This window comes from Cetorhinus maximus, chromosome 1 (genome assembly GCF_964194155.1).
Source record: "Cetorhinus maximus chromosome 1, sCetMax3.hap1.1, whole genome shotgun sequence".
Classification (NCBI taxonomy): domain Eukaryota; kingdom Metazoa; phylum Chordata; class Chondrichthyes; order Lamniformes; family Cetorhinidae; genus Cetorhinus; species Cetorhinus maximus.
In genome coordinates this window covers 131,630,348-132,200,389 of record NC_135879.1, presented here as the reverse complement: position 1 = coordinate 132,200,389, position 570,042 = coordinate 131,630,348, and the positions used below count along the sequence as shown (strand labels likewise).

General features: G+C 44.5%; 2 protein-coding genes across 16 annotated transcripts; one reads left to right on the top strand and one right to left on the bottom strand.

The window, feature by feature from the left end:
* The first annotated feature begins 156,783 nt into the window (after nucleotides 1-156,783).
* On the top strand, nucleotides 156,784-416,570 carry rbm47 (RNA binding motif protein 47). 14 transcript variants are annotated; one of them, XM_078546656.1, is made up of 8 exons: nucleotides 156,784-156,938; nucleotides 225,384-225,542; nucleotides 317,025-317,151; nucleotides 391,382-392,529; nucleotides 392,681-392,716; nucleotides 406,980-407,186; nucleotides 411,033-411,208; nucleotides 412,014-416,570. In XM_078546656.1, the coding sequence occupies exons 4-8, from the start codon at nucleotides 391,413-391,415 to the stop codon at nucleotides 412,260-412,262; spliced, it is 1,785 nt and encodes a 594-aa protein (XP_078402782.1). In that variant the 5' UTR covers nucleotides 156,784-156,938; nucleotides 225,384-225,542; nucleotides 317,025-317,151; nucleotides 391,382-391,412; the 3' UTR covers nucleotides 412,263-416,570. The 14 variants fall into 14 exon arrangements, with proteins under 14 accessions (XP_078402782.1, XP_078402763.1, XP_078402791.1 ...); XM_078546637.1 differs by lacking the exon at nucleotides 317,025-317,151; XM_078546665.1 differs by lacking the exons at nucleotides 156,784-156,938; nucleotides 317,025-317,151 and adding an exon at nucleotides 157,027-157,043.
* A 78,748-nt stretch (nucleotides 416,571-495,318) lies between these two features.
* chrna9a (cholinergic receptor, nicotinic, alpha 9a) lies at nucleotides 495,319-523,524 on the bottom strand. 2 transcript variants are annotated; one of them, XM_078554319.1, is made up of 6 exons: nucleotides 523,435-523,524; nucleotides 518,046-518,151; nucleotides 516,851-516,996; nucleotides 509,707-509,861; nucleotides 499,418-499,950; nucleotides 495,319-496,848 (listed from the first exon to the last, which is right to left on the bottom strand). In XM_078554319.1, exons 3-6 carry the CDS (start codon nucleotides 516,962-516,964, stop codon nucleotides 496,199-496,201), a joined length of 1,452 nt encoding a protein of 483 aa, XP_078410445.1. In that variant the 5' UTR covers nucleotides 516,965-516,996; nucleotides 518,046-518,151; nucleotides 523,435-523,524; the 3' UTR covers nucleotides 495,319-496,198. The 2 variants fall into 2 exon arrangements, with proteins under 2 accessions (XP_078410445.1, XP_078410365.1); XM_078554239.1 differs by lacking the exon at nucleotides 518,046-518,151 and having other exon boundaries at nucleotides 523,435-523,518.
* Between the last annotated feature and the right edge of the window lie 46,518 nt (nucleotides 523,525-570,042).

The following is a 570,042-nucleotide window of genomic DNA, read 5'->3' as shown; positions in this document are numbered from 1 at the left end:
AGGACTCAGTGGTGTTTTCCATGCCCCTGGAGGATTCACACCGCATGGGCCCTTCCTGGTATCAGACAGCCTTCCCTTACTCTGGTAATGAGAATTGTGGTCTCCGCTGGAGGCACCTCCTCTGACCAGGAACAGAGGGGCAGAAGGAAGAGGAGGCCAGGTATCTCTATGCAGCTTCCAGGGGAGCCACCTGTGGGAGGAGAGGCGCAGGCACAAGGGGTGCAGGGCCAGCAGGAAGTCCAAGGTGGAAGGGGCCGCAAAAGATTCCACTATCCTGCCTCCAGGATTTACAGGCGGCGATGCAGCTACCTCAATATGTCCAAGGTGCAATGCCGAAGGAGGCTCCATCTCTCAAGGGAGACAATGACCTCCATTTGTCAGATGATTGGCCCTGAGATCAGCTTTGACTGCATGGGTGGACACCCCAGTCAGTGGTGCTGAAGGTCACAATGGCCCTCAACTTCTATGCCTCCAGCTCTTTCCAGGGGTCAGCTGGAGATCTGTGTGGAATCTCCCAATCAGCTGTCCACAGATGCATAAAGCTAGTGACAAAAGCTCTGTTCAGGCATGCATTGACTTTCATTCATTACGAGGCCAGCCAGGCAGAGCGAGCCAGAGGCTTTGCGGCCATTGCTGGCTTCCCCCATGTCCAGGGTGCAATAGACACACACATGTGGCCATCAAGGCACCAGCGGGTGAGCCCGGTGCCTTCGTCAACAGGAAGGGCTTCCACTCCATGAACATGCAGATAGTGTGTGATCACAGGATGCTGATTCTAGTCTGTGCAAGGTACCCTGGCAGCTCCCATGATGCGTACATCCTGACGCACTCCCAGGTGCCAAGGCTCTTCAGTGCTCTAGCCTGACTGGATTGATGGCTGCTGGGTGACAAAGGTTAGGTCTATGGAGACAGCCTGCTAACTCTGCTGTCTTGCTGGCCTTGATGACCTTGGCAGGCGCCCTCTGGCCTGTGGAGCCTGTGCTGGCCCTACCTGGGAGGGAGCGGCCGGTGCCACGGCTGGCATCTTCCCAGTCGCCATAGCCTCATCAGATGCCACGGTCACGGCAGAGGGGCAGAAGAGCTGCTGCCATCATCCGGAGTGCCCTGAGAGGAGCCCACATAGGCGATAGGCAGCTTGTGCGCCAACAGGAGGTCACTCTGGACCTCCCTGCTCACCATTGATGGCCCTAGCTGGGATACTGGGTGCCCAATCCATCTCCCACACTGACACTGACCAGCTGAGGTCACTGCCAGTGTGAGCGCTTGCAGGTATGAGCGCATCTCCAGGAACCCTCGTCTTTGGATTATCAATGGGGATTCCAGGTTCGAGGCTCATATCAATATAGAGACTACACTGGAATGGTTACAATATGGACATTCTCATTTCAGTGCACTGCTCTCTTACCTTCCTCTGGCACCCTAACCTCACCGTGGCTGCTTGACCGAGGTGCATTGCGCCTCTCCAGCCCCAGGGCCTTCTCCTCATTGTGGATAAGGATGAGGAGGTTTGGGGGTCCCCCACCAGTCCGCGACGTCTCAATATTGTTACGGGATGTTTTCTCCTGAAAGGACAGAGGAACTTTGATTAGTCCACTGTCTACCTGCAGCACCACTGCAGCCTGGCCAACCCCACCTGAGGAAAACCTTGCAGGGCACAGCCAATTCGTGACCCTGGAGCCACAAGGCACTCAGTCCAAGCAGCCAAGGCTCACCCCCTTGACCAGATCCTGCCTCATTTACAATTGCCACTCACACTCTAAGGCCTCTGAGGTCCGAGGGGGCATGGGCAGCTCTTACCTGTTCTGCAAAGTGACCCATGCCAACACAGTACTCACCCTTCCCGTTCGCAGGAGATCGTTGAAGCGCTTCCGGCACTGCACCCATGTGCGCCTCACCATGTTGTGGCTGCTGACCCTGGATCCACCTCCTCCCAGGCCTTTTTGGTGAGGTGGGGAGGCCTCATCTTCTCATCTCTGGGGACAAGTGTTTCTCTTCTCCCTGCCAGCTCCTCCAGGAAGGCTGCAAGGCACTCATCCAAGAAGTGCGGGGCCGACTGCCCCACCGACCTGCACTCCTGCCTGCCGTGCCCACCTGCAACGCATTCCATTGTGCAGACTTCTGCATCCTTCCATGGCAGCCTTCCAGGGGCTGCCGAGCCTGCTTTTGAATTGGCTGCCAGGTCGCCATTGGACCCGGCGGACATTATGCTCCTGCCCCCGCCCGCCCCTTCTTGTTCATTCACAAGCTGCGTATCATGCTAGGTGGGCCTTAATTGGCCTGCTAGCATAAATTCGCGGAGTGCTGCCAATCACGGGTGGCGGTTGGCTTCCTGAACACCCCCACTCACCCCCCGCCAATTCTGCACGCCAAGGGAAAAATTCTGCTCCAGGAAATTATAGGCCAGTCAGTCTAACCTCGGTGGTGGGCAACTTACTAGAAAGAATTCTGAGGGACAGAATATATCTGCACTTGGAGGGACACCGATTAATCAGGGATAGTCAGCGTGGGCTTGTTAAGAGAAGGTCATTGACAAACTTGATCGAATTTTTTGAGGAGGGAACCAGGAGGGTAATCCATTTGATGTGGTCTACATGGACTTTAGCAAGGCTTTTGATAAGGTCGTTAATGGCAGACTGGCCAAGAAAGTAAGAGTCCATGGGATCCAAGGCAAAATGGCACATTGGATGCGAAATTGGCTGAGAGGCAGGAAGCAGAGGGTGATGGTAGAGGGATGTTTCTGTGACTGGAAGTCTGTTTCCAGTGGGGTTCCACAGGGCTCGGTGCTGGGGGCCCTTGCTGTTTGTGGTGTACATAAATGATTTGGACTTAAATGTAGGGGATATGATCAAGAAGTTCGGGGATGACATGAAAATTGGCAGGGTGGTAAATAGTGAGGAGGATAGCCGTAAACTGCAGGAGGATATCATTGGACTGGTCAGGTGGGCAGAGTAGTGGTAAATGGAATTCAACCCAGAAAAGTGTGGGGCAATGCACTTAGGGCAAGCTAACAAGGCAAAGGATTACACTATGAATGGTAGGACCCAGGAAAGTACTGAAGTTCAGAGGGACCTTGGTGTGCATATCCACAGATCCCTGAAGGTAGCAGGGCAGATAGATAAGGTGGTTAAGAAAGCATATGGGATACTTGCCTTTATTAGCTGAGGCATAGGATACAAGAGCAGGGAGGTTATGCTGGAACTGTATAAAACACCGATTAGACCACAATTGGAGTACTGCGTGCAGTTCTGGTCACCACATTATAGGAAGGATGTGATTGCACTGGAGAAGTTGCAGAGGAGATTTACCAGGATGCTGCCTGAGCTGGAGGGTCTGAGCTATAATGAAAGACTGGATAGGCTGGGGTTGTTTTCCTTGGAGCAGCAAAGGTTGAGAGGGGACCTGATAGGCGTATAAGATTATGAGGGGCATGGATAGGGTGGATAGGAAGGTACTTTTTCCATTAGTAGAGGGGTCAATAACCAGGGGGCATAGCTTTAAAGCAAGACATAGAAGGTAAGATAAGAGTTAGAAGGTTAAGAGGGGAGTTGGGGAGAAATGTTTTCACCCAGAGGGTGGTGGGAGTCCAGATTCACTGCCTGAAAGGGTAGTTGAGTCAGAAGCTCTTGCAACATTTAAGAAGTATTTAGATATTCACTTGCGTTGCCATAGCCTCCAGGGTTATGGGCCAAGCGCTGGAAAATGGGATATTTGTTGACCGGTGTGGACATGATGGGCTGAATGGCCTCCTTCTTTGCTGTAAACATCTATGTGCCTAAAAGTCTATAAGACTTTCATTCATATAGCACCTTTCATAACCACAGAATGTTCCAAAGTACTTCTGAAGTGTAGTCACTGTTGTAATGTAGGAAACACAGCAATCGATTTATGCACAAAATCCTGCAAACAAAAAGGCGACAATGACCAAATAATCTATAAGTGTTGACCAGGATACTGGGGGCAACCACTGCAGCACCCCCACACCCCCGCCTTCACCCCACAACCTGACTCCACACCACCCTCTTCAAAATAGTGCCATGGGATCTTTTAAGTCCAACTGAGAGATCAGAAAAGTCCTTGGTTTAACACTTCATCTGAAAGGCCACACCTCTGATAACACAATACTTCCTCAGTACTGCATCGGAATGTTTACCTAGATTTTTGAGCTCAACTCTCTATGAACCCACAACCTTCTAACTCAGAGCCAAGTGTGCTACCAACAGAGCCATGACTGACACTGTTGTTAACACACGTGTCACATTTGTACATACCAAAGAGCAAATTCAGGGAAACAAACAGATTTTACAGAAAAATAAAACGGATTGCTTTAATTCCCCACTAACAGACAAATAACATTCCACACCATCAGAATGGACTCCAGAAAATAACCTAATGAACCCTGAAATCTTAATTTCATTAAGAAAAACAATCGGAAATAGAAAAAGAACACAACAATTAAAATATAACTTTACAGGAAATTAAAGAAGTGGATTGACAGAACTAAGAAATTACATTTAATCATAAAACCAACAGAAAAGAGCAGAAGTATAGTTATAATGGACAGACAGCATGCTTAATTAAAGCAAACAGACAACTAAATAATAATAGCTGCTCCACTAAGTTAATAAAATCAGTCTATGAAGAAACATGTGCACACTCATGTTCAGTAAACATTACTATCTGAGGACAGTGAAGAAAAGGAAGAATTTGCATTTATGTTGTGCTTTTACATCCTCAGAACATCCTGAAATGCTTCAGAGTCAATGAATACTTTTGAAATGTATTCACTGTTGTAGACAAGGCACCAGTTTGCACACAGTAACATCCTAAAACAGTAATTAGATAAATCTGTATTTAATGGCTTTGGTTAATGCATAAATGTTGACCAGAACATCATGAGGACACTTAGGGCCTTCTTCAAATAGTGCTATGGGATCATCACATCCACCAAAGGGCCCCAGTTTAATGTCTCATCCATAAGTTAATATCTCTGACAGTATAATGTTCCCTTATTGCTGCACTGGAGTGTCAGCCTAGATTATGCGATCCCATCCTAGAACGGTTCTTGAATCTACAAACTGCTGACCTGGATAAAATAAGCATTGTCACTTTGGGTACAAATTAACTGATAGTGATGCTTCTGGTGCTGGAAGATTGGAGTCCGATTGCTCCTGAGTGATAGATTAGAAACAAATATATCCTATGACATGTTTGGTGATATGATTACTGAGCCAGGCAAATTCATAGTTCTCCTAAGTGCAGTTGATAATTCACACCTATCCTTTTCACTTCTGGTATCTGGATGGGAAGATCCATCAATAGGTAATTTAATTCTTTGACAAAAACAGTTTTCACTGGGAGAGCTCAGAGGTAAGTGAATATAGGGTGATTAGTAAGCAGCTGACGAGAAGTTTTTTGTCTAAATCGGGGCAAGCTTTAAGTTTATTTTTAATAACTTTAGCTAGTTGGTGAGTAAATAGAGGCATGACAGGGCAACTCAGAACATCAAATGCACATCCTGCGCCATGTGGGAACTCCAGGTACTTCTCATGTCCTGGGCAATCACCTGTGTAATATGAGTTTTGGAGCTTGAGCCACAGCTGGCTTCACTGCAGTGCATCTGTAAGGCTGAGAGCTACATTGATAGCATGTTACAGGAGGTGGTCACCCTGCAGCTTAAGGGGTGATTGCAAGACAAACAAAGAAGTCCTGGCAGGTAGTGCAGGACTCCCTTGAGTGCATCTCACTCTCTAACTTGTATTCAGTTCTACATGCTGATGAGGGTGATGGTTTCTCTGGGAGTTCAGCCAGAGCCAAAGCCACAGCACCATGGGTGGCTCAGCTGTACATGCAGGGATGAGAAAGATCAGTAAAACAATAGTAATAGGGGATTCTATAGTTAGGGGAATAAACGGATGTTTCTGTGGCTGTAGGTGTGATTCCAAGATGGTATATTATCTCTCTGGTATATCAGTGAGCAGCTGAAGAACATTCTGACAGGAGAGGGTGAACAGCCAGAGGTCATGGTCCGTATCAATATTAATGACATAGCAATAAGGTCCTGCTAGTGAATAAAGCATATGAGATTAGGACAAAGTAAATGTGGGAATCTTATATCAGATACCAAGAGCGCAATACTGCAGAAAGCCTAGAGGAATGTAGAGGGCTTTGCAGGTCGACAGGGCTGGGTGTGCCATTGTCGTTTCCGGTGCCTAGGTTGATGCTGGGTGTTCCAACTGGTTTCTTTCATTCCTTTTAGACTTCATAGCAGTTTGATACAACTTTGTAGCTTGCTAGGCCATTTCAGAGGGCATTTAAGAGTCAACCACATAGCTGTGGGTCTAGAGTCAGATGTGAAATTAAAAAGGAAGTTAGGAAAGCAAAGAGAGGACATGGAAAAATATTGACAAGTAAAATAAAGGAAAACCCAAAGATGTTTTATAAATACACGAAGAGCCTGAGGATAACTAAGGAAGGAGCAGCATATTTTAGAGACCCAAAAAGGAACATGTATGTGGAGGCAAAAGGTATAGGCATGATTCTTAGTGAATCCTTGAGGTCTGTCATCACAAAGGAAAGGGCTGAAGGACATTGTAGTTAAGGAGGGGAAGTATGAAATATTAGATGGGATAAGTATAGTGAGAGAGGAAGTAGTAAAGGGTTTAGCATCTTCGAAAGACCCAGGTGAAACGTACCCCAGGTTGCTAAAAGAAGCAAGAAATAGCGGAGGCTCTCACCATAATTTTACAATCCTCTCTGGCTACAGGCATGGTGCTCAACTGGAAGACTTAAAAATCATACCATAGTTTAAAAAGGGAAGAAGGGATAGGCTGAGTAATTACAAGCCTATCAGCCTAATATCAGTGGTGGGTAAACTTGAAAAAAATCAGAGGTACAGTATAAACAGTAATTTAGAAAGGCACAAATTAATAAAGTGCAGTCAGCATGAATTTAAGGGAAGGTCTGTCTGGCTAAAGCAATTGAATTTTTTGGGGTCATAACAAGGAGGGTTACTGAGGTTGGCGCATTGATGGATTTTAGCAAGGTTTTTGACAAGGTCCCATGTGGCTGACTGGTCAAAAAAAATAACCTATGGGATCCAAGGGAAAGTGGCAATTTCGGGGGATTCCACAGGGCTCAGTACTAGATCCCTTACTTTATGTAGTATATGTCAATGATTTAGACTTAAATGTAGGAGGTATAATTAAGATGTTTGCAGATGATATAAATATTAGTCATATAGTTGATAGCGAGGAAGAAAACTGCAGACTGCAAGAAAATATTAATGCACTCGTTAGGTGGACAGAAAAGTGACAAATGGAATTCAATCTGGAGAAATGTGAGATAATGCATTTGGAAAAGTCAAACAAGGCAAGAGAATACACAACAAATGGTATGGTACTGAGCTGTGCTGAGCAACAGAGGGACCTTGGAGACATGTCCACAACTCAATGAAGATAAGGTGGATAAGGTGCTTAAAAAGGCATACAGGATATTTTTCTATCTTTACCCCTTCTTGAAGGGCTGGGGGTGGAGTAGGGGCAGTGCGGGTGAGCGGGGGAGCAGTGGTGATGCCACTGGATCAGTAATCCAGAGGCCCAGGCTAACGCTCTGGGGACACGATTCAAAAATTCCACCAGCTGCCAAGGTGGGATGAATTCATTGACTAAATTTGGAATTAAAATCTAGTCTAATGGTGACCACAAAACCATTGTCGATTGTTGTAAAAAAATACATGTAGTTCACAAATGTGAAGGAAATCTGCTGTTCTTACCTGATCTGACCTACACATGACTCCAGACTCCACTGAAATAGCCTAGAAAGCCACTAAGTTGTATCAAGCCGCCACAAAGTCTAAAAGGAATGAAACCGGATGGACCACCTGACATTGATCTAGGCACCAGAACCCACAATGCCAAATCCAGCTCTGTCGACATTGCAAAGTCCCCATTATTAACATCTGGGAGCTTTTGCCAAAATTGGGAGAATCGTTCCAGAAATTAGTCAAGCAACAGCCTGCCATAGTCTTACTCACTGAATCATACCTTATAGGCAATGTCCCCGACACCACCATCACCATCTCTGGGTATGTCCTGTCCCACCACAGGACAGACAACCAGAGGTAGTGCACAGTAGCATACAGCTGGGAGGGAGTTGCCTTTGGAGTCCTCAACATCGACTCTGGACCCCATGAAGTCTCATGCCATCAGGTAAAACGTGGGCAAGGAAACCTCCTGCTGATTACTACCTACCGCTTCCCTCAGCTGATGAATCAGTGCTCCTCCATGTTGAACACCACTGGGAGGAAGCACTGAGGGTGGCAAAGGCACAGAATATATTCTGGGTGGGGGACTTCAATGTCCATCACCAAGAGTGTCTTGGTGCCACCACGACTGACCAAGCTGGCTGAGTACTAAAGGATGTAGCTGCTAGACAGGGTCTTCAGCAGGTGATGAGGGAAGCAAAAGAGGGAAAAACCTACTTTATCTCATCCTCACCAATCTACCTATCGCAGATGCATCTGTCCATGACACACTCTTTGCGGAGACGAAGTCCCGTCTTCACATTGAGGATACCCTCCAATATGTTGTGTGGCACTACCAACATGCTAAATGGGATAGGTTTTGAACAGATCTAGCAACTCAAGCCTGGGCATCCATGAGATGCTGTGGGCCATCATCAGCAGCAGCAGAATTGTGTAAACCACAATCTGTAACCTCATGGCCCAGCATATTCCCCATTCTACCATTACCATAAAGCCAAGGATCAACCCAAGTTCAATGAAGAGTTCAGGAGGGCATGCCAGGAGTCCTACTACGTTCAGTCGTGAATGGTGGTGAACAAATAAACAATTAACTGGAGGAGGAGGCTCCCCCATCCTCAATGATGGGGGAGTCCAGCACATTAGTGCAAAAGATAAGGCTGAAATATTTGCAGCCATCTTCAGCCAGAAGATGGATGATCCATCTCGCCCTCCTCATGAGGCCCCCAGCATAACAGATGCCAATCTTTAACCAGTTCGATTCACTCCGCATGCTATCAAGAAGCGGCAGAAGGCATTGGATACTGCAAAGGCTGTGGGCCCTGACAACATTTCGTCATTAGTACTGAAGAATTGTGCTCCAGAACCTGCCGCACCCCTAGCCAAGTTGTTCCAGTACAACTACAACACAGGCATCTACCTGGCTGTGTGGAAAATTCCTCATTTATGTCCTGCATCTCCACAAGAAACAGGACAAATCCAACCCAACCAATTACCGCCCTATGAATCTACACTTGATCATCAGCAAAGCATTGGAAATTGTCGTTGATGGTGCCATCAAGTGGCACTTACTCAGCTTAACCTTCTCACTGGCATTTTGTTTGGGTTCCACCGGGGCCACTCAGCTCCTGACCTCATTACAGCCTTGGTCCAAACATTAACAAAAGAGCTGAACTCCCGAGGTGAAGTGAGAGTGACTGCCCTTGACATCAAGGCAGCACTTGACTGAGTGTGGCATCAAGGAGCCCTAGCAAAACTGAAGTCAATGGGAATCGGGGGAAAATTCTCCACTGGTTGGGGTCATACCTACACAAAGGAAGGTGGTTGTGGTTGTTGGAAGTCAATCACCTCAGTCCTGGGATATTGCTGCAGGAATTCCTCAGGATAGTGTCCAAGGCCCAATTATCTTCATCTGCTTCGTCAATGACCTTCCCTCCATCAAAAGGTCAGATGTAGGGATATTCACACATGATTGCACAATATTCAGCACCATTCACGACTACTCAGATACTGAAGCAGTCCATGTCCAAATGAAGCAAGACCTGGACCACATTCGGGCTTGAGCTGATAAGTGGCAAGTAACATTCGCACCATACAAATGTCAGGCAATGACCATGTCCAACAAGAGAGAATCTAACCATCTCCCTCTAATATTCAACGGCATTACCACTGCTGAATCCCCCACTATCAACATCCTGGGGGTTACCATTGTCCAGAAACTGAACTGGACTAGCCATATAAACACTATCGTTGCAAAATCAGGTCAGAGGCTGGGAATTCTGCGGAGAGTAACCCTCCTCCAGACTCCCCAAAGCCTGTCCATCATCTACAAGGCACACATCAGGAATGTGATGGAACACTTTCCACTTGCTTGGGTGAGTGCAGCTCCAACAACACTCATAAAGCTCGACACCGTCCAAGGCAAAACAGTCCAATTGTTTGGCACGCCATCCACCACCTTCAACATTCACTCCCTCCGCCATTGATGCACTGTGGCAGCAGTGTGTACCATCTACAACATGCACTGTAGCAACTCATCAAGGTGCCTTTGACAGCACTTTTCAAACCCATGAGATCTACCACCTAGAAGGGCAAAGGCTGCAGATGCATGGGAACACCACCACCTGCAAGTTCCCCTCCAGATCACACACCATCCTGACTTGGAAATATATTGCCGTTCCTTCACTGTCGCTGAGTCAAAATCCTGAAACTCCCTTCCTAATGTGGGTGTTCCTACAACACATGGACTGCAGTGGCTCAAGAAGACAGCTCACCACCACCTTCTCAAGGGCAAGTAGCAATGGGCAATAAATGATGGCCTAGCCAATAATGCCCAGATCATATGAATAAATTTTAAAAATTAGCCGAGGCATAGGACTGGATTTTACACGGCGCTGTGTTTCCTGTCCCCTCCCTGCCCTGACTAAAAAATTGGTCAGCAGCCTGGTCACGAAAAGCCAGCTGCTCTGCAGCCATGTTATTCTTGGCAGAGCATTAATTGGCTCAGGGCAAGACTTCCTCCCACCTCAGAGAGATGCCAGTCAATTGATTTGAGCACCGGTCACTGCTGGGTCTACAGGCAGTCTCCATAAAAGAGGAGGTTATGGAGGCAAGACTGAAGGTAAGTCAGGCCCCAATGAGGCAGTTGAGGGGTCTAGATTTGAGAGGCCGTGGAAGATTACAGAGGGTGTAGGACTTTGGGAGAGGGGTGCCTCCAATGGGTGCAGTGAACCCCCAAAGTAGGTTAAGCCCCCTTTCCTGATACCATCTAGCCCAGTAAAAACTGCCAGACTACCGCCTGGGGTGGGCCTCCCCAACGCGGGTGAAATAGCGATGGGGGTGAGATGAAGCAATTAAGCAGCTGTTAGTTGGCTGCTTATGAGGCTAATAGGCCCAAGGGCTGATGGCCATCTCACACCTCCCTCACCTCCCATAAAATTGGAAACAGGTCAGGGGTGCGCCTGAAGGCAGTGGGCAGGTCACACGCTGCATTTTACGTAAACCCCCTCCACTCCACCTTCAAACACACCAGCAGCAGAATGCAAAGTCCAGCACATGACATATAAGGGCATGGAAGTTATGCTAGAACAATATCAAGCACTAGTTAAGTCACAACTAGAGCACTGTTTACAGTTCTAGGAAGGATATGACCAGACAGGATACATGCAAAGGAGATTTACAAGGATATTTTCAGTCTTCCTCCTTTGAGTTCTGGGAAACTTGTCCTTGTGTGGCTAAGGCAAATGGGTGCAGCTGAGGAACTGAGTGTATAACTGAGAGTTTGGTGAGTGGGAGAGTTCAGTGAAGAGAGGAAAGAAGTGTTCCTTTGCCTTTTTCAAACTTTCTCAACCTATAGGAATTGGTTCTTACTCTACTATAGGGGAAAAAACTAGCAAAGGTTCTGCCGAAGGGTCATGAAGACTCGAAACGTTAACTGATTTCTTCTCCACCGATGCTGCCAGACCTGCTGAGTTTTTCCAGGTAATTCTGTTTTTGTTTTGAAAAAGCTAGCTGTTTGGTATGTATCTGGTAAGCGGTTAAGGTCAATTCCAGTCCTAAGGTTTAAAATAGTGTACAAATTGGTGGTAAAATTAATAAAATATACAAAAATGAGTGAATAATATAATTAAGTAATTAATTAAAACACATTAAGGATGAAAGGACAGGTGATGTGTCTTGTGGGAGCTCCTGGATGCCAGTCTGACCCAGGGTAAACACGTCTGCAGTAAGTGTTTACGTCTCGAAGAGCTGTGGCTCAGAGTCATTATACTGGAGGCTGAGCTGCAGACATTGTGACACATCAGGGAGGGGAAGTTACCTGGATGCTTTGTGTCAGAAGGCAGTCACACCACTAGGATAGGGTCTTCTGATTTGGAAGATGGTCAGGGACAGGAGGGTGTGACAGAGAGTGAGGCAGCTAAGGGGACCCAGAGGGCAGGAGTGCAATCCTCTGCCATTGTCCAATAGATTTGAGATTCTCTCAGCTTGTTTGGATGAGAGCAGGGGCTGCAGTATGGATGAACAAACTAACCATGGCACCATGGTACAGGAAGCCATTCAAGTGGGGGGGGGGGGGCGGCGGCAAAAAGGAACGAAGTGGTAGTAGGGTACAGTATAGTGAATGGGAATGGAACTGTTCTGCAACAAAGAGTGAGAGTCCAGATGGCTGTGTTGCCTGCCCGGTGCCAGGGCTCAGGACATCTGCTCATTGCTGGAGAGGAACTTGCAGTGGGAGGGGTAGGTTCCAATTGTCATAGTTCATGTAGATACCAATGACATAGGTAGAACGAGGAAAGAGGTTCTGCATTGAGAATATGAGGAGCTAGACACTAAATTAGAAAGCAGAACCTCAAAGGTTATAATCTCTGGATTCTTACCTTAGTCACGTATTGGCATAGAGTACATAAAATTAGGGAGATGAATGCATGGCTCAAAGACTGGTATGGGAGAAGTGGGTTCGGTGGGACACTGGCACCGGTACTGGGAAAGTGGGATCTGTACCGTTGGGATGGTCTACACCTGAACCATGCTGGAACCAGTGTTCTTGCAAACCCCATAACTAGGGAAGTAGAGAGGGTTTTAAACTAAATAGTGGGGAAAAGGGATCAAATGTGGACAAATGTAGTATATCAAAGAGCAGAGACAAGGTAAGAGAGGAAGGTATTAATATGGGAAAGGATAAACTGACCATGACAGGAAGGGACCAAGAGTACAAATCCAAGAGTAAATCAACAGATAAGGCTAGAGATTACTGAAAGAATAAATGGACAAAACTTAAGGTTCTGTATCTGAATGTACATAGCATTCAAAACAAAACAGATGAACTGATAATGCAAATAGAGATGAATAAATATGATCTAATAGCCATTACAGAGATATGGCTGCAGGATGGCATAGATTGGGACCTGAATGTCGGAGCGTATGTGACTTTTAGGAAGTTAGGTGAAAGTGGAGGAGGTGGTGAGGGGGAGTGTTAATTAAAGAAGACATTAACACAATAGAAAGGGATGACCTAAATTCAGGAAACCAAGATATAGAAGCGATTTGGGTAGAGATGAAGAATGATAAATGCCAGAAGTCACTTGTGGGAGTGGTGTACAGGCCTCCTAAACTATATGTTAGGACGGGGTATCAGAGAAGAAATAGTGGAAACTTGTCAGAAAGGTACGGGGATTATCATGGTGAATTTTAATCTATGTATAGACTGGAATAATCATAAAGACAAAGGTAGCATAGATGACAAATTCATAAAATGTTTTCAGGATAATTTCTTAGTTCAGCAAGTTCTGGAGCCAACCAGGGATTAGGCTGTATTAGACTTGGTATTGTGCAATTAGCTAGGATTAATTAATGACCTCATGGCGAAGGCACTCCTTGGTAGCAGTGATCATAATATGATTGAATTTTACATTCAGTTTGAGGGAGAGAAGGGTGGTTCTAAGACTAGTATTTTAAACATTAATAAGGGCAATTATGAAAGCAGAGCTAGCGAAAGTGAACTGGCAATTTATGTTAAAGGATAGGTCAATAGAGGTGCAATGGCAGACATTTAAGGGGATATTTCATGTGAAAATGATGGAGGGGTTTTCACATTTTCACATGGTCCATCTCTGACACTTCTCTTCCCTTCCTTGACCTCTCTGTCTCAATTTCTGATGATAGACTGTCCACCAATATCCATTACAAGCCTACCGACTCCCACAGCTACCTCGACTACAGCTCCTCACACCCCGCTTCCTGTAAGGACTCCATCCCATTCTCTCAGTTCCTTTGCCTCCATCGCATCTGTTCTGATGACGCTACCTTCAAAAACAGTTCCTCTGACATGTCCTCCTTCTTCCTTAACCGAGGTTTTCCACCCACGGTCGTTGACAGGGCCCTTAACCGTGTCCGGCCCATCTCCCGCGCATCCACCCTCACGCCTTCTCCTCCCTCCCTCCCAGAAACATGATAGGGTCCCCCTTGTCCTCACTTATCACCCCACCAGCCTCCGCATTCAAAGGATCATCCTCCGCCATTTCCGCCAACTCCAACATGATGCCACTACCAAACACATCTTCCCTTCACCCCCCCTGGCGGCATTCCATAGGGATCGTTCCCTCCGGGACACCCTGGTCCACTCCTCCATCACCCCCTACTCCTCAACCCACACCTATGGCACCTCCCCATGCCCACGCAGAAGATGCAACACCTGCCCCTTCACTTCCTCTCTCCTCACCGTCCAAGGGCCCAAACACTCCTTTCGAGTGAAGCAGCATTTCACTTGCATTTCCCCTAACTTAGTCTACTGCATTCGTTGCTCCCAATGTGGTCTCCTCTACATTGGAGAGACCAAACGCAAACTGGGCGACCGCTTTGCAGAACAAGTCCGCAAGAAAGACCCAAATCTCCCTGTCGCTTGCCATTTTAACACTCCACCCTGCTCTCTTGCCCACATGTCTGTCCTTGGCTTGCTGCATTGTTCCAGTGAAGCCCAATGCAAACTGGAGGAACAGCACCTCATCTTCCGACTAGGCACTTTACAGCCTTCCGGGCTGAATATTGAATTCAACAACTTTAGATCTTAAACTCCCTCCCCCCATCCCCACCCCGTGTCTTCCCCCTCCCTTTTGTTTTTTTCAATAATTTATATAGATTTTTCTTTTCCCACCTATTTCCATTATTTTTAAATCTACAACTAATACCTTGTCAGTCTTTCTACCCCACCCCCACTAGAGCTGTACCTTGAGTGTCCTGCCATCCATTCTTAATTAGCACATTTTCTTAGATAATATCACCACCTTCAACACCTCTTTGATCCTTTTGTCTGTGACATCTTTTGATTATCTGCTCCTATCACTGCTTGCTTGTCGCTACAACCACCACCCCCCTCAACTTCTCTCTCACCCACCACCCCCCACCTTAAACCAGCTTATATTTCACCCCTCTCCTAACTATACTCAGTTCTGCTGAAGGGTCATGAGGACTCGAAACGTCAACTCTTTTCTTCTCCGCCGATGCTGCCAGACCTGCTGAGTTTTTCCAGGTAATTCTGTTTTTGTTTTGGATTTCCAGCATCCGCAGTAGTTTTTTGTTTTTATCTCTGGAGTACTGCATACAGTACTGGTCTCTTTATTTGGGGAAAGATGTAAATGCTTTGAAAGCAGTTAAGAGAAGATTAATCAATACCTGGAATGAATGGGTTGTCTTATGAAGAAAGGCTGGACAGACTAGGCTTATATCGCTGGAGTTTAGAAGAGTAAGAGGCAACTTGAGTGAAACATATAAGATCCTGAAGGGACTTGACAAAGTGGATGCAGGAAGGATGTTTCCTCTTGTGGGAGAGACTAAAACTAGGGGCCACTTTTTAAAAATAAGGGGTTGCCCATTTAAGACAGAGGTGAGGATTTTTTTTTCTCTCAGAGGGTTGTGAGAGTTTGGAATTCTTTTCCGCAAGAAGTTGTTGAGGTAGAGTCTTTGAATATCTTTAATGCAGAGGTAGATAGATTCTTGATAAGCAAAGGGGTGAAAAGTTATTGAGGGTACAGGAATGTGAAGGTGAGGTTAAAATTAGCTCAAACATGATCTTATTGAATGGTGGAGTAGACTCGAAGGGCCATGTGGCCTACTCCTGCTCCTAATTTGTATGTTCGAATGTTGTGCAGGCTCCCTCTGTGGCGGGCCCTGTGAGAGCGATAAGAGAGTATGGTGATGACAGATCATCACAATCAATAGATTGCTAAAAATTATGAGATGGCAACTCATTGCATGGGGAGCACTGCCATGCATTCCCTGAGCCTGCAGATGCTGAAATGTTTTCACCCTGTCTACAGCAGATCCCTGTTTTTCCATCCCCAATGGCCCTGTGGCTTAACAATCTGGCCATATCAAGGGCTAGCTCCTCAAAGTGTGTCAGCGAGACAAGCTGTGGCAAACCATCATCCAAATGTGCCCTCTCGCTCCCTGGCATTCAATTCCCATTTGGCCTGCCAGGTGAAAAAAGATCTAGTAAGGACAATGCCTTTCTCTTCCTCAAAACTTGCAGCTTTTGATTTGCATACGCTGCTGCAGTCTGCACCCCAATCTCCTGTCCAACAGCAGAGGGCCCTGACTTCTGCTTATGGGTGCTGAGCACACACCTTTCTCATGATCAGTAGACCGCTATGTGCCCTCGGGATGCCCTTCTTATCTGCATTCTGGTGACTGGTGACCAAGAGGCATGTCTTCTGGGTCCTCCTTTGGACTCACCATTCCAGACATGAGAAGCTCATTGAAGCACTTCTGGCAATGCATCCAGTTCCTCCTAACCACTCCTCTGTTGCTGGCCTCATGTGCCACCTCCAGTCATACCCTCTTGGTAAGCCCTGCAGGCTTTATGTTGCCACTACATGCAAGGCAACAGTATGTTTCTGCACCCAGTTACCGCCGCCAGCAGCATCTCCAGGGAGGCATCCAAAAACAGGGGGCTTCCCTGGCACAGGAAGCCTTCCTGTTCTCTTCCCTCTGCTGTGCCCCTTCTTCAATCCCTTGGACAAAGAGAAATTTTATAGAGTTGATTTTCCAGGCAACTTTTCTTGGTGGACACATTTAAATTTATTTGCAAGACAGCAGCAGCAACTACATGTGTGCATCAAACTCTATAACTAAAGAAGAACTCTCCCTCAGAGGTTCCTCATGTTGTTAACTCATTGGTTTACACAGATCATGTGATCTTATAACACGGGGTTATTCTTAAAGCTACAGTCCTACGTTTATCAAAACCATAATTACTGCGGGAAACCTCTACAATGGTTGCTGCCCACCCTTTAAATTTAGCCCTTTAAATTAGGCGACAAACTCCCCTCCAGGTAATTTAGCTTCTTAACATGTTGAAATCGCAATGAGTGTGTTGCCGACCTGGTGTGGGGTCAGGATCCAGAGTCACTGTGAATTCTTGTTTCTGAGCCCAGAATGGAAATCCCGCCCATTAATCCATTGTAGCGCCCATCAGATTGGTATTATTACTACTCATTCACAGAGAACTCATCCAAGGATCATAGGCTGTGCCTCACAAACCACTCAAGCTAGACTTGTGGAAAACTAGATAGAGTTCCTCAAGAACAGTGTGCCGTACCTTGTATGTTTATTCATGTAAGACAAGCAAAACATTTCTATGGGCGGGATTTTCCCCCGTCCGGGGCGAAGTTGAATTGCGGGCATGCACAGGCACGCCTCTGATCGGCGCCCCCGGTTGGGGGTGCGGCGTCATTTTATGTGGGTGGGCCAATTAAGCGCTATGCGCTCCCTGTGCGGGTGGGGGGGGATCCCTAAATCGAGAGTACGCATTGATCAGTTTGATGTGCTTTGCAATATTTGTAATGGGGTGAAAAGGTGCCATGCAAGTCCTTCTTTACAATCATGAGTCTTATATATCTTATACAATTATACTCATATAAAAGACTGAATAAATGCTCCCTCACACAATCTCTTACATGAGTTAATAGGATGAATAAGAGAGTATAATCTATAATTAACAAGAACTTTTGGATAACAAGTAATTAGCTAGTCTTTACAAGTACTACAATAAACAGAACACCATAACAAACAGTTAATTATAGTAAACAGTAGAAATATTAGTGTCAATCACTAGCAAAGCACCAATATTGCAATTACCTTTACTTTTTATTATTTTTGTTTTTAGGATGCAGACCATATTTATTGCTGATCCCCAGTTGTAATGAAGACATTAAGGGGGTGAAATTGTTCTTTAACTTCCAATGGAAAAGAAAATGGAACAGGGTGTAAAACTAACTGCCAATTCCTATCACCCATTTTGTGCTACTGCCCACAACCAATTTTACCCACTTAGAGTCAGTTGCACAGTGGAGGGCCGGATTGTCTTATTGCTGTCTTGAGCAATTCATTAATGTATTTGGAATTTCAACTTTTTATTGGAGAGTTTAACATGACAAGATTCAGCACAACTATTGTTTCTGATTTTTTTCTCTCTATATTACAAGAGGGATGTTTGTGTGAAAAGTACAAGAGAGGGGTTGCACATTTGAAGCCTTAATGCATGTTTGTTGTTTTCCTGAGAATTCCTAACAAAGGGCCAATTATATCAAAAAATTGCATGTAAGTCCGAGAATTGTCAAAACAAGCGGAAATTGTGTTCATCAAGCAAGCTCAATGTGAAATTGCACAACGCCCATAGCTGACACATTCTGAAGGCATTCCATTTCTTTCCATGTTATAACTGGTCCAGCATTAAAAAGTTAATGGCCTGAATTTTTCCCTCATCAGGCGTGTGCGATCGGCGTGCCCGGGAGCATCCAGGAAACAGGCCCCTGACTGTGATTTCACGCGTGAAACGCGCACTGAAAAGCTCAGTGCTGCCGTGGTGGGGGCGGGAAGAGGGCAGGCGTTGACAACACCACGGCGCAGGTGAGCGCTTTGAGAGAGCTCCCTGAAGGCAGACAACTGCCTCAGGGAGCTGCAGGCCTGCAAATAATGAAATGAGGCACTAAAAAGCTTCGAAAAAATGTCCATGCTTCACAATCAAGCGCCTGAAAGCATACCTCATAAAAATGCTGTCCCCAGGTATTTATTTTTATTTTATTTCTGAACGGAGACTTCATCCCACCCTTGGATGAGGTTTCAGGAAAATTGTAAAGGCTTCCTGGCCGATTCGCCTGTCTGCCAACCATAAGTTTGGACAGACCATGAAAAATCGCAGACAATTGCGCTGTTAATTAAGTCAGTGAAATGGATTTTATCCAGCTCCCAACTCCAAATATCCACCAACCTGCTCTCTGAAAAGATACTACTTCTCGTTCATAGAAGGGCTCAAGTGGGGATAACAGGGTTGGGTGTTCAGGGCTGGACCCCACTGCTCTCTAGGATAGAGAATTCCAAAGAGACACTCTGAGAGAGAAGAAATTCCTCCTCTTCCCCATCTTGGATTGGAGACCTGTTATTTGAAACTATGCCCTTTAATTCTAGATTCCTCCACAAGGGAAACATATTCTCAGCATCTGCTCTGTCAAGCGCCCTCGGAATCTTACTGTAAATTGTAGTGCATATGACAACCTGGTGCATAAGGTGACCTTATTTTCTGGCCCCAAGAATCATGTTTTTGCATATACTCAGCATATAAATGAACCCTTCCTCCCACCCCCAACCCACAACGTTTTCGGCCATCACACGCTATACTCCCATTAGTAGTCAGCCTCAATTTTTCATCCCACAAATGCATGTTGTACTTACCAGTACCTTAAAACTGGGCACAAGGGATTGAGCAGGCAATATGGGTTGTGTTGAGAAGATGCACAGAGTTTAAGACACAACCACTTTTTGCATTGGATGCTGAAGACATTTCAAAATGGTGATCATGCACACCCACGCTGGCAATTCATTTCTATACTTGGTGTATAAGTCAACCCCATTTTATGGAGCAATTTTTGAGGCTTCAAAGATTGACTTATATGCTGATATCTATGGTACATCTTCCAATAAGATCATCTCCCATTCTTCTAAACTCCAATGAGTATGGGCCCAACCTGCTCAAGCTTTCCACATAAGACAGCCCATTCATCCCAGGAATTAACCTAGTGAAACTTCTCTGAACTGCCAATGCAAATATATTCATTCAGGAGGCCAAAACTATATGCTGTACTCTCGATGTGACCTCACCAATGCCCTGTACAGCTGTAGCAAGACCTCCCTACTTTTATACTCCAACCCCCTTGCAATAAAAGCTAACATTCCATTTCCCTTAATTATTTGCTGTACCTGCGGGCTAACTTTTTGTGATTCATGGATGAAGATACTCAGGTTCCTCTACACTGCAGCGTTCTGTGGTTTCTCTCTATATTTTGATTGTCTGACTGCTAGAAAAAAATTGTTTGAATTTTAAAGAAAATATCTTAATAACAGCAGATCATGTTTTACTGTCCTTCAGCTTTCTATTCACTGTTTTACTGCAAGGATTGGATGGATAGAACATCGGAAAGAGAACTTGCCAAGAGAAGCTGGGAGAATTTATTAATTTTGAACAGTCATTTGAACATCAGTATGTTCTGTGCGTTTAATTACTGCACAGTATTTTGCTAAATGTCATTTAGTGTGTGTCTACTTTGTTACTCGTGTCTATATCTAGGCATTAATACTGGCCTGTACACTACTCTCATGGTGCAACATTTTCTGACTGATTACAGGAGAACATAATGAACATTCAATGTATTTTGAGCAACTTAGCACTATTCAGGGTTAATTATTAGACCATGAATCTATTATTAACTCAAACACAACAGAGAATAAGACATTGGTTTCAAGGCTTAGGTGGAATTTTCCATTCTGGGACTAGGTCCCGTGGTGCGGGCAGGGTCGGGGAGTGTTGCCCGCCAAGGAAGCTACTGCAAATTCACATGGCATCGTGCGAGCCCTGCTTCATTAATTATGCAGTCAGAGATTTCTCGACGTATCACGTGGCGGGGCAGGCTGGATGGCATGCACCCCACCATCATATCTGGGTGCCATTTTTAAAAAAACTATCAACTGACCCACTGTTGGAGATGGAAGATGGATCTCCTGGAAGGTCCTGAAAATGGAAGGTGAACCACCTGGAGGATCCTGAAGTCAGATGAGCAGCATCGTAGATGCTCCAGTCACCCACTGTTGCACACGGTGTTCCAGGGTCTGGTCTCTAGAGGCCTCCATTTTCTTTTCTGCGAGCTGCCTCAGGCCTTCTTCAGGTAAGTGACGACATGTACACACAATGTTGGTCCAGGCACGTTCTGGACCAATGTAATTTCCTGCTGACATCGGATGATTGGGTGCGGGGGGAGGTGTAGTAGGTGTGGATGATGGCAACTTTGGAGCAGGTTACTCTCCTATTAAGGCACAGGTCCAATTGCATTGTGTGGCAGTAGCAGAGTAAGTCACTTGAGACTTCCCAGACCCATTGGACCTGGTAGCAAGTGTAGCAGTTCAGTGACATCAGGAGACTTGCCAAGGTAAGTGCATCCAACTTCACATGTATTCCTAATCTTTGGTGACAGAAGGCATAGAACAATTAAAATGTTCAGATGTGCAGCCAGTGAGGGTGTTTAACTGGTCACAGGGATGATAATTAAAGTAGAGAACCAGTCATGCTGTATCAGCAATAAATTGAGGAGATATTCCAAAAATCTGTGGAGAATGTTGATCAGGGCAAATTTTGAGGCATAGTGTGACCACCTCGCAAATACTTTTCTTTTAGTATGACCCTTCTTACACTGATTCATGTTCTTAATCAGCATGGCAGAGCAAACTTTGCTCAGCAAATGCATGGCTCACAAAATACCTTATAATCTTACTTCAGTTGTATTGGGACACATTGTGGGCTGGATTTCCCTCAATTACTGTAAGTAATTGTTAGCCACACATTACAACATCAATCTACCTTTCAACTGTGGTTCAATGGTGGCACCCTTGCTTCTGAGTCAGAAGGTGGTATGTTCCTAGACCCACTGCAGAGACCTGAACACATAATCTAGGCTGACACTTCAATTCAGTGCTGAAGGAATGCTGCATTGCATTGCCTGAGGTGCCTTATTTGGGATGAGGTATTAAACTGAGACCCCAGTCTCAGGTGGATGTAAAAGATTCCATGGCAATGTTTCAAAGAGCAGTTGAGTTCCCCTCAGTGTTCTGACTAATATTTAACCCTCAACCAACAACAGGAAAACAGATTAACCTGTCACTGTCACACTGATGTATGCATTCCTACATTAGCTCAGTGACTACATTTTATTGGCTGAAAAGCGCTTTGGAATGTCCTGAGGTGGTGAAAGGTGCAAGTTAAATGTAAAATCTTCCCATCTCTCTTTTGAACACTCTCTCCTGCTCTTTCACACACTTGCACACTCTTGTGTGCTCTGTCTTACACTCATGTGCTCTCTCTCGTTCTCACTCTCATTCGCTCTTGCAAACTCTGTCTCATGTTCTCCTTGTCAACCTCATCGTCTTCATGTGGGCCTGCTGCACTTCTATTCCTCACTAAATGCTGCAAAATGCAGCAAACAGTTATGATTTTTGGAGACCTGGACTGAGATTTTGCTGCCCTGTTTCAGGACTGTACAGAGTTAGGATTTGGAAAAAAATGGCTGTTGAGTGGCAAAAGCTGAATCCTGCCTCCCTTTCTGGCCATTTTTAGTGGAGTGGGAAAGGGCATGAGTCAGGAAGCCCGCACAATGCGATTTAGAAGTTTCCAGCACCATTGTAGAAGTGGGCATTTCAGAACTTCCGGAATTTTCATTGAGGCTGCTGTATTTTGGAAGCCTTCCTAAACCCCACATGCAGGGTGAAGGTATGAACCATGGATTGGAAATGGGAAGAGTATACAAGGAGAGTAAAAATAGTGTTAATTCCTTTACAGTTCATCATGAAATGCTGCAGCCTAAGTTATATCTATGATTACTAAAGTGAGTGATGATAGTGCTGTGATTAGAAAATGTAAGTGGCCATTAAATAATGTAGTTGCCAGATTGTTACTTCTGACAATTGAGAAGCTGTCAAGTGAAAAAACAGCAGCATAAAAGTGTAAAAGTCTTCAGATGTATTAGAATAGATTATATTGGCAAAAATGCTATTCTGTATTATACAATATTGAAAGGCTATCCGACTGTGAGATCCAGAGCTAATTGTTTACATTCTCTCCGTTGTTTTCATTCATTCTTTGCTGATCAGCTCAGCCATCTATTTGGCTGTTTGAAAGCTTTGACAATGGATATGCATTTGGTAGCTTTCAAAAGCACTAATGGATTCTGGAGTGCAGAATTTGTTTATTCAGCTGTCTTTGGGAATGTGGGTTTGATGGCTTTGACAGATTTCCAAGCTTCTGAAGAGTAAAATAGCTTTACAGTGTCTATTCAAGTGATGTTGGTTTACTTTGACAGATTTATGGGCAGGATTTTCCCATCAACGAGTGGGGGGGGCCGGACCCACTCGGCAACACGTAAAATGACGTGCGGTGACATTGGGTGGAACTCTCGACATAACCGTGCCCCATTTAAATTTTCAGGTGGGCGGGGGCACAGCAAAATCAGCTGTGCGCCCGCCGACCTGTCAATGGCCAATTGAGGCCATTGACAGAGCCATTTAACTAATTAATGGACATGCCTGTCCAACCTTAAGCTTGGCGGGCAGGCCAGGAACCCTGGCGGGAATTAGAAAAAGCATCAAACCTCATCCATGGCGGGATGAGTTTTCATGTACATTTTTAAAAATTTTATTAAAGTTTTTTTAAAATTATGGACATGTCCCAACTCATGTGACAGTGCCACATGAAGGGACATGTCAGGAATTTTTTTTTCTCTATTTTGAATATTTTTGACAGAACAGCCAATCTCCCTGAGGCAGCATTTAGCCTCAGGGAGATGAAGGCGCTCTTTCGTGCGCATGTGCGAAAAAGCGTACTGTTGGGTTCAGGGATTCTCCCTCGCCCGCACAGGAAACGCATAGCGCTTCCGTGCGGACGTCACGCTGGGCGGGCTTTAATTGGCCCGCCCAGGTAAAATGGCACTGCACTCCCAATTGGGGGCGCCGATCGGAGGCGCGTTAGTGCACGCACGCTATTCAACTTCGCCCCCGATGGGGGGAAAATCCTGCCCTATGAGCTGTACAAGAGCTTCCAATTTTTTTTATAGGGCTTGTGAGTTCTACCCATAACTACACTTCAAAGATACTTAATTGGCTATAAAATACTTTGAGATAGCTGCTGTTCATGAAAGGTGCAATATAACTGCAAGTCTTTCTTTGTTTCTTCCTATCTGCTCTAGCCTGACAACCCTCCAAGATATCTATGCTCCACCAATTCTGACATCTTGAACATCCCCAATTTTAATAGCTCCACCTTTGGTGACTTTCAGCTGCCTGGGCTCTAAGCTCTGGAAAACACCCTGTAAACCTCTCCACCTCTCTACGTCGCTTCCCTCCTTTAAGTCACTCCTTAAAGCTTGAATCTGTTCATGGAATGCGAAGGTTTGACTGCATTAAAAAAATATTGGATGTGGAGTGCTTTGGGACATATGGAGGATATGATAAGGTACTATATAAATTTAAGTTCTGGCTTTGTGCAGATCCTTCACTGACTTAATTAGAGATCTGGTACTGAACTTGAAACAAAGGCAAGTCAAGGGAATAAATACTACTTTCAGACTGCTGATAAACTTAATTTCCGAGACATTTGGGATGAAGTGGACATATTGGCATAGGAATAATAGGTCCAAAATATTAGAACATGCGCTCACACATGTTAATAATAGAGGTTAAATGTATGTTAATTAATCTTACAGCTTTCCACCATTTCTCTGAGAACATGGCAGCACAGCTTATTAACAAAATTGAATCTCCCTCTCTCCCAAACATGTACTAATCGGCTAGTGCATACTTTTGGTGCACTTGGTTGAAATGATGAGCCTACCTGGATCTCTGGATTCAGGTCATTTAAATAGGTTAGACATTCCCCTGATGCATGTCTGCTCCTGCCAGGACTTATCATCAGAAAGTAGGGCAGAGTCAATCTCTGCTGCAGGCTTAAGATGTTTGCAGTAGTGATAATGCCTGTAGGCTCCAGAGCCTCTGGCAATTGTCTAAAGCCAACACTTAGAAGTCCCTATAGCCCAGATTCCGTCCTTAATGGTACTGATAAAGAATGTATTTACCTTTTGCTGTGACACTTTATCAAGCTCCTTTTGAAAGCCCATGTACACCTATCAACTACATTACCCTCTATGACTCTCTCTGTGACCTCATCAAAATATTTTTTTTTGTGCAATTTCCACAGGATTATTTTAAACTTTTCATCCCATTACTGCTCTGTTCATATTTAAATGATGAAACATTTATATTTTAACTTAAACCTGGTTTCAGTTCCATAACATTTCACCAGCTTGCAATGAATGCCTATTAAGAGTGGTGACAAGAAAAAAATCATATGGTTGAAAAGTGCATTGATCAACTGTACTGTACTGTAATGTGACTCAGTCACTGCGACCAGCCTGTACTGCAAACCAGGCTGAATTAGTCAGACAGCTCTGAGTTAAAGTGACTCACTGGAGATCAAACAGCACTGTGAGCTGAAATTATTCAACAGATTTATGTTGCACCAGAATTAATGAGAAGCAGGAAAAGCTTGGTCCCTGCCATTTTGAGTTTCTGGATAATTGCCTCTTGATGAATATATGTAACATTACCTCAGCCAAAGCAGTGAGGCCATTAGCTAAAAGGATTGACACATTTTCAACTTCATGTCTCATTTGATAAATGGAGGCCAGGCAATTGAAAATAGGTGGGCGACGGCAGTGGAAGGGAGCACCACTGTCACGCAATACTCATCTGAGACAGATCTACAAATTGACATGCAGTGCTCTGCCTGAAATGGGGCCAGGAAACATCTTAAATATGCACATCAGGGTTCTGCTCTGTTCAGAGTACCCCAATTGTAGTTCTTTTGCTTTTAACTCTTAGTATAAGGGCCATTCTCAATATCAGTTAATATATTACCCTCACAAATATCAAACTATTTACTGATACTTAGGTCATTAGTGTGTTGAGTACTTTCATTTTTTTTTCCCACTGAATAACAACACCAGAATGAAATTGTTGACAAATGTCACTTTACTGTAGTCTTCCTCAAAATAGAGGTTTGTAACCTATTGTATGGGGTTGATGCTAACTAACCACAATTCATTTTACCCAGCAGAAATGGTGCACGGCAGGGGTTAAGATCAGGCTCAGTATCTAAGGCCACACTGATGTCACCTACATAAGACCATAAGACGTAGGAGCAGAAGTAGGCTATTTGACCCATCGAGTCTGCTCCGCCATTCAGTGAGATCATGGCTGATCTGATAATCCTCAACTCCACTTTCTTGCCTTTTCCCCAGAACTTTTGATTCACTTACTGATTAAAAATCTGTCTACCTCCGCCTTGAATATGCTTAATTTCCCAGCTTCTACAGCCCTCTGCGGTAAAGAATTCCACAGATTGACTACCCGCTGAGAGAAGAAATCCTCCTCATCTCTGTTTTAAATGGGTGACTCCTTACTCTGAGATGATGCCCTCTGGTCCTAGACTCCCCCACAAGGGGAAACAACCTCTCAGCATCTACCCTGTCAAGCCCCCTAAGAATCTTATATGTTTTAACAAAGTTGCCTCTCATTCTTCTAAACTCTAATGAGTACAGGCCCAACTGACTCAACCTCTCCTCATAAGAAAATCCCTCCATACCCAGAATCAACTGAGTGAACCTTCTCTGGATTGCTTGCAATGGCCAGTATATCTTTCCTTAGATAAGGGGACCAAAACTGTTCACAGTATTCTAGGTGTGGTCTAACTAGTGCCTTGTATAGTTTTAGCAAGACTTCCCTATTTTTATACTCCATTCTCTTTGAAATAAAGGCCAACATTCCATTTGCCTTCTCTATTACCTGTTAAACTTGTAATTTAGCTTTTTGGGATTCCTGCACAAGGACTCCCAAATCCTCCTGTGCTGCAGCCTTGTGCAGTCTTTCTCCATTTAAATAATATTCAGCTTCTCTATTCTTCCTGCCAAAGTGCATAACCTCACATTTTCCCACATTATATTCCATCTGCCTCTTTTTTGCCCACTCACTTAAACTGTCTATATTCCTCTGTAGACTCTTTGTGTCATGCTCACCACTTGCTACTTTTGTATCATCTGCAAATTTGGCAAAAGTACATTCACTTCCCTCATCTAAGTCATTAATATATAGTGTAAATAATTGAGGCCCCAGCACTGATCCCTGTGGCACTCCACTAGTCACAGGTTGTCATCCTGAAAATGCCCCGCTTATCCCAACTCTGTCTTCTATTAGTTAACCAATATACTACCCCCAACACCATGGGCTCTTATCTTATTAAGTAGCCTTACATGTGGTACCTTATCAAATGCCTTTTGCAACTCCAAATGTAGTACAGCTACTGGTTCCCCTTTATCTATCCTGTTAGTTACCTCCTCAAAGAATTCTAATAAATTTGTCAGGCATGATTTACCCATCATGAAGCCATGCTGACTCTGCTTGATTAGATTATGCAATTCTAAATGCTCTGCTATTACATCCTTTATAATAGACTCTCACATTTTCTCAATGACAGATGTTAAGCTAACTGGCCTATAGTTACCTGTTTTTTGTCTCCCTGCCTTTTTGAATAAAGGTGTTACATTGGCAGTTTTCCAATCCTCTGGGACTTTTCCAGGATCTAAGTATTCTTGGAAGATTACTACCAGTGCATCCACTATCTCTGTAGCTACTTTCTTTAATATTCTAGGAAGCAACCCATCAGATACAGGGGACTTATTGGCCTTTAGCCCCATTAATTTCCCTAGTACTTTTTCTCTAGTGATAATTATTGTATTTATTTCCTCCCCCTCTTTTTCCACTTGATTATTTAGTATTGGAATGCTATTAGTGCCTTCTACTGTGAAGACTGAAACGAAGTATTTATTCAACTCCTCTGCCATATCCTAGTTCCCCACTATTATTTCCCCAGCCTCATTCTGTAAGGGGCCGGTGTTCACTTTGGTCTCTCTCTTTCACTGAAGTTCACTGAGACTCCACAGGCAAGTGAGGGCCTAGCTTAAATGTAAAAGTTGTGGTCCATCATTGGTGCACCCATGTGATTTTTTAAATATTCATTCATGGAACGTGGGCTTCGCTGGCTGGACCAACATTTATTGTCCATACCTAGTTGCCTTTGACAAGGTGGTGGTGAGCTGCCTTCTTGAACCGCTGCAGTCCATGTGGTGTAGGCACTCCCACAGTGCTGTTAGGAAGGGAGTTCCAGGATTTTGACCCTGCGACAGTGAAGGAACGGCGATATATTTCCAAGTCAGGATGGTGTGTGACTTGGAGGGGAACTTCCAGGTGGTGGAGTTCCAATCTATCTGCTGCCCTTGCCCTTCTAGATAGTAGTGGTCATGTGTTTGGAAGGTGCTGTCTAAGGAGCCTTGGTGAATTCCTGCATTGCATCTTGTAGATGGTACACACTGCTGCTACTGTGCGTCGGTGGTGGAAGGAATGAATGTTTGTGGATGTGGTGCTATCCAAGCAGGCTGCTTTGTCCTGGATGGTGACAAGCTTCTTGAGTGTTGTGGGAGCTGCACTCATCCAGGCAGGTGGGGAGTCTTCCATCACACTCCTGATTTGTGCCTTGTAGATGGTGGACAGGCTTTGGGGAGTCAGGAGGTGAGTTACTCACCGCAGGATTCCTAGCCTCTGACTTGCTCTTGTAGCCATAATATTTATATGGCTAGTCCAGTTCAGTTTCTGGTCAATGGTGATAGTGGGCAATGCAGTGATGGTAATGCAATTGAACATCAAGGGGCAATGGTCAGTTTCTCTCTTGTTGGAGATGGTCATTGCCTGACACTTGAGTGGGGCAAATGTTACTTGCCACTTTTCAGTCCAAGCCTGGATATTGTCCTGGTCTTTCTGCATTTGGACATAGACTGAACATTGTGCAATCATCAGCGAACATCCCCACTTCTGACCTTATGATGGAAGGAAGGTCATTGATGAAGCAGCTGAAGATGGTTTGGCCGAGGACACTACCCTGAGGAACTCCTGCAATGATGTCCTGGAGCTGAGATGACTGACCTCCAAGAACCACAACCAACCTCCTTTGTGCTAGGTATGACTCCAACCAGTGGAGAGATTTCCCCCAATTCCCATTGACTCCAGTTTTGCTAGGGCTCCTTGATGCCACACTTGGTCAAATGCCGCATTGATGTCAAGGGCAGTCATTCTTACCTCACCACGGGAGTTCAGCTCTTTTGTCCATGTTTGAACCAAGGCTGTAATGAGGTCAGGAGCTGAGTGGCCCTGGTGGAACCCAAGTTGGGCATCAGTGAGCAGGTTATTGCTAAGCAAATGCTACTTGATAGTACTGTTGATGATCCCTTCTGTTACTTTAATGATGATGGAGAGTAGACTGGCCATCAGTAGACTGAGAGTAAACTTCCCGGGTTGGATTTGTCCTGCTTTTTGTGTACAGGACATACCTGGACAATTTTCTATATAGCCAGGCAGATGCCAGTGTTGTAGCTGTACTGGAACAGCTTGGCTAGGGGCGTGGCAAGTTCTGGAGCACAAGTCTTCAGTACTATTGTCGGAATATTGTCAGGGCCCACAGCCTTTGCAGTATACTGTGCTTTCAGCCATTTCTTGATATCACATGGAGTAAATCGAATTGGCTGAAGACTGCCATCTGTGATGCTGGGGACCGCTGGAGGAGGCCGAGATGGATCATCCACTCGGCACTTCCGGCTGAAGATTGTAGCACATGCTTCAGCCTTATCTTTTGCACTGATGTACTGGGCTCCTCCATCATTGAGGATGGGGATATTTGTGGAGCCTCCTCCTCCAGTGAGTTGTTTAATTTTCCACCACCATTCACGACTGGATGTGGCAGGACTGCAGAGCTTAGATCTGATCCGTTGGTTGTGGGATCGCTTAGACTTGTCTATCGTTTGCTGCTTATGCTCTTTGGCGCACAAGTAGTACTGTGTTATAGCTTCACCAGGTTGACACCTCATTTTTAGGTATGCCTAATGAATCAGGAGAAGGCCCACCCAGTTCAAAGCTACCAAAGAAATGACAGAATCTAACAGAGTGACCGGAAGTGGCCAAGATAAATAACATTTTATTTGTTCTGGAACAGGGAGAAATTCCCAGACTTCTTTGGCTGTAGTCCTCCCTCTTTGCACAGGCATCTGTTTGGGAACCCACCCCTATCCCCATCACACTTACCTTATGTTGAGGCCAGTTCCCTTAAGTGGCAGCTGGCTCCTGCTGCAATTTCTGCTTTGGGAGGGCAGCCAAAGGAGTGCAGCTGTACTAACTGAGTGAAGATTTGGAGTTTAGTGAAAGGGGAGTTAGGTGGGAGAAGGACATGTTTGTTTCCTTTTTCTATCTTTTTCATCCCATAGAAATTGGGTCTTGCTCTACTACAGGGAAAGGAGCTAACTGTTTGGTGAGGATCTGGTAAGTGGTTAAGTTATATTCTATCCCTAAGGTTTGAAATAGTGCACAAATTTGTTGGTAGGGCTAGAAGGGGGAGGAGGCCAGGAGTGCACATTCAGCCTCCAGGGGAGCCACCTTTGGGAAGACAGGCACAGGCACAAGGGGCGCAGGGCCAAGAGGTAGTCCAAGGCGGAAGGGGCCGCAGGAGACGCCACTATCCTGTTGCCAGGGTATACAGGCGGCAAAGCAGCTACCAGGCAAGCCAGGCACAGCGAGCCAGAGGCTTCGTGGCCATTGCTGGCTTCCCCCGCATCCAGGGTGCAATAGACGCACACATGTGGCCATCAAGGTGCCAGCAGATGAGCCCGGTGCCTTCATCAACAGGAAGGGCTTCCACTCCATGAACGTCCAGATTGTGTGTTCACAGGATGCTGATTCTTCAAGTCTGTGCAAGGTACCCAGGCAGCTCCCACGCTGCCTACATCCTCAGACACTCCCAGGTGTCGGGATTCTTCAGTGTTCTGGCTCAGCTGGATGGTTGGCTACTGGGTGACAAGAGCTATCCCCTCAGAAGGTGGCTCATGACGCCTCTCCGCCATCCAAGAACAGAAGCTGAGCAGTGGTACAATAGGAGCCAGGGCACCACAAGGGCTGTGGTGGAGAGAACCATCGGTCTTCTCAAGATGCGCTTCCGGTGCTTGGACCACTCGGGGGGCGCACTCCACTACCCCCCAGATTGTGTCTTGGTGATAGTGGTTGCATACTGCACTCTGCACAATCTTGCACTGGAAAGGGGGGACGCTGTGGACAATGAAGACGTCAACGCAGTGTCTGCAGCTGCACACGATGAGTCCAGCAGTGATTCTGAGGGTAAGCAGGCACAGGGAACTACTGAGGGGTTAGACGCTGAGCCGGGACTACTCCAGGGAGGCAGGGACACCCGGGATGCTTTACTCCAATGAACCTTCAGCTATCACACCACAGATGGATCACCAGGACAAGCCTGGGATGCCGCCTCAATACTCAACACCTAAGTGCAAAATCTGCCAGATCAGCAGCACTAAGTAAGGGCCTTATACATAAAGCTGAATGTCCAACAAATCACTCATTACATTTTTGTCAATGATACACATGCAGAAGAAACGAGGCATTCTCAGCCATGGTTACACATCTGCATTTAATGTGTGAAGCAAAAAAACTTATCACAAAGAGAAAACAATAGAGTTAACAATCAAAAAGAAATCACAAGGACCTCATCTCAAGCCAACACAAAAGCACCAGTGATAAACCCGTGGTGTGCCTAAGGTGCCTTATGCTTTCATTATGGGTGCTACGTCTTGGTGCTGCTCCATCGCTCGGAGTGGGATCTGAGACAGCCTGCTGACTCTGCTGTCCTGTTGGCCTCGATGACCTTGGCGGTCGTCCTCTGGCCCGTGGAGCCTGTGCAGACCCCACCTGGGAGGGAGCTGCCAGTTCCACAGCTGGCATCTCCCCAGTGGTCGCAGCCTCACCAGATGCTACGGTCACTGGGAGAGGGGCGGAGGAGCTGCCACCCTCATCCGGAAAGGTGCCCGCAGAGACGACAGCAGGCAGCTGCTGTCGCTTCGGACCTCCCTGCTCACTGTGGATTGATGGGCACCGAGCTGGGAAGCTTGATGCCCACACCATCTTCCACACTGGCACTGACCAACTGACGTCATTGCCAATGTGAGGGCTTGCTGGTCAGAGCGTATCCCCAGAAAGCCCTGGCAGGTCACTTGGAGTAGAGTCTCCACAAGAGTCGCCACTCTCTCTATGGAGTACACTTGGCGCTCGGACATGTGGCTCATTGCTTTGGTGAGCATCCACGTAGACTCCTCCACCACGGACACGAAGACAAGCATAGCCTCATGTATCTCCCACAGATGATCCCGCACACCCGGCCGCATTTCCTGCACCTGCTGCGTCGCAGACGACTCCAGAGGCACATCATCAGGCACAGACTGAGCATGTGCCTTGTCCCCTGCAGTCCCCTGACTGCTGGCACCATGGGCACTCTCTGTCTCTGCCAGTTCCTCCAGCAACTGTGAAGTGCCCTCACCGTTGTGCCCCGGGACACTAGTCATTGTTCCAATTCCCACCGAGGTGCTAGTATCTGTGCTGGTGCCTGCCTCGCAGAGATGGTGTGACGCTGGTGAGACTTCAGGTCCCTCAGGAGTGAGAGGGGGCATCTGCTGCTCCTCCTCCCAGCCGTGCTCTGATGAGGCTGGAAGGAAGAATGAGGACAGTGGATCAGTTACCGTGCACACACTGACAAACTTCATTATGCGCTCAACCTTTTATAACCAATGGTCCAGCAATGTTGCAACATTAGCTAATTTAACAATCATCAGTGCTATGGCTGTTGGGAGGACAATGCTGACCTCACTGTTGGTCTTAAATACCTGGCCGTGGCACTCCAGCCTCACCGACACCAATAGACCTGGGTGCATGGCACCTCTCCAGTTCAAGGGCCTCCTGCTCGAAGTGGCTTAGTATGGAGAGCTGTGCATGGCCGCTTCCAGTCCTCACACTCTCGGCCGCGTTCTGCGCATTCTTCTCCTGTAAAAGAGAGAAAAGCATTGATTAGGGAAAATTGCACATGGACTCTGTTCGCGCAAGGCACATCCCAACCAGAGTGGGACATATCAGGCCTCCAGTGCCTCCGCACCCCACTGCTGCCGATCACTCAGACAAAAATGCTAGGCCTGCTCCCCAACCCCCACCGCCCCCTTGGACACATGCTGCCTGCATCACATTAGGCACCACACGTATTTCCTCCCACGACAAGAAGGCACAAGCACGTGCAGCATAGAGGGCAGCAGATGGTTGGTTGCCACGCCACCTTGAAGCTCTCCTTCCACCATCTCATCACCCTGACTAGGACATATCCTGGAGTTCTGAGTCTGCGCCTAGGTGCAGCCCCGCCAGGTTGCCCCCAAACCAGTCATGTGGGACTCAGATCAACACATGCTGCGGGGGAAAACTCATCTCCTCATGACCCACTCAGGCTGACCTCAGCGTGGGCACTACCTGCTTGGCCACCCAGCAAAGGAAAAATGCCGTCAATGATTCAATGCGGATTCAATTCACAACACTGAGACTTGAGGCGGGGGGTGGGGGCGCAGAGGGTAAGGCTACCTGCTGGGTTAAATGCCCAATTGCAACATGGTACTCACGCTGCCGGAGCGCAAGAAATTGTTGAAGCGCTTGCGGCACCGGATCAAGGTGTGCCGCACCATGTCGTGAGAACTCACCACCTCCGCCACCTCCTCCCAGGCATGTTTCGTCATGTGGGGGGGGACTGCTCCTCCCATCCTGGGGGGACCAGCACCTCCCACTGTGCTGCCACATCCTCGGAGGGCAGCAAAGCAGTCATCAGAAAAACGAGGGGCGCACTGGCCCCCCGCTGGCCTACCCTGGACACAAGTAACATTCCGGAACTAGCTATAAATCAGGAAATGAAAGGGAGGGAGGTACTCGGGAAAATTACAATCACCAGGGAAGTGGTATTGAACAAATCTTTGGGGCTGCGGGCTGACAAATCCCCAGGTCCGGATGGGCTTCACCCTAAGATCTTGAAAGAAGTGGCTAGCGAGGTAGTTGATGCATTGGTTTTAATTTTCCAAAATTCCCTAAATTCGGGAAGTTTCCATTATATTGGAAAATAGCTAATGTAACTCCTTTATTCAAAAAGGGAGGGAGACAGAAAGCAGGAAACTACAGGCCAGTTAGCCTAACATCTATCATAGGGAAAATGTTAGAAGCTGTTATTAAAGATGTTATAGCAGGGCACTTAGAAAAATTCAAAGCAATCAGGCAGAGCCAACATGGTTTTGTAATAGGGAAATGATGTTTAACCAATTTATTGGAGTTCTTTGAAGGAGTCACATGTGCTGTGGATAAAGTGGGGTCGATGGATGTACTGTACTTAGATTTCCAGAAGGCATTTTGTAAAGTGCCACATCAAAGGTTATAGCAGAAAATAAAAGCTCATTGTATAGGGGATAACATATTGGCATGGAAAGAAGATTGGCTAGCTAACAGGAAGCAAAGAGTTGGCATAAATGGGTCCTTTTCTGGTTGGCAGGATGTGACGAGTGGTGTGCTACAGCGATCTGTGCTGGGGCCTAAACTTTTTACAATTTATACAAATAACTTGGATGAAGGGACCAAAGGAATGGTTGCTCAAATTTGCAACAGAAAGATAGGTAGGAAAGTAAATTGTGAAGAGGATGTAAGGAGGCTACAAAGTAAAATAGATAGGCTAAGTGAGTGGGCAAAGATCTGGCAAATAAAGTAGAATGTGGGGAAAATGTGAAATCATTCATTTGGGAAGGAAGAATAAAAAAGAAGCTTATTATCTTAATGGTGAGAGATCGCAGAGTTCTAAGATTCAGAGGGATATGGGTGTCCTAGTGCATGAATCACAAAAGGTTAGTATGCAAGTACGGCAAGTAATTAGGAAAGGTAATAGAATATTATCATTTATTGTGAGGGAAATTGATTACAAAAGTATGGAGGCTATGCTTCAGTTGTACAGGACACTGGTGAGACCTCTTCTGGAAAGTTGTGTACAGTACTGGTCTCCTTATATAAAGAAAGATGTAAATGCATTGAAGCAGTTCAGGGAAGGTTTACTAGATTAATACCAGGAATGGGCGGGTTGTCTTATGAGGAAAGGCTGGACAGGTTAGGCTTGTATCCACTGGAATTTAAAAGAGTAAGAGGTGACTTAGAGCTAGATAGATTCTTGATTAACAAGGGGGTGACAGGTTATCATGGGTAGGCAGGAATGTGGGATTGAGGTTACATTCAGATCAGCCATGATCTTATTGAATGGTGGAACAGGCTCGAGGGGCCGAGTGGCCCACTCCTACTCCTAATTTGTATGTTCGTATGTCCTACTGCCAGCCACATAGTGGAACTGGCTGAGCTCGGATGGATTGCCATGAAAATCTATTCAAATGATACCTGGCCATTAAGATCGGCTGTGTCTCCATGTCCCTGGATTTAGTGCCTCACTGGCTTTGGGACTCATGCACCCTCCGCCACCTTTAAAATCAGGAGGCCTGTTGTGTCAAAAAGAAAGAAATAATTACAGTTTTATAGTGCTTTATCAGATCAAATACCTCGACAACAACTGGTATATACATTGCATCTTTAATATAGTAAAATTGTGTTTTGTGACATTACCGCCATGCTAAATGGAACACATTCAGAACAGATCCAGCAGCTCAAAACTGGACATCCATGAGGTGCTATGGGTCATCAGTCACAGCAGAATTGTATTCCGCCATAATCCATATCGTCCAGGCCTGGCATATTCCTCACTTACCATCAAGCCAGGGGACCAACCTTGGTTCAATGAGGTCTGAAGAAGAGCATGTCAGGAGCAGCATGAGTCATACCTAAAAGTGAGGTGCCAAGCTAGTGAAGCTACACCACAGAACCACAGATGCATGCTAAACAGTGAAACAGCATTCTATAGACAGAGCTAAACACCCCCAGAACCAGCAGGTCAGATAAAAGCAATATCCAGTCATCAATGGTGGTGGACAATTAACTAATGGAAGGAGGATATTTCATGAACATTTCCATCCTCAGCCAATTTGATCCATGTGATGTAGAGAAACAGCTAAGTACACTTGGGCCAGAATTTTACGCTCTCCCATCCCCTCCTCGGCAGGTTCTGAGGTGGTGTTGGGGGGGTGGGGGGCGAAATTGCATGGACGGGATTCCCTCTAGGATCCCGCCCTTCCCGAACTGATCACGATTTTACATCAGGGTGGGCAGGACCTCAGATGGGAAGTCTGTCCTTGCCCCAATTAATGCCCTTGGGCCTTTTCCTGCCCAGCCTCAATTTTTATGCTGGCGGGCGGATAACAGATCAGGAGGGAAACCCGAAATTAAACAAAGTTCAATCTAGGGTGGGAAATGGGGTGGGGCACCTCCATCAGAAGCTGCCTTCTTATTGGGGGTGCCCCCCACTTAGGGCCCGGTGACCTTTGGACTTCCTTCCCCGTCAAATATCTCCCGAGACCCAAATCACCTCCCTGCAAACCCCAGGCCTCCCTTATACTCCCCCCACCCTTGACCCCTGCCATTTACCTCTCCTCCGGTTCCCAGCATTTAGTTCCAGGCAACTAGCTGCAGTGCCTCTTCCAGCCACAACAGCACTGTTCCTGGAATGACTGAAGAGCTGCCAGCCAATCTGATTGGCCAGCTGCTCTCCAAGGTAATGGGTGGAAGTCCCGCCTTCTGCCAAGCAGCGCTCATTAGAGCATGAAATGGCATCAAAGCTGCTGGAATTGGCGGGGACTCTTCAGATAGTGGGAACCAAGCCCCCACCATCCTGAAAATTCTGGCCTTGGTGCTGAAAAGGATATGGGCCCTGAAAACATCCTGGCAGTAGTGCTGTAGACTCATGCTCCAGAACATAGATACCCTTAGCCAAGCTGTTCCAGTATAGCTACAACACTGTCATCTACCTGACAAAGTGGAAAATTGACTAGGTATGTAAAAAAAATGGACAACTCCGCTCAATTACTGCCGCATCAGTCTAGTGATCAGCAAAGCGATGGAAGGTGTCATCAACAGTGCTATCAAGCGGCACTTATTTTTCAGTAATAAACTGCTCACCGATGTCCAGTTTGTGTTCCACCACTTGGTTCCAGACCTCATTTTAGCCTTGGCCCAAACACATGCAAAAAAACTAAATTCAGGAGGTGAGGTGAGAGTGACTGCCCTTGACATCAAAGTAGCATTTTATCAAATGTGGCATCAATTCACCCTAGCTGATGTCAATGTGAATCAGGGAAAACTCTCCATTGGCTGGGGACATACCTACTACAAAGGAAGATGGTTGTGTTTGTTGGAGGGTAATCATCTCATCCCAGGATATCACTCCAGGAGTTCCTCAGGACAGTGTCCTAGGCCCAACCATCTTCAGATGTTTAAGGAAGCATAGAAATTTGCAGCCATTTGCACTAGTACTGGCTGCTGGATAGGGCAGTTGTGCTTAGTCCCACATTCCCGTGTTTTGTCTGTAAACCAAAACATTTTTCATCCTCAAGTACTTGTCCAACTCCCTTTTAAAATTATTAATGGAATCAGATTCCACTACCTTTTCAGTTAGGATGTTCTAGATCCTGGCAACTCTGAGTAAAAAAAACTCCTGATCTCCTCTCTAGATCTTTTATCTGATGATTTTGAATCTATGTCCTCCAGTTATTGATCCAGTTGCCAGAGGGAATGTATTTTCCTTATTTATCAAAATCTCTCATTATTTTGAAAACCTCTATTAGGTCATGTCTTCTCCTTCTCTGTTCCAAGGAGAACAGTGCTAACTTTTCCAAATTTTCCTCATAATTGAAGTCCTTCACCCCGGTAACGTCCTTGAAAACCTCTCCTGTGCCTTTCTAAGGCCTTTACATTTTTCCTGGAAATGTGGTGCCCAGAATTGTCCACAAAACACCAGCTGAGGCCTAATCAGTGATTTATAAAGTTCTATGTCTTTATTCTAAACCCAATTAACCCATATGTACCCCTGGTGTGTACAGGGCACCTTCTCCCAAGGGATGTTTCCCCTTCCTTCCCGCCTTTTCAACACAGTTGATTAAAAAACTCCCTTGGCTCTCTCACCCACCTGCCACTGCAATGGGAGTGGATTGAGCACCTTAAGTGGGCAATAATTGCCTACTTAAGGCCCTCAATAGGCCTAAGGGTGAGAGGACTACCCCACCTCCCCACTCCGTTGTATTCTGGAGACTGGGTTGGGGTGGGCGGGAAGGTGGTGGGCTAGCCACCCAACATGTTTTATGTGTCTCTCCACCACCCAGCAGGGGACCATAAAATCCCATAGTGGTCAATTCTATTTGGAAATCCTCACAATGAAGCAGTCCATGCCTGCAGACAGCAAGTCCTGGACAACATTTAGGCTGGAGCTGATAATTGGTAGGTAACATCTGTGCCACAAAAGTGCCAGGGTCACCATTAACCAGAACCATAACTGGACTAGCCACTTAAATACTGTGACTACAAAAGCAGGTCAGAGGCTAGATATTTTGCAGTGAATGACCCACCTGGCTTCCCAAAACTTTTCCACGACCTACATGGCACCAGAGATGAATGGGATGGAATATTTTCCACTTGCCTGCACAAGTGCAGCTCCAACACCACTCAAGACACTCGACACCATCTAGCACAAAGTAACTCACTTGATTAGCATCCCATCCACTGCTTTAAAAAGCATTCACCTCGTCCACCATCAATGCACCAGAGCTGCAGTGTGTACCATCTACAAGTTGCACTGGAGCAACCCAGCAAATCTTTTTCAACAGCAGCTTCCAAACCCACAACCACTAACACCTAGAAGGACAAGGGCAGCAATTGCATGGGAACACCACCACTTACAAGTTCTCCATGAATCTCATGCCATCCTGACTTGGAAATATATTGCCTTTTCGTCATCGTTGCTGGATCAAAATCCTGAGCTCTCTACCTAACAGCACTATGAGAATACCTTCACCACACAGGTTCCAGCAGCTCAAGAAGGGAGTTCACCACCACTGTTTCAAAAGCAATTAGGGATGGGCAATAAAAGCTGGCCTTGCCAGAAATGCCCATTTTGCATGATGAATAAAGAAAAAATCTATAGGTAATAAAGGCCTGGATGAGAGTTTCAGCAGTACAAAGTGCTTAATTCTCACTATGAATTACTTTTCTGGGTGCAGTGAATGGGGTAATGTTTACAAAGACACTGCCAGCAGCAACCAACAAACACCAAAATTGAGATGAAAAAGCTCAGTTTGTTCACAAAACATCCCTAGTTCAGTCTATGTTCTCACAGGCTGCCAAAATTTCTTTAGATTATTTCCTACTCTGCAGCTACACAATTTTCTTTTTTTGCTCAGTACTGCTCCATATTGAAATGCTATATTGAAATCATCTAAGGTATGGTTGTTTTATTGCCTTGACTTCCACATGCATAAGACCGCTTAGAAATTATTTGTTTCAAATTAAATTCTTTAATATCTAATTGAACAGCTCAAAACATGCATGGTGAGAAATTGGACCCATTAGTGCCCTTGGGCCCCAAAATGGTATCGGTGGTATGTAGAAAACCATATCTGCCCAGAGTATTCACTGGACAATTCTCCTACCTGAGCCTCAGTGAGGAACAGTGTGTGAGATGGCTGAGCCTGAATAAGGACATGCTCACTGAAATCAGCCACTTGAAATTGAAACCTCAGAACGGGGCAAGGACTAAATTGCCAGTGGCCATGAAGGTGAACTTTTAAGTGCCTGGCTTCTTCCAGATTGGTCATGGAGATATTGGCAACATCTCACAATTTACCATCCTCTGTTGTATGAGGAAAGTCACTGATACTTTCTATTCAGAGAGAGTTAACTACATTTCATTCTTAGGGCAGAATTTTACATCTCGCGGGCGGGCATCCAACCCGATCGGGTGTAAAGTAGCGCGCAATGATGTCAGGTGAGCGTCCCAACGTCATGGCGCACTCGCACGATATTTCAGTCACCCTCTCGCACACACGCCCGCCGACAATTAAGAGGCCTATTAAGGCCATTAATGTATTAATTAAGTGTGATTTTTTTGGCTGCCTGTCTAACATTACGGTTGGCGGGCGGGTGAATGGGCCAGATGATTTGTGGATTTTTGAGGAAAGCTCATCCACGGGTGGGATGAGGTTTCCGATATTAACTAAAAAGAATTAAAATGTTTTGACAGAAATTTTATAATCTATATGTTCATGTGAGGGAGTCTGATGTGTGGACATTTTTTCCTGCATTTCCAAATCCTCATTTCATGGTTTATAATTCTTCAGCTCCCTGAGGCAGTTTTCATTGCGTGCTCCCCAGCGCCTGCGTTGACTTCAGCACTCGCCCTCCTCCCGCCCCAACCCCAGCAGCGCTGAGCCTTTCAGCATGCGTTTCACGCTGGCTGGCTATTAATTGACCAGCCTGCACGAAATCGCGGTCGTGGACTAATCGTGGACGGTGGACCATTTCCCAGCTGTTCCCGGGCCCACCTACTGTATCCGCCCACCGCATCTGCCCACCGCATCCGCCCGATGACCCGAAAATCCTGCCCTTTAGAGACAAGCAGGGAATGGAAGAATGTGACTTTGCTAGGATTTCAGACATCCACATGATATCAGGTGTCATTGGCTGCAGGCACATCACTTTGCAGATGCCCTGGGTGGAGTCTTCCTCTCCTACCAGTGGCAGGTGGAGGCGGAAGATGTGGCAGGAGGTCAAAAATCAGTTTCCCAATGTCGGTCGGGATCTTCCTCAACCGACTTTCATGGCGGGTTTATGGCAGGCTTTCCCACTGATAGAAGTTGGGAACCCATTTTGCATCTCATGAATGCTCATTAAAGGGCAGCAGACTGGAATTTTGTAGCTCCATCAAATCTTCTGCCCCGCCAGTGGAATTCACACCATTTTGTTTCCCATCTGGAAAACCTTGTGTGCACCTGGCGATGGAGAACCTCTCTCACTTATCTGACACTAGACATTGCCTTTCCCGTCCGTCCCGCTCTTCTCCTGGGAGCCGAGAGTCTCCTGTGCAGCAGATGATACGAATGCAAGGGGCTGGGGGAGGGGTGTGTGGGTGGATTGGAAGGCATGAAGAAAGGGGGGTGGAACGCACGAGGGGGTGCAGAAGCTGGTCTGCAAAGGGGGGTGGGATGGGCTGGTGGGGAGTATAGTGTGTTATAGGGCAGGTTGGGTTTAGTCGATGTTGGAGTCCTGGGGGGAAAACTGAGGGTGCTGGTTGTGAGAGGGGACGGTTGTAGTGATAGGGGAAGTGAGATGTGATAGGGTGGGAGGGCGAAGGTACATATCTCTTGGGTGTAGTGCTAGTCAGCAGGGTCATGGAGGGAACAAGAAACGTTGCATGGTGCAACGTTGAACCTATTTTTACAAGATCAAAAGCTATATACAATGATTGTACACTTGTGCCACCAGTGTGCATTTAGAAATTCTTAATTTTTCTAACCCTAACATTACATCGAGGTGCATCCCCGATATCTGCAACAGGGGTGGAGGCAGCATGCAGACTTCTATGCCCTCCTGTCTGTGATGACTTTGGAGAGCGTTCTCTGGAGGTCCGAGGCCTGGAGGGCCCTGGCCTAATTTGGGTCCCCTGCTCAGGGTCAGGTGTACCCTTCTCAGCCTGAGCAGCTGGAGCTGATCGGGTCACAGGTAGAGGGATTGGAAACACCTGGACAGCCTTGGAGTGTTCTGGCTGGATACCCTCTGGGTGTCCAGCTGATGCTCCTCCTCCCTGTGAGTGACCAAAGGCCCCTCCTTGCCTCCTTGAGGAGAAAGGGCACCTGAAAGGAGGTTGAGATGCACTATCCCCTCTCGCCTAGCCACTGATAGAATGCAGCCATGGCTACAGCAATGGTGTACAGATCCACAGGCAGAGCCGGCAGAAACTCCTTGGCTTCCACCGCTCTCCCCACAGAGACCACCATGCACTCACATGTTGGAGCCACTACATCAGAGAGCATGTGGATGGACTCATCAACCTCACATGCCACTCTGTCGGGAGCCTCTGCCACCTCTGACTGATGTTCCCGTAAGTCTCTTTGAACCTACAGCGAGTTCTCTTCGGCCGCTTCCGAGACTCACCCTCTGACTCTGACTTAGAAGGTGTCTGTTCTCCAGCAGTCCTCTGAGCGCCAGAGACTTTGGCTGTCCCTGCCTCCACCTGCTCTGGACACGTATGTGTTTTGTGACCACCAGGGTGTGATCCCGAGCCTAAACTACATCTTTGAACCACTGAGGTGTGTGTCTCTCTGCGCTGGTGGAGGTGCTGGTGAACACTGACAGCACTACAGGTGTGATGTCATCGTCATTGTCTTCCACTGAGGTGGCCTGGGGCCTGGGGCTTTCTTCTGAGGGGGACGATGCCCTCCCCCTGTTCCTGCTGGCACCTGCAATGGAGAAAAGAGAGAATGTGAGTGCCTGGGCTGGCTTGTACATTGCACGCATCAATGACCTTGACTTTCATAAGTTTTCGCAAGTGGGTGCTTCCTCACTGGATTCCTTGCCACATGCACGGTCGAGAGCCTTCCCTGCCAGCTCTGCTGCCTGCTGCTTGAATTGAGTCAGGGGCTGCAGCTCTGGCATCCCACCTCCCGTCTTCTGTCTCTCTCCCTTCTGTTGTGTGTTGTCTTCTCATGCATAAAGACAGATAGTTGGATTGTGAGCACATTTGGTGAAAGGCCAGGCCGTAGCTGCTAATTCTGTGGCTAATAACTGACCTCCTGTCTCCCCAAAGCCTGACCACCATGTACAAGGCACAAGTCAGGAGTGTGACTACTTGCCTGCGTGAGTGCAACTCCAGAAAGACTAGAGAAGCCAGACAGCTTCCAGGACAAAGCAGCCTGCTTGATTAGCACCCCATCCACCACCTTTAACATTCACTCCATCCACCACCAACATGAGTGGCAGCACTGTGTACCATGTGCAGGATGCATTGCAGCAGCTCACCAAGGCTCCTTTGATATCGCCTTTCAAACCTGGGAACTCTACCAGCTAAACGGGCAAGGGCAGCAGATGCATGGGAACAGCAGCACATGCAAGTTGCCCTCCACTCTGCACTGTATGGCTGTCCTTTCACTGTGGCTGGGTTGAAATCCTGTAGTTGCCTCCCTAACAGCACAGCACATGGACTGCAGCATTTCACCACCTTATCAAGGGCACTCAGGTGTGGGCAACAAAAATACTGACCTGGACACTGATGCCAACGATCCATGACAAAATCACAAAAAAAATGAGTGGTGATGTGAGTTTGTGTGAGTGGAATGTTCACTTTTTAAAAATTAATTCATGGGATGTGGGCTTCGCTGGCTGGGCCAGCATTTATTACCCATCCCCAGTTGCCCTTGAGAAGGTGGTGGTGAGCTGCCTTCTTAAACCGCTGCAGTCCATGTGGTGTAGGTACACCCACAGTGCTGTTAGGAAGAGAGTTCCAGGATTTTGACCCAGCGACAGTGAAGGAACAGCGATTCATTTCCAAGTCAGGATGGTGAGTGACTTGGAGGGGAACTTCCCCTCCATCTGCTGCACTTGTCCTTCTAGGTGGTAGTGGTCGTGGGTTTAGAAGGTGCTGTCTAAGGAGCCTTGGTGAATTCCAGCAGTGCATCTTGTAGATGGTACACACTGCTGCTACTGTGCGTTGGTGGTGGAGGAAGTGAATGTTTGTGGATGTGGTGCCAATCAAGTGGACTGCTTTGTCCTGGACAGTGTCCAACTTCTTCAGTGTTGTAGGAGCTGCACTCAACCAGGCAGGCGGGGAATATTCCATCACATTGTGCCTTGTGCACTGTAGATGGTGGACAGGCTTTGGGGAGTCAGAAGTTGAGTTACTCGTCACACGATTCCTAGCCTCTGACCTGCTTTTGTAGCCACAATATTTATATGGCTAGTCCAGTTCAGTTTCTAGTTAATAGTAATCCCCAGGATTTTGATAGTGGGGAATTCAGTGATGATAATGCCATTGAACATCAAGGGGCAATGGTTGGATTCTCTCTTGTTAGAGATGGTCATTGCCTGACACTTGTACGGCACAAGTGTTACTTGCCACTTGTCAGCCCAAGCCTGGATATTGTCCAGGTCTTGCTGCATTTGGACATGGACTGCTTCAGCATCTGAGGAGTCACAAATGGTGAACATTGTGCAATCATCAGCAAACATCCCCATTTCTGACCTTATGATAGGAGGAACGTCATTGATGAAGCAGCTGAAGATGGTTTGGCCTCGGACACTACCCTGAGGAACTCCTGCAGTGATGTCCTGGAGCTGAGATGACTGACCTCCAACAACCACAACCATCTTCCTTTGTGCTAGGTATGACTCCAAGCAGTGGAGAGTTTTCCCTCTGATTCCCATTAACTCCAGTTTTGCTAGGGCTCCTTGATGCCATACTCGGTCAAATGTGGCCTTGATGTCAAGCGCAGTCACTCTCACCTCACCTCGAGAGTTCAGCTCTTTCGTCCATGTTTGAACCTGCAGTGAGCAGGTTATTGCTAAGCAAGTGCCGCTTGATAGCACTGTTGATGACCCCTTCCATTATTTTATTGATGATCGAGAGTAGACTGATGGGGCGGTAATTGGCTGGGTTGGATTTGACCTGCTTTTTGTGTACAGAACAGACCTGGGCAATTTTCCACATAGCCGGGTAGATGCCAGTGTTGTAGCTGTACTGGAATAGCTTGGCTAGGGGTACAGCAAGTTCTGGAGCACAAGTCTTCAGTCCTATTGCCGGGATATTGTCAGGGCTCATAGTCTTTGCAGTATCCAGTGCCTTCAGCCATTTCTTGATATCACATAGAGTGTATTGAATTGGCTGAAGACTGGCATCTGTGATGCTGGGGGCCTCCGGAGGAGGCCGAGATGGATCATTCGCTCGGCACTTCTGGCTGAAGATTGTTGCAAATGCTTCAGCCTTATATTTTGCACTGCTGTGCTGGGCTCCTCCATCATTGAGGATGGGGATATTTGTGGAGTCACCTCCTCCAGTGAGTCGTTTAATTGTCCACCACCAATCATGACTGTATGTGGCAGGACTGCAGAGCTTAGATCTGATCCGTTGGTTGTGGGATCATTTAGCTCTGTCTATCACTTGCTGCTTATGCTGTTTGGCACTCAAGTAGCCCCGTTTTATAGCTTCACCAGGTTGACACCTCATTTTTAGGTATGCCTGGTGCTGCTCCTGGCATGCCCTACTGCACTCTTCATTGAACCAGGCTTGATCTCCTGGCTTGATGGCAATGGCAGAGTGGGGGATATGCTGAGCCATGAGGTTACAGATTGTGGTTGAGTAGAATTCTGCTGCTGCTGATGGCCAACAGCGCCTCACATGGATGCTCAGTCTTGAATTGCTAGATCTCTTCAAAATCTATCCATTTAGCACGGTGATAGTGCCAAACAACACAATGGAGGGATTCTTCAATGTGAAGACGGGACTTCGTCTCCACAATGACTGTGCGGTGGTCACTCCTACCGATACTGTCATGGGCAGATGCATCTGCCGTAGGCAGGTTGGTGAGGATGAGGTCAAGTATGTTTTTCCCTCTTGTTGGTTCCCTCACCATCTGCCGCAGACCCAGTCTAGCAGCTATGTCCTTTAGGATTTGGCCAGCTCGGTCAGTAATCGTGCTGCCGAGCCACTCTCGGTGATGGACATTGAAGTCCCCCACCCAGAGTACATTCTGCGCTCTTGCCACCCTCAGTGCTTCCTCCAAGTGGTGTTCAACATGGAGGAGCACTGATTCATCAGCTGAGGAAGGGCAGTACGTGGTAATCAGCAGAAGGTTTCCTTGCCCATGTTTGACCTGATGCCAGGAGACTTCATGGGGTCTGGAGTCAATTTTATGGACTCCCAGAGCAACTCCCTCCCAACTGTATACCACTGTGCCGCCACCTCTGCTGGGCCTATCCTGCCAGTGGGACAGGGATAGTGCTGGTGGTGTCTGGGACATTATCTGTCAGGTATGATTCTGTGAGCATGACTATGTCAGGCTGTTGCTTGACTAGTCTGTGAGACAACTCTCCATATTTTGGCACTAGCCCCCAGATGTTAGTAAGGAGGGCTTTGCAGGGTCGACAGGGCTGCGATTGCCGTTGTTGTTTCCGGTGACTAGGTCGATGCTGGGTAGTCCATCTGGTTTCATTCCTTAGCGGAGTGAATTAAATCATTGACCTGTTTTCTGCATTGCAGGGCAGTCCTCCCATGGAATCCATGAGCGCTGGCTTGTTCAAAGCTTCCTGGTGACGTTAATGAAGGCTGGTCCAGGTGTCTTTTAAGTATGGTGCCCTGACATGATGGCCCGGCAGCTGAATTCCTGCCCGACCCAGCATGAGATTTGACGTGAACCGCGTGCGTGCATAACTAATGAGGACATGATTGCATGTGATCGCCTGTCCCTTTCAACAGCAGAAGTCACTCTGATTTCCTGCTCCCGCCACAGAACATAGGGTGGGAGGGGACGATTCTGCCCTCTGTGTCAAGTCTGCCTTACACTGGAACCAAAAGGAATTCCACTCCCCCAATGTCTAGCTGGAGTGTAACCATGGGCAGGTTGCTGTACAGTATTCTAGCAGCAATCATAATACCTTCATTCTACAGTAATCTGCTGTGCATTTGAGCCCCTACAGGAAACCTAAGGGTGACTACTGGGTGGCAAAGGCTATCATCCACTGATGACATGGCTGATGACTCAAGTGCACAACCCATGCACACATATACAGGATGCATACAGGATGAAAACTATGCTACCTCATAAAGTGAGATACAGCAAATCAGTGGCATGCTAAAACAGAACTTCCGCTGCCTAGACTGCTGTGGAGAAACCATGCTGTACTTGGAGGAACAGATGTTAATTTTCAAGGTGGTCTGCTGCATGCTGCACCAATTCACCATCATGAGGGGCTAGCTCTTGCCACCATTAGATGGTGAGCAGCTCAGGAGGAGGAAGAAGAGGTAGAAGAGGAAGGAAAGAGACAACCTAGGCAACTCCTTTCTGCCTGAGCTGTCCGTGAACGACTCATTCAAGTACTGTGCTAGTGACCCCAATTCCCCATTCACCAACAGCCGCTCGCCCCTACCTTCCCCCCATTACTGTTCATGACAGTGTCTGCTTAGCCACAATGCAAAAATGAAAGCCAAAACAAAATAAACATTCCCAACCAAATTCATTAATGAAATTATGCCATACTTTGTATAAAAGTCAGTTAATCATCCTGTGCATTCCCTTAGTGCCTGTCCCCGTATGCCTTTGCCTGTCCTAGTGTTCCTCAACAGTGCTACCCCAGTGGCTGATTAAGGCTGCTGGAAGGCTACTAATTTTCAGTGGAGTACACTGCAGAGAATGGCCTCAAGCAGCTCTGGGCCCAAAAGACTCAAAAGTGGATTGCACCATTGACAATGGACACTGGTGGGGTAGCAGCGGTGGGGTAACGAATGGTGTCTTCTTGAAGAAGGACAGTAAGTTCATGCTTCTTTGAGGCACTGCTGCTTCCCAAGACAGCCCCTCAGCAATCCGAGTAATCTGTTGGAGGATAAATTGCTGGACTAGTGTGCCACCCTACAAGACCCTTCTCACACTGAAATACAAAGCGGTGATAGCACAGCAACACTGAGACTTTGGGCGGCTGCGCTTATGCTGCAATGGAAACATTGACCAGCGGACACTGCATAATGGTTGGATCCATCAATTTGCAAACAGAGTTGGCCAGCACTTCCATGCTTGAAAGGATGGCCTCCAAGCTCTGCACAAAGTCCTATGCCAAGTTGATGCTGGACTCCTTCATACATTTTTACATCGGCCACAGGCTTTCTAGCAGTGCTCCAAGCATTTTATTGTACATCTCCATCACTGTCTTCTGTAGCCTGTCCCATCAAAGTGCCCATCTGAGTTTTCTGCAGTAAAACCCATTGGTAATCTTGTCTTTAGGCAAACTGGCATCTGCACAACCTTGCCCCCACTCTGGCTGCAGCTCACTCATGCCCAGTAGCTTAGCATGTGTAGATCCTGCCTCTAGTGTACCGTCTAAGATATGGACAGTGTACATGCCTGAGTTGGTGCCTGCAAGTATGAAATCAAATGGCGGTGGTGTGTCTTCATCAAAACTATCTTCTTGGTGTTTCTTTGCTGCCTGGCCAGGTTGCATCTCTTGTGTATCTTGAGGAAAAAAGGCACAAGAATAAGGTTGTAGCACAGGGTGTGGGTGAAAGTTAAAGGTACATGCTCACACCCTCTGCAGCTTGTAAATCAGAAAAGAGTGTGGGCAGTGGGGGAAGTGGGGTGTGAGAAGGAGGATTAGGTAGGAGGATTTCAGCTCCGCTGCTGTACATGGACACAGCAATTTGCATCCCAATAATGGCCGGTACCATTTCCCTCTGGTTAATTCCTGCTATCTCTGGTTAAATTCCAGGATAGGGCTAGTTTACTCAATCATTCCTCATAGGACAGTCCCCTCATCCTAGGCACCAGTCTAGCGAACCTTCGCCACACTCCCTAGAGGGCAAGTATGCCCTTCTTTGGGTAAGAAGACCAAAATTGCAGTCAGTAGTCAAGGTGTGGCCTCACCAATGCTCTGTATAACTGTAGTAAAACCTTTACTCCAATTGCTTGGTAAAGAAACCTAACCAAAACCATTTGGAGAACATCTTCCCACCATAACATTCCTCTGTTAGAGACCTTCACAGGATCCTCTTCACCACAATCCTAAAACAAAATACGCCACAGAACAACCATTCCAAAACATCTTTATCCAACAATACATACTATACTTTATGCAATACTCAACTAATCACCATTATGCATTACCTTAGTGCCTGTCTTGCAGGTGCCTGTGCCTGCAGTGCTGCTCCACAGTGCTACACCAGTAGCTGGTAGAATGTTGCTGACTTTCAGTAGGCAGGTTGCAGCTGGCACCATGTACTAAATTTGGGTGCTAACTAATTTAACTCATATAGACTCCCAAAAGGCTTGGAAGGGCTTTTTAAGAACTTACCAGTGAAAAGCATGCAAGTGATTGTAAACTGTGACACATTTGCTTTTACTGAGTTCAGAATTAAGAACCATATATTTTACAATATGGAGCTTAATGTTCTCATTTCTTTATCTAATATCTCAAATGTGGAATTTTGTTTACAACATGTTACCATGTTACAAACACAACACAAGAAACACAGCATACAGCACAAATGATGACTAATTCATGGTTTAAACAATATCGAGCTGTCAGACGGGTAAAGTACATTTCAGAGGTCAGCATGACCAGCTTTATACCTGCTGCTCCTTTTTGAAGTTGCCCCCAGGAAACTGCTGTGAAATTAGGACATATGTTTGGTCGCAACACAATGCTTCAATGAGCAAATGCATTGCCTGCTGTAGGACTGAACCATATAAACTGGGAAGATCCTAGGTTCCATTATGCTATATGCAGAGTTGGTTGATCTCAGTTAGGGTGATGATGAAGCTCTGAAAGGCAAGGAATGAGACGGGTCTGTCTCATGTTTATAACAGGTAAAGGATGGTGTTAAGTGTTGGAGTCTTCATCATAGCAGATAAAGAAAGATGATAGCATTTTATACAAGAAGAGTATGTATATATGGTAACTTTGATCAACACAAAGTAAAGTAGGATTTCCCTAGTGAAAGTTTACTGACAAGTTTAGAACTATTAAATGTAGTACAAGACTGCTTGTTGACAGAATGTGGGCAAATTGCATGCAAGTTTGGTTCTTTCAAGAAATCAGGATGGCATTCACAATATAGAAGTATAAACGCCTCTGGGTATAAGTGACCTGGTAATTAGCTCCATAGCAGAGAAATATGTGCACTGAAAGTAACTCCGAGGTGCATTGGAAGTGGCGATGTGGGGAAGGCAGAATCTGATATCATGTGGGTAGAAACCTGAAAGTAGGCTCAAATCGTCTGTCTGTGACATTTCAATGCAAGCACCTCATTATAATTTTACTGCCGTGTTTTGCATTGATTGCGCAGCAATGGTCATGGTGGGGCCCCACATAATGCAATCTCAACTCCAGGATTTAAAGGGCCAATATAGAGATGCAATTTGGAGGAGTTGGGAGTTGGAAGAAAGAGGAAGAACTTTGACAATGGATTCAGGACAATCAAGAGCTACACATCATTTTAATGATGCCTCCCTGCACCCCTCCCTTGATGTGCTGCTGAGGGCAGTGGGGAGCAGGAATGGAAGGAAAAATCTGCAGCTAATACAGGGAAGGAATGACTGCAGGTGGCCCAGAAGATCAGCAGCAGCAACATTCTGCCACACTCCTCTCCTTAATGCTGGATGCAGGGCAGAAAACGTGAGTAAAGTTTTGCATTCGTCTTCACCCTGCTGTATGCATCATCCCATCCCCTCACTTTGCCTTGTCAAGGCTACTCCATCATATCACCACTCACCCCCATTTACTTTGCAAGCACATCCATCATTCTCTTTCTCTGCACTTTGTCACATCCTCATTTATCCACCCACCACTGCCACTCACCCTCATTCTTAGGCAATTTGATACATATTCTTGATAGTCACTCTCACCAAGTGCCTTCCATCGACTGAGTGAACACATACAGCCACTTACAAGTCTACTCTTTCCCCTGTTGTAGAAGAGGGTGCAAAACACAAAGGAGACAGCAAGATCCAGAGGTAAGTTTCCACTGAACTTACAGCTAACAACTACAGAGGAGAAAGCTCTGGAGATCAATAAATGTTTTGGCATCCTTGGCCTTTGGAGGTGGCTACCTGGTGACAGAACAAAATATGTTATACAGCAGTCATATTGATTTGATTTCAACAGTGAGTGAAATATGATTGTCTTCATAATAATAAATTGCAACGTTATTACCTTGCCAGTACTAATTCACATCTATTCTCTCCACCAGCATCTTTATATGCGCAACAGGTGTTGATGGACTTCACGAATGACAAAGCCTCAGAGGAATTAGTCCTTCTGATGCAGTCCACTGCTAATCATTAACTAAACCACAAATTAATAAGGGTATACCTAGTATGCTGGGCAGCTATTTGAGCAGCTGGTGCAGCATTGCCATATCACTTTGCTCCTCTTTGGAGTCATTCAAAGGCGATAAGTACTCTGCACCTTGTTTTTCCAGCTCCTCAAAATGCAGTGCACCAGGACCTGATGTTCTAAAAGAGAAAGCTGCAGATGTAGTGAATGCACTGGCTATGATTTTCCAAAATTCCCTAGATTCTGGAATGGTCCCATCAGACTGGAAGTTAGCAATGTAACACTGCTATTCAGGTAAGGAGGAAGAGAGAAAACAAGGAACTATAGGCCAGTTAGTCTGACATCAGTCATTGGGAAAGTGCTGGAATCTATTATTAAGGAAATCTTAACAATGCATTTAGAAATGCAGAGTTTGATTAGAACAAGTCAACATCGGAAGGAAAATCCTGTTTGATAAATTTCTTAGAGTTTTTTGAGGATGTAACTAGTAGGGTAGGTAAAGGGGAAACAGTAGATGTAGTATACTTGGATTTCCAAAAGGTATTCAAAAGGTGCAACACAAAAGGTTCATACACAAGATAAGGGCTCTTGGAGTTGAGGGTGATTTTTAAAAATTCTTTTAAGGGATGTGGGCGTCGATGGCAAGGCCAGCATTTATTGACCATCCCTAATTGCCCTTACGGAGATGGTGGTGAGCCACCATTTTGTACTGCTGCAGTCCATGTGGTGTAGGTACAGCTACAATGTTGTTGGGGAGTCCCAGTATATGCACTCAGCAACAGTGAAGGAATGGCGATATAGTTCCAAGTCAGGATGGTGTGTTTCTTGGAGGGGAACTTGCAGGTGGTGGTGTTCCCATGCATCTGCTGCCCATGTCCTTCTAGGTGATAGAGGTCACAGGTTTGGAAGGTGCTGTCAAAGGAGCCTTGGCGAGTTGTTGCAGTGCATCTTCTAGATGGTGCACAGTGCTGCCGCTATGCATTGGTGGTGGAAGGAGTGAATGTTTGTGGATGGGATGCCAATCAAGGAGGCTTCTTTCTCATGGATGGTGTCAAGCTTCTTGAGTGTTGTTGGCACTGTACTCATCCAGTCAAGTGGACAGTATTCCATCACTCTCCAGACTTGTGCCTTGTAGATGGTGCACAGGCTTTGGGGAGTCAGGAGGTGAGTTACTCACCTCAGAATTCCAAGCATCTGACCTGCTCTTGTAGCCACAGTATTTATATGGCTAGTCCAGTTTAGTTTCTGGTCAATGGTAACCCCCAGGATGTTAATAGTGAGGGATTCAATGATGGTAATACCTTTGCATGTCAAGGGGAGTTGGTTAGATTCTCTCTTGTTGGAGATGTCACTGCCTGACACTTGTGTGGTGCAAATGTTACTTGTCACTTTTCAGCCCAAGCCTGAATATTGTCCAGGTCTTGCTGCATATGGACATGGACTATTTAATCTCAGAGTGGACAGTGGATTGGTCAATGGACAGGTGGCAAACAGTAGAGATAAATGGGGCATTTTCAATTTGGCAGGCTGTGACAAGTGGAGAGCGTCAAGGATCAGTGTTGGGGCCTCAGCCATTTACAATCTATCTTGACAGAGAGTAATGTATCTAAGTTTGCTGATAATACAAAGCTAGGAGCGGAATGCAAGCTGTGAGGAGGACACAGAGAGGATGCTAAGAGATATAGACAGGTTAAATGGATGGGCAACAAGGTGGCAAATGGAATGTAATGTGAGGAAGTGTGAAGTTATTCACTTTGTTCATTAGAATAGAAAAGCAGAATATTTTTTTAAAGACGTGAAACATATTAATGTTTGTGTTCAGAGAAACTTGGGTGTACTTATACAAGGAACACAAATAGCATGCAGGTACGGCTAGCAATTAGGAAAGCAAATGGCATGTCAGCCTTTTTTGCAAGGGGATTGGAGTACAAGAATAAAGGTGTCTTGCTATAATTGTATGAGGCTTTAGTGAGACCACACCTGGAATACTGTGTGCAATTTTCATCTCCATATTTAAGGAAGGATATGCTTGCATTGGAGGAAATACAGTGCAGGTTCACTAGATTGATGCCTGTGATAAGAGGGCTCTCCTGTGATGAGAGGCTATGTAAATTGGGCCTATATTCTCTGGAGTTTAGAAGAATGAGAGGTGATCAGAAGGTTATGAAGTGGCTTGACAGGGTAGATACTGAGATGTTGTTCCATGTGGCTGGGGAACCTGCAATACGGAGGCACAGTCTCAGGAAAAGGGATGATCATTTAGGACTGAAATAAGGAGAAATTTCTTCAGTCAAAGAGTTGTGAATTTTTGGAATTCTCCACCCCAGAGGGTTGTGAATGCTCCATCATTGACTATATTTAAGGCTGAGAGAGACAGATTTTAGGCTCCTCAAGGAATCGGGGGTATGGGGAATGGGCGGGAAAGTGGAGTTGACGTCCAAGATCAGCCATGATCATATTGAATGGCAGAACAGGCTCAACAGGCTGTATGATCTACTCCTGCTCCTATTTCTTCTGGTCTTACCACATCCTTTCTGGACACCTTGGCTGTTATGTACTGAAGAGTGTTTCTGGATCTGTTCAGGCACTGATGGCTTGCTCAATGATGCACAGAAAAGAGATTTGTATTTATATAGTGCTTTTCACAACCACTGGATGTCCAAAAACACAGCCAATGAAGTACTTTTGAAGTGCAGTCACTGTTTTAATGTAGGTAGCACAGCAACTAATTGGAGCACAGCAAACTTCCACAAACTGCAATATGATAATGTCCAGCTTTTGCCCGTAAATCCTGTTTTACAGCTAAACCTCCTGTGAGCAACATCTCTCTGTTGCTCCCCTCTGTGCTCGCCCCAGCAGCAGTCTGTTGGCTGCAGCCTTTTGCTGCTACTGATGTTCATTTTGCTCCTTGTCTGAGGTCCAGTCAGGTGGTCAAGGCAACATCCATTCTGATCAGATTTAGAAAACTTCTAAAGTGTAGACAGTAAACCCTCAGGAAAAGTATGGTGAACAAACCCTTTCCCACTTTCCCACTGATAGGTAAGGAAGCAGCTGTGAGTACTGAGTATTCATGGCAGTGTTAATCAGTTCCCTCAATTTCCTATGTGTTCTCTTCTTGCTTTCAATGGCAAGCTTCAGGAAGCCCAGAAGCCCCATGGATACACATTAACGTTTAAAACTTTGTTGAAATGTTGCTACAATTGAGCAATTAGCATATGTAAGTAGGCAATCCACATCTTATGAGGGGTCATGCTACCTAATGCGCCTGAGTTACATGCATAATCAAAGAATCACAGAGTTGTTATGGTGCAGAAGGAGGCCATTTGGCCCACCGTGTCTGCATTGGCTCTCCAAATGAGCAGCTCACCTAGTACCATTCCCCTGCTTTCTCCCTGTAACCCTGCACATTCTTTCTTTTCCAATAACAGTCTAATTCTCTTTTGAATGCTTCAGTTGAACGTGCCCCCACCACACTTTCACACATTCTGAACTCGAACCACTTGCTGCGTATCACTTCTGCTTCTTTTACAAATTATTTTAAATCTGTGCCTTCTCGCTCTCGATCCTTTCATGAGTGGGAACAGTTTCTCCCTGTTTACACTATCCTGTCCCCTCATGATTTTGAGCATCCCTATCAAATCTCCTCTCAACCTTCTTTTCTCAAAGGAAAACAGTCCTAACTTCTCTAATCTATCTTTATAACTGAAGTTCCTCATCCCAGGAATCATTCTCGTGGATCTTTTCTGCCACCCCTCTAAATGCCTTCACATCCTTCCTAGAGTGTGACGCCCAGAAGTGGAGGCAATACTCCAGCTGAGGCCAAACCAGTGACTTATACAAATTCAACATAACCTCCTTGTTCTTGTACTCTATGCCCCTATTAATAAAGCCCAGAATACTGTGTGCTTTATTAATCGTTCTCTCAACCTGTCCTGCCAGCTTCAATGACTTATGCACATATACACCCAGGTCCCTCTGCTCCTCCATCCCCTTTAGAGATCTAAGTCAGGCAGTTGGAACTGCTAAACAAAAACAAAAATACCTGGAAAAACTCAGCAGGTCTGGCAGCATCTGCGGATAGGAGCACAGTTAATGTTTCGAGTCCAAATGACCCTTCAACAGAACTAAGTAAAAATAGAAGAGAGGTGATATATAAGCTGGTTTAGGGAGGGGTGGGACAAGAAGAGCTAGATAGAGGGCCAGTGATAGGTGGAGATAACCAAAAGATGTCACAGACAAAAGGACAAAGAGGTGTTGAAGGAGGTGATATTATCTAAAGGAATGTGCTAATTAAGGGTAGAAAGCAGGACGAGTAAAGTACAGATAGCCCTAGTAGGGGTGGGGTGGGGGGAAGGGATTGAAATAGGCTAAAAGGTAGAGATAAAACAATGGATGGAAATACACTTAAAAATAATGGAAGTAGGTGGGAAAAGAAAAATCTATATAAATTATTGGAAAAAACAAAAAGGAAGGGGAAAATCTGAAAGGGGGTGGGGATGGAGGAGAGAGTTCATGATCTAAAATTGTTGAACTCAATATTCAGTCCGGAAGGCTGTAAAGTGCCTAGTCGGAAGATGAGGTGCTGTTCCTCCAGTTTGCGTTGAGCTTCACTGGAACAATGCAGCAAGCCAAGGACAGACATGTGGGCATGAGAGCAGGGTGGAGTGTTGAAATGGCAAACGACAGGGAGGTCTGGGTAATGTTTGCGGACAGACCGAAGGTGTTCTGCAAAGCGGTCATCCAGTCTGCGTTTGGTCTCTCCAATGTAGTGGAAACTGCATTGGGAGCAAGGAATGCAGTAGACTAAGTTGAGGGAAGTGCAAGTGAAATGCTGCTTCACTTGAAAGGAGTGTTTGGGCCCTTGGACAGTGAGGAGAGGGGAAGTAAAGGGGCAGGTGTTGCACCTTCTGCGGTTGCATGGGAAGGTGCCGTGGGAGGGGGTTGAGGTGTAGGGGGTGATGGAGGAGTGGACCAGGGTGTCCCGGAGGGAACAATCCCTGCGGAATGCCGCCAGGGGGGGTGAAGGGAAGATGTGTTTGGTGGTGGCATCATGCTGGAGTTGGCGGAAATGGCGGAGGATTATCCTTTGAATGCAGAGGCTGGTAGGGTGATAAGTGAGGACAAGGGGGACCCTATCGTGTTTCTGGGAGGGAGAAGGTGTGAGGGCGGATGCGCGGGAGATGGGTCAGACATGGTTGAGAGCCCTGTCAACCACCGTGGGTGGAAAATCTCGGTTAGGGAAGAAGGAGGACATGCCATAGGAACTGTTTTTGAAAGTGGCATCATCAGAACAGATGCGACAGAGGCAAAGGAATTGAGAGAATGGGATGGAGTCCTTACAGGAAGCAGGGTGTGAGGAGCTGTAGTCGAGGTAGCTGTGGGAGTCGGTAGGCTTGTAATGGATATTGGTGGACAGTCTATCACCAGAAATTGAGACAGAGAGGTCAAGGAAGGGAAGGGAAGTGTCAGAGATGAACCATGTGAAAATGATGGAGGGGTGGAAATTGGAATCACTCCAGATAAATTTCTGCCCCTGCCTTGTACCAAAACAGCTCTTATCAAAGTCACAAATGACATCCTTTGTGACTGTGACAAATCCCTTTTCATCCTTCTCAACCTGCCTTTAGCCTTTGACACAGTTCACCACACCATGCTCCTTCTAGCCCTCTCTACCATCATCCAGCTGGGTGGGGCTGCAATGGCTGGTTTCATTCTTATCTATTTAACCATAGCCAAATAATCACCTGCAATGGCTTCTCTTTCTGCTCCCACACTATAAACTCAGGTGGACCAAGGACCTCCTATTCTCATCTACATGCTGTCCCTTGGTGACATGGTCTGAAAATATTGCATCAGTTTGCACATGTACATTGACAACAGCTGACTTTATCTCACCACCACCTCTTTGACCCCTTCACTAACTCTAAATTGTCAGATTGCTCATTTGATATCCAGTGCGGGGTGAACAAAAACTAAATATTGGGGAGGCCAAAGTCATTGTCTTTGGTCCCTGCCAGAACTCTGTTCCCTATACCCATCCACTCTCCCTGGCAACTATCTGAGGCTAAACCAGATTGTTCATATCTTGGTGTCATATTTGATGCCAAAAAAAAGTTTTTAATCATATATCCATACCATTACCGAGGCCATGCATTTCCACCTCTGTAATACGGTCTGACTTCTCCCTTGCCTCAGCTCATCTGCTGCTTAATCCCTCATCCATGCCTTTGCTACCTCTAGACTTGACTCTTCCAGTGCAAATCTCACTAATCTCCCATTTTACCCTCTTAAACTTGAGGTCCTTCAAAACTCTGCTGTCTGTGTCCTTACTCACACCATGAGTACTGTTCTCCCATCGTCCCTACGCTTGCTGACCTACACTGGCAAAAGATTAAGCAATTCCTCAATTTTAAAATTCTCATCTATATTTTCAAATCCCTCCAAGGCCCTACTCCTTCCTCTCTTTGTAATATCCTCCGCAGAATCACAGTATTTTTACAGTGCAGAAAGAAGCCATTTAGCCCATTGAGTCTGCATTGGCTCTCTGAAAAAGCATTCCACCTAATCCCACTCCTCTGCCTTATCCGCATAACCTTGCACATTATTTCTTTTCAGGTAGCAATCAAATTTCCTTTTGAATACCTCAATCGAACCTGCCTCCACTACCCTCTCGGGAAGCTCATTCCAGACTCCAGCCACCCTTTGGCTGAAACATTTTTACCTCACCTCACTATTACTCCTTTTGCCAATTATTTTGAATCTGTGCTCCCTAGTTCTTGATGTTCCCTTGAGTGGAAATAGCTTGTCACTATCTACCCTGTCCATACCTCTTAGGATCTTGAATACCTCTATCAAGTATCCTGTCAGCCTTCTTTTCTCCAAGGAAAACAGTCCCAACCTCTCCAATCTATCCTCATAGCTATAGTTCTTTATTCCTGGAATCATTGTGAATCTTCTCTGTACTCTCTCCAACACCTTCACATCCTTCCTCAAGTATGGTGCCCCAGAATTGGATGCAGTACTCCAGATGAGACCTCACTATTGGCTTATACAAATTCAACATGACCTCCTTACTCTTGTACTCAATGCCCCTATTTGTAAAGCCTAAGATACTATATGCTTTATTAACTGCTCTCTCAACATGTCCTGTCATCCTCAATAATTTATGTACATGTACATCGAGGTCCCTCTGTTCCTGCACCTCCTTTAGAGGCTCTCCCTTTATTTTATACTGTCTCACCATATTCTTCCTGCCAAAATCAACCACTTCACACTTCTCTGCATTGAACTTCATCTGCCACTTGTCTGCCCAATTCACCTTGTGTCTACGCCAATTTGTCTACGTCCTTTTGAAGTTCAAGACTATCCTCATCATAGTTGACAATGTTTCCAATCTTCGTATCATCGGCAAATTTTGAAATCATGCCCTGAACACCACAGACTAGGTCATTAATATATATCAGGAAGAGCAAGGGCCCCAACACTGACCTCTGAGGAATTCCACTACAAACCTTCCTCCAATCTGAAAAACAACCATTTATCACTACTATCTGTTTCCTGTCACTCAGCAAATTTCTTATTCAAGTGCTTACTTTCCTTTCAGCCCTACATTTCTCCACAATATCTGAGCTCCTCAAATTCTGACCTCTTGAGCATTCCCATTTTTACTTGCTTCACCATTAACGGCAGTACCTTCAGCTGCGAAGGCCCTAATTTCTGGAATGCCCTCCCTGAACCTCTCCGCTTCTCAACCTTGCTTTCCTTCTTTAAAATGCCCTTTAAGCGCCCAACATCTTTAGCTAAGCTTTAGGTCATCTGCATTAATATCTTTTTATGTAGTTCAGTGTCAAATTCTGAGGCACTTTCAGATGTTTTATCATGTTAGAGGTGCTATATAAATACAAGTTGTTGCTATGAAATAAATAAGATGTATAATTCTTCTGAAGAAGACAGTAATTATGGGTGCATACAATTACTGATAAATAGTCACCCATGAAGTTGCTTTTTTTTAACCATTCCTGCCTTTTACTTAACCTAGCACAGAGCCCTACAATTTCCTGAAGTGGAGAAATTGGCAAGTTACACCAATATTTACTTTGATCTTCTCATCAGCAAGTTATGTCAAAATTTTCTGAGAATCTTATTAACATAGCTGTGCATTGTGATATTTTAATTACTTATGAAAAGATAATGGGAGTTTGAAGTTCAGTAAATGGTGCACATATTATTTTTCAGATATGCGGTTCTAATTATTTGATTGCAATTGGCATTGAATGATCTTATATACTCACATCTCTCCAAAAGGTATATTATTACCGTTCAGTACATTTTGCATCATCACATTCAGCTGAATGCATAGTCACTATTCAATGAAATTTGAACAGCCAGGTGCTGAATTCATTGAACAACCCTAAATGCAGAATCCTTACAAACATTTTGTGACAAAAAATCTGCTGAAAAATTACAGATAAATGCAGATTTACACATCAACAAATGATTTGATATTATTCAGTAGACAAAGAGAACAAGTCCATACAGGGAATTGGTTGTAATTAGAAAATGGACATCAAAGTATCAGTACCTCATCATTAAGGTCCATGAATGACCACACTATATATAATATGATCCATACTAGAATAGCTGAAACTAATTTTAAATGAAAAGCTAATATTTCTTCAAATTAATGTTATGTGCTGTCACTTACTTTGTCACTCCATGACATAACTTGTCACACAATTTGGTCACAGGATGTTTCTTAAATAAAGAATGAAATTAATTAAATTAATTAATTAAATAGTGAAAAAGCTTATAAATTTACACCCCTGATATGCTTACAGCAAATTCTAGTATAATAAGTAATAAATAATTAAGGTGAATTCTCATATAGTAATCTTACATAGTTACAGTGAATTCCTGTAGTTAGTGAATTTTGAAATAATAATTATTACATAATCACTTGAAAATCCCTTATAAGTAACAATTCTTATATAAGTAATTTCACTAAGTTACAGCAAGGCATTATATGGGAAATATTAAGTTTGGGTGGTGCAGGTGGTCTTCCACTGGAATTAGTCAGAGAGCTGCCACACCCCTGCAGATTTTCAGGCCCGTTGTATGTCTTGTTGCACCTGCAATGTTTTCATAAGTTATGGGGACCCCTTGTGTTCTTTCTCAAGCATGACACAGGTCACATACTGAGTACTTTGATTAATTCATTCTGTAGTTATCCATTTTTATCTATATTTTTGTGTGTCGGGAGGTGGGGGTGGCAGGGCAATTGTAGGTAGGGGGAGGTGTGGTGGGCAGTGTTGTTGCTATAAGTCCTGGAAGACTTTTGAAGATCCTAATTTTTTTTAAAAAGCCTTCTACACAAAGGAAGAATGTGACATCATTGCAACTGTGGCCCAGAGCTTCCGACCTCTGAGCGGTCGTACCCCAGAGGTACCTCAGAATATGTGCTGGGGGATCGCCTGGAAGTCCCCATGCAAGGGCTGCACCGGAATTGCCCAGGAAGTTCAAACACCCAATGGGCAATTATCCTGTGCTGGGAACATTCCAACTTAAATTGGAGACTTTGGACTCTTCTGACTCAGCAGAATAGTTATGCATGAAAAGTTAGAGGAATTAAACTACTTTGAATCCCGGGTAACTATAGTACTGAACCCCAACCCTCCCCCGCCCCCCACCCCTGCTGGATCCCCTGACTACACCTCCAACCCCTCCACTGGACTACCTCCTAAACCTCAACTACCCACCCAATCTGCCAATGACCTCCCAACCCCTAAACTACCCTTCAGATGCCCCAACTAACCCCCAAATGCCCCCGACTACACCCCACCTCCTGACTACTCTCTTGACCACCCAGCTACCCTCCAGACCCCCCAACCATCCTACCGAACACCCGGCTACCCCGCAAATCCAACTACCTTCTTGACCCAGAGACTAGCCCCTGACTACCTTCTGGAACCCCTGACTACTCCCCACCCCTGACCACTCTCCCAATACCCACGACTACCTCCCGACCCCTGACTATCCTCCCGACATCCCGACCCAACCTACTCCCCGATTAATCACTCAACCAACCCCCCAACCCACCCAATCTCCTCCTTACTCATCCTACCCTCCATGAACCATCTTAACCCCGCCATACTAACGCCCACGGCCCATCCTACCCCCCCTCCGACCTATCCTACCCCACCCACCCTACCCCCCCCCCCACTGACCGATCCTACCCCACCCATTCTATCCCCCTGACCCATCCTAACCCCCGACGGACCACCTGATGCATCCTACTGACCCCTTGACCCTCCTCACCCACAATCGACCACCCAACCATTACTTTCTCCCTGGCTTCTCAAAGTGCTGGCACCTTCAAACCTGCCTGCTTTACAGCAGCTGGTGCTGTAAAAAGTAGGTGTGGCTTCCTGTCCTCTGCTACACCAGACTGAAGGACTCAGGAACCTGCTGCCCTGCACATTTCTGAAGGTCGGGCGTGAAACGTGCAGCTCCCGACTAAGGTAGTAAAAAGGAGTGGAGTGGCAATCCGATGGTGATTGCCACTCCTCAGGAGTTCTGATCCAGTGTTTCTTTTCATATAAAGAAGAGATAAGATTCTAGGAAATAAACATGTAAATCCACAATATTAATCCAAATTTTCTGAGTTTGGACTGGGGCAGAGGGTGAGCTCCCATGCTTGGCACCAGCACATTCTTGATAATTGCAGCTGTACTGACCACAATTTCTAATACGCACTTGGAATGAGTAGGCTACCTCTCTATCAGCCTGAGCATGGGAAAATTTACCCTGAGAGGGCAGTATAGAGTCAGAATCTGCATGTGATGTGCTACCAGGCGCAAATGGGCTGCAACTAGGCAAGGGAGGAAGGATAGTTTGTGTGCCAGCTCGCCAGAGGGCGAAGTTGCAGATGAGTTCTGCTGCAGGGGCTTCAGGTGAGGACTTCAAAGGGCAGCATACAAGAAAAGCTAAGTCTTTGCTCTACCTCCCTCACCAGAAATAAACAAATAATAACTTTATAGAGCATGAACTGATGAACAAAATTAGCTTAGAATGTTAAGTAAATACTTTGGACTTTGCTATGTTTTGACATAAATAAAATCCAAATTCACTTTGTCTTCAAACTTCATGGTTCCAATCTTTGCTCTGTCAACGCTGTTCAATGATTTAGAAAGAAAGATATAAGACCAAGGTTGAGTTTTTCCAGGTATTTTTGTTTTTGTTACAGAGAGCTAGTTTGGTCAAGTCCTTCTGTTAATTGTGAAAAAATCCAAACTTTCTGGAAATATGCATCACAGACCTCAATTTAATCCTCTCTCTTGTTTTCAAATAAATTGGAAAAACCATGTTACTGCATAATTAAAGGTGGATTTGAAGTTGTATACAAAATCACTGTTATGACCCAGCAGTTGGTAAAGCTGAGTTATTTTAAAATCCCAGAAGGAAACTTTAAACAACTGTCATAACCTATATTTTTAAGTGGTATGTCTGTGATGCAACTCTAAATTCAGGAATCAGACCACCAGTTCTCGAGAGGTTTCATATCAAAATACATGAGACATTTATTAATTTACACAAGTTAAATATATACACATGGCTACAAATTACTACTAACATAACTTTTAATAATTTCCCAAACTAACCTCCATTAAGGCAACAGCAACCTATAGTTTTTCCGCAAACACCAGGCAAAACATTTTCACCTTACAAATTCAAAATGAGGTTCCTTTCACTTTGGTTCCTGTGGAGACAGTTGTAGTCTTACAGCTGCTTTGATCTTACATTGCCTCTGCCCTGCACACACAAAACTGCTGTCTGTTATTTCCAGCACATCTCATTGAATGTAAATTCTCATTGTATCACTAGCCCCTTTAAACTCCACCTCTTCTTTACCTTAAATGAAATATTGAGTTACCTTCCAAGCAAGAGTCATAGTGATTTGGAAAAGCTATAGCAGCCACACAAACCTATTTGTGGAAATAAGTTGGGAAAGACATATTTAGCTTTACATGATATTTTGGTACAAATTTCATCTTCAATAAGACAACAACCTTATAGATTAAATCCAGCAAAGTTATCACAAGTACAAAGCTAAATTGATTTCATGCTTCAAAATAATATAATTGAGTCTAGTTGCAGTAACTGGAATTTGCCTATTGTACTGGTACTGAAACCAGATGGAACACAAAGATAGTGTGGACTGTCGAAAGGTGAATGCGATGACAAAAGCAGATTCATATCCCATTTAAGGTAAACCATATCTTCTAAAAAATTTAATTGATTCCTCCACAATCTTCTTAGTTGTAATATTTCTTAAAGGTATCACTTCAGGAAACCTGGTAGAGACATCCATTAGTGTCAGTAAATGCTGATTTCCACTTTTAGTCTTAGGGAGGGGTCCTACACAATCAATCATGACCCTAGAAAAAGGTTCTTCAAATGCTGACATTGGAATTAAAGGTGCCGGCTTAATCACTGTTTGTGGTTTTCCTGTTATTTGACATGTATAACAGGTTCTACAGAATTTGACCACATCCCTATGCAATCCTGGCCAAAAGAAATACCTCTGTACCTTTTCCTGGGTTTTGCTAATTCCTAAATGTCCCCCCATTGGAATTTCATGAGCAATCCTCAGAATCTCATTTTCATTCCCTAATGGGATAACAATCTGATGCACCTCCCTCCAGCTTTCATTTACTGAGACATGATCCGATCTCCACTTTCTCATCTTCTTTCCCAAAGATAATAACGTACTGGAGTATATTTTGCTTCTGTTTTGGAATAAGCTTTCTGATATAACTGTTTTAATTGCAAATCATTTTCTGTAACTCCACTAACCTCTGAGTTAAACATTTCAGCTGAACTGTCTTGTATTCCTTCCTTCTCTTCTTGCACAGATCAACATGCCCCCTCCCCCCCTCCACCCCACCCCCCACAAACACACACACTGGGATACCCTCCTTCCCCAATAAAGCTGACATCCTGCAGCCTCTTCCCTTGCCTGAGGCCACTTCTCCTCCTTCCCCAAGCAAGACCTTTCTCCAACCCGATTAGAGTTATCTCTTCTACTCTTACACGAGTCTTAGCAAATGCTAAAGCTATCTTGCAGTCTCACCCCTTCTAAAACACCTCACCAACTCTTGAACTCAATGTGCTTCTCGCACTTGTAACCTTAAGATTCACCAATTCCAAACCAATCAAGGAATTAGAAATATTTTTATCCTGCTAGAGCAACCAATTGTAATGACCCAGCAGTTGGTAAAGCTGAGTTATTTTAAAATCCCAGAGGAAATCTTTAAACAACTGTCATAACCTATATTTTTAAGTGGTATGTCTGAGATGCAACTCTAAATTCAGGAATCAGACCACCAGTTCTCAAGAGGTTTTATATCAAAATACATGAGACATTTATTAATTTACACAAGTTAAATATATACACTTGACTACAAATTACTACTATCATAACTTATAACAAATTCTCAAACTAATCTCCATTAAGGCAACAGCAACCCATAGACTTAACCAGACACCAGGCAAAGCATTTTCACCTTACAAATTCAAAATGAGGTTCCTTTCATTTTGGTTCCTGTGGAGACAGTTGTAGGCTTACAGCTGCTTTGATCTTACATTGCCTCTGCCCCCCTACACACAAAACTGCTGTCTGTTATACCTAGCACAGCTCATTGAATGTAAATTCTCATTGTATCACCAGCCCCTTTGAACTCCACCTCTTCTAACAATAAAACTCCTTTCATAGTACCAATTTTATTAGTAATATAAACATATCGCTTGGTCTCTGCTAGCTAGATGCCAGAATTCACGCCCCTTCTTGAATGCTCTATTCGACAAAATGGAAATGCACTCTACCTCTCTTACATCTCAAAACTAGTACATATCAAAGCACCTCAACTAGCTGGCTTTCATCCAATTAGACACACCCACAGACTAAACCTCAATTTTTAAAAGCAAAATAATTTCCAATAATATATATATAGCTTCATGACAATCACTTGTGCAATGTTTCAAATTCTGTATGTACTCATGCTTTGGCATCATTAGAATTGCAAAGCCTTCTGTAACTAGTAATTCCTTTCAATTCATTGAGTTATAATTGTGGGGAAAATATCAACTGTAAGCCCAGGCTTTTGAGAGAGGCTGAGGCCTTAAGATAAAAATATTAAAGGCTGAATTTAATACACTCAAAGACTTAAAAGAAAATTTTATAGATTAGTTTAATTAGAACGTTATGAAATTTGCAAGATTTAATTATGCTAGGAACCTTAGAACCATAGAAAAGTTACGGTGCAGAAAGAGGTCATTCCGCCCATCGTGCCTGCGCCAGCCAAAAAGAGAAAAACGAAACTAGCCGCTCCTTTTAATCTCACTTTCCAGCACCTGGTCCATAGCCTTGCAGGTTACAGCACTTCAGATGTAGATGCAGGTACCTTTTAAATAAGTTGAGCATTTCTGCCTCAACCACCAACTTAGGCAGTGAATTCCAGATGCCCAGCACCCTCTTGGTGAAAAGGATTTTCCTCATGTACCCTCTAATCCTTCTAATCCCCTCAGCTAGGGGAAACAAGTCTTTCCTGTCTACCTTACATAGGCCCCTTATAATTTTGTACACCTCAATTAGGTCACCCCTTAGCCTGAGGAAACAGCCTGAGCCTACCAATCTCTCCTCATAGCTGCAATTTTCAACATCCTTGTAAATATCCTCTGCACTATCTCCAGAGCAATTTTAAAAAAAAATTAATTCATGGGATGCAAGCGTCACTAGCTAGGCCAGCATTTATTGCCCATCCTTAATTACCCTTGTTCAAAGGGCAGTTAAAAGTCAACCATGTTGCTGTGGGTCTGGAATCACATGTAGGGTAAGGATGGCAGATTTCCTTCTCTAAAGGGCATTAGTGAACCAGATGGGTTTTTACAACAATCAACAATGTTTTCATGGTCATCATTAGACTCTTAGTTCCAGATTTTTACTGAATTTAAATGTCACAATCTGCCTTGGTGGGATTTGAATCCAGGTCCCCAGAGCATTACCCTGGGTCTCTGGAATACTTGTCCAGTGACAGTACCACTATGCCACAGCCTCCTCTCATGTCCTTCCTACAAACTGGTGGCCAGAACTGTACACAAAATTCCAGCTGTGGCCAACCAGCATTTTATACAGTTCCATCATTACATCCCTGCTTTTGTATTCAATACCTTGCCCAATAAAGGAAAGCATTCCATATGCTTATTTGACCACCTTGTCCACCTATCCTGTGGAAGAGCCTATGGACATGCACTCCAAGGTCTCTCACTTCCTCAACCTTTCTCAATAACTCCCAGTTTATTGAATAGCCCCTTGCATTGTTTGCCTTCCCCAAATGCATTACCTCACACTTTTCCGGATTGAATTCCATTTGTCACTTCTCTGCCCACTCAACCAAACCCATCATATAATCCTGGAGATAACAGCTATTCTCTTCATGATCAACTACATGGCCAATTTTCATGCCATCTGCAAATTTCCCGATCATGCCTTCCAGATTTAAGTCTAAGTCATTAATATATACAACAAACAGCAAGGGCTCCAACACAGAGCCCTGTGGAACGCCAATAGAAACCGTTTTCCACTCACAAAAACATCCATCGACCATTAAACTTTGTATCCTGTCACTGACCCAATTTTGGATTCCATCTATTACCTTCCCCTGTATCCCATGAGACCTCACTTTCGTGACCAGTCTGCCATGTGGGACCTTGTCAAATATCTTGATGAAATCCATGTAGACAACATCCACTGCATTACCATCATCAATCCTCTTTGTTACTTCCTCAAAAAGTTCTATTAAATTAGTAAAACACAATTTTACTCTAACAAAACCATGCTGACTATCCTCGATCAATCCATGCCTTTCTAAGTGACAGTTTATTCTGTCACTCAGAATTGTTTCTAATAATTTGCCCACCACCGAAGTCAGGCTGACTGACCTATAACTTTCTAGCCTATCCCTCACACCCTTTTTAAATAGTGGTACAATGTTCACAGACCTCCAATCCTCTGGGAACTTCGTCTGTATCTAGTGAGGGTTTGAAAATGATCCTCAGAGCATTCGCTATTTCCTCCCTGGCTTCCTTCAACAGCCTGGGATACAAACCATTTGGCCCTGGTGAATTTCCCACCTTCAAGGATGCCAGTCACTCCAGTACTTCCTCTCTCACTATGCTTATTGTATCTAATGGTTCACACTCCTTCTCTTTAACTAGAATGTCTGCATCATTCCTCTCCTTAGTGAAGACAGAGACAAAGTACTCATTGAGAACCCTGCCCACATCTTCTGCATCAACCCACAAGTTACCATATACATCTCTGATACGCCCTCCTTAGTTATTCTCTTGCTCTTAATTTACTGGTAAGACATCTTGGGATTTTCTTTGATTTTACCTGCCAATATTTTTTCATATCCTCTCTTCTTTCCTAATTTCCATTTTTACTTCACCCTGTACTTTCTATACTCTAGGCTTTCTACAGTATTAAGACTTTTCTGACTGTCTGTTATGACCAATGCAGCTGGTACAGCTGAGTTATTTAAAAATCCCAGAGGGAAACTTTAAACAACTGTCATAATCTATAATTTTAAGTGTTATGTTTGAGATGCGACTCTAAATTCAGAAATTAGACCACCAGTTCTTGAGGTTTTACATTAAACTAAATGAAACATTTTATTAATTTACACAGGTTAAAATACATATTCATTTGGCTTCAAATTACTACAGTCATAACTTTTAACAAATTCCCAAACTAATCTCCATTAAGGCAACAGCAACCCATAGACTTAATGAAATACCAGGCAAAGCATTTTCATCTTACAAATTCAAAAATATGTTTTTTTTTCACTTTGGTTCCTTTGGAGACAGTTGGAGGCTTACAGCTGTCTTTTGATCTTACATTGCCTCTGCTCATCACACCTGAAAACTAAAGTTATACCTAGCACTGCTCATTAAATGTAAATTCTCATTGTATCACCAGCTTCTTCTAACAATAAAACCCCTTTCATAGTACCAATTTTATTAGTAATATAAACATATTGCTTGGTATCTGCTAGATAGGTATCATTTTTCACTCAGAGATAAAAGCAAAAAACTGCGGATGCTGGAAATCCAAAACAAAAACAGAAACAGAAATACCTGGAAAAACTCAGCAGGTCTAGCAGCATCGGCGGAGGAGAGCACAGTTGATGTTTCGAGTCCTCATGACCCTTCAACAGAACTAAGTAAAAATAGGAAAGGGGTGAAATATAAGCTGGTTTAAGGGGGGGGGGATTGTTGGCTGCTTGTCCCAACAACCCCACCCCCCTTAAACCAGCTTATATTTCACCCCTCTCTTATTTTTACTTAGTTCTGTTGAAGGGTCACGAGGACTCGAAACGTCAACTGTGCTCTCCTCCGCCGATGCTGCCAGACCTGCTGAGTTTTTCCAGGTATTTCTGTTTCTGTTTTTGTTTTTTCATTTTTCACACCACTTCTTGAATGCTCTATTCAAAAAATGCAAATACACTATCTCTCTTACATATCAAAACTAGTACACAAAGCACCCAGACTAGCTGGCTATAATCCAATTAAGACACACCCACAGACTAAACATCTTTTTTAAAAGAAAAATATTTTCCAATAATACTATATACCTAAATAGCTTCATGACTCTGTCATAAGCTTTCTTTTTCTGCTTTATCTTGGCCTGTATGCTTCTGGATAACCAGGGGGCTCTAGATTTGACAGTACCTCCCTTTTTCTTTGGAGGGAAGTGTCTACACTGTGCCCATAGAATCTTGCCTTTGAATGCCCCCCACCCTGATTTGACACAGTTGTTCCTTCTAATAGCTGTATCCAGTCCACTCTCGCCAGCTCACCTCTCAGCTTTGTAAAATTTGCCTTCCCCCAATTTAAAACTTTTACTCCTGTTATATCTTTGTCCTTTTCCATAATGAAGCTAAATGTAACTACGTTGTGGTCACCATCTCCAAAATAGTGCCCCACTGCTACTTCATCCACTTGCCCAGCTTCATTTCCTAAGACTGAATCTAGAATTGCTTTGGGCTTGTTATGTGCTGGCTAAAAATGTTCTCTCGAATGCAGTTCAAGAATTTTTCACCCTCTGTGTCCTTCACACTGTTCATATCCCAATTGATATTAGGGCAGTTTAAGTCCCCAATGATTAATGCCCTACTGTTTTTGCACTCAGAAATCTGCCTACATATTTGCACTTCTAACTCCCTTTCACTATATTGGGGTCTATAGTACGTTCCTAGCAGTGTAGCTTCCCCTTTTTTATTTCTTAGTTCAACCCATATGGCCTCATTTGATGCTTCATTTTGTGTATCATCCCTCCTCACAGCTGTAATTGATTCTTTAATCAATAATGCTACATCCCTCACCTTTTTTTATCCCCCTCCCTATCCTGCCTGAAAACTCTATATCCAGGGATGTTGAGCTGCCATTTTTTCCCCTCCTTAAACCAAGTTTCCATTATAGTGATGATGTCATGCTGCCATGTGTCTAATCTGTGCCCTCAGCTCATCGGCTTTATTTACTATGCTCCTTGCATTTACATATATACCTTTTAACACTGCCAAATTCCTGTGCTGTGCACTTTTTAATCTGTGCTGCTTCTGTCTTTCAGAGCCACTCACTACTTCTTCACCTCCTGTTCCCTGCTCTGAATTTTCCCTCAGGTTCCCAGCCCCCTGCCAATCTAGTTTAAACCCCCCACCAACAGCACTAGCAAATCTCCCTGTGAGAATATTCATCCCAGTCCTGTTCAGGTGTAGACTGTCCGGCTTGTACAGGTCCCACTTTCCCCAGAGCCGGTCCCAATGTCCCAGCCACATGTTTATTTGCTCAGTTCTCCTATTTCTATACTCACTTTCACGTGGGATTTTAAGTAACCCTGAGATTACTGCTTTAGAGGTCCTGCTTTCAATCTCCTTCCTAGCTCCCTAAAGTCTGCTTTCAGCACCTCATCCCCTTTCCTACCTAAGTCATTGGTACCAACGTGAACCACGGCCTCTGGCTGATCACCCTCCCCTGGAAGAATGTCCTGTAGCTGCTCCGTAACATCCTTGACCCTGGCACCAGGGAGTTAACAGTCCATCCTGGAGTCACGTCCATGGCTACAGAAACGCCTGTCTGTTCCCCTAACTAATGAATCCCCTATTACTACTGCTCTTCTCTTCCTTTTCCCCTCCTGTACAGCAGAACTATCTGTAGTGCTACAAACTTGGCACTGACTGCACTCCTCCGAGGAACCAATACCCTCACTGGTATCAAAAACAGGAAATGGACTGGTGAGCGGGACCCCAGGGGACTCCTGTAGTACCTGCCTAATTTTCTTAGACCACCTGGCGGTCACCCATTTTCTTTCTGCCTCCAGGTTCCTAAGCTGCAGTGTGACCACCTCTCTGAATGAGCTATCGTCATAGCTCTCAGCCTTGCGGATGCACCAGTGACTCCAGCCGCCACTCGAGCTCTGAAACCTGGAGCTCAAGGTTCCGCAGCTGGTGACACTTCTTGCACATGTGGTCATCTAGGACACTGGTAGCATCTACAACTTTCCACATATTACAGGACATGCATTCTACCCGACCAAGCTGTCCTGCCATGGCTTTTACTTTGGTTTACTTATGCCGCTTTATTTTACCTGGCCTTGACTTAACTTTATTTCCCTATAGCTTATGTTTGTTACTTAAATGTAACTAGCCCCTTCTTTTAAAAAGAATGTGGTTTTCTAATTCTTAGCTGCTTGATAACACTCCCTTACAGCGGTTTCTCACCAACCAATGAACTTATGTTTCTCCTGTGATGTTAGGTGCTGCTGACTGCCTGGCTCAGGGTACCCCTCTTGCACTCTCCTGTGGGTGTTGCTGACTGCCTGGCTTAGGGTACCCCTCTTGCACTCTCCTCTAGGTGTTGCTGACGGCCTAGTTTCGGGTCCTCGTCTCATATTGTCTCCTTATTTTGACTCAATGGTTGTCAGGATTGAGGGGAACAATGGCAGAAGAAAATATTTCAAAAGCATTTTGAGCAACTAGATTCTCCAACAAATGTGCAAATAACTAAATTATAATTCATAAAATCAGTTCACAATTAATAGGTTAACAGATACATTTGGTTGTTCACTAATATGAATCAAGGAGAGAAAATTTGGTTAGTGTGACTCAAAAAATTGCCTCAGGTAATGTAGCCAGGGATTTCCACCCTATTTTTAAATGGCAGGGGAAAGGGAAATGGTGCGGTGATCCTTTAGATTGGAATTATGCCCAGTTGAGCACCCACCCAGTTTTTCTCCAGTATTTCCAGCAGATATGGAATCAGAAGGAATAACAGAAAATTGTAAACGAATATATAAAAAAGATACATTCCAAGTGACTTGAGACATTCATTATTCATTAAGTTACCTAAGAAACCTAAAGCAATGGAGCAATTTAGAACTTAATGAATCATCTCATGTAAGTGATCTTGAAAATCATAATAGAAAGAAATAGTAAGACATTTGAAACAGGAATTGGTGAAAGGCAGTCTGGATTTAGGCCTGGAGAAGAAAGAAGTGAGGGAATATATTTAACCTAAAAACGATTTTCGATAAATATCTAGAAGTAAACAAGAACATCTCCATATGCTTCATAGGCTATGATCATGTTTATCAACAAGGGGAAGATTTTCTCCCTGTTGGGGAGGCTGAGCAGGAGCGGGTGTGGGCAGACGTGCAACTGATTGCCGCCCGCGATCGGCTGCGTACCGTCATTTTATGTGGGTGGGCCAATTAAGGTAAGCCAAATTGCATACAACATCCAACAAAGAGCAATGAGATCCTGACCAGATAATGGGCGGAATTTTACCAGAATTTCACTAAGTGTGGTAGTGGGCGGGTAAAATGGAGTCCTACCCGCTGACGAAAATGGCGGGTTTTCACGCCGTATCGTCCCAAGCCCGCCTCATTATTTATGCACTCCCGCAAAACACACCGTTTCCATGGTGAGTGGGTTCTCATTCGCCTGCCCATCACCCCACTGTTGCATCACGCCAGTTGCCATCTTTAAAAGGCAGCCGCCAGCAAAGAACTCATCACCATCAGCTCACAATCGCTGCCCGGGAGACATGGCCAAAGGAAAAAAGACTGCAGCCTCCTGCTTCACCGACAGTCCCTCGAGCGACTCCTGATGTTGTGGAGGCCCGCCGGGATTGCTGTACCCCCGCTCTGGCCGCAGGATGGGCAGCAAAGTCACCAACCCAGCTTGGGAGGCGGTGGCAGTGGTGGTCAGCGCAAATTCCCTGCAGAGGAGGACAGCCACCCAGTGCCACAAAAGGATGAATGATCTCCTCCATTCCACCAGGGTAAGTTACTCCTTTCATCACTCCCAACTCACACTCACAAATCCATCACACACCCACAGGGCCCTCACTCACTGCCAGTTCAAGGGACATCACTATTCACTCCCTCAGACGCACCGTCATTGTCCTCATCCTGTCCATGGGAGCACTCACCACCCACACAGGCCAGGCATACTTATCATCTGGCCCGGCAGGAATCCTGATACACTCTCCCCATCTCTATCCATGCAAGACAAACTGGCTCACAACAGGAGGGAAAGGTCACAGACAGATGGAGAGATGCCGGAGATCAAAGTTCTGACAGAATTTGAAAACTGAGCCATCAGCTGGCTGGCGATGACCGGGACCGGTTCCTGTGCTGAAGGGTGAGGTCGGCGCTGCTCTACCAAGTGAGGATCCGGCAGTGCAACATCCACCAGACAACCATGCTGTGAGTGATGTGTCCTCTTTCACAGGCCACTGCCATGCACTAATTATCTCCCCTTGCATTTGCAGGCACATCTGCCAAACAGCCGACAGAGCCCATGACCCAGGGCCTCCAATCAAGCCCCGAAGAAACCTCTGAAGAGGAATCTGAAGTCACCCTCTCTGAAGTCCTGTCACAGCGCTCACCCACACCCTCCACCAGCGCAGAGACACACACCTCGGTGGGACCTGGATCTAGAGTAGCCCCGTGATCACAATCTGGTCAGCACATTGCACTTTCTGATTCACAGCAGGCGGAGGCAGGGACTTCCCAGGTCCCCGGCACTTGGAGGACTGCTGGAGGCCAGAACGTTGCTGAGTCCGAGTCAGATGATGAGCCTCTGGACTCGATCACGTCACAGTTGCTGGAGCTGCAAAGGCAAGCTCAAGAACATCAGGAAGGGATGTCTGCTGCATTCAGATTGCAAGGCACGATGGAGGAGTCTGTCCATCTTCAGGCTGAGGTAATAGTGCCAGCATTGCAATGCATCAAGGTCAACACTGGCAGGATGGTGGCTGCCATGGAGACCTTGGTCCAGGACGTCACTCCTGCACTGCTGCGCGGGCTCAACTCCATCACTGATGCCATAGTTGGCCTCCAACAGTGTGTACGCGAGATGGGTACTAGGCAGATCAATCTCACCCCAGTTACCCCTTCTGCTCACGGAATCAGCCAGGGGCCCTCGGGCACCCATAGGGTGGAGGATCAGCAGGTGCACACTTCAGGGCCATCCACCCAGGTGACTCTGGGAGTGACCGGCCCAGCTGACTCCCTATCTTCCTGCAACCTCTGCAGCTCCAGCTTCACAGGCCAAGGAGGGTGCCACTGCCACACTTCAGGACCCGGAAAGCAGGCCAGAGCCCTTCAAGTCTCGGCCCTCCAGAGGACGCCCGCCAATGTCATCACAGGCAGGGCATGACTGTCAGCAGGCTGCCTCCACCATCCAGTGGATGTCTGGGGAGCAACAAGACATAGCAGCAGGGTTAGGAAAATTAGGTAAAATTAGTTGCACAGCCTGGGCATGGGTGTTGATCACTTGTACATACTGTTCACTATTGTCAATAAACTCCTAAGAATGTCTCCCTGCCTGTGGCTCCTTGTTCTGATGAGCAGAGTTCTTGTCACTCAGATGTGAAACCTTTCTGCACAAGATATAAGGCAGGTGTCTCAGTCCAGGGCCTCTTCCCTGTGTCCTGTGCGACCTTCAGACCACAGTGACGGTCCAGCCTCACACTCCCTGGAAACATTACTGATGCCTGCACCTCGACGGTGCTGGTCATTGCTGCCAGAATGTAGTGGGCAGGTGTCACAGAGTTCCCTCATTCTCTCTGTGTGCTCTCAGCACCTTTAAGGTGGGGCTGGCCCCCATCACACCAACATCTGCGATCAGTGATGCTGTGCACCAGCTCCTGAAGGGCTGAGGTGCTGAAGGCTGACATAGCATCAGGCGTGTCTAAAGTTTCATGGCTGTGTCTCAGAGATGGCCCTGATCATGGAGCGCAAATGAGCTGCCCTCGGCCAGACAGGAGTCAGACATTCTCAGCGGCTATGTGAAGATCTATGAAGCGTCCTCACTGCATGCTGTCATCATCTTCTTGTGATCAAGGGACTATTAGGGCCTTCATTGCATCTCCATGACAGGAGCATTCTCACAGAGGGTATTGGCTCTGCTGTAAGCCAGACTGGAGTCAAACATTCACATCTGTGATGTGAGGATCTATGGGGACACCTCACTCCAGGTCGTCATCATCCTCCACAAATCTGGCAGCCAGGAGGGCCTCCTGAGCACACCTGCCTCGTCTAGCCAGTGCGAGAGCCTCATCCCCGTCATCGTCACCGCTGAGGACCCCCTCACCCTCATCCGTGTTGGCGTCTTCCTCATCGGAGGAGACGTGCAGCTCCTCCATCTCCTCCTCAGCCAGCTCCTCTCCCTGTTGCTGTGCCAGGTTGTAAAGGGCGCAGCAGACAACGATGACACATGACACCCTCTGCGGACTGTATTGCAGGGCTCCAGCAGACCGGTCCAGGCACCGGAACCTCATCTTCAGCATCCCAATGGTCTGCTCCACCAAGTTGCGACCTGCTGCATGGGCCTCATTGTCGCGTCGCTCTGCTGCAGTCTGAGGCCGCCGCATGGGTGTCATCAATCACGGCCTCTACGAGTAGCCCTTGTCCCCAAGGAGCCAACCCTGTAGCCCTTGTGGACCCTGGAAGACTGCAAGGATCTGCAAGTGACTCAGGATGTAAGTGTTGTGCACATTCCCTGGAAACCCTGTGCACACCTACAGGATGCGTTTCTGTTAGTCGGATACCAGCTGCACGTTCAGTGAGTGGAAGCCCTTGCGGTTGATGAAGTCCACTGAGTGTAGAGATGGAGACCTGAGCACCACATGAGTGCAGTCAATCGCACCCTGCACCTGTGGGAATCCCGAGATCAGGGAGTATCCAATGGCTGTTGCACCTCGGCTGTCCCGGTCCCAGGCAAAATACACAAAGTTGTGTGCCATGGATAAGATGGCATCCGTGACCTCATGGATGCATTTGCGGGTGGCGGATTGTGAAATCCCACAGAGGTCACCTGTGGAGCCCTAAAAGGAGCCACTGGCATAGAAATTGAGCACCATGGTCACTTTCACACCCACTGGCAGTGGATGCCCTCCATGTCCCCTTGGCGTCAAGTCCTGCAGTAAGTGGCAGATGTGAGCCACCAAGTCCCTAGACTTGCGCAGCTATCAGCAACACTGGTTCTCAGTCATCTGCAGGAATGGCAGGCAGTGTCTATAGACCCTGGGTGTCACTAGGCGCCAACCAGCCATGGCTCACTGTCGCTCCTGGGCAGCGTGTGCGGGAGTCCCTGCTGCCCCTTCTTCATGAGGTTACTGCTCCTGCCTTTGCATGTCCAGGAGCCTCAGTCACTCTCTCCTCCGTCTTCTATGGTCTCTGTAGGCCATCAGGCATACAGCTAAGTCACCAGGATCCATGATCCTGACGTGGTCCTCCTGCAGCATGAAAGAGAGAGGTTATCATGGCTGTATTTAGCACCTTTCCTGGCCCTGTGTGACCACCCCTTAATGTTTCCCCGAGAGTGCTGGTCGCCCCTCGGATGGCCAGAGATGAGTGCGCTGCATGAACTCGAAGTCTGTGCCGGGGGGATTGGGGTGTGGGGGTGGTGGTAAGGTTTTGAGCGCTTGCTGGCCCTTTGGTGCCTCTGCGTTGCTTGCATGGGTGGGCAGGCTAGGAGCCTGACCCCAATCATATCACTGTGGCTGCACCTGATCTGTCTTAGTTGCAGAGGCATGGTCAGTTTATACAAGTGTCCCTAATGCATGGCCATTTCCCTCGCTTACCCTGCCCCCCACCTCGATTGCCTGTGCGCGGGATGCAACGCCAGGGCAGCACTTGACCCCCCTCCCCCACCACCACCACCAACGACATTTGTCTCCGGAGCCAGACATCAGTTGCACCCACTCCAGAGGTGTGTAAACAACAGGCAAGCTGTGGAGAACGCTGCTGCTCACTCAGCTCAGTTCCCCCAAAAGTGCAGGCTGCCAAGTGCATGTCGCCTGCATGTTGTTGTGAAACACATCGGCCTGCTTTCCCGTCGGCATGGACGGATGATACGGCGAGGTTCCAGGAGCCTTGCGGGATGGTATTTTAATTATATGATGGCATTTTAATTGCATGCTGTTGTATTATAATTAGCTCCCCGCCAACCAATGGCCAGAAACGCAGCCCGCCTTTGGCAGCTGAGCGAACAATCGCGACCTGCCTTCACGTCACTGTGAAGCAGGTTGCGCCATATTTTCCGTGCACACCATCTATCATGCCCGCTGTCAGCGGGCTCGGAAAATTCCACCCAATGTGCTTCAATGACGTTGACTGAGGTTTCAATGTTGGCCACGGCACAAAGAGAAACAGAGAAACTAGAAAATCTGTGACAATCAGGAATGGGCAATAAATGCTGGCCTAGCCAGCAACACCCACATTCCATGAATGATTAAAAAAAAACAGAAGGAGTCCATTTGGCCCATCATGCCTATGCCAGCTGAAAAAGCTAATGCCACCTTCCAACTCTTGGTCCGTAGCCCTGTAGATTACAGCACTTCAAGTGATTATCCAAATATTTTTAAAATGCAGTTAGAGTTTCTGCTTCTATTGCCCTTTCAGGCAGTGAATTCCAGATTCCCACCGTCCTCTGGGTGAAATGAGTTCTCAACTTCCCTCTAGTCCTTTTGTCAATTATTTCAAATCTATGCCCCCTGGTTACTGATCTCTCTGCTGAGGGAATTAAGTCCTTCCTATCAACATTATCTAGCCACCTCTTATTTTTATACACCTCAATTAAATCTCCCCTCAGCCTCAACCTCCTCTGTTCAAAAGAAAACAGCCTATCCAACATTTCCTCATGGTTGAAATTCTCCATTCCTGGCAAGATCCTCCCCTGCAGCCTCTCTATTGCAATCACATCCTTCCTGAATTACAGTGACCAGAACTGTATGAAGTATTCTAGATGTGGCCTAACAAGTCTTTGAACCCCTCTGGCCTTCTTCAAATGGTTTTATCCACTTGAGAAGGTAAACTTGGTTTAACTTCTCATCACATTATGTACTTTCAAGTCTTTGGAGGGGAGTTTGAACCAACAACCTCTGACCTGGAGGCAAGAGGCATTGAACTAAGGCTAAAGTTAATACAGTGGCCGGATTATGGGTGTTTAATCAATCACTGTAATGTGTTGTCACTGATTTGCCAGAGAGTGATTGAATAGTCAGATGTGTTTCAGTATTAAAATTAATGTGTAATTTGTCTATTTGAGATAATCCAGCCATGCAATATCCAAAATCCTGAACTTTGTCCTACTGCTAGTTAAATCAAAATTAATTAACATTATGGATCAGTCTTACATAGTAAAGAATAATATTTAGATGTCTGAAAAATGTTAAAAAAGTGAATATCTTGGCATTGGATTTCCTACACCTGCAGACCACCTTCCACTGAAGTATACCCGAGGTCAAATGACTCTGCAGTTGCTTTAACAACAGCCATTGGAAAGCAAGCCCACTAAGGACTGCACCTTCAGTTAACTCATTAGAGGGACTATACTTTCCCCTGTACCAGCAGGGCTCTCATCAACATTTGCTAGTGTTACCCTCTCATCATCAGGAGCGGTGTTTTATCATATATCTCATAATCAGCATCACAACGATCTTCTGTCATGTGTGTGCTTGAATTAAGCCTAGTGAAGGTGGTGGCAGGCATAGCTAAGGTGATTTTGAGTGTACATGCTCAAAGAGAGCACATGGGATATTACGAATACACAAACACTTTATATACTGTATTGCAATTACCTAAACCACTGAGTTTGTGCATAATCAGTGTGTGTGGGCATACTAACATAACATGTCCTGGGTTAAATTTTCCCGGCCCAGTGGAGATGGGTTTGGAGGCCGATTAAGGCCCCAATTAAGGGCTATTTTCCTCAGTGCTGCAACTTTCCATATTGCATGGGCCCCCCACTGCTGTGTTGGAAGTCTGGCAATGCTGCAGAGGCAGCCTCTTGCTGGGAGGTCATCAGGCCATGGGTGGCTGAATTAATTGGCAGCATTAGGGGACTGCAATGCCCGCAGGGGTTCAGGAGTAGCTGCAAGCACTCTTCTGGAGGTGTCAACACTTTACCCTGAGGCCCCTCCCAGTTCTTTATCATCTTTTTCACCACTGAATAGGGAGGCCTTTGTGAGCACCTCCATTTCTGAAATGGGACTTGAACCCAGAACCTTCTGACTCAGAAGGAAAGAGTGCTTCCAGCTAAGCCATGGCTGAAACTAAGTTGGCTCATGATTGTGATGTCAGGGTCACGATGCTCACAGGAAAATTCAGTCCCATATGTTTAATATTGTACATATGTGCACTCTCAATCGTCAAAATTCCACCAGCTGCCAGATTCTATGACATAAATAAATCAACAATTATTTCATACCATGCAGTCTAACACCTGTTCCAAGTTTTGCCTCCTGCCATGTCTGAAATTTGCCTTCAACCATAAGCACAGTGGATTGAGACAGGGTAATTTGTCCCATGGGAAATTCTTCCTGCAGTATATGCTTTTCCCCATCATTGCATATATAATGGAGTTTGCAGAAGTCTGCTAATTGCACTTCAGCTGTTATTCACCGTATTAGTGCTAACATTCCTCCTCTATGTCAGTACATGTTTTTGGCATACACCTTTAACAATCTTAACATCCTGTCATGTCCATCTCTGTCCTACGCCATCACTTTACAGTGATATTTGCACCTCACCTTTGTGCTCTTCTTTAAATATTGCAACTTCTTCTGAATCTCCACTAAGATTGGATAGATGACATTAGTGCTCAATTGTTCAGCAATGTAGGTCTACTTAAGGGCCATTTCCAACAAAATTCTGCTTTTGATTTACCTTAACAGACATTGCCAGCATATTCAGGGCCTGTTCAGAAACTTGTGGTACAAAATTCAATAGCTCCTGAAAATGGTGTGGAAAATGTAAAGCGGCTATTGCTTCCAAGACAAACTTCATGCTGCCTGCTCATTTAAATGTTTGTAGCAGGCAGCCAGTGCTAAGTGTGCTGGAGAGTGGCTGCACGCCTGAGCAGGGAGTGCAAAATTGAGAGACGCTAGCATGAGTTTGTAGTAATTATGGTTTTATTTAGTGTGTAATGTACCTTTAAGAATAATACTGGTTAGGCAAAATCACATGATCTGTAGTAACCGTTGGAGAGTAGCGCGGGCTACCTCAGCAGTCAGTGTAGAGATAGATTTGGAGCTGAAAGTACATGTGTAGTTGCTGCTGAGTATATTGTAAATAAACTTACTCTTTCCACCCAAGAAGTGTCTGCAGATCAACTCTTATCACGATTAGCACAACTCAGCCACCCTACAACAAACTGGCGACAAGGATAAAACAGAATTAAACAAAAGAAATCAAGTTAAAAAGAAATCAGCACTGTACCTCACTCAGTGACTGTAAGTAGCAAGTTCCGTTAGAAAAAAAGAGTTATCTTCTCTCAAAATGCCAGTTTGGGAAAATTGATCCTTTGAACCAGCCACAGACAATCGGTCTCCAAACATAGAATGCCTCACATTCTTTTTTCAAGCGAGCGAGATTATGGGAGAAGAGAAGAGGCAAGCAATCCTCTTAAGTAATTGTGGGAGCAAAACCTACAGTCTGATTCAAAGTTTGATGGCACCCAGTGCCCCAGATTCAAAAAATTTTGATGAATTGGATGACCTCATGAAGGGTCATTTTCAACCAAAGCCCTCAGTCACGATGCAGAGGTTCAGGCTTAATTCATGAAATAGAGCCCCGGGTGAGACAATTGCACGCTATGTGGAAAATTTGAATAAAAATTTGAATAAAAAGTTAATGGAAAATTGTGAGTTCAGTACAACTCTGAATGATAAGCTCAGAGATCGTTTAGTATGCGGTGTGAAACAGGACACTGTTCAGAAAAGATTATTCTCTGAAGTGAATCTAGATTTCAAAAAAGGGCTAGAGATAGCACTGGCCATGGAAAGTGCAGTAAGAGATTCAAAAGCCATACAGGGTGCACAAAACAGCGCCATCCTCCACATCGGGTGGGAAACCTCAGCCAAAAGCGGTGCGAGAAAGCAAGACTCTCCCAAGAAGTGGGAAGCTGGACGAAGAATAAAGAAAAATAACTTGCAGTGAAATCGAAGAATAATTTTAATAGAGGGGGAAACAAGCAGTCTTTTAGTGATTGGCAGTTTAAAAAAATCAAATGCTAATATTGTCACAGAAATGGATGTATGATGAGACAGTGCAAGGAAAGATTCAAGCAGGCTTGTAAATAAAAGAAGAAGCCCAATGAAAGCTACAATGTAGAAGAGCCTGAAACAACAAATTCAGACATTTACTCATTTTTCAATATGAAAGTTGGAAAGACAGAACCAATATTTGTCAGTGAAAGTAAATGGCAAACCTGTTAGACTGGAAGTGGACACGCGAGCTTCCACTACAGTAATTGGGGAACATACCTTCAGATATTTGCATAATGGTGAACATCAATTAAGTTTAGAAGAAACAGCCGCCAACATAAAAACATACACGGGTGAAGACATTCAAGTAAAAGGCATATGTTGAATAACTGTCCATTATGGAAGCCAATTGACAAAGCTACCCTTGATGGTGGTAGCAGATGAAGGGCCAAACCTCCTGGGGCGAAATTGGATAAAGGAGATTAAGTTAGAATGGGCTGAAATTTTCCAATTGAGAGCAAATGGGCTACCAGAGCTACTTAGAAAGTGTACCACTGTCTACAAGGATGAACTGGGGAAAGTCCAGGGCCTACAGGCCAGGATTCATGTGGATCCAGAAGCAACCCCTCACTTCATGAAACATAGAAACTAGGAGTAGGCCATTCGGCCCTTCGAGCCTGCTCCGCCATTCATTATGATCATGGCTGATCATCCAACTCAATAGCCTGCTCCCGCTTTCTCCCCATACCCTTTGATCCCTTTTGCCCCAAGAGCTATCTTTAACTCCTTCTTGAAAACATACAATGTTTTGGCCTCAACTACTTTCTGTGGTAACGAATTCCACAGGCTCACCACTCTCTGGGTGAAGAAATTTCTCCTCATCTCATTCCTAAATGGTCCGCCCCATATCCTTAGACTGTGACCCCTGGTTCTGGACTCCCCCACCATCAGGAACATCCTTCCTGCATCTACCCTGTCTAGTCCTGTTAGAATTTTATAGGTTTGTATGAGATCCCCCCCTCATTCTTCTGAACTCCAGCAAATATAATCCTAATTGACTCAATCTCTCCTCATATGTCAGTCCTGCCATCCCAGGAATCAGTTGGGTAAACCTTCGCTGCACTCCCTCTATAGCAAGTACAGCCTTCCTCAGATAAGGAGACCAAAACTGCACACAATATTCCAGGTGTGGTCTCACCAAGGCCCTGTACAATTACAGCAAGACATCCCTGTTCCTGTACTCGAATCCTCTCGCTATGAAGGCCAACATACCATTTGCCTTCTTTACCACCTGCTGTACTTGCATGCTTACCTTCAACGACTGGTGTACAAGGACACCCAGGTCTCGTTGCACATTCCCCTCTCTCAAGAGGTGTCAGCTGTGGCTCAGTTCATAGCACCCTCGCCTTTGAATCAGAGGGTTGTGGGTTCATGTCCCACTCCCGGAAACCAAGAACTGTGATTGTACTCGAAAGAGTTGCAATCTGTGACTGTTGATAACTCGAAAGAGTTTCCCCTCTCTCAATTTATAGTCATTCAGATAATAATCTGCCTTCCTGTTTTTGCTACCAAAATGGATAACCTCACATTTATCCACATTATACTGCGTCTGCCATGCATTTGCCCACTCACTCAGCTTGTCCAAATCACACTGAAGCATCTCTGCATCCTCCTCACAGCTCACCCTCCCACCCAGCTTTGTGTCATCTGCAAATTTGGAAATATTACATTTAATTCCCTCATCTAAATCATTAATATATATTGTGAATAACTGGGGTCCCAGCACCGATCCCTGCGGTACCCCACTAATCACTGCCTACCATTCGGAAAAACACCCATTTATTCCTACTCTTTGTTTCCTGTCTGCCAACAAGTTTTCTATCCATCTCAATACGCTACCCTCAATCCCATGCGCTTTAATTTTACACACCAATCTCTTATGTGGGACTTTGTCGAAAGCCTTCTGAAAGTCCAAATAAATGACATCCACTGGCTCCCCTTCATCAACTCTACTAGTTACATCCTCAAAAAATTCCAGTAGATTTATCAAGCATGATTTCCCTTTCATAAATCCATGCTGACTCGGTCCAATTCTGCCACTGTTTTCCACGTGCTCAGCTATTAAATCTTTTATAATGGACTCTAGAATTTTCCCCACTACCGACGTCAGGCTGACTGGCCTATAATTCCCTGTTTTCTCTCTGCCTCCCTTTTTAAATAGTGGGGTTACATTAGCTATCCTCCAATCTGTAGGAACTGTTCCAAAGTCTATAGAATCTCAGAAGATGACCACCAATGCATCCACTATTTCTAGGGCCACTTCCTTAAGTACTCTGGGATGTAGATTATCAGGCTCCAGGGGTTTATTGGCCTTCAACCCCATCAATTTCCCCAACACCATTTCCCTTCTAATACTGATTTCTTTCAGTTCCTCCCTCTCACTAAACCCTGTGTTCCCCAACATTTCTGGTACGTTATTAGTGTCCTCCTTTGTGAAGACAGAACCAAAGTATGTATTTAGTTGGTCAGCCATTTCTTTGTTCCCTATTATGAAGGCAAGGCTGGTGCCATATGTCCTGCGAGAAAAAGTCATCATTGAACTGAACAGACTAGAGAAACTGGGCATTATACAACCTGTTTAGTTCTCAGAGTGGGCAGCACCCATAGTCCCCGTCCTTAAACCTGACCTGCCCAAATTTGTGGAGACAACAAGCTAATGGTTAATAAAGTAGCTAAGCTAGACAGGCACCCCATTCCAAAAATCGAAGACCTGTATGCCAAGCTCGCAGGAGAGACAACGTACACAAAGCTTGACATGAGTCATGCTTATAAACAACTACAGTTGGATAATGCCTCCTGGGAATTTGTCACAATTAATACCCACAAAGCTGTAATCAATATACACCTTTCAGTTTCTCCTCTGCTTGTGCCAACTTTCAGGGGCCATAAGACCATAAGACACAGGAGCAGAAGTAGGTCATTCGGCCCATCGAGTCTTCTCCGCCATTCAATGAGATCATGGCTGATCTGATAATCCTGCCTTTTCCCCATAGCCCTTGATTCCCTTACTGATTAAAAATCTGTCTATCTCAGCCTTGAATATACTTAACGACCCAGCCTCTACAGCCCTCTGCAGTAAAGAATTCCATAGATTCACCACCCTCAGAGAAGAAATTCCTCCTCATCCGTATTAAATGGGTGACCCCTTACTCTGAGATTATGTCTTCTGGTCCTAGACTCTCCCACAAGGGGAAACGACCTCTCCGCATCAACCCTGTCAAGCCCCCTAAGAAGGTTGCCTTTCATTCTTCTAAACTCCAGTGAGTACAGGCCCAACCTACTCAACCTCTCCTCATAAGAAAATCCCTCCATACCCCGGATCAACCTAATGAATCTTCTCTGGACTGCCTCCAATGCCAGTATATCTTTCCTTAGATAAGGGGATCAAAACTGTTCACTGTATTCTAGAGAACAATGGAAAGCTTACTGCAGGGACAGCCCCAGGTTGTAGCCTAGTTAGACTATGTTCTGGTGACAGGATTCACTGAAAAAGAGCATTTGGTAAACTTAGAAGAAGTCTTAAAACGTTTCTTGCAAGCTTGAACACATTTAAAAAAAAAGTGCACATTTCAAACAAGGGAGGTAATCTATTTGGGTCACTGGATAGATTCACAGGGCCTCCACCTGGTTGAGGAGAAAGTGAGAGCCATAAGAGAGGTATCTACATCAAAGAACGCCTCATAGCTCAAATCATTCCAAAGAATGATCAACTGTTATGGGCGGTTCTTACACAATTTGTCTACAGTGCTGGTCCCCCTGCATTCTCTACTCAGAAAGAACCAATAATGGTCTTGGGAGGTGCCCAACAAAGAAGTTTTCATAACGGTGAAACAATTGTTGCGCTCATCCAATCTATTAGTGCATTATGACCAGACAAAATAATTGACATGGGACGCATCTCCCTACGAAATGGGAGCAGTGCTCTCTCATCAATGGATGACGGCATGGAACGGCCAATAGGTTATGTATCAAGAATGTTCACCACAGCGGAAAAGGGGTACTCGCAGACAGAAAAAGAAGGCCTGTCCATCATCTTTGGTGTCAAGAAATTTCACCAGTATGTACATGGCCGCCATTTTACAATCATTTCAGACCACAAACCATTGCTAAGATTGTTTAGAGAGGACAAGGCTATACCACCCATAGCCTCAGCAAGAATACAACGATGGGCTCTAATTCTGGCAGCATACGAATACACTTTTGTATGTAGGCCTGGCAATCATATTGTAAACGCCGATGCCCTTAGTCATTTGCCTTTCCAAGAAAATGATGAGAACATCTCAGTTCCACAGGAACTTGCTTTAATGTTAAATTTCTTAAATTCCTCGCTGGTATGTACGCGACAGATCAGAGACTGGACAAGTAGGGACCCAGTCCTATCTCAAGCACGAGATCAAGTGCTACATGGCTTGTCACAGGAACTCGTATCTGATGAAATGAAACCGTACGTCAACAGACGCCATGAAATAACCAGCCAGGAAGGCATCTTATTGTGGAGAGCACAAGTGATAATACTTCCAAAGGGAAGGGAGCCACTTTAAATTGAGCTACACAGTGCCCATCCAGGAATTTCCCGAATGAAATCCATAGCACACAGCTACCTATGGTGGCCTGGGATAGATGGCGAAATAGAGAGTTTAGTAAACCACTGTGTACAATGTCAGCAACTGCAAAAGTTGCCAGTGACAGCTCAGTTACAGTTGTGACACAGTTGGTAAAGGGTGAGTTATGTAAATCTCAGAGGGAAGCTTGAACAAGTGTCATAACCTATATTTTCAATTGGTATGTTTGAGGCATAGCTCTGAATTCAGAAATAAAACCTCAAGAGGTTTTTATATAAAAAACATTTATTAATTTAACAACTAATTAAACACATAACATGTCTACAAATTGCTACCATAATAACTTTTAAACAAATCCCCAAATTAATCACCCCCAGGTAAAATCTTCACCAAGGCAACAGTAACCCATAGACTTTAAACAGACACCAGGTAAAGCACAAAGATAAAAACAAAAAACTACTGCGGATGCTGGAAATCCAAAACAAAAACAGAATTACCTGGAAAAACTCAGCAGGTCTGGCAGCATCGGCAGAGAAGAAAAGAGTTGACGTTTCAAGTCCTCATGACCCTTCAGTAGAACTGAGTATAGTTAGGAGAGGGGTGAAATATAAGCTGGTTTAAGGTGGGGGGAGGGGGGGGAGAGAGAAGTTGGGTGGGGGGGGGGGTGGTGGTTGTAGGGACAAGCAAGCATTGATAGGAGCAGATAATAAAAAGATGTCACAGACAAAAGGAACAAAGAGGTGTTGAAGGCGGTGATATTATCTAAGAAAATGTGCTAATTAAGAATGGATGGCAGGACACTCAAGGCACAGTTCTAGTGGGGGTGGGGTGGAAAGACTGACAAGGTATTACCTAGTGGGGGTGGGCATTTGACCTTACAAATTCGAAATGAGGTTCCTTTCAATTTGTTTCCTTTGCAGACACAGTCCTAGGCTTACAGGCTGGTTAGATTTTACATGCCTCTGTCTCACACACATAAACTCCTCTCGGTTTATGCCTAGCTTTCCCTTGGAATGTAAATTTTTCATTGTATTACTAGGTTTTTAATTTTACCTCTCCTAACAGTAATCCTTTCATTCCACCAATTTTATTTGTGATATAAATACATTGCTTGGTGTCTCCTAGCCAGTTGCAAGATTTTACCCATTCTTTTGAATGATTTATTCAACAAATGCAAATTTACTCTTTATCTTCTATCCTTACGTTTATCTAATTAACATCTTAAACTACTATACATCAAAGCACCCAGACGAGCTGGCTTTAATCCAATTAAGCCACACACAGATACACACATAGACACAGACCCCACTACAAGTCCAATTTAAAAATAATTTCCAGTAACGTTATAGACATTAATATCTCTTCATGACAGTTACACCCATGGGAGTGGCCAGGTACACATTGACTACATTGGACCTTTCCTGGGAATAATGTTTCTGCTCATTGTTGATGTCCATTCAAAATGGATGGATGTATATGAGGTGAAGTTACTAACATTCACAGCTACAATTGAGAAACTACATTAGAGTTTTGCCATTCAAGGACTACAGAAGTAGCCGTTTCTGATAACAGCATGGCATTTATGAAAGTTGAGTTGCAACTGTTTGTCAGCCTCAACGGTATCACTCATGTGAAAACTGCACCGTATCACCCTTCCTCAAATGGATTGGCCAAAAGGGTGGTTCCAACGTTCAAGGCAGGCATGAAAAAGGTAACTGGTGATTCCTTAGCAATCAAGCTAGCATGCTTTCTTTTCCATTACAGGGCTACCCCTCACACAACAAAAGGCGTCAGTCCTGCAGAGCTATTATTGTAATGCCATCTCAGGACAAGATTGAGTTTAATAGTGCTAAATTTAGAGGGGAAAGTGGAAAGAAGTCAGGGAAGCCAGAAAACTAGATACAACTGGCATAATTGCGAGAGGAAATTTACCATGGGAGAGCCGGTATACATGTACGGGGAAGGACCAAAGTGGTTACCAGGCGAAATAGGTGCGGTGACTGGATCCTCAGCTTACCACGTGGAAGTAGAAGGTCGGATCTTACGTAAACTTGTGGACCATTTAAGGAGGAGAGACAGAAATCAGCAAGATTTGGTTCCACCAGTGATCATGAGCGGGTCTGTGTTTCCTGTTCACAGCATCACAGAATGGTTACAGTGTAGAAGGAGGCCATTCGGTCCATCGTGTCTGCACTGGCTCTGAGCATTTAAACTTAGTGCCAATCTCCTGCATTTTCCCTGTAACCCTGCACATTGTTTCTATTTGGATAATCATCCAATGCCCTCTTGAATGCTTCAATTGAACCTGCCTCCACCACATTTCCAGGCAGTGCATTCTAAACCCTGACTACTCGCTGTGTGAAAAAGTTTTTTCTCACCTCGTATTTGCTTCTTTTACAAAACACTTTAAAACTGTGCCCTCTGGTTCTCAATCCGTTTACGAGCGGGAACAGTTTCTCCCTATCTACTCTGTCCAGACCTCTCATGATTTTGAAAACTTCTATCAAGTCTCCTCTCAGCCTCTCCTCTCCAAGGAAAACAGTCAAAATTTCTCCAATCTTTCCTCATAATTGAAGTGTCTCATCCCTGGAAACATTCTCGTAAACCTCTTCTGCACTCTTTCCAATATGTTCACATCCTTCCTTTGGTGTGGCACCCAGAACTGTACACAATACTCCAGCTGAGGTCTAACCAGTGTCTTATATAAGTTCATCATAACCTCCCTGCTCTTGTACTCTATGCCCCTATTAATGAAGCCTGGAATACAGTATGCTTTAGAAACCACTCTCTCTACCTGTCCTGCCACCTTTAATGACTTTTGTACATATATACCCAGGTCTCTCTGCTCCTGCATGCCCTTTAGAACAGTATCTTTTATTTTATACTCTCTCTCCATATTCTTTGTATCAAAGTGTATCACCTCACTCCTCTCCACAGTGAACTTCATCTGCCACCTATCTGCCCACTCCAAAAATGTATCAATGTCTTTTTGAAGTTCTACACTGTCCTCCTCAGTCTACAATTCTCTCAAGTTTTGTGTCGTCCACAAACTTTGAAACTGTCCGCTGCACACCAAGATCTAGATCATTTATATATATTAGGAAGAGCAAAGGTCCCAATACCGACCCCATGGGAACTCCACTACAAACATTCTTCCAGCCCGAAAATACTCATTAACTATTAGCCTCTGTTTCCTATCCCTCAGCCAATTTTGTACCCACGTTGCTACTACCTCTTTTATTCCATGACCTATAACTATCCTCACAAGCCTGTTGTATGGCACTGTATTGAACGCTTTTTGGAAGTCCATATACACCACATCAACAGCCTTGCCCTCATCAACCACCTCTGTTACCTCTTCAAAAAACTCCAGCAAGTTAGTTAGACATGATTTTCCTTTAATAAATTCATGCTGACTCTTCCGAATCAATCCACATTTTTCCATGTGACTGTTAATTCTATCCTGAATAATTGTTTCTTGAAGTTTCCCCACCACCAAAGTTAAACTGACTGGTCTGTAATTGCAGGGCAGATCTTTACAACCTTTTTTGAACAAGGGCATAATGTTTGCAATTCTCGAGTCCTCCAGTACCTCCCCCAAATCCAGTGTCTCTGCAATTTCCACTATCACTTCCTTCAATATTCTTGGATACATCTCATCCGGTCCCAGTGCTTTATCAACTTTAAGTACCGATAGCTTATCCAATACCTCCTCCTTATCAATTTTAAACCCTTCTAGAGACTGAGTTTCCTCCTCTGTCACCATGGCCTGGGCAGCATCTACCTCGTAGGTAAAGACAGGTGCAAAGTATTCATTTAACACCTCAGCCATGCCTCTTGCCTCTATGTGTAAATCCCCTTTTTGGTCCCTAACCGGCCCTCTTCCTCCTTTTACCACCCTTTTACTATTGATGTGATTATAGAATATTTTGGGATTTACTTTTATGTTATCTGCCAGTCTTTTTTCATAATCCCTCTTTGCTTCTCAGACTTGCTTTATCACATCCCTTCCGAACCTCCTGTATTTAGCTTGGTTCTCAATTGTATTTGCTACCTGACACCTATCATAAGCACATTTTTTCTTCTTTAACTTAATTTCTATCTCCTTTGTCATCCAGGGAGGTCTGGATTTGTTTGTCCTACCCTTCCCTTTTGAGGGAACATACCTTGACTGTGCCCAAACCATCTCCTCTTTGAAGGTAGTCTATTGTTCAGCTACTGTTTTTCCCGCCCACCTTTGGTTCCAGTCTATCCGACCCAGCTCCATTCAAGTCCTCTCTCTGCCAGTTGATTATTCTTACTCTGGATTGACCAATGTCATTTTCCACCGTCATCCTAAACCTTATGATACAATGATCACTGTCCCCCAAATGTTCCCCCATTGTCACTTGATCTACTTGGCCCACCTCATTCACAAGAACCAGGTCTAGCAGTACCTCCTTTCTTGTTGGACTGGATACATACTGCTGTAGGAAATTCTCCTAAACAAAACCTAGGAACGCTTGTCCCTCACTGCCCCTTACACTACCACTATCCCAGACTATATACAGGTAATTAAAGTCCCCCATTATAACTACTCTATGGTGTTTACACCTCTCTGTAATTTCCTTGCAGATTTGTTCCTCTATATCCTTCCCACTAGCTGGTGGTCTATATATTACACCGAGCAATGTAATTACACCCTTCTTATTCCTTAGCTCTAGCCAAATTGATTCTGTCCTTGAATCCTCTGACACATCCTCTTTCTCCAGCACTGCAATATTCCCCTTAACTAAAAACAGCACCCCTCCTCCTTTTTTCCCTTTCCTATTTTTTCTGACCAGGAATATTTAAAACCCAGATCTGCCATTCCTAAAGCAAGGTCTCCATTATCACCACGACAACATAATCCCACAAGGCAACCTGTGCCTGTAACTCCCCAATTTTATTAACTATACTCCATGCATTCATATGCATGCAGTATAACTCTGAATTAGACTTCATTACTTGCTCCCTTACACTGATTCCATCTGTTAACTTACTATCCTCTCTGTTAGTGCTATCTGCCTCTCCCAGCATTCCCTGCACCTTGGCATTACTTTTGATGTTCTCTCCTGGTTCCCACAGCCCTGCTCAGTTAATTTAAACACTCCCCAACAGCACCAGTAAAACACGCGGCAAGGAACTCAGTCCCGGCTCTGTTCAGGTGCCACCCGTCCAGCTTGTACAGGTGCCATCTCCCCCAGAGCCTGTCCCAGTGTCCCAGCAATCTGAAGCCCTTCCTTCTGCACCATCTTTCCAGCCACACATTCATCTGTTTTATCTTCCTATTTCTGTACTCACTGGCACGTGGCATGGGGAGTAATCCGGAGATTACTACCTTAGAGGTCCTGCTTTCTAATTTTCTACCTAGCTCCCTAAATTCTGATTGCAGGACCACATCCCCCTTCCTACCTAAGTCATTGATACCAATGTGGACCACGACCTCTGGCTGATCACCCTCCCCCAGAAGAATGTCCTGCAGCCGCTCTATGACATCCTTGACCCTGCACCAGGGAGGCAACATAACATCCTGGAGTCACGTCTACGGACACAGAAACACCTGCCTGTTCCTCTAACCAGTGAATCTCCTATCACTATTGGTCTTGCTTTCTTCTTCCTTCCCTCCTGTACAGCCAAGCTGCTTATGGCGCCACAAACTTGGATCTGACTGCATTCCTCTGAGGAATGAGCACCCTCATCAGCTTCCAAACGGAAAACCGATTTGTGAGCGGGACCCCAGGGAACTCCTGCACTACCTGGCTACTTCTCTTAGACTGCCTGGTGGTCACCCATTTCCTCTCTGTCTCCAGGTCCTTAAGTTGCAGTGTGACCACCTCTTTGAACATGCTATCCACGTAGCTCTCAGCCTCACGGATGCACCAGTGACTCCAGAAGCCCCTCGAGCTCTGAAACCCGGATCTCCAGTTTCTGCAGCTGACAGCACTTCCTGAACATGTGGTCGTCTAGGACACCAGCAGCATCCATGACTTCACACATATTAAGAGACACGCATTCCATTCGACTGAACTGCCCTGCTCTTAGAGTTAAGAGTTAAGAAGTCTTAACTCTACATCCCTTACGTTAACTTCAATTTACTTTGGATTATTTACATTACTTTATTATATTGGCCCTAAATTTCCTTTATTTCTGGTGCCTCTCAGTTAAATCCAAGTAGAGCAACTTGTTTAAAAATATTACACTTTTCTATTTTACTCACCAGCTCCTACTTACCAAGGTCACTGCTCTTCTTTCTGAGGAAAGGAAGAAAAAGAAAGGAGCACCTCCTCCCTCAACTCCTTCAATCAGCAAACACCAACTGAAGCACTCTACTGCAGCCAAACACAGCCCTCCAGTGCAGACTGGAGGATGTTGAGGATACTCAACCCAGTACTGACATGTCTGATGTTCCTGTAAGAGTTAAGGATACAGAACTACAAGTGCCCACTGAAACACCTGATGTTCAGGCAACTCCGGAAAAGGAGGTTCCTGACAAAGGATCTGAAGTTGTGGAGCTGCAATGTTCCACACGTACCAGGAAACCACCTGAAAGACTGAACTTGTAAATTCCTTACCCAGTGTAAATATTATGTTGTATTGAAACATATGTACTTGTAAATATATGTATAGCTAAATTAAAGGGGAGAAATGTAGTAATTATGGATTTATTTTGTGTGTAACGTACCTTTAAGAATGATACTTGTTAGGGAAGATCACATGATCTGTAGTAACCAATATGAGAGTAACACGGACTACCTCAGCAGTCAATGTAGAGATAGAGTTGGAGTTGAAAGCACACATGTAGTTGCTGCTGAGTATATTGTAAATAAACTTAATGTTTCCACCCAAGAAGTGTCTGCAGATCAACTCTGTTATTAATAGTGCAACTTGGCCACCCTACAACACAGTTCATGCCAGCCTGCTTAAAGCCAGCTTAAAGGGGAAATGCATTTTGGTTGGAGCAAGTGCTGAAAGTCATTCTAGGGGTCACTTTGACGAAAAAGTCACAGGAATGGCAGATAGTGGGCTCCAATGTTCCCTGATATAGCAAGAAATGGACAGGAGGAATGAAGTCCTCCATCAAAAAGGAGCAGAAGACCCTGTAGACAAACTGAGAAGCAGTGGGAGCAAATAGCCGTTGAGGTCAATGCCACCAATATAGCCCCAGGGATCTCGATGCAGTGCCAGAAGAAGCCTAATGACCTCACACAAAGTGGTCAAGGTCAGTGAATCCATCTTCAAATGGCATATCCCACCAACTGCACCACCAGCCTCAAACATTGCCCCCATCACTCACCTACCAACAATCTCTATCAATTGCTACTCATACCCAATATTCATAGCTTCACATCACACTCACGCACTTATTACTGCCGCAAGCCTCACATCGAAGTCTCACAACTTGCGCACGCTTTTAGCTATTCAACAATGTCAGCCACATCACCCAGGCACATTGCACCACATTCATTGATATTCTTCCCTCTCCTGCAGGATAAGGCCACGTGCAGCAACAGCTAATTGATGGAGGCAAACATGCATGCATCTCCTCATCCCTGTGGAGGGGACTGTGCTCGCCATCATTGGAGTGACCATGGCTGAGGACATGGCCAATGGCAGGGCTGAAATATTGAAGTATGCTCCAACCTTATCCTCCTTCTCACACCTCACTTTCCCCTCATCACACCATCTCTTTTGATTTACAAACCACAGATGGTATAAACAGGCACATCTTGATTTCAAACAACCATTCTCACAGCAAACCTACCTTTGTGCCTTTCTCCTTTCAGATACCCAAGATCTGCAATCTGTCAGGGGGTGGTGCAGAAGCAGGAAGTGCAGTGGGAAGAAGAGACTGATGATAATGAAACATTGTCACCCGATCTCACACTCACAGTCACTAGCTCAAGCTACAAGCATCACACTGACTTTGGAAGGTAGCATAGAGGCGAGATCTATAGATGGTGAGTCACCGGGCATGAATGGCCTGCAGCCTAGACAGGGGGGAAGAGTGCCAGTTCAATGGGGAACTTAGAAGGGGGCAGTGTACATGATGGAATGCTTGGCCTGCCAGGAAGGAGCATGGTGGAGGCCGGCACCAACATTGCACAAGGTATTTTGCAAAGCTTGGAGCCCATCCTTCAATGCAGAAATGGTGGCCAACTCCAATACTACACATGTCCGCTCAGTAATATCTCCGCTTCTACTGCAGCACAAGTAGAAGCCACCCAACATTTCTAGTGGAAGCTCAAGCTGAAGTCACAGCACAGCTTCTTACCATGCATGCAGCTTTCAGCCAGCAAGCTCAGGCTGCTGCCATCATAGGTACCAGTGATCAAAGGGGCTTGCAGGATCTCACAGCATTCCAGCAATGTCCTCCAGCAGATTGGAAGATTGCCAAGGTGCCACCCTCGGGGACATGAACCTGCTGCCCTCTCTCAGAATGTGGGCATTTGTGCTCTCTACACTCCCACTCTGCCAGTTCCCTTGCTGTTGCCTGTCAGTCTACTTCAGACTGCTGCTGCCCATGCCAAGAAGGTGCTGTCCAAAGCCGGGCCTTCTAGGGCCAGAGTTGCACAGGTCATACCACAAGGCCATTTGCTCTCTCCCACACTGAAAGTCAGCAGCGTTCCACCAATCATGCTGCAGCCACTGGGGCAAGACAAGCACTCAGGGGATTGGAGCAGAATGATTAGCTGGCTTTTGGAATTTTGGCGATTTGTTTGATAAAGTTGGTTTGGAATGTTTGTTTTGTGGTGGCTTTTATTTCAGCATTGTGACTGAGAGGACGCTTAGATTGTCCAATGGGTAGGTAAGGAGTGTTGAGGGGACTGTTGGTGAATGGGGAATTGAGGTTGAGTTCACTGGTACTGCTGTCAGATGAACCAATCACAGACAGCCTGTCCAGAAAAGGAATGTGTTGGTGGCGTCTTCCCTTCCTCCTCCTCATTTCACTCTTGCTCCTACATCTCTTCTCCCTCCTCAGTTGCTCACCATATACCTATGGCAAGAGCTGTGCCATCATGACATAGAGGTTGTGCAGATAGCAGCAGACCACAGTGATTTTTAAAAAATTCTTTCATGGGATGTGGGCATCGCTGGCATTTGTTTCCCATCCCTAATTGCCCTTGAACTGAGTGGTGTTAGGAAATAGAGATAGTTTAAGTAAGTTATATTGGTATTTGTAGGTGTTAGGAAAACGATTAGCTTTAAAGTTTAAGTTTGATTTGTATTTCTGTATCTGTGTGTTAAGAAAAGGTCAAGTTGAGTTTTAGTGTCACTTTAAAAGATGCCTGCATTTCTAATGAGAGTTTTACGACTCTAAGCTAAGTTAAACAAACAAGAGTAGAGAAACTGGGCTGTTGCCTAGCAACAGGGGTCCAGAGAGACAGGTCCCTCCCATAGACATACAGGCCAGGATTTTCTGCTCTGCGTGAAGATGTGCGCCCGACATGCACAAGTGTGAAATAGTGCACGATGATGTCAGGCAAGCCTCCCGATGTCATTGCGCATTCGCATGATATTTCGGTCAGCGGGTGTGTGCAGGAGTCGGCAGCGTGCCAGCCAACAATTAAGAGGGCTGTTAAGCCCATTAATTAATTAATTAAAGTGAGATTTTCATTGCCCATCCAACCTTACGGTTGGCGACGGGTGAATAGGCCAAGCGGCCTTTGCATTTTTCGCAAAATCTCACCACGGGCGGGATTAGGTTTCGAACAGTGATGAAAAAAAAAGATTTTTGAAGCTAATTTTTAACATGTCCCTGCTCATGTGACAGAGTCACACGAGGGGACATGTTTTCCTTATTTTTGAATTCTTTATTTTTAATGTTAGAAATCTTCAGCTCCCTGAGGCAGCTCTGTGCTTTCAGGGAGCTTTCACTGAGCGCACCTGCTGCGCATGTGCAAACTTCAGCACTTGCGCTCCTCCCGCCCCCACCCTGGCAGCGCTAAGGTTATCAGCGCATGTTTCACGCTGGCTGACTGGCCAGCATTAAATCACGGTTGGGGCCTGATTGCAGGCAGCAGTCCATCGCACGGCTGCTTCCGGGCCTGCCTGACGAGGCAAAAATTCTGCCCACACAGGAGAAACTAGAAACAGCAGTTTGATTCGGAAGCTGTTTGAGTTCAGTTGGTTTTGGAATAGCCTTCCAGGAGAGACTGGAGCAAAGGGGACAGATAGCCAGTCCCAAGCTAAAGAAAAGACCCCAAAATCCAGGGGAGTGGAACTGAAGAAAGTCCCAAGAAGACCTTCTAGTCAAAGGAAGGACAGGAACCTGGAAAAGGTCCTGTTGAGTGAAGTTAAGAGTGAGAGGTAGAGAGAAAGGCTCCAAGCTTCAGGTTTAAAGAGACATAAGCTACAGGAAGCAGATTCAAAGTGAGAACTGCTTGCAAGAGGCCAGAAGGTCCAAAGAGACAACTAAGGTCTGTAACTCTTTGCTATGAGCATGTGAAACAGTGGTGTACTGTTGGTAGTGAAACAGAGTGTGTGGAAGGCAGCTTGAATGCATGTGGTGACCTAGGAGAGATGAACATCGGAAGGAGAGTTCGAAACCTTGGAGGTGAATCCTTGTTGAAGGCATCAGTTTGAGAGAAGATTCCAAATCGAACTCTTGAGAGTGGAGATTGGAAACCCTCGTGTGAAAGATGGAGTTCAGTGAGCCCGGTTGGCTCATGGTGGGACAAGCGTCTGGGAGGAATTGAAGAGAGATCCATAGCATCTGTCTGGGGTGGCATCTGTCACTTGGTTTCAAAGTGTGGAGTGTCTGACCATAGGTCACCTTACTTACGGTGTACTTACTGTGAACATTAGAGTATAAGATTGTTCTTGTAACTTGTTATCCTTACAAATCTGTAAATATCTCTAAAGTTATAATTGTGGGCAAAGGAGTATTGTAATCTAGTTCATCTTTTCTCGTTGAATGAATGTTTTATGCAATTGCACACTCTACAGATGAATTAACAAACCTTTGGATGTTAACACTAGTAAAGTGGCTTTCACCCTGTTGGAGTATGATTAAAGAATTTTTATCTTAGGTTTGTTGTGATTTTCACTAACAAAATTGTATTCTCAGGAATGGAATTTTCAAAACTATGGAGTGAAATATCCAGGGATGTTTTTCTGATCATTTGCTTTAATTTCGCTGGAAGATCCATGGCAATGCAAAGTTACGATGGATCATCATGGGAACCGCTGCAGAAATTCAACTCTATCATGGCCTGAATTTTCAGCTCGGCGGGTGGGCGCGATTGGCGGGCCCGAGATCGGCCGGGAAACAGACTGCCGAACACAATTGCCTCCCAACTGCGATTTCACGCTGGCTGGCCAATTAACAGCCAGCGTGAAGCGTGCACTGAAAAGCTCGGCGCTGCCAGGGTGAGGGCAGGAGGAGGGTCGGAGATGGCATCAACACGGGCGCGGTCGAGCGCTGAGAGAAATCTCTCTGAGGGCAGAGAGCTGCCTCAGGAAGCCGAAGACCCAAAAACAATGAAATAAAATTTTGAAAACCAGAAAAAACAGTCCCAGCATCACAATCAGGTGCCTGGGCATATGAGATAAAAATGTTGCCCAAAGATTTTTATTTTTATTTTATTTAATAACGGAAACCTCATCCTGCCCTTGGATGAGATTTGATGAAAAATGTAAAGGCCACCTGGCCGATTTGCCCGTCCACCAACCATAAGGTTGGACAGGCCACGAAAAATTGGAGACAATTGCACCGTTAACGGGCTTAATTGCCCGCTTAATTGTCAGCAGGTGCGATTCCAACTTTTGCGTGCGCCCGCCGAGCAAAATATTGCAGGAGCGTGGGATGATGTTGGGATGCTCACCTGACGTCTTCCTGCACAATTTTACGCCTGATCAAGTTGCGCACACGCCCACCCACGGGACGTAAAATCCTGCCCCATGTGCTCTTGCGATTTTGTTGGTGAGTCACTATTAATGGCAGTAAAGGTCATTTATCCCATCTTTCAAACAAAGAAAACCTTGAAATTAAGGATTACACCAATAATACCCAACAATATTATTTGTACTTAACCATGTTCTTGCTGTAATTCTGGATGGCACACTTTGTAATATTCGGGTACTAAAACTAAGCCTCTGACAACTCTTTAAATATCAAATGGGTTTGAATTTAAGGGACAATTTTCTGACTTCCCCAGCCCAGGTAGACAGAGGAGGTAAGAGCCTGCTAGGAGCAGATGCCATGGTCTGGACAAACAACGGACATAAATTTCTAAACATTATGGTCAGAACACTGTGTGCATGGGCACCCAAATTCTGACACATTTGGCAGTAGGTTTCCCCATAGCAGTGTCCAAAGTCAGCAAATTATCCCATTCTTATACAAAGTAGTCAAATATAAACATGACAGAGACCAGAAAGATTTCATAGAGATTCTGCAGTGGGAGATCAGGTAGCTGCTGGGGATATCAGGGGGAATTTTACAGCCTCCCCTGCCCCCTCCCAGCGGACACGTTTGAGGCAGGATAAACATAAAATAGGATGGTGACTAGCCCACCACCTTCCATCCCACCCCTGAGCTGCCCCTATAATATGGTGGGCAGGTAAGACAACAGCCAGCCAGCCCACCCTCAAGCCTGTTGAGGGCCTTAACTGCCCAATTAAGTGGTAATTAAGGCCTTCATTCTGTCTCCATTGGCATATTATGCTGGACAGTGGAAGATCGACGAGAGTGGCCAGATTGCTTTTATACCAAAGCTGATGAAAGGGCAGGAAGGAAGGGTGGGCTACCTGCTTTGAAGGTGCATCCTGCATGCATCGGGGCAACCCCCCCTAAGATCGTACCACACCTTTGTGCATCCTGCCTGGTCTCCAAAACCCACTCCCTGCCCCCATCCCTCCCTAGCATGCCCAATCCCTCCTGCCTAAAAGTCCTGAACTTACCTCAGTTCAGTGTCCACCTTTGATCTTTGTGATCAGATTGGCTGGCAGCACTCGGGGGCAGGACTATCACCACACTCAGCTAGTTAAGGCCACCCAGAGCCCGATATTACTGCAAGGCAGCCTCTTTTAAATTTCGGTCGGTTTGCAATTGACTCAGTCCACAGAATAAATGGCTAAAAACTGGCCATAAGGGCTGTTTTTCATGGCAAGAGATTGGGGGACATCTGGGAAAGTTATGGTGAATTTCCTCTGTGATTTTCCCAATCAGCTACCATAACTTTGGTGGAAGATTGGCTGAAACTCCAGATAGATGCATAGACTGAATTCCCATGGATCTTCTGCAAAGCTAAGGTGGCTGATCAGGGGAATCCCTGAGAAAATTCACTCCCTCAGCATCTAATAAAAAAATTTTCACCATTCTGCTCCTTAATTAACTCCTTAATTGGGTTTTGCTCCACAGTCTCCAGACAACCCCCAGTAATTTGCTAAAATGGTCATTATAAAAATATGTGCCTTGCCGGCTATCTAATAATGAAGACTTCACAGCCAGGCTTGATCCTATTCTTGCCTAGCATTCATATACATGCAAAGTGATCGAGAGTGGGAACCCTGGTTGTTTTTAATCACCCTTTAATGCAAAGGTACGACAACTGATTGTCGTACCTCTCCTGCCATCCTGACCTGAGCACAGCACAGATCTTCGATTGAACCCAGAGCCTTCTTGGTGGCAGAAATGAAGACTTTCTTGTCTATCAGAAAAGCATCTCTAATGATTCATAACAACCCTGATAGGCATGTATAGACAGCTCTAGACAAGTTGGCTCTAACAGTAACTCAGTTTATACAGAATGCCATTCAAGGAGCTGTAATATATTTTTTGATTTTGCAAAATAAATTATACATTTGTGAAGAACATCAGAGATTATTACAGTCAGAGTAAAGTCAATAATGGCATAGTACATTAAAAAAGAAGGAAATTGCAATTGGAACTTAGAAATTATTCGTCCTATGTTATTCAGGGCTTACATGGAGACAACTGAATATTTTTGTTGAGTTCCTGACTGCCTGCTAATTCCAAATGTTGAATTTAGCAATAGGTACAAATCATGCGATCGCCTGCCCAAAACAGGTTATCCGGAGTAATGTCGGAATTGATTATACTGATAAATAATTTTTTATACTGTTGTGCAGAACTTAAATTAACTTAAAAGGATTAAATTAACTTAAACAAACGAATGAATGAACAGTGTCTGCTAATGCACAGAATGGTTGCACAGAGCAGTCATAAATAAAGTGCATTTTAAGTAGAGTGCAAAATTTGAGAATTTGATGAGAGTAAGCATTCAGTACAGAGGTGAAAAGGGATGTTGTTTTTGCCTCCAATACTCGTAATGGTTCACGTAAGCTTCAGGTAATAATATTTTAAAATTTTAGCCATTATTTTAGTGCTTAGTGCAAATTAGTGTGTAGAAAAAGAAAAAAGCTTACAAACTAAAAGTGGATAGAAATAATATAAGTAATCTAGACAAAGATACGGCAGCAAAGGTTATGTATCTGGACTGCACTATGTAGGAATTAATGGATGGTGAGACTGTCCTTGGTAAAAACATTTGCAGTAGATGTCTCCATCTTGAATCTCTCTGACTCAGAGTCATCAAGCTGCAGTGCAAGTTGGTCACATCTGGACATGTGAGGGATTAGAAGAATATCTCTACAGTTGGCTCCAGACCTCAGCCACACCTCATAGAGAGCTGCAGGTTCAGAATGGGGTTGGTATGACTGGTAGTATGCAGAATAAGGGGAATTCAAGTGAGATAGAGAATGAGGATCTACAGAATCTGACCCTTCACTGTCCAATAAGGGGGGAGGGGAAAGAATAAAACGGCAGTTGTAAGGGATTCAATAATTCGATGGACAGATAGCACCCTTCGTAAGTAGGAGCAAGAGTTCCATGTTAATCACCTGGTGCAAGGGTGAAGGCATCTTGAACTAGCTTGAAAGATGGAGACAGAGAGGGAAGATCCAATCATTGTGATCTATATTGGGACCAACAACTTAATGAAGAATAGGAACAGTTTCTACAAGTATTTCAACAGGGAAAGAATAAGGGCAGAATTTTTAGGTCGGTATGTGGGTGCGTGCCCAACACGTCCGACCGAGAAATAAAGCGCGTTGATGTTGGCCGTGCGTGCCGACATCAACACGCACCCACACGACATTTCGCTAGGCGGGTGTGCAATGAAGACAGAGGCACGCCCGCCATTAATTAACGGGCCAGTTAAGGCTCTTGAGACACCAATTGTCTCGGAGTTTATGTAGCCTGTGCGGTTTTCAGGCCATCGCACAGGCGCAACAGGCAGCCGGGCAGGCCACATTTTCAAAAAACTCATCCACAGGTGGGATAAGAGGGGTGCGTGGGCTCGCTAATGTGAATAGTTTGTACTTTAGCTTATAGCTTGCTGCTGCTTGCTTGTGTGAACAGGACATCCTCATTTCGCTTCAGAGCTGCTTTGACAGAAATAAGAGGCTTCAGTTCAGGACTCCAGAGGATGCATACCACTCGGGTCCTTCCAAGTGTCAGACAGACTTCCCTTACCCTGGGAATGGGGATTGTGGTCTCTGCTGGGGGCATTACCTCTGAGGAGGAAGACAGGGCCAGAAGGGGGAGGTGGCCAGGAGACAACATTTAGCCTCCAGGGGAGCCACCTGTGGAAGGAGAGGTGCGGGCACAAGGGGCGCAGGGCCAAGAGGAAGTCCAAGGCGGAAGGGACCGCAGAAGACGCGCCTATGCTGCTGCCAGGGTTTACAGGTGGCGATGCAGCTACCTCAATATGTCTGAGGTGCAATGCTGAAGGAGGCTTCGCCTCTCAAGTGAGACAGTGACCTCCATCTGTCAGAGTATCGGCCCTGAGATCAGCTCCAACTATGTGGGTGGACACCCCATGCCGGTGGCGCTGAAGGTCACGGTGGCCTTCAACTTCTATGCCTCCGGCTCTTTCCAGGGGTTAGTAGGTGACCTTTGTTGAATTTCCCAATCAGCTGTCCACACTTGTGTCAAGCTGGTGACAGATGCTCTGTTCAGGTGTGCATTGACATTCATCCACTACCATACAGACGAGGCCAGCCAGGCAGAGCGAGCCAGAGGCTTTGCAGCAATTGCTGGGTTCCCCCGTGTCCAGGGTGCTATAGACTGTACACATGTGGCCATCAAGGCGCCAGCAGGTGAGCCCGGTGCCTTCATCAACAGGAAGGGCTTCCACTCCATGAACGTGCAGATAGTGTGTGACCACAGGATGCTGATTCTACAAGTCTGTGCAGCTCCTATCACGCTTACATCCTGAGACACTCCCAGGTGCTGGGGCTCTTCAGTGCTCCAGTCCAGCAGGATGGATGGCTGCTGGGTGACAAGGGCTATCCCCTCAGAAGGTGGCTCATGATGCCTCTCCGCCATCCAAGAACAGAGGCCGAGCAGCGGTACAATAGGAGCCACGTCTCCACAAGGGCTGTGGTGGAGAGAGACATAGGTCTTATCAAGGTGCTCTTCTGATGCCTGGACCAATCAGGGGGTGCACTCCAATACCCCGCAGAACGTGTGTCACTGATAGTGGCTGCATGCTGCGCTCTCCACAATCTGACACTGGAAAGGGTGGTTGCAGAGGAGGAAGAAGATCTTGATGCAGCTGCTCAGGCAACAGACGATGAGTCCAGCAGTGAGTCTGAGGATCAGCACGGTCCGGAAAATGCTGAGGGGATAGACGCTGACCTGGGCAACCTCTGGGGAGGCAGCGACACCCGGGACGCTTTGATCCAAGGCTCCTTCAGCTAGCCTACCAAATAAGAACCCCGCCACATGCCAGGGCTGCAGGCTCCATACTCGATACCTGACAGGAACATTTGCTTGGCGAACAACAAGTCACTCATAATATCATGGGTTACCCTGCACCTGCAGAACAAATGAAGCATCCAGAGGCTTGTTGTACAAAAACACATTTAATGATATGGTGCCTGGCATGCATAATACAAATGAAATTGAGAGTGTTATCCATCACACCAATGAAAATTTAACGTAAAAGTGGGGGAAACAAATATCACCAGTGATAAGCCCATGTTGTGCTTAAGGTGCTTTAAGTTTTCCCTTGCGGGTGTTACGTCTGGGTGCTCCCCCCTCACTGGCATTGGAGACAGCCTGCTCATTCTGCTGTCCTGTTGGCTTTGATGACCTTAGAGGGCGCCCTCTGGCCCTTGGAGCCTGTGCTGGCCCCACCAGGGAGGGAGCGGCCAGTGCCACAGCTGGCATCTCCCCAGTCGCCGCAGCCTCATCGGATGCCATGGTCACTGGCAGAGGGGCGGAGGAGCTCCTGCCATCATCTGGAGTGCCCTGAGAGGAGCCCGCGTGACGACAGGCAGATCATGTGCCAATGTAAGGTCGCTTTGGACCTCCCTGCTCACGATTGATGGACGGACACTGAGCTGGGATACTGGGTGCCCAATCCACCTCCCACACTGACAGTGACCACCTGAGGTCATTGCCAAGTGTGAGGGCTTGGAGGTCCAAGTGCATCGCAGGAAGCCCTAATTCAGCTCCTGGAGAAGTCTCTCCATGAGAGTCGCCACTCTCTCCATGGAGGAGGAATTGCACTCAGCCATGAGGGTCATTACATTGCTCATGCTCTGCAAGGACTCCTCCACAACGGAGACCATGGCATGCATTCCCTCATGTATCCCCAACTGATCCTCCCACACACCCTGCTGCACTTCCAGCATCTGCTGCCTCAGGGACAACTCCAGAGGCACATCATTAGCCACCGATTGAGCATGTTCCTGGTCCCCAGCACTCCTCTGACTGCCGGCGCCCTGGGGACTCTCCGCCTCCGCCTGCACCTCAAGCGAGTGTGAAGTGCCCTCACTAATGTGCGCCAAGATACTAGCCACCGATCTAATGCCCGCCAAGGTGCTGGTATCTGCATTGGTGCCTGCTTGGCTGAGAGGATGTGAAGCAGGTGCATTTCCATGGTTGCTGTCCTCTGGGGTCAGGAGTGGGCCTTGAGGCTCTTTACCCCATTGGGCTGCTGGTGAGCCTGAAAGGGAGAACAAGGGCATGTCATTAGTTGAAGTCATTACACTGTTACTGTGCATGCCTTATGAAGGTCACAAAGGCGAACAAATGTAATTTTCAATAAATACAGAAGTTATTAACCTCTATATATCATAATGGACAATATCCCTAAATATCAGGATCAGGATCAGGGTGCCCTTGTCTTTTCATTATCAATGAGGGTTCCATGTTCGAGGCTCACATCAATATGGAGACAACAGTAAAATGGTTGCAATTACAGACTTTCTGACCTTAGTGCACTGCACTCTTACCTCCCTGTGGCACCCCAACCTCACTACGGTCAGTTGACCTAGGCGCATGGTGCATCTCCAGCTCCAGGGCCCCCTGCTCATATCGAGTGAGGATGAGTAGGTGGGGTAGTCCACCGCCAGTCTGCAACCTCTCAGCTTTGTTATGGGATGTCTTCTCCTGAAAGGACAGAGGAGCATTGATTAGTCCACCCTGTACCTGCAGCACCATTGCAGCCTGGCCAACCCCACTTGAGGAACACTTCGCAGGGCTCAGCCGATTCGTGACCCTGGAGCCGCAAGGCACTCAGTCCAAGCAGCCAGGGCTCACCCCCTTGCCCAGATGCTGTCTCATTGACATTTGCCACTCACACTCTAAGGCCTCTGAGGTCCAGAGGGGCGAGGTGGGCAGCTCTTAACTGCTGTGCTAAGTGACCCATGCCAACACAGTACTCACCCTTCCCGATCACAGGAGATCATTGAAACGCTCCCGGCACTGCACCCACATGCGCCTCACCACATCATGGCTGCTAACCCTGGATGCCACCTCCTCCCAGGCATGTTTGGTGAGGTGGGGGGGCCTCCTCCCCCCATCCCTGGGGACAAGGATCTCTCTCTGTGCTGCCACCTCCTCCAGGAGGGCAGCGAGACACTCATCAGAGAAACGCAGGGCCAACCTCCCCGCTGACCTGCCCCCCCACCTGCCGTGTCCACCTGCTACGCTCTCCAGCACGAAGTCCACCTCCTTCACTGGCAGCCTTCGAATGACTGCTGCAGCCGCATTTGAGTCAGCTGCCGGGTTGCCACTGGGCCCGGCGGACATTGAGCACCGGCCCCCGCCCGCACCTTCTCGTTCATTCTACAGCCGTGTCTTACGCTCGGCAGGCCTTAATTGGCCTGCTCACGTAAAATCGCAGTTGGCTTCCCGACCGCCCCCTCCCACTCCCGCCAAGCCTGCCCGATGAGGGAAAAATTCTGGCCTCGGTAAAGTGAGTGTTGGTCCTCTAGAGAGCGACAGTCGGGAGTTAATAGTAGATAATAAGGAAATGGCGGATGAGATGAACAAATATTTTGTTTCGGTCTTGACTATAGAGGATACAAAAATCATTCCAGTAATAGCTGTAAATCAGGAGGTGGAGGGGAAAGAGGAACTTGGTGAAATTGCAATCACTAGGGAAACAGTACTGAGCAAATTGATGTGTGGGCTGATAAGTGTCTGGGTCCAGATGGACTTCATCCTAGGGCCTTAAAAGAGGTGGTTAATGAGGTAGCAGATGAGCTTGTGTTAATTTTCCTAAATTCCCTAGGCTCTGGAAAGGTTCCATCAGGCTGGAAAGTAGCAAGTATAATCCCTCTATTCAAGAAGGAGCGAGTCAGAAAACAGGAAACTATAGGCCAGTTAGCTGAACATCTGTCATGGGGGAGGTGTTAGAATCAATCATTAAAGAGGATATAGCTGGGCTCTTACAAAAACTCAAGGTATTCGGGAAGAGTCAGCATGGTTTTATGAAAGGGAAATCATGTTTAACCAATTTGTTAGAGTTATTTGAAGGAGTAACACATGCGGTGGACAGAGGGGAGCCTGTAGGTGTGCTGAAATTGGATCTCCAGAAAGTATTTGATAAGGTGCCACATCAAGGGTTACTGCGGAAAATAAAAGCTCATAGTATAGGGGGTAACATATTAGCCTGAATAGAAGATTGGCTGGTTGGCACAAAGCAGAGCATATGCATAAATGGGCCTTTGTCTCATTGGCAGGATGTGACGAGTGGAGTCCCACAGGGGTTTGTGCTGGGGCCTCAACTTTTTACAATTTACATCACTGACTTAGATGGGGGGAGTGAAGGCTGGTAGCTAAGTTTGCAGGTGACAGAAAGATAGGTAGGAAAGTATGTTGTGAAGAAGACATAAAGGAGTTTGCAGATGGATATAAATAGGTTGAGTGAGTGGGCAAAAATCTAGCAGATGGAGTATAATGTGAGAAAATGTGAAGCTGTTCACTTTGGCAGGAAGAATAAAAAAGCATAGTATTACTTAAACAGAGAATGACTGCATAATTCTGAGGTGCAGAGGGATCCAGGTGTTCTTGTGCATGAGTCACAAAACGTTAATATGCAGGTACAGCATGTAATCAAGATGGCTATTGGAATGCTTCCCTTATTACGAGAAGAATTGAACATAAAAGTAAGGTTCAGTTATACAAGGCATTGGTGAGACCGCATCTCGAATACTGTGTGCAATTTTGGCCACCTTATCTAAGGAAGGATGTAAATGCGTTGCAGGCAATGCAGGGCAGGTTTACTAGATTGACACCTGGAATGAGCGGATTGTCTAATGAGGAAAGGTTGGATAGGCTGGACTTGCTTCCACTGGAGTTTAGAAGAGTGATGGGTGACTTGATTGAAGTATACAAGATCCTGAATGGTCTGAACAAGGTGGACGTGGAAAGGATGTTTCTTCTTGTGGGTGAGTCCAGAACTAGAGGTTGCCCTTTTAGGACAGAGGTGAGGAGAAATTTTTCCTGACAGAGGGTTGTGTGACTTTGGAACTCTCTGCCTCAGGAGGCAGTGGAAGTGGGGTCACTGAATATTTTAAGGCAGAGGTAGATGGATTCTTGTTAGGCAAGGGGATCAACGGTTATTGGGGGTAGATGGGAATGTGGAACTCGAAACGCAAACAGATCACCCATGGTCTTATTGAATGTTGGAGCAGGATCGAGGGGTTGAATGGCCTACTCCTGCTCCTATTTCGTATGTTCATTTGTTCGTATGTAAGAGGGATGCTTGTACAGTATCAGGAACTGGGGCAAAATTAAAGAACAGAATCTCAAGAGTTATAATCGTTGGATTATTACCTGAGGCATGAGCAAATTGGTATTGGGATAAGCAGATTAGGGAGGTGAACACGTGACTGAACGAGTGGTGTGGGAAAGAAGGGTTCCATTTCATAGGACACTGGGACCAGTACTGAGACAGAAAGAAACTGTACCAATGGGGATGGGCTCCACTGGAACTGGGCTGGAACCAGAGTCCTCAAGGAAAGGATAAATAGGGTAGTCACAAGAACTTTAAGCTAGTAATTAGGATGGAGGGCTCAGATGGAAAAGGTAGCATAAATAATAGTTTCAAAACAAACAAAAGGGGAGAGATGGCGTAACAATCAGAAATTGTGCTTTAAGCACCACAGGTAAAGGGAAAACTAAAAGATATAAAGTCATGAAGCCAGGGGAGAGAAATAAGAAACGTACAAGTTCAACAGTAGAGCTGAAGGACAGGCTACAGTGTGTGACTCAAATAAGTATTCTTTATATTAAAAAAAACACAGGGTAAAAAGAACAGGCACCTGAACTGCAGGTGCAAATTATATTTGGAGGGGATGACATGGTAATTATTACTGAGATATGGTTGGAAAGCGCTCAGAATTGGGAACTAAATATAGCAGGCTTTTAGGTCTCCAGGGAGAATAGCGAAAACGGTACAGGGGGAGGAGAAGCCTAAGTAAGGATGAAATTACTTCAATGGTAAGAGAGGATATAACAAGAGGTACACAGATTGTGGATACTTTATATATAGAATTAAGAAATAGAAAAGGATGTAAGACTAATATAGGAGTTGTGTATAGACATCTGGTAGCAGTGGTGGTTTGTATAAATGCAGAGATGAAACAAGTATGTAGCAAAGGCAGTGTGGTTTTAATGGGAGATTTTAACTTCCATAAAGTTTGGAGCAAGCACACTAGTACATATTGGAAATGTAGTGGATATCCTGAGTGTATCCAGGATAGTTTTCTGCAGCAGTGGGCAGAATTTTAATTGCCCAGGGGAGGCAGGTTCGGGTGCAGGGGGAGGGTTAACGAATCGGAAAGTGGTTTTGGATTGGGGACCCAACATACACTTCCAGTTTTATCCTGGCCTGGTTTGCAGGCAAGCTGAAAATCCCCGTGCAACTGTTGGATAAGCAATTAAAATATGCAAAGAGCCAATTAACTCAGGATTTAACTCGGTATTGCTACAATTATGAGGTTTATAAGATTACTACATTTTGGGACTGTCTTTAATTTGAGGTAACATGAAGGGGTCATGTGACCTGTTCTGAAGTCTTCCTGAAAGGAAGCCTGGGTGGTTTGATTGTTAGATTAAGGGAGCTCAGATTGTTTTACTGGGAAGAATGTGCAAGTTGTTTACACTTGTAGACAATGGCAATAGCCTATGTGCTGTCAGTGGATAGGTTGTGAGTCTCCAAAGTCTAAGAAAAGAGTTGAAAATGTCAGGTTGTAATCAGTTGTGCTTTAAACTGCCTATTTACTTCCAATATAAAAGGGATTTGGGATCTCAAGGATAGATAATCAGCATTTCTACCTACATACAAGGCCCTTGTGATTCACATTGCTGTATAGATGGGCTTTGAGAAGGGAAGAGTTTAAGATCCCCGAAAACTCACAGACAAGATTAGTCATCCAGGAGAGGGAGAGCAGCTATAGGTAGTAAGATGCTGTGGTTTACCACATAGGAGTGCAGGTAGGACTAAGGCTCAGATTAAAAAGACCAAATTCATGAGGAGTGAAAACGAGGTTAGAAGATTCATCTAGCTTGTGCTAGAGGAAGAATCTCTGGGGAAAAAAAACTCATTGCAAAAAATCTGTTCTGAGATTAGAAGTTCCCAGGTTGAGAAAAGAAAACTACAGAAGTAAATCCTTAGGAGCTAAGAATCATATTGGACTAGTTCCTGGAGAATTGAATGCCTCCTTAAAGGACAGTGTGAAGTATGCCTGTGAAGTGTGTTTCAGTTGTGCTAAAAGGAAAAGGGGAATTTTCTGTTTTGTAGTTTGAAGTATAGGTAGCCTACAAAGGTAGTGTTTAGCCAATAGTGCGTTTACTCTTTTGTTACAGTAAAAGCCTTAAAATACAGGGCAAAATTTTATGGCCCCTCCCACTGGCAGGAGTTTGGAGTCAATGGAGTTTTGAACAGCTCACTGCATTTTACGGCCTCGCCCCTGCTGCAACAGGGCCATAAAATTCCACCCATGAAATCTCCTTTCAGCTATTAACAGGAAGTTCAAATTTCTTATTAAAGGTTATCAGTCTCTATGGAGATTATAACAGTATTCTGACTTTCATGGTTGGTGCACTGGTTTCACAAGCTGTATAGAACCTGCCAGGATCAAGGGGGCAAGAACACAATCAGGATTGCTATTTCATTGAAACTGACAGGATGGAAAACCTTCAAACAGTAAAACTGAAGAGCTCCAGCCATGTCAAAGTGAGAGGCTGCTGCTCACAGCACATCTTCTGAGAATGTGCTCCTAGTGCCCAGCAGGTAATTTCCAATCTTTGGAAGTCATTCGCCTGACTTGGAATCCACTCGCCTTAATCTGCACTTCCCTGCTATCAGCCTTCACTGCTGCACGGGAGCACCTTATTCAGCTCCACCTTGGACCTCTAATGAGGAACATGAGGAGCAGCAACACCATCAGCATAAGCTGCCTTTTCCTCAGCTACTCCACAGGATAGAGGGGATGATCACAGAGATCTGGCTTAAAGAAGGTAAGACCTCCAAAACAGGGTTCAAAGGCAAAGGATCTTCTCTCACAACATATATAAACACCAGTATCTCAGGAAGCTCAGGCTTTCACAACAGGTCACTGCTGGCATCTGCAGCCTCCAAAAATGACTTCCTTCTCAGTGGAAGGATGAGCACACATAGCCAGTAACTGTCAAGGTGGCTGTCCTGGGGAGTTACACACCGCCATTACCACCCCCCCATCCCTACCCCCTGGGGGATCTCTACCTCTCCCTGGAGTTGTGTCCTCTCCTCCTGTAAGGAGAGAAAACAGGGCATTGTGTGTGGAGAGGAGGGGAGGACAACATTTGTGGAGGGTAATTACAAGACATGGGTGTGTGATGGCACAAAGATGAAGCTGAGTGTGAGTGTTGGCTATACAGTTGGGGGAGGTGCCCGGAGAGAGAGGAATGAGTGAAGCTGCAAAGTTATATTGGTCTGAAGAGTGTCATGCAGGAAAATGTTGAGGAAGTCAGAGTTAGAGCTTGGCACCTGAAGATGTGCCATTCATCATTCCTGCTATTCTGAGGTCCTTGAACCTTGAAGACAATGTAGTCTTCTCTCCTAGCAGGGCCTTGGTGACCTCTGTAATGCAGTGATGCATGGCAAACTGATAAATGATGAGAATGGCGCTTGCTCCAGCCTGGAAAGATCCTGAGGCATAGAAATTGAGCGTCACGGTGACCTTGATGGCCACTGTCACCATCATCCTCACCTGCTCTACAGCTGCAAGTCTGGTTCAAGGAGGTAGCATTGTTCTGTGACCACCTCCTTGGTGAAGCAGAGCTACCATGGATGTTGCTCTTGGCTGAGGTGAAGATAGAATTATGCTTTTTAGACACATGGTGGGTACAGCCTTCTGTTGAGTTCCCTTCTCCTCCCTCTGCAAGCAATTTCTCTTTTCCGCTGCCTTTGCTCTATCTCCATATCATGCTGAAACCCAAGAGGAACTGCAACTGTAGTCTCCATGACTGAAAACAAGTTTTCTGCTCAGAGACCGTTCAAAACTACATGACTCCTTCTAAATGTTCAGTATCACTTCCCTCTGAGTGAAAAAACTGCTCCATCAACACAGTATACAATACTTCCACTAACTCCATAGCCGCAAGAGAAAGCCAAAAAGACCTCACCTAAAAGTTGCATGTTAACCCCTTTAAATCCTATGAGGGGTGGGGCAGGGATGGAAGGGAGGTGGGGGGGGGGGGTCCTCATGTTGCTGAATGAATGTTCAACTGTGTGTCTTCAAGAGATGCGTTAATAGGACCTGTGAGGTCCAAAATGGCAGTTTGGACACAAAAGAGGGTTAGCCGTTGACTGACATCACAATCTGCCTGCTCTGGATGCTTCTGGTGCATGCACAGCACACTCATGCTATCACCCTTCCTAATATCATAACCAGTATGGACCGTGCTGGAAGCTTTCAGGAATGGGCCCCACTGGGCCCCACCCTCCCCATATATTTTTTCTTCTCTAGGCCCCCATAATGCCGAAATGAGCGGTGGCATGGAACCAAAATTTGCAGCCTTAGGCCAGAATTTTCCACCCCTGTTGGCGTCGGGAATCAGGGTGGGTGTGAGCAGACAATATGGTGAGAAGGCCAAAAATTGGTTTTGCACTGTCGTGAAACCAGTTTATGATAGTCCGCTCTACCCGTGATTGGCGGGCCACCTTTCCCGCTGTCCAACATTGGGAACCAAATTTCAATGCATTTGTATCTCATCATCTCGCCTGTCTGTCAGAATCATCCCGCCCATGCTGGATCATCTGGGCATGTCGGCGTGACTGCACATCGGCGTGTTTCACAGCAGCATTTAAAAGGGGTGCACCTGGTGAGCTGAACTTCGATGGGAACTCTGAAGTGAGTGCACACCAACATTGCGCAACGCTCATGAGGGTTGCCTGTTCAACTTCAAGGAAGAGGCGCCACATATTCAGGAGAGGGCACAGGTAAGTCACTTTCTCTTGGCTGGCTGACAGTGCGATGCTAGGGCAAGGGCTGCACTTCAGTTGGGGTGAGGGATGAGGGGGGCAAGGAAGCAGCAGTTAGATACAACTGAGTGGCTTGCTAGGCCATTTTGGAGGGCATTTAAGAGTCAATCACATTACTGCAGATCTGGAGTCACATGTAGGCCAGACCAGGTGAGGACGACAGATTTCCTTCCCTAAAGGACATTAGTGAACCAGGTGGGTTTTTACAACAATTGACAATGGTTTCATGGTCATCATTAGACTTTTAATTCTAGATTTTTAATGAATTCAAATTCCACTATCTGCCATGGTGAATTCTGTTCCAGAGTATTCCCCTGGGTATCTGGATTACCAGTCCAGTGACAATACTATGGCACCGCCTCCCCTTAAGCATGGCCTGAAGGTAGAGCACAAGCACATGCTTGGGGCGGGGTTGGGGTGAGGGAAGCAGCCACGCATTAGGGAAACCTTGTATTAAGTGAACATTCTTCCACAGCTGAGACTGTTCAGGCACAGCCACATTGACATGATTGGGGTTGGGCCTCTAGCTTATCTGCCCACTCAAGCAACCCAGAGGCAAGAAAGTGCTACCAAATGCTCCTCAACTTTTCACCTCTCAGGCACAGACTACAAAGTAATGAGCATTTTAGGGAGCTGCAGAACAGTTGGATAACTGGGCGACTAGGCACTTTACAGCCTTCTGGGCTGAATATTGAATTCAACAACTTTAGATCTTAAACTCCCCCTCCCCCCATCCCCACCCCGTTTCTTTCCCCCCCCGACCCGCCTTTTTTTTCAATAATCTATATAGATTCTTCTTTCCCCACCTATTTCCATTATTTTTAAATCTAAAACTAAAACCTTTAGTCTTTCCACCCCACCCCCACTAGAGCTGTACTTTGAATATCCTGTCTTGCATTCTTAATTAGCACTTTTCTCAGACAAAGACCACCACCTTCAACACCTCTTTGACCCTTTTGTCTCTGACATCTTTTGATTATCTGCTCACACCACACCCTCAATGTGTCTCTTCCCCCCCACCCACCTTAAACCAATTTATATTTCTCCCTTGTTGAAACTATGCTTCAGTTCTGCTGAAGGGCCATGAGGGCTCGAAACGTTGACTGATTTCTTCTCCGCCGATGCTGCCAGACTTGCTGAGTTTTTCCAGGTAATTCTGTTTTTATTTTGTTTTGGATAACTGGGCACGTTGTACAAACTCCTTGCGAAAGCTGGCCATGGAGCAGTCGCTGGTGAAGGCGCTCTCAGCCCCTTGCAATGTCATCATCCCGGTTTGGACCAGTCTCCCCCAGGGTTCAAGCTAACAGTGCAGCCTTGCAGCGTGGGTTAGGAGAATGCCTGCACCTGAGCTGAGAGCACAGCATGAAGTCCAATGGGCGAAGCTGCCGCCAATCGGTCAGGTGGAGTGGGGCGGAGATGGGAGGGGTTTTGGGCAGCCATGCAGCACACTAAACTCTGGCCATCCAAGTGGTGGCCAACAGTCTGCAGCATGTATTAAGGGGCTTTCAGATTTAACCAAGAGAGGTTCTTTGCACACCATGTGAACCCACGTCTCTCTCTCTCTTTCATCCTGCAGGAGGGGTATATCAGGAGCATGGAGCCTGGTGACCTAGCTGTATGCTTCATGGTTTACAGGGAGTGGAGACGAAGGAGAACAGAATGATGGAGGTGCCTAGAGGAGCAGCACCCTCAAGAAGGGCGGTAGGGGCTCCTGTGCATGCCACTGAAGAGCCACAGCGAGCCGCCGTGGGTCGGCGCTGAGCTAGATCCAGAGTCTACAGACAGCGCTTGTCATTCCTGCAGATGATCGAAAACCATTGTTGGCAAAGGATGAGCATGACCAGGGAACTGGCCGGTCACATACGTCACATGCTGTAGGATTTGGCACCACGGGGACATGAAGGGCATCCACTGCCACTGGCTGTGAACATGACCATGACGCTCAATTTTTACACCAGTGGCTCCTTCCAGGGCTTGACAGGTGACCTCTGTGGGATCTCACAAGCCTCTGCACACAAGTGCATCCAGGAGGTCACGGGTGACATATTCAGAAAGGCACACAACTTTGTGCATTTCATTTGGGATCAGGAAAGCCAGGAAGCAAGAGCGCTGGCATTTGCACTGATCTCTAGTTTTCCACAGGTGCAGGGTGCCATCGACTGCACTAATGTGGTGCTTAGATCTCCATGGCAACAAGCAGCCAACTACATCAACTGCAAGGGCTTCCACTCGCTTAATGTTCAGCTGGTGTGCAACCACCACAAACACATCCTACGGGTCTGCACACAATTCCCAGAAAGCGTCCACAACTCCTACACCCTTTGCAGGTCTCAGATCCCTGACGTCTTACAGGGTCCACGGAGGCTACAGGTTTGGCTCCTCAGGGACAAGGGCTACCCTCAGAGGATGTAGCTGATGACACCCGTGTGGTGGCCTCAGAGTGCAGTAGGGCGACGGTACAAAGAGGCTCATGCTGAAGCTTGCACATTAGTGGAGCAAACCATTAGTATATTGAAGATGAGGTTCTGGTGTCTGGAGCGGTCTGGTGGAGCTCTGCAATGCAGTCCACAGAGGGTGTCATGCATGTCGTTGCCTTCTGTGTTCTTTACAACCTGGCACTGCCGCAGGTGGAAGAGCTGCCTGAGGGGGAGATGGAGGAGCTGCACGTCTCCTCCGATGAGGATGTCGATGGGGATGAGGGTGAGGAGGTCCTCGAAAGAGAGTATGATGGCGATGAGGCCACTGCGGTGTCCAGACAAGGCAGGCATGCTTGGGAGGCCCTCATAGCTGCTAGATTCTTGGAGGATGATGACGACATGCAGTGAGGAGACACCATAGATCCTCACATTGCATCTGTGAACATTTGACTCCAGTCTAGCTGATGGCAGATTACTAGTGCTCTGTGAACAGGGTCATATCATGGAAATGCAGCAGGGAAACTTTAACTTCTCCTGATCCTGTGGCATCCTTCGTGAGCTGAACGTTTCAGGAGCACACTGTCGCCAGGCACAGATGCTGAAGGGATGGGGGCCAGCCCCACCTCAAAGGTATTGGGAGCACACAGAGAAAATGATGGAACTCTGTGCCATCGGCCCAGGACATTCTGGCAGCAATAATAAGAGCCATCGAAGTGCAGGAATGACAGTGCGCCTCAGAGTCACTGAACACATCAATCAGTATGCTGGAAAGATTGCAGAAAGCACAGGAGTGAGACCCTGGACTGAGACACCCGCCTTTATCTTGTGCAGGAACCAAGGTTTCACTTCAGACTGACATGAACACTGCTCATCATAACAAGGAGCCATAGGCAGGATGACATTGTTGGGAGTTTATTTGCAATAGTCAACATTATGTACAAGTGATTAATGCCCATGTCCATGAGGTGACCCTACATTTTCTTAACATTCCTAACCCTGCTGCTACATCTTGGTGCTCCCTGGACATCCACAGTGGAGGTGGAGGTAGCCTGCTGACTGCTACACCCTGTGTGTGATGACTGTGATGGGCATCCTCTGGAGGTCCAAGACCTGATGGGCTTTGGCCTGTTTTCAGGGTCCTGCTGTGTGGCAGTGGCACCCTCCGCGGCCTGTGGAGCTGGATTTTCTGCGGATTCAGATAGGCCGGATACTCCCGGAATCACCTGGGTGGATGGCCCCAGGGTGTGCACCTGCTGATCCTCCTCCCTATCAGTGATTGAGGGCCCCTGGACTCCTTGAGGAGAAAGGGAAGCTGCCCTGCACCCGCCTCACATTGACACTGTTAGAGGCCAACTATGGCGCCAGTGATGGAGCTCAGCCCACGCAGCACTGCAGGACCGATGTCTCCATGGCCGCCATCCTACCAGTTGTTATGATATGGCAGGTGGTATTTTCCAGGCTGACCAAATCCCAAGAGAAATTTGGCCACGCTATCACAACGATTTTGCAATTTGCATTTATTACGAGAAGGTTTGTGAACTGAAGTCAAAAGTAAAGGTTCCACCACCACCTTTGGAGATTTTAAACATTAAATTAAAACATTTATTAACAAAAGAAGAAAATTCAAACACACAAAATTTCAGTTACACAGTTAAACTTAGACTTATAACAGTCCCCAAAAGATTTCTACTTAACTAGACTCCCAACCATACACCCCATTCAGGCAACAGTTCAAATAAATTCTTAAACTATAAAAACTCCAGCAATATTACCATAAGCACCCATTGTTGCTATAAGGGAGGCGTTTCACAGCTTCTCTCTCCCTCTTACTCGACAATGGAAATCCAAGGCTTTTAACAAAACCTTGCTTTCTGGGACAAGCAAATACTTCTCTGGGGTAGCTAGAAGCTGCTACTTCACAGTACACTCTTCAAGATCACACATGGCCACTCTTCATACAGCTTTCCATCTTTCCTTGAATATATTTTCTCTCTTTTGATCTATAAATCCCATTGTTTCACCCTTTCTTTGGAAGTTACTTTTCCCAGAATATAAAAATCTCTCATGTTGTCCTTATTGCTAGCACTTTCAGGAAAAATAAATTTTAAGAACTTTGCCTTATTTATTTTGCAAATTAAAACAACCTCTCAATTCATTTACAAATGTAAATGTTAGCTCTAACCTATTTACTTATCTTACTTAGCTCATCCATTTCCATTTCAAAATGCCTGCTTTTACATTTATTCCCTTTGATGATTTAAACCTTGCAGCCTGACTGTCTTCAGTTTAATTAAATTAGTCAGACACACACACAAACACATAGGCTGTCTGCCTCAGTATCCCACAGTAATATTAGGAAAAAAATGATATTTCCTTTACACAGTGTTGACCTCGGTTTCGTTGGCATGCTGGCGCTATCAACTCAGACTGAAGGCGGATGGACTCCTCCATCATGCTTTGCAATCTGAGAACTGCAGTGGACATCCCTTCCTGATGCTCCCGAGCTTGCCTTGCCTTTGCAGTTCCAGCAACTGAGGTATGAATGAGTCCAAAGGCTCCTTATCTGACTTGGTCTCAGCAGTCTTCTGTTCCTGCCACCGCATGCTGTGTATCAGACAGTGTAATGTGCTCACCAGATTGTGACCACAAAGCTACTTTAGAGCTAGGTCCCACTGAGGTGTGTGCCTCTGCGATGGTGGAGAGTGTGGGTGAGCACTCTGACAGGTCTTCAATGAGGGTGTCAACAGATTCTACTTCCAAGGTGTTTCAGGGCTTGAGTCGAGGACCCAGATTGTGGACCCCCTTGGCTGCTTCCTAAATGTGCCTGCAAAAGCAAGGAGAGATTAATGCATGGCAGGGGACTGCGGAACAGGGGCACTGACTCACAGCATGGTTGTCTGATGGATGTTGCACTGCTGGATCCTCACTTGGTTGAGCACTGCCAATCTCACCGCCAGCATAGAAAGGGTCCAGATCATCACCAGCCAGCTGGATGACCCTATTTTCAAAGACTGTGAGGATCTTTATGTCAGGCATTCCTCCACCAGTCTGTCACCTCTCCCTTTTGTTGTGTTACAGCTTGTCCTTCATGAATGCAGGTGTAGAGGTTGCCAGCAGGATGCCTGCCAGGCCAGATGAGAAGGATGCATGGCATGTGTGGGTGGTGAGTGGTGCCATGGACAGGATGAGGACACAATCCACAGGGCAGATGAAGATGTGTGCGAGAGAGTGAATGATGATGTCCCTTGAACTGGCAGTGAATGAGATCCCTGTGGATGTGTGATGGGTTTGTCAGTGTGTGAGTTGAGAGTGATGAGAAGAGTGACTTACCCTGGCGGAACGGAGGAGATCATTCATCCACTTTTGGCACTGGGCGGCTTGTCCTCTTTTGCTGCCACCGCCCCCAATGCTGGATTGGTGGCCTTGCTTGCTGGTCTTCGCCCAGAGTGGGGTAGAGGACTTCACAGTGGGCCTCCACTGCGTCCAGTTGGCACTTGAGGGAGGCATCGCTAAATTTTGCGCAGCATGCTTCCTCCCTTTGGCAGCCATCAGTTCCCAGCAGCTTCCTACCTCTTGAAGTGTGTTAGCTCCGAGTAGGGGCACCCTTTAAATATGCACCCAGTTTACTGAAGGCCTGGGTTGATGGCAGGGCAGGTGAAACAGAGGCCGCCTTGCCTGCAACCTGGCGTGTTCCCCAGGAATGTATAATTTATGAGATAGGCACACCAGGAAGGGGATGATATGGCACGAAAAGACACCAATGCGGCCGATGGGTAAAACGTCCTTTTTCCCACCAGCTACACACTTGGTACAAATCTGGGACGAATCTGCCCTTAATCTCTATACTGTAGGGAGGATTTTGAGAAAAAAGAGAGCTAAACAAAGATTCAGTATGATGCTTCCTGGTGTGAGGAATTATAAATATGAAATAACACAAATTATGGAGCAGAATTATTGAACTGTTTAAAATTATGAAAGGATGGGACAGGAACAGAATTTTTCCAATAGTTGAAGTGTTTAGTTAAAGAGGTCGTATAAAATTAATTGTAACGGAGTTAGGACAGGGAGCTAGGGAACTTTCTTTACACAGAGTTATGGGGCAGAATTTTGCACCTCGCGGGCGGTTGCGTGCCCAACCCGATCGGGCATGAAATTGCACAAGTTGATGTTGGGCAAGCGTCCCGACGTCATCCCGCACACAAGCAATCTTCAGGTTGGCAGGCGCGCATGGGTGTTGGAGCTGTGCCCGCCATCAAGTTAAAGGCCATTAAAAAGGCAATTGATCCCGATTTTACTTTGCCTGTGCAATTTCGCGCTCACCGCATGGTCATGACAGGTAGACGGGCAGCCCACTTTGTGTAAAACCTCCAAGGACCGGATAAAAGGGGTAGCAGCATTGCTATTGTGCGTAGTGAGGAGTTTAGGAGACAGTTTGCTGCTGGTTGCTTATTTGAACTTGACAGCTTCATCTCTGTTCTGAGCTTCATTCTTAGCATTTCTAGGCTTCATTTCTGGACTCATTGGTGTCTCCAAGGCCCCTGGAGGATTTTGACCGTGTGGACCCTTCCAGGTACCAGACAGCCGTCTGTAACCCCGGTAATGAGGATTGTGGTCATCACTGGAGGCACCTCCTCTGAGGAGGAAGAAAGGGGCAGAAGGGAGAGGAGGCCAGGTGTCCCAATGCAGCTTCCGGTGGGGGTGGGGGGGGGGGGGTGGGGGGGGGGGGGGGGGGGCCTATGGGAGGAGAGGTGTAGGCACAAGGGGCACAGGGCCAGCAGGTAGTCCAAGGCCTTAGGGGCCGCAGAATATGCCAATATCCTGCTGCCAGGGTTTACAGGCAGCGATGCAGCTACCACAATATGTCCGAGATGCAATGCTGAAGGAGGCTCTGCTTCTCCAGGGGGACTGTGACCTCCATTTGTCAGATGATTGGGCCTGAGATCAGCTCCAACTGTGTGGGAGGAAACCCCATATCAGTGGCTCTGAAGGTCGCAGTGACCCTCAACTTCTATGCCTCCAGCTCTTTTCAGAGGTCAGTGGAGGATCTGTGTGGAGTCTCCCAATCAGCTGTCCACAGTTGCGTCAAGCTGGTGACAGAAGCTCTGTTCAGGTGGGTGCTGACCTTTATTCTTTACCGTATGGATGAGGCCCCGCCAGGCTGAGTGAGCCAGAGGGCCTTCAGCAATTGCTGGGTTCCCCCATGTCCAGGGTGCCATCGATGCACACGTGTGGCCATCAAGGCGCCAGCAGGTGAGCCCGGTGCCTCCGTCAACAGGAACAGTTTCCACTCCATGAACGTGCAGATAGTGTGTGATCACAGGATGCTGATTCTACAAGTCTGTGCAAGGTACCCTGGCAGCTCCCATGATGCTTATATCCCCAGACACTCCCAGATGCCAAGGCTAATCAGTGCTCCAACCCAACTGGATGGATGGCTGCTGGGTGACAAGGTCTATCCGTTGAAAAGGTGGCTTATGATGCCTCTCTGTGACCCAAGAACAGAGGCAGAGCAGTGTTATAATACGAGTCATGCCTCCACAAGGGTGGTGATAGAGAGGACCATAGGATTTCTGAAGATGCACTTCCGATGCCTGAACCGTTCAGGGGGAGCACCACAATACCCCCCAATTCGGGTGTCACTGATAGTGGTTGCATGCTGCCCTCTCCACAATCTGGCACTGGCAAGGAGGGACCCACTGGAGGAAGAGGATCTTGACGCAGCTCCACAGGCCCCAGAGGATGAATCCAGTGGTGAGTCAGAAGAGGAGCACAGTGAGGAGAACGCTGAAGGCATGGAGCCAGGCCTCTGTATCTTTCAGGGAGGCAGTGACACCAGGGATGCCTTGATCCAACGCTCCTTCAGCTCGGCTGTCAAAGATCTGCCAGGGCTGCTACCTCCATCCCGGATGTCTGAAATGACCCTTTCCTTTGACCCCAAAGTCCACTCAGTGCCTGTGCAATAAAGTTTAGAGCCACTCACATCCAGCATTAGATACCGGTGAACCCTGCAACAAAAAAAGTGAAGCATCCTCAGGGCATTAAGACAAAGCCAAACTTAATATAATTTTACAATCAAAACAAATGAACATTACCATATCTGGCGTTAATGCCAATACCAGTAAACATATAAACAAAACATTACAGAACAGAAGAGCACCTGTGAAAGCCCCTCTTGTGTTCATGGTGCCTTAAAATTACACTTACCAGTGCTGCGTTTTGGTGCATTCCCCCCGCTCCTTCACTGGCAGCGGTATTGGAGGCAGTCTGCTGATTCTGCTGTCTTATTGTCCTCTGGCCAGCGGAGCCTGTGCTGGCGCTGCCTGGGAAAGAGCGGTTAGTGCCATGGCTGGCATCTCCCCAGTCACCACAGCCTCATCAGATGCCACAGTCACTGGCAGAGGGGTGGAGGAGCTGCTGCCATCATCTAGGGTGCCCTGAGATGAGCCCACCGAGACGACAAGCAGATCGTGCGCCAACGTGAGGTCGCTCTGGACCTCCCTGCTCGTCATTGATGGACGGGCACCTAGCTGGGATATTGGATGCCTCATCCATCTCCCACTCTGGCACTGACCACCTGAGCTCAGTGCCTGTGTGAGGGCTTGCAGCTCTGAGCGCAACCCCAGGAACCCCTGATTCTGTTCCTGGAGCTGCCTCTCCATGAGAGTCGCCACTCTCTCAAAGGAGGAGGCAATGCGCTCAGCCATGTGGGTCAATGTAGTGCTCTTGCTCATGGACTCCTCCACAACAGAGACGATGGCATGCGTACCCTCATGGATCTCCGCCAGATCCTCTCGTACATCCTGCTGGACATCCCAGCATCTGCCGCCTAATGGATGACTCCAGAGGCTCATCATCTGCCTTCAACTCAGCATCGTCCTGGTCTCCAGCAGTCCTCTGGCTGCCGGCGCCCTGGGCACTCTCTGCCTCCACGTGCTCCTCAAATGAGTGTGGTGCCTTCACTGCTATGAACTGACGACATTCTAGCCACCGATCTAATGCCCACTGAGGTGCTGGTTTCTGCGCTTGTGCCTGATTCAGAGAGTGGGTGTGACGCAGGTGCATCTGAAGCCAGGAGGTCCTCTGGCGTCAAAGGTGGCTCTTCGAGGTCCTGCATACGAGTACATGCTGATGAATCTAAGGGAGAACAACGACATGTCATTAGCTTAAGTCATCACACTGTCATTGTACATGCCAGGTACCCTGGTGAGACCATGGAGATCTGCATCTTGGTGCCATCATCTTTCAATCATCAATGGGAATTCCAGTTTTGAGGCTCCCATCAATTAAGAGACTACGCTAGAATGTTTGCACAATCCAAAGCTCCCACCTCTGTGCACTGCACTCTTACCTTCATCAGAGACCCTGCATCTCCAAAGCCAGCTGACTGAGGGGGGTGGCAGCTCTCCAGCTTCAAAGCATCCATTTCAAACCTCGTCATGATTGAGAGGATTGGGGGGGGCCTCCGCCTGTCCTTGACCTCTCCATGGTGTTATGGCTCCTCTTCTTCTGAAAGGACAGAGCAGCATTGATTAGTCCACTCTCTACCTGCAGCGCCATTGCAGCCTGGCCAACCCCACCTGAGGAACACCTTGCAGGGCACATCCGAGTTGAGCTGCAAGGCACTCAGTCCAAGCAGCCTGGGCCCATCCTCTTGGCCAGCTCTGGCATCATTGACAGTTGGCACTCAGACTCTAACATCTCTGAGCTCCATAGGGGGGATGGCCAACCCTTAACACTTCTCTACACTGGTCCAAGCCAACATGGTACTCACCCTTGCCAAGTGAAGCAGGTCGTTGAACCTTTTGTGTCATTGCACCCATGTGCACCTCACAATGTCGTGGCTGCTGACCTCAGCTGCCACCTCCTCCCAAGCTTTTTTGGTCTGGTGCGGTGGCCTCCTCCTGCCATTCCTGGGAATGATGGTGTCCCACCTGACGCCCACCTCATCCACAAGGACCGCAAGGCACTCATCTGAAAACAGGGGGCTGAGTGCCCACCTGACCTGCCCTCCCGCCTGATGTCTCCAGCTGCTGTTGAGGCCATTGCTCCAGTCTCCAGACCGCAGAATATGATTCTCCCTGGCAGCCTTCAAGGAGCTGCCTCTGCCGATTTTAAACCGCCCGCCAAGTTGCAATTGGACCCGGCGCCCAACAGGCCCCACCCCCGCCCTGCCTAGCCCTTCCCAACCGTTGGGATGATGCGTTTCATGCTGGGTGGGCCTTAATTGGCCAACCAGCAAGAAATCACGGTTGTGAGCCAATCACGGTTGGGACATGTTTCCCAACTGCTCCCAGGCCCACCGATTGTGTGCGCCCCCTAAGGGAGAAATTCAGTCCATGAAATTGTGGAACTCATTTCTGGTCTTATTGATTGAGAAGAAATTGTCAGAATTTAAGATGAGTTTAGATAGATGAAGGAAGGAAAAGGACATTGCTGAAAGGATGTTTCCCCTTGTGGGAGTGACTAGAAATAGGGTACACAGTTTAAAAATAAGGGGTCAACCATTTAAGACGGAGACAATGAGACAATCTTTCTCTCAGAGTGTCGTGAGTCTTTGGAACTCTCTTCATCAGAGAGCGATGGAGGCAGTTTCATTGAATATTTTTAAAGCAGAGGTAGATAGATTCTTAACCAACAAGGGAGTCAAAGGTTATCTGGGGGGTAGGTGGGAATGTGGAGTTGGGGCCACAATCAGATCAGCCATGATATTATTGAATGGTGGACCAGGCTTGAGGGGCTGAATGGCCTACTCTTACTCCTAATTCGTATGTTCATTTGTGGATAAAACAGCACAGAAACAGGATGGCTAAATTGCTCACTTAGACAGTAAACACTGACAGGAGCTATTTAGGAGAAATGGCCTGTTTCTGTGCTGTAATCGTATTTCTTGCCAAGACAGCTCTTTCACTTTGGAGCCTCCCCCAGTTCTTAATAACACTGCATGTCAGGAATGGAATAGCAGCATGTTAAGAAGGCAATGTCTAGAAATATGTTAAATTATGATTTCCCATCATTAACCAATATTTTCCATATGTCCTTCTAACACATCTGATGGAAAATCCTAGAAATGTCAGAAGTTGTTAAGGAACTGGTGGAACAGTTCCACACCATGTTCCCCTGCCTGAGACATCCCCAAAATTGGTGAAGAAAATTAGGAAACCTGGGTCCAGGCGTGTCTTTTCTCCATTTTCTTGTGTGTTTTCTTTCTAAATTACCCCTCTTCCTTGACCGAATCATCTCTGTTGCTACTCAGTTACTATGAGCACATGTGATTAGTCTGCTCAGAGACTGCCAGGGGCCTTTCAGGGAGCAACCACATGTGATTCTCCAATCCAATTTTGCCTCCTTTTTGCAGGAAGATAGTGCAAACTGCATTCACCCAACCCAGCTCAAGAACTGAGCAGAGTGTGGTTTGAATCTCCAAGGTTCTGACTCTCGTAGCTCCAATATTCAACATCTCTGTGACATCTGGTGATTAAAGTTGTGTTATATTATTCTTACTGTGGTGATCTGGTTGACTATCCATAAAAGCATGGGGGGACCTGCTGGAAAGCAGGTGTGTTCCACAGCAGGAAAGAGCACAATTTTAATCCATTGCAATTGACACTGACTACTGGGTGGGGTAAATTATGAAATCGCTCTCTGTAAAGAATTTGAATCATATAAATCTCTAATGTTTGTGCAAATAGTTTGGAAATAATTACTCACCTAATAGATTCCTCGTTTTTGGGAGTGTTTCTCTGACCTTCATTCTTCCTCACCCTACACACATAGATATTTTTCCAGTTCTTTCAACATTTCAATTTGAAAGCCACCAAGCTAGGTTATTTCAGGTACGTAGGTTAACCTTTCTTGCTATTGAAGTCTGCAGCAATAATTAAAAATTGCCCATCTTTTGCAGCTACAGGTGAAACATGAGGATATGAGAGTAGGGGTCAGTTCTGTACACTTTGCCAGTACAATGGGCAGAATCTTACCATCTTTAAAAATATTCAGAGATCGGGATCAATAGTGTATGCCAACCCCTGTGGTGATGTCTGGATGCCCATCTGCGAGGTCTTAACGGAGACAGCCAGTTAATACGCTGCCTCCGGGGGCACCACCTAGTTAAGTATGGTGGGCAGGACTGCATCCAGCTGGACCAATGGGAGGACCTGCAGTGATGACCCTGTCGGCATCCCAGTAGGAGAGGTGGGTGCTGCTGTGGCTAGCAGAAGATGGAGGCACGTTCTGAGAAATTGCAAATTATTTAAAATGATTCGTGGCCACAGTTGCCAGGCCAGGAATCCCCAACAGTAAGGCCTGTGGTGCCAGCTGTGGCCAGTGTGGCAGAAGTTCCCTGGTGGACGCGGGGAAGGTGTGTGGGTAGTTAAATACAGGAGGCTTTGCTACTCCCCCAACCACTGCCCCTGTCCTAACCCCTCCTACCCCCCCTCCACCATTCCAGCCCTGCCTGCTGCTGGTAGGCCTCCTCCAAGGATTTGCCAGGCTTTGTCTGCAGTGTGAGGCCTACCTACCACCTGTAGATCCCAGAGGCAACTCCAGTCTAGCCCCAGTTAGCCAGCTAATTGGCACTAATTGGCTACCCATCACTGCCAGGTGGGTAGCCACTTCAATTGCCCACCAGCTTCTGGCAAGATCAGTCGGAGGCAGGAACACATCAGGTAGCCAACGTAATGCACCATTCCCAAAAATTCCACCCCCCACCCCCACCCACCCTCCAACCAAACCACCTCTGCACGGCTGGTGAGTTTCCACCCAATATGTCAAACTAATAAAAAGCTAGTTTGCTGAGTGGTTTAGTTAACCATTAGTGTGCTATTAAGACTATGCTGTGGGAAAATGCCGACACACTCATTTCAAAACATATTTTGTTACTAATTAGGTGCAGTTCCACCCTCACCCTCCTCCTTCCCCACAGAATACTTGTTTCTGAACATTGCAAAATGTTATTCCGAGAAGGAGAAAAGGATAAATCTGGCAATTACAGGCAAGTTAGTTTAATGTCAGTGCTGGGGAAGCTTTTAGAAACAATGGCCTGGATTTTGAGAAAGTAAAGACAGTGAAATTATCTGTGCTCATCCTCATTACTCCTCTGAAATGAGCAGCAACTTCTGCAGTCAACACAAGTGCAGTGAAATGTGGAAATCCAGACATTGCTGTCAGTGATCCTACACTTCTCCATCGCAAGCACTGTTAAAATCCCCCCAGTCTGCAATCAAACAGAAATCACTGAACTTGTGTGAACTTGCCCTTTTATGCTATTATTCTCACCGTAAAAATCCTTGAGAAAGTTATGCTATGATGAATGAGTGTAACTGGGTTCTCAACGGCGTACTAAGTTACTGCTGAACAACTTCACAGGCACTGAAAAACTACTTTAATATTTGTGGAATGTCACATTTCTCCGTTGTGATAGAAAGTTATTCAGTTTTAAAGTAATAAAAACCATTCTTAAAAGCTAAGTTTGTTTATAATATTTCAACTTCTACTTTATTCCCATGTGTATGTCCCAATCTTTATTTTGTTGTCTGTAAGATGACATTTAGAAGTGAAGGATAGTCAGCACTTCTCACTGCCTGGTTTGCTGTCGGTGTCAATGTGAGTGGCTGACAAGTGACAAGTAACATTCCCACCACACAAGTGCCAGGCAATGACCATCTCCAATAAGAGAGAATCTAACCATCGCCCCTTGACATTCAATGGCATTACCATCACTAAATCGCCCACTATCAACATCCTGAGGGTTACCATTGACCAGAAACTGAACTGGACTAACCATAAATATACTGTGGCTACAAGAGAATGTCAGCGGATGGAAATCCTGTGACGAGTAGCTCACCTTTTGACTCCCCAAAGCCTGTCCACTATCTACAAGGCTCAAGTCCAGAGTGTGATGTAATAGTCTCCACTTGCCTGGATGAGTGCAGCTCCAACATTCAAGAAGATTCACACCATGGACAAAGCAGGCTGCTGATTGTCACTCCATCCACCACCTTAAACATTCACTTCTCCACCACCAACACACAGTAGCAGCAGTGTGTACCATCTTGAAGATGCACTGCACTGACTCACCAAAGCTCCTTCAACACCACCTTCCAAACCCATGACCTCTAACACCTCAAAGGACAAGGGCAGCAGATGCATGAGAACACCACCACCTGCAAGTTCTCTTCCATTCTGACTTGGAAATATATTGCCGTTCCTTCACTGTCACTGGGTCAAAATCCTGGAATTCCCTTCCTAACAGCACTGTGGGTGTACCTACACCACATGGACTGCAGCGGTTCAAGAATGCAGCTCACCACCACCTTCTCGAGGGCGTTTAGGAGTGGGCAATAAATGCTGACCCAGCCAGTGATGCCCACATTCCGTGAAAGAATAAATAAAAAGAAAAGAAAAACTCGCACCAAATTCCTTTCACCGAGCACCCTGCGCTTGTTGATCTACATTGGCTCACGGTTTGGCAATGTCTTGATTTTAAAATTCACATCCCTCTGAGATATCCTGGCTTCACCTGGGCCAGAAGAAAGAGGCATGTGATTAAAGTTTCCACTTTATTTTTCAGTATTATTAATTTTTGGCTGTCCTCCAATTCTGACTTTTTGTACCATATCAATTTTCTTTACTCCACCATTGGGCGCTGTGCCTTCCATTCCAGGCCCTAAGTTCTGGAATTCATAGCATAAACATTTCCACCCCTTTACCTCTCTCTTTTTGAATAGCTCCTTAAAATCTACACCTTTGACCAAGTTTTTGTCAAATGTTGCCTGATTATGCTCCTTTGAAATACTTTGGAGCCTTTTGCTACATTAAATGGACTATATAAGTATAAGCTTTTGTTGTTATAAGCTCCAACAATATCCCTGCACACAGTTGGAGATCTCTATTCAACCTATACCTACACTTTCTATCATAAGAAAGTGGTATGTACTCTAAAGAGAGTTTGTGCGCTCTTCCTTATTAGGCAGCCCCTCGGGATCAATTTGCTTCCACTCTTGGATTGTGAGATGGCTGATAAGCCCAATGCACCATCAGCAGACTCTGCCAATGCAAGGCAGGTGGTGCTTGGAGGGTCAGGTAGATGAGTTGTCGGGAGGTTTGTGCGCTCTCTCCGATTTTCGACTCTAACTCTGCGGTGTCTCTCAGTGTGTTCGCTGCCTTCCTGAATGAACCTTCTCTATTTTGGTTGATCACAAGTTGGGGACTCTATGAGTCAGCAGCGATGTTTGACCTCACTCCAGGGATGCTTAAGCACATCTGTAATGTGTTTCTGCTGTCCTCCTGAGAGTCTCCTGCCAAGACTGAGTTCTGAATCGCGCAGTTGTTTTGGGAGTCCAGTGTCAGGCATACGAGTGACATGTCCTGCCCAGCGGAGCTGGTTTTAAGTGATTATCACCTCAATGCTGGGCATGTTGGCTTGGGAGAGGATGTTGCTGTTGGACTGCCTTCTTGCCACCAGATTTGGTGGGTATTGTGAAAGCACCACTGGTGGTTCTTCACCAGTGCTTTGAGGTGCTTGCTGTAGGTTGTCCAAGTCTCTGAAGCACATAGGAGCTTGGGGATCACTGCTGCCCGGTAAACCCTGACCTTGGTCTCAGGTGAAGATCCTGATCCTCAAATACTCTTTCCCTCATTCAGCTGAAGGCTGGTCTGACACACTGGAGGTGATGATGAACTTGTCAGTGTCTGCCTTCATTGAGAGGAGGCTCCCAAGATATGGAAAATGTTCCACATTTTCCAGTAACTTGCCATTGATCTTAATCAATGGGGGAGATGTGTTGTGGGAGTTGGTTGGAAGAGGACCATATAAGACAAAAAGAAAGTCCACTTGTGTAGATTTGTCAATGGCTTGGCTTGACAAATTAATTATTCTAAGTATGACAATGGGTTTATTACATGTTTAGGTACAAATACAGCTGACCAAACTAAAATTGGTGAACCCCATTAGTGCACTTCTGAAAAATGCAGTATTCTACTTTCCAGCCCTAAAAATGGCTGAAATTCACTGGTGGAAGGCTTAACTATAAAAATGATATGGGGAAGGTGAGTTTTATTTGTTTGAAAAGTGAGAAAGAGCTAGAAATGTTCTACATCACATTTCACATGCATGTGATGCTGTGGCAAGCATCACTATGACTTGTCATAAGGTCACAGGCTGGTGATGAAATGAGAAAAGGTTAATGAAAATAGCACCCCTTAAAATTCACTTATTACCACCATTGTAAGACAGTAGTATGGGGACCATAAATGATCTCACATGTGATACGCGCTCCAGCAGATACACTGACCACAGGATGGTCCTCCTACGTTTTTGTTCCTAAATTACTTTGTTAATTCCTTTCCTGTTATCACTCACTACAAACCAGATTCACGCCAAACTTCTTGTTAAAATATTACTGTATTTTTTGTCCTGATATCTATGTATCCAGCTAGTGAAATGTTAATAGAAACAAAAAAAATGCTTGAAACCTTCAGCAGGTCAGGTAGAGCCTTGCATGGATGCTGCGTGTGAGAAACAGGGTTAATGGCTGGGATTTTCCTGTCCCGCCCAGGGTGATGCTCACTGCTGGAAGGACCAGAACGTTTGGAGATCAGCCAAAGGTCCGTTGACTTTGAGTGGGAATTTCCGGTCCCACCAGAAAATCCTGCTCAACATTTCAGGCTTAATTACCTTTCATGAGAAGGTCAATTTGGGAATAATCTGCATTACAGCTTGAAAAAGGCTTTAGACGCAATCTTCAGAATTAAGTCAGTTTTTCCATTTTCCGGTGGTCTCTGTGGCTGTGCAGCCTGATTAGCTTCAGCAAGCATTTCACTAGACTTTACTAGTTTAACAATAAGAAGGCATGCCTCAACCACCTTTGAGCCTGTCTTCATTGTTCTTAACTTGAAACATAGCACAAGGCAATTCAAATGGAATGCTCCCACATAAAGGATTGAGCTCACTGGTTTCCCAGAACCATACTTGCTGGGAGATTGTGAAATCAAATGGAATGAAAGGGAGGACGAGGCAACCATGGCTGACAAGGGAAGTCAGGGACAGCATAAAAGCTAAAGAGAAAGCATACAATGCAGCAAAGAGCAGTGAGAAACCAGGGGATTGGGAAGCCTACAAAGACCAACAGAGGACAACTAAAAAAGAAATAAGGAGGGAGAAGATTAAATATGAGGGTAAACTAGCCAGTAATATAAAAGAAGATTGCAAGAGTTTTTTTAGATATATAAAGGGTAAGAGAGAGGCAAAAGTGGACATTGGGCCGTTGGAAAATGACGCTGGAGAAGTAGTAGTGGGGAACAAAGAAATGGTGGAGGAACTGAATAGGTACTTTGCATCAGTCTTCACAGTGGAAGACACGAGTGACACTCCCAAAGTTCAAGAGAGTCGGGGGGCAGAGGTGAATTTGGTGGCCATTACCAAGGAGAAGGTGCTAGGAAAACTAAAAGGTCTGAAGTTGGATAAATCACCTGGACCAGATGGATTACACCCCAGAGTTCTGAAGGAGATAGCTGAAGAGATAGTGGAGGCGTCAGTGGTGATCTTTCAGGAATCACTGGAGTCAGGGAGGGTCCCAGAGGACTGGAAAATCGCTAATGTAACCCCCCCGTTTAAGAAGGGAGTGAGGCAAAAGACAGGAAATTACAGGCCGATTAGCCTGACCTCAGTCGTTGGTAAGATTTTAGAGTCCATTATTAAGAATATTTCAGAATACTTGGAAGTGCATGGTAAAATCGGGCAAAGTCAGCTTGGTTTCATCAAGGGGAGGTCATGCCTGACAAATCTGTTAGAATTCTTTGAGGAGGTAACGAGTAGGTTAGACAAAGGAGAGCCAATGGATGTTATCTACATGGACTTCCAGAAGGCCTTTGACAAGGTGCCACACAGGAGGCTGCTCAGTAAGATAAGAGCCCATGGTGTTAGAGGCAAGGTACTGTCATGGATAGAAGATTGGCTGTCTGGCAGGAGGCAGAGAGTGGGGATAAGGGGGTCCTTCTCAGGATGGTGGCCGGTGACTAGTGGAGTTCTGCAGGAGTAAGTGTTGGGACCACAACTTTTCACTTTATACATTAATGATCTAGATGAAGGAACTGAGGGCATCCTGGCTAAGTTTGCAGATGACACAAAGATAGGTGGAGGGACAGGTAGTATTGAGGAGGCGGGGAGGCTGCAGAAGGATTTGGACAGATTAGGAGAATGGGCAAAGAAGTGGCAGATGGAATACAACGTGGGGAAGTGTGAGGTCATGCACTTTGGTAGGAGGAATAGAGGCATAGACTATTTTCTAAATGGGGAGAGAATTCAGAAATCTGTAGTGCAAAGGGACTTGGGAGTCCTAGTCCAGGATTCTCTTAAGGTTAACTTGCAGGTTGATACGGTAGTTAGGAAGGCAAATGCAATGTTGGCATTTATTTCGAGAGGACTAGAATATAAAAGCAGTGATGTGCTGCTGAGGCTTTATAAGGCTCTGGTCAGACCACATTTAGAATATTGTGAGCAATTTTGGGCCCCGTATCTCAGGAAGGATGTGCTGGCCCTGGAGAGGGTCCAGAGGAGATTCGCGAGAATGATCCCAAGAATGAAAGGCTTAACATATGAGGAATGTTTGAGGACTCTGGGTCTATACTCGATGGAGTTTAGAAGGATGAGGGGGGATCTGATTGAAACTTACAGAATACTGAAAGGCCTGGATAGAGTGGATGTGGGGAAGATGTTTCCATTAGTAGGAGAGACTAGGACCCGAGGGCACAGCCTCAGAGTAAAGGGAAGACCTTTTAGAACAGAGATGAGGAGAAACTTCTTTAGCCAGAGAGTGGTGAATCTATGGAATTCATTGCCACAGAAGGCTATGGAGGCCAGGTCATTGAGTGTATTTAAGACCGAGATAGATAGGTTCTTGATTGGTAAGGGGATCAAAGGTTACGGGGAGAAGGCGGGAGAATGGGGTTGAGAAACTTATCAGCCATGATTGAATGGCGGAGCAGACTCGGTGGGCCGAATGGCCTAATTTCTGCTCCTATGTCTTATGGTCTTATGAAAAGGCGTTGCTTTCTTTCTCCCCAGAATTTGTATTGTGATTCTGGTTGCATGTTTGCAGGGATCAGTGCTGGGACCTTTGCTGTTTGTAGTATACATAAATGATTTGGAGGAAAATGTAACTGGGCTAATTAGTAAGTTTGCGCTAAGGTTGGAGGAGTTGCAGATAGTGAAGAGGATTGTCAAAGGATACAACGGGATATAGATTGGTTGGAGACTTGGGCGGAGAAATGGCAGATGGAGTTTAATCCGGACAAATGCGAGGTAATACAGGTAGGAATTATATAGTAAATGGCAGAACCCTTAAGTGCATCAACGGGCAGAGGGATCTGGGTGTACAGGTCCACAGGTCACTGAAAGTGGCAACGCAGGTGGATAAGGTAGTCAGGAAGGCATATGGCATGCTTGCCTTCATTGGCAGGGGTATTGAGTATAAAAGCTGGAAAGTCATGCTGCAGCTGTATAGAACCTTGGTTAGGCCACACTTGGAATATTGCTTGCAATTCTGATCGCCACATTACCAGAAGGATATGGAGGCATTGGAGAGGGTGCAGAGGACGTTTACCAGGATGCTGCCTGGTCTGGAGGTTATTAGCTATGAGGAGAGGTTGGAGAAACTCGGATTGTTCTCACTAGAGCGACGGAGATTGAGGGGTGACTTGACAGAAGTTTACAAAATTATGAGTGGCATGGACAGAGTAGATAGTCAGAAGCTTTTTCCCAGGGTGGAAGAGTCAATTACTAGGGGACATAGATTTAAGGTGAGAGGAGAAAACTATACAGGAGATGTGCACGGCAAGTTTTTTACGCAGAGGGTAGTGAGTGTCTGGAATTTGCTGCCAGAGGAGGTGGTGGAAGCAGGTACGATAGTGGTGTTTAAGAGGCAGCTTGACAAATACATGAATAGGATGGGAATAGAGGGATACGGACCCCGGAAGTGCAAAATGTTTTAGTTGACGGGCAATATGATCAGCGCAGGCTTGGAGGGCCGAAGGGCCTGTTCCTGTACTGTACTTTTCTTTGTTCTTTGTTTGATAAAACTTCCATGAAACCTCATTTCTGAATTGACCTATTTAATTTCTTTTTAATTAACAAAACAATTAGATCTGACTCACATGTTTGCTTAGCTTCCCAAACGCAATTATTTCCATAATTTATGTCACTCTTAACAGCAAAGTGGTGTCTTTGAATTGTACAATGAACAGTCAATTTGGTTGAATAAATGTTTCACCAGAATTATGGTAATTGAATATTAATATGGCTTATTAGCCCTAAAGATTGTCTTATCCCAAATATTCCTTTAACAACAAGGTACCTTGAAAGATTTTGGATTGGGGGAGAGTGGATTTTAGTAAAATAAGACCAGATCTGACCAAGGTAGGCTGGGAACAGCTACTTGTGGGGAAATCTGCAGAAGGGCAGTGGGGGGCATTCAAAAAGGAAATGGGGAGGGTACAGGTTCAACATGTTCCCTCTAGGGTGATAGGAAGGAGTAACAAGCCCAGAGAACCATGGATAACCAGAGATATTCAGGATGCGATGAGAAGGAAAAGAGAGGCTTTTAGCAGGTACAAGGGGAGCAAATCAGCGGAGGCATTAGTGGAGTACAGAAAGTGCAGGGTAGAGCTTAAAAAAGCAATCAGGAGAGCAAAGAGGGGACATGAGAAAGCTCTGGCTGGTAAAAGTAGGGAAAATCCCAAGATATTCTATAAGTATATCAATGGGAAGAGGATAACCAGGGAAAGAGTAGGGCCCATAAGGGACCAAGGGGGCAATCTATGGGTGGAGCCAGAGGACATCAGTAGAGTGTTGAATGAATATTTCACATCCATCTTCACCCAAGAGAATGAGGGTGAAGGTATGGAACTCGGGGAGAGGGACTGCGAGGTTCTTCAGCATTTCGATATAGGGAATGACAAGGTATTGGAAGTTTTGACAGGCTAAAAAGAGGACAAATCTCCAGATCTGGATGATTTGTGTCCCAGACTGCTGAGGGAGGCAAGGCAAGGGATCGCAGGGGCTCTGACCCAAATTTTTAATTCCTCTCTGGCCACAGGGGAGGTGCCAGAGGACTGGAGAACAGCTAATGTGGTTCTGCTATTTAAGAAGGGTTGTAGAGATAAGCCAGGGAACTACAGACCAGTGAGTCTCATGTCAGTGGTCGGGAAACTATTGGAGAAAATTCTGAAGGAGAGAATCTATCTCCACTTGGAGAAGCAAGGTTTGATCAGGGATAATCAGCACGGCTTTGTCAGAGGGAGATCATGCCTAACAAATTTGATTGAATATTTTGAGGAGGTGACCAGGTGTTGTGATGAGGGTAGTGCAGTTGATGTCGTTTATATGGATTTCAGCAAAGCCTTTGACAAGGTCCCACATGGGAGACTTATAAAGAAGGCAAATGCACATTGGATACAGGGTAATTTGATAAGGTGGATTCAAAATTAGCTTAGTTGCAGGAGACCGAGGGTGATGACAGAAGGATGCTTTAGTGACTGGAAGCCCGTTCCAGTGGCGTACCACAGGGATCTGTGCTGGGACCCCTATTATTCGTCATTTATATAAACAACATAGATGACCATGTGGGGGGTAGGATTAGCAAGTTTGCGGATGACACAAAGATTGGCCGGGTGGTTAATCGTGAGGTTGAGTGTCCTGGGCTACAGGAAGATAGAGACAGGATGGTCAAATGGGCAGATAAGTGGCAGATGGAAATTAACCCTGAAAAGTGTGAGGTGATACACTTTGGAAGGAGTAATTTGACAAGGAAGTATTCAATGAACGGCATGACACTAGGAAGTTCTGAGGAACAAAGGGACCTTGGTGTGTGTGTCCATAGATCTCTGAAGGTGGAGGGGCATGTTAGTGGGGTGGTGAAAAAAGCATATGGGACACTTGCCTTTATCAATTGAGGCATAGATTACAAAAGTAGGGATGTCATGTTGAAGTTGTATAGAACATTGGTGAGGCCACAGCTGGAGTACTGTGTGCAGTTCTGGTTGCCACATTATAGGAAGGATGTGATTGCACTGGAGAGGGTGCAGAGGAGATTCACCAGGATGTTGCCTGAGATGAAACATTTAAGTTATGAAGAGAAATTGGATAGACTTGGGTTGTTTTCATTGGAGCAGAGAAGACTGAGGGGTGACCTGATCGAGGTGTACAAGATTATGAGGGGCATGGACAGGGTGGATAGGGAACAGCTGGTCCCCTTAGTTGAAGGGTCAATCACAAGGGGAGACAAGTTCAAGGTGAGGGGCAGGAGGTTTAGGGGGGATGTGAGGAAAAACCTTTTTAACCAGAGGGTGTTGACGGTCTGGAATGCGCTGCCTGGGAGGGTGGTGGAGGTGGGTTGCCTCACGTATTTTAAGAAGTACCTGGATGAGCACTTGGCATGTCATAACATTCAAGGCTATGGGCCAAGTGCTGGTAAATGGGATTAGGTAGGCAGGTCAGGTGTTTCTCACATGTCGGTGCAGACTCGATGGGCCGAAGGACCTCTTCTGTACTGTGAGATTCTGTGATTCTGTGAAAAGGGATTCTTTAAAATGATCCCTTAATGTATGATTTGAAAGCATCAACCTCTGGTTGAAACCTTGTGTCACTGCCTGGTGGGTACATGTGTTACATGCTGTGGCTATAAGACTTGCAGTGCTGTATCCTTTTATTCACTCACTGATGACAGTTGCTTTGCAGTACTTTGTCCAAATAGCCATTATGTAGCATTGAGCCTGTACCAAGTGCCAGCCAGGTAATTTACTGATGCCCATGCATATAAATGCCACCAGAGGTCACTGTTTAGTGATCTTTTGCCTGTCTGATTTTTCCTTTTGTGAAGCCATGACAGTATCGGTCAATCATCCTGCCACCGCTGCTGCCCTCCCAAGATCAGCAAGCTCAGCTCACTCCAGAAACCTCTTGGTTTGTTTAGTCTGAAGAATTTTCACCTTTATCACATGATTTCAATGGAATGAAAATTCTATATTGGGTGGGCAATCTGCTTTAATTTTATTTCCCATTCCTAATTGCCTTTGAGAAAATGGTGGTGAGCTGCCTTCTTGAACCACTGCAGTTGGTGTGGTGTAGGTACACCCAGAGTGTTGTCAGGGGGCGGGATTGGTGGCAGGGGGAGGGGGTGGTAGTTCCAGGACCTTGACCCAGCGACAGTGAAGGAACGGCGATGTATTTCCAAGTCAGTATGGTAAGTGGCTTGGAGGGCAACTTGCAGGTGGTGGTGTTCCTGTGCTGCCCTTGTGTTTCTAGTTGGTAATGGTTGCGGTTGTGAAGATAAAAATGTCAGCCATGTATCTACCTCTAAGGCATCAGGAAACCTGGGATCAGTCATCTGTCCAAGGATATTCACTCTCCAGTTATATGCATAGCGAATTAAGCAAACCTCAAATTTTATGATTATGATTGAATTGTAATTCTATCTTGTTATGTTAAATATTCTATATAAATACAAGTTGTCGTTGAATCATAAGGAAAGATTGTCCCCCCCGTCAGGAGGGAAGTGCAGGAGCAAGTCCGGGGCATGCCACCATTTTATGGGGGCGGGCCAATTAAGACCCGTCTAGCGTGACATCCGCCAGGAATTGCTATACGCTCCCTGTGCGGGCGGTGGGGGGGGGGGGGATTCCCTCAGCTGGGAGTGCGCTCTTTTGCGCGCACAGGTCTCCCTGAGGCTAAGTGCTGCCTCAGGGAGATCAGCTCCAATTTAAAACTTTTAATACACATGTTTAAAAATTTTCCCTGCCATGTCCCCTCATGTGACACTGTCACATGAGTTGGGACATGTCCATAAGTTTTATTGAAACCTTTCTTAAAAATTTAAATACTCTCATGAAACCTCATCCCGCCCATGGATGAGGTTTCATGCTTTTTCCGAAGCCACCAGGGCTCCCGGCCTGCCCGCCAACCTTAAGGTTGGACGGGCAGGTCCATTAACGACCGCAATTAGTTTTTCAATGCTCTCAATAGGCCGTTGACAGGTCGGGGGGCATGTAGCTGACTTGGCTGCAACCCCGCTGACCTGAACATTGAAATGATGCAGGGTGACGTCAGGAGTTCCGACCGACGTCATCCCACGTCACTTTACGTGTCGGAGAGCGGGCCCCATCCCCGCTCGCCGACCGGAAGGTCTTCCCCATAAGCTTAGTGAGGGCAGAGGAAAGAGAAGAAAATGGCACAGGAAAATTGGATGATGGGAGGTAAAAACAATCCTTGTACGTGAACTTTGTTCACAATTGCAACATAGGAATGAATTACATCAACAAGTAGTCAGTGTATCTATGCGATGTCAGATAAATTTCTCTAGGTCACAGAGTGGAACATGAATGACACAAGAAACATGAATCACTGTAATTCTCTAGCTGAAAACCACATATTGAAATAATTGTTTAGGTCACCGCTTTTTGCTACACTTGTGCTGCATGTGAAGATGCTATTCCCCCCATGGATCGCCACCTTGGCATGGTGGAAAGGCTTGTGCACTCTGTTGAGCCCTGTGCTGTTGGAAGATCCTTGGTAGGGCCACCCATGATGGCAAGGTCAAGGGGAGGTGCCAGACAAAGTACAGCCCAAAAAGTCCTCAATGGCACAACATGGAAAGGAAACCTGTTCATATCACTGGTTGCGAAGGCAGAAGAAGGTTGACCGGTAAAGTGGTCCCTGTCATTGTGGTTCAAAATGTCACCGAAATGTGACCACCAACCTGCCAAGATCGTGTGGACAATGAAGGTGCCTCAAGGAGCCCATGCTAAACAAAGTCAAGTGCACTCTTCTATTGCCCAAAGATCTGTAGGTTGAGAATCACCCTGTTCAGTCACATGAAGCCCCATGACTGAAACTTGCAACCCTGTGTAGACGTCTTCCTCAAATTGCAGGATAGCCAACGATGACCTGTGAAACCTCCCGCAACGTTGTGGACATTGAATAAATAACTCAGTGGATATCTTTCCTTTTACCTCAGCGTTATTTCTTCCAATTGTCTTCCTTCCTCTTCTGAAGTGCTGAATCCTGCTGAGATACAGTTCCATAGGTGCAAGAAGACCCCTGGTATTACACCCATGTGGTCTTTCATGTTGTCATATGTGACATTATTGGTCTGATTCCCTTCAATGGGTGCTCCTGGTCAGGAACAGTGCTCACTCACCCCTGATTTTCAATCCAATAATTTTCCAGTGAGTATCACTCCATATGATGAGTTCCCAATTGGAAAATAAGATCCTAACTCTCACAAACATACATTTTTCCAACGTGCAATAAAATCGCAGTCAGCAATGGGGATTTTCTTTTCCTTCCTTTGCTCGGGAATAATGATTACAATTTTAGCACAACTCAGCACAGACTGCAGCTGAAGCTTAGAAACCTCCTGGTCTGCAAGGCTCTTTAACATGCTGGCTGTACATTCATCGACTAATATCCACAGATAGTGAGCTTGGAGCTTTTTGTAAGTAATTATTAATATCTGCACCTGACTTGGTCTCATTGTTAAGAAAATTCAATTCAATTCAAGCATATAAAGAAGGGTCTTAGTAGATAAATATTTCATTTTCAGACACAATTCCCTCAGAACTCACTGCAGTAGATTTCAAATGTTCTAGTGGTCTACGCTGTTTCTTGGAATGATTAATCAGAAACTGAATGCTAACAGCATCTGAACTGGCTTGATCTTTGTCCTTCCATAATTGGGTGTTAACAATTCAACTTAAAGTTGACCATTTTGAATTAAACAATAAAAAGATGCTTTGTAAGTGCATTTTTGACCTTCCATTATGGCAATAACTTGCCACGTATTAACTTCTGCAGTTTAATTGCTCAGCCAATTGTCCTGTGAGGGAAAGAATTACTTAAATCCTTATAATTACATCTCTGTTGAAAAACAAATGGTAGGAAATGTTTTCACACATTGTATAAAAAAACCTGTATGCGAGACAAAATGAAATAAATAAATTACTTTCAAATGATTTCAATGGCACAAATTTGTTCAAAACTTACACTGATTGACAGCAGAGCCATTGCAAGGATCATTGGAACATCTGAAAAGAAATGTATAGGCCCTTTAGAGTCTAAAGTTTAGATTTTGATAGAGAAGCGAGTTGCTGCATACTTAGAAATTCTGTTTGGAAAATCAAAATCTATTCTTTGTCCCCATTAAAGATACTTATTAGTCACTGTTCATTTCCTCCCTCACCCACTCTGTTTTCATATCCCTTTCTCCTCCGCTCCAGAACAAAGAAGAGACCTACATTTATATAGCACCTAACAAGGCCTCAGGACATTCAAAGCATTTACAGCCAATGAAGTACTTTTGAATTGTAGTCACTATTGTAATGTAGGAAATGCAACAACCAATTTACACACAACAAGCTGCCACAAACAGAAGTGATAATATCCAGATAATCTGAAAAATAATCATTGGCCATGACACCATGGTTAACTCCCCCGCTCTTCCTTGAAATAGTTCTATGTGATCTTATATGTTTATATGAGAGAGGAATCGGGACCTCTCTTTAATATCTTAACTGAAAGATAACTCCCCATACAGTGCAGCACTTCCTCAGTACTGCACTGAGTGTCAGCCCAGATTTTTGTACTTAAGGGCTGAATTTTGCTCAGGGGGTGGGATTGCTGACCCCCAACTAAAAGGTCGGTGACGAGCCTGCCTGTGCTTGGTCAGTTCGCCCCACAGTCATTTAATGGCTGTCCAGCACTCTATCAAATGGCTGGCAGTTCTCGCCCCTGTAGCACCACCGGAAGTGGTGGCCACAGGTGGTACTGCAGCTGATCCCCAAAGAAGAGGATCCATGGAACCCGAATGAGCTTAAGTCCAGGGTCCGGGGACAGGCTGGCAGGGCCTGGTGAGAGAGGTAAGGGGCTGGGATTGGCAGGGCGGGGTGGGGAGGGAGGAGAATTGCAGCAGGGGAGGGATATGTTGGGGCAGGCCTTCAATGGGGCTCCCGAACAGGAGGAAACACCACCACCACGTCCTCCGCTGGCCACTCATGATGCCACCAGGTTTTACCTGGCAGCCTTGACACTTGGCGCTGGCCACCCCCTCCATGGGAAAAGTCCCAGTGGCAACGGGAGAAAGCCCTTAAGTGGCCACTTCAGGGTCTCAATTAGCCCATGGGCGAGCAGGCCACCTGACATCTCCCTGCCATGGGTAAAATACCTTGGGGCAAATGGAGGCAGGCAGGCAATAGGTGCCGTGGTGCACAATTTTGTGCCCTCCCTCACCTGCCAACCCCAAGGGGAACATAAAATTCCGGCCTCAGGTTCTGTAGTGAAACCACCACCAGCATAAAATTCAGCCCTAAGTTTCTAGAGTGGAATTGAACCCAGGTCCTTCTGACTCAGAGATAGGGGTTACCAACTAAGCCATGGCTTATGGCTCCTCTCCAATACCTTTCTCAAATGGCTATTTATCATGTGGGAGCACCACAAATGAGTGTCCGCAGGCTATTCATCTGTAAGTGGCATCACATATATTCCTTGTCTTATTGTCACCCAACATGTAGTTATGCAAAAGCAATGGTAAAGACCACTGGACAACAATGATTAGTGGGGAACCAAGATAATATGTTTTTCTTTCCTCAGCCCAAGGTGCTAATGCCAGTTGAGGCACCCCTTTCATTGCCCCAGGTGACATCAGCTAGTTCAGCACAAATCAGGAAGTTAACCTGAGGTAATTCCTTGTCTTCATGATGTAGTATATGCAGAGCAGTACGTTTACCACTCCAGTATTGGCAAAGCTTACTTTTTTCATTTTAAAGTAACCCCTTTCTGGTTAACTGGGAGAATGGACGAACTGCTCTCTGACTACTACCAACACTTTTTGAAGAGTGCCAGCTGACAAATTTACGTATTTACGGAACAGGTCTATGCCCGTGTTTATGGTCTACATTTGCGTCCTCACACCTGACCCTGTCTAATCTCATCTACATATCCTTCTATTATTTTCTTCCTCATGCTTACCTAGCTTTAGCTTACCTAGCTTTCCCGTGCATCTATGCTAATTGCCTCAACTACTCCTTGCAGTAGCGAGTTCCACATTCTAACCATTTACTGAATAAAGATGTTTCTCCTGAACTAACCTGCATTTATTAGTGATTATATTATATGTATGGCCCTTAGCCAGGTTTTCCCTGTAAGTGGAAACATCTCCTCGTCTACCTTAACAAACCCTTTTAAAAACCTCTATCAAGTGCTGGCTCAGTCTCTTTTCTAGATTAAAGTGCCCCAACCTGTTCAATCTTTCCTGATAGCTATAACCTCTCAGTTCAGGTATTACCCTTGTAAATCATTCTTGCACCTACTCCAGTGCTTCTAAGTCATTTATATAGCATGAAGTCAGAACTGTTTATAGTACTCTAAGCGCAATTTAATCAAGGTTCTATACAAGTTTAATATAAATTCTCTGCTTTTCAATTCAACTCCTCTATAAGTGAACCCCTGTGCTTTGTTTGATTTGTTATGACCTTATTAATCCACGTTGCTACTTTTAATGATTTGTGTATCCGTATCGCCTGATCCTTCTGTTTCTCTACTCCATTTAAAAACATAGGCCTGAATTTTCACTCCCAAGTCAGGAGGAATAAGTCGGGAAAATTCTCAGTTCCACAAACCTGACTTGTGGAGAAAGTCCCGGCTGGTCTAATTTTTGATGCGGGGCAGATGTAAATGGGATTCAGACTTGCCATCCCCAGAAACAGGGGGGAGACAGCCACAGGAGCTGCCGGGTGCGGAGGTGGCTGTGCGAAATGCCTACCTCGATAATCTGGTTAAAAAAAAATAAAACAAAAAAGGGCCTCCAGCCCTCACCCCTCACACCCTCTCACTACCTACACACTCCCCATGCCCCATCCATGCCAACCCATGGCACCTCATTCCCCCACCCATGGCCCCTCACACTCTCCATGCCAACTTATGACCCTCTACCTACCCCATGCCTTTTATACTCTGTGCCAACCTATGCCCTTCTACCCACCTAAAAGGGCCTTTATAGCTCCTATGCCAGTGTAGTGCCAGCTTATGCCAACCCATGCCCCCACTACTCTTTGTCCTTATACCCTCCATGCCGACTCACTGAGTATCCACCATGGGCAGATCTCAGGGCCCATGGAGGTTTTTTTAATCCTTTCACGGGATGTGGCATCACTGGCTAGGCTATTGTTTATTGCCCATCCCTAATTGCCCTTGAGATGGCGGTGGTGAGCCACCTTCTTGAACTGCTGCGGCCCACATGGTTTAGGTACATCCACAGTGCTGTTAAGAAAGGTATTTGACCCAGTGACAGTAAAGGAACAGTGATATAGTTCCAAGTCAAGATGGTGTGTGGCTTGGGGGAGCAACTTGCAGGTGGTGGTGTTCCATTGAATCTGCTGCCCTTGTCCTTCTAGGCGATAGAGGTCAATGGTTTGGAAGGTTCTATTGAAGGAGCCTTGGTGAGCTGCTGCAGTGCATCTTGTAAATGGTACAGAGTACTGCTACTCTGCTTAGATGGTGGAGGGTGCAAATGTTGAAGGTGATGGATGGGTGCCAATCAAATGGGCTGCTTTGTCCTGGACAGTGTCAAGCTTCATGAATGTTGTTGGAGCTGCACTCATCCAGGCAATGGAGAGAATTCCATCACACTCCTGACTTGTGCCTTGTAGATGGTGGACAGGCTTTGGGGAGTCAGGGGGTGAGTTACTCACCCAGAATTCCCAGCCTCTGACCTGCTTTTGTAGCCACAGTATTAATATGGCTAGACCAGTTCAGTCTCTGGTCAATGGTAACCCCCAGGATGTTGATAGTGAGGATTCAGCGATGGTAATGCCATTGAATTTCAAGGGGCAATGGTCGGATTCTCTCTTGTTGGAGATGGTCGTTGCCTGGCACTTGTGTAGCGAGAATGTTATTTGCCACATATAAGCCCAAGCCTGCACGTCGTCCAGGTCTTGATGCCGATAGGTACAGACTACTTCAGTACCTGTGGAATCGTGAATGGTGTTGAACATTGTGCAATCATAAGCTAACATCCCACTTCTGACCTTATGATGGAAGGAAGGTCATTGATGAAGCCGCTGAAGATGATTGGGCCTAGGACACTACACTGAGGAACTCCTGCAGTGATGTCCTGGAACTGAGATGATTGACTTCCAACAACAATTAAAGCAAAGTTCAAGTGTCTATTTATGGCTTCACTATTTTTTAAATCCCTTATAAAAACAAACATATCATCCAAACACTTAATCCGTAATGAAAGCAAACATTTGCATTCATAGCCCCACATCAAAGAATTTATAACCACTTGGAGTTGTCAATCGAACTGTGACCTGACAGGCAGCCCACTGTTATAATAATAGGTTGTGAAATCAGCCATGCAGCACAAATCCTATTATAGTTGCTTGGTAGTACAGAACGTGAGTACTGCTGAAGGAAGAGGCATGCTGTCGGAGCTTTTCATCTTGCACTCATCAGGACAGACGCAAGAATGTCAAATCTCAAAGGGAACAACAATTTGTACTGCATGAGAAGGGGGTGCTCATTGATTGGCAAGTAGATTCTGATTGGTAGATGTGTTGCCATGGAGAATGCACCAGGGAAAGTTAACTGCCAAGCTGATATTTAAATTCAAATCAGCCATGTCAACTCTGATTGGTCAAGGCATTGCCATGGGGAATGAACCACGGAATGGTTGTTTGTACATCCCTTCAGCTGTTCACAACCTTCAAAGTACTAACCGTACTGAACCAGCGCGTGCTTGCAAAACTCAGAACATCATGTCCAGGATTGGACTTACTAAACAATCCCAATTGTGCTAAGAATTACACTAACAACAAATTTAAGATTATCAGACAGGCTCACTCATGCATGTTAAAATCGACATATATTCACACACAGGACCCTGACCTTTGCAAAGAAAAAGAACATGTCCATGTATTGTGCCTTTTTCAACTAAACAAAAGCTTTGGAGACAGTCATTCCCTTGTTCTCTACACCTCTAGCAATCAAAGTTCACTTGCCAACCAATCAGCACCCTCTTCTCATGTAGTATAAATTGATGTTCCCTTTGAGATTTGGTATTCTCTTGTCTGTCCTGATGAGTGCAATATGAAAAGCTTCAACACAATGTCTCCTTTTACAACAATACTCAAATCCCATAATGATATGCCCCCAGGCTTATGCCAACAGACAGAGTGAAATAGCAAGCACAGATTTTTAAAATCTCCAGAATGGATTATTTTAAACATTTAAAGGACAGGAGATTTAAATGCCTTGGCAGCTTGACAGTTCTCTCCAACTTGCCAGTTCCACTTTATACACATATTCATGTCTAATTTTAACAATCCCATGGGTATCCTAACTGTCCAAAGAACTCCAGCAGCTTTAGACCTTCTCCTGAAAGATCTAAAGCCCACAAGTCATATTTTGGACATCCCAGTTACAAAAATTGGATCTGTTTGAAGACAGCTGCACTTTGACTTGTGCAGCTGCCTCTATAAACCATGGATATGCAAACTACAACCTGCTCCTGTTTCTCTCACCCTCCTACCCTTCCTCCGGCAAAAATGGTGGGTGCTGGGTTCAGGGGCAGGATTTCTGGAATTAGGCCTATTGTGCCATTTTGCCTAAACTGGAGACCCTCTCCATCTTTGCAAAAGTTCGGGCCTTTTACTCCAATGCATGTGTGCCCTCCTTATTCATTCCAACAACATGTACCACCTCATGCTTACCTATATTGAATGTCAATTGCCAATTACATGACCATTTCGTAAATTTATTAATGTCTTCTTGTATTTTGTCACAGTCCCCCTCTATTTTAATTGCACTTTCAAATGTTGTCCACTGATTTTGAAATTGTTTTTCTGATTCCCAAGTACAAATCTTTCATTCAAATTATATCTTTTCTGCTATTTGCCCACTGATTCCATGTCTTCTGGCCTTAGTCATGAGTTTACTATGTGGTACCTTAGTGAAGATCATTCGGAAATTCAAGTATATATATTTTTTATTATTCATTCATGGGTGTGGACGTCGCTGGGTAGGCCAGCATTTATTGCCCATCCCCTAATTGCCCTTCAGAAGGTGCTGGTGAGCTGTCTTCTTGAACCGCTGCAGTGCATGTGTCGTAGGTACACCCACAGTACTGTTAGGGAGGGAATTCCAGGATTTTGACCCAGTGACAGCGAAGGAACAGCGATGTATTTCCAAGTCAGGATGGTGTGTGTCTTTGAGGGGAACTTCCAGGTGGTGGTGTTCCCATCCATCTGCTGCCCTTGTCCTTCTAGATGGTAGTGGTCGTGGGTTTAGAAGGTGCTGCCTAAGGAGCCTGAGTGAGTTCCTGCAGTTGTTGTGACCACGGATCCTATCCCCAAATTACTTATGGACATATTGAACTTTTAAGTAAGACATGTGTTTTTGAAAAAAAAGGCATGCAAGCAAAAGCCGGCTGAGGCAGTAAGGTAACCACTTGCTGGAAAATTCCTAAGTGGATTACTTGACCAACTAGTTCAGAGAGAATGGAATGTCGCTTCTATTTTAAAATATAAGGTGTGACAGGGTCTACTTCAGACAGAGGCACTTCAAAGGAAAAGATGCAATGCAAACTGAACTGTAATCTGCTGTGGTTGCAGAGATAATGGAAAATGATTACCATCTCAGCCGAAATCACCTCCTGTTGAGTTATATCCCAGACTGCGAACATGAACTGAGTTAAAAAGGAAAACAGACTGGGCGAAAGACATGCTTTTTTTTTCCCTTCCAGGGATACACAAAGAAAGGGGTTTAAAAAAGCCAACTGCAACCCTAGTTCTGTATGCTAGTCTGGTTTTCTGCTCTGGTGCGTGTGTGTGTGTGTGTGTGTGTGTGTGTGTGCCGTGAGGGTCACAGCTGAAGAACACCAACTGGGCATCCCTGCAGCTTGCAGATCAAAAGGACTCTCTCTCTGATTGTTGGAAGCGAGTCACAAGTCAGCAAAGCCACAGTCGAGAAGGAGTGGATAGTGTGGAGGATAGCCATAATCTCCAAAACGATATAGATGGGTTCGTGGAGTGGGCGGTAAAGTGGCAGATGGATTTTAACATAGAGAAGTGTGAGGTCATACATTTAGGGAGATCAAACAGTTATAGGGATTACAAAATAAATGGGAATATACTAAGAGGGGTAGATGAAGTGAGAGATCTTGGCGTACAAGTACACAGGTCCCTGAAGGCAGCAGTTCAAGTAGACAAGGTTGTAAAGAAGGCATATGGAATGCTCTCCTTCATTGGCAGAGCTATAGAATATAAAAGTAAGGATATAATGTTGGAATTGTATAAAACACTGGTGAGGCCACAACTGGCATATTGTGTGCAGTTCTGGTCACCACATTACAGGGAGGACGTAATAGCTCTGGAGAGAATGCAGAGGAGGTTTACAAGAATGTTGCCAGGGTTAGAAAAGTGTAGCTATGAGGAGAGATTGGATAGGTTGGGGTTATTTTCCTTGGAACAAAGAAGGCTGAGAAGTGACTTGATTGAGGTGTACAAAATTAAGAGGGGAATAGATAGAGTGGACAAGATAAAATTGTTTCCCTTGATGGAGAATTCTAGAACCAGGGGACATAGATTCAAGATATGTGGCATGAGGAAGAACTTTTTTACGCGGAGGGTAGTGGGTGTTTGGAATTCGCTGCCCAAGTTGGTGGTAGAGGCAGAAACTTTAAACTCTTTTAAAAAGTACCTGGGTCTGCACCTAAAGTGCTGTAAGCTGCAGGGCTATGGGCCGGGTGCAGGAAGGTGGGATTAGAAAGGGCACCTGGGTGTTGTTGGGCTAGCATGCACAAGATGAGCCGAATGGCCTCCTTCTGTGCTGTAACTTTTCTATGGTTCTATGAAACAGGGCAACTCCTTTCAGCTAAGCTGCAGAACCAAGAATCTCCAACCCAGCTGCTCAACTGCCAAAGTCAGCGCTACCAGAATCACCCGAACTTAATGGCTGCAAAGTTTCGTCATCTACTCCTCATGGATAAGCCAAAGGACTGATTAGTATATCTTTTTTTAACTTCTATTTTTGGACTCAATTTCCCATTTCTACTCTGTGTGTAAGTGTGCTGCACTTCTATTATTTTTCCACATGTTTAGCAACTAATAAACTCACTTTGCCTTTGACTCAAGATAGCCTGTTTAAATTGGCTCTTTTTAAAACATAAATACATTTAGACTGGGGAAAGGTATCCACAGGGGAAGGCATCCATTTTAAATTAATCTTGTTGCGACCAACCGAGGGGGTTGAATAAACAAAGGAAGCCAGTCCATCCCTCCTCACCCGGGAGCATAACAATTTGGGGGAACCTCGCCCAGCGACTGGTCATAACAGTGCATCTTGTAGATGGTACACGCTGCTGCCACTGTTCGTTGGTGGTGGAGGGAGTGAATGTTTGTGGAAGGGTTGCCAATCAAATGGGCTGTTTGTCCTGGATGGCATCAAGCTTCTTGAGTGTTGTTGGAGCTGCATTCATCCAGAGACGGTCATTGCCTTGCACACGTGTAGCACAAATGTTACTTGCCACTTGTCAGCATCTACTACATTACCCTTATTTAACCTTTCTGTTACTTCTTCGAAGAACTCAAATAGATTAGTGAAGCGTGACCTTCCCGTTTGAGATCTGTGTTAACTCCCCTTTATTATATTTTCAGTTTTTATTTCTATTCTATTCAGTTTTTCTATTACATCTTTAAGTAAGGATTCCATGATCTTTCCTATCACAGCATTAAGTTAATTGACCTATAGTTCCGTAGGCTTGTACTATCTTTCTTTTTAATATAGGAATCATATCAGCTGTCCACCAGTCCTCTGGCACTATTCCCTCTTCTAATGATTTTTTAATATATGGAATAATGCCTCAGCTACCCCTTTCCTAATTTCTTTTAATATGTGTGGATGCAATCCATAAGGACCAGGGTTCTTGCCCTCTTTAAGTTTGATTGGTTTATGAATTATCTCTCCCCTTTCTGTTTTAAATGGTCTTCTAATCTCATGTCCAGCATGTCAGTCTCCATGGTAAATACTGAGATGATGTAATTATTTAATACTCCTGCCATTTTGAAGTTATAACCTGTGAGTTTATCGTGTATATCCCTTAGGGGCCCTATCCCTATCCAGACTTTTTAAATGATGCGTCTTTACAATATTTTACTATTTATTCTTATATTTGTTTTAATTTAATTTTGTAATTTCTCTTTAGCTTCCTAACAGGTTCTTTGACTTGTTTCCTTAACTCTTTGTGGGATATGATTACATTATTGGCTGAATATTGTGGCTAGGCCGCAGGTCCTGACACTAGCACCAGGAATAGGAGTCACCTCCATTTGATTGATGAGCAGCCAGTAGCATGCAGTCTTCTGGCAACCGGCCAATTTATAATGGGGAAGCGCAGGGCCATCCATTCACAGTGCCGTGGCAGGAAGTGAGGCAGCAAAGCTGGCACAGGCGGTGTTAGCTGATGGTGCTGCTACCATATTTAAAGGGCTATCAGTCCTGTGTTTACTGCTGACTGCCTGCAAACTTCTACTAAGCACCTGCCTACAAAGCAGAAAATGAAAAGGAAACCTGCAGCTACAGTGGCAGAAGGAAGACCCTAGGTGGGCCCACGGTTCAGTGATGGCTCCCTGCAGGGTCTCCTCCAGCCTGCAAGGGCAAGGTAGGGTCCCCTTCCTCCACTTGACCAAGCATGCCTGGATGGAGATTACAGAGGAGGTCACCAGCCGTGGAATCATCCGCAAACAGGGATCCAGTGCCGCAGCATCTCAATGAGCTTATTTGGTCTGCCAAGGTGAGCATCCGAGACCTCTTTCCCCTTTGGGCCTTGCATGTGGCAATGCGAGTGGATATGTTTGATGGTGAGGGAGTTGGTGGCAGTGGGGTCAGGCAGTAGCATATGTTGTCAGGAGCATTGCTGCATCTTGGTGAGAGGAGTTCGTCTGTGATTTCTGACTCCCACAAGCTCCTTTGAGAGTGCAGGCATGCAGATGCAGGAAGTATTCGTTTGCCCCCTTCGTGGGCCACTGGGCTGCCACCAGCATAGGTGTTGTGCTTGTCTCTGTAGAGAAACTGACAGTATTCTTCTGAGCGCTCGCAGGAGAAGACAGCCCATAGCATTAAGCAACAGGTGAAGACAGGTGAATGGGTGCCATTTCTGTCCATCCTGACCCCACTAGAGGGGAACTTGAACTGGCTGGGCCTCAGGCAACCAATTGATTATTCATGGCAAGAGAGGGATAACCACCCAAAAGAGTGAGTGGACAAGTACAAGAGCACAAGGGTGCATCTGGCACACACCAGGCATAGTGCTCATGTATGGATACCTGGAGTTCTACATTAGGGATAGTTGGATTGGTGCAATGGGAAGCCCCATAACCTTTCATTCTATCTGTTTTCGTAAGCAGGTTCAAGTGCACCCATGATGGTATAGGGGAATTCCAGGATTTTGACTCAGCGACAGTGAAGGATTGCTGACATTGTTCCAAGTCTTGGCTTGGACTGGAACTTGCAGGTGGTGGTATTCCCATGCATTTACTGCCCTTGTCCAAGGAGGTACAGTCGCAGGTTTGGAAAGTGCTGGCAAAGGAGCCTTGGTGAGTTGCTGCAATGCATCTTGTAAATGGTTTATGCTGCTGCCACTGTGCGTTGGTTGTGGAGGGACTGAATGTTTAAGGTGGATGCGGTTTCGATCAGGCGGGCTGCTCTGTCCTAGACTGTGTCAAGCTTTTAGAGTGTTATGGGAGCTGCACTCAACCAGAGAAGTGGAGAGTATTTCATCACACTCCTGACTTGTGCCTTGTAGATGGTAGAAGGCCGCTGACCTTCTCTTGTAGCCACAGAATTTATATGGGTCCGATGACTGCTGGGCTGTTCACCAATTACTCGCAATTATGTCCATCAAACTGGCTCCCAAACGACGGGTGTAACAGAAGAGATGTCCACGAAGCTCTGAAACAGCCAATCAAAAGAGACCGATTCTAACAAGGCCTTAAGGAAAAACTTTCAAACTCCAATCAAGAACAGAAGAAGGGCATCCACAGTGCTTGGGATCATAAGCACAAGGCTTTCTGTGCCTGGTGGAATGACCCAAACTCAAAGCAAAAGAAACTGGCTTACCATCAAGTAAAGACCAAGAGGCAAAGTTGCATCTGTGACATGAAGAACATGTGGTGAGCAGATAAAGCAAAGGAAGATCAATATCTCACTGACATGAATAGTATCTGTGGCTTCTTCACTGCCATAAAGAATATTTATGGCCTATGTACTCAAAGACTGGCTCCTGTGAGGCCTAAAGACAGGGGAGATCTGATCAAGGAAAGGGAAGCTGTCAACACCCATTGGAGAGAGCATTTTGAAAACCTTTTCATTCAAGAATCAATTGATGACGGGAGTGTTTCAAACTCCATCCCACAAAACCCAGTTGGGACAACCTCGGAACTCCGCCAATGCTTATGGAGGTGATGAAAGATGTCCCACAAATGAAGAACAACAAAGCAGCAGGAAGTGGCAGTATCCCCGAATCCCTGCTGAAATGTTTAAGCATGGAGGAGAGGAACTAACATTTCAGCTCCATGCCCTTATCCTACAGATCTGGAATGAAGAGGGAGTCCCAAATGATCTCAAGGATGCCATGATTAAGACAAACTTCAAGAAAGAAGGCAAATCCAACTGTGGAAATTGCAGAGGCATCTCCCTGCTTTCTATTGCAGGAAAGATCATTACAAGAACCCTTCTGAATCAACTTATTGCACTTGCTGAAGAGCTACTACCCAAATCTCAATGTGGGTTTAAGCCATCAAGAGGCACAGCCGACATGACTTTTACAGCTGGCTAACCACAAGGAAAATGTTGCCAACAACATTGACCTCCCTAAATAGCATCCTTTGGCTTGACAAAGGCCTTTGACTCTGTAAATCGTGAGGCACTCAGGAAGATTCTGCTGAGGTATGAGTGTCCTCTAAAATTCATGACCATCCTTCGTCTGCTTCACGATGATATGCAAGTGGTGACAACGGATCCATTTCAGAGCTTTTTGAGGTTAAGACAGGAGTAAAACAAGGTTGTGTCATCGCTCCAACACTTTTCTCGATCTTCATTGCTGCCATACTCAGCCTGACTAGAGACAAGCTCCTTGCTGGAGTGCAGCTTATTTATTGAATGGACAGTAAAGTATTCAATCTCAGACGGCTCCAATCAAAAAACTAACACCCCAGCCTCAATCATTGGGCTGCAATAAGCTGATGATGCTGCAGTAAGTGTTGTGTCGGAAACAGATCTCCAGAGAATCGTCAACATATTTACTGAGGCACATGGGAAGATGGGACTTACACTCAATATTCAGAAGACCAATGTCCTCCACAAGCAATCTCCAAATGCACACACCTGTGCCCCATTGATTAGGATTCATGATGAGTTCCTGGAAAATGTAGAGCACTTCCAGTACCTCAGGAGTTATCTTTCACATTAGGGTGACATTGATGGAGAAATCCAGCATCACCTGAAATTTTGTTTTATTCATTCAAGGAATATGGGCTTCGCTGGCTAGGCCAGCATTAATTGCCCATCCCTAGTTGCCCTTGACAAGGTGGTGCTGACCTGTCTTCTTAAAAATCTGCAATCCATGTGGTGTAGGTACACCCACAGTGCTGTTAGGAAGGGAGTTCCAGGATTTTGACCCAGCAACAGTGAAGGAACAGCAATATATTTCCAAGTCAGGATGGTGAGTGACTTGAAGGGGAACTTCCAGATGGTGGTGTTCCCATCTATCTGCTGCCCTTGTCCCTCTAGATGGTAGTGGTCGTGGGTTTGGAAGGTGCTGTCGAAGGAGCCTTGGTAAGTTCCTGCAGTGCATCTTGTAGATGGTACACACTGCTGCTACTGTGCATCGATAGTGGAGGGAGAAAATGTTTGCGATGCGGTGACAATCAAATGGGCTGCTTTGTCCTGGATGGTGTCAAGCTTCATGAATGTTGTTGGAGCCCCACTCATCTAGTCAATTGCGGTATATTCCATCACACTCCTGACCTGCACCTTGGACAGGCTTTGGGGAGTCAGGAAGTGAGTTACTCGCCGCAGGATTTCCAGCCTCTGACCTGCTCTTGTAGCCACAGTATTTATATGGCTAGTCCAGTTCAGTTTCTGGTCAATGGTAAACCCCAGAATGTTGATAGTGGGGGTTTCAGTGATGGTAATGCCATTAAACATAAAGGGATGATGGTTAGATTCTCTCTTGCCACTTGTCAGCCCAAGCCTGGATATTGTCCAGGTCTGGCTGCATTTGGACATGGACTGCTTCAGTATCTGAGGAGTTGCGAATGATGCTGAACAATCATCAGTGAACATCCCCACTTCTGACCTTATGATGGAAGGAAGGTCGTTGATGAAGCAGCTGACGATGGTTGGGCCGAGGACACTACCCTGAGGAACTCCTGCAGTGATGTCCTGGAGCTGAGATGACTGACCTCCAACAACCACAATCATCTTCCTTTGTGTTAGGTATGACTCTACCTGATTCCCATTGACTCCAGTTTTGCTAGGGATCCTTCATGTCACACTCGTCAAATGTGGCCTTGAAGCGAAGAGCAGTCACTCTCAACTTGGGAGTTCAGCCCTTTTGTCCATGTTTGAACCAAGGCTGTAATGTATGGCTCTGGCAGAACCCAAACTGAGCATCAGTTATCAGGTTATTGCTAAGCAAGCACTGCTTGATAGCACTGTTGATAACCCCCTCCATCACTTTACTGACGATTGAGATTAGATTGATGGGGCGGTAATTGTTTGGTTTAGATTTGTCCTGCTTTTTGTGTACAGGACATACCTGGGCAATTTTCAACATTCCACAGTGTTGGAGCTGTACTGAAACAGCTTGGCTAGGGATTGGGCAATTTCTGGAGCACAAGTCTTCAGTACTATTAAACACTAAGATAAAAGCTTCAGTACTATTGCTGGGATATTGTCAGGGCTCATAGCCTTTGCACTATCCAGTGCCTTCAGCTGTTTCTTGATACCACGTGGAGTGAATCAAATTGGCTGAAGACTGGCATCTGTAAAGTTGGGCACCTCTGAAGGAGACCTAGATGGATCACCCACTCGGCATTTCTGGCTGAATATTGTAGCAAATGCTTCAGCCTTATCTTTTGCACTGCTGTGCTGAGCTCCCCCATCATTGAGAATGGGGATATTTGTGGAGCCTTCTCCTCCAGTGAGTTGTTTAATTATCCACCACCATTCATGACTGGATGTGGCAGAACTGCAGAGCTTAGAACTGATCCGTTGGTGACGGAATTGCTTAGCTCTTGCTACTTATGCTGTTTGACACGCAAGTAGTCCTGTGTTGTAGCTTCACCCAGGTTGATGCTTCATTCTTAGGTATGCCTGGTGCTGTTCCTGGCATGCCCTTCTGCACTCTTCATTGAACCAGGCTTGATCCCCTGGCTTGGTAGAGTGGGGAATATGCAGGGCCATGAGGTTACAGATTGCGGTTGAGTACAATTCTGCTGTTGATAGCCCACAATGCCTCATGGTTGCCTAGTCTTGAGTTGCTAAAAGGCATCGACTTGTTTGAAATCTAACCCGTTTAGCATGATGGTAATGCCACACAATAGGACGAAGACAGGATGATCTTAGCAGATGGACTTTGCAGGGTCGACAGGGCTGCGTTTACCGTTGTCGCCTCTGGTGCTTAGGTCAATGCCTTTTAGTGGATTGATACAACTGAGTGGCTTTCTTGGCCATTTCAGAGGACAGCTAAGAGTCAACCACATTGTTGTGGGTCTGGAGTCACATGTAGGCCAGACCAGGTAAGAATGGCAGATTTCCTTCCCTAAAAGGCATTAGTGAACCAGGTGGGTTTTTACAACAATTGACAGTGGTTTCATGGTCACCATTACACTTTTAATTCCAGATTTTTATTGAATTTAAATTCCACAATCTGCCATGGTGGGATTTGAACCCAGGTCTCCAGAGCATTACCCTGGGTCTCTGGATACTAGTCCAGCAACAATACCACTTCGCCATCGCCTCCCCTGAAATCTGCTGGTGCAGCCTTTGGCCACCCGAGGAAGCAAGTGCCTGAAGATTGTGACATTAAAATTGAAGCCATGGTCTACCATGTGGTTGTGATCCCTTCCTTACTGTACAGGGCTGAAACATGGACAACATATAGGAGGCACCTCAAAGCACTGGAGTCATACCATCAACATTGTCTGTGGAAGATCGAACATAATAAGTGGGAGGCCTGACACACCAACATCAGAGTCATCTCACAAGCATTTACCACAAGCATCGAGGCTAAGATCATCCACCATCAGCTTCTTTGGGGTGGTCATATAGTTCGGATGTCAGATACCAAGCTCCCAAAGCAGGTCTACTTCTTCCAGCTCAATCAGGGCAGACGCACCAGAGGAGAACAGAGGAAATGCTTCAAGGATGTGCTGAAAGACACCATGAAAAATGCAACATTGACAGCAACTCCGGGGAGACCATCGCCTTGGACCAAACCAGATGGCAGCAGTGTCTATGGGAAGGATCTCAGCATTTTGAGACCCAACAATGACAAAACGAAGAGGAAAAGCAAAAGCAGAGAAAAGAAAGCACCATGACTCAAACTAATAATACACGACCAGACATCCCACATGACAACAAATGCCCCATGTGTCACAAAGTCTGCAGATCCCAAATCCGCCTCATCAGCCATCTTCAGACTCATGGAAGACAATCATTTGCACTAGTGAAGGATAGCCTATATACTCACTGAGGAATTGCCAGACACTGAGTTGTTCTTGTAGCCACAGTATTTATATGGCTGGTCCAGTTCAGTGTCTAGTCAAGAGTAACCCCCAGGATTTTGATGTGGGGCATTTAACGATGGCAATGCCATTGAATGTCAAGGGGGAGATGATTAGATTCTCTCTTGTTGGAGATGGTTATTGCCTGGCACTTGAGTGGTGTGAATGTTACTTACCACTTATCAGCCCAAGCCTGAATGTTGTCCAGGTCTGGCTGCAAATGGACATGGACTGTTTTAGTTTCTAAAGAGTCGCGAATGGTGCTGAACATTGTGCAATCATAAGTGAACATTCCCACTTCTGACCTTATGATGGAGGGTAGGTCATTATTGAAGATTGGGCCTGAGGAACTCCTGCAGCAATGTCCTGGGGCTGAGATGATTGGCCTCCAATAGCCACAATCATCTTCCTTTGTGTTAGGTATGACTCCAACTGGTGAAGAGTTTTCCCCCGATTCCCATTGACTTCCATTTTGTTAGGGCTCCTTGATGCCACACCAGGTCAAATGCTGCCTTGACAGCAAGGGCAGTCACTTTCCTCTCATCCATGGAGTTCAGCTCTTTTTTCCATGTTTGGACTAAGGCTGTAATGAGGTCAGGAGCTGAGTGGCTCTGGTGGAATCCAAACTGTGCGTCAGTGAGCAGGTTATTGCTGTGTAAATGTCATTTGATAGCACTGTCAAAGATGCCTTTCATCACTTTGCTGATAATTGAGAGTGGGTTGGGAATTGGCCCGGTTGAATTAGTCTGCTTTTTGTGGACAGGACTTACCTGGGAAATTTTCCACATTGTCAGGTAAATGCCAGTGTTGTAGCTGTACTGAAACAGGTTGGCTAGGGGCATGGCTAGTTCTGGAGCACTAGTTTTCGGTACTACCACTAGTCTGTTGTCAGTGCCTTTGCTTGTGTCTTCAGCCATTTCTTAACATGAAATTGAATTGGCTGTAGACTGGCATCTGTGATCTACAAGTAGTTATCTAAATGATTCAGCTATCCTGACAAATGTTTTTCCTAAACTATTTGTATAGTTGCATCCTATAGTATGTTTTAAAAGGTGACCAGATTCATGAAACATTGTTCAACAAAAAACAAATAGGCACATTACTCTTCTCAAAAATAGTTGGAAATTATATTCCATGAAACATTATCTCTTCAGACATTACTTTGTGCAAAATGTTATTGAAAATATATACTTGGTACCTGAGTTTGTAATAGTTGGGAACTCGATGACTGAAGGTTGACAAGAGTGAATACTTCTAACAGTAAATTGCAAACAAAAACAGGCTCAGGTTCAAATATGAAAAGTCATATAGCAATAAAAGTAATGATGTGTAATGATATATTTTGTTATTATAGTGATAGTGATAACAACTATTTCCCAGTCTAAAGCAAAAGACTAAAGCAGAAAAACTCAGCAGGTCAGGCAGCATCTTTGGAGAGGGAATCAAGGGTTAAGATTGACAAGATCTTTCTCCATTTCTAAGGAAGGTTCCTTCTCCTAGGATGTTATTACTGTTTCTCTCTCCACAGATGCTGCCACAGATGTAAGTATTCCCAGCACTTTCTGCTTTTACTTCCCAGTCCAAATCCAATTTGAAAAGCAGATGTGTGTACTGAGGTGATGCTGGTTATAAAACACTTCATTTCAGTCAGGCTGTTATAAAATTCTGTGATAACAGAAATATTAAGCACAATATTAACAGCTGGTTAATTCCAATCATATTGTTTTATTTGAAAAGAACATTAAAAATCAACATTCGCACTAAAACATAAGGAAACAGTTTGCCATTTTATTGCAGAGGCAATTTTGTGTCAGGAAATCGCTTGATTATGACTTAACTTCAGAGAATCATAGAATGGTTAAAGCACAGGAGGAAGCCATTTGGCCTATCCTGTCTGTGCTAACTCTCTGCAAGGGCAATTCATCTGGTTCCACTTTTTCCCATTGCCCAGAAAATTGCCCAGCATTTTTTTCCCTTTTCAGATAATGCTTCAAATCCCTTTAGAATGCCATGATTGAAGCATAATGTGGGCAAATATGAAATTGTTCATTTTGGCAGGAAGAATAAAAAAGCTTATTATCTGAATGGTGAGAGATTGCAGAGCTCTGAGTTTCAGAGGTAATCTGGGTGTCCTAGTGCATGAATCACAAAAGGTTGGTATGAAGGTACAGCAGGTAATAGAAAAGCTAATAGGATGTTATCATTTATTGTGAGGGGAATTGATTATAAAAGTAGGGAGGTTATGCTTCAGTTGTACAGGGCATTGGTGAGACCACATCTGGAGTATTGTGTACAGTACTGGTCTCCTTATTTAAAGAAAGATGTAAATGCATTAGAATCAGTTCAGAGAAGGTTTACTAGACTAATACCAGGAATGGACGGGTTGTCATATGAGGAAAGGCTGAACAAGTTAGGTTTGTATCCACTGGAATTTAGAACAGTGAGAGGCAACTTAATTGAAACCTTTACGATCCTGAGGGGTCTTGACAGGGTGAATGTGGAGAGGATGTTTCCACTTGTGGGAGAATCTAGAACAAGGGGTCGCTGTTTAAAAATAAAGGGTCGCTCATTTGAGACAGAGATGAGGAGAATTTTTTTCTCTCAGAGAGTTGAGTCTATGGAACTCTCTTCCTCAAAAGGCAGTGGAAGCAGTGTCTTTGAATATTTTCAAAGCAGAGGTAGACAGATTCTTGATTAATAAGGTGAAAGGTTATTGGGGGTAGGCAAGAATATGGGGTTGAGGTTACATTCAGATCAGCCATGACCTTATTGAATGGCAGAGCAGGCTGGAGGGGCCAAATGGCCTACTCCTGTTCCTGCTCCTAATTCCTATGTTGGATTGACTCTCCCTCCACCAAGGCAGGGAGGGGGAGGGTGGAGAGGAGAGAGAGAACTGGACAGGATATTAGCAGGGAAGGGCTCCTTCACAGTTCAGGGACTTCAGTTGGAGGAGGCATTTTAACCACAGAAGCTCGTCTTTCCAGTTTGTAACATGTACACACAGAAACTGATAACCAGAAATAAAGGACTCACGCATTTAGTTTGTGGGCGTGGCTGGTTAGATATTCAGCCGGGCCAACATAGAATATCCCGAGAAACCTGAGAATTTGCGAGCGACTTACTTCCTGATAAGAGCTTGCGCTGCCCCAACAGTTGGGCAAGGTCGGGTGCGGGTCTCATCCAGTTAGTATGACCATTCTCTCCTGCTGACGCTGCTACATTATATATAAAATCAATCATTGAAATCTTGCCTTTTGTTTCTTGTTTCGATCTCTAAACGTCATTGCCAGATGGAAGAACGTTATTGAAGTTTAAAAAGTCACTTTTTGGGGAAGTGCACTGTTGTATCCAACAGCAATATCCAATAGCAACAGCCCTTCTAATTTAAAAAAAAATTCACGGCATTGGGTTCTGGTTTCAATTCTTTCCCCTCTTATATCGATTTTATAACTGCAGTTCATTTCGTTGTTGGAACTGTCCTTTCCAGATAGTAAGGTAGCCATGTTCAAAGCTTAACTCGACATTTTTTATTTGGTGATGGGAATTTTCCACTTTTTATTTTACAGATATACAATGCATCTAATGTTGTCCCAACTTAATAAAACAATACATAGCAAATTCAGTGCCTTTGAGGAGTGTTTTTGGAATGCAATTGACGCTTCCTTATTTATTGAGATTTCGATTCACTTCCTCCTTTGCGGGGTGGTTTTATTCCAGCGCATTTATACAACATTACTATTTGTTTCTTACTTATTTTCACGAGGTGTATAATCAGTACCCCGAACTGTGTGTGACTCCTCTCCAACGATACACCAATCATCGAAGCTGCGCAAGCTCGCAGGTACATATCTTAAACCTTATTTTGTCCGGCTGATGTTAGAGCTCATTGCAGTAGCAAGCCGAGAATTAAGCAGCATTGCTGAATTTACAACTATACACTGGTCGCGTCAGTAGGTTTTTTCAATAAAAGCTTTTCTTTTAACTTTCATCTGACCACTGATTGAATATATTGCACTTGTAAACGTTAAAATAGTCTTGTGGTCGGCAATTGTTAGCCTTTAACAAATACAGAAACTTCCTTTTTAAATAACTGCCGTTATATTTATCTTGTCGTTAAGTAACCATGGTTGTTAAAAAGCGGAGTGTAACGTTGCACATGTTCTTCCATTCTATTGTTTTGCCATTCAGGGATAATGAGACGTGAGTGCTGGCAAATTGAAGGGTATTGGTGACATGTTAGTACCACCGTGGCACGCAGATAATTGTTCACAAACAGTTTCCTTTTATGAGGACAAGACTATTAGAATATTTACCTCATTTTTTTCCGGATTGAAATCAGAAGCTCTAGAAATCATAATTGAACGTGATCTATTCGCAGCAGTTCACTCTGGTCCCTCAATAACCTGAGCAAAAATTCGTATGAGTTTAGAAAGGTCAGTTCTTTATATAAGAACATAAGAAATAGGAGCAGGAGCAGGCCATTCAGCCCCTCAAGCCTGCCCCGCCATTTAATGAGATTATGTCTGACCTGCCCCAGGCCTCAACTCCTCTTTCGTACCAGATCCTCATAGTCCTCTACTCCCCGATATTTCAAAAAATCTATCTACCTCCTCTTTAAATACTTTCAGTGACCTAGCCTATGCAACTCTCTGGGGTAGAGAATTCCAGACATTCACTGCCCTCTGAGAGCAGAAATTCCTTCACATCTCAGTTTTAAATGAGTGTTCCCTTATTCTGTAACTATGTCCCCTACTTTGAGATTCTTCCACTAGTTGAAACATCTTCTCAACATCTATCCTGTCAAGCCCCCTCAGAATCTCATACCTTTCAATTAGATCATCCTTCATTCTTCTAAACTCGAATGAATAAAGGCATAACCTGTTTGGCCGTTCTTGATAAGTCATGTTACGCACGTTACCTGTTGTAGCAACTAAACACAATTGATATGTCTACATGCCCTCAAGTCTTCACAATATTCCTAATGGCTTTATGGCATTGTTATTAAACCATATACTCTGTACTGTCCAAATGGGGAATTACATGAATCTCTGATGCTTTTGTTCCATTCTTATTGCATTTCTTTTAATAATGATTAGAGTGTAATAAGGAGGGGACAATTTCAAGAAGCTAAATCATCAGAAACTTCCGATCACAGTGCCGGTGATGAGTTAGATTCACTAATATGCATTAAGATTAATGGATAGAAGTGATTATAAAGACCTCTTTCCACAAAGTGCTTGGTTGATCTCAAACTAAGCACAAAGCTTGACCAGATTTGACTTTCATTTGAAGTTTAAATGTTACAACTTCGTAGCTATCATAGCATATATTATTCCTGGGCATTGTTTGTGAACTCCATGGGGTGGTTTTATTTAGTGCCGATCTGCTCTTCACCTCTGTATAATTTCAAGCCAATAGGATGTTAGAATTCATATGAGAAAGTGGAGAGGTACAGTCCTTCACACCACTACCACCTGGAATTCAAACTGTTGCAGTGACTGTGCCTTAAGGACAAGTAGTAGAAAGAGTAGAACAAAAATAGAAATACCTGGAAAAACTCAGCAGGTCTGGCAGCATCGGCGGAGAAGAGCAAGGTTGACGTTTCGAGTCCTCATGACCCTTCAACAGAACTAAGTAAAAATGGGAAAGGGGTGAAATATAAGCTGGTTTAAGGGGGGGGGGGGCCTTAAACCAGCTTATATTTCACCCCTTTCCCATTTCTACTTAGTTCTGTTGAAGGGTCATGAGGACTCGAAACGTCAACTTTGCTCTTCTCCGCCGATGCTGCCAGACCTGCTGAGTTTTTCCAGGTATTTCTATTTTTGTTTTGGATTTCCAGCATCCGCAGTTTCTTGTTTTTATCATAGTAGAAAGAGTAGTGCAGCTGTTATTTTTCAAATGCCCTAGCTACAAGCTCAGCCACCGGGTGTGCTGTAGGATGATCGATTAGCCTCTCTGAAGTTCATCTGCCATCTTGCAGAAAATCTCGGATCTGCCCTGTACATAAACCTCCAGTAAAGCAAGTTGAGATCACAGATTTGCCATGGTCTATTGTGTAGGCAAAACTTTAAGCAATTACTGAGGATAGATTCAAATGAAAACCTCATTTAGTTCAGCCATTGAGTAGCGCTGTTATTTGAAGCCAAGAATACTATGGGCTGCTCACCTGTCATAACTGGAGAATAGTTTGCGATAGTCAGTGGGTGTGTAATGGAATTTAAAACGGTGGGTTAGAGTTTTGATTGGGCAAAACACTACGAAGCATGTGTAGAGGAAAGATATGTATATTCCATTGTGATATTGGGATGGGAGAATGCATAAATATGCGAGTAATTTCTCGCCTCGTTCATTAAATGTTTGATTTAAAACAATTGAGTAAGCCTTATCAAGTGCATGAGAGAGCGATTCGCAACTATTTCATTCTTGATGACTATCTCTGCCACCGGGACTATCTTTAGGCTGAACCGAGTCTTCTAAAGTGCCCAAAGTATGCTGGAGTGAATTGGGAACTGAACGCTAAATGCTGACTTTTAGAACAAGATTATTATGTTACGTAATTTCACCTTCCTAACAAATATTAATTCAGTTTGATTTTGATTGATAATCACACCCTGGATATCATGATCACCGAATGCTGGATGGTTCGTTGTCCATTGTTTGGTAGGATAAGAAAAGTCTGAAATAATTGTTAGCAGGGATCTAGAGGAAACATTAAAATATCTCAATATATAGACATGGTTCCATATAAACTACAGAGAAATATACTTTGATTTATTATTATAGTTGAGGGTTTTGTTGACAATGTCATTTCCAAATAAATATATAATTCATGATCCACTTTCTGCATTACTGACTAAAAACAAGAGAAGCTGTTCAAAAGAATGTGAAATACATTAAGGTTAGATCCAACGTTCAGATGCCTATACTGTCTCATTAGCGTTGATACTTTGTTTTCAAAGTTCCTTATAAGTCAAAAGCTACTTCATTATTTACAGACTGAACTACTTTGTTAAAGAACAATGTGTCCTGGACAGTAAGTAAAGATATAGCTATTGAATGAGTAACTACTTTTTTAAAAAATGTGGTTGGTTTCAAGATTATGCTTGGATTAAAAAGAATGCCTATTTAATGAAAACAAAGGAAAAAAGTCAGGATTTTCATGGGTGAATACTATGCACCCATTTCTCTCTTTTAGATGTTAATCGTGTCACTGTGCATTTTGAGCATATTGTCTTTATTTTAGAAAATTTAAACATCCTAACTCAGGAAGAGTACAGAAAGAGTTGATCTATTTGAAAAGCTATTATTACTTTCATTGTTATCTGCTGGCATTTACAATGTTATCTGCTGGCCATAGCATACAAGGCTACGGGCTAAGTGCTAGAAAATGGGATTAGAGTAGATAGGGGCTTGATGACCGGTGTGGACACGATGGGCCAAAGGACTTCTTTCCATGCTGTAAAACTCTATGACTCTATTGAGCTATGAACTTTATAAGAGGGGGATGGCATGCGAGACAGCTTGGCTCAGACTTTGCGGGAAATGACATTGAGGCTTGCTGAAAAAAGAGACATGTCTAAGCTTTTCGTCTTGCACTCATCAGGACACTCGCAAGAATACCAATATAAGGGGGAAAACAACAATTTATACTGCATGTCAAGAGAGTGCTGATTGGTTTGAAAGTGGCATTGCCATGGAGAATGCACCACTGATGGTGACTGACAGTTAACTGCCAAGCATTGTTTGAAATTTAAACCTGTCAGCTTGATGAGATGATAATACATCTTAATATATCTGTGTATTAATATATCTTAATATATCTTAAGATTGTGAGTCAGGCTCGCAATGTGGCACATTTGCATGCACTGGAAGACATACACAGGGCTCTGTTCTTTGCATACAGAAAGAACATGTATACACATTGTGCCTGTTTCAGCTAAACAAAATAAGTGACAGCCATTCGCTGATTCATTTCCCAGGGCAATGCCTTGACCAATAAGGGTCAGGCTGTCTGGTTTAAATTTCAAATAATACTTGGCAGTTAACTGTTAGTCACCATCAGTGGTGCATTCTTTTTGGCAATGCCACTTGCCAACAAATCAGCACTCTCTTCAAATACAGTATAAATTGTTGTTTTCCACCTTATCTCTTATGTATTCTTGTGAGTGTCCTGATGAGTGCAAGACAAAAAGCTTAGGCATGTCTCTCTTTTCAGCAATACTCAAGTTCTGCATTACCAAACCACTATGAGGCTATTGGTGCTCACTGTTATTAAGGAGTAAATACGCTGTCAAATGTGGAAATCAAATGTCCAACTCTTGTCTCTTGAGTCAGAAAATTGTGGATTCAAGTGCAACTCCAGGACTTGAGTACAATAATCTAGGCTGACAGTAGTGTATACTGAGGGAATGCTACACCGTTGAACTGTCTTTTGGATCAGATGTTAAACCAAGGCCCCATTTATCCTCTCAGGTGAACATAAAGATCTCTTAGAATTAATTTGAAGAAGAGCAGGGGAGTTGTCCTCACTTTTCAGGGCAATATCTATCCTTCAAATCAACATCAGAAATAGAGATTATCTGATCATTATCACATTGTTGTTTGTGGGGTTTTGCTGTGGGGAAATTGGCAGATGTGTTTCCTACAATACAACAGTGACTGCACTTTAAATGTACTTCAGTGGCTGTAAAGCAATTAAGACATCTGGTGGTTGTGAAAGGCACTATATAAATACAAGTCCTATTTTCCTTTCTGAGTTGCTCTGCTCCTCCAGAAGTTTTGCTCTCAGTGTATCCCATCTAGAGACTCGGCATTGAAACGCATAGAATGTTGTGAAGTTGATATACTTACCTACTAAATGCTACAGAAGAAGTTAAGGCTTGTCCATTCAAGTTTAAGTTAATTTTTAATGGTATGTTCAGTCTTAATTATTGCCAATCAACCTCTCTGACATTGAAAATTAACTTTTATAGGTGTGGAGTCTCATTCCTTTAAATTTTAATTATTGTGTTGGAGATTTAAAAAAATAAAAATAAATATTTGTTTAACCTTTTCTTTGTTTCTTTTATCTCTCTTTCTTAATTCCATCTTTGTATCCTTCAATTTCTTTCACTTTCTGTACATTCAGTTAAATATTCTAGTTTACATTTCCTGCTTCAGTTTTCATGTGTTTTGGTGAGGATTATTCAATCTGATTGGCTAGAGTGACACATTGGATGAGAAATGATTAGTTGCCCTCGTCTTATGGGCACTATAAGTGTCCTCAGTGCTCCAAAATGGCATTTGCAGGGTGCACACACTCTTTTGGGGTGAATCGCATGGGGCACCATGTTGGTGAGGGTGCTAGTACATATGCAGTAAAGGTCCTCTGGAAGTATAGAGAGCAGGCAGATCATGCAACACTGAAACAAAAACAGAAATACCTGGAAAAACTCAGCAGATCTGGCAGCATCGGCGGAGAAGAGCAAAGTTGATGTTTTGAGTCCTCATGACCCTTCAACAGAACTAAGTAGAAATAGGGAGTGCAGTAAGTTCAGAGAGGAACAGGTTAGAATGGGTGAGAGGAGCAGAGAAATTGAGACGACTAATGTCACGCCGACAGTTCTCAATGAAAAGATCAAGAGAAGGTAAGAATCCAGAGGGAGGGGTCCAGGTGGAAGGAGAATATTGGATGTGGGTAAAAGGATCTGTTGAACGGGGAGAGGACTCCTGCCCAAAGAAGTGAGCACGGAGACGAAGGTGGCAGAAGAAGAGTTCAGCATCGTGCCGAGCCCGAAATTCATTGAGATGAGGGCGTAAGGGTATGAAACTAAGTCCTTTGCTGAGCACTGAACGTTCAGCGTCGGAGAGGGGAAGGTCGGGGGGTATAGTGAATACACGGCCGGGGCTGGGATTGGAAGATGGGGTGGGGACGGAGAGACAGGCAGGGGTGGAGGGTTCTGGATGGGTGTTGGTGTCGATGAGTTGTTGGAGCTTGCGTTCCTTAGCACTTGAGAGAAAGAGAAAACGTTTCTTGTTGAGGCGTCGGATGAGATGAAGAATAAAATGAAACTGGGGGCACGCGCAGCTTTGAAAAAGGGTGCGGCGGTGCTGCTGGAGGGAGAGGTCGAGTGTGTTCATATGGCGGCGCATGGCACTGAGTGTGGATCTCAGAATGCGATGGGAACAGCAGTCCGAGAAATGTTTTATGTCCCGGAGATACCTGTAATCCTGGGTGGGTTCGAAACATGAGGGATGGAATTTCAGTTGAAATCCACGTGGGGTAAGCCGGAGATGGAGACAGTCACTGAGAAAGGAAATATGGCTGTGAAAGCGGGTTTTAGTAAACACCTTGTCAAACACCAGGAGAGAAATGGAAAGCAATGAAGGTGAACAAGGCAAAAGAGAGATTCGAAAATCCTGACGGAGAGTAGAACAAAACTTCTTCAAGGTAGGCATTTCTTGAAGAGAAGTGGCAGTCAATTAAACACAGAGATAAAAACAAAAAACTGCGGATGCTGGAAATCCAAAACAAAAACAGAAATACCTGGAAAAACTCAGCAGGTCTGGCAGCAACGGCGGAGAAGAGGAAAGTTGACGTTTCGAGTCCTCATGACCCTTAACAGAACTAACTGAACTGATGCCCGTAGAGCCATTTTGGAACTAAATGCTCTAACTAACACCCAATCTTAACCTCGCACAGCTGAATGCGCTTTCAGCAGCAGGAAGGGCCCCCACCACCTTTGCCCCCTGCCCCATACCCCACCAGCTGTGCTATGTAAAGCAATCATGATCTATACACTAGTTAGTTTCCAATTGATTTATTTTGGTTGTTGATTCAATTCTACAAGCGTTTGGTGTTTTTTGTATTATTTGAAGCTGCAGAAGTTTATTGGGAGTGGTGTGGTAGGTGCTGAAGGAATTTTTGCTGACTCCATGACTTCTGCACAAGTTGCTCCCAGACATGGGTGTGCGAATAGACATTCCCTTGGAATACAGTATGGCTTGGAAAATGAACAGAGACCATGGAAAGTAAGACAAGCTGCTGGAAGAGGGAGGAGGGTGGAAAGAGGTCTCAGCAAGAGGCCATATGCACCCAGCATAATCAGGGAGCAAAATTCCTTCCCAAACTTCAGTAAAGAACAGTGTGTAAGATGTCTGTGCTTCACGGGTATGTCCTGTATGAAATCTTCCACCTGCTGCAATCATAACTTCAACCTCAAAACATGGTAAGGACTGAATTGCAAGTGGCTATGAAGGTGACCATGGTGATGAACCATGCTGCCTTCCAGGATAGAGCTGGAGATATTTGTAACATCTCACAAGTTGCAATCTAGTGTTGTTTAAAGGAGCTCACTGATACTACTCAGAGAGAGAACTACATTTCATTACTTCCTGCCAGAGATAAGCAGGCAGAATGAACACATGGCTCCCTTAGGATTGCAGACTTCCCCATGATGCAGGATGCCATTGACTGCACACATATTGCATGTCAGCTCTGCCCTATACCGGAACTGAAAGGGAGTATGCTCCCAATGTTCAATTGGTGTATGACCATAGACAACAAATCATCCAGACCTCTGTGCCCACTATCCTGATAGCAGGATAATCATAGGTAATATATGCAATTGGATTTTGTTTTATTTGTTCATGGGATGTGGGCCTCACTGGTTGGGCAAGCATTTATTGCCCATCCTGAATTGCCCTTGTTCAGAGCATTTGAGAGTCAACCACATTGCTGTGGGTCTGGAGTTGCATGCGGGCCAGACCAGGTAAGGACAGCAGATTTCCTTCCCTAAAGGACGTTAAATCAAGATTTGGTTTAACATCACTTATGAGATGACACCAACCCAGACTTTAAACAGTTGTTCTCCTTACTGAACACTCATCCTTTGAAGCGATGGGCAAATCTATCATCATCCAGGCAGCAGTCACAGTGTCAGCTTCACTTGAGCCATGGTACATCAAAGGATGGCTACTGTGTAACAAGGGTTATCCACTCACGGAGAAGGAATTCACTTAGTGCCATTCCCCTGACTTTTCCCCGCAGCCCTGAAAATCTTTCCTTTGCAGATAATGATCTAATTCCCTTTTGAAAGCTTCAGTTGATCCTGCCTCCACAACAAATCTGAGGCAGTGCATTCCAGATCCTAACCACTCCCTCCAATATAAAATCTTTCCTCATGTAGCCATTCGTTCTTTTGCCAATTACCTTAAATCTACCAGGTGGTTCTTGATCCTTCTGCAAATGGGAGCAGTTTCTCCCTGTCTACTCTGTCCAAACCCCTCATGATTTTGAATACTTCTATCAAATTTCCTCCTAACCTTCTCTCCTCCAAGGAAAACAGTCCCACCTTCTGCAATCCATCTACTTAATTGAAGTTCCTCTTCCCTGGAACCATTCTCGTGGATCTTTTCTGCACCATCTCTAATGCCTTCACATCTTTCCTAAAGTGTAATGCCCAGAGCTGGACACATTACTTGAGTTCAGGCCAAACCAGTGTTTTATAACTTCCTTGCTTTTGCACTCTATGCCCCAATAAATAAAGCCCAGGATGCCATTTGCTTTATTAACCTCTCTCTCAACCTGTCTGACACCTTCAAAGATTTATGTACATATACACACAGGTCCCTCTGCCCCTGCATCTCCTTTGGAATTGTATCCTTCATTCTATATCATCTCTCTATATTCTTCCTTCCAAATTGTAAAACTTCTCTGTATCAAATTTCATCTGCCACTTGTTTTCCCATTCCACCAACCTACCTATGTCCTTTTGAAGTTCTACACTATCCTCGTCACAATACTTCCAAGTTTCATATCATCCACAAATTTTGAAATTGTGCCCTGTCCATCAAGGACTAGGTCATTAATATATCTCAGGAAGAGCAGGGGTCCTAACGCTAAGTCTTGTGGACATTCCTCTTGTCCGAAAAACAACCGTTCACCATTACTCTTTGTTTCTTGTTACTCAGCCAATTTCATATCCATGTTGCTACTGTCTGTATTCCATGAGCTCCAACTTTGCTCACAAGCCTGTTGTGCAGTACTTTATCAAATTCTTTTTGGAAGTCCATGTACACCACATCAACAGCATTACCCTCATCAACCATCAAAAAATTCAAGCAACACGATTTCCTTTGCAGCATGACTGATGGAAGGCTACTGGGTTTTAGTGGGGAAGACTGCCGATGGCCTCGCAGGACAACCTAGAGCAGCTCTGAGCCTAGAAGGCCTGGCTGTGAACTGCTCTCAGCATGAGTGGCAGCAATCTGAGCTGTCTGGCTAAAATGCAATAGCAAGGGCACTGTTGAAGTGGCAAGGGCCAGAGAATGAATGATTTGAGAGAAGTCAACAGAATTGTGCTTCATGGAAGCACAGCCATTCCCTCAGGTGGCACATCAGCAATCCTAGTAAACTGTTGGAGGACAGATTGTTGGACTGCTGTGGCACCCTGCAAGTGCCTTTGCACACTGTCTTTCTCCGCTATGGTGGCAGCAGGCTGAGTTTGCATGACAGCAGTCTAAGCTTCTGCAGCACTCAGATTGGATTGTGGCTACAACAGGTTGGTGATAGCCTTCTTGGTGAAAGGAAGGCACCTCAAACATGGCTCCTCAGTTAAGATAGTGTAGGTGATGTGCTCCTTGAATACCTGGAGTGAGTATGGCCTCCTGTGCAGTGACCTCCTCCTCATCCCACCACCCTTCTGGCAGCAGCTGCTGCTCTCTAGGTCATCCTTGTTGCTCCCTTTCATCCTCTGGTTCAAAAGGCAGTCTGACCGGACCATCCGTAGCTGAAGCCAAATTATCTATAAGGTGACAAACAGTGCTATGTTTACACAAAGTGAACTTTCCAGAGTGATAATGCACCGAAAAGCATCCAGAAGTTAGCCAGCAGCCTGAATGAGAAACCAGAAACTGCCCCGTAAATATTGCACTTTCCTTTTAAATATCGCTGGTGAGATATCCTTCCTGTCGCAGTGAAGCCCTGAGGCGTACCAAATTTGAACAGGGGTTCTTCTGCAAGAAACATAGGATTCTAATTTAAATAAAATTTAAATGTTCAAGATGTGCACTCTAGTGCACTTCCTGCTGGAAACATGCTCACCATATTTGGTTCCATGGTAGTACATAACAATCAAAGTAACTTTTTCCATAGGTTTCCCCTATTAGGTCAATGGTAGATCGGTTGTCTAGTACATTTATCAAGCTATAGAAATCATGTTAATCTGAAGTTCAATTGCGATGTCAGCAGGGGAGTAACCTGGCCTACAGAGGATTGTGTACTGATCTGCTGTTGTGAAATACACCTCATAATGAAATTAAGGTGGATTTAATAAAACCAAAGTTGCAGGCTACATTCCAGAACCACTTCTTCAAATGGTTTCACCGTACAGAGTCTTAAAACGGAAGGAAAACCTAGGTGAAGTATGTTATTACTCTTGCAGTTTATGTTGTAATAATATTAAAATATTTTTAAAACTATGATACGAAAGCAAAATACTGTGGATGATGGAAATCTGAAATAAAAACAAAAAACACTGGAAATGCTCAGCAGCATCTGGAAAGAAACAGCGTTAATGTTTCAGATCGAGATGACCTTTCATCAAAACACTCCTAATGGAGCAGAACATCCGAGAAAGTTCACCTCAACATTAAGTGTTAACTCTGTTTCTCACCATAAATGCTGCTTGACCTGCTGAGTGTCTACAGCATTTTTGTTTTTATATTGTATAATAAAAATAACGATACTGTGTTTTGGTGGGCTCATAGATCTATATTTGTTTTAACTAGCTATGGTTTAAAATGGAGGCTGCCCATTTGCTAAGAGCAAAATGAGATAAGCCCTCTGTTAGAAACGGATAGGACTGTTGCTCACAAATTAGCAAATAAATGTTCTCTTTGCTGACAGCCTTCTGTCTTTTAGCTATAAGAAGCCAACATGAAATGAGTTTGGGCAACCTCAATTCAGCTCCTACTGGGCCTATAGCAGAAAACTGGAGTCTCAAATTGGTCATCTCATTAAATTGGCCATCGGGTTTAGAGAATGCACAGGTGTGGAAAATGGAAATTAGTCACACTGCTACAGCAAAAGGGCCTTTTGCGGTTGTGGCTTAGGTGTCTTGTTGAAGTACAAGGTTAGCTTTATTCTGCATACAACTGTGTTATATTCAATCACAGAATGCTTGTCGTTAACACTGGGGACTGAATTTTCCCATCCTGATGCGGGGCTGAAGTGAACCAGGTGGGCTTTAAAAATGGCAGCCAGGGTCAGGACCCAGGATTCCTGCCCCTGTCTCCGGCGCCAACAATTTTCATCGGCGTAGGAAAGGCGGCGGGTTTGGAGGCCGGGCACTGTTGTGTTGACATTGTGGCACCAGTTTGGAAGTGGGTATTTCAGAACTTCAGCAATGTTGATGGAGTTTTTGGCAGACTATGTAAATTGCTCCAACAGAGAGGGATGCCGTGAATTGGGGTGGAGGTGGAAACCGTATGAATGAAACCGTACAAAATGTTTTGTCTACTTCACATATTATGTTAAGTAGTTTCTTTATTCTTTCATGTGATGTGGGTATCACTGGCAAGGTCAGCACTTATTGCTCATTCCTAATAGTTCTTGAATTGAGTAGCTTATTAGGCCATTTCAGAGGGCAGTTAAGAATCAACCACATTGCTGCAGGTCTTAAGAGGTGTCAGCTGTGGCTCAGTTCATAGCACCCTCGCCTTTGAATCAGAGGGTTGTGGGTTCATGTCCCACTCCTGGAAACCAAGAACTGTGATTGTACTCGAAAGAGTTGCAATCTGTGACTGTTGATAACTCGAAAGAGTTGAGACACATATAGGCCAGGCTGGGTAAAGATCTACACATCATCGACTGCAGCATTTCAAAAAGGTGGCTTGACACCACCTTCCCAAGGGCAATTAGCGAGGGCAATAAATGCTGGCCTAGCCAGTGATGGCCACATTCCTTGAAAGGCTAAAAAAGGGATGGCAGTTTTCCTTCCCTGAAGGACCTTAGTGAACCAGATGGGCTTTTTACAACAATCAATAATAGTTTAGTCATTTTGTAGTACAGAACTTGAGTATTGCTGAAAAAAGAGACATGTCTAAACTTTTCACAGAATCACAGTGCAGAAGAGGCCCTTCGGCCCATCGAGTCTGCACCGACACGTGAGAAACACCTGACCTACCTACCTAATCCTATTTACCAGCACTTGGCCCAAAGCCTTGAATGTTATGATGTGCCAAGTGCTCATCCAGGTAGTTTTTAAAGGGTCTGCGGCAACTGCCTCCACCACCCTCCCAGGCAGTGCATTCCAGACCGTCACCACCCTCTGAGTAAAAAAGTTTTTCCTCACATCCCCCCCTAAACCTCCTGCCCCTCACCTTGAACTTATGTCCTCTCGTGACTGACCCTTCAACTAAGGGGAACAGCTGCTCCCTATCCACCCTGTCCATGCCCCTCATAATCTTGTACACCTCGATCAGGTCGCCCCTCAGTCTTCTCTGCTCCAATGAAAAGAACCCAAGTCTATCCAACCTCTCTTCATAACTTAATTGTTTCATCCCAGGCAACATCCTGGTGAATCTCCTCTGCACCCCCTCCAGTGCAATCACATCCTTCCTTTAATGTGGCGACCAGAACTGCACACAGTACTCCAGCTGTGGCCTCACCAAGGTTCTATACAACTCCAACATGACCTCCCTACTTTTGTAATCTATGCCTCAATTGATAAAGGCAGGTGTCCCATATGCCTTTTTCACCACTCCACTAACATGCCCCTCTGCCTTCAGAGATCTATGGACACACACACACCAAGGTCCCTTTGCTCCTCAGAACTTCCTAGTGTCATGCTGTTCATTGAATACCTCCTTATCAAATTACTCCTTCCAAAGTGTATCATCTCACACTTTTCAGGGTTAAATTCCATCTGCCACTTATCTGCCCATTTGACCATCCCGTCTCTATCTTTCTGTAGCCCAAGACACTCAACCTCACTGTTAACCAACCAGCCAATCTTTGTGTCATCCGCAAACTTACTAATCCTACCCCCCCACATAGTCATTTATGTCGTTTATATAAATGACAAATAATAGGGGACCCAGCACAGATCCCTGTGGTATGCCACTGGACATTGGCTTCCAGTCACTAAAGTATCCTTCTGTCATCACCCTCTGCCTCCCACAACTAAGCCAATTTTGAATCCACCTTATCAAATTACCCTGTATCCCATGTGCATTTCCCTTCTTTATAAGTCTCCCATCTGTGGGACCTTGTCAAAGGCTTTGCTGAAATCCATATAAACTACATCAATTGCACTACCCTCATCACAACACCTGGTCACCTCCACAAAATATTCAATCAAATTTGTTAGGCATGACCTCCCTCTGACAAAGTCACGCTGCCTATCCCTGATCAAACCTTGCCTCTCCAACTGGAGATAGATTCTCTCCTTCAGAATTTTCTCCAATAGTTTCTCGACCACTAACATGAGACTCACTGGCCTGTAGTTCCCTGGCTTATCTCTACAGCCCTTCTTAAATAGCGGAACCACATTAGCTGTTCTCCAGTCCCCTGGTATCTCACCCGTGGCCAGAGCGAAATTAAAAATTTGGGTCAGAGCCCCTGTGATCTCCTCCCTTGCCTCCCTCAGCAGTCTGGGACACATCATCCAGACCTGGAGATTTGTCCACTTTTAAGCCTGCCAACACCTCCAAAACCTTGTCACTCCCTATATCAATTTGCTGAAGAACCTCGCAGTCTCTCTTCCCGAGTTTGATACCTTCACCCTCATTCTCCTGGGTGAAGACGGATGTGAAGTATTCGTTCAACACTCTACTGATGTCCTCTGGCTCCACCCATAGATTGCCCTCTTGGTCCCTAATGGGCCCTACGCTTTCCCTGGTTATCCTCTTCCCATTGATATACTTATAGAATATCTTGGGATTTTCCCTACTTTTACCAGCCAGAGCTTTCTCATATCCCCTCTTTGCTCTCCTAATTGCTTTCTTAAGCTCCACCCTGCACTTTCTGTACTCCACTAATGCCTCCGCTGATTTGCTCCCTTTGTACCTGCTAAAAGCCTGTCTTTTTCTTCTCATCGTATCCTGAATATCTCTGGTCATCCATGGTTCTCTGGGCTTGTTACTCCTTCCTATTGCCCTTGAGGGAATATGTTGAGCCTGTAACCTCTCCATTTCCTTTTTGAAGGCCCCCCCACCACTGCTCCTCTGTAGATTTCCCCACAAGTAGCTGTTCCCAGTCTACCTTGGCCAGATCCTGCCTTATTTTAGTAAAATCCACTCTCCCCCAATCCAAAACATTTTTTAGCAACTTGTCTATTTCTTTGTCCATAACCAGCTTAAATTGTGCCATGTTGTGATCGCTATCACTAAAATGCTCCCCCACCAGCACCTCAGCCACCTGTCCTGCTTCATTCCCCAGAATTAGGTCCAGCACTTGTTGGACCCTCTACATATTGACCTAAAAAGTTCTGTACACATTTCAAGAAAGTGAAATTTTGTCTTGCACTCATCAGGACAGTCACAAGAATATCAAATAAGGGGAAAACAACAATTTATACTGTATGTCAAAAGAGTGCTATGATTGGTTGGCAAGTGGCATTGCCATGGAGAATGCATGACTGATGGTGACTGACAGGTAACTGCCAAGCATTGATTGAAATTCCAACCTGCTAACTTGGTGAGAGTAAACTTGCAAGGAACATAAAAGAGAACTGTAAAAGCTTCTATAAGTATGTAAGAAGAAAAAGATTAGTGAAGACAAATGTAGGTCCCTTAGAGTCCAAAACAGGAAAATCTATAATAGAGAACAAGAATGTGGCAGAGCAATTAAACAACTACTTTAGTTCTGTCTACATAGAGAAAAACACAAATAACATCCCAGAAATTCTAGGGAACCAAAGGCCTAGTGAGAAAAAGGACTTGAAGGAAATTAGTATTACTAAAAAACAGTGCTAGAGAAATTAATGGGACTGAAAGCCAATAAATCCCCAGGGTCTGATAATTTACATCCCAGGGTACTAAAGGAGGTGGCTATGGAAATAGTGGATGTGTTAGTTGTCACCTTCCAAAATTCTGTATATTCTGGAACCGTTCCGGAAGATTGGAGGATGGCAAATGTAACCCCACTATTTAAAAAAGGGCAGAGGGGAATAAAACAGGGAAATATAGGCCGGTTAGCCTAACATCAGTAGTAGGGAAAATGCTAGAGCCTGCTATAAAGGGTGTGATAACAGGACATTTAGAAAATACCAACGGGATTAGACAAAGTCCACATGGATTTATGAAAGGGAAATCATGTTTGACAAACCTACTGGAGATTTTTGAGGAGATAACTAGCAGATAAGGGAGAACCAGTGGATGTAGTGTATTTGGATTTTCAGAAAGCTTTTTATAAAGTTCCACATAAGGGGTTAGTGTGCAAAATTAAAGCACATGGGATTGGGGGTAATATATTGGTATGGATTGAGAATTGGTTAGCAGACAGGAAGCATAAAGTAGGAATAAATGGGGCTTTTTTGGAGTGGCAGATGTTGTCCAGTACCGCAGGGATCAGTGCTTGGGCCCCGGCTATTCACAATATATATCAATGATTTGGATGATATAAATTTGGATGAACCAAATGTAATATTTCCAAATTTTCTGACAGCACAAAACTAAGTGGGAATGTGAGTGGTGAGGAGGATGTTAAGAGACTTCAAGGCGACTTAGACAAGTTCAGTGAGTGGGCAAATACGTGGCAGATGCAGTATGACGTGTGTGAAGTATCCAATTTGGTAGAAAAAACAGAATGGCAGAGTATTATTTAAATGTTTATAGATTGGTAAATCTAGATGTACAAAGAGACCTGGGTGTCTTTATATACCAATCACTGAAAGCAAGCATGCAGTTGCAGCAAACAGTTAAGAAAACAAATGTTATGTTGGCCTTCATTGCAAGAGGACTTGAGTACAGGAGCAAGGATGTCTTACTGTAGCTGTACAGGGCCTTGGTGAGATCACACCTGGAGTATTGCGTGCAGTTTTGGTCTCCTTATCTAAGAAAGGATATACTTGCCATAGGGGCAGTGTAGTGAAGGTTCACCAGACTGATTCCTGGGATGGCAGGGTTGTCGTATGAGGAGAGATTGGGCCAACTAGGCCTATATTCACAGGAGTTTAGAAGAATGAGAGGGGATCTCATTGAAACGTATACAATTCTTATAGGGCTGGGTGCAGGGATGATATTTCCTCTGGCTGAAGGGTCTAGAACAATGGGTCACAATCTCAGGATATGGGGTAAGGCCATTTTGGACTGAAATGAGGAGAAACTTCTTCACTCAGAGGATGTGAACCTGTGGAATTCTCTACCACAGAAGGTTGTGGAGGCCAAATCATTGAATATATTTAATAAGGAAATAGATAGATTTCTAGACTCTAAAGGCATCAAGAAATATGGGGAGAAAGCGGGAGTATGGTGTTGAGATAGAGGATCGGCCATGATCATATTGAATGGTGGAGCAGGCTCGAACAGCTGAATGACCTACTCCTGCTTCTATTTTTCTATGTTCCTATGTTTTTCTGACTTTGATTGGTCAAAGCATTGCCCTGAGGAATGAGTCAGCAAATGGCTATCATTTATTTTGTTCAGCTGAAACAGGCACAAAGTATGTTCATGTTCTTTCTGTCTGTAAAGAACAGGGCCCTGAATATTAATATCTGCATGTCTTGACCAATCAGGTTAAGCTGTCTGGATTAAATTTTAAATTTCACACAATGCTTGGCAGTTAACTGTCACTCACTTTCACCTTGGTAGCTAATTGTCACATCATGGCAGATGGTGGAACTTGAATTCAATAATCTGGAATTAAAGTCTAACAATGACCATGAAACCATTGCTAATTGTTGTAAAAACCCATCTAGTTCACTAATGTCCTTTAGGGAAGGAAATCTGCCACCCTTACCTGGCCTGGCCTACATGTGAGAAGTATAACAGGCAAGGCAGATGAGCTTAGAGCTTGGATTAGTACTCGGGACTATGATGTTATTGTTATTACAGAGACTTGGTTGAAGGATGGACAGGATTGGCAGATAAACGTTCCAGGATTTAGACGTTTGAGGCAGGATAGAGAGGGATGTAGAAGAAGTGGGGGAGTTGCATTGCTGGTTAAGGGGAATATCACAGCTGTACGACAGGAGGACACCTCATTGGGCTCATGCAGTGAGGCAATATGGGTACAGCTCCGGAATAGGAAGGGTGCAGTCACAATGTTGGGGGTTTACTATAGGCCTCCCAATTGCTGGCGGGAGATTGTGGAACAGTTATGTAGGCAGATTTTGGAAAGATGTAAAAGCAATAGTATTGTTGTGGTGGGTGATTTTAACTTTCCCTATATTGACTGGGATTCACTTAGTGCTTGGGGTTTGGATGGTGCAGAATTTGTAAGGTGCATCCAGGAGGGCTTCCTGAGACAATATGTAGATAGTCCAACTAGGGAAGGGGCAATACTGGACCTGGTATTAGGGAATGAACCCGGCCAGGTGGTCGCAGTTTCAGTAGGAGAGTATTTTGGGAAAAGTGACCATAATTCAGTAAATTTCAAGGTACTGGTGGATAAAGATAACAGGAGTCCTCGGGTTAAGGTGCTTAATTGGGGGAAGGCTAATTATAACAATATTAGGCAGGAACTGAGGAATCTAGACTGGAGGCGGATGTTTGAGGGCAAATCAACAACTGACATGTGGGGGGTTTCAAACGTCAGTTGATAAGAATTCAGGACCGGCATGTTCCTGCTAGGATGAAGGATAAGCATGGCAAGTTTCAGGAACCTTGGATAACGAAGGATATTGTGAGATTAGTCAAAAAGAAAAGGGAAGCATTCGTAAGGGCGAGAAGGCTGGGAACAGATGGAGCCCGTGGAAATACAAAGAAAGTAGGAAGAAACTTAAGCAAGGAGTCAGGAGGGCTAAAAGGGGTCATGAAAAGTCACTGGCAACCAGGATTAAGGAAAATCCCAAGGCCTTTTATACAAATGTAAAAAGGAAAAGGGTAGCCAGGGAAAGGGTAGGCCCACTCAGGGACAGAGGTGGGAATCTGTGTGTGGAGCCAGAAGAAATGGGAGAGATACTAAATGAATACTTTTCATCCGTATTCACCAAAGAGAAGAACTTAGCGGTCGATTTGTCTAGGGAAGAGTGTGTAGATAGCCTGGATCATGTTGAGATCAAAAAAGAGGAGGTGTTAGGTGTCTTGAAGAATATTAAGGTGGATAAGTCCCCAGGGCCAGATGGGATCTACCCCAGAGTACTGAGGGAGGCAAGGGAGGAGATTGCTGGGGCCTTGACAGAAATCTTTGTATCCTCACTGGCTACGGGTGAGGTCCCAGAGGACTGGAGAATGGCCAATGTTGTTCCATTGTTTAAGAAGGGTAGCAGGGATAATCCAGGAAATTACAGGCTGGTGAGCCTTATGTCAGTGGTAGGGAAATTATTGGAGAAGATTCTTCGTGACAGGATTTACTACCATTTGGAAGCAAATGGGTGTATTAGTGAGAGGCAGCATGGTTTTGTGAAGGGGAGGTCGTGTCTCACTAACTTGATCGAGTTTTTCGAGGAAGTGAAAAAGATGATCAACGATGGAAGGGCAGTAGATGTTATATACATGGATTTTAGTAAGGCCTTTGACAAGGTCCCTCATGGCACACTGGTACAGAAGGTAAAGTCGCACGGGATCAGAGGTGAGCGGGCAAGATGGATGCAGAATTGGCTTGGTCATAGAAGACAGAGGGTAGCAGTGGAAGGGTGCTTTTCTGAATGGAGAGCTGTGACTAGTGGAATTCCGTAGGGATCAGTGCTGGGAGCTTTGCTGTTTGTAGTATACATAAATGATTTGGAGGAAAATGTAACTGGGCTAATTAGTAAGTTTGCAGACGACACTAAGGTTGGAGGAGTTGTAGATAGTGAAGAGGATTATCAAAGGATACAACGGGATATAGATTGGTTGGAGACTTGGGCGGAGAAATGGCAGATGGAGGTTAATCCGGACAAATGCGAGGTAATGCATTTTGGAAGGTTTAACACAGGCAGGAATTATACAGTAAATGGCAGAACCCTTAAGTGCATCGACAGGCAGAGGGATCTGGGTGTACAGGTCCACAGGTCACTGAAAGTGGCAACGCAGGTGGATAAGGTAGTCAGGAAGGCATATGGCATGCTTGCCTTCATTGGCAGGGGTATTGAGTATAAAAGCTGGGAAGTCATGCTGCAGCTGTATAGAACCTTGGTTAGGCCACACTTGGAATATTGCATGCAATTCTGGTCACCGCATTACCAGAAGGATATGGAGGCATTGGAGAGGGTGCAGAGGACGTTTACCAGGATGCTGCCTGGTCTGGAGGTTATTAGCTATGAGGAGAGGTTGGAGAAACTCGGATTGTTCTCACTAGAGCGACGGAGATTGAGGGGCGATTTGATAGAAGTTTATAAAATTATGAGTGGCATGGACAGAGTAGATAGTCAGAAGCTTTTTCCCAGGGTGGAAGAGTCAATTACTAGGGGACATAGATTTAAGGTGAGAGGAGAAAACTATAGAGGAGATGTGCGGGGCAAGTTTTTTACACAGAGGGTAGTGAGTGTCTGGAATTTGCTGCCAGAGGAGGTGGTGGAAGCAGGTACAATAGTGGTGTTTAAGAGGCAGCTTGACAAATACATGACTGGATAGGAATAGAGGGATACGGACCCCGGAAGTGCAAAATGTTTTAGTTGACGGACAATATGATCGGCGCAGGCTTGGAGGGCCGAAGGGCCTGTTCCTGTGCTGTACTTTTCTTTGTTCTTTGTTCTTTGTTCTACATGTGACTCCAGACCCACAGCAATGTAGTTCTGAACTCTGAACAAGGGCAATTAGGGATGGGCAATAAATGCTGGCCCATGTAGAGATGCCCACATCCCATGAATGAATAAAAAGAAAACTAGTTGTGCATCCTCCATGGCAATGTCACTTGCAAACTAATCATCACTCTCATATAGTATAAATTGTTGTTTTCCCCCTTTTATTGGTATTCTTGTGAGTGTCCTGATGAGTGCAAGACAAAAAGCTTGGACATGTCTCTCTCTTCAGCAATACTCAATTATAGCTTCATGATTACAATAACTGAGATTAGCTTTTAATTCTAGATTCATTGATTGAATTCAAATTCCACCAGTTGCCACAGTAAGATTTGAACCCATGTTCTCTGGGTTACTAGTCTAGTGACATTACCACTACACCACTGTCTCACCCAAATGCTGGAACCTAGGTTGTATCTGTTTTAACTAAAGTGAGTGATGGCAATGCTGTGATTTGGAAAGGTAAGTGACCATTAAATAATGTAGTTACCTGGTTGTTGCTTCTGACAACTGGCAAGCTGACAAGTTAAAGGGCAGCATTGTAAAAGTGGAAACATCTGCAGATGCAATAGAGTAGATTATCTGCTGGATAAAGTGCTATTCTACATTGTATAATGTTGAAAGGCTAGCCAAGCTTGAAATCAAGAGCTGTGTGTGAAATATCTCATTGCTTTCATTTTTTCCCTTTGAGTCCAGCTCATGTATCTGTTTGGCTGTTTCAAAGCTTTGACAGATATCTGAGCTTTTGGCTAGCTTCAATGGCTCTAATGAATTCTGTTCAGCAGGGTTTGTTTACACAGTTGTTCAGGAGAAAGTAAGCTTGAATGCTTGGCTGTCTTCTAAACCACAAATGGATTTTGCCCAACAAGGTTTGTTTAGAAAGCTGTCCATGGGAATGCGAGCTTGTTGATTTGACAGATTTATGAGCTTTCCAAATGATATTGTAGGGCTCATGAGCTCTGCCTATAGTGGACACTGGGTGTGTGGATTGCGGTGGGAGGGAGGGGGGTGGTCTGAGGGGGGTTAGCCAGTCGAAGGGGTAAGGGGCGGTGAAGGGGTAATGAGGTTGAAGGGGAAGGGGGTTTGTAGATAAGGGGGTTTAAAGGGTTGAGGGGGCAAAAGGGGGTGAGGGTAGTATGAGGGTAAGAGGATAGAGGGAGTAAGGGGGGGTGAGAGGGCGGGGGTGAGGGATAGGGCGCTTCGTACTGCTGTGCAGAACTGGGCTGATGTCTCTGCAAACAGAGGCGGGCCTTTTCATTTGGCTACCTCGGCATTGGCCCACCTCCATCTCCGCTTCGGGCCTGCTGCTGGATAAAAGTCCCACTGGCCAGCTCTGCCAGGCCAGAGGCATGATTGTGACGTTGGGATAATTCCTGACTCCTTATTCCTTCCTCTGTGATGAAAACCAAGTCCCAGGTGTCCAAAATAGAAAATGTTTATACAGAAAACAGTCAAATCTTTACTTCCCATTCAAAATCAGCTTTCTGATTGTCTGAGGTTATTTGCTCCTCTGTGATATCTCTCATTGACAAGCAGCGACAAGGCATAATCTGCTTGGTCTCTGTGGATTAAGAAATGTTTTAAGAATTTATTTTTTATGATAAAATGATGGTGCACGTTAAAAAAAATGTACACCAAATAGATTTTCTTCCCACTTAAATTACTGTACAGATTAATCACAGTTTTGAATGTAGTCTAGAGTATAATTTGAACACTCAGGTATGCAATGCTTTTCCAGTACCTTGTGGATTACTCAAGAAAAGCACAAAGAGAATTGTCTCATCTATTAGATGATGCACATAAAACATAAATGCACATAATAAGTAAAAGAGGGAACTAACTTGCATTTCTATCGCACCTTTCACAATCTCAAAACATCCTAAAGCATTCTACAGCCAAAAAGTACTTTTAAAGTGTAGTCACCATTGTAAAGTCAGAAACGCAGCAGCCAATTTGTGCACAGCAAGGTCACATAAACAATACTGAGATAATGACTGGATAATCTATTTTAAAGATTGGTTCAGGGATAACTGTTGGACAGGGTAGTGCAGAGAACTCCCCTGTTCTTTGAAGCATTGCCATTGGATCTTTTATGCCCACCTGAAAGGGCAGACGGAGTCTAAGATCATAAGAAATAGGAGCAGGAGTAGGCCATTTGGCCCATTGGGCCTGCTCTGTTGTTCAATAAGGTCACTGCTGATCTAATTTTGGCCTTAATGCCACTTTCTTGCCTATCCCCCAACCCTTGACTCCCTTGTCAGTCAAAAATCTGCAAACCCGTAACTTGAATATATTTAATGACCCAGCCTCCACTGCTCCCTGTGGAAGAGAATTCCAAAGATCAAAGGCCCTCTGGGAGAAAAAAATTCCTCCTCATCTCTAAATTAAATGGGAGACCTCTTATTTTTAAACCGTATCACATTTTAACATCTCAATCTAAAGACAATACTTCTGAAACTCCATCAGAAATGCACTGAAGTGTAAGGCTAGAGTTTGTTCTCATGGTTTGTGAGTGAAACTTGAATTACCAGCCTTCTAACTCAGAGGTGAGAGGATTGCTATTGATGCATGGTCGATGCCTATATTTTTCCTGACTGACTAATTTTGTTTGATGTAGATAATTGTTTCTTGAATCCTAATTCTGTACAGTATTAGAACTGAGCCTTAGAATTCCCAATAAGAGCATGGTAGCATTGTAGCTATTTTACTGGACTAGTAATGCAGCAGCCTGGGTTAATGATCCAGAGACAGGATTTCAAATCCCACCACAGCAACAGTAAATTTTAAATTCCATTAATTGAATCCGAAATTTAAAAAGTTAGTCTCAATAATGGTGACCATGAAGCTTCCGAATTATAGGACAGAGTTTTATGTTCCCCCCTGCTGGCGGGTTTGCAGGTGGGGGTGGGGGAGCATGTAAAAGTCCCTGGGTGGCCTTCCAGCCATCCTCCCACTTGCCCCTGAGCAGTCTGCAATATTACAGGGGGCAGAGAAGCCTAGGGCAGTCCATCCTCCCTCGCCCCAATTAAGGTCCTTAAGTGGACACCAATTTTGAGCCTGGCAGGAGGAATTCAAGGGCAGGGGGCAAAGCCCAGCAAGTCACCCTGCTCGGGCCACTGGCAGGAAGGAGGGTACCTCCCTTAAGAGCCCCCTTTCCACATTGGGTGTCTCATCTCCCCCACACCCTGCCCCAAGGTCTGTTCCCTGACTGCCTGGCTCCTCCATCAACACTGCCACCCTCTCCTCCACCGCCCCCACGGCCTCACCTCCCCTCCTCATCATGGGAGTCTACTGCACTTAGCTGGATTCCAGGACAGAATATCGGGACTGCTTGTAGCCCCAGTCCTGACCACTGCTTCCATAGGCGCTGCTGGGAATACAGAGCAGCTGGTCAATCAAATTGCCCGGCTACCCTCTGAGGCGCGACATCTGCCTAAGAGAGGGGTGGAAATCCTGTCTCCAGCCATTTAAGGCTCCTCAGACTCCAGGACTTAGAATTTGGGAATTGCTTGTAGTCCCAGTTCTGGCTCTTGCTGGCACTGCTGGGACTACGGAGCTCTCTGAGATGGGACTTCTGCCTAAGTGAGGGGTGGGGGTCCCAGCGTGATCCACGCTGACTCCTCGGGTGGCAGGGAGGGAAACCCCACCGTCCAAAAATCCTGCCATAGGCACTGAACATGACAAAGGCACACCAAGCTTAGCGACTTTGCAGAGTCTTCCTCACTAACATATGGGGACTTGTGCCAAAATTGGAAAAGCTGTCGCACAGACCAGTCAAGCAACAGCCTGACATAGTCATAACCGTTGAATCATACCTTACAACCCATCTCCCTACACCATCCTCTCCATCACCAGAGGTGGCGGCATAGTGGTATATAGTCAGGAGAAAGTTGCCCTGGGAGTCCTCAGACTCCAGACCCCATGAAGTCTCATGGCATCAGGTCAAACATGGGCAAGGAAACCACCTACTGCCCTCAGCTGATGAATCAGCAAGCCTCCATGCTGAACAGCACTTGGAAGAAGCACTGAGGGCAGCAAAGGTGCAGAATGTATCCTGAGTGGGGGACTTCAATGCCCATCAGCAAGAGCCCCCATAATGTTGTACACCTTAATTGAATGTCCCCGCAAACTCATCTGTTCCGGAAAAAACAACCACAGCCTATCCCAGCCTTTCCTCTTAGCTAAAATTTTCTTTTCATGGCAACATCTTCGAAATCTCCTCTTTACCCTCTCTATTGCGATTATCTTTCCTGGAATGCAATGACCAGAACTGTACGCAGTGCTCTAGCTGTGGCTTAACTAGTGTTTTCTGTATTTCTAGCATAATCTCCCTGCTCTTATATTTTATGCCTCAGCTAATAAAGGAAAGATTCTGTGTACCTCCTTGACCACCTTCCTCTTCTGCTACCTTCAGGGATCTATAAATATGCCCTCCGACAATTAAAATGGCTATTAAGGCCATTAAGGAACTATTGCCATGAATTTTTCACTGCCCGTTCAACCTAACGTGAAAAAGCCAAGAGGCCTTTGCAATTTTTAGGAAACCTCGTCCACAGGGGGAGGGAGGGGGGATGAGGTTTCCTAAAGCAAATAAAAATAAAATTTAAATTTAACACTTGATTTAAAAACATGCCCCTGCGCATGTGACAGAGTCACATGATGGGACATGTTATATGACATTTTTATTTTGTTCATTAGTTTTCTTAAACAGCGCTTCATCTCCCTGAGGCAGCTCCATGCCACAGGGAGATAGAAGGCGCTCTTTCACATGTATGCGCGAAGGCCCACTCGCCTTCCTCCCCCCGCCTGCACAGGCAGCGCTGAGCGCTGCTGCTCGTGTTCCATACTGGGCAGGCCTTAATTGGCCCAGTCGCGTAAAATCACGGTGCAGTGCCGAACACGGGCAACGGTTGGCTTCCCAACTGCCCACCCGCCCCCACCAAGCACCCCAGCCAAGGGCAAAATTCTGCCCAAGCAGTTGGAGCCCACATACAGCAAGACCTGAATAACATTCAGACTTGGGCTGAGAAGTGGCAAGTGACATTTGTGCCACAACTAGTGCCAGGCAGTGAGCATCTCCAACAAGAAATTGCCTAAACATCTCTTGAAGTTCAACAGCATTAACACTGCTGAATCCCTCACATCAACTTATTTGGAGTCACCTTTGACCAGAAACCTAACTGGACCAGTTACATAAATACTGTGGTTACAACAGCAGATCAGAGGTTGGGAATTCTGTGGTGAGTGATTCACCTCTTTACTCCCCAAAGCCTTTCCGCTATCTACAAGGCACAAGGAGTGTGATGGAATACTCTCCACTTGCCTGGATTAGTGCAGCTCCAAAAATATTCAAGAAGCTCAACACCACCCAGGTAAAGCAGCTCACTTGACAGGTAACCTATCAACCACCTTAAACATTCACTCCCTTCACGACCAGTGCACCACGACTGCAGTGTGTACCATCTACAAGATACAGCAACTTGAGAATGCTTTCTTGACAACACCTTCCAAATCTGCAACCTCTACTACGTAGAAGGACAAGGGAACTTGGTCATGGGAACACCACCACCTGCATGTTCCTCTCCAAGTCATACACCATTTCAACTTGGAACTGTATGGCCTTTCCTTCACTCTCGCTGAGTCAAAATCCTAGAACTCCTTCCCAATAGTACTGTGGGTGTACCTGCACCACATGGACTACAGCAGTTCAAGGGCAATTAGGATTGGGCAATTAATGCTGGCCTTGCCAGTGACATCCCTTTCATATGAATGAGTAAAAAATGCATCCCACAAAATATTTTGTGTAAATGAAAAATATGGTTTGATGAAATGTGACAGTAACAAATAAATTCTTGACTTAATTTGCTCCAAAAACTGTCCCGATAAATCTTATTGAAATACAGCCTTAATAAAAATTTCTGACTGGTGACCCAATCTCTTCTGTACTGTCTAAATTGTGAAGCTCATCTCACCTAGTTTATAAATCCTTCCTGTTGTTAATATACATGATTGAATATTGCACTTTTAATTCTGATTGCAGCATCATCAGTTATTTTGTTCTGTGATTAAAAGAAATTCTTAATGAAAGAAGCAGAAACGTGACATCAAAATTGAGATGTTCATTTTAGGGCAAGTGACTTAACATGCTTCCACATTCTGTGAATCTTTACTCAAACTATATGATTTGCTGTCCAATTACTGACATTTTTCAAAAAAAATGCTCTGAAACTCAGTTGTTGTTAGTTGTTATTGTTGTTTGAACTTTGTTTTTCCTGTCAGTTTTCTCCTTGTTCACTTGTCTCTCTGAGCCACATACAAATTATCGCTGAGAGGTTGTAGGCAGCCTGCTCCGATCTCTACCTTGGTGCATATGTCATTCTGTTCTGGAAATTGACTTGTTTCAGACTTTTTTTCCAATTAACCAACACTCGCTAATGCCTAATGCAACTTAAACATTATAGGGGTAACTTTAGTCTAATTTACCAAGCAGAAAACTGGCAAGATTGAATGGAACACCCATTTATCATTTTGGCTGATTTGCCTTTCCATTGAAACCATTATAGCTTTGAACTATACTTAAATATCTGTCTGCTGCCTTTGACAAAGTTGGCCATCTCCTCCAATACCTCTCTAATCTCATCATGCTGGGTGGGATTGCTCTCACCTGCTTCTGTTCTTATCTATTTAATCATAGCCAGAGAATCACTTGCAATGGTTTCTCTTCCTGCTCCTGCATTGTTACCATTGTTATCCTTGGCCCCCTCCTTTTTCTCATTTACATGCTGCCCCTCAGCAACGTCATCCAAAAGCACAGCGTTAGTTTTCACATGTACACTGATGGCACCCAGCTACACCTCACCACCGCATCGCTTGACTGCTCCAGTGTTTCTAAGTTATCAGACTGCTTATCTGACATCCAGTACTGGAGGAGCAGAAATTCCCTCCAATTAAATGCTGGGAAGACTGAAGCCATTGTTTTCTGTGCCCATTCCAAATTCCGTTCTGTAGCTATTGACTCTACCTGTCTCCCCAGCAACAACCTGAAATTAAATCACAAAAAACTACTGCGGATGCTGGAAATCCAAAACAAAAACAGAATTACCTGGAAAAACTCAGCAGGTCTGGCAGCATCGGTGGAGAAGAAAAGAGTCGACGTTTCGAGTCCACATGACCTGTTCTGTTCAAGGGTCATGTGGACTCGAAACGACGACTCTTTTCTTCTCCACCGATGCTGCCAGACCTGCTGAGTTTTTCCCGGTAATTCTGTTTTTGTTTTGAAATTAAATCAGTCTGTTTGCAACCTCTGTGTCACCTTTAACACTGAGATGAGCTTCCAAGCTCATATTAGTGCCATTACCAAAACTGTCTATTTTCACTGACATAACATCGCCTGACTTTGCTCCTGTCTCAGCTTATATGCTGCTGAAACTCTCATTCGTGCCTTTATTTACCTCTAGACTCAACTATTCCAATGCACCCCTGGCTGGTCTTCCACATTCTGCCCACCATAAACTTCAGGTCATCCAAAACTCTGCTACCCATATCTTAACTCTCACAAAGTCCCATTCCCCTGTTACCCCCTGAACTCACTGACTTACATTGGCCAATTGGTCAAGCATTGTCTTGATTTTAAAATTTTCATCCTTGTTTTCAAATCCCTCTATGGCCTTGACCCTCCCCATCCCTGTAATCCCCTCCAATCCCACAACCCTCCCAGATACCTGCTTTTCTCTAATTCTAGCCTCTTGTGTATTCCCAAATTTTAATCACTGTACCTTCAGTTACCTAAGCTGCAAGCTCTGGAATATCCTCCTTACACCTCTCCTCCTCAGCACCCCGCTTTCCTCCTTTAAGACATTCGTTAAAAGTTACGTCTTTGACCAAGATTTTGGTCATCTTACCTAATATCTCCTAATGTGGCTCATTGTCATATTTCATTTTCTAACACTCTTAAGTGCCTGTTGTGTATTTTATATCTCGAATCTATGCAGAGATGATATTAGTTTCTATGTGAGTAGCAGATTTTATTTATAGTGCTTTAAAACGTCTGTTCCACGCTTCAGCTCTGGCTCCCAGCCTTCTCTACAATTTGTTTACTTTTCTCTGAGTCCACACCCCGGCTTAATCAACCCAGATAGTGAGTATTTATAATCAAATAAACTCAAATAATCACAGAGCAATTGAACACTACAGTGCCATAGGACATTTTATTACATTAAAGGTGCTCCAAAAATGTAAGTTGTTGTAGTAGTTGTTAAAGATCTCCCATTTATTTAGCACCTTCTACACTCAATTATTTTTAAATGTAATTATTCTTGTGTTGTTATGCAAATGCAGCAGCCAATTTATGCAGTGGATCCCACAGATAGTAAATGAGATAAGGCACCAATCTGTTTTGGTGCTGTTGGATGAGAGATAAATGGAGCCAGAAAACGGAAAAAATTCCCTACTCTTCTTTGAATGGTGCCTTGGGAATATCTTTCATGTCCCTGAATAGACAGATGGAGCCTCAGTTTAACATCTCATCCAAATGATGGCACTTCCAACAATGTAGCATCCCTTCAGTACTAAGCCAAGCTGACACTTACTGAATTTTTTCTAACCCATCCTTTAAATCCCTGTTTGTTATAAGGAAATGCATGAAATACTCACTTCACTACAGCTGTAAATTAAATGTTAACTAAGCTTCTTACAAAAGGTTACTAGGTCCACCACTTGTTCATGTGTTGCTTTAAAAAGGGATTGACAATTTCATGCAACTTTGCTCTTACACAGTAATACATTTTTTTCACTTAAAGCATTTTAACATGCTGAAAAATAGGAAGGGACAGAATTTTGTTCTTAAATTATCTTCCATAAACAGGCAATAAAGCAGAATTCTGATGTTGACTGCTTCCAGGTCTTCTAGAAACTAAACTTACTTGCGTTGTCCCCCAGTCTTTTAAAATATTGTTCAGAATATGCTGAGTTACTGAAGGTCAGCAATTCCTATACTTCACTGAACATTGTACATAATTCCTTCAATGCTTTCTAATATTATATGCTGCTTTTGACTTGCTAATTATCCTTGCTGTGACACACCCCTAACAATAGTATAATTTTAAATGTCTCCCTCAGATAGTATTACAGAAGTTACAAAACGCCCAGTACAGTGATGTTGAATAAGTATAGAGTTTGCTTTCCTTGCATGAAAAGAAGTTAATGATGTCCTTAGATTGGAATTATCAGTGTGTAACACCCACATAGTGATCACCAATCTTTATCATCAAGAGCTTCAAATCAGTAGAAGAAGTTCTGCAGAAAACCATAGGGTAGATTTTCTCATGGCAAGGTATCTGCCCCACTATAAGGGTAGGTTGAAAATGTTGAACCCACTGCTTACAATTTATGTTCTACATTTACAGCAGGCCAGGGATTTCACCATACAAGAGCATTTACCTTAAACCTTGTTGACAATAACTTTATCCCACAGTAAAATCTTGCTTGGAATTTGAGGTATTTTTGAGAGCAAACTGTCAACGTTCACTGTCATTACTCCTCTGAATCTGTCTGCAACTTCAGGATTTAGCACAAGCGCAGTTTAACACAGAAATCCTAAAGTTGTGGTCTAACTTTCACTGCTCCTCCATCGGCTACGCTGTGAAGCTCACCTCCTCCCTCCATGCACTGGCATTGCAATCAGTGAAATGAATTAATCTAGCGAGAACTTCCCCTTTTCTGCACTCATATAGCTGTTAGAAACCCCATACAAACGTTTAGCTGTGCTCAATGTGGTGTTACTGGGTTTTTAATGCTTATCTGAGTAATAATTGAGCTGAACAACTGACCTGGCCTGAAAAAAATAATTTTATATTTGTGGAATGTTGTTAAATGTCTCCATTGTAATTAGCTAGTGTATTTTTAAAATTAGATTCTTTAAATAATTTTAAAATGTTTGTTCATGATATTTCAGCTTCCACATTAATCCCATGTATATGGCCCAATTTTCATTTCAAACTCTGTAAAATTTTTAAAAAGTGATTGGATTATTAGTGCTTTTCCTTTTCTGGATGGGTGCGAGAATTTTTTAATGCAGACAGCTTGATGGCATCACTGCAACTCGATGCTAGGAATCCCTGTTAAACTACAATCAATTACTCTACAATCAATTGCGTGTCCAGAGAGTTGAGGTTCTTGTCATGGGGATTGTTACATCTCTAGGCACAACTTTCTCCACCATCCAGGCCCTTAGATCTCCAGCAGTACTTAAACATTGGTGAAATAAGCCCAACCTGACTTCACATTAATTCTTACCTAGTCATGGAGGAAAGGGCTTACTTGGGGTTGGGAAGTGAGGGTTGTAGGTGACACAACACATACCCAATCTCGCTTTGTCCAAAGCTCTCAAAATTGATGACAAATGAAGTTGTCTGATCCCACTGCCGCACTGAACATTAAATAATTAACGCAAACTGGAGGAACAGCACCTCATCTTCCGATTAGGCACTTTACAGCCTTCCAGACTTAACGTTGAGTTCAACAACTTCAGATCATGAACTCTCGCCACCATCCTCACCTCTTTTTTATCCCCTTTTTCTAATAATTATTATATATATATTTTTTATATATTTTTCTTTCTTTTCCCACTTATTTCTGTTATTATTTTTACAATTTATTTCCATATTGTTTTATCCCCACCTTTTAGCCTATTTTGATCCCTTCCCCCCACCCCACCCCCACTAGGGCCATCTGTCAGTTGCTCATCCTGCTTTCTACCCTTAATATCACCATTAGCACATCCTTTAGCTAATGTTACCACCGTCAACACCCCTTTGACCTTTTGTTTATGACACCTTTGGCAATCTCCCCTTTGCCTCCACCTATCACTTTCCCTCTATCCAGCTTCACCTGTCCAACCCCCCTTAAACAGCTTATATTTCACCACATTTCTATTTCTCTTTAGTTCTGATGAAGAGTCATATGGATTTGAAACATTAACTCTATCTTCCTCTCCGCAGATGCTGTCAGATCTGCTGAGATTTTCCAGCAATTTTCGTTTTTGTACTAAATAATGTAAATTTTTAATTTCCTTTATTAGGAAGACAATGACAAAAAGTAGTTCTGGAAATCAAAGCAACATGTTAAAGCAAAGCAAAACAAAGGCAATCTACCTCTAGAATCAGTGGTCAAAGTAATCTTCATTTCTGCCCCTGAAGATGCAAGAAGTGCAGATCAATGTCATCACTGTTGCTAAGCTATATCACTAAACAGACATGGAGAAGTCTGGTACTCAGAATGGAGGCCTTGCAATGACCCAGAAGCAGGAAGACAAAATCATAAGGCAGGATTTTTCGATCGGTGTGCGGGCTCATGCCCAACAGACCCGAGCGTGAAATAAAAGCACGTTGACGTCGGCCGAGTGTGCTGACGTCAACACGCACTCTCGCAATTGTTAGGTCGGCAGGTGCATGCCGGCTCTGGCACGCGCCCACTGACAATTTAAAGGCCTGTTAAGGTCATCAAGTTAACAATTGTCCTGAATTTTTCCCTGCCCATTCAACCTAATGGTTGAGGGCAGGCGAAAAGGCCAAGCGGCCTTTGCATTTTTTAGGCAGCCTCATCCGTGGGTGGGGTGAGGTCTCCTAAAGCAAACAAAAATAAAATTAAAATTAAACACTTGAATTAAAAACATGACTCTGTCACATGAGGGGACATGTTTTATGATATTTTTATTGTATTTTATATTTTATAATGTTTTATTCGCTCGCATGTGAGAAATTCACACTAGGCCCTCTTGCCGTCCTCCCCCCTGCCTGCACAGGCAGCGCTGAGTGCTGTTGCTCACGTTTTATGCTAGGCGGGCCTTATTTGGACCTCCCATGTAAAATTACGGTGCGGTGCCGATCACAGGCGGCGGTCAGCTTCCCGACCCACCCTCGTCAAGGGCAAAATCTTGCCCATAGTGTGAGTCATTGTGGAATATCTTTCAATGCTAACCAGTGGCTGATAGCAAAACGATTAACAGAAATCTGGCATGCAGGGAAAGCCAAGAAGATTAGTGAAAGATATACTTTCAGCGTGGCTGAACTTGATTTAAGCTGCAGGCCATGGATTGTATTCTTTTAGTTTGGAGCAATGAGACTCTAAAGATCTTTTTTTTCTCTTCTCTCCCTCTCTCCATCCACCAACTTGACAATTGGATTGCCTGGAATCACTAATGTCAAAGATGCCAGATAAACTTTGACAGGTTTTCTTACATTGCTCGTGCATCATTGATAGAATTATAGAGTCATTCAGCACAGAAGGAGGTCATTCAGCCCATCTTTGCTGTGTCAGCTCTTTGAATGGGCTGTCCAATTAGTCCCACTGCTGCTTTCTTTCCTGATAGCCTTGCAATTTTTCAAGTATATAACTAATTCCCTTTTAGAAGTTACTACTGAACCTGCATCCACCATCCTTGCAAGCATTGCATTCTAAATCTGAAGAAATCACTATGTAAAAAAATTCTCCTCATCTCTCCTTTGGTTCTTTTGACAATTATTCTAAACCTGAGTCCTCTGATTACTAAACCTTCTGCCATTGGAAACAGTTTCTCCCTGTTCACTTTACCAAAATTCTTCAAAATTTTAAACACATCTCGCCTTCAGCTTCCCTGCTCTAAGCTAAATGGAACAATATGTTCATGCAAACATACAAATTAGGAGCAGGAGTAGGCCATTCGGCCCCTCAAGCCTGCTCCACCATTCAATAAGATCATGGCTGATCTGCTTGTGGCTTCAACTCCACATTCCACCTACCCCCTGATAACCTTTGACTTCCTTGTTAGTCAAGAATTTATCTACCTCTGCCTTAAAAATATTCATTGACCCTACCTTCATCTCGCTCTGGGGAAGAGGGTTCCAAAGGTTCACAACCCTCTGAGAGAGAGAAAAAAAATCCTTCTCATCTCCATCTTAAATGGGAGGCCCCTTATTTTAAAACTATGTTCCCTAGTTCTAGTCTCTCTCACAAGGGGAAACATCCTTTCAGCATCCACCCTGTCCAGTCCCCTCAGGCCCTATAAGGTCAATAAGATCACCTCTCAATCTTCTGAACTCCAATGGATACAGGCCCTGCCTATCCAACCTTTCTGAGTGGGATAATATCTATAATCTCCTTAATAATAGATTTCAGCAATTTCCCTACAACCGATGTTAAGCTAACTGGCCTGTAGTTTACTGCTTTCTGTCTCCTTCCTTTCTTGAATAGAGGTGTCACATTTGCTATTTTCCAACCTGATGGGATCTTTCCAGCATCTAGGGAATTTTGGAAAAATAAAACCAATTCATCGACTACATCAGTAGCCACTCCTGTTAAGAACCTTGGATGAAGTTCATCAAGGCCTGGGGACTTGTTAGCTTTTAATTCTAATAATTTTCTCAGTACCCTTTCCCTGGTAATTGTAATTATTTTGAGTCCCTCCCTTCCTTTCTGCTCCTGATTCGCAATTATTTCTGGGATGTTATTTATATCCTCCACAGTGAAAACAGGCACAAAATATCTGTTCAATTCATCTGCCATTTCCTTATTTTCCATTATTAATTTCCCATTCTCACTCTCTAGAGGGCCAACGCTCACTTTCTTTTACTCTTTTCCTTTTTAAATATGGTAAAAACTCTTACTATCTGTTTTTGTATTTCTAGCTAGCTTTCTCTCTTACTCAGTTTCTCCCTCCATATTAATCTTTTACTCATTCTTTGCCGCTGTTTATATTCTATCCAATCTTCTGACCTGTCACTCATTTTTGCAGAATTATACGCTTTTTCTTACAATTTGACACTATCTTTAACTTCTTTAGTTAGCCATGGATGTTGTGTCCTTCCCTTAGAGTCTTTGGGCAGAATTTTGCCCTCATTGGGCAGGCACGGCGGACGGGCCCGGGAACAGTAATGAAGCCAACCACCGCCCACGATCAGGCCCCAACTGCGATTTCACGCTGGCCAATTAATGGGCTGCAGTGCTGCCGGGGCGGGGGGGGGGGAGTCCAAGTGCTGAAGTTTGCATATGCATGTGGTTGCGCGCAGTAAAAGCTCCCTGAGGGACTGATTCGAACCCTGGGGACCCAGGTTCGAATCCCACCACAGCAGATGGTGAAATTTGAATTCAATAAAAATCTAGATTTAAAAGTCTGATGATGACCATGAAACCATTGCTGATTGTCGCAAAAACCCATCTGGTTCATTAGTGTCCTTTAGGGAAGAAAATCTGCTGTCCTTACCTGGTCTGGCCTACATGTGACTCCAGACCCACAGCAATGTGGTTGACTCTTAAATGCCCTCTGAACAAGTGCAATTAGGGATGGGCAATAAATGCTGGCCTAGGCAGCAACGCCCACATCCCATGAATGAATAAAAAAAATTAAGGGCCTTAATAAGCTGCTTAATTGTCAGCGTGTGTGCTGCCGACTCCTGTGCGCACCTGCTGACTGAAATATCGCACAAGTGTGTGATGTTGTTGGGACACTCGTCTGACATCATTTTACGTTCATTTGGGCCGGGCACGCGCCTGCCAACAAGGGAAAAATTCAGCCCCTTCTTTCTCACTGGAGTGTATTTTTACTGAGTATTCTGAAATATCTCATTAAATGTCTGCCACTGAATCTCTAATGATCTACACCTTAACCTATTTTTCCAGTTCACTTTAGCCAGCTCTGTCGTCTTGCCCTCATAATTGCCCTTATGTACATTTAAAACACTAGTCTTAGATCCACTCCCCTCTCGCTCAAACTGAATTTGAATTTCAATCATATTATGATCACTGCTACCCAGGGGCACCTTCACTACGAGGTTATTAATTAATCCTGTCTCATTGAACATTATCAAGTCTAGTATAGCATGCTCTTTGGTTGGTGCTAAAACGTGCTACTCTAAGAAACCATCCCAAAAACACTAAATGAACTGATCATCCAGGCTATCTTTGCCAATCTAATTTGTCCAATCTATATGTAGATTACAATCACCCATGATTATTGCCATACCTTTCTCACAAGGCCCCATTATTTCTTCCTGTATACCCCATCCTACAGTGTGGTTACTGTTAGGGAGCATATAAACCACTCCCACAAGTGACTTCTTACCTTTACTATTTCTCATCTCTGTCCAAACTGATTCTACATCTTGATTTCCAGAACTAAGGTCATCTCTCTCTATTATACCAATGTCATCCTTAATTAACAGAGCTACCCCTCCACCTTTTCCTAGCTTCCTGTCCTTCCTAAATGTCACGTACCCTTGAATATTTAGGTCCCAGTCTTTGTAATCTTGCAGCCATGTCTCTGTAATTGCTATCAGATCATACATATTTATTTCTATTCCTGATGTCAATTCATCTGTTTTGTTATGAATGCTCCACGTATTCAGAAATAGAGCCTTTACTTCTGTCTTTGTGTTTATTTTGTAACCTCTAGCTTTATCCGCTGGTGCATGCTTAGGTTTGTACTCTCTGTCTCTTTCTGCCATGCTCTGATCAGCATTTCCCTTATTCCTATCTTGCTTTCTTGTCTTCTCTTCTCTATTTAATTTATCACACCTTCCCAAACTTGATCCCTTGCCACCACTATTTAGTTTAAAGCCCTCTCTACCACCCTAGTTAGATGACTCACCAGAACACTCATCCTAGCACAATTCTGAGACAGATGGAGTTTGTTGTCTCAGTTGGTGATACAATCTCCAGTGAGGAGGAGAGTATTAGGAGGAGGAGAAGGGTGAGAGGAAGAAGGGAACACAGGGAGGCTCACGATTCTGTTGTTCCTCAGGAAGGGAACAGAGCAATGCCAGATCGCAATGGTCAGGAGGAGTCCAGGGACCGTCATTTAAGGTGCAGATTACCTTATGCCACCCCAAGGGTATACGGGCAGCGATTCAACTACCTGCAACTGAGTGAGACTCAGTGCAGAAGAAGACAGGCATCGCTGGCTAGGCCAGCATTTATTGCCCATCCCTAATTGCCCTTGAGAAGGTGGTGGTGAGCTTCTTTGCTACAGGCCCTATCCAGGTAGCCTGTGGTGTCCTCAAAGGGATAATGCAGCCTGCTGCATACCATTGCATCAAGGTGTTCACAGATGCAATGTTCCAAAGGGCTGGGAATTACATCTACTTCCTGCAGGATGTCCAAAGTCAAAAGGATAGAGCCCGGCAATTTGCAGTGATTGCAGGTTTCCGCAGGGTGCAGGGAGCCACTGACTGCATGCACGTAGCCATTAAGGCTCCTGCCGGACAGCCATGCACTTTCCACTTGATCAATGTGCAGCTGGTGTGTGACCATAATCGGCAGGTCATGCAGTTGTGTGCCAGGAATCTGGACAGCAGTCATGACTCATACATCTTTAGGAACTCTCAGATTCCGAGAGTTTCACTGGCCCACATTCCTTGGAGGTATGGCTACTAGGTGATAAGGGCTACCCACTGAAAAAATGGCTAATGGCACCTGTGAGCTTGCCCAGACTTGACGCAGAGAAGAGGTATAATCAACACCAGGGCCATTGTAGAGCAGACCATGCGTCTTCTAAAGATGCGATTCCAATGCCTGGACAGAATCTCCCCCTCACATGTGTCCCTGATGGTCATGGTTTACAGTGCACTCCATAACATCGCCATCCAAAGAGGAGATGCTCTGGATGATGATGACATGCTGGATGGCAGCCAATCATGGGGGGAAGAGGGTGATGATGAATTGAGGGGGTCACGACGATGCTCCTGCTGATGGACCTGGCCGTGATCAAGTGGACAGGTGTGACACTAGGGATGCCTTAATATGGCAAAGGTTTCCATAATACGTCTTGCCACTGCTACAGAAAGGGTTTGGTTAACTCTTGGTTCACCTTTTCCCAGCGCTCGGTTACGTTGATCATATGCTGCACGGAGGGTACCAAGGCCGGTCTCACTGAATCTGTGGGCAGATTTTCCCCTTCTAGAATGCCTCTCCCTTTGCTCTGGTGGCTCAGACATTTGTGCATAGAAACGTGTAACAAATGTACAACGCCTCAATACCAATAGGTGGGAAACTTGCTGATTTTTAAAATTTCTGCCACTTATGAAGATTGACGTGGTTGGCAGAGATTAGCTATAATTTAAATTGAGTTACCTGGCAAGAATGGAAAATGCACAAATCTTCACTATGTATAGTAGATGCACTTAATTGTTCATCTGATGGGTCAACTTACACTGTCGCATGCCCGGGGCACTTTATGCACTGTCCATTACCTTGTTCCATGTCAGGGCCTGCAGCCTCAGAGACCAGACATCCGCCCTCCAGCACTCATTGGGCGGGATGAGGGTCTGTAACTTGCCTTTGCTGCTAATTCGCGGCAATTACCTTATTATGGGGCGCACACCGATAGCGGGCCCACAAGTCGGAACACCACTAACTTCTGTGTGTGGAACCCGCCATCAGCACGGGAATGTATTATTCAGCCCTGTGACTTTGGACTTTGCAATGTTTAGCAGGAAGAAGCTGCACTAGAGAGGTTGAGTCTATAGAGGGAACTTTTGATATAAACTGCCAAAGTTGAAGTAATTGGGCCAAATTAAGGTATTCATTAATTAAATGGAAATTGTCAACTTTGAATCACAGCTTCCAGTTTGGTTTGATAAAGAAGATTTTTCTGTCCGGGCTATTACAGAGAATTGATAGTTAAAGAGCTGTAAAATGGAGTAAAGTGCACAGAATAAAAATTCAATATTACACATGTGCAATAAAGATAATAAATAATGAAGGAGCTTAATAAATATGCTTGGTATCACAGCATCATTACAAGATATTAACAATTATGGGTAACCATGTTTGTTATGAGAAGAGCAGCTATATTTGCCTCAGAAAAAAATTAAACCTGAATCAATAAATTAGAGCTACCTCAACAATGCTCCACAGCGGTGGGTACAGCAAATCAAATGTTGGGATATGTTAAAAGGTCAATAGGGAGCATAAGTGATGAAGTAACCCTATCACTTTATGAGTGGAATTACACAGCACCCCACCACCACCAAAACCCCCCCAAGAGCAGGCTGGTAGGTTGAGGGGGATTTGTATACTTGGACACCATGGCAGTGATACTATGCCATCACCTACCCTGCTCTGCTGATATTTTACCTTGGACCAATTGAGGCTCTAAAGTGCCTAGTTAAAGTCTGCTTAAGGGCCTCCTATTGACCTTTTAACATATCCCACGCTGTGATTTCAACACTCTCTGATGCTGTGAATTCGTTCTGGTCTAACCAAAATGCCAAGGGTCGCTCATGACATGTAGCACAATCTGAGACTGTTCACCATGTTATACCAATACTTAGTCTTGCTGCCAGACTGTTTCCCCTCTGCTGAACACCAAGTTGTGTTTGTATAATGATATAAAATCACCAATCACTCATAAAGGACTAGGCAAACATTTTGTGGGTTCATTTATTAACTCTAGGCACATGTTAAATATATGGACAGAAAGCTTGAAGACATCAGTAGCAGAGATGTCTGTGTGTGTTCTGCTTAAAAGCAAAAGCTAAGCTGGATTGCATGACACACTTCCTTTCTAGTGATGTCATGCTCCTGTCCCCTAAAAGCATGTTACGACAGAGGCCTTGGCGATTGTATTGGCAGGGCTTCACTTGTCTCCTGTTCAGCGGCTGGCCAAATGAACAGCATGGTCAATGGGCAGAAGCATGGGAGAGGAGGCTTCTGACCGGGAGAGCTAGGGGAAGGAGGTCCATAATGGAGGGACTGGAGGCCAGTGTGGGAGGCTGGACATCAAGGCTAAGGGAAAGAGGGAGTTCATGGCTGGGAGAACTGGAGGCTTCATTTTGAAGTCTGGGTAAAAACTCCTGCTCCTCCGGGCCCACAGGAATGCTAAAAGAGACAAAGTTAGCACAGGGAGCCTTACTTCCTGCATCAGACCAGCTGCCAGTAATTCCACAGCTCGGGCCTCCTCCTCACTTTCTGTGAAAGTTAAGTTGCGACATCAATGGTGTCATCAAGCTGTAGCTTTGGTTTGTTAATTAGCCACTTCCTGCCTTTTGCAGGAGCCTTGAACATACAATAAATTCTAACTTTAAGACACAGGAATCAGGCCAGGAGTCAGGTTGCCTGATACAGATATTTGAATGTGACCAATCCCTCCACCGCTCCATGACTCCGTCCCACTTGTTGGGGTGCGAAGTTTAAAAACAGAGCTGATACTTCAGAAAATTACGTTTTGGGTGGTTTTGAGTAGTTTGAGACTTGACACGAGGTAAATGTAACATGTTTGGAAGGCAGAAAGTTACTTTGAACCCCTGGTGCTGGGTATTTAGAGGTATTTGGAGATGGAGCTGGGACTTTGGGAGGGGTGGTACCAGCCAGGAATCCTAGAAATTCAGGTAACATGGAAGTCCTGCTGAATTTAATGGCAGGACATCATTAGTAATTTTTTTGTCTGGTTGCCTGCAAACCAGATTGAAATACTGAAATAAAAACTAAAAACACTGGAAATACTCAGCAGACCAGGCAACATTTGTGGAGAGAGAAACAGTGTTAACCGGAAAGTTTACCCTGTTTCCCTCTCCACAGATGCTGCCTGACCTGCTGATTATTTCCAGCATGTGTTTTTTTGTTGATTTCAGATTTCCAACAGCTGCAGTACCTTGCTTTTCAGATTGAAATGCTGGCTGGATGTCAGGCTGGAAGATCTGCACTGGAACTTGCAGCTAGGGAGCAGAGGAGGCAAGGAGAAATCAGAGACCAGGTCAGAGATCAGAGCATGAATCAGAGTGGAGATTATGAATCGAGAGAGATCAGAATGTGGATTGTAGGGCGGAGGAGGTCGAATAACGGGTAATGAGCGGATCCTGAGTTGGGAGAAATTCAGAGTTTGGGTCGGGGGAGAGATTGGAACAGAGGTCAGGGGCAGGCCATGGGGTTGGAGATTTTAGCATTGGTCAGAGAGGGAGATTGCAGATTAGAGGGGAGATTGGAGCAGGGTCAGGGAGAAGATCGGTGTGTGGGTCAGGGAGTGATCAGAATGTGGGTCAGGGGCAAGCTGAAGCGTGGGATGGGAGGAGATCTGAGTTTGGGATGGGGGGGATCAGAGTATGGGATAGGAGGGATTGGAGCAGGAGGATATGTCAGTGGGAAATTGGAGCATAGGTCGGGAGATCTCAGGTCAGGGAGACCAGATTGTGAGTCCAGGGGAAGATTGGAGCCTGGGCCCAGGGAGAGACTGGAGCACAGGTTGGTGAACTACTGACTGTATCCCTCTCCCCAGCAACTGCCTAAAGCTAAATCAGACTGTTCACAAACTTGGTATCATATTTGACGTTGAGATGAACTTCTGACCACATATCTGCAGCAGCACTAAGACTGCCTATTTCCACCTCTGTAACATCACCTGACTTTGCCCCTGCCTCAGTTTATCTGCTGCTGAAATGCTCTTGTATGCCTTTGTTATTTCTGTTATCAACAATGATGATGACAATGCCTATCTCTCAACTAGACTATTCCAATGGTCTCCTGGAGGACGCCCACACTATCCTGTAAACTTGAGGTCATTCAAAACTCATGACCATACTTGCACAAAACATAAAGAGTCATATATAATGACCACATTTTGCTCATGAGACAAATGGTTAAGCAAATTCTTAAGAGAGGGAAGCAGTTCTTATGAAGGAAGCAGTACTTTTGCAGGGTATTTATGCTGCGTGCATATTCTCACTTCCTCCATGCTTACTCCATGATGTTCTAAATGTCACATGTTGAGGAACTGAAGTATAAGTGCGTGACTGAGAAACTGAGTGTGATCCAGAATTCAGACAGCATTAGGAGATCATTACTTTTGTACAGAAAATGGAATCTTTCATATCCACTTTGAGTTCTTGTATTCAAGGTTTGTATGATTCCATTGTGAAGCAAATCAATATCACTGCATGTGGACATTACAGGATCTATTGAATTGAAAAGTGTTTAATAGAACAATGCCTATAGTCTCTCTGTATGCTTCTCTTGCTGTGTATATCCAAAGCTGCAGGGGGTAGCCAAGGATATCTCATTTGCACTGAATGTACTAAAGAGCACAGCTTTGAAATGCAAACACATGATGATTGATTTATATAATGAGGTAAACTAAATGGTTTTAGCCAGATTAACATTCTAACATTCTAACATTCAGCAAGTGGCTGAAAGGGGCCTATTAATGCAGGAGTAAATTTAACTCTTCAGTGCATCATAATGAATGATTTGTATTGAGCTCTTGAAAGCATAAAGATTCATAGGCAGCATTCACTTTACCTATTTTTGTGGAAGTTTATTTGCACACTTTGGTACTGGGTGATGTGAGGTTTGTATGGAAGAATGAACTAAGGAAAAAAATAACTTGGGAACATAGGAACATAGAATCAGGAGTAGGTTATTCAACCATTCAATATACCCATGGCTGATCATCTGCTTCAATGCCTTTTTTCCACATTCCTTTACATCATTGGTATTTAGAAATCTGTCAATCTCTGCATTAAACATACTCAATGACTGAGCTTCCACAGCCCTCTGGGGTAGAGAATTTCAAAGATTCACAACCCTCTAAGTAAAAAATAATTCTCCTCATCTTGTTCCTAAGTGCTTTCCCCCTTACTTTGAAATTGTGTCCCCTGGTTCTAGACTCCCCAACCAGGGGAAACATCTTACCTGCATCTAACCTGTCTATCCCTTTAAGTATTTTGTAGGTTTCAATGAGATCACATCTCCTTCAAAACTCTAGAGAATACAGGCCCAGTTTCCCCAATCTCTCTTCATAGGACAGTCCCACCATCCCAGGGGAAAATTTGGTGAACCTTCATCACACCCCCTCTATGGCAATAATATCTTTCCTAGGGTAAGGGGACCAAAACTGCACACAGTACTCCAGGTGCAGTCTAATACAATTGAAACAAGACTTTGTTACTCCTGTACTCAAATCTTCTTGCAATAAAGGCTGACATACCATTAGCCTTCCTAATTGCTTGCTGCACCTGCATGTTAGCTTTCAGTGACTTATCAATGAGGACACCCAGGTCCCTTCGTACATTTACACTTTCTAACCCCTTACCACTTAAGAAATACTCTGCACATCTGTTCCTCCTACCAAAGTGGATAACCTCGCATTTTTCCACATTATATTCCATCTGCCATGTTCTTGCCCACTCACTAAGTCTGTCCAAATCCCCTTGATGTCACTTTACATCTTCCTCACAACACACATTCCCACCTAGCTTTGTGTCATCTGCGAATTTGGAAATATTACATTTGGTCCCCTCATCCAAATCATTGATATATATTGTGAACAGCTGGGGCCCAAGTACTGATCCTTGCAGTACTCCACAAGAATGATCCATTTATTCCTACTCTCTGTTTTCTGCCTGTTAGCTAATCCTTAATCTATGTCGACAAATTACCTCCTATCCCATGAGCTTTAATTTTGCTAACGAACCTCCTGTGGGGGACTTTATCAAAAGCCTTCTGAAAATCCAAGTAAACTAAGTCCACCGAACCCCCTTTATCAATTCTGTTTGTAACATTCTCAAAAAAAACTCCAAAAGGTTTGTCAAACATGATTTCCCATTCATAAATCTATGTTGACTGTGCCCAATCAGGTCATTATTATCCAAGTATCCATTTATCACATCCTTTAGAATAGACTTTAGCATTTTCCCTACTACTGATGTAAGGCTAACAGGTCTGTAGTTCCCCATTTTCTCTCGCCCTCCCTTTTTAAATAGTGGGGAGACATTTGCTACCTTTCAATCTGCAGGAACTCTTCCAGAATCTATAAAATTTTGGAAGATGAACACCAATGCATCCATTATCTTTACAGCAACCTCTTTCAATACTCTGGGATGTAGAATATCAGGTCCCGGGGACTTATCAACCTTCAGTCCCATTAGTTTCTCCAAATCAACCTTCCTGCTAATGCTCATTTCCTTCAGTTCCTCACTCTCCCTAGTCCATTGGATCTCTAATTCTGGGAGATTTCTTGTATCTTTCTCAGTGAAAACAGACACAAAGTAATCATTTAGCTTCTCTGTCATTTCTCTGTTCCCCATTAAAAATTCTCCTGACTCTGCCTGTAATGGACCCACATTTGTCTGAGCCAAACATTTTTTTAAGTACCTATGGAAGTTTTTATGATCCATTTTTTAGTTTTTTTGCTAATTTACATTCATATCCTATTTTATCTTTCTTTATTTGTTTCTTGGTCCTCTTGTATTTATATAACATATTTTGTGACCTCAAGGTGTTCCAGGTGCTTCACAACCAACAAAATACTTTAGAAGTGTAGTCACTGTTGCACTGTAGAAATGCACAATAATTGCATAACAAAGTTGCCTTCATCAGGAGCACGCAGGGTTAAAATTGAGACATCGGAAAGATGTTTCTAAACACCTCATCTGCCCGATCCTTCAAGCACCACCTGTTCCACATGTGGCTGAGTCTGAGGAACGTGTCTTGGATTTGTCAGCCATCTCAGAGCCTATTGAACTAGAGTGGAGGCAAATCAGCCTCGGTCCCAAGGGAAAGCCTAAGAAGAAGAGTGCACAACAAGGCCCCACAAACAGCAAAGAGATAAATGGCCAACTAATCTTTTTTGTTGGTGGTAGCTGAGGAGTGTTGTGGAGGACAGTGGGAAATGCCTTACTCTTCTTTGAATAGTGACATCCATTCAAGTGGGCAGACAGGCCTTTAGTATAATATATCATCTGAAAGACAACACCGCCATATTGCATCACTCCCTCAGTACTGTATTGCCATGACAGCCTAGATTATGTGCCCAGGTTTCTGGAGTTTGAACCCACAACCTCCTGAGTCAGAGACAAGAGTGGGCCACTTTGCTTCCTTATTCTGTACTGAATTTTGTGTAGTTTGTGAAATTGAATGATGTACACCAAAATGTATGCTACCATTTTAGCTAAAAATAGAATCTTGTTATATTTTATATTTCTCATGAAACTGCTCAATAGTTTGCACCTGGTTTTACTTATTTTATCACTGAAGATGATTTTACCGAGGTCCTTATTCTGAAATTTTGAAATGAAGCAGCAATAGTTAAAAGTCAGCATTTTGTGTTAAACCAAACCTTGAATACTGGCCAATTCAGCCGTACAGTTGCAAGCAGTGGTGTGATTTTGCCAATTCAATGCCAGTCCCATATAGTGATTAATATATATTCTTTCATCAAAGAAAGCCAGATGTGTTGCAAACTCATAGATAGAGCGAAGGAAATGGTTTCTTTGCTATTTCCAGCTTTTAAATTGAACATCCCCTTTGTAATTCTGTATATTAGTAAAGGCCAGTTCTGCGAGATTTTTAAATTATAAAACATAATTTCAAGTGATGATGAGATCTCATTTAAGCTTACAACTTACTGATTAATTTGTGATGAATCAGACCTTGTACATTCAACAGCATTTGAGACAAAAAGGCTTTAAAGTGAAAAGCAGAACAGATCCCTTGAGGAGAGTCTGGATTGATGTGTTGTCTGTTTTGAGTTCTTCTCAATGATATCACTTCCCATCACTGCCTATTGGTGTGGATTCCCAACAGATGTACTTTGATGGCCACTGGTTTCCTTCTAGTACTTTGCCCAAGGTATCATCACCCTTGCTCATATCTGGCTCAATCATATTATGTGATATTGGGCCTGAGGGCCTGACTCTTTACCAAAACTGTCCACTCCCCCAGGATCATTCTGGAGCAAAAAGATAACTTCTCAGCTTCCTTTCTCCACTCTCCACTATGAATTCTTTCCTTAAATCTGTCTCCCCTGCCTTCTCCACCTCTAATAATTGTGAGAAGCTCATAAACTTCTTTATTATAGAATCATATGCCACAGAAGGCAGCCTTTTCCCAATTGCTGCTCTTTGAAAGAGTTATTCAATTAGTTCCACTTCTTTGCTCTTTCCACATAATTTTGAAAATTGTTCTATTTCAAATATATAATCAATTCCATTTTGAAAGTTGCTATTAAACCTGCTTCCATCAGGTTTCAGGCAGTGCATTCCAAATCATAACAATTCACTACATATAAGAAAATTCTCCTCACCTTCATTTTAATTCTTTTGCCAATTATCTTAAATATATGTCATCTGGCTACTAACCTTCCTGTTTGTGGAAACTATTTAGCCTTACATCAAAACATCTCATAATTTTGACCTCCGCTATTAAATCTGCCTTTAACCTTCTCTTTTCCAAGGAGAACAATCCAAGCTTCTGCAACCTTCTATATAAGTGAAGTCCCTCTTCTCTGGTCATTAAGACTGAGATCATTTTTCAGCTGCCTATGCTACTGCCTCACTTTTCCTTGCCCAGCAGATCAAATCTCTCCTTATGATCTCTCTGCCCTAATCCTGAACCCACATCTCTCTCCAGTTTCTCCCCTGAATCTCCATGTGCTAAGTCCAAGTTTACCTTTAGCCATGAAACCCACCCTTGTGTTCCCTTTACCCCATTCCCACTAAACTATCAATTGCACAATTTCTAATCCTGCCCTGACACCAGCTCATATTATGAATGGTTCCTTCTCTTTAGGAATTGTCCCTCTTGCTTTTGAAACTACAGCATCAACTCTTCCAAAGCCACACTTCTGTCCTTGCAAATTACGATCGCATCTGCAAGCTTCCTTTCCTGTACCAAGTTCTTGAATGGTTATTACCTTCCAAATTATGTCCCTCTTTTTAGCAACCCCATGTCTGGATCTCTCCAGTCGGGTTTCCATTTCTACCACAGCACTGAAATGTCCCTAACCAAAGACACAAATTACATTGCTTGTGTCTGTGACTGTAGTACATTATCCCTCCACATCCTTCTCCACCTCTCTGCAGTCTTTGACGTGGTCAACCTCACCATCCTGCTCCAATGCCTTTCCTCTGTTGTTCAGCTTACTGGAGTTATCCGGTCTTGATTTCACTCTTACCTATCCAATCATAATCACAGCATTCTCACTCCCACACTGTAACCTCTAGTCTCCCAGGAAATGGTTCTAGATGCCCCGAGGTGGCATCATCTGTTGACCATGAGGTCAGCTTCCAAATGTATGTTGATGCGATCTAGCTTTACATCTGTACCACCTCCCTCAACTCCTCCACTGCCTCTGTGTTATCAGACTCCCATCTTGAATGGCTAGCAATTCTCCCAATTGTACATTGAAGCCATCAACTTTCACCTCTGCCACTAATCCTGTATCCTCACCATCAGTTCCATCCTCCTGTGCACCCACTGTCTCAGGCCAAAGCAGATTGTTTACAATTATTGCATTCTATTCGATCCTGAGCTGATTATCTGGCCCCATATCCTCTCCACCACAAAGATTACATAATTCCGTTTCTGTAACATCACCAATGTCTGCCTTGCCTTACACCATTTGCCAATTAAGCCTTCATTCATGCTTTTGTCACCTTCAGGCTCGACTATTTCAATGCCTTCCAGGCCGATCTCTTATGCTTTATTCTCCATTGACTGCAGCTCATCCAAAACACTGCTGCCTAAGTCTGACCCCGGACCAAATCCCACTCACCATCACTCCTGTGCTTGTTGGCCTCACATTGGCTCCCAGTCTCCTAATGACTCAAATTTAACATTCCCATCCTTGTGTTTGGATCCCATTATGGTCTGTGCTCTACCTATCTCTGCAACTTCTTCGAGCCCTGCAACCCACTCCCCAAACTCTTCATTTCACTGATTCTTGACCATCTCCAATGTTTTGTGTATCGCCTTCTCCCTTTGCACCATGTGCAGCGATACTTTCGGCTGCTTAGATCTAATGTTAAGGGATTTCCTTAAAGTGCTCCATCTCCTTCTCCTCCTTTAAGACCCTCCTTAAAATCCATTACTTTTTTAAAGAAGTGTATTTCAAATCATACTAACTCACTTCTTAGAAAAAGTTGTCCTCATCTCCCCTCTGGCTCTTCTGCCATCATTTTAAATCCCTATCCATGAAATGACCAGCTCTCCTGCCAATGGGAACAGTTTATTATTTACTCTATAAAAACTCTTCTTCTTTGTCTCCTACATTGTACCAATGAAGCTTAACACAAATAAGAGGGCTGATGGGTGAACTAATTGAGGTCTTTAAAATTATGAAAGGTTTTGCTAGAGTGGATCCAGAAAGAATGCTTTCTTGTGGGGAAGAGCATAATCAGACACCATCAATATAAGATAGTCACCAAGAAATCCAATAGGGAATTCAGAAGAAACTTCTTTACCCAAAGAGTGGTGAGAATGTGGAACCTGCTACTACAGGAGGTGGTTGAAGAGAATAGTACAGATTTGAGGGGGAGCTAGTCAAGCAAATGAGGGAGAAGGGAACAGAACGTTATGATATGGTTTCGATGAAGAAAGATGGGAGGAGGCTAGAGTGAAGTATAAACATCAGCATGGACATTTTGGGCTATATGGCCTTTTCTGTGCTGTTTAATTATATCCTATGTAAGCTTTAAAAACATCATACCTGTTGGGCATTGTGAACACTGAACACAGACTTCAGTAACTCCTGACCTTAGCTACAGCTTCCAGTTTCATCACAGTAGTGGATTGTTTGTATTTGGGAGATCTGTCAGTGTCCATTTGAAGGGGAGACAGATTGGAAACCCTTTATCAGAGCAGAGTACAGTCTGAATCTGTGAACCTGTTATGATTCCTTTTCTTGTAATTGGCAGATCACGGAGTTTTGCTTGAATTTTATTGCTCTATTATTATATTTGCTACTTCATATTTGCTAGCTCTGCCATGTCTTTTTTCTCTCTCTATTTTTCCCTGTTTTCTCAAACTTTTGTATATATTGCCTTTATGACTTTTCAAGTTCACTTTTGAACTTTGTTTCATACCTATTTTATCTCTGAATATTCTTACTGATTGCGTAGAATTACATAAAAATGACAACACAGCAACAGACCATTTAGCACAGCTGTGTTGGTGATCTTTTAAACAACTTAATTATTTTCAATTAAGCAGTTAACAAGGCATCTTGCCCACTGTTTCTCTGGGCAGAATTTTCTAGTTGCCCCCGCCCTGTGGTGAGTTCAATGGGAGGCCGGGGTGGGGGGTGCAGTTGGGAACAATGCAGTGGGAGCCAAAAAATGTCATCCCCCCCAGCGTGAAATGACAGCAGGAACATGCGCTCCTGCCTGTCATGGCGAGTCGCCATTTCCGCCAGAGGCCGGTGTGGGACCATTTTGCATCTTGATGAAGGCCCAACCGGAATTTTCCTTCCCGGTCAATCATCTATGCCACCAACAGGATAACATGCTGGTCCAGAGCACGTCTGGACTAACATGATGTGCATATGTCGGGACTTTACAGGGAGCCGGTGGTGTGGTGGTATTGTCACCAGACTATTACTCCAGATACTCAGGGTAATGCTCTGGGGAAACAAAAATAAAAATAGCTGGAAAAACTCAGCAGGTCTGGCAGCATCTGCGGAGAGGAACACAGTTAACATTTCGAGTCTGTATGATTCTTCGACAGAACTAAGTAAAAATAGAAGAGAGGTGAAATATAAGCTGGTTTAAGGAGGGGTGGGACAGGTAGAGCTGGATAGGTGGAGGCAAAGAAGAGATTGCCAAAGATGTCATAGACAAAAGGACAAAGGGGTGTTGACGGTGGTGATATTATCTAAAGGATGTGCCAATGGTGACATTAAGGGTAGAAAGCAGGACGAGCAAGTAACAGATGGCCCTAGTGGGGGTGGGGTGGGGGGAAGGGATTGAAATAGGCTAAAAGGTGGAGATGAAACAATGGATGGAAATAAATTTAAAAATAATGGAAATAGGTGGGAAAAGAAAAATATATTTTAAAAATATAAATTATTGGAAAAAAGGGGATCGGAAAGGGGGTGGGGGTGGAGGGGAGGGGAGAGTTCATGATCTGAAGTTGTTGAACTCAATATTAAGTCCGGAAGGCTGTAAAGTGCCTAATCGGAAGATGAGGTGCTGTTCCTCCAGTTTGCGTTGAGCTTCACTGGAACATTGCAGCAGGCCAAGGACGGACATGTGGGCATGAGAGCAGGGTGGTGTGTTGAAATGGCAAGCAACAGGGAGGTCAGGGTCATGCTTGCGAACAGATCGAATGCTCTGGGAACCCAGGTTTGAATCCCACCATGGCAGATGGTGAATTTGAATTCAATATTAAAAAAATCTGGAATTAAAAGTCTAATGATGACTATGAAACCACTGTCGATTGTCGTAAAAAAACATAATGTCCTTTAGGGAAGGAAATCTGCTGTCCTTACCTGGCCTGGTCTACATGTGACTCCTGAACTATAGCAATGTGGTTGACTCTTAAAAATGCCCTCTAAAATGGCCTAGCAAGCCATTTCAAGCCAAGTTATTTCTCAAAGGCAATTAGGGATGGGCAATAAATGCAGGCCCAGCCAGCAATGCCCACATCCCATGAACGAACATTTAAAAAAATTACCTGAAGAAGGCCTGCGGCAGCCTGCAGAGGTTGGAAGATGGAGGCTTCCAGTGACCGTGGACCCTGTTACACCAAGTGCAGTGGGTGGGTGGAGTACAAACCAGGTGAATCTTCTAGGTGCAGGAGATTCCAGGGAGTAGATCTTCAAGTTGCAGGTAGACGGTTGTAGGAGGTACTGTTGGGGGGGCGATAGTCTGTACTGGGGAGATGGGGGGAACGTGGGATTAGATGGGGAGGAGAGGAATGAAGAGGTGGGGAGCTTGTAGAGGCCTAGAGAGGGACGGGGAAGGTTGGAGGTGGTGTAGGGGTAAGAGAGAGATGCTGTGGGGGTTGTGGAATGGGTGAGGTGGTATGGAGCAGAACGGAGGGAAGGACTGTGATGGAGTGCAGGCAGGGGTGAGGGTGGGTGAGATGTGCAGGTATGAATGGGCATGTGGGTGTACAGGTATTAATGGGCATGTGGGTGTACAGGTGTTTATGGGCATGGGGGGATGAGGGGAAAGGGTTCAAGGGAGAGGTCTGTGCTGTCAACTGATGAGTCCTGAGGACATACTGAGGCAGTTGATGATAGGAAGCAATGGTGATAGTTAGAGGGGGCAGTGGGAGCTGATAGGGTAGGAGGGAAAGGGTTCGGCAATGACAGGTAAAAGGTCGCTGAATGTTGTTGGAGGAGATACAGAAGGAGAAGTGGATTCTGGGAGTCAGCAGAATGATGGGGGGCAGATCTAGTGTCACGTGGGTGGGGTCATCGGGAAGGTGGGGGATGTTAATATTCACCTGCATGGAGGGTGATTGGGGCGGGTTGAAGAGTAACCATGGGAAGGTCAAATGTTACACCTGGGGAGGTCAATGGTTGTAGGAGGTAGGTGTGGGTCACGAGGAGGAGGGGTAAAGGTGTTGGACTGGGTACTCCTTTTACAAACGTGTCATTACATTAACAATCATAGTGCATCCTTGCAACCACTCATTCCAGGCTTCTTAATCTTGTGTTCCTACCAATTCTTCTAGGTGCTCCCCCGACATCCACAGCAGGGAGGCAGCCTGCTGACCAGCTTGCTCTGTTGTCTAAGATGACCTTTGTGGCAGTCCTCTGGAGACCCGAGCCCTGTGGGACTCCGGCTTACTTTGGCTGTCCTGCTGTGAGGCAGTTGCTTCCTCTATGGTCACAGAGGACAAAGCTGAAGGAGTCACAGGCAAATGGGTTCTGAAGGGCCAGACATTCTCAGAGAATCCTGAGTGGAGGTCCCAGGGGTGTCTGAAAGCCGCTGCACCTCCCTTTTGGTGCCCAGTGCCCCTCTCTGATTCCTTGAGGAGAAGGGGCACCTGGAGGGAGATTGAGGTGCCCTGTCCGCATCTCACACAGCCACTGCAAAAGCTCACCTATGGCTACAGTGATCGAGTGCAGGCCTGCGGGCATCTCCAGCAGAAACTGGGTGTCCTGCTGGACCAGGTTCTTCATGGCATCCGCCACCCTCCCCATGGAAACCTTGATGCTCGCACATGCGGGCACCACTTTGTCAGCCAAAAAGATGATGGACTCCTCCGCCTCATGTGCCACTCTGTTGAGGGCCTCCAACACCTTTGCCTGATGTTCCTTCACTTCTTGCACCTTCCCCAGCGTCTCATACAGAGTCCATCCCAGAGACTTGTCATCCGACTTGGACATCGAAGACGCATCTTCCCCAGCAGTCCTCTGAGTGTTGGTGAACTTGGATGACCCTGCCTCCTCCTGCTGCGGGCACATGTCCGTGCGGTGACCACCAGATTGTGAGACCCTGCCTGAACAACATTTAGTACCCACCGAGGTGTGTGTGTCTGCGCTGGTGGAGGGTGCAACTGACTGATGTGACGTCTCTACAGGTGCAATTTCTTCCTGTTCCACAATGTCCTCGGTCCTCTGTGGGCTGGAGACATTGCTGGACAAGGCTGCTTCTTCTGGTCTTCTCTTCTTCCTGCTGGCACCTGTAAGTGAGAGAAGAGAATATGAGTGATTTTATGAGCTGTCTCCAACATGGGGGAACCTTCGGTTTCTATGACCCTTAGGGTTCTATGTGATTACATTATGCATGGATCCTTTCTGGATGGAGGACGCCCACTAAACTCTCCATCTCCGTAGGCTCGGTCTGGTTCCTACCCTGCCAGCTGGGCTGCCCGCTCCTCGAGCTCAATGAGATTCTTGAGGTCAGGTGGCCCCCTTTCGTCTTCTTTCTCTCTCCTGTTGTGCCTCAACTTTTCCTGCGCAAAGAGAGAAGATGGACTTAAGAGCAATTGGATTTCATGTATCTTTCTCATGCTTCCACTCTTACAAAGAACCCACGGGATTGTGTGCCATCTGATCGATGCATTGCAGGTTGTCCACAAGGGTTCTGGGTCAGCGCCCTCCGGAGCGGTGAGCCCATGCGGATAAAAGGAAAAGGCTCACAGAGGCATGTCCTTTGCAGTGCTTGTTGGTGCCCTCAACACCTAACCACCTTCATGCCCCCACCCCCTACCCGCCTTCCAGACAGCATCTGAGCTCTCTGTGTGGAAGGGTCAGGATCACGCAGTGGCCTCTCCATCTGCAGACTAGATGGACTGCAGTGGGGCTTTGAGGCATCACCTTATCACGTTGAGTAGCTCTTTTATGCATGGGCAGCACGGATGGTGCTCTTGCCACTGAGGCCCAAGTCCTCTCTACCGTTCAGTGAGGTGAGTGTGAACAGTTGAGGGTTCACTTACCCTGGCGGCATGGATGGGGCCATTCATCTATTCCTTGCCCTGCAGGATAGTCCTCTGGTGGAGGCCATGGGCACTGACCACCCTGGTGACTTCCTCCCATGCAGGGTTGGTTACACAGCTTGGCCTCCTCCTTCCATCTTCGGGGTAGAGGACATCCCTCTGGGCCTCCACTGCATTGAGCAGCACATCAAGGGTAGCGTCTCTGAACCTGGTTGGGGGGGAGGGGGGGGGGGGGGTGGTGGGGGGGCGGGGGCAGAGCTCCCTGCGATTGACAGGCCATCTCCTCCTTCAACGGTGGGTAAGTTGATGTCCGGGTGCCATCTGACGGCAGGGTGCATGTCATCCAGCCTGCCCTGCTGCACGAAACATCGGAAATCCCTGACTGCATAATTAATTAGGCCAGCATTGCATGGTTTGGCGCAAATTCCTACCGGCCTATGTGGCCAGAAGAAACACTTCCAGTCCCTGCCCCACCATAGGACTTAGCCTCGGGATGGAAAATCCCACCTTCTGTGCCTGTTGGTTCTCTCCTTGCTCATCCCCATTTCTTTTGTTTCCCCAGCCATACAGAAATGCCAGTTCATCTCTCAGTCGTCATTACTGTTGAACCCTCCTTTTCTCACACAAGTGCTTACTGACCAGCTGCCGCCTTTTTTAATAACATGTGTTTTTATTTCAACCTTCTGGCATTTGTAGTTTTTTTCTTTTTATTTCCTGTCTGTTTACATGCTTACACACAAAAACCATAGCAGTTTAACTAGAAACTCTCTTGTTGACAGCACAGGCAGGACAGACACATCCTGGATTACAGAACTGAATGTTAAAAGAGCTGAAGCACACTAAAGCCATATTAAAGCAGAATGAAGATGTTCTTTTCCCCTTTTTTACATATGAGTTTTGGAACACCACTATTATCTGTTATATATTGTTATGAATCTGCATAGGTGGATTTGGTGGGGCCTATTCACCAGCCACATGCATTGGCTTCTCATGGTCCAAATCAAAGGTGGTTTTCTCTACTTGCCTCACTTTTATCTCTAAACCAGAAGGTTATAGGTTGAGGGTACATTACATTGCTGATGTGGTGTCCTTTAGATGAGACAACAAAGCTCCATTTGCCAGTTCAAGTGAACAAATAAATTTCTAGGCATTTTATTTTTTTGACCAGTATCATCAAAAATGGATTGGTTATTCATTCATTTGCAATTTATGAGACATTACTTTATACAAATGAATTTGCTTACATAACAATAGTGACTACCCTTCCAAAGTAACTCATTGATCAGAAATGTTCAGAAAACATAAGTTGTATATAAACACAAGTTCTTTGCTTCCCCCAAATACCATACAGTTATTTTTTTCTAACTATCTTTTTTGCCTGGCACTTAATCAAATACCATCTGAAAATTCTTATATAAAAACAATGTATTACAGTCAGGCTGGTAAAGTTTACAATTGATGGGTATGAAACACTCGTCCTATTCCATAAAAGAATAAATGATAAAGGCGTAAAACAAAAACAGAATTACCTGGAAAAACTCAGCAGGTCTGGCAGCAGCGGCAGAGAAGAAATCAGTTAACGTTTCGAGCCTTCATGGCCCTTCGGCAGAACTGAAGCATAGTTAGAAGAAGGGAGATATATAAACTGGTTTAAGGTGGGTGTGGGGGGGGTGGGGGGGGGGGGGGTGGTGGGAGACATTGAGGGTGTGGTGATTGTGGAGATGGGCAGATAATCAAAAGATGTCACAGACAAAAGGCCCTTTTGTCTGTGACATCTTTTGATTATCTGCCCATCTCTACAATCACCACACCCTCAATGTCTCTCTCTGCACCCCCCCCCCCCCACACCCACCTTAAACCAGTTTATATATCTCCCTTCTTCTAACTATGCTTCAGTTCTGCCGAAGGGCCATGAAGGCTCGAAACGTTAACTGATTTCTTCTCCGCCGATGCTGCCAGACCTGCTGAGTTTTTCCAGGTAATTCTGTTTTTGTTTTGGATTTCCAGCATCCGCAGTAGCTTTTAGCTTTTTGTTTTTATAAATGATAAAGGCGTAACTGGATAGCTCCACTGAGGAGCTGCTACAGGCATGATGGGCCAAATGGCCTCCTTCTGTGCTGTATCATTCCATGCTTCTATGATTATTTCAGAGGACCAGCCTCCTGGATTCCTAGATTGCAATCTTTCTTTATCAAGTCCTGAAAACAAACGTCTAACCCAGTGATACCACTTCTTCAAGTACCACCGTGACTCATTAACCAGTAGAATAAACATCCCCAAAGAATGAGCCCCTACCGTGTAGTCATAGTCTGTATTGGCAACAAATACATTTAGGCTTGTGAAGGTGCGTTGCATTTTGTTGATCACCTAATTAGCATTTTATAAGTATTGAAATGTAATGATATATAATTGAGGTACCATAAAATTCCATTAACTCTTCGCTTAGTTTTCTTAATCAAATAATTCCTAGACCAGATAAAAAGTTGTAATTCAGTTTTTAAACTACTTTTAAATTTGCTGTGATTATAATTCAAACGATCACACCGACGAAAAAATATAATCCAAGGTTTTGCATCACAGCACAGAGACTTTTTAAATTAATTCCTGGGGTGTGGATGTCACTGACAAGGCCAGCATTTTTTTTTGCTCAATCCTAATTTCCCTGGAGAAGGGGATGGTGAGCCACTTTCTTAAACGACTGTAGTCCTTGTAGTGTAGGTATAGCCACAGTGTTTTTGGGAGGGAGTTCCAGGATTTTGACTGAGTGACAGTGAAGGAGCAGTGATATAATTCAAATCAGGGTGCTGTGTGATTTGAAAGTAAACTTGCAGGTGGTGGCCTCCCCATGCGCTTGTGCCGATGCGGTGAGCTGGCCGAAAGTCCATGAACTTCGGCAGCACTGGTAAATCCTGTCGGTGGGCAAGACCAGAAAATCCCGCTCTGCATTTATATGGCAAGTCCAGTTCAGTTTCTAGTCAATGGTAACTCCCAGGTTGTTGATAATGGGGGATGGTAATGCCATTGAACATCATGATGGATGGTTAGATTCTGTCTTGTTAGAGATGGTCATTGCCTGACACTTGTGTGACGTGAATGTTACTTGTCACTTGTCAGCCCAAGTCTGAATATTGTCCAGGTCTTGCTGCATTTGGACATGGACTTCTTCAGTATCTGAGGAGTTACTGAACATTGCGCAATCATCAGCGAACATCCCCACTTCTGACCTTATAATGGAAGGAAGGTCATTGATGAAGCAGCTGAAGATGGCTGGGCCTAGGACACTACCCTGAGGAACTCCTGCAGTGATGTCCTGGAGCTGAGACGAGTTGACTGACCTCCAACAACCACAACCATCTTGGGACTAAATGCCTCATTATTGGCATACGCTGTTACAGGAGAGTTAGGGACATTTTCTTTATTGTGGAAGAAATAATGATGTGTGTTTGCATTCGTTCTTTATTTAATATTTGTGTTAGTATCCAGTGTTGTACTCGCCACTCTGTGGGACATGGCTGAACTTGCAGGCTCAGCTGGCGCTTCCTTCAATGCATTGTACGGGAGATTGCCTGAGGTCACTCTCAGCAGAGATAATCAAAATGATGTACGTGAATTCAAAGTCTATAAAGGATCTGCCAGTCAACACTTTGTGATGGACCCAATGTGGGCAGTTGTGGCCACTCGTTTCCTATCCTTGACTGACTGTCCCCACCACCCCCACTACACCCAGGATGCCAGACCCTTTCCTTTTCCACTCCTGTGTGATCCCAATCCCTCCCTCTGTCCTCCCTTGGATCCCTCTTCCATTTCATCAAGCCCTCGACCCCACTCCACACCCGTCACCTTCCTATTGATGAGGCCCTTAAGTGGGCAATTAGTGCCCAATTAAGAGCCTCATCCCACTGCCACTGGCATTTAACTTGCAGCAAGAGAGGCCCATGCCAAGCGGCTAGCCTGGCTGGTGGTGGACAGAAAGGTTTCTTGTTAACTGGCCCCCTTGGCCTATCAGAGAGCCCCCTAAAGGTGTAAACCCCCCTCCCGGCTCCCAGGTTGGCCTCTCCACATGGCCTCACAAACCCTGGTCCCCAATCCCCTCACCGATCCCTGAACAGTTACAAAGTTCTGATCCATCGCAGATTGCCACCTCATTGCCCAAGTGCAGTACCGACAGTGCCCACCATTCCCGGTGGTGCTACTGTACATCGAGAGAGTCCAGCCTTTGATTGGCCAGCAGCTCTTTGAGGTGGGCCTTCCTGTGCTGAGGGGTGGGAATCTCACCTCCAGCCTATTAACTGCCATTTGACTATGAAATGATTGCATGGCAGTTGTTCGTCCCCTAGGTGGGCAGCCCCCCTTAACCTTTTAGCCGGTGGGGCATGGCACTTGTATAATTCAGCCCATTGGTTATATGGTGACTACAGATGGGAAATAAATATTCCAGGATGTACAATGGCCTCGATTTTACGACTATAAGTAGGGCTGGCCGCACACCCGCACACTCTTACATAAAATACAGCCAGGGAATTTGTCAATCGTAATGATTTTCATCTCATCAATGTTCAACTTCATCAAAGGATCATGTAGTTGTGTGTCTGCTATCCTGACAGTAGTCTCAACTCTTACATCCTTAGGCACTCCCGGTGCCACGGATGTTTTGTCCACCAGACTCATTGGAGGCTTGGTTTCTTGGAGACAAGGGATACCTGCTGAAGAGATGGCTCGTGACCCCAGTGAGATCCCTGGAGGCAGAGGGTGAGATGTGTTATAGTGAGAGCCATGTACCTACCAGGGCCATCGCTACTCAAAATATTATTTTGGTGCTTGGGCTGTGCAGGCATCTCTGTGCAATATTCTCCAGCTCATGTCTCTCTAATCGTTGTGGTCTACTGTGTCATACACAACCTGGCACTCCAGAGAGAGATGGCCCTGACAGAGGATGATCTAATGGAACGAGTCGCATCCTCTGACAACAAATCTGAGGACGAGTCTGAGGACGAGTTGGGAGTCACTGTTGCATCATGGGGCTGTTTGTGATCTGAGCCCCACCCCCATTAGGCCTGGCAGCTGCAAGAGGTGGTGAGGGTTAAAGCAGAAAGCGCAGGAAATAGTCAGGTTGTCTTTCAGCCTCTGTGGAGAGACAAACAGAGTTAAAGGGTAGAATATGATTAGTTTCCTTAACACTTATTATTCAGAAGGGGATTGGGACAGCAGTGTTCCTCCCTGGCAAGAGTCCAAAATGAGGCACTGCTGGCACAACAGTCCCCACAATGGAAAAACATGCTCCCATCTGCTGCTGCTCCACTGCTTCAGTGTTCGCTATGGGTGCTGCCTTCTTCAAAGAGTGCTGACACTAAACGTGGATTCCGCTTTAAGTTGCCACCAACCCAATGTCAGTGTGCCTTTAAATGGGTGGCTGTGACCGACTTCCGGTTCAGAGCTGAACCCTGCACCTGCTGAACGTCACGCCCTCCATGCCCTGTTGGGCTTGGAGCCCCCCCCCTTCCCTGCGCTGATTGGCCGGCTTTCCCACCATGCAGCCACTAAACGGCTGGTGCCTGATGCACTGTGCTGAAATAGCAGGGACAGGAGTGAGCAGACCATGCACTTCCCATTTTGCCTCCCTGACCCCACTGGAAACTGTAAAATCCAGCCCAATATTTTGAAAAGACAGACAGAATGGCGAAGGAGGAAGGGTAGCCCTGATAGTAGGACTTTAGTGAGGAAGGATCTCGACTCAGAAGATCAGGGAAGTAGAATTAGGTGGGTGGAGATTAGGAATAACAAGTCAGAAAATGCTGGTGGGAGTAGTTTATAGGTCCCCTAATAGCAGTTATACTGTTGGGCAGAACACTAAACAAGAAGTTATTAGAGCCTGTAACAAAGGCAATGTAAGAATTGTGGGTACTTTAATATTCATATGAAGTGAACCAGTCAAATTGGCTGGGGTGGTCCAGAAGAAGAGTTTATAGAATGTTTTTGTGACAGTTTCCTGGAGGAATGCTTTGTGGAACCAACTAGGGAAAAAGCCATTTTATGTTTAGTATTGTGTAATGGTGATGTGTGTTACAATTCACTTAAGGAGTCCAAGTTGCTGTGGCAACATGCACTTTTACATGTACGTTGTGGTCTGGAGCTATGGATTGTGATTGTAGAGGCTCCAACATTCTTCCCATCAAATGGCTGACCAGGAATCTCTCCCACTCTTACTGCCTGCCATTGGCATGTGTTGGGAGGATTTGCAGGTAGATGTTTAACCTGTTTGGCTCCGTTATGAACATATCTTCCTTGGCAGTCAAGTCCTGGTGTGGGACTAAAGCCTGAAACTTCTGGTTCGGAGTCACCATAAGACCTCCATTGTGTAATGAACCAGGAGTAGTAACCTCATAGTAAAATATCCACAGAGAAATAGAAATCATAATACAATTGAATTCCATACTAAGTTTGAAAGTGACATACTCCAATCACAAACTAGAACCTTGATCTTTAAAAATGCCAATAACATTGGGTGGAATCATCCCAGATTTGCACCAAGTGTGGTAGCAGGCGGGAAAAAGAAAGTTTTTCCCACCCGCAATGGTGGGTTTTCGATCTGTATCGTCTCAATCCCACCTCATTAATCATGCAATCCTAGGAAACATGCCGTTTCCATGGCGGACGGGCTCTCATTCGCCTGCCACGCCATCACCTCAACTCTTCATCACGACGAGCACCATATTTAAAGTGCAGGCCAGCGCACACTTCTCAGTGCTCCCAGCTCACGACTGCCGCCCAGAAGACATGGCCCTAAAAAACAAGAAGACTGCAGCCCCGCGATTCAGTGATACATCCCTTGAGCAATTTTTGGATACCGTGGAGGCCTGCCCTGATGTCCTATACCACCCCACTCTGGCTGCAGGATGGGCAGCAACATCACCAATCTGGCTTGGGAGACAATGGCAGGGGTGGTCCATGCCAACACCCTGCAAAAGTGGACAGCCACCCAGTGCCGCAAGAGGATGAATGATCTCCTCCGTTCCGTCAGGGTAAATCACTCTTCACATCACTCTCAACTCACACACTCACAAACCCATCACACATCCACAGGACCCTCACTCACTGCCGGTTTAAGGGACATCGCCATTCACTCTCTCACATGTACCTTCATTGTCCTCATCCCATCCATTGGACCACTCACCACACACACATGCCAGGCATACTTATCATCTGTCTCTTCATCTGTCTTCATGCAGGACAAGCTGGCACATGACGAGGGAGAGGTCGCAGGCTGGTGGAGGAATGCTTGAAATCAAGGTTCTCACAGACTTTGAAAGCAGAGCCATCCGGCTGGTGAGGATCTGGACCATTCCTGTGCTGACGGTGAGGTTGGCGGTGCTCTACCAAGTGAGGGTCCAGCAGTGCAACATCCTTCAGATAAGCATGCCATGCTTTACTTCCCCTGTTCCGCAGACTCCTGCCATGCATTAATTATCTCCCCTTGATTTTGCAGGCATATCTGGGAGACAGCCAATGGAGTGAATGACCCTGGACCTCCAATCAAACCCTGAAAAAACCTCTGAAGAGGAATCTGAAGGCACTTCATTGAAGTCCCATCACAGCACTCACCCACACCCTCCACCAGCGCAGAGACACACACCTCGGTGGGACCTAGCTTTAGAGTAGCCTTGGGATCACCATCTGGGGAGTACATCGCACTTTCTGATCCACAGCAGGAGGAGGCAGGGACTTCCCAGGTTCCCAGCACTTGGAGCACTGCTGGAGGCCAGAAATCTGCTGAGTCCGAATTGGGTGACTGGCCTCTGGATTTGGTCATATGTCAGTTGCTGGAGCTGCAAAGACAAGCTTGGGAACATCAGGAAGGGATGTCCGCTGCACTCCTCAGATTGCAAGACACAATGTAGGAGACCATCTGCATTCAGTCTAAGGTGATAGCGCCTGCATGCCAACGCAACAAGGTCAATACTGGTGGGATGACGGCCACCATGGAGACCTTGGTCCAGGGCATCACTCCTGCATTGCTGCACGGGCTGAACTCCATCGCTGATGCCATAAATGTGTACACGAGAGGGGTGCGGGGCAGCTTGATCTCACTCCAGCTTCCCCTTCTACTTAAGGAATCAACCAGAGGTCCTCAGGCACCCATAGAGAGGAGGATCAGCGTGTGCACACTCCGTGCCCATTCGCCCAAGTGACTCTGGGAGTGTCCGGCCGATCCGAACCACCTCTGACCCCAGCAGCTCCAGCTCCACAGGCTGGAGGGTACCACTGCCACACAGCTGGACCCCGAATGCAGGCCAGGGCCCTCAAGAGGACACCCACTAAGGTCATCACAGACAGGGCGTCACAGTCAGCTGGCTGCCACCACCTCCGCTGTGGATGTCCGGGGAGCACCAAGACATAGCGGCAGGGTTAGAATGGTTAAGATGATATAGTTGTACAGCCTGGGCACAGGTGTTAACCATTTCTACGTAATGTTCACTATTGTAAATAAACTCCCAAGAATGTCTCCCTGTGTATGGCTCCTTGTTATGATGAGCAGTGTTCATGTCACTCAGATGTGAAACCTTGGTTCCTGCACAAGATAAAGGCAGGTGTCTCAGTCCAGGGCCTCTTCCCTGTGAAGTGTGTAACCTTCAGACCAAAGTGATGGTCTGGCCTCACACTCCCTGGACACATTACTGATGCCTGCACCTCGACAGCGCTGGTCATTGCTGCCAGAACATTGTGGGCAGGTGTCACAGAGTTCCGTCATTCTGTGTGCTCTCAGCACCTTTTAAGGTGAGGCTGGCCCCCATCTCGTCAGCATCTGTGACCAATGAGGCTGTGCTCCTGAAGGGGTCAGGTGCTGAAGGCTGACAAAGGATCAGGTGCATTTAAAGTTTCACAGCTGCGTCTCCGTGATATGACCCTGATCACAAAGTGCAAGCAAGCTGCCCTCAGACAGACAGGAGTCAGACATTCGCAGAGGCTATATGTAGATCTGTGGTGTCCTCACTGCATATGTTCATCATCCTCCTGCAGTCGATTGACTATTAGTGCCTCCACTGTGTCTCTATGACAGCAGTATTCTCACAGAGGGTATGTGTGCTGCCGTCAGCCAGACTGGAGTCAAACGTTCACAGATGCAATGTGAGGATCTATGGTGTCTCCTCACTATATGTCGTCATCATCTTCCATAAATCTAGCAGCTATGAGAGCCTCCGAGCACGCCTGCCTCACCTGGCCAGTGCGATGACCTCATCGCCGCCTCCGAGGACCTCCTCACCCTCATCCCCGTTGACGCCCTCCTCATCGGAGGAGATGTGCAGCTCCTCCATCTCCTCCTCAGCCAGCTCTTCACCCCGTTGCAGCGCCAGGTTGTAAAGGGTGCAGCAGACAATGACGATGCGTGACACCCTCTGGATTATATTGCAGGGCTCCACCAGACCGGCCCAGGCACCAGAAACTCAGTTTCAGCACCCAGATTGTTTGCTCTTTTAAGGTGTGAGTTGCAGCATGAGCCTCATTATAGCACCACTCTGCTGAAGTCTGAGGCCACCGCACAGGTGTCGTCAGCTACATCCTCTGTTGGTAGCCCTTGTCCCCGAGGAGCCAACCCTGCAGCCTCTGTGGATCCTGGAAGACGTCAGGGATCTGTGACCGACTGAGAATGTAGGAGTCATGGACACTCACTGGAAACCGTGTGCAGACCTGCAGGATGCATTTGTGGTGGTCGCACACCAGCTGCATATTCAGCGAATGGAACCCTTTGCGGTTAATGTAGTTAACATCTTGTTGCCACAGAGATCTAAGCACTATGTGAGTGCTGTCGATGGCAACCTGCACCTGTGCCAAACCTGAGATCTGGGCAAATCCTAGCGCTCTTCCATCCTGTCTTTCCTGGTCCCGGGTGAAATGCAAAAAGTTGTGTGCCTTCGCAAAAAATGGCATCCGTGAACTCATGGATGCATTTGTGGGTAGAGGCTTGTGATATTCCACAGAGGTCACCCATGGAGCCCTGAAAGGAGCCACTGGCATAAAAATTGAGCGCTGTGGTCACTTTCACAGCAACTGGCAGTGGATGCCCTCCATGTCCCCGTGGTGCTATATCCTGCAGCAGCTGGCAGTTCCCTAGACATGCGCAGTCTTCAGTGACACTGGTTCTCGGTCATCTGCAAGAATGAAAGGTGGCATCTACAGACACTGGACCTAGCTAGGCACTGATCAGTGACAGCTCACTGTGGCTGTTCAGTGGCATGTGCACCATCTACATGTGCAAATGGAACCCCATCCGCTTCTTCTTCCTGAGGGTGCTGCTCCTCCTTCTACGCAGCCAGGTGCCTCCATCGCTCTCTTCTCCATCATCTCTGCTCTCTGTAAGCCACGAGGCATTTGGCCCATCAAGTCTGTTCCGCCATTCAATGAGATCATGGCTGATCTGATAACCCTCAACTGCACTTTCCTGCCTTTTCCTCATAACCTTTGATTCCCTTACTGATTAAAAATCTGTCTATCTCAGCCTTGAATATACTTAACGACCCAGCCTCTACAGCCCTCTGTGGTAAAGAATTCCACAGATTGACTACCCTCTGAGAGAAGAAATTCCTCCTCATCTCTGTTTTAAATGGGCGTCCCCTTAGTCTGAGATTACATCTCCAACACGATGGGCTCTTATCTTATTAAGTAGCCTTATGTGTGGCACCTTATCGAACGCCTTTTGGAAATCTGAATATATTACATCTACTCGTTCCCCTTTATCTATCCTACTTGTTACCTCCTCAAAGAATTCTAATAAATTTGTCATGCATGATTTCCTCTTCATGAAGCCATGCTGACTCTGCTTGGTTATATTATGCATTTCTAAATGCTCTGCTATTACATCCTTTATAATAGACTCCAACATTTTCCCAATGACAGATGTTAAGTTAACTGGCCTATAGTTGCCTGTTTTTTGTCTCCCTTTTTGAATAAGGGTGTTACATTGGCAGTTTTCCAATCCTCCAGTGACTGCTCCATGGCCTGCTTCAGCAAGGAGATTGTGCAATGTGCCCAGCCACCCAACTGTTCTGTAGTCCACTAAAATGTTCATTAGTTTGCAATCTGTGCCCAAGGGGTGAAAAGTTCAGATGCATTTGGTGGCACTTTCATGACTCTGCTTTGCTTGAGTGGGCAGACAAGCTAGAGGCCTGACTCCAAGCATGTCAATGTGGCTGCACCTGAACTGTCTCAGTTGTGGAGGAGTGGTCACTTTAACCAAGGTTTCCCTAATGCATGGCCGCTTCCCTCCCCGCCACCCCACACGTGCTTGTGCACTACCTTCAACCACAGTGCAGCCCTTGGCCCCACAACTCGCCTAAACCGCAGTGCAGCCCTTGCCCGCCCCCAAACTTGCCCCAACTGCAGTGCAGCCCTTGTCACCCCGTCCCCACAAGTCACTTCAGCCTTAAAGTCGTCCAACAGGCGACCCTGGTGAGTACTGTGCAACCTTACTGTGCACTCACCTCCAAGATCCCCTCAAAGTGCAACCCGCCAAGTGCATGCCTTATACATGCTGACATGCCTGGTTGATCCTGCATGGGGGAATGATTCCGGCAGGCTGGACTTATAGTGATAGGCAGATGTATTACAATGAGGTTCCCGATGTCCAGGGGCGGGAAACGCAGCCCGCCATTGACAGGCAGAGCAAACAATTGCAAACTGGCTTCACCATGTTGTGAATCTGATTTTCAACCTTACTGTCATATTGCCTGCTCATGCCCCCAGCGGGCATGGAAAATTCTGCCCATAGGTTTGAAGAGAGGGCTGGCTACAGTTGATTGGGTAAATAGGCTAAAAGATATAGCCATAAATAAACTGTGGGAAACACTTAAAGAAAAAATTCAAAATGTTCAACAAAAATACATTCCATTGAAAAACAAAAATTCAGCAAGAAGGATCCAACTGCGGCTTACTCAAGAAGTTAAGGATAGTATTAGATTAAAAGAAGAGGCTTACAATGTGGAAAAGAGTATGGCAAGTCTGAGGATTGGGAATGTTTTAAAAACTAGCAAAGGGCCACCAAAAAGTTGATAAAAATGGGAAAAATAGAATACAGCAGCCAGGAATATAAAAACAGATTGTAGGAGCTTTTGCAAGAACATAGAAAGGAAGAGAGTAGCTGGAGTAAACTTTGGTCCCCTAGAACCTTAGGAGCAGAGACAGGAGAAATTATCATTGGGAATGAGGAAATGGTAGAGACATTGAACAAATATTTTGTGTCTGTCTTCACATTGAAGACACAAGTTGCATATCAGAAATAGAGGGTAACCCAGGTGCTAAAAAGAGTGAGGAAAGTGAGGAACTGAATATCAGCAGAAAAAAAGTACTGGAGAAACTTAAGGGACTAAAATCTGACAAATCCTCAGGACCTGATGGTTTATATCCTAGGATTCTAAAAGAGAAAGCTGCAGAGATACTGGCTGCGCTGGCTATGAATTTCCAAAATCCCCTAGGTTCTGGAATGGTCCCAGCAGATTGGAAGTTAGCAAATGTAACACCACTATTCAAGAAAGAAGAGAGCGAGAAAACAAGGAACTGCAGGCCAGTTAGCCTGACATAAGTTATCAGGCAATTGCTGGAATCTATTATTGAGATGGTCTTAACGATGCACTTAGAAAAGCATAGCGTGATCAGAGAAAGTCAACATTGTTTTATGAAAGGGAAATCATGTTTGGCAAATTTATTAGTGTTTTGAGGATGTAATTAGGAAGGTGGATAAAGGGAAACCACAAGAAGTAATATACCTGGATTTCCAAAAGACATTTGATAAGGCACCGCACTAAAGGTTATTAGGCAAGATAAGGGGTCAAGGAATTAGAAGTAATATATTAGCATGGATAGAAGCTAGGTTAACAGACAGGAAGCAAAGAGTAGACATAAAGGGAGCACTCTCAAGCTCATAGGCTGTGACTAGTGGAGTGCCACAAGAATCAGCACTGGGGCATCAGCTATTTATGATCCATACTAATAGCTTAGACAAAGAGACAGAGAGTAATGTGTTTAATTTTGCTGATGGTACAAAACCAAGTAGAATTGTAAGCTATGAGGAGGAAACAGAGAGAGTACAAAGAGATACGGACAGGTAAGTGAGTGGGCAACAAGGTGGCAGATGGCCAAAGTTTTCCTGAGTCAAAGAAAGAGCAAAATTTTTAACCACTAAACCCAAGAAAAATAATAAAAACACGTCAAGCATTACAAACACACACACAGACATACGCACGCGCACACACCCACACTCACACACACACACACAAATGTATCAGAAACAAGGGGAATTAGAGTCCAATAAAGGAAATCAAGGGCCCCGGTGCTTCCCTTATTTCCCGGCCCCTTATTCCTCCCCATCACCAACCCCCACCTCACACTTTAACCCTCCCCTTCAATCATGGATGATATTTTTTTTTCTTTTCAAGAATCACCATTCAATTCAAACAATCACAGAATGACCCTAACATAATGATAATTGTTGGCACCGGTTGCAAATATCGTCAGATACATATGCAGCATGGGTCATTAATATTAAGAGCAACAACGGTATGATGCAGTGTTAGTTGGTGTGTGTCCTATAGGTGATCCCACAGAGACTATTAAACAAACCAGAGAGTACAATTTTTACTTTAACAGCATCGTGCAATATTGTTAATTTGACAGAAAAATATCCCATTAGTTATTTATAACACTTTACAGACAATAACACTGATTTTAGTGACAGCCTCAGCACTCAAAAATATGGTTTGCACATTGCACCATATGGACATTGTGACAGTAAATTCATATTTTGGGGGGAAAGATTCAATTCTTGCAACCCAGCTAAACTGCTCAAGATCTTTTCCATTCTGTAGAAGAACCAGAAGACTTTCTTCTGCCTGGGTGCATGATATTATTCAATATAATTATTCCATTCAAGGGGTGTAATTGGATTCTATTTTGTTAATGATCTCACAGGGTGGAAAGATCAAAAGACTCCTGAGCAACAAAGTGGAATGATTGAACAACATAGGTCCTCACTGTTAGTGAGAAGCATTTGAGCCCTAAGGTGTCTCTGTGCAACACAACTTTTAAGAGGCTAGAGCACAAAGACTGAATGGTTCACAATTATATCTGTGTTTTCTTGATTAGCAAGTCTGAAGACTCTGCTGATTGCTACTTTCCACTACAATATATTTTCAATATCTACTATACAACACAACTTTATCAGGATATTTCAATGCCTCAAAAAACTCATAAATAGCACCAAGATAGAATGGGACAATAGGTAAGTAGACTAAAGTACAAGATTGAAGACACTAGAAAAGACTCTTGAGAATCATTGTGCAGTGTAAAACAGGTTACTGATTCACTATGAGCCCATTACACGCCCCTGTCCTAGCAATCTCACCCCACAAAGCCCGTCCACAGTAAACTTTCATCAGCAGCAAAATAAACAACTCCAGCCGTGATTCCACCCTTTGTTCGAAAGATAATTATGGATGACAAAGGCCATTTGGCTCAGTTCACCTCATCCATCCAGAATGACATAATAACATAGGTGTAAGGAGCAGGAGCCTGCTCTGTCACTTGATAACATTGCCTACATTACACCAGTGACTATAACTAAAAAGTATTTAGTTGGCTGTAAAGTGATTTGGGACATCGTGAAAGGTGTTGTATAAGTGTAGGTTTTGTCTTTCTTTCACGACACCTGCATGCAGTAGGCAGAGTGGCTGTAATAGTAGTGAAATTGGAGGAGCTGAGTGTGAGGTGAGGCGGTGAGAATGACTGCTCTTAACATCTAGGCAGCATTTCACCGAGTGTGGCATCAAGGAGCCATAGGAAAACTGGAGTCAATGGGAATCAGGGGGAAATCTCTCCACTAGTTGGAGTCATGCCTTGCACAAAGGAAGATTGTTGTGGTGTTGGAGGTCAGTCATCTCACTTTGATGACATCATTGCAAGAGTTCCTCAGGGTGGTGTCCTCAGCCTAAACACCTTCAGCTGCTTCATCAATGACTTTCCTCCCATCATAAGGTCAGAAGTGGGGATGTTCGCTGATGATTACACATTATTCAGCACTATTCCTGACTCCTCAGATACTGAAGCAGCCCATGTCCAAGTGCAGCAAGACCTGGGACAATATCCAGTCTTGGACTGACAAGTGGCAAGTAACATTCGCACCACACAAGTAGCAGGCAATGACCATTTCCAACAAGGGAGAATTTAATCATCGCTCCTTGACATTCAATAGCATTACCAAAGCTGAGTCCCCCACTATCAACATGCTGGGGGTTACCATTGACCAGAAACTGAACTGAACTAGCCATATAAATACTATGGCGACAGCAGCAGGTCGAAGGCTAGGAATCCTGCGACTAGTAGCTCACCTCCTGACTTCCCAAAGCTTGTCCACCATCTACAAGGCACAAGTCAGGAGTGTGATGGAATACTTCCACTTGCCTGGATGAGTGCAGCTCCAACAACACTCAAGAAGCTTGACACTGTCCAGGACAAAGTAGCCCGCTTGATTGACAATCCACCCACTAACATTCACTCCCTCTACCACCGGTCAACGGTAACCCCCAGGATGTTAATAGTGGAGGATTCAGTGATGGTAATGCCATTGAACATTAAGGGGCGATAGTTGGATTCTCTCTGACTGTGAAGCAGTTTGTGATGTTCCGAGGTTGTACAATGGCCTATATAAATTCAAGTTCTTTCTTTCAATTGCTGAAGACTTTGATGCAATAATGGAGTAAAGGAAAGGGGCCACACAGTAGGGCAGAATCAGAAAAGTGGAAGGTGCAAGCTGGTATATGTCGTTGGGACATGTTACAAATGTATGTATTCGAATTGACGGGCTTGAGAGTTTCATCAAAGTGGAGGTGTGGCTGGTACACCAGCTATATATCCAATGAAAATATTCTAGATGGGGGACTGCTTCCTTCCCTCCTATTTGCTTTGGTCACAAAAGTTTTTGAAATCTAAGCCAGTCTGTGTATCACAATGCAAATAGAGATTTTAACAGGCGCCTCTCATTTCTGGTATTATCAAATTTCTGTTTCAAGCTGTTTGGTCACAAGCAATAAACCTGATTCTGATTGGTTAATGCAAATTTACTATAAACTTTAATGCAATTTGACTCAGAGATTAACCCTTTTCCGGGCAGGTTTTGTGAAACTGAGAGTAGGGACAATTTTTTTTCTGTGGTTTAATTTCCTTGTATGGGAGTTGGGGGGGAGGATGGGTGTCAAAGCTAAGAAAGGCATCATTTGTTCTTATACTAGTTCTTTTTTTATTCTCCCCAGTGGTTCCTAAACACTTGACAGAAAAGGGGGAAAAACATTTCTGCTACCTGTTCCTGAATGAGTCACAACCAGTATGATGCTATGAACACATCAGAAAGGTCATGGGTCTCTCCTAGCGACGTACCTGCCAGTTTTAATCCAAATCTTGTTTTGCCCCAGGTAAGTGAGCTCGGTTTTTCTCTTGTGAAAATTCTTGTCTGTCAAGTTAAGGTAACACGTCACCTTGTTTTTTTAAAAAAAAATTCAGCCAAAGCAAGTTCTGAAAGGATTCAAGGTAAGACGTATTTATGTTTTATATATATTTAAATTAGCTGGAGATCACAAAACTGACTGAAACTGTATGGCTTTCTTCAAGTTTTCTTTGTATGGTAGTGCCAGCAGGTGCATTTTGTATTTTGCATTGTGGAAAAGTCAGTCTGTGTTCTCTCCCACAGAACATTGTAACTCTCGGTTTCTGTCATGATGACAGGATGGCTTTGCCTTTCTAAGCCACCGCGTTTAACAAATTTCTTAATGCCCACTGTTTCTTGTTCAATCCACCCTTTTTAATCATTGTGCACTTGAGAAAAGGTAGATATCTGTGCTCCTACCTCAACTGGAATGTTAGGCTGGCCTTAAGCCAATAAGGGCTCAGTGAACAGGATAAAATTACAATTTAGATTTACGGGAAGTTGCCAGTGTTGCAGCAAAATTCTGGTTTGGTGACTTTAGGGGAAGGGCATTATGAGACAAAAACTTAACTTGTTTGAGGAGAAAGGGAACCAGAAGAAAGAAAGAGAGAGACTAAACAAAGTGTGAGTTAAACCTCACAATCTTAGTTTGGGCTACAATAAGCTGGCAGCTCTTTGCTGAACAGCCAGAAGTGGGCTGAAAACAAACTTTAGGAGAATAATGCCTCACACTCTAAGACTGGCTAGGAATTTTTCCTCGGAGTGCTGCAGCTTCTGAGCTGCTATTTAGCCCCCATGGAATGCGCAGCTTAGGTCAGCGAGAGTCAGGTATTTTAGATTAACTAGGTCTAATTGCAAGTTTCCCGAAATTTCGTTACACTTTTGGTGCTCTCAAAGTGTTGTTTCAAAAAAAACACACACGCACACAAGGAAGACAGATTTTGCTGCAGTGAATAGCATTAGAGGGAGTTTCTGGGCACTCCTTGCTGAGTTAACCTTGATAAAAAAGATGTGGGTTGTATGCTGCCAAACCCTTTGCACTTCTCACTAAGTGGCAATGAAGAAGCAGACAATTGGCGTCTGAGGTCCTGAATCTAAAAAGAGGTAGGTCAAGGTTCTTGGTTATTGTTTTCTTCTCTTCAATTTTTCTCTCATAAACCAAGATCTGGTGTCACGCTTTACAAGTAAATTCTTAGAAGTATTGACTGTTGAAAATTCCTGCTAGATAGCTGTAAGTTTAGAACTTGACATCAGAAATTGCATAAAATGAATAACTATTTACAAAATTGATCCATGGCTTCAAAAATAATTTTCCATTTATTTCCTTGTGTTAAGCTCTATGAGGATTAAGAAGGAACTGCTATGTTCCAGAGTTTTTTATGTCACCAGACTGACAAAATATTGGCCTGTTACTTGAAAGCACTGTGAGTGCTGCAGGTGCCGAATAAAGCAGGGGAAAGATTGTGAAGTGTGTAGAGGCTGGAATAGAGATAAAAGTGAAAATCAGGCTAGGCACTTGAGAATTTTAAGATGTTTAGTGATATTAATAATAGTTCTGTATTTAATCATGGAATACAGTGGACAATCTAGAAATTGAATACCCAACATACAAACAATCTGGGCGTAAAGGTAAGCTTCAACAACTACGGCAATTAGCAAGATTACTGTAGATGTCAGCATATAAGTCAACCTTCAAAGGCTCAAAAAATCTCTCCAAAAACAAGATTCGACCTACTCCAAGAATAAAAGTGAACCATGAGTGTGGTTGTGGGTGGCTGTGAACCTTGTCGAACACCATGCGGGGCTTGCTCTGTGTGGCTGTATTTTAAACTCCCATGTATCTTCGCAACACAGCCTTTATCGCCGGCTTGATCCCTTATGCCCAGTTATAAGGTATCAGTTAGTAAAACATCTAATTGTGGGGTGAAAAATTGAGGCTGACAACTAATGCAAGGGTAGTGTGCTATGGCTAAAAAGAGGGGTCATCTTATACACCAAGTATATGCAAAAACATGGCTTTTGGGGGCGAAAAAAATGTGTAATCTTATACACTGGGTCGAACTATACGCCAGAAACTATGGTATTTATAAAGGCTGAGGTAGACATTCTTGGTATTATATGGTCTGTTACAAGAACTTAAAAGGTATTGCAATACTAAGAGCTGTTTATATCAGCAAAATATGGAGTGCGCGTTAAAGCATTGCTTTTCTTTATATTCTATGTGAACAAAACAAAAATGTGCACGACTCAGGTAATAATATTCCTAGAACTCTTTGAGAAACAAATACCTCCTCCTGCACCCTCCACTAGTTTGATTATAACTGACCAATGTAACGCCATGTGAGTTAACAAAAAAAATGTTGATAATATGAAATAAAATAGAAAATGCTGGAAATAAGATCCATTAAAACATGAAAGAGAAAACTTTTGTAGCGAAGGGCTCTCGCCTAAAATGTTAACATTTCAGGTGGGACCCTCCTCAGAACCAGTAACAAAGCTTTGAGCAGGTTACGAATGCTGTCCTCTTTCTATACTCACCTTTAACCATTTTATTTCTCATTTCGATTGCACAAAAAGTGTAGCCTGATTTGTACATTTCTGTTTAAAACCCTTGACTTTTTCCACTCCTCACTACCTCAGGAATTTAATCAAAATTCAGCAGGGACATTGTAGTGTCAGGTGCCACTGGTATTTGAACTCAAGTCTGAGCAGAGAGATGCAACCTGAATGGCCAAATCATTTGGCATGACTCCATGCTCTGGAGTCATTGGGCTCCACGCTGAAAAATGGGATGAGTTATAATTGTGTTTGGTTGAAATTAATGGCCATTAATGAAATTAGGGGAACAGATAAAATTAAACTACGCAATTCTAGAAAATAATTTCCTTAGTGGTAATAAATTCAAAGTCACAACACATTCAAAATAATGGCCCTTGATTGGAAGGGGGGACATCAAATGCTTGCTTGGTGGGGGATGGTGTCGGGGAGAACTCAGGCCTGCCTTTCCTGATCTTCGAGGAGTTTTGAACCTTGTGGAACTGACAGTTTTCATTGCCAGGTTTCCTGACATTGAAGGACTTCTGCAGCAGCAGTGAATTTTAAATATTTCTTCTGATTGCATTTAAACACATTAATGAAGTATCATGCCTCAATAAGGCAAGATACACAGATGCCCTGGCTTTTGCCATAAAAAAGGCATTGGGCATACGTGCAGCATGTTGCTGATGCATTCATTGTATTTAGTTCTTTAAACCCTCATCCCAGCCACTCCCGCCCCCAAAACAACCCTCACCTTCTCACCTCATGGTGGGGAGGGTTTGCAAGGGGGGGGATTCATACAATGGCCAATGATATTTTAATTTACTCAAGGAATTAACAACCAACCCACTAACTTCCTTAATCAAGCTGTAGAATGAGCATTTGGTGTAGATCACAGAATCACAGAATCACACAGTGCAGAAGAGGCCCTTCGGCTCATCGAGTCTGCATTGGCATGTGAGAAACACCTGACCTACCTACCTAATCCCATTTACCAGCATTTGGTCCATAGCCTCGAATGTTATGATGTGCCAAATGCTAATCCAGGTACTTTTTCAAGGATGTGAGGCAACCCGCCTCCACCACCCTCCCAGGCAGCGCATTCCAGACCGTCACCACCCTCTGGGTAAAAAAGTTTTTCCTCACATCCCCCCTAAACCTCCTGCCCCTCACCTTGAACTTATGTCCCCTCGTGACTGACCCTTCAACTAAGGGGAACAGCTGCTCCCTATCCACCCTGTCCATGCCCCTCATAATCTTAGGTGCTAGAACAGTACCAAGGAAAATCCTAATTTACCCACAAAACACTGCGGGATTATTTTCTATCCAGTTAATATTTGTGTTCAACAAATGTGCAGAACAATTTAGTATGAATGCTGTCAAGCAACTGTGACACATCAACAGGTCTTCAGGCCATTATCCGCCAGTGTTCACTTTCCTCCTCAAGCATTCTTTCAACTGCAACAGATAAACATGTCAATCTTTGACATTATTGCCAATTTCTATGCAGCAGTCTGATCAAATTATTTTGATACACCGCATTAACATTTTCCGACAAAAAAAGTGCAATTAAAACCTCAATATACATTTTATAAACTTAAGCAAAACCTTTAGGGCTAAAAGAAAAATGATCTTTGAAATCCCTAAAGGTTAATAGAGTATCCTTAGAACTATTCCCTTTTGTGGTTATTCTACTTGTTAAGTGGACGTTCTTTGCTGTTGTTAACCTATCTGCAGCAAACTCCCACCACCTGTATCTGCAATGCCAAAAAATGTGGGGATCAGACTTTGAGGGAGGGATTAGGTAAATTGACCAAAATCTTGGTGAAAGAGAGAGTTTCTAAGGAAACCTTACAGGAGGAGAGGGAGGTGTTGAGGTAAAGCAGTCTAGGGAGGGAGCTCCAGAGCATGAGGCATAGGTGGTGACTGTTCATGATGGAGCAAAGGAGAGGCAATGCACTAAAGGCCAGAGTCAAAATATAGACAGTGTCAAGGGAATTATTAGGTGGAGGAAGCTACAGGAAGAGGGGGAGACATGATCAAGGATGGACTCATATGAGCAGGAATATTGTTCGGACAGCATACTAGAAATTTGCCACTTTGTGTGTATGACATAAAATTTAAAGCACAGAAATTGGTCATTCGGCCCACTGGTCTATACCAGTGTTTATAATCCATACAAGCAAATATGAATTGATAATGCAATTGACAATGCTGAAATGCAGCATCGCTCCATTTGGTAGGACCCTTCATTTTCAGGCTCAGGGACCTGAGTCCTACTTTGCGTTGGATACACACTGCACATCTACATCATTAGGAACCTGCACACCAACTGTGTGCAAAGCTCCAGTTTTTATGTAAATAATGTTGGGTTTCTGTTTAGAAGATCCATTAATGTAGACTGAAGATTTTAAAGAAGTAGTGGTAAGCGTAGTTTACAGATGTCATTGTGAGTGGAAGCTTTTCTCACCGACTATGAATGAATGATTTTAAGCTTGCAGTTGGATGAGTTAGGAGCACTGCCAATATATATTATTGTCGATAAAAAATGACTTTATTAACATCTTCCTGAAATGCTGCCTGGGGAGCTGAATGAGAAGTGGTGTCTACTATATGTAGGGGCACAGTTATCACCATTACAAACTGTGCATATCAGGCTTGACTATGATCCCCTGCAGAATTCAATAGTCTGCCTAAGTTGATGTGACATTAGTCAATTTCTGAGATGCTGTCATGCCACTGCAAACTATGAAATCCTACTACAGCTTTGAGGAGCTGAGCAGAGAACATTTCCATTTTATGCTAATAGCCTGATCATGTACAATGACTGAATTATCATTATCAACATCATGTGTGCTCTGATCAAAGGCAGGTCCTTTGCCCATTGTTTGCTGATGCTTTATCCTGAGCCATTTTCTTGGCAGTTTGAGTGAATTATATGGAAGAGTATTGAGTGAGCAGCTAATGAGAAACTAGTGAACTGACTGGGTAATCACACATGTATTTGTACACACACTGTACCAACCATGGTGAACTAATTGTTCCTCTAATTCTGGCCTCTTCTACACCCCAGATTTTAATCACTCCACCCGTGCCTTCAGTTGCCCAGGCCCTAAACTCTGCAGTTTTCTTCCTACACCTCCCATCTCTATACCTCACTTTCCTCTTTTAAGATATTCCTTAAAATCTATCTCTTTGCTTTTGGTGATCTGGCCTAATGTCACCTTATGTGGCTCAGTGTCACGCTTTGTTTTATAATGCTACTTTGAAGCGCCACGGGATGTTTCATTACCTTAAAAGTGCTATACAAATATAAGTTGTTGCTGTAGTTGTGGTGAGTTGGTAATGAGTTAGGCTTCTTTTTATATTGCAGCCTAGATCTTGGGAGACCGGTCCACATGCCTTCCTGCATTTATTTGTGTCAGCTGCACCTGTGAGTCTTACTATTTCATGCAAGCACAGAGTGGCAGTGACAATTTGGCTGTTGTGCAGGCACATAGCGCTAGCATTGTGATGTCAGTGGAAAGTGATGTTACGATGCCACAACTGGGAATCACTGTTAATTAAGTTGTTAGTAGAAAGAGACCTGGTAACCTTACCATTTATGGCTCTCCGTTTGGAAGACCAGGAATATCAGAGAAGGACCTTGCCACTCTGTCAGGGACCAGGGCGTATTAGGCAAAAATTCAATTAAAAAAAAAACAAATTACTGCAATTTCTTGGCTGCCATGTTTCTGACAGCAATGATTGATCTGTGATTAATTGCTGCTGTGAGACTGGCATTAAAGCCCTAATACCCCTTGGTTAAGTATGCCTGCTTTGTGCAGACATATTTATTATAGGCCCTAGTAAAAGTAGAACATTTGGGATTTCTGATCATCCCACCAGTCCAGTATCTTTGAGTAAAGTATGGAGGCGGGTCCAAGAAGTGCCATGAAACAAAAGGAGCAGAGACCCAGTAGAACTGGTCCCTAGTCCAAATTCTTCTGTTGCCCTTCCCTGCCAGAACTGGTTTCCCAAACAGGAATTTCAAAGCCCATTTTCCAGTAAGGAAAAGCAACAAGTTTACCATGATTATAAAATACCTTTTATGCATCTGGTGCCTTTAACGAAGCTGAAGTTTGACTCTATCCACACTAGTTAACTCCATCCCATTCAGTAAGATCAGCACTTGTATAGTTTTCAATGAGAGCTCACAACCAATTCTGAGTTAGGAGAGGAGGAGGGTTAACAAGGAAGTAAAATTATAACTGCCTTCTCACGTTTCTGTGCCAATGTAAAAAAAATCACAACAAAAAGAGATCTGGGTACACCTAGACCCTGCCAAGATCAGGCACATCTTCTCTGTGGGTTTCTGAAGACAATGTGGCCTTTGTAAGCCTCAGAGATGGGAGGGTTTGGTAACACAAGGAACTTGATGGTGCGCAACCTTTTCCTAATAACTGCTAACACAACAGCCCAAGCTTTTGACTTTTTATCTACTGAAAAACAGTATTGATCTCTTTGTTTTTCTGTTGATGACCTCAATACTCTAGATTATTACTTTCACAGTAAGGGATGTAGTTTCTTGGTTTCACATTTGAATTTTTTTCAGGGGAACAGTAACTATAATTATAGACTTTGTATCTTTTTTTAAAAAAGGACAAACTGCTTCGGTTCCTTTGGGTGAAATGAAAGGCAGGATTCAGTTAAAATTAAGAAGTCCATTAGAAAGGATGTTTGCTTTTTTTGGGGGGTGGCTGGAGATGTCCATTTCAAAATAAGCATGAGGGCTCCCTCTCCTTCGCCCATCATGTTGGAGTACAGTTTTATAGGCCAGTATCCTGATACCTTAAACAGCTGGCCAATTTTCACATACTGAAACCAGTGACTGCTAACAATTACTGGACCGATCACATGGGACAAACACAATGCTACCCTCTGCCCTGATATTTACATATGGAGTACATTCTAGTGGGGGGGGGGGGGTCACTAGATGGCTGTTAAGAACAGGAACCTTAGCTGTTAATTTCCTCTCTCCACCCAATGGACATTGATAAGAAAATGAGGTATTAAGATGGAGATGAGGAGCAACTTCTTCTCTCAGAGGGTCAGGAGTTTTTGGAGTTCTCTACTCCAAAGAACCGTGGAGACTGAGTCTTTGACTATGTAAGATAGACACATTTTTGAACTATAGGGGAATCAATTAAGGGTAATGTGGCCGAAAGTAGAGTTGAGGCCAGGATCAGATCGGCCATGACCTTACTGAATGGCGGAGCAGGCTTGAGCCATCAGGCCTACTCCAGCTCCTATTTCTTATGTTCTTATGTAAATGATTCCAACCCAAACTGACACATCCAGCTTAGGACAGGCTAGGAATCACATTTGATGCTGTACTTGTCTGTAACTGATGTAATTTAGATACAAGCAATCAATTCAGTCTGAATGAATAAATACATTCTGAACTTTCTCCCTTTAGAAAAATGTAGAGCTTTTTTTAAAAAATTAATTCTCAAGTTATGTTTAAGACTGGGCTAAGGAAGCATTTATTGTCCAACCTTAGTTGCTCTTGAGAGGTGGTGGTGGTTCTTTTTGAACCACTGCAGACTATGTGGCGAAGGTACTCCCACAGCGCTGTCAGGTAGGGAGTCCCAAGATTTTGGCCTAACGATGATGAAGGAATAATTGGCATGGTGTGTGATTTGAGAGTGAGAGATCTATTGAAGGTCATGGTGCTCCCATCCACCTGCTTTTTTAGCCCTGTTCTTCCAGGTGCTGGAGGCCAGAGGTTTTGAAGATTCTACCAAAGAAACCATTGTGACTTTGTGCAGTGCATCCTGTAGCTAGAACACACTGCAACCACGTTGTGTTGATGGTGGAGGGAGTGAATCTTTAAGATGATGATAGGATGACAATCAAGTGGACTGCTTTGTTTCTTATTTCTTGAGTGTTAATGCAGCTTCACCCATTCTGGCAAAGTGGAGAGTATTTCATCACACTCCTGCTGACTTTGCCTTGTAGGTGGTCGAGAGGCTTTCAGAGTCAGGAGGCAAGTCACTTGCTGCAGGATACCTAGCCTCAGACCTGTTCTAATAACCATGACATTGATGCGGCCAGTTCAATTCCATTTTTGGTCAATCATGACCCACCAGGATGCTGACGGTGCTTATACGATTGAATGTCGAAGGGAGATGGTTATGCAATCTCTCTTGCTGGAGATGGTAATTAGCAGGCACTTAGGTGGCGCAAATGCTACTTGCCACTTAATTTGCTGCATGTGGGCATGAACTGCATTATTTGCGGAAATGCAAATAGACCTGACCACTGTGTAATCGTCATCAATTGCACCACAGAGATTGGGAAGAGCAAAAAGCAAAATAATGCAAATTATGAAAATCTGCTACAAAACAGCGACCAGGATTTTCCGGCCGCACCACAGCGGGTTCCCTAGTGGCAGATGTGGTGAGCCATTCAAATATCCGTTGACTTCGACGGGACTGGAAGATTCCACTGGTGGGAGAGGCCGGAAAATTCTGGCCTGTAAATGCTGTGGTCAAAGAGCAGGTCAGGCTGCTTCTGTCAAAGCAACATGTACCAGTTGGTATTTCAGATATAAATCTCCTTCACAACTGAAACATGTTTATAAGGGACAGAACAAGGGAAAGAACAAAGGCAGAAAAAAAGTCACTCAATTATCACACACCCAAGAAAAGACCTGACTTTGCTGATGACACAAAGATAGGTTGGAGAGTAGGTTGTGAAGGAGGCACAAGAAGTCTGCAAAGTGATATCGATAGGTTAAGTGAGCAGGCAAAAATTTGGCAGGTGGAGTATAATATGGGAAAATGTGAACTTGTCCGCTTTGACGGGAAGAATAGAAAAGCAATACATTATTTAAATGGGAAAGATTGCAGAATGCTGAGGTACAGAGGAACTGGCTGACCTGGTACAAGAATCACAAGAAGTTAGTGTGCAGGTACAGCAAGTGATTAGGAAGTCACATGGAATGTTGGCATTTGTTGCAAGGGGAATCGAGTATAAATGTGGGAATGTTTTGTTACAATTGTACAGGCATAGGTGAGGCCACACCTGGAGTACTGTACAGTTTTGGTCTCCTTACTCATTAAAGGCAGCTCAGAGAAGGTTCACTCAACTGATTCCTGGGTTTATCTTCAGAGGAAGGGTTGGACAGGTTGAACCCCTGTCCTTTCAAGTTTAGCAGAATGAGAGGTGATCTTATTGAAACATATAAGATCCTGAGGGGGCTTTACAGGGTGAATGCTGACAGGATGTTTCCCCTTGTGGGAGAGACTAGAACAAGGGGACACGGTTTAAAAATAAGAGGTCGCCTATTTAAGATGGAGATGAGAAGAAATCTTTTCTCCCAGAGGGTTGTTATTCTGTGGAATTCTCTTCCCCAGAGGCCGGGTCATTGAATATCTTTAAGGCTGAGCTAGATAGATTCTTAATTAATGGTGCTGGGGGGTGAGGTGGGGGGAGGGGTGTTGTGGTCATAAGTTGTAGCAGCCTGTTTTACGCCCATTTTTTTCAATGACCCTGAAACTGTAAAGAAAATGAGGTGCTATACTTGAGGCTTCATCGGGACAATGTAGAAAGTCAAACACAGGCAGGTCAGAGTAGGAATGGACAAGAGAATTGAAGTAGCAAGTAACTGGGAGTTTGGAGTAGCACTTGACTAGCAATTTAAAATAAAATCTGGGGGAAGTGTTAAACGACTGCTGATCTATTATCATACATTTTACATGACTGCAAAAAGCAAATTTCACCCCATAGAATGACCTGTGAAGTGAGAAAATATGAAATGGTTAAATGGCCAAAATGAATTAAAAAGGAAGCACAGTGAGATAAATTATAGAAATAAGAGATGGTGTTGAGTCACCGAGAAGAAAAGCCAGAAGAAAATAGGTCGGTAAAATGAGAAGCATGAAAAATTGATCAAGTGGAGCAAGCTTTACCAACATAAGAGACTGGTGGAAGAAGAAGATGGGCTGACAACAAGGATGTAGACCACCCCCATGAAGATAATGGTGGGTGGTCTCCATCTATAAAACTGACCTGTTCACGCCGCCATCCCTTGGAATGCCAGTACACCCATCCCACACTGTCAGCCCATCCTGCCAGAGAGAAAATGGGAGTTTAAGGTCAGAAGTTTCTGAAGTTGATAACAAGACTGATATCAAGGCTGCAAAGTGCAATAGAAATCAACATGCTTGCTCTGAGCTTTATTGGAAAAGTGTAGAAGGGTAAAAACAGAGTGGCCAAAGAATTGAAGTGGCAAGTCCCACGTGGCTGGGATTTTCCAGCCCCAGCGCAGCAGACGTGGTGGCCCATTCAAACTTACATTCACTTCAGTGGGATCCCGCCAGCGGGAGGGGCCAGAAATTTCCGGCCTTCGGGTTTGAGGGGACATATGCCCGACAAAACAGGGAGGGGTGTTCAGCAAAGTGATCACCAAATCTTTAATGCAAGTCCCCAGGGTCTGTCCCTCGGTTTGTACAGGGGCAGCAGATTTCAATCAGGGCTACCTTTAGGAGAACCAGTGGGGAGCATCTCTGGGTTTGGGAGGGCAGAAATTGGTCAAGGTTTCAGCTTCATTGCCGTACAGTGATTTCTGCTGGAAAGCATATGTGATCAGATGCTCTCTCTCTCTCTCTCTCTCCATTGATGTACTGAAGGGTACAACAGATTGGAAGGCTGTCCTTTAATTCCTGGTACATACGCTCAGGCCAACTGAAAGGATAACGTGGTGAAATGAATTCCGGCAATTTCTAGCTAGTTCCTGGAGGAAGTAACTCCACAAAATCAAACTGCTCAAAATGCAGCAGTAATTACCACTAAAAACTACAACCTCTAGTGCTGGACAGTCAGAACTTTCCTCCAGTTAATTATTAGGGAGATTGAAGCTAATGCTTCCAAACCTCACCACAAACTCCACACCCTAGCTACTGACTCCATCTCTCTCCCTGGCAATGGTCTGAAATTAAGTCACTTTGTTCACAATCTTGGTGTCACATTTGATTCCAAGATGAACTTCCGACTTCATATTCGTGACATTACTAAGACTGCCCATTTCCTGTAACATTGCTCCAGAACATTGCTCAACTTCGCCTCAGTCTCAGTTCATCTGCTGCTGAAACCCTCATGCATGCCTTTGTTACCTAGACTCAACTATTCTAACACACAGAGGTGAGGTGAGAGTGACTGGCCTTGACATCAAGGCAGATTTGACTGAGTGTGGCATCAAGGATCAAGGCATCTAGCAAAACTGGAGTCAATGGGAATCAGGGGAAAACTGTCCACTGGTTGGAGTCATACCTAGTGCAAAAGAAGATGGTTGTGGCTGTTGGAGGTCAATCATCTCAGCTCCAGGATGACACTGCAGGAGTTCCTCAGGGCAGTGTCCTAGGCTCAACCATCTTCAGCAACTTCATCAATGACCTTCCTTCCATCATAAGGTCAGAAGTGGGGATGTTCGCTGATGATTGCACAATGTTCAGCACCATTCGCGACTCCTCAGATATTGAAGCAGTCCATGTCCTTATGCAAGACCTGGACAATATTCAGACTAGGGCTGACAAGTGGTAAGTAACATTCACGCCACACAAGTACCAGGCAATGACCATCTCCAACAAGGGAGAATCTAACCATTGTCCCTTGACATTCAATGGCATTACCATCACTGAAATTCCCACTATCAACATCCTGGGGGGTTACCATTGACCAGAAACTGAACTGGACTAGCCATTGAAATACTGTGGCTACAAGGGCAGGTCAGATGCCAGGAATCCTGTGGCAAGAAACTCACCTCCTGTCCCCCCAAAGTCTGTCCACCATTTACAAGGCACAAGTCAGGCCTGGATGAGTGCAGCTCTAACACCACTCGAGAAAATTGACACCATCCAGGGCAAAGCAGCCGCTTGATTGGCACCCCTTCCACAAACATGCTATCTCCCCACCACCGACACACAGTAGCAGCAGTGTGTACCATTTACAAGAAACGCTGTAAAAACTTACCAAGGCTCCTTAGGCAGCACCTTCTAACCCACGACCACTGCCGTCTAGAAGTACAAGGGCAGCAGATAGATGGGAACACCACCACCTGGAAGTTCCCCTCTAAGTCACTCACCAGCTTAACTTGGAAATATATCGCCGTTCCTTCACTGTCGCTGGGTCAAAATCCTGGAACTCCCTCCCTAAAAGCACTATGGGTGTACCTATACCATAAGGATTGCAGCGGTTCACGAAGGCAGCTCAGCACCACCTTCACAAGGGTACTTAGGGATGGGTAATAAATTCTGGCCTAGTCAACAATGCCCACATCCTGTAAACGAATGAAAAAAAACACACCTGTCTGGCCTCCTACATTCTACCCTCTGTAAACTTGAGGCCATCCAAAATTCTGCTGCCAATGTATGTTTTAATTCTCAACAAGTCCTGTTCCCCTATCTCCCCTGTGCTTGCTGACCTACATTGGCTCCCAATATGTTTTATGGGACATCTTAAAGGAGGAAAGAGAGGTTGAAGGTGCAAAGAATTGGGGAGGAAATTCCAGAGCTTAGGACCAAGGCTGCTGAAGACACAGCCACCAATGATTAAAATTAGGGATATTCAAGAGGCCAGGATTAGATATTTCAAAGGGTTATGGGGAAACAGGAGGTTACAGAGATAGGGAACGGTAAGGCCATGAAGGCATTTGAAAACTAGGATGGGAATTTTAAAATCAAGATGTTGCTTAACTGGAAACCAATGTAGGCTAGCAAGCATATGGGTGATAAGGGAATGGGACTTGGTGCAAGTAAGGATACAGGCAATAGAGTTTTCGATGACTTCAAGTTTACAGAGGGAAGAATGTGGAGACCAGCCAGGAGCATTTTGGACTAGTCAAGTCTAAAGGTAGCAAAGGTATGGCTGAGTTTCAGCAGCAGATGAGCTGAGGCAGGGGTGGAGTAAGACAGTGTTATGGAATTGAGAAGAAGCGGTATTAGTAATGGCACCAACATATGGCTGGATGTTCATTTCAAAGTTTACACCAAGGTTGCAAACAGTTTGGTTCAGCCTCAGGCATTTGCCAGGTAGAGCAATGGACTCAATGGCTAATGAATGGAGTTGGGGACTGAAGATAATGGTCTCAGTCTTCCCAGTATTTAATAAAAAAAGCTTCTGCTCATCTAATACTGGAGGACATACAAGAAGTTTGATCATTTAGAGACAGTGGAAGAGAGGTTGTGGTGCATGGAGCTGGGTGTCATCAGTGTACCTGTGAAAACTGATGCTGTGTTTTCAGTTGATCGCGCCAAGGGACAGCATGTAGATGAGGGGGCCAGCCAGAGGTAAAGGTGCAGGAACAGGAAGAGAAGCCATTGGAGATGTTTCTCTGATTACAATTAGATAGATACAATGGAAATAGGTGAGTGCCTTCCTACCCAGTTGTACGATGATGGAGAGGAGTTGGAGGAGGATGGTGTGGTTAATCATGTCAAAAGCTGCAGACAGGTCAAGAAGGATGAGGAGGAATAGTTTACTTTATGATTGGTGAGTTTGATAAGAGCTGTTTTGGGACTGTGGCAGGGGCAGAAATTGGACTGAAGGGGTTCAAACATGGAGTTCCAGGAAGGACATTGGAGAGGAAACGGAAGTTGGAGATGGGATGGTCGTTTGGAAACAGGGTGGAGTCAAGAATTGTTCTTTTGAGGAGAGAGGTGATGACAGCAGATCTGAAGGAGAGGAAGAGCACCTGAAGAGAGAGAACAGTCCACAGTATCAGCTAACGTGCAAATCAGGAAAGGAAGTTGGGTGGTCAGCAGTTTTGTGGATATAGAGTCAAGGGAGCCAGATGTGGATCACATGGACAAGATGAGTTGGAGAGTGGGAGATAGGAGAGTTCAGGCCTGTACTGGGAAAGTTGGGTGGAATCTTAACAGAAGTTTGGCACAGTGGGAAAGGGTAAGGGAGGAAAGTAGCAGAAGCAGCTGATCAGATGGTGTCAATCTATTGACAAAGATGTCTAGTAGCTCCTCGCACTTTTTAAAATATTTGCTCAAGGGATATGGGCATGGCTGTCACAGCCAACATTTGTTGCCCATCTCTAATTGCCCTCAAGAAGGTGATGATGAGCGCTTTCTTGAACCGCTGCAGTCCATGCGATGTAAATATAATCAAAAGTCTTGTCGAGAAGAGAGTTCCATGAATTTGACCCAGGCAGAGTGAAGGAACATTTTCTTTCCAAGTCAGGATGGTGATTGATTTGGAGGGGATCTTGCAAGTGGTGGTGATCCCAGGCACTTGCTGCCCTTGTTCTTCTTGGTGGTGGAGGTCACAGGTGTCGTCGAAGAGAGCTTGTTGAGTTGCTGCAGTGCATCTTGTAGATGGTACACATTGCTGCTACTGTGCACCAGTGGAGGAGAGAATGAATGTTTAAGGTGTTGGATGGGGTGCCAATCAAGTGGCTGCCTTGTCCTGCATGGTGTTGAGCTTCTTGAGTGTTGTGGGAGCTGTACAAATGGGGCAAATCTTGGCAAATGGGGAGTATTCCACCACACTCTTGACTTGTGCCTTGTAGAAGGTGGATAGGCTTTGGGGAGTCAGGAGGGGAGTTGCTCCCTTCGTAATTACCAGTCTCTGATCTGGTCAGATAGCCATGGTATTTATAAGGCTGGTGTAGTCAAGTTTCTCATCAATGGTAACCCCAAAGATGTTAATAGTGGGGATTCAGTATGGTAATACTGTTGAAAGTCAAGGAGTGATGGTTAGATTTTTTTCTTATTGGAGATGGTCATTGCCTGGCACTGGTGTGGCATGAATGTTACTTGCCACTTAGTCCAATGTTGTCCAGGCCTTGCTGCATATACACACGGACTGCTTCAGTGTCTGAGGGGTTAAGAATGGTGCTGAGCATTGTTCAATCATCAGCAAACAAACAACCCAACTTCTGACCTTATGATGGAAGGAAGGTCATTGATGAAGCACTGAAGATGGTTGGGCCTAGGACACTACCCTGAGGAACTCCTGCAGTGATGTCCTGGAGCTGAGATGATTGACCTCCAATGTCCACAACCATCTTCCTTTGTGCAAGGTATGACTCGAACCAATGGAGAGTTTTCCCCTTGAATCCTATTGACGCCAGTTTTGCTAAGACTCCTTGATGCCACACTTGGTCAATTGCTACCTTAATGTCAAGGGCAGTAACACTCACCTTAGCAACTCGGCTCTTTTGTCCATGTTTGGACCAAGGCCTTGTTGAGGTCAGGAGCTAAGTGACCCTGGTGGAACCCAAACTGAACATCAATGAGCAGGTTATTGTGGAGCTTGACTGCACTGTCGACTTCACCTTTCGTCACTTTGCTGATGATTGAGAGTAAACTGATGGGGCAGTAATTATCTAGATTAGATTTGTCCCATTTTTTGTGAACAGGACATACCTGTAATTTTTCACATTGTCAGGTAGAAGCTAGTTTGTTGAAGGTAAGGGTGGATGAGCCAGAGGTAAGCAGTTTACGAAGATGGTTTGCATTGGTTTGCATTGCAAAGATGTTCTGTTGCTCAGTTGCTGTTTTACTTAATTTAATCTACTTTACTTAATTTAATCTATCTTTTGGAGATACTGTGCTCTCCTCCAGTTGAGTATTTTCACCTTTGATGATTCCTTGTCCTTTTCCATAACTACTCTAAACCCAATAACGTGTTGATCACTGTTTCCCAAATGCTCCCCTTGCTGAAGCATGCTCCACTTTCCCTACTTCAATCCTCAGAATTTGATACATGTATGATATACACCAGGGGTGGGGAACTTTTTCTTATCAAGGGCCACTCACACTTAGACAAAATCAGTCGCAGGCCACACAAATATAAAAAGCAACTTAATTTTTTTTAAGAGATAATACAGAAACATTCAACTTACCCACTGCTTTAATGTGATGGCTGAGTTTGCTTTTCCTTAATGAGCAGCATAGCTTCTGTGTCTCAATCACAGCATTCCTGAAATTCAGCACAACCTTTTGCTTGATTTCCTTTCCCATTCTCTCTCTCTCTCCCTCTCTCTCCCCTTTCCCACTCTGTCTATCTGTCCGAGTCTCTCCTTTCCCAATCTGTTTCTCTCTCTCTCCTTTCCCACTCTGTCTCACTCCCAAACTAGCCTAGCGCAGTGACTCAACAACCCAAGATTCTAGCCAACTCCCAGTCTGAGGCTGCACCTGGACCTGGAGCCTGGGCCTCTTCCTCAGTCTGCAGGGGCTGAGCCTCTGTCCTGGGATACCAATGAAGCTGGGAGGGGGAGGGGAAGGGGGGTGAGCTGCCAATGGAGCCAGGTGTCCTGCTCCCTTTCTCCCTCGCATTCTTTCCCTGCCGTGCTTCTGCTCCTCCTCCTGGATCTCGGGCCTCGCTCTCTCCCCACAGCCTGGGCCTCTGGTGACTGTGGCCAAGGTTCAGGCATCAGAACATGACGGCGGCTGGACCAGAGTGCAGCACATGGTGGGCGGGGGATGCACAGATTTTGAAATCTCCCCCTGGGTCAGATGAATAAGTGCCACAGGACAGATCCGGCCCCTGGGCTGGGGGTTCCCTGCCCCTGTTATATACATTCACATAAGAAAACCATTTTTCTAGCTCCTTGAACAGGGAACACTAAAAGATCACAATCTAATCTTAAACTTGAGGAATACTCTTGTTCATGCAATGTTTCTTTTCTAGCATTTATCTTACTGTTTTTATATGTACCTTGCTAACTGGAGCTCATTACTGCAAGCAAGGCAGGTTTCAGCATCGCTTCAATGGGTCTCCTGCTCCAACACCAGAAGAGTTGGAAGTAAGGTTAGAGGACCCACAAGGCTCCAAAGATCCATGTTACCTTTGGAATAAGCTGAAGCATAACAAAATTTAGGGAACATGCCCCAAAGGGAAGGAGAGGTAGCTACCCGTAAGGCCCTCTTCCCTCCAAAAAGGAGCTTTAGTGAGTCTTTCATTGCTGCCTGAGACTATCACCACCACTCTACTGGTAATCCCTGAGGGCAACAGAACTGGTGGCACTAGACAAGGAATTAATGTGCTTGCTGGACCTGCCACTCCACTGTAAGTTCTTACATGGTAAGGATGGACCTCAGGGCAGCTGGAAGTCATCCCTTTGTGAATGGAGGGAAGCTAATCAAGGGCAGAGAAGTTGCTGTTGGTCTATCTTCTCCCATTTAGCACGGCAAAATGCAGGCCAAAGATTAAAACAGAATTAGCTCATTAAACTTTTCCAAAAAAAAAACTTCTGAGGCTTCCAATACGAATTGCAAACATGACCTCAGGTTCAATGTCTTTCATTATTTTGTGAACTGAGGACCTGCAAGCTAAATATTGCAATTTGTTGTGTTAATCCACTCATATTGTTTAATTTTTACTTTCAATACACTTTATTGATATGTTATAATCTAAATCACAGGGTGTAAGAGCATGATTATTCTGTTTTTCAAAGACTAAGATGACATAAAAGGGTTCACAACATTTACAGTAAATATTGTAACTAGAGTATGCTTTTCAATCCTGACAGCACTACATTACCAAATGAAGCATTTATAATGGGAAGGGGTGAGTTTTGGAGCCCTCAAAAGCAGGAAATGTGGCGTGTGGAATGACTGAATTAGGCAGGATGTGCAATTTTGATTTTGCGATGGCGGGTTAAGGTGCAGCAATTAAGTCAGCAGTGTGTTCACGGTGTATTGGGCATCGTGCCATCCTGTGGTGGGTTCGTACTTGTAATACATTTGCATGCCATAAATACTCATTAGTGTAAAACTTTTTTAGATTACATCCTACCTTCAGGGTAATGTAAGTGGCACATGAGAATCTTGGGACACCTGGTTCATGTTCGTTTAAAGGTGGCGTGCATGAGTCAGCTTTGTGCAGTTGTGTCTGAGGTCAGTGGTTTTCCTTGTGAACTCTGTGGCACAAGGGAGGGGAGCAGCAGAATGGCAGCTTACATGGAGGTTCAGGGCTTGAAAGAGCGAGTGAGGGATGAGGAGGGCGGGCATGGATGTTTAAAGGTTGGGATTCCAGTGCATGGAGGATTGGAAGAGGGGTCCAAGGGAGAACAGAGGGTGGGGTCAAGGGCATGGAGGAATGAAGTGGGAAGGGCCTGGCATCCTGGGTGTGGTGGGTATAGTTAGTCAAGGTAAGAAAATGAGGGGCCTAAAGGGCAGGGTCAGTACTGTCCAAATGTGGGTCTTTCTCATGGTGTTCGCTGGCAGAGCCCTTATAGGGCTTTAAGTACACCTACTTTCATTTCAATCATCCCAGCTGAAGAGCAAATATGTGCACAATTTGTGGAGGTATGTAAAAACAATAATAATAGGGCAATTATATTCGGTGATTTCAACTTTCCCAACATTAATTGGGATAGACATAGTGTTAAGGGCTTGGATGGAGTGGATTTCTTGAAATATGTACAAGTGAACTTTTTAGATCAATATGTAGAGGGTCCAACAAGGGACGGCACAGTGTTGGACCTAATTCTGGGGAATGAAGCCAGGCAGGTGGTTGAGGTGGTGGTGGGGGAGCATTTTAGTGATATTGACCACAACATGGCACAATTTAAGCTTGTTATGGACAAAGAAATAGATAAGTTGCCAAAAAATGTTTTGGATTGGGGAGAGCGGATTTTAGTAAAATAAGGCAGGATCTGGCCAAGGTAGACTGGGAACAGCTACTTGTGTGGAAATCTACAGAGGAGCAGTGGGGGGCATTCAAAATGGAAATGGGGAGGGTACAGGCTCAACATGTTCCCTCTAGGGTGATAAGAAGGAGTAACAGCCCAGAGAACCATGGATGACCAGAGATATTCAGGATACGATGAGAAGGAAAAGAGAGGGTTTTAGCAGATACAAGGGGAGCAAATTAGTGCAGAAAGTGCAGGTTGGAGCTTAAGGAAGCAATTAGGAGAGCAAAGAGGGGATATGAGAAAGCTCTGGCTGGTAAAAGTAGGGAAAATCCCAAGATATCCTATAAGTATATCAATGGGAAGAGGATAACCAGGGAAAGAGTAGGGCCCATTAGCGACCAAGGGGGCAACCTATGGGTGGAGCCAGAGGACATCGGTAGAGTGTTGAACGAATACTTCACATCCATCTTTCACCCAAGAAAATGAGGATGAAGGTTTGGAACTCGGGGAGAAAGACTATGAGGTTCTTGAGCAAATTGATATAGGGAGTGACAAGGCATTGGAGGTGTTGGCAGGCTTAAAAGTGGACAAATCTCCAGGTCCGGATGATTTGTGTCCCAGACTGCTGAGGGAGGCAAGGGAGGAGATCGCAGGGGCTCTGACCCAAATTTTTAATTCCTCTCTGGCCACGGGAGAGGTGCCAGAGGACTGGAGAACAGCTAATGTGGTTCCACTATTTAAGAAGAGTTGTAGAGATAAGCCAGGGAACTACATGCCAGTGAGTCTCATGTCAGTGGTAGGGAAACTATTGGAGAAAATTCTGAAGGAGAGAATCTATCTCCACTTGGAGAGGTAAGGTTTGATCAGGGATAATCGGCATGGCTTTGTCAGAGGGAGGTCATGCCTAACAAATTTGATTGAATTTTTTGAGGAGGTGACCAGGTGTGTAGATGAGGGTAGTGTAGTTCATATAGTTTATATGAATTTCAGCAAAGCCTTTGACAAGGTCCTACATGGGAGACTTATAAAGAAAGCAAATGCACTTGGGATACAGGGTAATTTGATAAGGTGGATTCAAAATTGGCTTAGTTGCAGGAGACAGAGGGTGATGACAGAAGGATGCTTTAATGACTGGAAGCTAGTGTCCAGTGGCATACCATAGGGATCTGTGTTGGGACCCCTATTATTCGTCATTTATATAAACAACATAGATGACTATGTGGAGGGTAGGATTAGTAAGTTTGCGGATGACACAAAGATTGGCCGGGTGGTTAACAGTGAGGTTGAGTGTCTTGGGCTACAGGAAGATAGAGACAGGATGGTCAAATGGGCAGATAAGTGGCAGATGGAATTTAACCCTGAAAAATGTGAGGTGATACACTTTGGAAGGAGTAATTTGACGAGGAAGTATTCAATGAACGGCATGACACTAGGAAGTTCTGAGGAACAAAGAGACCTTGGTGTGTGTGTCCATAGATTTCTGAAGGCGGAGGGGCATGTTAGTGAGGTGGGACACTTACCTTTATCAATCGAGGCATAGATTACAAAAGTAGGGAGGTCATGTTGGAGTTGTATAGAACCTTGGTGAGGCCACAGCTGGAGTACTGTGTGCAGTTCTGGTCACCACATTATAGGAAGGATGTGATTGCACTGGAGCGGGTGCAAAGGAGATTCACCAAGATGTTGCCTGGGATGAAACAATTAAGTTATGAAGAGAGGTTGGATAGACTTGGGTTGTTTTCATTGGAGCAGAGAAGACTGAGGGGCGACCTGATCGAGGTGTACAGGATTATGAGGGGCATGGACAGGGTGGATAGGGAGCAGCTGTTCCCCTTAGTTGAAGGGTCAATCACAAGGGGGCACAAGTTCAAGGTGAGGGGCAGGAGGTTTAGGGGGGATGTGAGGAAAACCTTTTTTACCCAGAGGGTGGTGACGGTCTGGAAAGCGCTGCCTGGGAGGGTGGTGGAGGCGGGTTGCCTCACATCCTTTAAAAAGTACCTGGATGAGCACTTGGCACGTCATAACATTCAAGGCTATGGGCCAAGTAGTGCTGGTAAATGGGATTAGGTAGGTACGTCAGGTGTTTCTCACGTGCCGGTGCAGACCCGATGGGCCGAAGGGCCGCTTCTGCACTATGTGATTCTGCGATTCTGAGAATCTCCTTTACAATGCATAGGAGGGAGGGCCAGCTCAGCCTGCAAGCTCAGAGCACAACACTGGACACTAACATGAACCTTCAATACAGAGTGAACAAAAAAAAACAATGTTTCCTTCACAATAAGAAAAATGCCCCTAACTCCCCTGTATCCAGCAGTGCCTGCCAACCATGAGATGTCCTAGTATCTTTAGCTCTTTGACTAAGCTCGTCTCAACAAATAACAATGATGCTAACATGAATAAAGTGAAAGCAAAGCAATGTGAAATAATTACAAGTGATATTTCAATTTGAAATAACACCTGTGCCACCTTTGTGCTCTCAAGAAGTCTTATGTCAATAGCAGTGGAGTTGGGCTGGAAAGTTTGGGCCCTGATGTAGAGCCTCCCCCTTTGACCAGAAGGCTCTTTTATAGCCTTCCCGTAGCTGCTGCCTTGTCAGCTGACAGCGGGATTCACCACTGAAAAGCTTCTTCCGCCAAGTGATCGCATGTGTCTCCCGTGCACACTGCCTGCACTTTTGCTTTTTCCCCATTTCCCATGTGATTACAATTAAAAATTAGAGAGCAGAAGTAGCGCACACTTCTCACTTCACCATTGGGAACGGCGAGCCATTGATAAAATTCCGCCCAATGTCACTGTTCCAGTTGCTGAATGAGAGTTCTGTACAGGAGTGGTCCTTGGCACAGAACAGGCACTAAGTATCTGTTGTGAGCCTTAAAAACATTATTTAGTTTACTAATGATTGTAACAACATAATGGCATGAAAGGGCAAATAATGTTTGCAGCCACCAAGGATAATTCAAGGTCAGAACATTTACACTGATATCTGGTTACCACTCATTGGCTGGGATTTTGCGTGCCCGGTGGCGTTGAGCGTGTTTGTTTTCGGTGGCGTGAGTGGTCAGTGTGACGCGATGGGTTTCACGACGGTGTGAAACAATTTCACAATCGTCCGCTCAGTCCACTGGTGGCGGGCCGTGTTCCCCGCCATCAGACGTCGGGAACCTCATTGTAATACATCAGCATGTCATAATTAGGCCTGCCCACCAGAATCGTCCCTGTCCCCGCTGGATCGTCCGCCCACTTCAGCAAAAAAACACGCCGGTGTAGAACACGTCTTGACAAGTGTGGTGTGCAGAAGTCGGGACTTACCACCAGGGCCTTGCTCACATCACAGACATCTGAGGAGCAGAAGACGCTGGAGCCCGACAGCAACGGCTCACTGGAGGGACGTCCATGGCATACTGGGTGGATTCTCATGGGCGTGGCTCTGCTGCAAAGCAGCTCACGGACGTTGGAAAGTCACCATTCTTGCTCACAATGGATGATGGTCGAGGGGGTGGGAGAGGAAGTTCTAGGATCAGCTGGGAGAGGAAGAGGTGTCGGGGGGTGAGGTTGAAGAGTGGGGAATGATGGTGTCGGGGGATGAGGTTGGGAGGGGGGAGAAATGAAAGTGTCATGGAGGGAGGTTGGGAAGGGGAGAGGGAGCACAGGGAAGAGGGGGTAACGGGAGAAGATGGCAACTGGGGAGGTAGGTGTAAGGGGGTGGAAGGTGTAAGGGAAGGAGTGCAGAGAGGGGAAGGAGTGCAGAGAGGGGAGGGTGTCCAGAGAGAGGAAGCGGTGCAGAGAGGGGAGGGAGTAAGGGTGGAGGAAGAAGTAAGAGCGGAGGAAGGAGTTGGGAAGGGGGTAGAAGTAAAGCTGGAGGAAGGAGTGAAGCTGGAGAAAGAGCTAAGGCTGGAGGAAGGAGTCGGGAGGAGGGAGGGACTAAGTAGGGGAGAGTCCAGTTGGGGGGTTGGAAGGACTAGTGCGGGGGAAAGGGTTCCAGGAAAGAAAGGGTTCCATGGGAGGAGGGGTTGTGATGGGGGAAGGGATTCCAAAGGGGAAAGGGTGCAAAAGGGGGAAGGGGTTCTGGGGGAGGAAGGGCTGCAAAGGGTGGAAGGGGTGCGAGGGGGGATGTGCAGGTGAACGTGCACGGGAAGAGTCGGATAGGTCCTTGTCTCCTTGTCTACCTCCTGGAGAGCAAACTGATGGTGGGCATGGTATAGAGGAAGGGTGAGATTGACTAAGGGCAGAGTGAGGTGGTAGGGTGGGAGAGTGAGGGTTCGATGGTAGCGGTAGAAGGGACAGTGAGGGTGATTGGTGGGGCACCGGAAGCAGACATGGACCCTGGGGGTGAGAAGGAGGAGGTCGGGAGGGGCTAATGTGGATGGGGGTGGAATTTTCAGGAAGGGAATGTGCATGTTCACCTGGACATCCCCAAGGAAGGGAGAGGGCAGCCTCTGAGATTCCTCAGTGGATGACCCAGCGGTGTCCAGTGAGACTCTCTGAAGGAGCACCTGGAGGGATGTTGAGGGGCCCCGTTTCCCTCTCGCGTTGCCAATGCAGGAACTCACCCATGGCTACCACGATGGAGTACAGGTCTGCACATATCCCCGCATGCTGCTGGACCAGGGTCTCCATGGCGTCCACCATCCTTGCCATGGGGACCTCCATATGTGCACATGTGGACACCACTTCATCAGAGGGCAGGCAGACACACTCCTCCGACTCACATGCCACTCTGTTGAGGGCTTTCAACAGCTCTGCGTAATGTTCCCCCACCTTCTGCTGACTCTCCAGGATGAGCTGGAAGGCCAAATCCAGAGCTTCATCATCTGATGCGGCCCTCACAGATGCCTCCTCCCCAGCAGTCCCCCGAGTGCCGGGAAGCTCGGTTGAAACTGTCTCCCCTTGCTCCGGACACATGTCCATGTGGTAACCATCAGATTGCGAACCCAAGTCTGCTCAAGGTCTAGTTCCCACTGAGGTGTGTGTCTCTGTGCTGGCGGAGGGTGTGGATATGCGCAGTGACGGGTCTTCCAGGCTGCTTATTTCCAGCTCTTCAAAGGAGGATGTGTCCTCTTGGCTGAAGGTGAGGACGTGGATGGAGCTGAGGGACTGGCTGGCTGAAGGTGTCGGTTGCTTGGCAGAGCTCCCTGTGAACCAAAGATAATTAGTGCATGGCAGCAGATTCAAATGCAGGAGAAAGAGAGCACTCACAGTTGCATTGAGGGAGGGATGATGTGGTAAGTGTTCGCTGCCGACCTGACTGTTTCTGCAGGCAGAGTCCAGATCCTCACCAGTCAGCATGACTGTATGCTCCTCAAAGTGAGTGAGGGGCCTAATACGGCCACTCCACCCCCGGTCTGGGACCTCTCCCTGCTGATGTGAGCAGGTTTCTCCTGCATGAAAACAAATGGAGAGAGTTTTTTTTTAATTCATTCATGGGATGTAGGCTTCGCTGGCTGGGCCAGCAGAGTGTGAGCAGGACACATGGCACTGCATGGAATGTTTTTGTGGTGAGCGGACCCATGGACAGGATGAGGATGTGAGCTCGAGAAGATATGAGCCTGATGGAGATGTGAGGGTGTGTGTGAGAGTTACTGGTGTTGCCCCTTGAGATGTGTGAGATTCCTGTGGATGTGTGATGAAAGTGATGAGAAGAGTGAGTTACTCTGGTGGAACGGATGAGACCATTCATCCTGTCATGGCACTGGGTGGCTGTCCTCTTTTGCAGGGCGTTGGTGCTGACCATCGCTGCCACTGCCTGCCATGCTGGATTGGTGATGCTGCTGCCTGTCCTGCAGCCAGAGCGGAGGTAGAGGACATCAGCGTGTTTCCATAAGTAATGCGACGGGTTTGGGACAATTTGGCATGAAAACCCACCATTGTGGCCCGCTACCGCACTTAGTGCAAATCTGAGACGATTCTGCCCATTGAAACATTTGTTCTCATTAAACTTCAATTACATGGCTGTCAACCCTCAGATGTTGTTGAGCAGATGCAGTTAGTGATCTTTCCTCTATGAAGTTATCTGTAAGTGCCTGTTGCAATTTTATGATTTTTTTAATATTCATTCACGGGAAATGGGTGTCGCTGGCTAGGCCAGCATTTATTTCCCATCCCTAATTGCCCTTGAGAAGGTGGTAGTGAGCTGCCTTCTTGAACCACTGCAGTCCCACTTAATTATCCACTTAAAAAGAATAGAAGTATTTATTTTGCCTTTATTTTTGCCATCAAGGTTTGATGGAATATCTGCAAACCATTCTCACTCAGATTTAGTACCCTGTTGTTTTATAAAATAAACAATTAGGGTTGCACCTGTATACTGTTTTACCATATTAAGACTAGGCTGGTTAATGGGAAAATTGAATCAGTGCTTAATTTTCACCATCTTGAACAATCCTGCAATCTGTCCTCAGTTTTCCGTGACACTTACAAACACTTATGGGGTGAAATCACACAGTAAAATATTAGTGTCTGAATGTCTTAATATGTTTGCATGGAATTACTTTGCCAACTATTACAGGGGCATTAAGCTATTTACTTTTCATTTTTTCTTATAGTATAATAAAATATTTTTAATAATAAAATTATCCAGTTATTGCAGGAGAAGTCATAATTTCCATAGCTATTAGGCTGTAGTGAACTTTGAGATTGGACATTCTTTACCAACTGGTGGAGTAATGAATATTATGAAAAGGTATGTCTATTAAAACTCTGCTCACTACAATCCCTTCACCCCAGCAACTTTAAGTAAACTTTTTCAATCTTACATGAAGTTGGCAAATCTGTGGAATCCTCCCTTTACTGATTTTGAGCTGTTCTTGATTTTTTAATTAATTCTCCCAAATTTCCTCCTCTCTCTCTTGAAGGCACTGATTTATTCTAGGATACTGGTCGCCTCTGGTACCTTTGTAGCAACCATTTCTCGTCTATAATCCAAGACAATTGGCCAGGATTTTACGACATCTCCCGTCCAGCAGGATATTACGGTCCCGCCGAACTGAATGGAGATTTAAATGGCTAGCTGCATCTGCTGGGGAGAGACATGCTGCAGCGAGGCCGTAAAACCCTGGCCAATGAGTGGTAGTAGGCTATTCAATTGTAGTGGGCATCACAGCAGAGCCTATTTCTCTTCTCAACGCATATATACATAAAACATCAACAACCTGCATTTATGTAGTGATTTGAATGTAGAAAAATGTTCCAAGGTGCTTCACAGAGACAAAGGAAGATGAACACAGGGCCAAAGAGCAAATGACTAGGAAAAATAATCAACATATTGGCCCTGGAAGGGCTTTAAGGATGATTTTAAAGGATGGGAGGGAGGGAGAGAGGCTGGGAGATTTAGAGACATTCCATTGAAAAACAAAAAGTCCACGGGAAAAGTGATCCATCTGTGCCTGACTACAGAATTAAAGATAGGATTAGACTAAATGAAGAGAATTCTAATGTTGCAAAGAATAGTAGTAAACTTGAGGATTGGGAGAGATCCAGAAAACAGTAAAATATGACTAAAATCGATTTAAAAGAGGAAAAAATATGAAACTAGCAAGAAATACAACAACAGATTGTAAGAGCTTCTACAAGTTTGTGAAAAGGAAGAGAGTAGCAACAGGAAACAGAGAGCAGGGATAAATGGTAACTAGCTGTAAACAGTGGAGTGCCACAGGGATCAGTGCTGGGGTCTCAACTATTTACAGTCTATATCAATGACTTGGATGAAGGGACCGAATGTATGGTTGCTAAATTTGCTGATGACACAAAAATAATTCAAAGAGTGGGCTGTGAAGAGAACATAGCATTCTGCAAAGTGATATAGGTGGGCCAAGTGAGTGGGCAAAAATTTGGCAGGTGGAGTATCACGTGGGAAAATGGGAGGTTGACAACTTTGGCAGGAAGAATAGAAAAACAATATACTATTTAAATGGAGAGAGATTGCAGAACTCTAAGGCACAGAGGGATCTGGATGGCTCGGTATATGAATCACAAAAAGTTAGTATGCAGGTACAGCATTTGATTAGGAAGGCAAATTGAATGTTGTTTATTCAAGGAGAATGGAATGTTTTGCTATAGTTGCACAGGGCATTGGTGAGATCATATCTGGAGTACTATGTTCAATATCAATTTCCTTATTTAAGAAAGGATATAATTGTGTTAGAAGCAGTTCAAAGAAGGTTCACTCAACTGATTCTCGGGATGAGGGCGTTATCTTACGAGGAAAAGTTGGACAGGTTGAGCCTGTGTCCATTGGAGTTTAGGAGAATGCGAGGGAATCTTACTGAGACATATAAGATCCTGAGGGGACTTGACAAAGTGAATGCTGAGAGGATGTTTCCCCATTTATAAGGGACTAGAACTGGGGTACAAAGTTTAAAAATAAGAGGTTTCCCATTTAAGGCTGAGAAGAGGAGAATTTTTTTTCTCTCTCAGAGGATCGTTAGTCTGTGCATTTCTCTTCCTCATGAGCAGTGGAGGCTGGGTCATTGAATATTTTCAAGGCTGAGTTAGATAGATTTTATTGGGATGGACAGGAAAATAGAGTTGGCACCACAATCAGATAAGCCATGATCTTATCAGATACCAGAGAACATCAAAGGGCCAAATAGCCGATCTTGGTCCTAATTTGTACATTTGTATGTAAACGTTGCTACAATTGTACAGAGCTTTGGTGAGACCACACCTGGAGCATAGTGCACAGTTCTGGTCTCTTTATCTAAGGAAGGATTTATTTGCCTTAGAGATGTTGCAATGAACAAACGAACATAGGACTTAGAAGCAAAATGAAGCCATTTGGCCCTTTGAGCCTGCTCCGCCATTTGATAAGATCATGGCTGATCTGAATGCTGTCTCAACTCCACTTTCCTTTCTTCCCCATAACCTTTGACTCCCTTGTCTATCAAAAATCTGGCTAACTTAGCCTCAAAGAAATTCAACGATCCAACCTCCAGTGATTTCTGGAGAAGAGAATTCCACAGACTAACAACTCCCTGAGAGAAAAAAAATTCTCCTCATTTCTGCCTGAAATAGGAGACCTCTTATTCTTAAACTGTGCCTCCTATTTTAGATTCTCCCAGAAGAGGAAACATCCTCCCAGTATCCACCCTATGAAGCCCCCTCAGGATCTTATATGTTTCAATAAGATCGCCTCTCATTCGTCTAAACTCCAAAGGGTATAGGCCTAATCTGTTGAACCTTTCTTCATAAAATAAGCCCTTCTTTCCAGGAATGTGCCCAGTGAACCTTCTCTAAACTGTTTCCAATACAATTGTATCTTTTTAAATTAGGAGTCCAAGACTGTACACAATACTCCAGATGCGGTCTCACCAATGCCCTGTACAGCTACAATAAACCTTCCTACTTCAATATTCCATTCCCCTTGCAATAAATGCCAACTTTCCATTTGCCTCCCTAATCACTTGCTGTACCTGCATGCCAACTTTTTGTGATTCATATACCAGGACACCCAGATCCCTCTGTACCACTAAGTTCTGCAATCTCTCTCCATTTAAGTGGTATACTGCTTTGCTATTTTTCTGCCAAAGTGGACAAGTTCACATTTTCCCACAGTATGCTACATCTGTCAAACTTTAACCAATCACTTAACCTGTCTATATCACTTTTCAGACTCCCTATCTATTCTTGATAACTTACTTTTCTACCTATCTTGGTGTCATCAGCAAATTTAGCTACCATACATTTGGTCCCTTCATACAATTCATTAATATAGATTGTAAATAGTTGAAGCCCCAACACTGATCACTGCTTGCCAGCCCAAAAATTACTCATTTATTCCTACTTTCTGCTTCCTGTTAGTTAACCAATCCTTTAACCATGCAAAGTGTTACCCCCTAGCATTCTCTCACAGTCTACTTTCTCCATCCTTTTTTTTTCAGTCATTCTTTGCTGTTTCTTAAAATTCACACAATCTTCTGGGGAGTTGGTGGCATAGAGTAATGTTACTAGACTAGTAATCCAAAGGCCCAGGCTAATATTCTGGGTTCAAATCCCACCACAGCAACTGATGGAATTAAAATCTATTAAATAAAAAATCTGGAATTGAAAGCCAGTCTCAGTAACGGTGACCATGAAACCAGCATTGATTGTTGTAAAAAATCATCTGGTTCACTATGTCCTTTAGGGAAGGAAATCTGCCATCCTTACCTGGCCTGGCCTACATGTGACTCCAGATCCATTGTGATGTGGTTGACTCTTAACTGCTGTCTGGCAAGCCACTCAGTCAAGGGCAATTAGGGATGGGCAACAAATGCTGGCCTTGCCAGCGGTGTCCACATCCTTCTCACGATGAATAATAAAAAAAACCTACCACTACCCTTCACCGAATTGTACAGTGTTCCTCTCAATTTAATATTATTCTTAACTTCCTTACTTAGCCATGGATGATGCATCCTTCTCAAACAGTCTTTCTTTCTCACTGGGATAAATCTTTGCTGAGAGTTATTAAATATCTCCTTAAAAGTCTGCTTTTAAAGGTTTTTGAGTGCTTACTGGTTCCTGAGATGAGAGATTTGTTTTATGAGGAGAGATTGAGCTAATTGGGCCTTTACTCACTAGAACTAAGAAGAAAGAGAGGTGATCTCGTTAAAATTTACAATACTCTGAGGGGGCTTGATAGATGCTGAGAAGTTGCTTCCCCTGTTTGGTGAGTCCAGAACTAGGGCCATTGTCTCAGGAAAGGAGAAAATTATTTAGGACTGAGATGAGGAGTAATTTCTTCGCTCAGAGGGTAATGAATCTTTAAAATTCTCCACGCCAGAGAGCGGCGGATGCTCAGTGATACATAGATTTTTTGTCTTGGGGAATCAAGGGATATGGGATAAGTTAGAAAGTGGGATTGAGATCAGAGGTCAGCCATGATCTTTCAGAATGGCTCTTGAGGCACCATATGGCCCAATCCTGCTCCTATTTCTCATGTTCTTATTTTCTTAAACATCTTCTTGCTTATATATCATCAAAATCGAATCCACTCTATTTCTCATCCAGCAGTATCTCTGTTTATCTTGAGTTGATTCAGTTAATCTTCGGATGTTGCCTCAAGCTGTGTCAGAAGATGTGGAACTCAGCACCCGACACCTCCATCCATTCTGGCCACTTTCTTTTCCCTCAACAATATGGTCCATTTCTCCCTCCACAGCTTAAAATCTAAGTTGATAACTTCACTGTCACATAAAGACCAAGAGATGACTGTGAAATCATGAGCCAATCCCATCAGAAGAAAATTACAATATATTTATTACCAAACTTGTTTATTGTCATCACACTTATATAACGTACATTCTTGGCAGTAAATGCCATGTCTGTGCCAGTATATTTGTATTTTCTCTCAGCAGCTTTTTTAAGAAAACATAACTGGTACAAACTTGTCTTTGTTTTTGTTTCTCACTATCAGATAAAATAGGAGGAATTGCTACAGATCAACATGTACTATGGTGCCAGTGTGCAAAAAAGGATAATGAAACTATGGGCGGAATAGTCGCAGAATTGCACTAAGTGCGGGTAAAACGAAGTTTTACCTGCCGGCTGCAATGGCGGGTTTTCACACTGTATTGTCCCAAACCCGCTTTATTAATTATGCATTCCAGGGAAACACGCCATTTCGATAGCGGGCTCTCATTCACCTGCCACGCCATCACCTCACCGCTTCATCACGCCAGGCACCATATTTAAAGTCCAGCCGCGTGCACACATCTCAGTGCTTTCAGCCCATGACTACTGCAGGGAAGATGTCCATGAAAGGCAGAAAGACTGCAGTCCCCCAGTTTAATGATGAGTTACTAGAATGCCTTTTGGACGCCTTGGAGGCCCGCCATGATGTCCTATACCCCCGCTCTGGCCACAGGGTGGGTAGCGGCATGACAAACATGGCTTGGGAAGCGGTGGCAGTGGTGATCAGTGCCAATGCTGCAAAGAAGAGGTTGGCCATCCAATGCTGATAGAGGATGAATGATCTTATCCATGCAGCCAGGGTATGGCAACCATCTCATCACTCTAAACTCACACACCCAAGCCCATCACGCATTCACTGGCATCTCACTCACTGCCAGCTCAAGGGACATCACCACCCATTCTCACACACATACCCTCACATGTCCATCTGGCCTCATCTCCTCTGGAGACTGCCTCTTCAGCCCTCGCCATCTTGAGGCCACTTGCACAGATCAACATGTGCTCCCACTCACACCCTGGGAAACCCTCCTTCCCCAGTACAGCACTCGTCCTGCAGCCTCTTCTCTTGCCTGAAGCCACTTCTCCCCGTTCGCCAAACAACACCTTGCCCTGCAGCCATTGAAAAGCCAGCCACATATGGCTGATCTGCTAGTTAGAGACCTGCTGTGAGCCTCTCTAAAAGTGATGTGGTGCTGTCTGTGAAGCCTGATGCTGATGACTGTGGGTACTGCCCGAAGCAAGGTAGGCAAACAAAGCTTGAAGTCCCGAGCTAAGTGCAGCCCGCCAGGTGCATGTCACTTATGTGCTGTTCTGAAACACATCGGCGTGTTTAGCTGCCAACATAGGCAGACGATTCCGGTGGGCAGGTCTAACCCTGGCAGACCCAGGGTAATTCTCTGGGGTGCCAGGTCTGAATCCCACCACGGCAGATGGTGAAATTTGAATTCAATAAAAATCTGGAATTAAAAGTCTGATGGTGACCATGAAACCATTGCCGATTGTTGTAAAAACCGATCTGGTTCACTAATGTCCTTTAGGGAAGGAAATCTGCCGTCCTTACCTGGTCTGGCCTACATGTGGTTCCAGACCCACAGCAATGTGGTTGACTCTTAAAATGCCCTCTGAACAAGGGCAATTAGGCAATTCTCCGCTCATGCTGCCGGCATGAGACACCGCCGGGCATGGAAAATCCCAGCCCATAGGTCAGGAAAATGTGTACCAAATTGTTATTTGCAATCGTTGCACAATTTTCACAATAATCCCTATTTATTATCTTGTGTCAGCTTTTGGTAACAAAGGAATTTAGATTTCAGTCTTGCTTTGATGTGAGGCCACTGTGTACTAATGCAGGTGTGAGAGTTGGGAACAACATTTTTAAGATTTGAATCCAATCAAGAAAAATAATTCAGCATTTTTCTGAATGAATATTTAAAGTTGCATAGTATTCATTGAAATTTGTTGAAATCATAAATTCATGCTTTAATAGTGTTGTGGAAAGATTATTTAACATAGAACATTTTGCCTCTCTGGGATGTTGAACATGTGGGCAGACTCCTGCTGAATCATTGCAGGTGTTTTACTTTTTTTGGGAGTGGGCTGAGTTTTGCTGACTCCAGGAGGTTGTATTCTGATGATGTCACTTGTATCCTGCTTAGCAGGATGTGCACTATTCAGTTTATAGCAGTGGGCACAATATCAAGATGAAAAGATCTGCATCACCTATTATCTTTAATCCATTTTCAAAATTTCTGGCATATGCTGGAGCCAAATTGGCATGGAAACCTCATGAACACAAGGCAGATGCTATAGTTTAAATATAATTCTGCTAAACAAAGGAGTAGTCATTATGCATTTTAGTGATGATTCTACTAAAAGAGTGTCATCAGGGACTATCCTATGCCTTACTTGGAAATGCACTGCACTGTGTAACACTACTCCATAAGGGGTGGAATTTTCCATGCCTGTTGGCAGCGGGCGTGTTTGGGGGCGTGAGCGGACAACATGGCAAAAAGGCCAAAAGTCAGTTTCACGATGTTGTAAAACCAGTTTGCAATCGTCCGCTCTGCCTATCAATGGCTGGCCATGTTTCTTGGTGTCAGGCGTCATGCCAAACAGCATAAGCAGCAAGTGATAGACAGAGCTGAATGACACCACAACCAACAGATCAGATCTAAGCTCTGCAGTTCTGCCACATCTAGTCGTGAATAGTGGTGGAAAATTAAACAACTCACTGGAGGAGGTGGCTCCACAAATATCCCCATCCTCAATGAGGGGAGAGCCCAGCAGATCACTGCAGAAGATAAGGCTGAAATATTTGCTACAATCTTCAGCCAGAAGTGCCAAGTGGATGATCCATCTTGGCCTCCCCCAGAGGTCCCCAGCATCACAGATGCTAGTCTTCAGCCAATTCGATTCACTCCACGTGATAGCAAGAAACAACTGAAGGCATTGGATACTGCAAAGGCTATGGGCCCTGACAATATTCAAGCAATAGTACTGAAGACTTGTGCTCCAGAACTGATGGGCCCCTTGCCAAGCTGTTCCAGTACAGCTACAATACTGGCATCTACCCGGCTATGTGGAAAATTGCCCAGGTATGTCCTGTACACAAAAAGCTGGACAAATCCAACCAGGCCAATTACTGCCCCAGCAGTCTACTCTCAATCATCAGTAATGAAAGGAGTCATCAACAGTGTTATCAAGCAGCACTTGCTTAGCGATAACCTGCTCACTGATGCCCAGTTTGGGTTCTGCCAGGGCCACTCAGCTCCTGACGTCATTATAGCCTTGGTTCAAACATGGACAAAAGAGCTGAACGCCCGAGGTGAGGTGAGAGTGACTGCCCTTGACATCAAGGCCACATTTGACTGAGTGTGGCATCAAGGAGCCCCAGCAAAACTGGAGTCAACGGAAATCAGGGTGAAAACTCTCCACTGGTTGGAGTCATACCTAGCACAGAGGAAGATGGTTGTGATTGTTGGAGGTCAGTCATCTCAGCTCCAGGACATCATTGCAGGAGTTCCTCAGGGTAGTGTCCTCAGCCCAACCATCTTCAGCTGCTTCATCAATGACCTTCCTTCCATCATAATGTCAGAAGTGGGGATGTTCGCTGATGATTGTACAATGTTCAGCACCATTCACGACTCCTCAGTAATTGCAGAAGTCCATGTCCAAATGCAGCAAGACCTGGACAGTATCCAGACTTGGGCTGACAACTGACAACTAACATTCATGCCACACAAATGTCAGGCAATGACCATCTCCAACAAGAGAGAATCTAAGCATCGCCGCATGACATTCAATGGCACAACCATCACTGGATCCCTCACTATCAACATCCTGGAAGGTTACCATTGACCAAAAACTGAACTGGACTAGCCATATAAATATTGTGGCTACGAGACCAGGTCAGAGGCTAGGAATCGTGTGACGATTAACTCACCTCCTGACTCCCCAAAGCCTGTCCACCATCTACAAGGCACAAGTCAGGAGTGTGATGGAATACTCCCCACTTGCTTGGATGAACGCAGCTCCCACAACACTCAAGAAGTTTGACACTGTGCAGGACAAAGTAGCCCACTTGATTGACACCGCATCCACAAACATTCACTTCCTCCACCAACGACGCACAGCAGCAGCATTGTGTACCATCTACAAGATGCAATGCAGGAATTCACCAAGGCTCCTTAGACAGCACCTTCCAAGCCCACGGCCACTGCCATCTCGAAGGACAAGGGCAGCAGATAGATGGGAACACCACCACCTGGAAGTTCCCCTCCAAGTCACTCACCATCCTGACTTGGAAATATATCGCCGTTCCTTCACTGTGGCTGGATCAAAATCCTGGAACTCCCTGCCTAACAGCACTGTGGGCATACCTACACCACATGGACTGCAGTGGTTCAAAAAGGCAGCTCACCACCACGTTCTCGAGAGCAACTAGGGATGGGCAATAAATGCTGGCCTAGCCAGCGAAGCCCACATCCCATGAATGAATTAAAAAATGGAGCATTTGCCTTTGATAACCTTGGAATGAAAATCCATGTTTATTAGTTTGCTTAACCGGCTTATTTGGATGATTTTGAAATTAGCAAAATTCTCCTTTTGGTTCACAGTTTGCATGAGTGCAAAGATATTATTGACCACCCCAATCCCCTTACCCCACCACCAACCTGGCACTGGTACAAGCAATATTTGTGCCAGCCCCTGTGCCTGTGAAATTTTGCAAGCCCTGGCAAGCACCAGCACATAGAAGATAGGGCAGCTGCTGTGCATAGCTAAGAGATGTGGGGAGCGCAGGCCCATTTACAGTTAGTCTCTGAACAACCTCGTTCTTTATAATCACGTTCACTAAGCATTATGGCAGACATTGGGCCAGAACACAATCATATTTAATTGGGTAACTATGGTGCAGTTATATTCAGAAAAATGTTGTTGTTTCAGTTGCCTGCATATAGCTATTTATGAATTCATTATTTTTGGGGTGAATTCTATTTGTACACTTCACTCTTTAAAATACCCCTCATTTAAATATACAGCTTGAGGAATTTCTAAGCAGACATTTGATTTGGGAACCTGTGTTGGAATTTGCAAAGGCCATGAAAGACAACATACTTAATTTGTTTATTATTTATAATTGTAAGAAGTGTGTAGTATGATCCACTTTAAGTTCAGCTACAAATGCATTTATCAGTGAGAGTATTAACTTTTAATACATTGCTGTAAAAACTGAACTAGCAAATGCTCTCCCACTCAAAACACATTGTAAAGCTGGAATTAAGTGAAATTATCTCTAATCTTTTGATCCTTGTCACACCACGAAACTATGCGGTAATACAGTGTGGAATTTTTTTCAGACTGAAGGGCGGGGACTCTGCTTGAAGCGTGAGCTGTAGTTATATAAATCTCCATGTAGGACTGACCTGAGTAATGCCAGTAAAAGAACCCCATCGTTGCACAGCCACCTGCTATTCGTCCATCTGTGGATCTGAATGACTGCTTTTAGCTGACTTTTGAATTCTTTAATGTTTCTGCAGAGTCGGCTTCTTTTGATGATAAATTCCAAAGGTTGTCAAGTTAGGGCAACTTGTTGTGCCTTGGTAATATTATGCAGTTTAAGATGAAATATCATTGAATCACCTTGTGTACGATTTGTTTAAAATTATAAACACTTTTAGACAATTACCAATGAAGAAAAACTGGCACAGCAACAAAATAACCAATTTTCCACATGATGGGACACAATTGGGATTAAAATTGGGATTAAAGTCAGGCACAATTAGGTTTAACTATTTGCTGTGGGCAGAAAAGATGTGATTTTTCCTTATACTGCAAGGAATATTCACTGTCCCTCCTCAATTATCAGTGCTAAGGCAGTGACCCATAAAGACTGAAAGGTCCCAGATTCCAAACCCCACTGATTTACACGCTACAAATGACCTTGGGATAACCAGGCTAGGGAATAGGAATAGACTACTCACAATCACTGTAGACTCACTTGAAAAATTGCCAGAGGGCTAATATTATACACAGAAACTTGTGTACCTTGGAAACCCCTCTGGTGAAGACATAGGGAGAAAAGTTAAGGAAATAAAATTGATATTTAGGGCACCTTCATAATTCCAGGAACCATAAGCTTCATAAAGAAAAACAAAGAACATGCATTTAAATAGCACCTTTCATGTGCTAATGACATCCTAAAACATTCCATAATTTATGAATTGAAGTGTTTTGTAGACAAACACAGCAGCCAATTTGCACACAGAAAGGGTCCACAAATAGCAATGAACTAAATGACCAGCTTGTGTGCTTCATGTGCCATGCAGTTCGATTGCATAGTGTCTGTAACCCCAATGCCCCATTCAACAGTCCCGCACCTTACCCTCCCTTCTGTCACTAACCATCACAGCACCTTTTTGGCCACAATACTGAAAATAAAGTCACCACAAAACATTCCAAATCACCTTTATAAATAAAACCATTCCATATTCCATTCAAAAGTAATCTAAACCCCATTGTGCATTCTCTTAGTGTCTGTCTTGTGGGTGCTTTTGCCTGGCTTGTGCTCCTCTGCGCTGCTACCACAATGGATACAGCATGACTAGTGGAAGCCTGATGAGTTCCCATGCATCTGCTGCCCTTGTCCTTCTAGGTGGTAGAGGTCATGAGTTTGGAAGATGCTGCTGTAGGAGCCTTGGTGGGTTGGTAAGGCCCCTTATGCTTGGTGTTTCGCCAATTGCAGAACCCGCCTTTAAGCTGCCCTCTAAAGTATACACAGTGTCTGTATCTGTGTTGGAGCTGTGAGTGTGAGAATGAGTGATGATGTTTATTCTTCATCACTGTCTTCCTGCTCTTCCAACTCTTGCTCTTCCACTATTTCCTCGTTAGGTGGAAGTTCTTGTGTATTTGAAAGCAAAAAGACACAAGACTAGGGTCATGGTGAGGGGGCCAGCATTTATTGCCCATCCCTAATTGCCCTTGAGAAGGTGGTAGTGAGCTGCCTTCTTGAACCGCTGCAGTCCATGTGGTGTAGGTACACCCACAGTGCTGTTAGGGAGGGAGTTCCAGGATTTTGACCCAGCGACAGTGAAAGAGCAATGATATAGTTCCAAGTCAGGATGGTGTGTGACTTGGAGGGGAACTTGCAGGTGGTGATGTCGCCGTGCATCTGCTTCCTTTGCTCTTCTAGGTGGTAGAGGTCGCAGGTTTGGAAGGTGCTGTCAAAGGAACCTTGGTGAGTTCCTGCAGTGCATCTTGTAGATGGTACACACTTGTCACTGTGCGTCAGTGGTGGATGGAATGAATGTTGAAGGTGATGGATGGGGTGCTAATCAAGGGGCTGCTTTGTCCTGGATGGTGTCAAGCTTCTTGAGTGTTGTGGGAGCTGCACTCATCCAGGCAAATGGAGAGTATTCCATCACACTTCTGACTTGTGTCTTGCAAATGGTGGACAGGCTTTGGGGAGTCAAGAGGTGAGTTACTCTCTGCAGAATTCCCAGCCTCTAACCTGTTCTTGTAGCCACAGTATTTATATGGCTAGTCCAGTTCAGTTCCTGGTCAATGGTAATCTTCCAGGATGTTGATAGTGGAAGGTTCAGAGATGGTAATGCCATTGAATGTCAAAGGGAGATGATTGGCTTCTCTTTTGTTGGAGATGGTCATTGCCTGGCACTTGTGTGGTGCAAATGTTATCAGCCCAAGCCTGGATAACGTCCAGGTTTTGCTGCATTTGGACACAGACTGCTTCAGTATCTGAGGAGTCATGAATAGTCCTGAACATTGTGCAATCATCAGCAAACATCCCCACTTCTGAGCTTATGATGGAGGGAAAGTCATTGATGAAACAGCTGAAGATGGTTGGGCCCAGGACACCATCCTGAGGAACTCCTGCAGTTATGACTAGGACTAAAATGATTGACCTACAACAACCACAATCATCTTCTTTTGTGCTAGGTATGACTCCAACCAGTGGAGATTTTTACCCTGGTTCCCATTGACTTCAGTTTTGCTAGGGCTCCTTGATGCCACACAGTCGAATGCTGTCTTGATGTCAAGGGCAGTCACTCTCGCCTCACCTCTTGAGTTCATCTCTTTTGTCCATGTTTGGACCAAGGCTGTAATGAGGTCAGGAGCTGAGTTACCCTGGCGGAACCCAAACTGAGCATCAGTGAGCGAGTTATTGCTGAATAAATGCCGCTTGTTAGCACTGTCGACGACACTTTCCATTACCTTGCTGATGATTGAGAGTAGACTGATGGGGTGGTAATTGCTTGGGTTGGATTTGTCCTTTGTGTGGATAGGACATACTTGGGCAATTTTCCACACTGCTGGATAGATGCCAGTGTTGTAGCTGTACTGGAACAGCTTGGCTAAGGTGCAGCAAGTTCTGGAGCACAAGTTTACTATTGCCAAAATGTTGTCAGGGCTGAAGCTTGTGTATCAGAAGAGATTGTTTGACGAAGGAGAAGTGGATATGAGAAAGGGAATTAAGTATGAAGATACCATGATCTTTGATGGTTTCAGCCCTGCCGATTGCCATGGCCTCGGTCATGAGCGCTCCAGTGATGGAGAGCTCTGTTTCCTCCATGGGGATTAGGACGTGCATTTGTGCCTGCTCTCCACTGATTAGGTACTGCTGCCTCCAGTTGTGCACCACCTTATCCTGCAACAGAGACAGAGTGTGTCAGCAAGTGTGCTGCAACGTGTTGGTTAGTTTGCCTGTCATGGTTGGATAGCTGGCAATGAATGTAACTGCGTGCTGTGGGTGTGAGTCACAGAAGTGTGTGTGTATGCTAAGTGTGTGAGGATAAGGTGAAGCTATTAATGTGAGGTATGAGTGATGATTGATAGAAGTTACTGGTCGACGAGCAGAAATTTTCTCCAACTAGATATTGGGAAGACCAATGTCTTCGGTCCCCATCACAAGCTCCCTTCCATGGCCATAGACTCCTGGCAAATGTCTGAACCAGACTGTTTGCAACCTTGGCTTCATATTTGACCCCGATATAAGCTTCTAGCCAGATATCTGCGCCACCACTAAGGCCTATTTCCACCTCCGTTAGATTGCTGGACTCAGCCACTGCCTCAGCTCATCTGCTGCTGAAATCCTCACTCGTGCTTTTGTTACCTCTACTCTTGGCTATTCCAATGCAGCCCTGACCAACGTTCTACTGTCGATAAACTTGAAGTCACACAAAGCTCTGTGTCTTAACTCATACAAAGCTCAGTTCGCTCATTATCTCTGCGCTCACTGACCAACTAGGCTGCCAATTAAGTAATGCCTCAATTTTAAAATTCTCATCCTTGTTTTCAATTCCCTCCAAAACCTACCTCTCCCTTTCACTGTAATCTCCCCTAGCCCCGCAACCCTCCGAGATATCAGCACTCTGCTTATTCTGGCCTCTTAAGCGTTCCCGATTTTAGTCACTGCACCATCAGTGGCCGTGCTTTCAGCTGCCAAGGCCCTAAACTCTGGAATACTCTCTCTAAACGTTTCCGCCTCTCAACTTCTCTTTCTTCCCCTAAGATGCTCCTTAAAACCTACCTCTCGATCAATGTTTAGGTAATCTTCCCTAATATCTCTTCATGTGTTTCGAATTTTGTTTGACGATGTTCCTTTGAAGTGCCTTGGGACCTTATCTTAAAAGTGCTATATAAATGCAAGTTGTTGTTGTTCTCATAGCGTCATGAATCTTTTATGTCCCCCTGAACAGATAAATGTAGGAACTTATCCATAGACAATGTTTTCAGCAATGTAACACTCCCTCAATACTATACTAAATTGTGTCATCTCTGATTACATAATTAAGTCCTGGGGTGGGGATTAAACCCATAGGGCAGAATTTTGCCCTCGTCAGGCGGGCGCGGCGGGAGGGCCTGGGAGTGGTCACGAGCCGACCACTGACCGTGATCGGGCCCCTACATCGATATCACGCTGGCTGACCAATTAACAGCCGGCCAGCATGAAACGTGTGGGCTGCCAGAGTGGGAGTGGGAGGAGCGTGAGAGTGGAAGTGGGCGCATGCAATAATAGCTGCCTGAGGCACAGAGCTGCCTCAGGGAGCTGAAGATTTTTAAAAATAAAAATGACGATATTAAAAATAATGAAAACATGTCCCCTCATGTGACTCTATCACATGAGCAAGGACATGTTAAATATGAGTGTTAAAAGTTTTTGATTTTTTTTAAATCACTGGTCGAAACCTCATCCTGCCTGTGGATGAGGTTTCGCCAAAAATGCAAAGGCCGATTGGCCTTGTCGCCTGCCCGCTAACTGGACGGTTGTACAGGCAGCGAAAAATCCAAGTCAATTAAATGATTGAGGGCCTTAATAGGCCTCTTAATTGTTGGCGGGCGCGCTGCCGCTTCTCGTGTGCACCTGCCGAGCAAAATATCGCGAGAGTGCACAATGACATCAGGATGCTCGCCCGACGTCATCACGCACTATTTTACTCTCGTTCAGGTCAGGCGCAGACATGCCTGATTGAGAGAAAAATTCAGCCCATAGCCTTCCGATTCTAAGGCAAGAGGGTTATCACTGAGCCAAAGTAACCAGTAACATTGGAGGCTCATACAAAGAACAGACAGAGGTACCAGACTCTGTGAACAGCACCCAGCCAAAGTCAGCACCCTCTGGGAAGCTGGGGAGAATTCTGCATCCTGGCACTCATTGGGAAGAAGTTAGGATCGTGGATATTCCGTGCATTGATCAGGAATCAAATTGTACAGGATCTAAAGTGCCTAAAATTACTCGCAGAAAAAATAAACTTTAATAATAAATGTTTGAATTTTCACTTAAAATATAGAAATGCCCTGAAAGTAACTAAAATATTCAGAGATCCTGTATTTTTAAATGTTAAAAGTATGTTTCACTCCTGTTCATGCTAGATTTCTGTCCCTGTCCAAGGCAGGAGCTCAACATGGTGACATATTCTCCATCATACACATGCTCCTGGGGAATTTAATGATGGTGACGGAGATCGTGCCTACTGGCTGGAGAACTGCTGGGAGCCCGTGTCACCTCTGTTGGGGAAGGCCTGCTGGAATTAAGTGCCCAACATGCACTAAACTGGCCAGCGTCGGGCCTTCCCTGGGAATTAGGACTCCTGGGGCTGAAAACCCGCCCCCGAGAGCTGCCCAAATCAGAGGCCAGCAGCCCTCCACTGCCTGTCACCGGGAGCAATGGCTGCTGCTGGTAATGCATCCACTAGCCCAGGATCTATGAGGGACCCAGGCCACTAATGAGTGAGGGCAGGATAGGAATCAAGGGGAGGGTGTCGCTGATCGGGGTGTTGGGGAGGGTCAGAAGGAAGAGCAGGGGACTGGCTCTCAGTGCCCCCCCCCCCACCATCACTTCCTAATATTCCACGTCTCCCAATCAGACATTGGAAGGTCACCCCGTGTGTCAACTCCCCTGCCTGCCGCTGTTTGAATCCCACTGGCGGTGGGTGAGGCCCTTACATGGGCATAAACGTTCACTTCCAAGACTCAATAGCATCCAGGTGGAAAGGCCGTCTACAAGCCTTCCCGCCCCGGACTTAATTGGCCAAAGGCAGGATGGTGGTGGGTCCACACCCTGCACCCTCGATTAAACCCCCCCCCCACCCCACCCCCCACCTCCAACCTCACCACCCATGGCCATCAATTTCCACAATTTGAAGATAGGAACTATCATTTTGCTCACTAAAATATGTTTAGAATTACATGGAACTCCCTCCCTAACAGCACTGTGGATGTACCTAGACCACATGGTCTGCCGTGGTTCAAGAAGGCAGCTCACCACCACCTCCTCAGGGGCAATTAGGGATGGGCAACAAATGCTGGCCAACATCCCATGAACCAAGAAACCTAAAAATGTAAACTTTTCCAGGGAATTCTTTACATGCCGACCCGCCCAGATTTCTACTTAGGGCTCCTGGCAGGTGGAGGGTGGCAAAATGCCAATGCCCACTGATACAGATGAAAATAATTTCAGACCAGTTTCAAAAGCACTGCTGGTGTGGCGTGAAGTGGTAAATCAGCATCTATGCTATTCAACCTATTCAAAGGTTGTGATCTTGAAGCTTTGGGACAATTGGTTCTTGCTCTCCGAGCCGAGCCAGCGGGAGGTAAATTGAGGTCAGGGCAGGCAGTTTTGCTGAGCCACACTCCCTCATTTTCCCATGCTTGCATGGAAAGATGCCATTGGAAGGGGAGGTGGGTGCTGGGGGTGATTGAGGAGTGGGCCAGTGCCTCGTGGAGGTTAGGGTCCCTTCAGAATGCTGAAGGGGGAGGGCAGGCGAAGACGTATTTGGTGGTGGGATCTCGCTGGAGCTGGTGGAAATGGCGGAGGGGGATACGTTGAAAACAGAGGCTGGTGAGGTGGAAAATGAGGACAGGGGAACCCCATCTTGATTCTGGGAGGGAGAGGAATGGGTGAGAGCAGAAGTATGTGAAATGGGACGGACATGGCCGAGGCCACTATCAACAAAGGTGGATAACAGGGGAATCCACGGTTGAGGATAAGGGAAAACATATCAGAAGCACTAGTATGGAAGGTTGTCAGAACAGATGCAACAGAGACAGGGAAACTGGAAGAATGGAATAGACAGACTAGTTTAATCCAGAATACTGAAGATATTTATGGTACAAAAATTAGAGCGTTTGTTTCAGCATTAATGTATCTGTCAAGTCAACAATAGTGTATTTTGGGTGGAATTTGTGTATGAGTTATGGACTGTTCCTGGAATTCTGTCTGTCCAACAGCACTTATTTTATGCATTGTTGAATGTGATAGAATTTGGAAAAATATAATCCTCTCAGACACCACAAACAAGGATTTAAATTATAATATTCTGTAATGGCCACAAGCACATAGGATTAATCTTTCAGGTTTGTATTAACTAAATTAAGTGTCATTCATAATACCTTAAAGGCACATACATAATGGCCATTTTGAGAGAAATATCAGTCAAGCTAGTTGCTTCAAACACCCTTCTCTGGAAGCTCAGTTGAAAATTCAGTTGAATTGAACTACATTGATAACTACTGAAACAATGCTGTGCAGATGCTAAAACACAAACTTTTCCTCTCTCTTTCTCCAATTTTCTCATTCTTTCTCACAGTGATAACTCGAGACAGTTTACTCTGGCAATAGCATGTCTTGAAATTTATTCCTTTTCCTCTTAAGTTCTGTCAGAAAGATAGCTGCTAACATGTAAAAAAAAATATTTCTTACATATCGACTTCCCAATTTCATATGTGCCACCGGGGAGGTACTGAGCACAGGCCAGAGGCCAGATATTTCCAAGGAATCAGATTAGGAAGATGTGGCTCTCAGATCATTCTCTCATAATGAAACTTTGTTTTACAGGCCTATGGAAAAGAGCAGTGGAATGAGATTAATTGGTTAGCTTTACCAAAGAGCTAGCTCAGATATGATGGGCTAAATGGTCTTTTTCTGTGCTGTATCGTTCTATGATTTATGATAATGTCTGGCGCCCTGCTAAATTGCCACAATGTTAGTGCCCTATCAAGTAAGCCAACCTGAAGCAAACTGTGTTTCATCCTAAATGGTACTTCCTACCCATTTGGCTTCATGGAGCTTACCAAGACCATCACCTAATGATTGTTAAAAGGAAGGTTCAAGTATTGACTGCAGCAACTGGCCTGATTGTTGAAAATAAATGTTTCTTCAATTTTAATTTTACATACACACAGACACGCACAGGTACAGACACACACAGGCACACAGACATACACAGACACACACACACACACAGGCACGCACAGACACACACACACGCACAGACACACACACACACGCACACGCAGATACACACACAGAGACAGACACACACATGCACAGACACACACACGCACATACACACACACGCACACGCACACACACACAGACACAGACACACACACACACACGCACACACAGACACAGACACACACACACACACACACACACACAGCGTCACTGAGTATCATTTTACGCTCGTTCGGGTCGGGTGTATGCCCGCCCGACGAGAGAAAAATTCTGCCCACACATACAGACAGACCCACACAGACACAGACAAACTCACATACACACACTCACACACACACACGCGCACAGACACACACTCACACGCAACCACACAGACACACACGAACACACGCACACTCGCACACACACAGGGGAGAAGTTTTAGCTGGGCAGTCGGGTGAGCGTCCCGACGTAATCGCACACTCGCGTGATATTTTGGTTGGCGGACGCACGCCGGAGTTGGCAACGTACCTGCCGATAATTAAAAGGCCTATTAACGCCATTAAAAAGTTAATTGAGAGAAATTTTTCACTGCCCGTCCAACCTTACGGTTGGCAGGCAGGTGAAAGGGCCAAGCAGCCTTTGCATTTTTTAGGAAACCTCAACCACGGGCGGGATGAGGTTTCCAACAGCAAATAAAAATAAAATCTAAATTTTCAAATTTAATTAATAACGTGTCCCTGCTCATGTGACAGAGTCACGTGAGGGGGCATGTTTTATAACACTTTCAAAATCTTTATTTTTTATTTTGAACAATGTTCATCTCCCTGAGTCAGCTCTGTGCCTCAGGAAGATTTTTAAGCGTGCACCCATCCACATGTGCGAAGTTCGCTCTTGACCTCCTCCCATCCCCCTACACGGGCAACGCTGGGCGCTGCCGCTCGTGTTTCATGCTGGGCGGGTCTTAATAGGCCCACCAGTGTGAAATCATCTTCCGGCCCCAATCACGGGCAGCGGTCGGCTTCCTGACCGCCCCTGCCTGCCCCTGCCAAGTCCCAATGAGGGAAAAATCCTATACACAGACACACACACACACGCACACACATAGACACACACACACACAGACACACACACAGACACACACACACACAGACACACACACACACACAGACACACACACAGACACACACACACACAGACACATGGAAACAGGTCACAAGAGTTTGAGGTAGTCTTATTGAGTTTCCTATTTCTGTGAAATGCATTCACATCCTATTATTAAAATGATGTTAAACAGCTCACAGCTAAATCACATTCTGAGTTTGCAAGTCTTAAAATAGGGATCATAAGTGCACTTAACTCCCTTGTATGAATTTTAAGTTAGTGTCTCATTCTTAAAACTGGCACCCTTCGCCAACCCTCAGAGCCTCAAGGCACAACAGCTGAGACACGCATACTCTAACATATTAAAATAAATGCTAGCAGCAACATTTTCAACTTCATCACACTTTTTCATATAATCGTTGCAATTGCAGCAACCTCCTACTCCGGATACCATAGCAACACACGCCATACAGCAGCTGCCAAGTGTCCAAGCAACAGCAATTGAAGCTGTGTATTACAGTGCATGCTGCAGTCTTCTGTATCTACAAATCGCTTACAAATTAGAACTATTTGTACACTGATTTCCATGTTATATTTTTTATTCTACTACTCACACAAATTGCATGATATAATCAGGAGACACAGTGTTCAGGAACGGTTGGGATGGAATGCACTGAAGCTCCAATGTGCTATCATACAGGTTGATAGGATAGGGGTTTGGGCCTACAGATTCCCATACACTGCTTCCTGTCATGGGAGTTGTCAAGGTGAGAGGAAAGATTGAAAATAGATTTCCACCAGGCAGCTCTTATGCACATTTTAGCAGCTTCTCTTGGCTGGAATCCAAGATGGGTCATGTCAAGACTAAGACGGTCAAGAAAGCCGCCCGAGTGATCATTGAGAAATACTACACCCACCTTGGCAACGACTTCCACATCAACAAAAGGGTCTGCGAGGAGATTGCCATCATCCCCAGCAAGAAACTTTGCAACTGAACTTGTGGCGAAGTTTCTTGCTGGGGATGATGGCAATCTCCTCGCAGACCCTTTTGTTGATGTGGAAGTCATTGCCAAGGCGGGTGTAGTATTTCTCAATGATCACTCGGGCGGCTTTCTTGACCGTCTTAGTCTTGACAAGACCCATCTTGGATTCCAGCCGAGAGAAGCTGCTAAAATGTACATAAGAGCTGCCTGGTGGAAATCTATTTTCAATCTTTCCTCTCACCTTGACAACACCCATGAGGGGTCGGCATGATTATAGAGCAGCATTATTCCCAGAGGCTTAGGAGCAGATCACTTGCCTTCATGTCTGACAATGTTATATGAGGATACCAGCAAAAAGATAGGAAAGAGAAATATAATTAGGATCTTTCACCATGATAAACTTTGCAACCTGAATTCTAAACCAAGTGCTGAAGATGAGACATGTAGCTAAATTTGCTGGGGATTTATGGGATGCTTTTAACCCCCAAAAACTTGTGATTTCACACTGCTTTCACTTATTCCATTAATACATAAAGCTTGGCCGGGCACCTGCTTTATTGACTTTGAAGGTTTGAGGCCTACTTCAAACCTGATGTGCCTAGAGTGCCCCAGTCAGTGACTTAGTGCTAGGAGGCTGTCCGCAAGACATGTGCAGGGCTCCTTAAGGCTTGTAATATAATGGCTTCATCATCCGTATCTTCTGATCTTGAACCGGGACTCATTATCAGAAACTAAACTGCCGAATGAGCCAAGCCTTCATCGCTCAATCATATTTTATCCTTTAGGAAAATGCTGGCGTGGCAATCAATTTCACGGCTGACAGAAAAACTGTTAAACCAGAATTTCCTGTCAAGCTTGTTAGGTGACTCCATGAGGTGAGAAACTGTACCTCGTCTGTCCTATGGTGAGCGCAAGGTGGGGTGTTATGTACACAGTTGCATTAACGGTACGTAAGCTGCTCAGTTCATTAACGATGCTTCAAGCTACAGCTTGATGTTTTGCTGTGGCATTCAGCTACCTGGTTTCAACATGGAAACTGGAACAAACTTTTATTGTAAATATTGGATAGATAATTGGATCTGCCTTGGATACTTACTTCATGAAAGCAGTGACATATTGTAATGTGAGATCATGTCCATGTGTAAGCCATAAGTCACTCACATGGAAATCTGTTGCAATACTTTTTAGGATGTGAAAACCAGTTTCATTATGGTTGAATTTTATGATGAAATGCAAAGTGAAACTGCTTTCATTGTGCTTTCAGATCTGCTGCGGCTGCGGTGCATTTTATTTTGGATTCGGTCCAAAATACATTTAGAGCAAAGGTTCACTTGAAATTAAAGTTCATTATATGATCTTGAAGGTGTGTGTAGGGGTAGGTGGAGGGAATAGAAAGCAGAAATTCATTGTCCTATAGTTTCCCACATTTAATGCTTCAATCAACTGTGCCTTTTTGATCTGTTTGCATTGCATTATTTTTCAAAAAGTCCCTGAAAAAGACCATCAAAGAATTTTCTTCCCCCGGCGCCACCACCCCCCTCCCCAGCTTTTAACACTTTGTTCCCAAAGATGATGGGACTAGAACTAGGGGTCACTGTTTAAAAATAAGGGGTCGCTCATTTAAAACAGAGATGAGGAGACATTTTTTTCTCTCAGAGGGTTGAGAGTCTTTGGAACTCTCTCTCAAAAGCCAGTGGAAGCAGAGTCTTTGAATATTTATAAGGTAGAGCTAAATAGATTCTTGATTAATAAGGGGGTGAAAGGTTATCGGGGATAGGTGGGAATGTGGAGTTAAGACTACAATCAGATCAGCCATGATCTTATTGAATGGCGGAGCATGCTCGAGGGGCCGAGTGGCCTACTCCTGCTCCAAATTCATATGTTTACATGTGACTTCACCAAAAGTGGAAACTTATCATCCTGGCTAGTGAATACCATTAGGCTATTTGGCTATTGGGAGCATCACAGCCCAGTTCGACTCCGCTTTCTTCAGACACTTACATGTATGCACTTACAAACAACCAGACACTGATGTGATCAGGAATGGAAATCCTGCCTAAACTTTTGTCGGGCAACTCAAGGTGCTAAATCCAAATGCAGCATTTACCACCACCACTATCAACATCCTGGAGTTACCATTGACCAGAAACTGAACTGGACTAGCCATATAAATACTGTGGCTAAAAGAGCAGGTCAGAGGCTGGGAATTCTGAGGAGAGTAACTCATCTCCTGACTCCCAAAGCCTGTCCACAATCTACAAGGCACAAGTCAGGAGTGCGATGGAATACTCCCCACTTGCCTGGACGAATGCAGCTTCAACAACATTCAAGAAGCTCGACACCTTCCAAGACAAAGCAGCCGCTTGATCTGCACCCCATCCACCACCTTAAACATTCACTCCCTCCACCACTGAGGCACAGTGGCAGCAGTGTGTACCATCTACAAGATGCACTGCAGGAACTGACCAAGGCTCCATTGATAGCACCTTCTAAACCCACAACCACTGCCACCTAGATGAACCAGGGCAGCAGATAGATGGGAACATCACTACTTGCAAGTTCCCTTCCAAATTACACACCATACTGACTTGGGAATATATCGCCGTTCCTTCACTGTCACTGGGTCAAAATCCTGGAACTCTCTTCCTAACAGCACTGTGGGTGTACCTACACCACATGGACTGCAGCGGTTCAAGAAAGCAGCTCACCACCACCTTCTCAAGGGCAATTAGGGACGGGCAATAAATGTTGGTCTAGCCAGTGACACCCATATTCCATAAATGAATAAACCCCCCACCTCCCCCCACCCTTCCACTGAATCACTGAGGTTAGCTAATTTGGTAAAAGATCCCCAATTAAACCTGGCTCCATCTTGGTCTGTATGCACCAGTATCATTACCCCCACCAGAATATTCTGCCTATATCTAATTCAGGTCTCAATTTCCCAGATTTTCATCCCCAGGTTGGGGACACAAGGTCAGGAGATATCCCGGCTCAGCGGACCCAACCTTTAAAAATGTCCTCATAGATGGGATTTTCAGTCGGGATGGGGAGGCGGGGGGTGGAGAAGCAGGGGGGGCTGTGCGGTGGGGAGGCTGAAACAGGAGTTAGGGCGGATTACTCCGGAATGAATGCACAGGCTGCCGGGCACAGAGGTGGAATGGGCGCAAGGCCATTTTAATAAACAAAAAACATGCCTCCAGCCCTCAACCCCCTCCACCCCAGACACTCCCTATGCCACACTATGCCAACCCATGCCCCCACCCACCTCTATGGCCCCCAAGCCCCTATGTCAACTTAGTTACCCTCTACCCACCCCCATTTCCCCATACCCCCATGCCAACTTAATATCCTCTACACACTCCATTTCCCCCATATACCCTATGACAACTTAGTGCCAACTCATTCCAACCCATGCTCCACCACCCCCTGCCATTACCCACTCCATGCCAACTCACCTGGCATCCTTGGACAGTTTAGTGACAGATTTGACAGCTGGACAGCTCCTTAACATTTTCTTGACAGATGGACAGTTCCTGTACAGCTGGACACCTCTTTTACAGCCTGACAGTTCCAATGAGTTTATACGTAAAAAGTGCATAATCATGGGGAGAATATCCTTTGTCAGGCGGGCCGGTCAGGAGCGGGCGTGGAGCTGATCGCCTCCTGCAATTGGCTGCGCGCCGCCATTTTACATCAGCGGGCCAATTAAGGCCCGCCCAGCGTGACACGCGCCCGGTAGCACAGTGCTGCCTGTGCGGGCAGGGGAAGGGGGGAAAGTCAGCGGCTGCGCTTTTTCGCATGGAGCTAGCTCAGGGAGATTAAATTCAGAATGAAAGTTTTCAATAAAGACATATGAAAATTATTTAGACATGTCCCCTCACGTGACAGTGTCACATGAGCTGGGACATGTTTATGAATTGTGGAAAAAATATTTATTTAATTATTAAACCCTTCATGAAACCTCATCCCGCCCGTGGATGAGGTTTCATGATAAATGCGAAGGCCGCTTGGGCTCTTCGCCTGCCCGCCAACCTTAAGGTTGGACAGACAGCCCTGTAAATTTGGTTAATTGCTGTATTAATGGCCTTAACAGGCCTTTGACAGTTCGGTGGGCATGCAGCTGGCCCCGGTGTGCGCCTGCTGAACGGAAGATCGGAATGACGCACGGCAATGTCGCGACGCACACCCGATGTCACCGCGGGGCATTTTATGCGAGAACGTGCAGGGCCCCGCCCCTGCATGCTGAACAGAAAATGTTGGCCCATGTTCAATTTTAACAACCCCAAAGGGTACCTTACCTCTCCCAAAGGGTGAGTTACCTCTCCCAAAGGTGTCCTGGAACCCTATCCAAAGGGGTACCCTGGCTATCCATAAGAATCCACCAAGTTCAGACCTCCACTTACCTGCTCCAGATTCCACACTCCTGCTCTTCCAAAATCCCACTTCAGTGGAGGCAGCTGGTGATTTAAATAGCCAGCTGCCTCTGCGAATTGTGCATGCATGAACCCCTGCCCAACTCCAGTCCCGTCCCTGCGAAGATGGGAGATGCTGGGTTCGGGGGCAGAAGTTAGGATTTTCGGTCGTGTCTCCTTCATTTCTGCTTTGATCCAGATTTTTAAAATTTTGTTTTTAACTAAAATGGCAAGATGTAGGCAAGCTGAAAACATGCTTTGGTGCCAATAAAATGAACAAAAATACTTTGGATACTTACCAATGCTGGCTTTTGGACATTTTTTGTTAATTGAGTAGTTATTCTTTGGCATAAATTAAGACAAAGCTTAAGTGCTGATACATGGAACCTTTTTGTTTCCGTGATGCAAGGATTAAGTGGGAACAGCTGCAAAAAGTGGTTTTGAGGTTCACAGTACTTTACAGATAATAGTTTTGCTTAGATCTAAGTACTTAAGTCTTCAAATCAAAGATGGATTTCTACACCACTGTCACTAATTTTAAATTCCAGTCAATATGACCAACCCTGAATCACCATTATTATTCCTGATTAATTTGGGTAAACATGATACACCATATTTTGTATAATTTGGAATCTAAGGCTTGGAAACTGCATATAATATCAGGATGCACTTTTTAAATACTATTTTATCAACAATATAGAGAGAGAGAGCAGTGCAAACATTCTATATATTGGTAGATTGGCAAGTAAATGTGTGGCACTTGGTTTGCAATGATCTCTCCATCTTTGATGGCTAACGATTAGTTTATTTTTAAGTTACAGCATTACAGTGAATGAGCAAAGAATTAAAATAACAAATAGCATAATTCACTACAGATGATTTCCACATGTAAAAGACTCTTGCAGCATCCTTGTTTTATTTATTGGACTTGGTCAGTGCTAACAGTACAAATTAGAGATGCTTTATATGAATCTACGCCACACACTTTTGTACCAAATTCTGGTGTTGCCCTCTTTCTGGGTGTTACTGACAAAATCTTTTTAAAAGGGCACTATCTACATTAAAAAGTGTTTGGCAAACTATTTTCCGTTTGTTGGCCAACACAAAATGTGATGACATAAATATGCTGAAATGTATCATCATGTGACTTGCACGTGAAACCACTGTTAAGGCTTCTCTCTCTCCTGAAACTTAAAATCCCCCAAGCATTTTTCATGAAGGCAGTATCCATTTAATAATATGGACCTTAAAGTCTCTGACTTTAGAGTTTTACTCTATAATTATCTCTCCTACGCCCCACCCAAGGGATGAATTGTAATATTCAGGTTAATTCTTATAAAACCCCAAAACATAAATGTTGTCATCAAAGAAATCTTTCCCCTCACTCCCAGAAATGAGTATTATGGCTCAAATTACCCAGCACATTCCTGCTAATTGATTCAATTCATGAAGCATTGTTACACTGAACACACTTGATTTGCTGTGAATTCTCAATGAAACCCACAGTTTTCTGCTTACGAATACATTAAGGCCCTGGATTTCCTCAGTTAGTTATGCAGCTGTTGTGCTGCAAAAGTTAAGCCATTCACCATTAGAGGGAGCTATGTGCAAGTTTCCCAAGGTAAGTTTATTTAAATGTTCTACGTCTCTGGTATAACTTGAGAATAGAATTGCGTAAATTGTGATCTCCCCTCCAGCCCAGCTAAGCAGCCAACAAGTAGTTGTTGATGGTAATTCCAGCCAAATGGAATTAGATGGTTCCTCTCAGCCATTGCATCAGTCCAGATTCGGCACCATCATGCCTACAAAGGTGGCAGCTGTGCCTACCGTTAACCTCATACTATGCCTCTGACCCCTGGGCTGGTCATATAGGATTTTTTTATGGGACCAATTAAATATGGCACATAATAGATTCACTGCTAACATCAGAGACATTCAGCAGCTTTCTCATTGCAAATGTCCCAGTTTTTCAATTTAATTTCCTTATTTTAAAGAAACAAATTATCTGAAGCAGTAAGTATTGATGAGATTTTTTAAAAACTCAGTAAGAGACATCAGGGCAGATTTTTGCCTTTACCATCTGAGCTTTAAATATCGCCAGGGTGAAGTGTAGAAAGGAAAAGATTTACAGGATATCTCCAGCAACAAAACATGGTGGATATTCATTCCGATCATTTTATTGGAAGACAAATCAGACAGGCTCTGGAACTGGCATCCAGTCCTCCCTGCCAACTTTTCCTTTCTATACTCCATTCAGATGATTCTTAACACCCAGGTATTAAAGACAAAAATCAACTCCATCATATACAAACAGAAAATATGTCCCATTTTCAGTGATTTTGAAACTTGTAAAACTCATTTACATAGCCTGTAATATACCCCTGACCACATTGTTCATTTGTCATCAGGGGAATCCACTAACTGTGAACAGAGGAAGCATATTAAGTAAAATCAAAATGTATTCCATGTAATAGGGGGCATTCCCCAGGACCACCACAAGGCTCTTCCAGAAACATATTATAATGAAGGGTTAACGAATATTTGACTCAGATTAAAATGACTTCCCTTAAGCAATCTAAAAGCATAGTAACATAAAGAACTATCTTAGCATTAAACATGAATTTACTTAAACTACCAATTTGAAATCAGTCAGGTCTGGCTTCAACTTATGTGCCTCAATGGATGCTTTTTGTTCTAATGTTAGATAGAGCAAGTGAAGGTCAACTGACTGATGACGTTCATATGAGCGGTTGAACTATGTGGCAGCAATGAATTAAGAGGAGTTTGTTCTTATGGTGCTCTGAGTGAACTTTTTGAGGGTAAAAGAACACATTTCAAGCCTCTGTTTTCTGCAGTAATTCTTTCATCGCCCTCTGAAAGCATTATTCCCTTCATAATGTTGAACCTTCCCAAAATGTAACAATTAATGCAATTAAACAAAATAAAATTAAATATATAGCTAAAAGTTTGGAACATTTAGACTATATAGGCTCATCATTTTGTCCATTTTTAAACATGTTGCAGAACTTAGCACTCAGACTATGTGCCTTCTCGGTACATAATTAGCAAATTGATGGGAGTGCCTTATAACCACTTTTGGATACCTGATTTCACAGTAAACCTCAAGGCTTTTTTACCCGGAAACCTTGAACTTTGCTGCAATGGCTAAAGAGCTAAAGATCAAAGTGGGCCTCATTCACTCCACTCCTGTTCCTTGTTTAAAAAAGGGTGTAAAGATAAGCCCAGCAACTACAGGTCTGTCAATTTAACTTCAGTGGTGGAGAAGCTTCTAAATACAATGGGCAGAATTTTGCCCTCGGATGGCGTGCGGGCCCCACCGGCTCGGCGGCGGGCGGACAGCCGACCCCCGCCACCGAAACGGGGCCCGCTGTCATTTTGAGTGGACAGGCCAATTAAGGCCCGCATGCGGGCAAAAGAGCACACTACTCCCTGAGGCAAAAGAGCACACTACTCCCTGAGGCAAAGTCCTGTCTCAGGGAGAGCGATAACAGGTAAGCAAAGTCTAAAAATAGAAAAATATTAAAATTATTAACATGTCCCCCTCATGTGACAATGTCACACAAGATGGGACATGTTAATAATAAACACTTAAAATTTATTACATTTTTAAAAAACGGACATGAAACTTCATCCCTCCATTGGATGAATAATCTGGAGCCCGCTGGGGCTCCTGGCCTGCCCACCAGCTTTAAGATTGGACGGGCAGGGCATTTAATTATCTTAATTATCCTGTCAATGGCCTCAATTGGCCATTGACAGGTCGGCAGACGGACAGCTGATTTCGCTGTCTGCCCGCCTTCCTAAAAATTTAAATGGCCCGGAATGACGTCGGGGATTCCTCCTGATGTCATCCCATGTCATTTTCCCCTCGGCGAGCGGGCCCCGCCCCCAAATCGCCAAGGGAAAAATCCTGGCCAATAATTCGGGACAAAATGTGGATTAATTAAGAAAAACCAGCATGGATTTATTAAGAGCAAATAGTGTTTAACTAACTTTCTAGAGTTTTTTGATGAGGTAACAGAAAGGTTTGATGAGGCTAATGCTGTTGATGGATGAGGGTAATGCTGTTGATGTCGACTTCCAAAAAGCATTTGATAAGGTGCCACACAGAAGACTTGTGAACAAAGTTATAACTCATGGAATAAAAGGGAAAGCGGGGATATGGATTGGCTGAGTGGCAGGAAACTGAGAGTAGTGGTTAATGGATGTTTTTCGAATTAGAAGAAGGCTTGTAGTGTTGGGACCCTTGCTCTTCCTGATATATATTAATGGCCTGAGCCTTGGTGTACAGGGCACAATTTCAAAATTTGCGGATGATACAAAACTTGGCAGTGTTGTGAGCTGTGAGGAGTATAGTTTCGAACTTCAAAAGGACATAGACAGGTTGGTGGACAAGTGGCATGTGAAATTTAATGCAGAGAAGTGTAAAGTGATTTATTTTTGGTAGGAAGAATGTAGAGAGTCAATGTAAATTAAAAGGTACCATTCTAAAATTTTTGCAGGAGCAATAGGATCTGGGTGTATATGTGCATGAGCCATTGAAGGTGCCAGGACAAGTTAAGAGAGTGGTTAATAAAGCATATGGCATGCTGGGCTTTACCTACAGGGGCTTAGAGTACAAAAGTAAGCAGGTTGTGTTAAACTTGAATAGAACACTAGTTTGGCCTCAAAAGGAGTATTGTGCCCAGTTCCGGGCACCACACTTTAGGACGGATGTTAAGGCATTAGAGAGGATGCAGAAAATACGCATGAGAACGGTTCCAGGGTTGAGGAACTTCAGTTATGTAGATCGATTGGGGAAGTTGGGACTGCTCTCCTTGGCGAAGAGAAGGTTGAGCGGAGATTTGATAGAGGTATTCAAAATCACGGGGTTCTGGGCAGAGAAGATGGGGAAAAACCGTTCATTGGTGAAAGGATTAAGAACAAGAGGGCACAGTTTTTAAGTTAATTGGCAATAAAAAGGAATGAAGACATGAGGAGAAACGTTTTCATGCAGCGAGTGGTTGGGATCTGGAATGCACTTCCTGAGAGTGTGTTGGAGGCAGGTTCAATCGTGGAATTTAAGAAGGAATTGGACTATTATTTGAAAACAAAGAATGTGCAGGGCTATGGGGAGAAGACTGGTGAGTGGAACCAGTTAAATTACTCCTTTGGAGAGCCAGTGCTGACACGACAGATCGAATGTCGTCCTTCAGTGCTGTTACCATTCTGAGCTTCTGTTGACCCTGTTTATATCTAAAGAACTACCATTTACAACATCCTAAATGTAGCATTGAATTTTATGAACTTTGTATGTTCTTGCAAGATTTGTTGTTCTAGTTGCAATATGATAAATTTTTATAAGGTAAATCTAAAAACTGATCTATGATCAATGATAAATCAGGCATGGACAAATTCCTTCCAAAGGAGTATGTGCAAATTAGGAACAAGTGTTTGTGTTTTATTTCAGTGTTTGCAGTTTTTAAGCAATGAGACGGGAAATTATTATTAGAAGGGAATCGATTATTAATAGCAGACATAGGAATGTCATGCAAACATATTAAGTACATGCCCACTATCAATACCGATAATGATTTTGCCTCTATTGTTCTAGCCCTAAGAGAGCTCTGTGATAAAACAGTGTCAGTGTGCTCACTGGTCTTAAATTAATCCAATTTGTGCTGATTAGGATTTTTATACTATCCATCGCAATCCAACACAATTATCCTTTTCGAATACAGAATGGCAAACAGAAACTAGTGGAGGATTTTCACCTCATTACTGCCCTGTTTTCCAGTGTAAACAAGACAGTAGTGAAAATAGGAAAGACATTATCGTTGAGTTTCTGTCCAAGGCTCACATATATCAATATTTCATTGATCCTTGATTTAGACAGCCCATGTTCCTGTGGGCCTTGACCACATACCTAGATTACCAGCATCTGCAGTTTTTTGCTTTTACCTAGATTGGGTTCCTATGACATGTTTAAGGGCTTGAGGCAATTTGGGGCTTCCACTGTATGGAGTGCATGCTACAGAAGCTATGCAGTGAATGCAGAGCATGAATGCTCCACAGAAATCATCGTGCCCACAACCGCTCCATCTGTGTTGCCCGCATCGCCACCTGCCGGTTTGGGGGGTTGGGGGGGGGTGTGGGGTGGACAGTCGGGGGGAGTGTTGGACAGTCGGGGAGATCAGACAGTCAGAGGGTGGGTGGGAAGTCAGTGGGGGGCAGGATCGGTTAGGCAGGGGGTGTTGGGCAGTCACTGGGAAGGCCTGGCAGTTGGTGGGGAGGTCGGGCAGTCATGGGGGCACGGGGACTTGGACAGTCGGGGGAGGGTGGAGATTAGACAGTCGGTGGGGAGGGCAGTCAGATGGGGGGTGGGGGGGGCGAGGTGGCAGTTGCAGGGGGAGGATCGGGCAGTCGGAGGAGTTGGGCAGTTGCTAGGGGAGGTCGGGCAGTCAGGAGGTAGGCAGTTGACAAGGGGGGAGGTCAGGACGGGTCGGGTTGAACCTGGGGAGGTTTGGTCAGGGGAAAGCCCTGGGCTGGGGTTGGGGGGGGTGGTGGGTGTGGCAGGAGGGGTGTCCCATAGGGGTGGGGGAAGTCCCGTGAGGGTGGTACTAAGGGGCTGGGGAAGTCCCCTGGGGGTTTGGGGGGGGGTGAGGGGAGTCCCGTGGGGGGGTCGGTATGGATCTATACAGTAGTTACGCAGAAGCTGGAAGAGGTTTTAATTCTTCTAACTTTTTCTGAGAACTATTGCTGTAAAACAGTCATAACCATCTGAAGTTTGCGATTTAAATCAAATTTTTGGATAGTTCACAGTACAGGGCAATTGCCCATTGGAAGTTTGCACTTCCCAGGCAATTGACATGCAATCCAATTCTGGGTTGGTTGGGGGTGTGGGGTGTTCCCTGCTGCATCAATCCCCACCTCCCACGCCCAGTTACGCTGCCCTGGAGCTGGAATTTATGGCCATAGGTCTCTCATTATGAGAATTCTACTCTGTTCCTGACATGAGCAGTGTTAAAGTGAGGAAATTTGAAATTTCAATCCACAAGGAAGCTTGACTATCTCCTCCTCAATTTTCATTGATGCAGCTTCTCTTTCTTCCCTGATGCTACCATATATGTAGCAGTGATCATGCAAATACTGGAGAAGTATGCAATTTTTCTTTATTCTTTCATAGGATGTGGGCATTGCTCTCAAGGCAAACGTTTGTAGCTCAACCCTAATTACCCTTGGGAAGGTGGTGGTGAGCTGCCTTCTTGAACTGCTGCAGCCTATGTGGTGTGGGTATACTCACAATGCTTTTAGGAAGAGAGTTCCAGGATTTTGACCCAGCAATAGTGAAGGAAAGACTATATAGTTCAAAGTCAGGATGGTATGTTGTCTAGAGGGGAACTTTCAGGTGGTGGTGTTCCATGTGCCTGCTGCCTTTGACCTTCTAGATGGTAGAATCATAGATTTGGAAGGGGTTTTCTTGGGGGTTACTGTGCATCTCATAAATGGTACATACTGCTGCCACTGTGTGTTGGTGGTGAAGGGAGTGAATGGTTAAGGTGGTCAATGGGGTGCTATCAAGTGGACTGCTTTGTCTTGGATATTATTGAGCTTCTTGAGTGTTGTGGGAGCTACATTCATCCAAGGCAAGTGGAGTATATTCCATCGCACTCTTGACATGTCAAGATGATTGACAGGCTTTGAAGAGTCAGGAGGTGAGATACTCACGGTAGGATTCCTGGCCTCTGATCTGCCCTTGTAGCCACAGTATTTATATGTCTAGTGCAGTTCAATTTCTGGTCAATGGTAACCCCCAGGATGTTGATAGTGGGGGATTCAGCGATGGTAATCCATTTGAGATAGTTAAATTCTCTTTTCTTAAGGTTCCAAAAAGACCAAAACGGGTTTCATTTTGAAGGCTTTTTAAAAAATTGATATACATGATTTTGTGTTGCTTTCCCTCAATTAGCATCAAAGGAAACAGGGCATTATATTGTTGCAAATTTTGAAAGAAAGAAAGACTTGTATTTATATAGCACTTTTCATGACTAGTGGACATTTCAGAGCACTTTACGCTGGGCAATGCCACCAAGAGATAGGCAATGAATTACCTAGGAAGCAAGATTCAGACCCTGTGCTTGTTTTAATCATAGTTAATGTGCATTTTAATTAATAGAGATGCCTTAAAAATGGATTGGAACCCTTAACTAATTGCCAAGGACATTAAAAATTATTGTAATATTCTGGATAGATATAATTTAAAATAACATTGTTGTCTATGCATAAACTAATTGGCCCTGTCAGAATTATAATCAGTTCAGGAAACCCTGAATTTTATACTCACAAGTTGATTGTTAGTTCAGAGTAACCTTGTCTGAACACGGCAAGAAAACATAAAAATGACTATTGATTTCAAGCCAACATCACAAGTGACATTTTGTCTTCAGATAGTTGAGATCCTTCCTGAGAATGGAGCATGCAGTGAAATATCTGATCTTTTTGTGATTCACTAAACAATGATTGCCAAAAAAAAGTCCGGTAATTTAAGTTAGAAATGTCCTGGAGATATTCCGATTGGAACTGGGCTGTGAGATTTGGGGTACAAAATGTGCAACGCTGAAGTACTCTGTAATTCCAGGCATGCTTTTCTAGTGGAATTACTTGAGTGGAAAATCAGATGCAGGTAAGATGAGAAAGGCACTACTTCAAGGAACATGAATCTAATTTCTCTGAAAGAAAACTTCCAACTAATTACTAGATGTGGGCTGCTTTACTCTGTCCAATGCGTTCTGTATTACAATATAAAATCGGATGCATTCACTTTTAGGCCGGAATTTCCCAGCCCACCCCCTATCCCCCCGCGGCGGGTTGCCCTGGGGCGGGGCCGGCAAGCCGTTGAAATCTCCGTTCACATCGACGGGAGCGGAAGATTCCTTCGGTGTGGGGGCTGGAAAATTCCTGATGTGTGGGGCCTTTAAGAGTTTTAAGATCGGAACATAAGAACAAGAGTAGGACGTTCAGACATTGTTTTTAATGCAATGTGAAATAGATTTTTCCTATCATAAGTATTTTATTTTTCTATTCTCCCAAAGAAAACATTTTTCACACCAATTATTTTGCTCACATTCACACCTGGAGGAAAATGTGCCCAATTCTGCAGTGTCATTGATAAGAAAGGAGAGTATAATTGTGCCTATGGTATCAAACTTCCAGAGAGGGAATGCTGCGTGAACAAATTTTTGTGTGGTTGGCTGGGTCGCCCAAGTGTATTACTTTTCACTTATTGAATGCCTGACCAGGTGCACTGCGAGTACAGTTTGTGCTGAAGATCTCTAGTTCACAATGACATTTTCATATTTTTACTCTTCCACAACATGTTTCCGCTGCATTTTGAATGATTGCCTCAGCCGTTTTAATTCACATTCTTTCCAATTGGAAAGAGGAGCAATTTTAGGCTTCACTTCTTTAATTATCATCTTTTTAACATTCCTTTCTCAATCAAGATTTAACCAAATGATATTTGCAAAATTCACATTCTAAGAAAAGCTTATGAGCGGGATTAGTCATTAATAAGCGATGGCAACTCAAATATGGAAATCATTGTAACCTTCTAAATGGTTTTATTGTATCAAGTGGCATTAAGCTGCTTATGGAAAGCTCTGGGTTCAAACAATGTTGTTCCAGGCACAGCACAAAATATTCTCTGTACCTTCATGTAATTCACACACTTGCATTACATTATTAACTTCCAACATCTGTGCCTTAAGTGCTCTTCAATGTGTCAAAATAAAGCTTGATAATGGATAAAACAGTAATTTTGAAGTATGAAAATCAGTCTTGCTTTCTCTAAATATCAACCAAACAGTGGGAAGCAATGGTTACAGATTCAGTGGTCTGAAAGCACACTGCTGTAAGTCTGACAGAGCCTGCTGGAGCAGCCATCAACTCAGAGGGCAGTGGATATGCTGGATCCTAGCTTTGACTATGAGTTTCCAGGGCAACTTTGCTGGGGTGGCTTCCATCATTGACAACACAACTTTTATTTACATGACATCTTTGATGTAATACAATGTTCAGAGGTGCTTCACAAGGATTGTTATCAAACAATATTTGACACCAAACCACATAAAGAGACAATAGGACAGATGACCAAAAGCTTGGTCAGAGATAGGTTTTCGGAGCATCTTAAAGGAAGAGAGAAAGGGGGAGAGGTTTAGGGAAGGAATTCCAGAGCTTAGGACTGGATAAAGCAATGAAGTAAAGTGATTAAAGGAAATAAAGCAGAAATGACACATTGAATTGACAATTCAAACTCCAGGAAAATTAGTGGCTCCAAATGTTCACACTCCTTTCAGTCACTGGAAGCTGCATTTCCAAAATATCAGCAGAACGCAATTCAATGTGCAATGGTGCCTCTTCCTTTAAAAGATGAAGTCAATAAGAGAGTCAGGATTTCCCAGTTCGAGGACCACAGTCAGATTCCAAAGTATTTTAGTGTAACAGCACCTGGTTTCACCAGACAAATAATGGCAATACTGCTGGAGGTGGACTCCACCTGGGGGGGTCTTAGCCAGAGTAAGGACCTGAATCTCTGAAGACTGAAGAACATAATTTTGTACACCTCCATCAAAAGCTGTGTAAAAAAAATGTCATGGAATCCTAGGCTTAATAAACACAAACATCAAGTACAAAAGCAAAGGCTAATTTTAATTCTATACAAATCATTGCTTGGGCATCAGTTGGAACACTGGGGGTGAAACTGGACCTTAGCAGTAGCAAAAAATGGTTTATGGTAAATCTTCAGCTCATTTTGCACCCTGACTGATTGAATGAAATGTGGGTGGGTTGTAAGATAAGTGGTTGATTTGCTATAATCTTAGAATTAGAGCTGGACCATTTAGATGCAACTCAGGAAGCACTTTTTCATGGAAATGACAGTAGAAATCGTAACTGTCCCCAAAAATCTGTGGATCCTGAATGAATTGAAGCTTTCAAAGTTGTGATCAATACATTTTTGTTGAGCAATGGTATTAAGGGATATAAAATAAAACATGTAGATGTAGTTGAGGTGCATATCAGCCATGATCTGACTGAATGGTGGAGAATTCAGGCTTGAGAGGCTGAATGGCCTACTCCTCTTCCTATGTTCCCATCTTAACCATTATGCACCACTCCTGAAGTCGAATCTCATCCTCATTGTCACCAATGTAGGGCACCTTAATTTGGGAAGCATGAAGACCATGGAGTGAGTGTGCAAGAGATTCACTGAGCTAATATGAAGGATGAGAAGAAACAAGTGAACAGGAAAGAATAAGAGGAGCTCTGATAAAGATGGTCAAAAATTATGAAATGAGATTTGATTGGGTCAGTTGAGAGAAACAATTTCCACTAGTTGTGAGTTGATAACTGGAGGGCATGATTTTAAGGTCATCACCAATTGAGCAAAGACAATGGCTAGGAGACATTTTTAACCCAAAATATTTTTAAGTCAAACCCTACCAGAAACAATGGTAGAAGCAGAATAGCTTTTAAGGAGGGAGTGATAAACCTTTGAAAAAAACAAAAGTGTTAAAGATTATAAAAAGCACTTATAGAGATCATTTCTATGATCTGTACCTAGAGAACTGTGTTCTAAACTGTGTGGTCACATTAACCACGGCCAGAATTTTACACTCCCCCACCGACGGGTTTTTAAGTGGGGCGGGGGGGAGAGGGTGAAATTGAAGGGATGGGATTATCTCCAGATTCCTGCCCACCCCAAGCACACAGTGACTTTACCCTGGGGCGGGCAAGGCCTTGGACAGGAAGCCCACACTTGCCACAATTGAGGCCCTTAAGTGGCCAATTTGGCCACTTAAGGGACATTTCCTGCCCAGCTGTTTTTAGGCTGGTGGGAGGATTGAACTTGCATGGGGGAAGGCCAAAATGAAACAAAGTTAGATTCTGGGTGGGAAGGGGGGAGGCGCCTCTATCAGAAGCCTCCTTCTGAAATTGGGCTCCCCCCCTTATGTCCGGTGGCCTCTGCACCTCCCTCCCCGCCCTGGCCTCTCCCCCTATCACCCCCTTTGCAACCCCCAAGTCTTCTCTACTCTCCCTGCCCCGGGATCCTTTGAGCTTACCTGGGCCTCCGGTGCCCAGACTTAGTCTCAGGTATCCTCCTGCATTTGGCATCCTCCTGCATTCCTTCTTCTGTCCACTGCAGCACTGCCACTGCAGGGACTGGAGAGCTACCAGCCAATCAAATTGAGTGGCAGGTCTCTTAGGTGGGACTTCATCCCGAGTGAGGGGCAGAAATCCTGCCTGCAGCCACATTCATTCGCAGTTGGAGTTGTTGGGGATGTGTTCCCCACCGACTCTTCAGGTGGTGGGAAGCGAGACCCCGCCATCTGAAAAATCCAGGCCCATGACCAGGAGATGAAGTGCAAAGTGGATTGTGAGTGCTACTTTATGCGAGATCTGCAAAGAAAGGGATTATATGGATGGCTTTCAGAGACGCAGCAAGATGGGATTGGATGAATAATCTCCTTTGCTATGGTAGAAACCTACAAGGTAGATTTTCATAGGGCAGAATTTTTAGGTCAGTGTGCGGGCGTGTGCCTGACCTGATCAGATGCGAAATCGCGCAAGATGATGTTGGGCGAGCGTCCCGACGCCACCCTGCGCTCATGTGATATTTTGGTCGGCAGGCACACACGAGTGTTGGAAGCAAGCCCGCTGACAATTAAGACAATTAAAGTTGTTAAAGTTCCAATTGTTCCTGATTTTTCATGGTCTGTCCAACCTTACAGTTGGTGGATGGATGAATCTGCCAGGCGGACTTTGCATTTTTGATGAAACCTCACCCAAGGGCTGGATGAGGTTTCTGTTATTAAATATAGAGAAAAAAAATGTATGGACAGAATTTTCATCATGTATATGTTCAGGTGACTGATTCTGATGCGTGGACATTTTTTTCCAGATTCTAAAATCTTTATTTAATTGTTCTGAAGTCTTCAGCTCCATGAGGCAGCTCCCTGCCTTCAGGGAGCTTTCATTCAGTGCTCGCCCACGCTTACATCAACGCCCACCCTGCTCCCGCCCCCACCCTGGCAGCGCTGAACATTTCAGTGTGCGCTTCACACTGGCTGTTAATTGGCCAGCTAGAGTGAAATCGCAATCGGGGGCCAATTGCAGGCAGCAGTCCGTTCCCCGGCTGCTCCTGGACCTGCCGATCGCGCCCACATGCTGACCTAAAAATCCTGCCCATAATCACTGCCTGAGAAGTTATCTGGCAGAGAAGATCACCTACATGAGATTTTCATTCCATTTAATTCTGTCCATTCCCCCTAATTACGGTTCAGGAGTGAAGGTGAAGATCTCCACTAAGGTTCTATGAATATGAACTTGTCATTGGGAGATAACAGATGCCACAGTTTTTGCTCACCAACTGGTTCAACAAATAGTAGGTGGACTTTTTCTTTCTGGAGATTAAGTCCAGTGGTGGGCGGGCAAGTCGACGTGATTCCCGCTGGGCAGTGGGGCAGGTGAACCTGAGCGATCTTCCACTTTTCAGTTCATTAATTATGCATCTGCGAAGAACTCAGCAAATTTTGTGGTGAGGCGGGTAGGACGCCCTGTTGTTACCTCATGGGCTTGAAGGTCCTGGTGCCATGTTTAAACAGCACCCGAACAGACATTCACTCAATCCAGGCCAGGAGCTCTGCACCACTCCTCAAGAGTCTTTGAAGCCGCAGATCATACTGGAGAAGCTGGCAGATGTGAGAAACCACATCCCGGGACATATGAGGGCGCCTCCGGCATTGCCTTTCACTTATTTCTAGATAAGTGCACCACTGGCGGGTCGGGCCAACCCGTGGTCAGTCCAATGCTCGTTGTTGCAGTGATCTATGTTCACCAGCAACTTGACCTTATAGAGGCCCCGCTGCCTCTTGCTCCTCAGGCCTTTGCTCCTCCTGGTTCTTTGCCACCAGCGATGGGCCCTTCATCTCCTCATCTGGATGAGAGCCATTACCAAGGCAGGGGTGCCTGCAGCCTACACCATCAACATGTCAGTGGATGTGTGAATGAATTGAAGTGATACATTAAGTGAGCATGTCCTTTACAGGTTTCCCACCATCTCATAGCCAGTAGATAAGTGCTAAGTCCTTTACCTAGCCTCCATCTAGACATGACATCCCCACCACACGCTTTCCAGGTAAAGGACATCCTTTAGGAGGAGCAAAAATGGGTGTTCCTCCTGTTCATACATGAACACGTATGGAGACATTGCTCTTTGACCGTGGTAATTAGAGCCATGTGCAAGAAGCCTCATGTGGACAATTTTCTGCTTGTCTCCACAACCCTCAAGTTTCTATAGAGAAACCATTGTCTTGGCAGCATGGAAGATTAACCGCATGATCACTTGTCAGCCATGATCTTTTACCCGGGGGATGAAGATTTGAAGTAATGAGTTCGCTGCCCTCCACCAGCTGTGCCCCTTGGAGACATCCACTCCCCTCCCTGCCTCTGACTGCAACCATTGGTAAGTGGCACAGAATGAATGGCAGCTCCACACCTTGCTGGAACCTTAATGTTATGAGACCCATGAGCCAGGAACAAAATTGCTGCAATGTGGGATTCATGATAGAGAGGGGAACACAACCAAGCATTTGTTGCATCCAGTTGCCATATAATTAATAGGGTGAACCTTTAGTTGGCCATTTGTGCTGGCCTTGAACTCCACCCACCCGAAAAGACCTTCCTCTCACTTCAAGGGTTCACACCTCCAAAGCAACTGTAACTCCATGAGCAGCCTTAAGAAAATGGTGTACATAACTTTTCAGACTCGCTCCACCACCTTCTACCCTCCCCCGTCACCCACCAATTTCCACCCATCACCATAAACCCACCCAATATCATCATTCCTCTCCCTATGTCACCCTTGAACCTCCGCCCCATTACCCTGAACCCTTTTACAATCCACTTCCATATGCCTTTCCCTCCGCTCAGAGCCGACAACTGTTACTATCCCCATGCCCACCCTGAACCTGCCCTCTCCAGTTATCTGAGCCAGTCTCATCTCCCTCTGTGACCCACCCGGTGAAACCTTCACCTACCAGACTCTCACCCTGGACCTGCCACCCTACTCCATCCCACTTCCCCCTCTGATTGTGACTATTCCCTCCTACCACCAGTACCCTGAGTTCTCCCACCAGGACCCCACTGTTGACACCACCGAACCCTCACTGCAAGACACTTCTCCGCCTCACCCCCCCCACCACCACCACCCCCTAACTTTCCCCGTAAGCCAAGCCTACCTCCCCTGTCCAGCCTTGGTGCAGCTTGTGATACAAGGACCCGAAATCTCACAGCACCGCTCCTAAAGGTGGGCGAAAGCAGCATCTACCTACCTCGAGATGAACTAAAGCTCGCCGGGTGCACGCCACCTATACACAGTTGGGAAACAGACCTTTCTAATAACCCAATGGCAGGGCACTTAATTTGGAGGGGGGCACGTAATTCCAGCGAGTTGGCTTTTTAATGAGCATTCCTGAGATGCAAATGAATGCAAACATGGTTCCCAGCATAGATCAGCGGGAAGCTCAAGCTGTCTTCAAACCACCATCAAAGTCAGGAGAACAAAATTCCAAACTAAATTCTCACTGGCGGGAAACTGACTTTTTCCATCGTGCCAAATTTCGTGCCCCCGCCCACCACGATTCCAGCCACTGGTAGGAGCAGAAAATTCCGCCCACTGTAACCATTGCTCCTTCACTGAGTTGTACAGTGTTCGTGAATCGATATGGAAGATACAATCACCAGTTACATAGTCACAAACCATGACCTTAAATTAACTCTCTGTGTGAAAACTTATTGTTTCAAAAGGGAACTGGCTGCAAAAATCTCCCTGCAAATATAGACAGCACAATTCTGACTGGAATCTGTGGTTGATGTTGTGGAATTGTTTCCTGAATCGGTTGGACAGCAAAACTGATCACCAGACATGTTTATACAGAGGCAGAGACCAAATGTGCGGCGATACACAGGGAAACAGAGCAAGCAGGAGACTGGCAGTAAGGCTAGCAAAGTAAGGCAGGAGGCAGATCTATAAGAAAAGGAACAGACAGGAAGACTGGTCTGAAATTTTGCACTTGCAACAATTGTTTGATTTACCAACTGCTGGATTTAATGGTGAGACGTTGTTGCTTAACAGGTGACTCTCATGCCTAATACAATCTGTGGAGGGAATGAGGTTGATGACTTGAATGTCATTTTCTTGTTTAACACCTATGTTGCAGAGGTAATACAATATTTTTGTTATATGTGCCGCTAGAATTAAAATAACAAAGCTGCAAATTTACAGAATAGCCTTATTAGTTTCTAAGCTGTGCCTGTATGTGAAATGGAGGTAAATGTTGCAGTTGTATGCAGGTCGGGAAGGAATGAGGGAAGGTGATGTTCCTGATGCCAATCATTTTACAAAAAGAAATCATGTGAATATAAAATAAGATTCTGCTATGTACTCACATTGACTTTCCTGTCAAAATTATCAATAGGATGAATCTCACTCCCAAAGAGTCAAAATTACATGCACAGTCATTTGAATTTACCTGTGGTTGCCTTTTGTATAGTGAAAAATTGAACATCCAGATAGCTGTGTGGGTGAAGATTAAGTTAGCTGCTGATTTGACCTGCTGAAGCCTCCAAGTACATTAGCCTTTTTTAAGAAACTGTTCTGGAGTGTTGGAGCAAGTCAGGGTTAAATACACTCAGTACAGAGACAACTGAGACTTAACCCTGGAAGAAAAATACTTCAAAAACTGGAGGTTTTTATCTTTCTCCTTACAAATTGTCTTTTAGCAATTTTCTCCCTCCTGCTTGCCCTAGGAGATATTAATTCCTTGATGGGGTACAGTTCCACAAATGTCAGTCACCTTTGGCACACCTCTCAATTATCATCAGGTTAGAGACCTTGTTGTACCCATTTTATAGGCATAAAACAGGCTGGAGGAGGCCAGTTTTGGGGACCAAAGTCCTGCATCACAAGAGCACCCAATAAGAGTTCCAAACTGAAATTGGGTTGAACGATTTTTCAGGCATCCCTGACGGCAGCCTAAAGTAGGCATTAGGTTCCTTATCCATGCAAATGAGATGAATATCAGGCCCCAATTGGGAGAGGCCAATATTATTGTTGTTTAATTTAGTCTGTTTTTCTTACAGTCCTAGTGTTAAGAATGCATTCCACAAATCCTCATATGATTTTTAAATAGATTAACACAGAGACATTTAGTAGGCAGACTGGCCAACCTGTTGGGTATATCAACACCTGTGCCTGAAGAATGTATACTGTTGTCATTGTTCCAGCTTTCTACATGATCATTCTGTGAATGAATGATTAACAGCAAAATTGACTTTAGATCATTTACATGTCAACCATCCTTATATTTTCCAAGGGCAGAATTTTTTGCTCGGTGTGCAGGTGCACACTCGAGTGTAAAGTAGCGCGCGATGACGTCAGGTGAGTGTCCCGATGTCATCATGTACACGCGCGATATTTCAGTCGGTGGGCATGCGCAGGTGTCAGAGCCACGCCCACCATTAATTAAGAGACCATTAAAAAATCAATTGATGCCGATTATTTGTTGCCCATGCGATTTCACGCTCGTCGCGTGGGCAAAACGGGTATGCAGCCAGCTGACAATTTCAAAAACTTCATCCCCCGGCGAGTTAAAAAGAATCAGCAGTGTTGCCAGTGTGAGTAGTGAGGAGTTTGGTATATAGTTTGCTTCTGGTGACTTACTGGTATACGGCAGCTTCATTTCTGTTCGTAGCATATCCAGGCTTCATTTCAGATCTCCTTGGTGTCTCCAAGGCCCCCGGAGGATTCAGACCATGTGGACTCTTCCAGGTATCAGACAGCCGTCTGTAACCCTGGTAATGGGGATTGTGGTCTCCGTTGGTGGCACCTCCTCTGAGGAGGAAGAGAGGGGCAGAAGGGAGAGGAGGCCAGGTGTCCCAATGCAGCTCCAGGGGAGCGACCTGTGGGAGGAGAGGCGCAGGCACAAGGGGTGCAGGGCCAGCGGTAGTCCAAAGCAGAAGGGGCCACAGAAGACGCCACTATCCTGCTGCCAGGGTTTACAGGCGACGATGCAGCTACCTCGATATGTCAGAGGTGCAATGACGAAGGAGGCTCCGCCTCTCCAGGGAGACCGTGACCTCCATTTGTCAGACGATCGGACCTGAGATCAGCTCCGACTGTGTGGGCGGACACCCCATGCCAGTGTCCATGAAGGTCACAGTGACCCTCAACTTCTATGCTTCCGGCTCTTTCCAGGGGTCAGTGGGGGATCTGTGTGGAGTGTCCCAATCAGCTGTCCACAGTTGTGTCAAGCTGGTTACAGAAGCTCTGTTCAGACGGATACTGACCTTTATTCTTTACCATACGGAGGAGGCCAGCCAGAGACAGAGGGTTTGCAGCACTGGCTGGGTTCCCCCATGTCCAGAGTGCAATCGACTGCACGCATGTGGCCGTCAAGGCACCAGCAGGTGAGCCCGGTGCCTTGGTCAACAGGAAGGGATTCCATTCCATGGTCGTGCAGATAGTTTGTGACCACAGGGCGCAGATTCTGCAAGTTTGTACCATGGGTACCCTGGCAGCCCCCATGATACTTACATCCTGAGACACTCCCAGGTGCCGAGGCTTTTCAGTGCTCCAGCCCGACTGGATAGGTGGCTGCTGGGTGACAAGGGTGATCCATTGAAAAGGTGGCTCATGACACCTCTCCTCCACCCAAGAATAGAGGCAGAGCAGCGGTACAATAGGCCCACCACAAGGGCGCTGATAGAGAGGGCCATGGGTCTTCTGAAGATGTGTTTCTGATGCCTAGACCATTCAGGGGGAGCACTACAATACCCCCCATTGCGGGTGTCTCTGATAGTGGTTTCATGCTGTGCTCTACACAATCTGGCACTGGCAAGGGGGGACCCACTGGAGGAAGAGGATCTTGATGCAGCTGCACAGGCCACAGATGATGAATCCAGTGGTGAGTCAGAAGAGGAGCATGGTGAGTAGAATGCTGAGGGGACAGAGGCAGCCCTCTATATCCTTCAGGGTGCCAGGGACACCAGGGATGCCTTGATCCAACAGTCCTTCAGCTAGGCTGCCAAAGAGCTGCTTCCACCTCATGCCAGGGCTGCCGCCTCCATCTCGGATGTCTGAAATGATCCTTTCATTGGCACCCAAAGTCCACTCAGTGCCTGTGCAATGAAGTATCCAGCTACTCACGTCCAGCATTACATACCGGCGTACCCTGCACGAGAAAGAAAAAGGGCGAAGCATACTCAGGCCATCAGAACCGAAGCAAACCTAATGTTATTGTCACATTGAATGTATGATGACATTACACCAGCAGACATAGAAACCAAACATAAATTAAAAGAAAATCACCCGTGAACTGTCCCTCTTGTGCTCATGGTGCCTTTAGCTTATGTTTGCGAGTGCTATGTCTCGGTGCCCCCGCATCACTGGCACCAGCATTGGAGGCAGCCTGCTGACTCTGCTAAAATAAAAGCAAAATACTGTGGATGCTTGAAACAAAAACAGAAAATGCTGGGAAAACTCAGCAGGTCTAACAGCATCTGTGGAGAGAAAAAAACAGAGTTAATGTTTCGAGTCCTTATGACTCTTCTTCAGAGCTAAAGAGAAGTAAAAATGTAATGAAATTTGGGAGGCACGAACAATCCCCATCCACCACCACTCTCCTCCCTCTGGCTGAACTTGTTTTCTTACTGAACAATTTCTCCTTTAACTTGTCTCACTTCCTCCAAATAAAAGGTGTGGCTATGGGTAGCCGCATGGGCCCCAGTTATGCTTGTCTCTTTATGGGTTATGTGGAACATTCCTTGTTCCAGTCCTACTCAGGGCCTCTTCCAGAACTCTTTTCTTTGGTACATCGATGACTGTTTCGGTGCTGCTTCTTGCTCTCATCTGGACCTGGAAAAACTTTTATCAATTTTGCTTCCAATGTCCACCCCTCCATCACCTTCACATGGTCCATCTCTGGCACTCCCCTTCCCTTCCTTGACCTCTCCATCTCAATTTCTGGTGATAGACTGTCCACCAATATTCACTACAAGCCCACCGGCTCCCACAGCTACCTCGACTACAGCTCCTCACACCCTGCTTCCTGTAAGGACTCCATCCCATTCTCTCAGTTCCTTCACCTCATCGCATCAGTTCTGATGATGCCACTTTCCAAAACGGCGCTTCTGACATTTCTTCCTTCTTCCTTAACTGAGGTTTCCCACCCACGGTGGTTGACAGGACCCTCAACCGTGTCCGACCCATCTCCTGCACCTCTGCCCTCACACCTTCCTCTCCCTCCCAGAACCATGATAGAGTCCCCCTTGTCCTCACTTTCCACCCCGCCAACCTCTGCATTCAAAGGATCATCCTCCGCCATTTCCACCAACTCCAGCATGATGCCACCACCAAACACATCTTCCCATCACCCCCCATCAGCATTCCATAGGGACTGTTTCCTCCGGGACACCCTGATTCACTCCTCCATCACCCGCACACCTCATCTCCCTCCCACGGCACCTTTCCATGCAATCGCAGAAGATGCAACACCTACCCCTTTACCTCCTCCCTCCTCACCGCCCAAGGCCCCAAACACTCTTTTCAGGTGAAGCAGTGCTTTACCTGCACCTCCTTCAATTTAGTCTACTGCGTTCGCTGCCCCCAGTGCGGCCTCCTCTACACTGGAGAGACCAAATGCAGACTGGGTGACTGCTTTGCAGAACACCGTCAGTCTGTCCGCAAGCATGACCCAGACCTTCCTGTCACTTGCCATTTCAACACACCATCCTACTCTCATGCCCACATGTCCGTCCTTGGCCTGCTGCAATGTTCCAGTGAAGCCCAACGCAAACTGGAGGAACAGAACCTCATCTTCCGATTAGGAACTTTACAGCCTTCCGGACTTAACATTGAGTTCAACAACTTCAGACCATGAACTCCCTCCTCCATCCTCACCCCTTTTTTATCCCCTTTTTTCAATATTTGTTTTAATTTTTAATTTTTATTTTTAAATTTTTGAATTTTTATTTTTTGTCCATTTATTTTTATTTCTATTTCTTTTCATTGTTATTCATTGTTTTATCTCCAACTTTCATCCTATTTTCGATCTTTTTCCCACCACTGTCCCCTCCCCCCCACCCCACCCCCACAAGGGCCATCTGTCACTTGTTCATGTTGTTCTTTCCAGTGTGCTTACCCTTGTCCTGCTATTACCATATTCTGCTTTCTTACCTTAATGCCACGATCAGCACCTCCTTTAGCCAGTATCACTACCTCACTTTTCACCCCACCAGCCTCCGCATTCAAAGGATCATCCTCCGGCATCTCCAGCATGATTCCACCACCAAACACATCTTCCCCTCACCCCCCCGTCAGCATCCCTTAGGAACCATTCCCTCCGGGACCCCTGGTCCACTCCTCCATCGCCCCCAACACCTCATCACCCTCCCATTCTGCTTTCTTACCTTAATGCCACTATCAGCACCTCCTTACCACTACCACTAACACCCCTTTGTCCTTTTGTCCATGACATCCCTGGCAATCTCTCCTTTGCCCCCCACCTATCACTGTCCTTCTATCCAGCTTCACCTGCTCCACCCCCCGTAAAAAGTATAAATTTCATTACATTTTTACTTCTCTTTAGCTCTGAAGAAGAGTCATATGGACTCGAAACGTTAACTCTGGTTTTTCTCTCTACAGATGCTGTTAGACCTGCTGAGTTTTCCCAGCATTTTCTGTTTTTGTTGCTGCTGACCCTGCTGTCTTGTTGGCCTTGATGACCTTGGCGGTCACCCTCTGGCCAGTGGAGCCTGTGCCTGCCCCGCCTGGGAGGGAGCTACCAGTGCCATGGCTGGCATCTCCCCAGTCATCGCAGCCTCATCAGATGTGACGGTCACAGGCGGAGGAGCTGCTGCCGTCATCCGGAGCGCCCTGAGAGGAGCCCGCCAAGATGACAAGCAGCTCGTGCGCCAAAGTGAGGTCACACTGGACCTCCCTGCTCACCATTGATGGATGGGCACCTAGCTGGGATACTGGGTGCCTCATCCATCCCCCACACTGGCACTGAGGTCATTGCCTGTGTGAGGGCTTGCAGGTCCAAGTGCAACCCCAGGAACGCCTGATTCTGCCCCTGGAGCTGACTCTCCATGAGAGTCGCCACTCTCTCAATGGAGGAGGCAGTGTGCTCGGCCATGAGGGTCAAAGCAGTGCTCATGCCCCCGCATATCCCGCTGGACATCCAGCAACTGCTGCCTAATGGACGACTCCAGAGGCTCATCATCTGCCTTCGACTGAGCAACGTCCTGGTTTCCAGCAGTCCTCCAACTGCCTGCACCTTAAGCGAGTGTGAAGTGCCCTCACCAGCGTGCACTGACTTTCTAGTAGCCGATTTAATGCCCACCAAGGTGCTGGTATCTGCACTAGTGCCTGGTTCAGGGAGCAGGTGTGAAGCAGGTGCAGGTGAAGCCCGGTGGTCCTCCAGCATCAAGGGTGGCCCTTCGGAGTCCAGAGAGCGACTACGTGCTGGCAAATCTAAAAGGGAGGACAATGACATGTCATTAATTAAAGTCATCACACTGTATCTTTGTATGCCAGGCACCCTGGTGAGACAATGGAGATCTGCATCAAGGTGTCATAATCATTCAATGATCAATGGGAACTCCAGGTTTGAGGCTCCCATCAATGAAGAGACTACACTAGAATGGTTGCATAATCCGAAACTCTCTCCTCTCTGCACTGCACTCTTATCTTTGTCTGGCACACCTGCCTCTCCACGCCCACTTTCACGTGGAGCGTGCTGGTTCTGCAGCTCAAGGGCATCCTGCTCGAACCTGGTCAGCAGCAGCAGGTTGGTCGGGCCTCTGCCTATACGTGCCCTCTCTGCTTGGTTATGGCTCATCTTCTCCTGAAAGGACAGAGGAGCACTGATTAGTCCACTCTCTACCTGCAGCACCATTGCAGCCTGGCCAACCCAGGCTGAGGAACACCTTGTAGGGGACATCCGAATCGTGGCCCTCGAGCCACAAGGCACTCAGTCCAAGCAGCCAGGGCTCACCCCCTTAGCCAGCTCTGATGTCATTAACTGGCGGCACTCAGACACCGTTTGCATCCGTGAGGTCCATGGGGGGAGGGCCACACCTCTGCGCACTGGCTCTGGCAGTGAGCCATATCATGGCTGCTCACCAGCGCTGTTACCTCCTCCCATACCCACTTTGTGAGGTGCGGTGGCCTCCTCTTCCCATCCCTGAGGACAAGGGTGTCCCTCCTGGCAGCCACCTCCTCCAGGAGGACCACGAGGCACTCATCTGAAAAGTGGGGGGCTGAGTGCCCACCCGACCTGCCCTCCCACCTGCCGTTTCCAGCCGCACTCAACTCCATCACTTGAATTTTGAGAATGCAGAGCAGACCTTCTTCCATGGCAGCCTTCCTGGGGCTGCCTGGACCATTTTTAAACTGTTGGCCGACAGGCCCCTGCTTGGCCCTTCCCGACCTGTGAGGAGCCGCGTGTCAAGCTGGGCAGGCCTTAACTGTCCCGCCAGTGTGAAATTATGGTCGGGGGCCGATTGCGGGCTGCAGGCCCTTTCCCAGCTGCTCCCAGGCCCACCGACCACACCTGCCGCCTACCTCAAAATTCTGCCCCAGGTGTTAGAAATATAGTACTTTGAACATTTTGGTCTTACAAGTGATAATTTGATTGAAACAAAAAGATTTCCAGCAGATGCTGGAAATCTGAAACGAAAACAGAAGACATTAGAAACAATCAGCAGAGCAAACAGTGTCCATGGAGAGAAAAGATTATGGTGCATTGCAGAATGCTACCAGTCAGAAGCAGGCCATTCAGCCCATTGTGCTTGTGCTGACTATTTGAAATATCTGCCCTATCAAAACCCTTCAGGATTTTGAAAACCTCTATCAAATCTCCCCTTAACCTTCTCCGCTCTCAGGAGAACAACCCTACCTTCTCCAGCCACCCCAATAACTGAACTTTCTCATCCCTAATCATCGCCATTCTCTAAGTGCCATGCAAAGTGGCATAGGTGACTATGGTCTTCCAAACTTTCCGATTATAGCAATAGCAGATGATTCGTTGTTTGAGTTCTGGTTCAGCCCATCTTTAATATTGTCTAGCTGCTTCCTTCACTGTTGACTTCTTGCTCTTCTTCTGGTAATCCCTCTGGTGGTGATTAGATACTCTAACCCTTCCACACAGATAACACATCTGAAGAACTCCATTTGCCTTACCTGGTACAACTCCAGTAAATCTCTTCTGCAACCTCTCCAAGGCCTTGACATCCTAAACTTTGGTGCCCTGAATTGGCCTCAAGCTTCAGCTGCGGCCTAACTAGTGTTCTGCAAAGGTTTATCATAGCTTCCTTCTTTTATATTGTATATTTCCATTTATAAGCCAAGAACCCCATATGCCTTTTAACAAACTACGAAATTTGACCGACCACTTTTAAATATTTGTGTATGTATATCTCCCAGTCTCTCTGCTCTTGTAGGCCTTTAAAATTGGACCATTTAGTTTATATTGCTTCTCCTTATTCTTCCTACCATAATTAATCATTCCTCTGGATTAAATTTAACGTACCATATGTCCGCACATTTCACCAGTCTGCCTATGTTCACCTTCGGTCTGTTACTATCCTCCTCATTGTTTACTATCTTTCGTGTCTTCTGCAAATTTTGAAGTTGTGTATCCCAAATTCCAAATCATTAAATCTATATCAAAAACAGCTTTGGTCCTAATACTGACCTGTGATCAAGCTTTTTGAATAAATAAAAGTTCTCCCCTTTTAATCTAGTAAATCAAATATAAGCAGCAGTTCCAGCTTTCGTGGCAATAAGGTGGTGTTAAGTTTGCATCAAAAGGAGAGAAAGCAACATCCCATAAAACAGCATTTGGATGACTGAATAATCAATCTGCTGGTTGAACGAGGAATGTTAGCTAGCACACCAGACACTCTTACCCTGTCTTTGTCAGCCATAGCTCAGTGGATAGCACTCTCACCTGAATCAGAAGGTTGTGAATTCAAAAATCAAGGCTGTTTCCAATGCAGTACTGAAGAAGTGCTGCACTGTTCAAGGTGCCATTTTTCAGAGAAGACATTAAACAGGGGCCCTGTCTGCCCTCACAGGTGGATGTAAAAGATCCCATGGCATTATGCTGAAGAAGAGCAGGGGAATTATCCCTGGTGTCCTGACCAATGTTTATCCCTCAACCAACATCACAAATATAGGTTATCTGGTCATTATCATATTGCTGTTTGTGGGAGATTGTTGTGCAGCAATTGACTGCTGTGTCTTCTATATTATAACTGTACTTCATTGGCTATAAAGTGCTTTGAGATGTACAGTGGTTGTGAAAGCGCTATGTAAATGCAAGACTTCCCTTAAAATAATGTCATGTGTTCAGTCATCTGAATAGGGCCCCAGTTTATCATTTCACCTGAAAGATAATACTGACCCCTGAAGTGTTAACCTAATTTCACAAACTTAAATGGAACTTGAATCTACAACTTCTAACTCAAGAGGCAAAATTACTACCACTCAGTAAAGCTGATATTCTACTGCTGGTGCTGGAATTCATCCTTTCTCCCACTTTCTTCATCATATACATGCAGATGACTTCACTTTTCTGCACCATGTCTTCTCAAATACCTTTTTGTCCTTCCTCAGCTATGAGTTCCCTTTGTCTGTGGTTAATAGAAGCCTGACTAATAGAAGCACTTTCTTACATGAAAGTCAGAATTTTGAGAAACCCAAAATGGTTGGAAATCTCTCAGAGTCAATGTCACTGCTCTGAACAGAGACATTTGGGATATTTTAAACCAGTCCATCCAACGCAAATGGGAAGTGGGGGATGCTTTGTTTTGCACTCTCCGCACCCCCCTGCCATTTTAACACATCTCTAATCAGACATGGGAGGGCCACCACCCATCCCTGTCTCAGAGTAGTTGCTATGAACTCAAAATAAAACTACCCAGTAACAAAGAGGTGGAAATTCCCAACAGTTAAATATTTCTAAAGACATTGATTCTTTATGCAGAGGTTTAGCAACTGGTGTCATTTTCAAAGAAAATTGCTGTTGTTTGGGGTTTTGTAGATTTAAAATGACAGTATCTCAAACACAGGGTGAAATCTTGTTGAGGTGTTGGGGCTCTTGCCTGCCAGCTGCAGAGCCAGCGAGAGACCCGCGCTGCCGTTTTTTGGGAAGGCCATCGAACCACAAGCCAATCAGGCAATGGCAAGGCCAGCAGTGGACTTTCCCCAGGAAGCAAGACCCCATCTTGCATACTGAGAGCTGCCAGCCAATCAGAGGCTGGCAGCTCTTGTGCTCAGCAGCACCACCGTGGAGGCTGTGGCTTTCAGTGGGGCCCCTTTCCGATGTCCAGTCCCTTGATCAGACACTGAGTGCGTTTGATCAAGGAATATCTGCCCACCCTTCCACCTGCCCCTACCCAGAGGTGACAAGTTGGCCACATGGTTTTAGCTGCCATGCACGCCACATGGCAACAGATCCGCCTGCAGCTGGGTTAATACCAGCAGTTGTGGGATGAGCCTCTAATGTGGTCATTAATTGGCCACTTATGCACCTCAATTGATGGTGGGGCATGAAGATTGACCATGGGCCTTCCCAGCCAGAACTTAATTCTGGTAGAGGCGAGAAGGCAGTGGAGTTCAGGTACACTACCATCCAACCCTAATTAAATGCCCTCCCATTTCCAAGCTCACCAGCAGAGAGAGCAGAAGATTCCTTCCAAATTATTTGATAAAAATGAGAACGCAAATGAAGGAAGAAATTTCTGTAAATCTCTCCCAATATCCTGCTGGATATAACGTTGGTGGAGAATTGCTGGAAGCCATGGTGGAACAACTATCTCTCAAGGATTTCTGTCAAAGTTATGGTGAATGCCTCAAGTAAAACATCTATTATTAAAATATTTCCTCTGCATAATGAAGTAACATCACTGTGGTTATTTTTTCTTTTTTGTTTTAAATTTTCCCTTCCACCTCTCCTATCCTGAAGGCAGTCAGTAAATATATTGCTCGGGCAATACCTGCTTTCCAGCTCTGACATTGAGCAGCAGCAAGGTATATAGGAACATAGGAGCATAGGAACAGGAGTAGGCCATTCAGCCCATCGAGCTTGCTCCGCCATTCAATCAGATCATGGCTAATCATCTACCCCAACACCACTTACCCGTGCTATCTCCATACACCTTGATGTCATTTGTCTCCAAAAATCTATCAATTTCTGTCTTGACCATGCTCAGTGAATGAGCTTCCACAGCCCTTTGGAATAAAGAATTCCAAAGATTTGCCACCCCCTGAGGGAGGAAATTCCTCTTCATCTCAGTCTTAAATCGTCTGCCCTCATCCTGAATTATTTCCCATTTGACCATGCTGGGAGGACACATCACAACTAAGATCCGTCTGCTTTGCAAACTGAGTTCTGCTATTTTCTTTTCACAATTTTATTTAAAAAATACTGTAACTGTGGTGATTGTTACTTTGTTAACTTGTCCTGTGCATTTGAAGATAGGTAAACTATTGCCACTGTTCAACAACAACAACAACTTTTATATTGAGCTGGTGCCTTTAACGCAATGAAACATTCCACGGTGCTTCACAGGAGCATTACAAAACAAAGAATGACACCGAACCACAAAAGGAGGCATTGAGGAGAATTTTCTCCCCTTTGGGACATTGGGCGGGAGCGGGCGTGCATGCAGCCGATCACCACCTGCAATCGGCTGCGTGCCACCATTTTATGTGGGCGGGCTAATTAAGGCCCGCCCAGTGTGATGCGCACCCAGAAGCGCTAAGCGCTCTCTGTGCAGGCGGTGGGGTGTTGCCTGAGTCGAGGTCTGCGCTCTTTTGTGCATGTGTAATGAAAGAGCACAGAAATCTCCCTGAGGTACAGAGCTGCCTCGGGGAGATTAGTTCAAGTGCAAAAAAATTTAATAAAGGAAAAAAGCAATTTTAAGACATGTCCCCTCATGTGAAACTGTCACATGAGCTGGGACATATCTATTAATTTTATTAAAAATTTTTATAAGACTTTAAAAACCTTCATGAAACCTCATCCTGCGCGTGAATGAGGTTCCACGAAAAATATGAAAGCCGCCTGGGCTCATCGCCTGCCCGCCAACCTTAAAGTTGAACAGGCAGCTCAGTTAATTGATTTAATTGATAGTTAACTGGCCTTAATAGGCCTTTGACAGTTCGGCGTGCGCGCCCGCCGAACTGAAAATCTGAATGATGCGCCCGACGTCACTGCGCATCATTTTACACCTCGGTGAGCGGGCCTCGCACCCGCTCGCCAAACCGAAGATTCTGCCCATTAGGTCAGATGACCAAAAGATTGCTGAAAGAGGTAGGTTTTAAGTTGTGTCTTAAAGGAGACAATGAGGTAGAGAGGTGGAGAGGTATAGGGAATCCCAGAGCTTGGGACACAGGCAACTGAAAGTATGGCCTCCAATGGTGGAGCAATTATTATTGGGAATGCACAAGAGACCAGAATTAGAGGAGCGCAGACTTCTCAGAGGATTGTGGGGTTGGAGGAGATACCTCTTCTTAGGCAGTCCCTGGGGATCGAAGATGACTTGATTCCACTCCGATTCAATGGGCTTTGAGGTGGCTGATATGTATAATGCGTGGTCTTTGGCTGCCTCACGTGGGGCAGGTGGTGCTTAAAGGGTTGGGCAGATGAGGTGTTTGGAGATTTCTGCTCTCTCTCTGATACCTCGACTTTGCCTCTGCATATTCCCACTAAGCTCTCTCGATGTGTTCAATGCCTTCCCAAACAAACCTTCGTCATTTTGGCCGGTCACAAGTTAGGAACTCCCATGAGTTGGCAGGAATGTCTGACCTCTTCAAAGATGCTTTGAGGATATCCCTAAAACGTTTCCGCTGACCTCCTGGGAGTCTCCTGCAGTAACCGAGTTCCGAGTAGAGGAGCTCCTTCAGAGGTCTGGTGTAGGCATACAAACAACATGTACTACCCAGCAGAGCTGGTTTTGAGAGATTAGCACCTTGATGTTGGGCACGTTGGCTTGGGAGAGGACGCTGCTGTTGGACTACTTTCTTGCCACCAGATTTGGAGGATCTTGCAAAGGCACTGCTGGTGGTACTTCTCCAGTGCTTTGAGGTGCCTGCTGTAGAGGAGATTACAGAGATGGGGAGGGCAAGGCCATGGAGGGATTTGAAAACAAGGATGAGAATTTTAATATCAAGACCTTGTTTGACCAGGAGCTAAAGTAGGTCAGCGAGCACAAAAGTGCTAGGGGAATAGGACTTGCTGTGAGTTATGACACGGGCAGCAGAGTTTTGAATGACCTCAAGTTTACGGATGGTACAATGTGGGAGACCAGCCAGGAGTGCATTGGAATAGTTGAGTCTAGAGGTAACAAAGGCATGAATTAGAGTTTCAGCAACAGATGGACTGAGATGAGTGGGGGTGGGGGGCAGGGTTGGGGGAAGTCGAGAGGTGTTATGGAGATGGAAATAGACAATCCTAGAGATAGCACAAACATGAGGGTGGAAGCTCATCTTAAAATCAAATGCAACACCAAGGTTGTGAACAGACTGATAAAAGCAAAATACTGCAGATGCTGGAAATCCGAAATAAAAATAGAAAATGCTGGAAAAACTCAGCAGGTTTGGCAGCATCTGTGGAGCAAGAAACAAAGTTAACATTGCGAGTTCATATGACTCATCCTGTTTTTATTGTGAACAGATTGACTTCACCTTAGCCTGTTGCCAGGGTGAGGGATGGAGTCGTATCTAGCGTTTCACAGGGACACAGTCTCAGGATAAGGGGCCAATCACTTAAGAGCACACTGAGGAGAAATTACTTCATTCAAAGGGCTGTGAATCTTTCGAACTCTCTACCCCAGAGGGTTGTGAATGGCAGAGCAGGCTCAATGGGCTACTCCTGCTCCTATATCTTGTGTTTTTTTTGTTATTGTGTAGGGAACAGCATTTGGAGTGGGGACTAAAACAATGGCTCCAATCTTCACAATATTTAATTGCAGGAAATTTCTGCTCATCCATACCAGATATTGGATAAGCAGTCTGATAATTTAGCAACAGTGGAGGAGTTGAGAGAGGTGGTGGTAAGGTAGAGCTGGGCGTCGTCAGCGTACATTGAAATCTAATGCCATGCCTTTGGACGATATCACCAAGAGGCAGCATGTAAATGAGAAATAGGAGGAGGTCAAGGTCCTTGAGGGACATCAGAGCTAACAGTGTGGGAGCAGGAAGAGAAGCCATTGCAAGTGAATCTCTGGCTACAATTAGATAGATGAGAATGGAACCTCATTTCAGTAAAAGAAAAGGGAAGTTGGTCCTCACACAAGTTGTGCACATGAGCCCATCAGTCTCACTACTCCGGCTTGGAAGTGGTGGCAGAGGTGGTCAGTGCCAATGCTGCACACAAGAGGTTGGCCATCCAGTGCAGATAGAAGATGAATGATCTCATCTGTTCAGCCAGGGTATGGCAACCATCTCACCACTCTAAAGTCACACACTCACAAGGCCATCACACATTCACGGGCATCTTGCTCACTGCCAGCTCAAGGGGCATCACCGCTCACTCTCTCTCTCTCTCTCTCACTCTCACACACACACACACACACACTCACTCACGTCCATCCGGCCTCATCTCCTCTGGATACTGCCTCCTCAGCCCTCCCCATCCTGAGGCCACCTGCGCAGATAAACCTATGCCCCCACACCCCTGGCATATCCCCCTCCACCAGTTCAGCTCTTGTCCTGCAACCTCTCCCTTTGCCTGAGGCCACTTCTCCCCCTTCCCCAAGCAAGACCTTGCCCTGCATCGTTGGAAAGCCACCCCCAACTTACGGCTGGTCTGGTAGGTAGAGCCCCTAAAAGTGATGTGGTGCTGCCTGCAAAGCCTGGCACTGATGGCCCAGAGTGAAGTGCAGCTCACCAGGCGCATGTCGCTTATGTACAGTTGTGAAATACGTTGGTGTGTAATCATGCCAATGTGCTCAGACGATCCAGCATGGGGGGATGATTCCAGCAAGCTGGGCTTATAATGAGATGCTAAAGTATTGAAATTAGGTTGCCGACGTGCGATGGCGGGAAACGTGGCCTGCCATTGACGGGTGGAGTGGACAATTGCAAACTGGCTTCACGATGGCGTGAAACTGATTTTTGGTCTTCTCGCCATATTGCTCCCCCCTCACCAGCCCCCCAACCTACCACGATGCCCAACGCCAACAGGTCCAGAAAATTCCGGCCTTGATTAATTTATAAGGCACAGAAATCATCTGCATTCTTGAAAAGAAAGGGGAATGAAGTAGATAGGAATGGAAGCACGACAACCTGGCAAAGCAGAGCAGGTTCTACCGAGCAGGAGTCTGTAGGAGAAAAGAATACCAAGCGTGTAAACCAGGTCATCAGTGAAGTCTTCCAAAGGAGAGTCATTACCCCAGGTACTAACCCACTCTCTCCCCAACACCCCCAAATTCCCCCAAACCAGTCCTGGAAAGACCAACAAACTCATCCCACATAGCCAGTACTCACTTACTGCCAATGAGAAAATGAGAGATATAATTAACGTCTGAGTTTATTAAAGTGAACATTAAGGCAGGAGGTCTACAAGTGGGGGGCCCTCTACAAGGCCTAAAAGGATAAAGTGTTTTCCTTGAGCTTGACTGGAACAGTGTAACAGGCCAAAGACAAAGAGGCCAGAGTGTGAGCGGCAGAGGGAATTGGTATGGCAAGTGATAAGGAGCTTGGAGTCACACTTGGAGATAGAATGGTGGTGTTGGCTGAGTGGTCACCTAAATTGCATTTGCTCTCCTCAGTGTAGAGGAGACTACACTGTAAGCAGTGAACATGATTTACTAGCTGTACCCAGAAGGAGTGTAGTGCACCTGGACAGTGGAGTGGGAGGAGATGAATGGACTAGAGTTGTATTTCCTGCAGAAAGAGTTTTGCAGAGGAGAAGATAGCTCTGATGATAGGATCATTCTGTAGTTCATGGAAATGGTTAATAAGGATTTGTTGAATGATGGGTCCAGTGGGATGGAAGGTCAGACAATTTGCAGGAATTGGGGGTGATGGACGAAACTTGGGAGATTGAACAGATCGAGTCAAGGTGGCCATGGTGCAGGGGAATCCTCGGCTATGGAAGCAAATTTTCCAGGTGCCCTCAGCAAAGCAGATGTGACAGAGAGAGACTGGGAGAAATTCCTACAGGAAGGAGGATGGCAAAATAGTGTATTCCAGGTAGCAATTTCCCAAAGGCAATTAGGGATAGGCAATAAATGCTGGCCTAGCCAGCGATGCCCACATTCCATGAATTAATTTTTTAAAAGCTGTGGAATCAGTGGACTTTTAAAATCAATATCAACAGAAAGTCCGTGCCCAGTGACAGAGAAAAAGAAGTGTCGGAAAGAAGAGAGTCATAAATGAATCACACCGAGGTAAGGGAGGGTTAGGCGTTTGAGGCAAAGACAATGAACTCTCCGGATCAGAGTAAAAGCAGAAAGCCACACTGACACAGTGATCAATGTAAGAAATAAATAGGGCCCTGACTAGGACTGGACCAGGATTCAGAATATCCAACAACTCATAGAGCACAACTGGAATAATTGTGGGTTCCCATAGAGATATCTTTCATCTAGAGGATGTTAGTGTTGTTAAAGGAAAAGAAGTTTAAGGTGAGAAAAAGTACAGCCAGGTAGAGCGGTGTGCTGGGGACTGGTTGAGCTGCAGTTCAAGGACTGAAGCAGAGATCGCTCAGGCTATTCTGCTGAGAGCTGCTAGAACCTGAGTTGTCACACTGCTTGTCCGTCAGCCAGTCTGGGTGAGCCAAAATTTCCTTCAATTAATTATTGGGAATCTTAAATCCATTGTTTTTGGATCAAGCTCCAAACTCTGTTCCCTAGCCACCAATTCCAACCTCCTCCCTGGACATTGTCTAAGGCTGTACCAGACTGTTCGCAAACTAGACAACCTATTTGAACCCAAACTGAGTTTCCAACCCCATATCCTCTCCATCACAAAAACCACCGACTTCCATCTCCATAACATCGCCCAGATATTGCTGAAACCCTCATTGAGGCGGTGGCATAGCGGTATTGACGCTGGATTGGTAATCTAGAGACCCAGGGTAATGTTCTGGGGACCTGGGTTTGAATCCCACCACGGCAGATGGTGGAATTTGAATTCAATATAAAAAGAATTATTGAATTAAAAGTCTAATGATGACCATGAAACTATTGCAGAATGTCATAAAAACCCATGTCCATTAGGGAAGGAAATCTGCCGACCTTACCTGGTCTGGGCCTGCATGTGACTTCAGACCCACAGCAATGTGGTTGACTCTTAAATGCCCTCTGAACATTTAGCATTTAGGGATGGGCAATAAATGCTAGCCAAGCTAGCAATGCCCACATCACAAGAAGGAATAAAAAAAAACATATATACCTCCAGACTGAAGTATACAATGCTCTCCTGGCTGGATGTCCATCTTACAGGTTCCATAAATTCAAGCTCATCAAAAACTAATCTGCCCTCCAAGAGCTTTGAATCACTTTAATTCCAGCCTCCTGTACATGCCCCACTTCCTTCACTTTACCATTCACGACTGTGTCTTCAGCTGTATAGGCCTTAAGCTGTAGAATTCCCTCCCTAAATCATTCCTCCTATCCACTTAACTCTTGTTCTTTAAGGCACTCCTTTAAATCTAATTCTTTGACAAATTAAATCTTTGCTCACCTGTCCCAATGTTTCCTTCTATGGCTCAGTGTCAACTTTTTGCCTAACTACACTCCTGTGAAGTGCTTTGGAACATTTAAAGGTGCTATATAAAATGGAAGCTGTTGTTACTGAGAAAAAGAAAATATTTTACTGTACTCTACCAGGTGTTAATTCTTTCTAATTGTTTCCCTGAGGGAGAGCAATGAAGTACCACATATGGTTAAAGCATGCCCATTGCTTCTGTGTAAAACATTGCTGCCATGCCCACTAGTCAGAACAAGGTGTTCCACCAATGGCAGAGAGAATGAGGCTCAGAGCCACAAATCTTATCTTTTCATTTCTATTGTGGGAGCTATTTGGTCATGTGGTTGAATAGGCGCGGAAAAATTTCGCCAATTTGCTCTCCATGTTGCCCTTGGGCCGGGGCGAGAAGTTTAAATCCTGTGCTTGTTTTTGTCAATAAATGCAGACAAGTAGATGCTATCTGGAAAGCTCTGATTGTTGGCATACCTGCTATGTTAAATATGGAAACATACAGGAGTCATAATGACTGGTGTCTTGACTGTGCTGGTCAATCACAGACAACTATAAAATGACTCTACTGATCTCTTCAATCTCTAACTGTTCTGTGACTCTTATCAACAGTACTAATGACTATTAGGATGCATTTCAAGGACAACTGAAAATAAGTCAAAACTGGTTATTTTAACCCTGTGTAAACTCATCACAAAGGCCATATTGTAAATACCTCAACATCTTGGGATTTCCCAATTTCACCTTCAAAATGGCATTGATAAAAAGGGAATGTTCAGGAGAAGGACAAGACAAATTCTGGAAATTGAAACGTTGCTTTAAGAGGAGATACTGATAGACTGGATTTGCTTTCATTTAAAAATTAAGTTTCAGAGGGGTCATGATTCCTTAAAATTCTGAACAGGACGGTTGTGGAAGTAAGCATATTATTTTGTTGAAACTCTGCTGATAGAACTAGAAAAGACAAGTACATTAGACTAGAGATGAGCAAATTTTGTTTCCAATGAAGAAGCAAATACTTGCATTAAACTCCCAGCAAAGCAATTCAGGTGATGTCGATTAATTGTTTTAAAGAGGAGCTAGTGAGCTGTAGAATGACTCAGCTATTTAAGTCAGTTTGTATTGGAGGCATGCAGACAAGGGAAGTGATAGATTCTGTCAGTGCTTGGTCAGTGCTGAGCTGTGCTCCTCAAATTGCTTCAGTATCCCTGGTTTGGGAGGGAAATATTGGTCAAGGTTCCATTCCCTGACCATTAACTAGACATTCTCCAAGAGCCTGTGTGGAGACATCAGGTGAGGACGGGATCAGTCTTGCCCCTGATGCCTCTGCAGTTAAATAGCTAGCCAACATTGTCCAAGTTCACACCTGGAGTATGGCCAGAGGCTCTCTGATGGCCATAGGACTGTAATGCAACATAGAATCAAAACCTTCAGGAGAGGAGAAGGGAAAGAGAAACATTTCATTGCAAAAAGAGGACACAATCATTGGAAAAAGGCTGGGCGAACACCAAGAAATATAGAATATTATTACAAAATAGTTATTGTAAAGTATAGTTATAGATTATTTTATGGAATACTTGTTGAGACTAAAGAAGTGTCACTATGGAATGCTACCAGTGAGAATTTGGTAATGTAAACCGATGGTCTGTGTCTTCAATTAATTTGGGTTCAGATAGAAATTTTGAGCTGTTTGAACTTCTTGGAATTTTACCTGTTGCCAGTTAGCTGCCTTAGGAGATCAAATAGATTGGAGCATGGAGGAGAAGGTTGTCTGTCACATTACAGACTGTATCTGACCTTTGCCTGCACCATGTTTTCTTATATTTTTTTCTCAAACAACCGTGACAATACCATACCTATATTAATATAAAAGCTAAATACTGTGGAAGCTGGAAATGTGAAATAAAAGCAGAAAATGTTGGAAACACTCAGCAGGTCAGGTAGTTGGAGAGAGAAACAGAGTTAATGGCCAGAATTTTCCCGTCAGCGATTTGAGGGCGGGGCCCGCTCGCCGATGGGAAAATGACACGGGATGATGTCGGGAGAAACCCCCGACGTCATCCCGGTCCATTTAAATTTTTAGGAAGGCAGGCAGACAGCAAAATCAATTGAGGCCATTGACAAGATCATTAAGCTCATTGAAAGACCTGCCCGTCCAACCTTAAGGTTGGTGGGCAGGCCAGGAGCCCCAGCGGGCTTCTGAAAAAAGATAAAACCTCATCCACTTGCGGGATGAGGTTTCATCTCAGTTTTTAAAAAGTTTATTTAAGTTTCACTCATATTTATTAACATGTCCCATCTCGTATGACAGTGTCACATGAGGGGGACATGTTAATAATGTTTTTCATTCTCCATTTTTAAAGTTTTTTAAACATTCAGCGCTTTCCCTGAGACAGCACTTAGTCTCAGGGAGCAGTGCGCTCTTTCATGTGCATGCACGAAAGAGCACACTTTGACAGTTGAGGAATCCCTCAATCCCTCTGCACCCCCCCACCCCCCCAGCACAGGAAGCGCATAGTTGAGCAGCCCGCTGGGCAGGCCTTAATTGGCCCACCCACTCAAAATGGCGGCCGGCCCTGTTTCGGCGGCGGAGTTCAGCTGCCCGCCTGCCGCTGAGCCGCCCACCCATCAAGGTCAAAATTCTGGCCAATGTTTCAGGCTGATGACCTTTCATCTGAGCAGAGCTTGATTGGAGGAAGTCTGGAAGGCAGTGGGATCTCCACCTCACACCCTCCACCCGATTACACAGTCTTCCCTCTCAGATATCATCTTTGGGAGGACATTAAATACCGCCCATTAACTCTGTTTCTCTCTCCAGAGATGCAGCCTGACTATATCTGTCTGTTGGGTATGCCGGCATAAGACCTGAATACATATTATCATGCTGGGAGCATTTGTAGTTCCCCAAGATTCACTGAGAATGGATTCTTATGCAGACAACAGAATATTGGACTTTAGGCCTCTGAAGAGGTTCTATAGTTGGAGAGCGCAGTACAACTGCTTTGTGCATTGCACAGTACAAGCAAACAGGACACCCTGGTTGTGCTTTTAACCAAGTTTGAAGTCTTATTACTCACTGATGTACTGCTCTGATTTGATTTTCCTAAGTTAGTATCAGAGCTGCCTGACCACATCTCTGTAACTGTAGCAAATTGCCTGTCAGAAATTAGCTCGAAGATGTGAGCCTGGATTTGATCTCCAGGCATGAGTGTGTCTTGCGGGGGACAGAGGCAGGCTGGAAACGACCATGGCAGCATTGGCACGAGGCCCTAGTTACTTTAACCCCTGGCATCATTACCATGCATGAATTTGGTTCTAGTGACTGACCTCCATATTAACCAGTCGACATGGACCGGCTTATAATTGGACCTGTAGTCTCACGCTGAAAATGATGGATACTGGCTATAAGTTTTTTCAGTGTGAAGCCCTGATTAAAATGGTAACTTTATCAAATTTCTGACAGCCCATTGTAGTACCATTCGCATTTTAATGATTGAAAAGAACTGCCTATCGTGTCAACAAGAAATACACTACTGCAGATGCTGGAAATCTAAAACAAAAACAAAATTCTGGAAACATTTTGCACACCAGGCTGCATTTGTGGAGAGAACTAGCCAGTTATTGTTTTGGGCGCAACTACTTCATCAGAGTTTAAAACAAAACTGAACAAAGGGCTAAAGAAAAACATAGATGCAAAATTCTATTTCAGTTCCTATGCCAGTGCTTTTCCTCTCTTCCCTCCCTTTTCATCTCTTGTTTTTAGATTTTTCCTATCTTTTTACCCTTTTTCTCTTTCTATCCCTTTGCATTTGTTTCTACCTTCACAGCTGACCTGTGAATGCGCGTGTGAGTGCTGCAATCAAGATATCCTTTCACCTTCTCTTGTTATAGAATGAGATAAATGTGACAGGGCCCATAAACAATGTGGGATAGTTCCATCTGGCCAAGACCCAGCCTTGTAGAGCTAGCAGGCATCCAAAAACAGAGGCCCAAGGATCACTAGAAATTGGTCCTTTGGCCTCATTAACATATTCTAGGCAAGTTTGAGACAAGCATTTAGCAAAGCTGTCCTGGGATGTGATCTAATTATAAGTTATCTTATCGACTTCCATTGTAGTAGCACATTGGTTTGTGGGATGCTGAAGCGTTTGAGTTAGTGTGTAAATTGGATTTGTTTGATGAATACAACAGTAAATCTACAGAGGCCATCATGAAATAATGCAAAATGTGATGCCTTTTATCATAAGTAGAAAATGTCATGCAACATGCCAGTGATTTTACAACAACAAAAACAAAAAGTGCTAGAAAAACTCAGCAGGTCTGACAGCATCTGTGGAGAGAAAGACAGAGTTAACATTTCAAGTCTGTATGATTCTTCTTCTTTCTCTCCACAGATGCTGCAGACCTGCTTAGTTTTTCCAGCACTTTTTGTTTTTGTTTCAGATTTCCAGCATCCGCAGTATTTTGCCTTTATCGCAGTGATTTTACAATATGCTCTAGATTGGGCAAGGTACCTTGCATCCTTGGCTTAGCTTTCAACTCAAAAATTATATTTCAGGCAATCTGTGGAAACATAAGACTGAGATGGGATGAGATAAAGTCATTTAATCCATTGACATTGATCCTAACCCTAATTCTCTTGTTTGAGTGTCAACCATGCCTCAGTTGGTAACACACTTGCCTCAGTTGGTAACACACTTGCCTCAGAATCACAAGATTCTGGGTTCAAGTCCCACTCCAGGGCTCAAGCACAAAAAACAAGGCTGACACTCAGTGCAGTACTGAATAAGCATTGCATTTTTGGAGGTGCTGTGTTTCACATGAGAAGGTAACTGAGGTTCTGGCCAGGGATTTTCCGTCCACGTTGGCGTCATGGCGGGCGTGAGTGGACAATATGGCGGGAAGGCCAAAAATCAGTTTCACAACGTCATAAAACCAGTTTGTGATCGTCCACTCCGCCTGTTAATGGCGGGCTACATTTCCTGCAGCCAGATGTTGGGATTATCATTTTAATACATCTGCATATAATTATAATCCCTGCCCACCAGAATCATCCCTCCTGCTGGATCATCCAGGCACAATGGCACACCAATATGTTTCACAACTGTACATAAACACAATCAGGATTGTTTAGTAAATGTTGTTCAATCACGGAATCACATCTAATGTTGGTCACTATGTTTTGAGTTTTGCAAGCATGGGCTGGTTGGGTACAGTCAGTACGTTGCCTGTTGCAAACAGTGAAAGGGACTTGCTGTTTGATATGATCCGTCAGTCTTTGGGGCATATGGCCTATATACCAAGCATCACATCAGCACTGAAATTCATATACCACTTTACTCATTTGTGTGATAGGCAGAATATCTGTTTGGCTTGATGGCAGCATCCTGTTAGTGGCAAATGTGCCACTGTGTTGCCACTGCTTAGTAACAGTGTGAAACAGCCAGCTTCACCTGTTCTTCAAGATACCTTACCCTTCCAGGATATTCTGAGATAGACTGGGCACTTTTCAGGGACCGGAAGTGGCAGCCTTAAGCCTGTTCATGAGTTTGCACCATATACAGCGAGCAATGACCTGATCAGAGGAGCCATTATCCTGCAGGATGGCCTTGATGTGCCCTATTTCAGCATCAAGCTTGCATGGTCAGCAAATGGCTGTGGCCCTGTGTGGTTGCTGATGAGGCCAATCTTATAGCTTGTGGAAATATCAATTATTGTTCCCTTTACAATCTTGTGAATTGTCCTTTTGAGTGCAAGATGAAAAGTTTCAACAGCTTTTTTTTAGCAATACTTAAGATTTTATGATTCTATATTTGCTTGATTGCAATCCCGAAGAACCTAAAGTGCTTACTGATTCTTTTATAACAATATGCAATGCTCCACATATTTCCTCCTTGAGCTTTTTGAATGATGTGGCCATGGAGATTTACCGTTATCAGTCCCTTTAACCTACATATTCTTCTATCTTATTGAATTGGAAATCCTTTAGCAGTTTCACTGTACTACAGAAGTTAGATAGTAAGCTAGGCTTATCCTCTTTAGTTAATATTTATAGAAAATATTCATTAATTATTTTGAGGTATTTCTTCTTCAGAGTTTGCACCAGTTTGATTCTTTAGAGATCTGACATCCTTTCCAATTATTCTTTACTATTATGGCACTGAATAAAATATTTTAGTATTGTGTTTAACATATTTCACTAAAATCATCTGAAGGACTCTTTTATGCACATGTAATATGCACATGCATATTAACCTGTTAACATTTTCTTACACTGCTCCCAAATTGCTCCCTCCTTTTGCCCAGCAGGGTTTGCATTGATTGTTTTTCTTTCTTATTTCCATTTTAATTGCTTTCAACAACCAACTGTGTTTTGAATGACCACCCCCAACATTTCTTTGACTCAACCACGCTGTCTGGCAGATTATTCCAAACTTTTATCACTCTTACTAAAAGAGTTCTTCCTAATAATCTGTTTTAACTTTACTTTTCACTAATTTAAATTTCTGTCCTCTTGTTCTGTTTTCCTTGTTTACTAATATATTATATCAAATATATTCTGAGTTTACCTTATTTATAAATTTAATACTCTACATTCTGATGTGAGGCTTCCTCCTGTGTTAACCATCTTCTTTCTATACTGTATTGCATTTAAACTTTAACCTTTCCAGGTAGCTCACCCTTTATGTGTGAACTGGTGCTAGTTTAGACAATCCAGACTTTGGGGCCTGGCTTCACAACTCTAATGATTTACATAAATGTGAGTATAACCTGGTAGTGGACTTCTGACTTTATTTATTTTTTTCTCCTTCCTCCCTTCCCCTGGGCTGTTCCACTTGATCAGCCTCCCGAATTTGAATGCTGAGCCCATGTTTCTCTCAGTAAAAACATGATAACAGATAGAAAGTAATTAAAACTTTGCAAACAGTTTGAAGATTTTTTTTGCTACATGATATAAAGCTCTAATCATGGCCCTTTTTCCACACCTCAGCAATAAATTTTCTTTACATGGCAATAATCAATGTGGCCAAAGGCTAATATGATAGTGCCTCCCCTTTTCTACATTAGGTAAACAGACTAGCACTATAGTACCTTAGTTGCCAGTGCTGACTGATAAAGGTTCCAGTGTATACTCTTGAAGAGGGTGAAACAGCTTGCACAGATTTCTCAGTGCCTAGCAGTCTGGCCTTCACAGGTAGGAACTTTCCATTTATCGTGCTTTTAAATAAAAATTTCATTGTCATGACCGCTGAATGTCATTAATTCAAATGCTCAGTTTCACAGATGTAATATGGTCCTTACGTTATGTTGCACCACACTGCAGGTCATTTGAATTGAAGAAAGTTACTTTGATTTCATTATGTGAGAACCCATATAATAAATATTACAATCCAATATAAGCAAAAAAGATTAGTACCATTGTGTGGGTTGTGTTGAAATTCTGTTTTAATGCTGAAGAAAGAGATTCCACTCAATGTGACTGGAATAAGTCTCTACCCTCTAGCAAAATGTCACTTTTAAGTGCTTACAAAAGTATAATTTCTGTGATAAAATTTAGTCCTGTTTCTGTGTGGTACAGGGTTTAAAACATTCAACTCATTAACAACCATCAGGTCAACAAACCAGTTGTGGAACTGAAAAGCAACTCAAAGTAACATCTCTGCATTTTGTCTCCATTTTCACTGCAGCGCCTAATCTTCACTTATTATATCTTTGTTCCTCCTGACAAAACCTTTGTCAATATCATAGGTATATTTGCTATATACTCACAAGAATCATTTACTCTGGTTAATGTGCAAACAGCGATTTCATTTGCCAAGTAAAAATTTAATGTGAAGAAAATTTTATTGCTTTTGCTCTCCTTTGCTGGAAAGTGAATAATGTTCAAAAACAATCTCCAGTGCTTGTGTATTAAATTGATAAGACCTTATGCAAAAAGAAAATATTCAAAATTTACTTCCAGCTAATGTGGGACTTGGTACATTTTACACTATAAGTGCTGAAATTTATCTGTGTGAGCTAAATCAGGGCACCATATGCTTGTCCAATTGTATATAATAGTTATGGTTCTTCCATTTTGATTTTTTTTAAAGTTCGCACACTTGGCCAGGATCGACGATAAAATCTGCCCCATTCAAATGTAATATTTAGTATATTTACGCTGATATGTTTTGGTTGATTTCTAGGTTTAATTTTCCACGAATACTTTGCAGTTTTTTTTTAAATGGCGCTGTGGCTGGCAGTGCTCTGTTAGCAGGCACCGTGCTTGTTTTTTTCCTCTTTCCCCTCTGAGTGTCTCTCTTTGTGCACCTTGTACTCGGTGGAGCTGTTTGCTCTGAGGGTGGGACAGGAGAGTTGTTTTGTGTCTGGTGAAACATTAACTAAAAGCAATCAGCCATGAGTCTGAAGGGCATTCCATTGCCGTGCTGGGTTGTGAAAGGAGAATACACCTTGCTGAAGGTAGAGATTTTACTGTACTTCCAATGCCTACTTCCATTAAATGTTTGTCCTAAAATCTGCAACTTTTAAAATTAGTTTCTGTAAAAACTAAAGCAGTGTTGTGTAAAGAAGAAAGGAAATCACTTAAAAGTTATGTTGAATTGTGTATAATTAAGTTGATCATATTCTTCAATAAGTACAATGATTAGTTGACATTCTTCCCAATATATGCTTCCATATGATTAAATATTCCTGTTGAATGTTTAGCAGACAAGTTTGATAAATTATCTTTCAAGCATTAACAGTTTACTCCTGTTTTACACCTTTGGCGAGTGTGACTTTTCCCTTAGACAGTATTAATGCTATTGTATAATGCTTGGGGAATGTGGAGCTGAGGCTCCTACCAACTTAAACAGTTCTGTTTTTTTTTCAATTTTCTCAAGTTTTTTGCTCCTTTCCACTTCTTGAAGGTGCAAATTCAGAGTGGTGTAAGGTTCCATAGCCCCCAGCAGCACCATAGTACCTCATCCAAATAGCACTTCTCAATCTCTGAGCTTCAGTAGGGTCAGCAGGTTATTTGACCGTGAGGCATTATGGACAAGCCCAATCCATTCTTACCCAATTGTCTACACTTTGTGCTTTTTCCACCAGGAGTTAAGTGTGTAGCAGTAAAGTTCAGAATTCTTCTGTGTTTTCCCTCACGACTTGGGGACACAAAAACCAAATGTAGCAACGTGGCTGCATTCAGCTAATTTAGCATAAAGCAGGAATTTGGATCTTTCTGGTCTGTTTGGCTTCAAATTCCACTGGCTGGTGCCTTAAGTCACTCGTGTCTTGGGAGAACTAATTAAACAGTTCTTAAAATGTATGGTGACAAATGTATGGCATGTGTGTCCATAGATCTCTGAAGGCGGAGGGGCATGTTAGTGGGGTGGTGAAAAAGGCATATGGGACACTTACCTTTATCAATCGAGGCATAGATTACAAAAGTAGGGAGGTCATGTTGGAGTTGTATAGAACCTTGGTGAGGCCACAGCTGGAGTACTGTGTGCAGTTCTGGTCGCCACATTATAGGAAGGATGTGATTGCACTGGAGGGGATGCAGAGGAGATTCACCAGGATGTTGCCTGGGATGAAACATTTAAGTTATGAGGACAGGTTGGATAGACTTGGATAAAAACAAAAAACTGCGGATGCTGGAAATCCAAAACAAAAACAGAATTACCTGGAAAAACTCAGCAGGTCTGGCAGCATCGGCGGAGAAGAAAAGAGTTGACGTTTCGAGTCCTCATGTTGAAGGGTCATGAGGACTCAAAACGTCAACTCTTTTCTTCTCCGCCGATGCTGCCAGACCTGCTGAGTTTTTCCAGGTAATTCTGTTTTTGTTTTGGATAGACTTGGGTTGTTTTTGTTGGAGCAGAGAAGACAGAGAGGCGACCTGATCGAGGTATACAAGATTATGAGGGGCATGGACAGGGTGGATGGGGAGCAGCTGTTTCCCTTAGTTGAAGGGTCAGTCACGAGGGGACACAAGTTCACGGTGAGGGGCAGGAGGTTTGGGGGGATGTGAGGAAAAACTTTTTTACCCAGAGGGTGGTGACGGTCTGGAATGCGCTGCCTGGGAGGGTGGTGGAGGCGGGTTGCCTCACATCCTTGAAAAAGTACCTGGATGAGCACTTGGCACGTCATAACACTCAACGTTATAGGCCAAGTGCTGGTAAATGGGATTAAGTAGGTAGGTCAGGCGTTTCTCATGTGTCGGTGCAGACTCGATGGGCCGAAGGGCCTCTTCTGCTCTGCCTGATTCTGTGATTCTGTGATAAGTACTGGAAATAGGAGGTAATATTGTGGTGGACAATATAAGCAGAAGCTAAGGCTGGTGCCAGGAAGAGGAGATCAGAGATTCTTTTGTAGTGAACATATATTCATTGTTACTCTCTCACTGTGGACTTTATTGCACATTAAATACCTGGAGAACCCTGCAGGCTTCTCACAACACATGCCATCTACAAAACTGAAAACCAAATTAAACAGGGCAACCAAATCCACAATAAATATCACACTTTTAAAAAATACGAATGGAAACATGGCAGTGACTATAAGCCAACTATTTTAGCCAGCGTTCAAATGATAACTGCAAACCATTTGAGATTTGCTGTCACAATCACCTGAAATTGTCAGTGACTTTATTGCCAAATAATCGCCCTAAGTAATTGTAGATTTTAATTTTTCCTTTATTTTAAAGTCGTGACAGTAATCCCTCTGCCAGACATTGTTTCAAGTCACAAATTTAAGGAGTTGGTCGATTATGGCAAAGTGATTTTTTTTGTCATTAGAGTTAGGAAGGAGGGGATTAATCAAGCAGAGTTCACATGCAATCTTTAAATGAGCTGCTGCCGTAACAGTGTCCATTAGTGTATGCGCGTGAGAACAAGGTTAGCTGCAAAGCCGCCCAAGGAAGTTGATGTTCATTGTCTCGTCTCAACATGTGAAGACTGACAATTTGGCTAAGGTACACAAACATGGTGCGCAGGAAGCTCTCTAAAACTTAAATTTGATGTAATTTTTTTTCCAATTTCCTCTCCACCTCTTCTGAAGATCAAGGATCTGCTGGGGCTGTGGTTTCATGGGTGCCACAAGTCTTCTAGCATCTCACATCTTCATGCTTGTGCTGAGAAAACAAGCCTTAAGCAACGTGTCAACCATTTTCTGTATTAGTATCATTGGTGTACTGTAGTCAGTTTCTTAGTAAATTAAGAAGTGTTTAATGTCTAAAAGCTTTGAAAAGGTGCCTATTAGTGTCTCTGCCCCTCAAAGGCTCCCAAACGGGTGCAATTAGCAGAAATTCACAGTGGTGATTAATTCAATGTCCAGTTTAGTGGACAGAACCAGTTTCCACTACCATGTTTTTTAAACTAATGCAAACTAGTTATGGAAATTCTATTTACCAGGAAATATTTACACTTGAAATTTCTTGATCTTTTGCACTGGTTTAGCCAATTTCAAGGAATTGTGCTGAAAAAACCTGCGCAACCTAGCGGAAACTCCAGGCCATTAAATTTTGGTAGAGTTAAGGTAATAAGCCTACTTTTGTCCTCACTGGTACTGTACCCAAACTGTGCACTTTGTAGTGCCAACATCTGTTGTAAATGTGCAAAATCTGCAGCAGAATTGCATGACTGTTAAATCTAACCTCGAATAGAATCCACATTATCATGGACTGTATCCAATTTATTTAATCTCTGAGGCAAGGTTTTGCAAAGTTCTTCCTAGCCCATCAAAATATATATTTAGCAAGTCTCCAGCATACCTATCTGACCTTACATGCTACATTGTATGTCCCGAACAGCTCTTTTCCTTGGCCCATTGTTTTCCTGGTCCCTGCAGTTACATGAACCAATATGTTCCACATAACACTGTCTTAAATCCCTGTAATGAAACTGTAAAATGGTATGAATTGGACAACTGCAGTGGATGCTAACATGATATATCCATCATTGTTTGACTCTTAAGCAGAAAAAAATTAGGATTAGGACTTAATCATTTTAATTGCAAATGAGCATTGCTTGTGACAATACATTAAAGCCTTTACACCAAGGGTGGTGTGTCACCTGCTCATTGTTAAACTCTTGTGTTAACAAGCTTTAGGTTACAGAGATAGGGGATGAATACAACTGAAGGCTTTCACTGGGGCTGTGAAGGTCAGCTGTTGAATGAACATTTCTGCAATTAACAGTTCTACAGAGCCATTGTTCTGTAACAGTTTTAAGCAAGAATTGGTAAGATGATTCAGCTACTATACAACTAAAAGCTTATAATTTCCTTCATTGAGACTGTAGGTCTATGTAGGCTTCTAATGACAGTTAAAAAAATAAAATGTCCACGTTTCCAAGCATCTTTCTGAATAGACTTTTGTCAAAGAAATTTAAAAATTAGTCATGCTGGACATAATAGTTTCCATTGAAATACAAAGGGCATGAAAATGACTACATGTAACATCATTCAAATGTGTACAGTTCAATATAATCAGCTTAATTACCACCATGAAGTCAAAATTATATAATGTGAACCATATATTTCTGAAAGGACCTAAGATGAAGATATGCTAAATTATATGACTTTTAGCAGCTTTTATACTTAGGGGTCCTGAGTTTCTGCTGGGATTCTGTTGGCCTCTTGCTGTGACTTAGTTAGAAGATCCTCCAATGATAAGGTTTTAAAGACCATTTACAGCCACAATGTCAGTTTGCTGGGACTTCCACCAAACTCACAGGCATTTGGGAGAGTTCTTGCGGAAATTCAGGATTAAGATATCTTATTTCAGATTCTGGGAGACTGCTATCTGTGAACTGGCTTTCCAAATGCTTACTACTAAAGCTGACCCTTATTCCAGTTGCAGACTTATAGATCAATGAGAAACTGGGTCTAGGAGTCTATCGCCAGGCTAGGAACCTGGATTTAGAAGGATAAATGATAGTTTTTTTGGACACTCCTAAAATCCGAACAAAAGCAACCCTAGAATGAAAACTGCTATAATTGTCCTTCAAACTTAGTAGTGGTCTGGATGAAAACTTTCCTCTTCTATTATTTCATTGTCTGTTGGTGATAATACCATAAAGTTGTGGTAGAAATTTGAAATTTTGCTCCTGTTGCATTTTTATCAGTTAACAAAACTTGTGCATTTTCTGGCTTTACCTCTGAGTGCCCTCTAGTCAAACATTCTGCTGTATTTATAAATATTAATCTCACTTTTGTTCATCAGTTTAGGTTAGTTTGTATGTAGTGTCTATAAGGTCAGTTGTAAATGGAGGGTGCCAGAAATGGGAAGATTTTTGATGTCCAGTTAACAATATACGTATGCCTTCATAGGTGAATTTTACCAAACCTTATCTGGTGATCTGGGAGGTGGGGGGGACGGAGGACGGGATTATAAAACAGTGCGGAGCCATGCTGGAACGGCTCCATGACACAGACCCACTGCCAGGACATTTTCCCTGTGGTGGGGTCAGATGCGAAGCAACTGACCGCTCCAAGGTGACAGACAGCCGATTTGCATTCTTAAAGGTCCTGTTAAGGACCATTTTATGGAGCCACTGGCATTTAGCCAACAGCAGGGTGACCCCCCACACCACCTGCATCCCACTGCATGGGAAGGCTGCCAACTTAAAGAAGGTCTCCTCCCTGCGGCAGCCCAAGGTTGAGCCCGTGGTTCCATGGCCCAAAGAGAAGAACAGGGATGTCAGCCCTTATGGCCCCAGTGATCTCACTAGAGGGGTTTCCCCTACAATCTTTGACCCCTTGAATTTTTCTTTTTTTTAAACTTACCTAGCTGAGCTCCCAAGCTCTCCAGCCTGCCTCAGCAATGCTGAACTCCCCTGGTGGCATTGCTGAGGCTTCAGAGCTTCTGGCCCTCTGATTGGTCTGGCAATATCAGGAGCCTGCGTCCCATCATCCTTAATTGGATAGCAGGCCCCAAGCAGCCAATTAGGAGGCTGTCTGTAATAAAATTGCTAGCCAGTGTGGGCTCAGGACACACTTTTTGCACTGATGTCAGGGTCCCAAAACCCATGTTTCAATTCAATGTCTCTCAACATTAATTCTCAACCTTTGCAGCCAATATTGTCTTTTCCTTTTGAAACCTGCAAACTCGGAGCCAAAATGTTAATGTTAATTAATGATATATAGGTATGTTCGTGATCTTTGAATCTGCGTGTAAGTATTTCCGTACACACCTTAATATGCTCCATCCTGTGCTCAAGTTCACTTTTGAGATGGAGCAGACTTAACGCACTCCCTTTCCTCAATGTGCCAGTTGAGAAATCTGCTAATGGATTCTTCACCACTCTCTATCACATGCCTACCTTCACCAGTAAATATTCCTGTTGGGATTTGTATAGCTCCACGTGCTATAAGATTGGCCTTACCAGCAATCTTGTAAATAAGGCGCTAGGCATTTGCAAAATTGATGCAGAAATAGAGCACATCAAAGCTATCCTGTGGGACAATGGTTATCCTGATCAGATAATTGTTCACTCTGTATCGCGTAAACTTGCAAATGGGCCAAAGACTACTACTTTGGGACATGAAAGTGCCCAGTCTACCTCAAATTACCCTGGAAAGGCAATGCATCTCAAAAATTTGAACAACCGGTTAAGCAAGCTGTTTCACATTGATATTATGAAGTGGCTATGCAATTGGAGGTTTCCACTAACAGGATTCTGCCGTCAGCCCAAAAAAGACATTCTGCCTACCACACAGTTGAGTACTGTCATGTATCAATTTCAGTGCTGTTGCAATGCCAGGTATGTACGTCATACATCCCAGCGATTGGCTGAGTAAATCAAACAGCATGTTCCCTCAGTTGTTCATAATAGGCATATTAGAGTTATATAGGCATATGGACCATACTTAACCAGCCTGCACTTGCAAAACCCAAAACAAAATGTCTGCTGTTAGATGTGATTCCATGTTTGGACTGCACTTGCTGAGCAATCCTAAGTGTGCTAATAGCTACATGAACCAATTTAAGATAATCAGTCAAGCTCGTAACGCTTGCTAGAAGTGACATTTATTCATATGCAAGGATCTGTTCTCTGCAAACAAAAGGAATTTGGTCAAGCCTTGTGCCTTTTTTGAATTCCTGGAGCTTGGAGAGCCTTTAGTTCTCCGTTGTTTTATCTATGACAATGCCTCGACCAATAGGAGTCGACTTGCCATCCAATCAGCACCCTTTCTCCTGTAATGTCAATTGTTGTGATGGTTTGAGATTTGGTATTCTTGCGTTTGTCCTCATCAAGGCAAGATAAAAGCTTTGGCAACATGTCTCTTTTCAGCAATATTCCAATGTTAAAATAGTAAACGAGAGATAAAGAGGCAGAATTTGATGAATTGCAAAGCCATCTGCTTATGTATTCTTGCCTGAAGTGTTTTCTTACCATTCCAATTCCCTTTGTTTCCTAATTTATTTTTTGCTTTCTTCATTCTACTTAATTTTTCCTCCTCTTCCATTTCAGGATCTCTCTGCACTCCTTAATTTCCTGTTTCTAAATGTTATTAACATTGCAGCTGACTTCTTTTTCAGATTTGGTCTTTATTTCAATTTCTCAGTTATATTCTCCAGTCTATGAATGTCCCCAAATAAGGCTTCCCTGTTGGCTAAATAGTACAGACAAATTGGACTAAAATAGATCACATGATGTTGTACAACCGATTTCAATACACAAGATGAAAAGAAAACAAGGATAGCTTGTCTGATTCTGCAAGATACTGATGCCGTCTTTCAATCAGAGAATTTATTTTTTATTCATTCACGGGATGTGGGCTTCACTGGCTGGGCCAGCATTTATTGCCCATCCCTGGTTTCCCTCGAGTAGGTGGTGGTGAGCTGCCTCTTTCAACCGCTGCAGTCCATGTGGTGTAGGTACACCCACAGTGCTGTTAGGAAGGGAGTTCCAGGATTTTGACCCAGCAACAGTGAAGGAACGGCGATCTATTTCCAAGTCAGGATGGTGAGAGACTTGGAGGGGAACTTCTAGGTGATGGTGTTCCCATCTATCTGCTGCTCTTGTCCTTCTAGATGGTAGTGGTCATGGGTTTGGAAGGTGCTGTCGAAGGAGCCTTGGTGAATTCCTGCAGTGCATCTTGTAGACAGTACACACTGCTGCTACTGTGCGTCAGTGGTGGAGGGAGTGAATGTTTGTGGATATGATGCCAATCATGCAGGCTGCTTTGCCTTGGATGCTGTCAAGCTTCTTGAGTGTTGTGGGTGCTGCACTCAACCAGGCAAGTGGGGAATGTTCCATCACACTCCTCACCTGTGTCTTGTAGATGGTGGACAGGCTTTGGGCAGTCAGGAGGTGAGTTAACTATTGCAAGATTCCTAGCCTCTGACCTGCTCTAGTATGCCACAGTATTTATATGGTTATTCCAGTTCAGTTTCTGGTCAATGGTAACCCCCAGGATGTTGGTAGTGGGGCATTCAGTCATGGTAATGCCAGTGAATGTCAAGGGGTAAGGTAGTGGCTTAGTGGTATTGTCACTGGGCTAATACTCCAGAAACCCAGGGTAATGCCCTGAGGACCCGGGTTCAAATCCCAATTCGGCTATAAAAATCTGGAATTAAAAGTCTGATAACCATGAAACCATTGCTGATTGTCATAAAAACCCATCTGTTTCACTAATGTCCTTTAGGGAAGGAACTCTGTCTGCTGTTCTTACCTGGTCTGGCCTACATGTGACTGCAAACCCACAGCAATGTGGCTTACTCTTAAATTAGGGATGGGCAATAAATGCTGACCTAGCCAGCAATGCCAATGAATAAAGGAAACATTTCCTCTGATCCTACACTATGGCAGTGTCCATTCATGCTTTGCTATTAGAGCCAACAAGCTCTTCCTGGAACTGGAGATTCACTCAGGTTCGATTTTAACTTTTGTTGGAATTAGAAACGGATGGTAGAACAACAGTAATTGAATGGAAAGGAAAACCAGGTGGCTGATTCCCCCCTTCCAATTGCTTTTCCTCATCGCCAAATGGTAAAATCTCCCGAACTTTATCAAAGTACCCGAGTCTGCAAATATAAACAATTCACATCAATGGCATTTGCCATCGTGTTACCATTTGGTACTTGTCCTTAGGGAAGGCTTTAATTTTTGGATGCCTGAATTGTAGAGTTGGCTGTCCCGGGAACAAGGCTTTGGCCACATTTATAATTGGAGCGACCAGATGTTTGTCCCACAAGGATGTTCCGATGCAGATTCACCGGATTCAGGATAGCAGCAGTAAGGCAGGTACAGGGGTGGGGGCGGTGCTCCTATTCACAAGCACTGTGCGCAGCTGGGTGACAAGGACCCCGATTATTTTTGTAGGACACAGGGGCTTTCCTAATCTTCCTGATCGCACAAAAATGATTGAGCGCAACCTTTCTGGTACTTGTTGACTGTACTGCTTGGTAAAACTAAGCAGGCCCTTTTCACGATTGTGGCAGTCAGATTACCAGTTTAGATGGAGTGGGAAGTGCTGCACAACTATTTTAACGCCTCTAGCGCCCTGTGTACTCCAGGTGGCCCAAGTTAAAATCTCCTCCCTAAGCTGACCTGACTGCTGAGCCCAGCATGGAAATAGCGCCTTGGACTTTGCACTAAGCATGCAGCTACGTGTTTTATGGCTGCCTGGCAGTGTTAAAATTATAATCACGACTTTGGAATAAACTGCAGACGTGTAAATCCCACACATAAGCAGTTCCCCAGTATTATCAAATCCTACCCTACATCCTATTCGGCGGTTCCATCCGAGAGTTCAGATTCCCTTTAATACGTTAAGCACCAGCAATGTGGTGCTGGTTCAGCATAAAAGTCCCTTTGTAAAGGAAATATAAACAAGATTGTCCAACATTTCTTCATGAAGGGGGTATCCCTTTAATGGAACTATGCATAATTGCAATGTTATATTTTCTCAGAAATGTATGAAATAGATACAAGATACCTGAGGATGTGACGAGTGGAGTCCCACAGGGGTCTGTACTGGGACCTCAACTTTTTACAATTTACATCAATGACTTAGATGAGGGGAGCGAAGATATGGTAGCTAAATTTGCAGATGACACAAAGATAGGTATGAAAGTATGTTGTGAAGAGGACATGAGGAGGTTGCAGATGGATATAAATAGGTTGAGTGAGTGGGCAAAGATCTGGCAAATGGAGTTTAATGTGGGAAAATTTGAAGTTGTTCACTTTGGCAGGAAGAGCAAAAAAGCAGAGTATTACTTAAATGGAGAACGGCTGCATAATTATGAGGTGCAGTGGGATCTGGGTGTTCCAGTACATGATTCACAAAAAGTTAGTATGCAGGTACAACAAGTAATTAAGAAGGCTAATGGAGTGCTATCCTTTATTACGAGAGGGATTGAACATAAAAGTAAGGATGTTATGCTTCAGTTATACAGGGCATTGGTGAGACCGCACCTCAAATACTGTGTGCAGTTTTGGTCTCCTTATTTAAGGAAGGATGTAAATGCATTGGAGGCGGTTTAGAGGAGGTTTACTAGATTGATACCTGGAATGAGTGGGTTGTCTTATAGTGAAAGATTGGACAGACAGGGCTTGTTTCTACTGGAGTTTAGAAGAGTGAGGGGTGATTTGATTGAAGTATACAAGATCCTGAACAGCCTTTACAAGGTAGACGTTAAAAGGCTGCTTTCATTTGTGGGTGATTCCAGAATTAGAGGCCACTGTTTTAAAATTAATGGTCGGCCTTTTAGGACAGAGATGAGGAGAATTTTTTTCTCTCAGAGGGTTGTGCAACTTTGGAACTCTGCCTCAGAAGGTGGTGGAGGCGGGGTCATTGAATATTTTTAAAGCAGAGGTAGATAGATTCTTGTTAGACAAGGGAATCAAAGGTTATCGGGGTAGGTGAAAATGTGGACATCGAAACACAAGAAGGTCAGCCATGATCTTATTGAATGGTGGAGCAGGTTCGAGGGGCCAAATGGTCTATTCCTGTTCTTATTTCTGATGTTCTTATGTTCTAAAGTAACCAACATTGGGACAGTTGGGTGGAGTGAATAGGGACTGATAATGCTGCACTGCTGGGAAACATTTCCTGCTTCCCATATCTTAACTCAAACCATTCACCTATCACTTCTGTGTTTGCTGACTTACATTGGTTCCCAGTCCAGCAACGCCTCGAATGCTTTCAAATCCGTTCTCCATGGCCTTGTTCCCCCTTTCCTCTGTAGCTCCTCCAGTTGTACAGCCCTCTGAGATCTCTATGCCCCTCCAATCCTGGCCTCTTGTACATCCCTGATTTCCATTGCTACACCATTCATCACCATGCCTTCATTTGCCTAAGCCCTAAGCTCTGCAGTTCCCTCCCCAAGTCTCCCTGCCTCTCACTCCTTTAAGGTGCGCATTAAAACCTACGTCTTTGATCAAGTTTTTGAACACTTAAACAAACTCCCTTTAAATGGTTTGGTAATATTTTCATAATCGTTCTGGTGAAGCACTTTGGAATGTTTTGCTATCTCAAGGGGGAGGTGGTGGCATAGTGGTATTGTCACTGGACTAGTATTCCAAAAATCCAGGGTAATGCGCTGGGGTTCGAATCCCACCACAGCAGATGGTGAAATATGAATTCAATAAATATCTGGAAATAAAAATTTGATGATGACTACAAAACCATTGCCAATTGTCATAAAAATGCATCCAGTTCACTAATGCCCTTTAAGGAAGGAACTCTGCTGTTCTTACCTGGCCTGGCCCATATGTAACTCCAAACCCACAGCAATGTGGTTGACTCTTAAATGAAGGATGGGCAATAAATGCTGGCCTAGCCAGCAATGCCCATGAATGAATAAAAAAAGGATGCTACATAAATGTAAGTAGTTGTTGTAGTAGTGAACGTATAAACCTGTTCTTTATAAACGTGTTTACGATTTCACTGCACCTTGCATTCAGAGGAAATCTTTGCTCAATTATTTTTATGCCAATGTACTTTGACATGGATTGTGGAACCTCTCCCATTCAGTGATAACTCACCTTTATCTTCACTGTAGTTAGTTATTACCTTCCCAATCACTGAAAAGCTCGCCAACTCCAATATAAGTTAAATGATAAAAAAAGTGTGTTGGCTTTTCTGTGAGCTATCTTACTGTGTCAGTCTGGTAAGCTGCTCTTTGTTACAAATTGAAGAATACAAATAACAAATACAACATTGAATGCTTGCGAGAACAAAGTAAAAGATCAAACTAAATGACTATGGAAGAGGTTCTAATAGACATCCCAATACAAAACAAAAAGTTGATTTTTAAATTCCTCCTTTTTCATTGATTAACTTTTACTATACTCATTTTTCTGACAACCCTCCTGATTTTTCATTTTTTTCTATTTGCTGTTCCAGCCTGTCATTTCTTTTCCATTTCTTTAATATGCTTCAATTTGCCTTTTCTTTATTTCATCTGATGATGGATTTTCTATGCTCATTTCTCTTTCTCATTACTTCCTTCTCTTCATTGGTCAAGGGACCGCCAATGATAGAACTCAGTTATAAGTATTTGGTCTATCATTCTAACAGAGCCTTTTCATTTGCTTAAAATCCTGGGATAGTTCTTGTACCAGTACAGTGTGTTCTCCCCTATTTCCTTCCACTCTCTAGTAAAAATTGTTCCCACCAGTTAGAAAATGTCAGAATGTGGATGACAACTATCACTGGGGGACAAATTTCTAGCAGGAGCTGAGAGAGGACATTTCTTCTCCTTGATTGAGCAGTCTAGTAATGCTCCAGTGTGTACTAGTTACTGCGATGAGTTCTAGTTTTGATATTAAGTATGTCCATGGTGGAAAGTTGGTTCATGAGAAAAATGCTCAGCGCTCCAGATCAAACCATAGAGTAAATCGAAACTCCTCAAGTGCTCAGTGAGTTTATTCGGTAGTTGAGCAGCTGTCAGCATTCTCTACCAATTCTCCTGATGGAATTTTTAAAAATATTTTTCATGGGGTGTGAGTGTCACTGGCAAGACCAGCATTTGTTGCCACTCTGGTCGTGTCCCTGAGAGCAATTGGCAGGTCTGCACCTCAACAAGGAGTTAACATCTCAAGGAAGGGAAAACAGGAAAGGAATCGGGAGAGGAAATCTAATTCTTTTAATTGTGTGGTACAGAAATATCATAGCAGTGTTACAGTACATGTTCACAATATATTTAGTGTTTAAAGTTTTATGTGCACATATTTCAATTAAATTAATCTCCCAAATTAACTCTTATTAGAAATGGTTTACCTGTATGGTGGCTTAAACTATGCAGCTCCTTTCCAGCATGTAGATTACAAAGAGATTGAAAGTCCTTAGGCTTCCTGCACACTGTGTTGCTAGCTCCTGTGACAGCATACTGGAAAGGGTGGGAATTAGGCCCAAACCTGGTTCCCGGTCTAATGTTAACATTTTCCCAGCCTTGTAAGGGACAGAGCTTCCTACCACCCATTCCAAAGGAAGAGGCATCAGAAGGGAGGATGGCAGGGTGGAAGGCCTGTATAGGTTTGAAACTCATTTTGAGCGGTAATGCAAAACAAGCAATAATGATTCAGAAGACTGTTTTACACTCCGCACAATTTTCTTTTCCATTGGGACTTATGACCAAGGATCATACATTCCCCTGTGAAAATACAGATATGAGAAAGGCAAATAAAAATAGAAAATACTGGAAATACTCAGCATATCTGGCAGCAAGCATGGAGAGAGAAATGGTGTTAACTTTTCAGGTCATGACCTTTCATCCTGTTTTTATTTCAGATTTCCAGCATTCACAGTATTTTGCTTTTGAAAAAGTTGTAATGTCCTTTCCATCCATCATTATTGCAACTCCAAATTTTTCTTTCACTCATTCTCAGGATGTGGACATCATTGACAAAGCCAGCATGAATTGTACATCTCTAGTTCCCCTGAGAAGCTGTTGATGATCCTTCTTCTTGAACTGCTGAAATTGCTTCCATGCTAAAAAATATTCATGAATGTTGGAGCATTGCCACCAACCCCCCCTCCCCCTCATCCACCTCAAAATAATTGCCTGTTAAGGTGTGGTAAGGCCTTGTTATAGGCCATTCGAGATGAACTCACTAAGAATTGTGAGTTAATCACTCAAAGAAAGGGCAGCTTGTTCAATAGTGAGGGGATCGCAGCCAAGCTCAATCTAGGCCTCAACCAGGATTTATACTTGTGGACTGTCCATTAGAGGTCACTGGATAGCATCAGGAATGGAAACAAAAACAAAAAATGCTGGAAAAACTCAGCAGGCCTGACAGCGTCTGTGGAGAGAAAGACAGAGTTAACATTTCGAGTCCGTACGACTCTTCTTCAGAGCTGGAATGGAAACCCTGGCTGTGTTCTTCCTTTTCTCTGGTCCAATTGTAAAACCTCCATTGCCATCCCAACTGAGATCTCACAGTTTGGTAAGACTGTCCATTTAAGACTGAGATGAGGGTGATGAACTTTTTGAATTCTCTACCCCAGAGAGCTGTGAAAGCTCAGTCATTGAGCATGTTCAAGACAGAAATCGATAGATTTCTGGAGACTAATGATATCAAGGGATATGGAAATAGCGCAGGTAAGTGGTGTTGAGGTATATGATCAGTCATGATCTAATTGAATGGTGTGGAGCAGGCTCGACAGGCTGAATGGCCTACTCCTGTTCCTATGGTCCTGACCAGGAACCAAACTAGAGATCACTTATTTTCACGTTAATCAGGTGCCCTTCTCATCTGATCACTTTTTAAAGCTTAAACAGTATTGAAAAATAAATAAAGTGTTTTAGACTGAGGAGTTCCCCGCTTCATAACGAAACTTCTCCTTTGGGGAAGCTTAGTGGTATCTGTGGCAACAGTGTGAATTAATTAGGGTATAGTATTTATTTCCAAAGCTTGCCTAAACTCCAGCGTTAACTGTAACCAACAGCAAATCGACTTTTAAGAATCTACCTGCCCAAATGGCAGTTAACAATAGGCACTGATGTACTGTAATAATTATATTTACCTTCTGACAGCTAGTCAATTAAAGCATGCTGTAATGGCCATTTTGAATTGTGCGTGCTTTTGTTCATTTCAAGTTGATTTCACAAGTCCAGAATTATCAGCTGCAGGTTCAATGTATTCTGGCTGAATGACAAAAGGAGCAGTTTCTCATGAGTCAACTTAGTTTTTTTTAAATAAATGCCTAGTTGCTGCTGCAGGTTAACTTCTACAGGAAAAAATAGTTGACTACATAGACTGGTAGAAGGTGGTAACTGAGTCTTTATTATCAGCCCCAGCATGAGCTTCATTCCATTGTCACTGACTCCATTCCCCTCCCTGGACACTTGCTCAGGCCATCCTAACTGAGACTTCACAGTTTGGCAAACTGTTCATTTAATACTAAGATGAGGGGGAATTTCTTCACTCAGAGGGTGGTGAATCTTTGGAATTCTCTACCCCCGAGGGCTGTGGAAGCTCAATCACTGAGCATATTCAGGGCAGAAATCAATAGATTTCTGGAGGCTAATAATATCAAGGGATATGGAGATAGCACAGGTAAGTGGTGTTGAGGTAAATGATCAGCCATGGTCTAATTGAATGGTGCAGCTGGCTCAACGGGCTGAATGGCCTACTCCTGTTCCTATCTTCCTATGTTCAGCCAAACATGTGCAGAATCTTGACACCTGATTTGTCCCAGAACTGAGCTTCCTCCATACATCCTATCCATTGCCAATGTTACTTAACTCCACATGCATGCCATCACGCACTTGCACCCCTGCTTAGCTTCGCTTCCACTGAAATCCAAGTATTCAAGTTGTTGTTTCCACTACGCTTAAGAAATCTGCCCGAACCAGGTACAATCAAAAGAGCCACTACTCCACCTGGCTGTTTGTGCTGGCAAGAGACACGGACCAAATTTGGGTTTGGATCTTGTTTCAGTGGCTCAAAATGGGTGCCTGACTGAAGCTCGCGGGCTGCGGGACAGCGAGAAAACAGCTGAGGTGATCGAGGTTGGGGAGAGGGGTAGGGAAGGGTCTCAAAAGGGTCAGCAGCAGCCTGGAATGTTTCTTGCGTAGGACCATTCTTTCTTCTCCTGAGTCCCCTAAAATAAAAAGCCGAAGAGCCCTGGGTTTATTTTTTGAGCGGCCTCCAGTTCTTGTTCCCTGAGACGTACAGAGGATGTAAAAGTCTGCAGATGACGAAAGCTAAAATAAAAACTAGAAACATTTCAGGTGTAATATCTTCATCAGAAATCCATAGAATGGTGGGTGAATGTGTCACTGGGTAGCAACACAATCGAGCAGTTACGTTGATGTGATAAATTATGATACTGAACACTTTTAAATGGCTGGCTGTCTGCCATCAGTGTAAAGCCTCAGGGGGTGTGTAGCTGTAAAGCAGGTGAATAGCACCTGAGAAAAAAGAAGCTGTTTGAGGAAAGCTTTTTTAATTCAGCCAAAATAAAATAATAAATTCTTTGTCTATCTGGTTGCGAGTGATCAAAGGTTGATCCAACCGAAACTCCTGAATTGACACCTGTTTAGAGCCCCACCCAGTAGTGGGCACATTTCAATTAGTCACTTCATACAAAAAATAAATTCTCACCATTATGTCGACAACTAAGTTCATCTATTACTTGACGTTGATTCAAATTCTGGAATTTTCTAAGCGGAAAGATGCCTAGTGGCCCCTTTGTTCAATCTTAAGGAGCACTTTTAACTGGAAACCGGCCAGGTGGTCAGTTAAAAATGTCCAGAGTACATACCTGCTGATGATCTGCCGGCAGTCTTCAATTTTAACCTGCTCTACGCACATCGAGTTCAAATTTATGGCATCAGGGCCCAGCTGATATTTTAACCAGGGACCTGAATGGGGGAGCTGCTGTTGTTTTTCCACCAGGTCATTGGAAAGAGGAGCTGGGACCAGCTGGGGCTCAAAGAGCTAAGCTTTTAAAACTTTTTTGCTTGTGGGTCCAGGAGGAGCAGGCATTTTCCTCCAGGACCCCCTTCCCTGAGCTCTCCCCCAACCAACAATGCTCCGGCAGCAGCTCCCTGCCACAAAGCATTATGCTCCAGCCTGTTAGCCAGCTGCTGCTTCCCACCAATTCCAGCTGGGAATCTGGCCAAGCAGATGAGATCAAGGAGTTCAAATAGCCCACGTCTCTCACAGTTGTAGTGAGCAAGGTCTGCAGCGCATATCAGCTGCTGCCCACCCTATTCTTGTCCCAGATTTTGTACTTTAATGAGGTTTTTCTGTCCACATACACCAACAAAAAAAAGGCTCCACACTGCTTATAGTGAAACTAAGCCATATAGACCTGGAATGTCTCAGGTTTGTACCCTGGTCTGTTAGCTGATCTCAGTAGGGATGGCAGTAGAGAGGCAGAATTTTCAGTTCCCATTGGAGGCAGGATTGGAGGTGATGAGATTCTCAAATTGGCATCGGTGCAGAGAGTGGCAGGGTTCCAGCTTGTTCCTGCCTCCGAGGCATGCTCGTTCCAGGAGGAGCAGTGAGAGATGTGTAGCCTATTAGGACTAACAAGTGACTTATTAAGACAACTCAGCAGAAACCAAGCAGAATTTTCCAGTTGGCTTGAGGCCCCCACTCAGGCCAAAACACAACTAGGGGGAGGAAGTGGCACCCAGGGGTAGTTTGGTGGAGAGGGCAGCACTCCAGCCCACTAAGGTCTCCTACCCTGCACCCGCCATAGTTGTCAAGCCACAGCTGCAGCCAGTGGCCGTCCAGTGGAGGGATTGCCCTCCATAATAGCCAGGCAGCTGTGGCCTTGTAGTTTTGGGAAATGTAGGACTGTAACTTTAAGAATAACCCTGTGTTGTAAGATCACATGATCTGTGTAAACCAATCTGTGTAAACCAACAGCACAGGGAACCTCTACAAGTGAGTTCTTCTTTAGTTATGGAGTTGGATGTATACGTGTAATTGCTGCTGCTGTCTTGTAAATAAAGTTAAATGTTTCCACCAAGAAAAGTTGCCTGGGAGATCAATTCTATAACAAACTGGCAACGAGGATAAATCAGATTTGGTGCTGTACCTCGCCCAGCGATTGTGAGTATCTAAGTTCATTAAAAATAAAAGAAGGTATACTCATCCGAAATGCCACAGTTTGGCAGAATTGATCCCTTTGAGGCAGCCACAGATGATTGGTCTCAATATATATAGGACGTTTTGGGTTCTTATTTCAAGCAAACAAAATGAAGGGGGAGGAAAAGAGGAGAACGATTCAACTGTGTATTTGTGGGAGCAAGACCTCCAGTTTAATTTGAAGCTTGATGGCCCCCAGTGCCCCAGATTTGAAGATTTTCAGTGAATTACTAGACCTTGTTAAGGGACATTTTCAATCCAAGACCCTCAGTCACAATGCAGAGGTTCAGGTTCGATTCACAGAAAAGAGCCCAGGGGAAGTTAATTGCTACCAACATGGCGAAATTTAAAAAACTAATGGAATATTGTGATTTTGGTGAAACCCTGAATGACATGCTCAGAGATCGTTTAGTATGTGGCATGTAGGAAGACACTATTCAGTGAAGATTGCTGGCCGAATTGAATCTTGATTTTAAGAAAGCAACAGAAATACTGCTGGTGATGGAAAGCGCTGAAAGGGATTCACAAGAAATTCAAGGGCACAAAATGGTGCCATTCTCCTAGTCGGGCGGTAACAGTCAGCCGAAAGTGCTGCTAAAAGCTGGGACTTCGCCGCAAAGCGGGAAACAGCTGACCGAAAAATGAGAGAAAACAGCTTAGCTACTAAATCAAAAACTAACTTTCATCGACATGGAAACAATCAGTCTTCTCGCGATTGGTAGTTTGAAAAAGTAGAATGTTATTTTTGTCACAGAAGTGGACACATAATGAGACAGCGCAAAGAGAGATTTAAACGGGCCTCCAAACAACAAATGAAGTCCAATGAAGTCTATAGTGTAGAGGAGCCAGAAACAACCAATTCTGACGTTTATTCATTATTCAACATGAAAGTTGGGAAGATAGAGCCAATATTTGTTACAGTGCAAGTGAATGGTAAACCATTAAAAATGGAAGTAGACATGGGCGCTTCTACCACTGTAATAGGAGAGCACACTTTCAGACATTTAAATAAAGGGCAGAATCTTCCGGTTAGCGTGTGGGGAAGAGCCCGACACGCCGAAGCATAAAGTGACGCGCGATGACGCGGGCGTGCATCCTGACGTCATTGCACGCCATCGCGATATTTCGTTCAGTGGGTGCGCGCCGGAGTTGGCTGCACGCCTGCCGAAATGTCAACAGCCTTTTAAGGCCATTAAGTAATCAATTGAGCCACTTGAGAACGCTGCCCGTCCAACCTTAAGGTTGGCGGGCAGTCAAAAAGCCCAAGCAGCCTTCGCGTTTTTCAGGAAACCTCATCCACGAGCAGGATGTGGTTTCCTGAAGCTGTTATTAAGTAAGTATATTATTTTTCATAAATATAAAACCATGTCCCTGCTCATGTGACACAGTCACATGAGGGGACATGTTTAAATATATTTTAAAATCAACTCTTTTATGATTTTCATATCCATTCAGTCTCCCTCAGGCAGCTCTGTGCCTTCGTCCATTCTACTGCACAGAAACTCCCTCAGGCACGGAGCTGCCTCAGGGAGATTAAGTTCAGTTTTAAAGTTTGATAAAAGGAAAGATAAAAATTATTCAGACATGTCCCGTCATGTGACAATGTCACAGAAGCTGGAGCATGTTTATGAATTGTCAAAAAAAATTTTATTCATTCAATAAAACCTTCATGAAACCTCATCCCGCCCGTGGATGAGGTTTCATGAAAAACGTGAAGGCCGCTTAGGCTCTTCGCCTGCCCGCCAACCTTAAGGTTGGACGGGCAGCCCTATCAATTAGTTTAATTGCTGTACTGATGGCCTTAACAGGCCTTTGACAGTTCAGCAGGTGCGCAGTCACCTCCGGCACGCGCCCGCCGAATGGAAGATTGGAATGACGTGCGGTGACATTGGGACGCACACCTGACGTCACTGTGTGTCATTTCACGCATCAGCATGCGGGGCCTGCCCCTGCACACCGAAGAGAAAGTTCTACCCATTGTAAAGTCATGAGGTAAATATCCTTGTAAATGCAAAATGTACAGAAAAGCTAAAGGGGGAGGAATGTAGTAATTATAGTTTTGGGAAATGTAGGACTGTAGCTTTAAGAATAATCCTGTGTTGTATGATCACATGATCTGTGTAAACCAATGTGTTAACAGTGTGGGGAACCTCTACACGTGAGTTCTTCTTTAGTTATAGAGTTGGATGCACACATATAGCTGCTGCTGCTGTCTTGTAAATAAAGTTAAATGTGTTCACCAAGAAAAGCTGCCCGGAAGATCAACTCTGTAACAGGCCTGAGCTGGTAAGTATCAAAATATCAGCCAGCATTGCAACTCCAGATCACTTCTGCGCAACATGTGGATGCTGACGGAAAACAGGTTTGAGCTCGGCTTCGATATCCCCATTGTTGTATAGCCCACTGACTTTCAAAAATACTCACAACAAAAGAATAACCAATCAGATGAGGGAATGAAGTATGACCAGCAACTGTGGAAATGTACTGTAGCATAGTTGGCATGTTCAGAGGAAGATGAGAGAAAATTAGAGGGGAAAATAATATTTATGAATAAAACAAGTTGTGTTTTTACAACAACAAGAATAGCTTGTATTTATATAGCACTCCACACATTAAGATGTCTCAAAGCATTTTATAATAAGAAGGAAAAGGATTATGGTTAACATCAGGCAGAGAGAAACAACAAAAAGCTAAGGGAAGGAACCAAAACCATGGATATTGTGAGGAGGTTTTTGAAAATTCTCCCCAGGTATCTGGATGAAAGTAATCGAATAAGAGGGAACTCTAGATCGTGGGGGTTAATAGTTGAATGAGAATACATAATTGGTGAAGTGGGCAGAGAGAGGGCTTGGTAGCCCAGGATTAGAGATGTAAGGTAGGAGAACACAAGTTGGAGGAGAGTGATGATGGAAGTGTTGGACATAGTGCAAATGTGCCTGTGGGGCATTTTGCTTGTCAAAGCTTGTAGCGAGATGAAGTGGGCAAACCAGTAGGAAGGCATTGGAGAATCAAGCCTTGAGGTAATAAAGGGATGGTTCAGGAGATCAGCTGTGAGTAACACTGTGGAGGTGGAAGGGGTACAATTTTGGAATGAATCAAGGTCCAGCAGGCCACTAAGATCTTGCACTTGCTAACTCAGCCTAAGATGGCAGCCGGGGAGCATGATAAAGATGAGGCAGTTGCATCAGATGCTGATGGGAACTAAAATGGATGGCCTTAACATTGTTGATATTCATTTGGAGGAAATGTGGGCTTATTCAGATCTTGCTATCAGACATACAATTTGTGAGTATGGCAATAGCCTTAACCTTTTTGTCTAATTCCTTCAGTTCATGAATGCAAAATTTAAAGATCACCCTAATTCTCAGTGCTTTATATGTTAATTCATGCTGTTCTCTTGGTAAGTTACAATGCTATCAAAGCTTTTCTTGCTACATAATTTCAAATTTTGCAGACATTGTCTGATAACTTAGATATATTGTAGAGGAAACTGACAGAAATACTAACGTACAAAGAGCCTTTCAATTAAGAATTCTGCTGAATAAAAAACTTAGTGGGATTTATTAGTGGCATGTTAGCTATGCAGCTTTTTTAAAATTAAGATAAAACTCAATGCTAATTCAAAAAAAATTCAAACCAATTTTAAAGCTGGTCCCACTTGTCATACGCAGTGAAGTGAATTCTGATCCAAACTAGTCTACCTCTAATCCAGAAAATGCTGGAAATACTCAACAGGTCTGGTAGCATTTACAGCAAGAGAAGTGGAGTTAATGTTTCTGGTTGATGACCTTTAGTGAGAACATCAAACTGAAACATTATTAACTCTGTTTCTTTCTGTATTTTCTGTTTTTATTTCAGATTCTCAGAAGCTGCAATATTTTACATTTGCACTTCTAATACACTTTGAATAAAATAGAAAATGTTATTGTGCACAGCAAGAAAGCAACCACCCGCTGATATACACCACAATTTTCCATATTACACCATTGTCTGGTTTCACGAGACTCCTTTAGCCTCAGCTGTTGTGCATAGCCACCTTGAGGGTGGAGAAGTTACAATTGGTCTCCACATCTTGAACTACAGAGTCAGCATTCCAACTCTCAATCGCTTCAATACTAATATTGGCTGAGAACAAGTTTGGCTTTGATATTGCCATTCTTGAATGCTCCATCGGACTTTTATTCTGAACTGAAGAACGGTTCATCCAAACAAGGTCATTGGTTTAAGAGGAAGCATAACCAGGGTCAGGGACTCCCAGGCTGGGAGTTTCATCTTCCCTGGCCTAACACAGGATTGGCAGACATGTGCTCCAAATGACAGAATGGGGGCTGGCTTGTGGAATTTTAAAATATTGACACTGTTTTCGGAACCATTTCTAAAGGAAGCCTTTGGGGAGATGATGGTTTAGTGGTAATGTAACTGGACTAGTAATCCAGAGGCCAAGCTAATACTCTGGGGATACGGGTTCAAATCCCACTATGGTAGGTGGTGGAATTTAAATTCAATTAAGAAATCTGGAATATAAAGCTAGTCTCAGTAATAATGAAACTATCATCAATGATCACTAATGTCGTTTATGGAAGGGAATCTGGTGCCCTTACCTGGTCTGACCTTCATGTGACTCCAGACTCTCAGCAATGTGGTTGACTCTTAACTGTCCTCTGAAATGGCCTAGCAAGCCACTCGGTTCAAGGGCAATTAGGGATGGGTAACAAATGCTGGCCTTGCCAGTGATGCCAACTTTCCCATGAAAGAATAAAAATAAATGCTATTAAAGCTATGTTATTAGGAGGGTCCCCCAGCTCCCCCAACTGATTGGTCGCTGCATTTTGCAACTTTTTGTTAGTGGATGCCCAGGATGCATACGCACAGTTTCTTGAAGTGACCTTCCTCTGACCTATCAACTTTAATGGGGTCAGGGTCAGAGGCCACCTTTGATGGATCCCAGCACTTATGTGAGGACCAAAGATGTTGCATGATTTTTGGAGCTGTGGTATGTAGATGGACGGAACAAGATGGATCACATGATCTGTCCCTGTATATTTGATTTGTACATATAAAGATATTAAGGTTCTGACTGTGAAAAGCCTGCGTCAGGAATTTTTGCCACAGTAGTCAAAATCTCCCTTTGGAAGAGAGAAGATGGGGGTGGTGCTGACAACTCCTTTCCTGAAAGCAGCCAGTTCAGTATATATATGTATGAGGGGGAAAGTTAGACCATGCTTAAAAAATTAAAGTTAAAAGCAGTTAGATTGTGAACAATTTGAAACTTGTACCAGAGGTTGGAAAATTGTATTTGTTGCTTTTTGAAAAAAAGGCGATCAATGTTTTAAGCTGTTGTCCTCCATTTCACTTCACTAGATGCTGTAGCTCTGCACTAATTATTAGTATGCTCTTTCAAAGCTTTGTAGCTAGCGACCTCCCTGAAAAATAAACTGCTACTTAGCTTAAACTAACTCGCCATGGAATGGAAGCTACTCTGTTAGATCTGTTTTTTTTACTTTATTTGACTAGTGTTGGATTATTAGTGCTGTTAAGCTTTTCTGCACCAATACACAACATATTAAAAATGCTGCATGTAAACATTATTCAGATGCCACCCTCCAGGTGCAGAAAGGAAACAAGCTTCCACCCCACCGTCCGGCCCCCCCCACCTCCCCTCTGCCCACCCACTGAGGTCATTTTTATAAGCAAGACTAACAGGATACTGGATTCTCCAGAACTTCTGCCAGCTCTATCTAGTGTACAGTCAGCTGGCATTCTTGGCATATAATAAGCATAAGTGGACCCCTCAGTGGCATCGCTAATTGGTAATCAGTGCATGAGATTAATTGCCATTATGATGTCAGCAAGGCAAGAAGGAAGCAACATTCAATGAAAACAGTGAATGTAGGGGTTAGACTGTTTGAGGCTCCCCTCAGCTCTGACAAAGTGGCAGGGTGTCACACAGGAATTCCACTAGCTCCCTGGTAATGCTGTTAATGGAACAGATGTACACTCCTAATATTCAAATAATCCTGCTCTTAGGATCCCATGTTTGTTACTTGTAGCTGCAGACAGGCGAAGTGGAAAAATTGACCCATAGAGTTGACACATCTGAGCCTCTGTCTGTCCAGGAACTAGGACCTCCCACATTCCCTGTACTTTCAAAGTCCCTGTCAAAGCATTAGGATATTGATGGTAACTGTGGGGTCAACTTTGCTGATTGTGCCTTCAGTCAGCCAGGTCCATGCTTGGAAATTTCCTCTGAAAATCTCCTTGATTTTCTACCCCTTCCCTTTTCAAACTGTTCTTAAAACCCACCTCTTTGACCAAGTTATTTGTCACCCTTCCTAAGTTCTCCTTTGTGCTGGCATCCATTCTTGTCGAAGTGTGCCTCTCTGATTTGTTTTGGATGTTTTTCTGTTCAATTGGGGCTATATAAATGTAAATTGTTATTGGTTTAAATGGGATGCTTCCGAGGAAATGCCCAATATAGTTTAGTCAGACGTTCACAGATCTTAATGGCAGTGTCAGATCTGCTGCCCAAGCTTCCTTTGGAAAGTGGAGTTTCCATCTGCACTAACCAAGCTCTGTTCACTTCTGTGGGCAGATGCAGGTGTGTGCTACCAGCGGGTGAACACCCAGCAGGTCTTGTGCAGCCTGAACCATGTGGCTCCTCCACATACACCCTCTTCTTCTTCCAAACAAGTCACAGAAAAGAATTCCTATTGGAAAACTCATTGGTGTTGCTAGCAATGTTAATGATAATGATGATTCACAGAAATTAGCACAAAGAGTTGTAAGCACTTAACTGCCAAAAGGAAAAGCAGTTAAAAATGGCAGAAGTACACTTATCTTAATGTTGGTGTGTCCTTTCCTTGACCTCCAGTGTACTTACTGCTGCCTGGAAACTGTAGATGGCTAGGCTGGTTAATGTTTGATGTTACAGGATGGTAGGAAATTGTTTGCAGAACTGATGGGCCCCTCAAATTAACACTCAAATGAAGCTACAGGTAGAGTGTCTCAAAACTGGCAACCTCGGGACTGAGTCTGCGCCGGATTTCGGATCTTGCTGGTTTTTGGAGGCAAGGCTTCAGCCTCAAGCCTATTGCAGCATGTCTGCTCCTATGTGCTTATCCGTCCCTTATGAGTCGTGTTTGGCCTTAGAATCTGGCTATTTCTCTTTGCTATGTTGCTTCTTTTCATTCCAGAGGTCATGTAAGATACAGTTTCCAAGGGTGGTTATAGGTGCTGCTTACCTGTCAGTGACAGAGGAAACTGCCGTAATTTCATTCGCCAGTAATACCTGCAGTGGGGTACTAATGGTGAGACTGGCACCATGTTGTGAGTTAAGATTTGGGTAGGACTCAGGTCGGTCAGGTAGGTACAAGGGTCCCTCTGACCACTCTGAGCACAGGAAATGACAGGCGTGTGATACTGCATGGAAGTGTTCATTTGTTCTTGATTCTGCTACTAGCCAGAAGGCACATATGGAATTTTGTCTTCTTTTGTGGATTTGTGGTTAATTAACTAGCAGAATAATACAAATCTTTTGGGCGCTGAATGCGTAAATTATTAAACTTTTAATTATGCACTTGTCCCCATGGGGTATTCTTGTATGTCCTGCTTGAAAAATGTCTGGTTTTTGAACATCGCGGTTTTTGGACAGATAGATTAGAGGTACTGTACCTGTATTGCCTGTTTAGTTTCTCCACCACTAGTCCTACTTGCCAGAAACTGCAATAGCATAAAGTGGGCAAAGGTGGGCAAACCACTGAATTCCTCATGGCTGGTCTCTAAATACGGAACTGCCCATGAACCCCCCTAAAAGTGATATGGAAGCCGCCCACCAGGGAAGCAGCGTGTTTCCCAGGAATGCATGATTAATGAGATGGCATTGGGATGACACGGTGTGAAAAGCGGTGGGTAAAACTTTCTTTTTCCCACCCACTTCCACACCTACTGCAAATCCGCGCACAGATACTCAATGAGTTCATTTTGCCGTTTTCCAAGTACAGCTGTTGTAAACCTTGAAATTTTCAATTCAGTAATGCAATTATTAAGTGGGTCAGAAGTAGCATTGAATTAGAGACTGAGACCTGGCACATTGCACTTGAACGCTGGGCACTAGTATGTGGGGGGATTATACTGCTATCACCAGTCTGGATATGTCAGGTTCTTTCCAATGTTGATATGAGATGTTTATTCTATGATATTTTTACAGATTGTTAAGGCCGTAATTTGTCATCCCGGAACACAATTATAGAGGTATTGTTTTCTACATCCTGAAATGGTGACAGAAATTGAGATAGCCATTTAACTCCTGAACAATACAGCCACTAAAGTTATCGAGTTAAGAAGATCTTTAATGGTAGTCTAAGTCAATTGCCCAATGGTTAGAAACAGGGGGAGCTTATATTGGCCATTGTTTGACCTAAATGATAATTTTGGTCTTAGTCCATGAAGGACCATAGGCATCTCTCTCCATTAGAGAGCGATAATTGGTTATATAGCATAAGGAGCACCAGTTGACCTGAAGCATGGGCCAAGTCAAGGAGGCTCATGAACTACCACAGCCAGAATGACTGAACTCATGCTTTTGGTGTCAATCTGCACAAAACTCTAGCCAACTGAGCTAACTGATCTCCACTGCAGTGACCTGAATGGAGAATATAATTTATGTCGTCAACATTTTTCAAGATAGATCTTAGTTAGAACTCTATGAAGGTTAAATAGGCTTGTTTTTGGGTGCTATGAGTGCCCTTAGGGGTTAAAAATATTGTCTGCAGTGTATGCACACACTTCTCATGCAAAGCACCCCAGGAAGCCCCAGGTGTTAGCATGTGTCTAATGAATGGCCGCTGGATATATTGCAGAGTAGGATGATCATAACGTTGACACCAGTGTTGTCATTTTGGAACTCTACCCTCAACTTAATGCCCACTTTTTACTTTGCACAGCCAAACATGAGTTAAGCAGCATGAAGGGCCCCCTCCAATACTGTTTAAAGGGATCATCAACTACTTAACATAGCTTTCCATAGTTGCTTCAAAAGTCTACATAAAGTGGTGCAGCTGATGCTGAAGTACTTTTTGCTAACTTTAAGGTTTCTGCACAAACCAGTTGTGCCCAGACATAGATGCAGTAGTAAGCTTTCCTCTTGGATTTGAGCATGACTGGGAGAAGAGTAGAGGCCACACAGGGAGCAATGTTCCTACCTGAATCTCAGCGATGACCAATATTTGAGACATCTGTGTCACTGAAATCTGCCATCTGCTGTAGCCATAGCTCAAACATCACAGCAGGGCAAGAACCTTATTGCCTGTGGCTGTGAACACAATCATGGCTATCAAATGGCTCTTTCCAAGTTAATGCTGGAGATCTTGCAGATTGCAGTCCGCTGTTGAATAAGGGAAGTCATTGAGGTTCGCTATTCGAAGAGGGAATGACATAATTTCATTCCCTCTTGCTAGATAGAAGCAAGTGGAGTGAATATGTGGCTTTGCTCAGAATGTAGGCTTCCCAATGGTGCAGGGTGAGATTGACAACACACTCATGGGTGCTCATGCCCTTTACCGGAATCAAAAGGGATTCGACTCTTTCAGTGTCCAGCTGATGTGTGACCATAGCCCCAGCGCACCATGCAGGTCAATGCTAGGTATTTTGACAGCAATCATAATGCCTTCATTTTGCCACAGGCTGCTGTTCCAGCTATACTTGAGCCACCACAGCAAACCAGAGGGTAACCACTGGGTGACAAGTGTTATCCACTGATAACATGATTCATTAATCCAGTTCACAGTCCTTGTATGTGAGTACAGCATGCAGACAATGAGATCCATGCTGCCCCTCAAAATGTGGTAGAGTAGCCATTCATGTGCTGAAGTAATCACTGCACTGCCTAAAGCACTCTGGAGGAGTCTACAGTACTCAACTAACTGGGTTTCTAGAAATGCTGCATACTGCACAAACTCGCCATCAAGGTGGAACAGGCCGATCTGGCGAGAAGCTGGAGCGCAAAGAGGAGAAGCAAGAGGAGGAAGAAAAAGGGAGACTGCAACCTAAACAGCCCCTTTCTGCCTGGGCTGTAAGTGAAGAATTAATTCAAGCGCGATACCAGTAATCTGAACCCTAATTCTCCATTTACCAACAATGTGACACCTTACCTTCTCACCTCATTGACCATTACATTGTCATCTTGACTATGTTACAAAATAAAAGGCAGCACAAAATACACAAAAATCCAAACAAAATGAATAAACTAAACAATTCCTTGTTGCATATAAAATTAAACTGATCACCTTTGTGCATGCCCTTAGTACCTGCCTTCCACCTGCCTTTATCTGTCCTGGTGCTCCTTTCAAAGTGCTAATCCAGTGGCTGCAGCACGGCTGTTGAAAGGCTTACAGTGTGGGAACCTGCAGATGGCCTTGGAGGATGACCTCAACTGGCTCTGCACCTAGAAGGCCTGGCTTTAGATTGTACCATCCCAGCATGGGCGGCAGGAATCTGGGTTGGCTGGCTGACAGGTGACAGCAAGAGCATTGGCAGATAGGCAAGGGTGGGATCATGAAACTGAAAGAGGACAGGTTTGTATTGCACAGGGCAACTGCCACCCACTCAACAATCCTTGTAATCTGTTGGAGGACAGATTGCTAAACTGCTTTGAGACCCTGAAAGCCCCTTTGGGCACTGGTATCCACAACCATGATGGCAGGGGTCTGAACTTACATGGCAGCAAACCAAACTTGCATGACAGCAGTGTGAGTTTGCATAAGAACATAAGAAATAGGAGCAGGAGTAGGCCTTTGGCCCATCAAGCCTGCTCGATCATTCATTATCATAGTTGATTTACCACGACTGAACATCCACAGCTCTCTGAGGTAGAGAATCCCAAAGATTTGGTACACTTTGAATAAAGAAATTTCTCTTCATCACAATCCTAAATGACCGACCCTTTATTCTGAGACTGTGGCCCCATGTTCTAGGGGAAGCACCTTCTCAGCATCCATCCTGTCAAGCCCCTTAAGAATTTTACATGTTTTAGTCAGATGACTTCTCATTCTTCTAAACTCAAGATATGGCCTAGCCTACTTGATCTCTGCTCTTAGGATAATTCTCATTCCAGGAGCCAGTCTAATCAACCTTTTGTTGTACTCCCTCTAGAGCAAGTACACTTCCTTATGTAAAAACACTAAAACTGCACAGAGTACTCCGGGGCCAGAATCTCAGGCTCCCCCTACCCCTCCCCCCAAATCAGCCCCCTCGTGACTGGGTTCTGAGGCAGTGGGGGTTGGAGGGGAGCGTGAAATTGCATGGACGGCTTTCCCTCTGGGTTCCCGCCTGCACCGACCTGGTAGCGATTTTATGGTGGGGCAGGCAGGGCCTCAGATGGGAAGCCCACCCTTGCTCTGATTAAGGTCCTTGAGTGGCCACTTAATGGCCACTTAAGGGCCTTTTGCCGTCCAACCTCAATTTTTAGGCTAGTAAGCAGATGACAGCTCAGGGGGGAAGGCTGGAAATAAACTGAGTTTGTGTGGGAAAGGGGAGGCAGCCCCTCCATCAGATGGTCCCTTCTGACTGGGGGGGCACCGTCCCCAAAGGGATCAGTGACTTTCGGCCCTCTCTCCCTTAGACCCCCCCCCCCACCTCCAACATGGCCTATCCCCCAAGATCTCAATTGCCCTCCTCATGACCTCCCCCACAAGGGTAGGCAATATTGTCTACCCTCCTTGCCCTGGGACCCCTGCCACTTACTTGTCCTTCGGTCCCCGGGACTTAGCTCTAGGCAGCTCCCTGAAGTGCCTCTTCCAGCCACTGCAGTGCTGTGTCTGGAGGGACTGGAGAGCTGCCGGCCATTCTGATTGCCAGCAGCTCTCCAAGGTGTGTCGACCTCCCAAGTGAGGGTGGAAGTCCCGCTTTATGCCAATCACTGCTTGTTAAAGCATAAATGGCATCGGCGCTGCTGGAGTCGTTGGGGATATGTTCCCCGCTGACTCCTTGGATGGTGGGAGTTCACTGAAAATTCAAGCCAAGGCGTGGCCTTAACAATGTCCTGTACTGTTGTAGTAAAATGTCTTTCCTCTTATGCTCCAATTGCTTTGTAGCAAAAGTTAACCTACCATTTGTTTTCCAAGTTGCTTGCTGTACCTGTATGTTAATTTTCTGTGATTCCTGGTCCTTCTGAATGCAGACATTTCCCAGTCTCACTATTAAAAAAATTATTTTTTTATTTTTCACAACCAAAGGGAATAATTTTGCCACATTGTATTCCATCTGCCATGTTCTTGCCTACTGATCCAACCTGCCTCTTCCCCTCTGCAGCTTCTTTGCATCCCCCTCATCACTTACTTTCCGACCTAACTTTTATTGCCAGCAAATTTGGATATATTACACTCAGTCCCCTCATCTAAGTCATTAACATAGATTGCAAATAGCTGAGGCCTAAATACTAATCCTTGCAGTACCAGGCCTGCTAACCCAAAAATGTCCCATTTTTTTCTACTCTGTTTTCTGTTCATTAACCAATTCTCAATCTAATTGCATTAAGTTCCTCATTTTCACTAAAACCTTGATTCCCCATCTTTTCCAAAATATTTTTCGAGTCTTATACTGTGAAGACATTTACAGGGTATTTGTTTAATGTTTCTTCCATTTCCTTATTCTACATTATAATTTCACCTGCCTCTGCCTCTCATGGTATCAATAATCTCTTCCTATTTACATACCTATAGAAATGTTTACAATCTGTTTTTTGTGTTTCTTGCTAGTTCACTCTCATGTTCTGTTTTCTCTTATCAATTTCTTGGTCATCCTTTGAATTCTAAAATCCACCCAATTCTACCCTCAAGCTTACTACTCTTTTTGACCACATTATAGGCTTCTTCCTTTGACCTGATACTATCTTTAACTCCTCTTATTATCTGTGGTTGGATCACTTTTTTGTGGGGCTTTTGTGCCGTAAATGAATGTATACAGAATTTTTTTCAAATTATGTACTAATCCTTTAAGTGCTAGGTGTTGCTTGTCCACAGTCATATCTTTTATTGTAGTTTCCCAATCTACCTTAGCCAACTTTCCTTCATACCTACATACTCTGCTTAGTTTTAAGGTCCTAGCTTTGGACTTAACTAAATCACTTTCAAACTCAATATAAAATTCAATCATTATGGTCACTCTTCCCTTGAGGCCCCTTCACTACAAGATTCTTAATTTACCTGGCATCTGTCTGAGCTTCCATTCAAATGCAACACTCAAACTCCTGCTTGTGTTGAATGTTGGCCATCAGATGCTACATCTAGATTGGGTCCACAGATATGTTGATGGAGTTGGCCACCAGTTCCATGCTGAAAAGGTTGGGCTCCATACGGGATACAAAGCCCTGTGCCAGGTTGTTGCAGAGTCCTGGGCTCCTCCATGCCCTTTGATATTAAACACAAGCTACCCAAGGCACCAAGCATTTTTAGTGTCTATAACCTTCTACAAAATTCTTCTGTGATCAGCTCCATCAAAATCCACATTTGAGTCCTCTGCAACAGAACAGGTGTGTGGCCTCACCCTTGGTGATCTGGCACTTGCACTATTCATGTCTCCTGCTCCAGCTACAGTACTTTTTTGCCTCGCCACGTACAGATCCTGTCACTATGTTATCTTCTAAGATACGTCTAGTGTTAGTATCTGAACTGATGGCTGTGAGTGTGAAGTAAACTGTGGTTATGTCTTCAGCATCATTGTCTTTTTGGTCTTCCTCCACTGCATGGCCAGGTTTCAGTTCTTGGGTATCTAAAAGGGAAAAGGGTAAGGTTATATGAGGGGAGACAGGAAAGTATGAAGTGCATGCTTGCACCATCTTCTACCGCTTTTAAATTAGAAGAAAATGTGGGATGAGAGGGGAGGTAGGATGTGAGAAGGAGGATTAAGTATGAGGATAACATCAATTTCATCACATTCAGCCCTGCCGCTGACTGTGGCTTCAACAATGGCCCTTTCAATAATGACTAGTGCCCTCTCCTCCATGAGGGTAAGGGCTTGCCTCTCCCCCTCTGCTTAGTTCCTGCTGCCTCCAGTTAAGCACCAACTTCTCCTGCAAGAGAGAGGGAAGCGTATAAGTGAGTGTCATACAATTTGTTTGGGTAAATTGGCTGTCATGGTTGAATATCTGGGAGAGTAAGAAGCTGTGAGATGTGGGTGTGAAGTTTGCAACCATGCTAAGTGTTTGAGGGTGTGGTGAATTATATGAATGTTAGGTAAGAGCCATGATTGATATGGTGGAAGCTTTGGTAAGTAGTGATGAGGGTATGGTGAGTTGAGCAGTGGCTTAAGCTCGTGATAGAGTTGATAGGTTGTGACATTTGAAGATGCATTGACCGAACTTGGCTACTTGTATGAGGTCATTCAACTTCTTGCCACACTGCATTCAGGCCCTTGATGCTGCACTTCTGACATTGACCCCCATGTTTGTCTGTTCCGACTGCCTTCTCATTGTGTGTCTGGAGGGCCTCGTGTTTCTGTTTTGGGGGTTGCCCAATTTTACCTCTTCTTTTCTCTTCTAAGTAGCATTAAAAGATTCATTTTTAGTATGGAAGTTACTTCTGTCATGTACTTTGCAATGAATTATTGTGATACATTATAAGCGTTCTAGTTTTCCCAGTCATTACCCTGTTGCATGTACTCTCTGCAGCCTATTATTCCTATCTGTATAAAAGTGCAAGTGTTCAAACTAGAGGGAAAACTGCATTTCTGCTTCAGTATATTTTCTCCTCACAGCAACATGACTAATGGAGAAAAAAAGTGAAAGTCTAAAAACAAGTCCAGTAGTCTTCTAATGAAAGCAATGCCACTGTTGGAATGCCAAAAAATAACAGATCAAATGATGAACTTGAGCACTTGTAGGAACTAGCCACTATTGAGAAAACTCAAAGCAGCCTGACTGCCTTTAAAAGAAGCAAAGCTGATCCAGACTCTTTACTCTTTATAGGAACCAGCTCAGGCTATGCTGGTTGCTTGTTTCTTGAAGGACTAAGTGCAATCCAAATGATTGGTCATTTCTCATTGCCCACTGCTGGAACTGAAACCTCCAATTATTCTTCTATTATCTTTTGATAGGCAGTAAAAGTGAGAAAAATGAGATTGCAATGGCTAATTATCTGTAATTATTGTGCAAGAGAGCCCACCACCTATCCATAACCTGCAGGTTATCAGAAGAATGTGTTTTCATTTTGAGGTGTGAAGTACCAGGAGGATTTGTAGTCTGTCTCACTAGAGTCTGCTCTTCTTTCCAAGTCTCATCATAATTGGACAGAAAGATATCCTCTGTGTACCATTTATTGTGAAATCTTACACATGTTTACAAAGAAGTCATTTAATATTTCCCTCTAAAGACCACAGGAGAAAATCTTCCCCCAAGGTGGTCTGGATGTACGTTGGCTTCTTTCTTTAAAAATACTTTGCATGCTATTAATTCAGATGGATTACAGGCAGAATTGTGTTTCTTAAAACAGATTCTTTCTGACTCCATATGTCACCAACCCCTCCCTCCTCCCCACTACTTGGCTGCCATTTTGAATTTGCTCGCCAGATTGAGATCACAGCAGCAATCACTGCACTGTTTGCAGTCCTCACTGTAATACGAATCATGCCACCTGACTCAGAATAAGGGCGGTGAAAGGTAGCACCAGCCAGATCTTTACGTCCTTTGCTGCTCTTTAACTCTTTCCATAGCATTTCCACTGCCTGATTACCCTTACATAAATCCCATCTTCCTGATTCTGTAACTTTTTGAAAATCATTGTTGCTATTCTTCCTCCTTGACAATTTCACTATACATTCTAAAAAAAATCTGCCTCCCAAATGTTGTAGTATCCAGTAGTAGTTTAAATAAGTACCAAATGGGGGAGATGGTGGTGTAGTGGTAACATCACTAAATTAGTAATCCAGAGGGCCAGGTTTAGTGATTTAGTGACATGGGTTCAAATCTCACCATGGCAGCTGGTGGAATTTGTGTTCAATTGATTAAAGAGCTGGAATTGAGAGCTAGACTCAGTAATGGTGACTATGATTGATTGTTGTTAAAACCCATCTGATTCACTAATGTCCTTTAGGGAAGGAAATCAGCTGTCCTTACCTGGATTGGCCTACATATGATGCCAGACCCACGGCAATGTGGTTGACTCTTAACTGCCCTCTGAAATGGCCTAGCAAGCCACTGAGTTCAAGGGCAATTAAGGATGGGCAACAAATGTCTTGCCAGTGACGCCCACATCCCACAAAAGAATAAATAATTTTTAAAAATGCGCCAGTACTATTTGATGTCTTTTAAAGTCTTTAATGACTAACCTGCATGTGATTCTACCTGGTATTCTAAACAATTATCAGATAATGTCCAGGCAGCAAAACTGACAGCAAAGTGCCATCACCCACCAAATCAGAAAGGCACAAACGACAAGACTGGCATGATTCCACACTGCTCTGAACTTTACATAGTAAATTTTAATATTTCACTGTTGACTAAGATTTGTTTCTTTTAAACCAAATTCCTTCCAAGCAAATGTTACTCTCCGAATTGTTATGCCCTTTTCAGTTTTATGTAAAGATTAAGTTATTTAAAACATAATCTTTAAATAAGAACTGCAATTCACCAGCATCAGACCTCATATCACTTATACAATTGTTAGTAGTCCCACCCGTCAAATGAGGTAAAACCATATGCCTTTCTCACAGTACTTGTGTACCGTACCCTGACTACTGCTAAATAACGGTAATATATATATTTTTTTACACTAGGACTGTGGGAACAAGAGCGATTTCTGTGGGGGTCGGGGAGGGCTAGGTTGATACCGCAACAATATTCAGAAAAGCTAAAGGAAAAATATGTCATGAAATGTATAGAATTAATTCAAGAGATTAAAACAAATTATATCAGTGGTTTACCAGCAACATTCCAACAACAGTTTTTGTTTATTGTTAAACAGGTTCCTTTACTTTTATTTAAAAAGGAGGAAAAAGCTTGTTCCCTGATCATCTTACAAAAGCAAACTACAGCAGATGCTGAACAACTGAAATAAAAACAAACAAGGCTGGAAATACCCAACAGGTCAGGCAGCATCTGTGGAGAGAAACAGAATTAACGTTTCAGGTCAAGGTGACTTGGAGAAGCAGAGGGGTTTGGGCGGAGGGCGGGGGGTTGCTGACAAGGCCAGAGGAGTAAATGAGGGTGGGGGGGGTTTCTGACAAGACTAGAGGTGCAGTGGGGAAGTGGGTGCTGATGAAGGAGCAGAGCAGGGTGGGAAACTAGAGTCACAGTGACACTCGCGTTAAATACTGCCTGTAGTATCTGATCTGTCTAATGTTTCACCTTACTTTGTCAGTACACCTATCAATTTTTATACTTCCTTCATCCTAAGCTGCAAACATGCACCTCTTCCCTGAAATTCTGTTGTGTTGAAATAAAGACTAATTGCTACTTTTTCTGTTCTAGCTCGTTTAGTCTCTATTTTGCTGTAGATTCTATGTTTGGAGGAAGACAGGGAGCATACAAATCTAGCTTCGACATAATGGATCGAATGACCTTCTACTATGCTAAAGAACTTGTCTACCTACCTTAGTGTCTCATTCCCCTTACAATCTCCAAGCTTGATGTAATCTTATCACTGCATCATGATTTACCCAATTTCTTGTTCATTCTTTTGAACTATGGATATAGACTCTTTGTCTTATTTCTCAATAGGCAAAAATGGCTGAATGGAACCTACAAAAACCAGGTGGCAGGCTGGTAAGAGAATGGCAATCTGAAATATTCACCTGCTAGGACACTTTGGCTGCAGTCTATTTTGATGCTTACTTGGTTGATTGAAAAGCCATAGCTTATGAAGCCTCTCACATTTTGGATCTCCCATCTTCTGGGCTTCTCAGGTTAGCAATTTTGAGCTGCTGTGCAGCAAATGGGAGACAGAGAATTTTTACAGAGGCACACTATCTTCGTGAAACTACATTCAGCACTTTTATATTTCTGCATTTACAGTATAGTTACTTAAACAGCATTGAAATATATTATTGTGAATGAATATCACAATAAGAATTTTGCAAACTTTGGGCCGGACGTTTGCAGAGTCAGGTCGACTCCATGGCCATGTAAAATTGGTGGGCGAGACCCCAATCTGAGATTTCTGTCTCCATTCCCAGCACTGGCAATTTTCACTAGTGCAGGATAAGAGTGTGGGTACCAAGCCTGCACCCTGCATTCTCGATCTGACCAACTTCATTCCAACTTCATTGAGGGGTAGGTATCTCCTAGCCCCCGTAATTTTCATGGATTCAGGCCAGCTTCTCCATGACTTGTGGTTCATGGCCCCTCAGAGGAGTTATGAACCATTGTCTGGATTCAGGAACCTTTTGAAAGAAAACATCATAAGCTCTTACCCATGCCCCCCCAGCCACTTCCCATGGCCCCTCATACCCTCCATGCCAATTCATGGCTCTTTCTTTCCCATTGACTTAGTATACACTAGGTACGTAACCAACGTGCCATATAATAACAATGGCAAGTGCAGAACTGCTGAGAAACAAAAACACCCATTCAGAAATGTTCTTTGGGAAAAAAAGCTGCTGTTCCTACAACTCTATAAAAATGTCAATCAGACAGACCATTAAAGTAGCAATAACAGAAGCTTCAAACACTTCACACTTCTTAATCTTGTCCAGATAAACATTGAGACATTGACAAAAGAGATCGCTGAAAGAGCAACTTATTATAACCACTTAAAGATGTCAATCAAGCAAAGTCAACAATTCACTTCACTTGTCAGAGCTGTTTCTCTGCTGAGCTAAAGCTTTTATTGGTCTGAGGTCTCAGCCAAGCATGCATAATGAGGACTAGTTGGAAGGGCCATCAATGGAGTCAAATCAATGTTGCATCATGGGCTGGCATTGATTTGGCATGGAATGTGTGAGGGGCCATGGGGAATGGCTGGGGGAGGTGAGGGGCTGTGAGGATTTGGCAGGCCCAACCCCTATCCCACAACCGCCCCCCTCCGCCTTAATGAGCAACAACGTGTGCGATGTCTGCACTGACGTTTGCTAACTGCTGCAGCAGAAGGACAAGGACCACTTTGCCAGTGGCTGTGAAGATGACAGTGGTGATGCACTTTTATGTGCCTGGCTTTTTCCAAGCTAGAGCCACAGATATTTGTAACATCCGCAGATTGCCATCCACTGTTTTTTAAGGGAGATCACTAAGAATTCCTACTCAAAATGAGCTCACTACATTTCATTCTCCCTTGCCAGAGATAAGCTGGCAGAGCAAGGAAGCAGCTTTGCTCGGATATCAGGTCCCCCATTCTACTCCCTTAATGTTCGGCTGGGGGTGTTACTGTAGACAGTGGATCATGCAGCTCAATGCCCAGTACCTGGCAGCTGCCATGATGCCTTCAGTCTGCTGTGCCAGCTGCATTTAAGGCACCACAGTAAACCCACAAGTGACTACTGGGTGTCGAGGGCTATCTGCTGATGACATTGCTGAAGATTTAATAAAGTTTGTAATGTACTAAGGGGAACAGATAGGGCACATAAGGAGAAACTATTCCCACTGACTGGGTGGAAATATCTAAACATTAGTGCCAGATCTTTCAGGAGTGAAATTGGGAAACGCTTCTTCACGCAAAGCGTGGTAGTTTAAATCTCTCTTCCGCTAACGGCGATTGATGCTAAATCAATTCTTAAATTTAAAACTGAGATTTGTAATTTTCTATTAGCTAAAGATAATAAAAGATGTGGGTCAAAGGCAGGTATATAATTTTAATTTGCAGATCAACCATTATCTTTTGAATGGCAGAACAGGTTTGAGGGGCAAAGTGGCCTACTCCTGTCCCACAAAATAAATATTCCAAGCTAAATTTTAAATTAAATCATGTAATGTGTGTAAGAGTCAGCTAATCAGCTTTGTGCTTTCCTTTGGTGCCCCTCTTCTGTATGCCTCTGCATGTCCCAGTGCTGCTACATGGTAGTGCCCCAGTGACTAAAGCATGGCTGGTGGTAAGCTACTGACTTACGGTGGGGGAGACTGCAGCTGGCCTTGCAGGACACCATCGAGAAGCTCTAGCCCTAGAAGGCCCAGCTTCGTACTGTACCACTTTGTGATGGTGGCTGAAGTCTAAGCTGTCTGGCTGACAGGTTGCAGCAAGGGCACTGACCGAGTCACAGTGGTGGGAACCTGAATGCTGTCATTGTGTGAGAGGATGGCAGATTCAGGTTCAACGGAGCCCAGGGACGTCACCTTAGCAATTTGAGTAATCTGCTGGAGGACAGATTGCTGGACACCTGTGAGACCCTATAAATCACTTTGAGCATTGAGATCCACTGCCATGATGGTCGCAGTCTTAGCCCACTTGGCACCAAGCTGAGATCTTATGACCACAGCCTGAGCTTCCACTGCAGCACTGAGACAATGGGCAGCTTCTTTTAATGCTGCAATTGAGGCTGAGATATGGCCATCGGATGCTGCAACATGATTAGGCCCACAAGTGCTCTCATGGAGTTGGCCACCTTTTTCATTCTGGAGAGGATGAGTTCCAAGCTCTGGGTGTGAAGCTCTGCTCCAAGTTGGAACTGAACTGGTCCATGCTCCTTGGCAGTGACAGCAGACTTTCAGACAGACCAGTTAATGTCCCAAGGTTTTCTGTGTGCAAGCCCACTTGTGTCTAGTGATTCACCACTTGTAGATCCTACCCTTTATGCTACAATCTAAAGTACCCATGATGCCAGTAACTGAGCTGGTGGCTGCGCCTGTCAGATCGAGTAACACTGTTTCCTCTTCATCAGCTGTTTCTCCTTATGGGACTGCTGCCCATGCCACTGCCTGGCTAGGCAGTAGTTCTTGGGTACTTGAAAGCAGAAAGGTCGGGTTGTGCTCGGTTGAGGGGGTGGGCGAGGAATCAAGTGATGCGTGGTTACAACATCTGCAGATTGTAAATCATAATAGATTGCAGTATGAGCGGGAAGTGGGATGTGTGAACGTGTATTAGGCAAGAAGGTACTGTCATCCTCCATGGTTTCAATCCTGCCACTAACCACAGCCTCAGTAATTGCAGCTCCAAAGGTGACCAGCACCATCTCCTCCATGGTGCTGAGGACATGCAGCCATGCCTGTCTCCAATGGCTGGGTGCTGCTGCTTCTGATTGTGGGTTACCTTGTCCTGCTGGAGAGAGGAAAGTGTGTCAATGAGTGTGGTAATGTCGGTGTCATAGTTGAATAGCTGGCAGTCTTTGCAAGGTGTGAGTATGAGGCTTGCAGCAGCACTAAATGCGTGAGGTTTGCAGCAACTTATCAAGGCTCCATTAACTGCACCTTCCATACCTGCGACCTGTACCACATAGAAGGACAAGGGCAGCAGGCGCATAACAATAATGCCATCTGCAAGTATCCCTCCAAATTCTACACTTCTAACTTGGAACTGCATCACTGTTCCTTCACTGTCGCTGGGTCAAAATCTGGAACTCCCTCCTTAATGGCACTGTGGGTGTATCAACACCAAATGGTTCAAATAGGTGGCTTACTATTACCTTCTCAAGGGCAATTAGGGATGGGCAATAAATGTTAGCCTTGCTAATAATGCTCACATCTCATGGACAAACAAAAAGAAATGAATCATGGTCGGTCGAAATTGTTGGTATTCCAATTGGTGGGGTGGTGAATGGAGCTGTGTGTGAGGCTATTGGTGCGGTTGGTACAATATTGCATGTGAGGATGCATTCACTGACTTTGACCACGCGTGTGAGGTCATTAAATTACTTGTGGGATTGAATCCAGGTCCTCAGCTCCAGGTCTTCAGGACTAGACTGTTGTCATTGACTGCGATTACCTGATCCCACAGCCTTCTTAATATCTGCCTGGAGGACCTCCCGACTCCCTGTGGGAAGATGACATCTCTCCTCCTGTGCACCTCCTACACCAAGGCTGCATTCCTGACCTGCTGTGCGATTTTTGGGGTTCTTCTTGCTCTTTAACTTCTCTTTCCCCAATATCAACCCTTGCTACAGCCAGAATGCATCTCACCTTTCAGAAGTGCAGACAGAATTTAAGTAGTGCAAGCTAGCTTTAATTGGTGCTAGCCTCACACAGATTTGGGCCCCTTGCTGAGGCATTCAACCACTCAACTGTCGATTCAGCAGTGGACTGTACACCACAATTATTATAATTAGCAGGCAGCATGAAGTTTGCATACTGCTTACATTAATTTGAATGGGAGCAGGTTTAATGCGCATTGAGTTCCCCACACCTGATTTTGGGGGCTATCCAATTTTTTCCCCAGTGGTACTCATTACAAAGTGACCAAACTGGACGAAATGTTATAACTTCAATTTATGGATGCTTCAAATGGTTGATCCTTAACAGTGAGGCTTTTTCCATTATGTGCTGTCTGCAGAGCTGCAAGCTTTATGTTATTAGATATGATGTCATATTAGTTGTGGGTGTGGGTCTGTTATAAGGGCAGCCTTAAGGATTATGAAAAGTGTGTATGTGAAGAAGTGCAAAATGGTGGTAGAGAGCAAATTAGTTTAGCATCCATTTGAGTGGTAACTTTACATTTGTTGTTGGTTTGCAGTACTCTAATTTTTCCTGGCATAGCTACTGAAAGCTGATAGGGATCCAGCACAGCTAGCAGCAGTATCCAGGTACACAAAGTCTTGGAGTGCTACACAGCTTGGAGTCTTGTATTCTCGAGATTGAACTAGGTTACACTGGAGTTTTTATGCAGTCATTGTGTTAAATACTTCAACACAAGGGTGTCCCAGCACTGGAAAGGGGGAACTGGGCCGTCGTAGCTATAAGTTTTGGTTTGAAAATAATCATTAGATGGATATATTTGAAATTAAGCCCTGTTGTTTTTAGAAGCCCTGGAGAATGTTAGTGCAGAATAAAACAGCAGTAGTGATTGGTTGTGGCTTTTCCCTCACAATTTCCCAACACCTTGAGTTTCCCAGAGGCAGGTCACCCAGGAAAAGCAACATATGGAATAGAGGCACTGCTTTTAGAGGGAGGATAGAGAAATTGGAGAGTCGACCAACACCACTTTCGCAAGCACAGTTAGCTGGTTAGCACAAAAATGCCAGAGACTCAGTATAGGTCATTGCTCAGAGAATGGTGCGTGCCCTAGCAGGATCGAGATGAGAGGAAAGCAGTTTATAAAATGGAAGTAAAACAGACGGCAAAGTGAACAACAATTTGTATCTGAAGAAACAATGTTTGTTGATCTACTAAAATTACCTATGATTGATGGGAAGGGAAAGTAGGATATATATATGTATATGTATATATATATATATATATATATATATATCTATCTATCTATAGGGATCCATGAGGTGAGCCAATCCTTTTGCTGGTTTAATCAAGATGTCCGCTTAAATGTCTGCCTTCACGTTAATGGTTCCTTTGGCAATAGCCATTGGTGTTCGATGCAAAGGCCTACTTAAGAAGAGTACCTGCTTATATGATTAACTGGAGGATTATTAATGCCAATGGAATTGGACTACCTTCAGAAAAGGAAGGAAGACAATTTAAGCTCTGCAATCCTACCACATCCAGTCATAAATTATAGGGGACAATTAAACAACTCACTGGAGGAGGAGGCTCCACAAATATCCCCATCCTCAATGATGGGGAAGACCAGCACATCAGTGCAAAAGATAAGGCTGAAGCATTTGCTACAATCTTCAGCCAGAAGTGTCGAGTGGATGATCCATCTTGGCCTCTTCCAGAGGTCCCCAGCATCACAGATGCCAGTCTTCAGCCAATTCGATTCACTCCACTTGATATCAAGAAACACTTGAAAGCAGTGGATAGTGCAAAGCCATGGGCCCTAACAATATTCTGGCAATAGTACTGAAGACTTGTGCTGAAGGCTTGCCATGCCCCTAGCCAAGCTGTTCAGGCACAGCTACAATACTGGCATCTAGCCGGCTATGTGGAAAATTGCCCAGGTGTGTCCTGTGCACAAAAAGCAGGACAAATCCAACCCAGCCAATTACCGTCCCATCAGTCTATTCTCCATCATCAGTAAAGTAATGGAAGGGGTCAACAACAGTGCTATCAAGCGACACTTGCTGTTGCTGGGTCAAAATCCTGAAACTCCCTTCCTAACAGCACTGTGGGTGTACCTACACCACATGAACTGCAGCGTTTCAAGAAGGCAGCTCACCACCACCTTCTCAAGGGCAACTAGGGAAGGGCAATAAATGCTGGCTCAGCCAGTGAAGCCCACATCCCATGAATGAATAAAAAAATAACTATTCTTTTCTTCTTTCTATTTCTCTTGTTATAGTTTTTAAATATTGTTTCAAAGGTGAATACTGGTTTATATCTTAAGGGGAAGTGGCTAGAGAAATCTTCACTAAAGATAAGTTTTTTGAAGGAGGGGAGAAACAGACATGCATTATGTTCATCATCATGATGTCACGCGTATGTAACATAACAATTCATTTCAATACAACTTTATGTCATTATGTTCAGAAATAAATGAAGAAAAAGTCTGTCAAATGCTTATTTCTGAAGATGGTGCAGTTTAAATACACAGTCAAAATAATAGCTGGGAGATTCATGGATTTTGTCGATTTTTTTTTAATTCATCCTTCCTCAGTGTGCCTGGGTCAGTACTTTATGCCAACTCTCCTGCTGATGTCATCAGCTTCCAATGTCTAAAATAAATCTTAAAAGAAATCAACTGAAATGTACAGAAAAAAACAAGAATGTTATAATTAATCAGCTTCATTTATGTGTCTGATTCTTAAAGCAATCATCGACAAGTAAGCTTCCATATTTAAATGTATATTAACCCTGCTCTTTTTTGAGTAGAATGAGTTGCCTTTTACTGCATTTGCACTTTAAAGTTCTCCCTACCCTTAAAATGGGCATGCCAATGGTCTGCACAATCAAATATGGCTTTTGTTGTAACCTGGGCACTGCAAACCAAGCCCATTGCTCTCTTGTTCTGCTTCGCTTGGTCCATGGACAAGGAGATATTGGGATTTTTCTCGGAGTAGTGAGAGTCAGTGGCCTTCCTGAAGCAGGGTAATGAATAGAAAACTGCGTGATGTCACAGCTATCACCTGCTGCATCCTGGAATGACCCTGTAGTATAAGATGCATGGTGACCATGATAGCCACAGACAGTGGTCTCCATGCCTTGGTCATCTTGAGATATGAGTACTCCTTACCCTTAAAATGATCTCCCCTGACGTGTGCTTGACTGATTAAGGGAAACAGGCATAGAAATTGGATTGCACACATTCATTTTTCAGGTGCCTTAGGACCAACTTTAGTGGGTGGCCCATGCATGCCTGTCCTGTGTCAAAAGTGCACCATCCACTATATTGATTCGACTCTTCCATCGGGATCCAGAACATGAGCCGCAACTATTCAGGAAGTTCATATTAACATTAAAATAAGAGTCCTGCATTGGATGTGAGATTGGTCTGCACTTGTCTGCTTTGCAAATATTCACTCATGAGTGGCGTGGCAGTGCTACCTTTGTGGCTGGAGGTGGAGCGGGAGCACCAAAGAAGACAGCAGTAGACAGGGGATAAGGCAGAAGAGGGAGGTGGGAGGGCACTATGCAGAAGGCCTTACTGTCAGCGGGTCTTCAGGGAGAGTGCTGACTCTCTCTACCCTGGGAGAAATCAGGCAAAGCAGAATGAGAGAGCAATGGGCTTGCTTTGCAATGCAGCCTTTCCCAGGTTACAATAAAAGCCATATTTCATTGTTCAGACCATCAGCATGTCCAAACAATGATTCCACTGCCTGGAGTGTTTTGGAGGAACTCTGTAATACATCCATGACCGGGTCTCCAAATTTGTTGTGGCGCATTGCAAGCTGCATAATTTTGCTGTTCAGAGTGACCTTACTTACACCACTTGGGCAGAGAGAAGTGGAAGAAGAGGAGGATCACTAGTCCCCCAGCTGTCCGAGCTTTTAACAAACAACTAAGATAAGAGCACCTCATCTGAACCTTCCTCTCCTCCCCAATAGACCAGCTGTCTCACCATTCTTGTAACCACTATCTTCAATACCACCATCTGCTTACTTTCCTACAGTCCAGCCTCATGAGCTTGGCTAAGATTAATAGCACCATAACCAAATCAAGAACAATACAGTTTACTCAAATAAATCAATTCATATTTGTAGAACAATTAAATATGCAAGGATCACCCTGTGCAAATCATTATTGCCTGTCTTCTCTGCTGATCTACCTACCCTAGTGCTCCTACAAAGTATTACTCCAGTGGTTACAGCTTAGGAGGTGAAAAGTTTCTAATCTTCCATTAAGGACACAAGATGCTTGTTGTAGGTGATTTTGAGCAACCCTGGATTTTGAGTGCTGTTTGCAGACTGCAGCATTTTGGCTGGGCTGAGGCAGTCTGGCCCGGCTGACAGTATAGCCCTGAAAAGGGGGTTGGTTGTGGGTAGATGACAGGGGAGCAGGCAGACTGCCATCCTGAGAGAGAGCACAGGAGGTGTTGTAGCCAATGTCACTTTCATGAGGTTGCAGCTCACCACTCCTCTGGCTCTGCACAAGAACGGAGTGTAGAGGTCATGTCAACACTAGACCTCAGAGCCAAGATGGCAGCAGTCTAAGCTCCCTTGCTGCTACTGAAGCTGGGAGAGATGCCACCAGAGATCCCATCATTCTGGGTCTTATTGCTGTGGTCATGAAGCTGACCATTCACTCCATACTTAACAGAATGGTCTCCAGGCTCTGGAGTGAAGTCGCAACACAATTTGGAGTTGGATTCCTCTGTGCTCTAAACCCCTTTGTGCAAGCTTGCTGGTGGGCTGCCCAGTACATTTAGTATTTTGGGATGTGTGTCCATCTGCCTTCATCAGTAAACTTGGCTATCCAAGTTATCATTTGCAGCAGGGATAGCGTGCAATCTCGGTTTCTGATTAATCGGCATATGTGTATTTCTGTCCCCCTGCACTACATGCCTGTGCCCGGTGATATGTCACATGAAGACGTCCCCTCTAGCTCCAGACTGTTTTATTTTCAAACGGATTTAGCATTACCAAATGTTTTGGCAAGTGGCAAGTAGAAATATCATTATCCCAAAACTTTATTACAATATACTAAAGGTTCCACAAAAAAACTTCAAATAGAAACTGCTGAAAATGAAGGACCAATTCATCAGTATCAGTACAAAGAATAGATATGTTAATGTTTTGGTGTAATTCTTCATTAGAACTAAAAACTGAAAGATTAACAAGCATTTTAATAGAGTTAGAAAAAGGGAAAGAATATACACTAATTTTACCATTGCTTGAGGTTAGCTATAAGATGTAAAGTATAATAAATAATGGCTTAATATCAGGGAACACTGTAGACGTAATTTGGGAACATCTTGTGGAGAAATTTGTGTGCGAGAAGGGTGGTGCAATAATCTTGAGGCCCTTTCTATTTTTAACATATACAAGTGCTCATTGCTCACAGTAAGTTGGATGATATTCTCTCTTATAGGGTTAAGAATGTTATATCATGTGATGCACAATGTGTTGTTCTGCTGCATTTATCGAAAGCCTTTCAGCAATTCCTGTTGTGGATTCGTTCAGTTGCACAATGACTCGCTTGGCAACTGTGTTACGTTTGATAGCTAACCAGCAGCAGTGGTTGATCATTGGATTCCCATTCAGAGGGCACGTGTTCAAATCCCTGCCTCCAACTGTCACAGCCCAGCAGCTTTAACACAAGAGAAGTGAGTTCCCATTCAGAAATACAAAGGTAAAATGCTGTGGCTGCTGGAAATCTGAAATAGAACAGAAATTGCCAGAAATCCACAGCAGATCAGGCAGCATCTGTGGAGAGTGGAACAGAGAAACCTTTCCGGTTGATATTCTACAGATCATGGACCTGAAATGTTAACTCTGTTTCTCTCTCCGCAGATGCTGCCTGATCTGCTGAGTATTTCCAGTTTTTTTCTGCATTTATCTCATTCAGAGATGATAAAGGCAGCTTTCAGAAGACAGTAAAAGCGTGGAACCTCTCCCCGTGTACAAGTTTGACATTTTTCAGTTGGGAAGGGGCATAAAAAACCTCATGATGGGAGGATAAAACATCAGAGACTTCTGTTGCAGAAAGCAGGCTTCCTGTCAAGTGATCAGCACTGACACAGCCAGTTCATGGCCACTGGACCTCCTCTATGAAGAACCATATGGAAATCTAAGGGCAGTGAATGAGCATAAATTAAAATGAAACATGTTAGTACATTACTCTAGGTCTAAGGATTGAATGCTGATACTTATATTCTTGGCCATGTAACCCTACACAGCACAAATTACTGCAGACAGTCTTAGCAGATGACATCCAGGCCCAAAAGTGCTCAAAATACATGACTGGGACCCAGATACGTCTGGTATGGCCTAGTTTTTGGGATGACCTGGAAGCAAACTTCCTCCTAACAGGTCATTAGCATAAAGGGGGTGGGGAGTCTCTAAATCAGGAATTCCAACACCACGATCACCCATCGGAGCCAAGCATACAATTTGCATAGGTTCATTGAAGGAACATTGCTGAAACCAGAAGAAATGGGGTCCACCTGGAGGATCAGAATTTTTTTTGAATATCCTTGAAATGGTCTCCTGATACAGTGGGGTCACCTTTCTGATTGAGAGGGTGGGAGGTGGTAGCTTGACCCAGTATCCCATGGGAAAATGGGTAAATTGTGAGTAAGACATGATGGTATTGCTTTTTTTTTTGGTTGTTACTTATTGTAGACAAATATAGGGCTGAGTGTTGGCATTGGAGCCATATTCGCAGCTGTACAATTGTCCAAAAGTACTTGCCAACTCAATAGAAGCTAATGGCCAGAATTTTTAGCTTGTTGGGCGGGCACTGCTTGACCTGAATAAGCGTAAAATGACACGGGATGACGCCGGGCAAGCATCCAGACGTCATCGCATACTCGCGCAATATTTTGGTCAGCGGGCGCACGCGGGAGCCAGCAGCGTGTCCGCCGACAATTAAAAGGCCTATTAAGACCATTAAAGTCCCAATTTAATTAAATTTTTCGCTGCTGTCCAACCTTATGGTTGGCGGGCAGACGAAAAGGCCAAGCGGCCTTTGAATTTTTTAGGAAACCTCAGCCACGGGAGGGATGAGGTTTCTAACAGCTATTAAAAATTAAATAAAAATTTAAATATTTCACTAATAACATGTCCTGCTCATGTAAGTCACATGAGGGGACATGTTTTATAACAATTTAAAATTCTTTATTTTTAATTCTTAAATTCTTCATCTCCCTGAGGCGGTTCTGTGCTGGGTGGGACTCAATTGGCCCACCAGCCTGAAATCACGGTCAGGCCCCAGTCACGGGCGGCGGCCAGCTTCCCGACCACTCCAGCCCGCCCTCGCCGAACCAGCCCGATGAGGGCAAAATCCTGGCCAATGTGTTTCCTCCAAAGGAATGGGATGTGGTACAGAAGGTCCTTCCTTCATTGATGAGAGTTTCTTCCTCTGGCATGAGCAGTCTTCACCAGGAATTGCTATCATTAGGAAAGAAGAGCAAAAAAAGGAGGGGGTTGGTGTACATAAACATTAATACTTTAATCACATTTCTAAGGTAATTGTCTTTTAATTCTCACAAATATTTTACCTTTTATGACACTGATTCCAGGGTTTATCAGTAAATGGTAAAAATCAGTAAATTCACAGTTGTAGGGCCGACTTTGCTTCTGGGGAGGGGATGGCAATCCGTTCCCTGCCCCTCCCCGCCATTATTTAACCTCATATTTCAGATATTTTTAAGGTGTAAGATTCAGATACTTTTAATGTATAAATCTTATCTTCTCGAATAATATTCGATCATGGGATATGGGCATTGCTGGCTAGGACAGCATTTATTGCCCATCCCTAATTGCCATTGAGAAGGTGGTTGGGAGCTGCCTTACTGGACTGCTGCAGTCCATGGTATAGGTACATCCACAGTGCTGTTAGGGAGGGAGTTCAAGGATTTTTACCCAGCAACAGTGAAGGAACGGCGATATAGTTCCAAGTCAGGATGGTGAGTGACTCAGAGGGGAATTTCCAGGTGGTGATGTTCTCATCTGTCTGCCGCCCTTGTCCTTCTAGCTGGCAGTAGTCGTGGGTTTAGCAGGTCTATTCTAAGGAGGCTTGGTAAGTTCCTGCAGTGCATTTTGTAGATGGTACACACTGCTGCCACTGTGTTTCAGTAGTGGAGGGAGTGAATGTTGTGGATGGGGTGCCAATCAATCAGGCTGCTTTGTCCTGGATGGTGTCGAGGTTCTTGAGTGTTGTTGGAGCTGCACTCATCCAGGCGAGTGAGAGTATTCCATCACACTCCTGATGTGCCTTGTAGATGGTGGACAGGCTTTGGAAAATCGGGAGGTGAGTTACTTACCGCAGGATTCCTAGTTTCTGACCTGCCCTTATAGCCACAGTATTTATATTGCTAGTCCAGTTCAGCCCCTGGTCAATGGTAACCCCCAAGATGTTGATAGTGGGAGATTCAGTGATGATAATGCCATTGAATGTCAAGGTGTGATGGTTAGATTCTCTCTTGTTGGAGATGGTCATTGCCTGGCACTTGTGTGGCACAAATGTTACTTTCCACTTGTCAGCCCAAGCCTGAATATTGTCCAGGCGTTGCTGCATTTGGACATGGACTGCTTCAGTGTCTGAGGATTTGCGAAAGGTGCTGGACGTTGTGTAACCATCAGCGAACATCCGCATTTCTGACCTTATGATGGAAGGAAAGTCATTGATGAAGCAGTTGCATATGTTTGGGCCTAGGACACTATCCTGAGGAACTCCTGCAGTGATGTCCTGGAGCTGAGATGATTGACCTCCGACAACCACAACTGTCTTCCTTTGTGCTAGGTATGACTCCAATCAGCAGAGAGTTCCCCCCGCCCCACCCAGTTCCCACTAACTCCAATTTTGCTAGGGCTCCTTGACGCTGCACTCTGTCAAATGCTGCCTTGATGTCAAGGGCAGTCACTCTCACCTCACCTCTGGAGTTCAGCTCTTTTGACCATGTTTGAACCAAGGCCGTAATGAGGACAGCACTCCCCTCAAGTAGTAATGTTTGCAGTGTTTCTAGTTTTTAGTAATTTCAATTTTGGGAGATGTAATTTAAGAAGTGAAATGACTTGCCTATATATAATGTCTTTCATGGCCCCAGGATATTACAAAGTGTTTAACAACCATTGAAGCACTCTACTTTTGAGTCACTGTTGTAATGTAGAAAACATGGAAGCCAATTTACACACAGCAAAGTCCTGCAAAAGTAATAAAATAAATGACCAGATCATCTGCCTTTAGTGATGTTGGTTGAAGGATAATTGTTGGCCAGGACACCAGAAGAACTTGCTCTGCTCTTCATATAATGGTCATTATATGTCCACCTGAGAGAGAGAAGGTGGGACCTCAGTTTAACATCTCATCCAAAAGATGCCCGCAGTGCTGTACTGAAATCACAGCCTATGTTATGTGCTGGAATCACGGAATGGGCTTGAACCCTTGACCTTCTGACTTAGTAGTGAGTGTACAACCACTGAGTCAAGGCTGACATTTGTAAATCAAACTGCACTTAAGTAATACAAAAAGTACTGAACGTTGAAATAATGTTGAAAAGTAGAAGGTGAACCTGATTATACTGAAACAACAGAAACAACCCGAGCACTCCCTCACTCCTCCCCTCAAATTCAAGCACTATTGCTTCAATAAATAAGATATAGGTCAGTTAACACTGTACCTTTGCTTAAAAAGGGAGCGAGGGATAGACCGAAAAATTACAGGCCAGTCAGTCTAACCTCGGTAGTGGGCAAATTATTGGAATCAATTCTGAGAGACAGGATAAACTGTCACTTAGAAAGACACGATTAATAGAGGATAGTCAGCATTGTTTTGTTAAGTGAAGGTTATGCCTGACTAACTTGATTGAATTTTTTGAGGAAGTAACAAGGAGGATTGATGAGGATAATGCAGTTGATGTGGTCTACTTGGATTTTTGGAAGGCTTTCGATAAGGTCCCACTCGGCAGACCGGTTTAAAAAAAATGAAAGCCCATGGGGTGCCGGGGAATGTGGCAAGTTGTATACAAATTGGCTCAGTGGCAGGAAACAAAGGGCAATTGTTAATGGATGTTTTTTCTGACTAGAAGGCTGTTAACAGTGGGGTTCCGCAATGCTCAGTACTAGATCCTTGCTTTTTGTGCTATATATTAATAATCTGGATGTAATTGCAGGAGAAATGATCAAGAAGTTTGGAGACAATACACAATTTGCCATTGGTTGTTAGTGAGGAGGATATCTGTAGACTGCAGGAAGGTATCAATGGATTGGTCAGGTGGGCAGAAAAATGACAAATGGAATTCAACCCAGAGAAGTGTGAGGTGATGTGTTTGGGGAGGTCAAACAAGGCAAAGGAATGTGCAATAAATGGAAGGATACTGAGAGAAGAAGTAAGGGACCTTGGAATGCATGTCCACAGGTCCCTGAAGGTAGCAGGACAGGTTGATAAGGTGGCTAAGAAGGCATACGGAATACTTTCCGCTATTAGCCAAGGCATAGAATACAAAAGCAGGGAGGTTATGCTGGAGCTGTATTAAACATTAATCAGGCATAACTTGAGTATTGTGTGCAGTTCTGGTCACCCCATTACAAAAAGGATGTAGTTGCACTAGAGAGAGTACAGAGGAGATTTACGAGGATGTTGCCAGGACTGGAAAATTGCAGCTACGAGGAAAGATTGGATAGGCTGGGGTTGTTCCCCTTGGAACAGTGGAAGCTGAGGGGAGATTTTATTGTAGAAGTTGTACAAGGTTGTGAGGGTCTGGATAGAGTGGATGAGAAGGACCTATTTTCTTCAGCAGAGAGCTCAGTGATAAGGGGGCATAGATTTGAAGCAATTGGTAGAAGGATTAGAGGGGAGATGAGAAAAAATCTTTTCATCCAGAGGATGGTAGGGGCCTGGGACTTACTGCTTGAAAGGGTGGTAGAGGCAGAAAACCTCCACTTATTTAAAATGTGCCTGGACATGCAACTGAAGTGTCGTAACCTTCAGGCTTGCAGATCAAATGCTGAAAAGTGGGATTAGGCTGCGTGGTCCCTTTTTTGGCCAGTGCAGACACAATAGGCCAAGTGGCCTCCTTCTGTGCTGTAAACTTTCAATGATTCTATCTGACCTTCAAGAACATGAGAAGTTAGTCCACAAGGAGAAGTAGCCAACAGCTACTAGGAGTAATCAGTCAGCTGATCAGTCACCTGGCAGAGCTTCAATTTTTCTCGTACATTATATCATCTTAATAGACTCAATGGACTCTGCAACCACAAAAATCGTTTTTTTTTACTATTTGTGGTTACAGTGTACTAGTGTTAAATGAAATGACTCCATTAGCACCATTATAACCGAATGGATGGCCAGAATTTTACATCCCCTCTGCCCAAGGAGTGGGCTGGCAGGCAGAGGGGCATAAAATTGGGTGCCATGGCAGTGGCGCTGTGGGACTTTACCCATAGCAGGGGAGATGTCAGATCCGTGGTGTTATGACCAGTCCCTGGGTGAGGTCCCCCAATTTGTTAACTTCTTGAACGGGATGCCAATTTTGTTATGATCCAGGGTGAGGAGAAATGAGCAGGCTCCCCCTCTTTATTCAACCCTCTTGGTTGGCCGCAACAAGGTTAATTCAAAATGGATCCCTTTCCCCCGTGGATACTTTTTCCCAGTCCAAATGTTTTAGAGCCAATTTAATCAGGCTTTCTTGAGTCAAAGAAAGAGTAAGTTTATTAGTTACTAAAACCCGAGAAAAAAATAGTAAAGATACAACAAACATATACACACAGATTAGAAATGAGAAGCTGAGTCCAAAATAAAATTTTTTTTTAAAATATGCAAATCAGCCTTTGGCTTGTCCGTGAGGAGTAGATGGCGAAATGTTGCGGCTGTTAAGTTGGGTGATCCCAGTAGAGCTGACTTTGGCAGTGGCGCAGTTGGTTTAGAGGCACTTGGTTCTGCGGGTTGGCTGAGGAAGCTGTCCTATTTTTTTGATTGTGGATTTGCTGACTTGACTACAGCAAAAGAGAGAGAGAGAGATAGCCTTTTGCCTGCAAGCTGCAGGGATGTCTCGTTGATCTTCTTCTGCTGTCACTCTCACAGATCACACTAGCACAGACAGATCAGCTAGCTAGTTTGGCAGTTAGTTTTATAACCCATTTTCTCATGTATTCCTGGAAGGGAAAAAGAAAACTTATCTTTCACCCAGAGTCCATTTTCTTTCAACTCAGATAATTTCCACATTCTGAGATATAACTCAGCAGGAGATGGTTTGGGATGTCTGATGAGATGTGGCAATCTGTCTCCATTGTCTCTGCAACCACAGGAGACTAAAGTTCAGTCTTTTGCATTTCATCTCTTCCTTTCAAGTGTCTCTGTCTGAAGTAGGCCTTGACACCTTTTAAAGTGCGACATTCCATGTTCTATCGGGACTAGTTGGTCACATATAATCCACATAGGAATTTCCCATAAGTGATTACTTTACATTTCCAGCCATCTTTTGCTCAGTCTTTGCTTGTATGTCTTTTTTTTAAGAAAAACACGTCTTCCTTAAAAAGTTCAACATGCCTGTGAGTAATGTGGGCTGTAATCCACTATAGTAACAGTGTCTTACTAAGAAAGTCAACATAAGATCATAGGAGCAGGAGTAGGCCATCCGGCCCGTCGATCCAGCTCTACCATTCAAACAGATCATGGCTGATCACCTACCTCAACGCCATTTATCCCCACTATCCCTTAATCCCTGATGTCATTAGTATCCAGAAGCCTGTCGATTTCTGCTTTGAACATGCTCAGTGATTGACCTTCCACAGCCCTCTGGGGTGGAGAATTCCAAAGATTCACAACCTACTGAGTGAAGAAATTCCTCCTCATTCAGTCTTAAATGGCCTACCCCTTCTGAGAAATGTACATAATGATGGTATCAAATTGAAAGAAAAAACTTATATAATTCTGCGAAGATTAGTGATAGGCCAGAAGATTGGGAAAATTTTAGAAACTAGCGAAGGATGACTTAATAAACTGGGAGAAATTAGAATATGGGGGTAAACTGGCATGAAATATAAAAACAGACAGAGATTCTACAAGCATATAAAAAGGAAGGGACTAGCCAAATTAAATGTTGGTCCCTTAGAGGATGAATTACTGGTGGGAAATAAGGAAATGGCAGAGGCTTTGAACAAGTATTCACAGTAGCAGACACAAAATGCATCCCAAGAACAGTAGAAAATCAAAAGCGAGGGAGGAACTTGAAACAATCACTATCACTGGAGAAAAAGTACTGGGAAAGTTAATGGGACAAAAGGCTGACAAATCCCCAGAACTGATGGCCTGCATCCTGGAGCCTTAAAAGAACTTACTGAAGAGATAATATATGTATTGATTGTAATCTTCCAAATTTCCCTAAGTTCTGGAATGGTTCCAGCAGATTTGAAAACCGCAAATATAACCCCTCTATTCAGGAAAGGAGGGAGACAGAAAGCAGGGAACTATAGGCCAGTTAGCCTAACATCTTGTCATTGTGAAATGCTGGAAACCATTATTAAGGAAGTAGTAGCAGGACATTTAGAAAGTCAAAATACAATCAAGCAGAGTTAATGTGATTCTTTGAAAGGAAAATCATGTTTGACAAATATATTAGAGTTCTTTGAGGATGTAACAAGCAGAGTGGATAAAGGGGAACTTGTATTTGGATTTCCAAAATAGTATTCGAAGAGGTGCCACATCCAAGGTTACTACACAAGAGCTCATGGTTTTGAGGGTAATATATTAGAATGGATAGAGGATTAGCTAACTAGCAGGAAACAGCCTGGATAAGTGGGTCATTTTCAAGTTTGCAAACAGTAACTAATGGGATCAGTGCATGGGTGTCAGCTATTTACAGTATATATTAATGACTTGGATGAAGGGACAGAATATATTGTAGCCAAATTTGCTGATGATACCATGGACGAGAGTTTCTTGCCTCTCCCACCGCCGGGGTTGTTCAGTCCCGCCGAAAGTCAATAGACTTCCGGCTGGGTTGCCGAATCTCCCACTGCGGGTTCCGCCACAACGGGACCGGAAAATCCTGGCCCAGGTTAGGTGGGAGAGCAAGGGCAGAATTTTACGTCTCACGGGTGGACAAGCGCCCGACCCGATCGGGCGTAAAATTGCACGAGATGACATCGGGCGAGTGTCATCGCGCACTCGCACAATATCTCGCTCAGCAGGCTTGTGCAAAAGTTGGAAGCACACCCAGCGACAATCAAGTGAGCAATTAAGCCCATTAACGGAGCAATTGTCTGCGATTTTTCGTGGCTCATCCAACCTTACGGTTGGTGGACGGGTGAATCGGCCAGGCGGCCTTTACAATTTTTGTCAAACTTCATCCAGGGCGGAATGAAAGCTCCGTTAGGAAATAAAACTAAAATAAATATCTAGGGACAGCATTTTTATGAGATATGCTTTCAGGTGCTTCATTTTGATGCATGCATTTTTTTGCAGATTTTTACAGTTTTATTTCAGCTGTCTGCCTTCAAAGAGCTCTCTCCCAGTGCTCACCCACGCCCGCGGTGACATTGTCACCCGCCCTCTCCCCGCTCCCGCCCCGGCAGTGCTGAGCTTTTCAGCGCGCATTTCACGCTGGCTGGCTGTTAATTTGCCAGCCAGCGTGGAATCACGGTTAGGCATCCATTTCCCAGCTGCTCCCAGGCCCGTTGATCGCGCGTGCCCGATAACTGAAAAATTCAGACCCAAGTTGTGTAAAGGACATAAGTATTCTGCAAAGGAATGTAGATAAAGTGAGTAGGCAATAATTTGGCAGATGGAGCATAATGTGGGAAGAATAGAAAAGCAGGATATTATTTAAGTGGGGGATGTTGTGGTGCAGAGGAACCTTGATGTCCTTGTACATGAATCACAAAAAGCTAGCATGCATGTACAGCAAGTAATTAGGAAAGTAAATGTAATGTTGGCTTTAATGAAGGGGGAAAGAGTATAAAAGTAGGGAAATCTTGCTGCTTCTGCACCAGGCTTTGGTGAGACCGCACCTAGAGTACTGTGAACAATTTTGGCCTCCTTAATTAAGGTGGGATATGCTTGCATTGGAGGTAGTTCCACGAAGGTTCACTAGGTTGATTCCTGGGATGAAGAGTCTGTCTTATGAGTAAAGGTTAGAGCAGGTTGGACCGATACTGATTGGAATTTAGAAGAATGAGAGGTCACCTTATTGAAACATATAAGATTCTGAAGGGACTTGACAGGGTAGATGCTGAGAGAATGTTTCCCCTCATGGGGAAATCTAGAGCTAGGGGGCACAGTTTCAGAATAAGGGATCTCCCATTTAAGGTGGAGGTGAGGAGAAATTTCTTTTCTCAGAAGGTTGTTAATCTTTGTAATTCTCTACCCCAGAGAACAGTAGAGTCTGGGTCATTAAATACATTGAAGGCTGAGGAAGACAGGTTTTTGATTGACAAGGGATTCAAGGGTTATGGGTGGCAAGTTGGAAAGTGGAGTTGAGGCCACAATCATATCAGCCATGATCTTATTGAATGGTGGAGCAGGCACGAGGGGCTGAATGGCCTACTTCTGCTCTTATTTTGTATGTTCCAAATTATTTGTTGCAAATTAATAATGAGTGAACCTTTAGTTCGTCACCATAATTAATTTCTGTTTCATGTAAAAGTGCAAACAGAGCTGCCCTAAAGCTGGTTAAGTCATAACCTGCCTGGTTTATAAGCACCTATATTTGTTTAAGATTGCAAGCACTAAGAGTGTATATTTTTCGAGCTTGCTTAGTTTTTTGCAGCCCGTTGAACTGTGGAAGCATTGTGATTTGTATCCTAAAGAATATGTAGGTGTATCTTAGGCCTGCTTCAGTTCTTGGCTGCCTAAAAAGGTGTGCTGTTTGCTTTGTGTCAATGCTCCTGCAGGCTGGTTTACTGTCACTATGTACAGACTGTTTTTAATGTCACGAATCTTTCTTTTGCCATCCCTGCCCACTATTGTTTACAAATGAGAACAGTTTGTTTTTCACTAATTCCTATTGGTGAAACTGTACAACACAGATAAGCCCATTGATTCACCACAAGAATGTTCAATTGCAGCATTTTAATTGATAAAGTTGAAGCTGCACAGAAGTTGTGCTCAGTTCCACAATAGATGCACTGACATAGAAATGAAAGTAGAAAAGGGAATTGTAATAAACGAGGAGGGAAACAAAAAAGTAGCTTAAATAATCGTGTATCAATTTTAAAAATTTCTTATCTTATTGGATTCTTCCCAAATGTAAGTTTGCACTGTGTGCACTAGGGAGAGGCTGTTTACGTATGACTAATTTTCTCCCTTACTGATTCCCTCACTAAAATATTTTTTTTAAAATCCCATCTTTGTGAAAATGTCAAGGCTTCATTCCCCTTTTTCAGTCCTCAAGGTTTGACTTAGTGTGTCTGAAATCCATTAGTTACACACTTGGGTTACCATCAATTTTCAAACTGATTATGAATTTACGGCAACAGGTAGTTTAAAGCCTACCCCACCCACCAAAGTTTCTTCCAATTGCCCTCAGCAAATGGCTTCCCAGAAATTTAAATAACCAGGGATTATTGACCAATGAAGAGGCATAAGTACAGTATAATAAAGTTGCACAATTCTCGTGATCTGGAGGAAAAGTTGCTCTTTGGCAGAGGCATCAGTGCTAACCCCAATTGTCAAACTCAGGAAAACTGAAAGGTACAGCAGACTTTCTTTTTACAACTACAAAATGTAACATTGTAAAGTAAATGAGGTAGAAAGCTGTGGTGTTAATTTACTTCTCGTAATCATTTGTCTAAATCAATATCATCTTATTCCAATGCTAGTGGTAAATGAAACAATTGATTTATTTTCTGTGAAGAACCTTCTCATTAAGCTCCACTTCAAATACAAGTTGAAATGTTTACTATCTATTAATAGTGAAAATAGCTAGAAACTTTGCACTTTGATTTGCTGTTTGTTTAGTTTACCACAATTAAGAGTTTATGGTTTAAAGATATTTAGCCAAAAGGGGCTGTTTTCCATAAAGTAAATACAAACATGTTAACTTGCAAAGTCATTTTGATACATCACTGTCACCTACTGTTTATATTGAAGTAAAGATGCAGTTAGTTACACAAGTATTTGATAAACTAGGATTATATAGAGCATTATGTGCAGCTAACCACAGTTTGTTTGGGTTCATTGTCAGTGTTGAGCAAATGTTGGCCTAAATAATAATCAGTATAGTTTTATACAATTTTGTGAAATAATGATACTTTCATAATTTTTGAATCTGAATTTGAGAATGTGCACTCTTTCAGCTAAGTAAAGTTATCTGAGTTGTCGTTATTGTGGGTGTTACCCCTTCTTATGTTTTTATAATATTCTAGTTTTATATCTCCTAGAATCAGTAGTTATCTTTGATTCAAAATCCATTCTTCAATGTAACGGCTAAGTGAACACTTAATTCTTGCTGCATACTTTATGCAAAATTGCTGCTCTGCCATGAGAATTTACGGATGAACAAAACTAAAGGGTTAATATGATATTGTCTTGTAAAGCCAGGTCCTTAAGACCATTCTGTTCATTTTTTCCTTTAAATTATTAACTCCACTAAGACGTCAGTGTGCAACACTACCCAGCAATAAATCTAATTGCCTAATTCTTCATCTGCTTCCAAAGTTCCAAAGGGCTAGACTTGCTCCAAAGATCAGGGGTCAGGCACAAGTTGTTTCGCTTTGTAGCTTTATTATGCCGATGCAACAGAATTTACAGATATGATAGTTGCATGATTTTCTCCAGATTAGCAAATTCATGCAATAGAAGACTGTGATTAGTACAAGTCAGACAGTGGTACCACTAGTTAATCAGTAACCTGCTATTGCTTCAGGTTTCCTTGGTGCAAGGTACTCATTAGAGTGAGGTCAACTGTCAACTGAAAAGAGTTACCAGCTTTATAGGTGTGTGACAACTAACTGAAAAGGTTTAATAATTCTTTAACATTGTAAAAATATAATTGTAAATTTATCACAACCTGCAAAAAAAAATGTTTGTAGTGTGCAAAAATAAATTTGTGTTATCTTCTGGGAAAAATGTAGTTGCTGATAATCTTGGTTGATAACATTTAGGGATTTCAACAAAAAAAAATTAAATGAATTTGCCAATGTCTGGAAACATTTTATTTAAAGTTTTTTTTTCATTTTTTAAAGAGATAATATTTAATTTATTTTTTCCTTAGAAATCCATAATCCTTTAACTTCATCAATTTCTTGAATCATTTCCTAAATTCAGAATTATGTAGATAACTACTCAGGTGTCATTATCAAATAATGAAAATGAAATAAAAACCAAAGATGTCATTTTCAGGTGAAGCACAGTTAGAGGGCCAGCATAATTAACTAGCGAATGCAGATGTAGTCCATTATCCGTTTTAAATAAAATCAGAGAACCACAAAGTGTGGAAGCAGGCCTTTCAGGCCATGTATTGGCTCTTTGAAAGAACTATTCAATTAGTCCTATTCACTGCTTCTTCCCTTATAGGCTGTAACTTATTTTCCTTATCAAGTATTTATCCAATCCCACTGTGAAAGTTACAATTGAATCTGCTTCCTCCACCCTTTTCAGATAGTGCGTTCCAGATTGTAACAAAATTGGACAAAAATACACCATTAGAATTGGAATGCAAGAGTCCATAGCACATCTCTCCAAGGCCATCCCTCCACTTTAACACTCCTCCCTGGCCTCTTGAACCCGGCCCCCAAACCTCTTTATCCCCCTCCCTCTTCAGTGAGGTAGGACTGCCTGTTGTCATTGGATAATGTACTGTAATGCATCTGAACATTTTCCCACTTTCACAATGCTGGTCAATTTAATGGTCACTTACCCTTTAAGAAGAAAGCACTGTCATTAATCACTATATTAAAAACATATTTAACTTTGCATAGAGCATTACATTATGACATTTTAAGTTAACAACATATTTTGAACTTACCTCTCAAAATGTTCCTGACTAGAGATCCCTCATGGACACCTCTGAACTGTCATGAACCACATTACCTGCCAACATGGGCCTGACTCCATGAAAATAGCAGGAGGTCTAAAATACCCAACCCTACATTTCAGGGTGGGGAGTGTTGACTGCAGGCATGTAGCCCACCCTCTACCCTGCGCTAATCAAAATAGCTAACGATGGGATTGGGGTCAGGATTTCATAAGCAGGACCTGTACGCCTCCATCTCCATCTGTCTGACATGTGTTTGCCCTGTGTTGGGAAAGAAAAATCCAGGTGTCAGGTTTCACATGTTTGCTGATACACCCAGCTCTACCTCTCAACCCCTCTACCACCTCTTTGTGGTGCACCTGCTTGTCTGACATCCATTCCTGGATGTGCTGCAATTTCGATCAATTAATTATTGAGAAAATTTAAGCAAGTGCCTCTTTTCTGCCAAAAACTCCGATGCCACTGATTCCAAACCTTTCCCTAGTCATTGTCTTAGCCTGAGTCAGACAGTTTGTAATTTTGGCTTCCTATTTGATACTGAACTGAGGCTTCTGATCACACCTCCTCTCCACCCACTTCCATGTCCATGATGTCGATCGTCTTCACCTCTGCATCAGCCCATTTGCTGCTGAAACACTCATCCACGCTTTTTACACTTCCAGACTTGACTGTTCCAATGTTGTCCAGTCCAACTTCCTGTTCTTCAGCCTACAAAAACATGAGCTTATCAAAAACTTTGCTGCCCATATCCTTTTTATCCATCACCCCTGTGCTGACTCACCTATATTGGTGCCAGTCGACAAAGACTTCCATTTTATAATTATCATCCTTTCATGGCCTTGTGCTCCCTTTCTTTATATCCTCCTCCAGCCATACAATACTCTGAGACCTTTGCATTTCTCCAACTCTGGCCTCTTACTTATCCCCCACTCCCTTCACCCCACCATTGGCAATGGTATCTTCAGCTACCCAGGACTGAAATTTCATCATTAAACCTTTCTGACTCCAACTCCTCCTTTAATACCCTTCTTAAACCTTTAAATTGTATTTCTTTTTCATAATATTATCAGTGCCAATTGTATGTGAAGCATTTGAGAGTGGTTGAAGACTAATCCTTGGAGATTTAAATATTAGCTAGGAATTAAGTTTATTTCTTAGTTTGCTAATGTAACAAATACCATTTACTTAAGTAATCCATCATCATGTCAAAGTCAGCACTTTTGTCAGAATGTGACATCATCTGCATTTCCTGCACTTTGCACTGTGACATTAAGGATACTTAATAAGGTCCCTATAAAGATATGTACACTACAGCTCATCTGAATGTAAGAGTCATCATCCATACTCAAGTGTTACGATCTTATTTTTTAATGCAAACATTATTTGAACTTTCCTTTGTATGAGCAAGGCCTGATGTATTGGTGATAAAACAAGTGGGATCTACTATCACATGTTAAACCTTCATGACTTGGATACTGTGCACAGCAGTTGCTCTTTAGTCACTTTTAAATGAGTATTGAATTCCTGCATAACCTGTTCACAATGGCAAATGTATTAACATAGTTTTACTTCTCCTTGCCAATTTTGTCTTTTTTCCTCCTAACTTGAAAGTGTTGATACCTTGCTGAGGCCCTCCAGAACCAGTATCCTCCGCCAAAGGGCCATTATTCGCATGATGAAAGTCAGACTGATTCTATTCTTATACTTCCACGCACACTTCCAGGATGTGTTTCTGGACAGCAACTAAGAGTGAGAACCATAGCGAATTTTTCTAAACTGGGCACTGAGCTCAATTGTTTCCCCTTAGTGCTGCATAGCCTAGCACCTAGCACTAGCGCAGATCAGGGATCACATTTGGGACTTTCCTATTGTAGATACCTGTTATTCACTGGATACACTCTATAAGACAGACCCAGGCAGAGAAGGAGTTTTCTTTGTTTTGGTCAGTCTGCCCATGCCCGCTGAAGGGGGAGGTGGTGGTGTAGTGATATTGTCACTGGACTGGTATTCTAGAGACCCAGGTTAATGCTCTGGGGTTGACCTCGGCAGATGGTGAAATTTGAATTCATTGGATATCTGGAATTAAAAGTCTAGTTATGACCATGATCAATTGTTGTAAAAACCCATCTGGTTCACTAATGTCCTTTAGGGAAGGAAATCTGGTCTACATGTGACTCCAGACCCACCGCAATGCGGTTGACTCTTGAAAATGCCCTCTGAGCAAGGGCAATTAGGGATGGGCAATAAAATGCTAGCCAGTGACGCCTACATCCCCTAAGTGAATTTTTAAGAAGTGGAGATTCCCACCTGCAATATTAAACTATTTATCTTTTTCACACGCTGATCTGTTTTGGCCTTGTATTAGTTTAGCTCAGTTCACTTTCAACAACTTGCAGAAATGTTAGATGATAATAATTACTACTTGCCAGTGAAAGATTACAAGTGAGTCTCATATCACTGTACAAGAAGTTCTAATTCAGCCTTACTGAAACCACTTATGTGCTTAGCCAGCATTCATCTATATTGATCCTCCTCCACAACCACTTCCCTTTACACAAGCAAAGTAGAACTGATCAATAAGATATTGTTTTAAATGGGTTACACTTCTGACTGCATTAGGTCATTTTATTGAATTAGGTCATTTCTTACTGACTTTACCTAGAAGAACTTGAAAGCAGCTCTGGCTTGGTTACTGGGAGGAAAACTGTGTTTTCATTACAGTGCCATTTTATTTTCCTGACAAAATGATTAATTTCAATGTGGTTTATGTAATTTTATTGCACTGTGCAGCGAACAACGAAAAAGTGCATTTGACAAATACACTTTTGTAAAGATAGCAGCCCCTTAACAACTTTTGCATGTATTTTTTCCTGCAATTTAGATCCCGATGTAGCAGTTCAAATTACAATTAAAAGTAATATTTATTATCTTTTTAGAAATAAAGCTAACAGTTAAATGTACCAACCGATTGTTTGACTTCTCTTTTGTTTTAATGTGATACTGACGTGTTTTCTTTTCCAAAGGTGACCTTTGTAATAATGTTTAAGCCCCTGCCTTATGCATAAAACACTGGGCCCTGAATTTCCTGAGGGTTTGTCATGACCCCTGTTATAATTTCAATGGAAGTTCAGTTGAACCCCAGAGAAACCTAATATCTCCAGGACCTCCACCGACCCCCTACCAAATTTGCAATTGGAGATTGGGACAATTTCGATGGAAATTCAGGGCATGTATGTTTGTTCACTTCTTAAATGAAGTTCACTTTCAAAACTGAAAGAATGATACATGGTAAAATACTGTAGGAATGAACTTATTGCATGAATTTTTTTCATCTGCTAATTGATATCCATAGTGATGCTCACAGGCATTCTGGATTTGCAGCATCGTTGTGATGGTTAACTGTTAACGTGGCCTGTCCCTTTCAACCACTGTCAGGCGTGCACTGCAGAAAAGTGATAGGACTAGGCACATCCTGAGGTCAATTATCTACTAAATGTTGGCAATGTTTTTGCAGATTGGCAGATGTTTGTAAATCTATAATACCTACCATGTAAAGAGAGGCTTGACTATCAAGGTTGTTAACGTCAGCAGAGAATATTGGCTTCCTGTCTTGTTAGATTTTTGGCTCTTTGCACATCAGCCATCACAATTCAATGTGCATGTACTAACTGAACGCGAGAGATTTTTTTATTGCTGTGATAGCATTGGAAATGTTCTAATTTCTTTTCAGCAACCCACATCATGTACTGTTTACGGTGTTACCTATGAAAGTTTAATGCAGCCATATGGCATTCATTTGTCGACAGTTTAGCACCTCTGTTAAAATAACAGAGAAACTTGGTACAAACTTAATACATATTCATCCAGAAATATCATAAACAATAATTTCAGACCTGATATTGAAGTGCACTTAGTTATGAAGGAGGCTAAGGGGTGACCCAATTGAGGTGTACAAAATCATGAGGAGCATAGATAGGGTAGACAGGATAGACTTGTTTTCCCTAGCTGAAGAGTCAATTACCGGGGGCATAGATTTAAGGTGATTGGTAGAAGGATTAGAGGGGACATGAGGAAATCTTTTTCACCCTGTGGGTGGTGGGCGTCTGGAATTCACTACCTAAGTTGGTGGTTGAGTCAACTCATTTAAAAAGGTAGTTGGATCTGCATCTGAAGAGCTGTAACCTGCAACCGTAGCAAACCAGGCGCTGGAAAGTGGGATTAAAATGAGCGGCTAGTTTCTTTTTTCTCTTTTTGGTTGGCACAAGCATGATGGGCTAAACGGCCTCTTTATGCACCATAACTTTTCTATGGTTCTAATATTGAATAAAGAAAACTTGACAGGCTTGTTTGTGTACCTGTCCAGGATATTTTACTGTGTAATGTCTCCTACATTACAACCGTGACTGCACTTTAGAATTGTTTCATTGGTTGTAAAGTATTTTGGGACATCCTGATGTTGTAAAAGATGCTGTATAAATTCAGGTTTGTTTTCCCCTTGGAAGAGAAATATCTAATGAATATCAGCTCCTTTGATGGTCCATTGGCTAAATGCACTGTTTAGTGTGGTACTTAGCCACATAAACCAAGAAAATCTCAGGTTCAACACAGACTGCAGTGAGCTAGCTGATTTCAGCAAGATTATCATTGGAATGCCACAAATGGCCTCTGGCAGAGTTGAGCTCAGAAGGGGAAAATTCAGCCAGTCTATCCTCCTGACCACTATCCAATGATTTCTGTTGCAAATCAAACGTTAATATTAAATCAATTGTACTTGATTCTGATGTTTTCAGTAATCAAATGGCCCACCAACATTCACCTAATTAGAAATGAAAACTGAAAATGCTCAGAAGGTCGGGCAGCATCTGTGGAAAGAGAAACAGAGGGCAGAATTTTGCCGTCAGCGAACAGGGGGCAGGGCCCACTCGCCGACACGTAAAATGACGCAGGATGATGTCAGGGGGAAGCCCCAACGTCATCCCGCCCCATTTAAATTTTCAAGAAGGCGGGGGCGCAGCAAAATCAGCTGTGCGCCCGCCGACCTGTCAATGGCCAATTGAGGCCATTGAGAGGATCATTTAAACAATTAAAGGACCTGCCCGTCCAACCTTAAGGTTGGTGAGTCGGCCAGGAGCCCCAGGTGGAGAATAGAAAAAACATGAAACCTCATCCACTGGCGGGATGAGGTTTCATGCAGGTTTCTAAAAAGTTTAATAAGGTTTTACTGTAAATTATGAACATGCCCCATCTCATGTGACATTGTCACATGAGGGGGACATGTTAGGGAATTTTCTTGTCTATTTTTAACCTTTTTAAAAGTGTCAGTGATCTCCCTGAGGCAGCACTTAGTCTCAGGGAGATGTGCGCTCTTTCTTGCACATGCGCGAAAGAGTGCACTCTCGCTTTTGGGGAATCCCTCCCACCCGCACAGGAAGCGCATAGCTTAATGGCCCGCCCACATAAAATGGCAGCGGGGCCCGCTTCTCCGGTGGGGATCGGTTCTCCGCCCGCCAGAGATTGGGTCGGGCCCGCCCACCCGGCAGGCAGAAAATTCTGCCCAGAGTTAACGTTTAAGATCTATGACCTTTCATCAGAATGTATTACATTCCAATTTTCCCCAGTTCTGATGAAAGGTCACGGTCCTGGAATGTTAACTCTGTTTCTCTCTTCACAGATGCTGCTGGACCGGTTGAGTATTTCCAGCATTTTCCATTTTTATTTCAAATTTCCAGCATCCACAGTATTCTGCTTTTCACTAATTACTTGAAGAATGGTTACTTGGTCAGTGTATGAGACAGCACCTGGCATCAATGGAATATATTCTCATACGAGTCAGTTCCTTCCCAAGAGGAGGGGTGAAAATTGCTTTGTTGCATGTTTTACATTAAGGTAAACCAAATTAGTACTGACAATTTAATGAAATTCTTTCGGAAACTCCTGAAAAATATTTCTGTCTTTTTCTGGTGTTTCTGAAGTTCTTACAGACAAGCAAGAGAACCTTCGCAGCAATTTACTCTGTGTGTCACTGATATTAATGGGCCAGTTTTCAAGTGGAACAGGGAAAGGAGTCAAGAAGAAATCTTCTTGATACACTTCACTGTTCATTTGAAAAGAAGATAAGCAGTACAGCAATAGAGAAGCAGTCGGCTTTATAAACTCTAAAGGATAGTAAGCCATACAGACTCAGTCATTTCAATTTCCAATTGCCAGTTCTGGTTGGAGGCATTCCTTGAGGTTGATTACATGACACCTGGCACATGGTGTCTGATCATATGACATCTGCAAATGTAACTGTTTTATAGCGTTTGAATTGTTGTTTATGGTTGGGATCAGTAAGAGGTTTTTGTGAACCATGGACAGCATTTTCCTGTTGGCGAGCTGGGGGCGGGGCCCGCTCTCCAACGCGTAAAACAACACACGGTGACGTCGGGTGTACGTTCCAACGTCACTGCACGTCATTTAGATTTTCGGTTTGGCGGGCACGTAGCCGAGTCGACTGCTCACCCACCAAACTGTCAACGGCCACTTAAGGCCTTTAAAAAAGTAATTAACCCAATTAGTGGACCTGCCCGTCCAACCTTACGGTTGGCGGGCAGGCGAAGAGCCCAGGCAGCCTTCAGAAAAAACATGAAACTTCACCACGGGCGGGATGAGGTTTCATGAGGGATTTAAAATGTGTATAAAATTTTTTAATAAAAGGAATTGACATGTCCCTGCTCATGTGACAGTGACAGGAATATTTTTTTCTCCCTTTAATAAAGATTTCAAACTTGAGCCGATCTCCCTGAGGTGGCACTTTGCCTCAGGGAGACCTGTGCGCTATTCCGTGCGCATGTGCGAAAAAGCGCACTCCTGGCTCAGGGAACCCCCCCAGCCCACACAGGGAGCGCACAGCGCTTCTGGGCGGACGTCATGTTGGCCCACCCACGCAAAACAGTGGCAAATCGGAAATCCGCCCACCCTCGCCCGCACCCACACAAGCCCCCCAACAGGGGGGAAATGCTGCCCCATCAGTATTTGAATGATAGAAACTGAGGGCAGGGGAGTAATATGCAGGGGGGAGCCAGAGATGGGAGGAACTTTGATTCCACAAATAACAAAACTGAAATTACACCAATAATTAATAGCAATGCTGGCAAAGCCTGCAGTAAGCTAATAGCTCACTGACTTTCTATGTGTAACTAGTAGTAATAGGTATAACACTTCAACATTCTGCCTATAAATAGTAGTAATTACATAACTGATTAGCCAGAAGCCATACTGCACAAAGTCCAGACAGGCTCCCCATTCGATGCCACTTTTAATAAACCCCATCTCTCTATCTCTTTGCTCTCTGGTTTTGGCTTTAGCTCTCTGTAAAGATGACAACTCTGAATTGGGAACCTGAGTCAGAGGTATGGACATCTGAATCAGGTTACCTGATTGCATTGCTGCACCCCTACTCCCACTATCTTAACAGGTACAGGGCAATGTGAGCCAGCTCCCATTAAAGTGAGGCATTCACTTATGTGAGTAACTGATGCATTGAACCTGAGAAGGCAACTATGTCAGACCCAAATTCTTAACCATGTTACTTTTTTTCTTTATTCCATTTATCAATTGGCATTTTCAGTTTTTCTCTTTCCTAATTCCCCACTAGTAATCTTCTTCTCCAGGTAGCAGCTCGATTATTTGAGGATCGTCAAACCACAGCTTTATGCTGTGATGTTACCATGGGGCAGGATGAGGAGGCAGGCCCCAAGTCTTCCTCAGCTGGAACGGGGATCAAATCTTGCACTGTAGGTGTTATTCGAAGCACGCATTAACCATCGAGCCAACTGAGCTAACAAGCTCCCCCCTCCCCACCAATAATGTATTCATATTGCTTGTAAGGAAGATTGCTGAACAGTGAGAATTGCGGCTTATAGAATGAAGTGAAACCAGAATATTTTCATGATTCTTTCCTATGTGAGAATGTTTTCTAACTGCATCACCTGCAGCACTTCTAATTCCAGAGAAATTCAGCAAACTGCCTGATATCCTTCACTCATTTTTAAAACCCTTTATCCAGGCAAAAGAATCCAGGATTCGTAGAAAACTAGTGATAGATATCATTGCAACCTAGTGATGGAAGATCACTGGTTATCTAGTGACTCCTGCATGGGTAGATATTGGTTGAAAATAGAATAGGATTGACTGTGATTCCCCCATGTCCAAATAGCTTGTTAAGAGCATGTGGATTGTTGAACAGTTAGTTGAATGACGGGGGCAAATGCAAGGACAATAAGAGATTGCAATTATATATGTTTATATTATTAACAGATTATTGGGAGTCTTAATAGTTTCTTTTTTACAATCTGCACGATGTCAGTATTGTAACATGGGGCTGGATTTTACAGTGGGGTGCAGGGCATACTGCTCAACGCCCCCAGAAGAAAAGTCAGTCCTGGACAGACGGGCTTTAAAAAACCTGCCCCACCGCCCCCGCCCCAGCAATAACACGCTAGGGCAGGCTAAACAAGCTCAGGGTTGGACTGCGGCCCCTCAGTGTGCAGGAAGTCTGACTCTCAAGAACTGCTGGCTAATCCGATTGGCCGTCAGCTCTAGTAGTCCTAGCAGTGCCAGAACTCAGGTGTAAGTTTTGCTGGGGCTACAAGGAGGCGCTGGAAGAAGAGAAATGGCTGCCAGAGAGAGGTAAGTTCGGGCTCTTAGGGCAGGAAGGCATCACAGACCTTCAGGAGGGGATAGAAGGGGGTGGGGAGCTGGGTTTTGGAGGGCATGCAGGGAGGAATGAAGGGTGGCATAACATTTTTGGGAGGGGTGTCCCTGATGCACAGAGGGCATCCCCCGATTGATGTGCCCTTGATTTCCCCTTCCCTCCCACCCCCTCAAAGAAGCCTTTTTGAAAACCACCTTTGCACTCTGGCCCACTCGTCACTGCTCAGCGTTTTATGGCAGTGCAGGCAGATTGAGGCTCTTAATTACCAACCAATTGGGCAGTTAAGGACCTCAATAGGCCTAAGGGTGGGCAGCCTAGTAGACATCTTATTCAACCCCTGTATGATGGAGAACAGGTCCGGTCTGAGCGGGAAGGAGGTGGGCTGGGCACCCAACATATTTTACGTGGCCCCTACCCCACCCTCCCCTTCCTCCCACTGACAAAAACATGCCCAGCAGGGGATGTTAAAATCCAGCACATAAATACAATTGTGGTGCTCATTGATGGACAGAATTAAAGAATCCTACAGAATCCCAAATAATTCTGTTTTCTGATTTATTGAATTGATTTATTTTCTGAATCTCTGTCCTCGCTCCTGAAAATATGGAATTGTGAGTTATGGTTGCATGGACAACAGCTGGCCTCTGTCAATCAACCAACTGCTCAACAATCCACATCTGTTTAACAAGCCATTTGGACATGGGGGAATCACAGTCAATCCTATTCTATTTTCAACCAATGTCAATCCATGCAGGAGTCACTGGATAACAAATAATCTCCTATCACTAGGCTAGAATGATATCTATCACTAGTTATCTACTAATCCTGGATTTTCTTTCTCATCTCCAGCCCATGAAAACTGAGATTGGTTATTTTCACTCCAGCCAGGAGCAGTTAACTGGATTCAGTCTGGGACGTTATTAGTCTGAATGGTTTACTGGGCAATGCTGTTACCCGTAAAATGTTATCTATTTTTGTATATGAAATGTAACACGGTTAAGTTTTATGTTGTACAGAAATCTTACGACAGCAAGATGTATTTACATTTTGCCATTAATGTTAATAAAGCATCCCAAGACAACTTTGCAGGAGTGTTATAAAACATAATTTGACACCAAACCGCATAAGGAGGTATTAGGGCAAATGACCAAAAGCTTCATTAAAGGTTTTAAGGAGCGCCATGACAAGGAAACAGTGGTACAGAGCTGGAGAGTTTTAGGGAAGGAATTCCAACGCTTTCTGCCTTTGCAACTGAAGGCATGGTCACCAAAATCAGGAATGCTCAAGAAGCCAGAAATAGAAGAGTGCAGATATATTTGAGGGTTTGAACCATAGACTGGTTACAGCACAGAAGGAAGCCATTTGGCTGATCATGTCCATGCTAGCTCTGTGCAAGAGTAACTCGCATAGTCCCATTCCCCTGCTTTTTCCCTGTAACATTACAAATTTCTTCTTTCCATATAATGTTCAATTCTCTTTTGAAAGCCACAGTTGGCCCTGCCTTTACCACACTCTCAGGCAGTGCATTCCAGATCTTAACCACTCACTGCATAAAAAAGCTTTTCCTCATATTGCCATTGCTTCTTTTACCAATCACCTTAAATCTGTGCCCTCTGGTTCTTGATCCTTCTACCAATGGAAACAGTTTCTCACAATCTACTCTGTCCAGACCCCTCATGATTTTGAAGTGTTGTGGGCCTGAAGGAGATTTCAAAGATAGGAAGGGGCATGGCCATGGAGGGATTTGAAAACGAGGATTTTAAAATTGCTGCATTGTTTAACTGGGTGATATTGTTGGTCAGCGAGCATGGGGTGATGAATGAACGGGACTAGGTGCAAGTTAGGACGGGGCAGCAGTGTTTAGGATGACCTCTAGTTTAGAGAAGATAGAATGTGGGAGGATGGCTAGAAATGCATTGGAATAGTCAAGTGTAGAGGTAACAAAGTACCTCATCTGTTAATTGTAGGTAAATGACCCTACTACGCACACAATTATCATGCAGAAATGCTATTAAAACTGGTCTTATCTCTAATTTCCCTCATGAGCTATTGTTTGTGCACAAAGTACACAGTGTTACTGCATCAGGACTCTGTACGAGAACACTCAGTTTTGGCTTTTGGAATTTCAGTCTGATGATATGTATTCTATATCAAATATTGTACACAGGTACTTTTTTTTTAAAAGTACACATAAAATAACATATATAAAGAGTTTAATTTGTTTGTACTTTTAAGCTTGCATTACATTTAGCCTGTTGATGCTTTGCTATGCATCAGGAAGCACAAAAAAATGGTTAATCTATATCATAATACAACATTATTTAGCCTGCATTTGAAACTAGACAGATTGCTTAATATGCAGAAACTGCACTGACATCTCCCGTTAGTGACTAGTGTCACTGAAATGTTATAGACCGACTTTCAACTACAGGTGTAAGCAATTCATAAAAACTTCAAAATGTATTACATTAAACTGTAATTAAATGGAGCATTGTCTGTATTGCATACGTGTAGAGCATGAAGTGTTGGCTTTGAGTGGCTGGTCCAATTTGGATGTTTGAAAATCAGCAAGTTGAAATCTGAAAATAATGTAATAATCAGGATGTCCATTTAGCATATAGTAGTTTCAATGCTTTTATTTGTGAGGAAATGGTTTCTTCTTAAGTGCAACAGGTCTCTTTTTCATAATGGCTCTCCCTTCTGCCTGACATTCCAATTTCCCCCAAGTTCAGATCGTATCCAAAACACAAAGGTTAAAACAAGCAAACATCTCATTGATATGTAATGGAGATACTGCTTTTCCTGTAGCTATGATTAAATGATAAAGATAAGTATTTCTATTGAAATGAAGCACTCATCAGTATTGTGTTAATAATTATTGAGGTACTCACACAACTCAAGTAGTGGGGTGATTTTTTACTTATTGCCTGGTGGAAAACGTTTACCTGCCTGGTTCACGTACATTGAAGTTAATGGAAATGAAAATCAGCCAGCAGATAAAACTGTTAGCCAATCTGGCCACCAATTTAAACATGGTATTCGCCCCAGGACTAATTGACCACAACAAGCATCTTCTTTGTCCAGGTTTAATCAATCATATCTCATGTACCATGTTCCAAAAAGGCATATCACTGCACTTGTTCCCTTAACATCGCACACCAAACAGCACATGTCACAACCCTATTTATATATTTTACACGGGTTTAAGATTATAACATTTTTCATTTATACCAAAGTAAAATACTGAGGATGCTGAAAATCTGAAATAAAAACAGAAAATGCTAGAAATGTTCAACAGATCAGGGAGCATCTGCGGAGAAAGAAACAAGAGTTAATGTTTCAGGCCAATAACCTTTCATAGGGCAGAATTTTCCCCCCGTTGGGGGGGGTTGTGCAGGAGTAGGCAGGAGCGGGGGCTAACCTGATTGGGGGCATGTGCCAGCATTTTACGTGGGCAGGCCAATTAAGGTCCACCCAGCGTGACGCACACCCGGAAGTGCTGAGCACTCCTTGTGCGGGCGGGGGGGGGATTCCCTGAGTCGTGGCCTGTGCTTAGGCACCTCTGTGCCTCAGGGAGATTAGTTTATGGTTTAAACATTTAAATAAAGAAATTAAAAGCTTTTAAAACATGTCCCCTATTGTGACAGTGTCACATGAGCTGGGTCATGTCAATGAATTTTTTTTAAAAATTTTATTGAATTTTTAAACACATCCCGCCTGTGGATGAGGTTCCATGAAAAATGCGAAGGCCGCCTGGGCTCTTTGTCTGCCCGCCAACCCTAAGGTTGGACAGGCAGCTCATTTTATTGATTCAATTAGTTTTTAACAGGCCTCTGACAGGTCGGCGGGCGCGCAGCCGACTATGGTGCGCACCCGCCGAACTGAAAATCTAAATGACGACCAGTGACATTGGGACAACCGCCTGATGTCACCGCCCCCACTCGCCGACCCAAAAATTCTTTTCATATGGTATTATAGATATCTATAAGTGCATTTCATAAGCTCAAGACATCCCAAAGGACTCAGCAGGCAATGATGTACTCCTTTTTTTTAAAGCGTTAAGTTGTAGTTATCCATTTGCTATGGGCCAGTGATTACATTAGGCCACTGAAAAGTTGGTGTACAAGTGCCATGCAAAAATAGTTATGTCTCTCTTAGCTGGGAATGTTCCCCTTTTTCCTACAAAAGGTGGCCATCCAATCAAATTTTGCCACAGAAGTCATCCCAATTTTCTTAGTGGTAGTTTTTCCAAAAGCCTTCGTCATTACAATTGTGGCTGGGAGGGGTAAATGGGTAATTTCACCCAACTTGGCATGACACAGTCTGGATAGTGTGCTAGTTGGCTGTTGTGTTTCCCTACATTACAACACTGACCACAGTTCAAAGTATTTTATTGGCTGCAGGCATGTTAGCCATCCTAAAGTCCTATTGAATGACACTATATGCCTGCTTGTTTGGAACATAGGAAACATAGGAACATAGGACTTAGGAGCAGGAGTAGGCCATTTGGCCCTTTGAGTCTGCTTTGCCATTCGATGAGATCATGGTTGATCTAGTGAGTTCTCAACTCCACTTTCTTGTCTGCCCCTCATAACCCTTGACTCCCTTGTCTAACAAAAATCTACCTAACTCAGCCTTGAATAAATTCAATGACCAGCCTCCTCTGCTCTCTGGGGAAGAGAATTCCACAAATTAATGGCCGTCTGAGAGAAAAAAAACATATCTCCATCTTAAACGGTATACCTCTTATTCTTAAACTGTATCCCCTAGTTCTAGTCTCCCCCACAAGAGGAAATGTCCACCCTAGGAAGCCTCCACAGGATCTTATATGTTTCAATAAGATCACCTCTCATTCTTCTAAACTCCAATGAGTATAAGCCCAACCTGTTCAACCTTTCTTCATAACTACTTCATCCCAGGAATGAGTCAGAGTGAACTTTCGCTGAACTGCTTCTAATGTAATTATAGCTTTTTTCTAATAAGGAGACCAAAACTGTCCACATTATTCCAGATGTGGTCATCACCAAGGCCCTGTACAGTTGCAGTAAAACTTCTCTACTTTTATATTCCATTCCCCTTGCAAAAAAACGCCAACATTCCATTTGCCTTCTTAATCACTTGCTTTACCTGCATACTAAATTTTAGTTGAATAAGAATACATTTTAAGAATAAGAGGTCCTACCGTTTAAGATGGAGATGAGGAGAATTTTTTTCTCTCAGATGGTTGTTAATTTGTAAAATTCCCTTCCCCAGAAAGCAGTGGAGGCTGGGTCAATGAATTTATTCAAGACTGAGTTAGATAGATTTTTTGTTAGACAAGGGAGTCAAGGGTTATGGGGTGGGGGGCAGACAGGTTTGAAAAAGAGTCTAAAGAAGAGTCATACGGACTCGAAACATTAACTCTGTTTCTCTCTCCACAGATGCTGCCAGACCTGCTGAGTTTTTCCAGCATTTTCTGTTTTTATTACCTATTTATCCCTACTCTCTGCTACCAGTTAGCTAACCAATCCTTTATCCACGGTAATATGTTACCCCCTACAACACGTGCTCTTATCTTGTGTAGTAACCTTATCAAATGCCTTTTGGAAATCCAAGTACACCACATCTACAGGTTCAACTAATTCTGGTTGTTTAGCTAAGAAGATTTCCCTCTTGTCTTTTCAGGTCCGAGCACAATTTGAATGGTGTTGACAGAATGACAGCTGAAGACTCCAGCACCATGATGAGTACAGATTCTTGCAACATGTCTTCAACTAAAGTCCACGAAGGTGTTGCTGGTGCCCCTAATGAAGCTACCCTGCTTGCACTTATGGAACGTACAGGCTACACAATGGTTCAAGAAAATGGCCAACGTAAATATGGTGGACCTCCTCCTGGTTGGGAGGGACACCCTCCCCCCCGTGGTTGCGAGGTCTTTATTGGTAAAATTCCGCGCGATGTTTATGAAGATGAGCTTGTCCCCGTTTTTGAGTCTGTGGGACGGATGTACGAGATGCGCTTGATGATGGACTTTGATGGTAAAAACCGAGGTTATGCCTTTGTCATGTTCACAGCCAAGCATGAAGCCAAAAGAGCAGTCAGGGAGCTTAATAACTATGAGATTCGCCCAGGGAGGTTGCTGGGCGTCTGCAGCAGTGTGGACAACTGCAGACTTTTCATTGGGGGCATTCCAAAAATGAAAAAAAGAGAAGAGATTTTAGAAGAGATTTCTAAAGTAACAGAAGGTGTGTTAGATGTGATTGTCTATGCCAGTGCAGCTGACAAAATGAAGAACCGAGGATTTGCATTCGTAGAGTATGAAAGTCACCGGGCTGCTGCCATGGCACGGAGAAAACTGATGCCCGGAAGAATCCAGCTATGGGGTCATCAGATTGCAGTCGATTGGGCTGAACCAGAGATAGATGTTGATGAAGACGTGATGGAAACTGTTAAAATTCTTTATGTGAGAAATCTGATGATTGAAACCATGGAGGACACGATAAAAAAAACCTTTAGCCAGTTCAACCCTGGCTGTGTGGAGCGGGTAAAGAAAATTCGAGATTACGCTTTTGTTCATTTCACCACCAGGGATGATGCAGTCCTTGCCATGGAGAAATTAAATGGAATTGACCTTGAAGGTTCCTACATTGAGGTGACCCTCGCCAAGCCTGTGGACAAAGAGCAGTATAGTCGTTACCAGAAAGCAGCAAAAGGAGGACCAACAGAAACACCTCAACCAAACATTGTTTACTCATGTGATCCCTACACACTAGCCTATTATGGGTACCCCTACAACACACTGATTGGTCCCAACAGAGAATATTTTGCCAAAGGTCAGTAAAACGCTATGAATTGAACAAGTTGATGAGTATTTTTCAGTAGAGTAAACAGTGTTGTTTTTGACTTTGTGTTATAGTTTAAACCGGATGATAGCAAGTCAGATGCCTGTTTTACATCTCTCCCCATTTCTTATTTCCATTGAAGGTCTACTATCAAATTGTACCCAAATTTACAATACAGGTACATCTTTAAAATATTTGGTACATATCTAAACATCAGGAATCAGTGAGGGAGGAAAAAATAGGTTTCCCATTGGGAAGAGCTGAATGCTGGAGCACTAGTGAAAATATGTTTCAGCTTTGTCTAGAACTAATTTTTTACCTGAATGCCCATAAAACCTTGTACATTGAGTGCTGCTCCATTCAGTATATTAATGGTATTCTTAAGTAAGCAATACTTAAAATCTTGGGTTTCCAGAGGGAAATTTGCAGTACAGATGTTCATTTATTCATTTACTCAAAGTAACATTGATATAATTAGACATTTTCTACTCTCTTTATTCTTGGTTTTTCTTATTGTTACTGTTAGTAGAGCCACGTGACAAAATTTACTACTCACTTAATGACCGATGTATCTGCAATTCCCACACTTGCTTCTTCTGAGAGTATGGTAGTGTAGTGCTTAAAGGACTGGACTACCAACCCAGAGATTGCAGGTTCAGATTTTATGCAAAGCATGGTGTGAAAGTGAGGTCAACAGAATCAGCCGATATTCTCTGGAATTTAGACGAGTGTGAGGTGATCTCATTGAAATGTGTAAAACTCTTAGTGGGATTGTCGGACTAGATACTGTTTTCCTTGGCTAGAGGGTCTAGAACCAGGGATCGTTGTCTCAAGATAAGGTGTGGGGGAGCATTTAGGATTGAATGAGAGGTAATTTCTTCACTCAGAGGATTGTGAATCTTTGGAATGCCCTGCTACAAAGAGCTGCGAGTACTTAGTCAACGAATAGATTCAAGATTGAGATCAAGATTTTTGGGTACTGAGGAAAGGAAGGGATGTGAGGATAGTGAGGGAAAATAGAGTTGATGTAACAGTTCAGCCACAACCTTATTGAATAGCGGAGCATGCTTGATGGCCCATTTGGCCTACTCCTGCTCCCTGCTCGGATTTTCGCCGAGTTGGTTTGACTCAAGAGCCCTTTAAAAATGGCAGGTGGGCCCCGATTCCAGGATTCTTGACCCCATTGCCGGGCTTTCTGATTTTTCAAGAATGTCTTTTAAGGGGGCAGGTTGGTTTGGGGCATAGCCCACACCCGACACTCTTGACCTGGCTGGTTCCATTGTAAGGATAGGTACATCTTAGTCCTCTGGAATTTTCATGGAATCGGGCCAACTTTTTAAAAAGTCATGGTTCTCGGCATCTCACAGGCGTCATGGACCATAGTCTGCATGATGAAACCTTTTGAAAGGTAAATTCAAAAGGTCCCCTCATGCCTGCCATGCTAGGCTAGGCACCTCCATGCCATTGACCCACTATACACTGTATAGAATCAATAAACCCTATGGTGACAATAGGATGTGTAAAAGAAAAATTTTAAAAACAGTCATTCAATCATCCATACCCTTTAAAGTATCAATAGAAGAAAATGCTAGTACTTGTAACCTCTTAATCTTGTGTAAATAAACATTGTGCAATTGACAGCATTGATCAAACAATAGGTCAATCAAATAATAGGTCAATCAAATAGTTTTCTCTGGGGCTCAGTGGGTCAACAGGCATGGAAGTGCCATAGCCTGGCATGGGAGGCATGAGGGGCCATGGTGGGGTGCATTGAGGGTGGGGCTTAGCCTGACATAGGGGGCATGTGGGATATGGGTTAGTGGGTGGGAGGCATAACTTGGCATGAGGGACACGAGTGGCCATGGAGAGTGGGTGGGGTTGCAAAATCTGGCATGGGAGGCATGAGGTGACATGACTGGGGCATGGGGAGTATGTGGGGGGTGAAGGATAAGGGCTAGAGGGCCTGCCTTTTCTCATTATAACTGGGAGGAAGTCCCACAGCATTGAGGATGGCCTTTTAAACAGCCTGTCTCAGCACCTGGCAGCCCCTGTGGCTGCCTCCGATCCCTTCCCTGGGTCGGCTGGCCTGACTGCAGCCTGCACCTGCCCCTCCCCGCCCCCCAGCCCAGCAATGAAGATCTTGCCTTCGTGGGCACTTTCTCCCGAAGTGGGCGCACAGAGCCGGGAATTTTCCCGACTCCCACTGTCTGCCTTGAAGATGAAAATCCAGGCCTTAAACTCTTTTCCCAGCTCATAATACTTTGCATTCTTTTGCTTTTCATGGCTCTCTTAGTCCACTGGATTTCAACTTTTCCATTTGTGTAACCCTCCTTCTTTTAGCTTGATGCCATCTCTTACTTCATTTGTTGATCATGGTTGCTTAACTACACAAATAGATCTTTTGTCTTTTGAGCGTAGGTGCTGTTTTTGTATTGTGGCAAATACTTCTTTCAATAATTCTTACTATTTGTCTGAAGGTTTACCTGGTAACCACTTGGCCCAATTTCCTGTGGTTAATTTACATGGCATTCCTTTGAAGTTTGCTTTATTTAAGTTTAAAAGCTTGGTTTGTGACTTCCTCTTGCAACCAATCAAACTTGAAATTCAAACATATTATGGTCACCTGTTCAGTGTTACGGCCACTCTTACAGATTGTTAACTAATTCTGGTGTGGCCAGTAAATCTAGTGTGGCCAGTTCCCTCAGTTCTAAAGCATTATTTTCCAGAAAACTGACCTGAATGTTCTCGACATTCACTGTTTATAGACAAGTCCCGCTCCAGCTTTGCATCGTATGCTGTTCGCTAATTCTACCCAAGGCGTTTCCACTGCCTGCTTACCCTTAATGAAACCCCTGATGCTACTGCTGTAATTTTTAAAAAATCAATATTGCTACCTTTCCTTCTCCTTTGAGATCTTGTAGCCTGGAATAATTAGCTCCCAGTCATGCCCATCTTTATAGCCAAATCTCTGTATTGACTACTGTATCATACTCTTTAAACTGAATTTGTGTTTATTACTTGTTTCAATACTTATGCTATGTGTATTTATGTACAGAATTCTTACTTGGGTAACTGTCCCCACCTTGCCCATATGCCCTGATTGTGATCTTGTCACACTTTCTAACTTAGCATTGTTGGTAATGCTCTGAACATTGTTATACCAGCAATTTAACATGTTCTTACTTTTCACCACTCTTACCTTATTTTTGCCAGATGTTTCATCATTTCTTCCTATAATCTTTAGGTACCTGGAGTATTAAATTATGTTTTATTACTTTGCACTCTGACCTCTGCTCTCATACCTTCTCTTTGTTAGCTTTAGGTTACTATCATTCTTGCTATAATTTCTACCCAATCCCTTCCCTTACTTCATTTGTTTAAAATGCTTTTTTCAGCTCTATTTATTCTTTTAGAAGCTTTGCACAGCCCAGTCCAGGTGTAGCCCATTTCAGCTCTTTAATGACACAGTACTGGTTACTGGCGTTAGCTTCCCATGAAATGGAACCCCTCCTTCCCACACCACTTGTTCAGCCACATATTTACTTTGCTTATCTATTTGTCCCTATGTCAATTAATGTGGAGTAGGTAATAATCTGGCGATTACCACCCTCAAAATCCACCTTTTGAATTTAGCTCCTAGCTCATGCTGTTCCCTTATCAGGACCTGTCATTGGTTCTGACATGGATCATGATATTGGGCTTTTCCCTTTCCCTTATTTTAAATTCATTCATGGGATGCGGGCTTTGCTGACTGGGCCAGCATTTATTGCCCATCCCTAGTTACCCTTGAGAAGGTGGTGGTGAGCTGTCTTCTTGAACCGCTGCAGTCCATGTGGTGTAGGTACACCCACAGTGCTGTTAGGAAGGGAGTTCCAGGATTTTGACCCAGCGAGAGTGAAGGAACGGCGATATATTACCAAGTCAGGATGATAAGTGACTTGGAAGGGAACTTCCAGGCGTTGGTGTTCCCATCCATCTGCTACCCTTGCCCTTCTAGATGGTAGTGGTCGTGGATTTGGAAGATGCTGTCGAAGGAGCCTTGGTGAATTCCTGCTCCAAATTCCTTTCCAGTCACATCGTTCTCTCCTTCGTTTTCCCCTTGCTTCTCCCAGCATTTTCCCTTCTTGCTCCTCTTCATTTACCACTTTCCCTTTCTCCTGTTCCCATCTTCACCCCTTCCCTCTTCCCTCCTAACATTGCTCCTACCCTAGTCCTGCTACCAGAAATGATATTCGTCAAATGTATACTGTGGGAAGGAATTCATGTTATCACAAAGGGAGGAAAGTCCAGGTTATCCATTAACACAGGCATGCAAACCAGACCCTCAAAATACTGGCTGTCCACACTAAATGCAATTATTTGGCATAAGTAATATTTTTTCCCCTCCTCTTCTCAACACGTGCCAGGGTACAGTCAGGCCCTCGGTACCATGTTGAAATGATTGTTCTTCAGTGTGAACCTGTACAGGGTTATTGATATTGGGTGAAATGGCAGCTGTGATTCGACAGGTATGCTGAGCCACAAAAGATCAGACTAGGAAATAACCCTGCAACTCCCAGGGTTCCCCCGTAGCTCAAGCGCAATCAGTTGGGAAAACGTGGGCTTTTAGTCTTGTGGACAGATCAGGTTTAGGGAGAGCTGAAATGATTCGGACAGCTAGTAAGCTGGATTGATGACTCTAGAGAAAAGACAAAGAGAAGGAACCAGCAAGTCGAGATGACAGAGTTCAACATAAAACTATTAGCTCATTTGGATGAGACTGTCATGAAATTAAAGCAAAAAATGTCAAATAAATGGATTTTCATCGTAGTTAGCTCAGTATTAATATATGTAAAAGTGTTGTGTCATGCAACAGATATCACAATCTTAAAAATAGGAAAGAAAGCCAACCTTTTATTCAGACTGAAAATTACAAGTGCAGGTAAATTACTGATCTCTACCAGAGCAATTATAGGGAACACTTGACTTTAAAGACACAGCCCAGAATGACATCATAACAGTACTCCAGATTCCAGACTATTCTTGAGCATATTTCCAAAAAAAATCTATTAATAAGAAACCAGCTAAAGAAAACATGAAACATCATCATCAGTGCTGTATTGCTTGTGAATTACACAGTCAGCAGCCAGGCCAAGTTGAGCAGAAGTTTTAAAATGTTAAAATCCATCGAGGCCAAGAGGGAGCAAACAAATTCACAACTGTTGTCAATACTGATGCAAATTTCATTGAGCCCATTAAAAAGTTAAGGGGTCAAATTTCCTTGTTTCCTCCATGTAAATCCCAAGGACAGAATATTAACAATAACTTAAGTTGTATCAAAATGTGTTCCTGTCATAGCACATCAACAACATTTTGCCTTTACAAATGAATTGCAGTAAACAATGTAAATGTGTAGCAACTGTTTCCTAACTGCTACCTTTAGCAATGCCACATTATGAACATTTTCAAGAGCATGCAGAGCATATTGATGAAGAAACTGTAATATTTGTTACAGCGAATACTAAATTGCAGAAACCAATTGCAGTGTTTCTGGGGTTTATTTTATGTATTTCACTGCTGAAAATAGTGCATGTTCATCAGTAATTTTATTACTCTGAGCTTCTGTTCCATTCAAACTCTTTCTATGCCCTCACACCAAATCTATATTATAAGAGGAAGGGTACAAAATTCTACTCCATTGCATCTGTAGTTTAGGCACCACAAATGCTATCCTGGTACCTGCAGCATATAGGGCTGTATTTAATGGCGGCGACAGTGGCCCCAATGGCAGGCTGCTTCCAGAAGTTCCGATGTTGGGGCTTCCCTCCCTTTAAGGGCAAAGAAGCCGCCTCCAAAAGCTGCCAGCCAACCTGAGGGCTGACAGTTCTTCAGTCCCAGCAGCGGCACCAGAAATGGTGGCCACTGTTGGTACTGCAGCAGACCAGGACCAGCAACCATAGAGGAGGCGATGGAACACAAGTAAGTGGGCCGGGCTCACCAGGGCTGGTCAGGCAGGCCCCAGTGTTTGAGGGTGGGGGGGGGTGGTCACATACATCTGCGGGGAGATAGTGGTAATGTTACTAGACTGGTTATCTCTAGGTTTAGATTAATGCTCTGGGGACAGGGGTTCAAATTCCACAATGGCGCAGGTGTCAGCTGTGGCTCAGTCCACAGCACCCTCGCCTTTGAATCAGAGGGTTGTGGGTTCATGTCCCACTCCTGGAAAACCAAGAACTGTGATTGTACTCGAAAGAAGTTGCAATCTGTGACTGTTGGTAACTCGAAAGAGTTTCCACAATGGCAGCTGAGGGAATTTAAATTCAATTAATAAATTTGGAATTAAAAGTTTGTTTTTGCTCATGGTGACCATGAAATGATTGCCAATTGTCGTAAAAACCTATCTGGTTCACTAATGTCCTTTAGGGAAGGAAATATGCTGTCCTTACCTGGTCTGGCCTACATGTGACTCCAGACCCACAGCAATGTGGTTGACTCTTAACTGCCCTCTGAAATGGCCATTACAGATACCAGTCTTCAGCCTTCGATTCACTCCACATTGACATCAAGAAATGGCTGAAGGCATTGGACACTGCAAAGGCTATGGCCCCTGACAACATTACAGCAGCAGTACTGAAGACCCATGCTATGGAACTAGCCATGCCCCTAGCCAAGCAGTTCCAACTCAGCTACAACACTGGCATCTACCCAGCTATATGGAAAATTGCCCAGGCATGTCCTACCCACAAAAATCAGGAGAAATCCAACCCAGCCAATTACCATCCCATCAGTCTACTCTCATTCATCAGCAAAGTGGTGGAAGGTATTATCGACAGTGCCATCAAGCGACACTTACTCAGCAATAACCTGCCCACTGACGCCCGGTTTGAGTTCTACTAGGGTCACTCAGTTCCTGAACTCATCACAGCCACGGTCCAAACATGGACAAAAGAGGTGAACTCCCAAGGTGGGGTGAGAGTGACTGCCCTTGACATCAAGACAGCATTTGACTGATTGCGGCATCAACGAGCCCTAGCAAAACTTAAGTCAATGAGAATCGGATGTGGGTTGGTCGGGGGAAGAAACTCTCCACAGGTTGGAATTATAATTAGCACAGAGGAAGATGGTTGTTGGAGGTCAATCATTGCTGCTGCAGGAGTTCCTTAGGGTAGTGTACTGGGCCCAGTCATCTTCAGCTGTTTCATCAATGACCTTCACCATCATAAGGTCAGAAGTGGGGATGTTCACTGATGATTCAGTGAATCATGACAATGTTCAGCACCATTCGTGACTCCTCAGATACTGAGCCATGTCCAAATGCAGCAAGACCTGGACAACATTCACATGTTGGGCTGACAAGTGGCAAGTAACATTTGTGCCACAGAAGTGCCAGGCATCTCCAACAAGAGAGAATCTGCCCTTGACATTCAATGGCATTTACCATTGCTGAATCCCCACTATCAACATTCTGAGTATTTTTTAAAAATTCATTCATGGGATGTGGGCATCGCTGGCGAGGCCAGCATTTATTGTCCATCCCTAATTGCCCTTGTTCAGGGGGCATTTAAGAGTCAGCCACATTACTGTGAGTCTGGAGTCACCTGTAGGCCAGACCAGGTAAGGACAGCAGATTTCCTTCCCTAAAGGACATTAGTGAACCAGATGGGTTTTTACAACAATTGACAATGATTTCATGGTCATCATTAGACTTTTAATTCCAGATTTTTTATTGAATTCAAATTCCACCATCTGCCATGGCAGGATTCGAAGCATTACTCTGGATTACTAGTCCAGCGACAATACCACTACGCCATCGCCTCCCCATGTTGTCATTGACCAGAAACTGAACTGGACTAGCCATATAAATATTGTGGCTACAAGAGCAGGTCAGAGGCTGGGAATTCTGCAGAGAGTAACTCACCTCCTGAATCCCCAAATCCTGTCCTCCATCTACTAGACACAGGTCAGGAGTGTGATGGAATATTCACCACTTGCCTGGATGAGTGCAGCTCCAACAACACTCAAGAAGTTTGACACCATCCAGGACAAAGCATCCTGCTTGATTGGCACCCCAACCACCACCTTAAATATTCACTCCCTCCACCACCAATGAACAGTTGCAGCAGAGTGTACCATCTACAATATGCACTGCAACAACTCACCTTCAATAGGTCCTTCAATAGCACCTTCAAAACCTGTGACCACTAGCACCTAGAAGGACAAGGACAGCAGATGCTTGGGAACACCAGCACCTTCAAGTTGAAGTTGAGGGAGTGATGTTGCATGTGGAGATAGTCATGGTTTTGATTTCAAGGCTTCTGGCCAGACTACTTGCCTGCAGTCATGTGTGCTGTAATGTCCATTCCCTTTGGCCTGCAGAATGAGAAAGCAATGGAACAGAGGCAACACTGTAAAGGACAAGCTGCTCGCAGAAGGAGGAAGAGGAGATAAGGGCTCTTAGCAGTAGGATGTATTCCCCCCATGCTTTCCAGGAGCATTTCTCTTGCCTCAGCCTAAGCCAGGAGTACTGTGCACTTTGACTCCATTTTACAAAGAGGGTGTTCCTGGAAGGCTGCCACATCCTGCAGACAGACCTGCAACCTCAGCTGGACAGGGACTGCACTGCCAGTGGCTGTGAAAGTGACTGTGGCCCTGAATTCCTTCCAGGCTGGAGCAAGGTTATCTGTAACATCTCCCAGTTCACAGTCTAATGCTGCATAAGGGAGGTGACAGCCACCCTTTATGCCAGGACCGGGAAGTTCATTGTCTTCTCTCTGACCAGAAAGGAGCATCTGGAGGGTGCCCACAGTTTTCTCAGGATAGCAGGTTCCCCATGGTGCAGGGTTGCATCAGCCGCACAGATGTGACTTCACAGGCACCACATCTAAATGCTGAGATGTACCATAACCCAAAGGATTTCTCCCTGAATGTGCGGTTCAAGCAAGATCATACTCAGCACATCAAGCTATCCTGACAGCAGTCATGATGCAATTTTTCTGCACTAGATCTCTGCTTTCGCCCACCCTAGTGCTCCTATGTGGTGCTACCTAAGTGGCTGCAGCACAGCTGGTGGGATACTGCTGACTTTCACTGAGGGAGACTGCATATGGCCTGGGAGGATGACCTTGAGCAGCTTTGGGCCTAGGTGGCCAAGCTTCGGACAGCACCACCTGGGCATGGGAAACAGCAGTCTGGGCTGGCTGGCTGACACATAATAATGAAAGCAGAGAGTCAGGATAAATGGGTATTTTTCTGGATGGCAAGCTGTAACTAGTGGGGTGCCACAGGGTTCGGTCCTTGAGCCCCAGCTATTTACAATCTATATTAATGACTTGGATTCAGGAATAGAAGGTACTATAGCTAAATTTGCAGATGACACCAAAATAGGTGGGAACGTAAGTTGCAATGAAGAAATAAGAAATTTATGAATGGATATGGACAGGTTAGGTGAATGGGCCAAAATTTGGCAGATGGAGTTTAACGTGGATAAGTATAAGGTAATCCATTTTGATCGGAAGAATAAAAAGGCAACTTATTATTTAAATGGAGAGAAACATCAGAATGCTTCAGTGCAGAGGGATCTGGGTGTCCTTGTGCATGAATCACTGAAAGCTAATATATGGGTACAGCAGGTAATAAGGAAGGCAAATGGAATTTTGGCATTTATTGCTAAAGGAATAGAGTATAAAAATAGGGAAGTGTTGTTGTAACTGTACAAGGAATGGTGAGACTGCACCTGGAGTACTGTGCACAGATTTGGTCCCCTTACTTGAGGAAGGATGTAGTTGCATTGGAGGAATTTCAGAGGAGGTTCACGAGATTGATTCCAGAGATGCGGGGATTGTCTTAGGAGGAGAGATTGAGCAGTTTAGGCCTATACTCGCTAGAGTTTAGAAGAATGAGAGGAGATCTAATTGAGGTATATAAGATACTAAAGAGGATAGACAAAGTAGACGTGGAGTGGATGTTTCCCCCTTGTGGGGCATTCTAGAATGAGAGGCCATAATTTTAGGCTAAGGGGTGGTAGATTTAAATCAAAGATGAGGAGGAATTACTTTTCTCAAAGGGTTGTGAATCTATGGAATTCATTACCTCAGAGTGCAGTGGATGCCGGGACGCTGAATAAATTTAAGAGGAGATAGACAGATTTTTAATTAGTAACAGGTTGAAAGGTTATGGGGAGAGGGCGGGAAATTGGAGATGAGGCCGAAATGAGATCAGCCATGATCGCAATGAATGGCGGGGCAGGCTCGAGGGGCTGAATTGCCCACTCCTGCTCCTAGCTCTTATGTTCTTATGGCACCACTGGAGTGGGAGGACAAATGCTGTAAACCTTGCATGCACCTTTGAGCACTGGTATCCGCAGCCACGATGGCAGCAAGCTGAAATTCCGTAACCTCAGTCTGAGCTTACACGGCATCACTGAGACATTGGATGAATTCAGCCTGTGCTACAATGAAAGCTGAGACAGTGACCATCAGATGCTGCATCATTGCTTGGGTCTGCAAGTGTTTTAATTGAGTTTACCGCCACTTCCGCCCTGGGAATAATGGGTTCCAAGCTCTGTACAAGGCTCTGTGCCAAGTTGGTGCTGGACTCCTCATGTTTCTTGATAGTCCAGCGAGCTCTCTAGCAGGCCTGCCAATACACTGAACATTTTTGAATGCATTTTCATCAGTCACCAAAGTCCTCATCTGAGTCCCCTGCATCAGAGCCTGTATGCAACCTTACCATCCAGAGAGCTGGAACCTGTGCGATTCTTTCCTTCTGACGTGGCTGCAGCCACTGATTATGGTGTCTCACCACATGCACATGCTGGCTGTATGCTACGTTCTCACATTCATGCAGTGCCAATATCTGAGCTGATGGTTTAGAGTGAGATTGAGTGACCATGTTTCTTCATCAGTGGCCTGCTCCTCTTGCACTTCAGGCTCCCGCACCACTGCTTGATTAGGTGGCAGTTCTTGTATTTATGAAAGGAGAACATAAGAAATGGGAGTGGGAGTAGACCAGATGGCCCCTCAAATCTGCTCCGCTACTCAATATGATCATGGCTAATCTTCGCCTCAACTTCACTTTTCCACCTACTCACCATATCCCTTAATTCCCATGTATATTAAAAAATCTGTCTATCCCAGCCTTGGATATGTTCAACGATGAAGCATCAACAACCCTCTGAGGTAGAGAATTCCAAAGATTTACTGAGTGAAGAAATTTCTCCTCCATTTCAGTTCTAAGTAATCAGCCCCTTATCCTGAGATGGTGTCCCTTTGTTCTAGATTCCCCAGACAGTGAAAACAATCTTCCTGTGTCTACCCAGTCAAACCCCTTCGGAATCTTGTATAGGAGAATACGTGTTGGGTTGCGCTAATAGAAGTTCTGCAACCTCAGCCCTTAATTTTCCAACTAAATGGTGAGCAAAAAGGCACCTTTAACTATTCTAACTGAAACTTTATCAATAATTAATGTAGAATTAGCACTGCTTCTTTCCCTTATTTATGAATTCTAAGAACCCATAAAACAGATTAGGTAGGAACATACTGTTATCTTCTACAGTTTCAGCCCCACCACTGGCTATGATGGCCTCAGTCATGCCACTTCATTGATAGCCAGCACAGTCTCCTCTATGTGGGTGCGGACATGTAGCAGTGACTGTTCTCCTGCTGGTTTGATGTTGCTACCTTTGGTTATGTGCCACCTGGAAGATAGAGGGAAGTATGTCAGTGAGTGTGGTGCAATGTGTTTGGGTGATGTATCTGTCGTAGTTGAATAACTGATGGTGTGTGCAAACTGTGAGATGTGGATCAGAGGCTTGCAGCAATGTTAAGTGTGTGAGGTTGAGGTGAGGCTATGAATGTTGGGTATGAGTTATGTTTGATAGAGAATGTTAGTAGGTGAATGAGTTGAACAGTGCATGAGCCTGGTGATTCATTTGTAAGAATATGGCATTTGAAGCTGCATTCACTGACCTTGACACTCATGTGAGTTCATTAAACATCTTCCCACTGCATCCAGGCTTTTGGGGCTAGAGTCCTTGCATTGACAGTGATAGTTATCTGTTCCCACTGCCTTCATAATATCTGTCTAGAGGGCCTTCTGTGGTTAGAGGACCTCGCTCCTCCTGTCCACCTCCTGCACCAAGGCTTCCAGTGATGTGTCGGAGAACCTTGGAACATGCTTTGTGGCCTGTTGCACTATTTGCACAATTATTCCTGTGCAGAGAGCCTTTCCTAGCCACTTCCAGCACCCGAGCAGCCAAAATTCACCTCCCTTTGGAAAGGCTCAGGCTGGCTTTGTTACAATTGTGAGATTTATAAGATTATTATGTTTTGGGGCTTTACTTTTAAATTTAGGGTAAAATAAAGGGGGTCATGTGATCTGTTCTGAATCCTGGCCTCTGACTGTAAGACTGGATGCAAAACAAAAACAAAATTACCTGGAAAAACTCAGCAGGTCTGGCAGCATCGGTGGAGAAGAAATCAGTTAACGTTTCGAGCCTTCACGGCCCTTCGGCAGAACTGAAGCATAGTTAGGAGAGGGGTGAAATAGCTTCAGTTCTGCCGAAGGGCCGTGAAGGCTCGAAACGTTAACTGATTTCTCCTCCACCGATGCTGCCAGACCTGCTGAGTTTTTCCAGGTAATTTTGTTTTTGTTTTGGATTTCCAGCATCCGCAGTAGCTTTTAGCTTTTTGTTTTTATCTCTGTAAGACTGGATGGTTTGATTGTTAGCCATCAAAGGAAGGCTTAGATTGTTTTACTGGTAAAAAGGTGTAAGGTATTTAAACTTGGAGACAATGGCAGGAGCCTGTGTGTTAAGAGTGGAGACTGAGTTTCCAAAGTCCCAGAAAAAGGTTGAGAATGTTTGGTTGTCAATAGTTGTTCTTTAAACTGTTCAATTATTTTCAAGATGAAAGAGAGCTGGGCTCTCTATTCTAGCTAATTAGCATTTCTACCTAGATGCAAGACCCATGTAATTCACATTGCCATGGAGAAGAATGCTGAGGAAGCTATTGTAATGATCAGATTACAGGCTTTCCTAGAATATCACTGAATACCACAGACAGTGTTTTTAGTCTGCTTGAATGCAAGAGAGAGGGAGCAACTAAGGGCCAAAAAAGTCTATATGGTTCTCCATGCAGGAATGCAGGTGAAAACTCGCACCCGAGTTTAAAAGACCAAATTCGTGGGAAGTTAAAATGGGACTGGAAGAGTCACCTGGCTTGGGCTAGAGAGAGAGTCTCTGGAAAAAGAAAGTCCCAGGTTCTAAGATTGCAAATTACCAGACTGAGAAAAGAAAAGAACAGGAATAAAACCTCAGGGGCTAAGAATCACTTTGGATTGATTCTGAGAAAATTGAACATCTACATTAAAGACAGTCTATTGTATACCTGTGAAGTGTGTTTTTTTAGTTGATCTGAGGATAAGAAGGGGTGTATTCCATTCTGTGGTTTAAAGTATAAGTTGTTTTTAATCATTTGTTGCAGTAAATGTCTTAAAACTTGAAATCTTGTTGTGTCATTCTTTCAGCTATTAACTGGAGGTTTAAATCTTTTCATGTTATCGATCTCTATGGAGATCATAACAAAGTAATGCTAGCCCTGCATAAATTTGGACCTTGCTGAGGCATGCAGCCACCCAGCAGTGTGTTTAACTCTGAGCTGCATGCTGCTATCATTAAAATGAGCTGGCAGCACAAAGTTTGAGTATTGCAAGCATCACAATGAATCACCGTGGGTTAGTCATACATCGCAACCCCCACATCTGTTTTGGACCGTATCCAAATTTTTTCATTGAAATACCTTCTTTCAAACTAATTCGATATAATTTATTTAAAATAAAGCACATATTTTAATGTTATTACTAAGGGTATTTAGCACAAAAAGCAGTGTAAGGATAGTTGGAAACATCACATACCTTTACAACACAGAAGGAGACTATTTGGCCCATTAATGATCCCACTTTCCTTATAAATCTGATTCTGCATTTTAACTAGTTTCTGATGGGGCAATCCATGTCTTACCAGCCCCTATGGTTAAAAACTCTCCTCAATCCTCCCTTCTTCTTTGGTGATGATCTTAAATTTGGCAGTCTAATTACCAATTTAAGTAATCAGTGAAAATCCTTTTTCCTCATTTACCTTGTCATAACTCATTATAATTTTGAACACTTCTATAAATACCCCCTTGTCAATTATTCACTTTAAGTGCTCCCATCACTTCCATTGACAGACCTGTGACCACTAATATATTGCCCCAGGATTGTATAGCTCAAAATGCTGTCCTCAGGCACAGACCAAACATAACTGTGCTGCTTGGTGTTTTCACAGTTCAAGTGGGCCTAACATGAAATCTTTTACAAATGCTCACTCTTATGCCTCTCAAAACTCTGGTGGCTACTCTGAATAATGAAATTATTATTTTAAATGCAACATTTACCCTATTTTTAAAATTGGCCTTTTTTTAAAGCAGGCACTGTGCGTGGCCGAGGTAGAGGAGCAGCTGGCAACAGAGCAGCAGGACCTCGTGGATCGTACCTGGGTGGATATTCTGCAGGCAGAGGTATTTACAGCAGATATCATGAAGGGAAGGCCAAGCAACAGGACAAAGCGTATGAACTGATACCCAGCTTAGATCTGGCTACAGTCAGTCCAGTCGCTATGAAACCTGGTGCAGGTTAGTAAAGGGAATGTTTTGCTAAACATTTACCTTAACAGCTAGAGAAAGAGAGGAGAAAAATGGAAATGCAAAGCTGATATTTTAGAATTCATCTTAAAACCCTATAGGATCATGAAATATTCCTGTAGGATGACATAAAATCCCAATAAACCCAGTGAGAAGCTGGAATTTTGTGAGTCACTGCTAAAGTCACATGGAAGTTCTCAATCAGATATTTTATCGTGTTAAGGCAACATATAGTCAGCTTGAATAAAGCTTCTTTACGTGTGGCTATAAACAAGCCAATATTTTTTGGATGAAATTATGAAACACACATCAAATTTGCAGAATACAAAGCGGTAACATTACTGCAGTTTTAATGTTGCTGCAAATTGAAGTTTGTATTGGACTGATGAGACTCCAACACCTGCATCACAACCAGGAAGTAAAATCATCAAAGTGCTATTCAATCAAGTCTTGACAAGCAGTGTGAGGGCTGTCAAAAGCATCACATAAGTTTACAGCACAGAAGTAGGCTATTTGGCCCATTGCATCTGATCTAATTCTCTGAAAGGGCTAATCACTTTGTCCCATTTCCTTACCTTCTCACCACACCTTTTGATTTTTTTTCAAGTATCCACTTTACTTATAAATCTGGTTTTGGATTTTAACGAGTTTCAGATGGGGCAATCCATGTCTTTACAGACCATACGTTTAAAAAAATACTCTCCTGAATCCTCCCTTTTTCTTTTGGTGGTGATCTTAAATTTGTGCAGTCTAGTTACCAACTTAACTAATCAGTCAAAATCTTTTGTTCCTTTTTTACCTGTCAAAACCCATCATAATTTTGAACACTTCTATCAGATCCTCTCTTTTCTTCTCAGTTTCTAATTTTCAGACGGAGGTTTGCAACCTTCTGGTTCTCTGGCACAACTTCTGTATCTAGGGATGTTTGACAGATTGTGGCCTGAGCCTCTTCTATTTCCTCTCTCACTTCCCTTAGCATTCTAGACCAGAGCTTAAGTGCCTTTTCCATTTTGACTTGGACCAACTTCATCAGTGCTTTATCAGTACTAATTCCTTATCTATAGTTGCCCTAATTCCTTATCTATAGTTGTCCTACCTAATTGCTTCACCTCATCTTTTTGTACCATTTCCGCCCAGCTATCAAACCTTTTTTGTGGAAACTGAGGCAAGCTTTTCATTTTTCATGTAAATATTTCCTTTTTCCCTCTCTAACCAACTCTATAACCTTTCTTCAACTAATCTTTTATTTGCTAGACATCTATAAAATTCTTTACAAATGTAAAGCCTGTTACATTACCTGTCAACCCTTCTCTGTACATTCTCTCAGCTTCTCCTCTCTATTTTCTATGTTCGTTATGTTAACTTTAGAGATGTCAAATGCCATCTTCCTAAGCCTCATTTAAATTCGATTTTCTCTACCCAACTAAGGAACACCAGCTTTTGTTGCACCCCTTTTACTACTTGTGGGAATATGTCAAGTTGTTCCTTAACCTTCTCTGATTCAAAGGTTTGTGCCATTGCTCTGTGAGTTGGGAGGGGTGACTGTTACCTCTCCTTTCCAGTTATGTATTGAATTATGTTATACTATGGCTGCTTTACATAGATCTTTTTCTGTCATTGCCTTACTTACCTATTTACCCCATTTCATTTCATTAAACTTGTCTCAGGTCACTTCTTTTCAGGTTCACACACTAACTGCAGCCAATGCAAAGTAAACTATTAAAAGTTCCCAAGTAGTCCCTTGAGAATCTGTTAAATGTAATGATGGTGACAATCTACAAAGGCAGGAGTGCGAATCAAATGGTAGTGAATCATGATGTCAATGGAAAGGGAAATCGAGCAGGGTATATAATGGCCGACTGTTCCACTTCAAACCGTACCTAGGTTCACTCTTACCACCCCCCCCCACCCCCCCACACCCCGCAATATGTTTTTAATGTTTTTCTAACCTGTTAAAATTTTGCAGCATTTTTAAAAATAATTTATATGTATGTATATTCTATATACATATATATATATCTGTGTATGTAAACAGATTAAAATCTAATTTCATGATAGAGTTAGTTTCCACATGTATGCTCATGGCACCCAGCTCTATCTCATCACCATCTTTCTCAATTTCTCCACTGCTGCTAAACTGTCTGATATTCAGGCCAGAAACTTCCGTTCTGGAGTCTTAAGTTCAGTGGATGGCACGGAAGTGGAAGTGTTTCCATTTGGGGGCGGGACGTCTGATCACACGCGATCCTGTGCTGTTGAGTTTATAATATATGCATCCATCAGGAGTTCGCCACCCTTGACGTTACCTCATGGGGTCGAAGGTCCAGGAGGTGGCAGTGCAAGTTGCATGGAGGATGGCTGAGGAAGATGACCAAGCGGAGAAGGGTGGAGCAGTGACCGGGCAAAGGTAGAAGGGATAGTGCAGGCACCCAGACAGCCTGCATTATCCCTTCCACCTTCGCCCGGTTACTGCTCCACTCTTCTCCGTTAACCCTTCCTCGGTACCATGCAACTTGTACTGCCAGCAGCCAGTCACAAGCATAGACTGGCATTTCCCCAAAAAGGACAATGCAGTGGCAACTAGCTGTTAATCATGGAAGAAGTCAAGCTCGCCAGGTGCATGCCACTTATGTGCAATCGTAAAAGTGAATGTTCTAATTTCTTGCTGGCAAGGAACTTAATTTGGAGGGGAGACTTGATTCCAGCGAGGTGGCCTTTTAATGAGCGTGCGTGACTTGCTGATGCATACAAAAGAGTTTCCTGACATTGCTCGTCGGGAAGGTCAACCCAACTTTAAAGCCCCGAGAACTTAATTCCTAAAGTTCATCCCACTGGCGGGAAACTGATTTTTGGCCTTGCGCCAAATTAAGTTCTCCCATCCACCAAGCTTCCTGCTGCTGGCAGGACCAGAAGATTCCACCCAAGTATTGGATGAGCAGAAATTTCTCCCAATTAAATATTAGGAAGTCTGAAGGTATTGTTTTCAGTCCCCGCTCCAAACTCCATTCCCTAACTATGAACTTCAACCCTCTTTTCTGGCAACAGACTGAGACTAAAACAGACTGTTCACAACTTGGTGTCATATTTGACACTTACATTACATATTTCTGCCATTATTAAGAGCGTCTATTTCCACCTCCGTAACCCCGCCCGATTTTGCCTCTGCCTCAGCTCATCTGCTGTTAAAACCCTCATTCATACCTTTGTTACCTCTAGGTTTGACAATTCCAGCGCACTCTTGGCTGGTGTTCAACATGTTACCCTCAATAAACCTGAGACCATTCAAAACTCTTCTGACTGTGCCCTAACTCGCACCATATCCCGTTCACCTATCACTGCTGTGCTCGCTAACTTGCATCGATTCCCGATCGAGCAATATCTCAATTTTAAAATTCCCATCCTTATTTCAATTCTCTCCATGGCCTCACCTCTCCCTATCTCTGTAATCCCTTCCAGCCCACAACTCTCTGAGGTATCTGCACTAATCTCATTCTGGCCTCTTGAACGTTCCAGATTTTAATTGCTCGAAAATCAGTGGCCATTCCATCAATCGCCTAGGTCGTAAGCTCAGAAATTCTCTCCCTACACATCTTCAGGTCGCTGCTTTACTTCCCTCCTTTAAGATGCTCTTTATAACACATACCTTTGTCCAAGCTCTTGGTAATCTGACCATGTGGCTCAGGGTCAAATTTTGTTTTATAATGCTGCTGTGAAGTGCCTTGGGCCACTTTATTCTGTTAAAGGTGCTATATAAATATAAGTTGTCATGACATATTATAGTAGAAAATTTATAACCTCTGATAAAGATAATTAACTGATTCTTTTATCTAATTTCAGTGGCCATCCCTTCCATTGGAACCCAATACCAAGTGTTTCAGGCGGCTCCAGGCACTAAGCTAATGGAAGATAGCAAAATGCACCCAATGGAACATGTTCTTAATCCTATTGCTGTGCAAACTGATCCAAATGGAGCAACCATCATTCCTTCAGTTTCCACTCCTCCACCTTTTCAGGTTAAAAAAGACTTATTTTTTCCTAAAACACAATATTTTAGTTATATTTCTCTACAGTATTGTATTGTGTGAATAAACTGCCCTGTTTGCTTAGTTGATATGTGCACTGCCCAATATAACATTGAGCCATCCAAGCAAGGGAAATTTATAGTTTGAGCAATGACTATAGAATGGGCACTACTGAATGATTGGCATGATAATTTCCCATTCTTAGCTCAAGGTAGCAGAGTCAATTTTTCTTACTAGAGTCCAGTGACTCCTGAAGTAATGTAATTGCGTAGAATAGAACTGTAGTATAAGATCCTGAACAGTATTGACAAGGTGGATGTGGAAAGGATGTTTGCTCTGGTGGGTGAGTCCAGAACTAGGGGACACTGTTTTAAGATTAGGGGTTGCCCTTTTAGGACAGAGATGGGAAGAAATTTTTTCTCTGAGGATGGTGTGACTTTGGAATTCTCTGCCTCCGAATGTGTCATTAAATATTTTTAAGGCAGAGGTAGAAAAATTCTTGTTAGGCAAGGGAATCAAAAGTTATCGGGGTCAGATGGGAATGTGGAAATCGAAACACAAGAAGATCAGCCATGATCTTATTGAATGGTGGTGCAGGCACGAGGGGCCGAATGGCCTACTCCTGCTTCTGTTTTGTATGTTCGTATGATTGAAGCAATGAGGTCATTTCAGAATTCATATATTCAGTTATACAGGTGGCCTGGCTATTTTCATTTCCTGTTATCAGTATTAATTTTTAAATTGCTATTTATTATTTTTTATTCACATTGCAATGCATTGTTTTGTTTCCTTGTAGACTAGGCCAATAACTCCAGTATATGCAATGGCCTCCAATATCCAACGAATTCCGACAGCCGGGTTTTATGGGGCAAGTTATGTACCGATTGCAGCTCCTGCTTCCGCTGCCACGATGGCAACACTGCAAAAGAACGCAGCCACCGCTGCAGCAGTGGCAGCCTATGGAGGATATGCCGGCTACGTACCACAGGCATTCCCTACAGCAACCTTTCAAGTCCCTCTACATGATTTCTACCAAACTTATTAGGATTTTCTAACAAAGACATTATTGTAGTGAAGGAATACACTGGTATTTATGAAGACAAAAAACATAGTTTGATGTGAAAGATTCTTTTTTAGGACTTCAGCAAACGTCGCACCAAAAACTATGTGAGAGACAAATGTTTTAAAAAGTGCTATTTGTTAGTAAATTTTGAAAAGCATGTTTTAAGAATTTTTGAAGATTAATAATCTTTTGGTAGAAACAATTCTATGCATTTTTGTGATGGAAAAACTTTTTTTTTAATTCTTACTTTTAGCAGATACTAAAAATCTTCCGTCCATAAGGTTCGAACATTTTTAATGTGGACAGCTAGAAACTGGAAAAAGGTGTGGATTTTGATGTGTTAATACTATGAAGGTTTTGTGTGACTTGTTCACTCCAGTTATCTATTCTATTTGGTGCCTTCAAGAAAAAATCAGCCTTAACTGGATTACAGTACGTGTAAATAAATACTAGTCAACATTTAACCCATATACTGTATAACCAAACTTAGGCCTGTAGCTTTTTAAATGGTCACCAAGAATTGTGTATGATACTGGAAAGACTTATCTGTATGTGTTGTTCCTGTGCTGAGCAACACTATTTTTGTTTCTTTAAACTCTGCTAGGGATCAGTCCTCGAGCTACGATACTAAAGAATTGGTCTGTCAGCTATGAGACCGAAACTTGACTTCTTGTTTATTAACCTTCACAATTTGGCCTCTTACAGAGGCTGAATTTCACCAGCTTCAAACTGGTTGGTTGTACCATTGACCTTGACAAAATTGTTTTAAGTATCCAGGGTTGGCTCCACACGACTGAGGAAGAAAGTATATATGTGTTTGTCTCTGGGGATAGGATATGGGTAATCTTGAAAGAGGAAGGAAAGCAAGGGAAAGAAATACCCATGGCAGCATTATACAGTCGCTTGAAGGTAAGTTATTATCCACTTAACAAACACAAGGGGACTGAAACATAAAGGAGATTAAGTATGACATTAAGTAGATGATAAACCTTTAGTGGTATGCTCAACATAGTATAAGTTTCATTTTTCTTTGCATTGCTTTTTATTTCTGTGTGTTCTGCTTTAAGTTCAGCTGTATGATGCTGGATTTTTGGACAAGGACCAAAGTAGGCCTTGTTGGCATGAAGCGCTATATTAATAACTTTTATCATGTTAAAGAAAATTCCTAGCTGATTTGAGGTGGTCATGTAGTTTGGGTAGTAGTGATGTTGTATTTTGGTTCTGTGTAACAAATTAGATTGTGTGTATATATATTATGTTTTAATATAAGTTTATGAGCAAATGGCTTTTATGGTGCAACAGCAAATGATATGTGGGTTACCACAGAATTTTATCAATTTCTTTCAATGCTGTTGAAGAAAAAGAAGAAATCTTATATTATAGTAGGAATTAAATATATTGTTGCAGTGTTTCAATGGCCTGTTTAAAGGCTTTCAAAAAAAAGTCCATTTTAAATAGTGTCGTGATACTCAGTAAAACCTGCATAATGTGACCCCATGATTTGGGCTGACCAAAAGAAACTGCTGATGACAGCCTGATATCCAGTTGAGCTACATTCATTGTTTTAACCTGGGAAAAATGATTGTTCAAGTGCTGTGGATTAATATGGGGTTTTAGGTAACAGCTCTGGCCATTTTACTCTAACACTCACTATGTTTATAGAATAGAAGTTCCCTCATTATACTGCTTACATATAATGATAAACTACCACAAACACTAATAATAACCATTTAAGGGCACCATTTTGAAGACAAACTATCAGTGAATTTTTAATGTTTCACATTCTGTATCACCTCATTCTGATCGGAAGACAGAATACTCCACCTACTGTAGGATGGCATTATAAAGGCAGCTGCTCCATGTGCTAGTATTGCCTTGATTTCTCAGCTCTGGTAGCCCAGAGAGCTAATGAAACAAATTATTTTGCCTCATGCCTAAAACCTAATGAGGCACATTCAAGTTTTTATGCACATTCTGTATATCCATACATCACACACCATATATTTTCATTTTTCTTTTTGCAATTCTCACTATTTTTGTCATTCTCAGAATCTCACCAAAAATATCTCAGTTATCACTGACTCTTTTAAACCTATTGTGCAATAGTATGTGCAGCCGTAAATCGCAACATTGGGCAGCGCCCCTCCAAGTTCAGGAACAGTGTCGAACAGGGCCCAAAAATGCTGGCACCAGCTGGTGTGCCAGTTTCCCGGCACCATTCCCAGCACTGGCCCTTTTGGGGGGAACTGGTTTTGGGACCTGTAAAGGCCATCTGCTCTCACTAGGCAGGCAGCCAATTGGGCTCAGTAAGAGCCTTGTTAACAATATGTAATGGAGGGCGACTAGAAAATCCAAGTTCCTGATGCAATGGGGGGCAGTTCAACTGCCTGGAGGCGGGGACCAGTGGCAGGCCAGGGTGCCAGCCCTCTTTGTAGACCTACTGTCCCTTTCTCCATGCCTAGGAATGGGTGCAGACAAAGACCACGCTGCAAAAGGATTCCCTCCCCATAGTGGTGACCTGGTTGCTTTTTGTGTTTCTAATTTAAAGTTTTAGAAGTGTTGCTGAGAGGGTACCTTCATTTTGAAGCGCTTTAGCTTCAAGATCAGCCCTCCAGCTTTGACAGCCTGCCCACCGCCCTCAATGGGACGCAGAAGCTGCCTCCATGTCAGAGGGTGCCCTGGTTAAAATTCCAAAGTGTGACTATTTACCCCCTGGGGGATGGTGGCATTTGTTTCGGGACCTGGAAACAGCCTCGGCTCCTGTTTCCCACCTCTAATGCAAAAACTCAGCACATTGTATTCCCCACACTTGATTTTCTTTTAAAGATGTGTACAATTCACCAGAAATTGCTAATTACAGGAATCCTGATTGCCAAAAACCTGCTTCCTATTTACACAGTGGAGTATTGGATCTGGTAAGCATCAAGCAAAGAATGGCACATGGACATAATTTCCTTACCATGTATACTAATAGGACAGTAGTAAGCTCACTGTTTTGTGCAAAAAAAAAAGTTATAGTTATTAAAATTAGGCTTGAATCATAAACCAACATTAAAGAATTCCAATGTCATAGACACACAGGAAACAGCAACACTCCCACGGTGAACAAAGCACTCCCTTTACCCAGTTATTTCGTTCAGTAATATTGCTGAATGCCTGGGGAAATCTATGGGTCCTGAGTAAATTGTTCTCTTTAGTGGAGCCCAAAATTAAAAGGAATAAAGCTTTAATTATTTCACAGGTGGACCTTACCCAGACAACTTGTTAAGACATTACTCAGTATTGTTTTAAAAGCATTTTTTATGGGCCTCACCTTTTCTTTCTGTTGCGATATCTGTCAAATTGGATTCAAAATTCAAATTCCCCTGCATGCATTTAGTACAAGTATTTTTTAAAATCGTGATTTATTCAGTTACTAACAAAGTGGATACTGCTGCTAGAAAATGCTAAAGGTAACCTTCATAGAATTATAAATGCCCTAGTTCCTTTAATTAAATATTCATTTTCAAAGGGTGTCTACTGTATCTTTTGCTTATTATATATATTAAATACCTTTTATTAACATACAAAGTATCCAGGGTAACACCACTAGATCAGAGCACAAAGTTGTCCAAAAATATATTTTTTAGTTATTTTATTATCTTATAAAGAAGAGAATGGGGTATGGTGAGATTTTGAGATTCATTTATTCCTAAATACTTTTATTTGGCTACTGAGTTTGGCTTTTCTGGATAGTCTTTCGTAGCCCAGTTAAGTAAAAAGAATGTAGATGTATTTAAATAAAATATTATTTAACTTGCAAGACACATTCTAGTCCAGTTAGAAGTGGGAGAGTTCTTTGAAAAAAAAAGAAGGGTTTCGTGTAACTTTGTGTCAGGTAGAAAGGTTTAATGTATTTTTATTTGCTTATCTTTGTACAAAGAAGGACCTAACAATGATCTAACAAAGCCAAAGTATTGATTGTCTGCTATTGGCAAAGGCCTGTAAAAGGTCAAGGAATCTGTCAGTTAGGATCCATACTTGTGCTATTCTGTTTTAGCCATTTCATTCAAACAGCATTTTTTATATTTTAACTCAAAATGTTGGTCTGGTGCATATAAAAGAACAAGGTATACGTAGGCAAGACTTTCTAAACTAGTGTGCCTTATTAATAAATAAATGCATTACCATCAGGTGTTTGAGCTCTTCAGCTATATATTTCTATTTTCCTTGTGTTTTAAAAGCTTGAGTTTATTCTGTTGTTGCGTTTATATTTCCAAAGCAGTAGTCAATAAAGCATTATGAAACCCATTGGTCTAATTGTGTTGTATTGGAAATGTTAGCAATTAAATGAATTTCTCAAGTTGAGTTCAATAATCTTGGGTGATGAACAGCATTTGATGGCTGTATGTTGCCTGTAAGGGAATGGAGAGATGGCACACTATCATAATAGGTGAAATTAAAATGCCCGAGCTATTCCCAAAGTAACAAGATTGGCTCTATAAAAACAAAAAATGGCAGTGGCTTGTTCTAATTATAGGGACCACAAAATCAACTGCATAAATTAGATTTTCATTAAATTTTTTATAACCAATAAACCTGGGATTGTCAGTGAAACACTAATGTGATGCTCATTCTGGTTTACAAAGTAACTAGGATTTGCATGAAGTGCAGTGGTGCTGAAATTCAGAGACCAAAGATCCCAGCAATTACACTGGGATCACACTCAGTTGGCACCACTACTGCTGATCCTGTCAGTTGTGGGAAACAATTAGGGGCAAATCTTGGCGCTTACTCAATTGGGTGGCTGGGAATCACAGCCTTGGGACATGGATGCAAGAGTCTCACACTCCCCAAAACTATTTTCTGCATGCTCATCCCCCTCCATCCACACACCAAACCCCGCCCCCCAGTAGCCCTCGCTCCCCCCTCCACCACAACCCCCCAACCCCCTGTCAATGCCCTTTTGCAAGAAGACAAAAATTGCTAATTTCTTACCAATCCTTGGGGTTTCAGGCAGTATCCCAGGATTGAACTTCCAAGTGAATCCCATTACAATCATTCCTGATGACAGTACACCTTTTTAACTGGGCGTGTAAAACAACAGAACTCCACCAGGCTTTTAGGAGGCTGGAGTTGTGAAACACCCAGGATTAGGAGAGTCTGCTCCAAACCTGCTTGGGATGCATTGATGATCTATCCCAAAGACTAAAGGAAGCTTTTTGGTGATGTTGGGAGCTGCCAGAGTAGCTGAGCAATTTTAGGACCTCTGTTTCTAAACAGGAAGCAAGCATTTGTATGACACCTTTCCCAATGCACTTTACAACTTGTTCCTGTTGTAAAATGGTAAACACAGCAGTCAATTTGTACACAGTGGGATCCCACAAGACCAGATGATCTATGTTAGCGCTGTTGCATAAATATTGACCAAAATACTGAGGAGAACTCACTTGTTCTTTGAAGCAGTACCATAGGAACTTTTACATCCGCCTGAGACAGTAGACATGGCTTTAATTTAATATCTGTTTGAAAAGACAGCACTTCCATCAATGCCACACTCCATCAGAGTGTCAGCCTAGATTTTATATTCTAGTCTTAAGAATGGAACTTGAATCCACCACCTTCTGATGTAGATGGAAAAGTGCTACCCACAGAGCCGTAGCTAATGTGGCTGATTTATACAATACTAGTAAACGCAGTTACTTTGACTTTGCAACTGAAGCATTAAGAAGTTGTTGTAATATTATCAAACAGCAGAAGGGGGGATGTAGATTCAATTTTAGTTCTACATCAAATCTATTTCATGAGTGAGGCTTTTGTAGTCTAACAGGAAATGTTGCCTTGAATTAAAATATTTTGTCTAGTACAACTGTAAACTTTCAGCAAATCAATGCCTGGACTTAATCCAGAATCAAATTTCAGCCATATCTGATTTGTTTACAAAGAAAGAATTTAAGAAGTAACAATAACAACAGCAACAACAAGAATTTGCATTTATATAACCTTCAATGTAGAAAATGTCTGAAAGTGCCTCTAAGAGACCAAAGGGAAATGGACACTCAAAATAAAGATTATGAGGGATGGCAAAATGCTTGGGTCAAAGAAGTGGTGTTTCAAGGTGGTCTGAAAGAACAGGTAAAGGTGGAAGAGTTGCATGCTAATTGCAGAGAATGGGCCCTATGCAGCTGCCAACAGTGGGGTAAAATGAGGAAGGGGCACACGAAGCTGAAATCAGAGTACTGGAGCATTCAGGGAAGGGTGTGATAGCGCTGCAGGGGTTACACAGATAGGAAGGGGCAAGACCATGGAGGATTTAGACTAGAATAGTAATTGTTTAAAGGGCAGAGAGGGGGAAGAATGGAGTGTCTTCTGGAGAATGTTTTAATCAGCATGTTTACAGCCCACTGAGCAAGGAGGCATTGCTGGATCGTGTTCTCAGGAATGAGGTGGATCAAGTGGACCAAGTGTCAGTAGGGGAACATTTAGGGTACAGTGATCATAGTATCATAAGATTTAGGTTAGCTGTGGAAAAGACAAGCAACAATCTAAAGTTAAATACTTAATTAGAAGAGAGCCAATTGCAGTGGGGTGAGAACACATCTGTCCCATGTAAATTGGACTCCAAGGTTGGCAGGCAAAACTGTAACAGAACAATGGACTGCCTTTATAGAGAAGATGGTTCAGGTACAGTTGAGGTGCATTCCATGAAGAGGAAAGATAGGACAAACAAACCCAGAGTTCCTTGGATGAGGAAGGAGATAGGAAGTAAGAGGTAGCAGAAAAAGGATGTGTATCATAGATGTTAGGTTGATAATGCAATTGAGAACCAGTCTGAACATAGAAAGTTCAGAGGGAAAGTAAAAAAACAGATAAGAGATGAAAAAGGAGAGAATATCAGATGAGACTGGCAGCCAACCTAAAGGGGAATCCAAAAGTCTTCTATAGACATATAAATAGTAAAAGGCTAGTAAGAGGAGTGGTGGGTCAATTAGGGACCAAAAACGAGAATTACACATGGAAGAAGAGGGCATGGCTGAGGTCCTAAATAAGTACTTTGCATCTGTTTTTACCATGGAAGAAGATGTTGCTAGAGGCATGGTGAAAAGGAGGTAGTGAATGGACTAAAAATTGATAAAGTGGAGGTATTAGAAAGGCTGGTTCTATTTAGGTTAGTAAGTCACTGGGACTGGTTTGGATGCATCCGAGAATGCAGAGGGAAGTAAGGGTTGAGATTTCAGAGGTACTGGCCATAAAGCTCCAATCCTTCTTAGATGGTGCCTGAGGACTGACAATGCAGTTTTGATACAAAGGACAAGGGGTGGCAATATAAAATAAAGGATACAGTTTTATAGGGGGTGCAGGAACAGACAGAGGGACCGGGGGTATGTGTGCATAAAGTTTTGAAAGAAGCAGGGCGGGTAAAGTGGTTAAAAAGGACTATGGGATCCTGGATTTTATAAATAGAGGCAAAGAGTACAAAAGCAAGGAAGTTATGATGGACTTTATAAAACACTGGTTCAGCCTGGTCTGGTGTATTGTGTCGTATTCCAGGCACCACTTTAGGAAGGATGTGAAGGCTTTAGAGAGGGTGCAGAAATGATTTGAGAATTGTAAGGATTTACAAGAACATCAGTTTTGTGGATAGATTGGAGAAGCTGGGATTATTCTTCTTGAAGAAGAGAAGATTGTGAGGAGAATTCATAGAAGTATTCAAAACCATGAGGGATCTAGACAGAGTAGATAAGGAGAAACTATTCCCTTTGATGGCAGGGTCAAAAACTAGATGACACTGATTTTTAAAAGGTGATTGTTAAAAGAAGCAACAATGGCATGATGAAAAATATTTTTACGAAGCAAGTGGTTAGGATCTGGAATATAGTGTCTGACAGTGTGGCGAAGACAGATTCAAACATGGCTTTGAAACAGAATTGGATAGGAACCTGAAGGGAATAGAATTTCAGGGCTACGGGGAGAGGGCTGAGAAGTGGGAATAACTGAGCTGCTCTTGCACACAGCCTGCAATTGATTAATAAATCTGGAATTAAAACCTAGACTCGTGGTGACCATGAAACTACAGAATGTCGTAAAAACCTACCTCATTCACTGAAGTCCTTTAGGGAAGGAAATCTGCCATCCTTACCTGATCTGGGCTACATGTGACTCCCGACTCACAGCAATGTGATTGGCTCCTAACTGTCTCATGAAAGCTGTTCATTTGTACCAGCTCGCTTCAGAAAAGTTGAAAGGGAATAAATGCAGATGGACCAAGACACTTGGTCACCCTGCCCAGTCAACCCTACAAAGTCCTCCTTACTAATCTGGAGCTTGTGCTAAAATTAGGAAAGCTATCCAACAGACTAGTCAAGCAACAATATGACATAATCATACTCACTGAATCATATCTTACAGCCCATGTCCCAGACTCCTTCATTGGCAGGTCAGGCCCGCCAAGGGTGACGGCTCAGTGGTGTACAGTCAGGAAGGAGTTCCTCTGGGAGTATTGAACATTGACTCTGAACCCCATGAAGTTTCATGGTATCAAGTCAAACATGGACAAGGAAACATCTTGCCGATTACCACCTATCGCTTATCTCAGCTGATGAATCAGTACTCCTTCATGTTGAACACCATTTGGAAGAAGCACTGAAGGCATCAAAGACACTGAATGAACTCTGGGTGGGGACTTCAATACCCATCACCAAGACTGGCTCAGTAGCACCACTATTGGCCGAGCCCTGAAAGATATATCTGCTAGATTGGGTCTGTGGCAGGTGCTGAGGGAACCAACAGGGCAGAAAAACCTAATTGACCTCATCCTCATCAATCTACCTGTCACAGATGCATCTTTCCATGACATTGTTGGTAGGAATGACCAACACACTGTCCTTGTGCAGATGAAGTCCTGTTGTCGCAATGAGGATACCATCCAATGTGTTGAGTGACACTACCACCATGCTAAATAGGACAGATTCATAACAGACCTAGCAGGTCAAACTGGGCATCCATGAAATGCTGTGGGCCATCAGCAGCAGAATTGCATTCAACCACAATCTGTTACCTCATGGCCCAGCATAACCTTCAATCCAGAATTACCATGAAGCCAGGGACCAAACCTGCTTTAATGAGGAGTGCACGCCAGGAGCAGTAGGCAGACATGAAATAAAGTGTTGACTTGGTAAAGTTATAACACAGGACCACATGGTAAATAGCAGAAGCAGTGATAGACAGAGCCAAATGATCCCACAACCAATGCTCTTCAGCCCTACCACATCCTGCCATGAATGGTGGTGGACAATTAAATAATAGAAGAGGCTCCACAAATATCCCAATTTTCCATGATGGGGAGACACATCACATCAGTGCAAAAGACAAGATATATGTGAGAGGCAAGTTTTCAGGGCCATACTGACAAGAGAGTGGACAGGAACTTTTCTTTAGTGGGCAAGGAAAGAAAGGGTTGCAGCTGAACAGATGGGGGAGAATTTTCTCCCCTTCGGGGGGGTTGGGCGAGAGCGTGCATGGGCATGCATGCAGCCGATCACCGCCCGCGATGGGCTGGGTGCCGCCATTTTACGTGGGCGGGCCAATTAAGGCCCGGAAGCGCTGAGCGCTCCCTGTGAGAGCGGGAGGGGTTGCCTGAGTCGGGGCCAGCGCTCTTTCGCGCATGCACAGAGCTACCTCAGGGAGATTAGTTTAAGTTCAAAAAAATTTAATGAAGGGCAAAAAAACATTTTTAAGACATGTCCCCTCATGTGAAACTGTCACATGAGCTGGGACATGTCTATTAATTTTATTAAAAATTTCTACAAGACTTTAAAAACCTTCATGAAACCTCATCCTGCCCGTGGATGAGGTTTCATGAAAAATGAGAAGGCCGTCTGGGCTCTTCACCTGCCCGCCAACCTTAAGGGGGGGTTGGGCGGGCAGCTCAGTTAATTGTTTCAATTGATAGTTAACTGGCCTTAACAGGCCTTTGACAGTTCGATGGGCACGCAGCTGACTCAGATGCGCACCCGCCGAACTGAAAACCTGAATGACGCGCAGTGACGTTGGGACACACGCCCGACGTCACCGTGCATCATTTTACACCTCGGCGAGCGGGCCCCGCCCCCACTCGCCGTGCCGAAGATTCCGCCATGATTTCTGTCTCAGAGATAAAGAGCTCCTCAAACTTGTTAGAAGGGAAGTGGAAGTGGGAGGATTTAAGATGATGATTTGTAGTCAAGATGCATCCAAGAGTTATTCCTTGTTCTCTATGATGATCTTATAATTTTACAGAAGAAATCATGACCCAATGGAGCTTGGTCACGCCAAATCTGGCAATGGATGGCTAAGCCAATTATGTGTCAATAACACTCAAGTTTCTACTCCTTGGACTAAAGTGAGTGACTGTGAAGGCTTTACCAGAGCAGTGAAATTGTGAAGGATTTGCTTTTTTTTTATTTCTTCAAGAAATATTGCCATCACTAACAAGGCCAACATTTATTGCCCATCCCTAATTGCCCTTGAGAAGGTGGTGGTGAGCCGCCTTCTTGAATTGCTGCAGTACATGTGGTGTAGGTACACCCACAGTGCTGTTAGGGAGGGAGTTCCAGTGTTTTGATCCAGCAACAGTGAAGGAACGACGATATATTTCTAAGTCAGGATGGTGAGTGGCTTGAGGGGGAACTTACAGGTGATGGTGTTCCCATGTGCCTGCTGCCCTTGTCCTTCTAGATGGTAGCGGTCGTATGTTTTGAAGGTGCTGTCTGAGGACTCTTGGTGAGTTCCTGCAGTGTATATTGTAGATGGTACACTTTGCTGTGACATCCCATGAAAAAATAAAAAGTTAAGCTTCAGTTGTACAGAGCCTAGGTCAGACCCCAACCAGAATACTGTTCTGTACACTGAACCGCAGGGAAGATATTGGTGGTGGAGGGAGTCAATGTTTGTGGGTGGGATGCCAATCAGGCGGGCTGCTTTGTCCTGGATGGTGTTGAGATTCTTGTGTGTTGTTGGAGCTGCAGTCATCCAGGCAAGTGGAGAGTATTCCATCACACTCCTGACTTGTGCTTTGTAGGGGAGTCAGGAAGTGAGTTACTCGCCACAGGGTTCCTAGCCTCTGACCTGCTCTTGTAGCCACAGTATTTATATGGCAAGTCCAGTTCAGTTTCTGGTCAATGGTAACCCTCAGGATGTTGATAGTTGGGAATTCAGTGATGATAATGCCAAAAAATGTCAAGGGACGATGGTTACATTCTCTCTTGTTGGAGATGGTCATTGCCTGGCACTTGTGTGGCACGAATGTTACTTGTCACTTGTCAGCCCATGCCTTGATAATGTCCATGGCTTGCTGCATTTGGACATGGACTGCTTCAGTATCTGAAGAGTCACAAATGGTGCTGAACATTGTGCAATCATCAGCGAGCATCCCCACTTCTGTTCCAAGTCAGGGTGGTATGTGGCTTGGAGGGGAACTTGCAGGCAGTGGTATTTCCATGTGCCTGCTATCTTTGTCCTTTGAGGTGGGGGAGGTCATGGATTTGGAAGCTGTTGTTGAAGGAGCCTTGGCAAGTTGCTGCAGTGGATGCTAAACACTGCAGCGACTTTACACTGGCGGTGGAGGGAGTGATTATTTAGGGTGGTGAATGGGGTACTGGTGAAGCAGAATGCTTTCTCTTGGTGTTGAGATTCTTGAGTGTTGTTGGAACTGTACTCATCCAGTATTCCATCACACTCTTGACTTGTGCCTTGTAGATGGTGGACAACTTTGTGTAGTCAGGACGTGAGTTACTCATCGCAGAATTCCCAGCCTCTGACATGCTCTTGTAGCCACAGTATTTATATGGCTGGTCCAGTTGAGTGCTCAATGGTTGTGCACAGGATATTGATAGTGGGGGATTCAGCAATGGTATTGCCATTGAATGTCAAGGGGAATTGGTTCAATTTTCTCTTTTGGAGATGGTCATTGCTTGGCACTTGTGTAGCATGAATGTTACTTGCTGAATACCCCACCATCAACATCCTGGGGCTAAGCACTGACCAGAAACTCAACAGGACCAGCCATAGAAATAATGTGGCTGCAAAGAGCAGGTCAGAGATTGAGAATTCTGCAGCGAATAACTCACTCTCTGACTTCCCAAAGTTATCCAATGTTACTGCCAACTATCAACTGAAGCTTGAATGTTGTCCAGGTGTTCTTGCATGCGAGCGCCAACTGTTTCATTATCTGAGGAGTTATGAATGAAACTGAACACTGCACAATCATTAGCAAACATCGAACAAGGTCAAGAACATCAAAGGTGGAAGTGAGGAATCTTGTGATCTTGGCCTCAAACAAACTTACCAATGACAAATGTTAACAAACGTTTGGATTCTTTATTGATGAACAGCAAACTACATATATACAGAGCGACAGAACACTACATACATATACTATCAGGGGATCAACACTGCTCTACCTGCTGTGTCACATGCTACCTTGCATCACTTCCTGTGGTGATGATATATTTTAACTATTTACATATTCAGTGATATGTTATAAACACTGAAGCAATATCACAACAATGGAATGCTTGACTACTTCAACAGTATTTTGGCAAATAAAAGCTGGGTAGTCAAGAGTTTGGGAACGTAGGAACATAAGACCATAAGAAATAGGAGTAAGAGTAGGCCATTCGGCCACTCAAGCCTGCCCTTCCATTCAATAAGGTCATAGCTGATCTGCTTGTGTTTTGAATTCCACATTCCCATCTACCCCCTGATAACCTTTGATTCCCTTGCCTGACAAGAATCTATCTACCTCTGCCTTAAAATATTCAATGACACCCACATCCACCGCCTTCTGAGGCAGAGTTCCAAATTCGCACAATCCTCTGAGAGAAAAAATTTCTCCTCAATGTTGTCCTAAACAGACGATCCCTAATTTTAAAACAGTGCCCCCTGGTTCTGGACTTACCCAAAAGAGGAAACATCCTTTCCACGTCCACCTTGTCAAGACCATTCAGGATCTTATATACTTCAATCAAGTCACCCCTCACTCTTTTAAACCCCAGTGGTAACAAGCCAAGTCTGTCCAACCTTCCCTCATAAGACAACCCACTCATTCCAGGCATCAATCTAGTAAACCTCCTCTGACCCACCTCCAATGCATTTAAATCCTTCCTTATATAAGGAGACCAAAACTGCACACAGTATTCGAGATGTGGTCTGACCAATGCCCTGTTTAACTGAAGCAGAACATCCTCACTTTAATGTTCAATTCCTCTCGTAATAAAGGATAGCTTTCCATTAGCCTTTTTAATTACTTGCTGTACCTGCATACTAACTTTTTGTGACTCATGCACGAGAGCACCTACATCCCTCTGCACCTTGGAATTATGCAGCCGTTGTCCATTTAAGTCATAACCTGCTTTTTTATTCTTCCTGCCAAAATGAACAACTTCACATTTTTCTACATTATACCCCATTTGCTTACTCACTCAACCTATCTATACCAATCTGCAACCTCCTTATGTCCACTTCACAACATACTTTCCTAACTATCTTTGTGTCGGTTTCAAATTTAGCTACCATGCCATCGCTCCCCTCATCTAAGTTATTGATGTAAATTGTAAAAAGTTGGGGCCCCAGCACAGACCCCTGCGGAACTCCACTCATCACATCCTGCCAACCAGAAAAACACCCATTTCTGCATACTCTCTGTTTTCTGCCAGCCAGCCAATCTTCTATCGATGCTAGTATGTTACCCACTACGCCATGAGCTTTTATTTTCTACAATAACCTTTGATGTGGCACCTTGTCAAATGCCTTCTGGAAATCCAAGTACAGTACATCTACAGGCTCCCCTTCATGCACAGTGCAAGCTACTTCTTCAAAAAAACTCCAATAAATTGGTTAAACATGATTTTTCTTTCATAAATCCATGCTGACTCTTCCCGATTACCTTGAGTTTCTCTACATGCCCAGCTATAACTTCCTTAATGATTGATTCTAACATCTTCCCCATGACAGACGCCAAGCTAACTGGCCGATAGTTTCCTGTTTTCTGCCTCCCTCCCTTCTTGAATAGAGGGGTTATGTTTGCTAATTTCCAGTCTGATGGAACCTTTCAATAATCCATCGATTTTTGGAAAATTAACACCAGCAGATCGACTACTTCATTAGCCACCTCTTTTAAGACCCTAGGATGTACTCCATTAGGGCCTGGAGACTTGCCAGCCTGCAGCTCCATCAGTTTGCTCAGTACCGCTTCCCTGGTGATTGCAAGTTTCACCAAGTTCCTCTCTCCTTTTCATCTCTTGATTTACAGCTATTACTGGAACGTTTTTTGTGTCCCCTATAGTGAACACAGAAGCAAAATATTCGTTCATTTCATCTGCCATTTCCTTATTATCTACTATTAATTCTCTACTGTCACTCTCTAGAGGACCAACATTCACTTTACTTATTCTTTTCCTTTTTAAATACCTGTAGAAACTATTGCTATCCATTTCTACATTTCTAGCTAACTTCCTCTTGTACTCTAATTTCTCCTGATTAACCTTTTAGTCATTCTCTACCGTTCATTATATTCTGACCAATCATCTGCCCGGCCACTCATCTTTGCGCAGTTATATGCTTTTTCCTTACGTTTGATGTTTTCCTTAACTTCTTTAGTTAACCACAGATGGTGAGCCCTCCCTTTTGAATTTTTATTTATAATAGGAATATACTTATTCTGAAATATCCCCTTAAATGTCTGCCACTATTTCTCTATTGATCAATCCTCTATCCTAGTATCCCAATTCACTTCAGCGAGCTCAGCTTTCATGCCCACATAGTTGCCCTTATTTAACTTTAAAATACTAGTCTTAGACCCACTCTTCTCCCTTTCAAACTGGATACAAAATTCAATCATATTGTGGTTGCTGCTACCTAGGGATGCCTTGACTCTGCGGTCATTAATTAATCCTGTCCCATTACGCAATACCTAGTCTAAAATAACCTGCTCTCTGGTTTGTTCCAGAACATGTTGTTCTAAGAAACTATCTCAAAAGCATTCTAAGAACTCCTCATCCATGCTACTACTGCCAATCTGATTTTCCCAATTTATATGTAGATTAAAAATCACCAATGATTACTTCCGTCCTTCTATTACAGGCACCCACTATTTCTTCTTGAATACTTTGTCCAACATTGTGGTTACTGTTAGGGAGCCTGTAGGCCACTCCCAAGAGTGAATTTCTTCCCCTACTATTCCTCATCACCACCCAATCTGATTCTACATCCTGATGGCCTGAACCAAGGTCATCTCTAACTATTGCACTAATGCCATCTTGGATTAACAGGGCTACCCCTCCACCTTTACCCAGTTTCCTATTCTTCTTGAATGTCATATACCCCTTAATATTGAGGACCCAATACTTTCGTTCTGCAGCCACATCTCCATAATTGCTATTAGATCATTTCCTTTTTATTCATTCATGGGATGTGGGCTTTGCTGGCTGGGCCATCCCTAGGTGGCCTTGAGAAGGTGGTGGTGAGCTGCCTTCTTGAACCGCTGCAGTCCATGTGGTGTAGGTACACCCATAGTGCTGTTAGGAAGGGAGTTCCAGGATTTTGACCCAGCGACAGTGAAGGAACAGCAATACATTTCCAAGTCAGGATGGTGAGTGACTTGGAGGGGAACTTGCAGGTAGTGGAGTTCCCATCTATCTATTGCCCTTATCTTCCTAGATGGTAGTGGTCATGGGATTGAAGGTGCTGTCTAAGGAGCCTTGGTGAATTCCAGCAGTGCATCTTGTAGATGGTACACACTGCTGCTACTGTGCATCGATGGTAGAGGGTGTGAATGTTTGTGGATGTGGTGCCAATCAAGTGGGCTGCTTTGTCCTGGATGATGTTAAGCTTCTTAAGTGTTGTAGGAGCTGTGCTCATCCAGGCAAGTGCGGAGTATTCCATCACACTCCTGACTTGTGCCTTGTAGATGGTGGACATGCTTTGGGGAGTCAGGAGGTGAGTTACTCGCTGGTGGATTCCTAGCCTCTGACCTATCTAGCCACAGTATTTAAATGGCTGGTCCAGTTCAGTTTCTGGTTAATGGTGACCCCCAGGGTGTTGATAGTGGGGGATTCAGTGATGGTAATGCCATTGATCACCAAGGGGCAATGGTTAGATTCTCTCTTGTTGGAGATGGTATTGCCTGGCGCGAATGTTACTTGCCACTTGTCAGCCCAAGCCCAGATATTGTCCAGGTCTTGCTGCATTTGGACACGGACTGCTTCAGTATCTGAGGAGCCGTGAATGGTGCTGAACATTGTGCAATCATCAGTGAACATCCCCACTTCTGACCTTATGGTGGAAGGAATGTCATTGATGAGGCAGCTGAACATGGTTGGGTCTGGGGAACTACCCTGAGGAACTTCTGCAGTGATGTTCTAACCCTTCCTGTTATTCTTTGACCCGCACTTCCCATATTACTATTTTGCTTTCCTGCCTTGTCTCTACCCCTTGATTTGCTACATCTACCCAAGTTGATCCCTCACCCCCACCCCGCCCCACCTTGTTTAGTTTAAAATTCTCTCTTCCAGTTATGTGATTCACAAGAACATTCATTCCAGCACTGTTCAGGTGTAGAATGTCCCAACAGTACAGCCCCCATTTTCCCAGTACTGATACCAGTGCCCCTCAAACCAGAACCCACTTCTCCCAAATCAGCCTTTGCACCATGCCTTCATCTCTCTAACCTTATTTCCAGAGATTATTACCTTTGAGATTCTGTTTAATGTGTTACCTAACTCCTTATAATGACTTTGCAGGACCTCTTTCCTTGTCCTACTTATGTCTTTGGTACCTACATGGACCATGACGAATGGATCCTCTCCTTCCCACCGCAAGTTCCTTTCCAGCCCTGAGCAGATGTCCCTAACCCTGGCACTGGGCACGCAACCCAGCTGTCTGGACTTTCGCTCCTTGCAGCAGAGAACAGTGTCAATCTCCGTCACGATACTATCCCCTGCTATCACAACATTCCTGTTTGGTCCCTCCGCTTGAATGGCTTCCTGTACCATGGTGGCATGGCCAGCCTGCTCATCCATCTTGCAGACCTCGCTTTCGTCCACACCTTTGTAAATAATTTGGGCATGAGTTTTTTGCAGAATTGATGCAAAAGATGAATATGTAGGCGTTGAGGGATAAAAGAAAGTGGTTGGAGATGCCCTTATTGGTGATCGAGATCAGGTGTGTAGAGAGACCAAGGGAGGTAGCAGGATGGTGAGAATGATAGGATCAAAGAATCTTCTCTGTCCTAAAGAGAAGAACTTCAGCTTTTCCAGTCTCTCCATATAAGTGAAATTTCTCAGTCCTGATACTACTCTAGTAAATCTCTTCTGCACCTTCTCTAAGGCCTTGATATCCTTCTCAAAGTGTGGTGCCCAGAATTGAACAAAATGGGGAGATCCTAACCTGCAAGAGGGAGAGGGTGGCAGTGTGTGGACAGAAGAGGCAAAAAATGCCATTGTGTTGGGAACCCAACAGGGTCCTCGTGGGACAGTTAGAGCAGCAATTTAAATATGTAAAAAGGCAATTGACTGAAGATTGAACCCTGCATTCTGGCTTTAACTGATCGCATCTGGGTTTCTCTCCAGGGTCAACAAGGCAAGAGCGCAGCAGGCATTAAAGGGGTAGTGAAATTGATTGGCTGAGTGAAAGGTTTTTGTTCACATGACTTGTTCTGAGAGTGTGCTTTCACTGCTTTGGGGAGATTGCCAACACTTCGGAGGTCATTTCTGCTACCTTGAACTTTTTTGACTTTGAGCTATACTTCCCAGTCGCCAGCCTTCTCAGCAGCATGTGAGCAACTTATGCAGCTCTACTTTGGATCTCTGATGAGGAACAAGAGGAGCATCAGCAGCAGGATCAGGATCAGCTTTAATTACAGTTGCCTTCTTCTCAGCCACCTGCTGCTCCAAAGGGGGAATGAACACAGAGCTCCAGCTCACAGGAGATGATACCGCCAACACAGAGTTTACTGGCAGAGGATAAGCTTTGTGAACATGATTCAGCAACAGTGCTTGAGGAGGCTCAGACTTTCTTGGCGTGTTGTTGTTGCCAATTGCAGCTACGTGGAACACAATCTCCTTCCCAGTCGACCATGTGGGCACTCACTGACAGTGGCAGACAGAGCCACCACAGTGCTGAATTTCTTCATTTCTGGCTCCTTCCAAGAATCTATTGGTGACATCTACAGGGTGTTATAATCTGCTGTGCACAGGTGGGGCAGAGTTTTACATCCCACGGACGGGCACGTGCCCGACCCGATCGGGCATAAAATTGTGCGAGAAGGCGTTGGGCGAGCGTCCTGACATCATCCCATGCTCGCGCAACATTTCACTCGGCAGGCGTACAAAAGTCGGAAGCGCACCCGCCAACAATTAAAAATGCTATTAAGCCCATTAATGGCGCAATTGACTCCGATTTTTTGTGGTCTGTCCAACCTTACGGTTGGCGGGCAGCCGAATTGACCATTTCTCATGAAACCTCATCCAAGGGTGGGATGAGGTTTCTGTTTTTAAATAAAAAATTTTAAAAAATCTATGGACAGCATTTTATGATCTACGTGTTCAGGTGCCTAATTGTGATGCTTGGACATTTTTTCCCTGATTTTCAAAACTTAACTTCATGGTCTTCGGGCCTGCAGCTCCCTGAGGCAGCTCTCTGCCTTCAGGGAGCTTTCTCTCAGCGCTCGAATGCGCCCACAAAAATGTCATCGCCTCCCTCCTCCCGCCCCCAACCCAGCAGCGCTGAGCTTTTCAGCGCGCGTTTCATGCTGGCTGACTGTTAACCAATGTCATGTTCGCCAAGTTCACCATTACATCCACCCTCCTACAGATGAGCCCAGTCCAGAATGTGAGGACCTTGGCTTACTACTCTGGCTAGATTCCTACAAGTCTATGGAGTCAGACTGCACCCATGTAGCAATCAAAGTGACCTCAGATCAACCAGCAGAATTCATCAATTGAAAGGGATTCCACTTCATTCATGTTCAATTGGGGCTGAATTTTCCCGTTGGCAAACAGGGGGTGGGGCCCGCTCACCGACGCATAAAATGACTCAGGATGACGTCGGGCAGAACCCCCGACGTTATCCCGCCCCATTTAAATTTTCAGGAAGGCGGGGGCACAGCAAAATCAGCTGTGGGCCCGCTGACCTGTCATTAGCCAATTACGGCCATTGACAGGATCATTGAAACAATTAAAGGAGCTGCCCGACCAACATTAAGGTTGGCGGGTAGGCCAGGAGCCCCAGCGGGAATTAGAGAAAACATGAAACCTCATCCACCAGCGGGATGAGGTTTCATGTAGGGATTTAAAAAGTTTAATAAGGTTTTAGTGCAATTTATTAACATGCCCCATTTCATGTGACATTGTCACATGAGGGGGACATGTTAAGGATATTTTTTTCTTCTATTTTTAACGTTTTTAAAACTGTCAGCGATCTCCCTGAGGCAGCACTTAGCCTCAGGGAGATGTGTGCTCTTCCGTGCGCATGTGCGAAAGAACGCACTCTCGCTTTTGGGGAATCCCCCCCCACTGTCCGCACAGGAAGCGCATAGGGGACATAGTTACAGAATAAGGGGACACTCATTTAAAACTGAGGTGCGAAGGAATTTCTTCTCTAAGAGGGTAGTGAATGTCTGGAATTCTCTACCCCAGAGAGTTGTGGAGGCTAGATCATTGAAAGTGTTTAAAGAGGCAGTAGATAGATTTTTGAAATATCGGGGAGTTGAGGGCTATGAGGAGCTGGCATGAAGGAGGAGTTGAGGCCTGGGGCAGATCAGACATGATCTTATTGAATGGAGGTGCAGGCGTGAGGAGCAGAATGGCCTACTCCTGCACCTATTTCTTATGTTCTTATGTACTCCTCTCAGAAAATTTACCTCAAGGCTGATGTCTACCTGGTGGGTGGGAGGTAACAACGAGATGGCTGGGCAATGAAGACTTGAAATAAAGTTTATGGTGCTCAACAATTACAATAAAATGGACTCATTAAAAGACATTTAAACACAAAGTGATTTTCTTTGTGCAACTACAAATCATTTGTCTTCCTGTTTCTATTAATCCAACATGTTCCATTCCCTATGGTTCCAGCAGAGCTGGAGGCAGGCTGCTCATTCCCCTGCTCAGACTGCTCAGATGTTTGAGGCAGTTTTGGAGCCTGTGATTGCCCCACCAAAGACTGCCCCACCTGCAGCTGGGTACGGGCGACTCAATCATCAAAATGGGAGTCATCATGTGAGGCCCTGATTGAGGTGGGGGGAGCAAAGGGGGAAGGCATGGGGCTGTCATAAGCAGAGTCCCCACTTCCATTTGCCTTTTCTCCATCTTCCCTCTCATGGCCCACTTGCACTTTCCTGCTAAACAAAAGGTGGAGAGCACTTTACTGCACCTCAGTGAGGCACTGTATGGCCAAAAGCCTAGATCTTTCGGTTTCTGGATCTGCACACAGCCTCTGCTGTTGTGAACAGGTCTCAATGTTAAAATTTAGCCCACTATTTCAGTTGAGGCTTATAACCAGTGATTTATAAACTTTAAGCCTAATTTCCTTGCTTTTGTACTCAATGGCTAGAATTTTCTGCTTCCGTTGGTGGCAGGTGTGCTTGGCAGTGTGAGTGGACAATATGGCGAGAAGGCCAAAAATCGGTTTTACTCTGTCGGGAAACCAGTTTGCCATCGTCCACTCCACCCAGCAGTGGTGGGCCACGTTTCCCACCATCCAACGTTGGGAACTTCATTTGAATACATTTGCATCTCATCATTGTGGCCGCATACCAGAATCATCTGCCAACATCAAATTTACTTCCCACGTCGGTGTGACTTCAGAACAGCGTGATTTATGACTACATTTAAGCACCTAGCGAGCTGAACTTTAAGGTAAACTCGAAGCTGAGTGCACACAACTTTGTGCAGTACTCGTGAGGATCATCAAGGAAGAAGCACTGTGCATTCACAATGGGCACAAACAAGTTGCTTATTCCCGGCTGGATTTCAGTGTGGTGCCGGGACAAGGGCTCCAGTGCTGGCGGGGTGGGGTGAGGGTGAGGGTGGGGGCAGGGGGGAAGGTGGGGGGAAGGCAGCACAGACTGATGGAAGCATACAAACACATGCTGGGGTGGGGGGCAGGGGGTGTGGAGGGTGAGGGAAGCAGCCACACACTTGGAAAAGTTTGTCAAAAGTGAGCATTCTTCCACAGCTGAGATTGTTCACCAGCAGCTCCATTGATATGCTTGGAGTCGGGCCTCTGAAGCTTTTCTGCCCACTCAAGCAACACAAAAGCATGAATGTGCCACCAAATGCTCCAGAACTTTTCACCCCTCGGGTACAGACGGCAAATTAATTAGAGCTTTAAGGATTGCAGAGCAATTGGATGACTGGGCATGTTGTAGAATTCCCTTGCGAAAGATGGCCATGGCACAGCCATTGGGGGAGGCGCTCAGAGCCCCTTGCATTTTCTTTATTAAGGTTTGGATCAGTTTCCCCCATGGTCCAAGCTAACAGTGCAGCCTTACAGTGCGGGCTAGGAGAATGCCTGCACCTGAGCTGAGAGCACAGCGTGCAGTCCAGTGGGCAAAGCTGCCACCAATCGGTCAAGTGGAATGGGGCGGAGGAGGTTGGGATTTCAGACACCATGAAGCACACTACACACTGGTCATTCAAGTGGTGGCCAGCACTCTCCGGAATGCATGAAGGGGCCTTGAGACTTAACCAAGAGAGGTCCTTAGAACACATATGCTAACCATGCATCTCAATCTTTGACCCTGCAGCAGGAGAACATCAGGATCATGGAGCCTGGTGACCTAACAATATACCTCATGGTTTACAGAGACCAGAGTAGAAGAAGAAGAATGCAGCGGAGGCACCTGGCTCGCCAATAGGAGGAGCACCACCCTAAAGCTGAAGGTGCAGCAGCGCCTCCTGCGCATGCAGCTGAAGATCCACAGTGAGCCATCATAGTAGCCTCGCTAAACCCAGGGTCTATAGGCAGCGCCTGTCATTCCTGCAGATGACCAAGAACCATATGCCACCTGCTGCAGGTTTTGGCGCTACAGACATATGGAGAGCATCCACTGCCAGTGGCCATAAAAGTGACCACGGTGCTCAATTTTTATGCCAGTGGCTCCTTCTGGGGTTCCACAGGTGATCTGTACGGGATCTTACAAGCCTCCACCTATAAGTGCATCTAGGATGTCACGAATGCCATACTTGCAAAGGCACAGAACTTTGTGCATTTCAGTCGGGATTAGGCAAGCCAGGAAGCAAGAACATTGGGATTTGTGGCAATCTTTGGTTTTCCACAGGTGCAGGGTGCCGTCAGGTGGCACTTAGATCTCCGTGGCAACTAGCAGTCCGCAATGTAAACCGCAAAGGCTTCCACTCGCTGAATGTTCAGCTGGTCTGCGACTAGCACAAATGTATCCTACAGGTCCATGCATGATTCCCTGGGATCGTCCACCACTCCTATATCCTCAGCAAGTCTCAGATCCCTAGCATCTTCCAGGGTCCACAGAAGCTGCAGGGCTGGCTCCTTGGGGGCAAGGGCTAGCCACAGAGGACGTGGCTGATGACGCTTGTGCGACTGTCTCAGACTGCAGCAGAGTGACAATAAAACAAGGCTCATGCTGCAACCCAGGCTTTGGTGGAGCAAACAATAGGCATTTTGAAAATGAGGTTCCCGTGCCTCAACAAGTCCGGTGGAGCACTGCAATACAGTGTCCAGAGGGTGTCATGTATCATCATAGCTTCCTGCATGCTACACAACCTGGCATTGCAACAGGGCGAGGACCTGCCTTAGGAGGAGATGGAAGAGCTGCACCGCTCTTCTGATGAGGAGGACATTGAAGGGAATGATATTGATGAGGTCCTCAAAGGTGAGGATACCGGTGATGACGCCATGGCACCGGCTAGATGAGGCAGGCGCACTCGTGAGACCCTCATAGCCGCAAGATTCATGGAGGATGATGACAAGATACAGTGAGCACAGTCCTGACTACCTCACCTTGCATCTATGAACATTTGACTCCTGTGTGGCTGATGGCAGTGCACATGCCCTCAGTGCTCAGGCTCATGTCATGGAGATTCAGTGGAGGCCCTAATAGTCATATGATTCCAAGAGGATGATGATGATATGCGGTGAGGACACTCCATAGATCTTCACATTGCCTCTGTGAATGTCTGACTCCTGTCTGGCTGAGGGTCATATCATGGGGCAGAATATTATGTCCCACAGGCGTAAAGTAGCACACGATGATGTCAGGTGAGTGTCTCGACGTCTCATAGACTCATAGATATTTACGGCACAGAAGGAAACCATTCGACCCATCATGTCCACACCAGTCAACAAAGATCTGACTACACTAATCCCATTTTCCAGCGCTTGGCCCATAGCCCTGAAGGCTATGGCAATGCAAGTGAATATCTGAAAACTTCTTAAATGTTACAAGAGTTTATAACTCAACCACCCTTTCAGGCAGTGAGTTCCAGACTCCCACCACCAACTGGGTGAAAAAAATTCTCCTCAACTCCCCTCTTAGCCTTCAACCTCTTACTTTAAATAGCCTCCTGGCTATTGACCCTTCTACTAATGGAAAAAGTGCCTTCCTATCCACCCTATCTAGGCCCCTCAGCATCTTATACACCTCAATCAGGTCCCCTCGCAATCTTCACTGCTCCAAGGAAAACAACCCCAGCCTATCCAATCTTTCCTCATAGCTCAGACCACCAGCCCAGGCAACATCCTGGTAAATCTCCTCTGAACCCTCTCCCGTGCAATCACATCCTTCTTATAATGTGGCGACCTGAGCTGCACGCAGTACTCCAGTTGTGGCCTAACCTGCGTTTTGTACAGTTCCAGCATAACCTCCCTGCTCTTGTATTCTGTGCATTTGCTAATAAAGGCAAGTATCCCATATGCCTTCTTAACTACCTTATCTACCTGCCCTGCTACCTTCAGGGATCTGTGGATATACACACCAAGGTCCCTCTGATCTTCAACACTTTCCAGGGTCCTACCATTCATAGTGTAATCCCTTGCCTTGTTAGCCCTCCTCAAGTGCATTACCTCACACTTTTTCAAGTTGAATTCTATTTGCCACTGCTCTTCCCACCTGACCAGTCCATTGATATCTTCTTGCAGTTTACGGCTATCCTCGTCACTATTTACCAGTCTACCAATTTTAGTGTCATCTGTGAACTTTTTGATCATACCCCCTACATTTAAGTCCAAATCATTTATGTACACCACAAACAGCAAGGGCCCCCAGCACCGAGCCCTGCACAGCCCGACTGGAAACAGACTTCCAGTCACAGAAACATCCCTCTACCATCACCATCTGCTTCCTGCCTCTTAGCCAAGTTTGGATTCAATGTGCCACTTTGCCTTGGATCCCATGGGCTCTTACTTTCTTGACCAGTCTGCCATGAGGGACCTTATCAAAAGTCCATGTAGACCACATCAAATGCATTACCCTCATCAACACTCCTGATTATCTCTTCAAAAAATTCGATTTAATCTGTCAAACATGATCTTCCCTTAACAAATTGATGCTGACTATCCCTGATTAATCCATGTCTCTCCAAGTGCAGGTATATTCTGTCCCTCAGAATTCTTTCTAGTGACTTCACCACCACTGAGGTTAGACTGACCGGCCTATAATTTCCTGGTCTATTCCTTCCTCCCTTTTTTAATAACGGGGCAACGTTAGCAGCCTTGCAGTCCTCTGGCACCTCACCTGTGGCCAGAGAGGATTTGAAAATTATTGCCAGGGCCCCTGATATCCCTTCCCTTGCCTCCCTCAACAGCCTGGGATACATCTCATCTAGGCCTGTGGATTTATCCACTTTTACGGCTGCTAAGCCTGCTAGCACCTCCTGTCTCTCTATGTTAACTTCCTCTAATATTTCAAAGTCCTCCACCCTGATGTCTATGTCTGTGTCATCTTTTTCCACTGTGAAGACCAAAGCAAAGTATTCATTGAGGACTGTACCACGTCTTCCGAGTCCACACACAGATTATCTCTATGGTCCCTAATTGGCCCTATTCTTTCCCTAGTTATTCTCTTGCTCTTTATATATTTAAAAACCCCTTTGGGGTTTCCTTTATTCCAACTTCTCATGCACTGTCTTAGCTTTCCTAATTTCCTTTTTAAGTTCCTCCCTGCTCTTTTTATACTCCTCTAGGGATTCTTCTATATTGAGCCCTCGGTATCTGCCATAAGCTTCTCTTTTTTACTTAATCCTAACATTTATGTCCTTTGACATCCAGGGTTCTCCAGACTTGATCCCCCACTTTGTCTTCATGGGAACACATTTGCCCTGTACTCTCGCTATTACCTCCTTGAATGCCTCCCACTGCTCTGACACAGTTTTATCTGCAAGTATCTGTTCCCAGTCCACTTGGGCCAAATCGTGTCTCATCTTAGTAAAACAAGCCTTTCCCCAGTTTAGAACTTATATTTCTGGCCCAACCTTATCCTTTTCCATTACTATCCTAAATCTAACTGAGTTATGGTCACTATCTCTAAAATGCTCCCCTACTGATATGCCTGCCCGGGCTCATTTCCAAATGGAACTGCCCCCTCCCTTGTTGGGCTTTCTATGTACTGGCTTAAAAGGTTCTCCTGAATGCAACATAAGAATTTTGCTCCCTCCCTACCTTGCACACTAAATGTGTCCCAGTTAATATTTGAGTGGTTAAATATTAAATATAAATAAATAGACTGATATTTCTGTCGGCGGGCATGAGCAGATGCCGGAGCCGTGCCCGCCATTAATTAAGAAGCCACTTAAGGCCATTAAAAAGACAAGAGATGCCAATTTTTCATTGCCTGTGCGATTTTGCGCTCATCGCACGGGCAAAACGGGCAGGCAGCCAGCAGACATTTTCAAAAGCTTCATCCACGGGCAGGATAAAAGGGGTGAGTGGCATTGCCAGTATCAGTAGTGGGGAGTTTGGTACATAGTTTGTTGCTGGTGACTTATTGGTACTTGGCAGTTTCATCTCTGTTCGGGGCTTCATTCTTAGCATTTCCAGACTTCATTTCAGGTCTCCTTGGTGTCTCCAAGGCCCCCAGAGGATTCAGACCATGTGGACCCTTCCAGGTATTAGGCAGCCTTCAATTAGCCTGGTAATGGGGATTGTGGTCTCTGCTGGAGGCACATCCTCAGAGGGGTAGAAGGGAGAGGAGGCCAGGTGTCCCAATGCAGCTTTCAGGGGAGGAACCTGTGGGAGGAGAGGTGCAGGCACAAGCGACGCAGGGCCAGCAGGTAGCCCAAGGTGGAAGGAGCCACAGAAGATGCCACTATCCTGCAGCCAGGGTTTACAGGTGGCTATGCAGCTACCTCAATATGTCTGAGGTGCAATGCCGAAGGAGGCTCTGCCTCTCAAGGGAGACTGTGTCCTCCATTTGTCAGATGATTGGACCTGAGATCAGCTCTGACTGTGTGGGTGGACACCCCATGCCAGTGGCTCTGAAGGTCACAGTGCCCCTTAACCTCTATGCCTCCAGCTCTTTTCAGGGGTCAGTCGGGGATTTGTGTGGAGTCTCCCAATCAGCTGTCCACAGTTGCATCAAGCTGGTGACAGAAGCTTTGTTCAGGCGGGTAATGACATTTATTCTTTACCGTTCAGATGAGGCCAATCAGGCTGAATGAGCCAGAGGCTTTGCAGCGATTGCTGTCTTCCCCTGCATCCAGGGTGTCATTGACTGCACACATGTGGCGATCAAAGCACCAGCAGGTGAGCCAGGTGCCTCCGTCAATAGGAAGGGATCCCACTCTATGACCGTCCAGACAGGACGCAGATTCTGCAAGTCTGTGCAAGGTACTCTGGCAGCTCCCATGACGCTTACATCCTGAGACACTCCCAGGTGCCGGGGGTCTTCAGTGCTCCAGCCCGACTGGATGGATGGCTGCTGGGTGACAAGGTGGCTTATGATGCCTCTCCACCCCCAAGGACAGAGGCAGAGAAGCGTCACAATATGAGTCATGCCTCCATAAGGGCGGCAGTACAGAGGACCTTAAGTCTTCTCAATATGCGCTTCTGATGCCTGGACCACTCAGGGAGAGCAGTATAATACCCCCCAGAGCAGGTGTAACTGATAATCGTTGCATGCTGCGCTCTCCACAATCTGGCACTGGCAAGGGGGGACCCACTGGAGGAACAGGATCTTGATGCAGCTGCAGAGGCCACAGGTGTTGAATCCAGTCGTGAGTCAGAAGAGGAGCACGGTGAGGAGAACGCTGAAGGGGTGGAGCCAGACCTGAGTAACCTCCAACGCTCCTTCAGCTAGGCTGCCAAAGATCAGCTTTGACCTCATGCCAGGGCCACCACCTCCATCCTGGATGTCTGAAATTACCCTTTCATTTGAACCCAAAGTCCACTCGGTGCCTGTGCAATAAAGTTTAGAGCCACCCATGTATAGCATTACATACTGGCGTACCTTGCACCAAAAAATAAAAAGGTGAAGCATACTCAGGCCATAACAACAAAATCAAAATTTATCTCATTTTGACAATCCAAAAAAATTTACATAACCTTCTCTGGTCTTCATTCCCAGACCAATGAAGTTAAACTAAACATAAATGTACAGAAAATCACCTGTGACCTGTCCCTCTTGTGCTCATGGTGCCTTTAACTTACATTTGCGAGTGCTATGTCTTGGTGCCCCCTCACTGGCACTGGCAATGGAGACAACCTGCTGACTCTGCTGAATTATTGGTCTTGATGACCTTGGTGGTCATCCTCTGGCAAGTGGAGCCTGAGCTGGCCCCGCTGGGAAGAAGTGGCCTGTGCCATGGCTGGCATCTCCCCAGTCATCGCAGCCTCATAGGATGCGATGTTCACTGATGGAGTGGTGGAGGAGCTGCTGCCGTCATCCAGAGCGCCCGGAGAGGGGCCCGCTGAGATGATGAGCAACTCGTGCACCAATGTGAGATTACTCTGGACCTCCCTGCTCACCATTGATGGACTGGCACCAAGCTGGGATACTGGGTGCCTCATCCATCCCCAACGTGGACACTGACCACCTGAGGTCATTGCCTGTGTGAGGGTTTGCAGGTCTGAGTGCAACTCCAGGAACCCCTATATCTGTTTCTGGAGCTGCCTCTCCATGAGAGTCACCCACTCTCTCAATGGAGGTGACAGTGCGCTCGGCCATGAGGGTCAACGCAGTGTCACGCTGGGCATGGACTCCTCCACAACCAAGACCATGACACGCAAACCTTAATGGATCACTGCCAGAATCTCCTGCATATCTCACTGGACATCCAACGTCTGCCGCCTAATGGACGACTCCAGAGGCTCATCATCTGCTTTTGACTGAGCATCGTCCTGGTCCCCAACAGTCCTCCAGCTGCCGGTGCCCTGGGCACTCTCTGCCCCCTCCTGCATCTCATGCGAGTGTGAATTGCCCTCACCAATGTTTATTGACATTCTAGCCGCAGATCTAATGCCCCCTGAGGTTCTGGTATCTGCACTGGTGTCTGTTTCAGAGAGCGGGTGTGACACAGGTGTAACTGAAGCCTGGTGGTCCTCCAGCATCAGAGGTGGCCCTTCGGGGTCCAGAGAACGACTGCGTGCTGGTGAACCTAAAAGGGAGAAGATGGACATGTCATTAGTTAAAGTCACCACAATGTCTCTATGCATGCCAGGCACCCTGGTGAGACAATGGAGATCTGCATCATGGTGCCTCTGTCTTTCAATGATCAATGGGGGCTCCAGGTTTGAGGCTCCCATCAATGAAGAGGCTACACTAGAATGGTTGTACAATCCGAAAGTCTCATCTCTGTGCACTGAGCTCTTACCTTCGTCTGGCACCCCCGCCTCTCCACGCCCGGTTGCACATGGAGCGTGCTGGCTCTCGAGCTCGAGGGCGTCCTGCTCGAACCTGCTGAGCAGCAGGAGGTTGGCCGGGCCTCCATCTGTACATGCCCTCTCTGCTTGGTTATGGCCCATCTTCTCCTGAAAGGACAGAGCAGCATTGATTAGTCCACTCTCTATCTGCAACGCCGTTGCAGCCTGGCCAACCCCACCTGAGAACATCTTGCAGGGCATATCCGAGTCGTGGCCCTCGAGCCGCAAGGCACTTAGTCCAAGCAGCCAGGGCTCAACCCCTTGGCCAGCTCCGGTGTCACTGACAGTTGGCACCTAGACTCCAACACCCCTGAGCTCCACGGGGGGACGGCCACATCTTAACATTTCTGCACACTGACCCATGCCAACACGGTACTCACATTTCCTGAGCGCAGCAGGTCATTGAACCTCTTCCGGCACTGCACCCATGTGCGCCGCGCCGTGTCATGGCTGCGAACCAGCCCTGACCTTCCTCCCATGCCCACTTTGTGAAGTGCGGTGGCCTCCTCCTCCTCCCATCTCTGGGGACAAGGGTATCCCTCCACCAGCAAGACCGTGAGGCACTCATCTGAAAAGCGGGTGCCGAGTGCCCACCTGACCTGCCCTCCTGCCTGGTGTCTCCAGACGTACTCGACGCCAAAGCTTGAACATTGAAGACGCAGAGCCTCCCAGGGGCTGACTGGGCCGTTTTTAAACCAGCTGCTGGGTCGCCATTGGGTCCAATATTTGACAGGCCCCCACCCCTGCTTGGCCCCTCCCAGCAGAGCCACGTTTCACACTGGGCAGGCTTTAACTGGCCAGCCAGCATGCAATCGCGGTCAGGGGCTGATCACGGGCCCACATACCGCGCCCGCCCGATGACTTCAAAATTCTGCCCATGGAGACACAGCCCTGAAACTTGGGGCGGGATTTTATGTTCCTGCTGAAGTCAAAGGATTTTAGGATGGCCTGCTGCATTTTATGGCCCTGTTCCCTTTGCGACAGGGCCATAAAATGCCAGCCTTTAAGTGCACCTGATCCTTTGTCAGCCTTCACTACTTGTCCCGTTCAGGACCACACTGTCACCAGGCACTGATGCTGAAGAGATGGGACATCAGCCCCACCTCAAAGGCACTGAGAGCACACAGAGGGAATGACAGGACTGACCACCACTGCTACTGCCACTGCCTCCCAAGCTGGCATGGTAAAACTGATGGGCCTCCTGCAGCCATAGCAGGGGTAGAGGACACCATGGCAGGCCTCCAACGTGTCCCAAAGGCATCCCAGGGATGCGTCACTGAATCGGGAGGCTGCTCTCTTCTTGGCTTTTAGGGCCATGTCTTTGCTGGAGCAGTCCTGGGCTGCAAGCATTGAGAACTGTGCATACGGCTGCAGTTTAAATATGGCGCCCAGAGTGAGGGTGCAGTGAGGTAATGACATGGCAGGCAAATCGGGGGCCACCCGCCAATGATCCGGCATGTTCCCTGTGAATGCATTAATAACGAGGCAGGAAGGAGACGATACGGTGCGAAAATCCATCAATGTGACCGGTGGGTAAAACGTCATTTATCATGCCCACTACCGCACTTAGTGCAAATCTGGGACAATTCTGCCCTATGCCTCAATTCATGAAGCCAAAAATTACATGTGCTTTTTAACAGGCTTCTCAGCTTGCCCTGGCACCTTCAAAGACATGTGTACATACAGCCCAGGTCTCATTGTTCCTGCATCCTCTTTAGAATTATATAATTTAGTTTAGATTCTCTCCTCATTTTCCCTAACAAAATGTATCACTTAACACTTCTCTGCATTGATTTTCTTCTGCCATCTGTCTGCCTGATTTACCAGTCTGTTCACGCCCTCCTGAAGTCCTACCCTATTTTCCTCATTGTTTACTACATTACTAGAATGGGGGGATGAATTTATATCAAGGGAAAGGTTTACAGAGGACAGAAGAGTAGTGAATTCAGAGGACAGAGGACAAGGAGAATCAAAGTGGAGATTGAAATCATGGAGGATACGGCGCTTCCTGATGCACAGGTTGAAGAAAGAAAGGAAAATATTTCAGGAAGAAATTCAAGCAGTAGACAATAGGATTTTGTAGGTGAAGTGAGAGCAAAGAACCAAGGTGAGGAGAATGTATAAGAAAAGGTGGGTGAAAGGCCAAAGTGTGAGTTGTGGCAGCCTTGGCTTAGTGGTAGCACACTTGCCTCTTGTGTCAGAAGCTCATGGATTCAAGCCCCACTTTGGAGACTTGAGTACATAATCTACTATGACACTTCATTCCAGTGCTGAGGGAGTGCTACACTGTCAGAGGTGCTATCTTCTGAATCAGAATGGTTACAGCACAGAAAGAGGCCATTCAGCTCGTTACATCCATGCCAGTTCTCTGCAAGAGGAACTCAACTAGCCCCACTCCCCTGCCTTCTCCCCACAGCCCTGCAATATTTTCTCTTCAGGTGCCTGCTATAATAAGTAGCAATAATACTCTAAAAACTGTTTCACTTTCAATCCTCCTTACATCCAGGTATCTTGCCAATCATATCCAGTCTCTAAAGCTTACTTAGGAAACTGACCAATGGCAACAGCTACTGGTGAACTGGTCTGTTAAGAGTTTGGGCAATACTGCATTTTCTATGGAGATAGTCACTTGCATAAACTTCAAGGTTCACAAAAATGAGGCAATATTTTCAAAGGATAGAATAATTTAATGGTTCCAGTGTTTAGAGATCAAACTCCAAATCATGCTTTTAATTAATCATAAAACTCAATCCTGTATCCCACCCTTAAAACATAATAAAATTTAAGAGCAGATCTGCCTTTACTTAATGGCTCAGTAAAACATGTAGTGAAACTCAAAACTGAACTTTAACTCACCTTCCCTTATAGCTTTTTTTCATTCATGGGATGCTAGTGTCACAGGTAAGACCAGCATTTATTGCCCTTTGAGAAGGTGGCAATGCGCTGCCTTTTTAAACCACTGCAGTCGGCATGGTGTAAGGACTCCTAAGGTGCTGTTAGATAGGAAGTTCAAGGATTTTAACACAGTGAAGATGAGGGAATAATGAGGGCAATATATATCCAAGTCAGAATATATATCCAAATCAGGTGCGTGACTTGAAGGAGAATATATAGGTAGTGATGTTCCAATGTGCTTGCTGCCCTTAGCCTTCTAACAGATGGAGGTTGCGGGTTTTGAAAGGTGCTGTCAAAGAAGCCTTGGCAGATTTTTGGAGAGCAGTTTGTAGGTGGTACATACTACTGCCACTGTGCAACTGTGGCGGAGAGAGGGAACCTTTTAAGGTGGTGGATGGAGTGCTGATCAAAGCGGCTGCTTTGTGCTGATTGACATCCAGTTTCTTGAGTCTCGTTGGTGCTGCACTGTCCAGGCAAATGGAGAGTATTCCATCACACTTCTGATTTGTGGATGGTGGACAGACTTTGGAGAGTTACTCGCTGCAGAATACCCAACCTCTGACCTGCTGTTGTAGCTACTGTATTTATGTAGTTGGTCCAGTTTAGTTTCTGGCCAATGGTAACCCCCAGGATGTTGATGGTGGAGGAGTCAACAATGACATGAACAATGTTAAGGTGAAGTGGTTAGACTCTCTTTTGTGGGGGATGGCCCTTGTCTGGCACTTGTGTGATATTAATGTTGCATAGCATTTATCAACCCAAACCTGATGTCTGGGTCTTGCTGAATGCAGGCACAGACTGCTTCAATATCTGAGGAAATGCAAATGCCACTGAACGTCAAACAATTGTTAATGAAATCCCCACTTCTGACATTATGGTGGAAGGAAGGTCATTGATGAAACAGCTGAATGTGGTTGGGCCCAGGACACGACCCTGAGGAACTCCTGCAGTGATGTCCTGGGACTGAGGTGATTGACCTCCAACAATCATAACCATCTTCCTTTGTGCTAGAAATTACTTCAGCCAATGGAGAGTTTTCCCCAATTCCCTATTGAGTTAATTTTGGTCAGGCTCCTTGATGCCACACTTGGTAAAATGCTACCTTGATATCAAGGGCAGTTACTCTTATTGTACCTCTCGAATTCAGCTATTTTGTCTATATTTGCCCCAAGGCTGTAATGAGTTTTGAAGCCACATGGTCTTCGCAGAATCCACTCTGAGCATCACTGAGGTGGTTATTGCTGAGTTAAATGCTGCTTGATAGAACTGTTGATGACCCCTTCCATCACTTTACTGATAATTAAGTGCTGAACTTTCCCCCCGTCGGGGAGGTTGTGCGGGGGTGGGCAGGAGTGAGCGTGAATTCAATCGGCCCCCCCGATTGGGTGCACACCGCCATTTTACATTGGTGGGCCGATTAAGACCCACCCAGTGTGATGCACACCTGGAAGCGCTGAGTGGTCCCTGTGTGGGTGGTGGGGTGGATTCCCTAAGTCAGGGCCTGAGCTCTTTCGCGCCCGTGGATGAGGTTTCATGAAAAATGTGAAGGCCGCCTGGGCTCTTCACCTGCCCGCCAACCTTAAGGTTGGACGGGCAGCATTCTTAACAACCTTAATTATTTCCTTAATGGTCTTAATAGGCCTTTGACATTTCACCAGGCGCGTAGCCATGTTGGCTGCGTGCTCGCCGAACTGACAATCTAAATGATGCGCGGTGACATCAGGATGCCTGCCTGACATCACCGCGCGTCATTTTAAGCATCGGCGAGCGGGCCCCACCCCCGCTCACCGACCAAAAAATTCTTCCCTAAGAGGAGGCTGATGAGTGGCTGTGCTCCTTTGCTGGACAGACCATACCTGGGCAATTTTCCATATTGTAGGGTAGATGCTAGTATTGTAGCTATGCCGAAACAGCTTGAATAGAGGCCTGAACACATGTTCTCAGCACTATGGCCTTTGTTGTATTCTATGTACTTGGCCATTTCTTGATATCACTTGGAAAACCATTTAGCACCTCTGGCTAAAGATGGTTGCAGCTTCAGCTTTGTCTTTTGCCCTCACGTGTTGGGCTCTCCCATTGATAATGGGGATACTCATGAAGCTTCCCCCTCCTGTTAATTGTTTAATTTTCTGCCACCATTCACAACTGGATGTGGCAGGACTGAAGAACTTCAATTGATCCATTGCTGTGGGATCACTCTGCTCTGTCTATAACATGCTGCTTCTGCTGTTTAACGTGCAGCAGTCCCATGCTGTAGCTTCACCATGTTGAAATCGCATTTTCAGGTACACCTAATGCTGATCTGGGCATGCACTTCTAGACTCAAAGTTCGTCACCTGGTTTGATGGTGATGGTAGAGTGAGGGATATGCGAGGCCATGAGATTATAGATGGTAGTTGAATACAATTATGCTGCTGCTGATAGCCCACAGCATGTCATAGATTCCCAGTTTTGTGCTGCTAGATCTGTTCTAAATCTATTCCAGTTAGCACAATAGTAGTGACTCAAATGTAGGATGGAGGATGTCCTCAATGGAGGCTGTGCGTTGGTCGCTTCTACCACTACTGTCAATGTCAGATGCATCTGTAACAGGTAGATAGGTGAGGACAAGATCAAGTAAGTTTTTCTGTCGTATTGACTCTCTCACCACTGCTGGTGGTCCTGTCTGGCAGCTGTATCTTTCAGGATTTGGCCAGCTCGAGCCAGCCATTCTTGGTGATTGACAATGTGGTCCTCCATCCATAGTACATTCTATGCCCATTCTACCATCAGTGCTTCTTCCAAGTAGTGTTCAACATGGAGGAGGGCAATAGTAGTAGGAGTTCGCCTTGCCCATTTCTGACCTGATGGCATCAGGCTTCGTGAGTCCAGAGTCAATGTTGAGAACTCCCAGGTACTTCCTTCTTACAGTATACCATTGTACTGCACCTCTGGTCTATCCTGCTGGTGAAATAGGGCAGATCTCAGACATTGGCTGATAGTGTTACTCTCAAGAATCACACCTAACTAGCAATACTCTCCTAAAGGGCTTCGTGAACCAGTTGGGTTTTTCCAACAATCTAATAGCTGGTTGGTCACCATTAATGATAGTAGCTTTTCATTCAAGATTTGCTTAATTAATTGATATCAAATTCACAAACTGCCATTGTAAGATTTGAACTCAAATCTCCAGATTATCAATCCGGGCCTCTGGATTACTCATCCAACAACATAACCACAATCCTGCCATAAATACCTAGAAACACCCAGCTATTAATTCATATAATACTTAAACTTCAATTCACAACATCGCCACCGAGGAACATTTTTTCTATCTTCAGCACAGGTGCTATAATGCTTATGACTACAGCCAAGATACCCAAACTAATAGATTCAGATTTAGCAGTGGTAATGATGTTGTAACTGTCAGTATTCATCAAGATGGCTACTGTTGGAGGCCAAGAATGCCAGACACCACACCAGCAGTACTGCAGCACAGGAGGGGAAGATATCACCGCAAATGATGATGACATCATCACGCACTGAGATGATGTCAATGTGCACAGAGATGACATCATCATGGGTGTCGTAGGGTGGCCGAGTTGTACTATTAATGATAGAGTTGATCTGCAGACACTGCTTGGGTGGAAACATTAAGTTTATTTACAATATACTCAGCAGCAACTACATGTGTGCTTTCAACTCCAACTCTATCTCTGCACTAACTGATAAAGTAGCCCGTGCTGCTCTCCTATTAGTTACTACAGATCATGTGATCTTCCCTAACAAGTATTATTCTTAAAGGTACATTACACGCTAAATAAAACCATAATTACTACATTCCTCCCCCTTTAACTAAGCTATACGTATTATCTTTACAAGTACATATTTTTCAAGACGATATAATGTATACACTGAGTGAGGAATTTACAAGTTCAGTCTTTCAGGTAGTTTCCTGGTACGTGTGGAACGTCGCAGCTCCACAACTTCAGATTCTTTGTCAGGAACCTCCTTTTCTGGAGTTGCCTGAACATCAGGTGCTTTGGTGGGCACTTGCAGTTCTATATCCTCAACTCTTACAGGAACATCAGACATGTCAGTCCTGGGTTGACTATCCTCAACAGGAAACGCAGATGCGGTCATGATCACTGGTGGAACCAAATCTTGTCCCTCTCTTCCTTAATTGGTCCACATGTATACAAATGATCCGGCCTTCCACCTCCACATGGTAAGATAGAGGTCCAGTCACCGCACTTATGTCACCCAGTAATCACTTTGGTCCTTCTCTGAAGTTTTTCACATATACCAACTCTCCCACAGTAAATTTCCTCTCGCGACTATGCCAGTTGTGTCTGTTTTTCTGGCTTCCCTGACTCCTTTCCATCTTCCCCTCTAAATTCAGCATTATTTTGCTCAATCTTGTCCTGAGACCTCATTTCAACAATAACTCCGCAGATGTGACACCTGTTGTGATGTGAAGGGTAGTCCAGTAATGAAGAAAGCATGCTAGTTTGGTTGCCAGCGAACCACCAGTTAGCTTTATCATGCCTGCCTTGAACGTTTGAACTGCCCTTTCGGCCAGTCCGTTTGAGGAAGGATGGTACGGTGCAGTTTTCACATGAGTGATACAATTGAGGCTGATAAACCATTGAAACTCAACACATGTAAATTCCATGCCATTATTGGAAATGACTGCTTCTGGTAGTCCGTGAATGGCAAGACTCTGACATAGTTTCTCAATTGTAGCGGCCGACATTGGTGACTTCACCTCATATACATCCAACCAGTCTGAATGGGCATCAACAATGAACAGAAACATTGTTCCCAAGAAAGGCCCAAAGTAGTCAATGTGTAACCGCGCCCAGGTTCTACCTGGCCACTCCCACGGATGTGTCACTAGCAACTTTTGCAGTTGTTGACATTACACACAGTGCTTTACTAAACTCTCTATTTCGTTATCCATCGCAGGCCACCATAGATAGCTGTGTGCTATGGTCTTCATTTGGGAAATTCCTGGATGGACACTTGCAGTTCAATTAAAAGTGGCTCCCCTCCCTTTGGAGGCACTATCACTCGTGCTCCCTACTATAAGATGCCATCCTGGCTGGTTATTTCATATCTTCTGTTGAAGTACGGTTTCATTTAATCAGATATGGGCTCCTGTGACCAATCATGTAGCACTTGATCTCATACTTGAGATAGGACTGGGTCCCAACTTGTCCAGTCTGATCCGTTGAGCACATACCAGTGAGGAATCTAAGAAATTTAACAGTAAAACAAGTTCCTGTGGAACTGGGATGTGCTCATCATTTTTTGTAAAGGCAAACAACTAAGGGCATCGGTGTTTGTGATTTGATTGCCAGGCCTATGTATGAAAGTATATTAGCATGCTGCCAGAATTAGAGCCCATCATTGTATTCTTGCCGAGACTATGGGTGGCATAGCCTTGTCCTCATTAAACAATCCTAGCAATGGTTTGTGGTCTGAAACGATTGTAAAATAGTGACTGTGTACGTACTGGTGAAATTTCTTGACACCAAAGATGGACAGGCCTTCTTTTTCTATCTGCGAGTGTTCCTTTTCCATTGTGGTGAGCGTTCTGCTATGTAACCTATTGGCCGTTCTATGCCGTTGTCCATCTGATGATGGACTCCATAGGAAGATGCGTCACATGTCAACACCAATTCTTTCACCTGGGCATAATGCACTAATAGATTGGACAAGTGCAACAATTGTTTCACCTCAATGAAAACTTCCTTCTGGGGCACCTCCCAAGACCAACATTGGTTCTTTTTGAGTAGAGAATGTGGGGGAGGGGGGAGGGGGGTGGAGTGGAGGGGGGGAGGGGGCGCCAGCACTGTAAACAGATTGGGTAAGAACCACCCATAATAGTTGATCATTCTCAGGAATGATTTGAGCTCTGAGATGTTCTTTGGTGCAGGTGTCTCTCTTATGGCTCTCACTTTCTCCTCTACAGGATGGAGGCCCTGTTAGTATGTCTGTATCTTCTTTCTACGTGCCTTCTTCTTCCTAGCACAGACTTTAATCTTGGCTTTCTTTTTGACTTCACTATTGGTCAGACTTCTCTCAGATGCAAGCTCAACTTGTCTGAGCTCAGACTGGCTGAGTTTCCCAAAATTTCATTATCTGTCTGCTTCTTGGGAAATTCTGCCACTTTTGCTTCCAAAGCCTCTTTGGCTTCGTTTAGCTGATTCTTCAGCTCTATGCTAGACAGCTAGCTTCACTGAGCTGGCACTGCCTTGGAGTTTATCTGAACTCCTGTCTCCTGGCTGTACCCAGCTATGCACAATTCCCAGGGCTTCTTGTGAACCCCCTTCAGTCACCAGGGCTTCCCCTGGGCCCTCTTCACATTTCTTCTCTGTGCTCCTGTTCTACTGTTTGAGATGACCTTCATTTCTTCATGTTGCTGAAAGGCTATGCATTCCTTTTGTATTTGATCTTGAAGGTCAATCAACTGTTCTTTCAACTGTTTAGTTTCTTCTTGCCCTCTCTCTAGGGTCTCCTGTTGCTCTTGGCAGAGTTGCTTTCTCTCTGGGGTCTCTTGTTCCCTTTGGCAGTGTTGCCCCCTCTCTGGGGTCTCCTGTTGCCCTTAGCGGAGTTGCCCTCTCTCTGGGATCTCTTGTTGCCCTCCACAAAGTTGCCCTCTTTCTGGGGTCTCTTGCTGCCTTCTGCAAAGTTTCCTTCTCTCTGTGGTCTCTTGTTCCCTTCAGCAGTGTTGTCCTCTCTCCAGGGTCTCTTGCTCCCTTTGGCAGAGTTGCCCCTTCTCTGGGGCCTCCTGTTGCCCTTGGAAGAGTTGCCCTCTCTCTGGGATTTCTTGTTGTCTTCCTCAGAGTTTCCCTCTCTCCAAGGTCTCTTGTTTCCTTCGGCAGAGTTGTCCTCTCTCCAGGGCCTCTTGCTCCCTTTGGCAGAGTTGCCCCTTCTCTGGGGCCTCCTGTTGCCCTTGGCAGAGTTGCCCTCTCTCTGGGGTCTCTTATTCCCTTCAGCAGAGTTGGCCTCTCTCTGGGGTCACTTCTAATTTTCTGTCCATAGCCATTTTTCTTGTATTTACCAGTTTAACTGTATTGCGCTTTAAGAGTAGTCACGGTTTTTTTGACTTGGGCTGTCTCTGCAGCCGTCAGCGTTTCTGTGCTGTGTTTCTGTACTTATTGACTTTTGGCGGGATCCCTATTATTGTGGGCCTTCTCTTTTAACTTTATAAAACTTTGTTCATGTTTGGAAAAAAAGACAGCAGTGATTTCTTTTCCCTTTTCTGGGCGATTCTGCAGGTTTTTTTAAAATTTAAAACTGCAGCACTGCTTTCTGCTCTGATTGCTGCTTTTCCTTTTGCTTGCAAGCTGTGTGCCAGCTTCTCTAATCTACTGAGTCTGCGGGGCTGCTGCCTATTTTACAATATAAGTGCAGATTCTCCATTTTTTTTGTTTTGCTCACCTGTCTTGTGGATTCTCACTCAGGGGTCTTGCAGTTTTGGTATTATTTTTTAAATTTCGGGAGTGCTCCGGAAGATTACTCAGCCATTTGGATCGGGGCCCATTTTTTTCTTTAACTTAAAGCAACAGCATGCCTAATGAGATATCTTCCTTTCTTTTTAATTATCTTAAACACTCACGATCGTTGGGCAAGGGACAGCGCCAATTTCTTTCTAAATTGATTTCTTCTGTTCAATCCTGTTTTATCCTCATTGCCAGTTTGTTGTAGTGTGTCTGAGTTGTACTATCAATGATAGAGTTGATCTGCAGACACTTCTTGGGTGTAAACATTAAGTTTATTTATAATATACTCAGCAGCAACTACATGTCTGCTTTCAACTCCAACTCCATCTCTGCACTGACTGATAAGATAGCCCGTGCTACTCTCTGATTGGTTACTACAGATCATGTGATCTTCCCTAACATATTATTCTTAAAGGTACATTACACACAAAATAAAACCATAATTACTACAATGGGTCCCCCATCTGCAACTAAAAAATGCATCAGATCCATCTGTGTTTGTGAGGACAATGGCTTAATTTCAAGTGGAAAACGTTGATGAGAACAACAAACTGAGTTGCATTGTATTCCTGGCTAGTCATTTTTTTAGTCTTCTGTAGCTGAGGGCTGCATAAATAATTTTATAAAATTATTTTAAGCATATGCCTCTTTAAATGCTTCTTCTGTTCTAACCCTAGTATACCGTACGTAAAGGCATCTGGTGCCAGATAGTGGACAGACCAGCTAAAAACTGGACAGTCCAGTATAAAACTGGATGAATGGCCACCCTCGTGTTCACTGTCATGACTCCACTATTCACACACTGGCTGCTGCCATTGCCTACAAGTGTAATCACTTTGCACCTTCTTCCCAATCAAACAATCTAACAATTCTAACAACCAAACCATCCAGGCTTGTCATCAGGCAGACCAGAACAGGACACATGGCCCCCTTCATTTTACCTTAAGTTAAAGAAGCAGTCCCAAAGTATAACAATTATAAACTTCATAATTGTAACAGCTTTAGGTCCATTACATATACAAATGGAGGGGAGTGGTGGTAAATAACCTCCTTCAGGCCCCCTATGCTAAATTGTTCAGCAATGAGTGGAACAGGCTTCAAAATTAATTGCCTCCTGTTGTCCTTGCCCCCATCTAACCCTGGGTTTTATCTAAAGGCTGCTGCCAGTGAGTCAGGTGGCCTGAAATTGGAATGTTCCTCATGGGAGAGCTTCAATTTTCGCAATGACGTCTGAGGTCCAATTCAGGGCAAGCCTCAGACCTACCAATTAGGCTGCACATTCCATTGGTTGTACTACAACAACAGTAACAAAACTTTTACTTATATAGCATCCTTACACTATAACATCCTAAGGCACTTAACAGGAGTGTAATCAAACAAAATTTGACAACAAGCCATGTGAGGAGATATTAGGGCAGATGAACGTTAACTCGGTTAAAGAGGTAGGTTTTGAGCAGCATCTTTAAGTTGAAAAAGAAGAGAGGTGGAGAAGTTTAGGGAGGGAATCCCACAGCTTAGGGCCCAGGCAACTGAAGGCATGGTCACCTATGATGGAATGATTAAAATTGGGGATAAAAAAAGGTCAGAATTGGAGGAGCACAAATATCTCAGAGGTTATGCGGTTGGAGAAGGGATAAGGCCATGGAGGAATTTGGAAAAAATGATGAGAATTTTAAAATCAAGATGTTGTTTAGCTGAAAGCCAAAGCAGAACTGCTAGCACAAGGTTATGGGTGAATGAAGCTCGGTGCAGATTATAGGATAAAGGCAGCAGAGGTTTGGATGACCTCAAATTTATCAGGGGTGACAGATGGCAAGCCAGACAGGAGTGTGTTGGAATAGTCAAGTCTAGAAGCAGATGAGCTGAGGCAGGGGCGGGTGATATGAAGTGGAAATAGGCCTTCTTAGCGATAATCAATCTGATAACTTAGAGACCATGGAAGGCTGGAGAGAGGTGGTGATGAGGTAGAGCTGCGTGTCATCAGAACACATGTGGAACCGATGTTGTTCTTTCAGATGATGTCACCAAGGTGCAGGACCTAGATGAGAAATAGAAGGGAGCCAAGGATAGTAATGTAAGAAGTAACAAGCATCGTGAATACAGAACAACTGGTAGATATGGTGTACTTGGATTTCCTAAAGGTATTTGATAAGGTGCCACATCAAAGGTCACTATGCAAAGTAAGAGCTCATGGTTTAGGTGGTAACATATTAACATGGATAGAAGATTAGTTAGCTAACAGGAAGCAGAGAATAGGGATAAATGGGTAATTTTCAGGTTAGCAAGATGTAACTGGTGGAGTGCCAAAGGGATCAGTGCCAGGGCCTCAACTATTTATATTCTATATCAATGACTTAGATGAAGGGACCAAATGCATTGTAGCTAAATTTGCTGATGAGGCAAAGATAGATAGGAGAGTAAGCTGTGAGGAGGACATAATGGCCCGGATCTTCTGAGCAGCAGCAATGTTCATCAGATTGCTGCTTTGCTTGCAGATTCCATCAACTTGACGTTGATGTGCATTTCTTCCAGTGCCTTTTGTGCCTGGCTTCCATAGAAATGCACAGCACAGCAATCTTCGAGGAACTCCGTCGGAGCAGAACAGAGTTGGGGGAAGACAGGACATGCTCCCTTTTTATACACCAGCTGCCATAGGGTAAGCTTAAAGGTCAGGTCTGAATGTTAGTGAAAGGATGAGTGAATGGTTGAGTGCATGACTGAGTGAATGTGTAGGTGAGTCAGGTGGGTAAGTGGGTAAGAGGGTAAGATGGGTAAGTGGGTAGGTGGGTAGGTGGGTAAGTGGGTAAGGTGGTTAGGTGGGTGAGGTGGTAGGTAAGTGGGTAGGTGAGTGAGTAGGTAAATGGGTGAAGTGGCGGGCGGGTGAGGTGGGTAGGTTAGTAGATGGGTGAGTTGGTATGTAGGTCGGGGGTAGTCAGTTGGTTGGGAGGAGTGGTTGGCTCTGTTCAGGGTCTAGGAGGTAGTTTAATCTTGTCCACGTTCTGGTATGGTTACTATTAGTCAGTTGTTTATGTGCATTGCGACTTGCAGAAATAGTGTCAGTGTTTGCAGTTAAACAGCCACAACTCCACTGACATTTCTTCCATTGCTGAGGATACCCAAAAGCTGGAGGCAGAGGGCCAGCAGACACTTGCGGAGGGTGGGCGGCGGGGGTGGGGGTGGGGGGCGGAAGGTTAGTCAGGTTGGGTCAGGTCGGAGTGTGGTAGTCAGGTTATCGGGGGGTAGTTGGGTCGGGGAGTAGTTGGGTCTGGTTGGGGCAGTAGTCGAGGCGTGGGGGGGGGTGATTGGGAGGTCAGGGGTCAGGGCAGTGATGGGGGGAGGGGGGGGTCAGATGTGTAGCTACCCAGATGTTAGACTAGGTTTTAATCTATCTAACATTTTCTGTTTAACTACTCAGATAAGTACTGCGGAAATGTCCAAAGTCTCCAGCTCTAACTCAGAGTTGGAGACATCTGCAGAGGATCCAGGGGAGCAAGGGCACTGCAATTCAGAAGTTGAAACTTCTCAGGCAATTTCCACAGAGGTCCACGCATCATGTCTCCCACAGGATTTTCAGTCACACATCAAGAGACGATTTATCCAGGGAGTCTGCAAAGGGATATGGACAGGTTAAGTGAGTGGGCAAAAATTTGATAGATGGAGTAAGATATTGTGAACTTTTCCACTTTGGTAGGAAGAATAGAAAAGCAATATACTATTTAAATGGAGAGGGATACAGAACTCTGTGGTACAGAGGGATCTAGGTCTCATGGTACATGAATCACAAAAAGTCAGTATGCAGGTAGAGCGAGTGATTAGAAAGGCAAGTGGAAGATTGTCTTTTAGTGCAAGGGGAATGGAATATAAAAGTAGGGGAGTTTTGTTGCAGTTGTACAGGGTGTTGGTGAGACCATACCTGGAGGACTCTGTGCGGTTTTGGTCTCCTTACATAAGAAAGGATATAATTACATTAGAAGCAGTTCAGAGGAGGTTCACTCGATTGGAAGGAAAGGGTTATCTTATGAGGAAAGGTTGGATAAGTTGGACCTGTATCCATTGGAGTTTAGAAGAATGAGAGGTGATCTCATTGAAACATATCAGATCCTGGAAGGCTTGGCAGGGTGGATGCTGGGAGGATGTTTTCTCTTGTGGGAAAGACTAGAACAACGGAACACAGTTTATAAATAAGGGATCTCCTATTTAAAACAGAAATGAGGAAAATTTTTTTCTTTCAGAGGGTCATTAGTCTGTGGAATTCTCTTCCATAGGGAGCAGTGGAGGCAGGGTCATTGAATATTTTTAAGATTGAGTTAGACAGATTTTTGATTGACAACGAGTCAAAGGTTATGGGTTAGATCGGAAGGTAGTGGCCACAATCAGATGAGCCATGATCTTATCAAATGGCCTACTGCTGCTCCTAATTCCTAATTCGTATAGATCCTTGGAGGACACCAGAGGTAACACTGCAGGAGTGGGAAGAGAAACCATTGTAGGCGATTCTCTGGCTACAACTGGATAGCTAAATATGGAACCAACCAAGTACAGTCCTTCCAAGTTGGACAACAATGAGGAGTTGGAGGAGAATGGTGTGGTCAACCATGTCAAAGGCTGCAGGCAGATCGAGAAAAACAGGAAAGAAAAGTTTATCATTATCACAGTCACACAGGTTGTCTTTTGTGACTTTGATAAGAGCCATTTCACTACTGTGGTGGGGTGGAAACTGATTAGAGAGACTCAAATATGGAGTTCCGGGAAAAATACACCCAAAAATCAACTATATCCCATGACTCAGAATTCCCTAAGGGCATAAAATTGGTAGGGATGTAGAGGAGAGAGAGGAAAGTTAGGCACAGCCAACAACGCAGCCGTTTGGGAACCCCGATGGTGCATAATCGGCATGGTGCCTACTCTCACAATTCTTTTTAAAAATAATTTGATCATTTCGGCCCTTTTCCCCTCAGTATCCTTGCCTGTTGACTGCTTTGTCTCTCTCCCCCATAAGCCACATGCCCCTTCCCTACACTGAGAAAGTGCCCAGCACATACCATGCATCCAGCAGCCCTTCACAAGCTGTTGGAGTGCAACAACACTGTCCTGCTCTCCCGGGTGCTTCATGTCAGACAAACCCGCAGTTCCAGCAATTTATGCAAACAAGTTGATCTAATGTCATCCACACATAACACCTGTGTAGCATTGATGCTGAGGGCACAGTGCTTAGGCAATTGCATTGACCCCTATGCATTAATCTTCTGTTCACTGAAAATGCCAGCAGTGTTTTTGCTGTTGTGAGAACAAGAATTGGAGAAATTTGAAAAGCTCAGTTAGGCAGAATATTGCAATTCATCAGCTTACCATGTAGAGTACTACAGGTTGAACCCAGTTACTATCACTGCATGGTACAGTGATCGTTGGTATTCCAACTTTTTGCATAACTTGTTCACCCCAGAATGGAAATTTAAAATAAAATCTGAGACTGCCCTGTCATTCTTAACATGATGGTACCGCTATGTTATCTTCCTGGAGTATTATCAATATAAAATGTAAAGCAACACCATTTCCTTATTCAAAAATACAAGTTTTATGTACACATAATTTCTTTCTCTCCTAAATCTTGAGTTTGTAAGTTATAAATGGCCTTATTAATGATTAACCTGTCATGAGGTTTAAAATATGCCTTAGTCATTCTGTAACTGTTAGCATGAATAGTGCAATTGAAACAAAATTGTTCTTTAGATGACCTTGCTGTATCTGGATTGGTTGAGAAATAGCTGAAGTCAGAGTTGTTATGACTACAAAGCTTCATGCCAAAGTAATCTTGTTTTCTCAAGTGCTTCCTTGATACTGAACAACTTTCACATTTGGTTCATTGCCATTATCAAGTTTCTTCAGAGTTTCAGTCTCGGATGGTTCATTTACCTTACAGCACTGCTGCTGACAACAGCCCAACCTCACACTGTCACAGTAAATCAGGTGGGAATGCTGCTAAAACCAAGCTCAAAGTAGGTTTTCACTGTATTGTTCTATTACAGAATAGGTTTGCTGTAGTTTTGCCTGTAATATGAACAAAATGGCCCAATATTCCTGAAAGTCAAAGAATGGCACCTGCCTTTCATTAGACTTGCCCTTGCCTGCTAATGTCGATAATATTTTTCCTTGGAAGTTGCTGGAAGGACAGCATCCTCAGCAGGGTATCTGGGCAACCAAGCGTATCTCCAAAACTAATCAGATTGAAATATTCCGAAATCAACGGCACAAGGTCTAAACAAGGAATTATACGTTAGAGTGGATAAATTCAATGGCAATGTCAAATCAGGTACAGAAAGAGAAATTGACATCTGCAATAAGGGGGTTGTCTTATGAGGAAAGGTTGGACAGACTGGGCCTGTTTCCAGGGAGTTTAGAAGAGTGAGGCGCGACTTGATTAAGTGTATAAGATCATGAACGGTCTTGACAAGGTGGACGTGGAAAGGATGGTTCCTCTTATGGGTGAGTCCAGAACTAGGGGGCACTATTTTAAAATTAGGAGTCGCCTTTTTGGAACAGAGATGAGGAGAATTTTTTTCTCTCAGAGGGTCATGCAACTTTGGAACTCTCTGCCTCAGAAGGCAGTGGAGGTGGGGACACTGAATATTTTTAAGGCAGAAGTAGATAGATTCTTGTTAGGCAAGGGAATCACAGGTTATCAGGGGTAGATGGGAATGTGGACTTCAAAACACAAACAGATTAACCATGATCCTATTGAATGGCGGAGCAGGCTCAAGGGGCCGAATAGGCAACTTTTGCTCCTATTTTGTATGTTCATAGAAATAAAGAGAGAGAAAGGAAGTGAGAAAAAAAAGAGACACAAAGACGAAGTTAATAAAAAATAAACAAAACTTTAAAAAAAAGTCTCCAGCAACAGTTAAAATCTGATGAGATCCATAATAGTTGACTTTCAGGGCCAGAGATGCTGAATGGCAGTAAGTAATATTTATCATACTGTTAATATTGAAACTGGACAACCAACCAACAAGATGGCAGTGATTTGAAAGAAGGTTCCACTTGGAAGTGGTGATGGTGTCCCAGTACAGTGGTCAGTCATGCTGGAGTAGCCCGGTTTGGCTTGGCTGCATCAAATGCAATTCAGGGGTGTTGGATGTATCAGTCTTCTTCCTAATACCCCTTTTCCCGGATCGGTTCTTCGGCTAGCACCGGACCTAAGACTGCATGGCCTAGGGGATGAGAGTTGCTGCATTACAGCCATTGCTGCTCAGCAGGGGACTTTTGGACCAGAATACCTCTGCATAGGAATGGGTTGGGTCAGCAAAAGCAGACCGTCTCCTTGACTTGGAGTCTTCTGGTAACGGAGCTGGATATTAATGATGTCCAAGTGTCTAACGAAAGTCAAAGTATCCGGAATCGGGGAGCTTTCAAAAACGCTGTAGTTGGCTCATTTCCATTCCTCCCAATACACCATTGATGCCTGGTACAGAAAGCAGTCTGGAGGACATAGTCATATCACCAACTTAAACGTAGTTATCGGATGTGCCTGTGCTGAGGAGGGCCCCTTAAACCAAGTTCGGTCTGCTGAGACAGGAAATTTCCCAACTCAAGCTATCCGCCTCAGTAGCGAAAAACCAGCCCGGTGTGATTTTGAAAGTTCATGCACTTTACCACCTCTATTGGTGTGATAAAAATGTATGCAATATTTACTTGTGTCTATTTTATAGATCAATTCTATTAATCTTCAAAGGAAACTTATCAATGTTTGATGGTTGGCACTCAGTAACTGATATTGTATCTGGCATAACCGAACACCTAAGGACAAAAATGTGGAAAAAAGTCATAATAAAAACTTTACAGTAGACACTTTGATTTTACAATAGTCTCAGTAGGTGATGATTGGATGGACCAGCTTGTTATGTTTACAGTGTGTGGGCAAAGGACAAGGCCAGAAGCCGCTCTTTTACTGAGTACAGTGCTAACAGAACCACTCATTAGTTGAACATAAAATTGCGAGCATTTAGTAGAAAATATCACTTGAGGAGATTGAAAAAAATGATTGAACGTGTAAAATTTTTAGGCTATCTTCCTTGAGTCCTCTTTTAAAGCAAAAACGCTGGTCTGGAAATCCAATTACATTAAAAAACAGAGGTGCATGCAGCAGGGCAGGGCAGGGCATTGCACATTCCTCTTCACATGGACCCAGGAACCATATTAAATTCATGCTGGAACTTCATTTAATTGAATTAGGGATCTAACCAGCACTACCCATGCTATTCATTGGTTGAATGCGTGAGTGAGGGATTTGCAATTACATAGCGTCTTTTACTCCCTTAGTGCATCCCAAAGCACTTTACAGTTACTGAAGTACTTTTGAAATGTTGTCACTGCTGGAATGTAGGAAATGCAGCAGCCAATTTGCACACAGCAAATCCCCACAAACAGCAATGTAATAATGGCCAGGTAAGAACAGAAGATAATCTATCTTCTTTAAGTGATATTGATTAAGATATAAATATTGACCAGGACATTGGGATAACTCCCTGCTCATCTTGAAATATTGCCATGGGTTTTTTATGTCCAAATGAGGGAGCAGGCATGGCCTCAGTTTAACATCAAATCTGAAATATGGCACCTCTGATAGTACAGCACTCCTTCAGTACTGCACTGGTTTGTAAACCTAGCTTGAGGGCGGACCAACGTAATGTGTATCATATTGGCACTTACCTTAAGGAGGCTCTGGGCAGCCTCCAGAGCTTGAGATCAATGATGAGATTCAGTGGGGGGGTTTGCAATGGGTGAGCTGGTATGGAGCGGCCAGGTGCAAAGGGCCATGTTGGGTTGCAGGCGGTGGGGGTGGCTCGTGCAGGTGTGAAGGGGCATGGGGGCTTGTGGAAAGATGTGGACAGGCATGGGAGGGCTACCAAAGGGAAAGGGGTTCAGATGGAGGGGTCAGTGGAGTCAATGGAAGATCCTTGGGGTGCAAACTGAGGGTACTGGTGGTACAGGGAATAGTGATGGTTAAAGGGGGCAGTAGGAGGCGGTGTAGTGGGAGGGTGAGGGTATGACAATGTCATGTGAAGGGATGCCGAGGGTTGTCTGTAGGGATGCGGAAAGTGACTTGGATTTGTGGGTTGGAAGGTTGAGGGTGGGCATGTCAATGGTTATGGGGATGGGGTTTTTGGGAAGGGACCTCTACATTCACTTGGAAGGGACAGGAGGTGATGGGGGAAGGTTGAAGGGTGATGGTGGGGAGGTCGAAAGTGATGCCTGCAGAGTCAATGGTTTTGGGGGATAGGGGCGGGTATTGGGGGGAGGGGAAAAGGTATTAGACTGCACCTCAAGTGTCACTAACACCATAGCTGGTCGCAACTATGCAGAGCCTTGTGGTAGAGATCTCAAGATGCTGCATGGGGTTGGGTCACTGGGGGTGGGCGAAGATGCAGATTATCTCAATTGGATAAATGAAAGGGAATGCCAGCATATAGTATTTACAATGCTAGGGCCTTTGGACAGATGAGAGTGTGAAGGGCAAAGGGCCAGTGTGCACGGGAGATCTCTTGTACATAGCTTGCAAGAGTTCCGGGCAAAGAACTTTGCCTCCCTGCAGATGCCTGGGGAACAAGGGGTGTCCCTTGGAAGAAGATGGGGAGGCATACAAAAGCTTAAGGACTGTCGCAAATAAACCAAATCAGACCATAAGACCACAAGACCATAAGACGTAGGAGCAGAGGTAGGCCATTCAGCCCATCAAGTCTGCTCCGCCATTCAATGAGATCATGGCTGATCTACTAATCCTCAATTCCAATTTCCTGCCTTTTCCTCATAACCCTTGATTCCCTTACTGATTATAAATCTGTCTATCTCAGCCTTGAATATACTTAATGACCCAGCCTTTACAGCCCTCTGCGGTAAAGAATTCCACAGACTGACTACCCTTTGAGAGAAGAAATTCCTCCTCATCTCTGTTTTAAATGGGCCCGCCCTTACTCTGAGATTATGCCCTCTGGTCCTAGACTCTCCAACAAGGGGAAACAACCTCTCAGCATCGACCCTGTCAAGACCCCTAAGAATCTTATATGTTTCAATAAGGTCGTCTCTCATTCTTCTAAACTCCAATGATTACAGGCCCAACCTACTCAATCTCTCCTCATAAGAAAATCCTTCCATACCCGGGATCAACCTAGTGAACCTTCTTTGGACTGCCTCTGGAATGCTGATTCCAAAGGCCTGTCATCAGACTTGAAACTCGCAGATGCCTCTTCCTCAGCACACCTCTAACCGCCGGTGAGCTTGGCTGACCCTGCTGCGGACATGTGTCTGTGCAGTGGCCACCAGAATGTGAGACCCATCCTAAACTAGAACCAGTACCCACTGAGGTGCATGTCTCTCTGCTGGTGGAGGGTGCAGGTGTCTGCATGACGCCTCTACAGTGCACTTTGTTCTTCGGCGATATCCTCGCTCCTCTCCGGGCTTGTGTTCGAGTTGGACAGGGCTTTTTCTTCTTCTCTCGGCCTCTTCCTGGTGGAACCTATGAACAAGAAAGGAGAGCGCGAGTGACTGAATGAGCTGTCTCCAATATGGAGGCATCCTTGACCCTGAGGTTCCTATGACATGCATTGATCCTTACTGGATGGAGGCCGCAAGACAACCTCTCCATATCCGATGGCTCTGTCCTACTCTATCCTTGCCAGCTGGCTGCCTGCTCCTCGAAGTCTATCACATGTTTCAATTGTGGCTGACCCCCTCCCGTCTTCTCCCTCTCACTATGACCATGCTTAACTTCTCCTGCGCAGAGAGAAAATGGGGTTGAGAGCAACTGTATATAGCTATTTCATGTATCTTTCTCATGCTTCCAGTCTTTACAAATAACCCACTGGATTGTGTGCCATCTGATTAATGCATTGCAGGTTGTCCAGGAGGGTTCTGGGGCACCCTGCAGAGTGGTGAGCCCACGCAGATGTAAGGATAAGGCTCAGAGAGGCATGTCATTTGTGGTGCTAGCTAATGCCCCCAACACCTGGGCCCCTTCCCCCTCCTTCCCTCCCTGCACCTTCCAGGCAGCATTTGAACCCTGTGTGGAAGGGGTGAGGGACCCACAGTGGCCTCTCCATCTGCAGGGTAGATGGACTGCAATGGGGCTATGAGGCATGACCTTATCACTGTACCACTGAGGTCCATGTCTCCTGTACCATTCATTGAGGTGAGTATGAGCAGCCGAGGGTACACTTACCCTGATGGCATGAATGAGGTCATTCATCTTTTTCCTTCATTGCAGGACAGTCCTCTGCTGGAGGCCCTCGGCACTGACTACCCTGGAGACGTCCCCCCCATGTAGGGTTTGTCTCCCTACTCAGCCTCCTCCTCTCATCAGCTGGAAAGAGGATGGCCCTCCTGGCCTCCACTTGGTCGAGGAGGACACCCAGGGAAGTATCGCTGAACTTGGGCACTAGAGCTCCGTGTCCTCTTCGGGCCATCTTCTCTGTGTGGTGGGTAAGTTGCTGTCTGTGCGCCTTTTAAATATGGCACCCAGGTATGACAGCGGGGCGTGCGCCATCCAACACGCCCCACCGCGCAAAACGTTGGGAAATCCCCTCAACTGCATAATTCATGAGGCCGGGGTTGCGCGAATTCCTTGCAGCCTCCACCGTGGGAAACACTCCCCGAACCCACCCCCTCCACAGGACTTAGTCCCGGGAGGGAAAATTCTGCCCAAAGTCTCTGGAGTGTGACTTTAACCCACATTGTTCTGACTCAGAGATTTAAGTGCTATCAACTGAACAGCAGCTGATGCCATGTTTAGTGGGTTGGGGAATTATGAATCTCTGATGCCACTAGAAGCAAACACTGCCTCTTAAAGGGGAGGTGGGGGGAGAGGAGGAGGGAGATCCTGTCTCTCCAAGAAACAGAAAGCCCTCCAGGCAATACCTGTGCCACCAGTAGGAAGAGGTTGCTGAGAAAGATAATATGCCAGAAGTTTAGCTTCCAGAACTTGCAATGCTAAAAGAAGTTCAATGACTTCAATAAAGAGTTTGACAGGTACTTAAGAGTGAAGAACTTACACAGTAACACAGAAAATCAGAGATGTGGGTCTGAGCACGACTGCTGTTTTAAAGAGCCAGCACATGCTTGGGGTTGGGGTGATGGTTTAATGGCCTCCTTCTGTATGTTTCTATGATTCAGCAGAATTGTCAGAGGAATCCTTGTCTTGGTCCTTATTTACTAACACTAAATTCTCAAAGTTCCACTCACCCCTATAGTGACTGCTCTCTTCTTGGCACTGCTCCCGCTCACTTTGTTGCTGCTGTGCTGCTGCTTCTGGCTCTTTTAGAAAATGCTGATCTTTATGCCACTTCCATTTCCCAGTTACACTCTCTGCCATCCCCTGACACCCATCCCCAGTCTCCCACTCCACCACCCTCTTTCACCAGTCCCCCTCTGTCTTGAGCCCCATTCTCATCTCTCCTACCAAGACTCCACTCCCACTCTCCCATGTACCTCAACCTCCTCTCTTTCCACCTCCTTCTCCTCCCCCCATTTCCACTTGAGACCTCCATTCCCTGATGCCCACTCTTTGCCCCAGCCCATTTTCCTTCCCTCTTCCCCCAAACCCTCAGACTTCCTGAAGACCTCACCCAAATCCACAGTCCCTGATTCCTGAGACCCCATCCCAGATTCCCGACTCCATCACTGCCCAACCCTCAATTACTCCTGTCACATCCGACTCTGTGGTAGTGATCAGAGGTGGACATAACATCACCAAGCAGGGCTTCTTTGCGGAGGCAGCTGGTGTCCTGGTTGGAGAAGGGGGATGTGAGGGAGTTGGTCTGCTGCTAAGGCAGGAAATCTAAATCACAAAGATCTTACTGGCTGCTGGATGTTGTCCTCTATGGCCGTCTGAAGTGTTGTCAATGGGAACTCTGCAGCCTTCCACCTCCCAAGCTGCAGCCACTGAGGAAATCTGTAGGAGCAGCAGAACAGGTAAATGGGCATAGAGGGCAGACACTAAGTATTTGCACAAGCCTGTTTCTTAATTATGTTTTTAAAATATTAGATACTGATGGAATTGCGTTGTTAGATAAATTTGATCTTTACCCGGCGGTTAGTGTTGTTTACATACAAGGCTGGAGTTCAGGGAGGCAATCAGATAGTAGGAGCAAGAACAATGGTAATGATTGTGGGACATCTTGTGTAGGGAATGGGAGGGATTGTTCCCATGAAGTGCTCTTCATTGAGCTGCTTTCTGAGAGCTCTGGCAGCTGAGGCAATGCTAGTTGATGCTACTCCTCCTCCTGTCCTATTGCTGCACTTCTTAGGAACAGAGGAACAGACCCCTTCATTTAGCCTCTCAAGTTTGTTATGCCATTCAACAAGATCATGGGTGATGTGCAACCTAACTACATATCTCCATCTTTACCCCATTTCCCTTCATACCTTTGGCTAACAAAAATCCATCAATCTCAGTTTTAAAATTAAAAATGGATCTAGCATCAATTGCTGTTTGCAGAATTCCAAACTTCCAGCACCTTTGTGTGAAGAATTTCACTCCTGAAATCTCTGGCTGTAATGTTTAAGCTGTACCTGTAGTATAAAGGGTTAACAGATGGGATTTGCCAGTGTCTGACCTGGATGATCATGCACTACTAACATGAGTCAGTCATGTGTTACACTCTCACGAGAGAGAGGTTAGATTCATGCTTAGGAGCGACATATCTACCCTGTAATCTGTTTCAGAAGTAGTATTAATAAACAAGTGTTAAGCAGATATCAGAGTATGTCTATAGTCTGTCTAAGAACCAAGCCCCATGCCTAGAGTTCAAGACAGAGGGACCCATCACAAAACATGGTGGCAGCTGTGAAGACATCAACGTAAAAGACATGCCAGTGTTATCAAAGGAATCACAGAGTGAAGAAACCTTTGAAAGCAGCTCGAAAAATTTCGGCGGAAGGAGGCACACCGAAGAGAGGTAACGTTGACTGTAATTAGTGAGCAGCCCCTAACTTTGCCCTGCCCGTTTGGCTGCCTCGAGGGCCCACACAGAGGCCAGCAATGGGAGTTATGGAAGTGCTGTTTTCTCAGGTACCGAGCAGCATGAGGCCTTCACAAAAATGAGCCAAAGCTTCAAGTTAGTTCCTTTCTTTATGCATTAGGTCCAGTAGCAGACGGCATTCTTCTAAGGCAGGATGTGCAGCAGTCCACTGTAGACTTTGAAGCCATTTATAAAGGCTTTGACACCTATTTTAGTCCAAAGCAAAATTTAGCAATTGAAAGAGCACATTTTAATCAGTGCTTGCAACGACCAGGTGAATCAATTGAATTATTCCTAACTTACCTAAATCGCCTAGCTAGTGCTTGTGAATACAGGGCACTGAAGAATGAGCTACTCCGTGATCACATAGTTGTGGGTGTCCAGGATGAAAAACTCTGCAACTTCCTGCAGAAAAAAGATGATCTTACTTTTGATCAAGCGGTCCAGTATGAGAGGAAAGCCGAGCTTAGGGCATTTAATCGGGCTATAATTCGTGGTGACTCTGAGGTGTCACATGTCCCTGTAGATTGGATAGGCCCACAGGCAGCAGCCCCACCCATAAGAAAGCCTGCCAAACCAGGCGTAAGGGTGGGAAACTCCACACCGGCAGCCATTTCGAGACACTTGCGTTGTGGCACAAAAACCTAGCATAAACACCAAGACTGCCCAGCAGGGGGTGGCAGAATGCTTCCAATGCAGCAAAATTTGACATTTCAAGCATTTCTGCAAATCCAGCAATTTTACCCGAAGCTGCAGACCAGGAAATATTTACAAAACACATTCTTTCCCAGTAATGGAAAGTCCAGAAAAAGACAAAACTACAGAGTTCCATGGGGAAGTAGATAGTCTTAATCCAGACTACTGGTCAGTTACAGTCCAGGTTCAAGGCTTTGATACTATTTTTAAAATTGATACTGGAGCTGCTGTTAACACATTAGCGGATGATCTAGGCTGGCTTCAGCCATTGAACCTCCATCAATCAGACATCAAGTTACAAGGTCCGGGTGGCATGGACCTTCCAATCAAAGGCAGGATTATTGCTCCTCTTAGCTACTGGGGAGACAGATCATCGATTTTCTGTATGTTCTTCGCAATCAAAGTACATCCCTATTGAGTGGTGATGTTGGCATATTTCTAGGAATACTAGAAAAACCAAATGATGTTCATCATTTAGACGGCTCACTGTCCTTCATGCAACAACCTTCAGCCTTTTATTTAGAAGCCATGGAAATTCAGCCTTCAGAAACTGAGGAAGTTTACACAATCAGCAGTAAGTTCCTTTCTTTCACAGACACACTATCCACTAGATCTGGGGCAGAGATTGAAGTTGTGAATCTCAGTTCTTCACAATGTAAGACCAGAGGTGGTGGATACAGAAGGCACTGCAGCAGATGATGACTGTCCATATGAAGACCTGCTGGACTTGAACTGGCTCTTACTAAAGAGTGATGAGGGAGAATCACTGAGTAATCTCTTAGAGATGGAGGTCCTAGAGAATGATTCATCTTTCCCATTGATGAATGCACCTTACGACATCTTTGCTGTCTTTTTAGAAGAATCAGCTGTGCTTTTCGTGGTTGAGCAGCATTCAGACCCCAGTCCAATGAATCTACCAAAGTATTGTCTACTTTATCTCTGATTGCCCATGAAAAGTCATCCACAGAGAGTGCTTTGTCTGAGTTCAGTTTAGAGTCCATAGAGGGTCACACTGTTAGACAGCAGGTGCCTTCCAAGGCTCAAAGTCAATTGACACCCATACTTCAGTCCCAGCTGGAAGCCTTCTTCCCTCCAGAGCTGGAGGTCAGCACAGAAGCTGCAGCGGAATCTTCAGCATTTATGAAGCTGCAGAATCCTGTACAGTAATCTTGTCCCCAAGTTGTTTGTCTACAGAAAATCCCTCTCATTACAGAAGCGAGACTGTCTTGTCTCCATACTCGGAGCAATTCTCCCCATTGTCCATAATGAAGCAACCTCGTACAGGGAGGTGTGGCTCTCTCACCACTGCTTACAGAAAGTAGACAGTCCTCCTGAAATATCATTGGGAAATTATCTCTTCTTTTCCTGACAGTCTTACAAGAAGTTGATCATTTTTTCCTTCATTGTCTAAGTTCATTGAAATCTCAGATCTTCAGTGTTTATTCGGCTTTTGATATATCAGTGGAGGATATAGCTGTGATAGCTTTTCCCGGATTGAAGATCATTCCTCTACTGAAGCTTTTTTCCAGAGTTCTTCGAGAGAGCAAAAAGTTCCTCAGAGTGTCTTGAATTCTTCTCTTCTAGTCCCAGAGGGTCCAAAATTTGATTCTCTTCAGTCTTCTCTCTTGGATCAATCTTTTGTTTGAAAAGTCTTTGTTGTCCTTGCAGTTCAGTCATCCTGAAACCTACACTCAGCTTCCCAGCTATGCTGACAGCAATGCTGATAAAGTGTTGCCCTATTCTGCAGATGATGATGTCCTACCAGATGCAGAAGGAAGCTCTCATGTCTCCAGGCCATTTTCCCTGAGGGCCGAGAATACTGAGGGAGATGGAATACCCCAGGACTGTGACTTGGGGAGGGAAAGAGTAGGGGTTGGCACTGAGTAGAATCTGTAGTTATAAAAGGGGAGTTACAGAAATGTAATATAAATAGTTAAAGACAGGGCGGAATCATCTCAGATTTGCACAAAGTGCGGTATTGGGTGTGAAAAACAACATTTTACCTGCTGGCCATATCGCCTGCATCCTGCCTTATTAATTGTGCTGCCACAGGAAACATGCTGTCTCACTGGCAGGTGGATTCTGAATCACCCACCAAGCTGTTACCTTACCGTTTCCTCACTTTGGATGCCATAGCTAAACAGCAGCCGTGCACACAGTTCTCAATGCTTGTAGCCCAGGACTGCTCTAGTGAAAGCCAAGAAGAGTTCAGTGACCCATCACTGGAATGCCTTTGGAGGCTGAGATGTCCTCCATCTCGTTCTGGCCACAGGATGTCCAGCAATCTCATCACTCCAGCTTGGGAGGTAATGGCAGAGGTTGTCAGTGCCAACACTGCACAGTAGAGGTTGGCCATCCAGTGCAGAAAGAGGATGAATGATCTCATCCGTGCCACCAAGGTAAGGCAACCATCCCATCACTCTAAACTCACACACTCACAAGCCATCGCACATTCACTGGCACCTCACTCACTGCCAGCTCAAGGGACATCGCCACTCACTGTCTCATACACACCCTCACATCTCTATCTAGCCTCATCTCCCCTGGAGGCTACCTCCTTAGACCTCACCATCTTGAGGCCACCTGCACAGATCAACATGTGCCTGCACACACACCTTGGGTTACCCACCTTCACCAGAACAGCCCTTACCCTCTTCTCTTTCCTGAGGCCACGTCTCCCCCTTTCCCAAGCAAGCCCTAGCCATGCAGCCATTGAAAAGCCATTCCTGCCTTATGGCTGGTCTGGTATGTACAGACCTGCCTGTGAGACCGCCTAAAAGTGATATGGTATTGCCAGCGAAGCCTGGCGCTGATGTCCGCAAGTGCTGCCCTGAAGCAAGGTAGGCAAACAAACCTCAAAGTCCCAAGCAAATTGCAGGTCGCCAGGTGCATGAGGCTTATGCACAGTTGTGAGTCACGTCAGCGTGCAATCAAGCTGATGTGCCTGGGTGATTCAGCGTGGGGGGATGATTCTGGTGAGCAGGGCTTAGAATGAGATGCTAACATATTGAAATTAGGTTCCTGATGTGCGTCGGTGGGAAACACAGCCCGCCATTGACGGTGGAGCAGACGATTGCAAACTGGTTTCACGACTTGTAAAACCGATTTTTGCCTTCTCACTGTATTGTCCACTCATGCCCACCATGAGGCCTGACGCCGAAGGGGCCGGACGATTCCGCCCATAGTTTCATGTTATTGTTAAAAAGTAGGCTAGTATACTTGGGGGGAGGTATAGTATAAAGAGTTAACAGATGAGATATGCCAGTGTATAACGTAGATGATAATGTGCTACTGACATCAATCAGTCGTGTATTAGACTCTTGAGGGAGAGATGTTGGAATCATGCCCAGGAGCAACATGCCTACTCTTTAACCTGCTTAGATGTAGTACAAGTGTTAAGCAGATACCAGAGTATGGCTGCAGTCTGTCTAAGAACCAAGCCCCACGCCTAGAGTCCAAGACAAAAGAACCCATCTCAGAACAATACTACCCAATCTTATACTCCCCAACTAGCAGAAATAATTTCTCCCAATCCACCTTGCCTGTTCCCCTTAATATCTTAAAAACTTCAATCAGATCACCCCTTAACCCTCTAAATTCCAAGGAATACAACCCTGGTTTATGAATTTCTCCTTGTATTTAACCCTTGGAGTCCAGGTTTCATTTTAGTAAATCTATGTTACACTCCCTCTAGGGCCAATATTTCCTTCCTAATGTGTGATGCCCAGAACTGCTCACAGTATTTAGGTGTGTTCTGACCAGCACTTTGTATCGCTGATTTGTGTACATGGACCTGCATGATGTGCTGCTCATGGTTGTAAACAAGCTTACGGTTGAGGGTGTGGAATCTCTTTCTGTTCAGAAAGATGCAGAATGCCAATGAGCAGCATACAACGCATCATGAGTGGAGTCTGCTTCTGGCAGTGTAGAGAGTCTTGTTGACTTCCCTGATACAACAACGAACTGCAAACTGTGAGGTGTCGTCTATGTCACCTGCTGCAGCCTGTAAGAAACCCAGGGCATTACAGTTAAGAGCCACAATTACCTTGATAGCCACAGGCAATGTTCCCCATGCCCTGGTGCTGGTCTCAAGTTTTGGCTGCAACAGGTGATAAGCTCAGTGACAGGCTCATTAGTGAAGTGGTGGCACCTCACACATTGCTCCTCAGTGAAGTTGGGGTTTGGAAAGTTCTCCCTGAATATCCACTGTGAGTATGGACTCCTGCACAATGTCTCCTCCTCTCTCTTGTCCCAGCTTCTGCTACTTTCTCCTGTCTACATAACAATTCCCCCTTGTCCTCATCAGGGCCAGGGAGAGAAATCATAGGCTCTGGTACTCCGACAGTTTCTAGGCCCCTTATTCCCCAAGCCCCTTATTCACCACCCACCCCCCGTCCTTAACCCTCCCACTCAATCATGCATGTTGAACATGTGTCCAGTGTGTGAGGCTAGGAGATGATTCAGGTTAAAGCCTCTTGCTCAAAAATGGCAGAGCTGGAGTCAGATTAGTGTTACTCACTGAATGATGATCTGCCTACTCTGCATATCTGTGGGAAACATTATGCATGTGACACTAACCCCTCAACAATATGGCATCCAGCTGCCGACAGGCACACTTTGCATCAGAAGTGTGTGCACATGCCACAAACTCTATTTCAGAACTTTAAGGTGCCTCATAGCACCCAATATTACAATTCTGTTTCCAGCCATCTGGTCCTTTCTATTTCTGAATCTTGCTAATTGCAAATTGGGTGTCAGAATTCCCTACAGGACAACTTTGACTGCAGTAGCTGAGACTCATGAGAGAATACATTTGTGAGGCTGTGAAAGGCACTCTATAAACCAATTGACAGACAAAGTGGAACCATGGCCACACCATTGAGGGAGGAGGTTGGGCAAGAAGCTGGGGTAGGGACCATGCCACCTCATCGAGATGAAGGAGGTCAGGTCAGGAAGGGCCAGGCCAGTACACTAAATACTTGATAGATAGAGATTAACCGATAGAGTTTAAATCATTATAGGTTTAATGTTTCACAATAACTTAACATCAACAGGGCTCTGCTTACTACAGGATTTCACTCAATGTCCAAGATCAAAGTGAATGCAAGGCTATTTAAGGTTAGGTTGCTTGCGTAGCTGTCCAGTTAACTGCTTTCCAAATGAGTTGCTGTCTAGTTCATCATAATGTTGTGAGCTATGGGCCTCCTAGTGCCTTACCCTTGAGTGTTAGGCCAGGTACAGCAGAGAACATCTGCTTCTCCTTGGTCACTTGTATTCACCTAGGGACCACAGCTAGGTGAATCTCCAGGGCGGGCCACACACCACCGACGGGCAAAAGGTTAGTTCGGGACGGGCCTGGCTCAGGGGCCAGGACCACACACCATTGAGGGAGGAGGTTGCAAAGGGCTTTCTGGGGTTAGAGGTGAAGCACTAGGTGCTTTATCTTACCTTGTGCTCCAGCAGCCTCCAGCCAGGTCTGAAGTGCAGAAAGCTCCAACAGAACAGAAACAGAACAGTCTTCACATGAATCCCGACACAAGGTAAACAAGAAAGTGGGGACTGGGGAACCTGGTGCGTCCTGCTTGGCCAATGATTGCTGTTGTTCAGGGGAGACAGTGGTGTAGTGGTAATGTCACTGGGCTCGTAATCCAGAGACCCAGGCTAATGTTCTGGGAACATGGGTTCAAATCCCACCATGGCAGCTGATGGAATTTGAATTCAGTTAATAAATCCAGAATATAAAGCTAGGCTCAGCAATGGTGACCAATCATTGGTAAAACTATCATTGATTGCCATAAAAATTCATCTGATTCACCCTTTAGGGAAGGAAATCTGTCATCCTTACCTGGCCTGGCCTACATGTGACTTCAGGCCCACAGCAATGTGGTAACAGCCCTCTGAAATGCCTAGCAACCCATTCAATTCAAGGGCAATTAGGGATGGCTAACAAATGCTGGCTTTGCCAGTGACATCCACATCCCATGAAAGAATTTTTAAAAGTAGCCTGTCAATTAGGATGGTCTATGTGCCAGATTGCTGCTTTGGATACTGACCATCCATTTTGACAGGACTGCCTAGAGTGCAGGCCCTGGTGATAGCACTGCATGCATCCCACTCTCCAGAGCCCTGGTCCTCATGTCCCAATAGGTAGGCCTACCAAATCACCATAGCTACAGTAAAACTGTTGAAGAACATTTAGGATTATAAGAAATAGGAGCAGGTTTAGGCCATTCAGCCCCTTTAGCCTGCTCTGTCAGACAATAAGATCATGACTGATCTGACGTGGCCTTAACTCCACTTTGCTGCCTGTCCCCCATAACCCTTGACTCCCATGTCAATCAAAAATATGTCTAACTCAGCCTTGAATATGTTCAATGACCCAGCCTCCACTGCTTGCTGGGGAAGAGAATTCCAAACAGTAACAACCCTCTGAGAGAAATAATTCCTGCCATCTCCATCTTAAATGGAAGAGCCTTTATATTAAAACTGTGCCCCCTAGTTCTAGAGTCCTGAACGAGAGGAAACATCCTCTCAGCATCTACCCTGTCAAGCCCCCCTCAGAATCTTACATGTTTCAATAAGATCACCTCTCAATCTTCGAAACTCCAATGAGTAAAGGCCCAACCTGCTCAACCATTCCTCATAAAACAACACCTTCATCCCAGGAATCAGCCTAGTCAATCTTCTCTGAACTGTCTACAAGGCAAACAAAATTAGTGCAGCACCAGAACAACATTCTTCTCAGAAGTCAGAGTTCACTCTAAAGAAATAAGGAAGATAACAGGCCAAAAGGGAAGTTAACCTGCAGCCTAAAAGAACAAACCAGCAACTAACCTGTATCTAGTAGATGATCCCTACAGAAGGGTCCTTCCTGCTTGCTATCATCATGATTTGTTGAGCAAATTTATCACGTGTTGAGTCAGGTATCACAGGGTCTTACAAGTAGTTTGTTAATGCTTCCTCATTGTGCTGTTCTTTATTTGAGGTCTGCACTGCATCCTCATGCAGCTGCTGGCAAGAAGGGAGTAGGGAGAGCAAACTCCAATGGAGTCTTACATGAGAACATAAAAATTAAGAGCAGGAGTAGGCCACTCAGCCCCACAAGCCTGCTCCGCCATTCAATAAGATCATGGCTGATTTGATTGTAACCTCAACCCCACATTCCTGCCTAACCCTGATAACCTTTCAACCTTTCACCCCCTTATTAATCAAGAATCTATCTAGCTCTGCCTTAAAAATATTCAAAGACTCTGCTTCCCCTGCCTTTTGAGGAAGAGAATTCCAAAGGCTCACTACCCTCTGAGAGAAAAAATTTTGCCTCATCTCTGTTTTAAATAGGCAACCCCTGATTTTTGAACAGTGAACCCTAGTTTTAGATTCTCCCACAAGAGGAAACATCTTCTTCCCATCCACCCTATCAAGATCCCTCAGGATCCTAAAGGTTTCAGTTAAGTCGCATCTTACTGTTCTAAATTCCAGTGGATATAAGTCTAACCTGTCCAATCTTCCCTTATAAGACAACCCGCCCATTACTGGTATTAGTCTAGTAAACCTTCTCTGAACTGCTTCTTATGCATTTACATCTTTCCTTAAATAAGGAGACCTATACTGTAAGCAATACTCCAGATATGATCTCACCAGTACCCTGTACAACTGAAGCATAATCTCCCTACTTTTGTAATCGATTCCCCTCACAATAAATAGTAGCATTCTATTAGGTTTTCCTAATTACTTGCTGTACCTGCATACTAGCCTTTTGTGATTCGTGCACAAGGACACCCAGGTCCCTCTGAATCTCAGAGTTCTGAAATCAACTCACCATTTAGATAATGAGCTTCTTTTTTATTCTTCCTGCCAAAATGAACAATTTCACATTTGCCCACATTATACTCCATTTGCCAATTCGTTGCCCACTCACTTAACCCATCTATGTCCCTTTGTAGCCCCCTTTTCACATCTTCACAATTTACTTTCCTTTCTATCTTGGTGTCATCAGCAAATTCAGCAGCCCTTCCTTCGGTCCCTTCATCCAAGTCATTTATATAAATTGTAAAAAGTTGAGGCCCCAGCACTGATCCCTGTGGCACATGACTCATCACATCCTGCCAACCAGAAAAAGACCCATTTATGCCAACTCTCTGCTTCCTGTTAGCCAGCCAATCTTCTATCCATGCCAATATGTTACCCCCTGCACCATGAGCTTTTATTTTCTGCTATAATCTTTGATGTGGCACTTTATCAAATGCCTTCTAGAAATCTAAGTACAGTACATCCATCAGCTCCTCTTTAACCACAGCATATGTGACTCCTTCAAAGAACTCCAATAAATTGGTTAAACATCATTTCCCTACTACAAAACCATGTTGATTCTGCATGATTGCTTTGAATTTTTCTAAGTGCCTTGCTATAACATCTTTAATAATAGCTTCTAACATTTTCCCTATGATAGACGTTAGGCTAACTGACCTGTAGTTTCCTGCTTTCTGTCTCCCTCCCTTTTTGAATAAAGGAGTTACATTTTCTATTTTCCAATCTAATGGAACCTTCCCCGAATCTAGGGAATTTTGAAAAACTAAAACCAATCCATTAACTCTCTCACTAGCCACTTCTTTCAGGACCTTATGGTGAAGTCCATCCGGACCCGGGGATTTGTCAGCCCGCTGCCCCAACAATTTACTCAATACCACTTCCCTGGTGATTGTAATTTTCCTGAGTTCCTACCTCCCTTCCATTTCTTGATTTACAGCTATTTCCAGCTTGTTACTTGTGTCCTCTATGGTGGAGACCGAAGCAAAATACATGTTTAATTCAAAAAACTACTGTGGATGCTGGAAATCCAAAACAAAAACAGAATTACCTGGAAAAACTCAGCAGGTCTGGCAGCATTGGCGGTGAAGAAAAGAGTTGACGTTTCGAGTCCTCATGACCCTTCAACAGAACTAAGTAAAAATAGGAGAGGGGTGAAATATAAGCTGGTTTAAGGTGGGGGGGCGGGGGGAGAGAGAAGTTGAGGGTGTGGTGATTGTGGGGATAAGCAAGCAGTGATAGGAGCAGATAATCAAAAGGTGTCACAGATAAAGGAACAAAGAGGTGTCGAAGGTGGTGATATTATCTAAGAGAATGTGCTAATTAAGAATGGATGGCAGGACACTCAAGGTACAGCTCTAGTGGGTTTGGGGTGAAAAGACTGACAAGGCATTACAAGTATAGACTTAAAAATAATGGAAATAGGTGGGAAAAGAAAAATCTATATAAATTATTGGAAAAAACAAAAAGGAGGGGGAAAATCGGAAAGGGGGTGGGGATGGGCGAGGGAGTTCAAGATTTAGAGTTGTTGAATTCAATATTCAGTCTGGAAGGCTGTAAAGTGCCTGGTCGGAAGATGAGGTGCTGTTCCTCCAGTTTGCGTTGGGCTTCACTGGAACAATGCAGCAAGCCAAGGACAGACATGTGGGCAAGAGAGCAGGGTGGAGTGTTAAAATGGCAAGCGACAGGGAGGTTTGGGTCTTTCTTGCGGACAGACCGCAGGTGTTCTGCAAAGCAGTCGCCCAGTTTACGTTTGGTGTCTCCAATGTAGAGGAGACCGCATTGGGAGCAACGAATGCAGTAGACTAAGTTAGGGGAAATGCAAGTGAAATGCTGCTTCACTTGAAAGGAGTGTTTGGGCCCTTGGACGGTGAGGAGAGAGGAAGTGAAGGGGCAGGTGTTGCATCTTCTGCGTGGGCATGGGGAGGTGCCATAGGTGGGGGTTGAGGAGTAGGGGGTGATGGAGGAGTGGACCAGGGTGTCCCAGAGGAAATGATCCCTTTGGAATGCCGCCGGGGGGGTGAAGGGAAGATGTGTTTGGTGGTGGCAACATGCTGGAGTTGGCGGAAATGGCGGAGGATGATCCTTTGAATGCGGAGGCTGGTGGGGTGATAAGTGAGGACAAGGGGTCCCTATTATGTTTCTGGGAGGGAGGAGAAGGCGTGAGGGCGGATGCACGGGAGATGGGCCGGACATGGTTGAGGGCCCTGTCAACGACCGTGGGTGGAAAACCTCGGTTAAGGAAGAAGGAGGACATGTCAGAGGAACTGTTTTTGAAGGTAGCATCATCAGAACAGATGCGACGGAGGTGAAGGAACTGAGAGAATGGGATGGAGTCCTTACAGGAAGCGGGATGTGAGGAGCTGTAGTCGAGGTAGCTGTGGGAGTTGGTAGGCTTGTAATGAATATTGGTGGACAGTCTATCACCAGAAATTGAGACAGCGAGGTCAAGGAAGGGAAGGGAAGTGTCAGAGATGGACCACGTGAAAATGATGGAGGGGTGGAGATTGGAAGCAAAATTAATTAATTTTTCCAGGTCCCGACGAGAGCATGAAGCAGCACCGAAGTAATCATCGATGTACCAGAAAAAGAGTTGTGGGAGGGGGCCGGAGTAGGACTGGAACAAGGAAAGTTCCACATACCCCATAAAGAGACAGGCATAGCTGTGGCCCATGCAGGTACCCATAGCCACACCTTTTATTTGGAGGAAGTGAGAGGAGTTAAAGGAGAAATTGTCCAGTGTGAGAACAACTTCTCTCCCCCCATCCCTCCACCTTAAACCAGCTTATATTTCACCCCTCTCCTATTTTTACTTAGTTCTGTTGAAGGGTCATGAGGACTCGAAACGTCAACTCTTTTCTTCTCCGCTGATGCTGCCAGACCTGCTGAGTTTTTCCAGGTAATTCTGTTTTTGTTTTACATGTTTAATTCATCCACCATCTCCCTACTTTCCATTATCAATTCCCCAGCCGCACTTTCTATATGACCAACGCTCATTTTGTTAACTCTTTTCTTATTTAACTATCTATAGAAACTCTTATTATCTGTCTTTATAATACTATCTAGCTTTCTCTCATACTCTAATTTTCCCTCCTTATTAATCTTTTTGTTATTCTTTGCTGTTCTATATATTCTTTCCAATCTTCTGACCTACCACCCATCTTTGCGTGATTATATGCTTTTTCTTTAAGTTTGATACAGACTTTAACTTTTTTAGTTAACCACGGATGATTGTCCCTTCCCTTGGAATTTTTCTTTCTCATTGGAATGTATATATTCTGTGTATTCTGAAATATCCCTTTAAATGTCTGTCACTGAACCTCTATTGACCTATCCCTTAACCTCATTTGCCAGTTCACTTTAGCTACCCCTGCTTTCATGCCCTCATAATTGCTCGTATTTAAGTTTAAAATATTAGTCTTGGTTGCACATGTTTCTCCCTCAAAATTAATGTAAAATTCAATCATATTATGATCACTGCTCCCTAGGGGTGCCTTCACTATGAGGTTATCAATTAGTCCCATCTCGTTGCTCATGATGAAATGTGTAGAACATGACCTTGTCTTAACTAATACCCTGTTACACCAATGAGAAAAGCACAAGACCTCATGATCCAAACAGTGGCACCTGCTCGACTACATCATTGTTTGAGCAAGGGACTGCTGAGATGCCCACATCAGCCACACCATGACAGGTACCACCGGGCCAATCACTGCCTTATCCAATCTACTATCTCCATCAGCCTGCCCCTCAAACAATGGTGGTAACAGAAGCAATGCTGGAAGAAAATTAACATCGAAGGTCTCAAAAATCCCACAAAGGTGGCCTTTCTCAGTCAGTGCCTTACGGCCAACCTCTTAGCCTCCAGCCGCCAGGAGCTAAAGTATGCCCATAGTGCCTGATCAACCCTAAAATCCACCATAACAAGCAGCTGCACAGAGGTTCTTGGCCTCTCTATCAGGAAACATCGAGACTGGTTTGGTGAAAACAACCCAAGAGATACAGGACCTAATTGAGCGTAAGCAAAGCTTTCAGAGGCAGGAAACTTCACACCTCAAGAGAAAAGCAGCAGTCTTACAGACATCAGAGAGCAATGGTACAGTATAAAACACGTAATATAAAAAACAAATGGTGGGTGGCAAGAGTGTGGGAGATCCAACAACTCACAGACAGCAATGACATGCACAGTTTCTTCAGTGCTGTCAAGTCAATCCATGGCCCAAGCACTCAAGAGCCCATCCCACTGAGAAACAAGCATAGAGGGAAGCTCATCAAGGGCGGGGAGGCAGTCAGTGCTAGCTGGAGAGAACATTTTGAAGAACTCCTCAACCGAGACTCTGTCTTTGACTTAAACACCCTCAACTCCGTTCCTCAATATCGCATCTGGCTCAGCCTCCGGCTCCACCCCAGTCCATAGTGAAGTTAATTAAGCCATTTGACAGCTGAAAAACAACAAAACCTTTGGAGCAGGTGGAACCGCTGCCAAAATTCTGTAAAGGGTGGAGATACAATCCTGGCATAGCTGCACAATCTCATATTCCTCATCCGGGAAGAGGATAGCATGCCTTGTGATTGTGACTATATTCAAGAAGGGAATCAAGTCTGATTGCAGTATCTACAGGGAGTCTTCAAGCTGTCTGCCACAGAGAAGATCATTGCAAGGATCCTCCTCAATCACCTCCTTCCAGTGACTAAAGAACTCCTTCCAGAGTTGCAGTGCGATTTTTGCTCATTGAGAGATACCACAAGCATGATTGTCATCGTGTGGCAAATCCAATTAAAAAAATACAAGGAACAGCACCAACCGCTGCACGTAGCTTTTTTCAACCTCGTGAAAGCCTTTGACTGTTAGCCATGGAGGCTTATGGAGTGTCCCCCTCAAATTTGGCTGCCCTCAGAAATTTGTCATTATTCTCTGCCTACTCCAGGATGACATGCAAGCCGTGATCCTCACCAATGGAACACCCACAGACCCTATCTCAGTGAAGACTGGGCTCAAACAAGGCTGTGTCATTTCACCAACCTTCTTCTCCATCTTCATTGCTGCAATACTGCACCTCACCGCCAGCAAGTTACCCAGAGGCATGGAGATAGTTTACAGAACAGATGGGAAATTGTGCAATCTACTTTGCCTTCAATCCAAAGCCAAAATCACTCCAACCTCAGTCATTGAGCTCCAGTATGTAGATGGCGCTTGTGTGCGCTCACTCAGAAACTGAACCTCAGGTCATTGTCGACTCCTTCTTTAAGCATATGAGAAGATGAGCCTTTCACTGAACACCCAGAAAACTAAAATAAAAACAGAAAATGCTGTAAAAACTCAGCAGGTCTGGCCACATCTGCGGAGAGAGAAACAGAATTAATGGTTTGAGCTCTGAAGAAGAATCATACAGACTCGAAATGTTAACTCTGTTTCTCTCTCCACAGATGCTGCCAGACCTGCTGAGTTTTTACAGCATTTTCTGCTTTTATTTCAGGTTTTCAGCATCTACATTATTTTGCCTTTCACCCAGAAAACTAAGGTCCACTTCTAACCAGCTCCCACAGCACAACACCCCACCCCCGTCCCCCAAATAAGATGCTGTTTGTGAGATCCTGGAAAATATGGACAATTTTCCATATCTTGGGAGCCTCTTATCAATGAAGGAAGACATAGACAATGACATTCATCATTGCCACCAATGTGCTAGCTCGGCCTTCAGCAGACTGAGGAAAAGAGTGTTTGAGGACCACGATCTCAAAACTGAGGCTAACCCAAGATCCGAGACTAAGGTCATGAATTACTACAGGAAACACCTCAAAGCACTGGAGAAGTATCACGAATAGTAGCAGTACAAGATTCTCCAAATCCAGTAGCAAGAAAGGCAGTCCAACAGCAGTGTCCTCTCCCAAGCCAACATACCCAGCATTGAGGTGCTAATCTGGGCAGGGCTGGACTTTTTGTTTGCGTGCCTGACACCAGACTCCCAAAGCAACTGCTCTACATGGAACTCGGTCATGATAGGAGACTCCAAGGAGGGCAGCAGAAACACTTCAGGAATGTCCTCAAAGCATCCTTGAGTCAAACACGCCACCGACTGATGGAAGTCCCTAATCTGTGACTGACCAAAATGGAGAAGATTAATTCAGGAAAGAACCGAAAACATCGAGAGGCTTTGTCAGGAGCATGCAGAGGTGAAGTTGAATCATTGGAGAGAGCACACAAACTTCCAAACAGCTGACCTACTCAAACCTTCAAGAGCCAGTTGCCTTACATGTGGCAGAGTCTGCAAATCATGCAATGGACTTATCAGCCATCTCCCGACACATCAAATCGGAGTGGAAGTGAGTCATTCTCAACCCAAAGGGACTGCCTAAGAGAAGAAGCAGCACCAATATTTCATCATGCAATCCACAATTCCAATAGCCAAAGAATGTCCACTTACAGCTTTATCATAGAGTAGGTCCTTTATTTGGTCCATCGACATTGGTCCATTTAGGGTTCTGTTCTCCTCCCTTCTAAGAGCACTAAATGGGTTTAGATGAAGAAGACTCTTCTGTCCATTTGATGTTGCCCTTAAAATACGTCAAAGCTGCCAGCTTTTCATTACAATCCTCAGGGCAGAATCGTCCGTGCCCACTGGCTTTGGGCATGTTCGGTGGCGTCAGTGGACAATATGGTGAGATGGATAAAAATCGGTTTCACGATGTCATGAAACCAGTTTGCAATCGTCTGCTTAGCCTGTCGTTGGCGGGCCACGTTCCCTGCCATCGGATGTCGGGAACCTCATTGTAATACATTAGCATATCATTATAAGGCCAACCCACTGGACTCATCCCCCCCCTCCAGCTGGGTCGTCTGCCCACGTCGGCAGGAAAATACTCCGGTGCAGAACTTGCCTTGACAAGTGTGACGTGCAAAAGCCAGGACTTACCGTCAAGGCCTTGCTCACGTTACAGATATCTGAGGATATCCGATGCTGGAGCCTGACAGCAATAGCCCACTGAAGGAACGTCCATAGCATGCTGGGTGGATTCTCATGGACGTGGCTCTGCTTCGACGCAGCTGACAGAAGTTGGAAAGTCACCATTGATGCTCACAACAGATCATGGTCGAGGGAGTAGGAGAGGAAGGTTTAGGATCGACCGGGAGAGCAAGAGGTGTTGGGGCGGTGAGGTTGGGAGGGGGGAATGAGAGTGTCAGGGGGATGATGGACGGAAGGGAGTACGGGGGGGAAAAGGGGTAACGGGGGAGAAGATGGCAACTGGAGAGGTAGGTGTAAGGGGGTGGAAGGTTTAAGGGAAGGAGTTTGAAAAGGGGAAGAAGTGTAGAGAGGGGAGAGGGTCCAGGAGGAGGAAGGAGTGCAGAGAGGGGAGGAGCCCTAGAGGGAGGAGGGGCTGTGGAGACGTGAGGGAATAAGAGTGGAGGAAGAAATAAGGGCAGGGGAAGGAGTCAGGAAGGGGGAAGGAATAAAGCTGGCCGAAGAAGTGAGGCTGGAGGAAGAGGTAAAGCTGGAGGAAGAAGATGGGGAGGGGGGGAAGGACTAAGGGTGGCAGAAGAAGGGTGTCTGAGGGAGTCTGGAAGGAGGAGGGGCTAAGAGGGTGGGGGAGTCTTGGGGGGTTGGAGGACTAAGGTGGGGGAAGGGGTTCCGGGGTTGAAGGGGTTCCAGGGACGAAGGGGTCTGGCGGGAGGGGATGTCCAGGTGAACATGTAAGGGAGGGGTCTGAGGGGGTCCATGACTCCCTGAGGAGTGAACCGAGGGTGGGTGTGGTATGAGGAAATGGTGAGAATGACCAAGGGTAGAGGCAGTAGGGTGGGAGGGTGAGGGTTCGACGGTTGCAATCGAAGGGACGGTGAGGGTCATTGGTGGGGGCTTGGAGGCAGACACAGACCCTGGAGGGGGGAAGGAGGAGGTTGGGAAGGTGAATGTGGATGGGGGTGGGATTTTCGGGAAGGAAGGGAACGTGCACGTTCACCAGATCATCCCGAAGGAAAAGGGTTGCGGCTGGTAGGTCACGGGGGAGAGGTGGAATGTGATTCCAGGGGAGTCAACTGTGATGAGGGAAAGGAAATAGGTGACTGGGGGAGGGGAAAAGATGGGGGAGCTGATGAAAAAGCGATCCAGACCATGCTGTCCAAATTGAAAGTGAAATGAGAGTTGTGATGGGCGAGATCAGGTGCCGCATGGGAGTGTGATCAGTGGGTGGGTGGAGACGCAGGTCAGCTCAGATGGACAACTGAAAGCGAACCCCAGCAGGCAGCATTCAATATGCTCAGGACATTGAGGTAAGTGTGGTATGGGAAGGATCTGCGTGTGTGGGAGAGTGCTTGCACAAGGCTCTGAAAGGCCCTGCCACACACACACCTCTCCCTCCAGAATCACTCGTGGCCGGTTGCTCCCTCTGCGGTGACAGAGGACGAGGTTGAGGGTCTTACTGGCACAGGGGACCAGGACGGAGGACAGTTGCCACTCCTCCTCCCTTTGGGTGCCCGAGGGGTCCTTTTCTGACTCCTTGAGGGGAAGGAGCACCTGCAGGGACGTTGAGGTGCCCCTTTTCCCTCTCACGTTGCCACTGCAGGAACTCACTCATAGCTCCCGCGATGAAGTGCAGGTCCGTGCACATCTCCTCATTCTGCTGGACCAGGGTCTCAATGGCATCCGCCATTCTCCCCATGAGGCCTCCATACGCGCGCATGTGGGCACCACTTCATCAGAGATCAGGTGCACGATCTCCTCTGACTCGCGAGCCACTCTGTTGAGGACTTCCAATGGCTCTGCATGATGTTACCCCGCCTTCTGCTGAATCTCCACGATGAGTTGGAAGGCTGAATCCAGAGGCTCGTCATCTGACTCGGACCTCACAGATTCCTCTTCCCCAGCAGTCATCTGAATGCCAGGGAGCTCGGCTGAACCTGCCTCCTCCTGCTGTGGACAGGTTTCCATTTGGTGACCACGATTCTGAACCCGAGCCTGCTCTAGATCTAGGTCCCACACACGAGGTGTGTGTCTCTGCGCTGGTGGAGGGTGTGGGTAAGCGCTGTGACAGGTCTTCCAGGCTGCTTATTTCCAGTCCCTTCAATGAAGGAGATGTCCTCTTGGCTGGAGGTGAGGACCTGGATGGAGCTGAGGGACTGGCTGGGGGTGTCAGTCGCTTGGCAGAGCTCCCTGTGAACCAAAGTAGAGATAATTAGTGCATGGCAGCAGAGTCAAAAGCTGGAGAGAGAGCACTCACATTTGCATTGAGAGAGGGATGATGCAGGATCCTCAGGTGGGTGTTCACCGCTGCCACAAGCAGGGTCCACGTCCTCACCAGTTAGCGCGATGGCATGCTCCTCAAAGTGAGCGAGAGGCCTCATGTGGGCCACTCCACCCTGGTCTGGAACCTCTCCCTGCTGAAGTGGACAGGCTTCTCCTGCTTGGAAACAGATGGGGAGAGTATGAGCAGGACACATGGCACTGCATGGAATGTTTGTATGGTGAGCGGAGCTACGGATGGGATGAGGACACAAGCTCCAGAGGATATGAGCCTGATGGAGATGTGGGGGTGTGTGTGAGTTAGTGCTATCATCATGGTTTTTAGATCACCGTCCTGTTGTGGCATTCATATTCAACCTACTTCCCACTTCCACATAAACACCTTGGTTATTATTAATCCATCCCTCAGCATCAACTTTCCAGTACTTTCAGCCCTATTTCAAGGTTCATTGATCAGATTGAAGCCGGTGCAATTTCCTGTCTCTTCAGTCTCTGGCTTTAATAAAAAGTTTTCATTTTGATGATTGAGCCAGTACTGTGAATCAAAGAGATTTTGCCTTTACTAAATGGGGTTCTTGCATCTTAATCGAGGCTCAGTGGTGAATTCAAAATCATGAAATGAGTGCAGCCACAGCATTCATCAAACCTTTACCTGTCTGACTAAAAATGACAATGTCATCTTGTTATGCAGCAATAATATCCAGATTGCATCTAGGCAGAATCCACCAATGGCTGGGTTCTGCAAATCACACTTTGCACCCTATGAATAGAATACTGTGAACTATAGGCAATAGGCATATAGCGATGTGGGTGCAGTAAGTGTGCATATGCTTAGGCTTTGGCACTAAATGGAACCTGGCAATAATCTTTTACCACATCAAAGGTCATTAGGCACATGATGGCCCTCATCTTTCCGTTGGTCTCATCAGATGAAGATCTTCTTCAACTGGGTCACTGAATTACCAGTAAACCACAGATTTTGGATAGAGCACCCAGGTGACGCCAGAGGCCCTACTAAGAAGAAAACATTGCCAGGATCTCCTGCACATTCTTTGTGTTCCTGTACGCTGTTAGGGACTGGATAGGACACTAACAAACAAAGCTAACAGTGTTTTTCTCTAATCGTTAAAGCTCTGCTCACAAAATAAAAGCAAAATACTGCGGATGCTGGAAATCTGAAACAAAAACAAAAATTGCTGGAAAAACTCAGCAGGTCTGACAGCATCTGTGGAGCAAAAGATGAAGTTAACGTTTCGAGTCTGTGTGACTCTTCTTCAGAACTAAAGAGAAGTAAAAATGTGGTGAAATATATACTGTTTAAGTGGGGTGGGGCAGGTGAAATTGGATAGAAGGCCAGTGATAGGTGGAGGCAAAGGAGAGATTGCAAAAGATGTCATAAACAAAAGGTCGAAGGGGTGTTGATGGCGGTGATACTGGCCAAAGGAGGTGCTAATGGTGACATTAAGGGTAGACAGCAGGATGAGCAAGTGACAGATGGCCCTCGTGGGGGAGGGGGTAGGGTGGGGGGTGGGGTGGGGGAACAGTGTAGGAGAAAAGTTCAAAATAGGTTAAAAGGCGGGGATAAAACAATGAATGGAAACAAATTTTTTAAAATAATGATAGAAATAGGCGGGAAAATATATATATATAAAAATTAAAAAATAAATATTTGAAAAAAGGGGATCAAAAAAGTGTGAGGATTGAGAAGAGAGTTCATGGTCTGAAGTTGTTGAACTCAACGTTAGGTCCGGAAGGCTGTAAAGTGCCTAATCGGAAGATGAGGTGCTGTTCCTCCAGTTTGCATTGAGCTTCACTGGAACATTGCAGCAGGCCAAGGACGGACATGTGGGCATGAGAGCAGGGTGGTGTGTTGAAATGGCAAGTGACAGGAAGGTCTGAGTCGTGCTTGCGGCCAGACCGCAGATGTTCCGCGAAGCGTTCACCCAGTCTGCATTTGGTCTCTCCAATGTAGAGGAGACCGTATTGGGAGCAGCGAATGCATTAGACTAAATTGAGGGAAGTGCAAGTGAAGCGCTGCTTCACTTGAAAGGAGTGTTTGGGCCCTTGGATGGTGAGGAGGGAGGAAGTAAAGGGGCAGGTGTTGTACCGTCTGCGATTGCATGGTAAGGTGCCGTGGGAGGGGGTTGAGGTGTTGGGGGTGATGGAGGAGTGGGCCAGGGTGTCCCGGAGGGAATGGTCCCTACGGAATGCCAACAGCAGGGGGGGGCGGGTAAAGGGAAGATGTGTTTGGTGGCAGCATCATGCTGGAGTTGGCAGAAATGGTGGAGGATGATCTTTTGAATGCGGAGGCTGGTGGGGTGAAAAGTGAGGACAAGGGGGATCCAATCATGGCTCTAGGAGGGAGAGGATGGTGTGAGGGCAGAGGCGCAGGAGATGGGTCAGACACAGTTGAGGGCCCTGTCAACCACCGTGGGTGGGAAACCTTGATTAAGGAAGACGTGTCAGAAGCACTGTTTTGGAAAGTGGCATCATTGGAACAGATGCAACAGAGGCGAAAGAACTGAGAGAATGGGATGGAATCCTTACAGAAAGCAGAGTGTGAGGAGTTGTAGTCAAGGTGGCTGTGGGAGTCAGTGGGCTTGTAATGGATATTGGTGGACAGTCTATCACCAGAAATTGAGACAGAGAGTTCAAGGAAGGGAAGGGAAGTGTCAGTGATGGACTATGTGAAAGTGATGGAGGGGTGGAAATTGGAAGCAAAATTAATAATTTTTTCTAGGTCCAGGCGAGAGCATGAAGCGGCACCGAAACAGTCATTGATGTACTGGAGAAAGAGCTGTGGGAGGGGGCCTGAGTAGGACTGGAACAAGGAATGTTCCACATACCCCATAAAGAGACAGACATAATTGGGGCCCATGCGGGTACCCATAGCCACGCCTTTTATTTGGAGGAAGTGAGACGAGTTTAAGGAGAAATTGTTCAGTGAGAGAACAAGTTCAGCCAGACGGAGGAGAGTGGTGGTGGATGGGGATTGTTCGGGCCTCTATTCAAGGAAAAAGCGGAGCGCCCTCAGGCCATCCTGGTGCGGGATGGAGGTGTAGAGGGATTGGACATCCATGGTGAAGAGGAGGTGGTTGGGGCCAGGGAATTGGAAATTGATATGATGTAAAGCATCAGAGGAATCGCAGATGTAAGTGGGAAGAGACTGGACAAGGGGAGAGAGAACGGAGTCGAGATAGGAAGAAATGAGTTCCGTGGAGCAGGAACAGGCTGTCACGATCGGTCTACCGAGACAGTCCTGTTTGTGGATTTCGGGGAGGAGGTAGAAGCGGGCTGCCTGGGATTGGGAGTCTATGAGGTTGGAAGCTGTGGAGGGAAGATTACCAGAGGAAGTGAGGTCAGTGACAGTCCTGGAAACAATGACTTGATGTTCAGTGGTGGGGTCATGGTCCAGGGGGAGGTAGGAGGAAGTGTCTGCGAGTTTGCGCTCAGCCTCTGCGAGGTAGAGGTCAGTATGCCAGACAAGCTCCACTCATACACTGTTTGTAAGTCTGAACATTTCCACTAGAGGGTGCTCTCTGGTTATAATTACATTGCTAGATCAGGAATAGTCCAAACTGAGCTTCATAAAATAATGTTTGTCAAACTTCTGTTTGGTTGAATAATGAATCCTAGTTTTTGGGTGGTGAGTATTTTACTGCTTGTGCATTGTACTACTTGCATATCAATTTCCCCCCTCCACGTTTTTGCATATCCATTCAAAGCCTTCGTTTTTCTGTGGCTCAGTTTCTTGGTGTCTTAGCAGTTAAATGCTGCAGGACAAACAACAGTAAACTAAATTGAGACAAAGTATATTGCCATAATATGTAGGAATTGGAACAGAAGTCCTAAATTAATGAGTGCACAATCTTTAGATCCGAAGATCCAGAGAGTAAGTTCTCTTCTGTTAATATCCGAGGATCCATGTTTACATTGCCTGTTTACCCCGAGTATGTCAATAATAATAATTTTGAACATTTGCATTTATGTAGTGTCTTCAATGCAGGAAACCTCCCAAGACCCTTTGATTCTATTGTTTTCGACTGTTCAGGACAAGTTGAAACAGATTTTTATTATCTGTTCCGTTAGGAATCCTAAAGACAAGATTCTTATCCAACCTTCTCTTTTCCAGTGGGAATTCACATGACTGCTCCTCATAACTCAATCCCTCTCAGTCACTTTGGTTGCCTTCTTGTATCCTTTCAATAGGTGCAATGTTCTTTTAGTACAGTGGTGAGCGTACCTGTTCACAATATTGTGAATGGAGTTGCACCAACGATTCATAAACTGGTAGGATTACCTCACTATTTTGTTTTTATTTACCTCAATATGGGAACGGGACTTGCTGCAAGTTAACCCTAACATCGAGTTTACAGAAGGTAGAATTTGGAAGGCTAGCCTTGATGAATGGCTGATCTTTCCTTGAAGCTTCATCTTAAATGTGTAGCAACGATTTCAATATACTGTTATAAAAAACTGTAAGAAGGGATTCCCATTATATGATCTTTAAAAAAAAAATCATTCATGGGATTCATTTGGTGGCAAGGATCACATTTATTGTCCATCACTGTTTCCCTTAAGAAGGCGTAGTCCGTGCGATGAAGATGCACCCTCTGTGCAATTAGATAGCAATTTCCTGGATTTTGACCCAGAAATGAAGAAAAGGCGATATATTTCCAAATCAGGATGTTGTGTGACTTGGAGGAGAATTTGGAATGGTGTTCTTCCTTTGCCCTCTACACAGTGAAGTCAAAGAAACCTCGGTGAGTTGCTGCAGTATATCCTGGTACAAAATGCAGTCACAAGGCACGAGTATTGGAAAGAATGAATGTTTAAGGAGATGAATGGAGTGCTGGTCAAATGGAGCGCTTTGTCTTTGATGGTATCAAGCTTCTTGACTGCTGTTCGAGAAAAGTGCAGATTATTCCATCACAATTCTGACTTGTTCTTTTTAAGCGCTGGAAAAGCTTTGGGGAGTCAGGAGGTGACACTCACAATAGAAAACTCAGCCTTTGATCTATTCTTGTAGTCATGGTATTTATGTGGCTGGTTCAGTTAAGTTTTTGATCAATGGTGACCTGCAGGATGTTGATGGTACTGCTATTGAATGGAAATAGGAGGTGGTTAGGCTGTCTCTTATTTGAGTTAGTCATTGCCTGGCATATGTGGCATTAAAGTTACTTATCACTTAGTCACAGCAGCTGGATCTTGTCTTGCATGTGGGTATGGACTATTTCATTATCTGAGGAATTGCAAACGGAATGCTGCAATCAGCAGTGACCTTATGGAGGGACAATCATTAACAAAGCAGTTAAAGATGGTTGGGCAAGGGGACTATTTTGAGAAACTCATTCAGCGATGTCATCTCACTTTTCCGCGACCTGACCTCTGATCTGCCAGTACAATTTAGCCTGTAGCGCATGTCAATACTATCAGGCCAACACAAAGGTATGAGAATGATAAGCAGGAAAAGATCATCTTCCCAATCATGCTTGTCCCATATAGTCATGGCACAACTGAGCATTGTAATTCAAATGCCCTTCCACTACCATTAATAAAAATCCTCTACAACTAATTCCTTATCCATCTCAAGACCTGTCAATCGCACAGGATTATTTCTTAAGAAATAGCCTTAAAACATCTTAAGAGTTGTTGACTGCTTGTTTTTTTTTGTCACTGGGTAATAATTACAAAACCTAAATGGACTGATTTTCTAGTGGTTATATAATACATAAAAATGAATTAATGAGATGGAGTCAAGTGAAGCAGATAATGGAATGAACCTAGGCTATCATTATTAATGAACTGCATTGCTAATGCCCTGTATTGTCTGGTTGATTCAAAGCTGTAAGCCTATCTGTTTGCAGCAACAACAGTTATAAATTATATACCATCTAATCAGCCATAAATGTAGATGCAGCAATAATCGAGGTTAGATGGATGACATCCATCAGTATTGATGAGTATGTTTTTATGTATTAATTTCTCAATTCTAGCATTGATACTAACAAAGTCAATTTTGACCAAATCCATCTGGTGGAAATGGAGCAGGATATTTGATATTGTTTCTGTGGACTCCCGACGCTTGTTCTGCACTGTTCCTTCCCCCATCATTTTAACCCAAGTTTCTGGCTGCATTTAAAGCTCTCACCTGGGCAAATGGTGTCTTAATTAAAATGTCGAAACTGGGATTGCTGTGAGATGAAAATCACCAAACTCCCCATTCTCTGAAACTGCTATGATATTAAACAAATGCAGTGGTGTCAACTGCTTCATCTAGCTCTAGCTAATGGGTCAAATATATATTCCTAGATAAGTTGTATGTGTGGATTTAACCCCTTAAAGTGCTGAATTTAATAGTTGCACCTTAAATAAAACTAATCCAACATGCCAAAAATCCAAATGTGCCTGTACCAGTATTGACAACTCTTGGGTGCCTAATGTAGGTGATCGATTGGAAATATGGCACTGTTTAGGAGTTGCTTTTGGGGCCCATACAGACAATAGAAGCAGACAAATAGAATGGCTCCCTTTACAAAAGGGGAAGAGAAGGGAGACTTTGGCCTGAGTGAGGCAGAGACTGTGTGTGTATATTTGGGAGTTTGGTTCAAAGTGGGAATTCAGTGCATAGGGTGAAAGAGGTGCTTTAGGTAAGGTTTACTGCAGGAAGTCGTGTGCTGAGCGGGGAGGTGGTACTTTTACCTTCTACTCTTTTTCAGTCTCCAGTATTTGATTTCCACTTTGTTGCAGCTGAAGGAGCAGATAAACCAGTAACTGGTATTATTAGTTTTATTAGCATTATAAGTACTGTATTATTTTACCAGTATTGTAAAGTTTACTGGCAGTGCCAAAACCTGTTTGGAAGTGTAGGCTTTGTTAGTTATAATTAATTAGCAATTACTAATTAACATATTGGAGATGGCAGGGCAGGTGATGTACTGCAATTGCAGGATATGGGAGCTTCTGGATACCGGCGTGATTCAGGGCAAACACATCTGCAGTTAAGTGTTTGCAGCTGCATGAACTTCAGCTTCGAGTTATTGAGCTAGAGGACGAGCTGCAGACACTCTGGCATATCAGGGAAGGGGCAAGTTACCTAGACACTTTATTCCAGGAGGTGGTCAAACCCCTTAGAATACAGGGACAGGAAGGTGTGACTGCAAGTGAGGCAGGTTAAGGGGAACCAGAGGGCAGGACTGCAGGAGCCTCAGCCCTTGCAATTGTCCAACAGGTTTGAGGTTTTTTCAGCTTGCTTGGATGAGATGGCTGGCCATGGCATCTTGGTACAGGAAGCTATCCAAGTGGGGGAAGTTACAAGGAATGTAGAGGTAGTAGAGTATAGTCAGAGGGATTGACTCCATTTTCTGCAGCAGGAGCGAGAGTCCAGACGACTATATTGCCTACCCCAGCGCCAGGGTTCAGGACATCTGCTCGGGGCTGGAGAGGAACTCACAGTGGGAGGGGGAGGACCTGGTCATTATGGTACTTGTTGGTACCAACGACATAGGCAGGACAAAGGAGGAGGTTCTGCATATTCAGTATGAGGAGCTTGGCACGAAATTAAGAAGCAGAGCCTCAAAGGTCAATCTCTGGATCACTACCTGAGCCTTGTGCAAACTGGCACAGGACAAATCAGAATAGGGAGGTGAATGTGAGGCTCAAAGACTAGTGTGGGAGAAGTGGGGCACTGGCACCAATACTGGGGAAAGTGGGATCTGTACCATTGGGATGGTCTACACCTGAACCATGCTGGGACCAGTGCTTTTACGAGGCACATAACTAGGGAAGTAGAAAGGGTTTTAAACTAAGCAGCGGGGGCAAGGGATCAAATCTGAGAAGATGTGGTAAATCAAAGAGTAGAGATAAGGCAAAAGAGAAAGGTATTACAAGAAACGAAAAACAGACCGTGACAGGAAGGGATAGAGTACACAAATCTAACAGTAAATCAACAGATAAAACTAGAGGTTATAAAAATAAAAGGATAAAACTAAAGGCTCTGTATCAGAATGCATGTAGCATTTGTAACAAAATAGATGAACTGAGGGCACACACAGAAATAAATAAGCATGATTTGATAGCCATTATAGAGACATGGCTGCAGAAGGACATTGATTGGGAACCGAATATTAAAAAGTATAGGACATTACTTAGGAAGGACAGGAAGCGAGGAAAAGGTGGAGGAGTGGCTCTGTTAGTTAACGATGGTATTAGCACAATAGAGAGGGATGACCCAAGTTCTGGAAACCAGGATGTGGAAATGGTTTGGTTAGAGACGAGAAATGGTAAAGGCAAGAAGTCACTTGTGGGAGTGATGCACAGGCCCCCTAATAGTAATGGTAGGATGGAGCATAAAAGGGAGGAATGATAGGAGCTTGTCAGAAAGGCACAGCAATAATCATGGGAGATTTTAATCTACATATAGACTGGAAAGGTCAGATGGGCAAAGGTAGCCTTGGTGAGGAGTTCATAGAATGTTTCTGGATTAGTTCCTTAGAACAGCATGTTCTGGAGCCAACCAGAGAGCAGGCTATGCTAGACCTGGTATTGTGCAATGAAATGGGATTAATTAATGATCTTAGTGAAGGTGCCTCTCTGTATCAGCGACCATAACATCATTGAATTTTACATTCAGTTTGATGGAGAGAGGAGTGGGTCTGAGACTATGTTTTTAAACTTAAATAAGGGAAATTATGAGGGCATGAAAGCAGAGCTGTCTAAAGTGAATTGGAAAATTAAGTTAAGAGATGGATCAATAGAAATGCAGTGGTAAACATTTATGGGGATATTTCAGAATGCACAGGATACATTCCAACGAGTAAAAAAAGTCCAAAGGACAGACACACCATTCGTGGTTAACTAGAAAGGTTAAAGATAGTGTCAAACTAAAAGAGAAAACATATAATGGAAGGCCAGAAGATTGGACAGAACATAAGTAATAGCAGAGGATAACGAAAAGATTAATAAGGAGGGAAAAATTAAAGTATAAGAGAAAGCTAGCCAGAAATATAAAAACAGTTAATAAGAGTTTCTATAAATATTTAAATAAAGAAATGATAAAACAAAGTGGGCTTTGTTCCTATAGAAAGTGAGTCTGGAGAATCGATAGTGGAAAACAAAGGAAATGGCAGATGAATTGAACAGGTATTTTGCATCAGTCTTCACTATAGAGGATATAAGTAACATCCCAGGAGCAGCTAAAAATCAGGAAATGGGAGAGAGGAACTCAGGAAAATTAATCACCAGAGAAATGGTACTGAGTAAATGATTGGAGCAGCGGGCTGCCAAGTGCCCAGGTCCCGATGGACTTCATCCTAGGGTCTTAAAAGTGGTTAGAGAGATAGTTGATGCATTGGTTTTAATTTTCCAAAACTTCCTAGACTCGGGGAAGGTCCCATTAGATTGGAAGATAGCAAATGTAACTCCATTATTCAAAAAGGGAGACAGAAAGCGGGAAACTACAGACTAGTTAGCTTAACAACTGTCATAGGGAAAATATTAGAAGCTATTATTAAAGAAGCTATAGCAGGGCACTTGGATAAGTTCAAGGTAATCAAGCAGAATCAACATGGTTTTGTGGAAGGGATATCATGTTTACTCAACCTATTGGAGTTCTTTAAGTAACATATACTGCGAATAAAGGGGAACCAGTGGACATCGATTTCCAGAAGGCATTTGATAAAGTGCCACATCACAGGTTAATGCAGAAAATAAAAGCTCATAGTACAGGAGGTAGCATATTGGCATGGATAGAATATTGGCTGGCTAAAAGGAAGCAGGAAGTAGGCATAAATGGGTATTTTTCAGGTTGGCAAGATGTAACGAGTGGTGTGCCACAGGGATCAATGCTAGGGCCTCAACTGTTTACAATTTATATGTGACTTAGAAACATAGAAACTAGGAGGAGTAGGTCATTCGGCCCTTTGAGCCTGCTCCACCATTCATTATGATCATGGCTGATCATCCAACTCAATAGCCTTTCTCCCCATAACCTTTGATCCCTTTCGCCCCAAGAGCTATATCTAACTCCTCCTTGAAAGCATACAATGTTTTGGTCTCAACTACTTCCTGTGGTAACAAATTCCACAGGCTCACCACTCTCTGGGTGAAGAAATTTCTCCTCATCTCAGTTCTAAATGGCCTACCCATTATCCTCAGACTGTGACCCCTGGTTCTGGACTCCCCCACCTTCAGGAACATCCTTCCTGCATCTACCCTGTCTAGTCCTGTTAGAATTTGATAGGTTTCTATGAGATCTCCCCTCATTCTTCTGAACTCCAGCGAATATAATCCTAATCGACTCAATCTCTCCTCATATGTCAGTCCTGCCATCCCAGGAATCAGTCGGGTAAACCTTCGCTGCACTCCCTCTATAGCAAGTACATCCTTCCTCAGATAAGGAGACCAAAACTCCACACAATATTCCAGGTGTGGAATCACCAAGGCCCTGTACAATTGCAGCAAGACATCCCTGTTGCTGTACTCAAATCCTCTGGCTATGAAGGCTAACATGCTATTTGCCTTCTTTACCACCTGCTGCACCTGCATGCTTACCTTCAGCGACTGGTGTACAAGGACACCCAGGTCTCGTTGCACATTCCCCTCTCAATTTATAGCCATTCAGATAATAATCTGCCTTCCTGTTTTTGCTACCAAAATGGATAACCTCACATTTATCCATATTATACTGCACCTGCCATGCATTTGCCCACTCACTCAGCTTGTCCAAATCACTGAAGCATCTCTGCATCCTCCTCATCCAGTTTTGTGTCATCTGCAAATTTGGAGACATTACATTTAATTCCCTCGTCTAAATCATGAATATATATTGTAAATAACTGGGGTCCCAGCACCGATCCCTGCAGTACCCTACTAGTCACTGCCTGCCATTCAGAAAAAGACCAGTTTATTCCTACTCTTTGTTTCCTGTCTGCAAACCAGTTTTCTATCCATTTCAATACACTACCCCCAATCCCATGCGCTTTAATTTTACACGCCAATCTCTTATGTGGGATTTTGTCGAAAGCCTTCTGAAAGTCCAAATAAAACCACATTCACTGGCTCCCCCTCATCATCTCTACTAGCTACATCCTCGAAAAATTCCAGTAGATTTGTCAAGCATGATTTCCCTTTCATATATCCATGCTGACTCTGTCCGATTCTGCCACTGTTTTCCACGAGCTCAGCTATTAAATCTTACACTCTAGAATTTTCCCCAATACCAACGTCAGGCTGACTGGTCTATAATTCCCTGTTTTCTCTCTGCCTCCCTTTTTAAATAGTGGGGTTACATTAGCTACCCTCCAATCTGTAGGAACTGTTCCAGAGTCTATAGAATCTCGGAAGGTGAACCACCAATGCATCCACTATTTCTAAGGGCCACTTCCTTAAGTACTCTGGGATGTAGATTATCAGGCCCCAGGGATTTATCAGCCATCAATCCCATCAATTTCCCCAACACCATTTCCCTACTAATACTGATTTCTTTCAGTTCCTCCCTCTCACTAAACCCTGTGTTCCCCAACATTTCTGGTATGTTATTAGTGTCCTCCTTTGTGAAGACAGAACCAAAGTATGTATTTAGTTGATTAGCCATTTTTTTGTTCCCCAATATAAATTCCCCTGTTTCTGACTGTAAGGGACCTACATTTGTCTTCACCAATCTTTTTCTCTTCACATACCTATAGAAACTTTTAAAGTCAGTTTTTATGTTCCCTGCAAGCTTACTCTTGTACTCTATTTTCCCCTTAATCACTCCCTTGGTCCTCCTTTGCTGAATACCTTAGATGAAGGGATGGTTGCCATAATTGCTGATGACACAGATAGGTAGTAATTTGTGAAGAGGACATAAGGAGGCTACAAAAAGATATAGGTAGGTTGTGAGTGGACAAAGATCTGAGAAATGGAGTATAATATGGGAAATCATTCATTTTGGCAGGAAGAATAAAAGAGAAGCATATTATCTAAATTGCAGAGCTCTGAGATGCAGAGGGATTTGGGTGTCTTAGTGCATGAATCGCAAAGGGCTAGTGTGTAGGTACAGTAAGTGATTAGGAAAGCTAACAGAATGTTATCATTTATTGCAAGGGGAATTAAATAGAAAAGTAGTTATGTTATGCTTCAATTATACAGAGCACTAGTGAGACCACATCTGGTATACTGTGTACAGTATTGTTCACCTCATTTAAAGAAAGATGTAAATGCATTGGAAGCAGTTCAGAGAAGGTTTACCGGGCTAATACCCAGAATGGATGGGTTGCCTTATGGGGAAAGGTTAGGTAGACTAGGCTTGTATCTGCTGGAGTTTAGAAGAGTAAGTGGTGACTTGGTAAGCAAGGTTATCAGGGGTAGATGGGATGCAGATTTGAGGTTACCATCAGATCTGCCATGATCTTATTAAATGGCAGAGCAGGCTCAAGGTGCCAAATGGCCTACTCCTGCTCCTTGTTTGTCTGTTCGTATGATGCTACTTGGGCTGGTCAACTATTATTTCACTTAGCTCCATAAACCCAAGTGACAATCCAAAAGTATTTACAGGAGTAGTTAAGTAACAATATTAGGTACAAAATAGCAAACAGACCAGTAAAATATTTTTAGTTCAGCAAATGTTTTCTAGAGTTGCATGTTTTGAGACTCCACAAAGAGGAAACTGCTGCTGACGACATCTATTATATTACAACTAATTAAATAATGTGGTCCTGCATTATAAAACCAGATTTGACATCTGAAAGACAATGCAACCTATTGACCTAAGTTGAATGTAGAGAGCGGATGGATTCTACATTCAGGTTTGTAAAAACTGAAATAATTTTAAAGGGTTCATTGACTTAACAGGCTGAGTTATAAGGCTATCCACTTCCAAACTTCACTAGTATAAAACTGCTATACTATAATAGTTAAAATTGAGTATGCAAGTAAACATTATATAAGATGTGAAAATAAAGTTATGTTGCCTTTCCTACAATTAAAATGCTCATAAAAAACACCATTAAAAAGAAAATCCACATGAAGAAACGATCCATTACTTTAGCTACCTTCTTCCATTCAGCAGATTTAGCATTGGTTGCTTTTTGCTCTCTAAAACAATTGGCTATAAATTCAATATTTTTCGCCACCCTGCCTCGATGCAAATAACAGAAACAGGAGGACATGTTAAGATCCTCTTCACTGACACAACTGCCCCCTATGCTTCCATCAAAATGCTCATTGGGTACTTTCTGGTTGCATACTGCACACTGATGCACTGGTATCACAGACAGGGTAGCTTCTTCCTTCAGAATTGTGTTGGAGCATTGGTAATTTTTTGACAGCTGAGCCTTTATTGTTAACTCTTGCTCTTTTCTGAATTTTCCATTTGTCTTGGAATTATCCATCTGTAGTCTATAGTCATTTTTATCATCTTTCTTTTGCACCACTGTGCAAGTTTCACCAATGTCATACACAAAAAAGATCTTTGACATGTATTGCAATATGATCACTTTTGCCCATTTTGGAACTGGTTTGGCTTCTGGCCCACAGTGATGAATATTCATGATGAAAATTGTCAGTGCAGTAGAGGCAGTGATCATTGTCATTGTTGCTATGTAGTATTTACCTGAAGGATAAAGAGAAACAAATATTGGAATGATTTAAAGATTTCATTGCAAAACTCAAAATGCATAACTTATTTAGGACCAGGCACAGAATTAAGAAAAGGTTATTTGATTCATAAAAGCTGTTGTCTCCACAGACGGTGTGTACAATTTATTCTTTTGGTGCATTCTACCCAATACTCAATCTGTTGATGAGCAAAACTACCAAAATAAAACTCATTTATTCAAATGGCTTCCAAAGCCAGATGTACTAATTTCCACCAGTTTCATTTGAACATTCCATGCCTCTCTTCCTTGAATGAAAACAAACTTGATCTACTGTGTCCTTTATACAGGAGTTACTTTGTTTTTGCCAGTTTCTACCCTCTCAAAGAGATGGACTCCTTCTTGGGTTTCTGCTCAAAGACAGCAGCCACTTTTCAGTGCCTAGCCAGGTGTCTGTTACAGTGAAATTTGGTTCGAAACATTTCTCCATGGATAGCTTGTCTGTCATTAGCAAATTTATCAAGCTGGTGGGTCAAAGGGGCATGTGGCAGATGTCAGGTTGATAATACAAGTTAGAGAGTTTTACACTTCCTCTCTGAACTAAGAGAAGCATAGAAAGAGTTTGAGAAGAGACTGGCAGCCGACAAAACGAGTAAGGAAAGGGTTAACAGATTGAGTGGGAGTTCAGAGCATTGTTTGTTACGTTGGAACTGGAAGTGTACAATACTTGCTAATTGTGTGATACTGCTGAATTGGAAAGAACAATTTATACTGAAAGAGAACAGTTAGTCGTAGCACACTGATCAAAGCCAGACAGGTAATCACAGAAGGACAAGAAGTCCTTATACGGCTAATCCAATAGAAAACAATTTGAGAATATGCTAACCAACCAGCAGCCAATCATACACCCAACTAACCAATCCACATCCAGAAGAGAATTGTGCATGAGCCCTTTCAAAAACTGTATTTTGTATGTAAACTCCTGAAAGTCCGACACAGGAGTGCTCAAGAAAGAAGACAAGTATCGACAAGGTGAACTCCAGTGAACCAAACAGGAAGATGTCAGTCAAAGATCACTCCTAAGTGACTTACAGCCATCTCAGGTCAACCACCAGATGAGTAACTATGATTTAATTTAAGCTGTTTTCTTTAAAATTCCCAGTAAAGATGTCAGATTGAGTCAATCATAACTCTCGGTCTCCAAACTTAAAAGGGGAAAAAAATCACCCACAAATTTTGCTAATCAGGCAGGAGATTTAAGTAATTGACAACTGCTAAATCCAACAAGATTAGTGACTAGATACATCACTAAAAAAAATTGATGTGTTAGAACCTTGGGTTGAGGAGATAGCTGGAGGTGAGAAAGGCTGGCCACTGGACACAGGGTTCTCTCACAAAGGCCCAATGAATGAAAGTCATTTGGCTTCTGGCAAATAAGGTGCAAGTCCAAAGACAAGAGGGGAAAATTTAGACAACTGGTGTTAGAGAAGGTGGAACTCCAGAGGAAAGCTGATGACGGAGAAGCGGTAGTAAATAAGTTAATGAGCAATCTCACAGAGGAACGCGGTAAGTTAAAATGCGAAAGGGATAAAAAGGAGTGTGTGGAATCGTGGTGTGAAATGTCACTTGACAAAATGCAAGTGGAAGGGCAATTAATGCAAGGAGGAGAATAAGTTTAATGTAGAGAGGGTGGAGAGAACAGAAAGGGAAGAAGTGAAAGATTAAAAGCAGTCTTCAGGGTATTGCGAAATGACTCTCAGTAAAATAAGCCATCAGCAGTGGGGTCCAAATTTGGGAATTGAGGTAGCAGTCGAGTACAGCACGGGAGACTGAGTGCCTAATGATTCCAGGGGATGGGGAGTCTGATGATGTACCCCAGCATGGGAGCTGCAGGCCCCCGCCACACTCCTGAGCCCCTAGATCGAAACAGGTCAGAACCAATGGCCCCAGTGAAACAACAAAAGTTCCCCCCACAAGGGGCCCGAACATTACATAATGATTATGAAGTACCTTATACCAATGCTCAATTGATAGAGTTAGTAAGAGACGTGGCCAAGATCGGGACGAGAGATGATCCTCGCCATCACTTGGCAGGACAAGGTCACCAAGTCAGAGGTCTTGGAGTGTGCTAATTCCATCAGCACACACTTATTGCTAAGCCAATGCCCATTCCACTACTGTAACCCTGCCAGGTGTTTGGCAGAAAGTTTTAGACACAAACAGTATCTCTTTCAAAGTTACAGCAGCACAGCGAAATAAACCAAGGAAATTAATCCCCAATGAGCATTGTTCAAATGGTGCAAATGTGAAAAAAGTTATGGGTTGCTTCTGCTACACAATAACTAAAGAGGCCCACCTAGAAACAAAGTTAATGATGATCACATATGCAAGTCTAATTTACAAACCTAATTTGAAATAAATTTTATGAAAACCAGTAACAGCCTGGACAGGGTGTTGTATTTTGTCACAATTTACATTGTAATTCTGAAATTTGGAAAGTTTCTAAGTGTAATTACTTTCCAGCCCATAATTTTGAGCATAACCATTCACTGACAACTTTACTGATGCTCAAGGCTGGTCACTTACCAATCAGTGGAACACTTTCAGATGGAGGCATGCTTTCTGCAACCATCAGCTGAAACACAGTCAGTGCTAGGAGCACAGTCACACCAAGAGATACCTTCTCTCCAGAATCAGCTGGTAGGTAAAATCCTAATGGTGCTAGGAATGAGATCATTACACATGGGATCAACAAGTTAAAAATGTAAAAGGAAGACCTCCTTTTGAGGATTAATGTGTAGGTGATATCTGGGTAAGGATCTGAACAACACCCATATGTTATTATATTCTTTGTTGCTGGCATTCCATGTACTTCCCATTCTACATTCTCCACAAAATCAGTCAGGTCTCCACTGTCAAGTCCATTAATGATGTCAACCTGATTTCCATTATAGGTCCAAGAGCCAAAAGTAAGATTGCATCTCTGATCATCAAATGGGAAGTAGGCCACATCCACTACACAAGAGCTCTTCGTAATCGCTGGAGCATCCCACGTAATCTGCCCATCATATCTTAACACCACATTAGTCTCCATGGATCCTGTAGATTCATCATCAGCTCTAAAATAACAAGTTACCAAAGCATCCATGGCAGTCAGTTACAAAAGGATCTTAAGAAAATATTCAGTCATGTCATTAGTACAAATGATAACAGCCACCTAAAAATTAACTACAGTACTTGAGCTACGTCGCCCTTTTCATTTTCTGCCCTCCCTCATTCTCTCCTGAAGGAATTTCTTCCTTGCAGCATTATTGTTTCTTGAGCAAAGTCTTCTGCTGAAATCTGGCCCATGGGATCATTCTTGTTAAGCTACTCAATACCTTTCTCCAACTGTAAAAGTGCTTTTTAAAATGAGGTTGTAATGTTGTTTCCTTTAAGGAAATAGCATGGATATTCATCTTCACCGCTGGGTGACAATCTGGTTGAGCAGTTCAGCCAACCTTCACAGAACCAGCCTTATTTTCATTCCACTGATTTCAGTGCTGCAAATGTCAGCAGGTTACATAATGGGAGGGTAATCTGCTCTGCCAATTTATAACCCAGGCAGTGAAGATGAAAACCTGTTCGCCCACTGCCTTGCTTCCATAAATATTCCGTTTAGGAAGGAAAGGCATTAAGCCTGCTAAAATCCTCCAAATTTTCAGCACCTTTTCCACCACACTGGAATTCACTAATAAAATGAAGGCAGGGTTGTTATTTTGTTCATTCTTCTGTTCAGGTTTATACTGATAAAAATTTGTCTTGGACAAGTTTTGGGCCCAGAACTGACACTGCCAGGCCTTATTTCCATAACTTTGACAATCTGCTGACCGCTATGTCTCCACAGGCAGGTTCACAGCTTGGAAAACAAATTTTGTGCCACTTGCCTTGCCAGCAATGGTGCCCAGGTATGTGCCAGGGGTTAGGGGGAGGGGAAGGCAGTGGTATGTTGGCCAATCGCAGCTGGCCAGAACACTCCTGTTCCTCCAAGCTCATGTGAATTTTAAAAGGTGAGCTAACTTACTTGTTTTTTTGGTGGCAGCTGCTTATTAGGCCTGATCCACACCTGTAAAGCCTGAGCAGAGCAGGTCTGACACCTGCTCTACTCAGAGCAACCCAACTCCCATAAGGGGTGTTAAAACAGGTATTAGGCTGTATATTAGCATATACAAGAGTCCTAATAGCTTTTTTTTGAAAAAGGTATTAGTCCTGGAGGTACAGGGCTGTGGTGTTCAAATCAGACCACCTTGTGCCCATTTTATAGGTATAAATTGGATGCAATAAGTCCTGATATCTACCCACACTTATCAAAACTTTACTGCATTACTCCTAGGAAATACCTGATCCTCAGGGGAAAAGAGAAAAAAGCCAAATTTTAAATGGGAGTAAAATAATTATTTAGGAGCAAGACTTCAAGGGTGGTAATCCATCAGTCATTTGCTGGAATAGGGAAAGATAGTAAGATAGGGGCTAAAAGGATGAGGCCAGGAAATGGGTTTCCATTTTAGTGTGTTGACAGCAGTTCTGGGGAAGATGGAGACCAATGTGCCAATGGGCTAGATCTGGGCAGGAAGGGAGCTAATGGATTGGTATAATGGGGAAGTGAGGAGTCATGGAGTCATTTAAATTAGAAATGATGGGAGGCAGGGAAAGAGCAAGTACAAAAGATTTTAATGAACAACATAAATATGCAAAGGAGAATTATTTAGTAAAAAGGAGAAGAAATAAAAGAAAAAGGATGGAGATTTAATCAGCCACTTGCAGGTGAGGAGAACAGTGAGATAAAGAAACAATGTATTAGCCTACAGAAAAAAGAAGAGGAAAGGAATATCTTTAAGGACAAACAAAAAACAAAGCACATATTGCATTGCTCAGTTTGGGAACAGAACTGCAGCAATTAAATGAAAAGGTGTAGATTTAATAGACGTAACAGAAACATGGGGTAGAATTTTTCCTATGGCTGGTGGGCTGGGGCGGGCGTTGAGCCGATTGCCACCTGCGATCGGCTGCGCGCCACCATTTTACACAGGCAGGCCAATTAAGGCCCACCCAGCATAACGTGCAGCCGGTTAACTCTGCAGGCGAGGGGAGGAGGGAGAGTTGGGGCCTGCGCTCTTTTGTGCACGTGCGCAGAGAGTGCAGAAATCTCCCTGAGGCACAGAGCTGCCTCAAGGAGATTTAAGTTGATAATAAAGCTTTTTAATAAATAAAGTAGAAAATTATTTATACGTGTCCCCTCATGTGACAGTGTCACAGGAGCTGGGATATGATTGTGAATGTTGCAAAATTTATTTAATTATTTTATAAAACCTTCAGGAAACCTCATCCCACTCGTGGATGAGGTTTTCTGAAAAACACAAAGGCCGCTGGGGTTCTTCACCTGCCCAATCTCAAGGTTGGAAGGACAGCGTTGTTAACAAATTTAATTACTTTTTCAATGGGCTTACTAGGCCGTTGACAGATCGGCAGGCGCACATTTGCCGAACGAAATATCAGAATGACGCGTGGCGACGTTGGGATGCACGCCCAATGTCATTGCACATCATTTTACGCGTCAGTGTGTCACGCCCACCCCCGCACGTTGACGGCAATATTCTGCCATGGGTATTCACTGGCTTATATTGGGTTATAATATCTGCAGAATACACAATACGAATGAAGAGATAGGAAGGTGACAATATTGGTGAAGGGGAGAGATGTTCTAGATTTAAATTACTTGCTCATTGACAGGGAGGGGCATGGAATTCCTAAAATGGGTTCATTACTTCTTTGGACAAGCCATTAAGCAAGAAATTAATGGAACTTTTAACAAAGCAATTTAACACTTGTGGGGGACATTAATCTTGATATTGACTAGAATCACAGAATTTTAACAGCCCAGAATGAGGCCATTCGGCCCATCGTGTCTGCACCAGCTCTCCAAATGAGCATTATGGCATACTGCCAATGCCCTGCCTTTTCCCTGTGCTCTTGCATATTGTTTCTATTCAAATAATCATTCAATGCCCTCTCAAAAGCCTTGACTGAACCTGCCTCCACCACACTTCCAGGCCCAGACCTCTCGTAGTGAGAAAAAGTTTTTGCTCATGTCACATTTGCTTCTTTTGTAAATCACTTTAAATCTGTGCCCTCTCATTCTTGATATTTTTACAAGTGGGAACAGCTTCTCCCCATCTACTATGTCCAGCCCCTTCATGATTTTGAACCATCAAATCTCCTCTTAGCCTTCTTCTCTCCAAGGAGTACAGTCCCAACCTCTTCAATCCATCCTCATAACTGAAGTTTCTCATCCCTGGAACCATTCTTGTAAACCTCTTCTGCACTCTCTCCAAATGGGTTCACATCCTTCCCATAATGTGATACCCAAAACTGTACACAATACTCCAGCTGAGGTCTAACGAGTGTCTTATATAAATTCGGCATAACCTCCTTGCTTTTGTACTCTATGCCCTTATTAAGGAAGCCTAGAATATACATGCTTTATTAACTGCTCTCTCCACCTGTCCTGCCACCTTCAATGATCGATGCACATAAATACCCAGGTCTTTCTGCTCCTGCATCCTCTTCAAAATTTCACCCCTTATTTTATATTGTCTGTCCATGTTTTACCTGCCACTCACCTCACTTCTCTGCATTGAACTTAATCTGCCACCTATCTGTCCACTCCACCAACTTGTCTATGTCCTTCTGAAGTTCTACACTGTCCTCCTCAGTTTATAACACTCCCAAGCTTCATATCATCCGCAGACTTTGAAAGCGTCCCCTGCACACCAAGATCTAGATCATTAATATACATCAGGAAAAGCAAGGGCCCCACGGCCAACCCCTGGGGAACTCCATTACAAACCTTCTTCCAGCCCAAAATGTATCCATTGACCATTACTATCTGCTTCCTATTTTTCAGCCAATTTTGTATTCAAGTTGCTATTGTCCCTTTTATTCCATGAGCAATAACGTTTCTCACAAGTCTGTTGTGACTAGCAAATCAATTTGGCAAACAGTCCGGAAGAAGAGTTTGCAGAATGCGTTCACAACAGTTTCCTGGAACAATACATTGTGAAACCAACTAGGGACAAAACTATCCTTGATCTAGTATTTTGAGGCAGGGTTAATTAGCAATCTCATTGCAAAAGATCCTCTGGGGAAAATGATCATAATACAATTGAATTTCATATTAATTTTGAGGCTGACATATTCCAGCCACAAACAAAAATCTTAAACATAAATAAAGCCAATTGTAAAGGTATGATGAAAGAGCTGGCCAAAATTGATTTTGAAAATACACTAAAAGTTGTGGCAGTAATTAATCAGTGGGAAACATGTAATAAAACAATGCATAATGTTCAGGAGAAATAGATTCCATTAAAATACAAAAACTCAGAAGGATCCATCCCTGGCTTGCTAGGAAACTTTACGATAGTTTAAGATGAGAAGAAGTTTATAATGTATTAAGGAATAGCCGTAAGCCTAAGGATTGGGAGTGCTTTAGAAACCAGCAGATGGTGACCAAAAAGTAGATAAGTATATAAAAAGAGTAGCTAAAATAAACATTGGTCCCTTAGAGACAGAGTCAGGAGAAATGATCATTGAGGGGGGGGGGGGGGGAAATGAGGAAATAGCAGGGATGTTGAACAAAGGTTTTGTGTCTGTCTTCACAGCGAGACACGCAAATTACATAACAGAAAGTAGAGGGTAACCATAGGCAGGTGGGGGGGGGCTAATAAGAGTGAGGGACTTAAGATAATTAATATCAATAGAGAAAATGTATTTGAGAAACTTAAAGGACTAAAAGCTGACAAATCCCCAGGGCCTTATGGCCACATTCAGGAGTTCTAAAAGAGGTAGCTGCAGAGATACGCTGGATGATTTACCAAAATTCCGAGATTCTAGACAGAAAATTAGAAGTGAACATTATTCAAGAAAAAAATGGGAGGGGAAAAAATATCAGGGAACTACAGGCCAGTTAGTCTGGGAAAATGCTGGGATCTACTATGAAGGGAGGCTTAACAATGCACTTAGAAAATCATAGTATGATCAAAGTCAATATGATTTGATAAGTGGGAAAGGTGCTTGACAAATTTATTAGAGTATGTAACTAGTAGATAGATAAAGGGGAGTTAGCAGATGTAGTATACTTAGATTTTCAAGGTTTTCGATAAAGTCCCACACAAAAGAGGTTGAATTTTCTTAGAATGGCAGAAGCCCCACTGCCAGGGCCAAAAGGGGGAGGCATCCCCACATCAGGACACATGACGGTATATTTCCAGCAGTGGAAATTAAGAGGTCTCCACCTGGGCTGCTGTCCAATTAAGACAATGGCTCACGCCCAAGAGCTGCTGGCCCAACCAGAGGACCTCACTGCTAGTGGTGGCTGTTGCTGAGGCTGCAACAAGAGAGTACATCAATCCATCAATGGCTGGAGCGTCTTCAAAGAGACTTCAGGTAGTTTGGGGGAAAGATATATAGGCAGGCTCCGAGTGGGCAACAAAGTGGCAGATGGAGTATAATGTGGGAAAATGTGAGATTAGTCACTTTAGTCCCAAGAATAGAAAAGCTGAAGATTTTTGAAAGGCATGAAACTCATGTGTACTCATACAAGGAACAAAGTTAGTATGCAGGTACGACAAGCAATTAGGAAGGAAATGGTATGTTGGCCTTTATTGCAAGGCGATTGGAGTACAAGAATAAAGAAATCTCACCACAATTATACAGGGTTTTGGTGAAATCACACCAGCAGTATTGTGCACAGTTTTGGTCTCCATATTTAACAAAGGATATAGTTGCATTGGAGGTAGTACAGCTAACATTTGCCCGATTGGTTTTTGGGCTTACAGAATTGTCTTATGATGAGGCTGTGTAAATTGGGCCTATGCTTTGAGTTTAGAAGAATAAAAGGTGATCTAATTGAAACATACAAGATTATGAAGGGGCTAGACAGGGTAGACAGATTGATTCTCTTGCCTGGAGAATCTAGAATATGGCCATGGGGGCATGGGAGAGGGGTGCAGAGACTCAGGATAAGGGTTTGATTATTTAGGATGGAGCGGAGGAGAAATTTCTTCACTCAAAGGGTTTGGAATTCTGTACCCCTAAGGGTTGTGGATGCTCTATCATTGAGTATATTTAAGGCTGAGATAGACGGATTTTTGGTCTCTTGGGAATCAAGGGATATGAGCAGCATACAGGGAAGTGAGATGGAGGCAGAAGATCAGCCATGATCGCATTGAATGGTGGAGCAGACTTGAGGGGCTGTATGGTCTACTCCTGCTTCTATTTCTTGCGTTCTTCTGTAGTGTCTTCATATGCCTTCAAGAGGAGGGTTGTTGCCTGATCTAGTATTGACTAACAAAATAGAGCAAGTTTTTTTAAAATTCATTCTTAGGATGTGGGTGGCCCTGGCTGGGCCAGCATTTATTGCCCACCCCTAATTACCCTTGGAGAAGGTGATGGTGAGCTGCCTTCTGGAATTGCTGTAGTCCATATGATGTAGATACACCCACAGTGCTGTTAGGGAGGAGTTCCAGGATTTTGACCCAACAATAGTGAAGGAAGGGCGATATATTTCCAAGTCATGATGGTGAGTGGCTTGGGGGAAATTTGCAGGTGGTGGTGTTCCCATGTATCTGCTGGCTGTTGGTGTTAATTTTCCAAAATTCGCTAGATTCTGGAAAGGTTCCATCGGATTGGAAAGTAGCAAATATAACCCCTCTATTCAAGAAGGGAGGGAGGCAGAAAACAGGAAACTATCGGCCAGTTAGCTTGGCATCTGTCGTGGGGAAGTTGTTAGAATCAATCATTATGGAGGTTATAGCTGGGCAATTAGAAGTGCTCAAGGCAATCGGGAAGAGTCAGCATGGTTTTGTGAAAGGAAAATCATGTTTAACTAATTTATTGGAGTTTTTTTGAAGGAGTAACATGCGCTGTGGATAAAGGGGAGCCTGTAGACATACTGTACTTGCATTTCCAGAAGGCATTTGATAAGGTGCCACATCAAAGGTTATTACAGAAAATAAAAGCGCATGGTGTAGGGGGTAACATATTAGCATGGATAGGAGATTGGCTGGCTGGCAGAAAGCAGAGCATATGCATAAATGGGTCTGTTTTGGATTGGCAGGATGTGACAAGTGGAGTCCCACAGGGGTCTGTGCTGGAGCCTCAACTTTTTACAATTTACATCAATGACTTAGATGAGGGGAGCAAAGACATGGTAGCTAAATTTGCAGATGACACAAAGATAGGTGGGAAAGTGTGCTGTGAAGAGGACATGAGGAGGTTTCAGATGGATATAGATGGGTTGAGTGAGTGGGCAAAGGCCTGGCAAATGGAGTTTAATGTGGGAAAATTGAAGTTGTTCACTTTAGCAGGAAGAACAAAAAAGCAGAGGATTACTTAAATAGAGAACGGCTGCATAATTCTGATGTGCAGAGGGATCTAGGTGTTATAGTACAGGAGTCAAAGTTAGTATGCAGGTACAGCAAGTAATTAAAGCTAATGGAATGCTATCCTTTATTACGAGATGGATTGAACATAAAAGTAAGGATGTCACGCTTCAGTTATACAGGGCATTGGTGAGACCGCACCTCGAATAGTGTGCGCCGTTTTGGTCTTCTTATTTAAGGATGTAAATGCATTGGAGATGGTTCGGAGGAGTTTACGAGATTGAAACCTGGAATGAGTGGGTTGCCTTATGAAGAAAGGTTGGACAGACTGGGCTTGTTTCCACTGGAATTTAGAAGAGTGAGGGGTGATTTGATTGAAGTATACAAGATCCTGAATGGCCTTCACATGGTGGACGTCGAAAGGATGTTTCCTCTTGTGGGTGAGTCCAGAACTAGGGGGCACGGTTTTAAAATTAGGGGTCACCCTTTTAGGACAGAGACGAGGAGAAATTTTCTCAGAGGATCGTGTGGCTTTGGAACTCTGCCTCAGAAGGTGGTGGAGGCGGGGTCATTGAGTATTTCTAAGGCAGAGGTAGATTCTTATTAGGCAAGGGAATCAAAGGTTTTTTGGGGTAGATGGGAATGTGCAAATCGAAACACAAGCAGATCAGCCATGATGTTATTGAATGGCAGAGCAAGCTCGAGGGATGAGTGGTTGCCTCCTGTTCCTAGTTCTTATGATCTTATGCCCTTGTCCTTCTAGATGGTAGTGTTCGTGGGTTTGGAAGGTGGTGTCTAAGGAGTCTTGTTGAGTTTTTGCAGTGCATCTCATAGATGGTACACACTGCTGCCACTATGTGTCAGTGGAAGAGGAGGGAGTGAATGTTTGTGGATGGGGTGCCAATCAAGCAGGCTGCTTTGTCCTGGATGGTGTTGAGCTTCTTGAGTTTTGTGGGAGCTGCACTCATCCAGGCAAGTGGAGAGTATTCCATCACACTCCTGACTTGTGCCTTTGGGGAGTCAGGAGGTGTGTTACTCACCGCAGGATTCCTGGCCTCTGACCTGCTCTTGTAGCCACAGCATTTATATGGCTAGTCCAGTTCAGTTTCTGGTCAATGGTAACCCACAGGATGTTGATAGGTGAGGGAATCAACAATGGTAATGCCATTGAATGTCATGGTGCGATGGTTAGATTCTCTCTTATTGGAAAATGCCTGGCACATGCGTGGCGCAAATGTTACTTACCACTTGCCGTCCCAAGCCTGGATATTGTCCAGGTCTTGCTGCATTTGGACATGGACTGCTTCAGGATCTGAGGAGTCATGAATGGTGCTGAACATTGTGCAATTATCAGCAAACATCCCTAAATTCTGGCTTATGATAGAAGGAAGGTCATTGATGAAGCAGCTGAAGATGGTTGGGCCTAGAACAGTACCCTGAGGAACTCCTACAATGATGTCCTGGAACTGAGATGATTGACCAACAACCAGAACCTCTGTGCTAGGTATGACACCAACCAGTGGAGAGCTTCCCCTCCCCCTACCACCTCCCTTCCAGTCGATTCCCATTGACTCCAGTTTTGCTAGGGCTCCTTGAAGCCACACTTGGTCAAGTGTGGCTGAACACCTTTGGAGATATATTGACGATTTAAGATTTTAAAAAGGTGCAAATAGAATAGGAAAAATAATTAGTACAGAAGCAACGATACAAAATTGGAATAGGAGAGATTTTAAAAAGATGTGAGTTAAAGTCAAAAGACAAATTAACACACAGAACTATACACCAACAAATGGGAATTTTTTTTTAAACTGCAAAGTTTCAGAATTAATATACAACATTAAAAATGGAGACTACTCTAATATACATATTGGTTTAGATAAATAAAGCAGTTAAAAATGAGCAAAGATTGAAATGTGCTAATGGGGCCTGTATGTGAAAATAAAGATCGAAGAAAAAGGAAATAAAGACAAAAATTAAGTAAAGGATAAGGAAAGGGGAGGAAAGAATCTAAAAAAAATATAACCAACTGTAGGGTATTTTACAAATAGATTGATAAAAAATTAGTTAAATGGGAGGTAGGGCCCCCAAGCCTGAATTGCACATACCCCTTTAATTTGAGCAATTATCCTTATTTTATTTAAAAGTACACACAAATACAAAATCAGTTGAACTAAATAAATCATACTAACTACACATACATTTGTTATAGGAAAGTGAAAATACAGATTGTTCCTGTGTTGTCAAAGTGCACACGAACAGCGAATTGCAATTTAAGGAAATGGTTATAATAAATAATCGTCAGTAAAATTTAATTGCAATTGAAAAACAATTACTTTAATTTATAAAGCACTTTTCGAAGGACATCTCAAAATGCTTTACAGCCAATGACGTTCTTTGGAAGTGCAGATACTGTTGAAATGTTGTAATTGTTGATAAAGAAATCGCATTTCAACTTACTTGTTATATAGAACAATATCAGGTCTCCACACAGAGCTACTGGGTATTCGTATAGCATCAAGTCCATCATATTTGTCTCGGTCCCACTTAAGGAAAGCATCAAACCAGATTTGTCGAATCCAAAGGTAAGCTGTCAATATTTGGTTCCTTTCGTCCTACAAGCATGAAAAATAAAATTACCTCAAAAATAAATTTAATTAAAATTCTATTGCAATTTTATTTCATATTCTCCCTCAAGCTACAATCAACTTCTCTATCTTAAATATTGCTGAAAGAGAGAGACATGCTGTCAAAGTTTTTTGCCTTGCACACATCAGGAGAGTTTCCTCAAGGATACCAAATTTCAAAGGGAACTATTTATACTAGATGAGAAGAGTGTGCTGATTAGTTGGAAAATGGGCTCTGACCGGTAGAGATGTTGCCGTGGAGAATGCACCTGGGAACAAGTAGCCACCAAGCTTTTGTTTAAATTCAAACCAGGCAGGTAGACTCTGATTGGTCAAGGCATTACCATGGGGAATGAACCAAGTAATGGCTGTCCCCCAAGTTTTTGTTCTTTCTGTTTGCAAAGGACATGCCTCTGTATGTGATTATATGCAGCTTTTAGCATGCATAAGTGAGCCACACTGCAAGCCTGACATAATCTTAAATTGGGTGTTTGTGTTAAAAATTAAACTATCAGGATTGTTTAGTAAGTATTGTCCAACCATGGAATTACATCTATACTATATTTTGAATTTTGCCAGCATGGGCTGTTTGAGTACGGTCAATATTTTGCCTGGTGTGAACAACCGAAGGGACATGCTGTTTGGTACGATCCACCAGTCATTGGGATGTACAACCTACAAACCTGGCATCACACCGGCATTGAAATTCGTTTACCACATTACTCATTTGTGGGGTAGGCAGATGGCCTTTTGGCTTGATGGCAGCATCCTGATAGTGGAGAATACCACTTGTGTTGCTACTGCATAGAGCCTTCATGTCAGGCTGCTACTAAACATCAATCATCATAGCTGGGAGTTACTAGATGATGACAGGAAAATGGTGACACCACTTATGGGCTGGAGTGCACCACCACAATGGCCAGTGGTTACAGCAGCTTGGCAGCCACCAATGTCGATAACAATAACCCACAATGATACTTGGAAGCTTCATGTTGCAGCACTTGAGGCACAACCTGCCTTTCAAGGATCAGTCTCTTCAGCCATCAGCAAAGGTGTGTCGTATGAAGACACCCATCTGAAATTGATTGTTTGCAGCGTGTCCATCATTTTTCGTAGATGAAAGGAACACGACGACGACAACTCAGGTACAAAAAAAGCAAAAAAAAAAAATTCAAATGGAATGTTGGCCTTTATTTCAAGGCAGTTGGAATTCAACAGTGAGGACATGATGTTTCAGTTGTACAGGGTTATGGCCAGGTCCCCAGCTGGAGCGCTGTATTCAGATTTTGGCACCAAACCAATAATATTCTTAGAATTGGTATCTCACAGATTTAATGGGGGGATTGCTGGGGATGTGCCGGTTGAAGGTTTCAGAAACTTCACGTTTAAAAGATTTGATCAAGGCTTTTAAAATATTAAAATAAATTCAGTAGGGCTGGTAGAGAATCTATTTCGTCTAATGGGGAATCCAGAACAAGGAGGCGTAATCATAAAATAACAACTATCCCATTTAGAGATCAAATTGGAGAGTACTTTTCCATACAAAGTGCAATGAAAATCTGGAACACTCTGGCAAAACTGTGGATGCTGGGATAATTATAATTTTTGGGACTGAGATATTAATACACTTTTGTTGAAAAAGATTTACATTTATATTGCGCTTTTCATAATGATCCAACATCTCAAAGTGCTTTACAGCTAATTAGGTACCTTTTTTTTAAAAAAAAGTGTAGTCACTGTTGCAATGTAGTCAATTTGCACACACCAACTCCCACAGACAGCAATGCAATAGTGACTAGATAATCTGTTTTTGTGATGTTGATTTGAGGGATAAATATCAGATAGGATATCACAAACAAAAACAGAAAATGCTGAAAAAATTCAGCAGGTCTAGCAGTATCTGTGGAGAGAGAAACAGAGTTAATGTTTCAAGTCCATATGACCCTTCTTCACACTCTGAGGGTCAGATGCTGTTAGACCTGCTGAGTTTTTCCAGCATTTTCTGTTTTTGTTTCAGATTTCCAGCATCCGTAGTATTTTGTTTTTATCACTGGGACATCTCCCCTGCTGTTCTTCAAAATAGTGCCACAGGATGTTTTACATCTATGCAAACAGGCAGATGGGGCTCTCCGTTTAATGTCTTATCTGAAAGATGGCACCTCTAACAGTACAATACTTACACAGTACTACACTGATGTGTCAGCCTTGCTTTTTGTGCTCAAGGACTTGAATCCGGAACTTTGTGGATCAGAGGCAAGAGAATGAGGCTCAGCTGATAGACTTGAGTAATGAAGGATATGGATCAGATGTGATCAGATTGAATGGCAGAACAGGCTCAAGGGGCTGAATGGCTCACTCCTGTTACCAATGATATTATATAAATATTCAATGCATAATATGATTTGGGAATTTAACATTGACATCTTTGCATTCAATAAGAAGATTACTCAATTTTTAGTCTTTTGTGCCTTTTTAAAACAGATTAGAATTTAGTTTCTCAAGCTCAATATGAATTAAGCTCAAATAGCAATCCATATAATGTTTACCAGACCTGCAAGGGACACTCTTCTGAAAGTGGATTTAAAAAAAACAGCAGCTGATTGGTGAGTAAATCCTGGTGAGTTTTTTTTCAATCCATTAAAGTAATTCATTGCTTAATACTGAGGTAGGAGCTAAAAAAAAGTATAGAGTAATACTGTACAAGTATAATTAGTCAAGAAACAAGGTTCTTAGCTAACACAAATAAGGCCGAGCTAGCGTATTTTTTAAGGGAGTAACTAGCTTAATCGAGAGGGACGTTGTGGCAGGAGAACTCAGACCTGTGATATGCTCCTCCTGCTGGATGTGGGAAATGAGGGATGCTTCCCGCATCCCTGGTGACCATGTCTATGGAAGGTGTCCCCAAATGCAGCTTCTAGCTAACCGGATTTCGGAGCTGGAGCTGCGGGTGGACTCATTGTGGAGCATCCGCGATGCTAAGCAAGTCGTGGATAGCACGTTTAGCGAGGTGGTCACACCGCAGGTGAAGATTACACAGGCAGGAAGGGAATGGGTGACCATCAGGAACAGTAAAAGACTCAGGAAGGTAGTGCAGAAGTCCCCTGTGGTCATCCCCCTCTCTAACAGATATATCGCTTTGGATACTTTTGGTGGGAGGGATGGCCTCTCGGGGGAAAGCAGCAACAGCCAAGTTCATGGCACCATGGGTAGCTCTGCTGCTCAGAGGGGCGGGAGGAAAACAAGTGGCAGGGCTATAGTGATAGGGGATTCAATAGTTAGGGGATTCAATAGTTAGGGGCACAGACAGATGCTTCAATAGCTGCAAACGTGAATCAAGGATGGTATGTTGCCTCCCTGGTGCCAGGGTCCAAGATGTCACGGAGCGGCTGCAGGACATTCTGGGGAGGGAAGGTAAACAGCCAGTGGTCGTGGTACACATTGGTACCAACGACATAGGTAAACTAAGGGATGAGGACCTGCAAGCTCAGTACAGGAAGTTAGGAGATAAATTAAAATGCAGAACCTTAAATGTAGTCATCTCAGGATTACTCCCAGTTCCACGTGCTAGCGAGAGCAGGAATAAGAGGATAGACCAAATGAACACGTGGCTGGAGAAATGGTGTAGCCAGGAGGGATTCAGATTCATGAGGCACTGGGGCCAGTTCTGGGGAAGGTGGGACCTGTACAAACCAGACAGGCTGCACCAAGGCGGAGCTGGAACCAGTGTCTTTGCGGGGGCTTTTGCTAGTTTTGTTAGAGAGTATTTAAACTAGTATGGCAGGGGGATGGGATCCCAGGAGTAGAATTAGTTAGGCCAGATTCAGATCAGAAAAATGGAGGTAAAACATTAGCTAGGGACATTGTGATAGACATGGAGTTACAGGAGAAGCAAAGTTTAAAAAAAGTGTCCAGCAAGGGAAATTGACGGGGTTAAGCTGTTTATACTTCAATGCAAGGAGTATTACAAACAAGGTAGATGAGTTAAGGGCACATGTAGACACATGGCAGCAGCATGTCATTGCTATAATGGAGACCTGGCTAAAGGAGGGACAAAACTGGCAGCTTAATATCTCTTTAACTAGAGTCTTCAGACACAATAGAGGTAAAAACGGAGGGGGGTGGGGTAGCACTAATGGTTAAAGAATCAATTCCAGTTGTGAGAAGGGATGATATACTAAATGGGTCAACAAACAAGGCTTTATGGATTGAGCTTAGAAATAAAAAAAAGGGGCAGTCACACCACTGGGAGTATACTACAGACCCCCAAATAGTGAAAGGGAGATAGAAGAACAAATATGTAGGCAAATTTCTGCTTGTAAGAACAAGAGGGCAATAATAGTAGGAGCCTTCAACTATCCTAATATCAACTGGGATTCAAACAATATAAGGGGCAATGAGGGAGACAAATTCATGCAGTGTGTCCAGGAAAAAATTTTTCAACCAATTAGTGACAAACCCAACGAGAGGAGATGCAATTCTAGACCTACTCTTGGGGAACAAAGAAGGGCAAGTGGATGAAGTGACAGTTGGCGACCATATCAGGGACAGTGATCACAATTCAGTTAGATTTAGCATTAGCATGGAAAAGGAAGGGATAAGGCAGGAGTAAAAGTCTTGAACTGGGGGGAAGGCAAATTTTGCTGAAATGAGAAGGGACTTGGCTGATGTGGACTGGACAGCACTGCTGGAGGATAAAACAGTGGAAAACCAGTGGGAAGCACTAAAAAGCGAGATCATAATTGTACAAAGTAGGCATATCCCCTACAAAAATAAGAGTGGTACTGCCAAATCTAGACCCCCTGGTTGTCTAGAGGAATACAGGGGAAGATCAAACAGAAAAAGTGTACGATAGGCACAAAGAACTAAGCACTGCAGATAGCCTAGACGAATATAGGAAGTGCAGGGACGAAGTAAGAAAGGAAATCAAAGAGAGGGCATGAAAAATTAGCAAGTAAAGTTAAAAGGTAACCCAAAGATGTTTTACCAGTATATTAATGCCAAAAGGTTAGTTAAGGCAAAGTGGGACCTATCAGAGATGAAGATGGAAACTTGTGTGTAGATGCAGAGTCTGTGGGAAGGGTTTTGAATGAATATTTTGTCTGTGTGTTCATAAAGGAAAGGGAGGATGTAAATATAGTAGTCCAGGAGGAACACTGTGAAATATTGCACGGGATAGTCATAGAGAGGAAGTACTCGAAGGGTTGAAATCCTTGAAAGTTGATAAGTCACCAGGGCCAGATGGATTGTTTCTGAGGCTGCTGAAGGAAGTCAGGGACGAGATAGCAGATGCTCTGAGGATGATTTTCCAATCTTCACTAGATACAGGGGAGGTACTGGAGGACTGGAGAAATGCAACCGTAGTTCTCTTGTTTAAAAAGGGATCAAAGGAAACGCCAAACAATTATAGGCCAGTTTATCTTACATCAGTGGTGAGCAAATTAGTAGAATCAATCCTGAGAGATAGGATTAACTGGCATGTGGAAAGGCATGGAGTAGTCAGGGATGGTCAGCATGGATTTGTTAAAGGAAGGTCTTGCCTCACAAATTTGATTGAATTCTTTGAGGAAGTGACAAGAAGGGTTGATGAAGGTAGTGCAGTGGATGTTGTGTACATGGATTTTAGCAAGGCATTTGACAAGGTCCCACATGGCAGATTGGTCAGGAAAGTAAAAGCCCATAGGATTCAGGGTAATGTGGCAAACTGGATAAAAGGTTGGCTTTGTAACAGGAAACAAAGGGTAATTGTCGATGGATGCCCTTGCGAATGGAAAGTTGTCCCAAGTGGTGTTCCACAGGGCTCGGTGTTGGGACCCTTGCTATTTGTGTTATATATTAACGATTTGGAATGGGAATATACTAAGAGGGGTAGATGAAGTGAGAGATCTTGGCGTACAAGTACACAGGTCCCTGAAGGCAACAGTTCAAATAGACAAGATTGTAAAGAAGGCATATGGAATGCTCTCCTTCATTGGCAGAGGTACAGAATATAAAAGTAAGGATATAATGTTGGGGCCACAACTGGGGTATTGTGTGCAGTTCTGGTCACCACATTACAGGAAGGATATAATAGCTCTGTAGAGAGAGTGCAGAGGAGGTTTACAAGAATGTTGCCAGGGTTAGAAAAGTGTAGCTACGAGGAGAGATTGGATGGGTTAGGGTTATTTTCCTTAGAACAAAGGCAGCTGAGAGGTGGCTTGATTGAGGTGTACAAAATTATGAGGGGAATAGATAGAGTGGACTGGATAAAACTGTTTCCCTTGGTGGAGAATTCTGGAACCAGGGGACATCGATTCAAGATAAGTGGCAAGATGAGGAAGAACTTTTTTTACGCAGAGGGCAATGGGTGTCTGGAATTCGCTGCCCAAGTTGATGGTAGAGGCAGAACTCTAAGCTCTTTTAAAAAGTACCTGGATCTGCACCTAAAGTGCTGTAAGCTGCAGGGCTATGGGCCGGGTGCAGAAAGGTGGGATTAGAAAGGGCACCTGGGTGTCCTTGGGCTGGCATGGACAAGATGGGCCAAATAGCCTCCTTCTGTGCTATAACTTTTCTATGGTTCTATATCATTTATCTGGATAAAAATGCAAATGGACAAATATATTTAGATAGGCTCCCTGGGTGACTCAGCAAACTTATCCAGTGAGCAATCTCTGACCTGTGCTATGTTAACTGTTCTCAGTCAGGACAGCAGCACTGGCGAAACAACATCACCTCAACATCACTAGTTTGGCAAATCAAAAATCCTGCTTCCTATCCAGAAACTTCTGGTGAAAGCACATATATGCAAAAATCAGAATTGGCTGTGGTGCTCTTGGTAATTAACACTCACTAGCAAGGTTCACAGGTGAAGAATGACCATTTGGGTAAAGGGTGAGTGACCCAGTGGAACTGGACCAAAACAAGGTATTAACACCTTGAGGAAGAAAAAAGGGAACAAAAGGAAGAATTGGTGAGGAAAGGAACTATGAAGCAAATCTTACCATATCTTTAATTTGGGAAAGAGTAATCTTCAGAGTGACATTCAGGGCTAAATCTGTATCTTCTACAGGCCTGAGAGCATTTGTATAATCTTGAAATAAATTCTTAAACAGCATCTGAGCATATCTTCCATCTGCTGATTCAGTGCCTATTCAAACATGAAGCAAAGTCTTATTCAAAATATATAGTACAATGTAGTGAAAAATAATGATCAAATTATATCCCATTTTTATCCATTTATTATTTTTCTTAAACTACACTGCAATTTAAGTGTAAGATATTCTGGAAACTGACACAAAGCAGAGCAAAGATCTCCCAAAGAATTGTAAAAAATGTTTCAGGCTCTATAAAAAAATCTTATTTAGCTTAACCTATTTAATTTAGAGAGTAGAACTTAAAAAAATAGGAATAGGGGAGGCCCCTCCTTCACACAGGTTGTAATTTTATTGTCCAATTACTCCCAAGCACTGTGTAGAAATGCTTGTCTTGATAGTTTTAATGCAATGTCAGAGTTTAACCTAACTGCAAACATTTACTACTAGTGGATTGCAATAATAAAATCTCTCAAGTAGTTGACAAAATGTAAGTAATTTAAGTCTGCTATTTTGCAAGCTTTATATCAACAGCGCTGCAAGTTCTGGTGGACCAAGAGTTGATATGGTCAGTGACTACAATCAGCTTGCTGGAATGAATAGTATTGTCTGATTTCTGAGGCAACAGTTGCTGTATTATATAAGTCCTATCATACTGGAGTTTAACTATAAGTGGTCCACACCAATTATGCAGCCAAACTCTAATTCCAAAGTGATAGCATGTTCCACAACTTTTAGTCCAAAAGCTCAACCTATTATCCATTCAGCAACCTGTATCCCACCAGCATGGAACATGAATTAGGAAATTTGAATGGGTGAAAGAGGTTCTCTGCCTATGTTCAGCCTGCTCTAAGCATGATCGATTGTTCGATTCCAGGTCTATTAAGACAAGAAATTTGGAGAATATCAGGTGACGTGTGGAGAGATAGTGGTTTTATTGAAAGGCATATTGGTGAATCGCTGAACAGTTAAATCAGAGAAAAAAAAGTGTTTTCTCACTGATGGAACCACTGAAAAAAAAGAATGACAATAGGACACAGGGCAGAATGTTAGCCAATTAGATAAGAGGAAAAAAACCTGGCTTAGTAAGGAAAACCTCACTCACCTCAGGCCCAGAGGTGATTAGAAACAAGAGGCTGACCAGGAAAAGTTCATTCAACCCACTGAAGTCAGATAGTGTAGTATATTATTTTTCACTCTTGATCTCAAGGCTAGTAAAATGAAGGCAAGATTTGATCAAATCTAATACTTTGTAGATTCATTTGCTATCAGCTTAATGATCCGGACTGAAGTCAGGGGGAGGCATAGTGGTACTGGTACTGGACTGGTAATCCAGAGACACAAGCTAATGCCCTAGGGACTCAGGTTTCAGTTCCACCATGGCAGATGGTGGAATTTGAATTCAATAAAAATCTGGAATTAAGTCTAATGATGACCATAAAAACCATTGTATGCAAAAACCCATCTAGTTCACTAATGTCCTTTAGGGAAGGAAACCTGCCATCCTCACCTGGTCTGGCCTCCATGTGACTCCAGACCCACAGCAATGTGATTGACTCTTAAATACCCTCTGAAATGGCCCAGCAAGCTACTCAGCTGCATCAAACTGCTAAAAAGTCTGAAAGGAATGAAACCAGATGGACCACCCAGCATCTACATGGGCACCGGGAACAACAATGGCAAACTCAGCCTTGTTGAATCTACAAAGTGCTCATTACTAACACCTGGGGGCTTGCGCAAAAATTGGGAGAGCTATCCCATAGACTAGTCAAGCCACAGCCTGACATAGCCCTCCTCACAGAATCATACCTTACAGATAATGTCCCAGACATCATCATCATCCCTGGGTATGTCCTGTCCCACCAGCAGGACAGACCCAGCATAGGTAGTAGCTCAGTAAGGAGGGAGTTGTCCTGTGAGTCCTCAACATCGATTCCAGACCACATGAAGTCTCCTGGCTCCCTAAAGCCTGTCTACCGGCTATAAGGCAGAAGTCAGGAGTGTGATGGAATATTCTCCACTTGCCTGGATGAGTGCAGCTCCCACAACACTCAAGAAGCTTGACACTGTCCAGGGCAAAGTAGCCCACTCGATTGGCACTCCATCCACTAACTGTCACTCCCTCCACCACCAACACACAGTAGCAGCAGTGTACACCATCTACAAAATGCACTGCAGGAACTCACCAAGCCTTCTTAGACAGCACCTTCAAAACCCACAGCCACTACCATCTATAAGGTCAAGGGCAGCAGATAGATGGGAACACCACCACTTGGAAGTTCCCCTCCAGGCCATGCATTATCCTGACTTGAAAATGTATCACTGTTCCTTCACTGTCACTGGGTCAAAATCCTGGAAGTCCCTCCCTAACAGCACTGTGGGTGTACCTACACCACATGGACTGCAGCGGGTCACAATGGCAGCTCACCACCACCTTCTCAAGGGCAATTAGGGATGGACAATAAATGCTGGCCCAGCCAGCAATGCCCACATCCCATGAATGAATAAAAAAAAATATTCTAGCCCATCGTTGGACAAACTGGACAAGTGCAAATGAGGGGATGTACAAAATACAATATCCAGTTCAGATCAAAGGGGAACCTGGTTAACCTGGTACTGTAACAATTTTTCATTAGATATTGGGTTACTGGGCATACTCAAACATAAGACACTCTGCTTACAGAGTGGCAAGCACAACTATACACAAGAGAATATCTAAGTCACTCCTGAAACTTGTAACAGGTATCCATCTTTTCATTTGCTAACACTACACACTGGCCTGTGGAGGGAACTGTGGAAAATACAATCAATTTATTTCCTTGTGTTAGGTTCCTATAACAGGGAAAGAACCCAACAATGTATATTCAAAAATTTATCCCTATTACTTTTTAAAAAAAAAACTGGACCTTTTCCTATGGAATAAAAAATTAAGATGGCTGCTACAAGTCACCTGATCACAAGGTTGGCCCTATCTGGGAGCTAACCCCAACAGTTTCATGAACAAAATAAATATTTTTTCAGCTTCTGGAATTTCACATTTCATTGCATGAACAGCTTGTAATCAACGAAAGCGGAGAAGTACAGATGAACTGGCTTCCCCATCCTGAACCATCACAAAAGGGAAAGATCGAAACTGGTTATACTGGAAGAGATGCTCATAACAAAGTTGTTCTCTTCCAAGGAGAAACAATAGAATCCTGGCCAGGAGCCCAGAAACTAATTGTTAAGCTTCAATTAACCATCAACAAGTCATGGCACATGACCCAAGCCTCTGACAGTTTTAACATTGCTTGTGAGGCCCAAAGCTGCTGTTTTAACATTGAACTGGAGAGCTAAGAAACAGGCTCCTCCAAGCTCAACAACAACTTGCCCATCTAGCCTGGCTATGCTGGAAGATTTCTTTGAATCAATTCTGTAGGCGATTATATCTCTGTGTACTTACTTCATCTTGAGGGATCAGCAACAACTAAAGAAGTGAACACTACAACTCCCCAGTTGAACTTGGAACACCTACGCAAAAGAATTACTCATTGGACTCTGGAACTCATGTGAGCTTATTCACTTTTTTGTGGTCCTTATACTGTAAAACTTTTCTCTATCCTCCCCCACCTTTTTACTGTGCACGCACGTGCAGTGTGGGACATTGCTAACACTTCTTTTTCTGGGTTTTTAATGTGTAAAATAAACTAACCTTCGGAGTTAATCCCAACTCGAGTTTGCTATGGATTATTAGTAAAATTGGAGCACAAAAATTGAGGTGTTGGGAAAATACACCACCGCTTATTCTTTAAAAACTAATTCAAAACACCTTCTGCTTATGGACAGGTGGCCAGAGGAAATCAATATAGTTTGACTGTCTCTCTTGTCCGTAACACTTGCAATTAATCGCTGTAAACATTAATGTTTTGCATTGGTAATCTCCTTGACGAGCATGATTGTCATCACAAACCTATCCAGTGTTTCTTTCCTAACAGAAACGTGAAGGATGGCTGCTCAAAAAGGAATCCTTCCTCTCATCAATAAAACAACTTAAGTCCATCATCATGGAGGGAAATAACTAAAACATTAAAATTAAACATGCCCTCTCTCTCAACAATCTAGGAAAGTTTACATTAGCCTGGATTTTGTGTTAAGTGGCAAAGCAACAGTAATTGCCATTATCCTCAAAAGAAAGCTGTCTGCAAAGATCTAGGTGAGCTCAGTGGTGCAGATTTCCCCTTTCCTGACATTATTTTGAATTTGTGCCAAGTCAAGGCAATCACCAGGTGTTCAGCAACAGTGCTGTCATTAACCATCAAGAGTAAGGAGTCAATCATGTTGAAGTCTTCTCATGGACAAACGAACCAGGAAGTAAAATGCACTGATTATTCTTCACTTTAAGGGAATTGTCACTGGCCTGGTAACTCAGAGACCCAGCGTAATGTTCCGGGGATCTGGGTTCGAATCTCACCATGGTAGAATTTGAACTCAATAAAAATTTGGAATTTAAAAAACTTCTAATGATGACCACAAAACCATTGTCAATTGTTGTAAAGACCCATGTGGTTCACTAATGTCCTTTAGGGAAGGAAATCTGCTGTCCTTACCAGGTCTGGCCTACATGTGACTCCAAACCTACTCTTCAATGCCCTCTGAACAAGGGCAATTAGGGATGGGCAATAAATGCTCACGTAGCCAGCGATGCCCACTTCCCATGAATAAAAACTTTTAATTTAAAAAAGGTATGGAAATCAAAATAAGTGGACTGGGTCATATATTGGGAAATATCATAAACTTTATTAATTTTTTATAGCTAATGGAAGCCTAATGAAAAAATCTGACATTTACACAAACATAAAATTAGTTTTCCAGGATAAAGTGGTTGTTCAGTAGTGCACCGTTAAAAACTCTGTTGCACCTTATTAACAAGGTGTAATTTCTCTTCAGGGCTTTTTAACAATGATATTGCAGTCCAAGGGGGAAGGCTCTCATCAATACAGAGATTTCTAATTGATTGCAGTCTGTGAAGTCTTCAACAGTCCACCCAATGGAGAAGCCTAGAATTACCAACAGTAACATCTGGATTTCAGTGTTTAACTGCACATGTGCAATCTCAAGGGACTTCTGTCAGTTTTAGAAGAGTAATGATGGTGAACAATAACAATACCACCTCAGTACTGTTACTAAATCCAGACTAATGTATAATTCATTGTGTGGTTTCAAGGCCAATGCTATGAAACAAAATAACTTCAGCCAGCCGCTCTGAAAGGAAATTCGAATGGAACAGTCTGGAGAAATGTGAGGTAATGCATTTGGAGAGGGCAAACAAGGGAATACACAATAAATGGTTGGATTCTCAAAAGTGTACAGGAACAAAGGCACAAAAGCAAAATACTGCAAATCTGAAATAAAAACAGAAAAATGCTGAAAATACTCAGGAGGTCTGGTAGCATCTCTGGTGAGAGAAACAGTTAACATTTCAGGACTGTGACCTTTCATCAGACCTTTTGGAGTGTATGCCTCCAGATTCCTGAAGGTAGCAGAGCAGGTAGATAAGGCAATCAAAGAAGCATTTTTTTTTATATTCGTTCATGGGATGTGGGCGTCACTGGCTAGGCCAGCATTTATTGCCCTTGTTCACAGGGCATTTAAGAGTCACCCACATTGTTGTGGGTCTGGAGTCACATGTAGGCCAGACCAAGTAAGGACAGCAAATTTCCTTCCCTAAAAGGACATTAGTGAACCAGATGGGTTTGCAAAGGTTTTGTGGTCATCATCAAACTCTTAATTCCAGAGTTTATCTAATTCAAATTTCATTATCTGCCGTGGTGGGCTTCAAACTCAGGTCCCCAGAGCATTGGCCTGGGTCTCTGGAATGCTAGTCGAGGGACAATACCTGGCTCCCTTCAGCATATGGATACTTCTTTGTATTGCAGAGGTTTAGGCTATAAGTGAGGGAGGTTATGCTAGAACTATATAAGACATTAGTTGGACAGCAAGCAGAGTACTATGTACAATAATAGAGTATTGTGTGCAGTTCTAGTCACCACATTACTGGAAGGATGTGATCATACTAGAAGAGATTTATGGAGGATGTGGCCAGGAATGGCGAATTTTAGACATGAGGAAAGACTGGATAGTCTGAAACAAGCCAGAAGAGCCTGAAGGTTGTACAAAATTAAAGGGGCCAAGTAGGGTGGACACGGAGGACCTATTTCCCTTAGAGAGGTAAACAACCAGGGCGATAGAGCGGTACAGGTAGAAACCCTCAACACATTTAAAGAACACCTTGGGCAGGCACTCAAAGATCTGTAATCGACAAGACTACAGACAGAGAGTTGGAAGGTAGGGTGTAACTGTTTAGTTCTTTTGGCTGGTATGAACACAATGCGCTAAATGGCCTCCGATAAGTGCCGTAAATCTTTCTGGTTTTAACAATTTGATATTTGAGGCTCATTACAAACATGCTGATTAAAACAAAAACAAAAAAAAGACAAAAATACACAAAGCGTTACCTATAATGAACAGTGCATTCCAAAGGAGCATCAATTTATAAGACAGGAGGCAGACGTACAAGTTCATTCTGCGATCGACCTGGAAATGCACTTCTGCAAAAAAGAAATGTTGCTCGTTACTTTTGACAGCGACAAAAAAAAGGACAAACATATTCGCTGAACACTGACGTTACCTTCAGTATGGAAAGGCTTCGCGCTAACTTGCCAGGTTACTCCGGCAGCCCCAGGTCAGAGCTGGCCCGAGCTGCGCGTGCCCAGGTGAGCGGCCTGGCGGGAGCCGCGTGGCGGATTCCACTTGGTGAGTGACAGGTGGCTGCAGCGCGGTGATTGCATCCGGCTGGATTATTAAACAGTTCATCAGCACTTCTCGAACATTCTGCTGGCAGCCCCATTCGTTAACCAGTGATCAGTTTGGGCCAATACCGTAACAGTTCTAAGAAAGCCGGGAATGACTCAAGGCCGAATTGAATATTTAGGTGGGACTATTTGTTTATGGTATTATTTTAGTTGTAAACGGTAATCCCATAAATTGATATTCTTTATTTTGGTGTAATCTCCCTATGACTCACGAACTAAATGGAACTGGACAAACAGTAAAAGTCAATGGCTTCGGAGTGGGAATGAGAAGTAGAGAATTGTATTACTCAGTGAATTAATTATGTATTGTAATGCAGATATTTGGAAGAGTGCTCACTAAGCTGGCAGTTTGCAAGGATCATGGGTTCTCCGGTGTCAGACTGGAGTTGAGGCGGGTTTTTTACGACAGGACTCAGCAAGCAGAGTATCTTAGCACAACCTGTTGAAATAGTGCACTGAAGCACAGTCCGTTTATTAAAGTCTCTCAGCAAACAACATCTGCCTGAAACCGCAGCAACATTTCCTAATAAAACTAGGATAATTTCTTTAGCAAAATGCAGTTGGTGGAGGATGGTTACATAACGTGATGTGCGTAAAATCAATTCTGGTCCCTTACAATAGTACGGGCTCTAGGCGTGATTGACTAGTTGTGGGTGGGGGGAAATTACCAAAATCATCTCTATTCTGGCCAAAAATAGTAGTATCACTATATCCAGTTATAAATTTTCACCTTTTACAGCATTTTGGTACATGGCTACCGGGAAGGAGCCTTTGCGCGCATGCTAAGCCCTATGATTCCTCACTCCCAGTGTGTTTCCAATGTCTGCCAAGTTTTTTTGGTGAGGTGCAGAGTGGAGACTGGGAAATTGCACTGTCATCACAGAGGGATAGAATCAGACAGTGGCTCAATAATTCCAGTAAGAAATTTACGAACAACGTTTTACAGTGTGGTGAGGATGTGGCACTTGCTACCACATGGGGTGGGAGAAAAGTCATACGGACTCGAAACGTTAACTGTGTTCCTCTCCGCAGATGCTGTCAGACCTGCTGAGTTTTTCCAGGTATTTTTATTTTTGTTTTGGATTTCCAGCATCCGCAGTTTTTTGCTTTTATTTAAGGGGAAGCTCGTTAAACACGTGAGGGAGGACTGACTAGGATATGCCACAAGAATGAGATGAAGTAGAATGGGAGGAGGCTTATGTGGAACATGAACACCAGCATACACCAGTTGGGTTGAATAGCCTGTTTCTGCACTGTAGTTTAAAAAATGAAATTTGGTCTCATTCTTCATGATTTTGGCCATTAATTTTAAAAGCAAAAATGTATCCCCATGACAAAAACTCTTCCATATTGAAGGTTTGACTCTTGGTAATGAGTTAGCTGCACAAAATGTGATTTTTACCCCACAATACACCCTGTGCTCCAATACCCCTCAGTGTAAAGGGAGGCACATTAAAGGGGACAAAACCCCAACATCCAGGTTGCTTAAACAATAGTTCTAATGTTTGGATAGTTGGGGATAGAATGCTTTTCAATTTGAACCAGAGAAAATTGGCAAAATGCTAAATGTATGGTAAGTGCTGCAAAATAAAACCAATCAAAGAGGCATGCATGTTATCTTTTGGTAACATGCTTGCTAGGTGTACTCATTAGGTTCAAAAACAGAATTACCTGGAAAAACTCAGCAGGTCTGGCAGCATCGGTGGAGAAGAAATCAGTTAACGTTTCGAGTCTTCATGACCCTTCGGCAGAACTGAAGCATAGTTAGGAGAAAGGTGAAATATAAGCTGGTTTAAGGTGGGGGGGCGGGGGGAGAGAGAAGTTGAGGGTGTGGTGATTGTGGAGATAAACAAGCAGTGATAGGAGCAGATAATCAAAAGATGTCACAGACAAAAGGATCAAAGAGGTGTTGAAGGTGGTGATATTGTCTAAGAAATGTGCTAATTAAGAATGGAAGACAGGACACTCAAGGTACAGCTCTAGTGGGGTTGGGGTGGAAAGACTAACAAAGTTTTAGTTTTAGATTTAAAAATAATGGAAATAGGTGGGAAAAGAAGAATCTATATAAATTATTGAAAAAAAAGGGAGGGGGAGAAACGGGGTGGGGATGGGGAGAGGGGGAGTTTAAGATCTAAAGTTGTTGAATTCAATATTCAACCCGGAAGGCTGTAAAGTGCCTAGTCGGAAGATGAGGTGCTGTTCCTCCAGTTTGCGTTGGGCTTCACTGGAACAATGCAGCAAGCCAAGGACAGACGTGGGCAAGAGAACAGGGTGGAGTGTTAAAATGGCAAGCGACAGGGAGGTTTGGGTCTTTCTTGCGGACAGACCGCAGGTGTTCTGCAAAGCGGTCGTCCAGTTTGCGTTTGGTCTCTCCAATGTAGAGGAGACCGCATTGGGAGCAACGAATGCAGTAGACTAAGTTAGGGGAAATGCAAGTGAAATGCTGCTTCACTTGAAAGGAGTGTTTGGGCCCTTGGACGGTGAGGAGAGAGGAAGTGAAGGGGCAGGTGTTGCATCTTCTGCGTGGGCATGGGGAGGTGCCATAGGTGGGGGTTGAGGAGTAGGGGGTGATGGAGGAGTGGACCAGGGTGTCCCGGAGGGAACGATCCCTACGGAATGCCGTTAGGGGGGGTGAAGGGAAGATGTATTTGGTGGTGGCATCATGCTGGAGTTGGCGGAAATGGCGGAGGATGATCCTTTGAATGCGGAGGCTGGTGGGGTGATAAGTGAGGACAAGGGGGACCCTATGATGTTTCTGGGAAGGAGGAGAAGACGTGAGGGAGAATGCGCGGGATATGGGCCGGACACGGTTGAGGGCCCTGTCAACGACCGTGGGTGGTTTAACACTCCACCCTGTTCTCTTGCCCACATATCTGTCCTTGGCTTGCTGCATTGTTCCAGTGAAGCCCAACGCAAACTGGAGGAACAGCACCTCATCTTCCGACTAGGCACTTTACAGCCTTCCGGGTTGAATATTGAATTCAACAACTTTAGATCTTAAACTCCCCCTCTCCCCATCCCCACCCCGTTTCTCCCCCCTCCCTTTTTTTTCAATAATTTATATAGATTCCTCTTTTCCCACCTATTTCCATTATTTTTAAATCTAAAACTAAAACTTTGTTAGTCTTTCCACCCCAACCCCACTAGAGCTGTACCTTGAGTGTCCTGTCTTCCATTCTTAATTAGCACATTTCTTAGACAATATCACCACCTCTTTGATCCTTTTGTCTGTGACATCTTTTGATTATCTGCTCCTATCACTGCTTGCTTATCTCCACAATTACCACACCCTCAACTTCTCTCTCCCCCCGCCCCCCCCACCTTAAACCAGCTTATATTTCACCTTTCTCCTAACTATGCTTCAGTTCTGCCGAAGGGTCATGAAGACTCGAAACGTTAACTGATTTCTTCTCCACCGATGCTGCCAGACCTGCTGAGTTTGTCCAGGTAATTCTGTTTTTGTTTTGGATTTCCAGCATCCGCAGTAGCTTTTAGCTTTTTGTTTGTACTCATTAGGTTCTTTATTTCATAGAAAAGTACAGCACAGAAGTAAGCTATTCAACCCACAAAATTGTGCTGGTGCTTTGAAAGAGCTATCCAATTGGTCCAATTTCCCTGCCATTTCCTTATAGCCATGCAAATTTTTCTTTTTCAAATATATATTAAATTTTCTTTTGAAAGATACTATTGAATCTGCTTCCATCACGCTTTCAGCCAGTATATTCCAGATTGCAACAACTGGCTGCATTTTAAAAAATTTTCCTCGAGTTTTTCTGCCAATTATCCATTGTACTTAGCTTTGTGCTTTGTCTTGCATTTTTTTCACTTACTTTCGCACCTACTATAGGTGGGAACCGTAAATTCACTGCCTGGGAAATGTATATCCTATGCTTTTAAGTAGATGTCCTTCCACCAAATGACAGCCACTTGCTTGGTTCTCATGCTCATCAGTTAACACTTAAAATTGCACATTTCACACACTATCCAATTTAACGTAAGTGCCCAAATACTCACACCAGACCTGATCTTGCTGAAAATGCTTTGAATGAATTTTGCATTTCTGGGTGTGCCTTTAAAAAGAAAGGAATAAATTAACACATTTATTGCACTGTGTACTAAGAACAATTTTACCATTGCAGAATAAAAAAATTAAGAGCTTTTATTTTAGGAGATATATTGTTAAAGAATGCTTCAAAACTTGACAGTAATTTGAGTCTTAAGAAAAATAGCAATATTGTCTCATGAATGTAATTATGGCACCAAATGAAATTATTTTATGTTGAAATGCTTGTTGCCATCAGTTCAGTTACTTTTCAAGAGAACAGAGCAGATGCTGTTCTGTAGCCTAGTATGATACTCATTAGTGGAACAGTTTAAGTAGCTGTAACACAAGCTTTCAGGGGTCAAACTTAGCTCTAAATGTACTGACAAGTTTTAAATTCCCCAATCTCGGTTACCTGCTCTAATTAATAATGAGTGGACACAACTATCAAGTTTAATCTCTCCCAGTTATTTAAATCCTAGAATTGAAAGGCCACCTCATGTTACAGCTTATCTGGCTTATTGTTATTGAGATACCTGGGTGACAAGGTAACAGATATTGTTTGATTGATGTGATTGGATCATTCATTTAAAAACTATTTATAATTCCTCCATGTTCCTCGGATATCCCCAGGGCCTGTGGGAGGGGGGAGGTGCACAAGGTGCAAAACACCAGGGCTCGGGTTAGTTGCCGTAAATGGAGATCTCATCATTGTCCAGACTGAGCAACTAGAGCTTCAGACCTGAAAGGCCTCTTTATAAAAGAATCAGGCTGATTTTTTTTTTAAAGCCAGTCTTCCAGGTCAGATTCGCTTACAGTTGCTGCGCTGCTACTTATGTTGGGAAGCTTCGTGGTTGTTGTTTTGAAAAGTCCGCTAGAAAACCATGAAGCTGCCCGAAGGTCAGCAGTAGCAATTCCTACTTGCAGCTGTCACAAGAGCACTCTCAGTTAAAAATCTACTCGAACAATGGTAAGTGGAATCATTTTAGATCCAATTAAATGCTGGGGGATGGGACTTTTCAGGTTTGGTACCACAAATGAAATAGTTACATTTCACAAAATTGTCTTTTGAATTTAAACCGGCGTATAAATAGCAGCCTAAATTTTCATTCTGCCCTTAAGTGGCCACAATTCTGATGATGTGCTGTGTTGATAGAGAGGCTTGAGAATCTTAGGCCTCATCAGAACAAATGTTTTGTGGGGCCCAGTGTTCTGGGCCCAGCTGCTTCATCAATGACCTTCCTTCTCTCATAAGGTCAGAAATGGGGATGTTTGCTGCTTTCAGCACCATTCACAACTCCTCAGATACTGAAGCAGTCCATGTCCAAATGCAGCAAGACCTGGACAATATCCAGGCTTGGGCTGACAAGTGGCAAGTAACATTTGTGCCACACAAGTGCCAGGCAATGACTATCTCCAACAAGAGATAGCCTAACCATTGCCCCTTGATGTTCAATGGTATTACCATTACTGAATCCCCCACTATCAACATCCAGGTATTGAGCAAATTGTTGGGCTGTGGGCTGACAAATCCCCAGGTCCAGAAGGACTTCGCTCCAAGGTCTTGAAAGAAATGGCTAGTGAGATAGTTGATGCATTGGTTTTAATTTTCCAAAATTCCTTAGATTCGGGGAAGGTTCCATTAGATTGGAAAATAAGAAATGTAACTCCTTTATTCAAAAAGGGAGGGAGACAGAAAGCTGGAAACTACAGGCGGTTAGCTTAACATCTGTCATAGGGAAAATGTTAGAAGCTATTATTAAAAATGTTATAGCAGGGCACTTAGAAAAATTCAAACCAATCAGGCAGAGTCAACCTAGTTTTGTGAAAGGGAAATCATGTTTAATCAATTTATTGGAGTTCTTTGAAGGAGCCACATGTGCTATGGATAAAGGGGAAGTGGTGGATGTATCGTACTTAGATTTTTTTATTCATTCACAGGATGTGGGCTTCGCTGGCTGGGCCAACATTTATTTCTCATCCCTAATTGCCCTTGAGAAAATGGTGGTGAGCTACCTTCTTGAACTGCTACAGTCCATGCGGCATAGGTACACCCACAGTGCTGTTAGGAAGAGAGTTCCAGGATTTTGACCCAGCTACTGTGAAGGAACGGCGATATATTTCCAAGTCAGGATGGTGAGTGACTTGGAGGGGAACTTCTAGGTGGTAGTGTACCCATCTATCTACTGCCCTTGCCCTTCTAGATGGTAGTAGTTGTGGGTTTGGAAGGTGCTGTCGAAGGAGTTTTGGTGAATTCCTGCAGTGCATCTCATAGATGGTACACACTGCTCTAATGTGCGTCGGCAGTGGAGGGAGTGAATGCTTGGATGTGGTGCCAATCAAGTGGGCAGATTTGTCCTGGATGGTGTCAAGCTTCTTGAGTGTTGTGGAAGCTGTGCTCATCCAGGCAAATGGGGAGTATTCCATCACACCCTGACTTGTGCCGTGTAGATGGTGGACAGGCTTTGGGGAGTCAGGAGGTGGGTTACTCATCGCAGGATTCCTAGTCTCTGACCTGCTGTTGTATCTACAGTATTTATATGGCTAGTCCTGTTCAGTTTCTGGTCAATGGTAATCCCCAGAATGTGGATAGTAGGGGATTCAGTGATGGTAATGCCATTGAACATCAAGGGGTGATGGTTGGATTCTCTCTTGTTGGAGATGGTCATTGCCTGACACTTGTGTGGCGTGAATGTTACCTGCAACTTGTCAGCCCAAGCCTGGATATTGTCCTGGTCTTGCTGCATTTGGACATGGACTGCATCAGTATCTGAGGAGTCGTGAATGGTGCTGAGCATTGTGCAATCATCAGCGAACATCCCCACTTCTGACCTTATGATGGAAGGAAGTTCATCGATGAAGCAGCTGAAGATGGTTGGGCTGAGGACACTACCCTGAGGAACTCCTGCAGTGATGTCCTGGAGCTGAGATAACTGACCTCCAACAACCTCAACCATCTTCCTTTGTGCTCAGTATGACTCCAACCAGCAGAGAGTTTACCCCTGATTCTCATTGACTCCAGTTTTGCTTGGGCTCCTTGTGCTACACGCTGTTAAACACGGCCTTGATGTCAAGGGCAGTCACTCTCACCTCCCTTCACCTCGGGAGTTCAGCTCTTTTGTCCATGGCTGAATTAAGGCTGTAATGAGGTCAGGAGCTGAGTGGCCCTGGCGGAACCCAAACTGGGTGTCAGTGAGCAGGTTATTGCTAAACAAGTGCCGCTTGATAGCACTGTTGATTACCCCTTCCATTACTGATGATGGAGCGTAGACTGATGGGGCGGTAATTGGCCTGGTTGGATTTGTCCTGCTTTTTGTGTACAGGACACACCTGGGCAACTTTCCTCATAGCCGGGTAAATGCCAGTGTTGGAACCGTACTGGAACAGCTTGGCTAGGGGCGCGTCAAGTTCTGGAGCACAAGTCTTCACCAGTCTTGCCGGGTTATTGTCAGGGACCATAGCCTTTGCAGTATCCAGTTCCTTCAGCCATTTCTTGATATCACATGGAGTGAATTGAATTGGCCGAAAACTGACATCTGTGAAGCTGGGACCTCCGGAGGAGGCCGAGGTGAATCATCTGCTTGGCACTTCTGGCTGAAGATTGTAGCAAAAGCTTCAGTCTTATCTTTCGCACTGATGTGCTGGTCTCCCCCATCATTGAGTATGGGGATATTTGTGGAGCCTCCTCCTCCAGTGAGTTGTTTAATTTTCCACCACCATTCATGACTGGATGGGGCAGGACTGCAGAGCTTAGATCTGATCCATTGGTTGTGGGATCGCTTAGCTCTGTCTATCACTTGCTACTTATGCTGTTTGGCATGCAAGTAATCCTATGTTGAAGCTTCACCAGGTTGACACCTCATTTTTAGGTATGCCTGGTGCTGCTCCTGGCATACCCTCCTGCCCTCTTCTTTGAACCAGGGTTGATCCCGTGCCTTGATGGTAATGTTAGAGTGGAGGATATGCCAGGCCATGATGTTACAGATTGTGTTCGAGTACAATTCTGCTGCTGCTGATGGCCCACAGCGCCTCATGGATGCCCAGTCTTGAGTTGCCAGATCTGTTCGAAATCTATCCCATTTAGCACAATGCTGGTGCCACACAACACGATGGAGGGTATCCTCAATGTGAAGGCGGGACTTCATCTCCACAATGACTGTGGTTACTCATACCGATACTGTTATGGACAGTTGCATCTGCGGCAGGCAGGTTGGTGAGGATGAGGTCAAGTTGTTTTTCCCTCTTGCAGAACCAGTCTAGCAGCTATGTCATTTAGGACTCAGCCAGCTCGGTCAGCAGTAGCTACTGAGCCACTCTTGGTGATGAACATTGAAGCCCCCCACCCAGAGTACATTCTGTGCCCTTGCCACCCTCAGTGCTTCCTCCAAGTGGTGTTTAACATGAAGGAGCACTGATTTACCAGTGAAGGAGGATGGTACATGGTAATCAGAAGGAGGTGTCCTTGTCCATGTTTGACCTAATGCCATGAGACTTCATGGGGTCCAGACTCAATGTTGAGGATGCCCAGGGAAATTCCCTCCCCAATGTACACCACTGCCATTACCTCTGCTGGGCCTGTCCTGCCGGTGGGACAGGACATACCCAGGGATGGTGATGGTGGTGTCTGGGACATTATCTGTAAGGTATGATTCCATGAGGATGACTAAGTCAGGCTGGTGCTTGACTAGTCTGTGAGACAGCTCTCTCAATTTTGGCACTAGCCCCCAGACTTTGGTAAGGAGGACTTTGCAGGGTCGACAGGGCTGAGATTGCCGTTGTCATTTCCGGTGCCTAGGCCGATGCCAGGTGATCCATCCAGTTTAATTCCTTTTTTGTGACTTTGTAGTGGTTTGTTACAACTGAGTGGCTTCCTCGGGCATTTCAGAGGCCATTTAAGAGTCAACCACATTGCTGTGGGTCAGGAGTCATGTGTAGGCCAGACCAGGTAAGGACAACAGGTTTCCTTCCCTAAAGGACCTACAAGCAAAAGCTGACTGAGACTGTAACTGTTTGCTGGAAATCCCTATTTGGATTACACTTGACCAATTAGTCCAGAGAACGGAATGTCACACCTAAACAGGCGTCAAGGTTGACTTTAGACTTGGAAAAGGTATAATGCAAAAACTGAACTGTAATTTCCTCTGAGTTATATCCCAGACTGTGGACATGATGTGAGATGAAAACCAGGCCTCATCCGGGATCATAACAAATTGGGGACCTCACTCAGGGACCCGTCATTACAAATTGGGGGCCTTGCCCGGGGACCGGTCGTAATATTCACACATTGGATTGAATAAATCTTTCATGCTTCCTTTACTTCCCTACATCAGCTCACCCCTTTTAAAATGAGAAAAGATCAGTCAAATTGGAATGATGTTAAAAACGGTTGTAACTGAAAACTTTTTATTTATCCATGCAAAATTGTGCAGTACTCTTTAATAGCCATCTTTGAACTGACTTGGGCCAGCTGCAAGAAGGCAACCAGTGTTCATGGAACTTAAAGATTTGGGAATCAAGTGCAATGTTTCAATTTAAGTCTGTAGGCTCCTATTTGTGTGGCCTTAATGGCATCAGACTCAATATTGTAGCAAGAATAGGCATATGTTCTAATCCCAAGTACAATACATAGCTAAATATTCCACCTCATTGATTCTACAAGAGTCTTTTGTTCTTCCTGAATGAGTTCAACTTTGTCTGCCACATCTCCGACCAGCAGAAGCACAGGAAATGACAAGTGTGCGAAGCTGCGCCAATGCAGCAGCTCCCCCGACTCCTCCAAGCTGGGTTGGGTGGGGTCAAGGGTTGCTAAGGCAATCAAAACATCAGTCATGCAACCGCGCTAATGCAGCAACTCTCCGAACAAGCCAGTACATTTTTTCACTCATTTAAAATTCTTGCATGACCCGCTTAAAAAAATGTCTGGTTTTCAGACACCGTCGTTTTTCGGGTAACTGGATTTTCCTATACCTATATCTCTTTGCAGCTTTGTTGTGGTCTCCTCACTGTTTATATTCCCACCTAGCTTTGTATCATCAGCAAACCTAAATACATTACGAAAACAAAAATACCTGGAAAAACTCAGCAGGTCTGACAGCATCTGCGGAGAGGAACACAGTTAACGTTTCGAGTCCGTATGACTCTTCACCAGAACCAAGGAAAAATAGAAAAGAGGAGAAATATCAGCTGGTTTAAGGGGGGGTGGGACATGTAGAGCTTGATAGAGGGCCAGTGATAGGTGGAGATTGCCAAAAGGACAAAGAGGGGTTGACGGTGGTGATATTAGCTAAGAAATGTGCTAATGGTGACATTAAGGGTAGAAAGCAGGACGAGCAAGGTACAGATAGCCCTAGTAGGGGTATGTGGGGAGAAGGGATCGAAATAGGCTAAAAGGTAGAGATAAAACAATGGATGGAAATACATTTAAAAATAATGGAAATAGGTGGGAAAAGAAAAATATATATAAATTATTGGAAAAAGGGGGATCAGAAAGGAGGTGGGGATGGAGGAGAGAGTTCATGATCTAAAGTTGTTGAATTCAATATTCAGTCCAGAAGGCTGTAAAGTGCCTAGTCGGAAGATGAGATGCTGTTCCTGCAGTTTGCGTTGAGCTTCACTGGAACATTGCAGCAGGCCAAGGATGGACATGTGGGCATGAGAGCAGGGTGGTGTGTTGAAATGGCAAGTGACAGAGTGGCCTGGGTCATGCTTGCGGACAGACCTAAGTTGTTCTGCAAAGCGGTCACCCAGTCTGCATTTGGTCTCTCCAATGTAGAGGAAAGCACATTGGGAGCACCTAAATACATTACTCTCTCTCTCCTTGCCCAAGTCATTAACATAGATTGTAAATAGCTGAGGCCCCAGCAGTGATCCTTGTGGCATTCCATTTATCACAGCCTGCCAACTTGGAAATGCCCCATTTATCCCTACTCTTTGCTTTCAGTCCATTTACCAATCCTCTATTCATTGCCCCCAACTCCATGAGCCCTTATCTTATGTATTAATGTTCTGTGTGGCACCTTATCGAATGCCTTTTGGAAATTCAAGTGCACTACACTCACTGGTTCTCCGTAATCTAGCCTACTAGTTACATCCTCAAAACTCTAAGTCAGTGTTATGTGACCCTGGAGACATTGGTAAAACGATACAGCAGGATGCTCCTGACCAGTCCAATGACTGCTAGTCATGCTCAACAATGTTATACCTATTCCCACCCTTTTCTCTGGTAAAGGCATGACCTCAGATGGCAGAGATGCTAACCAATTATTTTGTATCAGTTTTCCCAGTAGAAGACACAAGCAGTAGAAGAGGTAAAAAGCATACAAAAAAGCAGTGGGGAGACAAATGGGCTAATGAGATTGAGGAACTGAAAGTATCTAATATAAGTAGAAGAAAAGTAGAAAATCAGCTGACAAATCCATTGAACCTACATATTAGGGTTCTAAAAGAAGTGTCTGCAGAAATAGTGGATGCATTGGTTTTGATCTTCCAAGATTCTAGAATGACCCCAGTGGATCGAAAAGTAGTAAATCTACTACCATTATCAAGATGGGAGAGAAAGAAAATTGAGAACTACTAGTGAGTAGCCTGACATTAGTTGTTGGGAAAATGCTGCAATCTTTAATTAAGGAGGTGCTCATAAGGCACTTGTGATTTGGCAGAGTCAAATGGTTTTATGAAAGGGAAATAGTGTCCGATTTACAATTTATTAAGGCTATTTTGACAATGAAACTCTTTTTTTATTCTTTCATGGGCTATGGGCATTACTGGCAAGGCCAGTATTTGTTGTTCATCCCAAATTGCCCTTGAGCTGAATGGCTTGCCATTTCAAAGAGCAGTTAAGAGTCAACCATGTTACTGTGGGTCTGGAGTCACACATAGGCCAGATTAAATAAGGACAGCAGATTTTCTTCCCTAAAGGGCATTAGTGAAGCAGATGGGTTTTAACAACAATCAATGGTCAACACTTCTGAGATAGCATTAATTCCAGATTTTTATTAAGTAATTCCATTAGCTGTTACCCATATTTCTACACCATTAACCCAAGCCTCTAGATTACAAGCCCACAGTGACATTATCACTATGCTACTGTCTGCTCTCAATTAGCAGGCTAAATAGAGGAGGCAATAGATGTAGAATATATGCATTTTCAAACCGTGTTTAGTATATAAAAGTTATTACACCAGATGAGAGTTCAGAGGATTGGGGGTAATATATTAGCAAGAATATAGGATTGGTTAAGGGACAGAAAGCAGATAGTAGGGATTGCACAGCATTTTCAAGATGCAGGCTATAACTATTGGGGTGCTGCTAGGCTCAGTGCTAAATAGTTACTTAGATGAAGGGATCAAGAGTAATGTATTGAAAGGAGGAAAAAAATAAACCTGCAAAGGGATATAGGAGTGAGTGGGCAATAAGATGACAGATGGAGTATAATGTGGGGAAATGTGGGATGATCCACATGGTAGGCAGAATATTTTTTAAATGGTGGGAAACATGTTCAGCAAAATTTGGGTGTCCTCATTGTAGAAACACAAAAAGTTACCCTGCAGGTACAGCAAGCAATCAGGAAAGTAAATGACATGTTGGTCTTATTGCAAACAGGCTGATGTATAAAGTAAGGTAGTCTTGCTGCAGTTATACAGAGCTTCGGTGAGACTATACTTGGAGTACTCTGCACAGTTTTGGTCTTCTTATCTCGGGAATAATAGAATGGTTACAGCACAGAAAGAGGCCGTTCAGCCTATCACATCTGTGCTGGCTCTTTGCAAAAGCAACTCTGCTAGCCCAACTCTCCCACCCTTTCCCCATAGCCAGTAATTATTTTCTCTTCAGGGCATGATAGAATGGAATGGTGAATTTGAGAGGGAGCAGAAGGGGCTGGTAGGGTGGGAGGGTGAAGGTGTGTTGGTACCGGTAGAAGGGACAGCAAGGTGGTTGGTGGGGACACGGAGGCACACACGGACCCTGGGGCTGGGAAGGAGGTGGTGAGGGAGGTCAATATGGATGGGGGTGGGATTTTCAGGAAAGTGGGGAACGTGAATGTTTGCCTGGACATCCTGAAATGACAAGGGTTTGGACTGTAGAGTAATGAGGAGGTGGAAGGTGATGCCTGGACATTGGACTGTGATGGGGGAAAGAACATGGGTGACTGGGAGAGGGGAAAGGACAGGGGAACTAATCAAAAATTTTAGTATGACAATTTGGCACAAATCGAAAGTGAGCAGAGCCGCATGTTGGGTGGGCACAAGTGCTGCATGGGAGTGCAATCAGTGGGTGGGCGGAGATGCAGGTCAGCTCAGATGGACAATTCAAAGAGAACACCAGCAGGCAGCATTGAAAATGCTTGGGACAGAGAGATGAGTGTGATGGATAAAGGCTCCCCATGCTTGCATGAGGCGCTGAAAGACCTTGCCATACACACACTTCTCCCTCCAGAATCACTCGTCGTCTGGCTGTATGCAGCTGAACTGCTAGCTGGGGTGGGGATGTAGGAGGACGATTTGTAAAGCCTATAAATGAAGCTGAAAGATAACGAGCGGAATTTTCCGTGCCCGCTGTTGTTCGGCATGCTTGGCAGTGTGAGCGGACAATATGGCGAGAAGGTAAAAAAAAAATCGGTTTCACGACATCGTGAAACTAGTTTACAATTGTCCGCTCAACCTGTCGATGGCGGGCCACATTTCCCACCATCGGACGTTGGGAACCTCATTGTAATACATCTGCATATCATTACTGCATATCATTATAAGGCTAGACCACCGGAATCATCACCCCAGCTAGATTGTCTGCACACACACCGACGTGTTTCACAACAGCATATATAAGGCAGGCACTTGGCAGGCTGCACTTTGAGGGGAACTCGGAGGTGAGTACAGAGTGATGTTGCACAGCATTCGCCCGGGTTGCCTGTTGGACTTCAGGTTTGAGGCATGTGGAGGCATGGGGCAAGGATTGCCCTCTGGTTGAGGCAATTTGGGGATGGGGGCAAGGGCTGCCCTGTGGTTGAGGCAAGTTGGGGGTGGGGGCAAGGGTTGCCCAGTGGTGAGGCGACTTGGGGTTGAGGGTAAGGGCAGCCCTACGGATGAGGCGACTGAGGCTTGGGGGCAAGGGCTGCCCTGCGGTTGAAGGTAGTGCATAAGCACATGCGAGGTTGGGGGGGAGGGAAGCGGCCAGGCATTAGGGAAACCTTGTATAAAGTGACTATTCCTCTGCAGCTGCGAGTGTTCAGGCACAGCCGTTTTGATGTCAGGACTCTAGCTAATCTGCTCACTCAAACAATGCAGAGGCATGCAAGTGCCACCAAGTGCTCTAGAGCTTTTCACTCCTTGGGCACACGCTGGAAACTAATGGGCATTTTAAAGGCCTGCAGAACAGTTGGATGACTGGGCATGTTGTACAATTGCCTTGCTAAAACTAGCTATGGAGCAGTCACTGTTGGAGGCATTCACAGCCCCTTGTAATGTCATCATCCCTGTTTGGCCCTTGGTTCAAGCTAACAGTGCAGCCTTGCAGTGTGGGTTAGGAGAATGCCTGTGCCTGAGCTGAGAGCACAGCATGCAGTCCAATGGGCAAAACTGCCACCAATTGGTGGAATGGGGCAGAGGTGGTTGGGATTTTGGGCAGCCACACAGTGCACTAAACTCTGACCACCCAAGTGCATAGAGGGACCTTCAGACTTAACCAAGTACATACAAGCTAACCTGCGTGTATCTCTCTTTCATCCTGCAGGAGGAGTACATCAGTGGAATAGGGCGGAGGTGGGTGGGGTTTCGGGCAGCCATGCAGCGCACTAAACTTTGGTCATCCAAGTGGCGGCCAGCACTCTCCGCGATATGTTAAGGGGCCATCAGACTTAACCAAGAAAGGCTCTTAGAATAGCCAAGCTAACCCGCATATCTCTCCCTTTATTCCGCAGGTGGAGTACATCAGGAGCATGGAGCGTGGTGAGCTAGCTCATGGCATACAAAGAGCGGAGACGACAGAGAAGAGAGCAGCAGAGGAGCAGCACCCTGAGGAAGAAGGAGCAGCTGGGGCTCCTGCACACAGCCCCTAAAGAGCCACAGCAAGCCGTTGTTGGCCAGCACCTAGCTAGACCCAGGGCTTATAGACGTCGCTTTTCATTTCCTGCAGATGACTGAGAATCAGTGTTGCTTAAGACTGCGCATGACTTGGTACCTGGTCAGTCACATCTGCCAGCTATTGCAGGATTTGGCAACACAGGGACATGGAGCACATCCACTGCCAGTGGCCGTGAAAGTGACCACTGCACTCAATTTTCATGCCTGTGGCTCCTTTCAAGCCTCCACAGGTGACTTCTGCGGAATATCACAAGCCTCCACCCACAAATGCATCCTTGAGGTCACAGATGCCATCTTCGCGAGGGCACACAACTTTGTGCATTTCGCCCAGGACCAAGAGAGCCAGGATGCAAGAACGATTGGATTTGCCCAGACCTCAGGTTTCCCACAGGTGCAGGATGCGATTGGCTGCTCTCATGCTGGCGCTCAAATATCTGTCGCAACAAGGCGTCAACTATGTCAACCACAAGGGCTTCCATTTGCTGAATGTGCAGCTGGTGTGTGACTATCACAAACGCATCCTGCTGGTCTGTGCAAGGTTTTCAGGGAGTTTCCCCAACTTCTACATTCTCATTTGGTCACAGATCCCTGATGTCTTCCAGGCTCCAAAGAGGCTGCAAGGTTGGCTCCTCGGGGACAAGGGACACCCGCAGAGGACATGGCTGATGACACCCATGCAACGGCCTCAGACGGCAGCAGAGTGAAGATATAATGATGCTCATGCTGCAACTCGCAACTTGGTGGAGCAAGCCATTGGGATGCTGAAAATGCCTGGACTGGTCTGGTGGAGCCCTGCAGTACATCCCACAGAGGGTGTCATGCACCGTCGTCACTTACTGTGCCCTTTGCAACCTGGTGCAGCAATTGGGAGAGGAGCTGGCTGAGGAGGAGATGGAGGAGCTGGAGGTCTCCATTGATGAAGAGGACATCAATGGTGATGAGGCCCTCGAAGGCGACGATGATGGTGATGAGGCTCTCGCACTGACCAGTCAAGGCAGGCATGCTCAGGGGGCCCTCATAGCTGCTGGATTTGTGGAGGATGATGATGACATGCAGTAAGGAGACATCATAGATCCACATATTGCATCTGTGAACATTTGACTGGTTTATGGAAAAGCACATACCCTCTGTGATAATGTTCCTGTCATGGAGACACAGTGGAGGCCTTAATAGTCTCTCAATCGCAGGAGGATGATGACGACATGCAGTGAGGACACTCCATTGATCTTCACATAGCCTCCGAGAATGTCTGACTCCTGTCTGGCCGATGGCCGCTTACTTGCACTTTGTGATCAGGGACACATCACGGAGATGCAACCATGAAACTCTAAAAGCATATGATCCTTTGTCCATGTTCAGCACCTGACCCCTTCAGGAGCACAGTGTCACTGGTCACAGATGCTGAAGTGATCAGGGACCAGCCTCACCTTAAAGGTGCTGAGAGTACACAGAGATAATGATGGAACTCTGTGACACCAGCCCACGACATTCAGGCAGCAATGACGAGCACCATCGAGGTGCAGGCATCACTAATATGTCCAGGGAGTGTGGCACTGCTTATCAGAACAAGGAGCCATAGGCAGGGAGAAATTCTTGGTATTTATTTGCAACGGAGAACATAATGTAAAAGTGATTAACATCTAAACTTTCCTAACCCTGCTGCTACATCTTGGTACTCCCTGGACATCCACAACGGAGGTGGAGGCAGCCTGCTGACTGCTTTGTCCTGTCTGTGATGACCTTGGCGGGTGTCCTCTGGAAGGCCGAGACGTGGAGGGCCCCGGCCTGCTTTTGGGGTTCTGCTGTGTGGCAGTGGCACACTCCTTGGCCTGTGGATCTGGAGCTGGTGAGGTCTCGGGAAAAGAGGATTCAGATGGGCCAGACACTCCCGGAATCACCTGAATGGATGATTCCAGGGGGTGCATCTGCTGATCTTCCTTCCTATTGGTGCCCAACGGCCCCTGGCTGACTCCTTGAGGCGAAGGGGTGGCTGGAGTGAGATCAGGCTGCCCCGCACCCCTCTCACGTACACACTGTTGGAAGCCAATTGTGGTGTCGGCGATGGACTTCAGCCTGTGCAGCAGTGACGTCCTGGAGCGAGGTCTCCATGACAGCCGCCATCCTGCCAGTGTTGACCTCGGTGCATTGGCATGCGGGCACTATCAACTCAGCCTGAAGGCAGATGGACTCCTCCATCGTACCTTGCGATCTGAGGAGTGCAGTGGACATCCCTTCCCGATGTTCCCAAGCTTGCCTTTGCAGCTCCAGCAACTGTGACATGACCAAGTCCAGAGGCTCTTCATCTGACTCGTACTCTGCAATGTTCTGGCCTCCAGCAGTTCTCCGAGTGCTGGACACCTGGGATGTCCCTGCCCTGTGGATCAGAAAGTGTGATGTGCTCACCAGATTGTGATCCTGAGGCTACTCTAAAGCTAGGTCCCACCGAGGTGTAAGTCTCTGCGCTGGCGGAGGGTGTGGGTGAGTGTTATGACCGGTTTTCAGGGAGGATTTCAGAGGATCCCTATTCTGAGCTTCCCTTGGGGCTTGATTGGAGGCCCTGGGTCGTGGACTCGCTTAGCAGTTTCCCAGATGTGCCTGCGAAAGCAAGGAGAAAGAATTAGTGCATGGCAGTGGCCTGTGAAATGGGACACATCAGTCACGGCATGCTTGTCTGATGGATGTTGCAATGCTGGATCCTCACTTAGTAGAGCACCGCCGACCTCACCATCAGCACAGGGATGGTCCAGATCCTCACAGGCCAGCTGGATGGCTCTGTTTTCACAGTCCGTGAGGACCTTGATTTCAGGCATTCCTCCACCAGTCTGCGACCTCTCCCTCTTGATGTGTGCCAGCTTGTCCTGCATGAATACAAATGGATGGAGTGTAAGCAAGACATGAGCCAGGCCAGATAATAAGTATGCCTGACATGTGTGGGTGGTAAGTGGTTCCATGGAAAGGATAAGGACAATGAAGGTGTGTGAGAGAGGGTGAATGGCGATGTCCCTTGAACTGGCAGTGAGTGAGGGCGCTGTAGGTGTGTGATGGATTTGTGAGTTGGGAGTGATGAAGAGAGTGACTTACCTTCACGGAACGGAAGAGATCAGTCATCCTTTTGCGGCACTGGGTGGCTGTCCTCCTTTGCAGGGTGTTGGCGCTGACCACCACTGCCACTGCATCCCAAGCCGGATTACTGATGTTGCTGCCCATCCTGTGGCCAGGGCGGGGTAAAGGACATAAGGTGGGCCTCCACCGCATCCAAAAGGAACCTGAGGGCTGTTGTATTCTTGCCTTTCAGGCCATGCCTTCAAAACAGCAGTCCTGGGCTGGAAGCACTGTGAGGTGTGCACGTGGCTGCCTGGTGCCTGGCGTGAAGAAGAGGAAAGGTGTCAGTGGAATGAGAGCCTGCCTACCTTGGAAATGGCTTGTTTCCTGGGAACGCATAATTAATGCTGCCGGTTTGTGTCGATACAGTGTGAAAAGCCGCCATTGCGGCCGGCAGGTAAAACATCGTTTTACCCGCTTGTTACCACACTTAATGCAAATCTGGGATGATTTCACCCAACATTACACGTTATTCAGTGAAAGTGAATATATTTTCATGTTATAAAGTTACAAAATGTGTTCATCTGTGCAACCACTTGTGATCAGAATTTTTTAACTTTTCTAAGCTTATCACTTCTTCTAAGTGCAGCCCTGACATCCACAGCAGGAGTGAAGGCAGCCTATGCAATGGTTGGCCCTATTGCTTCTGATGACTTTGGTGTGCATCCTCTGGAGGGCCGAGGCCTTGAGGACCCCAGCTTGCTTTGGTTGTCCTCCTGTGGGCCAGCTGCACCCTCTGCAGTAACAGAGGATGAGGTTGAAGTGCTCACAGGCAAAGGGGACTCAGAGGGAGCGGACAGCCTCTGAGATTCGTGAGTGGATGGCCAGGGGTGTCCAGTGCCATTCCTCCTCCCTTCTGGTGCCTGAGGTTCCAAGCCGGATTCGTTGAAGGGAAGGAGCACCTGGAGGGAGGTCAAGGTGCCCTGTTTCCCTCTTGCGATGCCACTGCAGGAACTCACCCATGGCTACCACGATGGAGTGTACGCATCTCTGCGTTCTGCTGGACCAGGCTCTCCATGGTGTCCGCCATCCTTCCCATGGAGTCCTCCATGCGTGCATATGTGGGCACTACTTCATCAGATAGCAGGCGGACACATTTTTCCAGCTCCCGTGCCACCCTGTTGAGGACTTCCAACAGCTCTGCGTGATGTTACCCCGCCTTCTGCTGATTCTCCACGATGAGTTGGAAGGCCAAATCCAGAGGCTTGTCATCTGACCCAGGCCTGACAGGTGCCTCTTCCTCAACAGTTCTGCGAGTGCTGGGGAGCTTGGCTGAACCTGCCTTCTCCTGCTGTGAACATGTGTCCGTGCGGTGTCCACCAAATTGTGAACCCGAGCCTTCTCTAGATCTAGGTCCCACTAAGGTGTATGTCTCTGTGCTGTTGCAGGATGTGGGTAAGCGCTGTGACGGGTCTTCCAGGCTGCTTATTTCCAGTTCTTCAATGGAGGAGGTGTCATCTTGGCAAGAGGTGAGGATGTGGATGAGCTGAGTGACTGGCGGGCTGAGAGCGTCAGTCACTTGGCAGCACTCCCTGTGAACCGAAGTAGAGATAATTAGTGCATGGCAGCAGAGTCAAAAGCACAACAAAGAGCACTGACAGTTGCATTGCGAGAGGGATGATGTAGTGCAGGATCCTCACTTGGGTGTTCACCTCCAACCTCACCGTCGCCGCAGGCACAGTCCATGTTCTTACCAGTCAGTGCGATGGCACACTCCTCAAAGTGAGTGAGGGGCCTATTGTCGGCCACTCTACCCCCGGCCTAGGGCCTTTCCCTCCTGTTGTGAGCCAGTTTCTCCTGCATGAAAACAGATGGAAAGTGTGAGAGCAGGACGCATGCCATGGCAGAGGATAAGGTTATGTGGAATCTTTGTGCGATGAGAGGAGCCTTGGACAGGATGAGGAGACCAACTCCAGAGGATATGAACCTGATGGAGATGTGAGGATGTGTGTGAGAGTTAGTGATGTTGCCCCTCGAGGTGTGAGACCCCTGTGAGTGTGTGATGTGTTTGGGAGTGTGTGCTGAGAGCGATCAGGTGGTTGATCTACCCTGGCAGAACGGAAGAGAGCATTCATCCTCTTCCTGCTGGATGGCTGACTTCCTCTGTGCTCTGGTGGCACTAACTGCTGCTGCTACTGCCTCCCAGACACATTGATGACACTGGTGGACCTCCTGAGGCCAGAGCGGGGGGTAGAGGAGCTCACAGCGGCATCCACTGTGTCCAACAGGCACCCCAGAGAGGGGGCTGCCGTCACATTTGCTTTTGGGACCATCTGTCGCCTGGAGCTGTCCTGGTCTCTGGACATGAAGTAGGCTATGCTGTGTTGCGCTTTAAGTATGGTGCAGGAGCCAGGAAGCGCTGAGGTCACGGCGTGGCAGGCAAACCCAAGTCAGCAATCCGGTGTGTTTCCCGTAAAGGCATTATCAATGAGGCCAGGAAGGGGACAATATGGCCTGAAAATCCACCATTGTGGCCAGCGGGTAAAACATCATTTTAAACACCCGCTACCTCAGTTTGTGCAAATCTGGGATGATTCCACCCATTGTTCTTGAGACAAAAGCTTTATTTGAAAAGGTACAAGGAATGATAATGGGACTAACAGTTTAACCGTCAAGCCAGGGGATCAACCCTGGTTCAAGTGCAGGAGGTCATGCCAGGAGCAGCATCAGGCATACAAAAAAATGAGGTGTCAACCTAATGAAGCTATAACACAGGATTACTTGTGAGCCAAACAGCATAAAGCAGCAAGTGATAGACAAGGCTAAGTGGTCCCACAACCAGCGGATCAGATCTAAGCTCTGCAGTCCTGCCACATCTAGTCGTGAATAATGGTGGACAATTAAACAACTCACCTGCAGGAGAAGACTCCACAAATATCACCATCCTCTAAGATGGAGGGGCCCAGCACATTAGTGCAAAACATAAGGCTGAAGCACTTGCTACAATCTTCAGCCAGAAATGCCGAGTGGATGATCCATCTCTGCCTCCTCCGGAGGTTGTCAGCATCACAGATGCCAGTCTCCAGCTAATTTGATTCACTCCACGTGATATCAAGAAATGGCTGAAGGCACTGGACACTGCAAAGGCTGTGGGCCCTGACAATATTCCAGCAATAGTACTGAGAATTTGTGCTCCAGAACACCCCTAGCCAGGCTGTTCCAGTACAGCTACAACACTGGCATCTACCTGGCTATGTGGAAAATTGCCCAGGTATGTCCTGTACACAAAAAGCAGGATGAATCCAACCCAGCAAATTAACACCCTATCAGTCTACTCTCCATCATGAGTAATGGAAGGGGTCATCAACAGTGCTATCAAGCGGCACCTGCTTAGCAATAACCTGCTCACTGATGCCCAGTTTGGATTCTGCCACGGTCATTCAGCTCCTGATCTCATTACAGCCTTGGTTCAAACATGGACAAAAGAGCTGAACTCCAGAGGTGAGGTGAGCGTGATTGCCCTTGACATCAAGGCCGTATTTGACTGAGTGTGGCATCATGGAGCCCTAGCAAAACTGGAGTCAATGGGAATCAGGGGAAAACTCTACACTGGTTGGAGTCATACCGAGCACAAAGGAAGATGGTTGTGGTTGTTGGAGGTCAGTCATCTCAGTTCCAGGACATTACTGCAGGAGTCCCCCAGAGTAGTGTCCTCAGCCCAACCATCTTCAGTTGCTTCATCAATGACCTCCTTTCCATCAGAAGGTCAGAAGTGGGGATGTTCGCTGATGACTGCACAATGCTCAGCACCATTTGCGACTCCTCAGATACTGAAGCATGTGCAAATATAGCAAGACCTGGATAATATCCATGATGACTGCACAATGTTCAGCACCATTTACGACTCCTCAGATACTGAAGCATGTGCAAATGTAGCAAGACCTGCATAATATCCAGGCTTGGGCTGACAAGTGGCAAGTAACATTCGTACCACACAAGAGCCAGGCAATGACCACATCCAACAAGAGAGAATCTAACCATAGCCCCTTGATGTTCAATGGCATTACCATCACTGAATCCCTCACTATCAATATCCTGGGGATTACCATTGACCAGAAACTGAACTGGACTAGCCATATAAATACTGTGGCTACAATAGCAGATCAGAGGCTAGGAATAGTGTGATGAGTAACCCACTTCCTGACTCCCCAAAGCCTGTCACCATCTACAACGCACAAGTCAGGAGTGTGATGAAATGCTCCCCACCTGCTCGGATGAGTGCAGCTTTCACAACACTCAAGAAGCTTGACACCATCCAGGACAAAGCAGCCCACTTGATTGGCACCACATCCACAAGCATTCACTCCCTCCACCACCGACGCACAGTAGCAGCAGTGTGTACCATTTACAAGATGCACTGCAGGAATTCACAAGACTCTTTAGACAACACCTTCCAAACCCACGACCACTACTATCTAGGAGGACAAGGGCAGCAGATAGATTGCAACACCACCACCTAGAAGTTCCCCTCCAAGTCGCTCATCATCCTGACTTGGAAATATATCGCCGTTCCTTCGCTGTGGCTGGGTCAAAATCCTGGAACTCCCTTCCTAACAGCACTGTGGGTGTAACCACACCACATGAATTGCAGTGGTTCAAGAAGGCAGCTCACCACCACTTTCTCAAGGGCAACTAGGGATGGGCAATAAATGCTGGCCCAGCCAGCGAAGCCCACATCCCATGAATGAATAAAAGAAACACTATCTTAGTTTCATTGGTAAATTTAGCTCCCATACATTTGGTCCCTTCATCCAATTATTGATGTCAATTGTAAATAGTTGAGGCCCCAGCACTGATCCCTGTGGCACTCCACTAGTTACAGCTTGCCAACCTGAAAAAGACCCATTTATCCCTACCTTCTGCTTCCTGCTAGCTAACCAATCCTTTATCCATACTGGTATGTTACCCTCTAAACCAAGTTCTCTTATCTGGTTTAGTAACCTTAGATGTGGCACCTTTTCAAATGCCTTTTGGAAATCCAAATACACCACATCTATAGGCTCCCCTTTATCCATATTACTTGCTACTTTCTTAAAAATCTCTAATAAATTAGGTAAACATGATTTCCCTTTCACAAAGCCATTGACTCCCTCCACCATTGGCACACCATGGCAAAATTCACTACAACTCACTAAAACTTCAGCTTCCAAATCTGTGACCTTTACCATCTGGCAGGACAGGGACAGAGGGCACAATGGAAGACCACCACCTACATGTTCCCCTCCAAGTCACTCACCAACCTAACTTGGAGATATATCACTTCCTACACTGTTGCTGGGTCAAAATCTTGGAACTCCCAACCTAACAGCACTTGGGGAGTACCTTCACCACATGGATTGCAGCAGTTCAGGAAGGCAGCTCACCACTATCTTATCAGGGCAATTAGGGATGGAATTCAAAAAAAGAGAAGGAAAGCTGATAGAACATAGGAACAGGAATATTATAGGCCTTTTTTCCCCCTTGAGCCTGTTTCGCCATTCAATGGGATCATGGCTGATCTATGATCTAGTTCTGTATGCCCACTGTTAACCCATTTGCCTTAATAGCTTAGGTTAACAAAGATCTATCAAACTCAGACTTAAAATTAACAATTGAACAGGCATCAATTGCCATTTGTGGAATAGAGTTAAAACTTTGCTACCTTTTGCGTGAGGTATATAAAATAATTAAAAGGCCTGGGTTGTGCACTGGCTGATGGATTTTTTCAGTTTGACAGATTGGGTAAGACCCACAATCGTGTGTTTAAGCCATGTAAGAGCAGGAATAAGCTAAATGTTTGGTGGCTGTTTCCCCAGAGAATAGGGAACTTTCATATTAAGTCACTGACTCATGTGGCGTGTGCTGACTATATGTACACCTTCAAAAGACAACTAACTGCAATAGAGAATACATTTTATAAAAGGTAAGCGATTTGCCAGTTAATGCAAGTCTGGCTCATATGGTCTTCAGATTTTGATTGCCTGAGGAGGTGGAGGGGAATTTTTAAACTTTTTTCCACCTTTGGTTGAGGCTTTTTGCTCCTAGATTTTTATTTCTCCCCAGGGCTACTGAGGTTGGGAAATGTTTAGCCATGGTGCTTCAGGCATCAAGAATGCAGGACAAGCTTCATGAACCAGCTGATCTTTTGGCTATTCGTATATTTAGGAATGGTTAACTTTCATCCACAGTAATTGCATTTATTTTAAAAACATTATTGACATACCTTGTTGCTACCATCTTTTGCAGAAAGTAAATGCACTGCTGCATCAACACCCGGAGTTCACATACATGATTGACCAAGAATACATCTTCACTTGTACAGTTCAGCAAGAGGTCTTTCTAGATTTAGAAAGGAAGTAACCCTCACGCTTCCTGAAAAAAGACATACATTTATGTAGTACTTTTCACAGCCACAAGTGCTTTACAGCCAATGAAGCATTTTTAAAGTATGATCACTATTGTGATGTAGGAAATGTGGCAGCTAATTTGCGCACAGCGAACTTCCACAAGCTGCAATGTAAAAATGACCAGATATTCTGATTTTTTGATGTTGATCGAGGGATAAATATTGGCCAGGACACTAGAGATAACTCCGCTGATTTTCCACAAAATACTGCTATGAATTTTTTGCATCCGCCCAAGCCAGCAGATGGGGCCTTGATCTAACATCTCATTCAAAGTCTGTACCTCCAATAATGCAGCACTTCCTCAATGCTGCACTGGAGTGTTAGCCTTAATTTTTGTGCTCAGACCCTGAAGTGGGACTTGAACCTAAAACCTTGCAACTCAGAGATGGGAATGCTATAACTGAGCCATGGCTGACACTAACTTCCTTTTCAGTTCAACAAGAGGTCTTTTTGGATTTAGAAAGGAAGCAACCCTCCCATTTCATGAATTGGAATGGAAAGTTAACCAACCCCTAACCCACCTCTCCCCATGGAAGACTCCCTCTCCACTGAAAGGAATTTCAAGGCCTGATTGCAAGAAGTCGCTTCCAGTAAGAGAATTCTAGGGAAATCAAAGATGTCCAAAATTTAAAGCTATGCTCATTTTATATTGTAGTGTGGCATCCAATTTGGAGAAGGAGGACATGTGTCCAGCCTCTGATATAAGCAAATTTACTTTCAATTAGATGGGTTTTATAGATAGGCTCAAAGGAAGAGATGGAGGGGGAGAAGCAAAAGGATTTATTTAAGAAAAACTATCAAGAAGCTGATGTCAGGCAACACGTGTTGGTGAAAATATTAAATTCTGGTCTGTGTCTACGAGTGCCACCTTTACATAAAAGGAGTTTTGGTAAAGTAAAACAGATTATTAGTAAGGGTATAGGAGATATCCACTGAGCTTCCTGTTAAGTGTGGCAGCTAGCCAGTCATGATTGGACAATATATTTAGTTCAGTTACACTTCTGGCTGCCAGGCACAGGGTTCGAAATACACAGGGGCGGCAGGTGAATTCACCCTCAAAACCTGACAAAAAGCTCGCAAAATCAAAAACGGGGGAAAAAAATTCAAAATATTTGAAAGAAAGGTCTTCCTCATACTTCCAGTGCTGGATCCTCTCTGGGAATCTTTGCACTCTCGCAACCAGATGACCGCACTATGGTGCTGCTCCTGCACCTTCATGTATGGCCCTCTCCCTCCCTTCCTCCCCAAGCCTGCGCTGTTTATTGTTTCTCATGTTATTTTCATCTCAGTGTGAGCTGCTGATGGCGCTGTTGCTCTCACTTTCTCTCTGTTGCCGGGGCCTTGTAGATTACAGAAGATAAAATTAACATCGGCTGTCAATCAAAGCGCTACGTCCACCCATGACAATGCAACTGGAGAGAGAGTGCACTCTTAGCAGTTTTAAAAATGTTTTCACGAGATGTGGACATCGCAGGCTAGGCCAGCATTTATTGCCCATCCCTAATTGCCCTCAAGAAGGTGATAGTGAGCCAACTTGAACCACTGCAGACCATGTGCTGCAGGTACACCTACAGTACTGTTAGGAAGGGAGTTCCAGGATTTTGACCCAGTGACAGAGAAGGAACAACGATATGGTTTCAAGTCAGGATGGTGTATGGCTTGGAGGCAAAATTGCAGATGTTGGTATTTCCATGCATCTGCTGCCCTTGTCTTTCTGGGTGGTAGAGGTTGTGGGCTTGCAAAGCACTGTTGAAGCAGCCTTGGTGAGTTGCTGCAATGCATCTTGTTTATGATGGTGGAGGGACTGAATGTTGAAGTTGGTGGATGGGGTGCCAATCAAGCAGGCTACTTGTCCTGGGTTAAGCTTCTCAAGTGTTGTTGAAGCTACACTTATCCAAGCAAGTGGAGAGTATCCTATCACACTCTTGACTTGTGCCTTGTAGATGGTGAACAGGCTTTGGGGAGTCAGGAGGTGACCTCCTCTCCATGGAATTGCCATACTCTGACCTGCTCATATAGCCACAGTTTTTATATGGCTGGACCAGTTCAGTTTCTCGTCAGTGATAGCCCCTAGAATGTTGATAGTGCGGGATTCAGCGATGGTAATTCCATTGAACATCAAGGGGAGATGGTTAGATTCTCTCTTGTTGGAGATAGTAATTGCCTGGCATTTGTTACTTACCATTTATCAGCCCAAACTTGAATGTTGTCCAGGTCTTGCTGCATATGGACACAGACTGCTTAAGCATCTGAGGAGTCACGAATGGTGCTGAACATTGTGCAATCATTAGCGAATATCCCCACTCCTGACCTTATGATGGAGGGAAAGTCATTGATGAAGCAGGTGGGGATGGTTGGGCCTAGGACACTACCCTGAGGAGTTCCTGCAGTGATGTGCTGGGACTGAGATGATTGACCTCCAACAACCATCTTCTTTTATGCTAGGTATGACTCCAACAAGTGGAAATTTTTCCCCTTGATTTCCATTGACTCCATTGTGCTAGTGCTCCTTGATGCCACACTCGGTCAAATAATGCTTTGATGCCAAGGGCAGTCACTCTCACCTCATCTCTGGAGTTCAGCTCTTTTGTCCATGTTTGGACCAAAGCTGTAATGAGGCCAGGAGCTGAGTGGCCCTGACGAAACCCAAACTGAGCATTAGTGACCAGGTTATTTCTAAGCAAGTGCTGCTTGATAGCACTGTTGATGATCCCTTCCATTACTTTACTGATGATGGAGAGTAGACTAATAGGATGGTAATTGGCCTGGTTGGATTTGTTCTGCTTTTTGTGTACAGGACATACCTGGGCAACTTTCCAGATCGCCAGGTAGATGCCAATGGTGTAGCTGTACTGGAATAGCTTGGCTTGGGATGCAGCTTGTTCTGTATGTGTTTGTGTGGGGGGAAGGAGGGGTGGGATTTCTCTCACTCCTTCCAGGATTGACAGGAAATTATATGTTTGATTGCAGGGGTCTGTTTGCTGTTGCGGGTAATGATTTTTTTCATTTTAAAAGAGGTAAATCAAAAACAGGTGGGAAAGCAGGTGGAATGAAACTGAGAGTGCAGATCCACCTAAAAGAATCATAGCTAGCAGTTCAGAATACCCAAAATCCTGACACGTTTACAGATCAGTACTTTCCTGGCAATCTTGGAAGGAGCAAGAGAATACCCCCCCACACAAACACATGCAAATTTAAAGTTGTCAAGAGTGTACTCTTTCTCCACTCACGTAACAAGGGAAAGCAACACTGCTGATGTTAATTTCATCTTCTGTCAAGGTCCCATCAACAAAGCAGAGAGAGAGAGGGAGCTATCAGCAGCTCATAATGAGATGGAAATAACACAAGCAAAAAACAAACAACCCAGACTTAGCGAGGGAGAGGGGGAGGGAGGCTGATTACTGTGTGTGTGTATATGTGTGCGTGCTTGTGTGTGTGTGTAAGTGTAAAAATGGGGTCACATTGGAAAATAGCTTGTGAAGAACTGGAGTTGAGGGTACAGATTATTTAGGAACTTGTGATAACTGCAAGTGACTTCAAATGCATACTATGAATGCATTGGGATTTACAAGCCTTAAGGAACATTTATAAAAGAGTGTATTGCTTAACTGGTGACGATGCTTAATTTTATTCTGGATCTGTATGTTGACGCATATTTCAAATTTAATGGATTTGAAAATGTGCACTTTCATGTCTGAAAAAGGAGCCCCCAAAAAGCAGCCATTGACTAAACTAAGCTCTTGTCATGTCCAGTGTCAGCATGACTTATTCATTACTTCAAACATGGACTGGGTTCATATGGAAGCTAACTGGGACTATCACTCATGAAAGGGCTAAGGTGGCTGCCAACGGTCAGATGATCTTTGCAGCTTCAACACAGACTATCTGAATCTTCCAGAAAGATCCTAGTTGAATCACCCCAGGTGGGGGACTCTCCCCCGGAATGGATATGCCAAGATGAATACTATCTGTGGAACTTACACTTGCTATTGTTTGGAGATTTACCCAAAACACAAGTCCAGACTTCATGTCTCCAAGTTGAAACCCTAACAATGAGAGCTGGGCAGAAACCAATTCATCCTGAGTAAGTGTGAAGAACTCATCCATTATCTCCATTGTATAGCAGTGGCTTTCAGATAAGCCATTCCAGGTGAACAATACCAGTGTTCATGTGACCGAATTGGCTGAAAATAATGAGTTTTTATCTGAAGATCCAGAAAGGCCTGGGCAGTCTGCAGAAAACACCAAACGGGACAGCAGCTGCAGCAAGAAGCTGTGATATCTCTGCCTTTAAGAACCTGGAGGCTATACAGCTTAAAAGAGCCTCACAGCCTAATTCCAAAAATCCAAGCCCATCTATAAAGAAATATGATCTCCTGATATGAAAATCACCTAGCTTCGTGACCTGCTGAATATTCTGTCCTTCAAGGGAATCCTGCAACAACCCTGATATCAGACTTCAACTATTTGAACCCATTTAAACTACCATTCAAGAGTGGAAAAAGACTCCTTTCTTTATTGGGCCTGCAGCGACTGTTCTTCTACTATGACCCCAACCTCTGAAATATGAACTATTCTTTTAGTTTGCAACTTGTCTTTAACTGTACCTTTCTTGTGTGCATGTGAGTGCTGAGTGTTAAGATGGCATTTAGACTTTCGGGGTGAATGTGTGAATAAATGATCCACTTTATTTAAACCCATGAAATCTTGCTGCTGACCACATGCTAAAGTGGGCTTAGAAACACACACATCCACCTTTTCCAAAAAAAACGCACTAATTATGGGCAGTAGGGAATTGGGGATTTCAGTTTATCACTCCTGCCCTCTCCCAACACTGCAGTTTTTCTTCTCAAAAAGAGCCCTCAAAAAAAATTATTTTGATCTCTAGCCAGGTAGAATGTGTCCTTGAGGTGGAAGGTAACATGGAGGTACAGTAATTATTGTACAAATTAACACCTCAAGCAGAAGGTGCATTTCAAGTAGATGCTACCATTTAAGAGGAAATTTCAGCTCTGAGTTTAATCTAATTAATTTTGATGCATAAAAATCTTTCTCTTTGCTGTTGCTTAAAAGCAGTGTTTCCAGCTACAGAATATAGCATAAAAATAGAAGCTCAATTAGGCTGTTTGGTCTTTTGAACCTGCTCCACCATTCAACAAGATTATGGCATACCTTCTATCTTCTCACATTATCCCCATACCTCTTAATTCCCTTGGTATCCAAACATCTATCACCCTCTGTCTTCAATATACTCAACAACTAAGCATCCACAACTCTCTGAGGTATGCACCTCTAAAGCATATCGGTGAAGAAGAGATCAGCATGCCAGACATCATTTAAGGAAATTGTTATTAATCAAGGACAAGGGCTCAGCTAGATATTGAAGAAATTAAAGAGTGATAAAAAGCACAAAAGAGGCTGAACCTCCAGGACCAGATAGTGTCCATTGAAGGTTTTAAGAATGTAAGAAAAAGGAGCTGCAATGAATATTTGGTCCTCTGAGCCTGTTTCATCATTCAAAAAGATAGTGACAGATCTCTTACTTGAACTCCACCTTCCCATATTATTCCCATGTCCTTTAATTGCCATGGTGTCCAAAAATCTATTGTGTTCGGTCTTGACTATGATGACTGAGCATCTACATCTCTCTAGGATAGGGAACTCCAAAGATTCATAACCAGAAATTTCTCCTCATCTCAATCATAAATGGCCAGCATTTTATTGTGGGACTGTCACCCATGTTCTAAATGCCCCAGCCAGGGGAAACATTTTCTCAGCATCTATCCTGTCAAGCCCCTTAAAAGTTTTATATGTTTCAATTAAATTACCACTCATTCTACTAAATTCCACAGAATATACACCTAGTCTACTTGATCTCTCCTCATCCCAGGAACCTAGTCAATAAACTTTTATTTCACTCCCTCTTGGGCAATTGTGGCCCAGATTTTCATCCCCGGGTTGGGTTCACTGAGTCAGGAGATCTCCTGGCTCATCGAACCCAACATTCAAAATGTCTGCCCGCAGGTGGGATTTTCAGTCAGGGCAGGTGGGCTGAAAAAGGAATGTGACCCTGGAACGAATGAACAGGCTGCCGGTGCGGAGGTGGCCTGGGCGCAAGGCCTGCTGCTGTGCTCTGACACTGTGTTTAAATAAGTAGAAAATAACAAAAAAATTCCCTCAACCTTCACCCACACACACTCCCTATGCCTCATCCATGCCAACCCATACCTCACACCCCCATGCCAACTTAGTGCCCCTCTATCTGCCTTGCATTTCCCCATACCCTCTATGCCAACTTAGTGCCAACTCATGCCCCCTACAGACTACCTTTTGCCTTTACCCCCTCCATGCCAACTCACCTAGTATTCTTGGACAGTTCCTTGACAGGTTTGACACTTCCCGGACTTCCTTTGACCCGCAAAGATGGGAAATGCTGAGTTTGGGAGAGGGACTTAGCACTTTTGACGATTTCTGAGATATTCACCACAACAGAGAGCCCGGTGTGGCCAAATTCTGGGCCTATGTCTTTCCCTAGGTAAGGAGTCCAAAATTGCACAAAGCACTCCAGGTGTGGCTTTGCCAATGCCCTGCATAATTGTAGTAATACGTTTTTACTCCAATCCTTTGGTAAGAAAGCTAACATACCGTTTGCCTTCTGAGTATTTTGAGTAATGTAAGATTATTTGTTTCCTTTGCCATGTGGGTTTTCACCTTTAGTGTCCAGTGGTGATATGTGCAAAGCCTCAGTCTGCAATGGGTCTATTTATAAAAGACAAGGAACAAGTATTCTAATATAATATGACTGCAATAAAAGCAGAAAGTGCTAGAAAAACTCAGCAGGCCTGGCAGCATCTGTGGCAAGAGAAAAGGAGTTAAAGTTTCAAGTCCTTTATGACTCTTCTTTGGAACTGAACAGATAGAAATATGATGGGTTTTATGCTGTTGAAAAAATGGTGTGGGTTGGAACAAAAGGGAAGGGCGGGGGTATCTCCTGCAGCATTTGCAGTATTTTGCTTTTATAATATGACTGGTCATAAAGAGTCCCTAATGTTATTTATTATTTAAAGAGCAATTTTGCATTTGTACAAAGTGCTAGATGAAATACTTATCCATAGAAATGTGAATTAACCCTAAGCTTTCTGGCAGGGCCTACGAAATGCTGTACCTTTTATGAATATCACTGCATTACTTTTGTTCAAAGACTTTCAGAGACCTTGCTGATAAAGTTTTTAAAGTTATAAATTACATTTAGTGAGATCCTGTTTTATAAAACTTTGATTGGAATTTTCCAGCCCCTCACACCGGTGGGATCTTCCTGTCCTGCTGATGTAAATGAAGATCTCAATGACTCGCCGGCCCTGCTGTGGTGGTGGTGGGTGGGGGTGGGGGTGGGGGATGGGTGGAAAATTCTGGCCTTTATAATGCTGAAAAGAAAAGTGGGTGTTTTAAATTAATTTTTGGAATTCAGGGGATGATTTATTTTGAGCTTTGATTGTGAAATTTTAATTATACCAAATTGAAACGGAATGTAAAAAAACTTTGTAAAAAGCCAGCTAATGCAAGGCTGACACAGACAATTAAAACCGGCCATTGTTGTATTTTACAGGTCATAATGATCCAGCAGCAAATGATACAGGCATAACAACACAACCATATTTATTACAGTATTAAATACTCTCACATTCAGCATTTCACTACCAGCTTACAAATTGCACCTTGTAGACTGGCTGACTGCTCTAGCCTGCATCCAACTGGTTGTTTAAATGAAAACCCTGATACTTAAGGGGTGTTCCTAAACGCACTAGTACAGTGCCAAAAAGGAAGCCATATTTAATTCTTAGTTGCAGTTGCAACAAAGTGCAGGTCACTGCTTTAACTGATGTGCACAGAGTGCCTGATTTTATTGGGGTGGGGGGGTAAGGGTCCTTATCCCCTGGCATAAAAGCTAGGGGGGGTGGGTGCTCGCCCACAACCATTTATCGGCTGTCAACTCATTAATAGGTTTGAGGCAGGCCTTGTGCCACCATCTGGGAGGAAGTCCTGCCTCTGAGAGCTGCCAGCCAATCAAATGGACAGCAGCTCTCTTGTACCAGCAGTGCCACTGGAAGCCATGGCCACTGCTGGGACTGCACCCATTCCCCAACTATGATCGTCAATGGAGCCAGATGTGAAGATAAATAGGGGGTGCTATTGCTGGGGCCAAGCCAGTGGGGATTGGCAGGGCAGGGGCAAGGGGAAATGTGGGAGTAGGAAGAACTTGGACCAACCCACCCCACCCTCTTTCCTGGCCCCCAGCCCAAGTAGTGAAAGTTGCCAGGCTGCACGCTTGCCATGGGCCTCTCCCACCATGGGTTAAATTTTGGTTGGTGGGGGCGGGGTGGGGGGGGGCGGTGGTTGATGGTGGAGGGTGAATAAAATCCAGCCTAGAGTGTAGCATGGTTTTAACTATTGGGCACAAAAGTTGGGACATGGCCTTAACTAGTGGGTGCGCATTTGGTGGTTAAGCAGTGATGACACTTATGATTCTGCAGCAATCGCAACCTTGCAAAAGTGCGATGGACTGGTCACATTTGTGCTTTATAATAGAGGATGAACTCTGGCATGGATTTGCAGTCTCATTGAGACAAGTGCACTGTGATTAAAATTATCGCAGCATGACTGAGATGGTGGCTGTGCTCACACCAGCACCGCAGAAGGAGCAAATCAGATATCCTTGATTCTGCTCAGAACACAAAATGAGTCAAAATTGAGCAATAAGGCCTGATGCCTCGTTTCTTCTCTGAACTTAATTTCTCTTCTCATGCACTCACCAAGACAGCGACTGATTGCACCTTTCCCACCCACTGAACCTAAATACTCTCCTGTGGAGAGTTGGGGACTCAAGTGGTCCCATTTTCTGCTCTTCCTATCTCTTTCTAGCCCAGGAACTGCCAGCAGTGACAGTGGAAAATACCCCAAGTGGCAGAATAAGAAAGACTTGCATTTACATAGCGCTTTGCATGACCTCAGGATATCCCAAGGGGCTTTACAGACAATTAAGTACTTTTGATCTGCCATCACTGTAACGTCAGAAACAAAGCAGGAAGCCAAATAGTGATCTCCTATATAGGTACATACACTTAAAGAAGACCTAAAAAAATGTCCATCTTTGGAGATTGGAAGAGCAATCACCTGCAGCCATGAACATCAACTTGACACCAAATCCTAGGAATAGGGTCATGGATGTTCTTTTTTAATAATTCACGGGATGTGGGCATCGCATTTATTGCCCATCCCTAATTGCCCTTGAGAAGGTGATGGTGAGCTGTGTCCTTGAACTGCTACAGTCCATGTGGTATAGGTATAGCCGCAGTGCTGTTAGGGAGGGAGTTCCAGGATTTTGACCCAGAGATAGTGAAGGAACGGTGATCTATTTCCAAGTCAGGATGGTCAGTTGCTTGGAGGGGAATTTCCAGGCAGTGGTGTTACAATCTGTCTGCTACCCTTGTCCTTCTAGATGGTAGTGGCTGTGGGTTTGGAAGGTGCTGTCTAAGGAGGCTTGGTGAGTTCTTGCAGTGCATCTTGAAGATGGTACACACTGCTGCTACTGTGCGTCGGTGGTGGAGTGACTGAATATTTGTGGGTGGGGTGCCAATTAAGTGGGCTGCTTTGTTCTGGATGGTATCAAGTTTCTTGAGTGTTTTGGAAGCTGAACTCATCCAGGCAAGTGGAGAGTATTCCATCATACTCCTGATTGTGCCTTGTAGATGGTGGACAGGCTACAGGGAGTCAGGTGGTGAGTTACTCGCCGCAGGATTCCTAACCTCTCACCTGCTTTTGTAGCCACAGTATTTATATGGCTAGTCCAGTTCAGTTTCTGGTCAATGGTAACTCCCAGGATGTTGATAGTGGTGGATTCAGTGATGGTAATGCCATTGAATGTCAAGGGATAATGGTTAGATTCCCTCTTGTTGGAAGCAGCCATTGCCTGGCACTTGTGTGACATGAATGTTACTTGCCACTTGTCAGCCCAAACCTGGATATTGTCCAGGCCTCACTGCATTTGGACATAGACTGCTTCAATATCTGAGGAGTCATGAATGGTGCTGAACATTGTGCAATCATCAGCGAAAATCCCTAATTCTGACCTTATGATTGGAGAGAAGGTCATTGATGAAGCAGCTGAAGATGGTTGTGCCTTGGACGCTACCCTGAGGAACTCCTGCAGAGATATCCTGGAACTGAGATGATTGACCTCCAAGAACCACAGCCACCTTCCTTTTGCTAGGTATGACTCCAACCAGCAGAGAGTTTTCCTCCTGATTCCCATTGACTTCAGTTTTGCTAGAGCTCCTTGATGCCACACTCGGTCAAATGCGGCCTTGATGTCAAGGGCAGTCACTCTCGCCTCACCTCTGGAGTTCAGTTCTTTTATCCATGTTTGAGCCAAGGCTGTAATGAGGTCAGGAGCTGAGTGGCCCTGGTGGAACCAAACTGAGCATCAGTGAGCAGGTTATTTCTAAGCAAGTGTCGCTGTTGATGATCCCTTCCATCACTTTACTGATGATGGAGAATAGACTGATGGGGTGGTAATTGGCCAGGGAGGATTTGTCCTGATTTTGCATTCAGGACATACCTGGGCAATTTTCCACATTGCTGGGTAGATGCTAGTGTTGTAGCTGTACTGGAACAGCTTGGCTATGTAATGAAGAACAACTCTTGCTCCCACAGTAAAACAATTATCCCTTTCTAATATTTCCCCCTTTGACACAATGAACAATTTTGTCGCTTTATGCTTTTAACATTAAAGGCAATGGAAAAGTTCAAATTGTTATTGAATTTAACTTTGGTTGTCCTTGGAAGCACAAAAGGACTTGAGCCAATGTATATCATGATTCAAATGGTTAATGTCTCATTAAGCCATAAGCATCAGCAGTGGCTCAGTTGCTAGCATACTTGCCTTTGGTTACCTGTCCTAATGTCTTCTTTGATTTGGTGTCAAATTTTTGTTTGATTACACTTCTGCGAAGCGCATTTGGATGTTTTACTATGTTAAAAGGGCCTATAAAAAATGCAAATAGTTATCATCAGTAATTGTCAAAATGTTTTACAAAGAAGTATCTTAAAGTGAACATATCCACAATTTTTCCCTGGGAATGTGTCAATATGGAGATATGACTAATTCTGAGAGAGAAGTCAAGCACAGTTCCAGTTATCGCCAGAGAATGAAAAGTCATCTATGCTCAGTCAATAACTAGAAGGGGATCAGGAATCCCAAATCAATGGAAGCATAGTTTTGTAAGGAACATTTGACAGAAAATTAAATGGCAGACAATAACATAATGCGCAAGAAAGTCTAAAACAACTTGAAAATGAGAGAGAAAATCTTTTTGTGGGCAGTTTTGGAAGAAATTTCACTATGCACATGAAACTTTCAGCAATGTCATACCAACATATCATGAAGTGTTATACCACCATGGCATGCTTCCAGGTTGCCCCATTTCCAAAATTACAATAAACTGGATATTTGGAGTATAAAATGGCTCCTTTCAAAAACTGCCATTTTCCTATCTACTGTCTCTCACTTTCCTGCTACCTTGTTAGTTCCTATCTGCTGCCTGGTGGGGTTCTGCCTGCCTCCTGGTTCCTTAATGCCTGTTGCCCCCAGTTGAGTCTTAATGTTCTGAAGAGCACAGTTTCTGGAAGAGGGAATGTGAGCATATAATTTTATATCACTTCTATTAGCAACTACATGGCCTTCCCCCTTCCTATCACTCTAACCTCCTCCAGCCCTACAACCCTCCAAGAACTCTCCATTCCTCCAACTTTGGCCTCTTGTCAAACCCCCAATTCCATCACTCCACCATTGGCAGCTGTGTCTTCAGTCATGTAGACCCCAAATTCTGGAATTCCACCCCCTAAACCTAATCACCTTTCTTGCCTCCCTTTAAGATTGTGCTTAAAACTTCTTTAGCCCTAGAGCAGGGCTTGAGTGCAATAATTAAAGCTGATATTCTACTGCAGTGCCAAGAGAGTGCTGCACTGTTGAAGATGCCACCTTTCAGATGAGATCTTAAACCAAAGCCTCATCTACCTGTTTGGGTGGATGTAAACAATCCTATGGCGCTATTTTTAAGAAGAGTGGTATCGTAACCCCCAATCAGCGTCACAAAAAAACAGATCATCTAGTCATTCTCACATTGCTGTTTGCACATGTTTGCTGAGCACATGTTGGCTGCTACTTTCCTATATTACAACAGTGACTATAGTCAATGAAGTACTTTTCAAAATGTAGAGTGCTTTGAGACGTCTGGTGATCATGAAAAGCATTATATAAATACAAGTCCTTCTTCCTTTTTAAAATAGCAAGGATGGAAATTTGATATGAGCATGTTGAGTGTACTTATGATAACATTATTCATTGTACAGGCTTTCAAGAAATATCATTGGAGAATCAACCTGCCCATGACAAGTCCAGGGAACCCTGGAGGTCAAGGGATATAGGGGATTGGATAAGAAAAAAAGAGACTTATGGCAGATAATGAAGACTGAAAACAGCGGAAACCCTAGAGGAGTATAGAAAGTGTACGGGGGTACTTAAAAAAGTAATTAGGAGAGCAAAGAGGGGGAATGATAAAACACTGACCGGCAAGCTAAAAGAAAATCCCAAGGCATTTTATAAATATATTAAGGGCAAGAGGATAACCAGGGAAAGAGTAGGGCCCATTAGGGACCAAAGAGGCAATCTGTGCATGGAGCCGGAGGGCGTAGGTGAGGTTTTAAATGATTACTTTTCATCTGTGTTCACTATGGAGGAGGACGATGTAGGTGTAGAAATCAGGGAGGGGGACTGAGATATACTTGAACAAATTAGCATTGAAAGGAAGGAGGTATTAGCAGTTTTAGCAGGCTTAAAAGTGGATGAATCCCCAAGCCCAGATGAGATGTACCCCAGGCTGCTATGTGAGGCAAGGGAGGAGATTGCAGGGGCTCTGACACTAATTTTCAAATCAAATTTCTGGCCACAGGAGAGGTGCCAAGGAGACTGGAGGACAGCGAATGTGGTACCATTATTCAAGAAGGATAGTAGGGACAAACCAGGTAGTTACAGGCCAGTAAGTCTAGCAGCAGTGGTAGGGAAACTATTGGAAAAAATTCTGAGGGACAGGATTAATCTCCACTTGGAGAGGCAGGGATTAATCAGGGGTAGTCTGCATGGCTTTGTGAGGGGGAGATCATGTCTAACAAATTTGATTCAATTTTTCGAGGAGGTGACTAGTTGTGTAGATGAGGGTAGTGTAGTTGATGTAGTCTACATGGATTTCAGTAAGGCTTTTGACAAAGTCCCGCATGAGAGAATGGTCAAGAAGCTAAGACCCTGTGGGATCCAGGGTAATTTGGCAAATTGAATCCAAAATTGGTTTAGTGGCAGGAGGCAGAGGGTGATGGTCGAAGGTTATTTTTACGATTGGAAGCCTGTGACGAGTGGTGCACCGCAGGGATCAGTGTTGGGACCCTTGCCGTTTGTAGTGTACATAAATCATTTAGACGTGAATATAGGAGGCATGATCAGTAAGTTCGGAGATGACACGAAAATTGGTGGTGTCGTAAATAGTGAGGAGGAAAGCCTTGGATTATAGGACAATATAGATGGGCTGGTCAGATGGGCAGAGCAGTGGCAAATGGAATTTAATCCTGAGAAGCGTAAAGTGGTACATTTTGAGAGGACTAACATGGCAAGGGAATACACAATGAATGGTAGGACCCTAGGAAGTATAAAGGATCAGAGGGCCTTTGGTGTACATGTCTATAGTCCCTGAAGGCAGCAGCACAGGTAGATAGGGTGGTTAAGAAGGCATATGGGATACTTGCCTTTATTAGCTGAGGTATAAAATATGAGAGCAGGGAGGTTATGTTGGAGCTGTATAAAACGCTAGTTAGGCAACAACTGGAGTACTGTGTACAGTTCTGGTCCCCACACTATAGGAAGGATATGATTACACTGGAGAGGGTGCAGAGGACATTCACCAGGATGCTGCCTAGGCTAGAGCCTATCCTTAGAGCAAAGAAGGCTGAGGGGGGCACCTGTAGAGGTATACAAAATTATGAGGGACATAGATAGGGTAGAAAGGAAGAAACTTTTCCCCTTAGCAGAGGTGTCAATAACCAGGGGGCATAGATTTAAGGTAAGGGGCAGGAGGTTTAGAAGGGATTTGAGGAAAAATTGTTTCACCCAGAGGGTGGTTGGAATCTGGAACACACTGCCTGAGGTGGAATGGTAGAGGCAGGAACCCTCACAACATTTAAGAAGTATTTGGATGAGCACTTGAAATGCCATAGCACACAGGGCTACGGGCCAAGTGCTGGAAAATGGGATTAGGGTAGATAGGTGTTTGATGGCCGGCACGGACATGATAGGCCAAAGGGTCTGTTTCTGTGTTGTAAACCCTATGACTCTATGCTAAGGTGGTGTAGTCTAAAGTCTGACCTTCTAAGCCCAAATCTGTTTGAGCTCATCCTCCAAGACCATCAAGGTAGTCTCCTCCAGTGAAAGTTAGCAGCCTCCCACTGACCATGCTGCAGCCACTGGGGTACTGCAGCAAAGGAACACTAGGACAAGCAAAGGCACACAGAAGCCAACATAAAGAGAGGGTGATTAGTTTAAATTTGTTGGCGATTTGGCATGAATTCATTTAAAATTTGGTTTGGAATTTTTATTTGAGTTGACTTTTATTTCTGCATTGTGGCCAAGAAGACAATTTGATGGTTTTGGTCATGTGACATAATACCTCCTTATGTGGTTCAATGTCATACTTTGTTTTAAAACGCCCCTGTGAAGTGTCTTGGGATGGTTCATTACTTTAAAGTGCTATAGAAATAAACGTTGTTGGTGGTGGCGATTGAAAGACGTTAATGAGTGTGGGACTGTTGGTGAATAGGTTTTGAGGTTGTGATTACTTGTATCACAATTTAAATAGTTCTTCAAGTACAGCCCAGACAGAAAGGGGCTGTCTAGATTGCGACCGCCCATCCTCCTCCTCATACTCCTGCTTGTACTCCTGCTCCTTAACTTCTCGCCTGATAGGTGTGGCAAGATCTGTTGTTTCATGATGGCGAGGTTATGCAGCATACCACCACACACCTTGAGACCTATTTGGTTGTGTATTGCAGGGTTCCTAGAAACATAGAAAAATAGGAGCAGGAGTAGGCTATTCATTATGATCATGGCTAATCATCCAACTCAATAGCCTGCTCCCGCTTTCTCCCCACATCCTTTGATCCCTTTCGCCCCAAGAGCTATATCTAACTCTTTCTTGAAAACAGACAATGTTTTGGCCTCATTTACTTTCTGTAGCGAATTCCACAGGCTCACCACTCTCTGGGTGAAAACATTTCTCCTCATCTCAGTCCTAAATGGTCCACCCCGTATCCTCAGTCTGTGACCCCTGGTTCTGGACTCCCCCACCATTGGGAACATCCTTCATGCATCTACCCTGTCTAGTCCTGTTGGAATTTTATTGGTTTCTATGAGGTCCCCCCTCATTCTTCTGAACTCCAGCGAATATAATCCTAACCGACTCAACCTCTCCTCATATGTCAGTCCTGCCATCCCAGGAATCAGCCTGGTAAACCTTCACTGCACTCCCTCTATGGCAAGAACATCCTTCCTCAGATAAGGAGACCAAAGCTGCACACAATATTCCAGGTGTGGTCTCACCAAGACCCTGTATAAGTGCAGCAAGACATCCCTGCTCCTGTACTTGAATCCCCTCGCTATGAAGGCCAACATACCATTTGTCTTCTTTACCGCCTGCTGCACCTGCATGCTTACCTTCAGCGACTGGTGTACGAGGACATCCAGGTCTCGTTGCACGTTCCCCTCTCTCAATTTATAGGCATTCAGATATTAATCTGCCTTCCTGTTTTTGCTACCAAAGTGGATAACCTCACATTTATCCACATTATACTGCATCTGCCATGTATTTGCCCACTCACTCAGCTTGTCCAAATCACACTGAAGCATCTCTGCATCCTCCTCACAGCTCACCCTCCCACCCAGCTTTGTGTCATTTGCAAATTTGGTGATATTAGATTTAGTTCCCTCATCTAAATCATTAATATATATTGTGAATAGCTGAGGTCCCAGCGCCAATCCCTGCGGTACCCCACTAGTCACTGCCTGCCATTCGGAAAAAGACCTATTTATTCCTACTCTTTGTTTCCTGTCTGCCAACCAGTTTTCTATCCATCTCAATACACTACCCCCAATCCCATGCACTTTAATTTTACACACTAACCTCTTATGTGGGACTTTGTTGAAAGCCTTCTGAAAGCCCAAATAAACCACATCTACTGGCTCCCCCTCATCAACTCTACTAGTTACATCCTCGAAAAATTCCAGTAGATTTGTCAAGCATGATTTCCCTTTTTCTCTCAGTTCCTTCGCCTCCGCTTCTTCCTCGAACAGAGGCCCGAACAACCCCCATCCACCACCACTCTCCTCCGTCTGGCTGAACTTGTTCTCTCACTGAACAATTTCTCCTTAAACTCCTCTCACTTCCTCCAAATAAAAGGTGTGGCTATGGGTATCCGCATGGGCCCCAGTTATGCCTGTCTCTTTATGGGGTATGTGGAACATTCCTTGTTCCAGTCCTACTCAGGCCCCCTCCCACATCTCTTTCTCCGGTACATCGAAGACTGCTTCGGAGCCGCTTCATGCTCTCGTCTGGACCTGGAAAAATTTATTAATCTTGCTTCCAATTTCCACCCCTCCATCATTTTCACATGGTCCATCTCTGACACTTCCCTTCCCTTCCTTGACCTCTCTGTCTCAATTTCTGATGACAGACTGTCCACCAATATTCATTACAAGCCTACCAACCCCCATAGCTACCTCGACTACAGCTCCTCACACCCCGCTTCCTGTAAGGACTCTATCCCATTCTCTCAGTTCCTTCGCCTCCGTCGCATCTGTTCTGATGATGCCAATTTCCGAAACAGTTCCTCTGATATGTCTTCCTTCTTCCTTAACTGAGGTTTTCCACCCACGGTGGTTGACAGGACCCTCAACCGTGTTCGGCCCATCTCCCGCGCATCCACCCTCACACCTTCCTCTCCCTCCCAGAACCGTGATAGGGCCCCCCTTGTCCTCACTTATCACTCCACCAGCCTCCGCATTCAAAGGATGATCCTCTGCCATTTCCGCCAACTCCAGCATGATGCCACCACCAAACACATCTTCCCTTCACCTCCCCGTCGGCCTTCCATAGGGACCGTTCCCTCTGGAACACCCTGGTCCACTCCTCCATCACCCCCTACACCTCTACCCCCTTCCACAGCACCTTCCCATGCAATCGCAGAAGGTGCAACACCTGCCCCTTTACTTCCCCCCTCCTCACCGACAAAGGGCCCAAACACTTCTTTCAAGTGAAGCAGCATTTCACTTGCACTTCCCTCAATTTAGTCCACTGCATTCCCTGCTCCCAATGCGGTCTCCTCTACATTGGAGAGACCAAATGCAGACTGGGTGACCGCTTTGCGGAACACCTTCGGTCTATCCGCAAGCATGACCCGACCTCCCTGTTGCTTGCCATTTCAACACACCACCCTGCTCTCATGCCCACATGTCCATCCTTGGCCTGCTGCTATGTCCCAGTGAAGCTCAATGCAAACTAGAGGAACAGCACCGCATCTTCCGATTAGGCACTTTGCAGCCTTCCGGACTTAACATTGAGTTCAACAACTTCAGATCATGTACTCTCTCCTCCATCCCCACCCCCTTTCTGATCCCCCTTTTTCCAATAATTTATATTTTTTTAATATAAATTTTTTTAATATATATTTGTCTTTTCCCACCTATTTCTATTATTTTTAAATGTATTTCCATTCATTGTTTTCTTTTAGCCCATTTCAATCCCTTCCCCCTACCCCATCCCCACTAGGGCTATCTGTCACTTGCTCGTCCTGCTTTCTACCCTTAATGTCATCATTAGCACATTCCATAGTTAATATCACCACCGTCAACACCCCTTTGTCCTTTTGTCTATGACATCTTTGGCAATCTCTTCTTTGCCTCCACCTATCACTGGCCCTCTATCCAGCTCTACCTGTCCCACCCCCCTCAACCAGCTTATATTTCATCTCATTTACAATTTACCTTAGTTCTGATGAAGAGTCAAATGGACTCGAAACATTAACTGTATTCCTCTCCACAGATGCTGTCAGACCTGCTGAGTTTTTCCAGCTATTTTTGTTTTTGTTTCAGATTTCCAACATCCACAGTATTTTACTTTTATGATTTCCCTTTTGTAAGCAAGCTGTCCTGGCAGTGGAATCGTTATTTCAGCATGGTAGCATTGCTTTCATTGTATGCATACTTCTCACGTATGTGTGGGTTGCTAATTTTAGTCATTAGCCATATGGTCAATGGATATGTTTCTCAGTGGCCATTCTTTGGTTTGCTCTGATAGCGGAAATACAGCTGGCCCTTGTGGGCTGCTGCAGAAAGAAGGCAACATGCCTATGGTCACGCATCGGCTGGATGTTGTGGAATGGAATCTCTTTCAGTTCCAGTACATAGCAGGATTGAAATCAACACCTGAGAAGCAGTCAGTAGCACCCTGAACCATGGGAAAACAGTACTTGCTCCATCTGCTTGTCTGTGGAAAGAGGGAATGAAATTAAATTGTTTCTCTTTGAATAAAGATCCTCAGGGCCATCCCTGAAGTAACAACGGACTGCAAACTGCAAAATGTTGCTGATATATTCAGCACTAGCCTGGAGGGAGAAGGATGCACAAATGCTCATAGCCATTGGCACCATTAGCAATGCAGTCCTTATCCTGCTCTGAAGTTGGAATTGTGGCTACAGCAGTTGGCAGATTTCAGTGATGACATCGTTAGCGAAGCATAGACATCTCAAATATTGGGTTGTTGCTGAAGTTCAGTTAGGAGAGTTGCCCCCTGAAAACTCTGGGTCTATATAGCTTCCTGATGAGAGCCCTTCTCCCTCTCCTCCTCCTCCAATAGCTTGTCCTACTCTGAGTGGACTTATTTTACCAGTCATGTTAAATTCCAAGAGGAAAGCCTGCTAAAGCACCCAAGTCTGGGAAGAAACAGTTGCACAGAAACCTTGAAGTCAGCAACCTCCCACACCACTCTCTGTAGACTTTTGAAATTTGAAACTACTAAGGAAAGCACCAAAATGTGTACAATTTGAAAAGAAATCAACCCAGAAACTAACCAGCAATTCATTGATAATCCTTTTAAAAAGTGCTGATGTGGGTCAGGGGAGGGGGCCTCCCTGATACTGAATGTGTGTTCAACTGTGTGAGGTTCAAAGAGGATGTTGGTTGGAGCACTGAATTCTAAAATGGCAGTGCTAATGTCACCTGATCATTGCATCATAAGTGTAGGCATGAGCTGCAGACATTATTGTGATGCCTTGTGGCACTTGTAATAACTGGGCACTTTAGGGCCTCTATTAGCCTCTGAGTGGGAAGGCCGTCCTCGACTGTTCCTGCCCCTGAATTAATCACTTAATCGGGGGAGAGTCAGGAAGGCTGTGGGCTCTCCGTTTGGTGCCTTCCCACCCGCCTATATGGATCCCCATCCCTGCCTCCCAGCCAAATCCTGGCGGACAAGGGGGGCAATTAAATTCCATCCAAGGTGTATAATCTACACCAATGCATTATCACCCAAATAATGAAAATGAAAATCTGCTCAAAAGTATCTTAGCCTGTAACTGACCATGGTAGTCTTCACGCAGTTAAGAAAATTTTGGCAAACCACAGTGACATTAAAACTTATCTGATTTTTTTTCAGTGGGTGTTGGTGACTCATATGAGTGGTTTTTTTATACAGGGGTAGCACTTACTTTTCCATTTTTCAAACTCCAAAGGAAACAGTAAGCTGTGTTTAATGTCAGTTTCCTCCATTCGCTTTCCAATCTTCAGACCTACACAACTGTGTATAGTAAATCTTGAATCTCTGTTCAGTCAAGAATGTAGTAAGTATATCTCCTCCATCAGAGATGTCTATTTATCGTGATCAGAATAAAACAAAATACCCTGAAGTTCTGAGCATGTTGTTAGAAAATTTAACAAACATTTAAGTATGTTTTACTAAATATCAATGGGTAAAACTTTCAGCTTTATTCAGTATGTATAACAATAACTGATCCACTGCTGCTTGTTTTGGTCATGGCTTTGTTACCTCTATTCCAAGGCACTTCTGACTTGCTTCCCAAATTCTACCTTCTGTAAACTTGAGGTCATCCAAAACTCTGCCGCCAGTGTCCTACCTCGCACCAAATTATGTTCAATTCTATCCTTGTGTTTGCTGACCTACGTTGGCAATGCCTTGTTTTCTATAATTTTCAGCCTTGTTTACAAATCCCTCCATGGCCTCATCTGTCCCTATCTCTGTTATCTCCTCCTGCCCCACAGGCCTCCAAGATATCTATGTTGTTTTAATTCTGGCCTCTTGAACATCAATGATTTTAATTGCTTCAGTGGTGGTCATGCCTTCAATTGCCTACTAATGTTGAAAACTGATGCTGTGCTTTTGGATGATTTCACCAAAAGACAGCATGTAGAAAAGAAATAGGAGGGGGCTATGGATAGATCCCTTGAGAGACACTAGATGTGATGGTGTGGGAGCAGGAAGAGAAGACATTGCAAGTAATACTCTGGCTACGATTAGATAGAGAAGAATGAAGCCAGGCAGGGCAGTTCCACTCATTGGACAACAGTGGAGAGGAGTTGGAGGAGGATAGTGCGAAAGGCAGCAGACAGCCTGGCAAGGCCAGCATTTGTCACATAGAATGTCATTTGTGACTTTGATAAGAGCCATTTTGGGACTGTGACAGGGGTTGAAACCTGATTGGAGGGATTCAAACATTGATTTTTGGGAATGATGGGCACATATTTGGGGAGCAACAACATGTTCAAAGACTTTGGAGAGGAAATGGAGGTTGGAGATGAGGTGATGGCATGCAAGGAAGGTGGGGTCAAGAGTTGTTTTTTTGAGGAGGAGATGATGACAGAAGATTTAAAGGGGAGAGGCACAACACCTGAAGAGAACAGTTCACAATAATGGCCAACCTGGGGACCAGGAGGGGAAGCTGGGTGGTCAGCACATGATGGCAAATGAGTAAAATCTATAGCTTCATGCACTCATAGAAACCCACTGATTTGATGAAAGTTGATGGCTCATTCATATAATTATTTTCCTCCTGTGCGTAAAGTAATGAACTGGGCTGTACTGGCAAACATATTATTTATTATTTGCATTATACAAAAATGGGCAGTAAACTGACAGACTTAGTAGAGGTAACTGCTTGCCCTTTGGAATGAGTTATTGGCTAAAAAGTTAATGAAGTAGTGACCTTCTCTTAACTGTTGTCCTATTTCATGCAAAAGTTTGTGGATCAGCTGATAGAATGGTGCACAGGGCTTCCGGGGTGAATCACATCTTTCTTATAGATAATTTCAGGTAGGTACTCAAATAGGATATTCTGTGTCTGTGGTTGAGTATCTGTAGGAAGGTTTGGATCTCCTACAGTGCAGTGGCTCAATGTAACACCCATACCTCTGAGTCAGAGGTTGAGTGTTCACTTCCTACTCACAGAGACTTGAGCAATAAAATCTAGGCTGATCTTATGC

Bases quoted from the DNA above. Each gene is read 5' to 3' on its own strand.
- chrna9a (XM_078554239.1), bottom strand. From the start codon at position 523,501: ATGAACTTGTACGTCTGCCTCCTGTCTTATAAATTGATGCTCCTTTGG. The intron at 516,997-523,434 runs GTAACGCTTTGT...ATGTTTGAATAG, and splicing joins GAATGCACTGTTCATTATAG to GCACTGAATCAGCAGATGGA. The intron at 496,849-499,417 runs GTAAGTGACCAG...TTTATCCTTCAG, and splicing joins TGAAAGTGTTCCACTGATTG to GTAAATACTACATAGCAACA.
- rbm47 (XM_078546600.1), top strand. From the start codon at position 387,856: ATGTATTCTATATCAAATATTGTACACAG. The intron at 387,885-391,381 runs GTACTTTTTTTT...TTGTCTTTTCAG, and splicing joins ATATCAAATATTGTACACAG to GTCCGAGCACAATTTGAATG. The intron at 392,717-406,979 runs GTACATCTTTAA...CTTTTTTTAAAG, and splicing joins TACCCAAATTTACAATACAG to CAGGCACTGTGCGTGGCCGA.